This window comes from Dermacentor variabilis, chromosome 6, assembly GCF_050947875.1.
Source record: "Dermacentor variabilis isolate Ectoservices chromosome 6, ASM5094787v1, whole genome shotgun sequence".
Lineage (NCBI taxonomy): Eukaryota > Metazoa > Arthropoda > Arachnida > Ixodida > Ixodidae > Dermacentor > Dermacentor variabilis.
The window spans coordinates 180,907,402-181,484,117 of NC_134573.1; the positions used below are offsets into that span (position 1 = coordinate 180,907,402).

General features: G+C 45.9%; 2 protein-coding genes and 1 long non-coding RNA gene across 4 annotated transcripts in view; 2 read left to right on the forward strand and 1 right to left on the reverse strand.

The window, feature by feature from the left end:
• Nucleotides 1-37,940: 37,940 nt before the first annotated feature.
• Nucleotides 37,941-330,834, reverse strand: LOC142584459 (uncharacterized). Its single transcript, XM_075694601.1, has 6 exons — nucleotides 330,704-330,834; nucleotides 301,105-301,398; nucleotides 285,847-285,964; nucleotides 285,337-285,427; nucleotides 110,135-110,345; nucleotides 37,941-38,079 (listed from the first exon to the last, which is right to left on the reverse strand). The coding sequence occupies exons 1-3, from the start codon at nucleotides 330,710-330,712 to the stop codon at nucleotides 285,935-285,937; spliced, it is 333 nt and encodes a 110-aa protein (XP_075550716.1). The 5' UTR covers nucleotides 330,713-330,834; the 3' UTR covers nucleotides 37,941-38,079; nucleotides 110,135-110,345; nucleotides 285,337-285,427; nucleotides 285,847-285,934.
• On the forward strand, nucleotides 121,283-123,239 carry LOC142584458 (uncharacterized). The gene is made up of 3 exons (XR_012828796.1): nucleotides 121,283-121,407; nucleotides 122,417-122,449; nucleotides 123,179-123,239. It is a non-coding gene; the product is annotated as an uncharacterized LOC142584458 (long non-coding RNA).
• A 128,595-nt stretch (nucleotides 330,835-459,429) lies between the features above and the next one.
• The window catches only part of LOC142585912 (leucine-rich repeat neuronal protein 1-like), a 158,157-nt gene continuing 40,870 nt past the window's right edge, over nucleotides 459,430-576,716 (forward strand). The window contains exon 1 of one of the 2 annotated variants that reach the window (XM_075697003.1): nucleotides 459,430-459,798. The gene's annotated coding sequence lies outside the window, so the exon portion shown is untranslated. The remainder of the gene's footprint in view (nucleotides 459,799-576,716) is intronic. The other variant, XM_075697004.1, reaches the window with a different exon arrangement.

A 576,716-nucleotide genomic window follows, 5' to 3' on the forward strand; every position in this document is an offset into this window, starting at 1 on the left:
ATTAATTGCAGCAAGCCTTCTCAAATTTGGTGCAGTGGTTACCGAGAAAAACCAATTCTCCTTTTACATGTATTTAGATAGGAGCACCCGAGCTAAAGCTTCCTCTTAACCGTGACCAAACATACTCTGCGGGCGGCACCACCACGCTGACCGTGCCTTGAAAGTGATGTGCGATGCGGATGGCTTTTCGCACTGTCTTCTCGCCGCTTACTTAGCGTTGAAGAGACACGCGGGCCCGTATCTTGAAAGTGATCTGCGAAAGTGACGAAGTACACCGCGTGCTGAGAGCTCCGTGAGCGCTGTGTTATCGTCGCCTCACTGGCATTGAAGCAAGACACAACAGCCCGAGGTTGAATTCGCTCACTGCTGTGGGCGCTATCTTTAAAGCTGTCGTCTTACGGGATGGACGAACGGAGGGACGGACGGATGGTTTTATCGTTGGGTAAGCGTATAAATGCTTACGCATTAAAAAGAAAACAGAACTACGTTTTACCAGTCTTTCCATTAGATATAGAGTCATGTCTACGATAGAGGATTGCTTCTTGGTATAGCTAGATGTCGGCCGTCGATGCTGATAAGCACAGCACTGAGGGAACGTCTTTGTGCACAATTCTGCGGACACTGGCACATATATGGGTGAGGGTTCCCTGTTCAGCGCAGTATTCACAGGCTGTGGTGTCCTTCATTCCTATGCTGAAGCCGTAGGCATAGTTAAACGCGACGCTCAACCATATTCTGCATAAAATGGTCCTGTATCTTAGAGAAAGTACTCAAGGTACCTGGAGACTTAATTCAGGGTCCAGGAAATGTATACGTGTATTTATGAAGTTGGAACCATTCCAGTCAAATAGGTTGTGTTGGCGTGCAAATATGCGAAATGTTCTTGCAGGATTCGTCCTTGAAAACAGGAATAATAAATACCAATCTTCTCCGTGAGCTAATCGAGCCTCTTCATGCACTCGTTCATTACCGACAATGTCACCATGACTTGGTAACCACTGAAAAAGGACGTGGTGTCCCTTCTCTAATAAGTGGTGGTTAACTTGTGCAATATTAAGTACTAAGTGTTCATGTGAGCCCTGAAGCAACAATGACAATAAACTCTGCAGAGCGGCCTTCGAGTCACTGAAAATTGACCGATTGCGTGTGTGTTAGCCACCAATGAAGCCCAGTATGACGCGAAGGGCGGCTAGTTCTGCAGCTGTCGATGTTGTCTAGTGAGATCTTTTAAAATTGATGGCCGTGGCTTTCGTCAGGATGACAACAGCTGCGGAGGAGCAGTTCGCTACGACCAAGCTATCGGCGTGCATGTGGGTGTACTCACTGTACCTTTCATATAAGAGGAGCATGGTAAGCTGCTTACGAGCTGGCGATGACAAGTCTGCTCTCTTCTGGATACTAAACAAAAGAGCTGTAAGAAATTTTGCTGCATATGTGAAGCGAGATGGCAATGACTGCTCTATACGCAACTGCAAGTGGCAAACATAATAAAATAGAAAAAGCACATTAAATGACACTGTAGTAACATATGATTACAAGTAACGCAAGAATGAAAACAAATGTCTTTAAAATTGTCTATACTATAGAAGACGATGTTACGTTATTAGTAGTAGTAGTAGGAGCAGGAAGAAATAAAGAGGGAAAGGGCGGAAGTGTTGAACAGACATGCGTCTGGTTGGCTACCCTACTCTGGGGGATGGGAAAGAGGGAATAGAAAGATGAAATAGAGAGAGGTAGGCGAGGGAGAGGAAAGTCGCGGTGAGCTCGCACACGCACGCGGAGGTCCTGAGCAAGTCAACGGCGTTCGGGTAAGCCTGCAGTCGCCCTCAAGAAAAACAAAAGTGCCTTAATAGCCTTGTGGGCAGACGAGCGATGGGAATGGTTTTCAAGTAGCACTTGCACAGACAACGGCCGATTGTCCAGTCGTCACAGTGCGATAATGTTTGTTTTTTCAGACTGAACTCGATGACAATAGCAAAATAAATGTTCGATGTTCTCTTCCACGCCGCAGACGTCGCATGCAGCACTGTAGGTCATCTCAATCTAAGTACCGTACGCCTTCGTGAAAGTCACTCCCAACCACAGAGCTACAGAAAGGTAGTGCGGAGAACTCGACTACTAAATATCGACGTTAACTTGAAGGGGACATTAAAAATGCTTCAGTAAGCAAGAACTCGTTGTTAATGCACCCGCCGCGTTGCCTTAGGGATTATGGTGTTGTAGTGTTAATCACGAGGTCACGGAATCGAATCTCGGCCGCAGCGGCCCCATTTCGATAGGGGCGAAATGCAAAAACAGGTATATCTGGCGCATTGGGGGCACATTAAAAAACTCCACGTTGTCAAAATTACACCGGAGTATCCCGCTCCGGCGTGCCTCGTAATCGTATCACGGTTTTGTCTCGTAAACACCCAAAATTTAATTAACTCAATGTTAATGGTTGTCGTCTCCGCTTTCCTTTGGTGCGCAATCATTTTTTTTTCAATTAGCGCTGTGACGAACATCTGAATCTTACAGGAGCCTCCTGCTTCGCTCACCGCAGTGTAACGGGTTCGCTCCGTTGAAGAGTCGATCGAGTTGCATTTAAATGAGAGTACAGGTTATAAGTGTATGTAGTGCTGTGATTTGCCCGTAAAGATAGGCTATAGCAACACACCGCTGCCAGGAAACACACAGATAAGCCAGTTATAGGGGCCGTGCGCATAAATGGCGGCTCCTACGTGAAAATACCTTAAGCTGCCGACGCATGGTCTGAATTCGCAGATGTTTACCACGCCTCTTCAGAGGTGCGTCAATTTCACACTGTACAATGAATACGCTGAAGTTTCAGTTTAAATGTGCCGCTCAATGAAACACCGAGTACATGTCACAAGTGCGTTCCACGTACGGCCGGCCATATGGTCTGCACAAACGCGCACGCATTACGTGGTGGCGCAGTTGAGAGTAAAGGGAACGAATATGAACCCGCTCGAAGATATTCTTCCCAGCACGAGAGTGAGTGAATGAAAACTTTATTGCAAATGTCCCGCGATTTGGGCGGGGTGGGGCCATAAGCACCCCAGCCTAGGTGACAGCCTCGAGTCCTTGGACTCGGGCGGCTTCCTCCGCGCGCCGGGCGGCCAACAGTTGATCAGCGAGGTCGTGGCTGAGCAGGACCGCCTCCCAACGCGCCCCTCAGTTCGAGACGGCCATTTCTACCCCATTCTTCGAGGACTCCTGCTGCTCGCTACCGGTGCATGCCCGCAGCATCTGCTGCAGTGTTGCTCTGGCTCCGCACGCTTTACAATCGTCGGACGAATAAATGTCGGGGTAGCAGAGGTGAAGGATCGCCGGGTTCGGATAAGTGTGTGTCTGCAATTGCCTCCAGGCAGCCGCCTGTTTCTTGTTTAGTTTGGCATGCGGTGGTGGGTATTTACATCTGTCCAATCTGTAGTGTTGCGTGATGTCTCTGAAAGTGGTCATGCGATCCCCCCACGTCCACACCCGCATCGCTCTCGCGGTGGGCGAGACGTCGGTATTGCCGGCGGGCGCCGCGTCTCGGCATGTGAGTCCTCGAGCCGTGCCGTGGGCCGTCTCGTTTCTGATGAGCGGAGGGAGAGAGGCCGTATAAACGTATAAAATATGTAATGTGTAAACGTACTGGCCTCGAGCTCCACCACTGGAAAAGCTGGCGCCACCGTCGGCGTGACGTGCTAGGAGGGATCACTTGGACATAGCGGCCGCGTCGGCTGCTTCGGGAGTGCCGAAGCGAGCTGAAAACGAGTTTGAATTCCCTCGTATGCTGCGGTCTTCATTTAGTGGCGAAATTTTCCCGCTTCGAGTGCCTCCTTTACAACGCTTGGACGCACTACAATAGGTAACGGCTGCCTTTGAAGGCGCGCAACATGGTAGGCTACTGCTCGGTGCCGCAGGGCCGGACGCACGTAACGGAGGCCGGTGTCAGCCTTATTCACACGTAGCCGCAGGACAAGAAGCTGCGTGAAGCTTGGCTCGCGAAACATAAAACCGGCAAACAGTCATCGGCTACAACTCGGGTATGCAGCAAGCAGAGACGCGAGGAGGATTTCTGCTACGGCGCCCGGTCTGCGATGTTCTGAAGGCGCGCACTGAGACCCTCGCCCGAGTCTGCTGCACGACTATAATGTCATGACGGTTTGCTCTATCAACTTGTCGATGTTACAGATACTGGCAAGTTCGGTGGAGTGGAAAGGTAGCGGTAAGAAGCACATTTAAAAAAAGCATGGCATATGGTCATGTTCGTGTTATGAATTAATGCACTGGGTTAGAAAAAAAGCAACAGCGGGAAATTGCACGCTGAGAACACCGATAAACATACAGTGCGACGCAACTCGAGCAATAATATTGAAAGTTCAAAGAATTTAGAAGAAAAAAAAAAGACTGAATCGTCATGATGGCACATCATAGTCCCTGTAGGCGCCGAAGTCTCTACAATGAAATTATTTTTTTACAGCTCTGATAGCTCCCACGCAACAATGGTTGCTTGTATACTGTCAAATGCTCATATTCTGCGGCATAAAGCTCATGGCATGGTGCGAGAACGCGCGCGCGGAGAAAGCGAAACAGTGCGCGGACAAGCATGCAGACGCGCAGTCGGTCGCTGCGAATCTGCGCGATCGCTGCATTGAGGCTTCTTTCTATTACGCTCCATTAAGTTATACAAACACTATAAGAACATATTTCACATAGTTTGCTCTCAGCGTTTACCTACCTTTCACGCAAGAAGCCGGTTCGGGAGACTCCATCGCGGCGACCGCGCGCAGTGGCGTTCACTGTACGTATTCGGTAAAGAGATAGCGTCTGTAAACGATTGTGTACTTTCAGTTTGCCCAAGATTATTATTTAGACAGTAAACACCTTCTCTCGTTTCGAAAGTACTTACAGAAATGTCCGGGAGAGCTCGCGTGTGGTGTTTTCAGTGAGCGCTGACAGCAAAACCTATGAGGAGCGCGCCGCGTGATCCCTCATACCACGCCGGCGAAGCGCTTCCGATAGATGGCGACTCCGTAACTCCTCGCCGCCAATATAAACGTACACGAGAGGCCGTATAAATAACACAGCCAAGGCACTTACCGTCCCATAATGGCGCCAAACTTAGAAGCCAGCTTACTTCTATGTATAGCACGATACTTCTGGGCAGGGCACGGCAGCAGGTGCTTATAGGATAATGACGCGGACTCATATTGTACTGTGCAACAAAAGGCGCATGCCGGAAAGGAAGGAGGACTAGAAAATGCGGCAAGGAGTCAACAGAAAGGCACTCACAGACACTAAAAGACAAGGAATAAGATCAGCGAAGAATAAATAAGCAGCACAGCATCTTACAACTTCTGTTTGACATATTTTTGCACCCCTACACTTAGCTTGCATTGGACCAGAAAAGCAACACGAAAGTTATGAACAAGAAGGGAGATGTAGGCACACACACACACACACATGTGCTCCGCCCGTCTCCCTTTCTTGTACACGGGTTTCGCACCCAATTGACGGTTACTCTGGTCTAAGACAAATCACCAACCACCTAACACCAAACTGCTCGGAGTAATGTTGTACAGTGGTGAGGAACAAGCTGTGAGCACAATACTCACTCACAAGCTGGGAGGACGAAGAAACTGCTTTGATGAGTAGAATTTGCTTCCGCAATCAGAGCTAAAGCTTCTGAAAGGCTGCACTCCAACGTTTAACGTGTTGGTTTGATTTTACTTAATCTCTCTTTTGACCGTAAGGCTTTCGCAGTGTCATTTTGGTACAAGATTAGAAGCGTGACAAACGCTCACATAGATGTACGTACGCACCAAAATAAAGATCCTAGAAAGATCGTGTGAAAGATAAAGACTTAATAAAGGAGTCGACAAATAAAGGCGTTGTTCAGGCGACCATGTTTGTCTAAACCCGCAATCTCCTATTCGCGTAGCATGCATGTCAGTGTGTGGGCTTTTTTTTCGTTCTTAATAAGCATTTGCCGAGATGAACCACCAATATTCCAGCTAGAAGTTCTAGGTCAACGTAATTTCTCTTGAAGGTGCGACTACCATTCATATAATGAAGTTACAATGGACGCGAAATATACACTGCCCATCGAAAAGACGAACCTAATTTCACTCACTTAGTTTTATTTAGCTCAGTAAAAGTCTGCAAATAAACGAAATTCCCTGGACTGATTTTTGTTTAAGCCAATCGATGTCCGAAAGTTCTCTTTCTTCACCATCATCCCATGTGGCAAAGATGCCCCTAATTTCGGACATTCTTGAACTGCTCCGAATTCCGACTCCCGCCAACCATGTTGAAAGCTCGTGGGATGCAAGTCATGATGTTTCTTTAAATTTTACACACAAGACAAAGGCGGGCAGATGACAAACATCCCACGCGTGCACACGTCCTGCAAGGAATACTGGCTCACATCAGGCTGGTTTTAAACGTTCGTAGATGGCGGTACATACAACCTCCATAGCATAACCGCGCCATATTTCTAGCTGTTCCACCGAAAGCACTCCTGGGATCTCTGGGCCAGAAATGAGCGCTATAGGAACTGAGGGGTTTAGATGTCTTTAGGGCGCAGGCCTAGCCTCATTACAGATTCACTAGCTTACGACTTGCCGCAAGGTGAACTTATGACGAAAACATGAGGCTCTAGCTGAACTCGCACGGAGCTTGGCGCCACGGGTAATATGTTTGCAGGGGTCTCTAGCGAATACCAAAATTTTGACCACACTACAGAATGTATTTTTCATTTGTAAAAGACAAAATATACTAGATATGAAGATTATGTTGCCACTACAGTGCGCTCGATGAGCTCGCGAGTGCGAGAGCATTTCAACTTTTTTTACAATGCAATGATAGAGCAAGTGTATATCTAGACGTGGTTGTGATATACCATCGGTTTAGTTTGCGCTGGCGGATTTATGATTAGTAGCAACGAGCTTCAACTTCACGCGAGTCAGTTGTGCTAGTTGGTCTGGGAACTCTAAATTTATGTAGTTTATTTTGTTTTATATTAGCATCGCTCGGTTCTCGTCTTCAAGAAATGTTTTAAACGAAGCTAGATGAGTTTGGTTTATTATCAGCGCCCTTTAGCACTACTCTGAAAGTCTTATGATTACTTTGCTGAGGGTGCACGCTTAACTGCTTAAGACACCCAGGAGGCGCAGCACTTTCAGATGCTTTTTCGAAGTTCTAACTGCCACCGACAACTTAATTCAGAAGGAATTATAGACATGGTACTTCATCTGCACGTTCTTCTATCCGTCCGCCGATTAAGTTCACCTGAAAACCACCACAATGTAGAACATTTGAACCTACTGCGAGTCCTCAGCATGCCTGAAAAAGAAATGCATTTAAGGCGTACGTAGTGCTACTTCTCCAAGCAGAACTGGCTCAACGGGCATGTATCCTAGACATTGAAGGCCTATAAGCATTCGGTTGCTAAACTGCGGGCAGACTCGTGAGCGCTGGTCACAGTCAAATGAGAGCAGTACGCAAAAGAGCAGCGCTGCTGGAAGTGTACAATAACAGAAAATTGGTAGAGTTAGTTTGGTAACAACATTTAAAAATTACAGTGCACATTTTTATGGGCTACATCGACAAAGTGACATAATTTCGGTGCACCATTTCGACATAAATTATCACAACCCCTCAACAAAGTCGTTGCTCAATTTCTGGGGGCGTTAGTCGAAAAATAATCTGTAAGATAGCGCAGAATCTGTAACGACTCAAAGAACAGCGGCATCAGTGTTTGGTATGTGACGTTTACAAAATATGTAAATACTGACACGCCACCGCGCATGCACGAATGTGCCTAACTTTGCAGGTTACACAACTGTAACTCGACCCGCCGTGGTTGCTCAGTGGCTATGTGTTGGGCTGCTGAGCACGAGGTCGCGGGATCAAATCCCGGCCACGGCGGCTGCATTTCGATGGGGGCGAAATGCGAAAGCACCCGTGTGCTTAGATTTAGGTGCACGTTAAAGAACCCCAGGTGGTCAAAATTTCCGGAGTCCTCCACTACGGCGTGCCTCATAATCAGAAAGTGGTTTTGGCACGTAAAACCCAAAATATTATTATTACAACTGTAAATGCTAGATGTGATCTGCTTTCTTCCCCCTGTGTTTACCTTCACCAGTGCAAGTTATATAGTCGACCGGGATCAGCCTGGCTACATCTCCCCCACCAATTTCACATGGTTTCTTTCAACGTACTTTGTTGACCACACTAAGCATACACGATAATCTTGAAGTACATCAGATGCCCCAACTGTGAATTCAAAGTAATACTATCTTAGGCTAACTGTCTTAGGCTGCTTATCAAAACATTTAGAACACCGAAGGAAGCTGCAGGTTGAATAGAGAACGGAAAGCAATGTGTACCCGTACATGTGCCACTAGCAAGGCATTGTTACGTATGGTAACAACATAGCAGGCGATTCGCAACTGCCTGTATTTTGTTTGAAAAGTTGAATTCCGAGCCTAAATGTCATTACCAATCTGGACTGCTTCGGACGAGCCAGGGAGGCTGGAGACGACCAAGTAATTTTACGTTGTTCTTGTGGACACATCTGTAAATATAATTTGGGCTGCATAGAAATAAGGCTGCACTAAAGAAAGAGGCGGACTCCGGTGAGCTGGCAGGCACGCCGTGTCACGGTTTCATCAAAGTCAACGCGTTGAATCCAAGTGAAAGCAACTCGCTCAGTTGTCCTACCCCCAGACAAAAAGACGCACGCATTCTATTCACGCTGAGAACACCTTCGAAGGCTTATCCCCATCGGTGTATGTCCGATATTCCGAAGCGACGGTATACACGAAGCACGGAAACCCTTTCAAGGCTTCCGTGTTCCCGGACTGGCTGTAGCCTTGGGACCACGCTTTAGGAATAGACAGGGAAGGAAGGAAACAAACGCATTCATTAAGTGCTGCCGCACCTAAGCCTCCGCACTAAATGGGATCTCTGGACAACAAGCTGAACTCGCCCAACGGCGGGGATCTGAAAGGAGAAACACAGCTTCCTTTGAGTCACTATCACAATACGGAAACACTGCGCTCATTTTTTTTATTAGACTAGCGTGCAGCAATGAGGACGAATACAGATGAAGCGACCGAGATGAAGCACCGGACTCTGAGAAAGAGTTTATTGCAGTAAGGAGCACGTTGGAATTAGTGAACTCCTTGCTATCTTTGATGTGTCTTCATTATTTCACGTGCTTTCTTTTTGTTTGCTCTCAGTGCCGTTCATTTACGGTAAGTAATTAATTGGACGGGCCATATATGTGCATTGCTCTGCATTACTCTGCTGTGTGCGCCGCAGATTCATGACATCTATGCCACTAATGCAGGAAGAAGAAGCCCCTGCGAGCGGCCACTGCTTCTTCGGTGAGATATTATTTTCTCTTTTCTTCGAACAATCAGTGCTGTGTTGAAACTGCGCTGTTTTCCAGAAAGAACAGACATCCCGTGGGATACCTATGTGCTAATGATCACGCACAATATCGCGTGGTTTGGCTGCGCTCCGCAGCGCATCTACGCCTATGACGGCGGTGGGCAGCAAAGAACACCGGCACGAGCCATATGTCCGACAGCGCGTTCCTAGGCGCATGAGTTCAGCAGAATCGGCGCCGCACTCGGAAGTGCCACAACACGCGCCCAATGTGATCAAGCCGGCAACGCTAGTTTTCAACGCTGCCCTACCTTCCAGCGCACATTCAGTGAATATGGCTGAGACAAGCGAAAGTGAAGCCAAGAAACCACGGGTTGACGACGACAAAACATCTACCTATGATCTAAGTGAAGATGAAGACATAGACAGCGGTGAAACGCCGTTCTCCTTGGTAACGTCTAAAAAGAAACGGTCTGAGATTATTCCAGTTGTTTTTCTATTCTCACAGGAAGGACGCAACTTCTGGCAAGTGAATCCAAACCGCGCTGTGTCGGAAATTGTCTCCGCGGTAAAAGAAAAGGTAAAGTCATTCCGCGTGAATACAGATGGAAGTTTCTCTGCCAACGTTACTTCAGTCTCATATGCAAGACATCTACTGTCGATGAGCGAAGTCGCTGGCTTGGGACTCAAGCCATTCATTCCGGCGTCTTATAGGAAGAATGTTGGCAAGATACGCCTTGGGCCAGTTGAATATACGGAAGAACAACTGGTTGACTTCCTGAAGGATTTTGGTGTGACATCTGCCCGTCGTCAGGCGCGCCACAATCGCCAAGAAGACGGAGTGGTAGAATCACGCCCTCTGAGCACCGTCATTCTCCCTTTCAGAGAAGACAAACCAATGCCGCAACGCATGCATTTAGGTTTCACGAGTAATCCCGTAGAATAATAGCATGGCCCTGCTCTAAGCTTCTACAACTGCCACAGATTTGAACATTTATCGAAGAACTGCCGCAGTCAACGTCGCTGCAAGATATCTCAGAAGACCACAACCATTCAGAGTGCAAGTCTGTGTGTCAGCTAAAGTGTGCCCACTGTGGCGAAAACCATACAGCTTCCTACTCCGGGGGCCCTCAGAGCAGATCTGCCTCAAGATTACGCAGACGTGTGTTGAAATACGAAGGCTGCCTCTTCGTAATGCGCCCCCACCCAATCTTGACGCTGTAAGGTGCGCGCCTCCAACTCCCAACAAAGAAAAAAGCAAGGGGTCAATATGAACTGTTCTGCAGCTCTAAAACACTTAGGTCGACAAAGTTCTCACAGCGAGCGACATGATCCACATTCAGAGAATACTACTCATCTTGCCCAGGCTTCGAGTGAAATTCGCCGACCTTCTCAGCAACGCCCTCAGCCATTGACACAGCAACCTCATCTAACATCTGAGCAACTACCTCAGCATTCGCCTCAACCGCACCAGTCATCCCAGCGACCATCCCAGTCAGCTCTACTGCGATCTGCTTCGAGCGCACATGGAGCTTCAGCGTCGTATGGGGATTACGCGTCTTTACCCGTGGCACAGATGATCCGACCCATGCTATTAACAGCTCTACGTGCAATTATCAGTGCCATTCTACAAGCAAACAACCTACCAGAGGTAAAAGCACTGCTTTCTATGGAATCGTTGGTGCTTCCACAACCAACAGCTTCACGGCAGGCTTCCAATGAATAATCATCAGAATAATGTTTTCATCTTTCAGTGGAATGCTAACAGCCTTAGAAATAAGTCAGCTGATTTTCGCAAACTACTAGCTCAACATAACTTTCCTGTTTTATGTATACAGGAGGCAGGCGTACAAGATGACTTTCGCCTTTCAAACAATGTTATATATAAATCATCGCGCATTGCTGGAAGTAGCAGAGCGATGTTATGCGTGAGAAAAGACCTGCCGTCCTATTTAATACAGTAGAGCGATTTAAATATACCGGAGTTCGTAGCATGCAAGATATCATTTAGAAATACAAGCGTCACAGTGATCAGTCTTTATCTACAATGTGCTAGCAAAATATCAGTTGACAGCTTGGTGAATGTGTTTGGTATCGCAAACTCACATGGGCTGGTTTGTGGGGACTTCAACGCACATAACGTCATCTGGGGCAGTGAATATAACGATTCCCGTGGAAGCATTATAGAGTCTGCCGCAGAAAAAAGTAATCTGATCGTGTTAAACCACAGCTCTCCAACGTTCTTGCGGGAGTTTCGTTACTCAAGCTGTATAGATGTTACGCTCTGCTCACAAGACCTTCTTGATGGTGTTGAATGGTCAACGGATCTAGAAACGCACGGTAGTGATCATTTTCCGGTCCTGGTAAAACATCGCCTCATGCGGAGTGAGGGGACCCGGCGCTACTCAAAATATACTAATTGGCACAGTTTTCATCAATATTTAAGTAACTCATTGAGCGAAAATCCCAACTTTCAAAGTTTTGCAAATATATTGTGTGAGTCTTACAAGATCTGCACAAAGCAAAGTCATTGTTCCAAATGAATACGCGGCAGTTGACGGGGAATATGAATACCTAAGGGCAATTCGAAGACACGCAGAACGGGCTTACCGCCGCAATGGAAAGCTGGATGACTACAAGATGGCGCAGAAAGTTCTGTCAACTTCGCGCAGACATTTACAAAAATTAGGTACAAGAAGATGGCGAGAATACTGCGCGTCGTTGTCTCCGTTTACTCCAGTTCCCAGAATATGGTCAGTTGTCAGATCTTTTAGTGGCCCAGTTACCCAGAGCCATCCCTTCCGAGCCCTTGCCGCGGTAGCTCGAAACACTCCGGAAACATCTATTGCTGACGAATTCTATCAACTGATATCCAGACCCGAAATTCCGTTTACGTGCCTACAATTTACAAGTTCGACAACACTAGCAGCACAAAACGTTCGTTCCTGCTTTATGTCCCAACATCCTCAACTTGAGTGTGAGTGAACAAGAACTCGTTGTGGCAAAGGACAAAGAAGGTACTACATCCCCCACCTGTTTAATAACCTTTCCAGTGCTGTACTGGATCAGAAAACTTTGTCGGGGTTAAAAAAGGCCCTCAAGGCAATGATAGAATAGTTCACACTTGTATAAAGTCTCTTTGTTGTAGTGTGATCTTTGCCAAAATGAATGTCAGACTGTTTCCGGTGTTTTCGCAATTTTTTTTTCTTTTTTCGTTCTACATAGGTTGTGACTTTGTTTACATATTGTGCCATGTTTACTCAATTGTAATGGTTGTTGAGTGCTACGTGTTTTCACTTGAACATTAAGTGTTGTTTACTGGGCATGTTTACCTGAAAAACCTGTGAAACGGTCTTTCTTATTTTTTTTTTACATTTAGTTTGTCTGTAATAAGGTACATGATGCATTGCCCTGACTGCCAGGTTTCTGCCATACAAGCCCACAGAAGGCGTCGGCAGACCTACCAAAATCATATGTACAATTTCATTATTTGTAATAAAGATTATTATTATTATTATTATTATTATTATTATTATTATTATTATTATTATTATTATTATTATTATTATTATTATTATTATTATTATTATTATTATTTTCTTAGCAATTTTCCGCAACTTCCGTAAAAACTACAACTTCCTCGATCAACATTATGCTTACGGAGTAAGAAAATCAAGCTTACTCACTTAAATGCCACGAAGTTAATTAAAATGTGGCCATCGGTTGTTTCACAAAATCATTTGGGCATTGCATGTATTTGTATAGGGATTTCGGACTTGGGGTCGAGGCAATGCTTCCTCTTCAAGGCGCTGTCCTTAAGATATAGCTTTGATGATCGTAAGAAATCTCACAGACACTAGAAGCGACACTTATCCTCACTTCTTTACTATCAACAAGGCAGCTTTCTTTTATTGAAATTTTTATTTTAAAATGTACTGAAGTTCATTAGAGCCGACGCTATAGTTTAGATTCTATGATACCGTTGCTGCTGGGGGGCAGGAGGAGGAAAGAAACCAGAAATGTGTCTGGTTGGCTGATGGGGAAATCTACAATGTCATACATTACCCGAATAATGGCGGACGCGCAAGTCCTAACGCCACGTGACAGAATTATCTTTTTACCTCAGCATGTAACGTGTAGTTTGCTTGGCTTACTTCCTATTGACTCAACTATCGCGATGCAGCTTCACCTCGACACGCGCGGAGTACGCGCAGGCACGGAAGTACGGATGCACCCACAAACGGAACAGGGAGTTGAAGTAAATTTTTGAATGTTTCTGAAATAACAAAGAAGTGATAATTAACACGCGCTGTGCGAATGGCGCAATGCACGAGAACGTTTCGAACAGTCTCTGCAGGAAAGTGTCGAGTTTCGCCTTTTTTCCTTTCTTAGTTCCTGGAAGAAAGGCAAACCAGGCAAGCATCAAGCATACGTGTTGGCTTTCGGCGGGCGCCGGGAGCCCCCTCGGATACCCACTGGCGTCAGAAAGAAGGACCCCGCCACCAGATGACCGCATGACAAACGGCACTCGACGTCCGCCATCACCAATAAGAGCCCCTGGCGAGTGCGCAGGAGTCCTTTACCGCCGCCTTTCGCTGATTTCGTTTCCGCCGCGCTGACTGCACTGCGACCAATGCCGAGCAGTGCGCGGAGGCGACGCGTGCGAACCGCCATCGAGTGAGCGCGTGCCCGACGCCACGCGAAGGCCATAAATCACTACACCTCCGCTGCTGTCAGCGATATCTTCGCATCGGCGAGTCCGCGCCTTGGATCCGCCGCTCGCGGGCGCTGCCGGTGACTCGATTTGCGCCCGCCGCGGGGAAGCCGTAACAGAGAGGAACGGGAAATGCGGGGAATCCCCTGCACTCTGCTGCGAAAGTGCGCGATAGCGTAAACGGGCGCAACGAGTTGGCACTCTCCCTGAAGCGACTCAGTCTCTGTGCTGGCGCACTAGTGTTGGTTCTGCGGTTTGAAAGTGTGCATGTTCATGTTTATGGCATGAAGCGGTTTAAATTTTTGTTATTAGTGACCACCTCATTGATTGACTTGCACATTTCCGATGCGCTGCTCATCGTGGAGAACATATGTGAGGTCCGCGCAGATATAAGGGAACAATTTGCTGCGATCTGTGCAAGTATAAACAGCCGCTGCTGTTTCATCGAATGTTGAAGAGTTGATGAATTCGTAGACAGACAGTGTACGGAACATGATAAATAAGGCTGGAGGCCAATTTGTCAAAAGGATGAAATACGAGACATGATGCCCCTTGTATTCCATGGCATATCACTAAACTTCTGATTTCGCTCCGAAATGATCACAACGGGTGGTCCATGACGTCTACCGAGGGTATCCAGTACTCTGAGGCACTTCGAGAGGACGGTGCCTGTAAGGTAGTAAAAAGCATGCCAAGAGCATCAGCCAGTGACTGCAGTACGACGACGGCGTGCTGTTCTTGCTCTGGCAGTTTTTTGGGAACAAATACGGAGTTCGATGCTGTCATTATGCCTTGTGAATCACCGGATGCATGGTGCCCTTGTAGTTTAGGCCAAGAATCAGCAGTAATGCTCTCCGCCACTCCGTTATCCTGGGCTTATTTGTCCTTGGAATTGGGTCTGCGTTTGAAACGAGGCGGTGACGATAAATGTGGCAAGCAGATCATAGAAAGTGTGGTAAATTTTGATGAACGACGGCGACGGGAGCATCCTTGGCGACGTTTACGAACTATATCGCCAGCTTCTTGGTGGGACGAATGGTCCTGCACACTCTGCTTCAAGATACCTCTTTCTTTCCTAATGATAGTACCTTGCTTGGAATAATCATGTGTTTCAAAATAGTTAGGGCACTTCACAGTGGTTGCTTTGCAACAGTGTCGGCTGCGAGGCTCGGAGTAGTGGGGACACGCCATCGTGTTTTTACAAACGCTATTCATTTGTACAAGCTTCATGTATTTCCTGCACTCTAGTGGTCTTCGTACGAACGGACGAACTACATACCGGAAGGGTGTTTCCTTGACATGGGACGGAAATGATGCAAACTTGAATACCACCTTACCACCGGGTGACTTGCCGATGTGAAAAATGTTTAAAATAACATCCCTATCTGTAAAACCCAGTGACCAACTGTGGTGTCGATATGTACCTTTCAATGATGCGGCATCCTAAGTGCTGTCTTTTATGCCCCTCTTTTTGTCACTTAACCCCCTTTCCCCTATGTAGGGTACCAGCATACCGGACGCACGCCTCGTTGACCTCACGGTCTTGCCTTCTTCTGGTCTCTTTCTGACGTTTTCACGCCAACTTTTCTGTATCGAACACACCACCGCAAAAATGGAACAGTTAACGATTTAAAGTTGAATAAACATTTAGTCGAAGTCTGTGAAAGACAATGTCTTCCTAGGAAATTTTTAGTGAGAGTGGGGTGTAAGAACCAAATGATGTATTGTGAGAGCCGCGCTGGAGCGACAGCGTTTCATCAATGTTAATTTGAAGTTGAATCCCCTTCCAAAGTTTTGTCAAGCCATTATCATCAGCAGCAGAATCATATTCATCGCATACCCAGTGGCCCCAGTTGCACATAATCAGTGGCACACGCCCAGTAACCTCAGAGACGAATATACTGTGGCAAGTATTCGGTGGCTCCAGTGGCACTTCGACTGCACTATCGTCGGAACCGGTTCACGAGAGAAACTAGAAACAGGTGAGAAACAGACATACCCGCTACCTAAAGGTGGTGGTAACTCGTCAAGGAAGACAAAGTCTTCAAAAGCAAACATTCCCTAAATTGGTTTCGCCCCACGAGAAGTTATTCCCAGGGTATCCACGTGCGGTAGGACAGGTGTTGACATCTAACATTTTCACTCACACCCTTAGAGATTTCATGTAATTTTTATTATTTTCATCTCACGTATTACAGGCACGAAACTGGCGAAGTTACACGGCTGTCAGGACAAGCGTGCAGAATTCCATGCTATGGCCTGGAAATAAATGAAGTGAACGGCGCGGTAAACCTTTCCTTCGTGTGACGGAGGTGCTCGCCTACCGCTTTTCTTTCAGTATGCACAGCAGATTTCCAGCACGCGTGGGAGAAACTGCGAAAGTTTGCCACACGACCCATTTCGCAGCTCGCCTGAGGCAAATCTGGTCCAGATATTGCTTTCCGTTTTGTTTAACGGAAGTTCTTCTTTCGCTGTTTACGAACCAAGTAGGCAGAAAAAGCTAATATAGCATTTCTGCGTGCAAAGGTGGTTTTGTGTGCAACCACGGCTTTCAGACGCAGGCATGCGCTTCGCTGAAACATTATTGTGGTGCGTGAGAACTTTTTTTACAGCATACGGGCAGGCTAGTCTGCCTTGGCTCTACTGTGCTTGAATGTCTGCAGCTTAAAATCTTTTAATTGCGCGTACTGTTCAAATTTAAAAACAGGGCATATGTGTACAACGCTTGCGATTTCACCAATAATTAAAACGAGTTGCTCTTTTGTGTGTTCTTTTTGTTCTTGTGAGACAAAGTAAGTGCTTTTATGAGCCGAAGCACTCAATTCGCCTGCAGCTTCATCCAAGGAACATGAAGCGGAAAAAAAAACAAGATTCGTTTTCTACAATTTATTTAAGTTCTGCGTGTGCTAAACAAAATTTACACAAGTTCTTTCTGCGTAAGAGCGCAAACCCATAATTTGTACCGGTTATTTTCCTAGATACAAAATTTTTTTTTTTAGATTTCGGCAGGTACGAGTGCTGTAACGAAAGCAAATATACATGCTTGAAATAAAGGCCTGTTACTTTACCGCAAGCACATAGTACACTTGCACTTGCGCCGACATGATTACAGATTAAAAGGCCAGACGAACAAATAACTAATTGTTTAAACAAAATGCCTAAGACCACAGCAGAGCTAGGTTGCTTAGGTTGGTAGCTAATCACCAGTTCAAAATCAGCCTTATAAATTCTGAAAGTAACTTCATATTTCAGGGGAACGGCGGGCTGAATGATTAGCTTCACGTCTTCTCAATACGTGAAGGCTTGCGTCGTCTTCTATACCGTAACCGAATTTTTATCTTGAAGGGAGGAACGAAGGCGAACATTCAATAGATTTAATTAACCCGCAATGTTTCATGCATTGTTCCTGCTGCAGTGGTCGGTGTAGATCGAAGTTCTTACATTTACCTAAAACTTGCATAGACCGCATCGATTTACATTTCACAAACCGTGGTACATAAAAGACACTGCTTCTATAAAAAAGAAAGCCGTTTTTACTTTTATTATTTGATTTTAAAGGAGACAGCGCATTCAGGTAGTATTGGCTACTACCATAGAAACACTGATTACATTTAAAGACGCAGAACACATAGAAAGTTCCGCACATTAATTCTAGAAGCCATAAAAAATATTACAAAAGAACGGACATACCTGCACAAATATGTACGTGAAAATGTACAGTTCCATTAATGAAATATCTGTATAGTGCCTCTCCGCTGCACATTGCCGGGACTGGGGTTTCGTGGCCGATGTGATGTCGAGTTGGTATCGTGCCGCGGCAGTTATCAGGACAAGTTCAGGGTCGGAAGAAAAACTTTATGCACGTGTTTGCATCTTTGAAGGAACTCGGTGAACAGACTGCGAAGCTCCTATATGCGCCGGCTATAGTCCGGTTGGGCCATCCCCTTTTTCCCTTTCTCCCCGTGGTGGCGACGATCGCACCAATCACGGAACCTTGCTAGGTTCAGGACAAGCGCCTTGTCCTGTCGCCTTTTCTTGTGTCCGTTGTTTTGCGCTAAATGAAGTATTTATGGAACCTTGCTAGGCTCATCATAATTCACGGGAACACGCACTTGGACTGAGAGGGAACCTTTCTCCCTGTCAAACGTCAATATCCTGTTTGACAGCACAGGAATGTCGAGGTTGAGCGCTGACAACCGGCGATACCTCTGGTAACCTTTCTAGGAATTTGGAACTTCTTTGAAATCCCGTTCTCCAAACCTGATCGGTGTCGAAGAGTGGAGACCGCCCGTACGCGGTGTGCTATTGCTTCCTCCCCCGGCTCATTTTCGGTCGCTGAGGCTGGGGGGAGGGGGGGGGGGGTGAGGTACAGCGACGGGCGCCGGTGGTCAGAGCGGAATTGCCTGCGGGGGCGAGGTCACAACAGAATTTCAAAGCTACCGGTTTGGCGGTGAAGCATCGTTGTCCAGAAGGACCATCCGGCACGACAGCACGCCCGCCACCAAACACTGCATCAGGAGGACGAGCTGCTCAGCGTGGCTCGCCTGAATTCATGTGGCTGGTCAGAAGGCTCATCCATGGGTCTGGGGGCGGAGCTGTCAGGAGCACAGCTTTCTTTCCTGGCATTCCCCACAAACAGGCATCACGCATAGACTTGAGTTTCCTGGAGATAAGATGAACTCTACAGAGCAACCATGGTGTAACCACGCCCAACGTTGCAAGTGCCCTCTGCAAACCCCTCTACATGCCAGGCCTGACTCAAAAAATCAAACCTGGCAACTAAGTGCATGCTCTCAAATAAAACGGAACGAAGTGTGTATCTCATGGCGACAGTTCAAAGATCCGAGCTCGATTTCAAGTGTTGTTAAGACAACAGTTTCTACAGAATACAAGAATTGCAACTATAGTATGAGTAATCGTACTACAGCTGCGTAGGCAGGTGAAGCAAATGACCCAAGAACATAACAGAAGCTCAAATCTTCGCTCCCGAATCATTCTTAAAGTGATTCGTGTAAAGCTCTCCCCCACTTGCGAAGCGATTGAGGCAACGTAAACCTTTCATAGAACGTCGACTGTAGAAACGACAACGCTACGGGACCACTCAGATAGTGCACAAAACAAAGAATAACGCTAAAGGCAACACATTTAGATTCGAAATTCATACGTATGTTTAAATAAACCAAACTACTGAATAAGCTAACAACATGACAAATAAACTGTGTAGAAGCACACCAAAATATCCTTAGTAGCATACCTCGGCTTAGAAGGCACGGCTAAGACCATCCGTGTTAGTGTGCATCTCAGCTTTCTTATAACGAACCACAAAATTGTGCTGCTGAAGTGTCATGCTCCAAAGGAGGAGATGGCCGCTCTTTGAGGACATACTGTTTGCTAAGTTAAAGGGCAATGATCGTTTTTTACAACCAACCTGGACCCTGCAATGTAGCATGCTAGATTCAGAACGATACGAGGCATGCGCATTATTTCTCTGAAGTACCGTAGGCTTCCTCTTTGCTGCTCAGCTTGCGACTCATGTACAAGACGGGCCGTTCTTTGCACTCGGCATCCTCCTGACAGAGCGCTGTTCCCAGGCCACGGTAACTTGCGTCACATTGGATAACGAAGCCCTTGGTAAAATCTGACGCCATGAGTAGGGGTTCTTTACTCAAAGCCTCTTTTAGCTTCTGAAGCGCGCGCTCTTTCCTCGCATCCCATACGACAATCACGGGTTCGGTTTTTCAGAAGGTGTCAGTGAGAGCGCTAACAGTATTAGAGTGATCTTTTATGTAGTGTTGATAATACCCCACTAAGCCATGAAAAGCTCTCACCTCGGTCTTCATAGTCGGACGATGATAGTCAACTACAGCGGCTACCTTCAGTTCAGATGGCCTACGCTGGCCGCACCCGACAACGTGTCCTAGGTAGCTGACCTAAGCGCCGCCTAAGTGGCATTTTTCTGGCCGCACCGTGATCCCTGCCTCCTGCAGCCTTTCCAGCACAATGAGAAAGTGTTCGATAGGTTCCTCCAAGCTTTGAATTTCACTTTGAATTTCGGAGGGAAATCCTACACGAGAGAATATAGACAACAAAGCGTTGACAACAGCAACTGAATTTAGCTTGCTTAAAGGAATGGCTTAAGGGAATTTAACTGCGACGCATAACGTGGTTAAAACTTCGCGGCAGCCGGGCGGTGATTCTGGTAATGAACCAACCATGTTAATCACAAGCCGACAAAACCGTTATGAAATAACGGGTACCAACCTCATGGGTGACTTCAGTTTGTCAGTGGATTTGCCTATTCGCTGACACGCGTCGCATGAGCGAACAAACTCCTCCGCGTCCTTCGAACAGCCGGGCCAGCGGTACTCCTCAACTAGCCTAGCTTTGTTCTTCTTGATCCCGAGGTGGCCGGCCCATGCACTGCCGTGCGCTAGATCCAGGAGTTGTCCGCGATATTTATCCGGTACTAGGATCTGTTCGTATACGTGACCCTTGGCATCGGTATACCCTCGATACAATATGTCGGAACTCTCGTAGAACAACATGTTCGTTTTCGCTAACCTCTCTTTAACCTGTCATTGCAAGGAATTTAGAGACAAATCTTTCCTCTGCTCCGCGAGAAATTTCACCTTATCAACTTCAATAAGTTGCTGTCAGGTATTTGATGTGGGGGCTAAACGTGAGCCTTTCACACATTCGGGCACTTAGCGGGCCGGCTAGCCGTCTTGCCTCTTCCCCCATGCGTGTCCCGATCCGCATTAGTCGACACGAGCGACTCGCCACTGTCCTCCAGGGATTTGACCCCGGCATACGGCGACAGGCGCCGAAGGTCGGAGTGGAATTGCCTGCAGGGGCGAGATCACAACAGGATTTCAAAGCTGCCGGTTCGGCGGTGAAGCATTCTTGTCAAGGACCGTCAGTCACAACAATATTTATTCGTCTTGTCGTTTATGGGTGTGCATCTTACCATTCGTTAAATATACACTATAGCAAAACACTTAATCACTTTAGGCTGATCAAATATTTTGTGAAATCTTTCTTCGTTAATTTCGAAATAATATGCTGATTATTAGCAAAGAAAATAAAGATCAAATTTTCAGTTTTCGAATTTCGCGCCGTAAACCCGCACCGGTACCTGTGTGCGACATCACGAATTTCAAAGTATTTTCTTTTTTCATATTTGGGCGACGCTGGCTCATCAAAGTTTCCGAAACAGCATTTTCAATGTAGGGCTCCTTTAGAACACAATGTAGTCAATCTTTGCCGCTGAACAAATAACTAGATCGTAGAAAACTTCAAGGGGCTGTCACAGCCCACCTTTCATTTTTGTGCTTTTTATGGCTTACAAAGCGGCTTCTCGCGGTAAGCGTGGTCCTTTGGTATTGCTAAGTGTAATTTGCTAACACAGAAAAAATAGCTTTTCTCTTTAGTACATCCCTTTAAGGCCGTGATTAGGCACGCGAATGAGCTTCAGTTAGATAACTTTGTTCTACTGTCATTATTCCAAAGCGCAGTCTCGTATCAGTAACCCCTTATCAATTGAGTTATTGTCGAAATATCGCCCCTCCACTACCATTCACCTGCCTTCAGTAGAAGTGGCTAATCATTTATCATTCGAGGACAGCTTTTCTGGATGCTCATTTTATGAATTCAAAACGTAAATCTTTTTGTTGGTGCGCTTATCCCTGCAGCTTTGTAGATTCATTAAGAGGAACCAAGATGCTGTAAGAAAGATGTTATTAAGGAATATTTTAAACTTTTTACGCAATATCGCACGTTACAGAGCAAGCGTCGTTCACTCGTTTACATGCCGCACACATCTCCTTTGCCTCCAAGGGGAACTGGCATGTGCACTCACAAATAACCTGGGATCAGCACGCCGTCAACTAGCACTCAGGTGACGCAAAGGTCAGAGTATCGAACCATAAAGTGTAGACAGAGCTCGACACACGACCCCACAAAGTTGTGCGCTATCCTCGAGTACTCGAACGCTCGTACACCACAAGAGAAATCTCTGCGCTCTCTGGAGCGCAAATAAAAAAAGCGGAGGCTAATATATTTCTCTATGCGACGCGCCTTTAGATGCAACGGCTGAGTTCTCGCTTTGGCGATGCAATATGCAGAAGAACGCCAGAATGCAGCGAAAAACCCATCAACAAGAGTACATTGACTGAGTTATGGCGTTTCGGAGGTGTTTATTGTTATAAATGATGTGAGGCGAGTAACACATACTCATAAAGCTCACATGGCGTTTCTCCACGTGGAGACAGTATTTATGGCTTCACAACACGATGCGTGCCACCAATGATTCTCTTTTAGGCAGCCTCGAACGATAAAATAAGTATACTGAAATGTTTGCTGGTACGAAATAATAAATTCCTATGCATGTTAAGAACAGGATTCGAAGGCGACCAAAAAGAGCTGACCAGAAAAAAAAAACGTTGTTCATTCACAGATCCGAAGCCGACGCTGGCAGATAACCATAGCTTACGGTGGAGCAAAGAAGACGTGAGCTATCGCAAGTGAGACAGAATTGACGGATCTTACGTGCGTGAGTGGCCATATTTCTTTCGCGCAATATCGGATGGGTTTTTGTAGAGCAGCAAACAGCAAACGCATAAGGAGAATATATACTCTTCAAGTAGAATCAGCTAACCGTAAGAAATGTACCTAAGGGTTCAGGGTGCGCATTTTGTCTAAAGGTATGCGAATAACTTAAAATCCCAAAGGTGCTGCGACGCTTTTCGTACTTTGCACTGCAATGGGCGAATCAAACTGGCGAAAGCATCTTGTCGATGTTTCAGATGGGGCACGCACGCCTATCGGCTCTAGTGCCCACAGCGAACTCCTCCGATCAATTATCCGAGGAGCTGCCGGGCGCCGCTACGCAGAGAACGAACTTAACGCTTCTGCTTTAGGAGTAGGGGGATATAAAATGGACAAGAAGAGAATAATGAGCGCAGTAAGAATAGGGAAGAAGCGAAGGAAAGGAGAGAACAAAAAATACCCAAACAACACGCAGACGCTATGGGTCAACTCAGGAGACTGGGAAATAACTGTGGACAAAATCTACCAAATATGAGTCAGACCACTACCCAGGAGCTGGAGAGATTGGTTCGTAGAGTAAAGCGCATGAATGATGTAAATGATAGCTCAACAGCTCATAGCAAGTTCTCATATAGTTACGTTTCCTTATCAGTTCATTAGCCATTCCCGTTCGCCTCCTCTGAAATCAAGCAATGCCGAAGCGTACTGATCAAGGCCATGGTTATTTGCTTCCTATCTCACCGTGACAAATCAATAATAGCTAAAATTGTGTCTGAAATCCGAAGCAAATGACAGCTTTTCGCAAATGAACGTCAAAATGTACGACTGGGACATAAACTCCAAGCGCCTCAGCAAAAGTTCAAACACTGCAAACAGTCGTGTTGAGGCTCGTGTAATGTCAGTATGGTTCGGAGGGGTACTAGAAGAAGCCCTACCTCATACCTGCTGCTCGGAGGACACACTAACCGAGACGCATTCCTAATATGCACCTTTACCGCACTAAACAAGCGCCTGCTGTTTACTGTCGTCCGACCGCCCAAGTGCGCTGATGACGGTGCGATCATTATAAGCCGCTATCAATCTTTAGCGCCTTATTCATCCGCGTCGAGCCATTATGAACCGTGAACAACCGTACATCGACAGCGGCTGCATATGGCGCTGCCGCGCAGGCCCTATCTTGACAGCGATCTGTGATGGGGACAGAGCGCGCCAAGTGCTGATAGGTTCGTGGGCGCTGCGCTATCGCCACTTAATTCGCGTTGAAGCGAGACACGTGGGCCCTACACTGAAAGCGATCTGCAATGGGGACAGAGTGCGCCAAGTGCTGATAGGTTCGTGTGCGCTGCGCTATCGCCGCTGAATTCGCGTTGAAGCGACACGCGGGCCCTACCTTGAAAGCGATCTGCGATGGGGACAGAGCGCGCCAAGTGCTGACAGGTTCGTGTGCGCTGTCCTCTCGCCGCTTAATTCGCGTAGAAGCGAGACACTTGGACCCCATTTTGACAGCGATCTGCGATGGGGACTGAGTGCGCCAAGTGCCGATAGGTTCGTGTGCGCTGTACTCTCGCCGCTTAATTCATGTAGAAGCGAGACACGCGGGCCCTATCTTGAAAGCGATCTGCGATGGGAACAGAGCGCGCCAAGTGCTGACAGGTTCGTGTGCGCTGTGCTCTCGCCGCTTAATTCGCGTAGAAGCGAGACACTTGGACCCCATTTTGACAGCGATCTGCGATGGGGACAGAGCGCGCCAAGTGCTGATAGGTTCGTTTGCGCTGTGCTCTCGCCGCTTAATTCATGTAGAAGCGAGACACTTGGACCCCATCGTGACAGCGATCTGCGATATGGACATAGTGCGCCAAGTGCTGATAGGTTCGTGTGCGCTGTGCTCTCGCCGCTTAATTCGTGTAGAAGCGAGACACGCGGGCCCTATCTTGGCAGCGATCTGCGATGGGGACTGAGCGCGCCAAGTGCTACTAGGTTCGTGTACGCTGTGTTCTAGCCACTTAATTCCGACGGGCGGGGCTTCAGCCCCGCCCTTCCGAAATTTTTTTGTGCTTTTGTCACCGGAAATCATTCTGGATTTTGTCTAGAATGGGGGGGGGGGGGGGTCTTTTTTACGCTCGAAAAGACATTTCAACGTGAACATAGAGAACTCGGGCTGTATTTCGCGTCAACGCCCATGCACCGGGAGTCGCATGACGCAAGGAGCCCCACCCGAGCATAAAGTTTCAAGGGCCGAGCAGGCTCGTCGCGGCAACTCGCGGAAGCCGCGGAATTTACAGGGCGCATGGATTTCAATACCGAAACTTTATGGGTATGGAGCTCTCATAAAATTTTGATGTAAAAGGTGCACTGACATTTCCGAAGTTCTGCTTTAGATTTTTGAATTCCGGAACTTTGTGAGTTTATGTTGTTATAAACATTTGACACCAAAGGTGCATTGATATCAGACAATATCAGACAAGTTGACAAAGCACGCAGCGAGGTCCGATGAGACGAAGCGCTGTGGTCGTTCATTTGTGCTGTCATGTCACAGAAAAAAATAACATTTCTTTCCGCTGCGCCAAAGCATCCACGACATTAAGCGACCAAGGTTAACTACGTTGTTATTCATTTTTCTACTTTGACTTTTATGTGCGAGGACACATTGAGCGTCTTCAATTTTCTTGCCAGTAGATTTCCAGCCAGAGCGTGCTCTTTTTTCGTGTTACTCTGACCACCGCGCGGCGTGCTTGGCTGCGCGTTCGTTTTTCTCTGGCCGTGTGTATTTTCGCCTCGCAAAGTTTTGGGTGCTTTCTGCCTAGCAGACGAGAAAAATAAACAATGGTCGCTGGCCACCATCACTGTGGGGACTCGACGGATTGCAACGCGTTCGCTTGAGCGCAACCTTTCCGAGAAGTCTTGTTTCGCCGGCGTAGGTTATCGAGCAGTATGCGTAGGGTTGTCTGTGGACCAAGCGTCTCAAGTTTCCTTCGGTATTCCTTCGGTAGCCGCATTAGGCCCCCGAAGTAGGCATTCTATTTTGGCCAACATGCTTTCCTTCGCGTTTTATTTTTTTTTTCATTTCGGTGCTTCCCGCCTCACAAAAGAAAGAAAAATACATTGTTGCGGCGCAGCGAATTGTCGCATGGGGAAATTTCAATTCTTTACTTTTGTGGAAAGTAATGGGTCACAGGCCGCTTCAGTTGCCGAATGTTCTTATCATATTATTGCGATAGCAGTTATATGGATACTCCAGGCGCATTCATGAGATCGCTGTCTTGTTTCGTATAAAGTCTAAGCGCGATAGCGTCGTCTTCGCGCGCCGCATATGTATGTACGAGTGAAAGCGTGGAGAGGGTGAGGCATGGATGAGCCGACGATAGTAGCTCAGTCTTGTGTGCGGAAGAAAGAAAAACGAGGAGGAAGCGCGCCGCTTTCCGTCGTGCGCGATACATCGAGGGCAGTGGAGGGAAGGGGGCGGGCATTAGGATTCTGTGATCTGTGAATCTGTGGTTTTCCTTATATATGTAGTTATACGTATGTTTAAATATATTATTGCGAGGTTTTGTGTATACATGCAGTTAACTTTGTTTCCAGTAGCATTTACCTGCCCTTTATCGAGCTGTATCTTCGCATTCGTATATTCTATTGTATCTTCGCATTTCTAATGTTCAAGGGCGTGTCAAATGAAAGTGAGCCAACTAACGCCGCGCAGTAATGGTTTGGTTCATTATGTGTGAGGCATGCGCGTAGCATAGAGACATCTCTCATTTACAAAAAGGGACACGCAAGTGTGAGGATAAATCGTCTTTAATGCTCTCATACACTGGGTTGAACATGGTTGCGCGATATAATGGGCGCTCCAAAAGTTGAACAGCGTGGTGTCGTGAGGTAAAAACAAATGATTCGCCGTGTGGCTTCCGTGTACATTGAACATTGCATTTCATTGGCCACTGCGAATTGTTGGAGCAAACGGTTCAAAAAAGGACGTGAAAGTTGCAAAGACGATCCAAGATCGGGCCAAAGCCATCGTAATCGCCTCCAACACAATTGCAAATGTTTATGAGCCGATTTGACAAGAATGGAGGATACGCATCCATGAACTGTCGGAGCGTGTGAACATCAGTCGCCGTTCGGTTCACACAATAATCCATGAACATCTCGGTTATCGGCTTTTGTGTGCGCAATGGGTGCCCAAGATTTTAAACCACCGCCAGAAGACGGAGAAGCTCGGCGCTGCCTTGACTTATCTTATGCGGTATCACAATGAGGGTGACGACTTCTTGTCTGCAATCTTGACCAGGGACGATTCATGGTGCCACTACTACGAGATTTAAAAAGCTAGAAACATTCGAATTCACCACCCCAAAGAAAAGAAAGGTCGTCATTTCCGCCGGAAAGGTGTTGTAGACTTTTTTTTCGATCGTCAGGGGCCATTACGGATAGAATTTGCTAAACCTGGAGAGACTATCAATCGTTTCCGATATTGTGAAACGCCGGATCAACTGCGCGTTGCAATCAAGAGCAAACGATGTGGAAAATTGACGAATGGTGTGATCTTGCTGCACGACAATGCCCGTTCCCACGTCGCAGATATGGTTAATACAAAACTGGCAACGTTCAAGTGTGCAACGCGGCAACATGCGCCACACAGCCAAGACCTGTAGCCTTGCGACTTCCACATTCTGGGGCGATTGAAAAAACAGCTCAAGGCAACCAGATTCGCGTCGCACGATCGCGTGGTAAAGTCACTTACAGATGTTTTGAGGGACGCAAAACAAGGATTTTTATGATACGGGAATCACGCGTCTTGTTAGTCGGTGTGACAAATGTATTAATACTCACGGAGACTGCTTTTCAATAAAGTACCACGTTTGTCATATATTCGTATTGGCTAACTTTCATTTGACTCGCCCTCGTATATTTTGCAGAACTGCTTTTTACATGGGCTCTCTGTTGTGACTATAATTTCGGTGCAATTACTTACAATACACGAAAAGCCAACAAACACTGACTCTAAGGACAACATAGTGGAAATTACTTGTACCTAATAAATGAAATAAGGCAACCGTAAGTTAATGGAATTTAAAGTGGATGAAAAAACAACTTGCCGGAGGTGGGAAACGAACCCACGCCCTTCGCATTTCGCGTGCGATGCTCTACCGTGGCGCTGTTTCCCCATCCACTTTCTTGGGTAATTATGTGTCGAAATGCGAAGGCTGTGGGTTCGGTTTCCATCTGCGGCAAGTTGTTTTTTCATCCACTTCAATTTCCATTAACTTATCGTTTCTTTATTTCATTTATTAAGCACAACTAATTTCCCCTATGTTGTCCTTGGTGTTTGTTGGCTTCTCATGATATGACTAATAAAAATCGGGCCCCTCTGCTAACCCCCTTTCTTCTCGTTTATTACATAACGAGGGTCTCGAATCCGGCTACATTGATACCTTCAGGTAGCATATGTGTGTTTATTGACCAGTTGCCTTCACCCAAAAAGATTACGTTCTCGTGACGCCTGCGGCAATAAGGACGTTCCACGTCCGCCGTTGAGGTCTGTGAGTGGTGGCGCTGGCTAACACTCCCAGGGTTCTACTACGGCGCATAATTTTGCGGGTTCAGTTCCCACTTGCGGCAAGTTGTTTCTTCATCCACTTTATTTTCCATTAACTTTTCGTTACTTTATTTCATTTATTAAGCACAAGTAATTTCCCCTATGTTGTCCTTGGTGTCAGTGTTTGTTGGCTTCTAATGATATTAATAAAAATCGGGCCCCTCTGCTAACCCCTTTTCTTCTCGTTTATTACGATACACGAAGGGTGACAGCTGCTCGTGCGCAATACATTGGAACAAATGAAGCCTCATTGAGATTATTCCCTTGCCGTTGGATATGTATAAGAATGTAAACAAGGTTCTTGAATGACAAAGTTTCATTACCATATTTGTCCTCAAGCTGTTCATTTCATGGCCTTTACATTTTTTATATCAGCGGCATGCACTGCTTTACTGGTTTTGAACTGATATAGTTCTATAGTTCGTGCGATATTTTCTTTACTTATTAAATACACAAAAACATGAAAGCATTGATATCAGTTATTTCGGGCACAATGTTTGTGACATACGAGTACATTCTTTAATAAGAAAATGCATATCTTACATCCCTTGACAGTGCGTAGCGTTCATAATCTCGTTTGCAGCATCTTTGGCAATTGCAATGCAGTTATTATTTATGTATTTGATCAGTCGACAAATTCTATAAAAACGAGGCCGAGCTTCAACGCGAGCTACCCTCTAATGAAATATCTAGCTACGCCTCTGCTTGAAAGCAATCGTCTTACGTAAGGGACGGGTGAGCGCACGGATGTATTTCCTTGTTGGGTAGGCATAGAAGTACTTCCACATTAAAAAAATTTTTAATTAGCAGAATTCACTACACGGCCTACAAAACAGAGAACGAATAGACAGTGTAGAAATTATACAACGTGCCGTTGATCCTCCCCTCTGCCTGCTACTTATATGTTTTCCAGGCATTGCAGTAAAATATGCCAGGCGAATAAGTAAAAGTATTTAATTTCAATAATTTTGTTCAATGCATTCCGTATTGCACAAGCAGGAAGAAAAAGCGGAGCTATAACAAGTGCCTGAAGAGTACACGCTTTGAAGCTGTCTATATTCCCTCAAACTATAGGGGCGCTTTATTATACCTATGCTACCTGGAGCTGTACAGTTACTCGGTAGCAGCATTTTTAATTGACGTGCGTGCAGACTTGTGAAGGTCGAAAAAGGCAGTGTCTCAGAAGGTGTAGATGCCACGAGTTAGTGAATATATTTAATGTAGCAACGGTCTCTGCTCATGCAGCATCATTCAGCGAATTACTATAACGAGACAGGACGGTCGCGTTTTCGCAGTAAATTAGCAAAAACTAGGCTCTATGACACATCTCCAGGTTGTTGGTCCTGGTTAGCCGTGGGCATGCCAATTCCGAATAACAGTGTTTTCGTTCGATTATGCTTGAGTGAAGACAGGGCCTGTTGTCCCTCATGTTATCAGCTGAGATTTCCGATTCCATATTTCCATGAGGCTTAATTCTTTCCAAACCACAAATCGATTCACGAGGTAGTACTAAGCAGTCGCGCGACTCTCTATAACCAGCATTCCGAGGCACCAGTCAAGCATACAGGGTGTTTCACGTAATTTGAACCAAGGATAAAATATGTGGTTAAAAGCAACTGAACCAAACCAACGACATATGGTTTGACGAGAAGCGGTGCTCTTTAGGGTATTTCTTGTATTGTGGTTAATTCGGTATTTAAATAGGATAATTATGCAAATGTTTTAATACTTTAGCGCCAAGTGCGTTTCCATACGTCGTAGAGGCCTTTATGAAATGACCGATGCAATGTTTTATTGCAACATACCTGTTTCATGGCGATATATTCCGGCGTTTAGAGAAAGGCCGCCAAATATGAAATAAAACCACGTGACTTCACTCATGCGCTACCAGCTTACCTTTTTTTTTCGAAATGCCAATTTTCGATATCCATTTATTCATCGCGTAATAAGCGGAAGCACTACTAATGGATGGTGATTGATGTATGTGCCACTAACCAGTATTTGCTAGAGAAATCAGTAGGCATGGCTGTTTCGACATTTTACCGTGCTATAGACTTAGCTTTCTTTCGTAAATATTTTCCAAACTATTCATTCATTGCGTGAAAAGGCGCAAGCACTACCTGTACGATGGAAGGATGGAGATTGATGTACTTGCCACGAACCAGCATTTCCTACAGGAATCAGTAGACATGGCTGTTTCCACATCTTACTGGGCTATTGCTTACCTCTTTCTTCCGAAATGACAATTTTCGCAAACCCTTTATTCATCGCATGAATAGGCGCAAACACTTCCAATAGGTCGGAGACTGATTTATATGCAAATAACCAGCATTTGCTAGTGGAATCAGTAGACATGGCTGTTTCGACATTTTACTGTGCTATTGGCTTACCTTTCTTCCGATATGCAAATTTTCGCAAACCATTTATTCATCGCCTGAATATGCGGAAGCCCTACCAGAAGGATGGAGACGTATGTACTTGCCACAAACCAGCATTTCCTAAAGGAATCAGTAGGCATGGCTGATTCCACATCTTACTGGAGTATAGGCTTACCTTTCTTTTTACGAAATGCCAATTTTTGCAAACCATTTATTCATCGCGTGAATGAGCGAAAACACTTCCAATTGGTCGCAGGTTGATCTATGTGCCACTAACCAGCAATTGCTACAGGAATGAGTAGACATGGCTGTTTCGACAATTCACTGAACTATACGCTTACCTTTTTGTTATCCGAAATGCCAATTTTCGCAAACCATTTATTCATCACGTGAAAAGGCGGAAGCACTACCGGTAGGATGGAGACTGACGTACTTCCCACGAACCAGCATTTGCTAGAGGAATCAGTAGACATGGCTGATTCCACATCTTACTGGGCTATAGGCTTACCCTTTTTTACGACATGCAAATTTCCCCAAACCATTTATTTATCACGTGAATAAGCGGAAACACTTCCAATTGGTCGCAGGTTGATGTATGTGCCGCTAACCAGAACTTGCTAGAGCAATGAGTAGACATGGCTGTTTCGACAATTTACTGAACTCTACGCTTACCTTTTTTTCCCGAAATGACAATTTTCGCAAACCATTTATTCATCGCGTGAATAGGCGGAAGCACTACCAGTAGGATGGAGACCGATGTACTTGCCACGAAGCAGCATTTGCTAGAGGAATCAGTAGACATGGCTGACTCCACATCTTACTGGGCTAGAGGCTTACTTTCTTTCCAAAATGGCAATTTTCGCAAACCATTTATTCATCGCGTGAATACGCGGAAACACTTCCAATCGGTCTGAGAATAATGTATGTGCCACTAACCAGTACTTGCTAGAGGAATGATAGAAATGGCTGTTTCGATAATTTAGTGAACTATAGGCTTACCTTTTTTTCCAAAAAGCCAATTTTCGCAAACCATTTCTTCCTCGCCTGAACACGCGGAAACACGTCCAATCGGTCGAAAAATAATGTGTGTGCCACTAACCAGTACTTGGTAGAGGAAGAAGCAGACATGGCTGTTTCGATAATTTACTGAACTATAGGCATATCTTTTTTTTCCGAAATGCCAATTTTCGCAAACCATTTATTCCTCGCGTGAATAAGTGGAAACGCTTCCCATAGCTCGGAGAGTGACGTGTGTGCCACTAAGCAGTACTTGCTCGAGTAATAAGTAGACATGGCTCTTTCGACAGTTTACTGAACTATAGGATTACCTTTTTTTTCCTAGATGACAATTTTCGCAAACCGTTTATTCCTCGCGTGATTAGGTGGAAACGCTTCCACGGAGAGTGATGTGTGTGCCACTAACCAGTGCTTGCTAGAGGAATGAGTAGACATGGCTGTTTCCACAATTTACTCAACTATAGGCTTACCTTTTTTTCCGAAATGACAATTTTCGCAAACCATTTATTCATCGCGTGAATAGGCGGAAACACTTCCAATTGGTCGCAGATTGATGTATGTGCCACTAACCAGCACTTGCTAGAGGAATGAGTAGACATGGGTGTTTCGATAATTTACTGAACTTTACGCTTACCTTTTTTCCCCAAAAGACAATTTTCGCAAACCATTTATTCCCCGCGTGAATAGGCGGAAGCACTACCGGTTGGATGGAGACTGATCTACTTGCCACAAACCAGCATTTGCTAGAGGAGTCAGTAGACATGGCTGATTCCACATCTTACATGGGCTATAGGTTTACTTTTTTTTTCCGAAATGACAATTATCGCGAAGCATTTATTCATTGCGTGAGTACGCGGAAATACTTCCAATCAGTCGGAGAATAATGTGTGTGGCACTAACGAGTACTTGCTAGAGGATGGAGCAGACATGGCTGTTTCGATAATTTACTGAATTATAGGCTGACCTTTTTTTCCAGAATGCCAATATTCGCAAACTATTTATTCCTCGCGTGAATAGGTGGAAGCACTACCGGTAGTATGGAGGCTGATGTACTTGCCACAAACCAGCATTTGCTAGAGGAATAAGTAGACAAGGCTGATTCCACAGCTTACTGGGCTATAGGCCTACCTTTTTTTCCGAAATGCCAATGGTCGCAAACCATTTATTCATCGCGTGAATAGGCGGAAACACTTCCAATTTGTCGCAGATTGATGTATGTCCCGCTAACCAGCACTTGCTAGAGCAATGAGTTGGCATGGCTGTTTCGACAATTTCCTGAACTAAACGCTTACCTTTTTTATTCCGAAATGCCAATTTTCGCGAACCATTTATTCATCGTGTGAATAGGCGGAAGCACTACCAGTAGGATGGAGACTGATGTACTTGCCACGAACCAGCATTTGCTAGAGGAGTCAGTAGACATGGCTGATTCCACATCTTTCATGGGCTATAGGTTTACTTTTTTTTTCCGAAATAACAATTATCGCAAAACATTTATTCATTGCGTGAGTACGCGGAAACACTTCTAATCGGTCGGGGAATAATGTGTGTGGCACTAACCAGTACTTGCTAGAGGAAGTAGCAGACGTGGCTGTTTCGATAATTTACTAAACTAGAGGCTTACCTTTTTTTTCCAAAATGCCAATTTTCGCGAACCATTTATTCCTCGCGTGAATAGCTGGAAACGCTTCCAACCGGTCGGAGAGTGATGTGTGTGCCACTAAGCAGTACTTGCTAGAGGAATAAGTAGACATGGCTGTTTCGACAACTTACGGAACTATTGGCTTACCTTTTTTCCTGAGATGACAATTTTCGCAAAACATTTATTCCTCGCGTGATTAGGTGGACACGCTTCCACGAAGAGTGATGTGTGTGCCACTAACCAGTACTTGCTAGAGGAAGGAGCAGACATGGCTGTTTCTATAATTTATTGAACCTTTTTTTTCCAAAATGACAATTTTCGCAAACCATTTATTCACCGCATGAATAGGCGGGAGCACTATCGGTAGGATGGAGACTGATGTACTTGAGACGAACCAGCATTTGCTAGAGCAATCAGTAGACATGGCTGATTCCACATCTTCCTGGGCTATAGGCTTACCTTCTTTTTCCGAAATTCCAATATTCGCAAACCATTTATTCATCGCGTGAATAGGCGGAAACACTTCCAATTGGTCACAGATTGATGTATGTCCCGCTAACCAGCACTTGCTAGAGCAATGAGTAGACATGCCTGTTTCGACAATTTACTGAACTATCCGCTTACCTTTTCTTCCCGAAATGCCAATTTTCGCAAACCATTTATTGATGGCGTGAATAGGCGGAAGCACTACCAGTAGGATGGAGACTGATGTACTTGCCACGAACTAGCATTTGCTGGAGGAATCAGTAGACATAGCTGATTCCACGTCTTACATGCGCTATAGGTTTACTTTTTTTTCCCGAAATGACAATTATCGCGAAGCATGTATTCATTGCTTCAATACGCGGAAACACTTCCAATCGGTTGGAGAATAATGTGTATGGCACTATCCAGTACTTCCTAGAGGAAGGAGCAGACATGGCTGTTTTTATAATTTACTGAACCTTTTTTTTTCCAAAATGCCAATTTTCGCAAACCATTTATTCCTCGCCTGAATAGGTGGAAACGCTTCCAAAAGGTCGCAGAGTGATGTGTGTGCCACTAAACAGTACTTACTAGAGGAATGAGTAGACATGGCTGTTTCGACAATTTACTGAACTATAGGATTTCCTTTTTTTTTCCGAAATGACAATTTTCGCAAACCATTTATTCATCGCGTGAACAGGCGGGAGCACTAGCAGTAGGGTGGAGACTGATGTACTTGCCACGAACTAGCATTTGCTAGAGGAATCAGTAGACATGGCTGATTCCACATCTTACTGGGCTATGGACGTCAGACTCTGGAGTTTTGCAAGACGCGTAGCGCCACCTGCCGGTGCGAAGAGGCAGTAATTGAGTAGTGCGAAGCCTGACTCCCTTGCTAAGTTGCCTATGCGGCTAGCGACTGCGAAACAACGATTAAACTAGATTTTGGTCCATATGGCGAGCCTTTTGCGCATTTAACACCCAGACAGCGCGCTACGAATTTCTACGCTAGTCGGACGCGCCTCCGAACTGCCATAAAGCGCTTGCTGGCTCATTCGTCAGACTAATAGCGGAAACGACGGCAACCGCGATAGCTCCGCGCGCTACACAGAAACGCCGCAATCGACGCTACTGTTGTGTTGTAAATTGCCATGAACGTGAAGGACGGAATAACAACGTTCAGTTTTACCGATTTCCATCGCGATCGTATGAAGGGGAAAGGTGAAAGCGCTGGATACGGGCCGTTCAACCTGTTGGGTAATCGGATTACTTGCATTCCCCACAACACAGCGGCTAGCATAAGAAAGTGCGACAATTTTGTTCTTTGTAGTTGTGTTGCGTAGGCCTGACGGAGGACCGTGATAACTAAGCGAAAACTCAAGAATCTGCAGCCGCCACTTCGTTAGTAACAGAAAAAACAACGTTGCGAACCATCTTGCTTATGTGCCATCGATATCTCCGCCTTTTAACAGACGTCCATCTCCGCTTGACTCAACAAATGGAACGGAGAGATCTGGCAGGTCAGCTTAACCAAACATTTTGGTTCGTTTATGAATTCGAAATCTTTTTCTAGAGCATCGTTTTATCGCGAGCTCATTTCAACTTACGGTAATTTGTATGTCCTGCGCCAATACAACAAGCACGCTTCGCAATGTGCTGAGCCTGCTCGACTGCGTTTTTCAAATGTGAGCAATAAAGTTGCTTTAGGAGCACTGGATGAGTAATTGCGAAATAACGCACATTTGTAAAGCAAAAAATGTCGCATTTATTTAAATTTATTTGTGCGCGCTTGTTGCTCGAAGCGTCTGCGAAAAGTTCAAATTAAGGTACTGAGCGATGCTGTATAGCTCCTGCGAGAAAGAAAGATGCAGCGCGTAGGCACTGTAGGAAGCTTACTTACGTTATGATCGCACGCTATTTGCTGCCTTGGAAAACGTTTTCTGTTTGCTGCCCTGGAAAAGGCTATGAAAGGATTTACTCTCTGTTAATAATTGCGAGACAAAACATTACGATAAATATACATAAAAATATCGGAGATACTTAATAAATCTTGTGTTCAGGGCATATTCAATATGAAACAATTTGAAATGCTTAGATTTTTATGCTGATATGCCTATAGACAAACCTGATGCTCTCTGTACTTGCAAGTTGCAGCACGCCGAAATAACGCTTGAAACTTTATTTTATATTGTACACGTACTTCGCCCTGCTAAGCTTCCTTTCCGAAGCGTGGATGAGCGGAAGAAGCTTTCCAGGCCCTTGATTTTTAGGAAACCGTGCTTCAACACAAACTAAAGAGAAGGGTCCATTGTGGCCTATGCACCTTCGCTTGCGGACAGCTCTCCTTGCACTACTCAGTTTGCGCCAAGGCTGCGATGGTGGCGCTGGTGACGGGTTTTTCCGCAGCGCCGCCTGGGCAGAGTCTGAGGTCTATAGGCTTACTTTTCTTTTTCCGAAATGCCAATTTTCGCAAACCATTTATTCATCGCCTGATTAGGCGGAAACAATACCAATTGGTCGCAGATTGATGTATGTGCCACTAACCAGCACTTGCTAGAGGAATGAGTAGACATGGGTGTTTCGACAATTTACTGAACTATAGGCTGACCTTTTTGTTCCGAAATGACAATTTTTGCAAACCATTTATTCCTCGCGTGAATAGGTGGAAACGCTTCCAGCAGGTCGGAGAGTGATGTGCGTGCCACTAACCAGTACTTGCTAGAGGAATGAGTAGACATGGCTGTTTCGACAATTTACTGAACCGTAGGCTTACCTTTTTTCCGGAATGACAATTTTCGCAAACCATTTATTCATCGCATGAATACGCGGAAACACTTCCAATCAGTCGGAGAATAGTGTATGTGCCACTAACCAGTACTTGCTACAGGAATGAGTAGAAATGGCTGTTTCGACAATTTACTGAATTATAGGCTTACCTTTTTTTTCCAACACGCGAATTTTTGCAAACCATTTATTCATCGCGAGAATAGGCGGAAACGCTTCCAACAGGTCGGAGAGTGATGTGTGTGCCACTAAGCAGCACTTGCTAGAGGAACGAGTAGACATGGCTGTTTCTACATTTTACAGGGCTATAAAGTTACCTTTCTTCCGATATGCAAATTTTAGCAATCCTTTTATTCATTGTGTGATTTGGCGGAAGCACTTCCGACATGGTGGACACTGATGCATATGCACAAACCATCGTTTTCGAGAGAAGTCTGGAGCAATGGTTGTTTCAACATTTTGCTCGGCTACAGGCTTACCTTTTTTTCTAAAGGAATGCCAGTTTTCGCAATCTATTTATTCTTTACGTGAAAAGGCGGAAACATCTCGAATTGAATGGAAACTGATGTTCTTTTTTTAATTATGAGGTTTTACCTGCCAAAATCACGACGTGATTTCGGAGCGCGCTGTAGTGGGGTACTCTGGAATAATTTGGACCAGCTGGGGTTCTTTAATTGGCACCTAAATATATGTACACGGGTGCTTTCGCCCCCATCGAAATGCGTCCGCCGTCGCCGAGATTTCATCCCGCCACCCAGTCCATAGTAGCCCAACGCCATAGCCACTAAGCAGCGGAGATCGACGTATGTGCTACGAAATTAACCGTGTAAAACCCACCTTACACTATGATCCGATGAGGAGCATGTAATGTGCTGTAAATAAATAAATAAATAAATAAATAAATAAATAAATAAACAAATAATGTGGACTACAGTTAGTTTAGATGCTCAGGTCTGGGCTACGTAAGCGGTGCTAGGAACCGGGGCCCGCAAATTTCGTCTTCCCGCTTTCCTAGCATCCACTGTGTTTGGAACAGTATGCGAAATCCTGAAAACTGAGGCAAACACGCGACAAGCATTTATTTCTGACTGAGAGTTTTGCCAGCCCTCCACAATGTTCTTTTTATTTTTGTACAGTTCCAGAGCAGCGTGCTCCCCGGAAGTAATAATAATAATAATATTTGGGGTTTTACGTGCCAAAACCACTTTCTGATTATGAGGCACGCCGTAGTGGAGGACTCCGGGAATTTTGACCACCTGGGGTTCTTTAACGTGCGCCTAAATCTAAGCACACGGGTGTTTTCGCATTTCGCCCCCATCGAAATGCGGCCGCCGTGGCCGGGATTCGATCCCGCGACCTCGCGCTCAGCAGCCCAACACCATAGCCACTGAGCAACCACGGCGGGTACCCCGGAAGTGGCGATGATGACGAGGATCTCCACACCACGGACTTCGAACGACGTTTCCTCGATGAGGAACAACTTGGTGCACGGACCACCGAGCAGCTGCTGACCCAGGCTGGAGCAGCGTTGCTGGAACGTCAGGGCTCGAACCTGCGTCGTATTGGCCACGTTTATCGTCACGACGAAGTGGCCATTGGCACCACTGCCCACAATTCCGGCAAACGCGTGGTAACGCATGCACTAAAAGAAAAGCAAGACAGGAAACAGCGCTCGCCATAAGGCCAGAAGACGACGACGATGACGACGGGTAACGCTGTTGACGTGCACGGCGACTCCCACGTCGCGTGCCACAAGTGGAACTAACTATAAATGTTGGCATATTTCGGATAGCCTAAGAAAAGTGGGAGGGGGGGGGGGGGGTCATCGAAACAGAACAACGATAGGACGGGGGCTTAACTCGTTATCGAGTTGGTTAAAGAAGAGGACAGACAAGGTGTTAATGGTGGTAGGTGGGTTGCATAGCTTAAAGGGACACTAAAGCGAGACAATAAATCAGTTTAGACTAATGAAGCATTGTTTGAGAACCCTGCAGGCAGTCATTTAAAAAAATAGCTTCATTATTAGATGAGAAAATGAAGGTCCAAGTATCAGTATTTGAATTTCGCGCCGAACCCCCAGTGCCGGTATGTCAACGTGACATTAGGGATCCCAAAGTGTGTTTTCGCATTTGGGCCGCGTTGGCTGAATAAAGGTTCTCGAAACTTGCCATGTTTAATATTTGGTTTCTTTCGAACACAATGTAGTCAATCTGTACCGCTGTATGTAGTTAGTAGGCCCTAGAAGATGCCATCAAAATCCAAGACGTCACAGCCCCCAGGTGCAGGAACTTAAGTAGGCGTCGCCACCCGTATTTCGTTCTTGCGCTTTTTCTGGCTTACCAAACGTCTTATCGTTCTAAGAGTGGTGTTTCTGCTGTTGCAGAACTGTAATTTACTGATGCTGAAGAAATCATGCTTTACTTTAGTGTCCCTTTAAAGAACGCAAAACGACGCGCCGCGCACGAGTGCAAAATTTGCTCAAATGCTCATAGCACGTGTATGCTACTCGCGAACTCAGTTTTATTTTTTTTATAAAATCATCAAGGTGGTTCAGGACCCCTTTGGGCCTGTAATCAAAATGCGCCTTCTCTATACTCCCCATTTGAAATTTTGAAATTCTAATTTGCGCCCATGAAACTCAAGTAGTCGGATTAATAGGCAGGAGCCAAGCGTCAGTTGTGAATAGCTTATGGATCCAATTACTAACAATAGTGCTGGTTATCTTTACTTCGACATTTTATTGTTCTTAGTACCAATGTGCCCTCCATGGCGAGAAACAAAGGTGAATAAATTATGTGTATATTCTTTGATGTAGAACTCTGTGCGGGCCCCATTACAGGCTTAGATGCTCCCCAATATTGTTGGCATCAATGTTGTGGGTGCTTTGAACAGCAAACGCTGTAAGTATTTCAAAACTTGAGCAACCAGCGGCTTCATAAACGGACAGCGAAGCCTAAAGTGGCACGTGACTTCTGCTGCAATAGTCACAATACCTCCTGAAGAAATACCACATGTAGAGTCCATCAAACAGCTCTGGATGAGGCGCCTCTCAACTGGCACCTGCGTATTGATTGTTTAGCCAGAATAAGCACATGTGCCATCGACATTATGTGTAGCTCAGCAATTGCGGCTAAGAGCGAAGAGCTTGTGACTAAAGGTTATGTCGTATGTGCTTCGGTGCTGTTTTATAGTTTGGTCGCGTACTTTTATCGGGTGCTCCACCCTATTTTTCTCTTGGAACGAACAGCTGTGCGCTATTGAGATTTCTTTCTCTCGTGCAGCTACTGCCTCTTGATTGTGCAGTCGACATTCAGAATTTATGAGTCACCGCTAAAGGGTTCTGAAACTGTCTTGATTTTTCTACAAGCGTGATTTTGACGTGTCTATTTGCGATGTACTTCTGATCCCCGGCAGCTCTTGTTCCATTATTAGCGGATGCGATTACCTTTTTTCTGATGATACAAAATTACTTCCGCGTCGTATTTTCCTCGTCACTGCGACATGTGCGCACGTGTAGACTATAAACTAAAAGCTGAGAAGGTTTAGTTATGCTATCGGCAGAGCCTCCTCTTAATTTCTTTTCTGTGTGTGTTCTTTGACACGCCCAGTGAAATGCTTTGCCTCGCGTAAGAATGCCTCGCGCACGAGTTTTGAAGTAAACATGCCGTGAATTAACGCCGTGCGCGTCTATAGTGTCACTTCGTTTTCCTCATTATTAGTGTTATTGTCACATACAAAGAATCCGTTCACTACCTACAAAATAGCACATCCGTACTTGCGTTGCGGTGTAAATGAGTGTTCTTTGAGCATCGAGATTTAACAGAATGTCCCCAATCAACTGGCGAGGGCAACTAACTGAATTCCATTTATGAGCAGACCCAGGTCTCATTTTGACAGAGCAACTGAACAGCGTCTTACCAACACACATCGCAGCAGGTCACAGCACTTCCAAACTGGGTTACGGATGTCCAGATTGAAATAAATGAAAGCGTGTATAACGATTAGGTGGTACTAGAGGCGCGGAACGCGGGTTCGCGTCAACCGCGGCGCAGTTACGCTACGTGGCGGCAAAGTGGACGCTCTACAGTCCAGCGCCAAAGCGCAGCCAGCGTCCCTGGCGGCGGTCGGCGCGCTTTGGCCAGCGCGGGAATAGCGCTGGTCCTATCTGGCTGGCAGATTAAAGTGCGAGAAAGTATATAGGCCGCGATAATGGCCTAGCCGGCCAAGCTACCGGTCGATGAAGCAACGGCGGTTGCGGTGCCGTTCCGATAGCTGAACGCATGAAGTGTTCAGCTATAGTACATGTAAGGACGGTGGTTTCAATCGTGGTGCTTGCATCGCTGAAAAAAAAATCAGAGCAATGGGGAATGCCGAGGCTTGAACTGTGCATCCCAGTGTTAGCGTTCAATGATGCAGGATCCTCAATTCGAACTATCGCCTTTATGGGTAACAGCTAAACGCTACACCCACTCGGCGACCTGAACGGCACAGCAACCGCCGTTGTTTCATCGACCAGTACCTTGGCCAGCTAGGCCGTTATTGCGGCCTACGTTCTCACAATTAAATCTGCCGGCCAGCATGATGCTGCTTAGTGCCACTGAATCGTAAGAAACGCTTGAAATTCATCTTAACCTACGCATCCGTGACACGTCACCCGGTGATGTGGGATGTGTGGAAATTTAGAGGGCACATCGTGGGAGTGGTGAAGATCATTAACACACACCTCATAATCAGATCGTGGTTTAACATCATTATAGTAATATGAACAATAGTAAGATTAATTCCCATCAAAACAGGTTCATCATCATCAACCTTATTTTTTGTCAATTGCAGGACGAAGGACTCTGCCAGCCATTTTCGATTACACCTGTCTTGCACTGATTTCATCACCCGATCTAATTTTTTGCCATCCTCGACTTCATTCCTTTGACACTATTCTGTAACTCCCATGGTCCATTGCTTATCTGCCCTACCCATTAAATGGCCTGCTCAGCTCTATCTTTAGAGCTTAGCTCTTAATGGCCCGTTCCTGCGGCGAGTGGCGGCTGTGGTGGCGGCGTAACCGAGCGCAATGAGTAAAACAGCGAAAGATGAAAGGCGTGAGCCGCGAACGGTGGACACCAATGACCGCGGCGCCTTCAGTGACGTGCGCGCGGGAAACTGGTTTCATGCAGACCCGCACCACCGCTCGATGCATAGTCCTATCTGGTCTCAGCCGGGTACGACTAGTGAGCTGTCGATAGATATTGACCTATCGTCAGCTCGCGCTTGATTGGTTTGTTTAGTTTGGTCTCGTTCGCGCTTGTTTCAATTGTGCGATTGTTTCGTAATCTATTTGTGTGTGTGACGCAAATTGCGCATCACTTTCTGGAAGCCAAGTGGTACCAGCGATTAAACTGGAACTTTCGACGACTGCCGACGGTGCTACATGTCTCTCTCAAATTCTTTGCCTCAATATGTCGCGAAATGAAAACGCGTGCAGAGCTGCGCTCAAATTTCTCATTAGAGAGCATCGGAATTGACGGTGATATTTTTTTCTTTTAATGTCAACTAGAATATCGCTTACCGACGTTTGCTCTCTTCCTGTCTCCTAACGTTAAGCCTAACATTTTTCGTTCTGTGTCCTTGCGCGGTCCTTGACTTGTTCTCGAGCTCCTTCGTTAACCTCGCTATTTCTGCTCCACCAGTTAGCACGCGTAAAATGTAATGATTGTAGACTTTTCTTTTCTTTCAAGCTCCCAACCCATTTTATTTATCTGTAAATTTCCTTCACATTATCAGTGTCCCCTGTGAAACGGACTCCTGCACAGACTCTGGAGGCGGACTCCAACCTGCATTTTCCAGAGAGCTCCGTGGACATGGCTGTTTCAACATTTTACTTGGCTCTATATAGGCTTCCCTTTTTTTTTGGGGGGGGGGGGGAATGCAATTTTTCGCAATCCATTTATTCATAGCGTGAATAGGTAGCAAGGCTTCCAGTAGGATGGAGATTGGTGTGTGCGCCCCAAACAAGCGTGTTCCAGACTGGTTAGTGGAGATCTGCAGCTGCATGCAAGGTGTTTATTCGGGCACACACACCCCGTGGCCTAGGTTGTCTGCTGGGCAAGACAGACGCCAGCACTGACTTAGTGGTCCAATATAGTAGACAACTTTGGTTACTGGGTGAAAAAGGTTAGACACTTGCTCCAATGTTGATGAAGTTCCTAAAGAATGCTAATCAAAATCGAAATGGCTGAGTTCAGTTAAGTAATTAAAAGATGTTCTCGAATGTCGCTGAGTAAATCAGTATTACCAAGTTTTACTAATCTATTTCGCTCGGTAGTGAATATATAAATGAGATTCTGATATTCACTCTAACGAATTATAAAGCCTTCTCTGAAACACCTGGTGCGTTGCCATGCCCAGCCTCGTATGGAGTATGTGCACGGTCTCAGATACTATCTTGTCGCTATTACATTGTGTACGGTTCTTGAAATCTTTGAGAATTTAATAAATCGGCGCCGCCTTTTTTTCCACGCGTGCACGTTCCGTTAATCCTCTTGCTTAGTCTATTTTAGAATCGCCACCGGCGCCTACATTTCGTAACGAATGGCTCACATACCAACGAGCCCTTATCATTATATAGCCTCGTTTTTTTCATATACGACATCGAATTGCTGGGGTGCAGAATGCATTCGTTGGAAGGTATGCAGCTGTTTGAGATAGCTGTTCTGCTAACGCTTGTTACGCGGACTGCGGGAAGGAAGTTCGCAGGCTGCTCCTTGTCAAATGAACTGGCCAAAAATCGTATACCCAGAAGGCAGATGTCCGTCTGTAGAGAGAGAGGGGGATATAAGGAAGGAAGGCATGTTAAACAGTCAAGAGTCTGGTTGGCTACTCTACTCTGGGGGAAGAGACAGAAGGAAGAGAGAAGGTATAGAGACGTCCAACTGTAATTGCAATGTGACGTTAGGGACCAGTGTTATTTGGAACCAACGGATTTATTGATAGCCTAGCAAGTGTGATGTTTTTGCAACATATTGTACATTTGTAGGCCTTAAAACTGCTGATGAACACTCGTTTGTGTTTGATAAATTATACCTGTTATGGCATAGCGAGCTCTCTCAAATGTGACTTTCCCGCTTTGGGGGACAAACGTACTGCTGAGCGACGCCTTTTTTAAACGCCGTACGCGAGGCTAGATTTCGCTCCTATTACGTCATTTGTGGCGCAACAACGGCGCCATCTGCGCACACGGCACATGCACGGTCGACTAATGCCTCCTTTCTTTTACACAGAATGTCATCAAAGCGCCGGTGGTTACAAAGATATAAGTGATAATGCTACATGTTTTCATTACATCGGTTTCAACAGATGAGCCCATTTGAGCCCTTTTAAAGACGTTTCACGGAAAATTACCAATAAATAATTACGTGCAATTTGTTACGTGAGAGTATGGCCGAGATCGACCTTCTTCTTTCTTTTTTTTTTTGCTTTCAACGCTGCTTTTCAGCCCGTTAACTGTGACAGACGTCGCGTTCTTGAATTTTAGTCTATTACCGACCGACTGTGTACTCGGTTCCCGAAGTAAAAAAGTTAGAAGAAGAAAAAAGGGAAAAAAGAAAGAAAGCTTTGAGAAACTAGCTTACAGAGAAGGCATTGTTAAAGCATCTAGAAGAGAATGTCCCGCTTAGTGCATCTATTGACTTCTTGTGCAGAAGCACGGCTGCCGTCTGCACATTTGCACGGGTTTCTGTGTGGCCTTTGCATTTTTACTTTTATTAGAACAAGAAAGCACTGAAAACAGCTACCCAGTGTTGTTATATGCCGAGGGCTCACCGGTATTACCGGCAGATAATCTAAAACATTTCTCATCAATCACCTGTTCTTCCATAAAGCTCAAGCTGCATAGTTTTTCTATTTTGGCCGTATACTGACATGTCGAGGTAATTGAAGTGCACTTATTTAGTTCGACCATCAGTCATTCGCGGTGAGAGCAGGAAAGTTCCCGTTTGCTATTATGTTTTTATTTCAATAGGAACGAAAGTAATTCATGAACTGAGATACACAAATCTTTCTTCTTCTTTTTTTAATTTTTCCCCTATGGAGTCATTGCTGCACAGGAAACTGAATGGGAAAAAATTACGTAAACTACTACTTCAGACTTCAGTAATCTCTGCGAACGCATTCACTTATTTTGCGATTTGCTGACTCTCTATTCAGTGAAAGCTTATCTTAGATATATATTGAATATACCTCACAGTGCGAATCCTGCATGACATACCGCTACCGTAGGACCATACATTCAGAATTCAGGTAGCATACCTCCTGACAGAAGAGACACAATAAATTGAAACGGTTTATGCGGAGGCGATTAATGAAATTTTTCTTAAAGACAATATTTCGGCTCTGGAAGAAATTTTTTCACTAGGAACACAGAAATATTTGTAACTATACACAAAACTAAGATAACTGTATTGAAGTAGTTCAGAAATCAAATGGGAAAGTAGTAAAATATTTATTGTAAATTGTTCAGTTAAAATAAATTTAACAAATATGCAAAATTTGAAATTAATGATATCACGTTACCAGAGAAAAAAACAAATGAAAAGAGATGAAAGAGAAGTGGCCCGCGGATGGAGCCGAACTCAAAACCATGTAATGTGTAGTGAAACATCCATTAAACCCCACAGGCTACGCTTAGTACCTGGCCTTAATAACAGTCAACCGGCCAAGAAACAAGTGTACCTCAATGTGTCGTGGCTAAGAGAGTAAGGACCCTCGCTCACCAGGATTTAGTATTCAGAATAGTTAGTTTTTCGCCAACGAAGCCCTCGCCATGGGCATAGCGGTATTCGATTCCCGGGTCAGGTTTTTGCGTTCCCTTGCAAACAGAATGCAAAAAGAAAAACTGGCGCATTGAGCTTTTGTGTGCTTGAGTGAGAATCTCAAGTGCTCAAAATAATCTGGATCGCCACACTACGACGTTCGTTATAGCAAAATGTATGCTTTGCGACGGCGAAACCCCATGCATCGTTATTTCTTTCACGCTGCCAAAACGTCTTCCAATTTCGAATGCCAGTACGTATTTGGCTAACCGGTCACACAGCTGCCGCTCAATGCAACAGCATGGCGCCACCGTGCATGTAATAGATGAGAAAGCGCACATTGGAAGAGCACAGGGAACTAACAACACGAGTAACGTCAAGGCAAGTAGTCAACGTGATCGACCATGTATCACAACCCAGACTCGGCGACGTTGTGGCCCCAGGCAAAACGGCAGCAGGCGCCGACAGCAAGCAGGAAAAGCCTTTCAGGCTTTTATGTTCCTAGGCAACGGGAAACTAAGGGACGACAGGAGCTACAAGCATGTTCGCAAACAAGCACATTCATTAGGCACGTGTGCTTTGGCGCAGTGGAAGAAGCAACTACACCTAGAACAGCGGGACGTGCGTGTATTTTGCTCTGACGACATTTGCAGAGATCCAGTGCCAGCGTCTATGCTAGCTGCGCACTTTAGCGGATATGTAACTCACCCCGAGTATTTCCGAAAGACATACATTATAACGTGTTTCTTAACCTTCCGAATAACTGCGAATAATATACGTACACATCTGTATATACACCTTCATCATTGCGGCATGAATTCAACGCTGAGCCCCCACACTCGCGCCCGTTCCACAGCAGGTAGCGGCTACTGCCTCTCCGGCCTGCGGAACGACCTCAGTGGAGCGAGCTGCAACTCTGACTGGCAATGAACAGCTCACCTCTCCCGTTGAAGTCATCGGCTCCGGCACGGGTGATGCCTCCAACACGCTGCTGGGGCTCCCGGCGCCGCCATGGCCAGAAGGGCACCATCGGTGCGTAGGCTGTCGCCAATCCGCAGGCACCTACACCGCTCGTGGAGCCACTGGTTCCTCAGCGACACATCGTAAAGATTTTTTTGCCACTTGCTTGGAGCATGGAGGAGCAGCTGGACAGCTGTGTTGAGAGTTAATCTCTGCGAGGTCGAGTTCTGGGATCTCAAGAAGCCAGTTGTCCATCATAGCGGTGTCGCTGGCTTTCAAGCGCCGATTGTCTACAGACTTGCTCTACTGTTATCTCTTCTGCACCTAAAGTAGCTGGCCGGTCTCTTTGCGGTAGTCGGTAGTGTAGCAGTGAGTAGGCGGCTGCACCTTCTCCGGTTACCTGCTGCGTGCAGTTCTCTCTCTCTCTCTCTCTCTCTCTCTCTCTCTCTATATATATATATATATATATATATATATACATATATATATATATATATATATATAATGAGAAGCCAACAAAGAGTGACAAGAATGACAGCAGCACAAGGGAGAGAGAGAGAGAGAGAGAGAGAGAAACTTTATTTGGTTCCTTCAAGGATTTAGCGTCTCGAGGTCTCGGTCGTCTTGGGCGCCGGCGACTTGGAGCCTCTTCCGGCAAGGGTGGGCCCCTATTCCAGGGCTCCACTGAGCCTAGCTACGTCACTAGCGTGCTGCACTAAGGCCCTTTGGGCCGTGAGCTCGCAGCTGGTAAGCCGACTCTCCCATTGCTCCGCACTCGGGTTATTGTGTTGGCGGAATGATTTATTGTGTTTACATTCCCATGTGACATGATATAGTGTGGCTGTGGCCCCACACCATGGGCAGGTGTCTCTGTATTGTGTTGGGTACATTTTGTTTAGGATGTATAAATTTGGGAAGGAGTTTGTCTGCAATCTGCGCCAACTCGTTGCTTCCTCCTGCGTTAGAGCTTTGTGTGGTGGGGGATATTTGGCTCTGGTCCCTCTGTATAAGTTTAAGATTTCTGTGTATCCTCCTTCACAAGCGTGTGGGTGATACTCCGGGGCGCGCGACTGCTCTGCTCGGAACGTGGTCTCTCGAGCTAGGCTGTCTGCCCTTTCGTTACCCTCTATGCCTGCGTGGGCCGGAATCCAAATTAACTTGTGTGTAACGTTCCTCTCGGCGAAGTTGGCTCCGCCAAGAATTCTGAGGGCGGCTTTGCTAATCCTGCCCCTCGCGTAATTTCTGCACGCTTCCTTCGAGTCTGTTAAGATGTTTAGAGGCCTGCCTGTCCTATATCCTTCTACTGCCGCCAGCGCCACGGCAATTTCTTCGGCCTCCGCTGTGTCGGCTGCCTTTGCCGTCGCACATGTGATCAGATTTCCGTCGCCGTCCACCACCACCGCCGTGGCCGTGCGCTTCCCTTCTCGCGGGTACGTGGCAGCATCCGTGTACACCGTGTTCTCTAGTAGCGCTAGTGTCTTTTCCACGTATTCGGCTCGCGCCTGCCTTCTGCTCTTGTGGAGGTTGGGGTCCATGTTCTTAGGCACTGGCCTAACGCTTATTGTTTTTCTTAAGCAGTCGGGCACGTCTGCGTATCTATCCACGTGTCCGCTCGTGTCCCGTCCCAGCCTAGTCAGGAGCGCTCTCCCTGCAGGGGTGCTTTTGAGTCTGGCGTTTTGCGTTTCAAGCAGGGCTTCCGCCAGTTCGCTGAAAGTGTTGCTGATGCCCAGTTGGAGCAGTTTTTCGTTTGACGTGTTTTTTGGCAGATGGAGAGCCGTCTTGTATGCTTTCCTGAGTATCGTGTCCGCCTGTTCCCTCTCTCCTTTGGTCATCGCGTGGTACGGTAGCGAGTAGATGACTCGGCTGACGACCAGGCTGCCGACGAGTTTGAGTGTGTCTTCCTCTTTCATGCCGTATCTTTTTTGGGAGACCCTGTTGATCATCCGGCCCACCTGCTCCGTCACTTTGCTCAGCAGGCTGATGGTGTGGCTGCATTTTCTGCTGCCCTGTAGCCACATGCCCAGTATTTTGATCATATTCTTTTCCGGGATGTTTTGACCGTCAAGCGTTACTTCCAGTGTTGCTTGGGTGGGGTGTCTACCTACTCTCAGTAGTTCGGATTTTTCTGTGGAGCACACCAGTCCCCTCTCTCTGGTGTACTTTTCGACACAGCGCGCAGCCTCTTGTAGCTTCTTTTGTTTTTCTCCCAGTGAACCTTGCGTGAACCAAACCGTGACGTCGTCCGCGTACATCGCGTGCTGGATGACCTGAATCTCGCCGAGTCGTTTTTCCAGGCCGATCATCGCCACATTAAATAGCACGGGCGATATCACGGAGCCTAGCACTATGCTGACGTGACACATAATCTGGGAACAAGGACCGGTGTTCACAAAAAGTTGTTAGATTAGAATTGTTCACATGAGAAAATTTCAGCCATTGCTGATGCTGGACATATTGTTAGCAAAGGCAGCCGGCCAAACGCAAAGAACACTAAAAAGCGAAAAGTTATGTTATTTCAGCCCAAATACTGTGTAGCCCAATTGGCATTATCGGTATTTCAATTATGAAGATAGTTAGTGAAGGATAGGTTATCTAGCTGCACAGAACAGATCATATATTCTTGGAACGTGTCCTGCTTGAACAGTTGAGGCTTCGCAGTATTGTAGAAATAAAAGAAAAAGAAAGAAACTTGCAGCTCTGGCTGTGTCAAATGAGATTACAGAAAAATTCCCACACAATTCTTAATACAAGATACGCAGAAAAACTTATACTTTCGTCTTGAAGGAAGCATATTCTTGACGCAGTTGGGGAAAGGCTAGGTCGAATAGTGCAAGATAATAATTGTCGTGCGCAAAAATCAAACTAAGAAAATCAATACTACCAGGAAGACCTTTAGGATGTCGTCAGCGCAAACTACTTGGGCATCTGTCTTCATAATTTTATTGTAAAGGAAAAGAATGTTAATGGCTGCTCAAGAAAGAAATTACAAGCAAAGTGATTTTTGTAACGCATAATATAATAGCTTGTTTTGCGACGTGCGAAATGGACGTTGCCAGGGCTCAGTTGTAAATTTGAGATTGAGAGTAATCAATTCGTTTACTTTCATATGTTTCCTGACGTGATTTCTAGAAGCATAATGAGCACTTTTGTTGTTTTTCGATATATTTACTTGTTCGGGGCTGTTATTTAGCTGGAGAAATGATAATACCCTATAGGACCTTCAGGTCCATGTACATTATGCAGCAATATAATCGAAGAAGTCTCATTGAACTAGTGTGCCCGATCCGTTAACTATATGAAAAAGAAATTAAAGATCCCTTTGAGGAGCTTGACCTACGTATATCTAAAACTCAGCGCGCACTGTGACTTCGTATAAGAGGTCTCCGCACCTGTGATAAGGTTCTTTTTTATCTGGTACAGTTATGATTCTTTATTTGAACTTTACAAGAGCCAAAATAAGGTTTGACGGAAATGAAATCCAACTTTTTCACCCGATGCAATATAATATGTAAGGAAGCTGTACGTTTTCTAAAGAATCCTTGACGCATTGCTTCACAACCTTTGAGCCCTGGTAGTCTCATTTAACACCATATCCGTAAGTTTACTAACAGTTGTCAAATTAAAATTTTTCTTTTTGTGTCATGCTTCTCAGAACTTTTTTTCACACTAAATATGCCAAGCAAAAAGAATCTCTGCCTGAAGAAATAAATTCAGTGCGCAAAAGGTTAAAAATGAGTCGTGAGGGTCTATAGAAAAGCGCGAGGGCTTAAACTTTCAGAACAGCAGGATGTTTTTTATATCCGACACTTCTCAAGCCATGTATAGCAGCTACGTCAAACATATTTAATTAGGAGCAAGAAAATGCGAAGTACATGGAGCACAGTGTCAGACAAACTGTTGGTTGCTTGTGTATTTCAGCTTAAGAGAGTGCAGGGCTGCAAACGAAGAACTGGCGGCAGGTGGTAATCTAGTTGATTATTGTCGGATGTGCGAATTAATTCCAGCTTCTGACCATACGACTTTCGAGACAGCTAGTTGGGCAGATGGATAGAAAAGTATTCCAAGAGTTTCGCACCCAAAGCGCTCGTAAATTTTTAATTGTTACTTAATTATTTAAAAGGCCTGAAATAACCTCTTCATGAGTTTTATATGAAGGATTGGCGAGTGCGTAAATTTGAAGAAGTGTACAACCTACTGCAGCAAGCACAGGTAATATATAAAAGCAGGAATACAATAAGACATAAACATTGGCAAATACAAATGTAAAAATTAACTATATAGATGCCAAAATTTATCGGTTATAGAAATTGATAAATAATAAGTTCAATGCTGATAGAAAGGTGCGGTAACAAGAGTGATAAAGAAAAAAGAAGCACAGAGTTCGATAAACACAGCACGATTACAACGAAGGCGCCAAATAATACACCGAACGAAGGCGCCTTGGTTGTATAAGCACGTATAACCAACTCGCCCATCAACACGTGCTCAGAAACACAGCAAAGCGTCGACGGAAACATGGTAAAGAAAAAGCTACAGGTACTATAAGTAGATGACGTGATCAGGCGATATGTTATTCAATGGCAATCGTAAGATGCGCACAGTCAGCCTGAGAAAAACCAAGACGGGAAGATTATTCAAATCGATGGCTGTTTGTGTAAAGAACGAATGAAGATGGGCCGTTATTTATGGATGTGGTGAGTAACCAGCATTATGGTAGCTGCTACGGCTGGAAAAACGGCATGCTCGTTCGACAAGGATGTCTGGAGTGAGGGCATGATACACTTTGTGAAAAAGGCAAAGTCAGAATGTTCTAAAGTGCTCTTCTATTTTAGGAACGTTATCTTTAGATTTTAATCAAGTGTCACGTGGATAATGTTAGCCGTGTGAAAATATTAATCTGGCTGCATGGTCCAGACTTCTTGTACATGTGGGCCTCTCTGTGCTTCCACTTTATTTATTTATTTATTTATTTATTTATTTATTTATTTATTTATTTATTTACAGAGATATCCGCGGACATACTGACTGAACGAGCAGCAGCAACCACGCGAAACACAGGAGAAGACAGAGTTCACGTAAAAAAAAGCGTGCCTGCCACAAATAGAATTCTAACGCGTGGTCTTCATGTTCAGCCTCACAAAGCCATTTCCGCTGAGGCTCCACAGCAGGCAACTTTTACTTTTAGTTGAGATGAACGAATGCGTTGCTTTGAAGACGTGCGTTTCATTCTGAGTGCGTAGAGTCTTTTCTTTTCTTTTTTTTTCATGCTAATGTGAAATTCAGTTTCAAGGTGTGTAATGAAGCTTAGTTGAAGTTAAATGTAAGATTATTTTCTGGCCCCTGAGAAACGAATACGTTTATTCGAAATTTCCGTTTAAGTTGAAATTTGCAATTCGGTGAGGTCGACCGTTCAATTTTATTGGAGTTGTTCTGGACTTCTCTGTTCTCCAACTTCTCTGTTTTCCAACTTTCGCGATATCAATGCGCACGTGCGCAAACTCACGGACTTCCTCTGACCCTTCATCCGCCATTGCGCACGGACTTTCTTGCACGAGCATTGCGCGCCATCCTTTACGTGAACTTGCCTAAGCAAGGTTGCAAATGTGAGATGAATTCTAAGTAATAAAGCGAAAACGCTTTAGGGGGAAAAGCGCGCTGTTGATATAAATTCCTTCCATGGTCAAAATAGAAAGAAAGAAACCGTGTGTCTAAAAGAAACAGAAAGTTGTCCAGGCCCAATAATATCTTTCTTGAGAAATTATTTAGTTGTCTAAAATTCGCCAGGAAGTAGAAACAGAAGCTTTGCGGATGAATGAAACGAAGACGAAAACTATATGCTAAATACGCCAAATAAAACAAATAGTGTGGGCGGAAAGCTTACATAAAAAGGTGAGGCAAGCTTTAATTTATTTAAGATCGTGGCCAAGAAACCTTTCCACCGTCCAAGTTTTCTCTATGCAAACGAGCCTCAGGCCCTACAGAAACCTCTGCCGGTGTTCGTGCCCATTTCGAAATGGTCCGGCACACTTGAAAAGGGTTCCTCGGAGCACGCCGATGAAATGAAACACACCCCGAGAGCAGATAGGAGACACCGCGGAAAGCAGACACAGGACAGCGCATATGGCAAAGTAAAATCAACCATAGGTGGGTGATACCTGAATTTTGGCGCAACAAGTGATGCTCAAATTTCCTTTAAGTTGCTGACCTTTGAAGACACGAAGAGTGAACAATACAGAACAGGAAATACACTCACCAAAAGATTTCGCGAACAAAAAAAAGAGAAGTACCGCTGTTAGGCGTTCCGGGGCGTGTACGAAAAGGAAACGAACACAGAAAGTGAAATGTGCTGCCAACAACGCAAAAGCGCAAACAAACGCAGCCTCCGACTCACGTTATTTGGAAGCTGAAATGGGAACTACTGGCTGTGAGCCGAAAGATACAATGAAGGCTCTCCTGTAGACCTGTGCGGACTCCTCCACCTTTAACGGCCGAGCATTCGGTATTTCAAATCTCTTGACCACAGACATAAAAAAACAAATGGCCGCACAATTCTCTTGCCATGTTTTAACAACGAAGAAAATTTCAGTTTCTTCTTTCTCTCAGAAATTTAGGAACCTTAGGGCAAGAAATGGGCAGAGAAAATACGATTTTTCTACATTTTGCAATCCGAATATTTTCTCATCACAGAACACTTGTTCTGTGGCTTTCGTTCAGAAGAACGAAAGTTACAAGAAATGCGAAACTGTCGGGCAGCAGCTGCAAACAGAGAAAATCCAATGTTTGGGCACATTCGATCAGCAAAAGTTGTCATTAGCATGCTCACCTGGCCGCATTATGAGGTCAAAGTTTATATTTTCTTTGTTGCCTATAAAACTACGCATCGGAACAGACTTTAGTACAGGCCGATATGGAGTGCAACACCTATAGAGGCCTTCTGGCGTGCCAGCGCATCTGCGACGAAGATAACAATTCTTGTTCTTTTTACCTAGTGAAACGCCGCAACCCACTATGTGCGGTCGGCCATGAATATGTCTGTGAAAAAAGCTTATCAATCTTTTTTTTTTCAAGCACATAATTTCGCTTCCTGAAGACTGCCTCGTGAAAGCATGTGCCTTCAGTGGTCCCCCTGTTATTGCAATTTTTGACCTCGCTCACCGGTAATAATCTACGTGAACAGCCCCACGCAGAAGCAATTATTATAGTTTTACTTCCTTGTGCGGGTTTAGCATTGCCTTTGTTTTTATCATGCTAAATTTGATCTGCCTAAATTAAACCGACAACTGTAAAATGCGATAGGTATTTCAAAATATTATCTCCCCTGAGAAATGAAAAAAATTCTGACATCGCTGTCAGTATAGTTATTCGCGTCCTCGCAGTACGTTTGAGCAGATTCCGAAAAAAGCGCTAAGGAATGTTCGTTAGTTTTGTTGCTTTATGTTGTATATGGCCCACAAATAGCAGGATATGACTGATTAGACGGCGGCATTATAATATTGCGTCGTGAGTATATATATATATATATATATATATATATATATATATATATATATATATATATATATATATATATATATATATATATATATGAGCTTAGAGAGCAACACTTCATGATTATTTTTGTTAAGTTCTCTTTTTCAAGACTCGGTATGCCGCATTAATAGGGTAAAATAAAAGTCGGCAATTAGCAATGAAAATGAAGTCTTATATAGTCCTTTTTTAATTTTGAGCCCGAAACAGAGCACCAGGTATTTTACTACGGTATCATAGATTTCAAAATATTTTCACATGTCTTGACGTGTTTGTCGAAAGATGCTAACAAAGATCCCTAACTTAAGTTGCTTTAGAATGCGAATTAATAACGTGGTCCTTTTGTGAATAAACTATCTCTTAAGCGCCGATGAACGAGGGCAGAGGAAAAGAGCAGAGAGGACGAGCGCTGACTTCAAACTGAAATCTATGATGATTGCACAGACACTAACATTCATCGGGGTAGGATACCAGATTTTTGCAGCAAGTTCTTTTTGCGTGTGCACGCCAACACATGTTCGTGCGTTCGTACGTGCGTGTTTGCTTGTGAATTGTTGTTGGAAGCAGCTGCTGGTAGAACACACGTCTATTTGTTGACGTGCTGCTAAGAGCTCAGCTTCTTACGTAATGGCGAACCTTGCAGTTACGGCTTAGTCAACTAAGCCTGAAACGGGCCAGAATGTTTATCAGCCCTATTATCGGATACCACTCCCTCTACCTTAAAAATCGGTACTACCTATGTGATATGTTCAGGAATATCTTGCGGTATGACAATATATTTCGAAATTGAGGAAGAATGGTCAGAAACTGGTCAGGTGGGTGCCAGATTTCCGTTTCATGAAACGTCGTCCATTTTAAGAATCTCCGCATCATTATTCTGCCAATTTTAAGCTGTTTCACTTCATGCAAGTTGCTGTCGCCGCTCGTTCTCAACCTCAATAAGATCAGTTTTCAGGTGCCAAATTCATAAAGCTTTTCATGCGCAAGTGATATTCAACATTGGCCGGACACCTTCGCCATTGATATGTCCAGCATCATGATTGGATGGCATTTCCTCTTAAAAACAATTGTAGCGTATAATTGACTTTTCAGAACACAGGCCCAGATTTTTAATGCACAGCTGACGACCAAATGGCAGGTACTGTGCACTAACTCGCCTTCTTAAGTACTAGAACATGCTTACGACTTTAAATAGTGCCAAATCTGAAAAAAAAAACTGCTCTACACAAAAGAAGTGCTACACGAAACGTATTTTGCGCAATAACGTTGCGAAAGTCCCTGAGCATTTCGAAGTAGGAATGCTTTCGTGGGCGTAAAGCATCGCGCTCCCTCCTCCCCAAAACACACTTGGGTGCCGCGGACTGAGTGCTTCTAGCGAGTCTTTATGTGGAACACTGTAAATATGCGGCTCGTTGTAATAGCAGTGAAGAGCGTCGTAAGGCGGAGGCAGGAACTAACCGCGAATGCTGCGCCAAAAAGCGCCTCGAGTGCTGTTCGGCATGGACCTATGCTACACAAGCCACCCAAGCATAGCGTGATTCGTTGCCTCTAGGCTTTCACTGTTCTTAATAGAGGTGTGCACACAGTGAAGAAGACATTGGGAGGAAATCAGGCAAGTTTTGAAAGAAACGCATCTCAGTGACTATATAGGTTGCGTTGGTTAGCGACGATGAGGTTGCGTCTGCAACGTGATAGTTAGGATGAAGTCCGCGGCTGCAGTGGCGGCTGGCTCTGCGCACAGAGCACAGGAACGCAACACGAAGTTAGTTCAACCTCTGAGAGGTGGGAAGCATTCAAGGTGAGGAATCTATGTGCATATCAACGGATATATTCGTAAGTGTGTGCGGCATCGAACGAAAATATTTTTCCCAGCTTTATTTGTCTTCCGAGATATTTCAATATTGCGGAAAATAAAACTACAACGAAGAAAGTTAAGCACAAGTGTAAGCCTTTCTATTAGATTTCTGTTTTCGTTCATTCGATGTGCGTCCATCCGATCTTGGTCGACGTGGGATGCGTAAACTCCTCCATTCTTTGAGATCTTGAGTGCGCAATAAATACGCTGGAAATTTGAAAAGCCAAGGTAAATATACGCTGCGAAATTATTTGCAAAGTTCGGAAATGTCACTGGTCAGATAAAAGCAAGATCTCTCTAGGGTATCACGCCACAAACACATATGGTTGGCAAAAGAAGCAGATACTTGACATGTCCGCCACCTCTGCGTGTTAAAAAAGAAGAAAGAAAAAGAAAGCATGTGCGTGCGAATCGCCTAGACCAATGGCTTGTATGTGTTGTCTTCTTTAGCCGAAATGCTTTCTGAACGCCTTCCAGTAAGATCTTGATGAGGGCTGCTATTTAGATCTGAGGTTGAACAGCGCGTCTAAGAAAAGGACACGAGGAAACAAATACCACAGACTAGCGCCGCCAGCGCTTGTCCTAGGTATTGGTAGCTACAAAATTTGTAAACGTCGTTCTTCCATTTCTTTTTAAACTTTGGTAATGAATTTGAGGTTCTAATTTAAAATTATGCTATCTGGAGTCACTAGAATGCAACAGTTCTTTTCAAATGTAACGAATTTCATTCAAATTCGTCCAGCGGTTGTCTCACCAAATCGTTATTTCGCCATTTTGCAAGTGTCTTATTGGCGCTCTTCAATCTGAGACCTTTCAGTCCTTCGCAGCACCGTTAATCACATGCGCACCCTTTTTCTAAGCGTTTGATTTGTCTTTGTCCTCTGTCTTCCTCCGGCCCCACTAGACTGTTAGTGTCGCCTAGCCAATCCGTAAAAAACGGCCCGTAAGTTCAAAGAAGAAAAAGGTGATTAGAGGCACGCGCGCCGTACGCTTGTTCAATTCACTTAGATGGCCCGATTTCTCAAAAAGCAAGCCAGAAGAGATAAAAAAAGAGAGAGCTATTTTTGCATTTACTTAAGTTAAGTGGGAGCTTTAGCTCAGGGGCTCCAATCTCTATTCATGGAATCTGACATATCGTTTTTCTCAACTACTGTACGAATTTTGATGAGGTGTGTTGAACTTATATAAGAAAGTTAAAATCTAGAGACGGTTCAGGCAGGTTCTTTTATTTACGCTGTCAATGTTGTCAAAGATAATAAAAAAATTCAGAACTTCAATATCTCAACTATCATGTTTACAGCTCTGTAAGTTAACATTGACAACCCATATCCTGACTCTGTCAACTGCACCTAATAAATCTGAAACAGACACAATTGATGTATTATCAACCACTCCAAAGTATACCACAAATTTGATCGTAGGACTTTTCCAACAACATCGTAAACATTGCAACAATTTCGCGTAAGCTGTAAACTTATAGATAGGATTTATCCGATTGACGTGCTTTCATAAATTCAATTAATTTAGAACTAAGATATGTCTTTCTCGCGCAGAGTTACAAATTTGTAAACGTCGTTCTTCCATTTATTCTTAAATTTTCGTAATGAATCTGAGGTTCTAATTGAAAGTTCTGCTGTCTGGAGTCCCTCGAATACAACTGTTTCTTTCAAATGCAACAAATTTCATTGAAATTCCTCCTGCGGTTGTTTCCCCAAATCATTTCGTAATTTTGCAAGTGTTTGAATAGAGCAACCGTAATTGACCCCGTGCTAAAGCTTCCTCATAACCTCCATCCACATCACAAGCGACTGACGTGTAGAGCGCAAGTAACTTTAGAAGCCGAGAGCTGGTGCGGCGTTCACAGAAATCCTGGCGAAATGAAAAACACATCCAAGTCACCACAGTAAAATACAGGAGCAGGAGAGGGAGATGAGCACTATTTTACATATCATCACAGATAGCATCATGAAAACATCCAGGGCCTGCAATACAAGTGCTCGTCATGAAACTTATTTCGTCAGTGTCGTGGTCTGGAGGCATCTCGGGCACCGCGCTACTGTGCCGTCACACGAACGTTAGATTTACGCCAGCCGCGGGGCAACACTACTCAGCTCCAGTAGTCACTGTCGGATCTGGCTCGCACTGCAGGCAGCCTTGTGACGAGATATGTTTAATTTTTTTTCTTCTTCATCTCCGTTAAAATTGACCAATGTGCCCATCAACTTCTACAATAAAGCTGTTCCGTTCCATTCCATTAAATTCCATTAGACGTCGTGAAGCTTAGTTGCCTATGCCCTAAATAAGTTATCCTTACTCACGTTGCCTACGCGTACTCTGCTTTTCATAGTACAAGAAGCGCTATGGTGCCCCGCAAAACACCATGCCACACTATTTTCAGCCTCCGAAGGACTGCAGAAAGGGCTGGATCATGGATGGACGGGGCGTGGAAAAGATTTGCTTTTGCTGTCGTATTTTAGCGTCCGCCTGTCACGGTATCAACTCAAATGGAGCCTGCAGCTAAAGCAACAATGTCACCCTTTCGCATACGTGCGGAAAAGAGAGAAATGTGCCTGAATATTCAAACGAAGAAAGGGAAACAATCATATACTTAAGTGACCATCTGTCAATGTGATAGGTCCCTCGCTTCTGTGACATTCAATTACCTCTCCTGGCCTCCACGTGAAGGTCATTGCCCCCTGCTTATTCTTAGTATGTGAAGGGGACGCCCAACAGGGGCGCCACCACTGCTAATCGGCAAATCTGTTTTACTGTGGAACAAAGCCAGTCTACTCTTAGTTCTCAACCTATCAAAACGCGTATTATTTGCCTCCGCTAAACAAGCTCCCAAGAAGTGGTGACCCAGGACATTATTTTTTTTTCGAACACTGCTATGAACGACACTTCTCCAACTCCTGCTGACAGAAAAGGCGCCACGCTTACGTCTCCTGTCATCGTCGCAGAGCTACAGCTTCCCAGCTTTTGACACAAGAATCCTCGAGTTTGGTTTATACGAGTAGAGGCCCATTTTCAACGCCAGCGGATCATCTCACAGACAGCAAGGTACCTGCACGCTGGCATTGCGCTATATACCCTTCAACATCGTCGATGCCATAGACGACTTGCTAGCGGGTACGCCTGCGGCTGCAGCATATGACGACTTGAAACGCACGGTCCCGCAGCGCCTCGAGCCGTCGCAACAGAGAAGGCTCCAACAGCTCCTGTCGGAGGAACTCGGAGCCCAATGATCATCACAACTCCTGCACCGGTTGCACCAGTTGCTGGGTGGCCACTCCGCAAACGAAGGCCAGATTCCAATTTTGCGCGAGCTGTTCTTGCGGCGCGTCGGACAGTCAGCACACATGGTGATGGCGGGTCCCAATGAGACGAGTCTCGATCGGCTAGCTGCACTCGCTGACCGCATATGCGACTGTTCGTCTGCGGCACAGCTACCTGTTGGCGCTGCGAGAGTCTCAGAGCCATGAGACCGACTCTCGCACCTGGAGGAAACAGTCGACCGCGTTACCAGTGCACTGCGGAAGCTGACGACAGGTGGCAACACTGGCGGCCATTCAGCTTCAGGTGAAGGCGCAACCATTCGCCTTCACAGTCTCGCAGCTCACCTAGTGACTCGCCGCGTCAGTTCTGCTAGTACCACCGTCGCTTTCGCGAACAAGCAAGTCGCTGCACCCAGCCCTGTTCGCGGACGGGAAACGCACGGGCAAAGTCGCTAATGGCGGCATGCGACATCGGTCCTCGCGCAAGCTGCCTATTGATCGTAGTCGACCGCATCACCGGCACCTGTCTCCTCGTCGACACCGGAGCCGAGCTGCCTGCCGTTCCCGCCATTGCCGCAGATTGCCAACGCGCACCTACATACATATTATTTATTTATTATTTATTTATGTCTACGCTCACCGCGGTGAACAACACTGCTATCACGTCGTATTGGCTCCTGTGAATGACGATAGATATCGGACTCCGGCGCTTGCACAGATGGGTGTTTGTGATCGCCGACGTCAGTTTTGCCACACTGGGAGCGGACTTCCTCAGCCATTTCAAACTAGATGTGAGCGTTCGCGATCGGCGCCTAAGACATAGTGTCACATCCCTCGCTGTACTTGGCCTGCAGTCCAACCTCACCTCATCTGGCATCCGTATGCCTCGGCCGGTCTCAACGTACGACAAGATACTTACTGAGCCCCGAACTGAGGCGCCGCCCGTGAAACACAAGGTGACGCATCGTATCACCACCATCAGCCCACCTGTCGCCACGCGGCCAGGGAAGCTCGCTGGATGTAGGTTGGAAGTCGCTCGCCGTGAGTTCGAACACATGCTTCAGCTCGGCGTTATTCGTCCTTCATCCAGCAATTGGTTTTCTATCCATCTGGTTCCAATGCAGTACAGTGGCGACTGGCCACCTTGTGGTGATTACCGAGCTTTGAATGCTGTCACTACTCCAGATCAATGTCCCCTTCCCCCCATACATGACTTCGGCGCTCGTCCCGCAGGAACCAAAATATACAGCAATATCGATTTGATGAGCGCATACCACCAAGTTCCTGTCTAACCGAGTGTCATTCTGAAGACAGCCGTCACTGCTCCATTTGGCCTGATTTAGGTTCTCATAAGCCTAACGGTTTGAAGAATGCGGCGCAAACTTTTCAAAGGTGCGTGGACGACGTTACGCGCAGACTCCCGTTCATTTTCGTCTACGTTGACGACATTCTCGTTGGAAGTCGCACAGACGAAGAGCAGAAAAAAGCACCTTCACCTTCTGTTTGAGCGACTGGATGAAGACGGCCTAGTCCTAAAGCCCCATAAATGCATTTTCGGAGTTGAAGCCCCGGATTTTCTCGGCCATCGCATTTCACCCCAAGGCATCAAGCCACTGGAATCGCGGATACGAGCGATCGAGGACTTCCCCTCTCCAACCTACTTCCGAAAGTTGCGCGAGCTTCTGGGGCTCATAAATTTTCACAGGCGCTCATGCCATCCTGTGCGCAAGTTCTTCAGCCGCTTGCTTACCAACTTGCTGCGTCGTGAATAAAAAAAAATAAAAAACGTCTACCTTCCTCTGGTCCTCGGAGCACGAACACTCCTTCCAGGAAGCCAAAACGCGGTTGGCTACTGCAGTGTTGCTGATTCATCCGTTGCCTGACGCCCCAACTCGCTTTATGGTAGACGCGTCGATCATGGCAGTGAGTGCAATAGTACATAAGCACAATGGCACAGACTGGAGGCCGCTGGGTTTCTTCTCAAAGCGTTTCGAACCCGCAGAAGCTTGCTGCAGCACCTTCGGGAGGGAGAAGTTGGCCATCTATTGCACTGTCAAGCATTTCCGTTCTTTCTTGAAGGCTATGGCTTTTACATTCTGACCCACCATAAACCGTTAACCTTAGTTTTCAAGAACAACAGTTCCTCGTACTCAGAACGTGAGCTTCGGCAACTTTCCTTTATCTCCGAATTTTCTACGGACATCCGCTATATCTCTGGGACCGGAAATCAGGCAGCTGACGCACTGTCACGTATCGCGGCTGTGCCTGCTGGTTCTGTGGATTTCCAAGCTCTGGCCTCCGCCCAGCAAAACGAACCGAGCTGCGCCACCACTGCCTCTCGGCAAACGTGTTTTACTGTGGAATAAAGCTAGCCTACGTTCTCAACCTGTAAAAACGTGTATTACTTGCCTCCGCTAAAACGAGCTCGCAACATACTGAATGTTGCAAAAATAGGGACGCTGAGATGCATAACAGTTATGTCTAGACCACAGTGTTCAAATATCACGCAGAGGTGGCATTTCGCAATGTAGGCAGTTTACTACTACGTTCTGCTGCAATAATAAAATCTTGATGAGGGCTGCTTGGTTCATATTTAGAACTGAGATTGAACAGCAAGAATACAAACAAGGACACGACGACAACGGTATTTCTTTCCTCGGGTCCTTGTTCTATTCGCGCTGTTCAACCTCAGTTCTGCGGCATTACTTCCATGTATCATCCTGAACAATTACGGAGGCGCCATCGGCAATGACGCCACGCAGGACGCGCAGAATTTGAGGAACTCAGCGGGCATCTATCATCGTTACGACGAAGCATGGCACACAGTCCTTGTCATGGGATTCTTATAGAATTTATACTAAGCACCGCCACCGAAAGCGCAGGAAGCGCTACCCGACTCGGCACACAGAAGGCCTCGCACGCCCACTATCGCTTCTGACTTCTGCGTGGCCGCTGCTTTCGCACGACGCCCGTCATTACACAAGACGTGGTTCGCACACGCCCAACTATAAATGACTGCGGGAATTTGTAGCGATTTCCAATAATGATGATAGGTCTTTATTACTTTATTTGGCTTCCAACCCACTAATGCCACTACAACATTCATAAAGCGTTTTTTTTTTCGCGTAGAGTTACAACGTAAACATGAGGCACAAGTGCCGAACTAGTAAAACACTTCACTAAGGCAGCGATCTAGTTGAGATTTGTATAACAGGACGAATTTGTTGAGGCAATCATTTTCCTGAGATTGGTGATTGCAGCCAATGCTCAGAACATTCACCTGAGGACTGGCCCGTCTTATAAGGACCTACAATGTCCACTGTCCTGTTCGTTATCGTGCTAATCGAATAATTTAAATTAAACGAGAGCTGATTTCGCTCCGGAAATTGACGAAGACAATATATTGCAATTACCTCTATTTGACGTCCTTCATTTTTTTCTGGAGTATGTTCGTCTGACCTGTTTTTCGTTTTCTTTCTTTTCATTTTCTTTTTGCACGTGAGTCAACTGCGTGTGTCAAGCCCATTCGCGTGTCGTGTTCAGAAGAAGCAAAAGGGTGTGGTGAATGTCGCTTTGTAGCCCCCATCTCTTCACCGTTTCCAGAAACTCTGCTGCATAAGAAGTTGTGCCTTGTTCATCGCCCCAGAGAGGTAAGGCCCAGGTGCTGAAAGTTCCTTTAAGCACTATAGTGCATTGGCTGTTCATTTTTAAAAACTGGAGCCTGCCTGGAAGCTCTAAACAGGCGGCTTATTTTCGCAACGCGGACTCGTCCTTGAACCATATATATTCTAAACTGAAATGATCGCTGTATGCGTAGAAATAGCATGGCTTTTGAAACAATGTTCATCCGAAACTTAGCGTTAACATTTTTTAAAACCTATTTCTTTAGTTGTGGTAGAACTTTTCAGAATTGTAGCCAACCCAAACATTTTCCTTCACTTCGTTCACTTCCTTTATTGCATAATAAACTTGAAACCTTATAGGCTGCGCTACCAGAAGCCTGGCCGACGTTATTTTGCCTCAGCCAGTTGTCAAGAATTCAGACAGCATAAACATAGGCGCGAGCTATCCTTTTGACTTAGAACTGCGCATTGCTTTCCAGCTTTTAGCGAAGTAAAATTGAGCGACGTTAGCTCGCCTGCTGGCGCTCCAAACAGTAGCAGCGCAATTGGCATAGAGAGGATGCTATACCTTGTATCCTGAAGTTGGCTCAAAGTTGCGGTGTTCCGGTAGTTTCACTGCTCGCAGTACTGTTTAACGCTTATATATTGATCTGTATACAAAAACCACGTGCCGCGCTTTATAACATAACGATGCACTATGTATGGCAAGATAGCGGGAATGAGTTCGAATTCCTGGCCGCTGGAGTTGCCTTTATTCACAGCAGCGGAAGCGTAATGAGCACAAGAATGGTTCTTGCAGAATTATTAGCAGTGGCAACGGCACCTGTTCAAACATAGCCGCTAACCTAAGGTTTGCTTCTAAGATAGCCTACTAACCAGCATGACAAGAGAGAGAGAGAGAGAGCGGCACGGATTGTTGTGCATCGACACGAAAAATGCGTGCAATAAATTGAGTCTCGAGTTCTCAACCACGAGGCGCACTTTTCTACTTTGGGTGTTTTCAGACATTCCTACTTCTTTACGAGTTATTGTTATCGTGCTGTGGAAGACACCTATTCATATGAGGTTCCCGTAATATACAAAGTCATTCGGAACACGCACCAATCAAATCCGCAATTATCAGTGTCTGAACCACTCACCTTGCAATAATGACTACGTGCAAAATGTGCGATAAGGCTCGCTCAATTTTGATGCTTGACAAATATATAACTGCAGGAAGAACTCTTTTCCTTGTAATCTTTTTTAATGAATAAACAGTGGATAATTTTTATGGTGTTTTACGTGCGAAAACCAACATCGGATTATGAAGCACGCCGTAGTAGGGGTCCAGAAATTTGTACCACCTGGGGTTCATTAACGTGCACCTAAATTTAAGTACAAAGCTGTTTTCGCATTTCGCCCCCATAGAAATGCTTCCGCCGTGCCGGGATATGATTCCACGACCTCATGCTATAGTAGCCCAACAAATAAGTGTGGGTAACGTATGATAACAGGCAAAAGCTTGGGTGCCATGGATGCAGCGTGAAAGTTTCCTTATCTTGCAATCAAGACGTGCAGGCTGGCATAAATGAGCATAGTACATCTTTGTGTGTTCGGCCAAAGCAATTACAGGTTGCGCAGCCACGTCTTCACATAAACTTACGTTTCCCGCTGTTACCGGCGCCTCCAAACTTTTGTTCGCGGTGGCAAATGATCGTACAAGTTCGAGTGATAGGGATGGGTTTCTTATTTTTATTCGGACTTGGGAAGTTACAACCCATTGTTATTATTTCCGTTAGTACGTAAATGATATCGTGCGGGAGACAGAGATGCTGAACACTCTCAAGCTGAATTACAACTCAAGCTGAGTTACAAGGCATGAGGTATCATCTGTTGTACTGTATACAATCTGCAGCAGCTGAACTTAATTCACCAACTAGGATGAAATTGAAAGCCCCGAATGTCGCTGACACCACGGATTTATCAGAATAAACGCCTTGTGCCAGCAAACAATTTTTAAATGCGGAAACATCAAATGGCCCATTTTGCGAAAAAGCTACCGTCTGTCGTCTGGACAAGCGAAAAACAGCACCTAAATTCCTATTGGCTGCGACGCCACGTCGCTAGCGCGCCTCGACGGAGCCGAGCGGGCGAAAGGGGAGATCTGTTGCCGCAATAGCGCGCCAGGTTTTGCGTGAAGGAAGAGGGCATCGCCGCGACGCGACGTCACCCTTGCCTTTGGAAGCCTATGTTATCCCCGTGTCCCTTGTCCGCGCATGCTCTTGCCTGCGTTCTAACAGCGCATCACTAAGGCCAAATCAAAACGCGCCAAGCCAGTGCCAAGCCAACGCTTCGCGCCTCAACGCGCTCGCTTGCGCGCGAGGAGTTTATAACTCGAAGGACCGCTCAGCGGCGTCCAATTGGACATCAATCTTTTCGCATTCACAGCTCATAAGAAGTGCCCAATGACATCGGGATTTTTTTTAACTCAAGCTACATAAGTTTTACCTAAGCAGTTTCAAGATTAAGGCATATTTAAAAGGTGAAAACTGCGAATAATTTGGGAGACAAAACGAGACAAAGGCGCTAATTTCCTTGTTAAAGTAATTTTTTCACGTGAACAATTGTTTTTTTAACTTCCGGCTTTTATTCTCTACTGGCGAATCAGTCATCAGATGTTGCACCATCAGACGCTGCACCCCTCCTGCGAGAGAGGCGCAGCATCTCACTTATTTTTCCCGATCGCTGTGCGAAGGACACGCGTGAGTACAAATCGTACACATGTCTTCGCCGCAGACTGAGACTTCAAGGATGCGGGACCTTTTGCAAGCGACCATGCTGCTGTCGCTGGTTCCATGGTGTTTAGCGCCATTTCCGCGGGAGCGGAGGCCTCCTTTCTACGATTCCGACCCGCTGCAGGACTACGTCGACCTTTCCGGCGGCAAAGTCAGCTTCCCTAACGTGCTCGGGGGTACCAATCTACTGCGGCTGAACAACACGCGAGAACTTATTGGTTCATGGACGGTGGTGTCTCGGTACTTAGTTCACGTTCTCGCGAAGGATCCCGTCAGGGCAGGTAAGCATATACCAACATTTATTTCTTCCCTAAACCCAAAAATTTTCTGATTTCATCACCATAGAAATATGACCCAATTCGCCTCTCCAAGGTGTATTACTTGTTGCAGTGGACATTCTTCGCAAGAGAAACCACTTTACTTATTCAGTATTTATTGTATTACAAAGTCACCTTTGCCTACAAAATTGAACCAGTCGCCGATCCAACGTGGCCGACGCGGCCGCCGTCTGCTATGTACACGTTATGTGACGAGCTCTATGTCACGGCCTTCTTTGTTATGTCCTCGCAAGCTCCGGAGGTGTTACGCGACACTACCTCGCGGAGGTAGTGTCACGTAACAGTACACAGAGTGGTGACGTCGGTCAGACGATGACGGAAGCGGAGAAGTGGCCAGAGCTATGTACACGTCACGGCTTTTTCTCGTTTTTAAAGCGAAGTTTTCCAGGCAAGCCATCCCCGCAGGTAGCTGACTACCGTCGCTGCTGATGTCTTGCCGCATGCACGGGACAGCTCTCGTAAATCGACTTATACGTAGCCCCATGTATGCTACCCTTGCAGATGTGCCGGTTGGCGACTCTGTTCACTGCGGAATTGCTCCGTGAGAAATCAGCACCTAAACATCTTCTGGGCAAGAAATATACGCCTCCAACTGCGCAATTCCACCATGAAAGCGATGCGTTCTGTGCGTTCTTTCCTGGCATTTGGCGCATCTGCTAGCTCAGCTCGTTGCATAGTAGGGCGCGCCGGTCCTGGACATTGTGCAATAGTAAGTTGCGCTACTCCCCTAGGCAATGAAATCTGTGGTCGCGTTGAAGAAGTGGGACATGCGGGGAAGTTTCCAGGTCTTTCTGATTTGGCGGGCAGGCATGTAATCACTATGCTGCCAAACGCGTAGGATAGGAACTGCTTCACATAGATTCTAAAATTTCCGTTGAATTTGTATGCTTTCTTAAACTTTGTAAATGATTACAGTTAAGCGCTATCCCTGTCCTTACTTTATAGTTCCTGTAATTTAGTTCCACTAATTACTTCGCAGTACTCTTCAGTGGACATTTTGCAAGCACAGAATATTAGCTCAGCTGAAATGTAATCCTCATCACTTCGAAGAAATCCTCAGATAGAAAATCACACGTGTTTTCACGCTGCTCCTCGAAGACTTGAATGGGCCTAGGCAAGAGGGGCAGCAATACGCACGCGCATGTTTATTTGTTAACATTAACCTTTCCAAGATTTGCCCACCGTGTTATTACTGAACATTTCCTCCGCTTTAGAAAAAGGAGATGAAAAGAGCAAGAGATGAGGAACGTTGCTCCACTTTAGAATGCACAAGCCGGAAATTTAGAGCCGACGTCTAGATATTCGCTTGAAATGTGCTGAGGGCACAAAGGTTAATTTGTTCATCCTCTTCACAGAAACCAAACCGAGTAAATGAAATATTTCTTGCGCCATATCTTGCTTTCAGAGTTCTTTTCAGATTTTCTGCAGCAGCGGAAAGTTGCTACCTTCGGCAACCTGCTCGACCAAGCAAGTAACATTTTTTTCCGCACGTCAATTATAAATATCATGTAAACACCCTTTTCACAACCATCGTACGCCAATGCAGCGTCAAGATGCATTTTCAACACATACACAATACACTGCATCGGAAACTGCGACAGAAGCGGATGCAATCTGTTAGAGTTACTTTGCAAGTTGTATGTGCCCTGAAAGCAAAGTTGCGATGCGCACCACCTCTTACGTTGTCGCAGATACAGACAGCATATTCTCTATAGATTTGGTGCCGGAAGACTTGCCCGAAATTATGTGCTAAAAATGCCACGAAACCGTAGACTGTTCTTCTTCGGAAGCGAAAAGCAGTCATATAACAGGCACATGTAAAATCGAAATTTAAAGCGTTATTTGCCCTCTGTAATTTGGCTTATGCATAATGCCCTAGCTATCACTTCGTCGTGCTCTTCAACATGTACCATGGTGTTCGCTTCATTCAACACGAGCAGCTAAAATTTGGTTCTTGGCTGCAGATGCACTGAGATCTCAAGGCAGCCTTTGCCGAAATCACCACCTTTGCTTCCTTCGGGAACAACGTTATGTATGCATCTGTGTATAGTGTCTTGCACAGCAGTGATTGCCTTGTTCTGCAGGTGCGCATCCACCAGCCCTACATCTACCAGTTGTTCCAGGTAATAGTGGTGTTTGCGAACATAGGCCTCGTGTGTGGCACGTCTATCATCGTGCTTCGCTGTATGGGTACGTGCGGTGCCTCCAGATGTCAAGACGTCACCATCAACTACCGTCTTCTTTTCCACGCCTACACGGCCTCATCCTGGATTGTGTGCGGTAGCGTCATGTAAGCACCAGTTGGCGACACGACTTCTACTTAAAACATCCAGTTTTGCGCGGCTGCAACAAAAGCGGAACCGATGCACTACAATTAACTGCTCTATACGTTACATCATATGCTCCAGAAAGACGCAAAGACGCCAACGGCCAGCTGGCTTGCACTCCAATGCATCCAGAGCTGTGAGCGGAAGTGACAGTCCATGTTTTCCTGTATCAGCGTTATTACAGGGATGCTTGCTTGGTTGATGCGCTATTCCCGTACGATCACGCACACTCGGTTACAAACTAAAAACATTAAAACAACAGTGAGGTATTGATATGCTCGTAACAATTGCCAATAGGCAATTGAATGGTCTGAGGCGTAGTGGAACATGGTACATGTTTTTGCAGAAAGTGCGATGGCGTTACCTGTAAAGTAACGGAAAAATATATAAAGCGAAATTTGATCAGCACTGAAGACGTATGGAACTAAAGAGTGACGCCAAATGTTTTGAACAAAGTTGTGGCCATTTAATTATACGTTGTGTTGGAGCGGTGCTACTCAGATTATACCGCCTGCTATATCATTGCTAGTGTGCACATATACATACATAAATACCGACGCGTTTTTGCATTCTGCTTGCATTGGTGCACAGTCACTCCGGCTGGGGTGGTATGTCATGATGTGCTCAGCCGCAGGATGCCCAGAGAGAAATGATGAAACATAGTCACGTGAACTAAAGGTGTTGCTGTAGCTCAAGACGTTTTAGGCAACATTAGAGTAATGGCTAAGGCGAGGAAATGTGTCGTGACCGAATAGTCTGTCCCTAGTATGCGCCCATATTATGAACATATCACGTAGGTCACCCCTGACACTCGACCCAATACTCTTTCTCTACTATGCACCCCCAACTCCCCAAAAACTAGCGGCATATTATTAGTGGATTATACCTGAGTTTCTAGCGAATAATGTCTCGCTATAATTGTCGCAGCTTCGTGGCTGGTTTCGCCCTCACCTGCGACTACAGCTTAGACAGCGGAATGAAGGAGTTGGACAAGTACGTGCAGGAGTACAAGGACAGGATACGCAGTTTTCTCGACGAAAAAATGGTCCAGGTGAGTGAAGAATTTTTTTTAATTTGCATTTTTGAACGGATGACTTGACGTGCAGAAAGTGTAGAAGGAATCATTGAAGATTGTGCATGATCCCGTGTAGTGTTTAGCAGACCAACGAAGTGAAGCCGCGGACGTGACTGAGAATCTGCGAAAATGTAATCGAGATACACAGTGCACAGCCGTCGAGAAGAACACCAAGAATTTTATTTGAAAGGAAAGAGCATGGCAGGATAAGTGGTTCGAGAAGACTCTACGTTTGTGTAAGCTTAAATCCCTCGTGACGAGAGTGGGTGGATTTAGCGCGTGAAGTACGAGAAGAAAGTTAATGTGACGCAGTTCAACCGAAAAGCCTATACCAGGAATTAAAGGTGTGCTCGGGGAATATGGAGTACAGATGATGACATAGACAATGGTTAATGTGGCTGTCCACGCCATGGGCAAAGTTAGTTGGCTCGGAGAAAGGCTTCTCTTGCCTTCTTCACCGTGCTTTGTATACGACGTTCAGAATCTAGACTCCACTCAGGGAACTGCTGTGCTCCACAGGTGTCACACCTGCATTATCGTAGTTAGTGCATGCTAGAGAAAATGAGAGAGTGAAGGAGAGCGCTGCTGCGTGGACAGCGCCGTGTGAGCTTTTCTGTGTTCCCGTCCTTGGAATAAGTTTTCAGGATGACGAGGGCTGCGAGATATGCACCATGAAACTTGCATAAACGTTTACTGTTGTTCCACTTACTTATTTTACCAAAATGCTGTTTTACGCATTGAACCATGAAAGTAAATGGAACGTACGTATTTCGCCTCACACTTTAGCAATGAATATCTCAAAACTAGAATGAGTGCGAAGACAAGGGAAGCGCAGTCGAGGACGGCCGAAAACTAGGCGAGGTGTTGAAATTAGGAAATTTTCAGGCGCAAGTTACAATAAGTTGGCGCTGGACAGGGGTGATTGTAGATAGCAGGCAGAGGATTTCGTCCTGCAAGGGACATAAAGATATGGTGATGATGATGATGATCTCAAAACTGATGTCATCCTGCAAATTCATTCAAAGTGGATTCGCCTTGCAAACTTACCGGTTACAAGTGCAATATGTAAGGCAACGTAATAAGTACGTTAATCAGTGAATGTTTGTTAACTAGTTAATTGTGTGTTTAAATTTCTTGTGTGCGTAATGTCCGCCTCTGAATACTACAGCTCAAGGGCTAGAATTATGCTGTTAGCCACCGGCGATCTCTCAAAATTCTTTAAAGCCTAAAAATGATCGCCCTTGAATGTACAGACGTTTAGATGAGATTCATTCTCTGATTACGCAGAACAAACATGAGATTACTAGCTGTAACTCGTGTCTCGAAATGCCGTGCAGTATGTAAACATGGAGTGAGGAAATGAATAATGAGCAAGCATTGCGTAACGCAGCCAGCCTTGGCAATGACCAACTCTCCGTCAGGCCATTCCTTTCGCTGTCTTCCTCGAAAAGTCGGCCCAACGCGGGACCTCTATAGGGCTTGGCGTATTTTCCTGCAATGTTTTGTTCCTGGTATTTATAATTGACGCGCAACTTGTTGGGCTGCGCTACAGTGCCTTCATACTTGCTGGTGAAGCAGTGCACTGACACGGACGCGGCGAAGACACCGAAGAATACACGACAACCGCAGCGAGTGTCATGTATTCTTGTGTGCCTTCGCCGTGTACTTGTCAATGCGCTGCTTCATCAGCAAGGTATGATGATTAACCACCAACTAGCCCAACGTTCCACATTACAGAGCTATAGTGCCTATAGCGGCACTGTCGTAGCCCTGCCTGCAACGGGAGCTCTAAAAAATCTACCTATAGCGTGCTCCAGCTGACGCAACCATCACGTGCTGGGCCAACTGATTTGGCTTCGATCATCACAGGAAGAGGAAATTAGTGTTGAAGCAATGAACAACTATCTCATGGGAACCATTAAGGAGTGCGCAATAGAAGTCGCTGGTAACTCCGTTAGACAGGAAACCAGTAAGCTATCGCAGGAGACGAAAGATCTGATCAAGAAACGCCAATGTATGAAAGCCTCTAACCCTACAGCTAGAATAGAACTGGCAGAACTTTCTAAGTTAATCAACAAGCGTAAGACAGCGGACATCAGGAACTATAATATGGATAGAATTGAACAGGCTCACAGGAACGGAGCAAGCCTAAAAACAGTGAAGAAGAAATTAGGAATAGGCAAGAATCAGATGTGTGCGTTAAGAGACAAAGCCGGCAATATCGTTACTAATATGGATGAGATAGTTCAAGTGGCTGAGGAGTTCTATAGAGATTTATACAGTACCAGTGGCACCCACGACGGTAGTGGAAGAGAGAATAGCCTAGAGGAATTCGAAATCCCACAGGTAACGCCAGAAGAAGTAAAGAAAGCCTTAGGAGCTATGCAAAGGGGGAAGGCAGCTGGGGAGGATCAGGTAACAGCAGATTTGTTGAAGGATGGTGGTCAGATTGTTCTAGAGAAACTGGCCACCCTGTATACGCAATGCCTCATAACCTCGAGCGTACCGGAATCTTGGAAGAACGCTAACATAATCCTAATCCATAAGATAGGGGACGCCAAAGACTTGAAAAATTATAGACCGATCAGCTTACTGTCCGTTGCCTACAAAGTATTTACTAAGGTAATCGCAAATAGAATCAGCAACACCTTAGACTTCTGTCAACCAAAGGACCAGGCAGGATTCCGTAAAGGCTACTCAACAATAGACCATATTCACACTATCAATCAAGTGATAGAGAAATGTGCAGAATATAACCAACCCTTATATATAGCTTTCATTGATTACGAGAAAACGTTTGATTCAGTCGAAACCTCAGCAGTCATGGAGGCATTACGGAATCAGGGTGTAGATGAGCCATATGTAAAGATACTGGAAGATATCTATAGCGGCTCCACAGCCAACGTAGTCCTCCACAAAGAAAGCAACAAAATCCCTATAAAGAAAGGCGTCAGACAGGGAGATACGATATCTCCAATGCCATTCACAGCATGTTTACAGGAGGTATTCAGAGGCCTGGAGTGGGAAGAATTGGGGACAAAAGTTGATGGAGAATACCTTAGCAACTTGCGATTCGCTGATGATATTGCCTTGCTTAGTAACTCAGGAGACCAATTGCAATGCATGCTCACTGACCTGGAGAGGCAAAGCAGAAGGGTGGGTCTGAAAATTAATCTGCAGAAAACTAAAGTAATGTTTAACAGGCTCGGAAGAGAACAGCAGTTTACGATAGGTAGCGAAGCACTGGAAGGGGTAAGGGAATACATCTACTTAGGGCAGGTAGTGACCACGGATCCGGATCATGAGACTGAAATAACCAGAAGAATAAGAATGGGCTGGGGTGCGTTTGGCAGGAATTCTCAAATCATGAACAGCAGGTTGCCACTATCCCTCAAAAGGAAAGTGTATAACAGCTGTGTGTTACCAGTACTCACATATGGGGCAGAAACCTGGAGGCTTACGAAAAGGGTTCTGCTGAAATTGAGGACGACGCAACGAGCTATGGAAAGAAGAATGATGGGTGTGACGTTAAGGGATAAGAAAAGAGCAGATTGGGTGAGGCAACAAACGCGGGTAAACGACATCTTAGTTGAAATCAAGAAAAAGAAATGGGCATGGGCCGGACATGTAATGAGGAGGGAAGATAACCGATGGTCACTAAGGGTTACGGACTGGATTCCAAGGGAAGGGATGCGTAGCAGGGGGCGGCAGAAAGTTAGGTGGGCGGATGACATTAATACGTTTGCAGGGACAACATGGCCACAATTAGTACATGACCGGGGTAGTTGGAGAAGTATGGGAGAGGCCTTTGCCCTGCAGTGGGCGTAACTAGGCTGATGATGATGATGATGATGATGATGATGCTTCGCGGTGCTCCCATCCCATTCTTTCCTTCCTCGATGCATGTAAGCCTGTTTTCCGAGCCTTCGATTCGATCAGCAGCGTGAGCGATGCTGTGAAGGGCAAAGATTTCTTCGCATTTCATGGCCAGAGGAAAACGCGACTGGTGTTGAGATAGCGCCTGCAAGTTTGCAATGACGACTACGGCCGTCGTTGTCATCGGCGTTACGAAATGCGTCGACGAACCAACACAGCAAGGCCATTTTCAAGCTGTTGACTATTATCGCAGTGAAACATGCTGCGAAAACATCTCTCCGCGCTCCCGAAAAATGATCGCCCTTACGGTGTACCTGTAGCGTACCGGTACATAAAGTTTCATACAATAATGACTAGAAGAAACTCTGGCACTAGTGCCTACTGGAGCTGCAATGGGAGTGGTCGGGCCAGCATGGAAGTTATGGGAAGTACATGGATTTACCTAAACTTCGTCCTTCTAGCTTAAAAGTTTGGCTTCGTGACTTTGTAAAATTGTCCTTTTTAGCAATGTACTGCGTTACAAATAATTAAATAAACATTATTAACAATGTCCGACGGTAGTATTCCAGCACAGGACTTCTAGCACAGACTCCCGATAGTAAAACCATTACGCCATGGGCTGCATCGCCAAGCGACATATAACGCCTTTATGAAGTTATCGCGAGCAAGTCAGTGCTTAGAGACGCTTGGCGCTTTTCGATTTGGCCGCCTCGAGAAGCTGAGCCGTTACAATTAGTAGCAATTGTGCGTGTTGGCAGCATCTTCTGCGCTCAGAAAAGTATAGAATTCTCTGAAATTTACGACAATTAAGGCATATAAAGCGTAATAAGGTTACAAGAACGTCCGAATCCACAAGCACGAAGATCAGACTTTCAGACCCTGTACTTCGCATCATTCCCATGGTGGCTCAACAGCTGCAGCGCCAAAGTTCCCTCTGGTATATTGTCGGAAACTCTTATGTACCGGTACACGCGCAAATACGAATGGCTAAAGGAAAATAATTTATACCTGCTTTATTTAGGCAGACGAGACAAGGAAAAAAAACAGAAGTAATTATGCTATCCTAACAGCTGCATATCTTTTATTGAAAACCAAACGCTGAAGTACGACACCTGGTAAAAACACTACTACGAAAACCAAGTTGCAAGGATCAAATCAGGAGCACGTGGTGAAATATTTAAAGTGACAGCGGCATAAAAGCATATCCTACAAAACTTGCGACAGCTAATTATCCAGCCAACGCAAGCAGGAACAGCTGAGATATTGAGCTTAATTCATCGATAGCTACTGATAACTCGCTGATAGATCTGTCTTCTATTCTCTTAATTTCGAAAGCTCCTGTCACTATTTTTGCAAGTGCTATGTTGCGACAGAATGGCCATGTGAGCTAATATGGGCTGCACCTACACGTGCGACAATGTGTTGCCCGATGGGACCTTGAAATGAAACATGTGCAGGGCACCGACGCCACTGCAGCAGCGCGTCGGCACAACGAGCAATCTGGTTTACATGTGACATTCGTTAACAGGTTCATGTAAGCTACACATCGGCATGACACAAACGAAAAGAGGAAGCTATGGCTCAGTACCAACTCCGGTTTCTCCATTCAAGTTACCTCCAAAGCGCAGAAATTATTGTGTGTGTCAACCCCTAGACCGATTTTATTGGAGTTTGTTGCATTCGTGAGATAACGTTAAGTGGTAGCAATTTCTTTAGCAAGCAGAACTTGAATTTAGTGCCACCATGCTGTATGCCAAGATTTCTGAAAGTCAGTAAGCTTTAAAATATAGAAGAACTCGGTTTACAAATTCATAATTCTGAGCTAAAAAGCAGATGTCGCAGGTCTGTAAACTGCATCTGCTATAGCACCTAACAAACGTGATATATGAATTTACAGCGCAAGTGAAACTGTTGCTATGTTGACGAAAATTTAGCAATAATCCTGCTCAGAAAGTAATAGTATATTTGAGAACAGGTGTATGAAATATCACTTTTGCGGACTTTAAATGCATTATTAGTGACAGTTTTCAGTATTTATTTATTTATTTATTTATTTATTTATTTATTTATTTATTTATTTATTTATTTTACCCCACAGGGTCGGAGGCGCATTGGGTAGGGGGTTACAAAGAAATGACAATAATAAAGACAAAAAAGAAACTGCATAGTAGGAGAAGCAAATAAACTTGTAGATTGCAAACAAAAAAGGAACTTTGGTAAACAGTGAAAGAAAATACGAAGTCAAGGCATTACAATACAGTATACAATGTCGTAAAACCATACAAAGATGAATACAACACAAAGTCGTAAAGCATAATCAAGAGAACATGTAAAGTTGCAATTGTTAACGAAATTTGGCAAGATATTTTAATGAAACAATATCATGTGGAAGGCTATTTCATAGTTGGATGACGCGCGGCAATGCAGACTTATTGAATGATTATGGGCGGCCAAAAATGCGCCTGAAACTGAGGGGATTATGAAGTCGAGTAGATGTGCGAGAAGGAAAGGGCAACAGAGCAACAGGAATCCAAGTCACGAAGGGGGACATCGCGTTTAATTTGGGCAATACTGGACCAACGACTGCGATTAGAAGTTTCAAAGCGGCCAACACGATTTTGGATGTATTTCAATTTGTCTATTAGGTACCGTGGATGAGGAGACCAAATCAATGAAGCACATTCCAGTTGAGGGCGTACAAAAGTTTGGTAGGCCTGTTGACGGATGGAAGATGAGGAAAAGGGTAGATGACGACGTAAATACCCTAAAGCTCTGTTAGCTTTAGTGCATGTATTCTCGATGTGAGACCTCTAGGCAAGAACAGTACAAAATTAAAACCAAGGTATTTGTAACTAAAGCCACAGCCGAACAGATTTTGTAAGCTGATTTCATAAGAGTGAAGGAAAGTACGCAGCGCTTAGGTGGGTTAAGTGACATTGACAGCGGTCGCACCACTGATTAACTATAGATGAGGGTCCTTTTGTAAAGTTACATGGTCATCATGGCAGTTATTCGTTCTATAGATTACGAAGTCATTCGCGAAAAGGCGTATGCAGCAGGAAATGTTGCTGGGCAAATCATTGATAAAAATTAGGAAAACAGCAGGGCCTAAAACACTACCGTGTAGGACACCTGTCGTTACAACAGATGTGGAGGAGCTAAAGTTATTCACAGATACGAACTGCTGCCGATTAGATAAGAAATTGTGAAACCAGGATACTTTTAATGAGGCAATCCTAAGAGCAGGTAATTTAGCTATTAGATGACAGTCAGCAACTCTGTCAAAGGCTTTTGCATAGTAAAGAAAAAGGCAGTCAATAATTTTGCTATTATTCATGCCATAATGTATATCTGACGTGAATTCCAATAATTGAGTGTCACAAGATAACGCATTAGAGAAACCATGTTGATTTTGAAAGAACAACTTATTAGATTCAAGATGGTTGGATATATGGAAGGTAATTATGTGCTCGAGAAAATTGCTGCAAATGCATGTTAGCAAAATGGGCTGGGAGTTATCAGGTGAGTGTCTGTTTCAATCTTTGAATATGGGAATAACTTTCGCTATCTTCCAGTCAGCAGGAAGAAGACCAGTTGATAAAGACTGCTGATAAAATGTGATATAAAATCTGATTGGTCATAGCTGACGTGTTATTTAGAATTTTAGAATATTTTCAATGCCACACGATGTGGACACCTTTAACTTGCGTATTAGTTTTCATTTGCCTTCAACAATAATATTTATAGGGTACACAAGACGATAATCAAGGTCAAAGACACAGGGAACGGTGGAGCAGCCTTCATTATTGAAAACAGAGGGAAAAAAACGAATTCAAAGTTGAAGCACACAGGATGCACAGACATGAACATAGTCAGCGTTATGTAATGTGACAGTATTACTGCCTGGATCAGGGGAAATAGTTCGCCAATACTTTCTACGGTTAGTGTGTAAAAATGAGGACTGATCGGGAGGAAAATAATTCTTTTGTCGCTTCAGATATTGCATGGCAGTATTATTTTAAACAATATTTATAATTACACCATGACGAGAGACATGATAACTTGTAGCAGAAGCATATAACCTCTTCTTTTATTTTTGATTGATCTAAGCGATTTATTAAACTATGGGTTATGTTTGTCATTAGAAATTGGGACTAGTGGCACATATTTATTTAATAGAAGGGACATAACATTTCTAAATGAATTCCAATTTATTTCAACAGACCTGTTCGTGAATAATCGAAGAAACGTTTTCTGAAATAAAACCTCAATTTCAATGTTCATTTGTTCGTAATTTGACTTGCTACAATCCCTGATAACCTTACATTCATCAGCAGCAAATTTCAGTGGCATATCAATTGAATATCAAGTAGGTTATGCTAACTAAAGCCATCAAGCTGCACGACAGGGGTCATGCTATATGGCTCTGTTCTGAAAATAGTATCTAAAATATTACCGCCGCGAGTAGGCTCAGAGACAATCTGGGTAAGATATCCTTATGTGGTTGGCGAGTTGTAGTTGTCAACATCTCAGTTGACTGTTTTTTTCTGCATATTCTAAGATATTTTGTAGAGATGTGTACTGAAAAACTAAGATCCACGTGCTACAAGTACTCGCATTTGACTAATCTTTCTAAATGCAACAGTGCACTTGCCAAAGTACTTATAGCACAATATGCAAAAGGACTTATACTTTTAAATGGAACCAATGCAGCGATTTTGGTGAGGGTTGACATCAAAATCGCTGCAGTGGTTACCGAGGAAAACAATTTAATCGTTCGTATTTAGATTAAAGTTTCTGGCTTAATACTTCTTATGAAGTCTATCATTTGTTTCGCAATCATACTTTTTTACTACCGCATTCGAAGAACCTAAAGCACCAATGAATCCTTGAACTCACCCACATATGATTCATTTTACAGAGGCAGAGAAACATACACAGGGCGGAGAGCTGATCTGTAGCTACTTTTGATATGTTAGCTAGTGTGTATTGTGTTGGTGCAGGAAGTTGTTTTTTAAACGAGCAATAAGAGCACAAAAGAAAGCCATTTTCATACTTCTTATGCTTGGTGACTACGCCAGGTATATGGTTTAGCGACCATGGTGTTTTGTGTATGTTATTTAAATAACGATCGTACGTGCAGTTCGTCAGTGCCAGCGAATGTTTTTCGGAACGTGTACCTAAAAAACTTAAGCGCAAATGTTTTAGCACAAATGATTCGTAGAATAAAGAGGCATGAGAATTCCGTGCAAATTCAGCGCGGTAACTGAGTTTGTTGTAGGTTCAACAATCAAATTTTCATGATGCAGTTGGAGAAATTGCCCTCTAGAAAATTAGTTGTCGGAAATTTGTGCATTTTAGCGCTGTCAGCTATATATATATATATATATATATATATATATATATATATATATATATATATATATATATATGAGATTATCTGGCTTAGTAACTCAGGGGACCAATTGCAATGCATGCTCACTGACCAGGAGAGGCAAAGCAGAAGGGTGGGTCGCAAAATTAATCTGCAGAAAGCTAATGTTTAACAGACTCGGAAGAGAACAGCCGTTTACAATAGGCAGCGAGGCACACGAAGTGGTAAGGGAATACATCTATTTTGGGCAGGTAGTGACCGCGGCTCCTGATCATGAGACTGAAATAATCAGAAGAATAAGAATGGGCTGGGGTGCGTTCAGCAGGCATTCTCAGATCATGAACAGCAGGTTGCCATTATCTCTCAAGAGAAAAGTGTATAACAACTGTGTCTTACCAGTGCTCACTTACGGGGCAGAAACCTAGAGGCTTACGAAAAGGGTTCTACTTAAATTGAGGACGTCTCAACGAGCTATGGAAACAAGAATGATGGGTGTAAGGTTAAGAGGGGGATAAAAAGAGAGCAGATTGGATGAGGGAACAAACGCGAGTTAATGACATCTTAGTTGAAATAAAAAAAAAAAGAAATGGGCATGGGCAGGGGTTGTTGGAGAAGTATGGGAGAGGCCTTTGCCCTGCAGTGGGCGTAACCAGGCTGATGATGATGACGATTATGATGATGATGATGATGATGATGATGATGATGATGATGATGATGATGGGCAGGACATGCAATGAGGAGGGAAGATAACCGATGGTTATTAAGGGTTACGGACTGGATTCCAAGGGAAGGGAAGCGTAGCAGGGGGCGGCAGTAAGTTAGCTGGGCGGATTAAGAAGTTTGCAGGGACAACATGGCCACAATTAGCCCATGACCGGGGTAGTTGAAGTATGGGAGAGGCCTTTGCCCTGCAGTGGGCGTAACCAGGCTGATGATTATATATAATGATATATATATATATATATATATATATATATATGAAGTTCAGTGTTTGACGGAAGCCCGTCTGGTCGGGATGAAACATGTTTAAAAGGTAAACGGTAAAAGGTATATATATATATATATATATATATATATATATATATATATATATTAAACAACGCGCGCAGGTTCGTGCGCCCCCTTAAGAGGATAACGGCGTATTGGAGGACAAGACGACGAAATAATGGCACGTGTTTTCGCCGCACGCAGTTGCATCGTAGGTGGCCGTTGTCGGCGTCTACAAAAAGAAGAAGAGGTGAAGCGATGCTCGAGAGAGAAGAAGAAGAAGGCATTCTTCTTTTTCTTCTAATCGCCATTAACGCGATTAACGAAAGATGATATGCCTTTCGTCTGGCAAAGTGGACAAGAAGATGCATTCAATGAGCTACAACGGCGACTTCAAAACCACCCGGACCTTGCGCACTCTGATGAGGAAGCGGAAACAGACATCCACACAGACGCCAGCAATTTAGGACTCGGTGCCATCCTCGCTCAATGGAGAAACGGAGAGAAAAGAGTGATTGCATACGCTAGCCGCACTCTTTCGATGGCTGAAACCAACTATTCAGCCACAGAAAAAGAATGTATCGCAGTAATATCGGCCATAGGAAAATTCCGACCATACTTATACGGCAGACCGTTCCGAGCAATCAGCGACCATCACTCATTGTGCTCGCTTGCAAACCTGAAAGATTCTTCTGGACGGCTTGCTAGATGGAGTGTGAGGCTGCAGGAACACGACATAACGGTGGTGTATACGAGTCAGGTCACAAGCACAGTGACGATGATTGTTTATCACGTGCGCCGGTCGAATCTGCTCCTGACCCGCCGTGCTTGCTCAGTGGCTATGATGTTGGGCTGCTGAGCACGAGGTCGCGGGATCGAATTCCGGCCACGGCGTCCCCGTTTCGATGGGGGCGAAATGCGAAAGCGCCCGTGTACTTAGATTTAGGTGCACGTTAAAGAACCCCAGGTGGTCAAAATTCCCGGAGTCCCCCACCACGGCATGCCTCATAATCAGAAAGTGGTTTTGGCAAGTAAAATCCCATAATTTAATTTTAATTTTATTCTGCTCCTGTGAAATAAGGACACGACTTTCCGTTTCTTGGAGCCATGACCACATCTGAGATGGCCAAACACCAGCAGCCTGACGCCGAATCGTTCCTACTAATCAGGCACCTCAAGGCACACCCCGTCCATGTTCCGCGAGTTTCTGCCGGGGATTGTCATCGTATGTGGTGAGAAATGGCGTCCTGTACAAAAGAAATTTTGAGCACAGCAAAGAGAAATTTCTACTCGTCGTTCCTTCAGCTTTGCGATCCGATATCCTGGAAGCCTGTCACGATGACCCATCAGCAGAACACCTCGGAGTGAGCAGAACGTTCGCCCGAATTCATGCTAAGTACTTCTGGCCGAAGCTAGTGAATTTAGTACAGCATTATGTACGAACGTGTCGGGATTGCGAAAGACGCAAAACGCCTCCATTAAAACCCACAGGCATCCTTCAACCAATAAAACCCCCAGGAGCCCCGTTCGAACAAGTAGGAATGAATTTGCTCGGTCCCTTTCCTACATCGTCATCAGGGAAACGATGGATTGTAGTAGCGACGGAATACCTAATCCGATATGCCGTGACATCCTCTCTAATCAGAGCAACCGCCGTTGAAGTGGCTGAATTCTTTATCAGCAAGATAGTATTACGACACGGTGCCCCTGCAATTATTATCACAGACCGAGGAACTTCGTTCACAGCCGTTTTGACGCAATCCATTATGAAACTGACTCATACCAGCCACAGGAAAACAACTGCCTATCACCCTCAAACAAATGGGCTAACCGAGCGATTGAAAAGGAGGGTGACCGATATGTTGTCAATTTACGTAGACTTAGAGCACCGTACGTGGGACAAGATACTACCCTATGTGATTTGCCTACAATACCGCATTGCAAGAGACCACTCAAATAACACCATTCCAACTTGTTTTTGGTCGAACAGTTACCACACACTAGGATGCAATGCTGCCTATCAGCGACAGTACAGAACAGAACCCTGACATCAGCGACTTTACACGGAGGGTCGAAGAAGCACGTCAGCTAGCACGACATCGCTTTCAACAAAGGCAGCGCATCTATGCGGACCGATACAACCTGCGGCGAAGGGAAGTCGAGTATGCACCAGGCGACAGAGTATGGGTGTGGACTCCCGTGCGGACGCGCGGCCTGTCCGAAAAGCTTTTGCGCCAGTATTTCGGCCCTTACCGAGTAATTCGCCGAACCAGCCCGCTGAACTACGAAGTTACGCCAAGACAAGTGAGCTCATAACGATGCCGGCGTCGCACAGAAACTGTATATGTGGTCAGACTGAAGTCATATCATGACACGCAGTGAATGTTCCACGAAACATCGATTCTGTGTCATATACCACTTTGGCAGATTACGAAAAAGCGTTTGATTCGGTCGAAACCTCAGCAGTCATGGAGGCACTACGGAATCAGGGTGTAGACGAGCCATGTGTAAAAATACTGAAAGATATATATAGCGGCTCCACAGCCACCGTAGTCCTCCATAAAGAAAGAAACAAAATCCCAATAAAGAAAGGCGTCAGGCAGTGAGATACGATCTCTCCAATGCTATTCAAAGCGCGTTTACAGGAGGTATTCAGAGTCTTGGAGTGGGAAGAATTGGGGATAAGAGTTAATGGAGAATACCTTAGTAACTTGAGATTCGCTGATGATATTGCCTTGCTTAGTAACTCAGGGGACCAATTGCAATGCATGCTCACTGACCTGGAGAGGCAAAGCAGTAGGGTAGGTCTAAAAATTAATCTGCAGAAAACTAAAGTAATGTTTAACAGTCCCGGAAGAGAACAGTAGTTTACGATAGGTAGCCAGGCAGTGGAAGTGGTAAGGGAATACATCTATTAGGGGCAGGTAGTGACTGCGGCTCCGGATCATGAGACTGAAATAATCAGAAGAATAAAAATGGGCTGGGGTGCGCTTGGCAGGCATTCTCAAATCATGAACAGCAGGTTGCCACTATCCCTCAGGAGAAAAGTTTATAACAGCTGTGTCTTACCAGTACTCACGTATGGTGCAGAAACCTGGAGGCTTACGAAGAGGGTTCTACTTAAATTGAGGACTACGCAACGAGCTATGGAAAGAAGAATGATGGGTGTACCGTCAAGGGATAAGAAAAGAGCAGATTGGGTGAGGGAACAAACGCGAGTTAGTGACATCTTAGTTGAAATCAAGAAAAAGAAATTGGCATGGGCAGGACATGTAATGAGGAGGGAAGATAACCGATGGTCATTAAGGGTTACGAACTAGATTCCAAGCGAAGGGAAGCGTAGCAAAGGGCGGCAGAAAGTTAGGTGGGAGGATGAGATTAAGAAGTTTGCAGGGACAACATGGCCACAATTAGTACATGACCGGGGTAGTTGGGGAAGTATGGGAGAGGCCTTTGCCCTGCAGTGGGTGTAACCAGGCTGATGATGATGATACCACTTTAGTATGGACAACAGCTTGTGAACAATTTCGTCGCTTTACGAGTCGGGACGATGCGTTTTGGAGGGGGGATAATGATACAAGGCAGAAGCATATTTAAACAACGCGCGCAGGTTCCTGCGCCCCCTCAATAGGATAACGGCGTATAGGAAAAGACGACGAAATAATGACACGTGTTTTCGCCGCACGCAGTCGCATCGTAGGTGGCCGTTGTCGGCGTCTACAAGAAGAAGAGGTGAAGCGACACTCGAAAGAGAAGGAGGAGGCATTCCTGATCTCCTGTTTAGAAAGCAGCAGTGTTTTTTTTATTTACCCCCAGGGCACAAGTTAGCCACCAATATATAGTTGTGTCTGGACTCCCTTAACTGTTCGTTACAATATATATATCTTCAACGCTATGCAACGAAATTCCATATTTTTCCATATTTTCATTTATTAGTGGCACAACGACAGTTTCGCTTATACTTAACGCTCTGTAAAATGCTCATTCTAATTGCAGTTTGTTTATTTTTTCATCTCAACAGGCTGCAAAGACAACCTTCGAAAAGATGTCCAAGCAGCTCCAGAGATTCCGCCGCCTCTTTTCCAAGGGTGAGAAAAATAATCGCAATACTCTTTTACATTCACAATAGCCCCCAATATTGCTCGCAGTATTCGGAGGCCTGGCATCACGTGCCATAGCGCTCAAAGTGCGTGAGGAGCTGGACGCCCCAAGTGTATTCGGCGAGAATGTGTACAACAACAGTGAGGAGAAATTTTGTATTCCGCCACTGCATCTGCGGGACCTCTTTGCTTAAGTCTATAGGCTGTTTTCTTATCTTTATCGCTCAGCTTTTGAATTTCTGATCAGCGGCATCGTAAGTAAACGCCTTTGGCTACGTTAATTTTGACAGTGAAATCCCCTTGCTCAAATAATGGGGAGCAGGCAGTTTGCAAACAGTTCTCGGATATTTACATTTAGGACGTATTAGAGCACTGATTGCATACCGCGAGGGTGGCAACTACTAGTTATAATTACACGTCTTGTTACGGGACCATCTATTATTTATTTCTCCAATCTTCAATTCGCATTGCAAGCAAAGGGTAAAATAATAAATCTGCCTTGTATTGAGAATATGCATCAAGTCAAGGTAGATGCATCATACACCAAGCTAGAGCGTTGTGCTATAGTTGGCGCTCCGAAATCTGTTTCCCAGCGCATAAACAAAAACGACCGAAGAGAACGCAGTGAGGGCTGAACTTTTTCTGCCTCACCTTAGTGGTAGCTTTCTGTTTTCTTGGCGAAAAGTGTTCTTATAGCTGCGATTGGGAAAATAAAGTTCATTTGTAAGTTCAGCGCTCTGGGTCATTTTCTGTCGCCCTTCAGCTGGAAAACATCGCTTAAGGGAACAGAAGGTTAATAAATACTCCTGGTTCTCCTTACTGGAGTGTTCCTCCCAGTCCATGTTTGCTTTTAGGTCCCCAAGCCAGATAATCAATGTAAAAGTAATCTTCTAGCAGAAGGCAGCGCACTAAAGGCACAATCATATAGAAGGTCAAGCTAAACTGGCACTGTTTATTCACCGCATGGGCCGCTAAGTATGTAAGGTATACAAGAAGTAAAAGAGAAATGCGTGATAACAGGGTTAGCACGATGCTGTTTACACGTGCCTGTCAAGAAAAGCTATTTATTGTATAGGTTGATAGACGGATATAGCTCTATAAATCGATCTACTAAGCCACAAGTGAGGCTAGGGTAAAATGAAATGTGAATCTCGCCATAAGTGTTGGCATATATTCTTGCAAGAAAATTTGCTTTCAGAATAACAACTTCACTAATCTTAGAAGAAAGATGGCTACCATAGAGTTGAAGGTAAGCATCACAGATATTTTTTCCACCCAATCTTACCTTTTTCTTTAGTACTGTTACAGCACTGACTGATGAAGCTTGTTTATGAATGAATGAATGAATGAATGAATGAATGAATGAACTTTATTGCCCTTTTAAGAGAGGGGAGGGGACGGGAAAGAGAGAGGGAGGTCTAAGTACTCCAGTCCCAGCAGGCGTCCATCACCACATCATGTAGCTAGACGTTCGCCTACCAGTCGTGGAAGGCCTCCGCTACCTCATGGTCGGCAGCGGAGGTCTGGGCGGAGGTAGTCAATTTAGAAGGCAATTGATCCTTTGAGCCTTCGAAAGTGACCAGGATGGAGTCTGTAGATCCCATTCTTCGAGCAGCTAGGATGTTGACTGCTGGATTGGACTCTCGAAGGTTAGCCAACAAGTTCCCTTCTACCAGGGAGGCCGGCAGCTTGCTGATACCCCTACACGAATTTTTGGGGCCTGCCACGTGCGTGGAGACCTCTTAGCTCTTGTCCATGATATTGAGGATGGCGACCTTCAAATAGCGATCAGCCCTGTCCTTGCAGGGAGTGCTTATGATGATTGTGTTGTTAATCTCGTTGGCCGGAGTCGATCTAGTGATGCCGCAGTCGTGGAGAGACCAGTTGACTTCATGACGATGTCGCGGAGTTAGACTGGATGTATGTTGGCACAGTTGACGCCACCGTGTACACGAAGAATTATCGTCTATTCAGCGGCTGGGAGTGGAGGAGGACGAAGCAGAAAGTGGCTTACTTGCGGTGGAGTTCTGAGGGTGCTGGGCGAGGTGGGTGAAGGCTTCTTGCTGTCGGAGTTGATAAATTTCTCGCGCCAATCGAGGATCTCTTCCGGAGCCATGTCAACGCTGTCGACGACGCCATCCCGACTCAACACCGCCGACGCACGCTGCCGGTGTTGCGAGGCAGGGGCGCGGGGGTTTGGATGTTTTGGAATAATCGGCGATGAACTGAAGATGACAGGTCCGATTTCCGCTGAAGAGATGTCGTTCGACAGCGGGTCACTTACAGCACCAGTGGTCCAAAAATCGCATGAGTCGAGGCAAAAATTTGGACACAGTACATGAAAAAAGATGAAGCGAATGCATCATGCGACCACAGCGTTCCACAGCGTTCCACAGCGACGAAGAATTCTCAAGGTTGCTTAACATACCGAGAATTGGTACAAAAAGAGGCTGAGCAAAGGACAACAAAATTGACTAGCTTCGCTACTAAGCTTCCCGCCTGCTTCGGGCAGATGCATAAAGGTTCTCTAAATGTTTAGGCAGCGTACACTCTCAAAGCACTAAGAGGAAGCTTAACCTCGGGAGCTCCTATCTATAAATACGTGGGAAGGGAGAAATTGCTTTTCTCGGCTCCCGCCACACCAAATTTGACGATGTTAGATTAAAGAAAATAGAATATGGTAACTGCGTGAAGCAGCTCTGCTATATAAGCCGCAAATATTTTTTTTTACAGAAAGTGTTCCAAACTACAATGCAGCTACCAGATTATCAACTCTAGCTCAATAATATATAGCAATGTCACAGTTCTCTAAACTGTGCTATTATAACATCTAAAGCGTAAGACATTTACTTGTTATACACCGCTCTCAAGTATATTACTGATTCCTCAGTAGGACTTCTGCAGAACCTTCGGAAGCATTGCAGCAATTTGAAGTAAGCTAATTCATATATCAAATTTGTGCTCTTGAGATGCGCTAACAGACGCACTTTAGAGAACTGCGATTTTTATTTTTAGTACAGAACAAAGAAATTGTAAAGATTCCGCTTCTATTTCTTTTTTAGACATACCGATTTTCGCCAACAAAGTATCAGGTGCTGAATCAAAATTCTGGGCTCGTATTCAGAAAATGTTGTTAGGCTAAAAGCGTTCGTGCCAGCCAATAGTGACGTAGGAAATATTATTACCGAAGGCGATCACCCAATGAAAAACAACACTTACTAACGAAAAGCTTTGTGAATTCGGCCCCGGGTTCCTATACCGTCGCTATAACTTAACTTTGTAAAGGCAGCAAATTTGATTTATATTGGTCAAGCGGTCAGCTCACAAGAAACATTTCCTGTTTTGCGCGCACTCGAATAGGAAAGTCCGAGTTAGCCCCGAGCTAACGCTCACTCTCAAACTGAGTGACAAGGAATTCGAATACGATCTTCATTTCCGCAAAGCAGGGCGCTGCAGACTGCCTGATGGCACTTGCCTCTGCACTGTGTAATTTTTCTGCTCGTAGTAATTCCGAACAAAATTCTAACCGATCAACTTGTAAAGATATCAGGCAGTTTTGGCTCGATACTTTCGGACTAGCGTCTATTTTGCTATTGATGGCAAGCGCACTGCGTTTAAGCAGCACCGCCAAGTTCCGACAGGTTGCTCAGTTTCCACTTCTTTTGCAGACCAAAGAAACAAGTTCGAGTGTTATCGATGCTGTCATGTTCTCGACCCTGTTCCAGAGACACGGTGAGAGCTTGTAGACATATACTCGTAGCAATATACCCCACTCCCTATAAACGAAATTGGCACTGGGCAATTAACAAAGTTGCTCGCTTTTCTTGCAGCTATAGTTATCACTGTTGCCGACCTCATGCAGCAACTGCGAGGCCAGCTATTCGCCTTTAGCTACGAAGTTCGCCACGTAAGCATTGCGGTTGCGCGCGCACCCATGTATGTGACCAAAAGACAAGAGTGATCACTGCAGCATGCAGTTCAGTGCAAATTATGCTACTCGCTGCACATTATATTGCCGTGAGACGTGAGCACATAAGCCCTCATAGCTGCCTGACCCATTCTCACGCAAAGGGCATCATGTAGCCCCGATCCACTGGCGTGCAACGCACGCTGCGTGGTGAAATGACAGCTACCATTACGGGGGTCTGATGTCCAGACGGTGTCATGGGTCACGCCAGAACATGACGAAAAATGTGGAATTTGAAAGTGGCACCAGCGCATTCGTACATTTGTGATTTATGTATTACATTAGAACGGCCAAAAGAATTATACATGCGAGAAGTGATACATCCGAAAACCGTTTACACAACACAAGAGTTTTGTTAACAGTGACCAAAACAGTTTAGTTAACAAAGCATGCACAAAACGACGACGCTCTTCGATCGTTTCAGCGAATGCAGATTATATTTCCAGTCTGCAGATGCCAGCATTATAGGAGGAGGAGGAAGTGAGAGGAAAAGCTGGGAGGTCAATAAGACATACGTCGTCTTTGCTACGCTATGCATGGAAAAGGGGAATGAAAAAGAAACAAAGAGGAGGGAATGAGAGTAACGGAAACATTAACCGTGCGAAATCACTGACAGAAAACAGTGTCCTGATGGACGGAATTTGGAAACTTGTAGTGATGTTCAATGTATGGTACAATATAACAAAGGGACAATGTAAACTCGTCGCGAAGTAAGCTGCGGCGAAATGTTCGGTGGAAGATATATCAACCGACAAATATTCGGCAAGATACAAGTGACCACGGACTAAGGCTAAATTTGTTAGTCTTGCTAGTCGTGCTATGCTTGAACCATGCAAAACAAGTGAAAAGATTCTGAAACAGTTGCATAAGTCATTACGGCTCTCAACGTTCCCATCACATGACTAAAATAATTTTCGTTCAGAATGCGTTACAGATCATCATCATCATCGTCATCGGCGGCGGCGGCGGCGGCGGCGGCGGCGGCGGCGGCGGCGGCGGCGGCGGCGGCGGCAGCGGCAGCGGCAGCAGCAGCAGGCGCTAGCGAATTTCCTAACTGCATCACCCCACCTAGTTTTCAGCCTTACTCTTAGAATGCCGCGTGAGGCCAGAACTTGATACTTTACTTTTGTAAAGCAAGTGTGCCGAGAAGCCAGTGACTCGGATAGCTTAAACCTTTCAGGAAATTTTATGATAACTTGACCTAATAGAAATTTTCCTTTTTCATTCGACTTATTTTGGGAAATAATTTATCAGAGCGGTTCTTTTCTTCATCATACGTATTGTGCTCGCGTCACCTTATTCCGCTCTACGCAGGACGCCACCAGTGACACACAGCCTACGTGCTGCAGTAGTATCACAGTACTGAAAATTGCTTGTATGCTGTATTAAATAAGTCATTGCGCGCTCTCTGATGGGTGTTTACAAGCTTTTGTCCCTCTTATTTAGGTATGAATGCTGAGGAAGGCAATTGAACCTAATCAAGACACTTGCGAAGCACTATTTGTTTTAAGTTGCCAATTTTATTTTAGTCAAACCTCATGGTACCATTTTCTTCATTAAATCACCTTTGCATGAAGTCTGCAGAACACCTATTCGGCTGGCCACTATTGGAACTTTTGCTATATATTATATTAATTCATAATGAACTAATCACTGAACCACGAGAGCCCTGTTGCGCCGAGATACTTGCGAACTGTCACGAGTCTCTCATAACGCATACATCTGACAGCTAACGGCATTATGAAATGACATTTTGCGTTACACTTGCCTTTCCAGTTTGAGCACTTAAGGTCTTTCCTAACAGGCTGCCCTACACAAAGATTACCAGCATTCGAACTAAAATATATAACCTTGACTTTCTGGGATGTAGTTGTAGCTCAGAAAGTTATAAAAGAAACAGGAGGCAAATAAAATGCACATTTACCACCTCGTACACCGGGCTAATCTTTTCTAGGTGGAAGAAGGCGTGAAGTCGATGACAACGATACTACTTTCGAACGAAACGAGCCAAGGAAAGAACCTCTTAGACCTTGCCGGCTTGAAGAACATTGTGTAAGTGAAAGATCTAATTGAGACTTCGGACCTATAGAATATTGCTTATACTTTGACAGACATAGCGGACAGTTGCAGGAAGTGTCACTTCTAAAACAGTAACCACTACTTCCTGAACAGATTTAGCTAAATAACATAGAACATTTACACAAAATAGCTCAAAGTGAACCTTTCGTGCTGTGCAACATAGCAAGGGGCGCTCTGTCCAGGCAAGCAGTGCTTACAGCTATCACATTATGGATGACACCAGATGTGTGTAAGCTGGAAGCTAACATGTTAATTTGAAACTTTGCTTTATTCTAACAACTGTGTTATCTTCATAAGGCGAGTGCACTATTTCGTGAGGCGCTTCTTTGATCCTTCTGAACTGTTATTCAATAAGATGTTCTTGAGATCACTCGCATTCATATTGTCAACGATGACGTCATGCTTCCTCGGGTACGCTTATTCAAACAACCTCTGTCTTTCATCTTGAACCTATAATCTACAATGTGCAGCATACTGAATGGCAGTGAGGCTAAATATGCTAAATAGAACACTACACACATGGACGGGACATTTATCGCATATCTGATCAGTTTGCGTCCGGACAGCCCGCCATTGCAATATGAACCTGGCAACGTTTAACGCTAGAACGTTATCTAGTGAGGCGAGTCTAGCAGTGCTATTGGAGGAATTAGAGGGCAGTAAATGGAATATAATAGGGCTCAGTGAAGTTAGGAGGCCAAAAGAAGCATATACAGTGCTAAAAAGTGGGCACGTCCTGGGCTACCGGGGCTTAGCGGAGAGAGGAGAACTAGGAGTCGGATTCCTGATTAATAAGAATATAGCTGGTAACATACAGGAATTCTATAGCATTAACGAGAGGGTGGCAGGTCTTGTGAGACTTAATAAGAGGTACAAAATGAAGGTTGTACAGGTCTACGCCCCTACATCCCGTCATGATGACCAGGATTTCGAAAGCTTCTATGAAGACGTGAAATCGGCGATGGGTAGAGTGAAAATAAAATACACTACACTAATGGGCGACTTTAATGCCAAGGTAGGCAAGAAGCAGGCTGGAGACAAGGCAGTGGGGGAATATGGCATAGGCACTAGGAATAGCCGGGGAGAGTTATTAGTAGAGTTTGCGGAACAGAATAATATGCGGATAATGAATACCCTCTTCCGCAAGTGGGATAGCCGAAAGTGGACGTCGAGGAGCCCGAACGCCGAGACTAGAAATGAAATAGACTTCATACTCTGCGCTAACCCTGGCATCATACAAGATGTGGACGTGCTCGGGAAGGTGCGCTGCAGTGACCACAGTATGGTAAGAACTCGAATTAGCCTAGACCTGAGGAGGGAACGGAAGAAATTGGTACATAAGAAGCCGATCAGTGAGTTAGCGGTAAGAGGAAAAATAGAGGAATTCCAGATCAAGCTACAGAGCAGGTATTCGGCTTTAACTCTGGAAGAGGACCTTAGTGTTGAAGCAATGAACGACAATCTTGTGGGCATCATTAAGGAGTGTGCAATGGAAGTCGGTGGTAACTCCGTTAGTCAGAATACCAGTAAACTATCGCAGGAGATGAAAGATCTGATCAAGAAACACCAATGTATGAAAGCCTCTAACCCTACAGCTAGAATAGAACTGGCAGAACTTTCTAAGTTAATCAACAAGCGTAAGACAGCGGACATCAGAAACTATAATATGGATAGAATTGAACAGGCTCTCAGGAACGGAGGAAGCCAAAAAGCAGTGGAGAAGAAACTATGAATAGGCAAGAATCAGATGTTTGCGTTAAGAGACAGAGCCGGCAATATCATTACTAATATGTATGAGATAGTTCAAGTGGCTGAGGAGTTCTATAGAGATTTATACAGTACCAGTGGCACCCACGACGATAATGGAAGAGAGAATAGCCTAGAGGAATTCGAAATCCCTGAGGTAACGCCGGAAGAAGTGAAGAAAGCCTTGGGAGCTATGCAAAGGGGGAAAGCAGCTGGGGAGGATCACGTAACAGTAGATTTGTTGAAGGATGGTGGGCAGATTGTTCTAGAGAAACTGGCCACCCTTTATACGCAATGCCTCATGACCTCTAGCGTACCGGAATCTTGGAAGAACGCTAACATAATCCTAATCCATAAGAAAGGGGACACCAAAGACTTGAAAAATTATAGACCGATCAGCTTACTGTCAATTGCCTACAAAGTATTTACTAAAGTAATCGCAAATAGAATCAGGAACACCTTAGACTTCTGTCAACCAAAGGACCAGGCAGGATTCCGTAAAGGCTACTCAACAATAGACCATATTCACACTATCAATCAGGTGATAGAGAAATGTGCGGAATATAACCAACCCTTATATATAGCTGTCATTGATTACGAGAAAGCGTTTGATTCTGTCGAAACCTCAGCAGTCATGGAGGCATTACGGAACCAGGGTGTAGACGAGCCGTATGTAAAAATACTGAAAGATATATATAGCGGCTCCACAGTCACCATAGTCCTCCATAAAGAAAGCAACAAAATCCCAATAAAGACAGGCGTCAGGCAGGGAGATACGATCTCTCCAATGCTATTCACAGCGTGTTTACAGGAGGTATTCAGAGACCTGGATTGGGAAGCATTGGGGATAAAAGTTAATGGAGAATACCTTAGTAACTTGCGATTCGCTGATGATATTGCCTTGCTTAGTAACTCAGGGGACCAATTGCAATGCATGCTCACTGACCTGGAGAGGCAAAGCAGAAGAGGGGTCTCAAGATTAATCCGCAGAAAACTAAAGTAATGTTTAACAGTCTCGGAAGAGAACAGCAATTCACAATAGGTAGCGAGGCACTGGAAGTGGTAAGGGAATACATCTACTTAGGGCAGGTAGTGACGGCGGATCCGGATCATGAGACGGAAATAATCAGAAGAATAAGAATGGGCTGGGGGTGCGTTTGGCAGACATTCTCAGATCATGAACAGCAGCTTGCCATTATCCCTCAAGAGAAAAGTGTATAATAGCTGTGTCTTACCAGTACTCACCTACGGGACAGAAACCTGGAGGCTTACGAAAAGAGTTCTACACAAATTGAGGACGACGCAACGAGCTATGGAAAGAAGAATGATAGGTGAAACGTTAAGGGATAAGAAAAGAGCAGATTGGGTGAGGGAACAAACGCGAGTTAATTACATCTTAGTTGAAATCAAGAAAAAGAAATGGGTATGGGCAGGACATGTAATGAGGAGGGAAGATAGCCGATGGTCATTAAGGGTTACGGACTGGATTCCAAGGGAAGGGAAGCGTAGCAGGGGGCGGCAGAAAGTAAGGTGGGCGGATGAGATTAAGAAGTTTTCAGGGACGACAAGGCCACAATTAGTACATGACCGTGGTTGTTGGAGAAGTATGGGAGAGGCCTTTGCCCTGCAGTGGGCGTAACCAGGCTGGTGATGATGATGACATAGAGGATAAGCTTATAAAGAGGCACCTATGAGAGCATTATAAGCTATTACTACAGTTGAACCAGGCTCCCATTTTCTGCACCGTTATAAGCGCGGACACGTGAAGCTATTCTCAAAGGAATCAATACACTATAAGGGATTGGAAACCTTAGTGCCCCGCTTAGATATAAAAGAACTTTGTGAAAAATCGCTAACGAGAATGCGCAGCGCAAGCGTTGTGTTATGAAAAGCTAATGCTCTATTTTGGAATAATCTGACAGATATTGCATAGTGGCAGTTGCTATGAGTGTTTAGCATGCGCTGAGCAAACGTTGTGTAGTGCAAATAAAAATATCAGTTCCTGGCAACCCCTGAACTCTTATTTTTCGTCTCGACACGTCGTTGTACTCGTGCAGAATTGTTATGAACTATGGAATAATTTATTTATTAGTATACCCTCACGGGACCCAGAGCTCGTTACAGAGGGGGTGTGTACAATGTGGTGGGGCAACGATGGAGGGGGGGAAGGTGACTACACTCTCTACTTGTCTTCGGAAGAAAAGAATGCAAATAGAGGTTTGTGGCACAAAGCTAGGTATGACTACCTTACTTGGATGGTCAAAACAAATGTGGGCGTAAGCCGTAAATCGGACAACTTATTTATCATTTGAAATAGTCTTAATGTTCAATGGCGTTACAGAGAGGAGTGGTTTCGAGTTCGCGTTAATACAATGTTCGATAGGCAGCTTAAAAGACGAATGATCAGGATTGCTGGCGACCGACACTGTGTCGCTTCACTGCGGAGTTTTGTTCGGTAGGAATGAATGATAGTAAGGGTTTGTTCGACAACTTGGCACCCGTACACTCTTAATCTAGCTTTACAAAGGTTGCACTAGGTAAAGGCAACATAAGTGCAAGAATGTTCCACTGTAAACATGTTTAACATGTTAGAAGTACGAATGAATCCTAGTTCTCTTTCCAGAGAAAATTTCTGCCTTCATGTGTGTACCTGTCTCAAAGTTTAGATAACTAGACAGCAGTGCAGCTGCAGTGTGCCAGAACAAGCGGTGGTGTGACATCGGGTGGATCACATTAAGTCCAAGGAATGCATACAGTCATTCTTTATGGTTACATGGCGGACTACGATGCACAATGCACTTGCGCAGTGGAGAAGCCAAATATAATATCTGCGCGCACGAGTGCAAACACCGCTCTTTCAATGCTCCTCCATAACTTTAGTATCTTATAAGCACAAAGGCCAGGAAGAAGGCTAACCACTTACGGATGCAATTGTACTACGAGTACATATACCCGGGCTACTCGTTCACCGTTTTCTACAAGAAGAGAAAGAAGGACCTACTTTCTTTTTCCCCCCATAACCTTGTACCGGACGTATGGTTTAGTTACAAAATTAACAAATGATTCTTTTTTCTTTTCTTCAGAAGTTCTTTTTTTCGTGAGCTTCGCCACTCCATCTAGGATCTCACCTAGGATCTAGGCTGTACAAAAATCTTGCAAAATAGGAACGCAGACTAGGATGCATGGATGGATGGACGGACGGACGGACGAACGGATGGTTGGATGGAAGGACGGACGGACGGACGGACAGACGGAAGGACGCACGGACGGACGGATGGATGGATGGACGGACGGACGGACGGACGGACGGACGGATGGATGGACGGACGGACGGATGGATCGATGGATGGATGGATGGACGGGCGGACGGACGGACGGACGGACGTTATGAGCGTCCCCTTTGGAATGGGGCGGTGGGTTGCGCCACCAAACTCTTGCTATTGTACTGCCTAATGTCCTACGTAGGGTAAACAATAAAAAAGAGAAACACTATTAATTACCCCACCCAAATTTTCTGATCCCCTATTTCGAACTGTGCTTTTGTACATCTCCGTTTTTTTTGTTGTTTCCCTACTTTTCCTCCACCAATCATCCAATCGCCTCTTACTAATGCCTACTGCGGACATGCTTACTTTTCCACTGCTCTCGCTGAACCCAAGTGCTTCAAGGAGGCCAGTGGCGCCTAATTCGACCGCTGGGTAGACGTCTTCACATTCCAATAAAACATGCTCCATAGCCTCCCTAGCTTTACCGCAGCGAGCACATGCTTCTTCTTCCGTCTTATATATCTCTTTATAGGTGCGTGTTCTAAGGCATCCCGCTCTCGCTTCGAAAAGTAATGAGCTTCCCTATGAGTTATCATAAATTGTTTCCTTGCTGATTTCGTTTTTTCCTCTTAAGTAGTTACTCATGGCAGGTTTCTTTTCCATTGCCGCCACTCATTAGATTTTTTCAGCCTCTCTGACTTTCCGCTTGACCTTTGTTGCCGTGTTGCCCTCCCTACAGGCCGCGTACTTGCTGGTAAGCTTCCTTGTCCTTTTCCTCCACTGTGAATCAATGTTTTTCCTGTACAGATACCTGAACCCTCTCCCCGCCCAATCACTTTCTTCCATTTTCCTCAGCCGTTCTTCATAGTCAATTTGACTGCGAGCTTCCCTCACTTCAAAACTAGTCCAGCCCATATCAACCTGCACAGCTTCATTTGTAGCCTTCCCGTGAGCGCCCAACGCGAGGCGACCCACTGATCTTTGGTTCCCGTCGAGTCCTGATTGTACCCTGATTTAAAGCAAACAACCGCATTTCCAAAAGTAAGTCCTGGAACCATTACACCTTTCCACATACCTCGGAGGACCTCGTACCTATTGTATCCCCATAGCGCTCTGTGCTTCATTATGGCTGTCATTTCTCTTCTCGTTCACTGTTATTGTTATTCCCTGTGTTTCCATATATCTATTACCTTCGTTTATCCGTATACCAATATATTGTTACGGTGAAGGGAAGGAAGAAGTTGGATTGGACGAGAGGAAGACGAAGTCTGGCAGTTGCCTGAACGCCATTAACCTCAGTTGTAAATATACGTTATTTTTACACTCGTGGGCCTGTTTTCTTCCTGCAACATTTTGGTGGAGCCGCCTTCTTTCCACGACCGAGCGAAATTACTCCATTACTGAGAAAGAATGTCTCGCGCTCGTATGGACGGTCGCGAAATTTCGGCCGTACCTTTTCGGTCGGAGCTTGGGCGTCGTAACCGATCATCATGCCCTCTGCTGGCTCTCCTCTTTGAAGTACCCAACTGGACGACTTGCACGTGGGGCCTTCCGTCTACAAGAATATACATTTTCTATTATGTATAAGTCAGGGCGCCTGCATAAAGACGCTGACTGCCTGTCCCGCAATCCAGTGGATCAACCGGACGATACCGATGCAGACTCGGACATCAGTGTTCTCTCCCTCTCCGGCTTCCTCCATATTGGCGACGAGCAGCGCAAAGATCCTGTTCTTCTAACGCTTATGGAACGCCTAAGCTCCTAGTCCAATGACCCATCCCTCCGGATGTTCACCTTGCGCGATGGAACTTTATACCGTCGTAGCTTTCATCCTGACGGCCCGGAGCTCCTCCTAGTCGTTCCCAAGCACCTTCAACTAGCCGTGCTCCAGCAACTTCACGACGCTCCTACTGCTGGACATCTGGGCATCACTCGAACATACGACCGCCTGCGGCGACGTTTCTTCTGGCCCGGCATTTATCGCTCTGTGCGCCGTTATGTCGCTTCTGGCGACCTGTGTCAGCGCCGGAAGACGCCTGCTATGCCTCCCGCTGGTTTGCTGCAACCAATTGACATCCCTACAGAGCCCTTCTTCCGTGTGGGCCTAGATCTCCTTGGCCCCTTTCCAATTTCCATCAAAGTAAACAAATGGATTGCTGTAGCAACCGATTATGCCACGAGATATGCCATCGCACGAGCGCTACCAACCAGCTGCGCTACAGATGTCGCCGACTTCTTACTATACGACGTCATCCTGCACCACGGCGCCCCTCACCAGTTGCTGACGGATCGCGGCCGCTACTTTCTATCGAAGGTAGTCGATGATCAGCTCCGCACCTGTTCTACAGAACACCAGACTGCTACCGCGTACCACCCTCAAACGAACGGCCTCACCGAGCGACTCAACCGCACGCTAACTGAAATGCTGGCCATGTACGTTTCCGACGATCACCGTGACTGGGACGTCGCTTTACTGTACATCACTTTCGCATACAGCTCGTCCCGTCACGATACTGCCGGATTTTCACCATTTTACCTGTTGTATGGCCGCGACCCCACCTTGCCCTTTGACACATTGCTACCTTCCGCAGTGCAATCACCCAGCACTGGTTACGCTCGCGATGCTATTGACTTAGCCGCCCAGGCCCGAGATGTCGCCCGTCATCGCCTCACAGTCTCGCAAGCTTCTCAAAAGCGACGCTACGACCTTCGGCACCGAGACTCCCATTTTTCACCTGGTTCCCTTGTCCTTCTTTGGACGCCTTCACGTCGCGTCGGCCTGTCGGAAAAACTACTTTCCCGTTACTCGGGACCGTACCAAATCTTACGCCAACTGTCCGACGTGACATACGAGATCGCCCCAGTCGGTCAGCCTTCAGTGCCTTCCAACGTCACCAGCGATGTTGTTCACGTCGCCAGGCTGAAGCCCTATGTCCCCCCATTAAGTGAGGCTCTATAACTTGCACCGGGACGGAGGTACTCCGCCGGGAGGGTGACGTTACGGTGAAGGGAAGGAAGAAGTTGGATCGGACGAGAGGAAGACGAAGTCTGGCAGTTGCCTGAACGCCATTAACCTCAGTTGTAAATACACGTTATTTTTACACTAGTGGGCCTGCTTTCTTCCTGCAACAATATTTATATTCTGTTACCCGAGGTATTTCCTGGTCCTGTATCTCCACTGTCTGTTCACTGTTTTCATTGAATATCATAACACCCGATTTTCTAACTCTAAATTTCAAGCCTAACTTGTTGCCTTCCTGCCCACAGATATTAGCCAGACGTTCCAAATCAATTTGCTTGTTAGCTAGAAACACAATGTCGTCCGCATAAAATAAACCTGGAAGCTGCTGCTCTATTACTGTACCCGACTGTTTGTATGAGTGATTAAACCCGATATTACTTCCTTCTAGCGCCCTCTCCATCCTCGCCATGTACATCATAAACAGCAGCGGGGATAAAGGGCATTCCTGCCTGAGTACCTTGTCCCACTAGCTGCGAGCGCATGAGCACGCTCTAGTGGCGATAATGGAATTTCATCATTGTTAGTACAGCCTGCCAGTTAAAGTAACAGAGCTCAAGTTTCCTCTTGCATGGCCATCGTGGCACTTCTAGAGCACTCTTACCCTATCCGAATTTCATGAAGATTCAAAGTTCTTTCGGTCCCAACGTGGGTGCGGCCCGGCCCGCTTCAGGCTAAGAAAGTAGCGCGACCTAATGTACCTCAATAAAGTTTTTCCATCTATCTCTCAAAGCGCTGAAATCTTTTTTTCTAGGTTGAAAAGGCGTTAAAACTTGTATCTCTGTCAAGTAGGACCAGTGTTGCGCTGTGAAAGACACGTGCCATTGCAAAAACGTTCATCCCAACTTTCCGATTCTGCGCCTATTGCTCTCACTCCTTATTTTTCGAATGCATGCAGCGTGTCTTGAATATAATTCATTTAGTGTATTTCAAGCGTTGCAACCGCAGTTGCACGTTTTAACGTCATTTTACTCGTAAAAACCTAACTTCGCCGAATGACAGTCTGACCTCACGAGAGCAGCCTGCGTTTGCCTGTTTTATTGCTTCCAAATTAAAGAAGAGAATTTCTTTTCATTCATTATTTTTTCATCTGGACATACGACAATAGCCTTTGATTTTTGCCATTGCTAAAGTATTTTAGACTTGGGGATCACCGCTTCTAATTAGCAATCGTTTCATAATTTTATGGACTTGATTCTTACACGTGTATATTGATGATTGCATCATTTTTTTTATCTTCTCCGAAGCACGTATTCCATCGTTGCCGTGATGGTATTCGTGGTTGTAACAATGGGAGGGATGATGGCTGGCTTCACGCTGGGTTTCGCCAACCACTACGGCCATGCATCGCCCTTGGAGCGGAACACGCTGTCTAACGTAGCGGGATATGTTCTCGTCCTGTACGTATTCATTGTTTCTGTGCCACATCTAGACGCGCTATACAGCGTACAGATCTAAGGGATATTTGCACTGTCATTCGCTTATATAGAAAATTTACAGAGCAAACTGTAACAGGAAAAAGCTACAAGTACTCCTTCTTCGTATTCGAGCTTATGTGTTGGAAAATAACGTAGCTTGTTCAGACAAAGAACTTTCCTTTCGGGCAAGTTCAACTGCAAGTCACAGGCTTGAGGTTAAGTTTTTTATACTGCGTTGTGCGTACCACTGCAATTAATACACATGTTTATCTGAGAGCTTTAGATTTTGGAGACGGAAGAGGCTTGCGTTTCGCTTGAATACACAAGCACATTTGGGGTTCTTGAATACACAGTCAGCTTGGGCGCCCTATTCTAAAATTCTCTAACGTGATATATTTACTGCTGCCTAGAAGGGTCCTGTATTATGCATTCCTGTATTTAAGTTGCTTATAGTTATCTTAATGTTTGCCCACACTTAAAATTAGCATGTGCATCACCTCCTAGAATAATTGTACACACATAAGGCTAAACGCATGAGAAGAACGGAGCACACTCACTCGCACTTAAACCACTGACATATTGCACTGAGTCCATTTTGAGGTAGATATGACGGCCCTGGATTTGCGTTTATCCTTCTTATGCACCATTGGCTAAAATAGTCCCGTGCGATTTGACAGTTTTTTTTAGAGAACAGATGAATGTGTTCTTGCTGCGGTTGTGTTCATGATCATGCCACATTATTCTCTTGTTTTAGTGGCAAATACTAATGCGCTAATGTTCTATAGATATGCGTATGCATGCAACCCGGTATTGAAATGCTCGTTCAGCGCTTGTACTTGTGTGATTTCCGGGTAGCTAACTCAAAATCAAGACTAACATGCCCGCTACTGAGGTGTCGTGAGACTAAACTGTCATGTATTTCATTTTTTTTAGTACGAGCCACATCATGGTGTTCGGCAGCTCGCTGATGCTCTTATCATCAGGCATTTTTATGCTGATGGGTTGCATAGGCGACATCTACCTTTGTCGCTCACAGCGATCATACTACCACGGCGACGCGGACCCACTAAAGGATCTGGTGAGTGGGATCCTCTCTAGTAGACGGTGCATAGGCTGAGAGAAAATAAATTCACCGACGATTACGATACTCCTGAATGCAAAATTTGAGCGCAGCTCAATACGTGTTTTCATTTTGCAATATATTGAGGCAAAGAATTGAGAGGCATGTAGCAGAGTCAGCAATCATCGAAAATCTGATCTGTGGGTCACGCGCGTCGAGTTTTATATATGTCTCGTCTACAATTCCAGTATAATCGCTGGTGCCGCTTGGCTTCCGGAAAGTATCACACGAATGACGCCGTTGCACGTGCAATCAGATTACAAAACACTGGCACACCCTGACAATCGAAACAGGCAGGAAAGACAGGAAAGAGATTAAACCAAGCAAATGAAACAAGCGCGAGCGAGAGCTGACGCGGCAGAGGATAGTACGAAACAAGCGGTGCGGCTGACACATGCATGAGCACTCATCGATCCGTCGGGCGTGTCCGCATGAAACCAGTTTCTCCCGCGCATGTCACTGAAGGGCCGCTCTGCTTGGTCTCTGCCGTTCGCGGCTCGCGTCTTTCATCTGTTCGCTATTTCATCTTTCGCTGTTGCGTTATTTCGCTCGGTTGCACCAGCGCAGCCACCGACACTCGCAACAAGAACGGCCCATTAAGAGCTGTGCTCTACAAAATTTGGACTGAAGAAAGAGCGCCATTGAATACTACATTTTTGTATCACTGTTCATACCGGGCGAAGGTCAGCCCTTGGTAAGCATATCTGCATTCATCTTATGGCACTACTAAACATTAAAGGTGTTCTATTCTCAAAGCCATAAAAAAAAAAAACATTACCATCGTATGTCCTACGCGCTTCATAATTTGGCTAAAATTTCTCTCAGTCAGCCCTGTGGACAAACGTAAATTCTATCCGGATATGTTAATACGCCATTTAACTGATCTGCCCTAAGCTTCGCTTGCCAATAATTATTTTAGCAGCTCTACACTTGCTTTGCTTAGTTGCAGTTTTATGAAAGAAAAATGGTACCTAAAAAATCGAACCATTAATTTGCATGTTTTTTTTTTCCTTCATTCTATAGACCATATCTTTGCTAATGAATGCCACGGAAAGTCGCCACTACGTGATGAAACTTCTGAAATACAGCCTAGTTGAAAAGTAAGTAGCACTTTAGTGCACGGGCTAGTTTTAGTACATGCTTCGCATTTTTGCGTTTTCTCAATTTTCGAGTTTTAAAGGACACTTCTGGTCCCAGCTGTACCTTTAGCAGGATAGGACGCTGACACATTTGCTCAGGGGCAAATTCAGGCCATCGAAAGTTTATTTTGGACATATTTATTTTATGCTCATAACCATTAAAATTGCATTGCTGCAGAACGAATTAATAATCTTGAATTCTTCAGTGCATTTTGCAAAAATTGGGGAATGTGAACTCCATGCTGCAAATCTCTACGGGAACGTCAGATTTGAAAACATCGACTACTTTCTTCCATATTTGTGAGACATCTCCGGCCACGGCGGCCGATTTCGATGGGGGCGACATGCAAAAACACCCGTGGTGCTTAGATTTTTGTGAACGTTCAAGATACCCATGAGTTACGTGCTCGCGTTACCGAGCAAAAGCGTGCGTAATGCCTGAAACTTGACCGAGTCTCGAAGGATAACCACGCAGAAAATTTGGCCGAGTCTCCAAGCATAACCACGCATAAAATTCACCGAAACAAGAATAACGTAGCTGGAGCCGCCAGCTTCGATGTTTTCTAATTCTTCGCGCCACTAATGCAAAGCTGCCCCATTTTTTTAAAGCATTCACCCAGCTGCTTGAAATATATGCTCGATGAAAAATATCGTCAACGCAACTTATTTCTTGCGAAATTCGTGGAGAAGGCAACGCGACTCGGTTGGGAATAGAATAAGACATATATACTGTATTTGGTGGTCACTCTGGTTGTATTGAAATGACGTCGTGTGAAGCACAAAAAGACAGGCCAGTCGTGCCGCGGTCGCTCAGTGGCTGTGACCTCACCGGTTCGATTCGCGGGCGCTGCGACCGCACACGATGGGGCGGAATGTCGTGCACTGTGTGCACATTAAAGAATACCCTGCGTTATGAATAGGACCCAAGCCAATAGCTACGCTAAGCAGCTGTTTCGCTATACATGTACTTGTTCAAACAGACAAGTTGTTCCAGATTTATTTTTATCTGACCGCCGCTGAGTACTGCTGTCGCCCTTGCAGACACGCGAGTACATCGTAAACTTTAGTTTCGTTCCAGAGGCGTCAAGCGTGAGGTTAAGCAAAGAACCATGATGCTACGAGCAGACGTGATGTTACAGGAATATTGCAGTACCTAGGTGATAATTTCTTGGCGCCGTAAAATTAATCCAGCGACTTCCACTACCGCGTCCTTTCTTATGTCCCGCGATTTATTTTGGTTCATTAAACACGATGATCGCATTTAGGTACGTCGAACATGCAAGAAAATCACTTATAAATCAACGCTAGGCCTGCCTCTGTTGCCTCAGTAGCTCTGCATCTCACAAAGTGTAAAGAAAGCTCGTCCAATTGTACTAATGATATGTTTATTTCTTCTTATTCACAGGCACTGCAGAGAGCATGTTGGAATTGGCGCACTCGCAGGGATAAAGCCGAAGGACCTCGAAGCCGCTCTCGATGCAAGTAGCTGGGAATCGTTTAATATAAGATAGATATCACGAAGCGGCCGCACAGTACCGCAAATAGCACCAAGGTTTCACAGCGTCTCGTCCGCAGCACGAGTACACTGTCTATCATCGGCATGGCAAAGGAAGAGTGGACGATTACGTCAACGCCATAAGACACGCTTTTATAATATTGACGCGTGTATTCTATGCAGAAGACAACGACGATGGGGCGTTAACGGACTCATTGATGGTTGGATCACATCGGCTTTAAGCATTTTTGTCACGTGTTGCATGGCTTCACGTTTTCTGGGAGCAACACGATAAGAATTTTGGTGAATTGGTCTTGCCGTATCCTCTGTAATTATTCGGTGCTTTGTTAGAGGTGTTCGACCGACGCTGGACGTTGACTCAAAGCAGTCGCTGAATTTGGTCAGTATCGTAAGAAGCCGTTCTCGTTCGTGCGGCGACAAAGCAGTGCTGACGTCAAGTACAGGAGCTGGGTCTTCCGTAGGCGCTTATTCGAGAAGCGAACAGCAGCCGCGGACATCCGCAACACCGTCAAAATAAGCCATAGCTGTGCCCTTTGGAAGGCGCCGTCGCTCTGTGCTAAAATTTGTTAGCAACAGGTTCGTGCGCCCATCCGTGACATTTACGAGATACCATGAGTAAACAAAAACGTGGTTATTTGGTCGGCAACGCCTTCGCAATGAAACGGTACGTCACATGCTACCGAAACAAGGGTACATTACCGAGGTGGGATGAGAACGTCGTCTTCTGTTAGACGAAAGGAGTGATGTTGCGGCTATGCGCAGTAGACTGAACCAGGACTCCCATAAAACATTACCATGCGATCCGGGATGCTAATTATAGTGCCATATTCTTTCAGAAAATTCATTCCAATAATCAAATATTTACAGCACAGGCAGAACGATGAAAGCGGCCACGAAATAAGAATCCCCGATATTCGTTACCCGCCGTGGTTGCTCAGTGGCTATGGTGTTGGGCTGCTGAGCACGAGGTCGCGGGATCGAATCCCGGCCACGGCGGCCGCATTTCAATGGGGGCGAAATGCGAAAACACCCGTGTGCTTAGATTTAGGTGCACGTTAAAGAACCCCAGGTGGTCAAAATTTCCGGAGTCCTCCACTACGGCGTGCCTCATAATCAGAAAGTGGTTTTGGCACGTAAAACCCCAAATATTATTATTATTATATTCGTTCTAGAAGTACATCTTCGAGTAGGCATCAGTAATTGGCCACCTACCGTCCTTATGTGAGGTACCGTCCATGGGGTCTTTACTTTCTTCAGGCGGAAGTCGAGTTCCTGGCTCGTTATAGAGAAGTCGGCACCAGTGTCCACTAACGCTGTCACTGGCTGTCCATCCACCAAAACATCAAAGTCGGCGCTCACAATTTCTTCGGTGTTTATCGGCTTCACAGAGTTTTGCAGTGGGAGTGTTGGGGGCTTTTTATTGTCTTGCGGCGGGCCTGCAACCTTACCCCTAGAGGTACAACGCGGTACGTCACGGTACAACGCGGACAGAAGACAGGGAGACGTTCTTCAACAACAACAGGACAACCTGTCCAAAAACAAACGGAACAGAGGCACGCCTTCTTCGCCCTTACCCAATCTCAGCCACCCACTAGACGAAGTCCGTTAATGCCCCCTCGTCGTTGTCTTCTGCATAGAATACACGCGTCAATATATTTACTCAAGCACTTTACCTCGCCATGCTTTTCATGCGTTTGAACTATGAAGAGCTATCAAATTTATGAGCGAAGTTTTCCAAAATTATTTCCTGTTTACTTGCAGACGCCTTGGTATAGTATGGTATGGAATAAAGTGAAGCTCATTTATCGCTATAGTTAAAATGTGTGCTTGTTGGTTCATGTTCTTCGGGTTGTTAGCGCCCACAGAACGACCACAAAAAGAAGGACAAAGGACACACAAAGCGCTTTGTTTGTCATCTCGTCCTTTTTATGTAGTCCTTCTGCCTGCGTTATGAAACCCGAAGATCATTTCTCGCGTAATCTGGTGAGGTTTTGTGTATATGAGACTGGCGTCGAATAGGGTCAATGGTAATCATTCGCTACATATGAATAATTTTTCGCAGCGTCGATCCCAACTTCGTGGCAACTTTACCAATCTGCTCATGTGCTTAGGTTCATGCCACACAAAAAAGTGCTGAAGAGTTCGACGCACCAAATTCGAAAACAATAACAAACTGCCTAATAGTACGGCTTATACAGGGTGTCCTAACTATGATGCACCAAGATTTAAAAATATGCAAATTCCACGTAGCTGGAAAGAACCAAGGTCATGTTGTTTGCTGTCGCTTGTAGACACTCAGATTAACTTTTGCATTCCATCTAATTATATAATTATTCATAATTAAGTATTATACTTCTCAATTACTATAATTAGACGAAAAGTGTCAATGACGAAATTGCACAGCAACATGAAGAACTTCCGAAACACTTTTCTGTTGCTGAGGGCGTGCTACATAATAGTACAGAGTTTCAGAGTAGGGGCCTCAAACGTTTTGGGGCCCCAAAGAAATAGCGTCAAAGCTACTGCGCATGTGCGAGAGGCAAACTGCGTTTGGGTTTTGAATTGGGAACGCTATTTCACCGATTTAGCGGGAGCCCAAATAGCGGCCCCAAAAGCTTTGCGTCAGCAAACATGGCGGCACCCATCGAAGCGACGGCTCTAACCTGTAGCACCAAACTGGATTCGGTAACGCGTGAAGTTCGCAAGCTAGGAGAAGTGACTGCGGTTATCGCTTTCTCTCAACTAGCGTGTGTTATGAAGATTGATTCATTGGGCTCCGCTGATTCCGAATTCGATTGTGGATTTTATGGCTCGTAGGCCTAACACGGCTAAGCTTGGATCGTGGAGGCACGTAAAGTTGGTTTGCTCAAAACTAAGCGCAACTAACTGTTTGCTGCTTACAGAATAACATCTCTATTAAACGCGAATACACGCAAATCAAAATTACTATTCCTATCATAAAACGCTACGTTTCATTTTTTTATTTATAATAGCTTTTCTTTGACGCCGTAGTGGCGCTGTCAGCGCAAAACGCTATCCGCAAACGCAAAGCCCTATTCTAAAGCTCTTCACTCCTGCGTGCCCCAACGCATACGCCCTCAAAGCTCTTTAGGGCCGAAAACTATTGGGGCTCCTATTCTAAAACTGTCTAGTGTGTTTCTGAGCGTGAAAGAAGCCCTCAAGTGCACGCAGTGTGCCTCGAGCGGCCAGTGACGTGGTGTGCATGCCGACATGTTGACCCGGCCACTTTGCAGCAGGCGCGGAGCAACATGACCGGGGTGGAAGAAAACTCTTGCGCTTAATTCACAAACCCCTACAAACATCTTAAGTGAGAAGAGGAAGAAAAAAACTTTAGTGAGAGAAGAGGAAAAGAGAAAAAACATGGCACGAAGCGATTGAGAGACGTGAATTACGTCATTTTGCCAAGTACCAATGTTAGTCTGGGATTTAGAATAAGCATTTCCAGCCAATCATGAGACGAAGGTGGCTTTTCTTTGTCGTTTGCTCTTCCCGTGGCCTGTTGCCTTATACTGGCTGTACGCGTGCTAAACAAAAATGCAGTGTCAATTTTATTAGCGTCATCCTGCGTGCCTTATTTACCAAATACGAAGCGTCTGCAATGATACGCATCACTGTGGTTATATACGTGTGCGTGTGTACGTGTGCGCGCGTCATTTATTTTTGTATATATCACCGCATTTGACCTCCCTCTTCATTTCATGGACATGATTGCAGTCTGCCCTACGTAGCTTCGACTTGGGGCTGAATTGATACTATAAGCAGCAAACGGCAACAAGTTTTGACAGTTAGAAACAAATAGGCGATATCTTCGTGTGTTGTTGTTGTTGTTGTTTTCTTTCAGTGTTCATGGAGGATTATAGCCTCAAGATTACTGGAGAAAATAATTATTCGCAGCCATATGAGTGAGAGATACCTGAAAACAAAATAAAAGAATGAGAAAGAAAAGCTAGAAGTGCTCAAAACACATCGATGACAAACATGACGGTTGTCAGGGACGGACGCCACACTTCTATTTGCTACCCTCCAATAGAGTGTCATGACGACTATGAAAACTCAGGCTACTGCCCGCAAAAAGATACATAGCCTATCAGCAGAAGTTCACAGCACAGCATTAACCTTACTGCCTCCCACAGCCTCGCACGCCCAGTATAATTCTGCGCTAAAATTGTTCAATGCATTTTGAGAGGACAAATCAGAGCGCGCACCCAAAAAACTAAACACGCACCATCGCCAGCTATCAGTACAGACCTCTGGCCAATCGGTCGCTACAGCGCGCTCCAACGCTTACCTGCGTCAGATGGAGCGGCGCAGATAGACATTATCATATTCGTAAGAATGCTACCCGCCTATCATAGAAATTCTTACGTCGACAGGTGCGACGGCTGTTTAGGTTTCGGGAATCGACTTACGCTTAATTTTGGCACTAGTACTGAATTTCCCACATGGGCTACCATTACATACACGCCTTTTTTCGACTACTGCGCTCGTCTTTGCAGCGGCGGGCATAGCAAGCTTACTTATCTCAGAACAGTTTTAGCTTTGTGCAGAAGCTTTTTACAGCGAAGCTGTTGCACGCTAGGTTCGGGCGGTTTGTGTGCGTGAGCAAAAAAGATTGCGGCCACCCCAGAGCTAAAGAGCTAAAGCATAAAGCAAAAGCATATCGCCGGGTATGTCCCAGCTGCGTTTAATCACGAGAAGTATGAAAACATATTGTGATAAAAAAATAGCGTAATAAAAAAATAAAACCGGAATATACACTGCTTAGTGTGGACTGTGGTCTAACTTTACGTGCGCTATAGGCAAACCACGTAACCTTATCTCCGCTCCCTTCCACCCGTACAATGGGTAGGCCGCGTGCGATGAGTAGTGCGGAAGAACAGCGTGTCTACGAAGACCACCGTCGTGAACAGAAGCGGGAATGTGCGCGACGACGGCTGGCGGCGGGTAATACGGATGAAGATCGTGCCACAAATGCCAAGCGTATGCACCTTTGGTTAGATCACCCCTACCGTCTCCACTCCCATCGAATTTCAAAATAGACGTGTCTCGGCCAGACGGAAAGTGGTTCGTGGCGTGTCTCTTGGAAAGGTTCGGCGTTGTTACACAAACGCCAGTGTGCCCATGACGCATCATTGGTCGTGTATAGACCTCACATTGGTAAAGAACCTTTCCAATGTCGCCACAGAGCCACTGGCGACCATATGGTCATAGCGATCATAAAGCGATAACCACCTTGGTGAGAAAATAATAAATCCAGAAAAGTAGCTTAAAAAAGCAGAGTATGCAAGTGATTAAAACAAATAAATCGTGAAAAAGAACTAAATTCATTGCGACATGTCTTTTATCTTCAATCAACATATTTATAGCCAGCGTATTTATTACCACACATGCAGCTGCGCTGGTCATCCACCTTGAAGAGTGGAATGGCACTAATGTTTACAGCGTAGCTGTATATGGCTAGCCGATTCATCCGTCCATCCGTCCGTCTGTCGGTCAACTGTACGCCAAAAACTTTTTCGGTGCAACCCCGTGCGCATGCGCGAAAAAAAGAAAAAGTGACAGAGAAAGAAAGCCGCGCGATTAGCCAACACCGCCCAGATAGCACAAGCCCTGTTTGCTCCGATCCCTGACGTGACGCTACCTGGCCTGAAATTTGCGTTGACAAGGCGGGCGTGATGAAAGCGGCGACGTCAAAATCACTGTTGCCTAATCGAGAGCTTACCCATTAGATATTATGGCAGTCGGGCCAGGTAACATGACGTGAAAATACCTTGCGCTATCTAGGTGGTGTTGAATTAGCTGCGCCATCAGTGACGTCGTTGCTCTGCGTTGCCGCCGACAGAGTGCGCAGCAGTTTCTCTCCGGCTCCGTTATGGGTAGGCCACGCGTCATACGTACTCCTGAGCAGCAGGCAGCTTTCGATCAGCAACGCCGCTAGCAGAACCGGGAAGGAGCTCGTCCACAACGCGCTAAGGCTGCAACCCGGGCACGAGAACATGCTCGTGTAGCCGAGCGCAAGCAGCAACTGCATACCGAGGATGCGGCAGCATACCGAGCCGTCGCTTAATCAACCGTCGTGATTAAGCAAATGATAAACACCGAAGCCGCTCGTTTTAGCTTCGCTGGTTAACCATCTGTACGGAATGCTTCGGTGGTGTATTTTATATTATTGTTATTATATATATAACAGTGGAAATAAAATGATAGGAACGAAATGCGCATTCGCCATGCATGAAAAAAATACCTCACTGAAGCATGTGAACACAAGAGAACAAACTCAAACGGCCTGTCGAACTAGGAGTATGTTCATAGAAAAATTGATAGGTGGACTTCTTTTTACGTTTCTTACGCCAAAACTGTTCATAAGCTCGCTAAGTGAATCCCGCGTCAGATTCCAGGTATAGGTCACGCTATCTATTGATAGTTTGTTGTGGATAAGCTTGACGTATGCGCCTGCGCTCTTATTTTCCTTAGCTGACTGCCACAATGGCTTTGTTTTGAGAAGGCTTTCTGGCGAACAGCCATCCGAATCGCTTATCTTTGATTCCTTCAGCTTGCTGTAGTTTCTGAAAACAGCCGCCTTTTCATCGTAATCATATAGTTTCGTGGTAACCGGTCGAGCTCGGCCGCTTTTTGCTTCACTGATCCTATGAATTCTTTTCACAGTGGTCCCCGTTATGCCAAGGGTATCGGCGAATACATTTTTTATCACTACCTTACAGCGAATCTGTTAAGGGCTTGTTCCCTCTGGATCATGTCCGTGTGTAGACACAATATCCCAAAGATAGCACAATGCAGGACCGACAAAAAATCCCGAAGTTAGTGTAATGCCGGGTCGAAACGAGGCGTAGGTGAAGCAGGCGCTAAGCAATCCTCGTACGTGGCCCGTTACCGAAGATAGTGCAATGCCGGGCCGACCCAAGTGGAGGTGCACTTCGCCATTAAGGGGCCCACATACGCAGCTTCTCTGGTCATCTTTCTTCACATACCGGAAGGGCACTTAGTTTTTTTTTTTCAATATCAACTGTCGTTTGTTGTGCATCTTCTTTAAAACCAAAAACAACAATGTTGTTGCGCCTCGACCTGTCCTTAAGTTCTACCTGTTTTTTCTTCCTGGCGTCTAATCAAGCAGTCTACCCCACGCACAGTGCCCTCAAGCGCCAATAATTTAGCATAGCGTTCGGTAAACGACACCAGCTTCCATTCAGTGGCAGTCAGCCTTGCTTAAATCTGAGTTTATTGTTCCGTTATCTGCTGAAACATTTCAGTAGTTGAAGGGTCTTAATTGAGTTTGATATCCCCAGATAGTAACCGCATAATCTGTGACCACAAAAGAGTAAGAAACCCAACATACTTCATCACACAACAAGGCGAATATCAACTGAACGTAACCTTGACATATGAGAGTAATAACAAACCTGTAAGACGAGCCATGTCTGGTTAGGCACTCCCATTGAAGACTGGGACGATTTGGAATGGTTTTATATGCTCGGTTTTGGCTGATAAGGTCGATCCGCTTGGAAGTTTCCAGCAGCCAGTTGTGATGACGTCCCCGGCATGTAGGGATCATTACAGAAATAGCGGGGGCTTGCTCCTAGGCGGCGAAGTATGCATGGCCAGCTGCAGGATCTGTAAGACGAGCCATGCGTGGTTGACATGGTCACTGCCCTGCTGCCGCAGTTGCGAACAACATATTGAATGTTTCGTTCCCAAATTGAGCAGTTCTACAATGACGAGCTCTAAGATGTAAGATGTAATATTGTAATAAGACGTAATAGAATTAAACCAAGGCCATATTCGTAGTCGGCTTGTGATACCCAGACTGCCTTTTGAAGTGCAACTATTGAGCAAACCAGTTACATTTCTTTGCAAAGGGGAGCGCAGGAGTGGTTCGGAAAAAGTAGAAAAGACTGGAAAGACGCTCACTTGCAACTGAGTTTATTCAGACAAAAGACAACCCGGAGCGTTATTGCGCATGCGCTCACATCGAATAATTTTGGGTAATATTTGAAATCTAAAGAGTTCGCCTAAGAAACGAGTTCTCATCACTACATCAATAACGACAAACTATCTATAGTGTGGGTACAGGAACATCGGCACGTGCAAATTGATTGAAAGAAAAATATTAAGAAGTGACCAACCATTCCTCTACCGGAATTGTCCAGCGTGCACCTGACCTTCGTCACGGTTAAGTAATCCACAGCTAAAGGTGCCGGATTGCTTCAGCCTCGCGCTCCCTCAGCTCGGGAACATCTCGTTGCTGTTGGCTTGCCTGGGCTCGGGCGGCTCTAAAAGCTGGATCGGCGCACTAACGCCGAGTCCTTTCACGGGCGAGTTCTCGGCGCCGCTCGTCGAAGGCGGCCATTTCCTCGGGGGAACGCGCAACGCATGGCCGTACCATCCGTTTTGCGAGAATGAACTGAACGAAGTCGGCGGCAGCACGTACGACACCCGTTCTTGTCCTTTCCCTCACCGACGGAAGCGAAACGGCTCTGATTCATTGCGCGCGTGGTGTGAGCGCGCGACTGTGCAGCTGAAATTCTTGCTAATGACACGCTCCGGCGCCGGCGCAGCTGTCAACTTATCAAACCGCGCTTTCACGCAGCTGTTCAGTTGCGCGAGCAACTGGTTTCTTTTTTTTTTTTTTTTTTGCGTGGGCACAATGCCACCGAAACTTGTGAGCCAATACAAGCTTCGTTTTAAAAAACGCATCAGAGGAGGAGGAAGAAGGGGCACGCAGAAACTTCAGTCATGAGGGAGGAACGTTAATTTCTTCTCCACCAGATGCAGTGGCGGTGCACTACTACACAGGTCAGCGCGAGCGTTTTACCTGACGAGCCTCGAGGATTTCTCTTTCAAGTCTGCCTTTGGATCTTCTTACGATCTAGGTTTTTTTAAGCGCTGTACAGACATATTCGCTACAGTGGGCAGGAAGGTGCGCTACGTTGATCAGGGCCTTTAATGATAAGCAATGCTCTCTTAGCCCGTCAGGTAGAAAGCGCCCAGTCTGTCAGATATAAACTTTCTTACATTGAGTGGTTTCTTATGTATAACTTCAGCGGTATAACTTCAGCGGTAGGGGCTTAACGTGTTTCTTTTCACAGGCCTTGTTCTTCTTTCGGCCGTTTGCGAGGGGGCACAGCCGAGAAAGCTTGTCGGGGGCTGTGAATACTAGGTCGACGCCGTGTTTTTGCCCGATCCTATTTAGGCTGTGCGAAATTGTGTAGACATATGGCTAATTGGATATCGCAGGGAGAGGCCTTCATACTGCAGTGGACATAAAAGATGATGATGATGATGATGATGACGATGATCATGATGATGATGATGATAGCATCACGACATACTTATTTGGCCTCTGGCGTGGCGTTGCATTGGGTAACACCTGAAGCTTTTTTTTTTTTTTTTTAAAGCCTAGATCCCACTGCAACTAGCACACTCGTAGGGTATCCCGAGACTCTCAGACTAGACATTTGAGGGTCAAAACTATGGCCAACCATGTGTATCCATGACTTCGTCAGGAAATACTTGAGGTAGGACGAAGCTATACAGTTTGGTGTGAGAGGAGTGAAAGGGCAGAACGGCCTTCTTAGAACGCGGCATATATTCCCAACAAAGGTGTTCGTCACAATTATAGTACAGCGCTAAATTAAAAAAAACAGTGCGCCATTGTGTGGAAGTTCTAGCGCGAATTATAACGACAGCGAACATCGTTTAAAAGAATGCAACACTCGCTCACCTACTGCAGTGCTATTGGCATTATACGGAACAGACAAAATGACAACCGCCCACGTGTCTATAAACACGTCGTCGACCACCAGCTTTCTCGGCTGTGCGCCCTCACAAACGGCCAAAAGAAAAAGAACACGACCTGCGAAAAGAAACATGTTAAGTCCCACGTCGGCTGGCTACTGAAGTGGTATATAAGATACTATTCAAATGTGGGAAATCTTATATCGGGCAGACGGGGCGCTGTTTAGAGGACAGGCAAAGAGAAAACTCATCATGTTTAAAAGCCCTGAGCAAGGCAGCGCATCTTCCTGTGCACTGTAAGGAATCTGGCTGTACAGCACTTTTCGAAAGAAAAAAAAAAAGATCGCAAGCAGATCCAACGGCAGACTTGAAAGAGGAATTCTCGAGGGTGGTCAGACAAATGCCCACGCTGATTTGTGTACGGGTGCACCGTCAATCGAAAAGAAATTAACTTTTCTCGCTCAAGACTGAAGTTTCTACGCGCCCATCTTCCTCCTTCCCCGATTTCATTGTTTTGTCGTTATTGACGTACTGATGACTGCTCGTTTGTTAAGCGATCTCCTTAAATTTTAAATATTGTTCAATATAATTCGATGTCAGCGCATGCACAAATCGCTCCTGGTGGTCTGTTTTCTCTGAATAAACTCATTTGCAAATTAGCATCTTTCCCTGTATTGTCTACCTTTCCGAACCACTTATGTACTCTCCTTTCCAAGATATGTCGAACCAACTAGTCCAACAGTTTACTATTATACAGTTACATTTGATAATGCAAACTATTTAAACATTTGTTTTAGGGCACAAGTCGCTTTTTAAAAGTTGTATAGCATGCTCAGGTACACTCAATGAAGTGATTGTCATGAAAGTATTCTTATGGTTTTTTCTATTTTGCGCTCTGAAGTAACACTGCGATTTATTTAATAAAGGGAAAATCAAGCATCCACCCGTTCGCAGCAATTGCTACAATTGAAACCCATACGGGTTCCTCGAATGAAAATCCTCGCATTGAAGAAAAATTCACCACGACAAAATTTTCTTCAACTTTGAGGCTTTTCTTTCGAGGAACCCGCATGGGTTTCCTTTGTTGCAATTGCTACGAATGGGTGGATATCTGAATTCCCCTTATTAATTACTTCTCTGCCCCTTGCGGGTTTCCGCAGAACTTTACGTCAAACTGCGAAATATGTTTAAAAAATGACGTCCCTGCGCTCTTACGGGTCTGACTGGCAGCGCTCTCAATCGTTTTCTTGAGCACGAAGCGCGCAGTACGCTAACAAAAAAAAAAAGAAAGAAAAATCAGTCGCAGAGTCCAACGTACGCCGTCACGTTTCTGGTAATGACTGCGATCTACCTATGTGCCCTCAGTTACAAGATATAAGCCGGCGCTGAACACGGATTCAAACACAATCGTTGGCATAAGAGTTTGCTGCAGAGGTTGCTACTTTGGAACCTTTGGAGCTCTTGGGGCTCCCAGCATGTTGTTTGAAACAGCACGGGAATGATGGTTAATTAGTACAAGAGTTTGTCAAAACATTGTTGTGGTTTTTTTCTGGCTTCAGATGGCTTTGTGACTAGATATTCAACTTCAACTCTAACTTTACGCTTTTTCTAGTATGTACGATAGAAATTATTGATCGCTATTGATCATTTTCATCAACATATTCATAACAAATGCAATAATTCGCAATAATTTGGCATGTGCTGACTGAAATAGGCGCACTGCGCTAGAAAAATAGCATTTCTTGAAAATTCATGCCAATAAACACACATGAAGTGCTGTAAATAAAGACACAAGACCGTCTGAAAGCTACAAGCAGGAATCTCCCACAAATTTATCTACTAACCACCGTTCTATGCTAATTGAGCGATCGCGGAGCCAGAGTTCCTTCCAGTTGTCTTAGTAGCAAACTATAGGCTCCTAGGATTTCAACAGGCATTCGGTCTTCATTCTTTGCAATGACAACAGAGAGCGCTACAATCCAGACGTGCAAGCGTGCAATGACGTCAGTTATTTTTGATACTTCGCGGGCTTTCTTCAGAGCACTGGAAAAAAAGAACCCGTAACAGACAACGTCATAATGACAACATTATTTGGCGTTTTTCTCTGTGCTCTAAGCTTTCAAGATATGACTTGTGCCTCAAAGCTAATACTTCGAATTTCGCGTATTTAAACTTACCTAATTACCGACTAATCGCTCCTCCGAAAATTCCCTGAGTAGCTCAAGACGGACAATGTAATTCGCCTCCTTCGACTCTCGTGCACCAATCCATCTTTACTTTCGTTCAAATAAAGTGAAACATCCGGTGTACATGTGCTGCGCGTGTATGCGTGTACATATGCATGGGACAAGTTGATCAACTGCGAGCGAAGAGAAGGCACAGCCCAAAGGTGACGTTTCGACGAGGCGACTTGTTTCGTCAAGGCCCTGACGAAGCCAACTTGCCGGCGCGTTCACCCTGGCGACGGCCCCCGCGGCTGTCAAGCGCCGCCTCAGTCGTACTCTCGATATCCTAAGTGGCCAACGGGCAAAGAATTAGCGATATTCTACAATACCAATATTCGACGTCTCGTAGCGGCTAAATCAAACCTCTGTAGCCAAATGAGAGTTCCTTGGCGATCACGCCACATCTGAACAGCGCAAACGTAACAATGTTATATTGAGCGGCCGGTTTCCGTATTGGGTGACAAAGAACTGTTGGATCCAGTGCAGTAATACTAAATGCATGGTCTTTCTTTTGTTTCTTTCTTTTTCCTGTTGTCATCAGTCCATTCATAATTTCATAATTTCATCAAACTTTCATCCAATTTCAACCAACTCTAAGGGCACATTTTGATTCCTTAAGTAATACGTTGTTCTACACTGTTGAACTCTGGTCTGTTTACCAGTATACACCCGCCGTGGTTGCTCAGTGGCTATGGTGTTGGGCTGCTGAGCACGAGGTCGCGGGATCGAATCCCGGCCACGGCGGCCGCATTTCGATGGGGGCGAAATGCGAAAACACCCGTGTGCTTAGATTTAGGTGCACGTTAAAGAACCCCGGGTGGTCAAAATTTCCGGAGTCCTCCACTACGGCGTGCCTCATAATCAGAAAGTGGTTTTGGCACGTAAAACCCCAAATATTATTATTTACCAGTATAACACAAGTTTAGAGCTATGTACAACTAATAAATGTTAGAAGTTCTACTACATTTGTGTAAAAGACAGCACTGTTATGAAATGTATAGTTGAGGCTTTCCGAAAAAGAATACCCAGGAAACATATATATTCAGCACATAACTTTCCCCATGTGTCTTTTACGGTGCCCCAGTGTTCTGTTGCAAACGGATAATGCTTACGGTTAGGCTAAATTCCTCCGTCAGAAAGAAAGAGACTCGTGGCTGCTAAGAAGGTACTTAGTTGCGCGTAAGCTACAATTGTGAAATAGTGCTTGCTTATTTCTATCGGGTGGTCTCTGCTCTGAGAGCCGAGAGTTCGTCTTCTGTCTGCTAAATTGTCTATTTTATCTTCCTCTATAACTACGCCAGTAGTATGTGCTTGGAAAAGTAACCTGATGGAACCGGAGGCTCGTGAACAATTTATATATGAAGCATACTCAATTTAACTTGAAAAATTATCTGTATTTGCCTAAACCGCGTGCTTTATCTGAAGTACAGAACTCATGCATACCATTATTTTCATACACCTAAGCTTAAGCCACAGTTTCAGTCTACCCAAACAAGACTATCCTCTTCGTCAAATTGAGCCCTTGCCTTTTTCGTTAATTTTTGGCTTCTTACAGAAAATCGTGGAATTCCAAACGGACCTTGTTCATCACTACAAAATAGATATACGAGTTCTTGTACAACAACTAACAATTCGCTGGAATATAGTTAAGGAATTCTGGGACTTATTCAACAAAACGGACCTGCTGGTAAGTCTATATCGCCGTCCCTGAATACGCTTTCATTGTATGGGGCCGTTGTATGATTACAGCGAAAAACCTTGTCGCTATTGGCAACCAAAAGGAACAGCATATCACCACTGTGTACGCTTTAGACGAGAACATAATTCTGGCGTTAGGCCCATTCGAGCTCCGAAAGCCGACAAATCGAGCAGGCGCACAAAATCGATGCCGTCAGAGAATGCGGCTGCGGTGATTGCATTCGAAATACCTAATATTCACCCGCTTCGCATTCTGCTCCCTATTTTCAAGTAAGCTGGCGCCACTAGTTTCTCTCATTTCGCGTCCAAGACAAACTATGTGGGAAAAAGCAGATTTGTGTCCTGTGTATTTTAACATTCTACTGAGCATCCCCAGGCATTATGCGGCCGTCTCCAATTAACTACAACGTTACGACAAGCGTGATCTTCAAATCCGTACATCAGTTGGACAAAAAACAGCACAACTAGGTGATCGATTTTATATGTAACTTCCCCACATTCATAAATGCCGTGTTTTTATTTTTTTATAGAAACACGTTACAAATCAAATGTATCAACTATTTCTGCTGTTTCGTGCTCGACTGATTTGCACATCAGAACGTCGCACTTGTTGGAATTTTGTTATCCTAAGAAAATAAAGGTGCTACAAATGAAATCAATAAATTGTTTGCAATAAATTGCAAACGTCGATAAGAGGCCGCTATCAGACGAGGTTCTTTTAGGTCCTTGACTTAATGCAAAAATCGCAGCCCTGAAGGCAAGTGCCGCTTTAGATTTTCTCCGAGCCACTTGGATGGACGCACGGCTCTAGAGATGCCACAACGCTGTGAACTTGTATATCGCACCTCTTCTTCATACCATCATCCTCATTCATCAGCCCTTTTGCTTCCCGTCCCTTTTCCGAAGTGTAGAGTAGCAGGACAGAGCCAGTAACTGCTGCTCACAGCTCAGGCCGACCACGCTTCCTTTCTGTAAATCTCTCTCTCTCTCTCTCTCTCTCTCTGTTGTTTCTGCTGTCTTACACCCAAATAATTTAGACACTTCATGAGAGTGGCTTGTTGGGCTAGTTGGTACATGGTTATACTACGAGAATGCCAGCAAACTTGAGAGTAGAAAAAATCGAGAGGCAGACATAGACAGAGACAGGAAGATGGCTGGATCAGACAGGAAGGTGGATCCAGCCACCTTCCTGTCTCTTTGTCTATGTCTGCCTCTCAATTTTTTCTACTCTCAATTTTGCAGGCATTCTCCTAGTATTGCACCATTCAGCGTCGCATCGTAACTCTACGATGACGCGTCCCTATGAGTGCGCTTTAGTGTGTCGCGTACTGTTGTTGATCACGTGCATTTCGTGAAGTTTTAGGGCATGCACTGATATATTTTCGACTTTTTCTTGCCTTAAATGAGGGCCCTAGATTTCTAAAGCTTACGAACAATAGTGTCAAGCACCAAAGCGCCCAAAAGAATAATGTAATCTAATAGCGTTCCCGCAGCCAGTTTTGCTTTCGTTTCCCAGGAGGTGACTGCAATCACGTCATGACGCAGAAGGTGGTCACGTGGGAGCAGGACATCGCGACATTTTGGCAATCACTCCGGCTCATTCAGTCGTCTGTCTGCTATGCTGCTGCGTCGGGCCTCCCGACAATTACCGGTATAGCAGGCGACCGAACGAGCAGAAATTACAAACAATTCTAGCGTGAAGATGTTTCTACGCTAGAACTGTTCGTAAGAGCGTGATGCCATGAGAACTGATTCCGAACATATCAGTAGCGAATGTGACCCGTCAGTAGTACACAGCACGTACGAACGAAATGGTTTGTGATTACGGCCCGTGATATACGCATATCTAGTTCGGAGAACAGGTTCTACGAGAGCGATCAACCTCCCAGCATCGCAATCACGAAGGCCACTCGGGGCGAGAGTGCAATTGCAGAGGGCGTAAGTGGTAATCCCTTGATGGCAAACAAAATGGAAGGTCACCATATTAGGCTCGGAGATGAATAAAGAATGCTAGAACAAAGCGAGAATCGCGGATGTCCAAAACAATAATGAAAAGGCGGGAAAAGAAGTAAAAGAAAAAAATAAAACTGAAATACTCACAGCGCACGCAAGCGCAATAACAATGTTAAGCGCCACTTCAAAGCACGACTTTGATGGTCTGCTAGCGCAACACGTGGTCCACATACTTTTTTTTCTAGCGTGTGGCTGCAACATCACTCACGAGCGCGACTAGTAAGCCTAAAAGCGGGAGTAGCTGGTGAGGCAACAGCGATGACGACTTTTAAACGGGAAAACAAAAGCATAACCAACAAAACATGAAGGATATAAAAAGGAAAGCGAGGCTATTTATTCTTCATTCTGCACTTGCTTTTATGCAACCACAGAGAAAGCGCAGTGGCAATGTCATCATTGTTTTTATTTCAGACAAAATTATGGCACGCTTATATAGTTATAGGTGAGAGACTAGTTAAACGTTCCATGATCTTCCCGAGTGTGCGCTTCAATCATGTCCTCTAGTAGTAGATGATCAGATCACCTGAGCTATAATGCTAGAATAAAATGTGCTGAAGCACGGCATCACTAGCTATGAGAAGTAAAATATTCCCTACATGACTATGACACATTTCTCAAGACGCAATTTTCGCATATGAATGTGTTTTAAGAAAGAAATAGTGCGCACCCTCTTCCTTTAAAAGAAAGGTATATCTGGTACACAAGAATAAACGGTTGAGAGTTTGCACTTTGCCTGCATCGCTTCCACATGCCACAATTATGCGCCACTGAGCCTCTCGTATTTTGTTGTAGCGCAAGCTGAATGACTACCCGCCGTGGTTGCTCAGTGGCTATGGTGTTGGGCTGCTGAGCACGAGGTCGCGGGATCGAATCCCGGCCACGGCGGCCGCATTTCGATGGGGGCGAAATGCGAAAACACCCGTGTGCTTAGATTTAGGTGCACGTTAAAGAACCCCAGGTGGTCAAAATTTCCGGAGTCCTCCACTACGGCGTGCCTCATAATCAGAAAGTGCTTTTGGCACGTGAAACCCCAGATATTAAAAAAAAATTAAGCTGAATGACAACAGAAAGGCACATTTGACGCACACGCAGCGCTTTGACATAAAAAAGAGAACTATATTGAACGTGCGTTACTCATTCCTACTTTTCTTTGCTTCCTGTGGTGTTCAGTACTCAAACAACGGAGAGGCTTACACGAACATGACCGTAAGTAAGAATGAGGCGCATCCGCTGCTTCGTGAGCGTTGCATTGCACTACTGCATGTACAAAACTATTTCATTACCATTGCTTCGGTTCAACTTCTTGCGAACGCAATCAAAAAGCTATTTGGTGGAACCTCAACAAAGTTTATTGTGATTTCAGGCTATGCTCAAGAATGACGAGAAGCTTTATGAGTATATTACGGGAAACAGAAGTCGTTTCGAAAACCTTATAAAGCAGGTGAGGTCAATTAGCTTCGGTTAATCAGCGTGAAGGATTTCACAAACTGTGCTGATTTACTTCCTATTTTCTGTCTGCGGTGGTGACCTGGACAGACCTTCCTCGACTTCACAATTGAAAATTGCGACGACCTCAAAAATAATATCTCGTCTTATATCGACGAGGTAAGTGACTCACAGTTTCTTGAATAGTAGATTCAGGCAGTCCCTAAACGGCATTAAATCATGTTTACCTGATATTTTAGGCGCGACTATGTGAGCAGATTTCAATTCTTTATCGATGACGTGTACATTATTTGTCATCACTTATAGTCTAACTTTCGTTAAGTTTTGTGCCAAGCATGAAAAAAAAATGCTGATATATATATATATATATATATATATATATATATATATATATATATATATATATATATATATATCCTGCAGTTGTCCAGTGCGTTTAGTGACCATTCCTTTGTGGCCACGTTTCAGTTTGGCAACATTGGAGCCTGCAGCAGTATTGTGGACATATTTTCGGACGGATTTAACATTATATGCAACAGAATGATTGACTTTGTCGTAAGTAAACAGGAACTATAAACCTGCGGGGAATTATTTCCAAAGAATGATGGCATCGTAGCCAGCTGTGCTAGATTTTTCAGGGAAGTGTTTGTGAATGGTAAGAGAATAAAAGTTAAAATAACGAAAATCGTCTAAAGCGGCAGCCACACTTTGTAACGAAAACGGCAGAACTCGTGTCCAATAGCTATCGCTATAGGTTTCATCTTACTTTCTTCTCGTTGCTTAAGTATTTTTTAAAAAATACGGGGCTCATTTTTGTGTATCTATCGTGTAACTATCAAAGCGCGTTTACAGTGGGCAACGAGTTTAGCAGCTCAGCCGGCTGAGTAACCAGTCGCCCCTCTCACAGATAAAGCAGCAGCAAGTGACAGGATGCACCCTCAAAGAAGCGCGTCATCAAAGCGAAAAGCTCCACTTCTACTGTCTCTAGCACGCCGCATTCTGGTGCCAGCCGAATCGCTTAGGAGTTCGTATGGCATCTAACAAGCATTTCGACTTATCGACTCCTATTGAATCACTGCCGACAGATGGAACTGTAGAAAATGCTGAACGAGTCTCAGACAGGCTAGCCAGTACTTCAAAATGTTTATCTACTTTTGTGAGTTGTTCTTCCGCATGTGTGACTGCATGTCTGCCAAGATCGCTGATGCATCGCTCGGAAGCCTCGCTCCCCTTGCGCGCTTAACGTTTGCGCAAGGCATCGATGCACTGTGTACGAGAGACGGCTGTACAAGTATTTTGTACAAGTACAGGAAGTCCCCCTAACAAATTGTTCCTTGGGACCTTCTCTTGCAATAGATTTGCGGTTAGATTGTTTATAAAACGAATGTGCAATAAAATCTCAATCTCAATATCTCTTTCCTCTAGAACGGTTACTGGCTCTCGCTTATTATCCTCGTCGGCATCTACGTGTACGGAATTTATATATCACTGACCGCTTCCAAGTATCTCTACACCATGGAGAGCTACACTTACGAAGGAGAACCTGTACGACCCGAGTGAGTTTCTTCTAAGTTTGCATTCTGTTTTGATTAGTCAAGGAATCAATGAATCAATCAATCAATCAATTAATTTTTACTCCAAGGAAGAAGCGAAGGACATCAGAATAAAAAAACTAAAAGTGACAGTCATTCCACTATGCGAAGATGGAATGGCAGCGAAAGCTCACGACAGTCAAAGCTCTCAAACGAAAAGCAAAGTGATTTCGCTGTCATTCCATCTTCACAGAGTGGAATGGTTGTCATTTGTTCGTTGAGCATCGTGGGAACGCTGTTCGTCAGGGGTCGTTTCGCACCGGCGCCGTTTACATTCTCGCTGCTCCTTCCTCCGATGCTCTTCGTACATATGTTGTTCTTCGGGTGTTCTAAATATATGAGTCCGCCGTTTTAAGTGCCGATACCTCTCCTGCTTATATACTGCGATAACCTTGACGTGACGCTATTTTTCACGGCGCGCCTTCTAATCTCCCGCATTTTGACATCTGCGCCACCGCACTGCACCCGCACGCGACCACACACAAAGCAAACAATGAAACCCATTGTGTGTGGATTTGTTAGAAATCGCTCAGTCCGTTTCTGTTGCTGGACGCCCGAAAACCACGGAAGGTTAGCCATATACAGCTTTCGCTCTAAAAATTGAACTTGACAATGCTTCTGAGCCCTACGCGTGAGAATATTACTTCCGGTATTTTTATATACCTTATTGTTCAGGCTAGATCCTCAGTTAAATAAAGGTCTTTCTTTATAGAGTAGATCCATTAAACGTCATGCTATGTAAAACCAGTGTCAGCCATCACACGCTGGTTGTTTTCTTTCGTTTAAATAAGCTTGCATTTATATTCTTTTGCAAATGCACTTTCATAGCGTTGTCCCCGCAATATAGTACATCTAAGTCCTGATTTATTCTTACATCCTGAAGCACAAAATTTGAAGACCTGTAAGTACTGTGTATCGTCCAAATTTTCAATAAACCGAGGTGAGAATCTAACCGTTGCTTTTTATGTTGCAGCCAAATCCACAAGAGGCAAAGAGCGCGCAAGAAGTAAGTTTTTTACAGATTATCAATAGCTGCTCATGGATTTTGTGACAGTATTCAAAAGCTTAAACGTTTAAAGCTTAATCAGCGCAATATTGTTTTTCAAATGCCTTTCGAGTTCTGCATATTCTAGTAGTTTATTGCTTTATAACAGGTGTGGCTCAGTGAGCGCGAATACACGAGATCAAGTACACTTCTGAACACTGTTCGACCTTATTTTCAAGAATCAAATTAAAAGGGCCGACCTAATATAGGTACGCAACTTATAAGATCCAGAAGGCGCGCAATGTTGGTCGGCGACGAACGAGTGCGAAGACAGCCAGCGTGAATTTTTGTTGCGACATGAATTGTTACGCAGCAGTAATGTTACGAGACTTTCGCTGTTTTCACAACAGAAAAATTCTGTGTGCGAATGTGTTGACAAGAACGATATTGACCTGCATGATTTCGTTATTCATGGTCTGGTATGTGTAAACCAGTTCCAACCACGACAGTAAATGTTTAGATGCTTCTGCGCTAGGTAAATACAATTCCTGAGCGGTACCCTTACGTTTATAATAAGAACGCAGCGACCACTAGCAGAGTGCTCAGGGTGGCCAAATACCAAAGAGCCGCTATTACACGACTTTCAAAGAGGCGTGACAGTGCGTGTTCGTGCCCGCCTGCAATGTTGCAAAGTTCTGTGCATTCATTTACATGTAAAGCAGCTCGAGTAACGCGTTACTGCCCTTTCAGGGGCATCGCCGCGCCATTAATCCTCAACGAAGACGAGCGCCTCAGAAGCGAGGATGCAGAGTGAGTACATATATTCACACGCGGTACCGCGACTGTTAAGATCCACAAATGCCTGCGCGTTAGCAGTATAAGTGTTCGTAGCGATTTTAACTCAATGCGCAGTGTTGGTTTGGGCTGCGACTGATGTACTTAGAACTTAGCGTGCCACATAGACTGAAAGATTCCTTATCACTATCCGTGTTCCGTAGTCTCAAGAGTGTTTGGGTCGTCACTGCAGGAACAGCTGCAATATGCATTCAGAGGTGTCTGAAATTTCTGTAACCTGAGACCTTGGCATTACTGAAGGTGTTTGCTCTACTGGAAAGGGATGAAGACTTAACAGATCAGTGCAGTTTTCATGCATATAAAAATGCCATTGATTCTGCTTCCTTGGGCAGCTCAGTTGCGTAAATAAGGCTGCAAGTACGCATAAGAATCAGCATGTATCCGCAGCAAGAAAACGCGCGATTGTCAAGAGTGCACTGTCTTAAATTGCATATGGGGGATCACTGAGAAGAGATTAGTTCACAGATTTTTTGGCTTCGTCAAACATCTTAGATATCGCTTGTGAAAACATAAAGCTAGAGAAATACGTCACTCTTTGTGGATGATGCTGCAGAAGCCAAAGGCGGCACTAGCACGTCTGATAATGTGATGAAAAGGAAAGCCATACGAACTTGGCTGCTTTTCTGGTGGTAGCAACAAGGCGCCATTCTTTTACCACGAAACTGGTTTGCTTACACTACAAATAATTTATAGTGTAGTACATGACTGATGTTTACTATTTCTATTTTTTTCTTTAGGCGGCTGCGGCAGATACGTCTGTAAGTTCCAAAAATAAAAATCAGTGACGAATTTTATAAAGGTCGGATGCAATTTGTAACTCGTCTTTCTTATTGCAGACGAAAGGCAATGATGGCACCTGACACTCAACTGAAATAGTAAGCTCGCAAGATATTCTACGAAATGTAATCTGGAGATTACTTTGTAGAAAGTGAAAATGCTATAGCATCGAATCTATGGGGCTTAAATGCTCGATAGAATAGTCTGTGTGTTTGTTGGTTACTGTAGTTTGCTTATCAACTTATTAGGAACGTTATTAAGGCCGATAAGTAGCCGTTACGCGCTACATTGATTAGAAACGACCAACTTTCCATAGTGTACAAGCATGTGTACTAAGCCACTGCAAACTGCAATTCAATAATTGCAACCATCGTTGGTGGTAATGCTCTTAACTGCTTCATATGATTATCTTTGCTGAAAAGCAAAACTCCAAAGAGAATAAAAAGTAACAAAATGGTCAGTTACGCTAACTTAATACTGGCAGAGATAGCAGCCGGTATAATTACTGACAGCATCACCATAAGTGAACGTTCCTGAAAGATAAACCTTGCCTGTTCGCAAAAAGGAAAATAAAAGTTTATGCTAGGACTGTTAGTGAGAGAAGGTACCAGACAATCGTGATCTTTGACATATAATTAAAGAAGAAGGCTTGCTACTGGAAAACGGAACTTACAAGCGAAATGCTTTGGCCACTTGTTTTGATGCGGGAGCGTCAAATGGTTCATTGCGCCAAAAAGCTGGCGTCCGGTGTCTGTGGCAGCCTAAATTTCCATTGGCTACGGCGCCACATCACGATTGAGCCTCGACGGAGTTCCCATTGGCTGTAGCACTGTGGCACGTGCGCGCCTCGACGCAGCACAGCGCCCGATGCAGAACGCGAGCGCGCCAGGTGTTGCGGGAAGGGAGAGGGCATCGCCGCGACCGTACGTCACCCTCGCTGTCGCTGCCGTAATCCTGTGTTATCAGCACATTCCTTGTCCGCGGAAGATCTCGCCTGCATTCTAACTGCGCCTCGGTGAGGCTAAATTAAAACGCGCCAAGCATCTCAACGCACTCGCTTGCCCGCGAGAAATTCGAAACTGGAAGGACCACTCAGCGGTGTTAAAGTGCTCATTAATGCTTTCGCATCCAGAACTCATAAGAAGTGATTAAGTAACCGCGGATATTTTTAATTCTGTAATTATGCATCATTTATCATTGCAGTAAGTTGTTTCCTGCTGTATTCTAAAAAGATGTCTTCCTAAATTCATTTTTCTTTCACATCTTTTCCAGTCTTGTGCCATTATCGCCGACGGTGAAGACGACAGCCACCGCCAAAACGACTTAAGACTCTTTTTTGAAGCTTTGTATTGTCATGTGACTTCCAAGCGGCGTGTTCATTCTGTTGGGAATTAATGCTGTGGTGTATAGAAAATGTTACTACTGTAATGTGTGAAACTACATGTCACTATTATTAAAAGAGATTCCCTCCAGTGTTCGTATTTTCTGTCGCCATCCGTTCACACACGAGCGTGCACCTATGCACGCGCCCACAGCCACGCACAGCCACACACAGTTATTCTTCACCCCTGTGTATAGGACAAAGCTCCTCGCTCATTTCATGCTGTGGTTCTCAATGTGCTCCCTTTAATTTTTCTCCGCGCTCGGCTGCTTTTGATACCGACTTCCTCACTTCTTTATAGCCGACTTCCGTTTTTCTATTGCCGACTCCTTCACCTCTTGCCTCTTTTTTTCTGCTTGTCTGTTCGAACACATACCCAGAGGCAGAGAGATTCTTGAGGATTGCCCAGGAATTTTTGGCATACCCAGTGCCACATGCTCAATTGCACATACCCAGTGGAACGTTCCCAGTGACCCAAGTTCGCGTCGAAGAGGTTCGTTCAAGAGCGGCACATACCCACTGGCGAATACACGCTGCATGAAATTGTTATATCTCGGTCATAGAGAAAGAAATTCAACAAGAGCGGACACTCTGCGAAAACTGGCAACAGGGAACACGTCACGCCTAGTGTCAATACCATCCGTTAATTCGCACGAGCATAGGGAAAAAAGAGAATGTGAAATGAACTTACAGACGTTTTATTTTTTTTATACTACAGTGGCGCAGTTATCGAAAAACAGCTCCGCTGTCCAGGCCTAGTTAATTTGAGTTATTTGTAGAGGGAGATGTTTGCCACTTCTCGACTTATCTTTCTTGCATCACCTAGCAACAAGCTAGCGGCAAGCCAGACGCGCCACATGCATGCATCATTCGCCAGACATGCCACCGAAGGGAGCGGGGCCGGCAGCGCATGTGAAGCTCGGTGACCCGTCTCTTTTGGATGTAGCCCGTTTGTCGGGCTCCCGGCGTTCTCTTGCGTTTCATCTGCAATTCGACACGGCACCGCTGCACTGCTGGAAAATTCCTCAGCAAGCTGAGGAATTTTGTATGACTGTCTGCGACGCACTTCAAGCACATTTAGGCTTACTGCACAACACTAAACCTATACAGTGGCGCAGTTATCGAAAAACAGCTCCGCTGTCCAGGCCTAGTTAATTTGAGTTAATTGTAGAGGGAGATGTTTGCCACACTTTCTATGAGCCCAAGCATTATTATAACTTATTTCGGTAGTTTTGGGGCACCCTTGCCACACTTGGCTTTGTGACGAAAAGCACCTCGGCCGTGTGACCCACGGCCGAGGTTCACGTGTACTGAATCTTACCGGGACAAGTTGTGGCACTTTCTCCGACCCCACACATTAACTAATTTCGTTACTTTTTGGAGTACTTTTTAATCACACTGGCCGAGCTCGGCATATTGGCACAGTTAGCGAAAAGCAGCTCGACTGTGTGCCGTGGTGAGTTTTACGTGTACTGAATTTCAGGTGGCATGTTCGTGAGGCTTTTTATTGCCCTGCAACAACATATACCTTATTTCGGTACTCACGCTTGTCGAAAACCTGACGAGCGATTGCAAAGAGTGATAACACGGGAGCGTGTTGCTTGCGCCGGTAGGACGCGTACAATATAACGCCGTGGACCTCAAGAACTTGACATTTCTGTCTTCTGAGTGACTGAATACAGGCTTTGCACCCACGAATCTGTCTTGAGTGCGACTAGAAGGCATTCTGCGAGCCTATAACATTGTCTGGCTGTGAGCTTGTGTTGTAGCCACCTCTGTGTACTTGGCGTACCATCGCGTCGACTGAGGCCAAGTTGTTTTGAAAACGCGCAGTCACCTGTGTATTTTTGCTCTTAAAGTGCAGAAAATAATGCCCGGGAAGGTATGAATGCTTGAAAATCAAATGTTTGCTTCAGATTTATGGCATTGTTTGGGAGGAGTCTATTTGCTACGAAATGTATGTAAAAGTGAATTTTTCTGTAATGCCGCTCATTCACCACTTATGCACGTTTCGCCTCTACACGCAATATTCCAGTTAGGTCAATATACCTAAATGATTCATGCTTGTAATTTCCTTTTTTTTAGCTGGTGGCATCCGGTGGAGCTTCGCACGGCAACGACTGCTGCTTACCTGGTTCCACAACTTTGGATGAATGCACAAGAAGCCCGGAACGAGCATTTATATACAGCAAAATAAACGTTTCATAATTTCAGAAGACGGCTTGCGTTTACTTTATGAAATTGCACGTGACACAGATTCGGTGGAGGCTTGTAAAGATCGTTCGCAATCGTTTTTACTAAATAAAATTCCAGGCCAAGGGCGCGCGGGGTTCAGCAGTAGAAGCAAAAAAACAAATGTCATGACGATCAGCGGAGCCGGCTTGGCGGGATACCAGCTGGCGTTCAAAACGCACGCGCCCGAAACCGAAACCGGAAGGTGTTAATCCGACCCGATTGGTGCGGTACAGTCAATTCGGCCGCTGGGCTCTATGGGAGTGTCCGCTCTTGTTGAATCACTCTCTCTATGTCTCGGGCAAGACAGCAGCATTCAGCACTTGCAAATTGGGGAGTAGATGCACAGGAGGCTTCGCTTTAAAAACTGAAGTTCTTGGATTGAAGTCAGTAAAGCTAACATACTTGTCCCTCTAGCTTACATTTTCGAGCTAAAATTACTCCATATATTTGGTTTATGCAAATAAGGTATCCCCTTCTTCAACCCGAAATTTGTTATATTTTGCGGTTTTATATCACGTATATTCATAATCAGAATTTGAGTAACTATAGGTGGATCTATTTGCCTGCTGCTTGCATGCTCCCTCAAAACAGCACACGGGCTAGAGCTTGCACGAGAAGCTGCCAACCCGGCTCCGCAGATGGTCGACTGTAGTCGAGTTTTTAGCGCATAGAAACTCTTAAGGTCAAGAAATGGTCTTGCCTCGTCAAAACATTTGCCTTAGAAAAGTTTGGAGTTCAGAAAGATGCGCGTAATTCAGTAATCGTTTCTTAATCGTGAGAGTCTTTGTCGTAAATGCTTATTGCCTGCATGAACAGCTATCGTAATAAAAAGTCTCCGACACTTGAAGACAAGCAATAACTGAATTTCGTTTCCTTCCCATGATACGTTCACTGTGACTAGCATTACGTATATATTATTCCTTAGCATGTGTGAGTAAATGTAAAACAATTTGAAGCAAAAAACGGCGTTAATTCAAAAGCAGGGCTCGCAGCTTCTCTATAGGCCTTGCATTTTTCCTGCTTTTCATGTTCATATTTCATGTTTTTGTTAAAGTTGTAGTAACTCCACTCGAGAATTTCCTTCTGTAATGTCACTACTGGGCTCTCAATGTGCATGATGTTATTCCAATGCACATGAGCCCACGCATCTCCGCAGTTACATTGATTCGTTGTTATGGTCTTTAAGGTTTTCAGCTTTGCTGTGCCTTCTAGAAAAGACAACAGAGTTCAATTTCGGATATCATTTAACGCCTAATGATACCTCGGCACACTTCTCTTACCACACCGGATGTGTGTACTTTCCCAAGAAGAGTCTGCGATTCACGTCCGCAGTGTTCGTGGTAACTGCTTCAGGGGAAAAAATTTATATTGCTGTATGTTAGGATAAATTGTACGAGTTTATGTTCATTGTATGTTAAAAGTATGTACATATGTATGTAATCTATTTACGGGATTTTACGTGCCAATACCATTTTCTGATTATGAGGCACGCCGTAGTGGGGGACTCGGGAATAATTTCGATCACCTTGGTTTCTTTAATGTGCACCTAAGTCTAAGTGCATGGGTGTTTTCGCATTTCGCCCCCATCGAAATGCGGTCGCCATCGGCGGGACTCGGTCCCACGACCTCATTCATAGCAGCCCAATACCATAGCCAGTAACTAACGGTCGCGCCGGCATTGGTGAAGCAGAGATGAATACTTATTGTTTCAACTTTTGTCTCTTGACCACTGTTAAAAAATTACCAAGCTATTTACACTGCTACCGCTATTTAATATTGTAAGAAACGTTACTTAAAGTTGTGTACACATATGGTATTTGTGTTGTGCGGCGATATATTTTGTATGTTTCTGCACAGTTCCGATGGAAGTTCGCGGTCGCCAACAGAGACAACACGAATTTGTAGCAGGCATTTCGTGAGAACCTGCAATAATGACTTCAGTCAACAACTGTCGTATGTGCGTACAATTTTTCCTGCGGTACATGCCGTGTCCGATTGAGTGCTCCGCGCCACTTACATGGCTAAACAGACGCTGCCCTCTCGCCACATTACAGCCACGAAAAATAGTCGCAGAGATCTTCTTAAACGCAGATAGAAGCGTGTACATCGTGCACATGCCCTTCGAATGAAATGTCCACACACACACACGCAGGGACACACAGCGTGCAGTACGAAACCTGCGTAAACACGTGCAGTGCAGCAGGCAACCAAGGCGGCGTAAAGGAGAAATTGGAGAGATGTACACCCGCTCGTTGAAATTTTACCCCGCATGCGGCGCTCTCACGCCGGCGCGGCAGCGACGCTCCGTGGTGCCATTGTTGTCTATTGGTTGTATGTAAATATCTGCTGCGATATCAGCTTCTGTACCAGTTAATCTAAGGGCTGGTTAGATACAGAGCGTGTGCCACCTAGAAATCGCGATACACGTGATATGTAGTTTAGGGATCAACTACTAAATTGCGAGATGTAGGAGGCAGCGCACTGTAATAACAAGGAGAGCATGTTGTTAAACGGGCGTTTCTTTGTGCTAGAGTACACCTAACAAGTGTCGAGGCTGGAAAGCTCCAATCACCAGGCAAACAAAGGGAATGGACTGGAATGTGTTTCTGTGTCGTATGGAAATATTTCTGTTTGCAATATCCCATGTTGAATTTCATCCACTAACAGAAACCTGGGAGACTCTTGGTGGAGAAACTTTTTGCATATGGTGCCTTAATTCGCCGTACGTACTGTCAAAGGATACAGGACCTCAAAAAGTATGCCATTTTACATGCGAAAACCAAGATCTAATGATGAATTGCGCCATTTAGAGAGACACCGGATTAAATTTGATGGCCTCTAATTCCTTAACGTTCGCCTACATAAAGTACAAGAGCGTCCTTTGCATTTAGTCCTTGTAGAAATGCGAATACACGGTATTTTTTGTTTTGTATTGGTAGGAAGCAAAACGTTGGAAATAAAATGAGGACGAGATGTGCAATGAAAGTACTGTGAAGTAAGCATGCAAAGGTGCATCTTCAGAGATTTTTGTTCCATTGACCGGTAAATCATTACTTTTCCTTATTCCAGATCGTATGTATGCTACTTAGGCTATCCTTGTCTTATGTCTGTGCTTGTGTGCGTGCGTGTGTGCGTGTGTGTGTGAGAGAGAAAGTTCACTTCCCATTCAACTGCCTACGCGACAGTGACCAGGTCAGGTATCTTAGTTTTCTTGTACTGCAGTACTTGTGATAACTCATCTGACACTCGGAAACACGTCACCAGTCACAACAGTCCTCTGAAAGTAAGGAAGCGTTGCCTTGAACGATCGTACGTCACGGCTTGTTAAGCTATCGAGATTGCCGGAACGGACAACTTCCCGGAATTGGCTGCCATGGGCGCGGCTGCCCTGTCATTGACAGCGCCTCATAAGCCATAGCATGGCTGCCAACCGGGCTACTTCCGCCCACTTTCCCACTGATTCACCTGCAGCTCCCTGCATAGCCGGCAGTTTTCTGAGTCTCGCGATGGCAATTTGGTCCCCTTGTACGGATTTCGTGCTGAAACACGAAGGCGCCAGGGTGTACACATTGCTTCCCCTAGAAGCAGCAGCGGTGGTCTCGGTAGGCATTATGGCTATGGGATATTTCTTTTTTCTTGGCGGGGTGACCAATTTGCGACCATAGGTATGGGCGGATGACGTTTACAGCAGCATAACTATCCTTACGTGCAACAAGGCATTTTCAGTACTTGTACATTGTCCGTTTCCTGAATAATATGCCCGCTTGATTTTATTACTGCCGCCAGATTTTACGATTGCGTCTTCAAAAATGTGCAGTATAAGCTTCGATCATCTATTTTGGAACTAAAATCCGCAGCTTTAGTCCACAGTGGTAACCCCTTCAAACAATAGTTTGAGGGGAATCTTGCTCATGTCAAGAATAATGCACAGGCTAATTAATAAATGCGAAAGAGTGCTAACTTGGGATACAGGCTAAAATGTCTGGACTAGTGTACACGCGAAGTATGTGAAACATTTTACATCAACATGGGAGGTTACACACGCGCTAGTGCACCTTTGGCGTCACTACACTAAAAAAAAAGAATCATCTTTCACTCCCGTGTACAACTGGCGTGTATTTCTTGCTTTGTATTTTATTACATAATTGTCTCTTTCTCCTCGTTTTATTGCGAAAGGATTATATTGCTCATGATACAACATATCCGGTATTGTCAGAACTAGCGTGACCACACGATGGTCCAAGGAGGCAACTAATTCACGACCAATGGGTGGAAGTCGAACACACAACCCTTGATATTAATAAAGGCGAAGGTTTTAAGGTGCAGTAATTTAAGATATAGTTAATTAAGCCACTCGAAGCCACGACATTTAGTATTAATTAAGGTGAAGGTAAATAAGACACAATTCATTAAGGTATAGCTAATTAAGGTACATGTTTAATTCGCATAGACTTCATTACGGCACTCGTGCCAAGCACCATCGGTGGGAATCGAACATACCAATAGTGCTAATTAGGTACGGTTACGGTACAGTTAATTAAGGTGCAATTAGGGCACCCGAACCCGTGACCTTTGGTGGGAGTTGAACTGACTACCCTTGCTGCTAATTAAGGCGAAATTCAATAATGCACGGTTAAGATAGAGTTCGTTAAGGTGGAGTTACCTAAAGTACTCGAGCCCACGACATTTGTTGGGAGTCGAACCAAGAACTAGGTGTCCCAAGAACTAGTTACTCAACGACTGAAAGAGCCTAGGCATCGCACGGTGGTCGCAATGCTTTCGCATTCATCCACGTAGGGATAACTAGGTGCGCCTTGATTTTTTTCCATCGGGCTCCCTTCCTCTTGGCTGCATTGTTCTTTCGCTGTTAGTACATTTAAATCATTTAGAAGCGTGTGTCTAGTAAGGGACGTTTTCAAATATTGACGAAGGTTTCCTAATTGCACATTGGAGCTTTATGCGGATTTCAACACTGCGTCGTTACAAAAGAGCCAGGCGCATCAACCTGAAACTTGGCAGAAATAAAATGGTTCTTGGGAGAAACATTGTGGAAGAATTTTTAATGCAGGTGCTCGGGGGGCTTCCATACAAAAATAATCATGCGTCTGTTGACTTACTGTTTAGATTTGTTGGGTGACTAAAACATTTTCTGTTGTGAACAAAATATATTGCGATTAAAATTAGAAGCAATAATGTGCACGTTAGAAGCATGCTGCAGAAACTTAAAAATTGTAAACGTACAACGGGGTGCGTTAACATTTCTAAAATATCATACAAGTATTCAAAACGCTCTTTCGAGCAGGGAAATAAGTTTTCGCACTCTTGCTGTGGGCAAACACCTAAATATTTTGGTTTAAAATCTTGAACATGTCTACGAAAAACGAACGAAAAACGAAGAATCGTCAGTTTGCCTTTAAAATCAAGCACAGAAAGCGTATTTTTAATTCAAAAGTGTTCACGCCATTGAAGAAATAATTGCTGCTCGGTGTCGACCACATGGTCTCTTCGTCAAGTTAAAATTTGGTTCCGTAGTATGACAGTTCGTGTTCTATAAGGCCAAACAAGTCTATACGAGAGTTCGGTGCTTTTCTACTGTAGCTTCTAAGACTTTTTTTGCAATGAACCCACATGCATTACCCTTGCACCATCGTAATAAATTTGAATGGACGAAAACCACCGCCTACTCCTAATGAAAATTCTGTACCGAATTCATATTCCTGCCAACGTGATACGAGGGCGAATCAGAAAGTCTTTGCCCCTATTTTTTATTAGCCAAAGTAAGGTACACACATGTAATTACATATTTATTTATTTATTTATTCAAATACCCTAAAGGCCCTCTTGGAGAGGGTATTACATAGGGGGGGCACACGAAACACACTAATAAGAATATGCGAAAAAAAATAGTAAGAATAAACAATTCAGCAAAGATAGTAAGAACACCACAAAATACGCATACACCAATATTGGAAGTGGATTAAAGTTCGAATAAAGATAAGAATGAAGTGTGAAAATTGAAACACCGGGGGTTCAAGGATAACACAAAAAGAGAAAAAACTGCAATACGATGTCAAACAAGATACAAAGGTATTAAATTAGCCCTGAAAAAGAAATAGCTAACACCAAGGACGCGTAGAGACGTCAAATTCTGATATGATTCCACAGCATTTGATGAAATTGATCGGTGTTAACTTCAGTGGCAATATCAGATGGTAGGTTATTCCAGTCAGCTATGGTTTTGGGGATGAATGATTGTGCGTAATGGGCCGAGTGGCAAGCTGGGCGTTTGAATTTGCAGGGGTGATCACGGCGAGGAAAAATGACAGGGGGTGACTGAAAGAAGTCGTCGCGCAAACGATCATGATGATAAAGTTTGTGAAAGACAGATAGGCGGGCATGTTTCCGTCGTAGTGATAGCGGAGGCAGTTCGGCACGAATTTTTAAAGATGTAACACTGGAGTACGGAGAAAAATCTGAAAAAATGAAGCGAGCAGCACGGCTTTGCAGGGATTCAATGTTGCGTATAATGTACTCTTGGCTCGGGTCCCAGATGGCACATGCATATTCAATTTTAGGCCTGATTAACGTGGTGTACGCGAGTTTCTTTAGGTGTGAAGGCGCTTGCTTTAGTCTGTGTTTCATGATTCCGAAAGTACGGTTAGCAGATGCAAGAGTAACGTTGATGTGATGATGCCATGTTAGATCCGATTGCAAGTTGATTCCTAAGTATTTGTACGTGGTAGTAAGTTCGACAACATTGTTGCCTATAAAGTATGAAGTTGGAATACGGGAAGAGGAGTGCGTAAATGACATGCACTTAGTTTTAGTATGATTTAGGGTCATTTGCCAGTCTGAACACCATCTGTTTATTGCGTTGAGGTCTGACTGCAAAGCTTGATGGTCAGTGTCAGTAGAAATGGTACGGTAAATTACGCAATCATCGGCGAACAGTCTTACTCTGGACGACATGCAGTTAGGCAAGTCATTAATGTAAATTAGAAAAAGCAAAGGGCCAAGCACGCTCCCTTGTGGAACGCCGGACGTGACAGGAATAAAAGGGGAGTTGCAATGATTAATATTTGTGAATTGAGTTCGAAAATACAAGAAATCTTTTATCCATGCAATGACTTGTGCGTCAATGTTAAAATGTTTAAGTTTCAGTAGTAGCCTGTGGTGAGGAACGCGGTCAAAAGCTTTGGAAAAATCTAAGAATATCGCGTCGACTTGGTTGCCAGCGTCAATACATGAAAGCAAGTCATTAGTAAACCCTGCAAGTTGCCCATCGCATGAATATCGCTTGCGAAAGACGTGCTGGTATTTGAAGATTATGTTATGTTCTTCTAAGTGTTTTATGATTTGAGAATGTATGATATGTTCGAGTAGTTTGCAAACGGTGCTAGTTAACGAAATAGGCCGGTAGTTAAGCGGTGATGAGCGATCGCCAGATTTAAAAATTGGTATGACCTTGGCTGTACGCCAGTCATTAGGAATTTGGCCGGATGATAATGACTGTGATAAAAGAGCGCACAAGATTCCCGAAATGCTTTGCGATGTACTTTTGAGCAACTTGTTGTTGAACCCAACGTGGTCAGATGCAGATGATACCTTACGATTATTAACTAGTGATATGATACCGGACTCTGTAATATTTATCTGCGGCATGATGATATCGGAAAGTGTACCTATGTTTGGGCATGAAGTGACGTCCTCGCTGGTGAACACAGACGAGAATGCATTGTTTAATATTTGTGCACACTTTGACTCGGGAACAGTGGCGCCTGTGGGATCGGTAAGCACAACATCGGGGTGATTGCTTGGATTTATTACTTGCCAAAATTTACGAGGATTGTTAGTCAGCATAGATGACAGGTCGTGGTTGAAAAAGTGACGGCGACTGGATTTAAGTAACTCTTGGTATTCTTTGTCGCACTGTTTGTATTTAAGCCACGATGGTGCAAGACTGGATTTCTGGGCTTGCCTGTACAATCGCTTTTTTTTGTTGTTTAGACGCCGAAGTTGCTTGTTGAACCATGGCGTAGAACTCCTACTCCTAATTGTTATGGACGGTATATATTTGTTAACGACGTCAGTAAACATATTTTTGAACGCCACCCAGTTTTCTTCAACTGTACGGGACAAGAAGTCATTAAGAAACTGGTCGGCAAAAAGAGATAATTGTGCATTCATTCCATCAAAGTTAGCTCTGCTATAGCATTTAATTTTTTTTCAATGATCTTCCTACTGTTATGCCGACAAACAATGTCCCCAGTAATGACGTCATGATCGGAGAGCCCATCTAGGTGACCAATGTTGGCGCAAATGTCAGGGATATTAGTAAGGATTAGGTCAAGAATACTGGAGCATGTGGCAGTGCGCCGTGTGGGTTGCATGATAAGTTGGGATAATGAAAAATCTAGACATGACTGAAGAAATGCATTCGATTCTCTTTCACTCTCCGTGACAGATAGAGTTGCCCAATTGATGCGTGGATAATTAAAATCCCCAAATATTAGTAACACACATTTTGGAAATCGGTTACACACTTCACTCAAAATGCGATAGAACTCTTCAACAAAAGTACTGGCCATATGAGGGGGGCGATAAAAAACACCAATAAGTATGTCAGTACTGCTACCGTTTAACAACACCCATACACATTCAAGAAACGTAGAAATTATGATGGGTACTCATGATAATTCTTTTTTTATTGCCAACAGAACACCACCACCTCTCCGATTTGACCTGTCGCAGCGAAATATGTTAAACGTCGCCTCGGTAACAAAAATGCTGTCGTCGGGAACATTGTCCGTAAGCCACGTTTCCGTGAACGCGATTAAGGATGCAGAGCATGAATCGATAAGCGAGGAAATGGGAACAGCTTTAGAGAGGATACTTCTGGTATTTGTATAGAGGAAAGTTAATGCGGCATTATGGCAAGGCTTATGAACTGACGGCAAAGAAGGGTTCATTACTTGAGCTGAGGCAGGAGAATGATTGGGTCATTTGTCAGCACTTCCGTGGGCGCCGTCCTCTGCCTCTGGCGCATCATTTCCAGATGTTTGTAAACGGACTGCGCAGTTGGCATCCGTGTGCCAGACGTAAGCGTCATCATTTAGAATGAGCTTGGTGAAAGCAAGGCGGGGACGATCACCCTCCTTTTTTATTGACTTCGGGAACTGCCAAAGCTTTCGGCGCTTATCGCGCACGGCAACAGAGTAGTCCCGTGCTATGCTGAAATCTGTTTCCTTCAGCTTGCTGCCATTGCTGAGCAGCGTCTCGATTTCTTTTTCATTGTAGAATTTAGCTATTATTGGCCGATTTTTCTCGGCTGAGAACCGACCCAGGCGGTGGGCCCTGGCAATAGACTGTACTGAAACCCCCAGTTTATTTTTACAAAATTCTCGAACTATAGCCTCGGTACTGTCCCACGTTTCTGAATGGTCGGTGTCTGCAATGCCAAAAAACAGTGCATTCGATCGTCGTGAATGGTTTTCGAGGTCATCAATTTTCTCTTGGAGTTTGCGAACGTTGCTGTCACAGGTTTCTGGAAGTTGCGTTGGAGGCATAGGTACACGTTTAGATTCAAGGTCATCGACGCGTTTAGTTAGCGCGTCTAAGTCATTCTTAAGGATGCTATGCATTTCTAGAACTTTATTTACAGATTCTAGAAGGCTCGCGTTATTTGTCTCGAGACGCCTAATTGCATTGCACACTAAGTCAAGCTTCTCCTCCTGCGCCTTTGTCATCGGACCAGGGTTCGACTCTATATCACCACCTAAGAGCAAACGACGCCACAGGTACAAAGCCGCGGAACGAAAACGCTTGCAACAATCGGGTGGCCACGACACCGCAACAAGACAGACATTGTTATCACGAAAGGCGTAGGAATCGTGGTAGCTAACCTGTACAAATGCAAACGGTGAGAGCAACATCGCAACTGCGGTGGCGTGGCCCGATGTGTCGAAGATGTTGGCGCCCTTTTCACACTGCGGATCAGCTGACAATGTTCCATGTTGCCAAACGAAGGGTGCTCCCGTGTCCAGAAGTGGCGGTGTAGGTAGCGGCCGGCTCGAGGATAGGACGCACTGTTCCATTCCAAGGGCGGCGGTCCTAGTTGATGCGTCAGCACACCATCCGTCCTTTATCTTGAAGAGCCGAGTCGAAGCAATAGGCGTCAGCAGACCAAGCCCAGTCACCAGCACCTGTACAAATGCAAACGGTGAGAGCAACATCGCAACTGCGGTGGCGTGGCCCCCGCAGTTTCGTACGTACCATTCTAGGTGCTTTACAGTACTCTCCCACATAATCCCCACACCGGTTCAGGCATTTGTCTCATGCACGCCGGAAATGTTGTCGTCAGTCAGCGACTCACGCGGCCTCGCCGAACGCTCATTATCGTGCAAGTCCTCACGGCTTTTTGCGAAATCACAACACGACCACCTCACACATCTCAAAGTGATACACCTTTTCCCATACGTGGGCTGCATTTACATGTGGATTTCAATGGGCGTTCGTTCCTTGCTCCAGAGAAAACGAATCAGACATCGTTGCTCGCACAACCGCCATCTTCAACAACTGACAGCGCCGAGCCGCGGAGCTACCGGCAGATAAGGTCGGGCCGGTCCAGCAAAGGTCCACCGCTGGGAATGGATATGTTGACGTCGCATTTGCAGCCGAAATTTGGCTAAAAAAATGGAGGCAAAGAGTTTTTGATTCACCCTCGTATGTCACTGGAAATTGACAGGCTTCCCAGAGTTCCTCTCACATACAAAATCACGGCGTTTTTAATAGAAAGCAAGATACATTAATCTGACGGCAAATTACTTTAGAATAATATAAGTTCCCATAGCATAGAAAAGTTCAAGAAACGTACCATTAGGATGCATTCTGCAAATGCTGCCATATGCGCACTGTTACGCTTATTATTTAAATGGGTTAAGCTACATAATAACGCAAGCAAAGGCTATCGCTTGAATGCCGAAAAAGGAGCACATGTTTGCAGCAGACACCATTGGCCTCTCAAAAAAAGGAGACAATGCGCCGGTGCAATCTGCACATGCGCATTTGACATAGGTCAGTGATGGTTGTTTTCTAGATTCAATGCTCTCTTGTACTTTATAGATCATGTAGTCAGCTTTGTGAAACGCTATTTTATTGACAATCTCCTTCCGTAAAGTGCAAGCAGACTTCTCCCACAGATAGGGATTGATGGGACGATTGGTTTCGCTCATCGATGGGAGGACAAGACTGCTTGCCCTTTAGGCAACAACCTTCGTGTCCCTGCCATCCCATTACCATGAACGCGTCGAGATCCAGCGGCTCAACTGCAGGATTTATCCCCCCCCCCGCACACACAGAAAGCTCAGCAATAAAGAGTTAGAGCTCTCAGACTTATCCAAACACATTCCCAAACTTACATAGATGATTTCAAAAGCTAAGTGCCGTTCCACTCTGTGAGGAAGGATGACCAGTGAAGCTGCTGCGTGTGTGGGCCCTTTAATGGCGAACTGCACCTCCGCCGCGGGTCGGCCGGGCATTTCACCATCTTCGTTATCGCCTCACGTATGGGCAGTGCTTAACGCTTGCGTCACCTCCACCGCGGGTCACCCCAGCACTGCACTATATTCCGGATTTTTTTTCTACATGCGCACACGACAGAAGGGAAAGTATCCCGTAACAGCTTCGCTGGAAAATGTTTACTCCTGCTTTACATACAAAATTTTCATCGAACGAGTATAGATGCTCCGCCACTTATGCAGGTGGCATCTTCAGTATACACTTTGTACACTGGAGATGCTACCTGAATAGGTGGCGAAGCATCTATACTCTTTATTATTTAATTTATGTTAAGTCGGAGTAAAAAGGAAATGCAAAGGTAGCTTCCGAGACACCTGCACCTGATATGACTCAGCCATTGGGGAATGGGTGTGGACGACGTTGACCACCAACAGCTGGTCTATAGGCACTGTTCGATGCCGAAGCGATTACGGAATTTTTCCAAGTCACTTCTGGTTCATGGGAAAGGCAACTACTTGGTATAGGTACGTCGTCCATTCCCGTTGGCCCTGTTGGGGCTGTTGGGCGATCAGATGATCAGGGTCAGACAGAGGGTGCTCCTCCTAACTTCAGCGAATCGGCTCAGGGGGCTGCGCGTGAACTTGCCCACCGCGCTACCCCTGACCAATCGGAAGCCGACTCCCCAGAGAACAGGCACACGCCCTCCACCTACAACGATATTACTAAACAGTACTATCTCAGCCTTAGAACCTACTTCGTTCCTCATCCGCGGCTCAATAGAGCTCAAAAACTAACGCTCTCTCTACTACGAACTATCCCGCATCATATCTCCTTGTATATAAGCGCGTTCTTTAACAGTATTAAACAGTTGGTAGCTTGCGCTACGTCCGTCCACGTCCTCTCCTACCTTAATATCGTGTTTGTAAAACTGAGCGCAATATAACCATGTACTGCAAACTAATACATATCCCAATTCGTCGCTCTTACATGAAATCTCTCCGGACACTTACGCGGATGGTACTTGCCGCGATTGCGGAGAAATAGCCACGTTAGAACACATGCTCTGGCGGTGTGCCCGGTCACGCTATATCAGCGATAACAGCTCGGCCACATCGGAGGCGGTTCTCCGCAGCCCTTTTCCGGCTGGTCAACTCTGGGCTGTGCAGCAGGCCCACGATGCGGCCGAGAGGTTTTGCCTTCTTGCTCCCACGTGGGAGCGGCGCGCCTCGTGATGACTCCCGACCTGCAGGACTTCAAAAAATTTTACCAGACCATACCATACCGCAGCTAGCACAGACGCAGTATTATAAAAAATAATAAACATTTCCCATAGTTTTCTGGCGAGCAACAGTTCTCAGGAAGAGAAGAGGATCGCATCTTTTATTACTGCGGCCTTACGTTGCCTAGTTTAGCGTGAAATACCAGGTTATATTTCAAACCTGATACGCTTGAATAACTTTCGCTTGTGATTGGTGGCGTCTGGTGAGAAGCAACTAAAATAGGCATAATTTTGCAGTTTTACATATGTGCGCACCTACGCCATTTACGGTTGCGAATGTGTAAGATTTTCGCCCCAATTAATAAAAATTAAGCTAGCACATTAATCCTACAAAATGGGACCACTGTTTCTTGATTTGCTGATTTGAGGACTCCTCAATCGGTAGGCAACATGCGCTTTTAAGCGAGCCCATCACGTGTGTTGTGTATAGTTTGTTTTTAATGCGACAGCATTATGGGCTCACTGCACCTACTCTGCAGGCATCCGTATGACGAAAAATATGGACCAATCCTGAAGGCAGCGTCTTCCTAAGACAGTGCCTGAAAGCGCTAGCTGTCGGGATCGACTGGCACGTGACGCACGCGCCAGACATTACAAAAGGTGACTTTAGCAAGAGAGAAGCATGCGTGTGTTCGTGGCCTAATGGGCGAGCAGTGACATATCCATACAGATAATGCGGGGTGATCTTTTGTAATCGCGAGCTGCTCTTTCGTCAAGAGGGAGACGCGTAAAGCCCGTAAAGCCCGTGTTTACTGAACTTTTGCTTTATTTGGTTCAGCCTAACTATATAGTAAATTTGGCTGTACTTAGCAAGAAGTTAATATGTTTTATGTTCTGATTTTACAACAAAGCTTAATAAAAGCGGTATATAGTGCAAAAGTTATCGAGACGCGTCCAAAAAGAATGCTTAATAAATCCAACATGGACTCGCTCGTCTGGCTGGCTGCTCTCGTTCTCGCCGCACTGCCCTGGGGCCATGCTCGCGCGGCTTGCATTCTGCTGATACTTTCGTTCGCTATGGCGCTCTCCACCACATTACCTTGCACTCGCAGACGCTGCCTATCTTCTCGCGGTTTCTAGCACAACTTCTTCAGTGGCACTGATAGATCGTTAATAACACACTATATATGTCGCTTGCAATTGTAGCATTATGTACAATTGTCAAAATTGTAATTTCACTACGCACCCGTGTTCTTAGGGAGAACTCAAGAATCGTTTGTACCGTCGTCTTGCCGAGCTGTCACAATACTTTCTGCAGTTGTACGCACCACGGTAAGTACAAACCGCATCGGTGCAAAGCTAGTCGAACTGCACTGTCTTAGTATGCCAATTCTCCAGTACGGGAACCTTAGCAAAAACGTCGTAGCTGCTGTCTGTTTCAACCACGCTCGTTATCAAAGTTATTAGCTGCATCACAACTAACTGCTTTGAAACTGCCGCCGGCGCTCACAACCCAAAACAATATTGCACTTCAGGCTTCCGCTGGCACTGCGTAATTTGTACTACATGTCGGCGAGCAAAACTAATACGACCAAGTAGTTATACGTTGCATAAAAAAACCCGATAAATATGCTTAAGTTCGCCTCTGGGTAGAGGCGCTGCCGTAGTTAGATCGTGCGGCCGTGTTACGGCGTGGCTGCTAAGCTCTGCTGCTCTGTTGGAAAAAAAATGGAGACTTGGTCCAACCATCGGTCACGCATCTCCCTATGCACTAAAGGCGGACTTCGCCCACTTGGGAAATGTCTAACACAACACTCGAGGTGCGTTGAGCGCACGAGAGCACGTCACAGTGTGCACGAAATAATGAGTTTGTAAGCGACACCAGGTGCACAACTGTCACTGAAAAATCAACGTGCGCAAGGTGGCCCGTGAGGTCGTATTCACCAAAATCAAAGTATGATATCGCATGCTTAGAGAAACAGCGGTGCTATGTACTGGCCTTTTTTGCCTTTATCCTTAGGAATAATAACCAAGTTTGTGTCAGTATTACTTAATATAGCAGAAAAAATATTTTTAGCGTGTTACTTTGAGCGCTATAAAATGGGCGTTCATCCCTCATTCCTCGATCCTAGCTACAGTCACATTCCTATGCGGAGAAATGCGAAAATGGGAGTCTACTTAGAACTCGATGGACATCAAGAGAACTTCGCGCAGTTGCAATCAACTTGGACGCCCTATACTACATCTCTGGCAGCTAAACCTTATATTTCGGACCTAATTAAAAAGTTACTAATTAAATTTATAATTAAACTAAGATAAAAGTGTTTAATCCATGTGTTTAAATGATGTTTTTGTTGACACTGCTAACGGTGCGAAAGGTTTTGCTTCGACTTCGGCTTTAACAGATTTGACTTTGATGTTGATGCAGGACCAAATTTTGTCAATGTCTGCCCGTCAACATTTAACAGCACAGTTTCTGGAGCGAGGACAGTAACCCAAGGAGTCGTGCAGATATGCGCCGTGTTTTAAGCAGATATACAGTCACATATACAAGTTAGCAAGGTGTTGAATTTGGTGGACTGGCACATCTAAATACAAAGGGTAACTAAAAGATCTACACGAGACGGAGAAAAAAAAAGATCAGCGCTGCATCCATCTAGCTGGTTTTAAGCTTTCGGTCGCGCTGTCCCTTTCGCACCAAGATAGCGCTATTGTTGTTCATATGTATAGCTATACGTTATTGTCTGTTGGTAAATGGCGCTTTTATCGTTGTATTTTCTGCCCGAAAGGAATGCGGAAAAGAGACTCGAAAAGAGAAAACCTCCAGCCGAATAATATCCTGTTGCCTTTTCGACGACATGTGCGTGAACGTCGTCTCTCTTGGCAGCTCCTTTCAAACTTAGAAGCGCCTCACGAATGTGGCTTGTCGAAAGGATTCGAAGCACACGTACAACCACACGGCCTCACATGTGTACACGCAAGCACATAGAAGCGCATGGACTGTCTCTGCCGACAGACAAAGGGGGAACGAGGAAAACGGCTTTGTCTCAACTCGGTACCAACTTGTGGTTACCATGGAGATGGAATTCTTGCGTCCGGCTTTGAAGGTTTGGGTTCCGACAATGGCGCTCCGTTAGTAACTAAACAAAGCATTGACAGGAACGCGTGTGTCCTTGCCACTGGAGATTACTCGATCCGCCTGTCTCTTCCTTGTCTTGCCTTTGTCCTCTTCTGGCATCCATCTTTCAGCCCTTAGTCAAGCTTTATACTTTCACAACCGTAGTGGGCTCTTTGACGTCGTTTTCTTTTCCTGTTGAAGTTTCCGCTTGTGTCATGAGCAGTTCTAGTGGCTCTTTCATAGATGTCTTACCGTCCTGAGCCAGTAACAACCTTTCTGGGAGTCACATCTCCACAAGGTAGATTGGCATTTGGTGTGTACTGTCGCAAAGCTCTTCGCTATATGCCGTTATTCGTAGAGTATATTCGTGATATCACAATAATGTCGACACGCGCGTAAATGCTTTAAAGCTCTGGGGTGTAAATAGATGTATTTATGTGATCACATTTTCGCGGCGATACATAGCAGGAAAAAAAATAGTTTTATATCGTGCCCCACTAGCGACAAAGGCTAAGTCATGAAGGGCGTAACTTAATACCCCCGCTGTAGTTACGTTAGTCTCCGATTTAAACTATGCTGTCGGCTCTTCGCAAAATCTCTTTTCACCTCCGTCGCCAGCGCACTGCTGGCGTTGTGGAAAGGTGCGAATAAGCGTCATCACGTTTCGGTTTGTCAAAACAAGGGCAGACTACTAATTTTCTTTTTCCCACTTCTTCCTACATCTTCTGAAAACTGACCGCATCACTAAAGGGCACTCAGTCAAATCATGTTGATCTGGCACTATTTTTTCTAGAGAAGAACGTCAAAATTTTGGGCATTCCGACATCAGCCAGCTTTCAGCGCAACTTGTTGTGCACGTATGTATATATACAAGAGGCAAGATACAACATATACAAGAGGCAAGACAAGATTTATGCCGTAAACTGAATATGTAACTAAAACGAAACGGGAAGCTACCGAGCAGCATATATAGATTTTTCGCGCCCCCCTCGACTTCGTTTCTTTGTATATCATATGAGTGCAACAGCGTGCAAAATAGCTGTGGGGTTCTTTCTCTTGGTTAAAGTGGATATGTCGCTACATTGTTTGCACTTCAACCGCGATACCGATTTTGTTCACCAGTAGTGAAGGAAGCAGTTCAAATTGTAACTGGCTGGGAGCGGCTTTTGCAACATTTGTCTTTTACTTTTTGGTTGATTACAAAGACGGCGCCGAATAAAACAACACACGAAGAAGGGGGCACGACACAGTACGTAGGCGCACTAACAACTGAGTGTTTTATTTCTTGACATAGTAATATATAGCTGCTGTCAAGGATCAAAACAACAAGAATAAACAGGGCAGTCATCTGCATCGCACAAGGAAGCCAAGATACAGAATAACATTTGTCACTCTCAAGATCAAGTGTCACTCTCAAGACGTCTTTGTAATCATGCTTAACCAACTAGCCCGCCAACACATGCTCAGTTTTTGGTTGAAATGGCTGAAAACGCAAAGTGCAATGACTATGGTGGCGAAGAAACCCTAGATCGCGTTCTGCGTGATTATCCTCGCTACATTCAACAAGGCGATTGCTCGTGATTGCGCTAGCTCGTGTTGATCGCAGGTCATTGTTGGAATAAACATTTGGAAAGGCCGACCTCGTAAACCATCCCAGGAGAGGCTGACGAAGTTATTGCTGTGGTTCTTAATCACAAGAAACCTGTAAAAAGACGGTTTTAGCCCTAATTGGTCGTCATATCGCTGAAAGCGATCCTGTGCTGAGGTACCCTTACAAAAGTATTTGTGTTTAAAATATTGGCTTAATTAATTTTGCTCCACAGAATGAGCTGAGCTTTATTCAAAATTAGCTCAATATTGTTTTATTCTGATGCTTATTAACACATGGGCCACTCAGTTTAAAATAAAACTCATAACCCATGTTCAATTAAAATTCTAATTGTCCTACTTGACATGCTCTAGTTCGTTTTTTTAGGTGTTTAGTGAACCATAGACTGCTATTTCTTTAAATAAACACAAGAATATGGCAATGTTGGTGAAACGGCATTACTATTTCCCACTTTTTCAATAGTTTCATTAAAAGGGCTCTTCCTGTCATTTTACATTTGTCACTTTCTATGTGAGTAACTCTCACTCCCTTCCAAATTGCAATTTTCAGGATTTTCAGGGAGTACGAAAGAGTCAAGTGCAGCAGTGCCGTTGTAACAGAGTATCCATACAAGTATAGACATTGCCACGTTGTCGTGGCGGTGAACGACACAGCAGCTAAAAATATGAATCACAAAACCCTTTATTGGGCGAACCAGCACCCACAAAAGCAGGTGACACTCAAAGCGCAGCGATAGTGGCGGACACAGTCGGTGATCGCCGAAATCTGATCCGACCTTGTGTGATCTGCGAGTCAAGCGTGTCGGCTTTTCCACATGACTCGTCGTAATGGGTGGCGCAGCGTGAATTCCAGAAAGTGCTACACAGTTCGTGTCACGCATCCATTCTCATTCAACAAGGTTCGGCGAGAACACACACAACAGATAGAATCAACGATAACGTTCGGGTAAGTTCCGATCCTGCTGGCGCGTCTAGCACTGGGCGATAACTTTAATTTGTTAGCTGGCGAAGTGCAGTCCCCGACAAAAGGATAAATAAGTGCACGTGTCAATGTAACGAAACACTAGAACCATCATATAACTTGTGATATAAGAAGCCGCAAGACACACGGTGAAGCGACACATCTAATATCTTGGGCAAGCACATGTCTGTAGCCATGATTCGAGTGGCATAACCGCACCGGTAAGCATCGGCAACTTTTCCAAAAAAATTAAGAAGAATTGTCTTGCGCATATAATATCTCTAAGCCTAGAACTACGTGAGTGATGAAGCTGCACACAAATCTAATCTAGGATAGTAAAGAAAGAAACAAAACTCATTTCGTGTACAGTACTCGTGGCGCGAGGTAGAGAAAGAAAAGAAAGATCGAAGGCAGGGATGTCAACCAGAAAATGTTATGGTTGACTGCGCTACACTGGGAAAAGGGAAGAAGAAAATAAGATGGAGAGAGAGAGGAAACCGGTGAATGTGTGCACACGATTTTTGCAATAAATTATGAGAGCCAAGTTTGCTGAAATCACGAAGAAGCAGAATTTCAGCGTAAACAGTAAAACATATATTTTTCTTTCTTAGTCAGTTTCTGTAGTCTACATTCAGATAACTTATCTATAAAGGGAAAATTGACATCTAGCCACCTTGTAGCACCAAGCTACAAAGCAAATCCATACGGGCTTCTCAGAAAGAAATTCTTCGCGCCAGAAAAAAAAAAGTTGTTCTGGTCCGGCAAGCTTAGGGACGTAACTTACCAAGGACAAGGACAAATATTACAACGAAGCTGTATATGGCTAGGGTTCCGTGCATTTTTCTTCTTTGTCAATAAAAACTATCATCATCAATGGCTCATACCTCCGTGGACATTCAAACTCCCGTTCATACAGTGTATTTCGCCATGCCCGTAAGGCAGCGGCTACAAGCACACAGCAAGTGAAGCGAACAGTGCCGAAGTTCTTTCTAATCACGCATGCAACATACAGAGGAGCATATCCAGAACCGTCATTATCAATGGCTCATACCCCCGTGAGCAATGGCTCATATCCCAGTAAGGTGGTGGTAACAACTTTATACGAGATTCTGCTCAGTTGTGATTGTGGCAGACCCGAGTCCTAGGACAGCCCCTCACGAGGAGTGACCCTTTCGGCCCAGGCAACGAGGGCTTTTTGTAGTTTTTGATCCCGCGTTCTGAGCAGCTCCTTCCATGTCTGTAGGAGGGAGCTGGCAGGAGCTACCTGGGAGGGGATAAGCCCTCCCACCCTCAAAGAATGTGATTTTGGTAGCCAATGTTTGATTTGTGCAGTTTTGACATATTGGGGTTCCATTGCCCGTTGGTAATTATGGCTAGCCAATGTGGGCTGGGGAACGATTTAGTCTGGATTCGACGCAGCATCGAGGCTTGCGCTCGCGTGAGGCTTGCGTTTGGAGGCGGGTAGATTCGCCTTTTTCGCTTGTAATAGTTTGTTATTTCGTGGTATGTCGTCGGTGCCTCATCCATGGGATCCGAGTCTGAGGGGCGCACCTCCCGGTTGATTAGACTTCGGGCTACCCAGTGCGCCTCGGCATTCCCTTGATTCCCTGAATGGGCAGGGACCCATACGAGTACAACAGTATTTTCACTTGTAAAGTCCCGTAGGACTCGCGCTGCACAGACGCATATGCTGCCTCTCGAAAAGTTGACGATTGCCCTTTTAGAGACGCTTATGACAGTTTCCACGGAGGGATTCATGTTGGCCAAAGTAATGGCAGTCTCTTCCGCTTCCACGGTGGCCGCTGGTTTTATAGTCGCGGCGTTGAGGATACTTCCCTCTCCGGTCGCGACGCTCATAACGTAAGATTGGTGATTTTTCTTTGCTGCATCGACATAAGTGGTGTGCTGGTTGCTTTGGTACTTTTCTTGAAGGGCCTTGGCTCTGGCAAACCCCCGTAAGCAAGGAAAAATGCAATGACTCATAGTCCAGTAAAGTTCATGGCTTCTTACTTTGTGGGAATTAGCTGCGATGACACTACCCCTATTGTTGTCGTTGATTCCAATGTAAATGTGTCGGTACCGTAAAGGTAGCAGTTCCGTGTTGCAGACATATCCCTTGCGATGCCGCACTGACTGGGCCCAACCGACCACCCAGCGGCGTACGTGCACCGATTTGACATTATCAGATAGTGTGATTGCAGTTGCGAGTGAAATACTGGCCACCGATCACGGCAACAAATGAGTGTGCGTGCCTGTCTTTAAAATTATGTGTCACATCCGTATCATGTGCTAAACAGCTTCGCTGGTCGACCACCTTCACAGAGAGTGGAATGGTTCATGAGTTTTTCTTCAACTGCGAAGATATTTTTCTGAAAGAGACGCTTGGTCCTAGAAGTAGGGTAGATCTTCATTGTTCCTTTAATATACTTCCCTCTATCTTGCGGGTTCCCCCAGTACTGAATTGCCAAGTAACTTTTCGTTCATAAAAATACGCGAAGAAATTTTATGAAGGTAGTTTTGTCTGATCAATGGCGTCTTCAAGGGTAGGTACCAAACTTGTATTAAACACAGTTAATCTACAGTTTATTGTGTATATTCATAACAGGATTCATTTTGCTATCCTATTGACTGCACTCAATAAAAACTGAAACTCAATGTACATTTCATGGCAAGTCAATTCTGCGGAAGCGCGCAAGGTGGAGAAAGGCTTACGAAAGGAAAAATTGTCATCCGCTCGATGGTAGCACGACGCTGAAGAAGAAACCCGTACGGGTTTCTTAGGGCATATTTGGGTGGTCGTTTCAGAGTGTTCTGGCCCTTTTACGAAGGTGGTGAAAAGCAGCTCTAAAGCTGTATTGCGAGAACAACCATGTTTGGAAGTGATGATTCTGCTTTCTTATCATCAGATGAGCCCGCTAATACTAGTGGTAACATTTTGTTCCGTTAAATAAGCTTTGCTGCACTAATAGAACGCTTTGACACAGCCATTCGTTATATGTCACTAGACAGAAAGCTTCGCGGCCAAATAAAAGATGTCCTAGTCCAAGGATCGAACCAGGGACCCACGCCTTTCCGCCCGGGGCAATCACTCTAGCATCTGAGCTCGAATAGAACGACACAGAACTGGAAGTCATGGGACACACTATTTGGTAGCATGCGAAGATCGCGATGGGAAGCTTTGCGGCTGATCTATAGACGTTATCCTTTGGATTTAGCGTGGCGGGTCTTGCTTGGCTCGGGTTCGTAGCACGGCTGGTTCATAGCACCTCCTTCCGTCTGAGTTCGCCTTTCACTACTTAGTCCTCATCCTGATCACGATGAGAAATGATGAAGTTGACTTATTCTAATCTCACTTCAAGACAAGGGCTAAGGGGTGTTTTTCCACTGCATTTTATAGCTGTTGTTTTCACTGACGCTACAAGGCCCAACAACACGCGCTGCCACGGCCTCAAAAGTTTTCACATATCTGTTACCAGACCACACCAGAAAATTTAATCTGGACAGTGCGTCGACAATATCGAAAGCTCTTCGAGAAGCTTATCCGAGGACATTCACGTAGACAGCCCGGGACCATATGGCGTGCTCCCACGCAAGCGGCTGACACGATATACTAAAACTATTTACTGCAAGAGCTGTTGTCGGCGACATGATGCTATAAGACGTCTGAAAGGAATGTTGGCACTCAGCGAGGCTTTCTTGTGCGTGGATCAACGAAACTAATTTTGGTTGCGATGGCGTGCAAGCAAGGCATCTGTAGTGTATTCTTATCTTGAGCAGCCATTTAAATGAAAGTGAACTTGTGCACAAGAAGCGTTGCGGGCTTTCATTGCACCGAGGTCATTCTGCGTGAACGAATGCAGCGCCCCTTTTTTGCTGTTGTGCCTCTGGCGCAACGATGGAAACGCTTGCTTTACGCAACGCATAAGCAACAAACACACGGATGCTTCACCACTCGGGTGGTACGGTCTCCCCAAATGAAAGTCACGTCTTTCATATGCAAGGAACGTTCGCGATGCCCGAGTAATTCGCCGAAGTGAGCATTCCGAAATCTTCCAAAAATAGAACTGAAATGCCCTCATAACAGCCGCCGCTAGTTTTAACGAGTAAAAGATGAATGCAAGTGCTTTGCTTTTCTCCTTATCGTGCACGTCTGTTCCTGGTGGTTCATTCAGACGCAATATTTCAATAGGCGTCCTCTACATAACAAGCTTACTTTTACATAATGAGCATGCAGTAGTGCCAGCTCCATCGCCATTTATGGCTGTACGCTGAACTAAAAAAAACAAAATTAAACAAAGAGAAACGTTAAAGAGGTCTCTCGAAATATGAGGTTGATGTTTAAAGAGCAATAGTGCGGTCTTACTATATGATTCCCTGAAGCTCATTGTGCAAATCGCTGATATCTGCTAGTTTCTCTATGGTTCGCCAGCTTGGTAGACAGCATCTGGCCGTCACGTTCCTTGGTTCTCGGTCTCCGAACATTTATTTAAAAGTATTAGTTTGGTTAGCTGCTGCTTTCAAAAGCATTTGAGTGAACGGTATGGGACACACTAATGCATGAAACAGGACTAAGGCAGAAAGGTAAAACCTGTATTTCGTCTCTGCTTAGATTGGTATACTGGAATTTGAAAGCTACAGCGCAGTGGCCCCCCAAAAAAGTGCAAAGAACGACTTCTTATCCGTGTGTAACAAAAGCTTTCCCCACACTGAAGTCATGTTGGTGTACGTTATCCAGACTAAGTCGGTAGCACGTGGACAGTCACTCTAGCTTGGGCGTTTAAGAATCGGCGCTCTTATTCTCCCTTCTTCAGAGACAGAAACGAAATGGGTGACGAGGAAGAGAGAGAGGGAGAGAGGAAATACTTTACTCAACACAGAGAGAAGCTGGCGGTTGTGCAAGAGGGACCTGGTGTCCGCCAGCACTAGCTACGTGTGCCGTCAGGGGGCCCTGACGAGCGAGCTGAAAGAGCAAGCTTGGCCCCACTCGGTTGCAAAAGGGTGCTCACACCATCGTCATCGTCAGCCTCATGGTGTTCAGAGCTACAGAATGAGCAAGTTGATCGGGCACCTCAGTTCATTGAGCAATGTCTTGTTTATGCTGTCAATGGCTTCACTGAAAAGAGGATGAATTTATAGAGTATGTGACGATGTGCGGGGAATAGAGCGGCGTGCATCTCTGCAACACCTAGTGCTAGCGGAAGGGCCGCACGTGGTGCCAAACGAAATGTCGAACCTTCTTTTCTCGTGTTTACCTGACTGCGAACTCATCGATAGGTGGTAACATTCTTTGTGATCACGGCAGTGGTCCTCAGATGGAGCAACTGGTGGCACGGATTGCCAGGATAATACCGCTTGCAGCAAAACACCAGCTATCCCTTAAGGATAAGCTACTAACGGACCCATCCTACAGTTCCACACGCATTTATCACTATCATAAAGTATAGGTATTCCATTTTCAAACAATAAATGTTCTCATGACTCATTTATTCCGAATACATGTTCGTGTAAGAATCGCCTGTCACACAAGGTTGTCGCCATTAGAGATATTAGAGCTTTCAGAAAAGCTGCTACAAACTTGTATTTTGAATAACTACCTACCTGTTGTATTGTTCCTGTTATTGTTGTCGATTGCATTGCATTGCTTTATTGTTGCTGCTGTTGTATTGTGTTTATTAATATTGTGCCCACTCCCCTCTATGATGTCTTAGCGCCTCGAGGGCAATTGAATAAATAAATAAGTAAATAAATAAATAAACCCACCGCCTAAATCCCTACCATTACTCAGATGTTGCAGGAAGTGCGCGTTTCCTTTCGAAGAAATTTCGCATGCCATGGTTTTGCTACTCCGTAAGCTATTGACGGCCGATAGCAGTTGTATACGAGTGCCACGACAGCAAATATACCGCAAAGAAAGAAAATTAGTTTTAACTAAGACATGGACATCCTAAAGGCACCGACAGGCCACAAGCAGAACTCGATGTACCTCTTCCTGCAGAATTTAGAAGAAAAAAACTTACACCAGCAATGAAATGCGCTTTTCTTGGCAGAGTAATGAAAAACGCACTGCACAATGAACCCCCCCTCCTCCCCCAACGTTCTCAACCGAAAAAACCTCGCTTTCTGAAAGTTGCGGCAGAAATGTGCAGTTTATTTCTGCTATATAGTCCTCATAAAATCTAATTCATTATAATGAGATCGCCAACAGCACTTGTCCCCTCCAGAAAAAGTATGCAAGCGAGTTTGTTTTTTCTAGCAGAAGTTCACAGAAATACAAGAGAACAATATGCTCTAGCAATTCTTGAGTAATTATTTTTAATATTACTTTTTTGTGGAAGAAAGATTACAAGCTTAACACACGTCTTAGTTTTATTTAGCTGCGATACCAGCAAAATGCCTTCGCTATTACTTTATATTTCTAAAATCTGTCGTTATTTTTCCACGTCAACATTATTTCTGTGTTTTTTGGTGATTGCGCTCTGCTAATTCATTTCTTAATTATTAATTTTTTACCCTACTCGGGCTTCACGTTATCTCTTTAAGTCTCATTTCACACCAGCCAGCCTCAGAGTCATCAAGGTACTCTTATAAAGCCTTCTCTCTTTTGCGTTCTTTTTTCTTTGCTCAGACAGTGATTTTCTTTCTTCGGTTAAGTCCAAGCCACTGGAGAAATGTCGTCTGACTGCTTTTATTTAAGATAATATTTACGTATGAACCTTTTCTTTTTTTAAATCTAGAGTTAACAAGAATTCCGGCGGGAAATAGCTCGGTCAAGTTTAGCGATGAAAATGGTCGACACTACAACTCACTCAGCAGCTGCTGAACCCTGCCAGAAGGTGAAAGACATGCATCTGATTTGGTTATTATTTACGTGAAGTTGTGAGCTCCATTACATCTTTTGCTATTTCAATGCAAGTATTCATCAAAGCAGGACGCCTCAAAGCAATATTTTATTACGATGGTACCATATGACTGTATATTCCATAAATAGGTACTATGCAGGATGAAAAGCGTGCACGTGACATCGAAGCGAACACGGTTATTCGAAAGGCAAATTTTCTACACCGCAGCACCCGCTAAGTCAGTGAGTGAGTGAAACAACTTTATTTGGTCCACATTAGACGCGAATAAAAACTGAACGTCGCCTGGCTAGGCCCACTTGGGGACCGTCAGGTTTCACCTGACGGTCGCCGAGTGGGACCCCGAGTGGGCCCTCTCGCGAGCCCTCTGGACTGCCAGGATTTGAGAGGTCTGGTCCTGGGCCCTAATGAGCTTCATCATTTCCTCTTGCGTGAAAGGGGGACCGGCAGAGGCGCAGCCCCACAGGACATGCTCGAAGTCCGCATAACTACCCGCTAAGTGAGAAAGAATTAAGCAAACCATATATTAATGATGATCGCAAAAACAATTACATTTTCAGCTTCTTTTTAAGTCAAGAACTTCAAAACATCTGGATATGGCAGGGGGCGCTAAGTGACTACACTATCATAAACAACTTCACAGCTCGGTTAGTCAGCACAATTTTTCAATGGTTGTATAATACTGCGAAGTCGCTTCTCTCCAGCGAATACTCTGAAAAATAATTCACTTTTTATCATTTTCTTTATCTTTCACCGTAAATAACTTTCTAATCATGAGTACATAGGTGAAAAAATGAAGTGAGGGGAATGCGTGGCCTATAAATCAATGGATGGCTGGCTCGGGCGGAAAGAATAAATGAGATGCATCTTTTCTGACTACCAGCCGGATTCACGGCATGTGAAGCCGTAGCTGTGACGTGACGCCAAATTGACGTGACGTCACGGATTGTCACAGCGTCTGCTCGGGTCCATTGCTAGCTGTTCGTTCGTAAAGAAGGAATACATTGCGCCATAAATTAGCTATTGACTCAACCTAGAAAGTTTAGAGAACCTTTTCCTGCCACAAAACGGGCCCAAGAAAGAGAAAATACACTGAAACCAGTTATGTCGCACTTATATACCGGAGCCGATGCTTAGACTCACAACAAGGTTTGCCTTGAAGTTCCTTTAGTAATAATGCTTCAATTTCCGGCAAATTATTCAAGAATCATTTCGAAATATCATTCTACAAGTCTAAGTTGGGCCAATGTTGCACTTTAGCGTGTCTTTATGTATTTATCGTGGCCTATGCACTGGTCCGTAGACAGTTGTGCCGGCCGTTGTTTAAAAGCGATTTTCACGAGAGTACTTCCGATCTTCGATAGCGGACCAATTGCTGCCGCTGAAAGTTTTTTTTTAATATTATACAAAGTTTTCAGAAATTGCCTGTGAAAAATAGCATAATTCTAATCATAGGAGAGGATTCCTCAGAAAGGCGAAAATTACGTGCACGAAAAATAAAACTCGTAATCGATTACCTAACAAAAAATGAGAAATGAACTTTTTAATTAATTACTTTATATCACATATCGAAGTTTACTATTTGCATCGGGTGGCTTCGCAAGGCGTATCCACTTGGAACGAATTTTCAGCGACATCAATAAACACAGAGGCTTAGGATAAGACAGCGCCTTGAGTATAATACACGCCTTTGCTCTCTGCCACTTCACTTATGTGGCTGGATTATTCAAATGCAAGCAGGCAGAACTTAAGAAACTTGATGCAATGCTCAGAAAGCTCGTTAAAGTAGCCCTATGGATACCCAGTAACGCTGCAGCCGACAAACTCATGAGTCTAGGATTGCACAACACAATGGAAGAAATCGCGGAGGCCCAACAGCTAGCGCAACACGAAAGATTGACAAAATTACGAGCTGGCAGGAACATATTAGAGGCAATAGGTGCAGAACTGAATACATCAAGGAGCCGAATAGAGGCTGAAGTAGAATTAAGGACTGACGTTAGGAACAAGATCAGGACCAACCATCTGCCCAGAAACATGCATCTAGAATATAATGTCGAAAGGAGAAAGGCAAGAGCTAAAGCACTCTTGCAGGAAATAGAACAGCAGCACCAACTGGCAGCTATAGTTGATGCTGCCTGGGTGAAAGGTAAAGAAGCATACACGGCCATTGTCTCAAATTATCAAGGGAAGGTGCAAGACGCTATCGCTATTTTTACCAAGGACCCCAGTGTGGCGGAACTAGCGGCAATTGCTCTAGCCATCAGGAGTAATAAGTGGGCCTGCATTTACAGTGATTCGAAATCCGCTTTAAAGTGTTTTGATAAAGACTGCGTAGCTGGAGTAGCAGCTAAACTTTTTGAAAACATTGGGATTATGAGAACTTAAATCCGATGGTTTGCACGGAGGACGTGCTAACCGCGACAGTCACAACCAAACCATTCACCATCAAGCCAGAGAATCTAGAGATCATTTAATAACATACAATGACATTACCAAACATTACTATTTAGGACGCAGACAAATCCCATTGCCACATTCAAAACTGAACCGGGCTCAGGCAGTCTCACTGCGCTTATTGCAAACAGGTACATATCCCACACCGTACACCATTAATAAATTATATCCAGAGAGGGAGATTAAGATGAACTGCATCGATCGTAATGGCATCATTGGAATCAGACATATGCTGGCAGGGTGTCCCGCGACTCTCCCCAACCTCGTTGAAGAATGGACACAGTGAGAGAAACGGATTCAAAGCCCATTGTTTCAGGACCAACTAAGGGCCGTCCAGAGGGCCATGATGTCGCTGAAGGGCTTGGCCTGACAGTGCCAACGTGGGAGTGGCCCGCCTTGGCTTAAGAAGTCGAGCCTCCGGACCTCATTACAATAAAAGTTTTCACACACACACCATGTTTAGTCAAGAACTATCGGAGACACGTCAGCACAGGAAGGCCACACACTGAGGCGACATAAATAAAAAGGTCGACGTAAGCTGCAGCAGATGAGGTAGTTGGTTGTAACCATTTGAGTGTAAAACGCCATTAGGGAACGCAGTGATGCATAAAGCGCGAATATGTCGAGGGTAAAATTGTGGAACATAACATATACAGGAAACTTTCCTTTTATTTTGTGCGCCTTAGGTTCTTAAAGCTGGTGTTGAATTCTTTCAAAAAACTCTTCCAAAGGCGGACTAGGAGGACGGACCAAGTCTTAACGGTGGTCAATTTCATGCCGTAATTGAAAATTGAACCTTCTGCGCGAAGAGCAGCATGGCTGAGAACTTCTTTAAGGAGATGAAAAACGAATCGTTTCGTATATGCATATTGGACGATAAAGAATGCATAGCAACGAGCACGGGAGCATTCAGATTCGTTGTCATAATTGAAAACTGAATCTCCTGATGTGATAACCCTTTCGTTGAATGAGATCTGAAATTGGATGTAAAATTTTTTTCACTTATCTTTTTAGTTATTTGTCCTAGAAAATCTGACACTTTTGCGGGCTGTACGGCCGATTGACTGTATACTGTACAATAAACTCAACACACTACGAAGGTTACGGTTTAAGCACAAAATTGCGAAATTATCTGAAACCTAATCCTAGCAGAGAGACAGCCTGAAACTACGGCCGACTTAACATTTTAGGCATACTTGATGGTTGCAAAAGTAGCCCTGAAACCGGATACCTTTATGCACAATTGAGCTAGGGTAATACTAAAACACGGTATGGCCATGGAGAACAATATGTTTCCACTCTAGTTTATAAAGATATGCTGAAAACAAAATTTGAAGATGTTATTGATTTAGGTAATTATTTGTTACGATTTTGATCGAGTCTGAGTTGCACGCACCTGTCTGTATTACAGATCTGCGAAGAGAAATTTGTGCTCTGCGCTACAGAGGACATTATTTACCCTGCATATAATTGACATTTCATCTATAATATACAAAGTGTCCGTTTCCACATAGTTACAGGCTAATAGTGTTATACCAGGCATTGTGCGTAACAGACACCACTTACTACCCACAATATACAAGTGGCGGGACCAAATAAAGGTAAAGTATTAGAAAAAAAATTTTTTCAGGAAGGAATGTCATGGATGACACCATGGACACCAATGCAATACTTCGCCGCGAGTGTTACAGCACATCTGCCCAATATTTGGATTGGAAAGTGGCAACTTCTTAACGCAGGTAGCGTATTTTACGAACAATACAGGCACCAGCATGCCCGTTAGGCTGAGGCAGACTACAATTAACATATCGCAAACATGTCTCGCGCAGCTGCAAATCACGAATTCTCGCTGTGCTTGAGGCTTTAGTCCATTCCCGTATATAATTTCCATGACATGGGCACTAACTAGCGCAATCATTGCTTCCGCAGCAAAATACGACCTTACGATCGCGCAAGCTCTCACAATCAAAGCATTTAATGCATAACTATATATGATTTTTCGTAGAACCTTTGTCTAGGCTGCCGTCCAACGCATTTTTCCACAGAGATTACATTTTCGGCTTCTTCCCTCGAATCGAAATGTATGAGGGGGAAAAAATAAAATAAAAAGAAAAATAGACCAGCAGGCCATGTCATGGTAGTTAGCTTAGCGTGACAGCCGGTGCCACGACAACGTTTGAAACTTTTGTTCCGTAACAATACCTTTATGTTCCAAGCAAGCGCTCGCATTTCTTTTCTTTTTCATGCACCACTCGGACAAATCGGCTTTTGTCGACTAAATGGTTTACTTTTTCTTCCTTTCTTTCTTTCTTTCTTTCTTTCTTTCTTTCTTTCTTTTATTATTATTTTTTAGGTGCGTTTTCTTAGGTTTCTTGGTGGCCGCTGGCATTCGGCAACACAAAAAACCCGGTTGTCGCGGAAGCCAGATTGACTTTTCCCTAAAATTCTTCCGTCAACCACTCAAGTAGGTGGCGGGACTTCGAAAGGATCAGACTGACGGTAAGGAAAAAGAAGGAAAGTGTACGCACCGTCTTACCGTGCATTGCTGCGGAAAATAGGCACAGGATCTGCTCAGCAAATGATGAGCTCGCAATGATGTTTTCCGTATAAGAAAATATCCTACTTGGAAGCCGCACGTATATTTTCGTCATGCATGGGTGTCATCGTTATAGTAAACTACTGCAAACGTTACGTACGCAGTCCCAAAATTTCGCGTGTCTTCCGTGCTATTAAATCAGAAAACATTGATTGGGTAAGCCATGACAAAGGATAATCGCGAAACGTTTTTTAGTGCAAAGGCTTCATGACCACGTCCTCCACCGGCACTGAATTTGACCACTAGGCGTTAAGGTTCTAGAAGCATAGTACGAACGGTGACACACGAGCGCTCTCAACTGCGGTATCCCTGTTGACAGACAGTAATATTTAACGCTAACAAGGCAACACTGCAGAGCCATTAGGAGCAAGAACACCCATCAACATATAATGCTCAGGCACATCAAGAAAGCACCCCGTTTAGGTCACTGCACTTCATGTGAGGCGCTGCAGTTTTCTCGGATAGTGCAATCCACATCTATGTGACGCCATCTCCCACTTTTCTTCTGATAGCGGCTGTTTCAATCATTTGGAGGAAATGGTGCTTTTTGCGATCATGCTACTCCAGTGGTGTTGAATATATAGTGCTATATACCAATACGATTGTGACATTTGAGCAAGGTGAGTACATATGCCACATCTAAAAATACATACAAAAAGTTGTTTCATGTATGTTCGTGCTCTAATGTGATCTTTTGCGATCATTAGATATGGGGCACATGTGCAGGACCCTCCATTCTTCTTGCTAACCCATCACTGCAGATGCAATAATCTTATAATAACGTATGTTTTACGCGTGTTCTCACCTGGTTGTATTAGATTATTAAGGCGAAAGCATAAGTGGCTTAGGGGTCGAAAAATCCGTCGTCCGGCGTTATCGCACCTATATTCAATGGTACCGAAATTTCTGGTGGCACCATTGACGGCCGAACCCAGAACAATGGGTGGGAGTCGAACCCATGACCTTTGGTGGTAATTAAGGCGAAGTTAAGGCATAGTTAATCTAGACACAATCATTTAAGGCTATCGCACACACAGCCTCTGGTGCTAGAAAACGAGTAAAAGGAAGTAACGACGCATTTGAATGAGAATTTCAAGTAAATTAATTAATGTCTCATAAGAGCGCAGGCTTCCGCCTTCGTCCTCTTTAGCCTATACTAAAGTGACTATCAACTTTTTTATATGTGGCATAGTATGTTTCATATCATATCTTTTGAAGGGATTGTGGCCAGCTTGTGTACTGTATTGTTTTATTCACTGCAAAGCCCATCATTATACCTCATTATCACTTGCTGGATGTCAGATGAATGCACCCCTGAAGTGTCTGGTCTCACAACGCTCCACGAACTTGTATAGAGACACGGTATAGCGTAGACATAACGAACGGCTCAGCGCTAGCGCCTCTGGGACTCCTTTCATTTATCTGCTCAGTGTTTTCTCTTCCGCTGGGAATGTTCACTCTGAATTTGAGACTTGAAGGTAAAAATGTGCTGATTTAAACTAACAAAGTGTTTTTTACAAGAACGATGTTATTCTGGTAGAATTCCACAAAGAGAAAACGTAGACACTCGCGAAGCAACTCGTTTATATTCCAAACGAGTGAGAAGGTCGAAGCGAGAAATGAAAACGTAGATGTCTACCCTCACATCGAAATGGAAGCTTGTCTTTTGCATTTCATTCTTTTGGTGTCTGAAAACAAAAGTATATTTTAACTAAAAGCAAAACTGGCGCCAGTGCTGAAAGAAAGCGAGTAATCTGACACCATAGCCTAAAAGACCGAAGTTACATGATCACATGCTTCGGCAAAAGTGTGCATAATTTTCAGAGTGGATTCCGGTTCACACATGCTGCCGTTATCCCTTGGGGCTCGGACCAGCCGCCAATGAAACTTTTATGTACGTGACTGAAAAAGGCATATACAATTAGTATCGTTGCATGCAACCAACCTCACCTCGTATCATATTGTAGTTCACAGCGCGCTCCTTGAGCGAGGACGTAAAAAAAGTATAATCACAGTCGAAATAGAAGGACGGTATTTATCACGTTGAATAACACATTTCTTTACGCATGAAACTCACACTACACCACACTCCAAGTTGTGGTCGTTGAACTTGTACAATTATCCCCCTGCTTCTCTATTCTACCACACTATGCATGCGTCTATCGGAAGGTGACGCCCCTACCAGCACTCAGAGGGTGCCTCAAAGGTGTGACAAAGCTCTGTGCTGAAGAAGAGAAGAGAAGGGAGACATTTTAAATACATTTATTAGCAGCGATCGGCGTATACGTTAGCTAGTGGGATGATCGAGCGAGCTGCAAGAGACATATCTAGGAAAAGCAGAGAGCGAGGTGTTTAAGGACTACGAAGGACCTCCCAACCCAGATCTCGATGCCCCCATCACCACGACAGAGGTTAGAGCAGAGCTTATTAACCTCAGAAAGAGATCCGCCCCTGGTCCGGACGCGATTACAAACACAGCTCTCAGGAATCTAGACGATGAGTCCATCATCGCACTACCCAAATACAATAACCAGCTGTGGGAGAAAGGAGAACTCCCAAAGACATGGAAACAGGCGGACGTAGTCTTCATTCCAAAGCCAGACAAAGTACCCGGCTTGAACAACATGCGACCAATCCACTTCACCTCCTGTGTAGGGAAATTGATGGAGCATGTTGTTTAAACGAGACTTACCAGGTACACGGAGGAGAACGATCTTTGGCCGCATGAAATGGTTCGATTCAGGCCAAGGCTCAGTACACAAGGTGTCATGCTCAGACTTAAGCGTGACATCCTAGACAGATACGGGACTCAACTGACATCAGGGCAATCCTAGGCCTCGACCTCACCAAGGCATTTGACTACGTTAGTCACAAGACTATCTTGGCAGGCCTCGAAAATTTAGGTGTGGGACATAGGGCATATGCATACGTCAAAGACTTTCTGTCATAGAGAGAGGCGAATATAACATTTCTGGATGTAAAGGCCCTCCCGTCACACTCGGGAGCAAAGGGACCCCGCAAGGGTCGGTGCTATCACCCTTCCTCTTCAACATAGCTATGAGGGGTCTCCCGGCGGAACTCAGTAAGATTAAATCGATCAAATTTAGCATGTACGCAGATGATATCAACATCTGGGTTAACAGTGGGAGTGACGCAGCCATAAATCTTAAACTACTGATAGCGGTGAATATGATGGAAGAGTATGCGGCCAGCAGAGGCTTGACGTGCTTGCCGCAGAATTTGGAAGTATTAATCATTGAGCCGAAACATCAAAGGAAACACGCTGGGGTCAGCAGACCCATCAATGTGTTCGTAAACGGAAATGAGGTTCCCAAGGTGGAGGAAATCAGAATTCTGGGCATGTATATCCAGAGAAATGGATATAACCTAACGACAATCCCGAAGTTAAGGATACGCGGCGCAGGCCGCGGGGATCTTTAGGAGAGTTGCACTCAAAGGCAGGAGCCTCAAAGGAAACAGCCTCCTCAGACTCATCCAAGCCTTTATTACCAGCCAAATAACGTATGCCACACCGTATATTGTGTTTAAACAAGAAGAAAAAGAGAAAATACATGCGATAATTAGGAAGAGTGTTAAGAGAGCCCTAGGGCTCCCAGACTCGACCTCGACAGACCTCCTTCTAAAAATGGGGGTTTACAACACGCTAGTTGAGCTCACTGAGGCAGTACGAGTGTCTTAGTTGGAAATATTAGGCCAGTCCAAAACAGGGAGAAAATCGTGGAATGGGTAGGAATCCAATGCGACAAGGGTGCCCCGATTGGCAAGAAGGACATTCCGTTGGACGTGCGTAAACGCTTCCGAATTGTCCCCCTACCTAAATATATGCATCCTATGTACAACAAAGGAAGGAGAGCTAACAGGGCTAAGGCTCTAGTAAACACACCTAAAAACACGCTGGCGCATAAAGTAGCGTACGTGGATGCCGCTTGCGGTAGAGACGGGGTTGCGGTATCGACAGTGCTTGATGGTGATGGGTGCGTTAAGATAGCGTGCTCCACGTGCACGAGGGACGCCTGTAAAGCCGAGGAGGTTACAGTAGCGCTGGTTTGTGCGGGTACAAAAGCGGGACTAATACTATGCGATAACAGATTAGCTATCCGAAATTTTAACAAAGGGAGAATCATCTCGGAAGAGGCCCTCGAAATTCTACTCAAAAACCCTCCTAGGAGGGACATAACTTTTATTTGGGTTCCGGTCCGTGAAGAATTCCCAGGTAACGAAGCCGCTCACGAGCTCACCCGAGCACTCTACCACCGGGCAACTCTAGAGCAGCCAGTTCCAGGGACCAAAGATAACATCATCACGTACAGGGAAATTGTAGGTCATTACAGAGCCGAAAGAGGAATATTTCCGCCTCCGCATCGGTCTCTCTCTCTTTCTCTGGAGGACGCTCGCATTTGGCGGCGCCTCCAGTGCAACAGTTATACATCACCATATTGGATCTACCTAACTCAGACGAGGGACTATAACGACGCCCTCTGCAAAATTTGTTAGGAAAAAGGTACTGTAGATCATGTTATATGGGAATGTGCTGGCTCCCCAGAGGCCAAGGAAAACATTGACAGTAGAGAAGCCTGGGAGGCCTTGCTCCGGAGCGAGGCTGAAGACGACCAGCGTCGAGCAATCCACCTGGCCGTTGAGGCCGTGAAGACTCACCATCCTCAACGCGCGGGGACTGCTTCGTTCTCTCTCCCTACCTGCGTGTAGGGTAAGAGGCGGGCACCCCAGTTCGGTGGAGTATTAAAGTTTTCAATCAATCAATCAATCCAAGGCAAGCCCTGATCATCCTCCCTTTTGCACACGTGATACTTATATCGCGCGACAACAACAACGACAACGTCGACGACGGCTCTCTAGATCTTGTTAAGTCACAGCGAGAAGCCTAACTGCAAGCTACTACCTAACTAAATGTAGAACAAAGCACATGCGGGGAAGTACACAAAGACATATGCGCTCAGCCGTAAGACAAACTCATCTGTCACCCAAATACAATTATTGTTTTCTTAATTTAGTATAACTTTTTAGGGGGGAGAGGGGTTGGGTAAGGAAGGAAGAGAGGGTTAGGATACGTATATTGAGAAGCTACTGCCAGCAGATGCCGTCAATGAGACTTCTATTTTGGGACCAGAGTTCATACATAACGATTCGATTTTCCTGATCGACAACACTTCGGACGCACGAGAAATAGTGCGCCATCTTAGACTTGCAAGTTCCCAAGAAAGCTCTGAAGTAATTTAACGCAAACCAAATAAATATACTGTCAGAAAAGATTCGCTAGCCCATCACTAAAGTAGTGGCGGCGTATGAAGGAGTTGGGAGCCAATCAATTCACATATGCGAAAAAGGCACATGGTGTCTTTCATCAATACGAAAGCAACAACGACAAAAAAATCTGAGCGCTCAATGCGTGTTGTAGATGTGTCAGCGTGCCTTTAGTTGCAGATCTCCTCGACTATGCATGGTGAAGTTTGCAGCCCACGAAAATATGAGGACACATAAAGGACGTGGTACACACGCAGGGGCTGGCTTTCTGTGTTGACTTTTCGTGCGCTCTAAACTTCACAGTGTCATACCAACATGCCGAAAACGCTAGGTTACTGGTCAATGATACATGCTTCGGAATTCCCCGTGGGTCTGATTTGCCAAACCTGGCGACATACAGTGACTGACAAATCGCGTGGAGGTGAGCGGAGTGGCGCATCACCTATAGACAATAAAACTAACCGGCATCGCCACTTTCCAGAATGCAACCACTAATTTACATCTATACAGGCAGCATAAGCAAAGCTAAAATACACTTTTTCCAATCAGCATATTTTTTGTTTCATTTGTATTGGCCATACACATATACACATACATACACACACAAGCACCACACACGCACACATTCAGAGAGTGAGAGAGAAATGTACTCAAATCGCACCCAAAGGTTGAAGCACATATTTGGAAACTGGGCGAGTATGGAAGTCTTCTTAGGACAACAGAGCAATAAATGGGGCTAGTTGTTTCGTTTTGATTTCTTTTGAGAACGCGCTTGTTTAAAAGCACGGCACGTTGCAAGAAACAAGACGAAAACACAAGTTCGCAGGACACGCTTTATCTTGTTGTGCTTGGGCCTTGTTCCTTATTGTAGTGCTTTTAAATAACCCTTTTAGTAAAAGAAAATTTAGGTCAACGTGGATCATGCGGTGTGTTTTATTCTTAAGTAACTTCATATAGTTGAGCAGAGTAAGTAATATGGCGATGGCTGCGCTTTGCTCTACAATCAGCAGCTACTGGGGATGCTGCTGAAAGCTGAAGTATTTGAAACATTAATAAAAATTTGTCAGCCTTTTAACGTCCAAAAGCTGCACTATGGGCTATAATGGTAGCTTCAGTAGAGAGCGCTGGGGTACCTTTTATCGTTAACGCAGGGGTCACTTACTGTCGGATCTCGCCTCTACAACGAAGTCGACACAGCCGGGATACGACGCCGTAACTTGGTATTCCGTAGGAGAATGTCAGACACAGTTAATAAATAAAATTATTGAGTTTTGCGCTCCATAACTATTACCTGATTATGAGACACGCCGTAGTGAGGAACTTTGGATTAATTTAGGCCACCTGGGGTTCCTCAACGTGCACACAATGCCCGGTACGCGGGCAATTTTGCATTTCGCCCTCATCGAAACGCGACCACCATGGCCGGTATTTGACACCACGACGTCGTGCTTAGCAGCGGTTACGCCATAGCCACTAGGCCACGACGGCTGGTATCAGAAACAGTTTATCATTATAGAGAGATGTTATTAATGCTTGCTGGAAATTTTGCTAGGACAGTGTTATAAAGCTGTCGGTTTCAATGTACCACCACAAATTCTATTATACAAAGCGAGAAGAGTGTCTGCATTTATTTATTTTCTTCTTCTTCCTCTATTTCTACAGATGTGCTTCGTAATGCCTGAGCATGCCTATATATATATATATATATATATATATATATATATATATATATATATGCGTGTGTGTGTGTGCTATTATTTGCGTAATTATTTCTAATAGAGAGCCAGAACCCATTTACAGGACAGACGAGAACACTATACAAGCTTGTGTTTCATCACATGGGTATTCTCATATAAAGTCTTAGACCCGATAGGCTCAAGTGCATGTGGAATGACACGTTCATCAGCAGCCTATTTTATGCCCACTGTAGGACAAAGGCCTCTTCTTGCGATCTTCATTACCCCTGTCCTGTTATAATCGATTCAAATTAGCGCGCTGCCAATTTCTTAATTTCATCACCCCACCTAGTCTTCTGCCGTCTTCGACTGTGCTTCCTTTCTTTTGGCACCCATTCTCTAACCCTAATGGTCCACCAGTTATCTAACCTACACATTGCATGACTCGCCAAGCTGAATTTTTTTCTCGTAAGAAGCTTTAGCTCGGGCCCAACTACACGTAAAACGCAGAAACGCTCTCCTGAGATTACCCCTGGACCGATATTAATAAATTTGGTTGCATTTGAGAGAAAAACTTCAATTGTAGTGAATGTTGTAAGCCTAATTTCGATTTAGGCCCTGAGTGTTTTAAAAAGAATTTTCATAAATTGGGAAGTTCGAAAGAAATAGAAGCGCGAAGTTTACAGATGAATAGTTCTGCATCAAGAACAGATATCGCTGTCCTGCAAACGGCATCCATTAGATCCTTCAAAGGACACTTTCAATATGTCAATTTATATCTTACGTGGATTTCTTACGTTCGGTACAAGGGTTCTGCGAAAGCTGTATTTTGATATTTTTCGGATTCATCTGTAACACATCAATTTTGTGTGCTTTAGATGTTAGATGAAATTCACGGAAGTGTGATATCGTTTTTTATGGTTTAGTTACAGATTGTAAATTTTCGCCAATTTTTAATAAAAAATTGACTACCGAAATCAAAATTTGAAACAAACACTCCCTATATTTTAAGTTTTTCTTTTAAATGCAATAAACCTCGTCAAACTTGCTGCACTTGTTGCTGAGAAAAACGAATTTCCCTCTTTCATGCATTTAGATCGGAGAAGCCGGGCTAACGCTTCCTCTTATTTTTTTTTTTTTATTGAAGGATACCTTACAGGCCCCTAGAGGCATTGTGTAAGGGGGGAGAGTACACTCAAAGATTATACAATAATTAGAATACATATGTGAATACATATACAAAAAATACACTGTAAGAAATGCGCTAACATACACTATAATGTGTTGTTAAAATTGTACAAAGGACAAACCGAATGCTTTTGAACGCGAGGGGTCAGTGAATAAGGAACTTTCACAAAGTAAAATATAACCAACAGAATTGCAGAGCGAGCAGGACAATATTTGGCTATAACAAAACAATGTTTAAATGGTAGTATCACAATAATATCGGGAAACTCAAGAAAATATAACACGTTAGGTTATGTAGAGTTTTAAAAATGCGTTATTAGAAGATGCCGGAAGTTTCCCTGGTCACTCTTATGAGCAATGGCGTTAGGAAGATTGTTCCAAAGGCGAATGGCTCTTGGAAGACCGGAGTGGTTAAATGAATTAGTCTTTTCGTAGATGCGCATGAAATTGGATTGATTGTGCAGCCGGTGTGACCTGTAATGAGGAGTTTCAAAAGGCAGAACTGATGGTGCTGTATTATTGACATATTTATGAAATAATTATGGCAGGGCTATATCACGACGATCATGCAAGGGCTGTAGTGAGAGGTCGAGTTTAAATTGTGTTATGCTTTTGTTATAGTCATAACAACGTGAAATAAAACGCGCAGCCCTATTCTGAATAGAGTCGAGTTTTTCGATCAAGTATTTCTGATGTGGAGACTAGACAGATGCGGCTTATTCAAGCTGAGCTTGCACAAATGTTAGATAAGCTAGTTTACGAATGTCTTTAGTGGAATTATGCAACTTGCGTCTTATGTACCCTAATTATCTCGAAGCATTGGCGCATATGTATTAAATGTGCGTTGAGCACGAAAGAGTCGAAGTTAGGTTAACACCAAGATATTTATATTGAGTATCATGCAAAGTAGTGATGTTATTTATGTGATAAGGAAACGTAGATTTTGTGTGCTTGCGCTTAAAGAGACAATTTTACATTTAGAAACGTTAAGCTTCATTAGCCAAGTGTTACACAAAATAGAAAGAAGTTCTAAATCTTTTTGGAGGATTGTATGATCATCGGCACATTTGATCGAACGATAAAGAATGCAGTCGTCTGCAAAAATGCACACGTGTGAGGAAATGTTATTGGGTAAGTCATTAATGTATGTTATAAATAGTAATGACCCAAGAACGCTGCCTTGTGCTACACCTGAAGCAACGTGCAAAAGAGAAGAGGAAAAATTATTGACTATTGCGAATTGCTGACGATTAGAAAGTAAATTGCGAATCCATGTTAGTGTAAGATAATCTAATTTAAGAGCAGATAATTTTAAAATCAAACGGTAATGTGCTACGAGGTCAAACGTTTTTGAAAAGTCTAGAAAAGCACAATCAGTTTGTAGATCCTCTTCCATGTTAGTATGCAAATGAGTTGTTAATTCTTGTAATTGCGTTTCAGAAGTTTCTGCGAAATCTGTGTTGGTTCGAGAAGAAGAAATTGTTGGCTTCCAGGTGACTGTAGACATTTGATGCAATTACATGTTCGATCATTTTGCAGCATATAGATGTTAATGACATTGGGCGGTAGTTTTCCGGTGCGGGTTTATTAGCGGACTTAAATACGGGTAAGACCTTTGCTACCTTCCAATCTGAGGGCAGCACGCCAGTCTCTAAAGATTGCCTGAAGATGTGAGACAGAATTTTACTAGTTGCTATGAAGGTGTTTTTCAGATTTCTGGAATTAATGTCGTCAACGCCACAGGATATGGTTAGTTTGAGGTTATTTATCAGGCATGTGACAACTTCAACAGTTATTTCAATTGGTGGCATGTATTGGTAGTTTAGTTGCGAGGTATCAGGCAGGTCAGCCTGATCTTCTATGGCGAATATAGAAAAAAGATATCCCAGTTTTCTCGCTGATCCACACCGTTCTCTTCCCTTCGCTTAACGTCACGCCTAACATTCTTCGTTCCATCAATCTTTGCGTGGTCCTTAACTTGTTCTCGAGCTTCCTTGTCAGTCTCAAAGTTCCTGCCCGATATGTTAGCATCGGTAGAATGCACTGATTGTACACCTTATTTTTTTTTACTGACGATGGTAAGATTGCAGTCAGGATCTGACAATGTCTGCACACACACACACACACACACACACACACACACACACACACACACACACACACACACACACACACACACACACACACACACACACACACACACACACACGCACACACACACACGCACGCACGCACGCACGCACGCACACACACACACACACACACACACACACACACACACACACACGCACGCACGCACGCGCACGCACGCACGCACACGCACACGCACACGCACACACCCGCGTGTGCACTTATAAATGCTACGAAGGTTACTGACTACACAAATGCTCGTTCATAGATCACCTCATAGATCACGAGGCTCGAACAGTGTCACGGGCCTTCTCTTCCGCCATCTCAAGGTTACTTTCTGTTCCAAGACTCTTCGAATAAGATGTAATGACTGAGCAATATACAAGCTTTAATAAATGTGATTCCACTACGCAACGCGTGCGCTCACAGGTTATTAGGAAATAACAAAGAGACTAAGGTCATTCACTATAATAAAGTCAGACATCAAATCCTTAAAACCTTCCAGGGTATTTTCTCATCCACCACTAGGTAACTTAACCAAAGCGCCAACGCGTCGCTGCTTTATAACCTTTTATTGCGATAGCAATTATATGGACATTCCAGGCGCATTTTTGCCGTCGTGGTCACCGTATTGTTCCGTATAAAGTTCAAGGGCACCCGCCGTGGTTGCTCAGTGGCTATGGTGTTCGGCTGCTGAGCACGAGGTCGCGGGATCGAATGCCAGCTACGGCGGCCGCATTTCGATGGGGGCGAAATGCGAAAACACCCGTGAGCTTAGATTTAGGTGCACGTTAAAGAACCCCAGGTGGTCAAAATTTCCGGAGTCCTCCACTACGGCGTGCCTCATAATCAGAAAGTGGTTTTGGCACGTAAAACCCCAAATATACAGAGTTCAAGGGCGATAACATTGGCACCGCGCGCCGTATGCTGTATGTGTGAGTGAAAGCTTGCGAGGGTGAGCCAACGATGGCGGCTCAATTTCGCGTACGCAAGGAAGGAAAGGGCGGTGGAAGTGCGCCGTCTGGCGTCACGCACAAGGCATCGGGGGAAGGGGAGGGAGGGTGTGTTCTACTCTGGCGGCCGCTGCGTATGGCGCGGACGCAAGCGGGCTCGCGGGAGCTATCTTGAAAGCGATTTCCCACGGGGACAGAGTCTGCGCGTCTAGGCGCACCGAGGGCCGATAGTTTCGTGTGCGCTGTTCTCTCGCCGCTTAGTTCACATTGAAGCGAGAGGCAACACGAAGGTTCATTCGCTCGCTGTTGCTGCCGTGCATCCTCACTTCAGCGTTATGATAGCGAGTTTCCACGGTCATCGAGTGAGATGTGTTCATGTTTGCTGGCACGTGCGTGACACCATGCTTGTTAGTTTAGTTCGTAAGCGAATGTTTATAAGTTCATACGGCTGATTTAGCTGCTATCCTTACTCCGTACGCCATCTAATAATTTGCTTTCGCAATCGATGCTTTGCCTTTCGGGTGAAAGTGCGATCTCCTTCAGGTGGCTTTGCCCCTACCAAAAGAAGTTAGGGCGATACTACTGTCGCCAAAGGTGGCTTCACGATGAGTTCACGTGGGCTCTTCCCTTCATTTTGTCATGTATAACTAGCTTCGGCGAAAGACATACAATGGCAAAAAAGAAAAAAATCAATCCCGTGCTCTCCGACGTGCACGGACTAAAACTCCGTACGCAAAAATTGAAGTAAGAGTAAGATCATGGCGATGTCTACTTTGTTGATCTTCTGCGTTCTGCACGCTACGAATTTGAATTCATAAATATTATAGCTTAAAGATACCTCCAAAATTCCTCATCTGCAACGCACCTTTTGAATCATCAACACCGATTAAGGCCTTGAAGAGACTTCATCTTCAAAGAGGAAAGAACACATTTTATTAGGGATACAAGGAGCAAATAGTTCGTTGTTGTAATGTGAGCTAGGTAGCACGAAAGCAGAGGAAGTTCTGCCTTGCCAAAGACAAAGCAGGCACACTTCGCTGTAGAACAATTTTATAGGGTATCTTGGGGCCAACAAGTGCTGTCAATTTGGTGCTGATAATTCACGCCAGTTGGTAAGGGAGCTAATTACCTCGGATTTTGTTATTGATTGTTGTTGTGCGTCTGCAATATGTCTGTACCGGTCATGCTCGTGTTTTAAATTTCGTTATAAAGCAGATAACCTGCATTAAAATATCCCAATTATAGCAAGCTGCCTACATCGCCTTACAAGGCACCAATGCTTCGTAATCCGCATCAGACAAGAGCTAAATAACCGTTTATAATTTGTTCTGTTCATTTTGTGGCACCCGGAAGGTCATAGACGCCGTCATAGACGACATATTTTGTTAGTTTATATCGGCAGCATTAGTTGAATGTAAGGGTGCTGCATATAAATCGCAATTAGCTTAATGTTTCCTGCAGATACTAGGCTAAAATGAGTGACATTTCGTCGTTCTCACAATCTACATCACGGAAGCTGGCACCCGGCTGGAGTGCCAGATTCTATGGCTCACGTAATTCCGATTCAGTGCGTCTGTCGGCGCACGATGCTGTGCCATTGTGCAACGCCTTCCAGGCCTCGAGCATGTCGCCCGCGCTCAAGTGATGGCTCGCTATGGCGTCCCTTACGCCGCACGGAAAAGGGCTCGAACCCGCACCGCGAGTGGTAGAGAACGCCTGCATGTTAACGAGCCTCAGCGGTGCGACGCGGTCCTGAGTGGCGTTCCAGAAGAGATGCTCGACGCTGGTGAAGCCACCGCGTGTCGTCCGGTTCAGGAGATCGAGCACCGTGTCACCGCTCATCGCGTAGCCACATGGTACGCAGATGTTGTCCCTGATGAACGACAGTTTGTGGCCGTTCCACACCGATGGCTTGCGGTAGATATGAGCGTAGACGACAGAGCTGCGAAGCTGTGCGGCCCCGAGGGTCTCGCGTAGCAGTTGCATGTTGACGAAGGAGTCGTCTGAAACCTTGACGACGTAGCTCGCTTGCGGGCACGCTACGGACACCCACTTGAGCATGATAGCGTTGAGCGGCAGGGACGCACTGAAGGTGCCGGGAAAGGAGCCCTGGATAATGTCCTGGTGCAGGGCCGCTTCTGTGGCAATTCTGACCTGAGTCTGATGCTGTAGCGGCGAAGTGCCGGGCCTGCCCATGGCAAAAAGCACCAGGGCATCGATCCTCACATCGCCACTGTTCAAAGGCATGCTGACGTCCCTGCCCCACGTCGCTCTAATGGCGGACCTGGACCACGGACAAAACAGTGTACGAGTATACTTAACTAGCGGGCTATCAGAGTCAGCGAATGAAAGTATCGTAATTTTAGTGCGTCACTGAAACCAAGCTCATAATGCTGCATGCTGAACTTCAGCTCATAGCAGAACGGAAAAATAGTGAGACTGAACAGATAGGTTAAAATGAAGGCTTGCACTAATTGATATAAATCCCCTAAAGATCACAATCCGTCCTGGAAACCCTCCTGTGTTGTCCCATGCAAGCATGAAATATTCTACAGGTCTCAACATTGTGATAAAACGCGATTCTCAACTCTTCTTAACGCATGTCCTGAGTGACAACTGAGATTTATGAGAAGAAAGGGGATTAACCGAGGGGCCCGATTTTTATTAGTCATATCATGAGAAGCCAACAAACACTGACACCAAGGACAACATAGGGGAAATTACTTGTGCTTAATAAATGGAATGTAGAAACGATAAGTTAATAAGTGGATGGAAAAACAACTTGCCGCAGGTGGGAACCGAACCCACAACCTTCGAATTTCGCGTGCGATGCTCTACCAATTGAGCTACCGCGGCGCTGTTTTCCCATCCACTTTTTTGGGTATTTATGTGTACTAGTAGAACCCAGGGAGTGTTAGCCAGCGCCACTACTCACAGACCTTGGCGGCGGACGTGGAACGTCCTTGTTGCCGCAGGCGTCACGAGAACGTGATGCTTTTGGGTGAAGGCAACTGGTCAATAAACCCACATATGCTACCTGAAGGCATCAATGCTGCCGGATTCGAGACCCTCGTTATGTAATAAACGAGAAGAAAGGGGGTTAACCGAGGGGCCCGATTTTTATTAGTCATATCATGAGAAGCCAACAAACACTGACACCAAGGACAACATAGGGGGAATTACTTGTGCTTAATAAATGGAATGTAGAAACGAAAAGGTAATGGAAATTAATGTGGATGAAAAAACAACATTCCATTTATTAAGCACAAGTAATTTCCCCTATGTTGTCCTTGGTGTCAGTGTTTGTTGGCTTTTCATAATTGAGATTTATGTCACACAAGAAGAGCAATGCTACTTCGCGATCCCTTTCATGCACTTATGCAAACGTGTTGTCTTCTGGACATTGCAATTTAATTTTAAATCAGCTGGAAGATGTCAAAGAGGATAAGAAAATCAAAATGTGAGCACAATACCTGAAGTGGTCATTGTAGGGAAGGATCAGAAGAATACGAAGAGCTAAGGCAGATGCAAAATACCAGATACCGCATAATACCTCACCTCCACCAGATATGTTACGTAGGAAGACACCGACGAAAAGCTATTTCCAAGTATATTTACAAGGCAATACGCTTCGCTTGGCCAAGAGGCAACAGCCCGCGCTAGCTTCTAATCGTCGTCGTCGTCTTCACACTGCTCGCCTTTCGTGATCGCACATATTGTGCCGTAGCAATATCAACACATGAATATGGATTTTACCATAACGCTATAGCATATTGAATTGCGCAGTTCATTAAATTGAGAATAGCAACGTACGCATTTACCTGAGAAGCTGCGAGTATGCCTATAGGACTGAAATGCGCGAATTGAGAAAGTGTTCGAGTCCTCCTAAAACACTTACATCGTCATTTCTTCCAAGGCCTAGCACGGTGACGTGGCTATATGAGGGATAGTTAGTATCCTGGAATCATGTTCATTAGAGCGTTCAAGCCTACCCATAAACGAATTCCCGTTTATGCAATTACTGGTTACCATGCCGTATACGTTAGTAGCCGCGTCGGTGTGGCCATACTGTGGTGCAGAGTTGAACCAGAGAGGACACAGCGTTTATCATTGCACTGAACATAATGGCATGTTTATGGGCTAGTATATATATATATATATATATATATATATATATATATATATATATATATATATATATATATATATATATATATATATATATGTGTGTGTGTGTGTGTGTGTGTGTGTGTGTGTGTGTGTGTAACGAAAGCACGCATGTAACAAAGGCATTTCTACTGCACTGTTATTAGGGGACTAAGTGTCACAATATGTCTCTGCAAGCGTTGTTACTGCCGCCCACGTCTCCTGTAAGCTATAGTTATTCGTCTAAAGGGCCTCTCACTGGGTTTTGGCATTGTGAACAGTTACGCGCGGCGCACACATCACGCACTGACGACCGTGCTTGTTACGTATTGAACCACTGCACGGCGCGAAAAGGACTGAAATTTCAAATGAAAACCAATGCGCCCTTTCTTTCGACGAAGTCGGGCTTCCTGCCGGGTAATCAAGGTCGCACGCATGCATTCCTCTACGTAAGACGCACTGCCTGCAACGTCACCGACTATGACACGTGACTTCGGTGCTTCGTCTAATGCACATCGCGCAAAACCACCGCTGGAAGTATACCGTGCAGCGAGAAGAGAAAAAGTTAAAGAAGGGGGCGACGCTTATGACTTGAACGTGTAACTCTATCCCTCAGCTCTGTCATGGCAGAATGCAGCAAATGAATTTCCCTTGCAGACGCCAGTAGAGGCAATGAGAGAGTGTGTACATGTTTGCAGCCAACCATGCCTCCTGTGAGCATGGTGGCGCGACATTTAAATACCTCCCTATCTCCTCGAATATTAAACCAACCTTTTTTGTTGTTGTCATTTGCATTCGGCAACACCCTCCGTAGACGGTATTTCACAAGTTCCTGCCTATAACCGAAATTTCCAGTGGTAAACAGCCCTATAATATCACCCGCCAGAGATTCTTCAAGCACGGCTCGCGAGGCACAGGATAGCACTCCTGCCCCGAGCTGCGGGGACCGGTGAGTAGTCGCACCTGTGCTCGAAGTGATGCGGCGCCGAGTGCACTACGACCACGTAACCCTCCCGGGGGGCGCTGCCGTTGTCTCCGGCAAACGCCTTGGCACAGGCGCCCTCGGGTGGCTGAATGAGCAATTTGCCGGACGCCGTCGCCATCCGGTAGGCGCCACTTCGCGGCAACCGAAACGGCGCGTTGAACGCGGCGCTCTCGACCACGTAGCCTGGGTACACCTCGCCGCTCACGCGTCGGTCTCGGAAGTAAATGACCACCGTCATGACGACGGCCGCCAGCGAACACGTGCAGCTGAAAGTCCACACCCAGTTGCACTTTGTCTTCTTGCCCTGGTAGGAAGCGATTCAGCGATGGACAAATTAACGAGACATCCTAATGAAGCATATTACCGACAATTATTTAGGCATAGTCAGGACGTGGCTACATGACGAAGCGCGTTGGCCGCGCTATTGCGCTAGCTGATTTGCAAGATACGTGGTAACATGATAAAGTAATTAGCAAACATGAATTATACATCAGCCCTGACTACAGCATTAAGCATATATTGTTGTTAAACAGACGCCGAGCCGCAACGCAGCAGTCAATTGGTTTTAACATTGAGGTGACGTCACAAGCTATCATTTAGACACGCACACGATTGTTCCGGCTTTGAGGGAATATAAATCAACCGTCGTAAGCGGACCAGCAAACCTTGTTCTTCTTGTTCTTCTTCTTCTTCTTCTTCTTCTTCTTCTTCTTCTTATTATTATTATTATTATTATTATTATTATTATTATTATTATTATTATTAAGTGAGACAGTAGGGGTAGATGATTGGGCACATTGTAGGCGTATTAGGCCTACTCCAGCTCTATGTGCTGAATTGTGAGTAGAAAGAACGCAAACGCAAGAGTTAACCGAAAGCATTATCCGTCTGGTGAAAATTCCTGTCTCAAAATTTTTACTAGCAAATGAAAAATTTAGAATTAGTGCCAAAGCCATTTTGAAACACGTGCAAAAGCTTATTAGATTCAAGTGTGCATAGTTTAGTTTAATGGAATACACATGTTCGAAAAAGTCGCAGTTTCGCCCGAAAGGCGAAGCATCGATTGCGATAGCAAATTAGTAGGCGGTCATAATAATTAAGTACAGTAATTTTATCGCCGTATAGACTTGTAAACACTCTCGCGCTATCTAAATTAGCAAGCATGGTGTCAGCGCGCACAAGCAAACATGCACACATCACACTGGATGACCGCGCACAGTCGCTGTGAAATTGCTGATGTGAAATCTGGTGTTCCGCAAGGCTCAGTTTTAGGTCTTTTGCTCTTTTCAATATATATCAATGACATTCCGCGTAAGATCACGTCATCCATAAAACTGTTTGCATACGACTGTGTCATGTACCGTAGAATAACTAACGAAAACGACAACTACCTTCTTCAAGCTGACCTTAATCGCGTCTCTGACTGGTGTAATACTTGGCTAATGACCCTTAACGTAAATAAATGTAAAAACATGGCAAGCTCGCGTTCTAACACTTCTGAACCTCTTACCTACACCTTGAACGGAACTAAATTAGAGCAGGTTAGTACTTAAAAATATCGTGGTGTTTACATATCGAACGATTTATCATGGCACTTTCACATTAACTACATTACTAACAATGCTTGTCCTACCCTTGGTTACCTTCGCCGAAACTTTCGCCAAGCGCCAGCACACCTTGAACTACAGCTATATCAAACGTTAATCCGTCCATAGCTCGAGTACGCTTCAACCGTCTGGGATCCAGCTCAATCAACGCTAATTGACATCTTAGAATCGGTCCAGAACCATTCAGCTCGATTTATACTCAATGATTTTGCTCTTACTGCCAGTGTCACCTTAAAATCCCCTCCTAACCTTCCAGACCTGGGGATGAGAAGAATGATTTCACGCCTCTTGCTTTTTATTAAATTTTCTTTCATAATCAAGTACTTCGACAGGAACTCATCTTAGAACCTCCTTACTTTTCATCACGTGTTGACCACCCAAATAAGGTAGCCGTCCCTTTGTGCCGCACTCGTCTCTTTTCACATTCTTTTCTTCCGAAGACAAGTAGAGAGTGGAACCGCCTTTCCCCCTCCATCGCTGCCACTGAGGACCAAGCGTTGTTCAAGTCTGCAGTTACTGAACACCTACTGATGTAGCTGCAAACTGTTGTTTTTTTCCTGTAAATTCGTTTTATTGTTTTGTTTTGTATTTGCATTGTACCCACCCCCTCTGTAACGCCCTCTGGGTGTTGAGGGTATACTAATAAATAAAATAAAGAAGCGCGGTATATAGCAGCAGCAAACGAAGAAACCTTCGTCTGTTGCTTTAACGACAACTGCGCGGCGAGAACACAGAACTACGCATAGCTACGAGCCGTCAGTCCAACCAGGCTGCCCCCAATAAGACTTGTTGGGCGATTTGGTTCGTACTGTGAGGAAATAGCGCTGGTACGTGGCTCTTACTGCGCCCTCGGGTTGAATTTCGCACATTGCATTTATTTCCTCTGGCCGCAATGCAGATCGCTTTCAATATAAGGTCCATGCGACTGCGCTCGGCCGCGCCATAGACGACTTTCGATTTTTGCCAATTTTTAATAAAAAATTTACGACCCAAATCAAAAATGCACAACCAACAGTCACTATATTTTAAGTTTTTCTTTTAACTGCAACAAACTCGTCAAATTTGGTGCAGTTGTTGCCAATAAAAAGGAATTCTCCTTTTACATGTATTTAGAGAGGAGCACCCGAGGTAAAGCTTCCTCTTAAGGCGAAAGCCTTTCTAGGCTGATGGTGAAGTCGGTGTCAGCAGGCCTGAACGCCGGAGTGTCCGCCGAAGCGTCATCACGCCATATGAAGACAGATTAAACAATGAAAAATTATTGATAGTGACAGTTAGTGAACGATAACGCTATAATAGAGATTGGTAGATGTTAATAATGACTAGTAATGGCTAATGATGACTCCGAACTGACCAGTACGTCTAACGACGGTTTATAATGACCACAATTGCTTATAAATGACTAAAAATGCTTAGTAGTGAGTAGTAATGATTAATAATGACTGAATGACTACTAATGACTATGAAGTGACAAACATGTGTAACGATGGCTTGTAATGACCACATTTGATTACGAATGACTAAAAATGCTTAGTAGTGAGCAGTAATGATTAAAAGAAAGAAGAGAAAGAGAAGAGGCAAAGAGAAATAGGTGAATGATAAGATAAGGAAGAGTAGGCTTTCGCCGTTCACCTCTTAAGAGAGCTCTTAAGCGACCCCGTAATTTTTTTTTAAAGCTTTAAATCACCCTGTGCTTCGTTGCTAACTTTCTTGACCTTTTCCTGGATTCTGTGTCCACGCTTTTCAAGTACAGATACTTGTGCGCTTTAGCCGCCCGATTATTTCCAGCCATGTTACTGAGTCCTTATTCAAAACTAATTTTGCTCTGCGCTACTCTGACTTTAAAAGAGACCTAGCGCATGTCACCCTGCACTGCCTCATATGCGGTATGATGATTATGATGATGATGATGATGATGATGATGATGATGATGATGATGATGATGATGATGATGATTATGATGATGATGATGATGATGATGATGATGATGATGATGATGATGATGATGATGATGATGATGATGATGATGATTTACTCACATACCCTTTCAAACAGAGCGGGCAGAAAAAGTCATCTGGCCTGCTTGAGTTGCTCAGGTATGCCATACATGCTTTTCGTTCTAGCATTTTTGTATACATCTCTTTAATCGTTTTTTAGCTTCCTCAAAAGTTTTCTGTCTACCTTGCACGCCTACCTATGCCTGTAACCTAAAAATCGTGAGCGTTTGCAAAATAATGAGTGTCACCTGGGGTTCTCTAACCGTGTACTCTCGTTCGTAGACTGTACACCCTCTAAGTGCGCCTTTGTACCCCTCTCCTTCCAGGAAGGAAGCGCGAGCTCAAAGGCTTTTCGAATATAGCGCAAAAATTCCAGGTCATTCGCACAATACTTTGCATTTCGAACTTCGAGTCATTAACCAAGCGTTAAACCAATCGAAAATAAGCTGGAGGTCGTTCTCACGTAGGACATGGTCACCGGGGCTGGTTATAGGGCGTTAAATATTTTCGTCTGTAAAAATTCGCAGTCAGAATGATAAATTTTCGGGAAGATCATTAAAATAAAAACAGTACCGGCCCTTGTATATGCGGGAGGCGACATAAGAAAGGGCCGAAGGGGGATTGTTATCCATTGTAAACTGTAGGCGATCAGAAAGTTCCGGAGCCAAGTTAGCGCCAGTGTATCTAATCTTAGTCTGGTTAACTTTAAAATCAGGTGGCAGCGGGCTACGTGATCAAACGATTTGGAGTCGTTAAAGACGGTATAACTCTGTACGTTACAGTCCACGTAAAAATTGAAGTCAATTGAGAATAATAAATGCTGTGTCTTGGGTGTGCGGGTTTACTAATGAGCGTAATATGTCTCGAAAGAGTACCCAGTTTCTTTCACAGTTTAATTATATAAGGAAAGAAGAATTGCGTTTGTTAAAATATTTCTAGGCCAACAATAATCGTAGCATAGTCACCCTTGTTATAATCTCGAATTGTTATTTTTACGCGATAACGGAATATTAAGGGTTAATTGGAGTAGACTATGGTCGCTAAAACTATACAATCATATTATTTGTTGCTAGGCTGGTTGTAAGTAGTAAATCCAAGATGTTTGAACGGCGACTGGGTTGGTTGACAATCTGGGAGAAGCTGAAGTCAAGGGCTCATAAAGTTTAATGGTATTAGGCAGGTGGAGATCAGTTTTGCCCAGTCGATATGCGGAAAATTTTTATCCACCAAGATAGATCATACCCGCTGGGCAGGCCTTAATTGCATTAGCACATTGTCGCGAAGATTTGTGCCACAGGTTTGGCGCGAATCAGGAGCACGGTAACAGGCACCAGTACGCTAAAGAACTCCAGGTGGTCAAAATTATTCCAGAGCCTTCACTATAGCATGTCTCATAATGATAGTGTGGTTTTGACACATAAAACCCCAGAATTTAAATAAGACACCAATCAGTATACTTTCTTTGAACGGGTTAGGTAGGTGGCCCAAATAATCTCGAGATTGGAGTATAACTCAACGTAATAAGATGTACAAATTTTTTTAATCGCAAGAATGACGCCGCCACCTCGCCTGTCGGAGTGGTCATGCCGGTATACCGGATGTCCCAATATCATGCACCAAGATTTAAAAATATGCAAATGCCGCGTACTGGAATGGTAATGCTGTTTGCCGTCGCTTGGACATACTCAGATTACTTTTTGCATACCACCTAATTGCAGAATTAGTCTTAATTAATCAACTTCTTAAACAATATAATTCGATTATGAATGTCACTGAGCAAATTGTTGAGCAACATGAAAAACTCCCTATACAGCTTTCTGTTGCTCAATACGTGCTACAAGAGAGAGCTTTTCCGAGCGTGAGAGAAGCCGCGAATACACGCAAAATTGCCGCGCGACTGGCCCCTCGAGGCACTTTTCGTGTATTCGCGGGCTTCTTTCACGCTCGGAAAAACACTTTTGTGTAGCACATATTCAAAAACAAGAAGCTATATCTGGACTTTTCATGTGGCTCTACAATTTCTTCATTGATATTTTTGATCTAATTATATTACTCGAGAAGTTGAGTAATTAATTAGGATGAGGTATATAATTAGCCTGGATGCAAAAAATAATCTGAGTATCTCCAAGCGACAGCAAACAACATTACCTTCGTTCTGTCCAGCTACGTAGCATTTGCATATATTTAAATCATGGTGCGTGATAGCTGGGACACACTGTATATTGTAAGTGCTCGCGAGGGAAAAAATTAATTAACAGAGATGTCTGCATGCAGCCCTGTTTTGGTGGGAATGGCTATGTGGGCATAGACGTCATTGAGTAAGGTAGAAACTTGATCATGCTTTGATATTAGGATTCAGATGTTAGTGAATGATAATGCTATTGGTGACGGAATGTGGAGAGATCGTCATTCCTAAAGGTCGTATAGTCATGTGCGCCTATCTAGCTATCTATTCCGCTGGCACACCAGCTTGCAAGCGGCAATGTCAAATAAGAAAAAGTGTCGCAATGCATTGTAGTATGCAGCCGACTGAAATTTTGAGACCAACCTAATGCGGGGCTTATAGCACGACTTTCGGAACCAGAGTAAAAAAAGTGCAACAAGAAATACGTTTTTCTACTGCCAACGCGCTTTGTGTGCCGCGGCTAGATTCCGAGAAAATACAAAACACGTTTATAAATGCGTTCTCGCTGCGAAAAGGACACCGTTGTGAAAGACGCTATGGCACGTTTTTCTGGGCTTTACAGTGTTGCATGTCTTTTGATGCCAGCAGTAGCGCGGCCGCTGTGTTGCGGTGACGTCCTTGCGCTGCAACAATAAATGCTAACTGAAAACGAACGACTGGACTTCATACACAGCGACTGCTCCAGCAAATGACTACAAGCTAAGGATGTCGCAATAGTAACTCGTGGTTTACCGGTACAATGACAACCTATCCAAATGCAGGTTACATTACACCGGTCGCTGCGGTAAGGAAACAATACTCACAGAGGCACAGCAGCATAGTGGCATTTTGTGGCGTCATTCATGCATCGAGACCGACCTGTGTAGCAGTATCATGATAATGATGATAGCATGCGCGTACAAAACGCGAAACCACTTCCCTAAGCCGAAACAATGTTTATCGTAAGATAAATATATGGAATAAACACAGAATGAAACTGCGATTTTTAAACAAGCAGCAGGAAATCAACCGGCAAACTCCTGCAGATGTCTCCATTGGTTGGTTGGTTGGTTGGTTGGTTGGTTGGTTGGTTGGTTGTTGCCTGATGTTATAGCTCAACCCACTACGGGCCATGAATCCGTCGGTAGACGTTCCCATTGTCAGCTAGGCACAATAAAATGTCACCTTGTTTTCTTAGAAACGTGCTGTCTTCCAATAACCCAGCAATATTGAGAGAGTACACTGACTTCTAGAGCGATTGCTTCATAACAGGCATGGAAGTCGTTGTCGTATGGGGACATAAAGAAGCTGCTACTCGTTTCCTCGCTGAATGACACACGGTGTCACAAAGTTCTGCGATCGTGTCCGCGCACACAACCACAGGCGTCGTTACCATAACTCATGGCTCAAGGAAATGAGCGTCATAAGTCAAGGAAGCCCGTCCTATCGTAGGCCACAACAAACCAAGGACTCGCTATACGCCACCGTTTCGAAGCAATCGCACTTTGCTTACACGAACATACCACCGTGGACACGGTACTTTTCTTGGCCCTCGAGAATCGATGCAGCGTCGGGAGAGGGCAACGCATAGCACATCTGGTACAATACTAAACGAATGATGTTATTGTCAGCTGTACTAATGCCATAGCGCGGAGAAATTTCTACGCGTGTCAAGAGTTCAGCGTATGGGAAATTTGTTTTCTTCTTCGTTCTTTTCAGCCTTCTTCGCAATATTAAATTTGTGAGAAAGGTGATCAATCGGTCGAAAAGTTGCCGGCAACTGACATCACAGAAAGTTGTCAGAATATCCATATCTTATGGTACACGCCGCTGAGAAATGACTTCAATGTCATTGGCAGCGCGGCTGGATAGTTACGCTCGAGCGCATACCAAGGTAAGGAAACTTCTGCCAGGGGTATAGATCCTCCTTCAGTCTTACCAGCCCCGCCAGTAATGCCAGAAGAATTCAGGCGGCTTACTGGATGCAGAATAGATCATACTGCAAGGTGCAGCAACTGCGTAAAATGCATATAATAGAAAAGAGCAGCGATAGAGAGATAACAAGGACGGGAGACCTTGGCAGACGCGTCGCATCGTTGAATGTGCGCGACGAGCCTATGTATAGTGGTTGACGACTTCCGTTTGTAATCAGTACTTCCAAGGTTGGCCAGTCTTCTCCACGACAGAAATCGCCTCGATGTTTCCGGAATTGCCTTGTCGCCCAGAAGGTTTGATGGCCTCGATCCGGTCGGTGGACCACAGAGCCGCTTTCCGGCGTCAGCTGCCTGGCACATCGCAACATCTTCTAATGTTATCACCAACTTCGATATGATGAGTCTAATGAGCTTTTCTTTGGTTGTATCTCTGATCACTGAGGGGACTGCTTATCCCCTTCGAAAAGAAATAAGAAAAGACAGGAGTTCGTTTATTATAGGAGGCATGCTAGAATTAGTTGTCCAAACTGGTCAGAAACCCATATGCTCTGAACGATTCCTTCGAGGCGTAATAGTGACTTCAATTATATATATATATATATATATATATATATATATATATATATATATATATATATATATATATATATATTGCATTTCCTAGTTCTATTTTATGTTTCGAATGCCTGTCACGGTATTGCACACTGATGAAGCAAGGTCGCAGTCAAATGCGTTAACTTCAACCCTAACTTGGCTTTCTTTATTTTTCTTTTAAGTAGTGGGGAACAAGAACTCAGTCGCGTAAGCAGCGTGACCATGCATCTCCGTCTTTTATTCCGTTAGTCTTGAATGAAGTTTAACCCCCGTGAACGCAGCTAAATTTCCGAAAAAGAAGGAAATGGGTTCTGTGACGCACGCACAGGGAAAGATACTTTCCGGGTGCCGCGGCGTAGCATCTTGTGTTTGCCGCCGGAATAACTAAATGTCGGAGGTACGAGCGTCCTTCACTGGCTTGCAGGTTGGTGAGTACCCAACTCTACGCGCCTCTCATTCTAAGTCGTACGAGGCCGCTACCGTCCGGTCGTTAAGCCTTTACGACGAAACTCTTTCGGGAGGAGAACATTCTGTATGTAAAGGATCGGTGTGCCGTATACATAGTTGCCGCCCGGTTTCCTTTCAGGGCACAACTTAAAAAGCAAGCGCACATGCTGAATACCCTTTTAGCTCGTCGCCGACGGTGAGTAAAGCATAACACTCCACAGTGCCTCTATAGGCTTAGACAAGCACACGGTGCTTATGCAGTTTCCTGTACTAAATAACTCCCGCACGGACATTAACCACGGAGCACCATAATACTTCACGGTCAAAGTTCTCGTTCAACCTCTCGGCCAACTTCTCGTTCATGTTTCAGATCTGTCTCTCTTTCTCGTCAAGTGACTCAGAGTAACTCGAAATCACGAAGCCTGCGAAAGAAAGAAAGTGGCATCTCTGAAGTTATAGAAGAGGTAGGAGCTTTTCTTTTTTTAGAGCGCAGCTCTTAATGGGCCCATTCCAGTGGCGAGCGTCGGCGGCGGCGGCGTAAAGCCCCAACCAGACGCACGCGCTGGTACGCGGCCGCACGCACAGCGCCGCGTCTGAACGCGTACGGCGTCAGGCGCGGAGGCTGCATCGCATGTTGACGCACGGCGGCGTGGAGACCTTCACTCCTAGGTTTCTTGCGCCCGCACCGGAAGCTGCCAGTCGTTTCACCCGCCCGACGCGCCTCACGCGACGACGGCGAACTAATGTGACTTCCGGAACGATTCTTCGCGCGGCGTGCATGCAAGCCCAGGCATGCTGCGTGCGTTGTGATCGGTGTTCCGCGCTGGTTTTGCTATTTTATGATGGCAGCCGCTGAAGCCTTCAGCAGTAACGGCTGCATTATTAAGTAAATGTTCATCACCGAAGTTCGGGACCCTGACACAGCGTGCAGAACGCGCAAGGCACAGAGCACCCTAGTGATGCTATGCCGACGCTGCTGCAGGTGTCAACGAGTTCACAATACTGAGTTGAGCTGACTGAACCACTAGGAGTCCTGCAATATCATTCTTTAAATATACAAACAAATTTTAAGTTCAAACTTATTGCGTGTTATTGCCATCTTTAGCACATTGCTTAACGTGACCGTTAAGCGTAGGCTGGGCTGCCTTGAATCGCCGCGACGAAACGCGCGGCATCTCCTGCATCGTTTTGGCGCGCGCCCTTTTCCTACGCCGGGCGCGACGCGACGTTAAGTGAGCGCGGCGCATGCGCACACATTCCAATGCGTACCTCTGGTTGGGGCTTAACCGAGCGAACGAGCACAACAACGAAGGCTGAAAGAGGAAGGCGTAGCGCCGCCTGGTGCCGCGTGCCGTGGTGCTACGCCTGACGTGTTCTGCGACGATCGCTACGAGATGGCGCCACAATACCGCGCGTCGTTTATTCACTTTATCTTTCTTCGGTCACTGCTGTTCATCGGCTCACAAATGTTATCCCTCCACGCACGACGTGCCTGCATGTATCAGAAGTTTCTCGAATGTTATCGATAGTTCTATACGTTGGCTGTTGTCACCAAAGCATTGTGTAATCTGATTGTATGCGCGACGCCAATTGTGTAGTACTTTCTGGAAACCACGTAGGTACCAACGATTACTCTGCAACCTTCGAAGAATCATATATAAAAGCCGACGCGCTTTACCCGCAGACCAGATTTTCGACGACCGCCGACTCTGCTCCCCATTATCATTGCACTTGCGTTTTACTTGTTTTGCAACGCTTCGCGGCTTCGCTCCATTTCCAACGTGCCGCCCGATACAGATTGTCCACGCCAGCCAATAAATCGCGAAATAAAAATACTTATAGAGCTGCGCTCAAATTTTGCAACAAGGACTACCTTAATCGACGGCGAACATTTTATTTGTGTTAATTTAAAAATTGGTTCAATTTTGCTGATTAGTGAGCTGGATGTGCTGACTTGAGTACGGCGTGTTGAATGAACGGCACTGGGAGTTTTTTTTTTATTATTATTTTACAGCAGAAGTGCGAGTTATACCTCACAGAGGCATTCCCGCTTTCCTGCGCTCTAAAAATGTTTACACCCTTTGGAGTGTATATTTGCCACACAAAGATAATCGCCGTCTGTCTTGCCCGCATTTCCTTTCTTGAAAACGCTGCGCTCGTTACTTTCCTGTCGCGAATGCTATGTCATGCTGATAACGCGCATGCCGTTCGTTACTGCAAAGTACCGGGCTCGCCGCGTTAAAGGAAATGCAGACAAGACAGATGACGATTATTGTTGTGTGGAAAATATACACCCCAAAGGGTGCAACTGGTTTTAGAGTGTGAAGAGCACCATTATCGTAAAGCGCAGCAAGCGCTTTATTTCTTCTTATCGGGTCACTTTTGCTACAAGCCTCCATATACTCCTTCAAGCATCAAAATTTCTGCCGCAATGCAAGAAAATGTCCGCAGAGCTGATTTGTGGGTTTTATGTGCGAACTTTCGCAAATTTCTTTAGGAGGGCGGTCATTTAAAAAAAAAAATGTTTTCACAGGGGGGGGGGGGGGGGCTTCTGTTGCGCTGTCGGAACTACTAATCGAGTAATCTTCAATAAAACGCAGACTTGTATTGGCTAGGGCTATTGTCTGTAGCGTTCAGAGTAGCAGCTCAGCATCATAAAATAGAGAAACAAGCAGTAACATGCATTCGGGTGAAAACGAATATCGCGGTCTGGCTTATACTTCAGAGGTATCTATGAAACACGCGAGTATAATTTTGAACCCTGCTTTGGACTTTAAAACTGAAATGCGCGTGAGTTCGCGTTCATCCATGGAATCGGCAGAGGACAACACCGGACACAGCAGACGAAATAAGAGCAGGCGTCCAAAGTGCTGCCCTCTTAAATTTTCTGAAAGACACCATTCTTACAGCCAAACTACAGAAAGATTGTTTGGAGGTGCGACTATCGCGTCGTCCCTTCTGCTATAGATAAAGGACCTCGACTTCACTGATCAATAGCGGGCGAGCAAGGCAAGAAGACCTCAGCCTTCAGCCTACATTTCGACAAGTAGGAAGAGGAAGAGGAAAAACATTTATTGAACAAAAACATAAGGACAAACAGGGGACGTGTCTTATCAGAGCTGAAATTTGGGCGAATTTGTGAGAATGCATATTTGACTTGAAGCGCAAAAAAAGAAGAAAAAGGAAAACGCGGAGACAGATGAAAGGCAAACCAGGCAGGACGAGCGCTACTTCTTGTCTTCGCCCTGACGAAGACATTGGCTCAACGATAAGGCCTGGCCTTGCTTGCCCGCTGTTCATCCTCTAGTCTCTATACTTATGTGAACCCCTAATCTATGATTTGGATATAGGCAGACAATAAGCATTGCTTGAGCGGATGAGCTTGCGATGGCATTGAATGCAATTACGACAAGTTTACTAACACCATTTTCGTCGAAGTGCCACATTCTGATGTGGCTTTATGGTCCAAAAATTTCAGTTTTGGTGACGGATATCTCGCAACGTACTTTTATCGTGATGGAAATTATGCGTACGTTTGAGGCGCGTTCTCACTGTCACCATCGCCGTTGTCAGATTGCACCATAGTGCAACCTGACTAGAAACCGAAGCTCCCATATATAGTATTACAAACTTAATTACCATCACCATTACCACCGAAGCCCCGACCACGACACTTAGCCACGGAGATAAATATCTCCATGCCTGCCATGTTCCTCTCTTGGAAAAAAGATTCTAGAAGCAAATATGGCGGCAGGTGAAACCTTTATCGTCACGTCATCTTTGCGAGGACACATGATCGGGAGCCAGAGTAAGATGACCTTTTGTTCCCGCTCCATCTTTCTTTAATCCATCTTACCTCACTGTGAACTTCATTTATTTAAGAATCGTGTGAAACCTATCGAACATATTCTATTGGTACCCTGTAAAAAAGTTTACAACCTTTGGGGCTTACATTTGCCTCACAATGATAATGGTCATCTTGCGCGCGTTGTGAACGTGACGTTGCCTTTTTGAGAGAAAAGTAGCGAGCGCAGTTTTCAAGAAAATAAAGGCAAGCAATTATGATGACGATAAATGTGGCCGGACAAACATTTGTGCCAAAAGGTGTAGACCGTTTATAAAGTGCAGAGACGAACGCACTTACTTTCTTTCAGTCCTCTTGGCGCCTCAAGTCATTCCGTAATATCGATGGCTTGTCTCATCTTACACAACATTCGCTTCATCTTTGCCATCTGGTTCTATGTTATACCATCCGCAATGGAATATATATGGAATGCATTTATTAACCTTGATTATTGATATTTCTTTATCTCGAACAAGAAAACTTACAGTGACGTTTCCATTCGTAATGCGGGTGACGGGCAAGCGTGTGGGTGCTATAGCGTACGCGACGCTATCGGCACCCGGTATGCCTTGACGCCTACGCTGTCCGCGTCACAGGTCTTATTCAAGAGAGGGCTCGTGCTGGCGCGCCACACGCAGCAGCCACCGGAGTAGAACGCCCCATTGTAAACATTTGCTTACTAATTAAATTACCCAGCATGGCGTCAGCGCGCACAGGCAAACAGCAAAGCCCGCACTCAATGACCGCGGATACTCGCTGCCAAAACGATGGCATGAGGAATCGCGGCAGCAGCATCGATCGAAATAATGTTCGTGCTGTCTATCGCTGCAACGCGAAGTCAGCGGTCAGGACTCATCGCACGTAAAGCTACGAGCCATCGGCCCACCTAGACAATGCCCCAAACCAGATCGCTTCCAACATAAGATGCGTGTGACCGAAGTAGAACGCCCTCGTTCCATCTCCTTCCCCGGCGCCATGGTGCAATGAGCGCGACGGAACACGGCGTGCTTCTTCCTCTTGCGCGCGCGAGATTTAACCGCCATCATCAGCTCATCGTCGCATGCTTTCACTCGCACACACAACGTACAATCGGCCGTGGTTGCTCAGCGGCATTGGTGTTGGGCTGCTGAGCACGAGGTCGTGGGATCGCATTCCGGCCACGGCGGCCACATTTTCGATGGGGGCGAAATGCGAAAGCACCCACGTACTTAGATTCAGGTGCACGTTAAAGGACCCCAGGCGGTAGAAATTTCCGGAGTCCTCGACTACGGCGTGCCTCATAATCAGAAAGCGGTTTTGGCACGTAAAACCCCATAATTTTTTAACACAACGCACAGCCCGCGAGGACGGCGTTACCACGAGACAAATCCACCACGTATGCATCGCAAAGGAAACCAGTAGCAACTGTCAGAGGAGGCCAGCCCAGCGCGCATCCGCTTGCCTTCCTCCTCCGCGACACTTGGCGTCATTTCTTCATCTCCACTTCATTCAACGTCACCTACACATCCCTGTAGGTGGCGGTACATTGCCGTGCGCTGAGCGCGCTCTTGTGTACAATCCCAGGCGCGCGATTTTCTTCACCTCCAGGCGCCTTCCTAGTTGGCTTGCTTGGGTGCCTTAGACAAACACCGCCGATTTGAAGAGCTGGCCAGTTACGCTTGCGCGTAATAATCCGTAAATTGCCCTCAAAACATATATGCTTAACGTAGTATTCATTTGTTACAAGAGGAACTGCAAGCAAAATGATGAATCAAATTCTGGAGCATAACGTGCCAAACATATACTCTCTGATTGTGAGGCACGCCGAATTATGGGGAGGCCCCGGATTTACTTTGAGCACTTCGGGCTTTTTAACGTGCACACAATGCACGGTATACGAGCGTTAGTGCATTCCTACCTGTCGGAATGCGGCCGCCTAGCCGATATCGAACCAGCGAAACTAACTAGAAGCAAAGTAGCGTTGTGTCAGATATTACGCGAGCTTCTTAAGAAGACCTAATACTAAGACATCGTAGCTCTCGTTCTCTGCAAAAATTTGTTCCATGGCGTTTAGCGTTCCTTCGGCAGCAGAAGTAGCGGTGTAAATAGTTATTGAAGTGTACGTACACATAGTAGCGAAAAACATAGCGCGCCAGAAGTATATGGATTCTTTCTTCAAGAAAAATAATTCCCATATGGCCCCTATCTGTGCTGAAAAAATGTCCTGTCGAAAACCGCACGGTACTTTTGGCCCAAGAAAGTGTTTACTTCATCCACTATAGTAGCCCAGTGTCTATGGCATTGCGCTGTATATCGATAGCCACAGTCCGATGAGGTAGGAATGCAAAAACGTTCGTGTACCTTCAATTCGTTGCACATTAAATGACCTCGAGTGGTATAAATTATTCCGGTGCCTCCCACAATGCATGCCTCATAAGCAGCTAGTGGTTTTGGCATGTAAAACTTCAGGATTCTTAAGTGTTTGCTTCCAATTGTTCCAGGCATTGAACCAGAGGCCATGCCACGACCAGCAGTAGTCAGACGGCCAGATAGATAGATGTAAACTTTATTAAAATAATAATCAGAAAAACCGCTAATGGTCGGGCCCTCTAGTCCAGGGCTCCGCTGGCTCTTGCCATCTTCTCAGCTCTCTGTATCAGCTTGAGCTGGTCGTCGAGGGCCGAGCTGGACAGCAGTGCCTCCCATTGCCTCCTCGTGGTGTTCGAGCCGGACTGTTCTATGTTGTGTAGTGTGCACTCCCACGTAATGTGGTATAGGGTTAGTGTGGCCCCACACCACGGGCATTCGTCCCTGTAGGCTGTGGGGTGTACGCGATGTAATATGTGTAGGTTCGTGTAGGTGCCTGTCTGGAGCCTACGCCAGGCAGCGGCATCCTCTGTCTTTAGATTTCGATGGTGTGGTGGATATTGCAAGCGACGCCCTCTGTGCTAGTTCACGACGGCTGAATACTCGAGCTCGACAGGGTCTGGCTCTGTTGCAGCCGGCGTGATGAGTGTTTGGTTATGTCGGAACCCTCGAGCTCCTCTGTCGGCCTGCAGGTTGCCCGCCAGGCCAGTGCGGCCTGGTATCCAGATGATGGTTTGGGTGGTCAAGTCCTCAGGGTCATCCTTAAGTATTTAGGCTAGGATTTGTGCAGCAGGTCTTCCAATTCTTCCCTGTAGGAAGTTGCGGCAGGCCTGCTGGTAATCCGTGAGGGTCGTGAGTGGTTGCTTTGCGTCTTAGCTTTCGTGGATGGCTAACGCGATGGCTAGCTATTCGGCTTCCGTAATCGTGCAGGGGCGGGTCGATGCAGCGGAGGTAACGTGGCCTCGATGGTCGCATGCCACTGCCACTGCTCCCTTGTTGTTCGTCCCATACATGGCGGCGTCCGTAAAGCGGGCCATGGCATTGAACTTGAATGCTTTCTTCATGTACTGGGCCCTTGCTCTCCTCCTGGCGGAGTGTAGGTTAGGGTCTATGCTGCGTGGTATCTTGGCAACATGATACCTGTCCTGGACGTGACGAGGTATCGAGCAGGTTTCTTGGGGAGTACAGTAGCGTGATTCAAAGACGGGACAGAAGAAGAGACATAGGGACACACACAGCGTCTTTGAATCGCGCTACCGTACTCCCTTTGAAGATGCATTGCCAACAAGCCCACATTGCAACCCTCGTCAGGTTTCTTGGGTTCGTGTTATAGCTGGGAACCCCAAGGTTTGTAGGACTTGCCGGCCCGTGTGAGTCCGCGCAAGTCTCTGTTGCGAGACGTAAAGGGCTACTGTCAGTCCACTGAGGGTGCTGTGCAACCCTAGTGACAATAATTTTTCAGTCGATGTATTCATCGGCAGGCGGAGAGTGGTATTGAAAGCCACCCTCAAAAGTGTGTCGGCCTGCTTCGTTTCGGGATGTATGAGATGGTAGTAGGGTGGGCTGTATGTGATTCTGCTCACCACCAGGCTTCTGACCAGTCGGAGGGTGTCCCTTTCCTTCATGCCTCTGTTCTTGGATGTTACACGGGAGATCATGCGTGATATCGCCTTCACACTGGTTTTGGGTAGTGTAAGGGTGTGTGTGGCCCGCTGGTTGGACGGCAGACACATGCCCAGCACCCTGAGCAATGGCTTCTCTGGTATGAGGCCCCCAATGAGGCATAGCTCGAGTTTTCTTGTCGGGTCTGTGGAGATTGTGTGGTTACCCTGGCCTCGCCAGACTCGTAGGAGCTCAGATTTCTCCAGGGAGCATTGTAGTTCCCGTTGGCTGACGTATTCTTGGATGAGATTTGCTGCAGTTTGCAGCCGTTTTTTTTCTAACGAGGGACCCTGTTGTGGTACAGAGTGTTATGTCATCTGCGTAGATTGCGTGCCGAAGACCTGCTACGTCCTGCAGTTTGCTTGCGAGGCCGATCATGGCGGCGTTGAACAGCGTGGGTAAGATGTGCCCTTGTTGGGACGATGGTACACTGGTGTCTGGATCTCTCCCATTTTCAGCTCCGCCGTGCGGTGGCTCAGGAAACTCTGAATATACTTGTACTGAAGCAAGGTTTGGGTATGCGTTGGTTGGTATTCCATTGCTTCAGACATCACTTACAGCGCTTACATAGACAAGGGACGAAAAGAACGACAACGACAAACGCTGCCATCATCGTTCTTTAGGTCCCTTGTCTATGTATGCTCTGTAAGTGATATTTGAAACATACTTCTACGTTCGCTCGCCGCAGTTGGCGTTGGCCAGCCCTTCTAGAATTCCTTTGAGGCTGACGTTGTCGAAAGCCCCTTTGATGCCGATTGCTAGCAGGACATGTTCGCCGCTGCGGGAAATGTTGATGAGGACTTCTTCCTTGATTTGGAGTAGAGCATCTTGTGCGGACAGGCCTGCGCTGAAACCGAACAAGGTATCCGGCAGGTGCTTGTTATCTTCTAAGTGTCTCTGTACTTTCGCGTTTATAATTTTCTCGTACGCCTTGCCGAGGCAGGATGTGAGCGAGATGGGTCTGAGGTTTTCAGTTGCCAATTTCTTGCCCGGTTTGGGGATCATAATTATTCGTGCGTGTTTCCACATCGCCGGCACCGTACTTTTTTCCCAGTGTTGTTTGAGAAAGGCCATGAGCACGGAGATAGACTTGGCGCTCAGGGCTCTGATCATGGTGTTCGTGATCTGGTCCGTGCCCTCCGCTTTGTTACGAGTGGTGGATGACTGCTCTCATTTCGTTTTTTGTGATAGGTTCGTTCATTAGTGGGTTCGGTTGTCCTGTGTAAGGTGTTCTTCATGGTTGTGTGGAAGTGGGATCTCCATAGCACTTGGTCTTGATGGCATCAATTAGGTCTTCTTGGCTTCCTGGGTAAGTGTGTAGCAACCGCTCCAGAGCCCTGTGTCCTCCTCTGGTTTTGGTGGAGTCCAGGATGGCTTTGAGGATGTGCCACGTCTTCGCCGTATCCAAGGTCCCACCGAAGGATTCGCCGAATCTATACCAGTTCGCGGAGGTGAGTTGAATGGCATATTCTTCTGCTTCCGCGGTTATTTGTGCTATGCGCGTCCTGTGAGCAAGGATATTGTGAAACTGTTGCGTCAGCAGTGGTAGCGCATGGCACCATCGGAAAAACAAATGAACTACAATAGTGTATGTTCAAGCATCCAATGTATTAACGAAAGAAGCATTCCTTCTAACTGCTCGGATCGGTGTCGATTACATGGTGATAATCACAGTATGCGGTTGGCATAAAAGACGAAAACTGCATAACGTCGAAGGTGCCGGTATGTTTTCCTTCATATTATTATTTCCTTTGTATATTTTACAAACCAAATAATAATATATTATGAATATCTATTATTATTATAAATACTATATTATTATTTTCTTTGTAATGTTTGAAAAGCCTGCTACGGGACTAAGCAGTACTGACGCGCTTCGCATAGGCTTCTGCATCTTTCTGCAAATTTCCGAATATGTGCTTTTATTCATTGAAACTGTGGCATCAACGGAATCCGCAAGAGCGGTGGAACAGGAGGATATCGCATTTATGAGCGGCACGTGAAATTACTCTATTTTTTACCGTTTGAAGTTTTCATGCCACGCTAACGGAGCTAACCCTACAATAGTAAATAAGCGGCCGGCCGAACGCACGTTACCCGTTACGCGTGACCCGCAGCGTGTGACCCATGGCTCGTGATCCACCGCCCGCTCTCTTTGAGGGCGACTCGGCACCGTCCCTGAGCATGAATTACCAACGCATCCGACAAAACAAAACGTACATGAGAACTGAGTCAGGAAAATAATAGCATTGAGATGCATGTCGAGAGGCCACAAGAGCAGCAACAACTGCAAGTGGAGTGGACGTAGACGAGAGCCGTGGAAAGGCAGTAATCAACCAGGAAAAATGGCATACATGGGAGAGTAGAGGAAAGAAGACTCAGGCGCATAGAAAACCCACAGCCGGAGAAGCAGACCAGCAAGGTACGCAACAAGCCGGAGCAACAAAACCTATCGGAGCATACGTGCCACATTATATAAAACCAAGACAGCAAATGTCAGGACACCAGATGGCATCAGCAAAGACGTAATCTACGATATCCCACAAGGCAGGAACGAAGGGCTAATATAAGGGCTACGAGTGTCCGCAAGATATACGATCCTCACAGCGCGCATGCTGGGAAGATGTACAACATCACTCATCTGTTTCGATGGACCACGCGTCCCATACAACATCGTATATCAGTGCTGTGACTACAGCTACAAACCATACAGGAAATCCGTTTGATGCTATAGAACCGGCAGAGAAGTAGAGCGCCGGCAAGATATCCGCCCGAAACCCCTTATCAACTTCTGCTATATATGCGGGATGAAAAATCAGCGAGAAGAAAATGACTGCCAACCCAGATGTTGGATATCTGAATAACTGTATGAAACAGCAGGAAATGAGTGCCGACACAAATTCACACCAAATCCACCCCCGTACAAAATCAGACTGCAATGGGAAAAAAGATCCCAGAGCAGCAACAGAGATGGAAATCAAATTCAGACTCCGACTTCCCGGGACTATCCGAATGAAGCCGTACTTCACGAAGATCTAGAAGTGACTCCAAATCAAGACGCGGTCGAGCAAACTCCAGACCCCGGTCAAGACGACGGTCTGTAACCCGCGCCCTCAATCCACAAAAGCGAGTGACGCATTCAGATGCTTCAGGAAGAAACACACGAGCACAACACCCCAGGGAGACCGAACGAGATGTGCGAGCACAACTCCAACATCAGCAAGCCCTCATCGATAACCTGGTACAAAGGTGCAAAGAACACGACACCGCCCATCAAGCCTCAAGACCTTAAGGAATACCAAACATCCCATCACCTCTTACGGAAGGTCGGATCAAGGAAATTGTGGGCGTTTATTACGCTCGTCTTGTTCATCTGTATATTATCATCATCATCATCATCCTACATTGATCGATCCACATATTCAGTTACGTGTGTGATCATCATCATCATCGTCGGGTGTGTGCCTGTGCTGGTTCGACGCCGAGTACTCGGGCCAAATAAACGTCGCTCCAACAGAGACGTCATACGTGGTGGAGGTGCGATAGCAGATACAGGAGGCGATGACCACTTTTGCAAAGGAGATGACACAACAGATCCAGCAACACATCACCGCTCAGCTGACCCCTGTCAATGCTGCCTTTCAAGAACTCGGCAACTTCATATCCTATGCCAAGCAGAACCACGTAACGAAAGCCACACTAGGTAAGCTTCTCAACAACACCGACACGGGTCACAAGAAAACCCGTAAAGACATCCGAAACGCGGCCAGATCAGAATCCATGACCAGAGGCGAAAACAATGATATCGAACAAGATGGTGAGTAATCCCAGGAAGAGATTCCCACAACTTCCAATGTAGCTATGGCAATAGAACTGTCGCTCTACCCTAACCAAAACAACACACCTCCAGAAACTAACCTAACAGGAACAACCAGACAACATCGCTAACGAAGAAACTTATCGCACCGATCTCCGCATAGAGGGATACGGTACACATACCGGATCGCAGAGAACAGCCATTCTAAGAAAATTCTCACCACTCAAGATTGTGGTATCCTGGGAACGACCGTAGAAGACACCCTAGTGAAAGTGCAACCTGAGAAGAATACACACCAAAGTCTATACGCCCTATGATAAGATAATCCACCCAAGAATCCGTTATCGGAGTTTAGAAACTTCGTCACGCAAGTCAGAAGACTCTCTAGACGCCATAAACTTGTAATAATGGGGAATTTTAATGCCTTCCGCACAGCCTGGGGTTACCAGCACACGACCAAGAAAGGAGCGCGATTGCCCTATATGGCGCATGACCTACGTGGCATGAACCCCACGCCACGAACACCTGGCAGGAAACGAAGCAGCACATGCTGTCGCCCAAGGGCATACCAGCCGGGATTTCTTGCCGCGCGGGCTCCGGAAAGCGATGGGGGTGGAGGACATTCCCATCATCTACGCCATAATATTGCAATACTAAAGACTGGAACGAAGACAATATCCACTACCACATCCAAAACTTAAAGAGGAAGAAGCCACTGCTCTCCGCAGGCTACAGACGAATACATATGTCGATGAAATTATCATGCGCTGAATGCAGCGAACAAAATTCTCATACATATGCCGATTTTGCTATGTACCGGACACCTTCCAACACATGGTGTTGGTGGGCCCGCACTGCGAGGAAAACAATCAAGATGAATCTTCAGAACCACTACAAGCTATCGAAGAAACGTGGGAGGCAATATTAACGGCACAGAGCCTGGAAAATCAGCAAAGTCTAGTGAACCGGGCACGGGCCGCAGCGTTAGTCGACGGCTTTCTTCATTGAGAGAGCCACCCATGCACCTAGGGCGAAGAAAGAACACTTTCTCGATATTTAGCACACGTTTAACTCCTTGATAATGTTTGGTGGGTACACCGCAGTCTTGTTATCTGATCCTATGTGAACTGTGTCGAGTTATCTTCAAAGAAGCTGAATAGCAGAAAGAAATGGCGCTGCGCAGCTGAAACAAGAGGCTGTGTCAAAAATCTGACAATGGTCGTTTCTGCGATATTCGTCGATGCATGTTATATTCGTGTGTTCCGGACTTGGCAAGGGATAATACCTAATCGTGTGTGAGCGCTCGCGCCTGGCAACCTTACAGCGCCGAGTCTCCCAAAGCAAAGCATAAGTAGCCTCATGTAATGGAGAGACACGGTTATCAGAGTATTCTAACGCAGCTAATGACCCGCTTAGTGTCAATGGCCAAGTTGGCTGAGCTGGTGCGATAGCCCGTCTCGTCCGAGTGCACGCAAAGCTTTGGAACAAATCTCCCCTCTTTAGGCAGATGTTCACATTAGCAGGGAGACACTTTCCGAACGAAACGGAGCGGTTGTGCACCTTAGCAAGATTATACAGGCTAAATGGATGCGGGCAGAGCTATGTTTTACCGGCTGCAATTTATTCAGCACACTGGGTTTCAAATAAGCTCTCACAGGTTAGTGCAAATTTAAAGTTAGCGAGTAGGCGTCAAATAAAAAGTGAGTGGTAACACAGAGGAAGAAACCACTAACTGATTTCGCCCAGCTCATTTTTCGTTTTTCTCCTCACTTGACGCCTTGCTACACACATTAGCACAAGAAAACAAGAACGTAGTTATCATGAGTGACATCAATATGAACCTATCGGATGATTTATGCTCGGGTTCCCATATTTATAAAAGTATTTTTCGTGGATATGGTCTCGATTCGCTCATGAACGATCCATCTAGCTTTATTGGAAACATTTCAGGTGCTTTAATTGATCACGCCTTAACAAATTTACTTACGCCTTCCGAGGCTTTTATCATTCATGCCAATATAAATATAACTGACCACTTCCCCGTAGCGTTTCGTTTTCGACGTTTAGCCATTCCTTCGAATACTCGCTTTTCCAAATCGGTCTCTCACACACACAAAAAAAGGTTCACCGATTCAATAGCAACAATAGACTGGTCTCACATCATTACCTGCACAGACCCTGAGGCTGCCTACAGCGAATTTTCTTCGCTCATATCTGATGCTATAACTTCAACCTCCAATGTTTTGTGCCGCAGAAACCATTCATCTCGCCTAAAACCCATGGCTAACTCCAGGTCTTCTTACTAGTTTACGAAAAAAAAAAGACAACCTATAAGAAAATCGAAAAAACATTTTAATCAGTCTTTAAAAGAGCGATGCAGAAAATACAACAATACGTTAACCCTACTATTACAGAAAAGCGGCACGGTATTACTGTGAACAAGTAATAATTCAAGCCGGTAAAAATACAGTAAAGCAGTGGCGTATACATAATGCATTCTTAAAGAAAACTGGCTCTATAACTTGTATTACTGAACTCTGTCATTATGGAAATACTTTCCGCACTCCTGATACCATTTCAAATGCCTTCACCGAATATCTTTCTAGTCTCACAACGCAATACGGGCACTCCTACTGTAATAACAATCGTCGTTCTATGCAATCATTTTATCTCTTCCCAACCACTCCCACTGAGGTTCGCAATACGATCTTAAATCTTAAAACAGCTGGGACCTGACTTGACAACGTACCCGCGAGCAAATAAAGGACATTGTTGATGTCATCGCTCCTATCTTTCCTCATTTTGTCAATTTCATTTTTAAGCACTCTATTTTTCGTTCTGAACAAAAAAAAAACAAGATAATACCTATATGTAAGAAAGGCAATGGATCAGGCATCAATAAATATAGGCCCTGCGTTACTGTTCCTTTCTTTAGTAACGTTGTTGAAAGGTTATTTTCCACGTCTTACAAACTTCCTCAACAAATTTAAGTTATTATCGCCACATCAGTTCGGATTTCATCACGGTGTTTCCAGTAATTTCTCGTTGGCTGCACTTACTGAAAACATGAGAAACACAATTGACGACGGCAAGTTTCTTGGGTCAGTCTTCATTGACTTCAGTGAAGCTTTACTCATATCTGGTTCCTCTCTGCCTTCCCTCCTCATTCTCTCTCTCTCTTGACTCGATGAATCATTCTATTCTTTTTTTTACAAACTGTCTTCTTATGGTATAACTGGCCCGCCGCCAGAACTCATTTGTAACTACTTACTTAATCGTGCTTAGATTGTATCTATTTCAGGCGTCCTTTCTGACACCAATACTATCAACATACGGTTCCCACAAGGCTCTATATTAGGCCCTCTTCTATTCGTAATCTACATCAATGACCTATCAGATTGTCACCACACACCGAATCCTTACTCTACGCTGATGACATCGCCATTTTAACTTCAAATGACCTCATTCCAGCCTTAATTTCCCGGCTAAGCAGTGATCTGCAGAGCGTTACTATTTGATGCCATAAAAATAAGCTTCTTATAAATTCATCTAAGACAAAGTTTGCTATTTTCAGTTCTAGGTCTCACAAATGGTGTAACTTACTCCACGTGTATGACAATAACTATGCAATATACCCATCTAATCAATACACATTTCTGGGTGTCGAACTCGACTGTTTTTAAACTTTAATGCGCACATTAATGAAATAACAAGGACAACCGCGTACGAAATTCATGTTCTTCTCAATGCTCGTCAATATTTCCGGCTCCCTATTTTCGTTCTCCCTATTTTGCGTTCATTCCTAGTCATTTTACATATTGTATCGAGTCATGGGGCTTTACATAAAAAACTTACTTATGCCCGCTAGAGCATATCCAAAAACAGTCACTCCATATCGTAACCAACAGCACATATCACACTCACTCTGCTCCACTATTTTCCTTATTAAAGATCTTTCCTATTTCAAATATTATTTCCTTTAATTTATTCATTATGGCCCACCGCATCATGCGCAATCTAAGCCTTTGTTATATTATAGAAAAGGAATTTACGACTAACTGTAATAATACCCGTTTTCCCACAATATTAATATCTTAGTGCCTAGGGCTCGCACTAATCACGGGCAAAATACCGTAAGCTTCGCTGCCAACAAAGTGTGGAATAGTCTACCCTTGGAAGCTAAAACCTCGTCCTCATTAATTATGTTCAAACGTTCAGTTCGCCTGTCGATAAACAGTTGATTTATACGACGATCGCTGTCGTTACTTCTTCCTCCTCTCCAGTGCATTTCGTGTATTCTTATTTATGTTCATACAGTTAATTCATGTCGTGTGATTTATTAGTTTTATTAAAATCCCTGTTTTTATAAGTATTGTTTGCCTGTATTTCGTAATTGATTGTGTTTGCTTGTATTGTACGCCTGCATTTTGCAATTGGTTCTGTTATTTTATATTATTTTACGCTTATTATAACGAGAGGTACCATTGCAGTGTTCACACTAAGGGACCTCTTTATGTGTACCTTTCTTCATATGTAACTACCCCCCCACCCATGTAACGTTCAATAAAATCAAACTCAAACTAATGACTCTCTTCGGCCACAGAGGTAAGCAACTGAAATGAAAACAGACGCTGCTCAGCATCGCTGTAACGTGCAGCTTGGTTCCCTTATTTGAAAAGTCCCCAAAGCAACAATTTTCTGCTTACTTGCTGATGACGCTCGTCAACTCTCCCAACAAACACCTGTTTCATCCTTGAGTCGTTAACTCAAAACGCGTTGGCAACTAATTTCACTCATTGGATATGTACTTAAATACGGCAAATAAATACGGGTGGGATATACATATATCTGGTTGCAACCAGAGTGTTTTACCAAAAGAAATACCGGTTCGGTTGGGGTTCAGGTTCAACGCACTCCGATTGCGTTCCGGTTCAGCTCAGGTTCAGGAATATGAAAATTTATACAGGTTCGAGAACCGGTTCACAACACTGAACCGGTTCGGCGCAATCAATTTTATCCTGCCCCATTGCGATATACTATCCACTTTCCCGCATGGCGCACGCACAGGTTTCATCAAGAGGAGGCAGAAATTTATGAATTAATTACACAGATACAGGGGAACATTTATGTACATATTGAACATAACACGGTAATCACTGCGAAGCCCTGCGTCAGCGTAAGTTCTGTGTAACTGCCACACTCTTTATTTCGACAGCAGCTCAGCCCGATAATATTGTTTTGCTTCAGGTTTTTGCTAGAGGACTGGTGATGAGCGAACATTGGTATGTAATTTATGGAGTCGAAGACAGCGCCAATGACATTGTATTACATAAATTACAACTTCAAACTTCTAGTCCGTAGCATTGAAGCCAGAATTAGACGCATCGCTCAGTTTTCTGCTTTCTTTAGAAGCTCGGCCTCCGCCTTATAGAATGTGTCGTGGGATCAAATATACAAATAATAACTGCATTGACTTTGGCAAAGATGCAGCAAACGAATTCCTGAATGCTATCCACTGTCAAGACAAGTAAAATATGTATATTTTATAATACAATATATTCGAATGTCACCAAAATTCTGCCAGAAATAACTAATATCAATGTTTCCATGTGTTCTGTCAATTTAGTAAGTAACGAGAATACAACACGAACTTTATAACTATATCAGTTCGAAACCAGCAAAGCACTGCATGCCGCTGACATGAAAAACGTAAAGGCCATGAGATGAGCAAGTTGAGGATAAATATTTCAGTGAAACTTTGTCATTCAAGAACCTTGTTTCAATTTTTGTACATATGCAATGGCCAGGGAAAAATCTCAATGACGCTGTTCTTCGTTCCAATGTATTACGCAGGATCAGCTGTCACCGGTCGTGTATTGTGAGTAATCGCACCGAAATTATAGTCGCAACAGAGAGCACATATAAAAAGCAGGAGTTCTGCAAACTATACATCGGAAATGTGAACATACAATGGAATATACAAACGCAAAGCTACAGCTTGATAAAGGGCAAAAAAGATCACTAGAAACAATGTTCACTGCATGTATACATAACACCTCGCAATAAGACATTTAAATATACGTATAAGTTTTCAATAAATGTACATATTTAAGCAAAAATCACGGTATACAATGCGCCAAACAAGGCAAACAAACATGCTGTGTAATCACAGATTCACAGACCACAGAATCCTAAGGCCGGCCCGCCTTCCCTCCACTACCCGCGATACTTCGCACGCGACGGAGGGCGGCGCGGTTCCTCCCAGCTTTTCTCCCTTGCGCACACAAGTCTGAGCCACCATCGTCGGCTCACCCACCCCTCGCAACCATCCTACGCTTTTACTTGCACATACAAAATGCGGCGTGCGGTGATGATATTATCGCCCTGGGACGTTATACGGAACATGAGGGCAACGGCGACGGCAGGAATGCGGTTGGAGTGTCCATATAATTGCTATCGCAGTAATATAGTAAGAGTATCCGACAACTGAAGCGTCCCGCGGCCCATTACTTTCCGCAAAAGAAGAAGTAAGAAAATCAAACTTTCACCATGCGACAATTCGCTGCGCTACAGCAATGCCTTATGTTCTTTTATGGGGAAGGGGAGGCAAAACCGGAATGAAGTAGCACAAAGAAAAGCATGTTGGCCCCACTCGAATGCCTACTTTGGGTACCTAATGTGGCTACTGAAGGAACATCGAAGCAAACCTGAAACGCTTGTTCCACAGACAACAACACGCATACTGCTCGGTATCCAACACCGGCGAGACAAAAGACTTTCCGGAGAGGTTGCGATAACATCGAAGCAAAGGGGATGCCTTCAAGCGAACGCGCTGCAATCCGTCGAGTCCCCACAGTGATGGCGGTGAGCGACCATTTTTTATATTTCTCGTCTGCTAGTCAGAAAGAGTCCAAAACTCTGCCGGGCCAAAATCCACTCGGTCAGGAAAAAAAAAAAGAAGAGGACGCGGGCCGAAACGCTCAACGCGGTGGTCGGAACAACATGAGAAGTACGCATGCGCTCTAGCTAGCTCTGGCAGCCCGCGGGTAGCGAGAACAAGAAAATTAAAGAAGGCTCAATTCGTCTTATCGAATAAAAGTCAAAGTAGAAAAATAAATAGGAACGTAATTATATCTGCTGGCTTTATTGTCTTCACATGGATGCTTTGGCACAGGTGAAAAAAAGGTTTCATAATTTTTTTTATGACATGACGACACAAATGAACCACCCCAACGCTTCTTCTCATCGGACATCGCTGCGTGCCTTGTCAACCTGTCTGAGAGTGTGTTGATTTGGCTTGTCTCGTAGTATGGTCCGATATACGTGTTTAGAAAAGTCAATGCCCCTTTGGCGTCAAATATATATAAGAACGTTAAATCCACAAAGTTCTGGAATTGACAATCTAGAGCATCACTTTGGGAATGCCAATGCACCTTTCGCATCAAAGGTTTGCGAAAACTTTATACCCATAATGTTCTGGTATTGAAATCCATGCGCTCCGCAGATTCCGCGGCTTCCGCGAGATGCCATGACATGCCCGCTCGCCATCAAAATGACCTTCAAACTTCGTGCTCGAGTGGGTCTCCTTGCGTTATGTGACTCCAGGTGCATGGGCGTTGCCACGAAATCCAGCCCGAGTTCGCAATGTTCACACCGAAATGTCTTTTCGAGCATGAAAAATACGTTCTAGACATAATCCAGAATTATTTCAGGTGTCGGGGGTTGTTTTGGTTGGTGGTGCATGACAGCACGAGAAAATTTCGAGGGGGGGGGAAGGCACTGAAGCCCCATAAGCCTAGCGTGGGCATTCATTGTTGGCTGGGCCAAGCCTTCTTGGAAGCGCAGATTGAGTTAGAAAGTGCGCATTTCGAAATATCGGTATTTGAGTAGTTGCGATTATTATTTCTTGAGAACAATAATATTCACGAACACTCATCAGTAACCTCCAGCAGCGACCTACACATGGAAGCTATTTTTCATAGTTATTTTATTTATTAAGCACGGCTACGAAAAGTAGGTTAAGTGCAAAATACAAATCTTATAGAAAAAATCAGCACTTGGCGTGGAATTAAAACCGTATATACGAGTCTCCATTTGTGCTCTGTGATATGAGAAAGAGAAAGCGGAACGTCTTTTGGCAGCTTTGCAAATTCATCGAATAAGAGAGAAAACACACCTGCATGCACACGCCCACCCACACACATGCAGTCACTCCAAGAAGAACCCCCATACACGAGTGATTACGGGTGTGCGAATGTGCGTGTATGCGGGTGTGTTTTTCTTTTTCGCTCTAATATGTTTCATCATAGTGAGTGACTAACTAACCCAACAGCAAGTTCTAAGACAGAAAGGCCGCAAAAGTAAGCGCCACTCCAGAACTGCATGCGCAAAGCTAGGAAAGCATTGTGCACTGGCAAGTTGCCAGTTTCGTGACACATACAAGGCTTTGCATGGGCAATAGACAGCTGCATTAGGGAGAAGTTCGATCTTGTTTACAAAGTGAAGGAGCTAATGTCGCTCGTAACGGTATCACGGGTAATTTGCTCACTGCACCATGTATTTATCTTAATGTGAAACGTTTAGTACTGAACCCGTGCATCGAACAGCGCTTTAGCCCAAGTGCGCAGCATTACAACAAGAGTCCTGTCAATAGCCGGCAAGACAGTATACGCGTACGCAGTGCGCAGTTTTCTGTACAACTGTTGTCTCCCAGCCTACACAATTTTTGGTAGATTCATAATATACTGGTCCCGCTAGAACTGTAAGAAAAGCACTATAAGGAAGACATGACATGACATGACATGACATGACATGACATGACATGACAAGAACTTTATTTGAGTCCTGAGGGACTGAGATCTTGGGGAGCCAATACCGAAGGCTCCCGAAGATCAAGTCGGTGGCTCCGCCCACGATGGGACCGGGAGATCAAGTCCAGCCGCAATGTCGTGGGCCCTCTGGACAGCCTGGAGTTGAATGTGGAGATTGCTGCTCTTGAGAGATTCCTGCCATTGTTCTTTCGTGACGGGTGGAGAAGCGCTAAGGGCTGGGCACCGCCAGAGCATGTGGTCTAAAGCATGAGTCATGACCACTATAAGGAAGAATCACAGATTTTCTGATAGCAAGTATCTAGCCGCTGCATGCGTCACTAACCAGATATATTATGTGCTATGTCTGCTTGCACAGGAAAGCAACTATCGTCGGATATTTTTCACTCCAGCGTTAGCGCAGTCTCAGTGTTGCACTGAAAGCTGTCGGCGAAGGAGAACAAACAGGCACTCGCAAAGTTTAAACGAATGGTGTCATTCTGACAGGGCTCATTTCCGCAGTACGATACAGCTTGCAAGAGGCATGCCACTCTTAGTCAAGCTCGCAGTCAGATGTAAGCACCAAATGTGCGTTGAACCATGGCACGCAACAAAAGCAGATTTCGAGCGCCGTTTACAGCCGCGTTTACCAATCACTGAGAAGGTGACGGCATTCAGTAGCGACCGCAGTGCTATGGCTTCGACAAACCATGCAGCGAGACTTTTCCATGTCCCTCGACTCGTATATACTGTTTTATTCTGATGTCGAACGGTAATTTTTGCTGTAATACTTGTATTTGGCATTTCTTTTTATTCAAGTACCCTAAAGGACCACACGGGCATTACATAGCGGTGTTACAATAAATCAGTGATAGATACAGTACACGTATTTTAACAGATAATGCATGTCAGAATAAAAGCATTTAACTTTTCTTTTTTCCTTAGTCTTGCTCAATAAATAAATTAAAAAAAACTATGGTGGTCAATGAAAACTTCTATGTACAGGTCACTGCTGAAGGTTATTGATGAGTGTTCGGAGAATTTATTGTTCTCATGAAGTTATAATCGCTACTGTTTAGATACAAATGCTTGAAAATACACTTTCTAACTTAGCTTACGCCTCCAGGAAGGCTTAGTATTTTGTTTCCATAGTTTCGCTGGTTCGACCCCAGCAGGGGCAGTATGCAAAAACGCTCGTATGTCGTGCATTGTGGGCACGTTAAAGAGGCGGAGATGGTCAAATTTAATCCGGAGCCTCCCCACATACGGCGTGCCTCATAATCAGATGGTAGTTTTCGCACGTTATCAGTAAGTTTTTTTCCGCTATATATGGCGTAAACGATTTGTCGAGACGTGCCTGACAAGACAGTAGCGTTTTAAAGGCGAGCACTCCTCCAACAGAGGACGCCAGACACCTCTATTAGCATCACACGCAAGCACTACAACGCTAGACAAAGGAAGCGGCGTAAAAATTGAACAAAAGAACGCTTAGGTCAATCAGAGTCAGTTTTAATGACTGTCCCCAACGAGGAGAACAGCAAGTAAATGATCAGATGGAAATTAAAGAGGAAGAACATGGTAATGCTCTAAATAAAAAAGAAATTGGCTGCATTAACAGAGATAGCAGGACAATGTGCACATGTTGGAAAAGAGGATATGGGTTGCCATAATAAACAAAGACAATTAATTAACTCAGGAGAAGCTCTGTCACTTTGCATCGCTGGGACACTTAAAGGGTAACGAAGCGGTTAAATTAGCTAACGTTAACGTGTTTTGCACTGAGTGTCTGCGAATTTTTTGTTCCTGCCATGTGACACAAATGCTTACAATTTACGCGTACTATCAGCCATAAATAAATTCATTAACGCTTGTTGAATACAGTAAACGAATTACCCTAGACGCGAGACAATAGTGTCGTGGACGCTTGAGTGAAATATTGCTCGCTTGCGCGGCACAGTACAGTCTTTACCATCGCTCATCCTTTCCTTGGGGTTCTTAAAATCCCTGTCATCTTCCAGTGCACCTGATATCAGATTGCGGACACTCAACGAATACGGGCTGAATTGCTCATTGTGTCTCAAAAAATAGTTATGTTGAAGAAAAGATGTTGATAGGACGAAGCGAGAAAATCCAAAACAATGCTATGCTTCTTGATATGGTATTTTAGTCTACAATATGATAAAAGACTGCTCTCTCAACAGCAAAACAAAGTATTTCACTTTTGCACTTTCGGTCTTCAGCGACGGTTGCTTCGTCTCCTCCGTAATACAAGATCGCGTTATTATTACAGTTTCGTTGACCGCCTCACTTAAATTGCACTTGCAAGTTCTGGTGACCGCCAAAGTCGATCTGCGAATTCGCTGCAAACACCTAGAATCATATGAACGCTGGCCGAGCTATTTATATCACTAGTTTATTCTAGGTTTGACGTTTTGAAACGCCAAATGGGTCAAATTATTTACGGCCTCACGCTCCCGACATTATGAAGTCTCATAGCTATTGGGCTGCTTTTAAACATTAAACCAAACCAAACAAGCAATGAATAAATAAATTTGTTTAGTTCATTGGCGCATGGCGTACCACGGCTTATAGGAACCAGGGCGCTGTAATAATGAAGCGGAACTACACGACACAGAGAAAGTAAACTTATTGATACGACACTTCTAGCGATAGGCACGTCGGTTGAAAGGCAGTAGCGCCATCTCTCAGTTCTCTCTCGAATCGTAAATGCGCTTGTATTCCAACAGCTCAAAGGGGACGCCACCACACCGTGCTAAGACATGAACAGAAATAAGGTTTAGTGACCTCGTAGACCTCGTGTTAACATGTCGCCGGCAATAATGTTGCCGAAGTTCCAATATTATCGGATATTATCGCATAACTTTTCTATTCAACAGCAGAACCTAGCGAAAATAATTTGCTAGCGTTATCTTCATACTCCCCTTGCAAGAACATACATATGACAAATGAGGAGCAGTTTAAGTACTCTGTTGCGCAATAGCTGGTTCATACTGAACAACTACTTTACTGTGAGAGGGGTAACATGTACAAGGGAGAGAAGACAGTTCTGACAATTATCTCTCTTTTGCCTTCTGTCTCTCTTTTCCTGCTGTGCTCGGTTCTATCCTTCTCATCATTATAACTGCATTAAACTACACAGCAGTACACTACTTAAGGAATGTTTGAACGTTGATTACTCATTCATGTCTTCGAAGATGTATGTAGTGATCTCTCAGTATATTATGCATTATACAAATTGCTGAAAACCTTTGTAAAATTCTGCTTTCAGGTGTTGTCTTGTTTCTGTCTGCTATGGCGCTTCATTTTCAATATAAACAATGTGGACCTCTTTGGTATTGTTCAGCTTCATCACATGAGCTGACGTACAGTTCATTACATATTGAACTGGTGACTGAAACACTTTAGGAGTAATATTTGAAGTACCATCTCGCCTTCAGCTCCTTATGTACAAGTACAAGGCGTGATTTTTAACTTCGATAACACCTTTATGTCTTTGTGCACTATTTGTGTTTTTGCTTTCATTTGTAATGCAGATGATTTAAAGAACAGAGGCTAACGTGTTGCCGTGAAACAAGTGACGCGTAAGCTTCCTTTTCAATAACTAGTCTTTCCAAACGCATAAAATTAAGAGGCACATTTAGTTGGTGTCATTTGTGAGATGCGACTCACAGGTACAGCCATATAACTTGAGAACTGGCTGGCAGTCGGCCAATTTAACTATATATTTACCTTGAAATCAAGTGGCTACAGAGCACAAAATACCACACCGACTCTACTGAAAAGTTCGCAGCTGTGCGAAAAGATGGCGCAGGTGGCTCATGAAGGATGCGTGGTGGAAAAAGTGGCGCTCAACTTCAAATTATTCAGGCGCTTCAGCTCTCCGCTTAAACATGTGACGAGGTTTATTGACGACAAAGACCCCGCTTAACTTTTTTTTAGTTGATAAGTTGGTGGACTGTGCTAAAAACATGGGAAATGAGGAGCTTGAGCTTTTCCCTCAGATGAGATGATAAAAATGCACCGAACCCATTGTCGCGTTTTGTGAAAAGCACACATATTTAGTATAGAGGAGCAGGCTTTTCACTAGCGCAGGAATCGAGTGGGCGTGCTGCCCCATCCTTTCTTTATACCCCTTCTAATTATGTTCTTCCTGACAGGCAATATAATACACGAGGCGGCAATATTAAAGCCAGAATATGTGGGACTAAAACGAGCGTTGGCTCGTTTACGTTGCGTTGCCAATTCGCCTAACAAGCGCGGAAGCTCGGACGAGTTTGTATGACAACATAACGGCACAGCGCGAAAGAATGAGGAAACGAGCTAAACAAGGAACAGGAAGAGTGGGAACTTCATACTGAAACTTATTATACGCAATTGCTAAAAATGAAAGCACGAAGGTAACCTAACGGATGCGCGCGCACGCGAGCTGAAAAAGGGTTCAGGGGGGTAAAACGCCAAATTTTGCAAGTTATTCACTTCGCACCTGAGCAGAGCCAGCAACGGTTGACTAACGCACGCGTTGCCGTTTCTTGGAATTAGGAAATCTTGCACTATACCGTGTTAGCTGTTCATCTTGCTTAAAGGCAATTGAAGCGTCTGATAGAATTAGCTAACGCTCGCATTTACGGCAGTGTAACGTAAGGTGAGAAAATATGGTCCCTTTGAGCGACCTGTTCTTCTCTTTGCGTCAAATGTTAGTGCGCCGGCCCATTTGGCTGATATAATACCTTCCAGAGAAGAAAGAGACGTTATAGACCAACCAAGATCTGCAGAGAACAGTTGCGAGAATTTAAGAAGTAACATTTTTCAGCTGCGGGTAAACTGTACGACTGCTTCTACAAAACATCGCTATTGGTACCTCAAGTAGATGAATTGCTCGCCTTAAGCACAGTTTCATTACATACAAGGAATTGTTCGACCGCATGAGGAAACCTAAGCCCAAAATAAGGCGTCATATTGATATTCCGTTGTACCAACGTGTTTCGTACACAGACGCTGCTATTACAAGTGATGGTGGACGCAGCGTATGGATCAGCACTATACGCAATTGTCTCTGAAATAAAATTAGGAATACACGATACGCGAGTCTACTTTAATTCCAGGCCATACCCGACGACATTGAGGTAGCCTCATTATTATCAGACATCACCTGAGTACACATAGCGCGGTCCCTTGATTTCCATTAAACAACCGAAGCAAGTCAGTAAAGCTGTACATTGCTTACTGACGATACATCAGCCTTCAGGATAACTCACCAGTTACTGTTCATTTGCGCTGGGCAAAAGAACAGAGCTACCATATGCCATGCCATGTCAGACTGCAAAGCACACGATAATACCAAGCACATGCATACACAGACACCTCTTTTGCCAGACTCTTTCTCGCCTTTCCTGACCCCGCCAAAAATTTCTTCCGACGCGACTCACGTGCTCTTATCTCCCGTGTGTACGTTCCCTGCGCCCCAAAACTCACTAGGATGTAGGAAGGTTACTGATGAGGATCCTGGTTGGTATAGCCCTCACTCCTACTGTCACCCGCAAGTGGAAGGGCTTCACCATGGACAACACCACTTGCCCCATTGTATGACCTCGGCACAACACACAGATGTTAACAACCTATTAGTCCCCACAAAGAAGACGACCAAAAAAGACCTTTCCCCTTTTTTTTACTTGCATTACATGGCCCCCCAGGGTCAAAACAGTTCTGAATAGTTGCCAGTATACTTATTACACGGCTCGGTGCTCGTACGGTGACTGGAGACGCGTGGACGCGTGTTTAATTAAGGCAGGCGTACTGGGCACTGTTACGGTTTTTATAAAGGGCGTGCAAGGTGAAACGTTTCCAAACAGCTCTGAATACATTCAGAGTCATTTAGAAACAACTCTGACTGACTGTCAGTGCAGATATTAGACGTCGCAGCTCTGGTAATGTGACCAGAACCGGCGCGTGCTTGGGTGCGTGGGAACACGTCGTATATTCCACGACAGTAGCCCCTTTCCACTCTGAATATACTTCGCCACACAACGTTACTATGATGGGGCGAAACTGATCAAATAACATTTGCCGTTATTCAACGCATGTTAGATCCTTCACAAGCTCTAAAATTATTAGACCCTTGCTTCACGTGCACTCCTCAACGGACGTACCGATCTGAAACGAACTGGGTTATGCCTACACTACATACACAGTTCTACAGGCCAATGCCATGGATTGAAATCTGACTCCGGCTAGCGACTTAGCGCATAACGGCAATTATGATGCAGCTGTGCTGCATGACGCTCTTTTAATGTGAAATCATGATATGGCTAATGAAGCGGAAAATCCGGCGGCGTAGTCGGAGATGTACAAAAATTCACGTGGTCACAAAGACGCGCTCGTGCCACTGATCGCGCGCTCGTCATCGTCTTCCTCCACAGCTAGCTCCGATGCGGCTCATCAAAATCACCTGGTCCCACAGATGCGCTCGTACCACTGCTCGCCATTCGTCATCTTCCACGGCTGGCTCCGATGCCAATGGTCAGTCACGTGAACACAGACACGCTCGAGCAACTGCTCACCATTGTCTTCTGCCACAGCTGGCGCCGATGCCGTTCATCAAATTCACATGGTGACACAGATGTCATCGTGCCACTGCTCGCTGTTCGTCGAGGTCTCCTTCCACAGCTCGCTCCGATGCCCCTCATCATGCCAGCATTCCCATACTGCCCCTCCCTCTGCGAAGGCGCTTACGCTACTGGCCCACTGCCAGTTGGTGCGGTGATTTCGGCGAGTTCTGTAGTGCGTTCAGATAAACGAACCTTAGACTTTGTCCTCTCAGTCAGTAGCTGCGCCCGGCTTCCTTGGACGTGCAGGCAAGTAGGCGAATGAGGCCGAGCCGCGTGATGCGAAAACAAGGCAGCGTGGAAACAATACCATTGCGTTTCGTAAAAGGAGTCGTCATTGGGAAGACGTCGCAATGCCTTCGCATTCATCCACGTAAAGATATACCTAAGTGCCCTTGACTTTTTTTTCATCGGTGGAGTTGGGGCAGTTTATCGAGAGATTTATGGCCATGCCAATACAATCGCGCGAATTGTTCAGAATTCGGGAGTCTACCACACAAACCGGGAAAGCTGCCGCCTAATCTATCGCCTCTCGCGTTGTTACAGGATATGAAAGTGAGAGATGGGCTGCCTTCGGTCTTGGAATTGAAGTTCGCCTTGGGAACAAAATTTCAGCTGTAGTGGTTGCGCCTAGTTTCATGTATCTCAAAAACAGTTGTCTTAAATCATCAACACATCGGGCTTCTTTCGGGTGATTCGGCACATGACAGCTCTGTAACAAATGCGCAATCTAATATCTATATAAGAAATTATAAAGTAGGTAGGAACCACGTTTAGACATCATTGTTATTGTGTGTTCATTGTTAGTTCTTTTATGTTATATAGTTCGTCTACATGCCAACGCACACTAGACAAGAACTGCAAGAGAAAGCAGACGACTTCAAAAATTGCTGGTCAGTACACAAAGACTCAGTCTCCTCTCCTCGCTTGAATATGCTCATGTAATCACAAAAACTGTCACAGTATTTGTCGACATCTCTCTGTTTTATGCATAGTAAGGACGGCTGGGCGTTCCTAGCGGCACTACACATACACAGAAAAAAAGAACAAGAACGGAGGCTTTGTTTCTCGTGAAGCCAAGTTATACGGAAATGACTTCGTTGACGTAAATTGGTACGCAAACAGTGTTTGCAAGCACAGACGTGAATAACCAAGAATTTCTTTGCATATTATATGTCTATACCTAGTCGGCGCTTGAGCCTCATAAAGGTATCATGGAAAGGAACACGCCTCAAATGATGCCACGAATGTGAAATTTAGCTAGCCTGTAGACTAAATCTGATGCTGACCCTATCGATATCGACCACATATTGTTATGGTGGCTTTCCACAAATAGTATTGTGTGTTAATTGCGTCTTGTTTGTCGAAGGCATAACATTGTCTACACGTATATTGCAATCATTAACATAGCTTCCCCTGATGCTGTTGTTTCCTTAAATACGTAACATTAGTGATACACAGTACTCAGGTGTCCTTTCTTAGCAAATATTCTCATGGTAGGCTCGATGTCTTCAAAGTAAGAAGACATCTTCGAAATGCAAGGTACGCTTTGTCCTTCTTGCAGGTCATACTAACCGCGAGATGGCTCTGAATGCATACAGTTGGCTGCTCAAATACATAGTTGAGATGTACAGTCTTTTTGTAAGATCATGTCAGAAATTTAGAGAATAACGCATCTCGACGCTACTGACACTTGTATAGTATGCTAAATATGCTTCTGACACGCGGCGCCATCAATTTTCATGCAGCTTACATACAAGCTCAAAGAAGTAACTGTGTTATCGATTAGTCCAAAAGGTCATGGTGTATATCTGTTACTTCATCGATTACCGTAGGCTAAAATATGGTAACGCCTTCAGCGTATGTTATTCAATGTAAGCAAATATATTGTTAACGTATGTCTATGTCATTACCCCTGTCTAGTTTTTTGCTTCTGCGCTATGAAGTTTGTTTATGAAGTGTTTTGTATTGTGAAAGTCATCTATATTTGCATTGGGCGGTTATAAATCCTTACTGTTATAAATCCGAACACTGTTGCGGTACTAGAATGAAAGCCATATCAAGACGAAAAGAATGCTATTTGTGAAGTCTCATTTCATTAAAACAAAGCATTAGATCAGTATAGACTGATAAATTGTTCCCGCAGAACGCTATCTACGTTGATTACAGGTTATAAGATTCGGTTATAGAAGATCAAATAAAGGTGAAAGTTCAAGTTCGATATGTCTGAGCCGGAACTCCCGCGCCGGTACATCAGTGTCGAATTGTGGATTTCACAGTATTTGTTTTGCATTTGAACCGTTTTGTCTCTGTGTACGACAAAGTCGGCGAGAAGAATGTGGAAATAGCTTGGTTCTAAGCACAGTAGCGAAATCATTACATTGGCGCGCTTGAAAACAGGAACCTTTGATGAAGAAGATGAACGTCGCGTCCCACGAGAGACGTACCGTCTTCCAGGGCTACAAAGCAAGTGACGAACAACATGTCAATTCAATGGAGGACGTCACCACGCCTGATGTTCTGGCGATGGTGATGATTCAACGGTATCTCCTTTAAAACGAGGCGCTGATAAACAGCCGCCTAGCTTGTTTTATTTAATCAGGTATACTGCACATGTTTTTCATTCTAGCATCCTTGTATACATCTCAATCTTTCCTTTTAGAGCGCAACTCTATGCGCCCGTTCCTGCGTTGAGCGTTGACGTGCCCTGTTGGCGGCGTTATACCTCGTAATCGAGCAAACAAGCACATGCGAAAGATAAAAGTGAATGCGGAGCAAAGAATGAAATAAGAGCGCGCGAAGAGGCGAATAGAAAAAAAATTAATGGGGTTTTACGTGCCAAAACCGCGAATTAAGATGTACTCTGTAGGGGGCACTCCTGAAATTTGAACCGCCTGAGGTGTCTTAACATGCACTAAAATATAAGTACACGGGCGATTTCGCATTGCGCTCCGATCTAAAAGCGGCCGCCGTAGCCGGCATTCGATCCTGCGATCTCATGCTTAGCAGCTCAACACCATAGCCATTAAGCAACCACGACGGTTGAGTAGAGTGGATGAGGAGGCTATTTTTTCTGCAGAATACAACAGCCTCTTGTTGCGAATATTTGCTCCGGTATGTTCCTGCCCTTAAGGAACCAGCTCGAGCCTCAAATAGCAAGGCCATGCTCTGTGTGCTATCGTACAGATTTCTTTTCCAGTTTCTTTCTTCCCACTCTTGCACATCTCCATGGTCCTTTTTTTGTTTCCATTCTTTGCATCCAATTCGCTGTATCTGTTTCTTTCACTTCCTTTCTGGTGACTCCTGCTTTTCTATTCACGCTTTCAGCTACCCTGTGTACTTGGTGGCCAACTTTCTTGACCTCTTCCTCCTTTCTCTATCCACGCCTTTCAGGTGCAAATGCTTGCGCACTGAAGTCGCCCATTTATTTTGATCAATCATCATCATCATCATCATCATCATCATCATCATCCTGGTTAGGCCCACGTCCACTGCAGGGCAAAGGCCTCTCCCATACTTCTCCAACTACCCGGGTCATGTACTACTTGTGGCCATGTTGTCCCTGCAAATTTCTTAATCTCATCGGCCCACCTAACTTTCTGCCGCTCTCTGCTACGCTTCCCTTCCCTTGGAATTCATTCCGTAACTCTTAATGACCATCGGTTATCTTCCCTCCTCATTACGTGTGCTACTCATGCCCCCATTTCTTTTTCTTGATTTCAACTAAGATATGATTAACTCGAGTTTGTTCCCTCACCCAATCTGCTCTTTTCTTATCCCTTAACGTTACACCTATCATTCTTCTTTCCATAGCTTGTTGCGTCGTCCTCAATTTAAGTAGAACCCTTTTCATAAGCCTCCAGGTTTCTGCCCCGTACATGAGTACTGGTAAGACACAGCTGTTATAAACTTTTCTCTTGAGGGATAATGACAATCTGCTGTTCATGATCTGAGAATGCCTGCCAAACGCACCCCAGCCCATTATTATTCTTCTGATTATTTCAATCTCATAATCCGGATCCGCAGTCACTACCTGTCCTAAGTAGATGTATTCCCTTACCACTTCCAGTGCCTCACTACCTATCGTAAACTGCTGTTCTCTTCCGAAACTGTTAAACATTACTTTAGTTTTATGCAGATTAATTTTTAGACCCACCCTTCGGCTTTGCCTCTCCAGGTCAGTGAGCATGCATTGCAGTTGGTCCCCTGAGTTACTAAGCAAGGCAATATCATCAGCGAATCGCAAGTTACTAAGGTATTCTCCATTAACTCTTATCCCCAATTCTTCCCAATCCAGGACTCTGAATACCTCCTGTAAACACACTGCGAATAGCATTGGAGAGATCGTATCTCCCTGCCTGACGCCTTTCTTTATTGGGATTTTGTTGCTTTCTTTATGGAGGACTACGGTGGCTGTGGAGCCGCTATATATATCGTTCAGTATTTTTACATACGGCTCGTCTACACCCTGATTCCGCAATGCCTCCATGACTGCTAAGGTTTCGAGTGAATCAAACGCTTTCTCGTAATCAATAAAAACTATATATAATGTTTGGTTATATTCCGCACATTTTTCTACCACCTGATTGATAGTGTGAATATGGTCTATTGGTGAGTAGCCTTTACGGAATCCTGCCTGGTCCTTTGGTTGACGGAAGTCTAAGGTGTTCCTGATTCTATTTGGAATTACCTTAGTAAATACTTTGTAGGCAACCGACAGTAATCTGATCGGTCTATAATTTTGATCCATGTTCCTGAGTATTTCTTTAAAACTAACCTTGCTCTGCGCATCTCTAACTTGAAAAGAGGCCCAAACCATGGCACAATGCATCGCCTCGTTTGTGGTTTACCCGTGGGCTCCCAAAGTCAACCGGCTACTGATTTTCGGTTAACAATCCAAAATAATCCCGTGGAACTTTGATTTGACGCCATATTCTACAGACAGAAAGTAATAAACATAAGAGAATATGCATAAGAAAATTTGCCTTTAGTTCGTACAGCCGAGCCGAAACATCCAGAATCGTCCGCTAACGCTCTCATTATATACGGTATGATAAGAGACTGCCAGAAACAAACTTTAGCTAGGTCGCGAAGCAGATTTTAATGTGTCATCAAAAGAGACAAGAGAGACAAAGAGACATCAAGAGAGGATGCTTGTAAACAACGGAAACATGTCATTCTAAATCTGGTACAGCGCAACACAGAAAGGAAAAAAACCAAGCCGAGCTGGCCAGATGAAATAACAGAGCGCTGACTTCGTACACTTGGAAGTCAGCGCTCTGTTCTTTCATCGGGCCGGCTCGGCTTGTTTCTTCCTTTCTTGGAAGTCGGCGCTCTGTGCTTTCATCTGGCCGGCTCGGCTTGTTTCTTCTTCCCTGTGTTGCGCTGTACCAGTTATAGAATGCAATACCAACTCGCCCAATTCTAAACCCTTGTCAGCACTGATTGACACTGGTACTTCCGTCAACCTAATTAATGAAACTAAGGTGGACTCACCAGCATCATTTTGGGGAAGCGTATTAGCGTGTGCAGCTAAGATGATTGATCACGGGAATACCATAAATGAACGACACCAGCTCTTGAGTTCAAAGGTCAGACGTTCAACGTGCAAGCGCTGTGTTAGCGGTGAACTTCGCCTTTCTTTTATCACAACCCGATGTGTGGAGCTTCAGATCAACATACTCAGGAATGACGAGGTGGCCATTGAACCACCTGAGCAAGATATGTGTTTGACCTGAACACCAGGGGAACGAAAGTCATAATTTTCGAAAGATGTGTCATTAAAGTTCCCAGAGCTAATATGCGTTGGGTTATATCCCGAAGACATGACAGCGATTGAGGTGCTGTTCCAGTTGCGCAACAGCACAGCCGTCATAAAAAAAAACCGTATTGCCTCCACCATGAAGAAAAGGTATGGTTAAAGCCAGAACTCTAACGTGCTCTTTTTTTATTTATTGCATGGAATTATCGGTACTGTCAAACCAATGCAGTTACATTACATATGAACATACAAGAGAAACAAATTCACAGATAGTATACAGTCCAATAACAGTTCAAAATTCTGGCAAACACAAGCGTCCAGACGCGAAATCCATTCAGGGACGGGATCATATGTAGCCACCACGCTACGGACTTGAGCAGTCTCTTCTCGGAAGATAGACCTTGTCGAGCGAGGTGACTCGGCATGTCTGTCGATCATTCGACTTCTCCATAATGAATAAAATCCTAATAACATAAACAAATCATATGGTGTATTACTGGCTGTCTTTTTGAAAGGAAGGAACCGGATACCATAACATGTGAGAGGAAAGTCTTTTTTGATAGTTCTTTGTAAAATGTCCCAAAAAAGAAATGCGTCACGACAAAGTATAAAGCAATGTTCTATTGTTTCGGGTTGATTGCAAAGCCTACAATTTGTATTCCAGGGTACATACAGTCCTTTTTCCTGAAGCCATGTTTTAACTGGCAGTGTGGAGGTGTGCAGCTTAAAGAAAAACGTTTTCGCTGCTGGCGCAATGCACATTTTACGGACACGGCAAAGAACATCTTGACCAAATAGAGACAGATACGGCTTTCGGTACAGACGTTCAGGGAAAAGGTTATCTATAAGTGCTACATTTAGTGACGTGTGATTAACGGTAAACAAATATTCAAGGTTGAATCTGGCTTTTAAGAATGAAATAGTGTCGACAAGTTCCTATAACAAGCCCCATAACGGTAGTTCTTGAGCAAAGTTTGTCGTGACAAAAAGAAAAGGGAGGTGTGAGGCAAGACGTGCTCTATTAACTGCGAGAAGGAATGAATGACGGACATTTTCAAGGTAAAATAAGCGCATGACCAATTGTCGCACAAACAAATGCAGAAGATTCAGGCCTCCCTTTTCAAGCGGGAGAAAAAGGTTGTCCCTTCTCATGGATTCCCATGATGAATGCCAAATAAAACATGCAAATATTCTATGAAATGCCTGGACATGGACACGTGAACAGTGCAAGACCTGCAGAACATAAAGAAGCTTAGAAACGAGAAATGTATTGCATGCCTTAGCTCTCGCAAAAATGGAGAGATCACGTCCTTGCCAGGTTGTCACCTTTCGATGGATAGTGGTTATCGTGGACGTCCAATGAGGTCCACTATTACGGAAGTTATCGAGAGGTACTCCAAGATATCGCAACGCAGACTGATTCCAATGAATATTCGTGAATACAGAGGGAGTGAGCGCCCACACGCCTAGCCAAAAGCCTCTGCTTTTGTCAAAATTTACAGTAGCTCCTGCAGTCTCACAGAAACGCAGGGTAGCATTTATTGCCTTGGTAATGCTTGGCTTATCGACGCATAAGAAGGCAATGTCATCTGCATAAGCTAGCACTTTAATTTCCTCATCGGCATACATGTATCCTTTAATGCTCGAGTCGCAAAGCACGCTTAAGCAAAGCGGTTCTAAGTATATGGCGAAGAGTAAAGGCGAAAGCGGACAACCTTGACGAACGTATGACTGTACTTGTATTATATCTGAGAGGGTACGGTTCACAATTAACTTGGTGGTGCAATGTTTATAACAAAGTGTCATACCATTGTATAATACATCCCCTAACTGAAGATGTCGCAGTAGTTGGAATAAAAATTCGTGTTGAACCTTATCAAAGGCTTTGGCGAGGTCAATCTGGAGAAGAGCTACTTGATCCGTACTACCCTTTATGCACTCAAGGACTGAACGTGCGATATGAACATTTGTCTGTATAGAACGGCCTCGAATTCCGCATATTTGATGATCACCTACTAATTTAGTAATGACTGTCTGCAATCTATTTGTCAGTATTTTTGCAAATATTTTGTAATCCACGCTACATAACGATATCGGCCTATATCCGTTTACTCTCTTTATTGTTTCATCAACAGTGCTTTTTGGTATTAAGGTTGTGTGGCCCTGATAGAAAGGTGGAGGAAGCTCACCATATTGATAGGCTTCCTCGAAAAGCTGCTCCAGAAAAGGACACAGGAATTCCTGAAATTTTATAGACCTTTTGCATCCGCGATGTGGCAGCAGTGCGTTCATGACCCCAAGGAACTTCCGGTCAGCCAACTTCGACAGTCCAGTTAGCCATGAAAAAAGAAGTATTTTGTCGCATAGTATACTCCAGGCACATATTCTTGCTGTTTTCAGATATAAGGAACGTGCGCTGAACATCAAGCTCATGTAGGGGCTTTTTTTGTTGCACTTAACACTACAATTCACCTGTCAAACGTTCCAACTCTGCAGCAAAGCTGGTGCCAGCTGGAGGGTCCTATAAGTTTATAGGCTATTGTAACATATGCCGCTATTGAGGGCTTAACCGGAAGTCTTCTGGGAGCTCTGTTTGTAAGCATGAAAAGGGTCTATATAAAATTCAGCACTAAGGCCATCAGGACCAGGCGTCTTGTTCTTCTGCAGCGTTTCGACGGCAAAATTAATGTCTTCTCGAGTTATTGGGCTATCAACGCTGAGTCGATCATCTTCTTCTAAGTGTGGCATAAGCGAAATAAACTGATCAGCGTTTTCTTCGTATCCATTCTGAGGCTTAACTGCAGCGAAAAGATCTTTATAGTGAGCTTCAAATAGGCTTATTATTTGGAACGTGTCTGTGTATATAGACCCACCAGACTCAATTTCTAATATTTGCTGGGAAAGTGCGTATCGCTTCTCATCACCGAAAGCCCTTTTTGTGGGCTGTTCCTCTGCGAAGCGAGTTGTGCGTGAACGCACCATTGCTCCTTTGTACACTTCCGTCTCATATTTCTGTATTTGTGCGCGAATTGTGTTTATTTCATCGCTATACAACCCTGGTTCCTGGCTTTCGAAAGCGTGCAGCTTGTGAAGTAGATCATGAAGGTAATGCTTTTCATCTTTTTTGCTTTGAGACAGCTCACATGAAATGGCAATCGCCTCATTTTTTACTCTATTTTTGAACATTTTCCATTGAGCCAACAAAGGAAGCTGTTGACATTGTGTTATTTCTAGCCATAATTTTTTCACTTTGTTTACAAAATTTTTCTCTCGCAAAAGTTCTGTATTAAGTTTCCACAGTTCCCAGTTTGGAGCAAGCCTGCGAAATTTTCGGGGACCCCATGAAACAGCTACTAAACAGTGGTCTGTGAAAAATACAGGCTTCACGGCGTAGCTGTGAATGTTAGACCAGAGATTCGTCGAAACATACACACGATAAGTCGAGCATGGGAGACGCCTTGAAAGTGCGTGAACCGCACCCAAGATGGTGTGTAGGCGCCCACGTCTATTAGATTGTGATCTTTCGTTAACTGATGCAGAAAAGTAGCACTTGCATCATAACGATTAGTTAGGTATGAGTGGTCTCTGGAATGACAAACACAGTTGAAGTTTCCCGACAGTACCAAATCTCTATCAGTATCTAGGAGCGGAGCAAGTGAGAGGAAGAAAGCCTTCCTGTCACTCACTTTTGAGGGAGCATAAACGCAAATAAATAGCCAATTACGGGAACGAAAAGAGAGGTCACAGAATATAAGGCGGCCTTCCCCATCAACACGCAGCGACAATGAAGAATAATTTAACTGCTTTCTGACTAACAAAAAGCATCCAGCGGAAGCACCACATGCTTGGCTAATACACACCTCGTACTCAGGATGAAAAGTTTGCAGCGCAAGGTTGTCATCACCAGCAGACGATATCTTTGTCTCTTGCACTGCACCAACATCAACTTCATGCTACCTAAGCACGTGTAGTAACTGCTGCTGACGCCTTATATTCCTCAGCCCACGTACGTTGAGTGTCACTACACATAAGGGGAGGGTGAAGGCGGTAGCCATTTTGCTCAGCTAAAGCTTTTGTGTTTCATCGCCCTTGGCTACAGGTAAATCTGTGGTCTTGCTCCCTTTGGACTTCATTGTGGCACTCTCCTGACTACGCTGATAAAACCGGCGCGGCACATTATCACCAGGAGAGGGAGTACGCTGAGCACTAGGAGACACTTTCTCGGGCGCCTGTAGTGCACTTTCTGTTGCTTCGTCGTTGCATGGTGCCGGACGTTTCCTTGCCTGACTCATGTCCATCGCCTCTTCCTCTTCTTCCTTGTCATCAGGGGGCTTTTCTTTAAGGCTTGCTAGGCCAGGTGGGCAAACTGAGTCATCCTCGCCGGTTGCTTCGCTAGTATTACTTGAGCTGTTGTGACTGGTTGGCATTGGCTTCAAGGACTCCCGGTCCTCGTCCCTAATGCCACCTGTAGTCTCTCCGGTGGCATCTACTACCTCTGTAGAATCCATGAGATGGTCCAGTTGTGGCTCGTCTGCGCTATATTGCCCAGAGCGAAGCTTATTGGCGTAGGTGGACACGCAGGCGTCCGCTGAGTGACCAAATCGGTGGCACTGTAAGCATCTCGGTGTTCTGCATTGTCGTTGAACGTGTCCCACGCACTTGCAACGAAGGCACAGCGGAGGCCTACCGGGGATAAGTACGAGGCACTGGTGTCCATAAATGGACATAATGTGCGGTATTGAGGTTACAGTGATGGTGTCCTCGAGCACCAAGGAAACCTCCTGGTTTGTTGTCACCCACTGTTCCATGCCAGTGCATTTCCATACTTCTCTCTCTACCGAATTCACCTGACCATAGGCCTGGAACGCCTCTCCAACGCGTCGTGGTTCAAGTTGAGGTGGAAGCTATAGTAATTTAAGCTTGATATTTTTAGTCTCCGGATCTATCACCACGCACTTCAACCCTTTGACAAGGAGCTCACCACAGGCGACGAGAGTCTGTTTTGCCGCACTACTAGCGCAAGTAACCATCCATACATGGCTCATTTGATACTGTCCGACACCTACAATATCTGAAGTATTCACTACCTCAAGCAGAGCATCTCGGAAGTCGGGAGCACGGTATGGTCTGCCATTCAAGTCCGCATGAAGGAAAATAGAATTGAAAACATCGTTACCGGTTGGTAGACGCGGGAGGACAACTTTGTAGCTTGCATCTTCGTTCAAAAATGGGGTCGACGATCCTCGGCCTGGGGCCGATACGCTGTGTCCAGCAGAGAGCATTTTGGAGCACAGCCGTTCCACACGGCTTCTTCTTCTTCCGCCTCTAACGTGCTCAGAAGAATGCGAGAATAGCCACACCAATTTTGTCCGTACAATTTCATCCCACCCCGTATTAATTCTCCCTGACTTCAAGCTGCCGTTTGAGCACTATACCGAGGCATCTTACTATAGTGTAGGTGCCGTGCTCCACCAGCGTGATGCTACAAAGCACCAAGGAAAGGAACAGAGGGTAGCAGTTTACTGCTCTTGCAGTTTTACGAAGACAAGAAAATGCTGCAACTACGGAGAACGAAATACTGGCGGTGGTGATTGCCTTGACTTTCAGTTTGAGTTAGAATTTATTCAACCACACGGTAGGTAGATAAAAGTGCACATGGACGTTCTGGACGTTATGGACATGGACGTTATCAAACATAGACGCACATGGACGTTATGAAATCTACCTGGAAGCCAACCACTTCAAGCTGTTCCTAAACAAGCAGGCGTTGACGCACCTGTCGGAGGTATCGCAGCTGAACGCCAGAAACGCTCGATGGTTTAGCGAAATAGAATTCAGTTTTGACGTGATAAATCGCCCCGGACGCATCAGGATGCCGATGCCCTATCTCGACTACACGTGCCGAACGAAACCCCAACCATGAGTGTAAACCTGTTAAAGCTTTGTGAAGGCACACAGCAGATGGAAGTGAAGTATGGCAAAGTATACGTTCCGGACGCCAAAGTGCCGATAGTCTTGAAGCTGTACCACACCAGCCCAGAAACACGAGGAGACGACGTGTTTTGAAGACATACCACAAAGTTGGAAAAACATTGGGGAGGACATCACAAATTATGTGAAGACTTGTCATCAGTATCAGCGTGTTAAAGCCAAGTACATGTCTAGATGAAACAGGATGTTCTTGCCAGAGTATTTCGATGTACCACTCGAAGTTGTTCATCTTGATTTCGTTGAAATCAAAAAGACGGGGGACGGAGCCAGGAATGCGCAAACATTCCTTGTCGCCATGGACGAGTGCACACGTTTTGTCGCCACCAAGGCTGAAAAAGAGGACGCAAACTAGGTGATACCATTGCTGGAACGAGAGCTCTTCAAGAACGTTAAGGTCGTCGTTGCAGGCAATGGCCCAGCATTTAAGAGAGAAAAACTGCGACTTTGGGCTGAGAAAAAAATATCACCCTAGGTCTCCCAGCACCTTACCATCCGGAATCGACTTATGTAGTAGAGCGAATGTACATACAATTATACCCTGAATTCAAAGTCGCTTGGAAAAGCGCCTTAGAAGGAGCGGTCGCGCATCAGAAGAGACCACATACAGCAGGCCTGGGATGCAGCGCACACTTTGTGACATTTGGCACGAGCTCATGGCTTCCAGCGGACCATGAATTGGGCCTAGTGTAACAAAATGACCTAAAGGAACATCGCGAGACTTCTCAGCAGTCAAAAAAAAAAGCAGAGTGACAATGAAAAACAATTTTGACCTCAGACACAGCACAAACACGACGGAGATTGAAACACAATCGTGAATTCTGATCCGAAATAGACTTGATTAAAAAACGCCCTTTACAGGAGTTCACTACGCCGTGAATAAAGCCAGGCAGTAATTAATGCTGAAGACAATAGAGTACCAAGGATTCGGCGAAAATTTCAAGGAGAACTTAGTTATCTCTACTTGGATGAATGCGAAAGCATTGCGGCCACGTCAGCAGAAGCACGGTGACGTCCGATGGCACCACTGACGGAGTAACGTGACTCGAGCGACACGTCGGCTCAAGCGCCGTGACGTGATTAACAGTGTTCGTCACAAGGTGCGCACAACTCACTTCGTGGAATCCTACCGAATGTCGTGGGTCCGAGCGCCTTGTATTAACTCTACCTAAATTACCTGTACATTAATTAATTTCTCCTTAATTAGCACCAAAGGTCTTAGGTTCGACACTTACCAAAGGTCGAGGGTTCGATAATGTTTTCGACCGTCGGTGGTCACGGCAACGCCGACTACTACGCCGGATTTTCCACCTGATGAGCCATATGCTGCTCTCGCATTAAAAGTTGAAAAGGCTTCATTTGGAAATTTGCTACCGTATTATCTTTGAGGGGGCGAAGACATCCGATTAGGTTTGGAGTGTGTGGCGATCCACATCGCCAGCGTGCTAACGAAGAACGGAAGACGATCACGAAGTTAGCATGAAGAATGTAGCAATAAATGGGTTCTCCTGCAGTACCCTAATGAAATCTTTACACTTATCTTCATTGCTTACGGGGTATTGGTTCGCTAATAGAAGACGAAATGAAAATGAAAGTTCACTTTTATATGTTTGCGCCAGAACCCACGCACCGATACATTAGCATGGAGTCATGGATTTCACAGTATTGAAGGTTTGAAGGTTTTATTAAAGAATATTTGAATACAGGAAAGTATATGGTAAATATTAGTACAGAAGGAGGTCTCAGAGTTTAAACTGCCGAGGGTACCGCCTGAGCTAAGCAAAAAAAAATATTCAAATACTGACAGGCAATGGTGTAGCAGATCAATGAAACAGTATTAGCAAAGAAAAACATAAATAATGAGAATACATATCTTCATTAGAACATCATTATACAGAGAAGTATACGTAAAACGAATTAAGTATTAGATGGTTATACATAAGGTCAAATGTAAAGAGCAAAAAACGAAAACGGTTCGTTGTATAGTTTTGTAGTTGAGCCGTTCTATCTGTGTAAAAGTTCACAAAACTCGCTATGCTTAGTACTTGGTTCTCTCGGAATACAATGTAGCTATTCTTTATGGATTGGGCCCAAATAAGCAGGGGCGGTCAAAATCTATCACGTCATGGCGAGCTCGAGCGGTAGTCATCAAGGCGCCACCACCCGTCTTTAGTTTTGGCACCTCATGTATCAGTAAGAGGGGCTTTTTTTGGTATTGCCCGAATGTTATGTAATAACAAAGCGCAGCTTATTTTTCTCCTTAGTATCCCTTCAAACAGACCCTGCACTCGTTCTCAAATAATAAAAATTAGAAAATCGATTTGTAAATCGTGAGGAAAGGGACAGCACACCACATAATGACATTTATTCGATGGCTAAGAATCACAGAACGGCTTCGTAGACCGCCTATCGACAGGGCCGTCTTCGATGAAGGGAGAAGTTTTAGCTAAACAACGTACAATCAAAATTTCATCGAAGAACATACACGCTTTCTTGAAGTTGTAACTTTGTAAGCTGTTAATGTCAAAGTTCTTAAGCGGTGGATATTCTTCCTTTCCCTATAATATTCGTCCATTGGCGTACGAACTAGGTCTTGTTATCAGCGAATCAGAGATTCGCTAAAGCGCATGGCAACAGGCAAGTTTGATTAAATATTTCGGGCCATAAAAGCAAACTGTGTGACCGACGCAGGAGGCTCGAGCATGAAAGGAAATAAAGAAAACAAAACGAGGCCGCAAAGAGCAGCTCAGCGGGTCTATGATGCGCACCCACGTTTCGCACTATCTCCCAAAACACTCCAGTTTTATTTCACGCTCTGGCGTTCGCAGCGCATACGACCGCGAGGGAATAAAGGACAGAAGTCCCTCTGTGCCTTTGAGAGCCTGCTGTGTGCGCATGTCCGCATATGTAAATAAATACAGCTCGCCCCAGCCGCAAATATATGGCCATAGCAAAGTCGTGTCTCCTGAAAAATGCGGCCGTAACCTCGACTCAATATTTGGAGTCGGCAAAAAAAGAAACACCCGCTGAGAACTGATCCGAAACGTTGTCTGAGAAAAGCAAGGTGAGGAAACGAAACAAACAAGCAAACAGAAAAGGCGTCCTTTGCGAGTGGCGGATAAGAAAGGAAAGAAAAGGACGGAGGAGGGATGCAGGGGGCGGAGACTTGTTGGTTTCATTCTCACGAGTTGGGAATAGCCAAGCGCGGCATTCAAAGCGAGTGAGCGCCGTCCCTCTGGTTCTACGCGATTTCGTTTTACGTCGCGTTCTGCCCCCGAGGGCCGAGCAGTGGGATCAGACCAGAATGCCAAATGACATTGGGTCGCGCTTGGCTCGACTAAACTTGGCAGCGAGAGAGCACTGAAGAAAGTAGACAAAAAAGAAAAAAAACTGAGATGCTGCCCTCCGGCACGACGCACTCCTTACCCTCAGTGGTACTCTTCCACCCCACAGCCATGGAAGCAGTTGAGGCAACGACAATAAATGCGGAAAAACAGAAGCTCCGTGAAAGCTTGGAGGAACTGTGCTAAGTCGAAGGGAAAAACCGAAATAAACGCCGCGAAGACATTCACAGTGGAGCTAGCGAGCATATAATGTGTCGGAAATATATTGTTATATTTGGCGTACTTTATTCGCTTTCCTCTTCTTCTTCCTGTCGCCCAGTTCTTTACAATTTGCAAGAAAGCGTGGTGAATTCGAAGCACGACGGGAAGATTCCTTTTCTCGTTTGACAACCTCTGCGGAGAAAATCGAGAAAAATAAATAGGGAAAAAAGATGGTGCGCGTGCTTCGACGGTTAGCAAGGAGCGGCTTGCAACGCTCTGGCAGCGAGCTCTGGCGAAACCCGACGCGCCCGCGTGTGTTTCCGCATCGACGCGAAGGCGGTAGCCGACCAAACGCTCAGCAGTGGCTCGAAATTATTTGTTACATACCTTCCCTCAAAGCCTATACATGAATGGGGGGCAGCGTGGGTACTTCTGCAAGTGGAGCAGCCGTCGGTTCCAGAACTAACAGCTGCTCTAGCCAGCGTTTAAAGGGAAGCGACAGGCCTCGCACCTAAAATCGAGCATCATTTGCTTTACTCTTTTTCGCAAATCAAAAGAACAAGCTCGTACTCCTTCCTTATTGGAATGGCTCTCTATGCGACCACTGTCACTGTGAGGAGACCGTCGCGCTCCTCATCTGCTCCTGCGCCCGCTTTGACGTCCAGCGTCCGCATCTTCGGAGAACACTCAACCAATTGAATGGTAAACCTTTTAAAGCGGCAAATATTCTGTGTGCTTGGCCTCATTCATCAACCAAAAAAGCTACGCGTGCTTTTGCCACTTTTTTGGAGTCAACGGACCTGAAAAGTCGCGTGTAGACACCCTAGCCTACTATGGCACGAGTAGGCTATCATTTCCTTTCTTCTTTCAATCCTTCATTCATAGGCGTATCTGCCGGGGGGGGGGGGCAAAGGGGGCACGTGCGCCCCCCCCACCACCATGAAAAATGGGAGGGGGGCAAAGTATGTTATTTGCCTCCCCCCAACCTTTCAAAGAGGGAGCCTTTGCTGCACGCTGAATAGATCAGCAGGACTCCAGCTGAAGCTAAATTTTCTTTCTTAATACAGTCACCGCATAAATAATGCTTTCCTTTGCTACCCATCCCCTGCATGGAACGCAAGGATTGCCTTTTGTGCCTTCTCAGGACACCCTGTATCAAGCGACTGCGGGATGGGCCAAATATGTTCGCGTTGCGGAGAACGCCTGGCGCTGGGTAGTTCCCGCCCTGACAAATGTCAGCTGGTGCAACATGCATCACCAGTTTAGGACCACTATATCCGTATTCCAAAACACCGTTAGCTTCCTACATTTAACCTGCGGGCGAGTGGGAGGTCAAGATAAAATTTTATAATCGGCTTACGGCAGAAATCGTTCGATTACCAATTGCTGGAACTATTTAATGTCTGTCCAAAGATAACCTACATAGCGTTGCAGTCTCAGTATCTTATCACCATCAAAAATCAAATCAAACCTCTGACAGGAGTAACTGCCAAATTTTATTGTGTAATCATGGCTTATTGTAGACATACTCGTGAAAATGACCTTGGTTGACGTGCAGCTAGATCCATTTCAATGCCAATAGAACGCTGCCTTTAATTTTTTTCTAAAGCCATGTGTCACTTCTGATTTTCACGATTTCATGTTCAGGCTGTTTTTGAATACAAGCTAGACTATTACTTATTTCCTGGCATTGAGAGCTATTTTTCGGCGACGTGTAGCGAAAATTTGCACGGTGTAGATTGCTTATGTGCTTCGAAAACAGTTATTGAAAAGTCACTTTTTCCCAATTTTTATACATTATACACGGCTTTTGCTTATTTTGCCTCGGTATACTTGGTAAAATATATAGATACGGGGCACGGTGTTTATAAGTTATTAGAAGTACGAATCTATTTTCTGACTGACGAGCGATAAATGATTATTCTGTGTATATTCACTACATCCTTTGTTGAAAATTGCTCATTGAAGGATTCCAGGGTGTCATACTGCCGCTAATCGAAATCTTTCACAGACTCCTAAAACAACAGCATGACGGTTGAAATTCTGAAATATTAGAGACAACTTTAAAATTTTAAACATAAACATAAGCATTTTTTTAAACATAAGGAGAACAACAAACCAAGTAGATGCGCTATGTTAAATGCGTGTTGATCAAATACAGCCTCAAAAAATGTTAGCAAGTGTTCGATAGTATCAGGCTGCTGCTATTAGCTAGGTTTCCTAACGCACCAAGAGAACTTTATGTTTCAGATATTTTATACTTTGATGGAATAGCCCCCCCCCCCCGCACTTTAAGTAGAATACGTCGAGTAGTTTTAACGTTCCTATCTTATTTAGAAGCGTTACGAATAATTCTTGAAACGTCATCTTTTCTTTTTTATGCGTGATACATTAGTCTCGCCCGGTGTTCTCACTGAAGGAGGCAACTTCTTTATGTTGGGTAACTGTAAGGACAAGTTAATGCCTAATGACTGAGGTTCGAAATAAATGGGTAATAGGGGCTTTCGCAATGAAATAGGTATGCAAGCACTCTATATAGATTGCTGAGTGTGTCTGACGAGCGGGAAAGTATTGAGCCCGCTGCCCTGGCAGAACTATGAAAGCCACCAAGCACAAATTAATTGGTGGTACGCTATGGAAACTCTTAAGTGCGAAGTTAAATGTGGTTGGATAAAATAAATCATTGTAAAAAAATTCTTATCAAAGTGTTAGAGCGTGTGATATGGCCGCTATCAGCTATGCTTCCCAGTGTCCTGACACAGCTATAGGTAACCACAGGTTTATATTTTATGGAAAGGGGAGGGGGGACATGGTAAATGCAATGTGCGACAAAATCCTTCCGTTCCTGGTCCGATTAGAAGCGTTGCAAGTAATTACTTAGCCGTCGTTTTGCTTTCCCTATTTTCAGGTGTTAAACCTTGCTCCGACTTGGTTTGATCGATGTCCTCGGTGAACTAAACCAGAGATTTTGTTTATAGTTGCCAAAAATAACGGGCATATTATGGGCAATATGTAGGTAAACTCCAAAGACAAGTGACTAATTATGACATTTGCAGTAAATTGCGCGCGCAAGCGATCCGGAGGTTTATCAATGATGCTTGCGTTGCCCAGAGAGAACTGTCAACTCAGTGATATCAAATCTAGCGGAAATTGACGGGGGGAGGGCAGGCAGGGAGGACACCGTTGTAAACCTTATGGCGAAGTAATATGTGCGTTGATAAACTACTAGCTTTTTAAATATTCCCAGCAAGAAATGCTCCAAAGTGGGCAAATTTTTTTAAACGGAACAGTCATACATGTACGGGAAGCTTCTTAATGTATGCGATATAATTACAAGAAACTGAAACATTGATTGCAGCTTCTCGCATTTTGCACCGCATCAATGAAATTGATGCCATGCAAATTTGGTTACATGTGCAACCAAAAAACTTTTTTTCCGACGGAATCAAAAAACTTGTGAAGCGTTGGCAATGTGCGTTGAAGTGCAGGAAGGTTATGCAGAAAAATTATGTATGTTTCAGTTTTCTATCATTAGAATAAATGTACCTTTTCTCAAAGGTCCCTTTTTTTTACCCCCCCCCCCCTCCTCGTATATATGTATGACTGGATATATTCAATTAAAGCCCGCGTCTCGCCAGGGCTGCTTTGCCGCCGCCGGCGCTCACGTTCCCGGTTCTGCTCACGCCGCCGTTCTTGACGGGAACACTGCAGGTGTTCGTCGTCGGCACACACGACGGGCCAGACTCATCGACGGACGCACGATCGGCCTTGGCCGGCGCGCCCGTTCTCGCTGTCGCTCCCGTCGTCGTTGAGAAGTCACGTTGCTCCTCTTCCGTGCGCGCGATACACGTCCGCCTCACGGAACCGCTGAAGAACAGCTGCCGATAAGGTCGCTAGGCGACATTGACGTCACTCTGTGGACGCACACACATTGGACGATACGTGCGTGTACGTTTATTACGGCCTTTCACACGGACACGGTTGCAACGGTTGATGCAGCGGCGTGACCCCTAGCGGCGGTCACCAAGCGCCGCGCGGAGAACAATGGGGCATCAACCACTCGATTTGAGACTTACGACGAGCGCACTAGGATGAACAATGGCCAACCATGATAGGTTTTGACACTTATGCTAATAAACATACAAGATTGGACTCTTACACTAGCTCTGGAGAAGAAAATTTTTCTTTGTCAATGCGACGGTGTACACACACGGACGCACAAAATTTGCCGGGGTAGCCATATGCAGCTTCGCTGTAGAAAGAAAGCGTGGTGCGTCGATGATGGCTACGAGATTTCCGCCAGAGCCGCGCGCGCCGTCTCGGAGTTCTGTCGGCAGCGGCTGCTGTGAATTGCGCCCCCGCGCTACCTACGCGCTGGCTCGCGATCTCCAGTTAGCGAGGCAGTCGCTCCGCACATCAGTGCGTTTGCAACGTGCCTCATGAGACAGATTGTCCGCGCCAGCCAATATATCGTGAAATGAAAACACGTATGGAGTTGCGCTCAAATTTCGCATTAGGAAGTATTGTAATCGTTGATGAATTTTTTCAGAAAAAGGTCGCTTAATGAACTTTGACAAAAATATGCCAATGAGAATCCTTAGGCAGTATATCACCGAATACTTTGCATCAGAAGCTCTTATGTGAATGCAGGGGCACGGAGAAAATGCGCCTACGCGCAAGAACGACAGCAACTTGTCCCTTCCATTGCAAAGATCCATGAGAGACCGCTATCGGACGAGTTTCTATTAGGTCCTCTGCCTAATGCAAACAGCGCAGCCCTGGTAACAAGAGCCGCTATAGCTTTTCTCCAAGCCACTGGGCTGGACGCACGGCTTTAGAGAGGCCACAACTCTGTGAATTTGTATATACGCATCTCTTCCTTATACCATCATCATTCATCAGCCCTTTCCCTCCCCGTCCCTCTTCCCCAGTGTAGAGTAGCAGGCCAGAGCAAGTTATAGCTCAGGCCGACCTCTCTGCCTTTCTGTAAATAAAGTTCTCTCTCTCTCTCTCTCTCTCTCTCTAGAAAGAGATCAAACTTGGCAATGGCCTCAAGCACTCCCATATAATTGCCATTTCTCGGTCAACCAAAAATCTCCTCACTGCCCCTAAACGCTAGCTTGCGCTCAGCTAGAAGCTTAACTACAACAACTACGTCCTTCAACACCTCTGTCTAGTAAGCGGTCTCAGTGACAAGATGCTTAACCAGCTCCTTGTCAATTCTGCTGCTCGAGTTAGAGCGGGCGAGCCATGCTGCCACGTAGTTCCGGTGCTCGACGCTATTTTCAAGTGCGCAAAGCTTTTCTTCTGCTCTTTTCAAACCAGAAAAGCCGCGCGTGGTGAAAGCACTGGGGTTGCTTGAAATCGAAAATAGTTTGCACATGATACAGTAAACGGTACATTTGGACTCCAAGTACATTAAACAGTGTCGCTCGTACGCCTCCCCATTTACAGCCTTTCGCACGATAAGATGAGATTACATATAGCGTTTCTGAGTTTTGTATTACCTTTCGGGAGACGGAAAATTTTCTGCCCGATTTTGAAAATACAATGGCCCTTTCCCAAGGCGTACACTCTGAAAGCTGTCAGTAATAACGTCCGGTCACTTAGCAGGGTAACTTCGGAGAATCTCGCAACGTACCGCTTGCTGCGGGAGTGCTTGTACTTCTCTGTTGCCGCAGCGAGAGAGAGAGAGAGAGAGAGAGAGAGAGAGAGAGAGAGAGAGAGAGAGAGAGAGAGAGAGAGAGAAGCGAGAAGCCTCTCGCTTCTCTATGCATTTGTCCTCTCGAGGCACATTTTGTGGGTGGGAACACGATTATTTGAAGCCAAACTAACAGGAAACAAGTGAGTTGGTTCTTGGAGTGTTGTTTCCTGGCGCTCGTCAGTAGAATGAGGCTCATCGGGGATGCTTGGCACCTGTTGATCAGCAGTAGTAGAAATCGGGCGTGGCGGACCGGACACCTGGAGCTGTGTGGCAGGGGCCCGGCCAAGTAGCATAGACGTTGCTCACTCACGAACAGGACAGGGTTCGGTTAGCGTCGGTTGCTCAGAAATATGGACGACCGAGGTTGGCACCGTTTTCACAGGATCCAGACAACAAAGATGAGTCAAACCTTGCTTCTTGCCAGGAAACCATGGTTATGGAGTTGGCAAGTTCTCCACAAAAGCACAGTTGGTACTATTGGGAGTTTGACACGGACTCTGGGTAGAGCGATCATACTGCTCCGCGGAAGCTGCATTCAATAGGTACTTTGTCATCTTTGGTAGCTTCTTTACACGCTCTTCTATTTTTAACTTCGCCTTTCGTTTAGACGCACCACTTTGATGCTTCCGGCCGAGCATTTTGGCATGAATGGATGCTAATTGTTCAGCGGGCACTTCGTCCGTCCGACGGGACCGCAGGTGTCCAACGGTGGCCGTCCCGACAAGTGGCGCACGCTGCCTAGATGGTCCGTGCCTGGCCGAGAGTGGTGCGTCCCCCGGGAGCTCCTCAGCGGGCAGGCTTATGGAAGCTTAACCGGTGGCTCGGGGCTTAATCGCAGCCAGCGATCAACTTACTTTTATAGGCGCGCTCCGCGTTTCTCTGTTACTAGCGCCAAAGCAGGCGTTCACGTATGCATAGAGTTCCTTGTACAAATTCCCTCTTTCTTCATACAAACTCATTCCTTCTCCCGTTCCGGTCTCGTCTTCCTATTGGCTAAGACCAATCGCCTGTTCTGGGAGGTTCTCGATTTTTCTTTCGCCCCGTCGACGCCGAACGCGAGAACGAAGGGGAGAGGGCGACTCCTAGCGCAGGCGAAGTTACGCGCTCGCCGTCGCCTCTGAGTCACCTTTTCCTAAGTCTTTCTGGAAAGTTCGGTGGCCAGTCTGACCTACTTTTCCCGTCGAGCGCGCGCGAGGGTGCGCAGCCGCTAGGCAGGAATGGGCCCTGGAGACAGGCCTTTGTGTCCAGCTCTACAACTTTCCCCTTCACACTTCCACAACCCTAGCCCGAACAGTGAACATTCCATGGCCCACGGCACGTGGACAAAAGCACCGTGTGACGTCTTCTTTCCTTTCCTGCCTAGAGTCTGCCATCACACTCGTCATCATCTGCTATCGGACTCATCCTCCCCCGTCCAATTTACCATCACGGTAAAGAAAAGTCGAATGGGAGAAATTGTTAGGTGCTGCAGCACATCCTTTCTATGAGAAGGACAGTTGCGTCAATATATTTCTGAGACAACCTGCATTCAATTCGAATCGCTTTCTCTACTTCGATAAAAAATGGTTCAGCGCGCTTTTAATGTATAGAAAACCAGGATAAATTCACGTGGAAAAACCTTGGCGGCAGCGAGTATCGAACCTACGACCCCACCCTGAGTGGCCGAATGCCTTACAAACTTAGCTAAACCGCGCCTCCTGGCGTGTGCACTCTGCTTTATGACATCAAGCTACTTGGACCGAAATTTCCATTGCAAGGTTACCTGGGCACTCCAACAATACTGGAAATGAATGTGTCGACAAAGCTGCCCATGAGGCACACGGAGAATATGATAGAACCTTGATACTATTGTCGAGAAGGGATGCAGCACGGCACATCTGCGCTCTTGCCCATAATGTAAATTTAAGAAAAAGGAATTCACCGGAGTTTACCAACCAGTCCCAATGTGCCACGGACCTGCATATGAAATTACAACCTTTACCGGGTTTTAACCGACGGTAGAAACATTACCGTGGCGTGTGCGAATAGGAGTTTCTTTTGGAAACGCATGCTCATTCCTAATTGTAACGGCGAACAATGCGAATTACAGCACCTGTGGTGTTCAGGAAAGCATCAAACATCTCTTATGTGACTGCCCCATATATTAAGATTAGAGGAGCGCCCTTTGGACAACCTCGGGGCACTGAGATGGCGGTCCCTTTACAAAGGAGAACATGGGTCCGTGGCCTCGTGCGTCTGCTATGCGCAAGGCTACAAAAGCGCTGCTGCGTTTTTTTTAAATGCATCAGCCTGTGCAATCGCCTGTGAGTAACTCAGCGATGAACGCTTGTCTGTGTAACTGCGCAAAGTGTGCCCTTCTCTTTTCCTTCTCCTCTGACGATCCCCTCTTTCCCTTCGCCAGTGCAGGGTAGCCTACCGGGCTCAGCCTGGTTAACCTCCCCGCGTTTCCCTGATGACCTCTCTCTCTTTCTCTCTCTACATTGCCAAGCCCTGCTTCATGAAAGCGATGACGCCAGAATCCTCGCAGCTTACTCGGAAGAGTCCCCGTTAGTTTCTTTGGCTACGGGCAAGGTAGCATGATGTCACGGATCGAAGTGAACCGGCCTCGTTCTATCTAGGAGGCGATGGCTAAGCGTCTCAACGCGCTCGCTTGCCGCGAGGAGTTCATAATTCGAAGGACTGCTCAGCGGCCTCCAATCGGACATTAATGCTTTCGTATTCCCAGCTCATAAGAAGTGCTTAAGTGTCCTCGGATTTTATTTATGCTGTTGATTTTGTATGATATAAATCGTTGCAAATCAACCCATTAAAAGAAACGGAAGCAGGAAGTTTACAACTCTGCAAGTCTGTAAAGAGTTGTAAACTCTGTAAAGAGCAAGAAGAAGACAATATCGCAATTCTGTAAACTGCTTCTATTGAGATATCTAAAAAAGAAAAACTGATTCGGTGTACAAAGCTCTGAAAGTTATGCCAATAATTTGAGGCGACTTTTGTAAAAAGCTCGTAAAGATTTTAAAAACTTCACGTAAACTGCAAATTCATGTATCAAATTTGTCCACTTCAGATGCTGTAATTGTTGCAGTTACAGAACTGGGATATCTGGTTTTGTTTCAAGGTTACAACCTTCTAAACTTATGGCTCCAATTTTCTAAAACTTAGCACTTATCGGCCACTTTCCTAGAAAGCATTCAGGCCCTACGTCAAAGTACTGGTTCTTTCAGCTTTCGCTTTTAAATACAATATGCTTCAATAAATCGCCTCAGCGGCTGCATAATACGAACATTTCTGGTTTTCACATATGCTTGAATATGGAAATCAGAGTTGGCCCTCAGGTTAAGCTTCCCCTTCAGTAATTTATTAATTATGCACTCGTGATATCTTGCTTTCTGTATTGTACAAAAGTATTAACTAAATTAATTTTCAATACCATCCGGGCAACACTTGAACAATCAACCTAAACAACAGGCTGGCAATGGAAAGGATATTCAAGATGAATCACGTCCGTTTCATGAGCCAGGTAATTGATAAATCTGTAAGGTAAAAGCTGGAGCTAACGTTCCGACAAGTGGACTTGCCTTTCTCATCCCCTGCCTTTCCCCTGTATTCCCTAACCTCTGTATATGCTTTTCATAGAAAACAACACTGCCAACACTGTTGTAAAAAACTTTCTAACTTCAACTTGATTTGACTTGGCTTGACTTGACAAGAAAAGCGCATGCGATTCATTAGAAATACCCACAGTCATGGAGGCTGTGCGTAGTCACTAAATACACGAAGCATACATGAATATCCCAGCTAATGTTTATATAGATTCCAGAGCTACCTTACTCTCTCACGCACAAAAAGAAAGGAACAATACCGAATAACGAGCGCAACATACACAACCTCAGCACTGTTATTCACTCCACGCTTAAAAGATGTATTCAAGCAATTAGACTGGGAAGGATGCAGCGAATATGTGTGACTATCAACAGGGAACGTCTAAGCAACCTGCAGATTGCTGATAACAATGTCCTGTTCAGCAACGATGGAAATAACAGTCAACATATGATTGAAGAGCTCATCCGACAAATTTCAAGAGCGAGTTCGAACAATAATATGAAGAATAGTAAATAATAAAAACAAAGCATCCTTGAAAAAAAGGTGCGGTGACCCCGACGTCAACATACTTACGCGCTGTCCGAAGTGTACGCAAAAAATGGAAGTTGAATTGGCGTAAATTCTTGAAGGTGAACTGTGCAGTGCTCCAGACTGCGCCACGATTACTGGAAATCTCCTCCGTTCGGTGTGCGGCCGAGTGGGTGCGGCAATGACGCCCTCGAACGTGAGGCAGTAGCAGCAAGAAGGCAAGCGTCGCATAGACCACGCCTGGACACACGGACTTTGCAGTTTGCAAGGACGAATATGTGACCGCAAGTAAAGAGGTATTTCCCCAAGGTCAAACGCGTCAGAAAATTGCTAAATTTCCTCCGCAGACTCATTAGGCTGACAGGGCGCAAACCCGCAGCCACAATTTACCTGGTATTGGTAAAACATTTGTAATCTGGATTCATTGATGATCAACGTTTGTTCCTCTCGACTCTAGTGTGAGCAGTGCCTTGCTCCAATTTCGCTGTCGTAAGTTTGTGAATTTTAGCACTCCTTCCGTAAATTAGCAGCGCGACGCGCTCAAGAAAGAGCTGTTAGGCGTCTAACTTTCTCCCCAGGGAGCAATCCTAAGTTTCAAGAGAATTCGCTCTTCAACTCCGTCGAAGCATTAAGATAAATTGCCATAACACTTCGATACGAGTACAAATTCAGCAAAAAATAAAGCTAAAGCATAATCGTGACTGACAAAAAAAAACGAATAAAGATGATCATGCACATGTAAAGAAACAACCTCCTCAGAAGCAAGTTCAAGATCGATGCGAAAACCTAGTAAATGAATGTTCCCGACCGGCACAGTGGCAGTAGCGCTTCGGCAAGAATGCATGCGAAGCTGCGAGGAACGGAAAGCTGAGAGAAGCGGAATGGCTACGTGTAAAACAACAAAAAATGTCGGGGGTGAGGCTACACAGGAGAAGAGGACGCGAAGAAGTGCACGAGCTTCGCGAACCACGCTTTTAAACAAAATTACCTGCCTCTGCGGGGATTCTCTAAAGCCATTAAGGGATGCAGAGTGTCCGTGTGACGAAGTACTCTTTCTCCAGCTTCGAAGACGCGATCTAGATCGTGTCTTGCTTATTTCACAAAGTTCTTGTTTCTATTTCGACCATGTGCGTTAACGCCTAAAGAGAATTGAAAGCATTCTAGGAGTGGCGAAATGTTGGAAGAACTGGAAGTATAAAACAAAATCGACGAACTCGTTTTGCCTCCAATCTGAAAGCCTCCAAGGACACCATCTTGACTGGCAGCAGATGTGACGTTAGTAAACCTGGTTTATGAATACGAGACAGTGCGGAGAGTGAGAGTGTATGCCAAGGAAAGTCGGCGTTGGGTTAGTATTTGACGAATAGGCTCTGAGGAAAGCTTTTAGGCGCAGCCACTCTGACAGCTGCATATTCGAATAGCGGCGCGTTTATTGAGTCAGGCCTCTTTCCGGCTTAGACCGGACTTTTCCAAAATATATTTGCTGCTTTATAGTTTGTTCGCCAGTCAAAACAGGATCTAAGTTGCCGACGTCCTCAGGCTTCATCTGGTTTCAAAGACACAGCAGCACGTACTATATAATTTAAAGAGGTCTGAAATTGAGCTCGTTGGTATGACTTCATTAAACATGGAAACAGTGTGAAAAAAAAGAGTCAATGAAAACTAAAAGGACAGGCGCTGCACTGTCCCGATAAACTTCGCATATAAGTGCTTTAAAAAGCCGCGCAATCTTGTTTATTCACTGCGCTATAAGCATATTTACTACCATGGTAGTATTAGTCGTAGAATTATGGCACCGTATTGTAGAACAGATCAGCTTCTTTAGTGATCAGCCGTATTGACAACACTCGGTAATTTGCTTCAAAAGCTGACACGGAAGGCATACTCGAGAAAGATAGCGGGGGAAAGCTTAGTAAAGCAGAGTTAGCTGAGTATGAATAAAATATTGACAGTGCAGTAGTCACAGAGAAAACTTCAATTGATTTGTTAAGCGCGAAAGGCTCTGACATGTCATGCCAACAGTATTTATCAAGCTTTGATTACTTTCCCAAACCAATATCTCCCGCGTGGCTGCCTTTTGCGAACCATTTGAAGTATTTGCATCGGAATGTCGATAGCTTTTTATTTAAACAATGTAAAGGCATTTATTAGTCACCGGCATTTGCGAACGACCGTTAGAACAGGACACGGACTCCCAGCACGAGCGGCACTCACGAGCAAAAGCGCTGGAGAGGACGACCCACTATATCGTGCCAATCCTTTTCTACAACTACTCCCGGGAACGAAAAGGGAGCCATTCGCCGACATAACAGCTTGCCACTATAAGTGGGTCATAGTAGGTCTTGAAGCGGTTGACGTTGAGAATGTCTCGTCCACGACGGCCCATATCCGAAGACGGTTCAACAGGTTCGATCTCGTAGTTGAGCGGAGATGCGTGTTCGACGACGTGGTGGGGGCCTTCATACTTGAGCCTTAGTTTCGACGAGGGCCCAGGTGCAGTGGAAGGAACCGAGAGCCACACAAGCGCTCCGGGGAGGAACATGGGCGCAGAAGTGGTATCACCGCTAGCGCTCGTCTGGTGCTCTTGGACATTTAATGTAAAGGCCCGCGCGAGATCGCGACACTCTTCGGCATGTCTGGCTGTGGCAGAAATAGGCGTGCACTCAGACGCATCCGGCTTGCACGGAGGTGATTGTGTCCATTGTGTGCGAAGGGTGCCGGCCGTACAATAAGAAAAAGGATGAAAAAGCAGTGGTGCTCTAAGTGGCGGCATTGTAGGCCTAGATTACGAAGGGCAGAATGGCATCCCAATTTGTCTGGTCGGAGGCTACGTATATTGCGAGCATGGCGCCAAGCGTACGGTTAAAGCGTTCTGTGGGTGTCTGCAGAGGGTAAGCAATAGTTGTGTGGTGCACAACGCGGCACTCTTTGAGGATGGCTTCGACGACTTCCGACAGGAAGACACGTCCGCGATCGCTGAGCAACTTCTGTGATGGACCATGACGTAGTATGAATCGGTGAAGCAGGAAGGAGGCAACATCGCGGGCTGTAGTCGCTGGGAGAGCGGCAGTTTTGGCGGATTGCGTGAGGTGGCCAACAGCCACGATGGCTCAGCGGTTATCAGCAGATATCAGGGGAAGTGGCTCATATAAATCGACGCTGACGCGACCGAACGGCCGGGTAGGGCAAGGTAAGGGTTGCAGAATGGCTGGCGAGAGGTGTGGTGAAGTTTTCCGCCATTGACAATCAGGGCACAAACGAACGAACTTCTGAACGTAGCTGTACATCCCGCGCCAGTAGTACCTCTGTCGAATGCTCTGGTAAATTTTGAATACTCCCGAGAGTGATAAGTGTGAGTCAGAGTGGAATGACGCGCATATTTCAGAACGCAGACTGTGGAATAATACTAGGAACCACTGGCGGCCATTGGCAGTGTAACTGCGTCGGTGGAGTAGGTCGTCGTGAATGGTGTAATGGCGGGCTTGAAGACGTAACGCGCGAGTGGTCGATTGTGCCGATTGATCAGAGAGCAAGTCTATCAGCCAGGTGATTCAGTGGTCCTTGCGCTTTTCGGAAGCGGTAGTGCAAAGGTCGATGGAAAAAACAGCATGCTGGGATACGGAGCAGGGGGCATTGTCATCGGGCAAGGAGGAGCGCGAGAGGGCGTCAGCGTCAGTGGCAGCGGCCGCTACGGTACATCACGCGAATATCGAAGTCATGCAGGCGAATTTCCCAACGGGCAAGGCGGCCTGAAAGGTCCTTCAGTGACGACAACCAACAAAGTGCGTAGTGGTCCGTGACGACGTCAAATGGGCGACCATACAAATGTGGCCGCAACTTATTAAGAGCCTTGATGATCGCCAAATATCCTTTTTCCGTCGTGGTTTAGTTACTCTCGGTTTTCGTAAGCCGTGCGGCTTGAGTACGCTACAACGTAATTGGAAAACCCGTGTTTGCTTTGCGCAAGGACTACGCCGAGGCCAACACTGCTAGCATCAGTGTGACTGAGCTGAGTCAGAAATAGCACTGAGCCTAGTGCAAGTGGCGCAGTGCGTGTCATCGGGGGCGTCCATAACTTGCGCGGCTTCAATGGCTTCCCCGCTGCCAAGACATTCCCCTAGAAGCAGCATCACAGTGCACGGGGACGGGTTGCTAACAAAGATAGCGCTTGATCCCTGAGTGACTTCTACGGTCGCAAAAGGCACCAGCAGACTTTTTCGGGTGCAAAAGCGGTCGGATGGAGAAAGTTGTGCAGCGGTGTCGTAGAGGTTGCTGCAACAGACTGACACAACTGTTGACAAGTTCGGGGGTGCTGTGGTGTCATCTTTGACGAGTAGCTTGTTCGAAGTCGAAGGACTACGGCCAGCGTCAAGTCTCACGACGACTAGAGTTTTATTACTTCTGTATGATTGGTCGCGCAATATCTAATAATGTACCTCTTCTTTCATCCATTACTTACCCAGAAAGGACGACAAACTCATTTGGTTTTGTGGACATTACAGCGGAGGAGATAGTGTCCGTAGTTAACGGCATGCCATTCAAACATTCTACTGGTCACGATGGAATGTCCACAGTGGCCTTAAAGCATTGTATTGATATACTGTGCATGCCATTAGAAAAAATATTCAATCTCTCTTTCTATACTGCTACCTATCCAGATTTACTAAAGATCGCTAAGGTTATTCCAATTTACAAAAATGGGGACCATAACTTATTAGAAAACTACCGTCCTATATCCGTCTTAAGTTGCTTAAACACCGTCTTTGAAAAACTTATCGCCAAACGAATCACTTCATTTCTTGGACGTGAATCCATTTTATCTTATTTCCAGCATGGTTTTCGAGCTAAAAGATCGACAAGCACAGCGGTATTAGCTCTGTCTGACTACATAAATTCTAACTTGAACAACAACAAAAGTGTCCTAGGCATATTTCTAGATGTGAGAAAAGCGTTTGACACTGTGGATCATGACATGCTGCTAAATAAGTTAGAATGCTATGGTTTCCGAGGTCTAACTCTTCAATTTTTCCGCAGCTATCTCAATAACAGAAAACAACTAGTTTCCATTGCAGATACCAAATCTGACGTTTGTGACATTGTTACAGGAGTCCCACAAGGCTCAGTACTAGGGCCAATATTTTTTTCTTTATTTGTAAACGATCTTCCTGATACTTTAGAAAACTTCACTGCTGTGATGTATGCAGACGACACTGTTCTACTTTGTGCGCTAGACTCCTTGGACAAAACATTTCAAGTGGCTAATAATGAACTTCGGAGTGTTAACCAGTGGTTCACGTCAAATAAGCTAACTCTGAATATCAAGAAAACTAAATATATTCTCTTTACTTCTTCGTGGAAAGCACCACTAAAAGACTGTCATTTGCTTTCTCTAAACCATAATATACTTGAGCGGGTGAGTTCAATTCCATACTTGGGTGTCACACTAGACGAGCATCTTCATTGGAAGCCTCACATTGCATTGCTGTGTAAAAAGTTGAGCAAGGCTTGTTTTATGCTGTATAAATGCCGTTATTACTTCGACCCTGCCACTATGAGAACAATTTACTTTAGCATATTCCATAGCCATCTATCCTACTGTATTGCATCGTGGGGTAATGCATACGTTACATATGTTGAGCCTATCGTACTTCTTCAGAAAAGGGCCTTGTGATTTATGACTTTTTCGGGCTACAATGCTAAATCAATGCCGCTGTTTCAAAGTTTAAATATACTACCTTTTAATTTATTACTGAATCTTAAAACTATATTGCATACTCATAACAGCATTACCACTAACTGTCCTTTGAGTGTATCAATTTTTTTACATTCCAGAAGCAATACACGCAGCGCACTTAAGGGAAATTTTCTCTTGCCAAAAATGCAAAATGTATATGGAAGGCGAATGTTAAGCAACACTGGAGCACTCCTATGGAACGGCCTACCAACAGAAGTAAAACAAGCAAAATGTTTTTCACTATCAGTGAAATCCCATTATCACTCATTACTATTATCTTCATAGTTTTCATCTGGATCGTGTACACATGTTTACCTTTTTCACTTGCAGTGTATAATTTACTAAATACAAATTCCTTTCTGTGGGTTTCTCGTAGCTAATACACGTACCCTGCCTCGTGCTTTAAATGAATGTTTATGTATATATGACTTACTTACACTTCGTATTGATGTTAAGATTGTGAATAATAACTAGCATGGATCCCAACTAGCCTTGAGCTAGGGATCCGGATGCCCTGTACAACATTTCCTGTGTACTTTCCTATTTTGAATAAACTTCAATTTCAATTTCAATTTCAATTCAATTTCGGCGCGGGCGCAATACATCACGGCATTGTGGCGGGAGAGAAAATCCCAACCTAAGAGGTCATGCGAGCAAGAGGAAATGATGATGAATTCGACGGCGTATGGAACGTCGGCAATGACAGCACGAGTAGTGCAAGCTGCTAAGGGGTGAATACGCTGGGCGCTGGCTGTACGGAGGGATAGTCCAGAAAGGGACCTCGTGACTTTCCAAAGTATGTGGCCAAGCTTAGCGTCCATAACCCATACGGCAGTTCCTGTGTCCACGAGTGCAGCCACTGAGCAACCACGGCGGGTTTTTCGTCGTCCTGAGGGACGGGGCGAGGTCCCATCGGCGACAGAGAGCGACGACGAGGAGACGGCGAACGGCGGGTAGTTGGCGTCGGGCGCAAAGTCTACGATATAGCCGACGAGTGGTCGTTATATGGACGGTTTGGGGGGCTGGTCATGGGTGGTGCGGCACCAGGCGGCTGCGCACGATTACAAAAACGTGCGACGTGACCGGCGCGCCACACGATATGGGCCGGTTGTCAGGAGTGCGCCACCGGTTCGCTGGGGCAGGTCGATCCTATCGATGTTACGGGACGCGTAGTACGGGGCAGCTGCTGATGTGACTGCATGGCGGTCTGCAGTTGGGGCCTAGCCACGACGTCGGCATAACGGAGAAGCGTCCTTGGAGAGAGCGGCTGGGGCCACGCGATGACTTCAATGTAGCTCAGTGGTGCAGCCCCCGGGACCTGTTAGGGCGGCGCAACGACTTCAGCGTAGCTTAGTGGAGCAGCCGCAGGAACATGATGGCGCTGGTCCGGCTAGACCCCAGAGATTCCCTGCGCGATCGCGCAATGGAGCAGAGGCATAAAATTTGAGGCAGGCTTTTGTATACGTGGCGGCTGAGCGAAGGTCACCAAGGAGAGCTGGCGCGCAACTCCCTCCCGGACAAACGCTTTCATTTCTGCAAGCAGCGCTGACTGGTCGGAGATGGTAGCCAAACTAGCAATGCGTTCGTCGTGCGATGAAGGGCGACGTTTCAACGAGCGCTGCCTGCGTAGCTCCTCGTAGCTTTGGTATAGAGTGATGATGTCGTTCACGGACTGAGGATTCTTTGCAAGAAGCATGTTGAAAGCGTCGTCCTCTATGCCTTTCATGGCATGTAGGATTTTGTAGAACTCCGACTTCGCCGCGTTGAATCTGTTACACAAGTCCAGAACATCTTCAGCGCAGCTGGTATATGATTCACCCGGTTGCTGTGCACGTTCTCGCAAACGCGATTCCGCTCGCAGCTTGCGCACAGCCCAGCGACAACAAACAGCCACTAAAGAGATCTTGAACGAGGACCACCTCGGAAAATCGGACTTGCGATTGTTGTACCAGAGACTGGCCACACCCGCGAAATAGAAGAGCACGTTGCAACGTTTCGCAGTGTCGTCCCATTTGTTGTGGGCGCTTACCCTCTCATATGTCGTCAGCCAGTCCTCGACGTCGGTGTCGTCCGCGCCGCTGAATATGGCAGGGTCCCTGTGGCGAAGCACACCAGAGCACATGAAGGATGGAGAAGGCACTTGCTGAGATGTAGTAGGAGGGTTTTCCTAGGATGCGTCTTCAGGCACGTTTGAACACTGAAGTCCCAAGAAGGACGTTGCAGGCCCAAGTGCCCTCCACCACTTGTAAGGGCGTTTATTTGTCACCGGTGTTTGGGACCGACCTTAAGCAAGGCACGCACTTCCAGCACGAGCGCCATTCCCAAACAAAAGCACTAAAGAGGATGATCCACTGTATATATATATATATATATATATATATGTGTGTGTGTGTGTGTGTAATTAGACGGAATGTAATAAATAATCTGAATATCTCCAAGGGACGACCAACAATATTACCTTGGTTCTGTCCAGCTACGTGGCTTTTGCATACTTTTACATCTTGGTGCACAGTAGTGGGGACACCCTGTATGTTTACATGTATTGTATCTGTGCGTTGTGTTCACAATTTAAAAAAAAATTAAAAAGGAATGTTGAAATGAAAAAATATGGATGAGGTAGCCGCCGCTGGTGCTTTAATGCGCTTCTCCTCCTATTGTCAGGATTTGCAGAAATAAAGCGAAAGCACGAATTAACAGCCGTGCACGTCCGCGTCAACAATGACGCAGTAAGCTTGTAGCTGCAATGAAACTTTTAAGTGAAAAGGTAGAGGCAACTCAAAAGAAACCTCAAATAATGTGGATAAGAGAACATTGGTAATGACACTTTAAGGGGTTGGGCAGGCTTCAGCATCGTCGCCTACCCCCTCCACTCCTCCCCCCCCCCCGGTAAACTCCTCCGGAGGGGTCTGGGGTCCCCGAGCACCCAGTAGTAGGCGCCTATAATGCGTATGATCCTCCCGCGATAACGTCCCGCCTGTGTAACCATGCTTTGTCAGCATCACCGAAGATACCCCGTAGAGGAGTCACGCATCAGTGAATGGAGACTCGTTTTGCAAAGATTTGAGCAGTCTTGCATGCAGTCACTTCTGCGGAATATACGTGGGTATATATATTGTCGCAGCCTAGTAGGGTACGGGAAAGCCGGTGTAGAGGACGTATGAAGGCACTTTATCGGAGCAGTCAACGCGGCATTGTTGTAGTCTCTGTTTTTTCTACTCGCGAGCTACTTCAGCGTCGTGTTCATCGCCTCGCACATACCCGCGGCGACCATATAGGATGTGACATTATATATATGTATGTATATATATATATATATATATATATATATATATATATATATATATATATATATATATATATATATATATATATATAAACGAGAAGAAGGGGGTTAACCGAGGGGCACGCGAAATGCCAAGGTTGTGGGTTCGGTTCGCACCTGCGGCAAGTTGTTTTTTCATCCACTTCAATTTTCCTTTAATTTATCGTTTTTTCATTCCACCTATTAAGCACAAGTAATTTCCCCTATGTTGACCTTGCTGTCAGTGTTTGTTGGCTTCTCATGATATGGCTAATAAAAATCGGGCCCCTTGGTTAACCCCCTTTCTTCTCGTTTATTACATAATGAGGGTCTCGAATCCGGCAACATTGATGCCTTCAGGTAGCATATGTGGGTTTATTGACCAGTTGCCTTCACGCAAAAAGATCACGTTCTCGTGACGCCTGCGGCAACAAGGACGTTCCACGTCCGCCGCCAAGGTCTGTGAGTGGTGGCGCCGGCTAACACTCCCAGGGTTCTACTAGTACACATAAATACCCAAGAAAGTGGATGGGGAAACAGCGCCGCGGTAGCTCAATTGGTAGAGTATCGCACGCGAAATGCGAAGGTTGTGGGTTCGGTTCCCACCTGCGGCAAGTTGTTTGTTCATCCACTTCAATTTTCCTTTAATTTATCGTTTCTTCATTCCACTTATGAAGCACAAGTAATTTCCCCTGTGTTGTCCTTGGTGTCAGTGTTTGTTGGCTTCTCATAATATGGCTATATATATATATATATATATATATATATATATATATATATATATATATATATATATATATATATATATATATACATACATATATGTATATGTATATATAATATATATATGCACAAAAATACGGTAGAGATTAAAGTGCGATCTCTAGAGACACGCAAGAACTCGTCGTTTAGATTCCGTTCGTTAATCTGCCACACAGGATTATAAATGGGCCGTTCCTAATGAATTCAAAAATTAATTGACGCCAAAACGTTCTTTCTCATTAATCTGAACGGTTCACGTTATTCTGAGCAATGGGAAAAGAAGTGACATCAAATACAAAATTAGTACATCTAACATTCCAGCTTCTAGAGCTGCTAGGCGTACCCTTATGTATTTTGTTCCAAGAATGAACAAGTAAATGTCTCGAAAACTAATTAGCTCGTGACATTTTATTATCCCAGGGATTCTATCAGCACAAAAGCCAGTGCACCATCTTCTTAATTAAGCCACGCAAGTTCATTTCTTGCTCCATAGACCTATCTGTTAGTGCTAATTTTCCTCATTCCTTTTTTTCTGCTGATTGTTCAGTACTCCTAATGAGCATGCGTGGTAGGAGAACCTGATATGTTTGCTTCACGGGAGTCCTTTTCTTTAGATACTTAATAGCGCACACACGTTATAGACGCCTTACTTCCATAATAGATTTAAGTTTAGGATGCTATCTCTATTTCTCTTTTAATTATGAATATGTCCTTCTTAGAGGATAGTTTTTTTCCTTTGACAACAAAAAGTTGTGAGGCAGAAAATATATCCCGGTACAGATGCTATAGTCATACACAATATAGAACACCATAAGAGTACACAAGACGAACAGAGTTTGATGGAAAGTCCAGTCCGCTCTCAGGCGCTTTACATTGAAGAACAGAAATTGCCAGTGACTTGGCGATATGATCAGCGCCTTGGAAACGTTTACCAATCATAACAACAACAATTAAAATGAAATCGATTCTCATTCTATTGTTTCCACGGTGGACTTCGCATTAACGGCATTGCTTTTCCAAGGAAAGGAACTCCTACTGGCCGGCAATATCATGTACCTCCCTCCTCTCCACACATACACGCACACGCACACGTATTCATACATACATACATACATACATACATACATACATACATACATACATACATACATACATACATACATACATACATACATACATACATACATACATACATACACACCTACCCACACGCATGCACGCATACATACATACATAAATGCATATATACATTAAATTCATTCATTCATTCATGCATGCATGAGACTTCATGCTTCAAAAAGGATTTGGCAATGATAAACAAAGTGTTCACAATGAAATGATCGCACGTTTACATGATCTCTCTAAAACTTTGACTCAGCGAAAACTCTCGGGCTAATTTGCGCGGCTGCTAGCTGATTCAACGGTGCTGTTAATATATTTGAGACCTTTGTTGTCTTCTTTTGTGTTAGAAAGTTTAGAGTAATGACTGTCTATGCAAGTGCATTTTCCTCTTTTTCTTACGTTCGCAGGCAAGCTCTTAAATTGTTCTGCACGCCCCTTTTCCTGATATTTTAATGAAAGATGTACGTGATGAAACAGCACAGCATTTCCAAAATAAGGTATACGGCTAAACTGACTTTGACTATTCAGGTTGTTTGGAAACGCGATACACAGGCATGTGCTGCAAACATTCTCAACTGCCATGTTCATCTATATTAAAAGCTTTCTCTGAACACCTTGTTACTAATGTAGTAAACCTTTTTGGCAGAGTTTGTCACTAACGCCTTGTCACTGCCGCCTGAACTACTTACCGAAAACATAGCGCGACGCTTTCTTGACATTATACATTTCATGCTCACCGGATCTGTCGGCGTCGTTGAATAATGAGAAGATGAACAATTTTTGTCGTTAAGCTCAGCGCATTCTAAGCTGCTCAAGAGAAGCATCGTAGGTCTTTGCCTTGGAGGCGCTTTTAACAAGTCATGAGGACATTTCATGATGGTCGGTCTCTACGGTCAGTTCTGCCACCTTTCGGAAACAGGGTACCCGTTGCAGGTTCCTGTGTCGGTTGCAGGAACCTTGCTTAGGAGTTTTTTTTTTTGGCGAACAAGTTAACAATTCAGTCAGCGCTAACGACTGAAAAATAAGATCTGTTGCACCACCCTTGCACAAGATCTCCCATAATTTCAAAAGGCTAGAGGAATGCACCAATATTGAAGTACTTTTTTCGGCCACATGCAAATTACAAACGTTTTGTAGAATCAGCAATCCACGAATGGGATGCACGCCTGCAATACGCAGCATCGAACATGGTTTGTGAATTGCGGGAAGAGGTTATGTAGAAAATACCTCTTACCTGCGGCAAGCAGTAAGTTGAGCCGATGAGCTGTTGCCTAAATGACAGATGAAGAAGGATAAATTAATGATGTCCAGAAAGGACGAGATGGGTGGCTGGAGTTGTAATGTAGCACGGGTGAATGTTAACCACTTTTTCAGGCTGCCATTTTATCCGAGATCAGTGACGTCGGCACTAGAGCGTCTGAGTAACATCCACGCCAACACATCACACAGGAAAATTATTGTTTTCATTGCCAAGTATGTTCACGGCACGGCATCTTGTGGACATGATGTTGCATTTCACTAAGTGCCACAACACACTGAAATATCCCAGAACGACCAGGAAGAGCGAATAGCAGAACGGGCCCATGAACAAGGTTAAATGCGCGTTATTCCTGTCTTTATCAATTAAATGAAACACATCGTAAAGAGATTCTCCATGTATAAAATGTTCTTTGAGAACACGGTTCGACGATGACGCGAAAAAAATGCATTCTTTATGCAGTGGGCCTTGAACTAAAATTCGCACTCTGTTCACGTACGAAGAAGCTGTGAAACTCTGTTTCATCAAATGCGGCTAGGAGTGGCCTTCACCATGCGCTTTGTTTGTACATAAAATAAGACACGCTAAATGAGCGTCATGTACTTATGAAACTGGTGAAACAAATCAGGACATACATCGGCTGATAACTTATTCGCTTTATGCCCAGCAAAGGCGAGAACTAGGTTTCAAGCTTAGAAAGTTAGGCAGTCCTGCGCTTTCTTTCAGGATTATTCTTAGATCGTGGCTTTCTGCATACATTGGAAATAAAGCATTATGTGTGGTGCGGAAATTTAGTTTTTGTTTTCTTTCGTGTAACGTTGCTTCATATTTTTCATAGCGTGTATGTATTTGAATGGTATGTTAATTTCTTTTTCTTTTACATTGTACTGAGTGTGCATGCGTTCAAACTTTGTTTTTGTCACAATACTTCCAGACCTCGCTTAAGTGCGACAATGCATCATCCACCCTTTCGTTCTTCCAAATTTTTTCCGTTTTCAACAGCCCTTTCTTCGGAGAACTTTCAGAATCACAGTCAAAATATCTTCATTCGTGTTAGCTATAAGCCAGGCGTTACACTGGAAGAGTGAGAACTGCAAGCTTGGCCACTGAGTGCGCAAGAATTCTGTCCGTCTGTCTGTCAGAAAAAGAAATATAATTTTTGAATGTATGATAGCGGGTACTGTTACAGCCGGACTCCTTTTTCCTAAGGAGAAGCGGAGTGTAGAAAATGCTTACGTGCTCACCAAAAGCAGAAAGCCGATATTTCTGCACATAACATTTCTTATGGTATGCATCCATTGTAAACGTATATTGTGAGCCTAGGTTTGAAATAAACCATTTGTGGGACGTCAGAACTTGTGTTGTGTCCCTCCCTTCGTCGCCTTTTTTCAAGGGCTCTATACTTTTTACTACCGCTTACAACTGTATGTAAAAAGAAAACATTATTATGAAAGAACTGCGCCAAGGATAACAACGTATTTTCGTGTTGTAAGCAACTCATGTTATTGACGCTCCTGGAGCCTCCAATTATATGATAACTGTGGATTGGCGATAAACACGTCTTGTTATCGTTTTCCAGTAACTGCACCCTGCCTGTAGAAAGAAAAAGTAGTTTGGAAACACGAAGTATCATCTATTCATTTAGAGAATGCTGCAGGCCATCAGGAGGCCCTAGCAGGAGTGTATATAAATACATCGACCTAATACATTTGTACATGCAATACAAATGGATCAGTACAAGAACACCATACATTGTAACAGCAACAACAACAGACAAGGTAGAAATATTAATAACAAAAACAGAAACTAAAAGAGGGCGCTTTTACACATCTATAAGGTCTACAATAAATACCAACACAGCAGAAAACCACAACTCCTCAAGCACCCAATAGTTACGTGAGGCTATATAATCAGGCTAGTATAAAAATGCACTTAACACTGCAACAAAAGCAAAGCAACAACATACCAGTGACAATCAAGCGAATTGAGACACATATGAATAAGGTAACAGAGTACCAACAAAGCAGATAGGTACCAACATAATGTACCCACAAAACAGAAAAGAAAGATACCAGTATGTCCTATGTAACAATTTGTTCATTCATCTCAGTACTTTGAAACCATGCTTATGGAAGAACGTTCCACTCATTTACCGTGCATGGAAAAAAAGGATATTTGAACACATTAGTTCTGGCGTTGAAAGGGGCAAGGGACTCAACATGACAATGCCTCCTTTCTCAGGTGAACAGGGACAATATATAATCATCTGGATTTAACGCTAGTTTCCTGTGCTTCAGCTGAAAATGAAACCAAAATTAATCTTGCGCAGAAGCTGCAATGTTTGTTTAGCGCTGTATATTTTCCACAACTGAACTCAATCAGTGTGAATTGATATTTTCACTGAAACAATCTTTGCATCTTCATATTTTGTGCACAGTTATGAGTCAATTCACATTGCTTTAGTAGGCAGGAGTTCGAAACCAATACTATGGCCCATAACTGCAGAAATATACGTATCTGCAATGAAAAGTACTTTCCCAGTGGCTTAAAACTTACTGTACTCTGATCTGCACTATGGTTTCCATCGATAACCGTTACCGCGTTGTCGATTTTGCTTACAGCGGATGATTAGATCGAAGATACCGTTCCTTTACCGCACCTTCAGTATAACGCCCTGGACGCTGAACCGATTTCATCAATCATACAACGATCGTGGCAAGTTCACAGCCTTCCCTTCCGAGGCGAGTTTCCAAGTAGCCTTCATGGGCCGGGCAGGCTCGGCTCGTTGGAACTACATATTCTCCCTTCTAGCAGGAGTGCCTTGGCTCCACCAGCTGGGTCTCATATAGCAGGAGCCGGCAGATTGTCAAATTTAAAACGGCCAGTGAAGAAACTGGCACGCGAGGTGATGGCCAGAAAACTGACGGGTCAAGCATGCTGGCGTGCGATAAAAAATATTAAAAAGCGCGAAAACAGCGAGACACAAAGAAAAAGGCAGGGGTTGAAATGAGGGCGCCGAGCAGCGTCTCGCGAGATTTATCGGTCCCAATCGACCGACCGAAACCTCCATTCCCGGGGATCAGGGCAGCGGCTCGGGAAATAAATCTGGGAGCAAGGAAGCCAGCCCACCACCCTTCGTCCCCCGTCCTCCCGTTCTACGCAGCACCAGGCTGGAATTGAGGCTATCTGTCCCGGTGAGGACAGCGAGCAGAGGCAGGAACGAATGCGCAAACTCTCATACGTCTCTCACTCATTCTAAGTGTTCTTTGGCGGCTTTTTTTTTCTCGCACTCATCTTCTGGGCTCAAAGAATTTATTTGCTTTTATCTCTCGACATTTCTGCCGGTACTGAGATTGTTTGCGCGGGAACACCTGCTCTGGACTGCTGATAACCCGACATGAATTGATTTATTCCCAAAACCTCGCATTTTTTCTCTCGTACTTCTGTGAAGTCAAAGTTGCTCCGGAACATGGGCTTCCACGCATATGTATTTTTCTTTACTTTGTTATTGAGCCTTTGAATTTCAAAGCAGCTCCTCTTGTCAGGCGTTCCTTGCTTCCTCCAGTTTGTTTGTGGTGTAAAAGATGAGAAGCGCGGAATTGGAAAAAAAATTCTGTAAGGTGAGGAGCTTGCCGAGTCGGCGAGCAGTAAGAACACTGCTCAAGACCTAATCGAATTCACACGAGTGAATCACAACCCTTTTTACAGCGCTGAGCATGATCTCGGATTGTGCATAAACAGTGAAGAAAAGGATACCAACTTGTCCACAGACGATTACAGCGCTAAACAGAAGTAGAGCTGGACGCTTCTGTATGACCTCCTCTTATTTTCTTCTATTTTCTCTTTACCCTTTGCGACAAATCAGTCAAGAGGAGAAAGAGAGCAAGGGTGAACTAAAAACAATTATAGCTTCTTAAAGCTCGCAAGAAGCGACAGTGATAAAAACTTTGGGTAGGGACCATCGAGATGTCAGTCCGCCCTTCCCACTACTCCACAATGTAATAAACGCGGAATAGAAGAAAAAAATGTTTGTGAAACGTAGTCCCATGCAGCGTTGGTCATATGTTCATGTTACTAGCATATGATTCCCTATATTATGTAACAAATAAAATTCTGTGCCGAACCACAGGTGTACAGTTTATTGTATATGGAAGTGCACGGCAACTTACCTTCCGCTAATCAGGGTCACGTACGACTATACACGCAAGAATGCAATGTACTATGTCAGAACAGCATTCCAATATGTCCACAGAGATCACTTTTGTCTTCATCAACTTCTAGGTACACATGTTTTCGAAACAATACCAGGCGAGGTTAGAGCCATTCAAAGGTTTTAGGCTTTAACACTGGTACCGCAGCCTATTAAGGCTTCTACCTCCTTCAATAAGCCCTAAGTACTGGGCTAGCTGGTACTTGGTCAACAAGTGATGTAACCCGCGAACTAGACGCATGCACAGAGACAGTCGCTTGATAGTTAGTGGAAAGTCAGTTGATAGTCTAGCATACTACAGTGCACTTGTCTGTGTGTATGCGTTTTGATCGCTGGTTTAATTTCTTGTTGATCTACCTGCTTAATCCTTGTTCGCCGCTCAACTTATCGAGATGCCTGGTTGGCTTGCTGGACCACGGAATGTCAAGGTCAATTTATAACAGGTATATTATGCTAAATCCGAGCCCCTTCTAAAGTATGCAGGCATGCTTTATACATGCAATAACAACAAACATTTTTTTAATTAATGACTTTTTTTTCTACTCAGTGAAAAGCGCCACTTTTCGCGACTTCAGGAAAGCTGACATGGCGTTACAAGTGCACCTGTTAAACTGAAAGGTGAATACTGAATAAGAAACTATTTGAAGGCACCGGCCCTATTCAGTGCGGTACCTGTCCACTTGTTCTCTGGCCATAAGGTATCAGATGCTTGAGCAAGTGAATATACATCGAGGAATCTAGCGACAAATGAAATTCAAGCCACTTGTATCCATTTCGACACTACTTATGACATGCTCTTTTAGCATCAGCTGATCCACAGCGTTGAGCTAATGCCCATGCTCGTGCGCCATTAGGTGCCCTTGTTTAATCTTTATGTGTTTGAGCCACAGTAAAGCCAGATAGCGCATAGCGTTGCGTGATATTGCGTAATGGATGTGGCTCCGGGCTGTTTCATTTTCCATGTGTTCATGTCAAACAAATATGACAAATAACTTTCACAACAAGTTTCCTTGCTCGCAACACAGGTCGCCTAGTTCGCGCCCATTTTCTGGCAAAGCAAACAAAGTTTGGAGCAGTTCTGCTAGCTTATCCTGATTTGCATATACACTAGCGTGATTTTGTCATGACGCAAGCGAAACTTCCTATAAGTGCTTCATTTCGCCTCAGCCCTAGATAAAGAGAACAAAACAAAGACAAAGGAAACACCTCTCGCTACGAGAGTGGCGCCTCTGGCGTCATTAGCGCCGGTTAGGCAGGGCGTGAAACGTTTTCTGGTCGTGGCACCGACCTCGTCCGACGCGTGCAGAATGTTCGCTGCTTGTTGCTCGCGCGGCCCGCGGACTTTCTCTTTAATCACTCTTGCTCTTAGCTTATATCAAATCACCTGAAGGCACTACAGAGAAGAGGAGAGAGATACCGTAACTTAGTTATCACCTTGGCGAGGACCGAGCCATAGCCTGTAGTGGAGAGAACTTATCGCCTGTAGTACAAGCGGTTACCATACGATTTAGGACCATCTACCCTTCACGCATGTCCTTCTCCTCCGACGCTAGCTCCTCATTCGTCCTTTCTGCCCCTCAACATTGCTGCACACGGAAGCAGTGCAGCACTGTGAAAGTTGTTGCTAGCGCCGGCTAATCGAATGCGCAGTTCAGAAGCTAATGTGCCAGTAACCCACAAGAAGATGCGCGTGATTACGTGCTGCCCACAAACGGTATATACTACGTTCCCTCCTTCAAGCTTTATCTATTTTATTGCCATAATACATACATGTCGTCGCAAGTGGATTTTCCGCCCCCTTAATTTTCCCTATCGTACCACACTGCTTAATATTTTCTTGATGCTTTATTTCACTCACTTTTTTTTTGTCTTTTCGTTGAAAGCTCTTTACAAAGGTTTTGTAATACATTCATTCTTTTTTGTCAGCGTTTTGTTTGGAAGGCTTCTCATTTTATACACCTCATAGGGAGGATTCTTGCCAGACCGCCGCAACTTTTCTTGTAATGCGACGCATCAGTGTGCTACCACGATACGCGATACTCTAAACCTACTAAGCCTGTGTCTCTTGCACCGCTGAATACCAGCTACCGCAACTGCGTGACAACATGGCAGCGCCAAAGCCGCTTAGATCTGAATTTCCCTAGCACTTGCTTTTCGTCGGGATGGCAATACAAAGTTGACAGTCACTTTGGCATTCACCAAGGATGATGTAGGCGAAAGTCTGCCCACTCACGAGACGTTTATTACATTACTTGGCATTTTAATTCTATTGTGCTGTTATTTCTCATTACTTTTTTTCTCCCTCAGAAGTCGCGGGTTCGAGTGCCTTAATTAGCTCTACCTTAATAAACTGCCGCTTAGTTAACTTCACCCTTACACCAAAGGCCACGGGTTCTACTCTCACCAAAGGTCGCGGCATCCGGTGCCTTAACTAACTCTCTTAATAAACCTTACCGGAATTAACTTCGCCTTAATTAACACCAAAGGTAGGGGGTTCAACTGTCGTCCTTCATAATGTCAATGGGAATCTAACTTGATATGGCGGATTCGCTCATATCTCCATGTTGGGTCGTGGGCTCAAGTGGCTCAATCAACTTCACCCTAATTAATACCGAAGGCCATGGGTTCTAATGCCTTGACTATATCTGAATTAACCATGCCCGAAATAACTTCGCCTTAATTAACACCAATGGTAGTGGGTTCAGCTCTAGTCCTTCAAGATTTCACTTGGAATCCAACTTGGAAATACGGCCGGTTCACCCATATCTCCCCGTTGGGTCGTGGGCTCGAGTGCTTTAATCAACTTCGCCCTAATTAAGACCGAAGGTCGTGGGTTCGGGTACCTGAATTAACGCTATTGTAATTAACTGTACCTTAATTACTTTTGCCTTAATTAAACCCACAGGTTGTGGGTTCGGCTCCAACCAAAGGTAGAGCGCTCGACTACCACCAGGGGGTGTGTTCGACTCTCTACCTTCACTATGTCAAATGGAATCCAACTTAGAGATATGGCAGTTTCGCCCATATCTGCAAGTAGGTTCGACCCTCACCAAAGGTCATTTGTTTGAGTGGCTTAACTAACTCAAGGGCCTTAATCAACTTCGCCCTAATTAAGACTGAAGGTCGTGGGTTCGAATGCCTTAATTAACGCTATTGTAATTAATTGCACTTCGGGTAACGCTTACAACACCCCATTAATTTTTTTGTCCTTACTATTGAGATCAGATTTTGCTTTTCACGCTGCTGGGCCTAAGGGGAGGCACCGATCTTAGAAAGTGTTTCGACTTCCAACTAATAGACGATGCCCAAAGCTCGTGATGCGTTGGCAATACGTAACGCTTTAAAACGCTAATTATTCACTGGATAATTAGTTTATATTTATGCTTTAGCTTGGTGGGCGATAGCTATATGATATAATATTGTCCTCTAAGTTTTTCTACTGCGGCACATGATCAGTGGGCTTCACCTATCAAGTAAAGCTAGACCACTCTATTATTAGGATGTATGCTTAAGTTTTCTTCGCACGTCCGGCCGAGCAACTTCGATTATTGAAAAAGTTGTTGTGTGTCCAATGGAGCTTTTAGAACATCCGCCCCTCAGCGCATGACACGAAGCTCTACTTATTAGGCCACATACTTTATTTTCTTTTTCGCCCGCTTTTACACGTAACAAATATTTTCAACCGGCGGACTGTCAACTATTTATGGGAGTCCGTGTGCGAGGCTGGCTTGACCAACAGTTTATCAACGTGCGGTTTCTTTTACATTTCTTTATTTTATGATCTCTATCATTGACTTCCACCCCTGCTTAGGCCACTGAGCCAGCTATTTTAATGCCATTCATTAAATTTTTATGAAAGATTAATACTGCCAGCCAATTTTCGCATGCATGGTACGATAGATCAGCAACCTTACCAGTCCTTTCATGCCAGCTAGCACGTTGAGACGTATAGGGCGGCCGTAGCGCCCTATAGCACCAAGTCACTTATACAAGTGACAGAGCGCCAGTTTACCACATCTTCCTCTCACGGCAGCTAGCACGTTGAGACGCTACGCTACCTAGAAGCACCTTCGGTATCGGCCAATTTCAACCTATACGCAACAGCCAGTTCCTGTTGCGTCTACATCCGTGACGCGTTATGCGTGCGACTGTTCCTTGTTCGCTCTGACGTGCTGTACGGTGCATTGTGCTCCAAGTGGCGCTAGGCGTCCTATCAATTGCAGCCTCCCCGACGCGCTCACCAAACCTACTTCAAGTGTTTGAGAGTGACGTCTAGAATTTCCTCCATATTTCCCTCTCGTACATCGGAGATGTCGCGCCTAGCTCAGCGCCACGCTTGTAGGGAGCAGGCGCTTCCTCGTTCTAACAGCGCTCATACGCCGTGTGTTGTACTCGAAATGGCGCTGCGTGCTCTACTACACGTGGCTTTGTAGCTTATACACGCCAAATTGTGCGTATAAAACTAGGAGGTTAGAGAGTCTTGATAACGGCTACCAATCAAACAAAGACCGAAACGATATAAAATTTAATGCGTTGTGCAGCAAATGCTTCGCTTTAACATTGGTTCCCATAATACGCGATACTGACGTAATTTTCAATTGTCTTTTGTCCCTTTGCCTGATGTCACATAATTTAGAGATAAACGACGTCGGCAGCCCTTTATATTCTGGTGACACACACACAGACACACACACACATACATTATATATATATATATATATATATATATATATATATATATATATATATATAACGAGAAGAAAGGGGGTTAACCGAGGGGCCCGATTTTTATTAGTCATATCATAAGAAGCCAGCAAACACTGACACCAAGGACAACATAGGGGAAATTACTTGTGCTTGATAAACGAAATTATGAAACGATAAATTAATGGAAAAGAAAGTGGATGAAAAAACAACTAGCCGCAGGTGGGAACCGAACCCACAACCTTCACATTTCGCGCGCGATGCTCTACCATTTGAGCTACCGCGGCGCCGTTTTCCCATCCACTTTCTTGGGTAGATTGGTAGATTGGTAGAGCATCGCAAGCGAAATGCGAAGGTTGTGGGTTCGGTTCCCACCTGCGGCTAGTTGTTTTGTTCATCCACTTTCTTTTCCATTAATTTATCGTTTCATTATATCGTTTATTAAGCACAAGTAATTTCCCCTATGTTGTCCTTTGCGTCAGTGTTTCTTGGCTTCTTATGATATGACTAATAAAAATCGGGCCCCTAGTTTAACCCCCTTTCTTCTCGTTATTAAATAACGATAGTCTCGAATCCGGCAACATTGATGCCTTCAGGTAGCACGTGTGGGTTTATTGATCAGTTGCCTTCACCCTAAAAAAGATCACGTTCTCGTGACGCCTGCGGCAAAAAAGGCGTTCCACGTCCGCCGCCAAGGTCTGTGAGTGGTGGCACTGGCTAACACTACCAGGGTTCTACTAGGACACATAAATACCCAAGAAAGTAGATGGGAGAACGGCGCCGCGGTAGCTCAATTGGTAGAGCATCGCACGCGAAATGCGAAGGTTGTGGGTTCGGTTCCCACCTGCGGCAAGTTGTTTTTTCATCCACTTTAATTTCCATTAATTTATCGTTTCATTATTTCATTTATTAAGCACAAGTAATTTCCCCTATGTTGTCTGTGGTGTGAGTGTTTGTTTGCTTCTAATGATATGACTATATATATATATATATATATATATATATATATATATGCAGTTCATATTATGGCATGTGTTGTCCACCTTTCTCTTGTCATCCAGCTGTCGTTGTTTCTGAAAATTCTGATCAGCCAAACATAGTCCGTTCATCTAGCCGTACATATGGTGGTATAGTTTGTTTAAGGCCGAAGCTTTTTGCTGCACAAATGCTTCTGAAGCTTGAGTTTTAAGATGCTGTGTATATCCTGAAGTTGTAAGTGTGAAAGAGTATGCCAATATTTATTGATTTATCATTGCGATAGCAATTACATTTATTTCTTATTCACAATACCTTACAGGGCCCAGAGGCCATTGAGTAATGGGGGACGAACAAGGATATTATAAGAAATGCAGAATATACAGGTCAAAAAAGCGAAAGGGAAAGCATTGCACAGGGCTAGTACAAAAAGAAAGCAGCAACAAACATAAGAGCAAAGTACAAAAAATAATTGAAGTATACAAATACAGCACAAATGTCTGACACATGACTCAAGAGAAAAAAAATAATAAAGCAGGGGTGTACTAGAACACGATAGCCAAAAAGTGCGATATTTTATACAAGACAAGGTTTAACGTCACGATGTCACTTGAATATATTCGCGCAGCTGATTATGGAATGATTGATGGTCGCACATGGCTGCAATATAATCGGGAAGATCATTCCAAATAACGATGGCACGTGGAAGGGCTGATGAATTGAAGGCTTGTGTTCTTCCATATATGCGCTTGATGCTGTACTGATTATGTAAACGGCTCGAAGTGCGTGATGGCGCTTCTAGAGGTAACGCAGATTGCCTGGCGATATTTATGAAATAAGCATGAAAGAGCGATTGAACGACGAATATGCAATGGCTCAAGAGAGATATCAAGTTTTATCTGTGTTACGCTCGAAAGGGGACTGTAGTTACGTGTAATGAAGCGAGCGGCTCTATTTTGGTCTTTGGGCCCTGTAAGGTATTGTGAATAAATAAATAAATACATGGACACTCAGGGCGCATGTCTGCCGTCGCCGTGACGTTTCGTGTAAAGTTCAAGAGCGATAACACCGTCGCCGCGCGCCCTACGCTGTACGCGCGAGTGCAAGCGTGCCAAGGGAGCCGACGATCGCGGCTCAATCTCGACCTCGCGAAAGGGAGGAGAGCGAGGAGGAAGAGCGCCGTCTTCCTTTGTGCGCGAGGCGCCCAACGTCGCAAGGCACCGCAAGGAGGGGAGGGAGGAGGTAGGCGTCCTACTCCGGCTGCACCTGCCTAGGTGGCGGTTTTGCGCAGTTCCGCGGCAAAAGCAAAGTTCGCAATAGGGGGTCAGAAAATTTGGTTGTGAGAGTTCGTAGTGTTTTTTTTCTCTTTTTCTTTTTTAACATATAGGTAGCACATTAGGAAGTATAATAGCAAGAGCTTGATGGCGCAACCCACCGGCCCGTTTTAAAGGGGACGCTCATAACATCCATCCATCTATGCAGAGGCCGTATCTTGAAAGCGATCTGCGTGGGGGTAGAGCCATCAAACCTGAGAGCTGGGCAAGATGGTGTGGTTCCATCTTAACAAAAAATCGCGCGAGAACGGCGTAGACAAGCTGGAGAGAAATGACAAGCACGGGCGCCTGTGTTTGCCGTTTATTTCCAGCTCGTGTACACGTTTCTTGCGCAGTTTATTGTTAAATTAGTGGCAGATTCTAGCTGCGTGGTCGGCTCGTAGCTTTGGGCGTGTTGTGTGTTCTCGGAGAGGAGTTTGCGCTGAAGCGATGCACAGCAAGAAGGTCACTTCGTTCGCTGGTGTTGCTGCGCTTCCTCACGCCAGGGTTTCGACAGCGAGTGTCCGCCGTCATCGAGTGTGATGCGTTTATGTTTGCTGTGCGCGCTGACACCGTGCTTATTAACTTACTTGGCAAACGAATATTTAGAAGTTGATATGGTTGGTAAAAGTGCTATCCTTACTTTGTATGGCTTTCTGCTAATTTGCTATCACAGTCGATGCTCCACATTTCTGGTGAAAGCGGGACTTCTTTGTTTGCTTGTTTGTTTGTTTTCAGGTTACTGCCGGTCTCTGACCAGACCTCAGGCAGGAGTGGGTAAATATACATACGTTGACATACGTTAAAGTAGTCGATGAAGTGGAATTAAGAACTCGCTATAAGAATTAGCAGTGCCCAGAACTTAAGAAGGATTTTGACGTAATTATTATAATTGAATTATACAGCACGGCGATTTTCGTATCGCATCTTTGTAGAATTTTGATATAACTTCCCTAAGTACCTTGTCTTCTATCATCTGAGGTAAAAGGTTAGGCATAAGACTATATGTATAAATCAAATGTAAAGTTCACCATGCTGTCAGGGAGTAAGAATTAATAATTCGTAGACAGCCTCTTGAAGTTGTGACGAAAAAATATTGCTCAGACTAAAAAGCCGCAGTGTACTGGAATCATGGGAATGAAACTTGCAAAAGTATGGGAACCACTTGGAACGCATTCAGCCGACATTTACCATTCGTGAAACGAAACAAGATTCGTTCACTGAGAAATTAAACGAGACTTGAAAGGTGGCACATAAAGAGAGCGGAAGTCTGTGGTATGAATTCGGAACATTTTCAAGCGACTCCTTGTCTGGGACACCGATGGGCCGAGGTACACAAATTGCTGTAGCTGGTATTCTAATTGAGATTAACAAAACAAAACAAAAAAAGAAAGAACATCTAGAGCTAGGGAGAAACTGTAATACCAGAATAGATTATCTGCTTGTCGGTGGTGCATACGCGGCTCTACAGGAAGAGAAGCACAGTCCAGGGTGATGGACGATTAGATGGGGTGATAAGATTAGAAAATTTCCAGGCATTGGACGTAGTTGGTCGGCGCAGCAGTAAGTGGATATCGCCGAGAGGAGCTTTCGTCACTGCAGTGAAATCAACTAAGTTGCTGACGATGATGACGACAATATGGCACTGAATCAGTCAATCCTGATTGGAGGACACCGAGTATGGCGTGCCCAAGGTTGTACGGTTTTACTGAAAGACAGCGCCGCCTTCGTGGTTCCCAATGGGACTCTGAAAGGAGCAAGGAGGAAGAAAAAAGAAGCAAAACAGCAAAGGCTATACTTTGAAACAGTCTTCGTGATGCCTGCAAGAGTTCAAACATGGTCCTGCACTTACCGGTCCGCCGCGCCTTCCCGTGTTCTCTTGTAGGGATGGATTTTTTTCCCTATCGTCGTTCCCTGCCGCCGTGTTACGGCCAGGAAATCAACCTGACACGCTTGCGCTCGACATTGGCGCCGAATGCTCCTTTGTAGCCTTGCTTTTCTTTCTCTTTTTTCTTTCGCCTCTTTCAGTCTGCCTTGCGAGCGCTCACAATCAATTGCCATCTCCCAAACTGCCTTCAAGTTCCCGGGGACAAATTTCCCGGGGACCGTTTCAGCATGTAGCGAGATAGAATTCGCCAGACCACTCCTTCAGTGTCGGGCGTGAACATTGGATGATCGTGAATCGAGTTTGAGACGTCAAGACAACGCTCCAAAGAACCCGTCCAAAGTGAGGCAGAAAACTAAAGATTGCATTCAAATGCATAGAAGAATGTTTCCAATGTTCCTAGAAAGTCTTACAGACGGCTTTCGCCTAACGCATAAAGATCGAAAGCCTTCACCGTATCAATCTTCTTTTTCGTAGTTTTATTGTATCAGTGTAAGCGTGCAACCCGGCCAGCCCTAGGTTTCCGCAAGACTGGTCTCACTACAAACATTTTAAATGTATGGTAATCGCAACTTCATTTACGTGATAATTCTTTATCAACCAATGACTATACGTTGGCGACAGGGGCGTAGCCAAGGGGTGGGGGAGGGCTTATAGGGCTACAGCCCCCCCCCCTCCCCACGAAATGTTTTCGTGCTGCCACGCGCCGCAGACCAAAACGACCGCCGGCGCTGGAAATCCTTTTGGATTTTCTTTAGGATGTCTATTTCACACTCGAAGAGACATTTAAGCGCGAACATTGTGAACTCGTTCTGGATTTCGCGGCAACGCGCCTGCACCGGGGGTCACACAATGCAAGAAGCCCCATCCGACCATCCGAGCACGAAGTTTCAATCGCGTTTTGATGGCGAACGGGCACGTCACGGCATATCGTGGAACGCATGGACATCTACGAAGCACATGGACTTCAATTCCGAAACTTTATGGGTATAAAGTTCTCATAAACTTCTTATGCTGAACTGTGAACATTTTCACAGGTCGCTCCTGTGAAAGTTCGATACAGTCTTTGACTATGGGACCCCCTTCTGCATACTAAATACTTGTAATCTGACCCTACTTGTTATAATAAATTCTGATTCTGATGCTGATGCGAAAGGTGCAGTGACATTTCCAAAGTCATGCTTTAGATTTTCAATACCGGAAATTTGTGGGTTTAATGTTGTTATAAACATTTGATGTCAAAGGTGCATTAACTTTTCTAATGACGTACATGGGACCATACAACGAGAGAAGCCAAATCAACGCACCATCAGACAAGTTGACAAAGCACGCTGCGAGGTCCAATGAGACGAAGCGTTGTGGTGGTTCATTTGTGGCTTCATGTCACAGAAAAGAATATCAACTTTTTTTTACCTGCGCCAAAGCATCCATGTCGAGACACTAAAGCTAGCAAAGGTTAACTGCGTTCTTATTTATTTTTCTATTTTGATGATTTTTCTATTCACGAAGGCACAATGAGCCTCTTCAGATTTCTTGTTCTCGCTACCCCCAGGGTGCGACAGCCAGCCAAAACGCACGTGTTTTTCTCGTGTTGCCCCGACCACCACGCGGCGCAAGGAAACAATGGTCGCTCGCCGCCATCACTGTGCACTCGACTGATTGCAAAGCGTTCACTGGAGCGCAAACTCTCCGGAAAGTCTTGTCTCGCTGGTGTGGTATACTGAGCACTATCGTATGATTGTCTGTGGACCAAGAGTCTCACGTTTTCTTCGATATTCCTTCCGTATCCACACTAGGCGCCCAAACTAGGCACTGGATTGTAGCCAACAGGATTTCCTTCGCGCTTTTTTAATTTCGGTGCCCCCGCCCCACAAAAGAAAAAAAGTCATTGTTGAGGCGCAATGAATTCTCGCACTGTGAAAGTTAAATTTTGTTACTTCTTCTTTCGTGAAAAGTAATGGCCCACAGGACGCTTCAATTGCCGGATACTCTTATATTATTGCGATAGCAGTTACATGGACACTCCAGGCGCATTCCTGCCATCACCCTCGCCCTCATCTTTCATATAAAGACCTATGCGATAACATTGTGACCGCGCTCCCGCATGCTGTATGTGCGAGTGAAAGCGTAGGGGTGTGATGGTGGCATGGGTGAGCCAACGATGGTGGCTTAGTCTTGTGTGCGCAAGCGAGAAAAGCGGGAAGGTAGCGCGCCGCCTTCCGTCGCGCGCGATACGTCAGGGGGGAGTGGAAGGAGGGGGGCGGGTCTTAGTATTTTGGGATCTGTGAATCTGTGATTGCGCAACAAGTTTATTTACCTTGTTTGACACATTATATATAGTGGCTTTTTCTTAGATACGTAGATTTATTGGAGACTTATACGTATAGATAAATATCTTGTTGCGAAGTTTTGTGTATACGTGCAGTGAACTTTGTTTCAGTGCCACAATTTCGCCCTTCGTCAAGCTGCATCTTAGCATTAGTATATTGCATTGTATCTTCGCATTTCTAATGCACGACGGCGAGCCAAATAAAAGTGAGCCAACCAGCGCAACAATGGTTCGGTTCATTATCTGCGAGGCATGCGCATAGCACACAGGCATCTCTCGTTTACAAAAGTGACACGCAGGTGTGAGGATAAATGTTCTTTAATTCTCTCATACACTGGGTTTAACATGGTTGGGTGACACAATGGACGCTCCAAAAGTTGGACAGCGTGGTGTTGTGAGCTTTTTGACAGCTGAAGATGTTTCCCAAAATGAAATTAGTCACCGTATGGCGGCCATGTACGTTGAACATTGCATTTCATTGGCCACTGTGAAGCGTTGGAGCAAACTATTCAAAGAAGGACGTGAAAGTTGCGAAGACGATCCAAGACAGAGCCAAAACAACCATGCATTCACCCCCAACACAATTTTAAAGGTTAATGAGCTGATTAGTCAAGAACGAGGGATAAGCATCGAGCGTGTGAACATCAGTCACGGTTCTATTAACACCATGATTCATGAACATCTCGGTTATCAGCTCTTGAGCGCACAATGAATGCCCAAGATTTTGAACTAACGCCAGAAGACGGAGAAGTTTGGTGCTGTCTTCACTCAACTGATCCGGTATCGCAACGAGGGTGACGACTTCTTGTCTGAAATTGTGACCGGGCACGGATCATGGTGCCACTACTACGAGCCTGAAACACGACGGCAAGGTTTACAGTGAAACATTCAAATTCACCACCCCCAAAGGTAGCAAAAGCCGTCACTTCCGCCGAAAAGGCATTGTTGACTTATTTTTCGATCGTCAGGAGCCATTACTGACTGAATTTCCTAAACCTGGAGAGACTATCAATCGTTTCCGATATCGTAAAACGCCGGATCGGGTTCCTGTCGCAATCAAGAACAAACGATGTGGAAAATTGACGAATGGGGTCATATTGCTCAACGACAATGCCCGCCCCGAAGGCGCTGATGTTGTTAACGCAAAACTGGCAAAGTTCACGTGGGAAACGCTGCAACATCCGCCATACAGCTCAAACCGGTGGCATTGCAATTTCGATTCAAATGTTGGGGCGATTGAAGAAACTGCTGAAGGGAACCAAATTCACGTCGCACGATGACGTGAAAGAATCAGTTACAGACTTTCTGAAGCAGCAACCCAAGGAGTTTTGTGATACAGGAATCAGGCGACTCGTTAGTCAGTGGGACAAATGTCTAAATGCTCATGGATACTAGCTTTAAATAAAGTACCTCGTTTGTCATATATTCGCATTTGCTCACTTTCATTTGACTCGCCTTCGTATATTATGCAGAACTCCTCTTTCTTATATGTGCTCTTTGTTGTGACTATGATTTGGGTGCAATTACTCACAATACACGATCGGTGACAGCTGCTCCTGCGCAGTACATTCACACAAAGGACAGCTTCATTGAGACTTTTCCCCGGTGATTGCATATGCACAAAATTGTAAACGAGGTTCCTGAATGACAAAGTCTCATTAGAATATGCGTCTCAAATTGTTCATTTCATGTCCTTTACATTTTTTCCAATCAGCGGCATACACTGCTGTGCTGGTTTCGAACTAATATAGTTGTGAAGTTCGTATGATTATTTTCTTTGCGTAATAAATAGACGAAATACCTGGAACCATTGATACCAGTTATTTAGGGCACAATTATTGGGACCTACAACTACTTTATTTTATGAAAAAATACATATTTTACTGGTTTTGACAGTGCGTAGCGTTTAAGAAATCGTTTGGAGCATTTTTGCGCAATAGCAATGCAGTTATTATTCACGTATTTGATCCATCGACACACAATATAAGGAGAAGCCCCCCCCCCCCCCCCGGAACTAAATTTCGGGCTACGCCATTGGTTCGCGATTATGCGTTAATGCCAGGCCCACATATGACAATCAACGTCTTTGATATTAATAACACTCAGGACGCTTTCATGGGATCTGAAATTTACATTTCGTGCTTTAGAGTCCATTGCCGCTAGGTTATCACTTGTTCAAAAAAGTTCTTCATAATTTTGGTGTTAATATTTAACGTGTCATCCGTGTCCGGTTATCTTACGACTACAGAGCTTAGCTGTGTTCATTTATTTCTAATTTCTGATAACATTGTCAATGGAAATGTTACCTTAAAACTGGTACTCGCAAAGTTGGTTAAAAGAATTATGGGGTTTAACGTGACAAAGCCACTTTCTGATTATGAGGCATGCCGTAGTGGAGGACTCCGGAAATTTCGACCACTTGGGGTTCTTTAACGCGCACTTAATGCTAAGTACACGGGTGTTTTCGCATTTCGCCCCCATCGAAATGTGGCCGCCGCGGCTGGAATTCGATCCCGCGACCTCATGCTCAGCAGCCCAACAGCATAGCCACTGAGCAACCACGGCGGGTTCGCAAAGTTGGTTAAATATTCTTGACTAATTATGTGCACAAAGAGAATACAAAAAACAGTTGAGTTGATCCATACAGTATTGATAACATGCTTTTGTTCCCGTCCTCCTAGAGAGCGTCGGCGTATTTTTATGCTTTGGCTAAAATGAGCTGCAACGCCCGCTATATTATCACCGCGGATAAGTATCTCCGATGCACACATACCTCTCAATTAAATAATGCAGGATTGCCAACTGCTTCTCTGAAACTGTGATGCGATACCTTTCTAGAGCGCTACCCCCCTCCCCCCCCCCCCCCCGCGCACACTTGGCGGTATGTATGTATACAGCCTCTACCTGGCCGTTCATGTGACGATGAAGGTGACCTACACACGCGCCTATATTTGAATATATGTGAAATGGTTGGCTTCAAATCCGGTTCCCCCAGCATAGAAGCCCGATACCCTAGCTGGACGCATGCATGAAAAGGCGGAATAAAACACCCTTACAAATTTTGCTCATGCAAGCCAGTGCTGTGTGACGCTTGGCGCGTTGGCGTTGTCGCATAAAACAGTTTACTTTAAAAAGTGACAGCGCGCATCTTTTATAAACAAAATAACCGACCATGAAGACGGAAGTTATCGAACGCGTTTCCCGGCGAATTTTGCTGCGCGTCTTTCATCGTACTGTGGCGCGATTTGACGAGGTCAACTATAGAGCAAGTCAACCAAGCCGCGTCTTGTAATTCAACACGTTTTAAGGCTTAATAAATGTTCCACATCCTCTGCAAGGTCCCGCATTGTGGATGAGGGACGCGTCAATCATTGAACTTTTCTTGTCGTAATGCACCATGTTGCCTTGCAGGCTCATAAAAGATTCGCATACACCTGTTCTCACAGTGCGTAGGATCTGCACAATTTTATAAATAGATGCTTTCTTGCCGTGTTCCGGGCTACTTTTCATACGTATCTGGCCTGTAACACCGAATATCACAGACGTATGCTTCGACATGCAGCATAGGACACCCTTTCTCGCGGGCAAGCTAGCGCGTTGAGATGCGTGGCGCGTTGAGATCCACAATAGAAACTGACGCATCAGAAACACCCCAATTGCAACACAGTACTATGTATCCACCACAGAAAATTTAAACGAATACTATATGTGTGATATACTGCATGTAAATAGGTGCATATAATATGCACCCTGTGCATAATTCACTGCACCTAAGATCATTTCTTAGTATACCATGGGGCTTTTTAATATTAACATTTCTGCCTCGGAAACCACACTTCACATCGGAACACATAGGTTCACGTAGGAGTCTTGTGGAGTTGATTCTGCCTGTTCTATTATGTGTGGCCTACTTCTATTTTCGGGCCACTCACTGCTCATGTGCCACTGTGCATTCCCGGTCCATCCCCTTGAATGGGTATGGGCGACTCTGACACATGGGAGTATATTAATTGCACTTGCATATCTTTATATGGACATAAGGTTACATTACATCTGTCTCCTCTCTGCCATAGACCATTCCTCACCATTCTTCCCCCAGCAAGTATCAAATATCGCCTTGGTCCACGTATCATCGCTGCGTCGACGTCTCACTGTGTGCAACTGGACTGGTGTTTGCGTTTCTACTTTTGCTGTGAAATGTGCAGTTAATAATCAGGGCCCGAGATTACGCGTTACAAAAAATGAAAATAAAGGCACCTATAGGCACCGCACTCAGCTGTGAACCATTTGATTAACCGGTTCTCGATAGCTTTGCTTCACGCAGATTCCAAGAAGCACGTCATTCTGCATAATCGTTTTTTTAGCCATGGACTGTTTCCAACTTTGTTAATTGGTCTTGTTTTTGTTATTTTTCTTTATTGTAAAGCTGATAGGTCACACTACAAGACCACAATTACTACTGGCGATCAAAGTAGAAATGACTAAGCTTTGAGGACATCAGTGAATGCAGCCAAATCAGGCGGAAATGGGGCTTTATTGTGAGCATACGTTCGCACTCTGTCCTTGGTTTAGTGTCAAACGGGAATAATGTCACGACTTCCATGTAGGGTGCCCCCTCCTTTGCCTGTTGACGAATTAATTCTAGCTCGAGCTTCTTTACCAGAATAATGATCTTTTGCAAGCCAAACAAGAGAGAGAATGACTTTCAACCTATTGTGTACTACGTTTTCTAAACTTTTAACTTGGAAAAAATACCAGGCCCTTTCAATGCAAGCAACATCAAAATGTAAATATTGCACTTTTTTTTCTTTGAAATAAGCTCTGGCAAAAGAAGTATTCTTTTCGCTTCTCCGCGCATTACGCACGCCGTTTAAAAGAAAAGCCATAAAAGACAAGCAAGATTGTCTGAATCGTGTATATTTTATTATCCTCTGCTCTCATTTTGAGAGTAAGCTCTCTTATCTCGTTCGCGTCAGACGGCGCAGAGCTGTTGTATGGGCGTTGTCATGTTTTGGCACTAACAAAACAACAAAAAGCTGTAAAAACATAATAAGGATGTCCCTGAGAACAGCGCATCGGCTCCCTGAAAATTTTCTGCTTAACATACTTTCTCCCCTTATTTCCTTCTTTTAAGCGCTGCAGTTTTGCGTTATTCCTTTCTTTCATTGCACGAAAGATTATTCCCCGCGCCGAGGTTTCTACGAAAGGCTCCCTCTATCGCCGCCGCAAGGAACGTGCGGTGATTGGAAGTGCCCTCGTGAATTATGCTAAGAAGTCGCAAACACGGTGTATATGCTTTGTACCGTCGCATAGTTCTGGTTTTGTTATTTGAAAAATCTGAGCGCAGAAAGAAGACCTCAGCAACGTGCGCCTTTGTTGCGGGCTCGTATCACCAGTTCTCATCGCCGCTGCGAAGACAGAACAGTTTTCGCATGTTTTTACGTGGGCCCTATTCATAACGGTTCTTTGATGAGATGCAAGACCTTTCGACGTTCTATGAAACCGGGCTGATGTTTGTAATTACAAATGCCAAAAGCCCCCGTCAAGCGACTTTTTCTTTAGGGGGCGAGGCAACAACGTCGCATTGCCGCGTAAAGATACGCAGTGTTTTATTAGAAACCAGCGAGGAAGGAGCGAGGTAGTATCGTATACGGTGTACGTGGTTTTTCATACCATACCATAGTCTCGATTAGAACACCGTTGTCTTTAGTAATGATGACGAACTTGACGACGTAATAATATTTCTTGGAAATGAGTCAAACAAGGAAATATCGGTATGAGGTGACACGGTACCGTATTATTACGAACTGGTTGGTTCTTTTTAAATAATTTATAATGGGCAAACCATGTAAAATAGGTTTTCAAATTTAGTTAGTTGGAGAAATACTTTTCTTCAGAGATGAACTTCTGTTATTTTTACAAAGATTGATTACCGTATAATGGAAATGAGACAAGCTGTATGCAATAGCTTCCTTGGCAACATTCAGTAACATCCATTACTCGTTAATTGTGTGAAGATGAGGGTTCAGATCAAATTGCCCTAAATGAAAAGGCAGCGGGAAAGAAAGGGTAGATCAGCTTAGTTTTTGCAAGAACCGGAATAAGGACAAAATAAGGCATAGAACTGAGACGCTTCGAACGACGGGAGAGACGGAAAATATCAATTATACGAAAGGCAGAGAAGTCGGCAAGAAGCCTAAATTTCTTTATTGCCGCCTACTCTGCGCTGAAGGAAAGAACGATGAGCATGGTGGGTGACGATGACGACAGAAGGAACATGCAAAACATATAACAAGCCATCAGGCCTACTCAGAGCCTACGGTCCAATCCAGCACTTTTTGAATAGTCGAGTAAGGCTTGGAAGACCTGAAAACTAGATTTAACGTTACGCCAAGGTCCTAAAATGATGCCCTCCGAAAAGGGTGGTCTGTCGAAGCGCGCAAGAACATTACTCAACTTCTGTCGCGCTCCCACGTACTGAGGGCAGTCGCAAAGCATACGTCCTACTGATAATGCACATGGCACAGCTGAAGCTACCTGTCTGTAAACTCGGTATGTTACGTTAGGTGCACGTACGCATTGGGGTCAGACGCTGCTACGCAAGGAGACGAGGCTGGTTTGGATCGCAACAGTGAGCTCTCGGGGCTTTGGCTAAGTGAGGGGTGGATTTAATCCAGTTTTGTAGGTGCCTGTTACGGTTTTGAAAGAAGGTTAATTGTTGATACGGAGATAGTGGAAAAAATGTTGAAAAATTCTCCAGGCGACGGCCCGGGGCGATCTCCGCCTTGGTCGGCCTTCCTACAGCCTGAACAAATGCCCCCTGAAGCTCTCTTTCCGTAGTGGCGTGGGCAAAATTATGGTGGCGCTGGTGCCTTTGCATGGAGGAGCCATCCGACTGAAAAACCCGAAGTGGTGGAGGCGGAACTTCAAGCGACCACGCATCCCGACTTGCAAATCACTGACGTCCTGACAGTTTGGCAGAGGTGGGATTGTTTGCCGTTCGCCAGACCAGGCGTGCAAGTATGACCTACTTAAGGGCTCATCACTTGGATCGATGCAAGTGAGTGCCTTCATCCCCCCGCCTCTTGCCTGCACTAAAGGAATAGTTCGTGGTGCGGACTCCAATTTAAGTCTGGCAGAGACTAGAAAATATCTCCGTAGCTGGGGTAATTGCTGCTTACTGGTGGCAACAGAATGGTGGACAATACACGTGTACCTACCGAGTCAGTAACTGCCGCGTGCGCAGGTACATCTTGCCCTACTGAGATAAAAGTCTGGCTTCTAATCTTCAGAGTGAACCCGCTTGCCTCGCGTCCATTACAGCGTCTCAATTGTTGGCGCTATGGTAATAGCATGGGTGGTTGTACATCCAGCCTTCGTTGTTGCGTCTGCGGCGGGGGCAATTCCACTAGTGACTACTCGGCTCAATCGGACTCGTGCTGCCCGGCCCCTGCAAGCCCACAAGGTTGACTGCTCAAACTGCCCTGATAGAACGCAAGAAGTCCAAGTACTGGAAGTTATGGACAAAAGGCGTTGCTCACGCCGAGAGGCCATTGCTGCGGTAAAGGAAAGAGCCCATGGTTATGCGAGTGTGACAGCACGACACCAGGCTGCCGCCCTTAATGGAAGCCTGTCAGAAGTAATCGCGCAAGCTATAGAAAAGTCCATGACTAAAATTATGAAGCGTATTGTAGAAAGTGTCACGAAATGCTTTAATTGACTGGCATCCTCACAGTTAACACAATTGTTACGGACGGTTACTGCTCAGCCAATAAACTCTGACATGAGTGGTAGTTCACCCCACTCTGAGGAAGATGGGGTAATTGTATCCGCAACTCACATAAAGCAAGTCAGGCCTGTTCGAGGTTCCTCAAACAAGGTCACTACTAGCCCAGGTAACTCTGATTATCAGGATATTTGAAACATGGAAGTTGACGTGAGGGCACAGAAAAGGAGGTCTTCTCGCCTGGAGGCTACCACTTCACAATAAATTAGTAAATCTAAGAAAATCTTCTCTGAAGTCAACCCGAAATGTAATATTTTTGAGCAGGCACCTCATCCTTGTCCCGGTGATATCACCGGAACGAAGATGAGGATGCTACAGTGAAACTGGTGTTCAATATTCGCTGCTTCTGCTGATTTAAACATTATATCTTCTCAAACTTCTCCAGGTGCAATTTTACTGCAAGAAAGTTTGTTATCCCCTGAAAAGCTATTTTGTTTGCGCAATTTTAGGTCCTTTAGCAAGATCGCCCGTCTAGAGGTGGGGGACTGTTAATTATGTTCTGAAGCAAGTTTTGCCATAGGGCAAATATATCATTCCAGCTGATATCTCCAGAATGTGAAATTCTAGCATCTTACTCAGCTCCATTCCTTATCATCAGAATGTAAGCAAGTACGTTTACGCTGATGATATAGAATTTTTTGCTTCGGCAAGTGATATTCAGTCACTGTACGAGTGCGTACAGCAATACTTATGCGAGCTAGAAGCATGGCTGGACATTATATGCTTGTCCCTTACTGTGAATAAAAGTGCCGTTCTTGTTTTTCCTTAACAAGGGCCAGTTATTAGATCCCTTTCATACCGACCGCCATTCTATTCTTCCACAATTGCAAAAATCTGGTAACTTAGAATTAATTACGAGGGAAATCTTAACGGGCGTCATCATAACAAAACCTTCCCGTTCAACGGGGATATTAAGAAGGATAAGCAATAATCGATGGGGAATGCGCAGAGACACACGCATAATGATTTACCGCATGTATATCCGACCTATACTAGAGTTCGGCTGTGCGTTATTCTCCAGTGCACCTGCTTATAAGTTACGTCCACTAGTCCTCTAGTCCACTAGTCAGTTACGTCCACTAGTTTTGCTGGAATGGGAAGCGCTTCGCATATGTGTGGGGCTACCAAAGTTTGTAGCAAACGCCGTGCTGTACAAGGAATCAGGAACACCTTCCCTTAAAATGAGATTTAAAATACTCACCCTTAGAACATTCATAAGGCTCTTAGAATCCCCACTAAGGAGGTCTTAGTCAACCGTTATCAACCAACCAGACCAATTTTCGGGAGTCTCATGGGCTAAGTCTCACACGCCACAAGTGATTATAACAACCTTTATTGAGTCAGTTAGGTGTACATATAAATGATGTAATCAGAGAAAACGGTATCTCAATTTCATTCGTTATCACTTATGATGACATATACCCAAACTATGCAAAGCAGCTTCCCTCGCATATTCTTAACCACTTACTCCAGGATCACTTGAATCAGCTCAACGCCAACGTAGCTACAGCAACAGATGCTTCGCTGAGTGAGGAAAAAGGCCGGAGTTGGAATCCTTTCATCATCGTTGGATTGGTCTTTTTCTGTTCTACTTCCCGACTTAATTCCAATATTCCTAGTGGAATTCCTAGCTGTTGTCCTAGCTTTGCGTAAGCTACAAGCTTCCAGGACAACCGCGGTAATAATCACAGACTCTTTATCGCGGTGCACCTGGCTTACTGCTTCCGGGGGAGTCGCGTATATTAAAAACTTCGTACTCACTGGCTCCAAGTCATTTGCGGAGTTTACGTTTAATATGGGTACCTGGGCACAAAGCATATCTCTGAATGCAGCGGCAGACAGCTTGGCAAAGGCTTCTATCAGCGGCCCTGTGCTTACCTTTCTTCCAACGACGGATTCTATCACGTCTGTCAGGTTCAGAAGATGTACACTTTTAATATCAAAATCAAATCTTACAGCATTCTCGGAACTACACCACATACAATTCCCCTGGAGCAGGAAATTTTGCAAAAGCAGACAGAAGGAAATGACATTAACGAAACTGCGTTGTCGAGTCCAACCCAACCCCTAAATTTATACACGCACCGATCTGGTCTGGCAATTTCCCCATTCTGCCCTCTTTGCAAATCCATAAAAAAGAATTGAACACTATTTACTGGAATTTAGGATTTTCTCCTCCCTGGGAAAAAGGACTTTGGAAATTGCAGTGCGACAGGTCGGCGTAATATTGAACACTCCGGTACTGCTGTCTTTCGGAGCGTCAGTATTTGGGCACTCACACAGGAATGCATTCATCGCCATAGAAAATTTCAACATTGAATCAAACCGATGCCATTGTTGACCGTATTATTCATTCCATTCCTCCATTACTGCCTCATTTATAATATGTAACATTTTTTATGACTGCCTACTTAATCGTTTTGAACATTGCTGGCTTTAATTTATTCATCAAGATTATAGATTTTTAAATTTATTGCCTGAACACATGAGTAAAGTCTGCCCGACTCTTCCCAATCCCCGTGAGTGGATATGCGCCAAGCACATCAAGGTCCTCATCATCATCATCATTGCTGACGTGGAAGGGAGCAGGGCAGGCGCATCTCAAGGTGCGCTCTGGAGACGGGAAGTGGCAGCTTCGAGGATCACTGACCGGAGAGGCGACGTCCAAGAGTTGGCCGGGAAAATCTCCGGCTCCTGAGCCCCGAGTACGTCGCCGCGGCTGTGCTCCGCGGCCCTGGTACAGCCTCACGCTGCCCTAACCGGCCACCGTCCAGTGCGACGGAGGCAATCGCTGGGCCACGTCAGCGACACCCTGCCACTACCGGCTGCGACCACATCCTGTGCACTGTGCATCCCGGGTGCACTGCCACCACTGTGGGAACCAGCCGCGTCCAGCTACAGCGACTGACGTCAACGCCTAAAAGCCGCGTCGGAACTAAACAGGCCGACGTCTTACGCCACACCGAGCAAACGTTCCCGATTACTCTGACGGTCAGGACATTCCATTCTTAGGGGACAACGTGCAATTTTTCCAGTCAGAGTACGAACATTATACAGCTAATATCTAGTTTATGTTTCTCGTGTACTCAAATAGTGTGGTGAATTACTTTTTTGTGCATAGGTTTTATGATGTGTAAGTATACTTTGCTGTTCATTTCTTTTGGGCTAGAAAAGTTTGCGTTGCGTCTCTATTTCTAGAGTGCTAAAATTCGTGACAGAGACATACCCGCACTTTGGACATTACCCATGGGGGCACAATTGGATCTCTCCCCAGCGTAGGGTAGCCAACCGGATCTATTTTCTCTGGTTAACCTCCCTGCCTTTCCCCTTTCCTCTCTCTCTCTCTCTCGCTCTCTCTCTCTAAGGGCTCTCTAAAATGTAGAGGCCGTCCATAGATCGGGAAGTGCCGATAAGTGGTGGCCTCGGTGACGGCACAGCAGCCGCAGGAATACTCGAAGAGGTTCGCATCGCAGAAAGACAGGTACAGAGATGACGCGGGCTTCTTCAATTGTATCATAACTTGATGTGCAACACGGAACCCCTGGACAGGTTCTCGGCATCTGTACCTGGGCACTTTCCAGCGTACGCATAGATGACTGGCTAATGCATGATAAAACTGGCAGGCTATACTGAACGTAGCCGTCATAAAGAGCCTCGTACAGCCGGAATAGCGAATGCTCAGACAAGCCCCACTTCATACCGGCCTAAATGCGCGTAACAATTTACTTTTTAAGAAGAAGATGATTATGAAGAACACGAGGAGGAGGAAGCGAAACAATTGACTCACCGACAGCTGGAGCCATGACTATGCCTCCTTAGTGCAATATGTGGTTGCCTTTTCTCTTTCGGCTTTGTATATCAAAGCTTTTCACCAGCCTTCACAGTCCTTATGTTTCTACTACATTTGCTAGTTCTAGAAAGCAAGGCAACGACACACTCAATGTCTACTGTCTGGAAACCGCGCAGCGGTGTCTGTCTCCTTAGTGTTTAGAACCAGGGCCAACACAACTAATAGTGTAATAGTAATAAGCAATAGTAATTGACTAATAGTGAACGCATCAATCAATGAAAGTTCTTAAGTTCCCGAATAGATTTATAGGCGAGTGTTGTCATTGGCGTCAATAAATGACTTAGCTTTCATTTCTGTTTTTTTCAGAGACATTCCTGCCCATCAGTGTCAAATATTTAGAAACTGCAAATCGCAAAAACAAGGGTAAGAAAAGAAATAAAGTCTATTTTGTTTGGGACCAACTCGTGTACCTAAATTTTTTGTTATTCGTTTATTGAAATGTCGTCTTGACCTTTCGACATGCTTCAGTACGTACGTGAAATGGCATTTGCTACGAGTTAAAATATTGTCCATAAGTTGGGAGTTGGAAGACCAGCTCTGGGCTGTCCAGCAAACGGAAGATGCCACCCGAGTCCAAAGACTTCGACGCGCCATTTCAGGCCACCACAACCAAAACTGCCGGACCATTATTTTCAATCAGGTTTATTTCCTTCTTGATGGAGCTAACAAATGATCCCGTACGAGATATCTTCATACCTAAAGCGCTTGCACGTTTCTTACGCCTCTCTGGTTAGTTTCATAACTGCTTTTATCACAATACGGTATTATTACGCGTACAATGTTTTCCTTTTTGACGGTGACCATTTGTCACCGCTTTGTCAACAACCTGACAATATATATGTTGAATCCGCGCCTCACGTCTAGAATAATATTTCCTTTCTCCTCGATCACTACGCCACCTGACCGTTTTGGTTGATAGCGGGAGAATTTTCGCCCGACTCTCACCGTTTCTCATCGTCTCTGCACAGGCCTAACAGAGGGCGCCATAAGAGGCCAGACAACTCATATGCACCGCCGCTCTCGAGCGTGCTCTTTCCATAGGCAATCAATACAGCATTATCGTGTATCTCCCATTCACTGAGACGACGCCAAAAGGCTGCACAAACAAAAAGGAAAGAAGGCCGTTCCTCGCAGGGCGCGAACAGAAGATTGGCAGTGGTGTGAGGATGGCGAAAAGCACGAGAATAACAAAAAGAAGGAAAAAAAACGAAAAGTGGCATCGCTTCCCCAAAGAGAAAGGCTTTATCTCGGCTTCCCTTCGAAGAGTGCTCGATCGTTGCTGTGAGAGGAGGTCAGACCTTCGTGTGACCCGTTCACGTAGAGAGAGAGAGAGAGAGACAGAGAGAGAGAAAGCGGGAGATTCGACGCTCGTATCTCGCTGAAACTCGGGACACCGTCGAAGTGCGTCGATCGCGCCTATACCGAGGCGCACAGAAGACTGGTGCGGTGAGGGGGCGGCTGTGTAATACAGCAAGAGAGACAAAAGGGATGTACGCCACATAAAGAATATCTTTGAGGGCAAGTTCCTTGCACCGCCACTCGACTGGACCGAATGTAACCCCAATTTGTTTAGCTAGTTTTTCGGGCCAATAGCTCCCGTTGGGCACAGAGCTCACAGGCCCAGTATACACCGAGGTTGTGGCTGAATGCCGCAGCTGCGCCGCTGAGATGAAGGTGGGAGATACGAGAAACTGAAAGTACTCATCCTTATATGTAGTCGTTGTTCCTATTGTTGCTGATTTCAGAGGTCATTGGTGGTGTTTGGATACGTTTATGCATATTGGTGTATTGCTCGCAGGCGAGGGAGCCTCGAATCGCAGCTGGATCTTGCGCAGTATGACACGAAAGGCACTCGGAAGGTTGGAGGATCCGGCTGCCACTGGAAAGTTTGCGTACAAAGTTACGTGCAGCAATGCGCACGTTCCTCCCGCACTTTGGCATCGAAAGTACTGAAAGGCGCCTCCGCCACATAACATGTAAGATGGCGTTTCTTTGAAAGTAGACGCGAAGCACAAATACAGTCAATAAGGAAGTAAAAAAGTGCAGGCGGGGAACCGTTCGCGACCTTGTGAAATTTTTGGGTGACTAGCATATACTGCACAAAGGATAGTGCTCTAAGGAAGCTACTCGGATGTATGCATTTTTATAATACGTACGAAATTGAATTTGGACGTTGAAAATAAATTATACGGCACCTTTACTAATCATATCAGATTAGAGGGCTATTACAGAAGGGACGTCTGAAAAGATATAGTTTTCTAAAAACAGGAAAATCCAGCAGTTTAACAGGCCCTAATGTTAATTTAGCCTCATTCGCGTAAAGTAATTACTTTGTACGAATGAGTCTAAAGTAACATTATGGCCTGTTGCGCTCATGCCAGAGTGTTTTCGCAAGGATAGAGCCACCTGCACCTCACACCATCGTCCTCGTCAGAGCAAAAAATGTTAGATGTTTAACACCGTACCATCGTTCTATAGTGAGATCAGCTTTCTCACTGTCACGAATAGCTTTGAAACTGCGGTCGACAGTGCATGTCAACAAAACCAATGCTACAGGAAAAGCCAGACCTATGCACAACTTGGCAGCCTTACCAAATTGAGTGTCTTCACACGGTTCCAGCTTACGTAGCGCTGCACGGAAATTGTTCCAAACGCACCGAAGGAAGCGGCTCACTGAGTTCCGCCAATCTTTACCGAAACGGGCTATGGCTTGTGGCGGATGCAATGGCGGGCACTGGATGTTGTTACACCGATGCCAGACTCTCGGTGGGCCATGCAGAACATCGCCGCGCGAAACTACTGGACCGCATCTTTCAGATATACAAGGAGTGTGCAATAACAACGCTGCGCTATGGAGCATGGCGTCGAACCCCCCCTCCCCCTTTTTCTTTTTCTGTTCTTTTACTTCGATGCATCTTTTTCTGGGTCCCAGGCGCATTTTATTTTTGCTTGCCAGTTTCGCATGCAGTTTTTCCGTACAAAAAGCTATGCCGTGCTTTTTCCAATGCTCATACATGGCGCCAATTCACCTGAATATCTTTCTAATGCTATGACATAAAGTTACAAAAATACTAAACGTTTATTCGATTTGGATTAAACAAGAATCGTTGCAGAGTGAGTTTGTTCATGATTTAAAAACAAAGATTACGGCACTAAGCAGACGAGGACGAAGTGAGACACAAACTACATATACAGGCGCCCGCATATGTCGTTTGTTTCCCGCTTCATCCTCATCTGCTTAGCACCGTAACCTTTGTTCTTAATTAGATTTCGCATTTGAAGCTGTCTTTGTTCATGTATGTAGAACGCAGTTTATCCTTTTATTGCTAGTTGCGTGAGCGCGTTTACCTCTTTTAAGGCGATAACCTTAGAGGCGGACTTCAACCACTTTGTACGCATCCGTATCACGGAAAAAACGTCATGCAATGTCTACGAGTGTGTAACGCCAGTGCTTAAGCATTGGCTGCGGTGCGGGCTGGGCGTTTGCGCTCCCGGTCTCCAGCTCGCCGAATCGCTTGGGGTCTGAAGGTCCTACTTCCTCCATGGCAATTCATTCTAAAGAATGTTGTATAGCCTTCTGGTATAAAAATACTACACCCCTCTCCAATGTGCGAGTGCTCTCCGGCTCTTTCTAAGGATGCACTGGCGCAGCCAGACACGTTGCAACGTGCCGGGCAAGCTTTCTCGTGGCGACCATCTCTTTGAGATGGGCGCCACGTGCTGATCACGATGATTATTTCCACACTATCGTACCTACAGGCAACGGGGATCGGTGAGGATGTGGGCAGAAGATATGGTGTCAACACCAACTGGTTTTTGGAATGAAGGCCGCGTGTTGATTATTGTGATTCCCACACTATAGCGCATATCCACAATGAAAGAACAGCCAAGAAGCCTGTCCTTGTTTTGATTATGATAATGATTTCCATACGGTAACCACGCCTACTGCAAATTCAGAGTCGCTGAGAGCACAGGGTGAACATTCGTCCCCTCACGGTAACGAAGACACGGAATGGCTTTTGTTGCCCTCTGGACCTACGGCCAGAACACCGTGCCCTAGTGTTCAAGGAGCAGATGCTAGAAAAAGTAAGGCAGACGACCCTATAGGCAAGCAAGGAACCGAAAATAATTACAACGAAAGAGTTAAGAAAATGCTGAGGCAACTGTAGAATCAATGCGCGTGATTCGTTGTTGTCTCCAGACTTCGGCTGTTAAAAGCGCCGTGCAAGTCCTTGCTCTACTGAAGCCGCTTATCACTACTCTTTACATAACGTAACGACAATTCTTGGCACATATGCTGTTCCCGCAGGAAAAGCCCACACACAAGCTTCTGCGTTGCGCCTCTTAGTGAAGTTTCAGTTAGATTCGTGACTCCAGCCAAGCTCTGGAAAGCTGATGACTTTTCTCAATGACTTTCTTGGATTTGTAGATAACCATGGGAATATTGAACTTCCCTTCATCGTTGTACATCCCTCTTCTATGTCATCATCATCCTTCACCACACCTCGACGCCTCCATTCCCCCTTCCTCTGTTGTGCACGACGGGGAATCGGACAATAAGCGTGCAGTAAGTACCACGTGACGAACTAGCTCTTCACGATTATTGCCGCACGCTGATAAAGAGTATAACTTCCTATGGCCCATACCCGCAATTGGGGAACGGCCAAGAAGCGTGTCCTCGTTTGGTTACGGTGATGATTCACATACCCACGACGGGGAATCGGACAATAAGCGTGCAGTAAGTACCACGTGACGAAGTAGCTCTTCACGATTATTGCCGCACGTTGATAAAGATTATAATTTCCTATGGCCCATACCCGCAATTGGGGAACGGCCAAGAAGCATGTCCTCGTTTGGTTACGGTGATGATTCACATACCCACGACGGGGAATTGGACAAGAAGCGGGCGGTATCATACCACCAACTAGCTCTTCATGATTATGGCTGCATGTTCTTAAAGACTAAAACGTCCTATGTCACATACCCGCAATTGGGGAATGGCCCAGAAGCGTGTCCTCGTTTGGTTACGATGATGATTCACATAACCACGACGGGGAATTGGACAAGAAGCGGGCGGTATCATACCACCAACTTACTCTTCATGATTATGGCTGCATGTTGATAAAGATTATCATTTCCTATGGCACATACCCGCATTTGGGGAATGGCCCAGAAGCGTGTCCTCGTTTGGTTACGATGAAGATTCAGATACCCACGACGGGGAATTGGACCAAAAGCGGGCTGTAAGTATCAGAACAAGGGCCTGGATCCGATCTAGTTGGTAGGCATCATTTTCTTTAAGGCAGGTCAAGCGCACAGAGACATGGACGGCGGAAAGAAAGACAATGCGCTTCTTTTATTTGCAAGAACCCCCGTATATATACATTCTGTATTCAAGCCACGGCGCATATGCGTCGCACCCATTGATAACTAGATGGCTATCTACGTGAGATGATGTCCCCCCACGCAGGCGCACGCTACACGTGTCTGCAGAACACTATGATTACACTTTAAAAAGACGAACAGGAAAAAGGTGTTGACCAGAAGATCGCCAAAGGCTGAAATGACAAGTACGAAAAGCTAAGTAGCATTATAACGGGAGTGCGAACAAAAATACAATAGGACGCTCAAACAGCTGCAGACCCCTGGCACGAAAGGTTAGTCAGTCAGGAAAGAGGAAAAAAAGAAAGGCTGGGAGCAAAGAAGATGGATAAAAAACGTGGTGCTCTCCAACTCTTATTGTTGTAAATAATTCAGTTTCTTTTTTGACAGCGATACGGAAGGCACTCTGACGCAACCTGGGCCAAGGCGATCGATTCATCATGCTTCGGAAAATTTCTCGGGCGAACTGTTCTGCCTCTTCCGATGATGACACTCCGGTCTAAAAGCGGGGAACATCCATGTGTATATGTGGCACAGTGCATGAGCATATTGCTGTCCGATTTTTGCTTTAAGTCGCGTTGGCGTACTGATATATCGGCCTCTCTGGCCGATGTAAACACGTCTACATGACACAGGTATTTTGTAAATGACACCGCACTCGCATGTCGCATAGCCTCTGACGTGATTCTTGCTGCAGGGTTTAGGTCGTTGGCCACTCACATTCACGTGCTTGCACCGACTACCCAGTTTGTTAAGGGCCGAAATCACAACCCTAATTTCGGCGCGTCCGGCAGCCTTCTTGATTCTGTGTGACACTAGGTGCACATACAGGATGGCGGCGGTTTTTCTTCGGCGGCGCAATCCTGTTTATTCGGAATTGACGCAGCACCTTGTCTGTCTTCTTTCCGCCGCCTGTGTCTTTGTGCACTTGAGGTAAGTATCATGCCACCAACTAGCTCTTCGGGATGATCGCCGCGTGTTGGTGATGATTATGATTTCCATGCTATGGCACACGCCTACAACGAGAAATGGACTAAGAAGCGTGTTAATTTTGGTAATGCTTACTGTACTATCGCCCCTACCTACCACGGTCTGAGATTGGCCAAGAAGCGGGTGGTACATATCGTGTCACCGACTAGTGCTTTGATAAGATCGCCGCGTGTTAATAACGATTACGACATGCTATTGCACAAACGCGCAACGGACTACCGGCCATGAACAGACCCCGTACATTTAAAATAAATAAGAACTGAACAAATACAAGCTAATATAACATTTTTCACGTTTACATAGCATGGCTGTGCGAGACCATGCACAGGCGCACGCCAGACTCCTTTAGTTCGAAGATGCAGGAATGAAATGGGCAAATTTGCCGCATTTAATTAGGCGCTTCACAAAAGCTTCACCTTACATTGATTCCAACAATTGCGTTGGATCTCCATAATATTTTATTTTCCCTGCCCTACTTGTTTTCTTGCGTATACATCAAAATCTTGTAGTGTCGGTGTCGTTGTCGAACACGATTGGATTTCTGACATGGGGTTACATAGCCAGCTGCCAAGACTTCCTCTTAACAGCGACAAAACAAACTTAATAGCTTGCTCGCCCTGTTGCTTTCTTTCTACCTCGCGCGGTCCCGAATTCGCCTTTCTGTTGCCAATGACCTGTTGTAATGCGAGCTGACTGTAAATACACCAGTTTGCTGGCTCTTCCACCCATATTTTTTGCTACACTGCGACACGCCATGGAGTCCAAATTAAACTGTAGTCCATTAGAACAACCTCTCTGGTGAAGCGTTGTACAGTCTTAACATCTCATTAACTATTTGTAGTTAGTTCCCTCAGATGTGCAGCATGCTCCTTGATATTTAGCTATTTTCGTTTATTTATACAGGTACCTCGTATATTCCGTATTTAACGAAAAGTGAAGTTTTCCCTAGAATGTATGAGATTCAAATAAGTGTTTCTTCAGTTCATCCTACGCTATATACGGGACGTCTTCATTGAGCTGCACCATTTCTATTTTTTTAAATTGCCTGCAGTTTGGCATTTGGCAGGCAACTAAATGTTAGCCTTTGATCTATAAATTACTGGATGAAGCAGACACTTTTTTGGCGAGAATACAAAATGTTTAATTGAATGTTTAGCAAAATTACGATAATTAAGTGGTAATTATTTACATTAGGGCACATATTTCAATCTACGAATTGTAGCTGGTGAATATGCAAGACATACCGGATTAGAACAAATTCTCACTGCTACGACAGTTTCGGGATAATAATTTCCAATCAATTCGACGAAACGCATTGGCATTCCAGTTAAATTTTGCTTGAATGCATAAAACAGCGTTTTCTTTCAAAGCTAAGTGGAAGAATATTGCGTTTTTACTGCAACTTGACGGCGCATACCTCGCAATCTCAGAATGATACTCAGAATTCGTTCTAAGTCGATATGCCTTGCCACATGCCATGAGTAGCGGCCGTGGCCTTGCATACTCACCAGCTGCAATTCGTAGATCAAAAAATGGACTGTAAGGCAATTTATTCAAAAGTGAATGAGCGTAATTGAGTCAATTATTCAGTTAAACATGTTTATTGCTCCTAAAACTAATGTCCGCCAATCGAGTAATTTAGAATAAGATGTGTTACAGCTAGAAATTCAGCCTATATATATCATCATCAGCCTAGTTACGCCCACTGCAGGGCAAAGGCCTCTCCCATACTTCTCCAACTACCCCGGTCATGTACTAATTGTGGCCATGTCGTCCCTGCAAACGTCTTAATGTCATCCGCCCACCTAACTTTCTGCTGCCCCCTGCTACGCTTCCCTTCCCTTGGAATCCAGTCCGCAACCCTTAATGACCATCGGTTATCTTCCCTCCTCATTACATGTCCGGCCCATGCCCATTTCTTTTTTTTGATTTCAACTAAGATGTCATTTACCCGCGTTTGTTGACTCACCCAATCTGCTCTTTTCTTATCCGTTAACGCTACACCCATCATTCTTCTTTCCATAGCTCGTTGCGTCGTCCTCAATTTCAGCAGAACCCTTTTCGTAAGCCTTCAGGTTTCTGCCCCATATGTGAGTACTGGTAACACACAGCTGTTATACACTTTCCTTTTGAGGGGTAGTGGCAACCTGCTGTTCATGATTTGAGAATGCCTGCCAAACGCACCCCAGCCCATTCTTATTCTTCTGGTTATTTCAGTCTCATGATCCGGATCCGTGGTCACTACCTGCCCTAAGTAGATGTATTCCCTTACCACTTCCAGTGCCTCGCTACCTATCGTAAACTGCTGTTCTCTTCCGAGACTGTTAAACATTACTTTAGCTTTCTGCAGATTAATTTTCAGACCCACCCTTCTGCTTTGCCTCTCCAGGTCAGTGAGCATGCATTGCAATTGGTCTCCTGAGTTACTAAGCAAGGCAATATCATCAGCGATATCATCAATATATATATATATATATATATATATATATATATATATATATATATATATATATAACTTGGTAGTATCGATGCAACAGACATTTGTTCTATGACTAGCGACAAAGTTATAAGGCGCTTGCATGACGTTGCCACGAAAAAGGCAGCAGGAGAGGATGGGGGAGATATGCTTCAAGAACTTGCTACCCTTTCACGCAATGCCTCACGACTTCAAGTGTACCAGAGAGCCGGCAAAATGCCAATATTATACTTACGCATAAGAAGCGAGACGTCAAGAATTGAAGAATTGTTGGCCCATTAGCTTGCTTTCCGTAATGCATAAAATCTTCACGAAGACAATTTTCAATGGAGTCGGCGCAACACTCGAATCAACTTAGAGAACAGGCTGGCTTCAGGAAAGAATATTCTACAATGGGCCACGTCCTTGTCCTCAGTCAGGTAATTGAGAAATTAATGGAATACAATCTACCTTTCCATATCGCTTTCATATCTTATGAACAGATTCCGTTGTGGTACCAGCAGTCATGGAGCTATTGCGTAATCAAGGAGTGCAGAAGGCGTACGGAAATATCTTGGGAATTGCCTAGCAAGACACCACAGCTACCTGGTCTCTGCACAAGAAAAGCAGAAATAAAAAGGCGCCAAGCAAAGAGACGCAATCTTTCCATTGCTATACACAGCATGCCTATAAAAATCCATCAAGATATAAGGCTGGGAAGGCTTAGGAGTTATGTTCAAAGGCGAATATCTGAGCAACCTTCGGTTTGCAGATGAAATTGTCTTGTTCAGCAACACTGGAGATGTGTATCAGCGAACGTAAAAGGATAGATGAAAGACAACCGACTGGAGAAAATTATATGTTAGGGTTGGACGGTGATCTTAAACCACGTTCAGAAAAATAATTGACCTTGCCACAGATCGTCTGGCGCATGCGTTACAGCAGTCATAGACAGACACTATTATACAGTATACTTATTGTTCACGTATGGTGACACTTATCTAACAAGTTTGCCTATTTGCTTGCCAGACCCGCCGTGGTTGCTCAGTGGCTATGGTGTTGGGCTGCTGAGCACGAGGTCGCGGGATCGAATCCCGGCCACGGCGGCCGCATTTCGATGGGGGCGAAATGCGAAAACACCCGTGTGCTTAGATTTAGGTGCACGTTAAACAACCCCAGGTGGTCAAAATTTCCGGAGTCCTCCACTACGGCGTGCCTCATAATCATAAAGTGGTTTTGGCACGTAAAACCCCAAATATTATTATTATTTGCTTGCCAGGGCGGTGACGGCGCTCTCGCACATTGACCAGGACCCAGCTTTTTGATAAGGAAAGTTTTGAGGCATTTTCTTTTCTGCTAGGTCCTAGCATTTCTAACAAGTGATGTGTTTCCATTTTGCGGTGGACAACCACAATCTTTTCAATGGAATGGCAGATTGGCGCCCGTGCCTGTAGGAGCTGGTTAAGCATGCATGCTCGCGCGTACTGTCACTAACGCAACGTCATGATTGTCCAATGAACACCCTTTCACACGTTAACGAAACCTAACATTCTATCCACGTGGTGCAGCTCGTATATATGTTCACGTCTGCCTTATTGATATCCGTTCTTGCACGCACCGTATGTTGGCACACGATTACAGATGCGGGCCAAGTTGCACTGCGCTAAAAAAATAAAGTTTTACATCCTGCTCAGAACTCTGTATGAACACGCCCAACAGGCTGGCTTCATGAACTCATTTCACTGTAACAGTTTTCAAGAGGACTTTTAAGCTGTCAGAGAAAACGACACAACAACACTGAACGAAAAATATGTGGGTCCCACGCACTGTGGGAATCAATATAAGCGAAGCTTTGTATGCTGTTTTCTCTGACTGAGGATAATTAGAGGTGATGTTGGCGGATAATACAGGAATACAGGAATGGTGAGGAGATGTTAAACGTTACCTTGCGTGGACCACTGCTGCTTGTCTGCCTAGTGCAGACAGAACACTGGGAGACGTGTTTGCTTGAGGCGTTGTGCGTCATTGTTGATAATCTGTGAGAGGGTTGAACATTATCATTATCTCACATGGCGCATTGCATTGGAGTAAAAGTATCAAACTTAATTATGGGCCTGCTCGTAATTCAAATAATTATTATCATCGTATGTATACAACATATACACACAATTCAAATAATTATTTAATCATAATGGTGACATTATCGCAGCCCAGCATATGCGACCTGCACAGCCCAGCACGTGTCATACGCACAAACTATGAAACTTCTCTCCTCCCCTTCTGCCAGCGTAGGCTAGCCAACCAGGCTCTTGACTGGTCAACATCCCGGCCTTCCTTAAATAAATAAATAAATAAATAAATAAATAAATAAATATATATATATATATATATATATATATATATATATATATATATATATATATATATATATATATATATATATATACATATATACCTGCAGCGGCGGCGCCGGCCAGGATGAGCGGAGGCGAACACAATCTAGTGGTCTTGCAAGAAACCCAGCGGCCCATGCACCAAGAACATCACAGCAGCAGCGTCCACGAAGTCGGGTGCTGAGGCAAAGAAAGCTTCGCGTTAAAAGGCATTTACCTTGCACTAATTGCTATCCAGCTATGGCTGCGGCTCTTCCTAGAAAACTTCAACCTACAGTAGAGTGCTCTCGCTCTCTGGATAATTAGGAAGCTTGTTTGGAAAAGAACTTGGCGAATTAATTGATCAGTCCACTCTTGTTTTCTCCACCGTAATTAGCCAAGGGCAACTAACTACGATTGCTGCAAAAAAATTAATTTTAGCCCCTGGAGAATTTAGTGCCAAAGCCTGACTTCTTCTTGCAATCTTTACTTACGATCGTGAAATACAAAACGTTTAACTAGCAGTCCGACACATTTGTGCGGCTCATCCTAGCGGTGCTGCCGCCACCGTCAGCAGGCTCTCATGCGTCGCACATGTTTGTTATGCAAATGTGTTAACGGGCGTGCAACTCGACTAATTGATGGAGGCGCTTGTGCGAAGTTCCTTATCTATCTTTTTTTTTTCGAACAGCACATGCATGTTACGTCTAGATGACCTTCGAGCGCTTCCACCCCTCTTCCCGTGTTAGCGCCATTATTGATTGTCAAGCAGCGCTTGCACGGGAATTGACTTCATGTTAGGTCCTAACAAAGTGTAGAAGATGAAATCGCATATCACTTGCATCGTCTTTTCTTCCTTTTCTTCCTTTCTCTTCCTTGCGTATAATACTTTGTTCGCGAATGTCCGAGACGTAGATCTTTGTTTAACTCGCACGAATGAGACATGCAAAAATACAGCCTATATTTGTCACGTATACCGCGTGCATTAAGGAAACGCTGGCCTGCGTTCTTTCCCTCCCGAGGCGCTACACTTTTGACGGTATGAGGATAACACCTCGGCCAGTGAAAAAATCCGCTCCGAATTTGTTTCCTATTTATTTATTTATTTATTTATTTGAATACCTTCAGGGCTCACAGGGCGTTACAGAAGGAAGTGGTAACAATACATATAAAAGAAACACACAGAACAAATACGATGTAACATATTCAAGCGCATCATACCCTTGTATGCCCTGAGGCATTTATCCTCGAATTAAAAAAAATAAAAAAAATATTCAAGCGCATGTTTAAGGTCGCTTGGGTCCGCAATATATACAGTGGAGGTGGGCAAGTGGTTCCAATCCTTACAAGTTTGAGGAAATAATGAAAGTGTTGGGGTTAGTGTGACAACGAGGAAAAAACCCTTTATACCGATGGTATTGTATAACGATGGTTTGTAACGACGGTATGATATTGCTACGAAACAGTATTTACGATGACAAAGAGGCGGGCAGGGTGAAGACGACGACGACGATTAGAGGCTAGCGTGGGCTGTTGCCTCTTGGCCAAGTACGGCGTGTTGCCTTGTAAATATACTTATATATAGCTTTTCGTTGGTGTCTGCCTACGTAACATATCTGGTGAAGGTGGACGTTCCCTGTACCTCGTCACGGAGCTTCGCAGTGGACGATACCTCGAGCCTTCCTTCATGGCTTCCGGCGACGACAACTCGACTCCGCCGGCTCCGACACCTGCTGCCCACTTCGACGACCTGCATCACTCTCCCCGCTCCCCGTGATCCTGGCGTATTCTCGGGCAAAGATGGGGAAGACGTCGAGGACTGGATCAGCCTGTATGAACACGTCAACCGCAATAACTGATGGGACCCTACTATCATGCTCGCCAACGTAGTCCTTTACCTCGGTGGCACACCTCGAGTTTGGTTTCGGACGCACGAAGGTGAGCTCACCAGTTGGGATTCGCTTAAGCAAAAGCTCCGAGACTTGTTCGGCAACCCCTACGGTCACCAACTTGCCGCGCAGAAGGCGCTTTCCCGCCATGTGCAGACATCAACAGAACCCTACGTTACGTACATTCAGGACGTCTTGGCTCTGTGCCGCAAAGTTGACACACACATGACTGAGTCAGATAAGGTTTCCCACATCCTCAAAGGCATTGCCGATGACGCCTTCAACTTGCTCGTTTTCAACAACGTGGCGACAGTGGATGCAGTTATAAAAGAGTGCCGCCGCCTGGAACTCGCTAAAAGCTGACGTATCGACCAGCAGTTTGCCCGTCTGCCCAACACCCCAGCGTGATCTCCCTGTGCCGACGCTCCTCATCCCAACAACAATAGCGATGTTACCAGAGTCGTCGACGTGAGATCGAGGCCGCCTATCCGGCTGCCTTCGACTCGTCTGAATGGCAACCCGTCTGAATGGCGCACTGCTGACGACAAGCCCATTTGTTTTCACTGCCATCGAATCGGGCACATTTCTCGGCACTGTCGCAGTCGCTGGAGTTCCCCGAACCGGTCCACTTATACTGCCTACTCTCGCCTCCCAGGTGACCCCTCACGTCCCTATGCTGCCCGCTCCGATAATGTCGCCACAGATTCTCCTGCGCCGAAGCGCCCCTATTCTCGTTCGCCTTCGCCCCGATGACTACAATCTCACTCCCCCCAGCCCCGTCGCTCCTATTCGCCGACTCCATTCGGACGCCACTCCCAGCCGGAAAACTAGGCGAGGCAACGCCTCGAGGTGACGCTGCATTGCTCCCGACGCCGCCAAATCCTCCATTGACGTTGCCCACTCATCTGAACCTTCGTGACGTGCAAGTCGGCGGTGTTTCTGTATTTGCTCTCATAGACACTGGGACGCATTTGTCGGCAATGAGCACTGACCTTCGTAACCGGCTGAAGAAAATAATCACGCCTGCCACGACGCTTGTTGTCCGTGTCGCCGATGGTGGAACAGCCCCTGTAACTGGTATGTGTGCCACCCGCTTCTCCTTCGCCGATCACTCCACTATAGTGCTATTCACAGTCATCGCCCACGGTCCCCACATCATCCTCGGCTTAGACTTCATCTCCGCAGATTCTGCTCTCATCGATTGTTCCGCCAGTACTCTCCGCCTTGACCTGCCAGTTCTGGATCCCGCTGAACCACATCCCAGTCGCCTCAGTTCCGTCGGCTTCGTTCGCTTGCCACCTTCGGCACTGACTTATGCTGACTTCGTGTCATCCCCACCAGTCCCCGACGGTCACTACAACGCGGCTCCTATGCAAGACGTCCTCCTTACACACGGGATCACAGTACCTCATACAATTTTATCTATCACGGCGAATTGCGTCTGCCTGCCAGTGGTCAATTTTGGCTTCACGACACAAGTGCTGCCACGCGGGATGTCTCTGGTCCAGGTTTTCTCATTCGAGGATCACTCAGTAGCATCTATTGCAGTAGACGACAATTCAGCCGATCCTCCTCTACAGACATCGCAGTCAGCAACTTGTACCATCGCCGACTTACAGAAAATGATTGCGCCCGACATGCCGTCCGAGCACGCTCGTGAGCTCTACCGCGTTCTGTTTTCCTACCACGATATATTTTACTTTAACGATCGCCCTTTGGCCCAAACTACAGCTGTTAAACATCGCATTAATACCGGCGATGCCCCTCCTATTCATTGCCGCCCGTATGGAGTATCAGCGGCTGAGCGTCAAGTTATTCACGCCGACGTTCGCAAAATGCTTGCCAAGAACATCATTGAACCGTCATGTAGTCCTAGGGCGTCACCTGTGGTACTGGTAAAAAAAAAGGATGGATCATGGCGCTTTTGCGTGGATAATCGTCACCTTAACAGGGTTACCAAAAAGACGTGTATCCCCTACCTCGGATTGATGACGCCCTTGACTGCCTCCACGGTGCTCACTATTTCTGTTCTATTGACCTTCGCTCCTGCTACTGGCAGATTGCCGTGGACGATCTCGACCGCGAGAAGACAGCCTTTGTAACACCCGACGGTCTCTATCAATTCAAAGTGATGCCGTTCGGTTTATGTAACACCCCTGCCACTTTTGAACACATGGTGGACTCCCTTATTCACGGTTTCAAATGGTCCACGTGCTTGTGCTACTTGGACGATGTTATAGTATTCTCTCCAACGTTCGCTACGCACCTCGAGCGCCTCTCAGCAGTCCTGGACGTTTTTCGTCAAGCCGGTCTGCAACTGAACGCATCGAAGTGCCACTTCGGCCGTCGCCAGATTACCGTCCTTGGACATCGCGTTGACGCGAACGGAGTGCAACCGGACCCAGGCAAGATCCATGCTGTTACGCACTTCCCTGTTCCAAACTGTGACAAGGATGTGCGCAGCTTCATCGGCCTATGCTCGTACTTCCGCCGTTTCGGGAAAAATTTCGCGGCCATAGCACGACCTCTAACCGAGCTTTTGAAGAAAGACGTCTCTTTCCAGTGAAGCTACAACGAGGCCTCTGCATTGTCGCTTCTAATCGACCTTCTCACAACGCCTCCCATTCTGGCCCATTTCGGTCCTTCTGTGCCTACCGAAGTTCGTACTGATGCCAGTGGTCATGGAACTGGCGCAGTACTGGCACAATGCCAGCGTCGCCACGACCGTGTTATCGCTTACGCCAGCAGGCTCCTCTCGCCCGCGGAGCGCAACTATTCCATCACTGAGCGTGAGTGTCTGGCCCTAGTTTGGGCGGTTGCGAAGTTCCGCCCAAACTTATATGGCCGACCCGGCCTTTTCCGTTGTCAAAGACCATCACGCGCTTTGCTGGTTATGCTCACTAAAAGATCCTACAGGAAGACTTGGTCGCTGGGCCTTAGGCTTCCAAGAATATTCGTACTGTGTCACCTACAAATCTGGCCAACTACACAAGGACGCTGACTGCCTGTCTCGCTAGCCGGTAGACGAGCCTGACGACGCCGACAGTAGTACCGCCAACGGCATTTTCTCTGTGTCTGCCTTCGCTAACATCGCGGACGAGCAGTACCGAGACCTATCGATGCGAGTACTCATCGAGCGTCTGCACTCTGCAGCTACCACGCATCCGTTCGCCGATATGTCCTCCAGGGCGGCATCCTGTACCGAAGGAACTTCCTCCCTGACGGCGCTGATCTTCTTGTCGTGCCAAAACATCTACGACAGGCTGTGCTCTTTGAGATGCATGACGCACCCAGTGCAGGACATCTTGGTATAACCCGCACGTACAACCGCGTCCACCGCCGCTTCTATTGGTCTGGTCTCACTCGCTTCGTCCGACGCTAGGTTGCTGCCTGTGATCCCTGCCAGCGTCGGAAAACACCTCAGGTGCTACCTGCCGGTCATCTCCAGCCGGTCACCGCCCCGGTGGAACCGTTCTTTCTTCTTGGGTTAGACCTCCTCGGTCCCTTTCCCACGTCATCCTCTGGGAACAAATCGGTAGCCGTCGCAACTGATTACGTCACCCGATACGATATCACGTGGGCTCTCCCTACTAGTTGCACCACTGACGTCGCGGACTTTCTCTTGTGTGACATTATCTTACTTCATGGCGCCCCGCGACTGCTGCTTACTGACCGTGGTCGTAACTTCCTCTCGAAAGTTATCGCCGATATTGTGCGTTCCTGCTGCGTTCAACACAAGCTGACTACCTCATACCATCCTCAAACCAATGGCCTGACAGAGCGGATAAACCTTGCTCTTGCCGATATGCTGTCCAAGTACGTTTCCAAAAACCACCACGACTGGGACATTGCTCTTCCTTACGTCACATTTGCGTACAATTCTTCCCGGCACGAAACCGCCAGATTTTCTCCATTTTATCTATTGTACGGTCACGAACCGACCTTGCCCCTAGACACGGCACTTCCTCTTGCTGCGATCTCAACAAGCGAGTATGCGCGCGGCGCGATAGCCATCGCTGACCATGCGCGCCAGCTTGCCCGTGCTTGACTGACGGCCTCGCAAACCACTCAGCAGCGTCAGTACATCGCCCGCCACCATGACGTACAGTTTTCGCCTAGTGCGCTCGTGCTTCCTACGTAACAATATGAATGAAGGGTGGGAAAGTAATTCTTTCTTTAGACGAGGCTTATGGTAGTAAATCTTATTAAATAAGGAGAGACGTGCTATTTCCCAGTGTAAGGAAAGGGATGGAAGCCGTAACGCTGTTTTATAGATGAAACACTGGAAAGACGGGAGTAGTTGGAAAAAATTAAGCGTGTGCTACGATTAAGTACAGCTTCAAGGTGACTAATAAGACTTTCAGTAAATGGATCCCATGCAGCTGATGCATAGTCTAGTTTGGAACGAACGAAAGTTTCTAAACAAGGAGTATAAGAGAAGAAAGAACCATTGAAAAACTAGGGTGCAGGAATCCAAGCCTGCGGTTAGCATTACTGACAATAAAATTAATGTGTTATTGCCAAGACAGGTTACAATTAATATGGGCCCCTAAGTATCTATAAGTAGTCACTTCCTTGAGAGGGGAACCACTTATGTTATACTTACAAGCGTTAGTGGAAAATTTACGAGAAATTTTCATTAGTTAGCACTTAGTCTCGTTGAGTTCCATTTTCCATGTGTTACACCAATCAGAAATATTAAGGTCAGTCTGTAGTAGCAATGTGACATTATCAGAGGAAATTGTGTGATATACAACACAGTCGTCAGCAATAAGCCTCATAGAGGAGTTAATAAAATCAGGTAAATCGCTTGGGTAAATTACAAAAAGAAGGTGCCCACGGACAGAATCTTGAGGCACTCCTGAATGGAAAGGACAGGACAGAAAGAAGAATCGTAGCCATTAGCAGTTACAAATTGCTGTCGGTTTAACAAATAGTTTTTTATCCAAGCAAGAACGTTAGGGTCACGGTCTAGTTTACTGAGATTAAGATAAAGTAGTTCATGGCAGACAAGGTCAAAAGCTCTAAAGAAATCTAAGAATACACAATCAATATAAAATCCCGAGTCTAGAGCTACTAAAAGTTTATTAGTAAATGAAGTTAATTTCGTTTTGCAGGAGAATGTCTTCCTGAAACCAAGCTCACGAGATATAAAAAAAGAATTAGCTTCAAGAAAGTCAACCAGGCAAGAATAAATGGCATGTTCAAAGATCTTACAAGGGACACTGGTCAATAATATTGGCTTATATCTTAGCGCAGAATGAGTGTCACCAGATTTAAATAACAGCACCACTTTGCCCATCTTCCAATCACAAGGCAGAATACCAATATTAAAATTGTGAGCGAAAAGTTTACAAAAAGAATGGATGGGTAAGCAACCGTACTTTTAAAAATTTTTGCGTTTACACCATCGACACCACATGATGACAAAACCTTTAAATTCTCAATAAGGCCAACGACGCCATCATAATCAATTACTACTGAAACCATTGTAGGAAAGTTCGCGTCACAAAATTCTGGCAGACACTCAACGCGCTCATCTAAACATGCTTTTGAAAACAGTTCGTTGAATACGTAACAACATTGCAAACGAGAAACGGTAACGCCACTTTCGTCAGTTAATAATAGGGTCTTTTAGCGGTGCTACGGAAAGTACGGTATACGGTACGGTAAGTGCGTAATACCGTACCGCTTGAGGACTGCGCATGCGCGAACTTCACCGTACGCGATGACTTTCCGTACGGCATACTAGACGGTAAGGAGTCGGTAAAGCTCAGCTGGCACCGTGTGTCGCGAGCCGAGCTGCACAAAGCCAAAACAGTGAGAAGCTGATGTCGGCTACAGAGTCCACGCCGTGCATGGCCCCGTCTCGCGTGCTTTTTTTTACCATGATAATACCAAGGCAAGAAGTTGCATTAAATTACCTTCTGCGGAGCGACGAAGTGGCAACAAGTAAACAGTTGCATAAAAAAACAGGTGGGTGGCGCCATCTTGTAATGCAGAGCTTACTTAGAAGGGACGTAGAGTTTTTATTCCACTAACTAATTATATTTTACTTATCTGCTGATGTAAACTGTCAGCAGTGGTGCAATTTACAAGAAACAAACCCTTTTTTATGTATTGATCCGATAAGAACACCTATGTAACAAGAGGTTTCACGTGTTGCAGGACGAAGTATCACAAGATGTCGCTACCGGCCTTGTGACTGGTGTCTACGTTTGCCCTAGCCGGGCACTTCTGTAAAGAATATTGCGTCTACGGACAAGCTACAGCTTTCTAGTATTTGTCAAAAGGAATATCTTGCGCTGAGCGCATAGTTATTGTATTCTGTAAAGCCCCAATGTTAGCCGCTATCATCATTATCACATTACCGTACGCATCGAGCGGCACACGCAGCTAAAACGTCTTCGGTCATCGCGGTAAGTTAGTGCGGAACGGTAATACCGTACTGTATACCGCACTTACCGTACCGTAATACGGCACTGCTCTAATTGTGCGATATAGAGGCGGAGTAAGCAATTCTCTGACGGATAAGTGCTGAGTGGACGGGAAGCAGGGATGCGGTTGTTCCACCCCATTTCGTGCCTGCGATTCTGCGGAGAACATTTATCACACAACTAAGTTGGTCCTCCAGGGCGGTCATATGATGAGTCCATCGAAGCTGGTGGTCTAAAATCAAGCCGAGAAAACGATGTTTCCTAACTAGCTCAATCTCATGCCCGTCTGTTGAAAGAGCAAAATTTCTAACATTTTTTTCTTGTGTAAGGCAAAACTGCTGATTCGGAATAAGATATCGACATGCCCCGTTCTCTTAAATAATCGCCTATTGCGTTCAAAGCTGCCTGCAGCCGATGCTTGACAACGTCTAGGGACTTGTTTGATCTCCATATTCAAATGTCATCAGCATACATAGATATGTTTATGTCTGCTGGAAGTACTGCTGGTAAACCTGCTATTGCTGCATTGAAGAGAGAAGTGGACTTTATACCCTTCCTTGCGGAACTCCTTTGTTTATGCTTTATGCATCACTTTGTCCGTCATTTATATTTATATATATCTTTGTGTCTTTCAAGAAGTTAGCGATCCATTCGAGAACCCGTCCATGCACTTCGAGAGTTGAGAGTCCAAGTAGAACATGAAGGTGACTGACCGAGTCAAAGGCCTTCCTAACATCAATAAACCCTGCAACGGCAATGTTCCACATCTAATCTCGTCGTCAACAAATGCTACCAAGTCAAAGATGTAGTTCATTGTACATCGACGTTTTCTGAAACTAGCCATTTGATCTGGTAGACAACTGCAGGATTTTATCCGTCATTGCAGTCTAATAGCGATAATTTTTTCCATCACTTTTGAAACACAGCTGGTTAAGCTAACAGGACGGAAGGAGTCAAGAGACAGTGGCGTTTGCCAGGTTTTAGCCATAGGACCGCGTTCGCTATCTTCTATCTCACAGGAACATGTGCTTCCTCCCACATCTTGTTGATCACGTGTAGGAGAGTGGACGTGCTTGTTGGGCCAAGCTTTTTCAAATTGCAATAGGAGATATGGTCACGACCAGTCGCTGTTCTTTGGCGGCGTGTTTTCGAGAGAGCATACTGCTGTTTTTTAGAGAGAACAGAATATCCAACTGGACATGAGGTAAATTGCAAGCATCTTCAATCTGTTGCTGCGCCGAAAAAATGGATTGATCTTGAATCAGGCTGTGCGAAATTTACTAGTGGTACCCAGAACGTGTTTGCAATTTCGCGTTCAGATAAGCCAAGAGCTGTAGCAAGGCTTTTGAAGAGATTGCATTGTGATACGGGATGGCTAAGGGCGTTCATTAACCTCCAGATTTTCGGTAAGGGAGTGAAGGGGGTAAGCCACGTGCAGAAATCACGCCACCGCTGCTGTCCCAGTTTTTGCATGTCCCGATTAGATTTTTGGTGTGCAGCTTGACTTTCTTGATAATCTTCAAGCCGTCCGGAACGGCGAAAGTGACGCTCTGCTCTCCGTCTAACTGCTCGGAGTCGTTCATAGCCTGCGTAGACACTGTATTGTCCTTCCCGAACAGTTGTGTATCGCGTAGCCCTGGAGTAAATACTAAGCACCGATGACATGGAGGTGTCCAGGTCATGTACTTGGTTCAGTACTGCAAAATAATATTCTCGAAATAGTTGCCAATTAGTAAGTTTAGTTACTGTAGGAGATCTTGCCGGATGCATAGGGAGATGTGCTATAAAAATTGGGTAGTGGTCACTACCACGTGTCTCATAATCTGTGTGCCATCAAATACCGCGCGTAAGGTCAGGCGAGGCTATAGTAAGATCAAGACAGGTAGCGTAATTGTAGTGTCTTAAAAACTTAATCGATCCATCATTAAGCACAACGAGGCCACATACGTCTATAGCCTTTTCTAAAGACCTGCCTCAGTAATCAGTGTGGCTACTTCCCCAGGTAACATTATGCGCATTGAAGTCACCGCAGAACAGGACTGGTCCTTGAATCTTTTGAAAGAAATGCATGAAATTGGAGTCAGTAATGCGCGATTCTGGTTGCACATAAACGCAAACAAAGGTCACTGGCAGCTTTATAAACTGAACTTTACAGGCAGCGAGCTTAGGCACATCAAAGTCCGAGGAGAAGAAAAGAAGACAGAAAGATAAATCGTGTCTGACCCATAACATAGTAGAGCTAGGGTTTGGAGTTCGTGAGGATGAGTATATTGCATAGTTCGGGAGACGGAAATCATGGTCTACACCGGCTTCGTTAAGACTCACAACGGGAAACCTGTATTGCGAAACAATCTTCCTGAAGTCTGCGCTCTTAGATCGAATGCCATTTGCATTCTATTGAAATATGGTTGTGTTTCGAAAACAGTTATCCATCTGGCGAGCCGTTATGCTATGTTGTAAGCTACTTTTGTAGTACCAGCGGTTCTCACGAAAGAACAGCGCTCACCTCTGGAAAGTTGTTCGCCGTAGGAAATGCCCGCAGGATTGCTTCTAACGCAACAAAGAGCGTAGACATCACCAGATGCTGCTGAGATGATTCCGCTTCACGTGAAACACGAGCAGGTGCATGTGTTCTCAAAGGGATGAACGCCTGCTGAGACTCATGGTCGTGGTCAACAACACTTGGCGACCGTCTTTCCTTGGCTGTCTTTCCTACTTAGTTTGCCTTTCATCGCCTGTAAACCATTAGTCACCATCGCATACGTTTTCTTGCGCTCTGCTGATTGTAACGGAGGAGCTACTTTCACTGGTTTGACAGCATCTAAGTTCGGAGGATCAGTGAGCCTTCCTTAGGGGTCTGACCATGTAATATTTCTTGTCGCCTGAGTAATGAAGTAATGTCGCCTGAGTAAAGAAAGCCTTGGGAGCTATGCGAAGGGGGAAGGCAGCTGGGGAGGATCAGGTAACAGCAGACTTGTTGAAGGATGGTGGGCACATTGTTCTAAAGAAACTGGCCACCCTGTATACGCAATGTCTCATGACTTAGAGCGTACCGGAATACTTGGAAAAATGCTAACATAATCCTAATTCATAAAAAAGGGGACGCCAAAGACTTGAAAAATTATAGACCGATCAGCTTACTGTCCGTTGCCTACAAAGTATTTACTAAGGTAATTTAATTGCAAATAGAATCAGGAACACTTTAGACCTTCGTCAACCAAAGGACCAGGCAGGATTCCGTAAAGGCCACTCAACAATAGACCATATTCACACCATCAATCAGGTGATAGAAAAATGTGCGGAATATAACCAACCTTTATATATAGCTTGCATTGATTACGAGAAAGCGCTTGATTCAGTCGAAACCTCAGCAGTCATAGAGGCATTGCGGAATCAGGGTGTAGACGAGCCGTATGTAAAAATACTGAAAGATATCTATAGCGGCTCCACAGCCACCGTAGTCCTCCATAAAGAAAGCAACAAAATCCCGATAGAGAAAGGCGTCAGGCAGGGAGATACGATCGCTCCAATGCTATTCACAGCATGTTTACAGGAGGTATTCAGAGACCTGGATTAGGAAGAATTGGGGATAAGAGTTAATGGAGAATACCTTAGTAACTTGCGATTCGCTGATGATATTGTCTTGCTTAGTAACTCAGGGGACCAACTGCAATGCGTGCTCACTGACCTCGAGAGGCAAAGCCGAAGGGTGGGTTTAAAAATTAATCTGAAGAAAACTAAAGTAATGTTTAACAGTCCCGGAAGAGAACAGCAGTTTACAATAGGTAGTGAGGCACTGGAAGCGGTAAGGGAATACATCAACTTAGGACAGGTAGTGACTGCGGATCCGGATCATGAGACTGAAATAATCAGAAGAATAAGAATGGGCTGGGGTGCGTTTAGCAGGCATTCTCAGATGATGAACAGCAGGTTGCCATTATCCCTCAAGAGAAAAGTTGATAACCAGCTGTGTCTTACCAGTACTCACGTACGGGGCAGAAACCTGGAGGCTTACGAAAAGGGTTCTACTTAAATTGAGGACGACGCATCGAGCTATGGAAAGAAGAATGATAGGTGTAACTTTAAGGGATAAGAAAAGGGCAGATAGGGTGAGGGAAAAAACGCGAGTTAATGATATCTTAGTTGAAATCAAGAAAAAGAAATGGGCGTGGGCAGGACACGTAATGAGGAGGGAAGATAACCGATGGTCATTAAGAGTTACCGAATGGATTCCAAGGGAAGGGAAGCGTAGCAGAGGGCGGCAGAAAGTTAGGTGGGTGGATGAGATTAAGAAGTTTGCAGGAACAACATGGCCACAATTAATACATGACCGGGGTAGTTGGAGAAGTATGGGAGATGCCTTTGCCCTGCAGTGGGCGTAATCAGGCTGCTGCTGCTGCTGATGATGATGATGATGATGAGTAATGAAGGCGCTTGATGCTTAGGACATCCAGCGTATGAAGCTGTATGGTCTTCATTGCAGTTGGCGCACTTGGGTTGGCTTCTAGAGGTGCAGGCGTTATACTTATGCGTTGCAGCGCAGATCTCGCGTCGCAATTGCCCATGGCAGGACTTAGAAACATGGCCAGATCACTGGTCGTTGTAGCACCGAGTTGCAGGTTCTAAATATTCTTCGACTGGATGACTCGTGAATACAAGCAGAACGAGTGTTGGCAATGGTTTGTCAGGCCAGAATTGTAGGATGACGCTCCCGAGTGCATGAGGTTGCAGTGCTCCATCTTCTCGCCGGAGCCATCTGGTCTGCCTCTTAACAGAGGTGACGCCGCTATTTTGTAAGTACAGATGCAGTTGGTCTTCTGCTTATTAAATTGGAGCATGTATTATTTTTCCAAGATTTTTCGTATACGATGGTGGTACGTATGGTTCCACTGCAAAGCCTGCAACATGAGTTAATTCAAGTAGTCTCGTATAGAGGTAGCGAGAGACGATACATTCAAGGAAAAGTTACCTTCCCCAGTTACACGAAGTAATTGTACCTTGTATTTTGCCTTGGTAATATTCTCGCTGGCCAACTTGTTCGGATTCACTTTCCAAAACGACGCTTCCAGGTCAATGAGCTCGAAAATCACTGCTATTCCTGCTTGGCGTGATTTCTTGTACGTGAACATGGTGAATGATCTGTCTTCCACTTCCACGTCTGCGGTTTGAACAAATCTGGCATCGATGTATGGCGTATGATTGTCACCTTCTGCCCTCTTGGGACAGTTTGTCTCGAGGCCAGCATCCGTTGTCGCACTTAGGCTGAAGTGGTCACTGCCAGCCGGCTAGAGAGTGGGTACTTGTTCCGCAGCATTCATCTCTCCACATGCATCAGGCAAGCGCTGGGAGGAACGGGGTCCCTCCTTTAGCAACTCTTTCGGTTGCCGTGGTGCCGCTGGTATGGCTTGGATGCCAAAAAGTCCTCCCGCCTAGCAAGGCGGGAAGCCGTCGACCAAATTTTGGCTACTGAGTGCTGAGGTCAAGCGAGGAAACTCACAAATGCAGACGCAGAAGCGGGTCCCTGGGGAGATCACGTCCGGTGATGGCACGCTTCTTCTTCTGTCTTCATTGAGAACAGGGAAAGGACCGGACCAATCGAAGTTCGCAAAATTAAAGTCACCTAAACTAAGAAATGGGTGCGTGAGGGAACCTAACGTTAATAACATACAAAACGTCATACAAATCAAAAGAAAAATTATGCCCAGCGTTAGGTGGCCGAAAGCACACGCCAAGAGTTCTATCGCAGAGATTAATGCGCGCGCATGCGCAAATAATTTCTAAAGGTGACTCAGTGGGAACATCATAAGAGACAATGTGATCGGAAACAGCTGTCGGAACGCCTCTTCCTGATCTAGAGCCACCATCAAAGTGATAAAACTTGAACACCTTTTTAGACTCAAATATTTCACTATCACGCACTTTGGACGATAACCATGTCTCCGTAAGTACGACGACATCAGTACTACACGTGTCAATTAGACCAGAAAGGTTATCACGCTTGTTAACAACACTGCGAGCAATGGAAAAAAGAAAATTAACAACACATGATGAACTATTTGGCCTATATGACAGCTATGACGAGCGAATGTTACTTGAAGCAGGTGTGAACTCGTCATGGACGTGCGCAACAGATGAACCACTGTTCCAAAATATATCACACATGCTATCTGTTGTCATGACATACACGTAGCGCTTGTTCTTCCAAAACAAGCTATTGTGGAGAATTGAATACGATTCTCCGGTATTTCTTGCAAATTACAGCAACCTTTCGCGGGATGTGCGTGTAGCACGGCAGAAATTCTCATTAATACTAATACCGATTTGCTTTAATTTCTTGAGTGCTGAAAAAATGTCCTCTTTGATGTTAACGCTTAAAAGCTTCACAATAATGTGGTGGAACTTATTTGGCGCTTATTTATCCAACCTATGTGAACAAACAATTGCTTCATCAGAGAGCTGTATGTTTAGCGTGGATGATAGGAGCTCACATATGCTTTCTTTCTTCATCAGCTCATGACTTAGATGGGTTGTCAGAAAAACCGTGAAAAATCATATTCTCGCGCCGTGACCTGTCTTCAAAGTCATCTAACAGAGTAGAAAGCGTAGCTCTTTCAGCGCGCGCGACAGTCGATACTGTAGTGGCAAGGTCATCTGTAACGTTTGGAATTAACTCCATCTTTCCTTCGACTGCTGTCAGTCTGCCATTTATATCATTCAGTGCTTTCTGTAGATTTCTTTGAATTTCTTTAACTTCATTAATCTGTGACATGACCTCAGCATTATTTTTGTTCGTTCTTTTGGTTAGCATTTTCAGCAAAGACAGTACGTCACTACTGTCGGTACTAGGACCGGGCTTAGGGGACCCGGGGTTTAATTCGACGTCACCACTGAATATTTAAACTTCAAGTACATGCACGCATTCACAGGAAATGCAAGAAACCACACTTGGGGATGGAATAAGCAGCAAAGTGACATTGCTTGTGCGTTTGCAGTTGAAAGAGGGATGAGAACCAACCTGCGTCAGAAGAACAAAGATTTGGCATGTCCGCATGCTGGCCACCTTTCCATGCCCACTGGCGAAGCACGTCGAGAGCTGCAGATTTAAAGGCCGGTGGAAGCTTGATGTTGCTGACGATGGGTCTTGATGAACAAGTGCTGTAGTGTACGGAGCAACCGAGCCTCCTGGCGGATGTGCTGGGCAGCGCTGGCTGTCGGAAGAATCGGCAGAACAGCGCATGGATGAAAGGCCTGGCGATGCTTGGGACGCACCGGCGAGCGACAAGGTCGTGCGCGCATGCGCAGATACCACCTGCATCAGAAGAACAAACATTTGGCACGTCCGCATGCTGGCCGCCTTCCCATGCCCACTCATCGCTCGTTTATTGTTTTCGTCAAGTGGTAATGCCCTACTCCATTAGAAAAAAGATAATTTACAACGGTTTAATTATGTGAGCTATACTAATCATATTATGCATAGTTAAGTGCGCAGACAATAATGTTAAGTCATTTTGGGACAAAAACTAAGGCATTTGCGGCCGTGGAACGACGTAAGACAGGTTGAATAATGTATAATTCATTCCCGATAAATTGGCGCAATTTGTGATAGTCTCTATGTTGTGTAACGTTGATCTGAATTATTACACGATTCTACACGATACAAAACGTTGTGAGACCTTTCATTGAAGTCGTACATTTGGACAACGCATTTATTTTCGGCAACTTTCCAACATATTTTTTCCTCCAGTTAACCGCGCCCTCTCCATGCAAGAAACACGCAACACGTCCGCACGCAAGAAACATTTTGTGTTCTGTTATATCATAGTGAAAATGCTGCAAAAAATAAATAAAAAAGAACTAAACAGTTAGACATCTTTTCAGCGTGTGAGGCAAGACCGAGAACGGTACCCAGAAATTATTTTCTAACGATATAAGAAATGTAGGCCGATAGATGTTACGCCATTGCATCAGTGATGTCTACTTCGACGATGCCTCCTAAAGGTCACAACACGTTTTCTATCTTTATATTATGCTTGTGTAATTGCTGCCCCACATTTCTTTCATTTGCTTTTAGCTTTTAAGCCGCTTGATTTCTGACGCAGTGCAGCCGACGTCAAGTCGCCACGGGGAGCATGCCTTCATACAGCAAACAGCTTTAAAAAGATGAGCTAAATCAATTTGAACTCATTAGGCAATATTAAGAAAGTGGAATCCTATTAACTTTGCCGTAATAGGTACATTTTTAGAAGGCAAAATGAAGGTCGCAGAACAATTTCCTTAAGCTGGCGCTGGATCCTCAGCGCTGGTTGTCAGTGTAACGACACGGAGTATTGCTTGAGTATGTGGTTCGTTGAGGCTTAGTAAACTTTTTGAAGCGTGTTAAGTTTGGTGTCTTCGGATCTTCTAGAAGACAATGTATTTCATTTTTACCGATAATAAGCTAGCTGGGCATGAGCAGACGCCATAAATATCCATTACGTAACGTACCCATTACGTAACGGCGAGCTATAGCGCGGCAACTTCAAAGCCGCAACGGCATCCGTCTTTCATTTTTGCGCCTTTTCACGCTTGCAAACACTATTCCCAGGGTAGGCGTGGTTTCTTGGTATTGTCCAAGGGCAATTACTATACAGCTAAATATTTTTTTTCTCAACACACCCCAAGCACTTACCCGAGCGCCGCGGCGCTGCACACAATGTACCCCGAACGGTTCCCAAGCCCGGACTGCCCTATGTGTGGTGATTATGCGGACTTCGAACATGTCCTGTGGGGCTGCGCCTCTGCCGGTCCCCCTTTCACTCAAGAAGAAATGATGAAGCTAATTAGGGCCCAGGATCAGACCTCTCAAATCCTGGCAGTCCAGTTCGCTTACGTCTATAGTGGACCAAATAAGGTTGTTTCACTCACTCACTCACTCACTCACTCTCTCCAGAGACGACTGGTGTACTGATAAAAGCGGGCAGCCAAGAGCCATGGCATCCTGAACTAAGCAAGCCACACACGCCAGGGCGACCTACACAATGTCTCCCGCGCTATCTTTTTAATCAACTTTATTTCATCAGTGTCATCATAATTTTTGAGTGTCTTTGGAGTTTCTGTTTTACATTTCATGCTTGCCAGTTGTGAAGCTGTCAGAAACACGTAAAATAAACACGTCAGTTTGTCCCATTTAAGCTTATCAAGCTTACAAGACCGGGAAGCGCATGTTTGTAGGAGGCCCGGTGCGTTAGCTTTTAATGGTGCTCCAGACTGTAAGAGCTCGTCTGCGATCCATGTCACACGTTACAAGGGTGAGGTCCACTAATGCCCATATCGAAGCGGTTCGCAGCGAAATTTTCAAACGAAGAGGAATGTTTACTTTTCCTGCCATTTTCTCATTTATGCGCCGTTTTTGAAATTCGTGCATTGAAGTTGCCCAGGCTCATAACATTTGGCCTCCCAACATCCGAAGTGAAGAAGGCGTAACGGACTGTATGTTCGCTGACATATCCCTGCTCACACTGCCGGAGGGAGAAACGCATTTTCTCGAGCAGCAAACTTCGACCGCGCTTCTCCGTCGCGCCATCCCCGCGGAGAGCCATACGCGGAACAAGGTCAAATGGAGTGGGGTTAATGGGATACGTTGTTGCAATAGCTCGAGGGATTCCGATTTGGCGGGCGCATTAGCTTTACGCGAGCGGCGCGCAAACAAAACCGTATATACGAATGACCGCTGTTCTGGGACACCCGGCAACCTCCCTTATTCCCCGCTATAAAGCCGTCTGTTGTAGCGACGTTTTCTCGCCCACTGGCACTTGCACCCAATTCGCTTTTCTCGGCTCACAGTAAGAAACAGCAATTCGGGGGAAATACATCCGCCTCTGAACTTATAGCATGGGATGGCCGAGAAATGCCAGCAAAACAAATGAATAGACAGAGCACTGCGCGCTCTGTTGCACTCTCTGACGGTACACGCTAGCGCTATAGAGATCAAATGTCCTTTTTCGCAGCGCCAGGATCGCGGCATTTAAGCGCTCATGACGGAGCGTAAATCAGCCTTATACAACGCAATTAAAATCGCTGAGCGGAAAGTGGAGGCGGGATTTCTAAAGAGGTGATTTATAAAGGCGGGCAAGCGCCGGTTGCCGTTAATGTGCAGTAAAAACTGTGCAGAGAGAGACAAGAAACCGGGTGCCCCAGCTTTTCGCTCCTTTTCTATAGTCTCTTGACTTGTTCTGCGAAAAGACGCCCACGAGTGTAGTCACAGAATTTAAAGCGCGAGTTTGTGATGATGAAATCAGGAATTACGGCTGCATTACGTACTCGGATGCTCGAATACCATTTTGACCATTCCGACCGACGGGCATCTGCGTGTTTCCATCACACCGGAATGCGGTTGCTTGTGCCGGGAATCGAGCCTGCAACATCGTGCAATGCCGTACAACCGCTGTGACGGGCACAGATTGATTAAGTGTGATCAATTCTTTTATACGATACTCGCAGAAGGACACTCGTAGCAATACTGTGTTAAGTCTACCCAGAAAAAAAAGTTTTAAGCAGTTCATTTTTGACAGCGACTTCGAAACGAGTTGTACAAATGAATTTTCGGGCGATGTTTTTGAGCACCAAAGAAGCGAGTTTTGAAGCTTGTACTAACGACTGGCTGCAGAGTTGCACTATGTAGCGTCTGAGTGCACATATAAGCCTACTCAGGATAGGTTCCTTACTGCACTTTCTGTGGGGCTGTTTTTCATTGTAATGTATACGCAGAGTGCTTCCTACCTGATTTATTTTATATTCTGACAGTACAATGGTGCTGGGCTGCTAAGTGCGAGGTCGAGGAATCAAATCCCGGCCACGGCGGCCGCGTTTCGATGGGGGCGAAATGCAAAAACGCCCGTGCACTTAGATTTATGTGCACGTTAGAGAACCCCTGGTAGCCCAATTATTCCGGAGTCTCCCACTACAGCGTGCCTCATAATAAAATCGTGGTTCTGGCATGTAAACCTCCTAATTTAATTTGTTTTGTGATAGTACATTGCTCCACTGTAACAGTGCATCTTTCTGTTAGAGGCTACGTGCAATGCGTTCACTTGCTCTAAGTATTGCAGTTAAATTTAATGCATTCTGCGTACAAGTATACGAATGTAGTTGGCCAACAAGTTTGAAGCAGCTTCTTTTCCGTTTTACTGAGCACACGACGTACAAATGCTTTAGGAAAATAAGATCGATGAACTGATAACTGAGACTTGTATCTATGGAACTATATATGAGGCACAATTGAAGAAGGTTTAACAGTACTTCTAATTTAACGAAGCTACATTTATATGTTCCTGTTTCTTAGATGCCTGCTAAGTTTTGCACAAAATCAATTGTGATATGGTGACATGCTCGCATTACAAAGCTTGTGTGGTGCAGGACCTTGTTCCCAGCGTATCTTATATAATGCTTTCTACTTGTACTCTGCAAGTTCGGTATACCGGGCACAATGAATCGTGGGTTCCCCTAAATATGTCCTAAGAACAAAGCTTCCATTTAGGAGGCCTTTCCTTTTGCAAGCCCCGCCTTATCAAAGAGGACGTGAAATTTCCTGGCGCTAAGCCCGCAGTTTGTCTGGACATCTTCTTTTCGGTTCGGGCAAATATAGCTTAAAAATGAAGAACTATTCATGTAAGGCTTGCAGCGATTTTCTGTTATGAAGATGGTATCAATGCAGTATATGTTGAAGTCGAGGGCAAGACGAAATCTCGTCTGGTCGAGAAGAATCATGGCAAAAATAGGAAACAGACGCCGGCCACGGTGATCTTTTTTCTAACTTTAAGTTTTTTCTAATCATAACTTAGAAAAAAGATCACCTTAGTCGGCGTCTGTTTCCTATTCTTGCCGTAGTACGTGTTGTTCAATTAAATAAAGAAAAAATCAGGGCTATAATAATTGTATATGGATGGGTGGATGGATGGATGGATGGATGGATGGATGGATGGATGGATGGATGGATGGATGGATGGATGGATGGATGGAATAACTTTACTGAAAGGTCCTGCGAGCTACGGAGCGCAAGGCCGCATAGAGCGGGCTACTACCACGTTGGGACCGGGAGTTTTAGCTCCCTGGCCGCATCATGGGCTCGCTGGACGGCCCAGAGCTGCTCCGCCAGGTCCGTGCTGCGTATTGCTTCTTGTAGCCTGGCGGAGTCGTGATTCTTGTGTGCGTGGGTCCGACCACATGGCCAGAGCAAGTGATGTGCGTCTAGTGTGCTAAGGCAATTTTCGCAATATGATGTTGTGTATAGCTCAGGCATGTAGTGATGTCTCTTCTGCGTGAGGTTCATGTTGGTTTCAAGCATACTGAACATGAGGGCTTGAGGCCTGGTGAGCTTATTTTGAGGTGTGCTCTATATTCTGCGGTCTAGATAAAAGTGCTTTGTGATGTCCTTGTAAGTGGATGGAGGGTCCCGATTCTCGCCCGGATGGTTACGACCAGAATAGGTGGCGTCGCGGAGGGTTAGGACTCGCGCGCTCCTGTGAGCCATCTCATTGAGATTCGCAGGGATGTACTCGATCTCTCTGATGTGTGATGGGAACTAGCAGATGGTGTGATGCTGCAGCAGTGCGGATCTACTGACTATTTGCACTGCTTGTCTTGCAACAGCTCCTTTCTGAAACGCTTTGACGGCCGAGCGCTGTAGACGTGGGGGGTGGTCAGGTCTGTGAGGGCGAGTGCGATGGCGACCTGTTCTGCTATCTCGGACTTGTGGGTCTTCACTGTGAGAGCGTTTGTGACTTGACTTTACTTATTGACCATGGTGACAACGAAGGCCTTCCTGGACGGGTACTGTGCCGCGTCTACAAAACAGGCTAGGATCTTATCGCGTATTTCGCGCAGGATGAACGATCCGCGTGCCAGCTTTCTGGGTTGATGGTGCGCGTAGTTCTTGTTCCGCGGGAGTGGGCGAACCGTGTAGGAGTTGTGTGTGTCCGTCGGAACGCTTTTGTATAAATTCTCGATTGCTGTGGTGTCATGACCTAGTTAGGCTAGGAGTTCTCTACCCCGTTTGGTTCCCGAGAGTCTTGCCGATTGAGCCCGTTCTTGAGCTTCGGTGATTTCTTCAAGTGTATTGTGTACCCCCAGTTGCAGCAGGAGCTCAGCCCCGGTGCTGCTGGGGATTCCCAGCACTAGTTTGACCAGCTTCCTCAGTTGCAAATTGAGTTTGTCCTCCGCTACCTTCCATCTGGGCATGGCCGCCTCGTAAGTGAAGTGGCATAGCGTGAAGACGTGTGTTAGCTTGAGGTGATTTTCTTCCTTAAGGCCTTGTTGTCTGTTTACTACCCGTCGTTTAAGATTCATGGCCTTATTCGACTTTGTCACAATTTTCTGCACTGTTGCGGCGTTAGAACCGTTGCTCCCACTGAGCATGCTGAGGACTCTGATTTTGCTGTCATATTATAGAACCCATTGAAATATACATATAAAGAAAATCATTGCCACGTACTGTGGGAGCTCAATGCCAGGAGCTGCCAAAGCTGTCTAAACACAAAGAATGATCTAGGCCACGGTTGGGTCATTGCCGGTTGGGAGTGCGAGGTCACCACGTCATCCCATTATCCTTGGCCTGATGCTGCTCCACTCTTCCTCAAATGAGCGTTGCGACAGTTTTGCGCACATCTTAAGCAAACCAAGTTTCAAGCGGATATGGTTATTCAAAGCGGAGCACCTTTCATTATTCAATTGTATATGCAGCCATTGCGCAAGCATTCTTGAGAAAGGCGACGAAGAACACAACTGAGAAAGACGGCGAAGTTCAAACACGCACGGTGCGATTGACGTTAAAACAATACTACCCATGCAAAAGCCCTCTGTATAGAGCCACCTTGACTGCAGGAACTTTGCTGTTAACAAAAACTCCATGCAAGGCTTCACGAGACACCACTGCCTTTTGCCCTGTCACCCACCTGTCCTACGACTTTACACTTGCCTCCTTCTCGATGTTTACCGCGTTGTCTGCTACACAGCTACAGAGAAAAGTAATCAGGGAGAGTGAAGAAATGGTTCAGAGAGAATCATCTCTTGGGAAAGTAGCAAATGCAGAAGGTAAATCCTCATCACCAAAACAAAATCAAAGGAAAATGGGAACTCCCCCGAAAAGGTCTGTTCAGTTCAGGCAACAAACTCAGCCAAGCTCACTTGGACACGCCAGCTCGCAAACGCTACTGCCGCTACGCCGGGTTTCCCGCGTGGCACAGAAGCTTTGCAGGGAAGAGCCGTGAACCAGGGTCGTAATTAGATTTGCAGCCTCCACATTACAACGGTGAAACGAAAGGCAGGCTCAGCGCTGCCATCACTTCCCCCAAAGCAGCGACGACGCCGAGACTCTTTCGTGTCGGGTCGAAGTCAGCGGAAACTTGCGCTCAGGCACCGGCTCTTGTACCCTCCGTCATGAGTGCACAATGTTGCTCAGGCCGCTCAATACCTTTAGATTGCTGCATAATATATTCCAGTCACCTAGTGACTTTTGAAGTTAGGAAGTGTACCTTTAAGCAGTGAATATGAGAGATGTAGTAGTTAAAAAACCTGTATTCATCTACGCCTGAAATATTTTCCAATGAGCGCTGAAATGTCAACAGATGGGGGCTGGTGCGTTGCGCCACCAAAGCAGCGCTACTTCAGGTGCAGAGAATGATGCCTATGACTTCATACACAGCGAACAAATGAGGGAGATTTGTAACACGAATGGCAGCATATCCGAATTTCGGTCGTGATATGTTGCCTAATTTAGAGATTTGGCATAATTTAGGCAAAAGAAGACAGCATAAAGATTTTCTTTGAAGCTCAAGAAAGAAAATCGCCGAAGAAAATCATGGCGGTTGACAGGAAACGGTGGCCTAATACGAGAAAAGACGAAGCCTAGAAAGAGATAAAGGGAAACGAGCACGGAAACCTGGAAACTCGAGTTAAGATTTTAGAGTGTGGCCCCTAAATCGCTTCGAGCAAAAATATCGCAATCGAGCATCCCTATTTCCTTACATCCTTGTTTCCACTTCTATTTGTACTTCGGCACAACTTTGAGTTTCATCTATCACGTGGCTGTGCAGTCATATTCTGTTGAACTACTCGCAGCGAATGTTGGCTGTGATCAGAACTTCGAAATGACACTCCTTCTAAAGCAGTCGCTCATAGAAGTTTGGCGGACGCTGCTAATAGGTGGAACGAAGCATTTGCTTGGTTACTACGCGTAACTAAGCAACATATTGCCGCATTCTGTATGGTATACTGAAGTTAGATGAAGCAAGATCTGGCATTATTGTAGCAAGTTAGGCTAATTGGAATAGTATAGTAATTCATGAACAAGTTCATGAACAAGGGGATGATGCTTTAAAAATATTCTGATGATATTTATCATCATTGTTATGCCATGGTGTTAGCGTTGTTTCACTAGGACTTGAATGGGTGGAAATGTAGTGAAGCAACATCCACAAAAACAGTTCACCGGTGATTACGATACTCCCTAATGCGAAATTTGAGTGCAGCTCTATATGTATTTTCATTTCGCGATATATTGGCTGGCGCGGACACTCAGTCCCGTGCGGCACGTTCCAAACGGCACGAAGTGTGTTGCGTCTGCCTCGCTTATCGGGAGATGACGATAGCCCGCGCATGGGTCACGTGTGGGTGCGATTCATAGAAGCCGCCGCTGACAGACCTCCACCCAAGCAGCGCTTTGTTTCCATAGAGATGACAGGTGCTACACTGGTGCCATATCGCAGCCATCGTCACCGCACAGCCCGTCTTAAGCGGCACTGCGTTTTTCTTCTCATGCTTTCGTCATACCCTCCTCATCCGCTTTCCGCCTCATGGTTCCCCTGCACCTACCTCCTCCACTTTCTTCCTCACGCTCTCTTCGCTATTGCCGTCTTTCATAACCTGCTGGGCTCCGCGTGCAATCTTTCAATCATTCCTGTGCTCGTTGTGCTCTTCGATGTGCCGATGCTCGCCGCAAGAACAATACAGAACTGCGCTCTAATGATGAAAGAAAGAAACGAGAGGAAACATATACTTATGTCCTGAAGGACGTTCTAGGTCACGTTTTGTTAAAAAAATTTTTTTTTTTCATAACATACCGCACCACCGCTGCTCTCGAAAGATAATTGAGCTTCATCCGTTGCGCGTGACAAGAGGTGGACTAGAGTGCTTTTTGTCCAAAGTGTACTCCAACAATAAACCCAGTTCGGGGCGGCAGAACACTTCAACTTCAATCTATGCACGAATCCACGACGTAGGAAGTGCTCCTCCCTGGAAAGATATTAAACTTCAACGCTCTCACAGTTTTCAACCTGTCGTGTGAAGCGACACTCTGCGCGTGGACTGCTCCCACAAATGCAAACGATAATAGCAAATAAAAAGCGTTAGACAGGCCTTTATGCTAAATGGCGCATGTATGAAAGATTACAGAGAGAACGCCGACAGGTGCTCTGTTATCTATGTCGTGATTGTGATGCTTTCGCTACATTTTCATTAAAAAGTAAAAGAAGAATAAAGCGTTCTATTACTGTACAATGGACGTAAATCTGGGACATTTACAGGGGAATCCGGGAAATATAAAAAAACTATCGTATAAGCACCAACAAAAGAAGCTGTAAAACGTGGATGACCAAATCAGGCCCAGCCACTGCCGACTGTCGGCGGTAATTTTGAACTTTTAATTTGTGCAGCCTTCGCCTTTACCTATTTCGCCTTTATATTGACCAGAAGTTTTGTTCTTTTTTAATTAGCTCGAGATTCCGTGCTTATAGCAAGCTAGGTCAGTATTTCATTGTAAATAAGATTGTTAAAACTATGTGCTAAAAGAGTTCATTGGCGCTGAAATGAGTGTGCGCAAAATAATGAAAACTGTCGTGCCCGAGTTTGGTGCGGCTCTTTATTGAACTGGCGCCTTTTTTTTCGAGGTCTTTGTAAAAGGATCTCTAGTAACCAATGGCTTAGAAAAAGTAAAGGAAAGAGAGTTGCCGTTGCAATTTGTATTAGGTTGAGTTCGATGCCTATTCCTCAATAACTAAATATTATCAGTAAATAAATAGCATCAAACGTTATTGATTTGATGCTATTTATTGAGAGTTTAAAAGGTCGGAGAACGCATCGCACTACCCCTTTTACCTTTTCTCGAATGCATACATTTACTGCAATAAAATGGGAAATATTATATTGGAATACAGTTCTACGGAAGCCCACCATGCAGGAAGAGAAAAATTGATGCAACGAAAATTGTCCTGAAATGTTTTACCAATTCAAGGATAGCTAAAACATTTCACCTTTCTGGCACTAAGGCCCTGATGTCTACGGTCCAGGTAAGTGTTAACTTAGCGCATGCGATCCACGCATACGATTGTTCGAGGAAACGTCGGAAACACGCTTTCTTCGCTATAAGCTTTCACTATAGAGTTGATGGGTTTTGCTCTCCCAGACATACACTCTGGCTGTAATAGAAGGCGTCGTCGAGGGCACCGGGTTAATTTTGACAGCTTCCGACACGAATGTTCTCGCAATATGCCTACATGAAGAACCGAGCGCCGCCGTCACCACTTGAACCCGTCACCTCGTGCCCAGCAGCACATCGTCATAAACACTATCAGACCGCGGCTGTTTCGACGCGGGCTGCCTCCGTTTCTGTTGAGACAACAGTGTTCGCAGCATGACTTAGCCTCGAGAATGCGCACTCAAATACTCGACAACATATATTACCGCCGTGGTTGCTCAGTGGCTATGGTGTTGGGCTGCTGAGCACGAAGTCACGGGATCGAATCCCGGCCATGGCGGCCGCATTTCGATGGGGGCGAAATGCGAAAACACCTGTGTGCTTACATTTAGGTGCACGTTAAAGAACTCCAGGTGGTCGAAATTTCCGGAGTCCTCCACTATGGCGTGCCTCATAATCAGAAAGTGGTTTTCACACGTGAAACCCCATAATTTAACAACATATATTCACGAAGTGTTATCTGTTGCGAAATGATTGAAATGTCCCTTAAAGGGATTTAACAAAGGGAAAATACGACATCCACCCAAACGTTCCTAAGTGCTACAAAGGATTAATTCCTAAAAGTTGATATTAAAAACAACAGGTGGTGGTTGGGCTGGTCATGTAATGTGTCGATAATTTTACCGGCGATGGGTGCCGAGCGAATACAGACGCCCTCAAGGGCTTCAAAAAATTAAATGATGTGTCAGATTTGGACGCTTACAGACAAGCCCGTGTAGAGTCGGCATGCGCAGGGCAGGCGTAACTGGAGTTCACTGTGAGAGGCCTGCATCCTGTAATAGTACATCAATATGTTGATGGTGATGACGATTATCTCACAACAGCGAAGTGTGTGAAGGAAATAAAAGATGCGTAGAAAGGTAGACAGGTTAACGAGGTAGTTCTGGTTGGCTACCCCGCAAGGGAAGAAGGGAAGGGGTTAAAGAGAGTGGAAGATGAAAGAAATAAAGACAGAGAGATGAGCAGAAATAAGGGCGTACGCTATATATCAGTATTGGATGGCGATCTTAAGAGGAAGCTTTAGCTCGGGCCCAACGCCGACGCGTCCTATTCAAGTACACCTAAAACACAGAAACGTTTTTCTGAGATAACCCCTAGACCCACTTTAATGAAATTTGTTGCATTTGAGAGAGAAAGTCAAGTTCTAGTGACTGTTGGAAGCGGAATTTTGATTTAGGGCCTTCTTTTTGTTAAAATAATTTTGAAAATTTGAAATTTCTTAAAATATAGAAGCACAATGTTTACAAATCAATAGCTCAGCGTCAAAAACAGATATCGCAGTTATGCAAACGGTGTCCATAAGATCATTGAAAGCGGACAAATTTGGTATGTAATTTTAAATCTTACGTGAATTTTTTACATTGTGTACAAGGGTTCTGCAAAAGGTGTATTTCCATATGACTAAATTTTTTGAGATTCATGTGTAACATATCAATTTTGTATGATTAAGATGTACTATCATATGAAATTCACAGATGGGTGATATCATTTTTGATTGCTGAGTTAGAGAGTTCAACGCTTGACAGTATCATTTTCACCATTTTTTTTTATTTTTGCCACCACTTAACAAAATATTTACGACCAAAAGCACAAATGCCAAACCAAGAGTACCTAGATTTAAGCTTGTATTTTAAATGCAAGGAACCTCGTCAAATTGGCGCTGCGGTTGCCGAGAAATACGAATTCTTCTTTTTCATGCATTTAGATAGGAGCACCTGAGCTAAAGCTTCCTTTTGAGGTCAATCATAGAAGTCCGCATAAACCGCAGTAGCCTTAGTACCACGAATAAAAGCTTCTGCGCGAATTTTCTTTGGAAGCACTGGCCTAGATCTTCTGCTTATGATAGTTGATGATTGTTCAATTCGTCCAGCACTCAGCACACACCACTTCCCTCGCGGCGCTGTAGCGCGGGCAGGCACGGATATTGTGATTGAGCGTCACATCACGGTTGCATGTACCTGGGACTGTTGGCCATTTCGATAAGAAAAGCAACCGATTGCCTGATAAATGCGCACGCTTGTAAGGTTGTCGTTATTTCAATAAGTGAATCAAGTAATTTTTACTCTTTTCTTTATCTTCAATCGAAATATGGCAAAAAAAGATCGTCTTATGGTTTTAATATTCGACAGCACCACCGTCCTGAACGGGCTAGTGTACTTAATGGAGTGCTCAGGACAGAACAGCTATGCGGCTGCGGCGACAGAATAGCCGTTCAACTCCTTAATGACCTCTCCCGTATCATTAACAGTCAGCCAGCCAGCCCACCAGCATTAAGAAATAATTTCTTAATTAAGGCCTTCCCCTAAGCAGATAAACCGTGTCCTTCCCCGGAGGGTGCTTTCAGAGATATTATTAATGTACACGAATCGCTGGGAGAGCGGGGAGGGGGGGGGGGGGAGCTCGTGGCAAGTAAAAAAATAAGCGGGACTGAAAATGTCCACTAACATTTTTATGTCCATGCAGCACTTCAGAAGCTAGCGTTTACTCAAATCCACCCGTGGGGGGCATTCACCGAGGCATTCGAGCGTAAAAACAGCCTATAATTGCACGGCGTCTAGTGTTGATCCGTTGCAGCAGCCAGCGACAACGACCTGCAATACTTCCGCACAGCCCACATACTGACTGCGCGCATAATATAGAATTACCTGCGTTTCCACGACATTGCCTTTCGAATGATAATGTACATTTTTTTGCGGCATAACTACTTAAGACCTTTAGACCTTAACCCAATATTTTGAGCTTCTATACGCCCATAATGTACAGACACAGGCTGTATAATTTACGTTGAGGGTCAGGCTGTCTGTAGACCTTAGGGCTCAATGTCTATAGACTCGGTATAAAGTGGCAAAATATATTTTATGAATGTGACAGCGAGCGCAACGCCGAATCACGAAACATTTCAAAACATTTCACGCGCGAAGAACTTTGTGCAGTCAGTTCCAGTTTAAGAAACCAGACAAGGTTTTCGGGTCACTGCACGCTTTTAGCCAAACATGAGCAACGGAAGCAGATGAGCCTTCCGCTTGGAAAGAAAGAGGCGAGGAATAGTATCCCGGTGCCCGGGAGGTCACAAATCTGCAAATTATTACTTAATGAGGCTCCGGTTTCTCGGCAAATTAATTGCTGGCACGGCTGCGCCTGACAACAAAGCGCGTGGTACGACGCATGGCAGGCCGCGCCCGCGTGGGGGCCACTAGGACAGGCAGTAGATCGTGACGTCACGAAGAGGCGGTGGCGCTACTGCCATCTGTCCGCCTGCGCTGGGTGATTTGATATAGTGCAATACGCGCAATTAGGACATAGTTAATGTGCATGGGGAGCGGCTTTTTAGACTTTTCTGCTCTACTTCTGCGTAAGTGTTGATGTTGCTATTTCGTTGGTGTAGTTTTACGATTTTGTATCATGGTATTAATTTGTTCTGTACCTGCTCCTGCTTTGTGCTGAAAAAAAAAGAAAGAAAGACAGCAGGAACTGTAAATAAAAAAGAAATTAAATGCAAAAGAAGTGAGTTCTCTTTTTCCAGTAGTGGAGAAGCAGGGCATGCAGTCGTTTTCCAGTTTCCCCATACCCTTCTGTTAAACATAAGCAGGACCCGTATTTACAAAACAGTTCTTACGCTAAAATTTTCCGTAATAGCGAATTCTAGGCACACCTGATGCTGGACATACCATTAACGAAAGCTACTGGCCATTGGGATCAAGCGCTTATGAAGGAAAAGCTTTGCGATTTCGCTTCCATGTGATTCTTCTGCACAGGGGCCGTTTAATAAACATCAGGGTTGTCCATAAAGAGGTGCCGCCCATCCTCGCCTTCTTAATGTTGTTGCAGTTTTTACGCGCACCTATACTGTATATAACTACCACAGTACGTGAGCGACTAACAGCATTGTGTCAGCAACAAACATTAAAATGCCGTTAGGTTAAGTAGTTTCAAAGCTCGAGCGTGGCCGCTTTTAGCGCAAGTTCTCATAAATTCAATGATAACGGCAGGCGGTCATCCCAAGCAGGCAGTGGACGCTGCTGTTCTCATTTTTAACCACCGCTGTGGCTCATGGGCTGTGGTGTTGGGCTACGGTGCACCATGTCACGGGTTTGACTCAAGGCGGTCGCATTCGGAATGGGGGGCTGGAATGACAGAACGCTCCTACTGAGCAGTGCGCGCACATCAGATGACACCGGATGGCTAGAATAGCCTGGAGTCTTCCACTACGGCATCATTCGTAGCGCCAGGTGTGCTTTGGAAGAGAAAACACCAACAATCAATCTTCACAGTTTAGCATACAGTAAATCCTCGTGTTAACGAATTCAGCAGTAGGGGAAATTAACTTCGCTAGTGCGGCATTTAGTTGAAAGCACGGCAGCTACTACAATGCCATGTCGTAGTAACGTGTGAATTCGAATAAAGCAGAATTGTTAAAACAAGGGTTTATTATATTTATGTATGAAGGAAGTCTAGCAAATTCCACTCAAGCCATTGAAAGAAATCGATACTTCAACAAGCGTTCTTGATGAGGTCATTTGTCCTAAACACTTTTTCTTGCTTTAAGAATAGCGGGCTTCAAGCCTGGAATCTCTAAACTAATCATGTTTGATCGAAAGTTAGTGTCTTAATGACTTTTTAACACACACCAAGAAAATGAGATAATTGTTTCTGGCGCAACACTCTAGAAAATTTACGCATTCCTCCATACATTTGTATCGAACTGTTACAGATAAAGTAAGAAATGCAGTAGCGTGTGGTCCAGGAAACTGTTCGAATCGAACTCTACGAAACTAAGGCGTGCCCTCAGACCGAATAGACAGGCTCCAGTAATGGGAAAACTGAAGCAAACTCTAGAGAGCCGAATAAGGTAGCACACTAATGAGCACAACTTTCTAAAACTCATCAGCTGTACTAGTCGGCGTCGCTAGAAACGATTAAATTTCGCGCCGGCTAATAAGGAGCCCCAGCGCCCTAATAGGATCTCTGTGCGAGATAATGCGAAAACCTTTCTCGCAATTTTGTTTCTTGCTACCACTAATTACTGGTCCCAATATCTTGTTTCAAGCTCGAAAATTAAAGAAGAAGAAAGGGGGCAGCACCAAACCTGCCTGCATCAATGGAAAGCCATTTTATATGGGCTTTAGGCTGAGCGCAGTTGGCAACAGTACAAAGCCAGCAGCAATGGCTGCTTCGCGAGGGTTAGTTGCTCATACGCTTTCAGCAAGTATTTTCCCATAGCAACGTGATTGGATGGATGCATGGATGAATGGATGGACGGAGGGGTTTGATGGATGCATAAACTTTATTTAGTCTATTTGAAGGTAGTTTGGCCCCTAAATGTCCGTGAGCCCACTCGCCGACATTTCCAGACGGGCCCTGTACAGCAGCGAGAGCTGTGGAGGAGGGGACGCTAAATGTGCAGTACAGAATTAGTGTCCCTCACGCTTCGTTTTTCAGAGTTCGGCAGTTAATTTTCTTGCTTCTCAGCAACAATAGACTCCTTCCCATCAATAGATGAGGGTCGTCATCCGTTGATCTGTATATAAAAGGATAATAAGAAATCAGAGACATACGTAGCACACGAATTGAATTATGGGGTTTTATTTGCCAAAACCACGATCTGATTTTGAAGCACGCTGTAGTGGGGGACTCCGGAATAATTTGGGCCACCTCGGGTTCTTGAACGCGCACTTTAATCTAAGTATGTGGGTGTTTTCGCTTTTTGCCCCCATCGAAATTCTGCTGCCGTGGCCAGGATTTGATCCAGCGACCTCGTGCTTAGCAGCCCAACACCATAGTCACAAAGCAACCACGGCGGGACAAAGCACCCGAAGTTGGATATAAAGAATTAAAAGGTGAAGCGGCTTCAGAAGCATTAAGGAGCAAAATTGAACTTCTTACTTTCTGAAACCTGCACTTGATGCCCAACGGAGCCACAATCGTTCCAAGTTGATCAGCAGCTCTGCGAGCTGTTAGCCATCGAATGAAATTACCAAAATTAACGCGAATCAATATAAATAAAAACGGATCTGAACTAAATATAATAGCATGGGACTGACACCATTAAGAATGAAAATGTTACCACTTGTTAATCTTGAAGTAGTTTAAACAACCTATACGTCTTCTTAGTACTAACATTGAACTTGTCAATACACCGACGCATATTTATTCAATAATTCCAAAACCCAAAAGAGCCGAGATACGGCCGCCTCAATCGAGAAACTGCAGTGACTGCATTCGCAATATGAGGTGATCTGGCCCACGAGACACGGTGAGGGAGAAGGGGAGGAGAAGTGACGGAGTGAAAGTAAAACGCCGTAGGTACGCGCGCCAACTCGGGGCAGCCTGCAGAACGTAATTTGCAGTTAGGAGAAGGCAGGGAGCTGTGCTCATAATTGAGTTCGTGCGCGTTGTGAACATTACAGCGCATAAGCCATTTGCGCAACGCACTAACGCTTTTTGCTAGGCTCAAAGCGCAAACACTGGTTAGTAAAGTGTACGCACTGTCCATTAACGCCTGTACGTGTGCCATACTATCCTTGCACACAAAGTGTATGCACATTTCACATCATTTGTGAGCTGAAAACCTAGACCAACATCTTATTTATTCACAACCTTCACGCTTCATGCAACCATTCCAAAGTAGTTGCACAGGTGTTATCGTACCGTCCGAGTTCGAGAGCTCTTTACACACCTCAAATAACGCAGCGTTTCAAATGCACTTAACTCCAATGCCGTCGTTCAAAATAAAATCATGGTTTAGTGCGGCCGTAGCGTTGCCCTTTCGTCAGTGGCTACAGCGATGTACATTCGCCTACCTTAATTTCTTCTCACGGAACGACCACCTCTCGCACAAAAGGAACACCGCGAGACGCAGATACCACGTCAAGCAGACTGAAACGCGATAAAGAAAATTAATAATTCGAAAGCAAGCCCTCTTTCCCAACAGGGGCTCTCAGTGTTTCCAGCGTCGCTTCCCTTTAACAAGGCCGTAAACAAAGCGAGTTTTTTAAATGACGGCAAAAAACAGAAACACTTAAAAAAATCATTTGGGTTGCGTGCCTCACTAGTCTGGACGGGAGAGGCCGATTGTCGGTCGGAAAGGCTCTAAACAACGACCCCAGCAAATGAGCGCGCGGGCTCGTTGAATACTTAAAGCCGGTGTGAAATGGTCGAGTATTAGCGCGGGCCTTCTACCCATATAAGCCTCGAGAAGCGACACCAGCGGAGAAAGAGCAGTGATTGATCAGAGTGCGCGCACTTAGGCGCTGCTAAAAGCCTTCGGCTAGAGTGGCCTTGCCTTGACTGACTACTTCCAGGGGCTTAAATAATTCTGAATCTATGATCCGGCGACGCTGCGCACAGTCAGCAGCGCATTAGAAAACGGAAGAAAGAGCATTATGACGTCGCTTCAGACTCCACAGAGAGAGAGAGAGAGAGAGAGAGAGAACTTAATCCAAAACTAAAAAAGACAACGCAGGGAGTCGTGGCTCCCGCGCCGGGGAGAGGCACTCAGTCCAGGCCTCCTGCAGCCTTGGCTGTCTCCCGGACCCGCTTCACCAGCTCTTGCTGGTCGCGCGGGTCCGAGCTGGACAACGCGGCTTCCCACTTTAAGAAGGATACGCGTCCTCGCGAAGTTCCCGCATGCCATTGGGTAGTCGGAGATTACCGCTACTTGTTGCACTGACGGCGCAGACTACGGCCAGGGCGACGGCGCGGACCGTGCACACCAGACACGTTCTCAAAGCGGAGGAGACTCTTAGTAATTTTGCTGGGAAATGGGAAGCGCTGTACTCTTTTATTCTCACTTTCCAGTAAAATCACTAAGAAGAGTCTTCTCTGCTTCGAGAGCGTGTCTGGTGCGCACGGTCAGGGTCCATCGCTCCTCAAGCTTCGAGTCGACCTCACTGACTGCGGCGGCGTTTCTTGCTGGGTAAGGGGAGGCGTTGATGTACAAGGCTGATTCATCGCGCTCGTATCTTCGCTGGAGGGCCTGCGCTCGTGCCTGACGATGGGCAATGTGGCATTCAGAGTGCATGTTGCGCGGTATGGGAGACACGCGTATGCGTTCGCCGTACTTTGTTGGCAGCGGGAGTATCGTTTCGAGCCCCTGTTCGCGTGTGGGTATCCTAGGCGTGTCGGGATGGCTCTCGCTGCAGAGGTGAGCGCTAGCCTCTGTCCCTGAGTGAGGAAGTGCGCTTCCATTATCCCCCGGGTGGTGTTTTACACGGTCAGCCCAGTCCTAACAAAAATCTATGAGTGCTTCGGAGGGTCATAGTCGAAAATAAAGTTAGGTGTTCGCTATCTGATTATTGATCTTTCTTACTCCTGCTGCACACTACGTCTTGCCACCAAGTCAAATCACAATGGCTCTAGCTTATGTTAAGCTTAGTGAACGCAAACATTCAGCTGTGTGAAAGTCAAGCGGTCGCATTATTAACAAACACAAACCAATGTCCCTGTACACATGAGGGCTAGCGGGCATGCAAATCATAGTTGACTGCAAATCTCCCAGAAATGTAGAGACCAATTCTTTTTTACCCTTTGTTCCCTGCATTCCATGATTGAAGAGTGCATGTAAAGGGCACTTGCACAAAGGGCGCTAAATTCTGGCTTATGCTGCATGCGAATGCAGGAACTTCAGCGTTTAATGCGTTCCAGACTATACCTTTGGTTGAAAAGACTCTTGTGTTTGGACAGAAAGGACACAGGTGTAGTTTTTGAAGGAGTTAAGGAAAACACACGCCCGTATGCCCACGCGCGTATACACCGAGATGCATAATAACACCACGCAATCACACGAAAAAACATATTTTTCTCTAGACCCAGATGAGCGGTCGAGTGCATGAAAAGAATCGTGTAGTCATAGAAAATGTTGAAAGGAGACTAATGCCACTTGAAGGACGCCTTATCGCACTGCTTTAAAACACTACCTCACTATATGAAGAACTTCCCAGCATCAGGAATCTCGTCGAAGCCGAGCGTGGAGCGTTCAACGTTACCTCTCTATAACAGAATCCGAGGTTCTCTCCAGTGACGTACATTCGCTTACACCTTTATTCACCAAGTAAGGTTTCAAACCTATGTTATATTCGATGTAATCCTTCGGTATAGCCAATTAGGATTTCCTGCTGTATTCCACAAACACTCTTTACTTTACACAGGTATACACAAAAGGAATTTAACAGCACCCTTAATTTTAATTATTCTGGACACTTGCAGAGGTGGCAGGTTCATTTAACAAAACAAGTTTGTCAATATCACTGGGTAAAGTGGCTGTACTAAGCGTTTTGTCATTGGATTATTTACTGTCTTTTGTGTGTGTCGTAGGCACGCAACAATTTTTCAGTGTACCCAGAATGTACCCAGAGATTTGGACATCTATCGAAGAACTGCCGCAGTCAGCGTCGCTGCAAGATATGCTCTGAAGACCGCCACCATTCAGAGTGCAAGTCTGTGTGTCAGCGAAAGTGTGCCAACTGTGCTGGAAACCATACAGCTTCCTACTCCGGGTGCCCTCAGAGCAGAGCTGCGTCAAGGTTACGCAGACATGACTTAAAATACGGAAGGCTGCCTCTTCGTAATGCGCCCCCACCCAACCTTGATGCTGTAAGATGCGCGCCTCCAACTCCTAGCAAAGAAAAAGAGCAAGGGGTCCATATCAGCTATTCTGCAGCTCTGAAACACTCAAGTCGACAACGTTCTGACAGCGAACGGCATTATCCCCCTTCAGAGAATGCTACCCATCTTGCCCAGGCTTCGAGTGAAATTCGCCGACCTTCTCAGCAACGCCCTCAGCCATTGAAACAGCAACCTCATCTAACGTCTGAGCGACTGCCTCAGCATTCGCCTCAACCACACCAGTCATTCCAGCGACCATCTCAGTCAACTCTTCAGCGACCTGCTTCGAGCACGCATGGAGCTTCAGCGTCGTTTGGTGATTACACGTCTTTACCTGTAGCACAGATGATCCTGCCCATGCTATTCACAGCTCTGCGTGCAATTCTAAGTGCCATTCCACAAGCAAACAACCTACCAGAGGTAAAAGCACTGCTTTCTATGGAATCGTTGGTGGTTCTACAACCACCAACAGCTCCACGGCAAGCTTACAATGAATAATCGTTACAACAATGTTTTCGTATTTCAGTGGAATAAGTCAGCCGATTTTCGCAAACTACTAGCTCAACATAACTTTCCTGTTTTATGTATACAGGAGGCAGGCGTACGAGATGACTTTCGTCTTTCAAACTAGGTTATCTATAAATCACCGCGCGTTGCTGGAAGTAGCAGAGCGATGGTATGCGTGAGAAAGGACCTGCCGTCCTATTTAATACAGTCGAGCGATATAAATATACCGGAGTTCGTAGCATGCAAGATATCTTTTAGAAATACAAGCGTCACAGTGATCAGTCTTTATCTACCATGTGCTAGCAGAATATCAGTTGACAGCTTGGTGGATGTGTCTGGTATCGCAAACTCACATGTGCTGGTTTGTGTGGATTTCAACGCACATAACGTCATCTGGGGCAGTGAATATAACGATTCCCGCGGAAGCATCATAGAGTCTGCCGCAGAAAAAAGTAATCTGATCGTGTTAAATGACAGCTCTCCAACGTTCTTGCAGGGGTTTCGTTACTCAAGCTGTATAGATGTTACGCTCTGCTCACAAGACCTTCTTGATGGCGTTGAATGGTCAACGGACATAGAAACGCACGGTAGTGATCATTTTCCGATCCTGGTAAAACATCGCCACATACGGAGTGAGGGTACCCGGCGCTACTCAACATATACTAATTGGCAAAGTTTCCGTCACCATTTAAGTAACTCATTGGGTGAGAGAGAGAGAAAAACTTTATTGATTCTATCAAGGGGTTTAGCGGTGAGACGTCTTGCGCTTGCTGCCTGGCTCTTCAGCACGGGTGTGCCCCTATTCCAGGATTCCACTTAGCCTGGCCACTTCGCACGCATGCTGCACCATTGCCCTTTGGGCGGTGAGCTCGCTGCTGGTGAGCAGGCCCTCCCTTTGCTCCGCACTCGGGTTTTTATGTTTATGGAATGTGTAGTTATGCTTACATTCCTATGTTATGTGGTAAAGAGTTGGTATTTCTCCGCACCATGGGCAGGAGTTTCTGTATTGTGTCGGGTACATTTTACTTAGTATGTGTAGATTATAGAAAGTTCCGGTTTGTAGCCTTCTCCAGTCGGCTGCTTCCTGTTGTGTAAGTAGTGTGTGTGGCGGAGGATATTTGATTCTCTGCCCTCTATAGTAGTTTAATATCTCCGCACACGTCGGCTCCACCGTTGTAGGGTTCTCGAGAGGCTCTATCCGTCCAGCTCGGTATGTGATCTCGCGAACTAGACTGTCTGCTCTCACGTTCCCTTCTATTCCGGTATGGGCCGGTATCCAGAAAAGTTTGTGTTTCACTTTATTTCCGAGGGTTCCTGCTCCGAGGAGGATTCGCAGGGCCTCTTTACAGACTCTCCCCTGCATGTAATGCCTGCATGCAGCTTTGGAGTCTGTTAATATGGTTAGTGATCTGTTACTTCGGTAGCCTTCGGTCGCTGCAAGCGCTATGACGACCTCTTCCCCCTCCGCTACCGTGCAATTCCTTATGGTTGCGCAGCTCATTGTCTCTCCCATGTAGTCTACTACAGCCGTAGCTACTCTGTGTGTTTTAGTGTGCTTGTCCCACGGGTATAGCCCTGCATCCGTGTACACCGTGTCTTCCTGTGTTGCCAGATGGCCTTCCACGTAATCTGCCCTTGCCTGCCTTCTGGCTGCGTGTAGGTTCGCATCCATGTTGCGTGGAATTGGACTTATTCTGAGGGTTTGTCTGACGTTGTCTGGGATGTCTGCTTCTCGATCTATTGCCCCTTTCGTATCGTATCCTAATCTCTTTAGGAGCATTCTTCCTGTAGCCGACTGCCAAAGTCTCGCTATTTGTGTGTTTAGTTGCGCTTCTGCCAGCTCGCTGAACGTGTTGTGCATTCCTAGCTGCAGTAGCTTGTCGTTTGAAGTATTCCTCGGTAGGTGTAGTGCCGTTTTGTACGCCTTCCTTAGTATGGTTTCTGCTCGTTCTCTTTCTAGCTTGTTCATCAAGTGGTAAGGTAGCGAGTATGTGACTCTGCTGACCACTAAACTTTTAACCAACTTGATCGTGTCTGCCTCTTTCATGCCATGTCTTCTATTTGAAACTCTCGTAATCATCCTGCTTACTTGATCTGTCGATTTTTGGAGTAAGCTAATTGTGTGACTGCATTTTCCGCTGCTGTGCAGCCACATTCCTAGAATTCTTATCATGTTCTTTTCCGCTATAAGCTGGCCCTCTAAGTTTATTTCGATTTCGGCCTTGGTGGGGTTCTTTCCTATTCTGAGTATTTCCGATTTCTCTGTGGAGCAAGCCAGGCCTCTTGCCTTAACATAATTTTCTACGCGGTTTGCTGCCTCTTGCAGTTTCTCTTGCTTTTGTCCTAGCGTTCCTTGGTTGGCCCATATTGTGATATCGTCCGCATATATTGCATGTCGTATGCCCTCGATTTCGCCTAGTTCCCTGGCCAGGCCAAGCATCGCAATGTTAAACAGTATGGGTGAAATGACTGAGCCCTGTGGCGTACCTTTGCTTGGGGTGACAAAGGTTTCGCTTCTTATATCCCCTAGTCCTATTGTGGCCGTTCTTTTTGCTAGGAAGGCTCACACGTAGTCATGAGTCCTCTTCCCAGAATTTATGTTTTGAAGCCCTTCCATTATTGCCGCGTGGCTGACATTATCGAAGGCTCCCTTGATGTCTAGTGCCATTATGATGTTTTCTCCTGTCTTGGGTGCTTTGCTTAGGACCTCTACCTTAATCTGTAGGAAGACACCCTGTGTTGATAGCTTTGCTCGGAAGCCAAACATACTGTGCGGATACAGTTCCTTGCCTTCCATGAGTTGCTGTATTCTCTTTGTGATTATTATTTCGTATAACTTTCCCAAGCACGAGGTGAGGGAGATTGGTCTTAGGCTTTCTATCTCTAGTTTCTTTCCTGGCTTCGGGATCATTACGACCTCGGCGTGTTTCCATTCCTCCGGGATCGTTCCCTCGCTCCACAATTTGTTTAAGTAGATTGTTAATTGATCTATCGCCTCCTCGCTTAGGTTGCGAATGAGGGAGTTGTTAATTTTGTCTGCTCCCGCTGCTGTGTTTTTGGTTAGGGACCCCAGAGCTGCGTTCACTTCTTCTCGTGTGATTGGCCTGTCCATATCTGCGTTTTTCCGAGCTTTCAAAATTTTGCAAATATATTGTCTGAGTCTTACGAGATCTGCACAAAACAAGTCACTGTTCCAAATGAATACGCTGCAGTCGACGGGGAATATGAATGTCTAAGAGCAATTAGAAGGCGCGCAGAACGGGCTTACCGCCGCAGTGGAAAGCTGGACTACTACAAGATGGCACAGAATGTTCGGTCAACTTCGCGCAGACGCTTACAAAAATTAGGTGCGAGAAGGTGGCGAAAATACTGCGCGTCGTTGTCTCTGTTTACTCCAGTTCCCAGAATATGGTCAGTTGTCCGATCTTTTAGTGGTCCAGCTACCCACAGCCATCCCTTCCGAGCCCTTGCCGTAGCTCGAAGCACTCCGGAAACATCTGTTGCTGACGAATTCTGTCAACTTATATCCAGACCAAGAATTCCGTTTGCTTGCCTACAATTTAAAAGTCCGACAACACTAGCAGAACAGAAAGTCCGTGCGTGCTTTACGTCACAACTTCCTCAACTTGACTTTAAGTTTAGCCTAAATGAATTGAAATTTGCTCTTTTGTCATGCCGCACAAAGACAACCGCAGGCCCAGATGGTGTCACGTATATGATGTTACAGAACCTAGGTCCAATAGGAAGAATGGCTCTTTTGGAGACATTTAATGATATCTGGATAAGAGAGACTCTTCCAGATTCATGGAAATTAGCCCGGCTTATTCCAGTTCTAAAACCAGGAAAGACTCCCCTTTGTCTTGACTCCTACCGACCCGTCAGTCTCACAAGCTGTTTTTCCAAACTAATGGAGAAGATGATAGACCGTCGACTGCAGTGGTGGTGTGAACACACAAATGAGTTTTCCAACTACACGACCGGTTTTCGACAAAATTGGTGTACGATGGATTCAGTATTAGACATTGCCACATGCGTCGAACATGAACGTAGTTGCGGAAATGTGACAGTAGCAGTATTTTTAGACAGTCAAAGAGCATTCGACACTGTAAGCCGCATACGCATCCTCGCTGGTATGTTAGAGCTTGGCCTACAGGTCGAGCACTGCGATGGGTATCAAATTTCTTAAACGACAGAAAAATATTTATGGAAACAATCGAATGAGAGAGTAATTATCACAGCATCATGCAGGGCGTTCCGCAGGGCAGTGTTCTCAGTCCGTTTTTATTCAACTGTGCCATGGCAGCCTTGCCACTAAAACTCCCGTCTGGTCTACAGTATTCTCTGTACGCAGATGACATCTGCATATGGGCCTCTTGATCTCATATACAAGACATTTAAACAATGCTGCAAGAGGGTCTTGATTATATGATTATGATTATGAAATTGATTATGATTATATGATTATGAACCACGTAATTGCATTTCAGTGGATACCTGGGCACTGCAATATTCCTGGCAATACTGCAGTGGACGCAGCTGCGAATCGAGCGCACAATAACGCGGAGACAACCAATCTTCCTCTATTGCGTAGTGAAGTCCGCCTGCTCCTGAGACAGATTTCTTGTCGCCTCAGCAAAGCTACCTGGTTTGATCAGCAAACTAAAAACTCGGAGTTATACTTTATAGACCCATGTATAAACTTATCAATGCCGGAAAAACAGAAAATTTTAATTGGTACGCCGCGTGCCTCTTGGTACTGCATTTACAAAACACTTCTTATACAGGATAAAACGTGTCTCTAGTCCGCAGTGTTCTTGTGGCCATCCAGACGAAGATGTGAATCATCTTCTTCTCCAGTGCACGAAATACGATCCACAAAGAAGGGTACTGCAAGCAAATTTGTTGATGTTAGACAGAAGACCATTCACTCTAAAAACGATACTTGGCCCATGGCCAACTGCGGGCCTTCAATAAAGAGCGCTTCTTGCTCTGAAAAAGTTTTTAGAGGACACCAGCATTTTGGGAAAATATTAGGTATTAGATGATCCGTATACGCTAAATGATTAACAGAAGCGTTGTCTGTGATTCATAATTGGTTTATGTGGTGATCGCAACTTTTACGCAATATGTATAATTCTGTTCTGTACTTGCAGTGAATTACATGTTTTGTGTGTTTTGGCTGTACAAAATATCTGACTTTATATATGCGTACGTGGACTGAACTAATGTACAGAACTTTGCAACTGATGTACTGTTGGACTGTATATTATTTATTCATCCAGTTTCTACTGAGTGCCATATTTTGTGTCGCTATTCTCCCTTTTTACGCAAATTTCTTTCCTTTGCCAAGTGACAAGGAGTAGCCGGTGCCACCATAAAGGCGCCAACCTCTCCTAATATTCACTTCAATAAAAAAAAAACAATCTCTCAAACAGAGAACAGCAGGATAAAAAAAAGGAAGGCAAGGGGGAAGGGGGAGAAAGAGTAAGCGCACAAAAATACTGTTCAGCTGGCCATCAATGTTTGGAAATTTTCCATGTCTGCTGCTTAAACTAAATGCGAATGTAAGTCACTCAACTCTGTTATCGTTTATGAAAAGAATGAATACATAAAGATATCGCTTTTTGGCTGAAAAACTACTGAAAAACTACGTCGCCTTCTAGTAGCATAACCCTTTAAAACGCGCATGGTTACATGTGTCACTATTAATGAGCCCTTTCGTAATTTTAAAAAGCAAAGCGCAATCATGCGATTCTATTTCTCTCTGAGGTGTGCTTTAGACCAGCTTTTGGACACCAATCCCAAAGCTTATACCAGGCTCCATAGTGATAAAAAAGATAAACCGCGCTGCTTTACTTCGGATTATTTCCAACTTATTAATAATGAAATAAGTGAACTATAAATATTGCTTTTGAACCTGTGTTACAGGTACAGATTTCGCATATATACACGCTTTTATGTAATTTTGTGTATACATATAGTGCTGTGTGTATAGATTGTGCGTCTGTGTGGTTATATCGCGTGCCGTCTTGTGCATTTAACAGGGATACTGTTCAAGTAAGTTATCAAGCAGCAGCTTCTCATCGCATTGTTTTTTTGGTAATGCTGAATCATTTTCAACTTGGCACGCACCCGTGAGGTGACTGACCCCACAAATGATAAACTGAATGTGCATCTACAAATAAGAAAATTTAAATACACCAGAAAATAAACCTATTTTATGAGAAAATATAGCAAAATTTTTAAAGAATGGTAATTAAAAGGACATATGACAAAGATCTCAACAGGAATATATATATATATATATATATATATATATATATATATATATATATATATATATATATATATATATATATATATATATATATATATTTGGAATATAATCGACTTTATGCCTCTATAATCTTATGGAGTACATTGCAAATAGCCCTGTGGTTGCGGTCAAACTGCACAGCTCCAAATGGTAATGAATTCGTGGTAGTCATGGAGAACGCAAGAATACGGAGATAGATTTCAAGAATAATATTGATTAATTAGCTGAAATGGCAGCAAGGAAGAAGGAAATGATTATTGGTTTCTGGTTCCTCACAATAAAAGCAAGGATTAGAAGACGGGAGTCCAGACCGATAATGGTAAAAAAATTAGGCATGGGACTCTGCATCGGAAATGCGTCAACCCAATTTCACATTTACGTGGGAGGCTTTGACCTGCGTGCCATGGATGACGCAAATGCCGGAAGCTGAGCATCGGTAGTCAACAATATTAAGTGCACGAAACGCGCATTTATGCTATCATCTCTCCTCTTCCTCCTTTATTTTCCTATATATTCTCCTTCTCCTTTATCCCAGAGTGGAGTTGCAGGAAAGAAGCACGCTCTTCCGACCTATCTCGTCATTTTTTTGCGTTATTAAACCTTTTTCCATTTCTCTCTCCTTACGTTAAGTCACGTTGCGCATGTACTAAAGCGCGATCAACTAAAGAAAAAAAACGATCTTCCTATTCCCCAGCTCACAACTGCTGTTCAGAAATTACATCAGAACTTAGCATGCCTAACTCTCGATAGCATACTTAAATTGTGACGTCTCGACAACTGTGCGCGCGTGCGTGGTCGTGCGTTCTCATTTATCAATGTGTAGTTTCTATACGGTGTACCTGTTGCCAACTTGCGATTTCGCGCACACCTTGACGGCGCTCGCGTACGCTCGACTCGCCTCAAGTTTTCTGCTATAGATAGCTCCAAAGTGGGTGAAGTCCGCCTATAATGTTACATATAAATGCGCCACCGATGGCTAGACCGAACCTGTGTCTTCCAGCACAGCAGCCCAGTGACCTAACCATTTGGTCACAGTCGCACGAATGCTTCTCTCGCACCAATGTCACGCTTTTAAACGTCTGGCGCGTGCGTCACTTGACAATTTCTCGCGTTCTTCCCTCGTAGCATACAGCTCTACGAGACGCTATGTTAGACTGCACTGCCTCCGGCATCGGCCCGCGTTTTTAGACCAGACGGTGATGCCTCCAGTTGGTGAAGTCTGCCTGTAATGCTATCGCACTTAACGGAAACTTTCACATTATCTGGCTTCACGTGTAATGTAATGACGACACACTGTACATACGCTGATAATTCGCTCCCCCAATATTTGAAAATACAGGAGTCAAACTCGCACAATCGAAGAGAGAGAGAGAGAGAAAGGGAAGAAGGAAAGGCAGGGAGGTTAACCAGACTGAGTCCAGTTTGCTACCCTACACGTGGGGACGGGAACGGGGAGTGAAAGAGAGAGAGATAATACTTATGAGTAGGATGTCTATAGTCGGGCACTCAAGTCTGTTGCCGTCAAGTACTTCGTGAGTGCCAGCACTCACGAAGACGGTAGTGGGGCCAGCTGTTCCAGCTTTGACGGGCGTCTGCCATTCTCTGACTAGATTAGGCCGCGCAGAGGCACACAGTTCTTTAAACTCGGTTTCAGGTCGTCAAGAACTGTTCGTTTTCTGAACGTGCGCAATGATTACTTATTTTTCCTGGATGTACTCGCTTCTCTGGATATTCGAAGTTATCGTGTTCTCTCTCGTACGCAATGAAAAATAGTCGTTTCATTGCTTGGTAAGCACGTATGACGCTATATAATGTTTAATGTTTGAACATGAGACACCCTTAAACACGGTTTAATGTTTCGAACGACGGTCATACAACAGACTCATTCTAACCGTAAGATGTACTACCCATATTTGGGATCATACTAGAACAAACTAACTATGAAGATTAAAATAGGATTAAGGGAAAATCACAGATTCCTGAGCAATATTGCTGGGCTTCAACACAATGTGACGTCATGTGCCACTCCAGATAAAGATATTTGGAAGGTGATAATAGCAAAAAGGACAAATAACCTAAAGGTAAAGGTGTCGAATACACGGCCTATACTTTAGAATGAGCACAATATAATTGGAATTTATATTTCATGCACTACACAGCGAAACCCTAGAATTATTTTTTTTTTGTGTAAGTAAAGCAATTCTATCTGTTCAATTATTCGTCGCATTACTTTTATTCCTTTTTCGATGCACGTCAGTTCTGGCATCAATGTACGCATTTTCTTACGTTTTTTTTTTTTCTCTTTCCATCTGGTTATGTGTTTCCAAATTTTTGGGTATGTTATTGCCAAATACGTTGTACTGAGTGGCATGTGAGTTGCAGTCAAGCTGCTCTTAGGGACAGATTTTACTCACAGCCATCTTCCTCTCTTTGATTGAAATAACAAATTCTGTGTTTTCTGTATTCTATACGCACCTCACGTCTTTTTTACCTCACCTTAAATCGTCCGCGCTGTCACAGGCAGAAAATTAGGAGCAAGATCGTCTACTGTCGTAGGTGTTTTTATATCATCTACGGCAATATTGAGGGGACATGATCTAATGTATTCTGCGGGAAAAAAAACACGAACTTTCATTTGAGACACCCCGCTGAGTTCCCTCAAGTTTAGTGAGAGGGTCTTACCTTTGCCATACCCGGTTCATCAGGTGGCCATCAAAGGGCCACCACAACGTCGTCCGGTCGTGTCAAGCAAAATGCCAGTGCTGAGAGCAAAGCACAGCGGAGAAGACACACGCACGATAGGCAACCGGCACGCGAGGCCAGATGGTCCCCGCAGGCCCAGAACACGGCGCAGAAAGCTTCGGTTGGCGGAACGGGCAGGGACGGAAATAGCCGGCGCGCCGTCCGAAAATTCAGAAGCGAGCACGCCATTGTTCGCAAAGAAGAGCTACCGCCTCTGAGGGACTTACCGGGTTTGCTCGAACATAATCCCACTGCTTTTCCTATTGAGATCACAATCAGATGCTCTGGTAGCTCCAGCCAGACGATTGTTACGCTTGTTACGCTTGTTACGCTGTTAGGCTTGTGTACACTTGTTACTTACGGTGTCGACAGTGCAGAATCAGGCGAACCAGAATCCCGAAAGTGGGGCTAAAGGACTAAATCATCATTCTCAGTAGGCAAAATGGCGAACGCGAATAGCAACAATCTGAAAATCTGGCAGTGGAACTGCGCAAGTTTCCAGAGGCGCAAATCCCCATTGGGACAGCTTATCAGGTTTATTGCGGACAAGCCGCAACTTATATTGTTACAGGAAGCGCTATGTACAACTGAAATTTCCCTCTCGGAGTACCGCACGGTAGCATACAGAAGAGATACCTCTGCCCTGATCAGAAAGAGCATCTCGTTCGTTGAGCACGAGGTCCGCGCATACAAAGCGGGCCTCGAGGCCCAGTTAATAGAAATCGTACCGAACAAAACGACTAATTCTAACATTTTCATTTTCAACGTGTGCAGCGCACCATCGGACAGGGAAAGAGACTTCAAAACATTACTAGGCGCCACGTCTAGGGCGGCGAGAAGCGCCCCTCTCGTTGTGTCGGGTGACTTTAATGCACCTAATACGGAATGGGGGTATGTGGTTACGAAAGTTCAAAAGGGACGAACTGGGCCTTCAACGCTGCGGAGCTCGGCTTATTACTCGTCACAGACCCAAGGCTCCCCACCAGATCCGGTAATTCGGTCAGTCGAGATACGACTCCTGATCTCACCTTCCTCCGAGGTATCGAAGGCACGTGGGACAACCTCCAAGAGGGGCTACGCAGTGACCATTACATACTGAATCTTTCTGTTGCATGTCAAACCCAGACCACCCACGAGATGTGAATATGTAAACTGGGACGTTTTTCGAAAAATCAGAAATGAAACAGTCCCGCCAGACGAAACGTATGCAGATCTGCTAGAGAATCTGAACATGGCGGTTAAAGGAGCAACCAAAGAAATCATTACGGATCTTGAAGTTCCTAAAATGGACTCGGGACTTGCTCACCTTCTGGAGGCCAAACACGCCCTCTCAGCCAGGTGGAAAACGCAAAAGCTTAATCGTAGACTCAGGTAGAAAATCGCGCTTCTTAACAAGGAGATTGAAACCTGTTCGGCCCAGCTCGCCCGGTAGCAATGGGATGAGACGTGTACCGAAACGGACGGGCACATGCGAAGAGGTAGCAAATGGAGCTTACTGAAAAGTCTCCTCAACGATAAACAGTCTAAGGACAGCCTTAGCCTTGCAACGGATAGGCTCATTAAGAAACAAACCGCAATCGCTCTCACCGACAAGGAATTAGCCAACAACTTAGCACGTACTTATCTCCCCCCTCGCCAAAGACGCGGATCGCCCGGTAGAGCGCGTGAACTACATGGGATTCCCCGCACCAGATCTAGACGAACCTTTCACCGCGTCAGAGAATCAGACACGTCCTTTCCATCTAAATGGCAGATCAGCCCCGGGACCTGATGGAATCACGAATAAACTCCTCAGGAACCTAGACGATAGGGCAATCGAGATAGTCAAGGCCAAAATAAATGAGGCATGGAAAAGTGGACAGGTCCCGATAGACTGGCATACCGCAAAAGTGGTACTCATAACCAAACCAGGAAAACCCCCACATATAAATAATCCGCGGCCTGTTTCCCTTAAATCATGCATCGCCAAGGTTGCGGAGCACGCGATACATAACAGGACCACTGAACATATTAAAAACAAGGAGCCCTTTAGACACAACCTAATCGGCTTTAGACAGGCGTTGTCCACACAGAACGCTATGCTTTTGCTTAAGAAAGCAAATCTTTGATAACCGTACTCACGACGTGAGAGGGATCCTCGCACTGGACCTCTCCAAGGCCTTCGACAGGGTCGCGCATAAATACATCCTGACGGAGATTTCATCTCTCAACTTGGGCCAGCGGCTTCATGATTACACCAGATCTTTCCTCGCGGATCGCAAGGCACACCTCCGACTAGGCATGGTCACGGGAGGACCCTACGGACTAGGCACCTGCGGCACCCCGCAGGGCTCGGTCCTCTCCCCACTCTTATTTAATATAGCCATGCACAAACTGTCCACTCGCCTCGCTGCAATCCCGAACGTAGGTCACGCCATTTATGCGGACGATATCACGACCTGGACACCGAGCGGATCGCTAGCCATGCTCGGACACTCGTTATAAAGCGCGTTGGAGGCTACCGAATATTTTCTTTCAAACACGGGCCTTGAACCGTGCCCCGCTAAATCGGAGCTACTGTTATACCGCCAGTTCGGACAGGGGGTCAGAAACCTTGCGCCTCTGGAAACTCTGCCGATAGAAATTCGAGCTAAAAATGGGCATCCCATACCGAGGAAGGACTCGGTCAAAATTCTAGGTCTCCTCATTGATGCCAAGGGCTGTAACTCGACGGCCCTCAACAGGCTCACTGGACAGGCTAATAATGTCCTAAAACTTGTAGCCCGCGTCTCAAACCGAAGAGGCGGCCTCAAAGAGGACAATTTGCTCAGAGCTTATCAGGCATTCTTCCTGAGTCATGTCATCTACATCGCGCCGTACCTTAATTGGGGTAAAGCGGAAAAAGCCAAGCTCCACTCCCTAATCAGAACCGGCCTCAAGCGCGTGCTCGGCCTTCCGCAGTCCACAAGCACTGAGAAGCTGCTGGAGCCAGGACTCCATAACACCATCGATGAGCTAATAGAAGCTCACACAGCGGCTCAGATAATGAGACTTTCATACACTAAGCTAGGGATAAAGATTTTAAAAGAAGCGGGAATCCAACCCAGACATGAACCAGCGACCAAAGTTAGTTTGACACGGGAAACCGGAAGTCGCATCATGGTTGACCCCGTCCCGCGAAACATCCACCCAGTGCATAACGAGGGTAGAAGATTCGCGAGAGCCAAGTCCATCCTTAAAGAGATCAATCAGCAGAAACTAGATACTGTCTTTGTCGATGCTGCCAGATATGACCGCGGGGATAAGTTCGCTGTCTCGGTGGTAGAAGCGGGGGGCAACCTGGTCAATGCAGCCTCTGTTTATACGAGGTTTGCCCATGTGGTGGAGGAAGCGGTGATCGCTCTGGCTTTTCACAGCTTGAAAGTTCCCGCTATCGTCTTCTCGGACTCGCGCACGGCGGTTAGATCTTTCTCGTCTGCTATCATTTCTCAACAGGTGAACAGTATTGTGATTAAAGCACTTCAAAGGACTAGGGAAAGCACCGAAGGAGGATACTGAATCTCGTGGTTCCCAGCCCATCTAGATATCTCAATTAACCCGCTCGGATGTAATCCTAATGAGCAGGCCCACCGGAGAGCGCGCGATTTCACGCACCGCGCTGTCGCGGGTAGCCAGGCTTGGAACGAGGTCAACATCCACAAGATCCATTATGTACTTTCCACGAAATTGTTTCCCATTTCCAGGAGGAAATGTCCCAGGAGGACATTTCCACCCCCTCACCCCAAATTGAACAAACCTCAGGCTACCACACTCAGACTCCTGCAAACCCGTTCGTATCCCACTCCTCGATCCCTCAACAAGATAGATCCTGAACACTCACAGTCGTGCCCCAAATGTGGCCATGACTCATGCTCTTTTGACCACATGCTCTGGCTGTGTCCAGCCCTTAACGCCTCTCCACCCATCACGAAAGAGCAATGGCAGGAATCTCTCAAGAGCAGCAATCTCCACATTCAACTCCAGGCTGTCCAGAGAGCCCACGACATTGCGGCGGGACTTGACCTCCCGGTCCCATCGTGGGCGGAGCCACCGACTTGATCTTCGGGAGCCTTCGGTTCTGGCTCCCCAAGATCTCAGTCCCTCAGGACTCAAATAAACTTCTTGTCATGTCATGTCATGTCTACTAACATTCAACTACAAATAATACAAAGCACACCGATGCAAATAAAGAAGAAGGCTGGTTCTTACCATACTAAACCAGCAAATGTTCGCTATGGACAGTACACACGCAGAGGAACAAGTACAACGTCGATACCGAAGTGCTTGTTGCATACTTGCTTCCTGTCCATAGGGCCCTTTAGCAAGTTTAAAATGAAATAACAACTCACCAAAATTGACAAGTTCTTCATATGACTACCTGAAATTGGTTAGCTAATTTTTGAAACAGGTCGCTGATTATGTCATTGTTCTGACTAAGTCAGAAACTCAGCTGAGAGAGTGTGTAAACCATATTTATTGCACCATTGTTACATTCTTGGTCTGCTTTTGGTCATAACAGGCTCACGACAAGAGCCTCCCTACTTTTCAAATGCGTACACTCTTTGCACCCGTGCCTCATATCGAACAGTGGCATTTTCTTTCGCTGCATACATAGCTGCCAACTGGTGTATTACAGTCAGGCTGGAATGTGCGCATTCCGTAACAACATGTTAGGGCACTACCGTCAATAATGAATGTGCACGAAAGTCAACAGCTAAGCAATACATAGATGTATTCAAGCACAAAAATCACTCAATTTGTCAAGAGTGCTCTCATATTTTTTCACGCAACAATTGTCATAAAGCAACGTAAGAAATTTACGGCAATGGACTACATATTCACCAATTCACTGAAATTTCACTAACAAAATTTCATAGAGGAATGGAGAGCATATAGTATATTTAAGTATATTTTCGAGTACAAAAAGTATAAAGTATTGTGGCGGTGAAACAGCACGTGCTATTAAGAACATCTACGACTAGTGAAGCCTTATGCTGTGGTGTTTGTTTATGTAAGTATAAAATGTGATAGTTATTCAAAATTGTATGTAAAAGATATTTTGCAGTACATGAAATGACCGGCAAGCTATTCGTCCACAGCACAAAAAACATTTATCGTAATATTCGCAGTCTGTGTCTTCGAAGAAATGTACATTGCTTCCAAAGTAACTACAATGTGACCCATCGAATTATTTTTGTCAAATAATGCACATTTTAACGTATGCAACAGGTCCAGTGTTCGAGGTTGCCCGCCTTAGAGATAGGAAGCGAACACCACGCCTCTAATTCTCTTGACAGTAAACAGCGTAAAAAGAACACGGGGACCAAAAGCCACCCGATGGGACAAGCGCTGACTTCACAGAGAAGCACGTAAGTGTTTTTGTTTTTTGTTTTTGTACAAAGCCGCTGACAGTAGGTTTCTGCACATGTAGCAGGCAAATAATAGCTTGCAAAAAATATCGATGAAACAGAAACAAAACAGAAAACTTAGAATTAGAATAGCCAGTCTAGAAAGAGAAATCGAAAGTAACTCACAAACTTAATAAAACAACAATGAGGACAAACATGTGATCAAATGAGCGGGAAATTGGGGCTCACAGACAAATGGCATCTTCTCAGACATCTTTTAGATCCAGAAAACAGCAGAGCTGCTCACCAGAGGGTCGTAGCACGCATAATTCATGCAAGCCCAGTTAATGACGAAGAAATGATAACAGAATTACAAAATCGATACCTATGCACAACGAAAAACCTGACGCTTCCCAACTACAGCGGCAATCCCAGCCCTAAACTTGACGAAAACATAACGATAGAAGAGGTAAAGGCGGTCATGCAGAAACTTAGAACATCGTCCACTGCAGGAGCGGATGGGGTCACGAACAAAATACTAAGAAATTTAGACCAGGGCTATATTCAAGGGATCACGGAGTACGTTAACAAGTGCTGGAAGTATAGATGGCTGCCAGAGACGTGGAAACACGCCAAGGCAACTATCATACCCATGCCAGGCAAGAAACTCGAACTAAGTAACCTCAGACTCATATCCCTAACATCATGCTTAGGGAAGCTATTGGAGCACGTGGTGCTATCTAGATTACAAGACCACATGGACAAGCACAATCTCTTTCCTCACACGATGATAGGCTTCCGGCCCAACCTATCTACACAAGATATAATGCTGAGGCTTTCGGAAGAGGTAATAAACGCACTGAATAACACCAACACTAAAGCAATAACGGCACTGGACCTCACCAAAGCCTTCGACAATGTCACTCACAGTGTCATCATGAATGCCCTCTGCGACTTAAACGTGGGAGAGAGAATATACTCTTACATGAAGGCTTTCCTAACCGACAGAACGGCTGAAATAACATTCGGAAGCATGAAGTCGGATACACTACAATTAGGAAGCAAAGGCACACCTCAGGGGTCGGTGCTGTCACCTTTTCGGTTCAGCAGAACCCTCATACCCATGGCCAAGCTTCTTGCTGCCATACCAAACTTATCCTCGGTACTCTACGCAGACGTACGACATCACCCTCAGGACAGTCAGAGGAAATGAAGGTGATATCGAGAGCGCGCGCTACAGATGGGAGCGAATATAGTGACCGGATGCGTCAAGACAGTCGAACTCGCGTGCTCGGCACAAAAATCCGAACTCCTAATTAGCAGACACAAATAAAAGAAAATCCCCCGGCACAACTGGATGCTTGGCTTGATGGTACAAAAGTTCCAGAAGTACAAACCTTCATAATTCTGGGAATGCACATTCAAAACAAAGGGAAAAACACGACTACGCTAAACAAGTTAGTCGCATGCACTGGACAAACCAACAGGCTCATAAGACGAATAGCTAGCAAACACCAGGGAATGAAAGAAACAGATTTCAGGAGGCTAGTGCAGGCTTTCGTGCTCAGCCGTATAGTATATTCTCTCCCCTATCTCAAACTTCAGGCAACGGAAAAGAACAAGGTTGAACACCTCAGAAGACAATCATACAAGGCAGCCCTTCATCCCTCTAAGTTTACATCAACAGAAAGGTTGCTAATGTTAGGCATACACAACACGCTTCCCGAGCTAGTCGAGGCGCACAGAATCGCACAGTACGACAGGCCAACAAAAACACCCACGGGAGAGCACATTCTAAGGACCTTGGATATCAGGCAAGAATGCAAAGGGACGGATGCTGTGCAAAGGCGTAGAGACATACACAAGTATATGAGAATAGATCCAATCCCGAAAAAACATGCATCCCGAACACCACGCAGAAAGGAGGAAGGCTAGAGCCAAAGCCCTCCACAGGCAATACTCAAACCATAAGCAGGCAGTCTGTACGGACGTTGTAGAGCTCCGTGATCACGACGCCTTTTCGATAGGTGTCGTGGGCATGGACCTAAAACCAATCTCCGCCGCCTCTGTGCGGAGCAAAAAGGCACACGAGGTGGAGGAAGCGGCCATCATCCTTGCCATTACAAGCACTGAAGCAAACACGACTTTAACAACTCGAAGACAGCCGTCCGAAACTTTGCAAAAGGGAGGGTCCGCAAACCCGCCAAACAAATCCTAAAACCGCAAAATTTCAACGCCAGACCCATTAGAATCATATAGGTTCCAGCCCACGCGTCGCATGCTGGGAACGAGGCGGCCCACAACTTAGCCCAAGGTTTCGTCAACCGGGCAGGGGGCGAACCGGTCCTGAGGTCGGCCAGACAGACGCCACCTACCACGAGATAACATTATATTTTAGAAACAATAAAAGGGCGCTCCGGCCGTCGGACAAAAGCCTTAATAAACATCAACAAGTGGAATGGCGGAAGCTACAAACTAACACTTTCACCAACCCATACATATACTCCAAGGCCTACCCAAGAGCCTACAGCCCCGAATGTAAGCTTTGCGGTGTCACAAAGGCAGATTTAAGACACATTTTATTCGAATGCGACAATACAAAACCGAAAAGAGAATGACAACTCTCTGACGAAAAAGAGTGGGAGTATGCGATGTCCAGCTCGGACCCGGTAGTGCAACTGCAGGCCGTCAGCTGGGCTTTGGAGGTCACCGACAGACAGGGTCTCACGACCATAACATGTGGCACTAGGGGAACTGATCGGACGGCCACCTCACGCACCCTGGAAGCCCACTAAAGTCAACGAAATCCTTTCTGTTGACGAAATAAACTTGTTATCACCCACATTTTGTATTTATTTTTTTGCGCTGTCTAACGTCGGTATGGATCACAAACATACAACGCCAACTATAATTTATCCACTAGCAGAGGCTTACTTTAATTGAAACAAGGCAAGGGGAACACTAGAGCAGGCAGCATTTAGCGTAAACACACTTTTCTCCTGTTCATCACTCGTCCCGAGCTAAGGAGTTTGCTTCGCCACAGGGCAACAGACGCCTACTACCTGGCCATTCAGACGTGACTATCGGGTTAGTACCACGCGGACACTGGCGCGAACGATGAGTTCAACGGCGGTTCATTGAAGTCCATACTTGGAGCAGCCTCTCCTGTTTTCTTTCTGTTTCTTTTTCTTTTTTTCTTTCCTTTTCTATTCTTCTCCTTCTTTTCTTTCTTTTTCTGAGTGCACCAATGCTAGTGATATATGTGACTGAGGTTAAAGCCAGCTTCTTAGTAAGGTGGAATAATCATCTCCCAGCATTTCAAATCCGTAACAAAATGCACCATAAAAACGAATTTGTTCTTTTTTTAAGAACAAATTGCAGCTAGCAAAGACTGAACTCGGACTACTCGATAACCCCACAATGCTGCATCCTTCCGCAGTAAAGCATTGCTGTAAAAGCGCGTCAACAGGAATTGCATATGGCAGAAAGTTAATCGATTAAATATTCAATTCGGTGTGCGAAAATATTTACAACCAATATACAACAAATAAGACTAGTATGAAGAGTCTTCAAAGTTAAACTAACGCCAATTTTAGTAAGACCGCTGTGCTACCTAGCCGAGACCTGCCTGCGCTGGCGGTTTGTGCGTTTTGGTGGACACAATTTCCGGGACAAATTCGTCATCAAACGTACATCTAAGAAAATCTCCTTAATTAATGTTATTGATATCACGAAGATGGTATATGTTTACATTTGAAGCGTTAAGGCAATCACCGTTTTTGAAGACAACTTCGCTTTTATTCACCTGGAGCACTTTTCTTCCGAGATGTTCGTCATATTAATTGAAACTCCATCAGCTGATTTCACATTCGGGGGCGTGAATCTCGACACACTGACAAGGCGTGAGGGAAAGTCAAACCGAGGGAGAGAGAAAAAGTCAGTCGCTGCTTGTGTTCGCCCGCCGAGAGCGCTGCTGCTGCACGATTCGCCCAGCAAGCTTGCAAACAATGAAGCAGTAAGCAACGTCACGACGGGGGTTCGACGTTAGATACGCGCTCCTGATTGCAAAATTAGCTGACTGACTGTCTAAATTGATGATGAATATCACGGGCCAGAAACGCTCCAGGACAAACAAGCCAAGTGATGTATTAAAAAAGAACATTGCTTTAACATTTAAAATAAACATATATGGTAATTGGAATAGCATGAAAACTAGTTAAAAGTTCGTTACTTATGTATTTGCTAACTACTTTTCCTCGAATGCTGTGTCCGCCAAAGGGCATAAACAGCCTGTGTAAGGGAATTTTGTGAAGCTAGCATACCTTGTTTGTTGAAAATAACATTAGTTTAACTTCGAATATCCTGCACAGCGCACAACCACAAATTCTGGACTCTCAATGGATGTAACTTAGCAGCTTAACCATCGCCCGACGCCCCACGATCTTCAACACCGCCAAGACAGTTTTACAAAACTCGAAATTTCCGCGCATAATAACCACAGTCGTGAATAATAATAAATATTAACTTCTGGAGTTTTACGTGCCAGAAATTTTATATGATTACGAGACACGCCGTAGTGGGGTACCCCGGATTAAATTTGACCATCTGTGGTTATTTAACGAGCACGCAGGGGGTTGGATCATGCTGTGCCCGAGCAAGCAGAGAACTACCGGTAACGCGACGAGGAAGCACAGCACAAAACTAAACGCTTAACTCACGTTAACCTTACTGCAAGCCGTGATTCGGCGGTAGTCAAAATTGCTCGACCTCAAAAGGAGAGTGCCGTTAGTGCCACTGACAGATTCGTGGTTATAAACTAGATGCAGGCACCATGTTTCCAAATCTGCGATTGAGGGAGCTTGTGACGAAAAGTCCGGCCCTTCTCCTTCCACAAATACCACCACTATTAGGCAATATTCAGAGGGGCTTGAGCTTCCAGCACCGCATGCCAGAAAATAACCGTACGATGACCATATGACACCACTTCGGAACGCCAATGTTCGAATCACGTATCAAGTACGTTCTAAGGTGGGCAAGAAATATCAAGCCAAATGACACTCAGAAAACGTAGACAATTAAAGAAAACTACAGGATGTCAAAAGAAGGGAAATTATGTTGACGTAATAGTTCTGCGGAAACCCGCAAGGTGGATAGAAGTAATTAATAAGGGAAATATGAGACATCCATCCAATCGTAGTAATTGCGCCAGAGGAAACCCAAACGAGTTCCTCGAAAAAGAAAACTCGTCGTTAAAAAAGGAAACTAAGAGTTTTTCCTTTCGAAGGAACCGTATGGGTTTCCTTTGTAGCAATTGCTACGATTGGGTGGATGTCACATATTCCCTTCATTAAGGAATTATTTTTTTATTTAGGCCGTCAGCTTCTTTAATATCGTTGAAAGTTGCATAAGTTCATAAAATGAAAGTATCAAGTTTTCAACTCTGTAACTCAGCAATGAAAAGTGATACTCCAATTCTCTAAGCAGCCCCTGAAAATACGTTTAAAAGAGATACAAGTGATGTATAATTCACTACCCTAAAGTATAGCACTAGTGCATGAGTTAGACTTCTGCGAAAGCCTTGTAAACAATGTAGCATATTCCCGCAGGCTGTGAACTCATGTATCACATTTGGCTGCGTTAGATGCTCCAACGAATGCAGTTTACAGCGCTGCGTACCCGATTGTGTTTCAGAGGTGGAGCTTTGTAAATGTTGTTCTTCAACATTTTCTTTAAGATATGCTGATTCTCGCAAATTTCTGTAAAATATGCAAAGCCTCAAATCAGAGTTTCGCTCCCTACAGTCACTAGAGTTCCTTGTCTGTTAAGTGTAACAAGTTTAATTCAAGTCGGTCCATGGGTGTTGTCTCAACAAATAATTTCTGCGTTTTATATGCATTTGAATAGGCAGCATCGGAGTTGGCCCCGAGCTGGAGCTTTCTATTTAACAATTGTGCTATAATGTCTCGGAACCTAAAGACTGTGCTTACCACGTGCGCAAATTGAAGCATGAAATTTTCGAAATTCCCTATCTCAGTGCGGTATTGTATGGAAAGTTTTTTTTTTTCATGATTCTGACTACACGAATAAGGTCCGAAATACGACAGACATTTTCATGCCTCTGCGAGACTTCTGGAGTGGCCATTTAACTCTAAATATTTCTCGCGTCTCTAAGATTACTGCTGCCGTACCAATAAACTGTTTTAATGAACAGCGAGCACGCAAGTCGACAGTTGATAAAGAGGATTAAGAGAAGCCGGTTGGGTGGGCAGTGTGCACGTTTGTGCCAGCGAACAAGGCGGCTTGTCGCGATATAAACGGCTGCCTGGTTGACTCGACGCCACCGTCATCATTCATCAAGCAGTGCGCTCGCAAAGCGCGCGTAGTAATTGGTAAAGATGACATCTCGCGTGGTCGTTCAGGTGACACCCGTGTCTTCAACTTGTTGACAGATGCCGTTGCGGCCAGAAATGTTTCCTGCTGCAGTAAACAGAGGCGTGAAATAAATACAGGTCACATCATTAACTAAGCACACTTACACTTAAATTTCTTGATAGAGCAGCTATAAGGCGTTATAGAAATATACCGCGCGACCTTGTTATTAGAAATAAATTAAAAAGTTGAATTTAACCGATATAATAATGCTTTACTCGCTATTCTTTAATTCTGCATAGCTGCCACTAAATGGTCGAGTAGCCGCCGCTGTCCGTTCGCTAATTAACAATTTTGTCATTATTTTTTATTTACTGCTTTTAACGCCAGCTTGTAATTGTAGTATCGGAGGAAGATGGCGCATAAAGCAAAATCAATTGACGCGGTTTCAAGAAAGCCATCGGTCGTGGAGATATTTGCCGACAAAAATTAGCCTTTCACCACTACAGTACCAAAAATTACGGGCAAACGGCGCTGGAAGCACCGCCGACGTCATTCTCGACGCTGTCATGACGTAGAGCAGCTCGCTGCGATGGCTTGCTGAGGCGTCCAATCCGTTGTCGCACGCCGGCACCGCATGCTACGGTAGGTCCCTGAGACATCATCTTCGGGAGATAAAATAAGAAGCGGGCGTAGGCTTTTGCTGCTGTTTTACGTCTGTCAATGTACACAAAACCAAACGAGGCGGGAGAATCATGTGGGCAGTTCTTCTAACGCTCTTCGTGCGCCTTGTTTTGGTACCGAAGGAGAAAAAATGAGAATACCTTAAGAACGGATAGCGCTTTTAAAATCACGTAAATTGATTTTACTTACAGCTGCGTACACCCCTACGGGTACAGTTGCAACGTTGACTTTAACATCAGGAATAAAAAGGTTATTAGCTAGTCTTAGTTAATCAGTCAACGGCCGCAGACGGCTACGCAACCATCTAGTGCTCGCTATTCTGACAGAGCAAACACTGAAAAAGCACAATCGTACCTGTTAAATCTTATTTTTTTTAAATATGCTTCCTTTCAAAAAGGATAACAGGGTATATTACAGTGCTTGCATATTTGTACTACAATAAAAATAATATAAAAAAAACTAATTCAGTTGGAGAAAGAGAGAGAAATAAATAGAAAGAAACATTAATGAGTACAATGAAGAAGAGACTGGAAAGTTCACAAGGGTAAGCTAAAGCGTCGTAGCTTCTCTGCAGATAAAGTATACGCTACATGAATAAATGTTCCATGAAAACACATCGCCTATTTAGGAACTCGCCGTAAGATATGAACAAGTGGCTTCAACAGTCACTGAAATTTTGATCGTTCCATTCAAAGTCAATCCTATGCTATCCATTCGGTTTACTTTTGACTAGCCCTTTAGACAGAGAAAAAAAAAAGAAGAAAGGCAGGGAGGTCCACCAGACGAACATCTAGTTTACTGCCCTATATAATGGGCTGCATAAGGAAAAGGGATAATGGAAAAAGCAAAAATAGAGACAGAGAGAGAGAGAGAGCACTACGTGTGCATGCTGCACGGTGCGCATCAAAGCGCCGTGATGTCTAAGTCAAGCCCAAGCAGCTACTATATGTGGTGTTCCGCAAGTATAGGTTGGTTTGACGCCATTCAAATAGTATGTATAACATAATCGGCAGCAGAGGAGACAAGACTCATGCCGGCCTCTGGAGTGAATCTTCGTGCTTCCCCATAGCCGCTGATGCGCATCGGAGATAGAGGGGTCCGTGGTCGTTAACTCTATGTCGCAGTGGGCAGCATTATATCAATAAAGTTAATCGCGGCCTTTTTTACTTCAGTATGGTTATTTGTACTGACCCTTTAAAACTTTAGAGCATCAGTACCGTTACTTAGTGGCTCTCTATTTGAGCAAAGAGCAGCACCTTAGCAGAGAGCAAAATTAAAGAAACGAACGAAGAGCGCGACTTAAAACGCACTCTTAACTGTCGTCGAAACTACCACTTTATGAACTACGCGGCCGCGGAGCATGTGGGTCATAAATCATAGCAATATCACCCACTTTATGGAGCTTTTCTTTTCCTTCCTAGAGCGTAAAATAAAACATTGCCAGACCGAAGACATATTTCACACGCATATTTAGTGAGCTAACGTTGGGTCAATACGCTCTCCGCTATATCGAACCCCTCCACCAGCAAAGTGGCTGCCTTCTTTAGACACAACATTATACAGACAAAAAAGTCCAAGACGAACAACACCGAAGAAGACATATTTGGCGAGAGAGGGAGAGAGAGACCTAACAACGAAACTGCCACGTTCCAGAGCGAAAAACTGCTACACCCAGCCAAGCTTGAAAGAAAGTATGGGTTCTTAACGCACGCGCGTTCTTTCTCTCGCACGCGCGTGTGGGTGCTCCTGCTCTGAACGCACCAAGAGAGCACTAGCTACCCCATACGGTCGCCATATGGTGCCACAGGCTCGAGGAGTCTTTTGCTTCTGCACGGCTAGCAACATTGGGCCTTCGCCACAGTGGCGGCCTAGGCAATGCCTGCCCACCTCTCTGGCGCTCCCCCCACCCCCACCCGCCTCTCCTTCGTCCTCCCACAAGTAGACATACGCATGAAAGCGAGAGCAGTTACAGCCGAGACTAGCGACGGCAGCAGCAGCAGAAGCAAAGACACGGGGCTGGCTCCCAAATGCTGTGGAGCTATCGAGAACACATGTCGCCGGAGCCCCTATTTTCTTCGCATTTCTGCGGGCAGCGCCAAGCCGTCGGCCTCCTTTTCACTAGCGACGACGACCTCCCCTTTGGGGATCAAAGCTCCCCCAGCTTGTCGTTCGCTTTGCCACGAGCCCCTTTTACCCTTTCTCATGCCTCCTCAATCTCCTCCCTTTCCTTCTGCTTTGCCAGAAAAAGAAAGGAGTGCTGCGACCTCTCGCTTCCCGCAAGGCGACGCTGCCGAGCGCGTTTGCGCGTTACCTTCTTTTTTCTGGATTTGTGACTGCCCATTTTGTTGTTTCTAAGGCAACGATCTGTTGTTTCTCAGGGCAATGAGCAAAAGGCATAGCTGCTATGAACACTGCAAACAGCCAGCAAAGAGAAATAAAAGAATCCGATACGTTAGGCCGTCGAGGGGGCGTTGGGGGCCAGCACCGGCTGATTCTTTATGAGGCCCTCGTCCGTGGCGCCGAAAGGGCGTACGTCATTGTTGTCTACGACGCCCGATGCGATCCGACCTGCACACTTATGGAACGACGCCACACACCGTTTTGTTGTTGTTGTTACTTTTCCCTTTCTCTCTGCTCATCTTTTGCGCCCTCCGATATCGGGGTGCGCCCGCATTTGGGCGCAACACACACGCACGCACTTGTTTTCTACTTGCCCAATTCTCATGTTTTGTCTAAGCCTACCCTCCACCGGGTTCCTCCAAAGTTACTACTACCGCGACGGGGCTCTCTCTCGCTGGTCCCGCAGAAACGGGAAACTGCTTTGGCTGAGCACTGCTCGTTACGAAAAGTGCCATGTCATCACGTTTGCATCCTGCGTCGCCTCTCGTCGTTGTTTGTGCTTACTCACCACGCCTTTATTTATCCGCCTCCCTTCTTTTGCCGGGGTGTTCTCAAGAAACATAAAACATCAAAGAAACGGTCAAAAGAAGATGCGTAAATGTATTTTATCTTGCCCTACGACGCTCACATACGCTCTGGGTCGATGCTGGGAACAAACTTTTTCTACGCGGGCCCATTGAGGCAACGCGGAAAGCGGAAACCACCGGGAATAGCGTTTGTTGTACAGCGGACGTGCGCAGCCTATAAATGGGGCCCGCTCTCGGCGACAAGCAAAGATACGATGACGCCTAGGTGGCCGGTCGTCGACTGGTACCTTAGGCCTCCCAAATTATGTTCTTTCTAAGCTTTTGTGACCGTAATGAGTACCTAACTCATCTGTAGTGTTCCCTAGTATTTGACTCGGGCATTAACTTCTTTAATTAGATTGTACAGCGTAATCATTAGTTACTAAGGCCTCGGATTTTTGATGTCTTGGGTACGTACGTGAAACTAGAAGCGTGCAAAAGTAGGCACAAAATTAATCGCAACGAAGTACTGCGAACTCCCAGCGCCTAATTTCCCTTGCCAACACTAAGGTGTCACATGTGAAGCGCGCAAAAGGTGCATGCGAGATTGTGTGAGTTGTCAACATGAGGTCCTACACTGGGAACAAACTTCACGCTCGTACAGTAGCCCAGCTTATTCGCTAATGTTCGTTCCGCCGAGTGTTTTCGGTACTCATCAAGGACGCTGTAAACGTTCTCGATTCCATGGTATATCAGCGCTCAGAAGAAGTGTAGCGGTGCATCCTGTGTAGGCAACCTTTGTATGCCATCTATAGTCAACGTGTATAGATTAATGTATGCGTCGATGGCTATTTACTGCTGTGTTGAACTTCGTACGTTGCACAGTTTCGTATAACAAGATTAATACTTGGTTGTATCACTGCCAGGCCACTTCTACATATAGCAGTGGCAAGATACTTGCCTCTGCGACATCCGATTCTTTTGGAATAGGCGTATGCATTCCATCTACTAAAACAACAATTTCGGCGACACTCAGCCACAGCACATGTACCGCTTCCGCAGAAACGCGCTGCTCTATGTGCCGCTTTCGCGCACAGTTAAGAGCAGCCAGTAAATTGAAGGGTGACCTTCACTGACTCTCGGGTGGTACTTTTATCCTCGCGGTCACCGCAAGCAGAAAATCAGCTTGTTCGAGGCAGCCGTATAAACACAGAATCTTGTAGACTAAACCACGACATCGTTAATTAATTAATCAAATTGTGGGGTATTATGTGCCCAAACCACTTTCTGATTATGAGGAACGCCGTAGGGGAGGACTCCGGAAATTTCGACCCCCTGGGCTTGTTTAACGTGCGCCTAAATCTAAGTGCACGGGTGTTTCGCATTTCGCCCCCATCGAAATGCGGCCGCCGTGGCTGGGATTTGATTCCGCGACCTCGTGCTCAGCAGCCCAGCACCATAACCACTGAGCAATCACGGCAGGTACCACGACATCGTGCTTCAGTGGTTGCCCACCGGCACTTGCATAGTGGTACACATTAAAGCCGACCGGCCTGTTGGAATGGTGCATGGCAACTCATCAAAACTGGTGCGCTGGCCATTCTTTAATTTAAAGTCCACTGATAAGTCCTCGCGAGTGCTGCTGCATGGCGCTCTCAGCATGCTCTCAAGTTTGATGCACAGCAGCAATGTGAGCCTATTCGAAATGCTGAGCCAAAATGTAATTTTAACAAGCGGAGTGGCTTTTCAAGGGGACAAGTCTAACCGTATGCGTTTAAACGTCGCCTATACAAACTACTTACAAACTACTATATAAAAAGCAGCCGTCCTAAAATCAGCTTTCGAATTATGGGGCCGATCTATGGAGCTGCAAAGTAGACGGCGTCTTTGTTATTTAGCTGTACGATATCTTTTTTTTTTAAATTGCCTTTACCAAATAGCACAGTTCTAAACATTGAGGCAAATTACTCGATGAGGTGGTCATTATTTGTATGAGAAATGTACAACCTTCATTGAATAAATACCACAGCTACACTAACTTTTTGATAAGGAGCATTACGGCATCGACCTCGAACGAATTCTGAGGATGGCAGAGGCCGGTTCCGAGATATGCGCCGACAAATCTGCGGTAAAAAGACACTGTTGTTCCCCTTACTTTTAGAGCGCAGCTCATAGGCGCCTGTTCTTGGGTTGAGCGTCGGTGTCGGCATCGGTGTAACCGCACTAACGCGCGCGTGCAACTGCTCGCGCGCTAGTCATCGTCTTTTTCCACAGCTAGCTCCGATTCCTCTCGTCATACCAGCGTTCCCACACTGCCCTTCCTGATCCTGCCACTGCTCCCACCTTCGTCGTCTTCGTCTTCCACAGCTGGCTCCGGTGCCACTCATCATACCAGCGTTGTTACGATTGACATGTAGCATTGTTTACCCGGCAGCTCTTGTTGCCCATTGATGCTTCACTGGCAAGCGCGAAGGTATGAAAGGCCCTTCACGCTGTATCGTCGTTCTCTCAGGATGAGGGAGGCGGCTACTAAATCAGCGTAACCAAAGCTGACGGAAGAGCGCCCACTTGGACGAGATTGGACCTGACATAGACGGTGACATGCAAACAAAGGCGCTCACGTCGAGGCGACCACAGAAGCCACCCTCTGTGGAAGCAACAACACTACCGTGAATACCACTCTACGGGAGCGGGACCTTAACAAGCGGTACCGCCCCGAAAGGCATCGTGAACGCAGACTCCCTATTACGACGGCAGAGGAGAAGTGAACGTCAGGCTGGAATGACGAGCGGCAACGGAGCCAGCTGTGGAAGAAGACGACAACGAACGCGGTAGCAGAGGCACGAGCGCGTTCGCGCGGTAGTGCCCAGAGGCGCCGAATGAGCCAACTGTGGAAGAAGACGATGACGCTCGAGCTATTGCTGCTGATTATAGTTTTAGCGAACTCCGAAAACGATGGCGCAGGGTCCGCATAAACAGCTTAGCTGTAAAAAAAGAAAAAAGTACTTGCTGTTCTGGATGTGAAAGTCAGGACACTGGTAGCAGCGTTCGATGTGAGGTTATTATCTTTGCACCATTCAGTAAAAGAAAACAGATCAGACTCCAGGATGCGACAGTCATCAACACTATGGATTTCCTACAAAATGTCGAAGTCGTCGGCATATAGAAGGAACGAAGGATTCCGCATAGCGAAAAGAACGTCATTAATAAAGGATAAAGAAGTAGCGGTTTTAACTCCTTCCTAAAGTCCTTATTTGTTATCAATAATAAATAAACAAACAAATAAATAAATAGTAACAATAGAAAAGAGCTGCAGCAGCATGTGGAGAACTGTTGAACCATTGGATGAGGACTACAATGCATACATGTCATTCGGCTAGCGGCATTGACATACGTTAGACGAGTGAACTCTACTTTCCGGTGTTTTTATGCTTATTTGCCTCATTGTGAATTTTATTAGCGATAGGAGTTATACAGACAGTCGGGGCGCATTGGCACCGTCGGCGTCACCCCGTCGCGCTGCCCTGGTTCCGACGGCACGTGTTCAGCCCGCCTGGGGAGGGTTAGACGGCTTCCAGAGACGCACAGTACATTCGACTGCAAGAGTGACGCGCGCGCATTATCTTGAAAGCGATCTGCAGAGTGAAGGCGTCCCGACGGCGCCAATGGCTCATAGCTGCATTCGCGCAGTGTTCACGCCGCTGAGTTTGCGTTGAAGCGAAAGACAGCAAGAACATCACTTCGTTCGATATATACTGATACTGCGCTTCTTCAGTGGAGTATCAGTTTCCGCGGGAACGTTCGCCACCGTCCCCCTAATACCGTATTGGCGCCATTGTAGAGAAGCCGCCGAATTTGCATTAACGGTACCTGGGGGATATCAGTCACTCCGTAACCGAGTTGAGCGTGGGCAAGTGAGGCGCTTGTGCGGATACACGTACCCGTTGGAAGTGGATAAAGACAGGACCTTATCTTTCCGGAGGTAGCCTTGGCAGTTGTTGCAAACGTTGAAGGTTATTACGTCAGCCTCAGGAAACTCTTGCTCTACCACGGCAACCAACGCCTCGTGGACAGAAACGATGACTAGCAGATACCAGAGACGATCACACAAACAGCACGCGTACCCACACGGGTTATTGCTGAAAGTCTTGTTAAAGATTTTGGTGGCGCGGGCGTGAAGTTTCGCATTCTTTTCGGTGTTGCGTTTCCGGGCTTCGAGCAAGACATTGCGCTGGGCTTCCAAACGGGCTTCACGCTACTGATGAGTTTCTAAGCTGCGGCATCTTGCCTGATATACCGGCATTGTTGCAAGCCGCCCAGCACGCTCCTCTGGAATCTCCTGGGCAGGCGAAGCCCCTGCCTTTTGCCAGACTTGCTCAGGTTGTGCCTGGCGCTTGGCGACGACTTCGGGTCGACTCACAGTCGGCCTGCCACTGCTTGCGTTGCTGCTTGGTTCTCCTCGCTCGAGGCTCAGCCATTCGATTACGAGACGAACCCGGGGCCTCCACAACGCTCACACAACCCGTAGCAACAACCATAGGAGGTCAACCCAGCGCGCCTCCGCCTACCTTCCTTCTCCGCGACGCTTCGCCTCTACTCTCCGTCCCCCTTTCGCTCGACGTTACCTACGTTTTGCTCTAGGTGGCGTTGTCTTGCCGCGCGCTCAGCGCGCTGCTTCGTACATTCCCTGGCGCGCGTTTCTGTAAATGGCCTGTCATCCAGTCCATTCAAAGCACACTGGAGAGTCTGACATTGATTATCAAAGGGAGAACAGTGGCACAGAAGATGACTGATGGTCTCTCCACACTTGCAATTAGCGCGCTTGGTGAGTACGCCATTCCAATACGATAGCCGTAGGAGTTGGTGAATGCTACTCCTACTCACAGCTGACACAGCAGTGTTGCGTCACTTTATGAAAGGTTTGCTGGTAATTTAAGTTCCAGGGATGGGTCGAGGCTCTATAAACGACACTTAGAGTTCTGTGGTGGATGCCCTTAACGTGATGGTAGGAGCAAGACTGCGAAGCTCTCCTGCAGCGTCTACTCTCGATAAAGCACTCCACACTGACACTCCTTATAAGGAGCGTCAGTGCGCCAGCCTGGGAACGTCGAGCAGCGTCATCGGCGAGGTGATGCCACAATGTCCCGGCACTCAATGAACGATTATATCACACCCTCGTTCTGAAGCGCAATGGCAGGTTGCGTTGATTTGTGACACCAGCTGTTCATAATTGCCATGTCGTAAACCTCGCAAGCTCTGGAGGGCTGCTTTCGAATCACAAAATATTGCCCATTTGTTGGGCGGTTCTTTTTCAATGTATTCGGCAGCAGCGCGAAGAGCGGCCAGTTCGGAACCTGTAGATGTCGTTACGTGTGAAGCCTTAAACTTGATGACGACCGATTGAGATGGTATAACAAAGGCGAACGTCGAATTTTCCGAGACGGAACCGTCCGTGTAAACATGGATTCGGTTAGCGTATGAACAATGCAGAAGTTCCAATGGGATCTGCTTGAGAGCCGCGGTAGTCAGGCTAGCTTTCTTCACTATTCCTGGAACAGGAAGGTACACAGGTGGCTTTTCCTAGCATCACAGAGAGGATGGCGTTCTTGTTGCGGGTGAGTGCCTCAATGACAAAGAGCGCCGGTTAGCCGCAAACGATCTGGAGAACGCTGCCTTGGGTCTTTTCTCAGGCAAGCGAGCGAGACAGTGGTCAGAGACTCTGGATATATGGCGAACATGCGCCCGGAGTACGTCGATAGCTATATAGGTCATTATTGGGTGGTCTCTCGCGGTGGCAAATGTTGCTACGGTTGAAGCATTTCGAAGTAACCCCAGACGTGTTCGAAGGGCTTGGCCTTGAATATTCTGTAGGACATGGATGTTAGTTTAGTTAGCATTGGACTGCACTGGTGTGCTATATCGCAAGTATCCTAGAAAGAGCGTTCTGTATAGCTGAAGCATATTGGCCACGGATGTGCCCCACGTTTTATCGGCAAGAAACCTTAGTATATGGGCGATAGAAGTAAGCCTCTTCTTCAAGTATGAGTTGTAGGGGCTCCATGAAAGTTCTCTGTCGACAATAACGCCTAGGAAGCTGTGAGGTTTTGCGTAGGAAATTGGTTGGTGGTCAATAGAAATGGGGTACCAGGTCATGGGCTTGTTGGTAAAAGCGACAAAGGCGCACTTTTCGGTCGAAATGCTGAGGCCTTGAGCACTCAGGTACGATGATGTTAGGGTCACTGCTTTTTGGAGCCGCGCACGCATCTGGAGTCGTGTGACTGCCGAGGCCCATATGCATATGTCGTCAGCATATATGGAAAGGTTTCCTGTATGTGGTAGAACGTCAGCAAGGCCAAGGATTGCAAAGTTGAACAAAGTGGGGCTAAGAACCCCACCTTGCGGGACGCGATGGCAAGCGTAATGGTCAGCGGTTCGGTCATCTGCACTGGGCAAAGAAGGATCTTTTGAATAGATAGCTCCGAATCCACTGAAACATGCGTCCACCAATTCCATTTTTTCCAGGGCATCAAGGATGGCTTCATGCGTTGCGATTCTCTTCACCTCCAAGCGCCTTCCTCCTTCGCTTCCTTCGCTGCTTCAAACATACATTCGCCGACTGCACTAGCTCGCGTTACGCTTGCGTGTTACGCTTCAACTACACTTGCGTGTAAAAAAGAAAGATTCGGAAAACATGGTGCGAGATACAATTGCAACACCCACGGTATTCGGTCCTCAGAAGTCTGACGACCGAACGCCGTAGGTCTTCAGATCCTGGTGTGCACCATGTTTTTTATCTTTCTTTTTTCATTGAACAACTTGGCTAACGTTGATTGAGCCACCACATATGCTGAATTTGTACTGCGGCGTGAAAAGTAGGAATGTTGGTTGAACGTTTCACCGAGGTAACTTTATCTCAACACTTTATTAACACTCATTTTTTTTCGGTATACGACAACCAAATGGTGTGGCCGAGGTATCATCTATTTCTTCATAGCAACGTAATTAGAATAGCGAAGTTTACACAGCAAGTACTGCATGCCTGTCTCCTTGTCCCAGTGTGTATGTGTGTGTGTGTGTGTATACATATATATATATATATATATAGAAAGAGAGAGAGAAATAAAAGTTACTAGTGTAAAGAATTGCCACAGGTTTAGAAGCAGTTGTCACATTCATCCTTTCTAAACCGAGCCAATCTCAGTGATTCTACAAGAAATTTCTAAGACATTCTCATGAAATATTCGCCATTATACTCAATTGTTCCTTGCGAACAGAACTGGAAAGATAAACAAATGTGCTGAAGGCTGTTCATCATTTTTGTATTGCCAGCTGTGTCAAGAGCAAGCCGGATGCGAAGCGGTAGTTTCATGTCTTTGCAGGAAACAATTTTCTTCCATCAAAGTACGAATTGCAGCACTCCGGTGCTATGGAACATTGATTCTTCTTGCGTTCAACGGACAAAATTACTTTTTTCTAGATATTGAAAACAATAGCTGGAAAATTGTACCGTTCTTGATATCGTAGCTTTCATTATTTGCTCGAACAAGCGGTAAACAGTCCTCGGGACATAAACCATTGTCTATATAGCGTTTATGTAAAGGAACAGCGAACCATTCGCTCAATATTGTCAATGTAAATAAAAAGGTACAGCAATATTAAGGGGGGATGTTGCAAGCCTTCGCTGACCTGTGCTTCGATGGGATAAATGTTTGCTCCTGTCCAACTTGGTGAAGTTTTTCAAGCAATGTTTCATTGCACCAAACATTTCTGGACTGTTAGATGATCGGGATGGAGCGCTGTGAACTGCTGCTACATCGAGCGCCTCGCGTAGTCGAAAGCCGTTAGATTGGTGTTGACGGGTGCAGTGAGATCATTGCAGAGAAATAGATTATGATTATTTTCTTTCTACATCGAAGCTCTTTGCCTCTCGGTGGTCGCAATTTTTTGTGCCCGTCTGTGAACAAAAGGTACCTCCATCAGCAATGGCTCATAGCCCGTAGGCAAAAAAAAAGAAAAGTAATGGCTCATTCCCCTCGTAATACAGATACTGCAAGCACTCAGCAAAGTCAAGCGAACAGTGCATTTATTGGAATCATGTATAGAACGTCCAGAACAGCGTATGTTCCATTAAAGAACAAGCTCAAAACAAGCATCTGTTATCATCAACAGTGGCTTATACGCTCGTAAGCAAGCAAAAATGCAATGGCTCGTGCCCCCGTAAGCAAGCAAAAAATGCAATGGCTCGTACCCCCGTAAGGCAGAGGCTACAAGCGCTTAGCAAATTGAAGCGAACAGTGCATACATTCATTGAAATCACCCGTACAACACAAAGAACAGCATACGTTTCAATAAAGAACAAGCTCAAGACGAGCACCCGAACCGTCAGTAAAGCATTGCATAGCCCCCTCAGGAGTTGCAGCGATGGTTTTGCAACAGCATCGCTGGACATCCACCTTCGCAGGGCCGTAAGGGTCGTAAGGGCGAGTCACTTTTTTCCCTTCCTTACTGTAGGCTTTCAAGCCGGTAACAACCTGCCTGACCGCCTTGCCTTGCCTTTCTCTATGTAAGAAGAGCTTAGAGAATATTCTACTGGAGCAACATTTTCTGAGCAAAGAGTTTTATTATATCAGATACAAAAAACAAAAGCTGCTTTCGAATCGGCCTCAAGGAATAAGTAGCGCTCCATAAGTCACTGCTGATGATATTAAGCAATGAACTTCACTTCGTACTTGGTGTGCTCAAGACAGTAACAAAGATTAAAACGCTCAGAATTAATGTGTTAGCTATATTACATCCTGCGTGGTCTCTCCCTTTCAAACTGCCTCATTCTTTACCGGGCAGGCAGTCGTAGGTCGCATGAATGCCCCGAGCTCACTGCCAAGCATGGAAATCTAACCTGCGACAGGGCACACGTGTCTTACTCTCCCCTGTGTGCCTGACTTCTTCCTGTAAGCTTATTCGGGTGCAGGATTTATCTCTTCGGAGGCTTCGTGCTGGAGTAGCCTTCATACCATCCATTTATGGGCTTGGGGATCGGCAATAACCGACCAAGGTATGTGCCCAAGTGATTGGCTCCTGTGGCAATGTCAGATGCTCGACAGCTGCCTTGGCTGCGCTCTGGAACATGGGCGTTCACACTTACGATGTCAGGAAATACTCGGCCGAAAGCAGATTCAGCTGAAAACTACACCGGTTAGCTGATAAACAAGTTTACAAAGACATTGCTTCAGTTTTTGCAAGGTGCAATCATAAGCGTTTATTTTATTTTGTTCCCCATACGGCATGCGACAAATCCTCCCCGAATAAAAAAAAAGAAAAGTCAGTAGTTTGCGCCTTTCTGTGTTCGCGTGTGTTATTTAGGCACTTACAAACCCGAGAAGGAGTTCAATAGTTCCTCCGATTCACTAAGAGCCGCACATGGCGTGCGTTTGTGCCTTTCGGCCCGATACGAGGTTCGGCGTCCCCCTCTCTGGAGACCAAAAACTGGCTGGTCTCAAGGTCGTTTTCGGAAGTGGAGCACCTCAGACCGCGGTCGTGCGAGTTAGTGGCGCCGAAAGCAACACGTCCAGAGCATTGCTAAAGTACCTCAAGTAGACGGGTGTCTGTGGGCCGGCCTCCACGGCCTCTTCCACAGCACAGCCTCCTACGAAGGGATGCCTCGTTGCTGCTCCGACTGCGAATTGGCTGCTACTGGACGGCAGCCCGCCGGCACCTCCTTGGTAAAGCCACCTCGCTAGCCTGTGCCTCTTGTGGTGAACCAGAGACCCTGGAGCACCTCCTGCTGGCCTGCCTTGCTCACCTACAGCACTGCGGCCGACTTCTGCAAGAGTTCCACCACCTGGGGCTCCCATGTTCCCGACAGGAAGATATCCTCTTCCCCTGTCGTAATCAGCTACCGGCCTTCCTAAGTGTCGTCGAGTACCTCGACTCGTCGGGGCTCTTGGCGAGACTATAGAAAATTTATACGAAGACGGATGGCCTAACGGCCGTCCCAACAGCTCGGGATTCCTGATGCGCCACTTTTACCGGGCCACCTCCTATACGGTCTACCTACAGCCTACACCTCCGGTCTAACCCATTGGGCCTTGTTAAGAACGGCCAGCTGCAGTGCAAGTTTGCCGCCCAGTTACGACTATGGCGGGAACATTCCGGGAGCGTCGCAGCCAACCTCTAGCTGCGGCGTGACTGAATCGACTTTCTGTCGGGGAACAATACGCGCATCCTCCACTCTCCGTCGCTTCAGCTAGGATGCGTTGCGACTGAAGGTCTTCGACGAAGCAGGCTTTGTGCTGAAACCGCCGCCAACCTCTAGCCTCATCGCCGTTGTGACGGAATGAGTTCGGCGGGCCAACTATTGTTACCAAACTCCCCAACGCGGACCTGATCTGCTACGGGTGCGCGAGTTGCCGCGGGAACGCCGTTTTGCGCTCCTTCCCACGCCCCGACCAAGAAGCAAGACAACGCGCTACCCGGAACGGCTCCGAGTTCTATGAAATTCGTGTGCTGTCGGTTTCGGACCGTAAACACGTGTGTGTGTGCATGTGTGTGTGTAAACCGTCCTGCGGAGAGGCGGCTAGTTTGGGAGGACTAAACGAACGTTCGCATCACCTTGTATCGGGAGAGGACCGAGTGTTTAAAAACCGCTGTTGTGCGGCTGCTCAGGTCACTCTCTCTCAAGCAGTTATGTTAGACTGATGTACTTTCTCAAACAGTCATGTTAGAATATAAATACTGTGAATAAACCCATATTCCTCGTGCTCGATGAGAAGCAGTCCTTCCCTTCATCAACGTCCTCAGCGTGGATAAGTTGGACGACGGCATGGGCCAGCTACCTTCTAATTGATGCCTGACTGTAATCTTGACAACGGATCACGAGCGATGGGATTGAGCCCCCAATCCTGACAGCCTACCCGGCCGGGCTGCTCTGATGCTGCTGAGACGACCCTCTACCTTTCTCCCCTCCTACCCTCTCCTTCTTTTAATCCCACCTCCCCCACCCTGCTGGCACTGAGCTGTGCTCCCGCATGGGTTGCAGAAGATAGTACCAGCCTTTGGTCCTTTCCCACCAGAACCACATCTCTCGGGTGTCTGTGACTGCTTCTAAGCTTGGTACGCACCCTCACATGCGCGCGCCGCTAGTCTGCGTCCTCTCCCATTTGTTTATCTCTTTTCGCCCCTTTATATCCTCTCCCTACAACAGCGTAACAAACTGGAACATCTTATGGCTTAGCTACTTGCCTTTCTCCTTCCCTCTCTCATTGTGGAATGGCCAACAGATCCACGTGCGACACATACAGCTGTGATGAGACACTCACACAAATTATCTGTGTCTACCCGCGCAGCCCGCCACTAAACAAACGTGATGGGTACAGCGCTGGACCAACTAGACAATGGTCCACTGTCAAAACAAAAAATTATAAGTCAGTGCTCTGAAAAAAAGTGCACGCAGAGGGCTCCATAGACGCTCACTTCTGTAAAAGGCCAATTGTCTAGTCTATTCAAGGAACACTGGAGACTCTGGTGTTGTTTGTCGAAGCGTGAACAGTGGCACAGGAGATTATCAATGGCCCTTTCACATCTGTACTTAGTGTACATGAGTGAGGGAGCCATTCCAATGCGATAGCTATATAAGTTAGTGAATGCTCCTACCCAATCGACCCAAATCTCAGATCCAGACTCCCATCCAGCTTGCCATTTGCTTTAAAGGATATTTTTATTATGCTAAATAGAGAAAATCAAAACATGGGTGTTACAGAACCAAGGAAGAAACGGATAAAAAGGTGTATAATCTAAAAGGCAAACAAATGACTAAAAATACTAGTTAGTGATGTTAGCAATAAAAGGCTAAAACTGCAAAGATGGAAAAGGAGGCAAGAAAGCTTCTCTAAAAATATAAGAACATTAAAACGTGGCTATATGGCCTTTAAAAATACTTGTGGAAGCGTTGATCGTGTCGCTGATGCACAGGCGTTTCATAGTTTGTAGGTATTACCTACTACACAGCCTGCGCATCACACGATCATTTCCCTGTTCCCAGGTGTTCACGCAACGACAACCGCGTCCACCGTCACGCGTTGGAACCGCTGGAGGAGATGACGCTGTACAGGGGCGTACTTCTCCTCCTTAGCCTTCCGGACCTCATGAAGTGGGAGTTTGCCGGGTCGGCTGCTACACACACAATCGCCTTGCCTTGGTTTGGTTTGTCATGGAGAGATCTGTCCCGTTCGTTGGAGGGGAGCGCCCGGAGGGTCTTGATCAGCTTGTGGCGGTTCCTCGTTGACACGGAGGCCTCTCCGCAGGTGACGCGGGCCCCATGGTCCAGAATCTCCCAGGCGACGGAGAGGCCACGGAGAGGCGACGGGAGGCTTTCCGGGTTTCCGTCCACACAGACTGGACCTGTGTGGACGTTTGTCGGAAGTCGCCCTCCGTCTCGCCTGGGAGGTAGGCCTCCAAGTCCTCGGTGCTCGCGGGTTGTCTTAGCCGCCTTGACAGGACGCCCTCAAGGTACCCTGCTGCACGCTCCCGGACTTCCGCGTCGGCCGACGTCAGGAGCTTGAAGGCCCCATCCACCCGGCAGATGTCGCTGAGCTCCGCCGCAAGTGGGATCCCTACAGCGCCAGACTGTGAGCTTCCGTACAAGTATACATTGGAAGCTCTGGCTGGCACGTACAGGGTCTTCTTGATGAGCGGGCGGAGCTCGTCATCTAGGCGCTGCCACTCTCCTTTGCTGGCGAGGCCCACCCGCATGGCAAAGTTCAATGCTGGATACAGAAATGTTTTGATGGCATCCAGTCTTTGCCGTGGGGCGAGAATGGAGGAGAGCATCTTTCTGCCCAGGTGGATGGCCTCGTCAACCGTCGATTTATCCCGCAGCACCCTGAACCCCACTGGACGGCCCAAGGACTTGTGCCTGTCGAAGTCGCCAAGCGCCGGAATCGGGTCGCCGCCAACGGTAAAAGAGGTGGGCCGTGTGCCCATGGGGTGGCGACCAGACAGGTGTAGAGACCGGCACTTGGCGGCATTCAGTCGCAGCCCTAGCCGGGCAGACAGAGCAGTCACACAGTCTAATCGGCACTCCAGGGTGGTGGGATCCGCAGCCAGCAGCGTCAGATCATCGGCGTTGGCAAGGATGTTGTGCTGCCTATCGCCTCCCTGTACTGCAGGCAAGACCGGGTCCACCACCAGGTTGAAAAGCAGGCGGACGACCCTGCCTCAGCTCGGCTCCGACCGTGATGGGCTCCGTGATGCCAGCTGCTGCCACAACGCTGGTAGTGTTGGCGCGGTAGAGGTCTTCTACGATGGATGCAAAGGCCTTCCCCGCGCCGGCGCGCTGGACAGCGTCGACGAGGGCCTGATGGGAGACCGAGCCGAAGGCGTCGGCGAAATCGAGGAACCCCACGCACAGATCCCCACCTCCTGTCCTGGCATCATCCAGGCGTCCCTGCAGCACAAAGTTGTGTTAGAACACCCCATCGTGCGGCAGGAAGCCCTTATGACACCTGGACAGTACCGCATGGTCGCTCAACCGCCTCTGCAGCCGGGTGGTGAAACACCCGGCATACAGTTTGGCAATGGTGCGAGAGCAAGGGCAATGGGGCGCCAGTTTGTGGGATCCTCGCGGTTGCCCTTCTTGTGGATCAGGATGGTCCTCGTCGACTTCCAGCTCAGGGGCGTGCGGCGGTATTGGAGGCATATGTCAAATACCGGTGCCAGGAACCTGCCCTCGGGCTCCACCTGTCTCCAATGAGGGTACGTGAAGCAGTCCTCCCCTGGAGCTGTACTCTCGCATCTACGGAGCTTGGCTGCGACTTCCTCCAAGGCCTTATCTTTCAGCTCTTTTTCCAGCCCCATCCAGCTCGCCATTTGCTTTAAAGGACACTTTGATCTTAGCCAAAAGGCCGAGAAGCGATTGCCATTTGCAAACTCTATATAATAGTCTTCGCCTGAACACCGCATATGGAAACGGCTTACAGCACCGCTTCGGTCAAGTGACAAGTCCACACTGCAACAACTGTGGCTCAATTGAAAGCGTGGAGTATATCTTGTTTGAGTGTCGAGCGCATGCCGACGAGCGTGCGTTCTATGGACATTGCATGCATTCACTTACACAAAGACCTTTGTCATTTGACTGTGTCTTAGGCCCTTCAGCTTGCCTCATGCAACAGAGGCGTGCGATGAACTTTTTATTGACATACTTAGACAACATAGGTACACTCGACTAGCTTTAGTTCTACTCTGTCGCCCTCATGCACCTTTCACGCGGCGAATTCTGCCACCTTATTGTAGGATGGTGCCCACAGTGAAGGACTCTACCATTGCACGCCGTTGCCCATGAATCAGAAAACTCAGCACCACATTTTTTTGAACTTGTTCCTTCTTTTTTTGCGCCTCTCTCCTTTTCTCTTTCTCTCCGCAATTCCCTTCTCCACGCAGAGTAGCATGTAAGCGATGTCTATACGCCGGTTAAAATCTCTGCCTTTCATTAAAGGATTCTCTCTCTCTCTTTTTTTTTTTTTTGTGAATGTTACTCCGATCTGCAGCCGACACAGCGGTGGCCTCACAGCTCATTAACTCAGGAAGCCACATGAACTCTTCTTCACATCAAAGCGACAAACTTAAGCGCCCGGCTTTTAGATACAAGGCACCTTGCTTAGAACGTGTGACTAAGTTAGACCCACGTGTTCCCTCTCTATCTTACCCTTTCTTAAGATCCACCTGCATGTCTCCGGCAGCAAATTGGACAAACTCTAGTAAAGTTTTCTGCCTTTCCTTCCTTATCTTTCTATCACTCTCAGGGTAGGAGGCTTTATACACACTAGTCAGGGTCCTAAAGTCTACGGACCTTTACGATAGACTTTAAGAACACCGCCTGCTGCCCATCTTTAATGTACATGGTTACTTTGTTTGCGTTTGTCTCTCTTTCTCCCCCCCCCCCTTAAGATCTCTCTGTCTCCTACCCCTTGGCGTTGCGGGGTAGCCAACCAGAACTACCTCAACTTGACCTCCCTGCCCTTCCAAGCATTCCTTTTTGCTTTTTTTTATTTTGATACTTTTGATTATGTGAAAATAAATAAATTTTAATAAGCCCCACTATGTTCACGATGGCACACAGGGCGTTTCATGGAACACTTTCAAAACATTTTAAAGCATGCCTGTGGCAGACAGCATAGAGGAAGCAAAGTAAAACAAAGAAGCAACGCTTACCTCGTCGCATGACCACACCTGAAAGCGGAAAGTTCACACCACATTTCTAGTTCATGAGCGAGTCTGAAGAGGCGGACACTACTTCCACAAAAAATTGAAATGCATAATCATCTAGTTAACGAAGATTTACTAATTAAGTTTCTAACTAATTACCTTATGGCCAATATTAATATTTACAAATTCTCGCCGTGGAGTTCGCAAGGCAGATCCACTTGGAACGAATTCTCAGGATGACACCACTTTCGAGATAATAATTCTCGAACTTTGCGGAGAAATGCATTGGCGTTCCAGTTACTTTTCTGCTTGAATGCATAAATGACGTTTTACTAAGAAAGTAACTGGACCGCCAATACATCTTACCACAAAGTTCGGGAATTAATATCTCGAAAATCGTGTCATTCTGAGAATTCGTTCCATGTGGATCCGCCTTGCGAACTTCACGGCGAGAATTTGTTAATTGTCATATTGGCCATAAGGTAATTAGTTAAAAACTTAATTAGTATATTTTTGTTAATTAGTCGATTACTGATTTAGGTATTTTGGGCAAGTAATGTCCATCCCTTTGAGAAGACTAGCTCATGGGCTAGAATTGTGCTACCTGCCGCAGGCAACCTTTAAAATATTTTGAAAGTGTTCGCTGACACACCCTGTATATTAAAATAGTTGCCGATACGAAGGTTTTCTACTGATATGTTTTTACTGATTTGCCTACGGAGCCGATATAATCGATGACTTATCAACAAGTCGCACACTACAAGTCCCACGTGATCTGATAATTGATAACTTAAACAGTGCTATCATCGCATTTACAAAGCTTTTATGACTATACAACATGCCCGAGGAAAAGTCGGCGCATTGTACATGCAGCACCTTAAACATTTTTAATAATGATTATACTACAACTTCATTGACGCTTTGCGTCAATGAAGTTGTAGTAGCAGTAGAAATAGTAGTAGTAGTAGTACTACTACTACTACTACTGCTACTACTACTTCTACTAATAATAATAATAATTTACTTGTAACAAACAGAAATAAATGTACAGTCGCGTGCAATATGACTTGCAACACCCTTGGTCCAAGGGGCTTCAGGGCTGCGCACTGGCTCTGACATGCGAAATATTCGTTTAATAAATTGTGCAGCGGAGTGTGCAGCGGTGGCGTAGAGGTAGAACGCCCGCCTCGCGTGCAAAGAGGTCCGTGGTTCGAATCCGGGTGCCGCGCAATTTTCCACAGGATTAAAAAAAAATCCGCGTGTTGATAAAATTGCATAAACAGGCCTGCAATGTGGCCTGATCCCGGTGACCAGAACCGGTAACGCACTCCCTCACCAGAGCAGGATTGGCCACCCTGGTACAGTTCTTAGCCACAACCTCCTATATGAAGACCACAATGACAGCGGATCCGGATCATGAGACTGATATATTCAGAAGAATGGGCTGGGGTGCGTTTGGCAGGCATTCTCAAATCATGAACAGCAGGTTGCCATTATCCCTCAAGAGAAAAGTTTATAACTGATGTGTCTTACCAGTGCTCACGTACGGGGCAGAAGCCTGGCGTCTTACGAAAAGGGTTCTACTTAAATTGAGGACGACGCAACGAGCTATGGAAAGAAGAATGATAGGTGTAACGTTAAGGGATAAGAAAAGAGCAGATTGGATGAGGGAACAAACGCGAGTTAATAATATATTAGTTGAAATCAAGAAAAAGAAATGGGGCAGGACACGTAATGAGGAGGGAAGATAACCGATGGTCATAAAGAGTTACGGAATGGATTCGAAGGGAAGTGTAGCAGAGGGCGGCAGAAAGTTAGGTGGGCGGATGTGATTAAGAAGTTTGCAGGGACAACATGGCCACAATCAGCACATGACCGGGGTAGTTGGAGAAGTATGGGAGAGGCCTTTGCCCTGCAGTGGGCGTAACCAGGCTGATAATGAAATTGAAGCCGTGTTTAGGTCTGGAGCTAACCCTGTGTCTGCGCATCCGTACAGCCCTGGAGGCCCTTCGACCACGGGCACCGGTGTTGCAAGTGATGTCGCACGTGACGGTGCACGACGTGAGGCTACACCAAAGCCACAGAGGGCTTTATTGGCACAGCCTGGTAGACAGCGGAAAACCCCAAAGAGATATTCGCCAACTATTAGAACGAAGTTAAGAACGAAACTAAAGGGAAGCAATAGAAAAGCATGTCAGTATTCACTAAAAAATATCAACTAATTATTAAAAGCTGCGTAACATAATCATAGATTTATTTACCGCAACTAGTTGGAAGAGGAAATTCAAGTTAATTAAAAGTGCGCCTAAACGCCTAGGTTTCTTATAATAAGCATGAAGGAGATTTCGTGGCAATTAAAAAAATGAAAAGTGAAGATTAAAAGGGAGGGTACATAACCTTCAGCCTTATTTTTAGATACCTCTTTGAATACCTAGGGATGGAATAGCATTGTTTTGGCCTAAGTCTGCGAGGAAGAACTTGTAGCACCTTATAGCTGCATACCCAAAAGTGCCCGGACATAACCGTTTCTTTTAACAGCACACTGCAATCAGGGACAAGCAGCATGCTAAATACATCTTTTTTTTCTTACAGACATACATAGCGTAACCGTTAAGTATTAACACAGCATGCAAAAGAAAATCAACTCTGTTTCGCCGACGAATCTAGCAATGCCCGTGTACCGTTGTGCCGTACCGTATATAGGCTGTAAACTAAAGAATGTCCAAGTCTCTTTCAGGGCGATAATCGCATAACGTATCTTATATTACACCTGATGCAGAACACACACGCAGCCTTTGGCATATGTGAACGAGGCGGTTCTCCTATGAAAGGTTGCTGTCGAAAAATAAACGAATGCACTTCGCAGCAGACGTGAAGTTCACGATTCATATTTGCATAGCGAGCAATGAGGCGTGCATAAGTATAACGGAACCAAGGAATATACTCTCCGTGGTCAATTACATTCATTACAACTAACAGTGGTGCATATATATATGTTTACTTTATCTCTATGTGCAACGTGCAAGCTCATGGATTGTGTGTATCGCAAAGGTGGCAACTTTAAGCTGATGCAATATTTACATTTATGTACTACTGTGTTGACAAGCTATACTGAAGGTCGAACACGGAGAAGTTAGCGTTATTTGTGGAGTCCCACTAGCCCTGCAACATTAAATGAGAGCTGGACAAGGAACGGAACGGGGTAAAATGTCAGGAACCGTGGCGGCCAGCGCGCCGAGATAAATGTGAGTGGACTCACTTTTATCAAGGCACGAAAAGGCTACAACGCTAATGTATGCCCAATGTTTAATAAAACGATCCGTATACACGCCTTTTACCCTCTATTTGCAGAGTACCGTCTCAAAGGTACATTATATTCGGTGCAATTATTCGCTACAACCAAGCAGCCTCTTTCGCAGTACACTATGCAAAATTTTTGATTCACACAAATGCATAAAAACGAATTTCACGATCTCATCTTTCCTATTGTTAAGATAAAGAGAAACTTGGACACAACCATGGGAGAGTGATCTTCGCGAGCGTCAAGCAGCAATAGCTGACCCTTATTTTCGCGTTTCTCTAAAGTTCCAAGCATCTGGCAACAGAGACTGCAACGAAAACATCCCCACAGTTGCTGTTCTAAAAGGTTTCTAGGAACACATTAGATAAGCAGTTATGCTAGGTGCCTAAACCTTTCAGAAACTGTGCAATCATGTGCACCCATGTGCACCCATCTTCACGATGCCTTGAACAATGTTAATGATGAGTGATCATTTGAAATGTCGCTGATCAAGCTAAAGACGTTCTTCGCTGTCTACTGCTATTAAGAAACCCACAGCTGGGTGGAGAAAACAATTGGTGGTAAAAATCGGTGCTGGGTTCCGGTCATCGATCCCGCCGAGCGTCAACGATGAGTGCGGCGTGGCAAGAGGAATGCTGCATGTACGCCTCAACTGCATGACCACGCGAAGCCACGAGACAGTGAAGCTCGGGAAAGCATATGGAAAGTTAACACTACCCGTCGTTAGTATGAAGAAATAATAAGCAAATGTAAAATGAAAGTAGAATAAAGGAAAAATAGCCACAGGCGAGATTCGAGACCACAATACGCATTACACGTGGGAAATTTTGGGCATTCGCCGGAGCTAAGAAAAACTGCTAGGCTAAATTTTTTGCACTCCCTATATTACTACGAATTAGGCATTTGTGTTGAAGATGCCATGATTACAGACACAAATAGGCCATCCCGTCATCAACACAATCTGAGTGTTAGGCTTGTATTTGAGCGCACAAATATGTAGAAACACTAATTTTCCCTCGAAAAATAGCTGTATGCAGTTCCTTGCGACATAATGCATTCTAAGTCGGTTCTGTCGTTTACGCTGTTTTATGTCTACCTGCATTGCATTATTCTGTTTGTTTTTTATGCTTATCTGTAATTTTGACCTAGTTGCATTTATTTGGTGAAGCTCTTTTCGTTTTGTTGTGTGAATTAATGTATCACATTTACGCGTTATTGTACTTATGCGTTCCTGCAATCCCTTGTGTGACCCTCCTGCTTGGACCCTCGGAGCTTCGAGGTATTTATTAAATAAAATCAATGAATTAATTATATACCAGTTTAAATACGGTGGCAGCTATTCACACGTAAACTTTCTTGTGTGTTTGTGTATCTTTACAGATCACACTAAGCCAAATGGGCTCTAGCAGAACATATTTTGAAAGAAAAGTTCTTGGACCATGGTTGCATCCGCGGGTGGCGCAGGAAGCTATTCCTGCGCTACTGCAGATATGGACAAACGCTCAATGACAGATTGTAGTACGGCTGTGCCATCCTGCTGAGTCTGAATTTTACGCTAGCTGGTGGCTTCCTCTCCACTGAGTTGTGAGTGAGGAGCGTATTTTTTTCTGGTTGTACGCTGATGAGCGAGAATCTCTCGGGAATCCGTTGGGTTAGGGTTATTACGGTGGCTTCCCGGGACAGTCGAGTCGGCCCAGTTAATAATCCCTCGGGCAAGCAAATCGGCCAGTTCGTTCCCCTCAAGGCTTATGTGACCTGGGCATGATATGATCCGGTGAAGATGGTTGAATTTCGTCGGTATTATTGAGCGACTTCTTTTGGACCCGTGGCCCCTGAGAAGCAAGTGACATGCTTTTTGTGAGTCTGCAATTATGATGAAGCTCTTTTGCGTAGGTTCCGCGTGAGTGAGGGCCGTTGCAACGCTGAAAGTTTCGGCAGCCGCCAGCGTACCTGCCCTGACGGATGCCGTAAATTTTTGCTGGGCTTTCATGTCGACGATTGCTACTGCGTACCTCTTGTTCTTTTTTGTGTCGCTGGCGTTCGGGTGCACGGTTAGATACGCGGTTGCCTCTGTGCATATTGTATTTTACGTGGGACTATTTTCATGTATTGTTCTAATAAGTTCTGTGCGCGCTTTGCGCCTTGATGTGTTGTATTCCGGCTGCATGTGTTTGGGTATGGATGCCACTGTTTGAGTTCGTGTTGAGGTCAGTAGTGGTAACACGCATTCGCTGATGAATTGTGGGTGTGGGGATTACGTAACCTCCTCAGCAGGACCCCTCCTGCGTGAGTGTAGCTCAGGCGTTCCCTCTGAGAGATTGGCGTGGCTTGTTTTAGCCCTTTCGAATGCGTTGTGTACCCATAAGTCTAGCAGGCGCTCTGCGGATGGTCCCCTTGGGTAGTCAGAGGGCCGTTTCATATGCTGATCTTATTGGGATGTCGACCTGCCTCTCCTTCTCATGACTAAGAAAAGGCAGGTTTCCGTGGGCATATGTGATTCGGCTTGTCAGCAGTGCTTGGACGAGGCTTAGCGTGTCGGGTTCCTGCATACCCGCTTTGCGATAAGTTACGCGGCAGATCATATTTGCGATGTTATTTGTGGTGATTTTGAGTGTTTTGATGTGGTGGGACGTGTTACCGCCACTCTGGAAACAGAAACTCAGGATCCACATCATCGTCACTTCTTGTACCGTGTGTCCTTCCAGAATGGTTTTGACAGGGCGGTTGGATATGTACCCCTGTAAGAGTTGCGGTTGGGCATGTCAAAACGGGTAGCTGGCCCACGCCGTCGTCCGACTCATCCACGCTAAGGACGTTGTTGAAGGGAGGAACGTGTTCTAATCGAGAACGAGGAGTACAGGGTTTATTTGCAATATCTACATGAGTAGTGGAGAACGTTATATTTCATCAGTCTAGCATGACTGAAAACGAAGCACACAAAGGAGCCGGAAATGGCTGCTTAAAACCCCTCTGTCCTCCCTAGATGCCTAGGATAGGGAAACTACCGTCCAGCCTTCGTCCAATAGGAGCGTCCAAAGTTGTCGAGGGACCCGCGTTGAGGGCGAGCGTTCGCACACTCACTCCCGCACCTTTGTTAACTGAACACACAGAACGGAGGGCAGCTTTGTAGACAAGAATCGTTACGCTAGGCTCAAGCTAGAACGTATTGGTTCCTAGGATGACCCCACAGTTAGCTGGAGTGGCTGTCAAACGGTCATGGCGGTTACTGGGGTGCGTGAGGGAACGCCATAGGACATCCTTTTTCAAAGAATTTTCTTGCTCCCATTAGTCCGTGAAGGCGACAGTGAACCAACAAACAATATTCGGTTCGCCAAACGTGCCTCGTCTTGGTGGGCCGCAATCTGTCCGAGGGGCGTGCATTGTTGGCTTCACGAAGCGATTCGTCACAGCGGCGCAGGGGAGGCTAGAAGTTCACTACCACCACAGGCCGATCGCAACGCCCCTCGACTGCACTATGACCTGCGATTTTTAAGGGTACATCTGAGGCCACTGCTTCTTGTGGAATTTGTCGACTGCCTCGGCTGCTTGTTGTAGTACGTGTTCTCAGTGTCCTAGAGGGCCCCATGCTGCCCACAGCATTATGTCGTTTGCGTACAGTGTGTCACCCACATCAGGGATTTGGTCCAGCTGTCGCTCCAGACGACACATTGCTATGTTGAACAGCAAAAGTGAAATTATTGCCCCTTGGGTTGTTTCTCTACTGGGCATCTTGAACTTTTGGGAAGCGATTAGGCCGATGTATTCTGCGGCTGTGCGGTTAACGAGAAAAGCCCGCACGTAGTTGTATCAAACGGTATCACGTAGTTGTATCTCAGTTATGAAATGGGCCCTTTAGGTCTAATGCGAGCACTAGTCTTTCCTATTCGCGGGAGATGTTAGATATGACTGAACTCTTCTCTGATCAGTAAGAATGCGTCTTGACAGGATAGCCCCGTATGGAACCCTATCATGGTATTTGGGAACCATGTTACTTCTTCAAGGCACCGGTGCACTTTTATTTGTACTACTCGTTCGTATAGTTCGCCCAGGCAGGACATGAGGAAAATGGGCCTCAGAGCACCTATTGAGGGGGTCTTTTTAAGTTTGGGGATCATGATAGTTTTAGCGTGTTTTCATTGCGGGGACAATGGTCCTTCAAGCCAGCTCTCGCCATTGAACAGTTCTGGGATTTTAGCCAGGACTCCAGCGTTCAGGTTCCGAAACATCGCGTTTGTGTTGGCATGTGGGCAGGGAGCCGAGTTTTTGGTGGCTGATTCAGCTGCTTCAAAGACTTCTGCATATGTGAAAGGTTCGTCTAACTTGGAATTGGCCTTCCCAGGATATGGCCGCTTCTCGTTTGGGCCCTCTGCGTTTAGTGATGGTCCTATATATCGTTCTTTCAGTTTCTATAGTAGTTCCGCGTCATAACGGAGGATGGTGGTCATCCTGTAGCATCCGCTGACGCCGCAGCGCGGTGACGCTAACGTTGACGCTCTCAGCCGGCGCCTTGGTGCCGGCTGCGAAAGACTAGAAATGTAATGATGGGCAGCACGTGCTCGACGTGCAAGCACGGCACGTGCAGTTCGGTCCCAGAAGCCTGCTACGCTGGTCTTCTTGCTCTGGCGCTCCACTGCGACCCTTTGGTTTCCGGTAATGCTTTCAGTAAACCTTCGTATCGTACCTCATAACATCAATGCTTCCGGCCGGATCTGAGGCCTCAGTTATTGCTGCGACTTTTTTAAGCATAGAAATATGTATCCCTTAGTACCCTTATTTTTATTGCCAACTGCATAGAAGCTTGCATTGGTACGACACGTACTGTGACATTTTGTTCTGAGGTGCGTGAATATATTAACTTTCGAATGTCGCATCGAATATGTTTTTTTCCATACCGTTCTCGAATCGGATAGTCACTATTCGCAAATGCGATTGTTTTTCAAATAATTTTCAAATACTTCCCATTATCAGCTTTGCACGATCGAACAAGAAACTGAAGCAAAAAATTAAGCACATTTCACTCTGCAACAGTGGTCATAAAGAACGAACGGCACAAAGCGCGCTGTTACGCAAAAAAACTTCTTCGGCTACACAACCACGCTAAATTGCAATTAAATTTATCTCATACGTTACATTGAGTAATGGTTATTGTTTGGTAAGATTTATCAATGCTGCAACTGTTCATTCATAATAAAACTGAGTACGCCTGATAGCAAAATTATCTGTCGATATTGTGGCACCACCAGCAGCGGCCAACTGGAGAAAAAGTGCTTTCTTCTCTGATGCTTTCAGTCTAGTATACGAGCATTTCCGTTCTAATCTAAGAAGACATACAGAGATGCTAATGGAATTGTTGACCAGACTTCCTTTTAAATATTCATTCTGCTACTTCATAACCAAGCATTCTCTCAAGAACCATGTTCATTTGTTTTAGAAGCTCCATTCAAGCTTTTGATAAATAGTGCGTCATAATAGGCAGTGTAATGACAAAAGCTTGCTATAGCAACAAATACTCATTGCCAACTTTGCTTCCTTCACATAAATGGTAAAAAAGGCTGTTTCGAAAGTGATTAAAAAGAAAAAAACTATCGAAAACATATGCAATATTCGATTCGATTAGCGCTCGGTAATATTCGATTTTTTGTTACATCGCAAAAAGTAATACTTGCCCATGCCAGATTTTTCTCTTTTTACGCACGTCTTTCCAAGTTCATTATCCATTGGAAGGGTTGGATGTCTTCTGCAGTACACAAAAAGGTTCCTTTGCCACCTGGAACAGTTAGCTTTCCTTTATCGGTGGTTTCAATCATGTCCAGAAACAACAACAACAAATAACCATAATAATAAAGAAAGGACAACAATAAGAAGAAAGAACAACCTTCTGGAGAGTGAAAGCGAGAATACACCGACCGCTCTGCCGTGGTCGGTCCATGGAAGCTGTGACAAAAGCCAGGCTTCCAGGCTTTCACTGTAGCTTAATGACAAAAAATCTGAAATAAAGAGAAAAAAAAGCAAGTAAACGAAAAAAGAAGGAACTTCTAACCAGGCCGCAAGTAACGTAGGGCACGCTTCAACGCAAAACCAATACAAACAGGCACTTGAAGAGGCCGAGGTGGAACGCTACGATGCACGAAACAACAGCGAGAGTTGGACTCGCATGAACATATTTCGATTTTTTTTTCGTTCTTTTTTTTGCAATCTTTCTTTCGCAACTCGGTTATAACCGTCATGATATGGAAGAGCGATCGAAGAATAAGAAGAGCGAGCGGAGAAAACCCCTATATGACGATAGTCAATAGAGTGCGTCGGCTTAGAGAGCGGCTGAGGCGCAATATCAAAACATGGCAATGACTGCCGTCCAGAGGGGCTCGCTTTTTCTGAGAATAAAAAGAGACGCTTCGAGTGGCGAGCGCGCGGTCTGAAATCGTCTTGGAAGCGAAATGCTCGGGTCCGCTTGCGGTGGGACGGTAAGCAAAAATTAAACGGTAAAAAATGTTTGAGACATAGTAGAAGCAGCAACACAAGCTTGTCTCCATAAGAGCAGTCTCCCGGATTGCTCTCAATAGCTGAGATTAGTACTACAGAAGTGCAGTTGAAATTTTCTTATACGTTTTTATTCCTTCTGATCACTTCGTTCCGGAGCGTCCTCGCTCGCAGATGGGACAAAGGTTGGCGGGAGCATTCGAAGCGAGCGCCCGCGGCTCTCGTTCGAAAGGAGTCCGTTTCTGCTCAGCTTGCTGCGCCAGTAAACGGCTCGAAAAATTGCCCCGCATGAAAAGGGAGAGGCGTTAGTACTGTAATAAGAGATTATTGCTTTCTCCCTTTCTTTCCTTGTCGCGTATGCTCGGGCTTCCTCCAACGCTCAGGATGTTCATGGAGGCCCAAGAGAAAAGATAACACTAGATGGCTCTGTTCAGAAAACGCTGCCCCTTATCGAAGCTAACACGCCCATCTATTTCTTACGTATGTGTTGTGCCTGTGCGTGCGCGTTTGTGCACGTGTACAAGAGTATCTCTTGGCACTTGCGTTCTTCTTGTCTATAGTGTTTTGGTCACCTAAAGAGGGCGCTCCTTTCGGAGAGCTATTCAGAACCACTCAACGACAACATCGTGTCCAGAGGAACAACTTTTCTTAACCGACATGAAAGGAATGCAGCCCAAGCTCCCTTTTCATTTTTTAAGCTTCTGCAGCAAGAAGTTCTGCCACACTGATCAGCTCAGGTTTCTGCAGCTTCTGCAGTTTCAGGAAAGATAAAGTACGCATGTTTCGCTTGATGCAGTCATGCCAGCAACATGAGCTGATTTTGCGGAATGGGGACGACTGCTTACTATGTACACGTCATCAATCTAAGAGAATGAGCATTATGGCAACGCTATGAGAAAGAAAGTGGAGCATGAATCATGAATTCGAATTGCACCAAAGCGCAAACCACTGCTGAAACACCAGTACGATCGATAACTGTGCAGAAACTTCTCCCCTCTCCTCTCCAGTAAGAATACGTGGCTTTAAACAAGAAAGAAAGACACACGGCATAAACTTAGCAGGCGAAACCTAATCTCGGCACTACGCCGACGTTAACTTTTAGTTTTCTCGCAACTTTATGAATTCTTTCCGTCGCCGGTGGAAATAACTTGTATGGCAAAATGCACGCCCTCTCTGTTGCCAGGACAGGACAGGCGAGCGAAGGAGAACTTCGAAGGCGCAAAGAAAAAAAAAGGGAACGGCCGGAGGTAAACGTCGGGCGCCCTGGGATTACGAAAGAAAGATAGCCCTTTGATCTATGCGAGAAGGGTTGTCTTGGGACGCAAGATTTCCTTTTCACCCCCTTGTTTATCTGACCTATGTAAAATTCAAGTCACGCGCCAAACTTCTCGACCGATAGCTAAACTCATCGGGGAGGCAGCCTGCAGAGCGGCGAGCTACAAACGCAATAGCAGTGCAGCCTCGATCCATCGGCACTTTGGTGCCCTCGGGGCCTCCTGCTATCATGTTTTCGCATCGTTTTGATTATCCGGTTCTCCATTCAGTTTTTATTGGCTGTCACTTTCTTTTCAGCCTGAGCCTCACGAGTGCGAAGCTGAAGTACGGGCTGTCATGGAGCAGCGGAAGGATATAGGGCAACGCAGTACAATGTCGGATAACTTGCACTAAGACGTTCTCGTAAAGACCGCTTCTCGTAGCTGCCCTCGGGCCTGCCTGCTATCTCTCGCCTGTCTACGGAATACCCGCGGGGCGTAAAGCCCAGAAAGGAAAAGAGAAGGAAAAACGCCGTAATTTTGTTCCCCGAAAATCAGCCCGAGTTGGGCAAGCGAAAAGGAAGCGGCAAAGATTGGATAAGGCGACACTATACAGATCTGAAAGCCGAAGGGTAATTCGGAACAGCGTTGAAACTATGAGAAAAATAGAAGTGAAAGTCCGCAGTGACAACCACTTAGAGCGTCCAAAATGATAGCACCTTCGTTTTACCTGGCGTTTCATTAGTTAATCGCGTGCCGTGAATATTCTGGCCTCAGAAAGTCGAAGTTAAGCGGCAGACCGTAGTTACGCTTCTTTTTAGCCGTATGCAGTCGATAGGATCATTACGGTCGTGCTCCGACAGCAAACAGGGTATTTAAGGAGTCCAGAGACACCAGCCTTTGTTTACCAAGCTGAACAGCCGCTGTACTACGAAGCGTCGAGTCATCAATGGCGATGCAAAATAAACAAAGACGTCTAGTTACATTGGCGCGCTAGCGGAAGCCTTACCTTGTTCTAATATTGATCCTTAGCGCCAGGCGCTGAGCGCAGCTCTATCAAAAGAAGTGCGCGGAAAAAAGGAAGAAAGAAACAAGGGGGGGGGGTACGTGGAGGGGGGGGGGCTGATCAAGCTTTTGTCATTGCTCTTGCCAGGAAAGGCGACCGCAGGCACCAAATCAACGCGCTGCAATCACTCGCCGAAACGAATTGTGAGCGCTTCGCCAGGCGCCGAATGAAGTACACTGCATGACATTCAGCTAAACAACTGCAACAGCCAGCAAATGGCCGCTCGCGGAAGGATACGGCAAAGGAGGCCATAAAACACAAGAGCGCTTTTCGGCGCACACCGTAACCCGGGCCTGCGAAATTGCGTCCTTAATTACACGCCACTAAACAAGGAGGGTGCCGGGGCGTAGGAATGGCAGGGCGTCGGAAAGTGGGGGTGGCAGAGGAGGAAGGGAAAGGGAATGCCCTCTCGATATACATACAAGCACCCCCCACGACGGCGAGCACTGTACACATAGCGGTACCGCCTTTGTGCGCATGCGCACTCAGGCGCTGCGGCCACCGTGGCTGCTGCTGCGGCGGCAGAATACGCCGGGGCTCTCTCATTAATCAGAGCCATTCTCGTGAGAAACGAGGTGCCCATGGCTATGGCCCGCTTACGACCGGGAAGACAAAGCGTCTTCGCGGTGCTAAAGGGAAAGTCCATCGTGGGAAGAGACCCATGCTACAGGATCTTGGGGAAACGTACAGGAGGAACGTTGGGTGTCGAGGAAGTGGACGGCCCCAAAGGGAACGCTCGCAGTCCTCCTCTTCTCTCTCTCTTATCCTTAGCAACCAGTGTTGGGGAAGGAGATCGTCAGCTGTCTGCTTTGTTCCTCGACGCTGAGAGCAACCCTGTAATTTGGTAAAGCACCAACTATGTGAGCCTTATTCGCTGCTACTGCGAGTAGCCACGCTAACACAGAAAGGTGGAACGAACTGGCAGGGACCCACTGTTATGGATTATCCCTTCCACCGGGCCCGCAGGAAGAAGTAGCCGAGGCCAATACTGACGGTTCACGCAATTCTTCGAGGACTTCAACTTTGACGCCTGCAGTTCTTGCCCAGATTAGGCGCATAGCTATTCAGCAGACATTTTAAGGACTTTGATTGACACAAAGCTCATTTGTGTCAGGCCTACGCACCTCAATGTGTACAGGACGTCAGAAAGCATACAACCTCCAACTGCACCGACAGTGATGGCCAAGAGTTTTTTGCAGAACAGTTTCTCATAGAATGTGTACTATATTATTAACACGGCGTCCATTTTTACTATGAGTTAAACCGCTTGGACAGACGAATCTTTCCATGACAAAAATACTTGGTGCATGGTCATATGCTCCGCTAAACAGACATGTGCTTTCACAGCCCTGCGGGATTTCCTTGCAAGCACCATGATAAGGAAATTGATTTGATTAAATTGGCAAATTCTTATGAGCTGTGCATATGTTGAGTGTACAATCTCAGGCCTGCTTGAACAGTCCCATTTCTGTAGTACACATGCAATCGTGTTTCTAGGTTCAGTTGACATGAGCATAGTGTATTTAAAGGTCACTTCCTTATTTCCCTTTTTTTTGTCTTGTGTGCACTTATGTTTCTTTTTCAGGGTGACTTAGTAAGCTCAGTTTGTGTGTAAGCACTTATGGCAAAAGGTGGTTTCAATTTCTTAACTGCGTCTTGAAACAGCCAGCACTAGCATAAGTTGCCGTTCATTTTTCTGCAGTACTTAAACAACAAACAGCAAACGACTGCGCGAACAAAAGAGTTCAGGTTTATTTTTATTTTTTTACTTGTATAGTTTGCATCGTTTCTTAGTTATTAAAGTTCACGCGCCGTACTTGGTCCTTGTGGCATTGACGGCCATAGAGTGGCATCACTTTTTCCCGTCAAGAAAACTGAACGGAATCTGTGCAGCAACAACAACACGCAGCAAAATAATATAGTTCGACGATGTTCAAAGCTATGAAAAGGCGCCGCAAATTATTATCCTCTCTCTGACCCCCTGTCCGGTGGAAAACTTCGAAACATTAAAACTGGCGTTGTGATCTCCGCAAACACCATCACTATGTAGTAAAGCAACCCAGTCAATGAGAGAAAGCAGTCTACGCAAAAATCAAGCAGTGATAAATGCAGAGAAATATATCCTAGACTATAAATGAAGTCTGTGTAAAAGGTTTTAGCTTGATTAGGCTTTGTAAGCGGTGCCACTGTGCTTGATCGTACGGTTGTAAGATACGTGCAATATCTGAGCCTTACTTCAGCGTTTACTCTGAAATGGTCGTAGTAGTAGTGAGTAGTTAGTAGCAGTTGGTTGTAGTCAGTAGTAGTAGTAGTATTAGTAGTAGTAGTAGTAGTAGTAGTAGTATTAGTAGTAGTAGTAGTAGTAGTAGTAGTAGTAGTAGTAGTAGTAGTAGTAGTAGTAGTAGTAGTAGTGGCATTCAACCACCCCTCACGCACGCAATATAATAAGGTATATACATAAGCCTTGACGTTCTAGCATGGGCTTCCTAAGATGTTTTATGCTGCTGAGAAATTAAAGCTAAGGTAAGGTAACAATTTCCAAACCGACTATCTCACTACGTAAGTCAATTGCAGAACCGCTTAGGTGGCTCGCGCGACTGTAAGTTAGCGGACACGCTCGGTTACAAAAATCTCAGTTTTGCGGGTGCCCGTTCTCAGTCTACACTCCGCCTGTTTCATTCATCGAACAGTATTTCATGCAGAGAACCAGCGCAGAGAGAGTAGTTACATAGAGAATGCATTTCTTTTTTTTTTCTGGTGCATTCAAAGGGTCATGACGTCATCGCGAGCTCAAGATATGCTCTTTATCATTATTTGCGTTGTCGTCAGCTTATAACTACAGTTAATACATTACACAAAATACATTTCTGAAGTCATTATGTGATTGACTGCTATTTCAAAAGGCGCGTTTCCATCGCTGCAAAAGAAAGTGAAATGGAGATTGCATAAATGGCAAGAATTTCACAAGTGTAATTCTTTTGCTTCCAGGGAATTAAAAATGCTACCGCTATTTTACTCTCGAGTCTTCGTGCGTACTGGTGTGCGCAGGTGCGCGCGCCAATCAGCGAAAGGAAAGCGAACATTTATACAGCTAAGGGTATAAACCATAAAAAAACACAACAAAGATCACCCAGCTAGAAGCAGTGTGCTAGCCGTTCCGAAGTAGTGCCCCATACTTTCTTCGAAAGTAAACCAAACACACGCAACGTCTTTTTCACGTATGCTGTGGAAGCGGCAACGAAAGCCGGGCTATGTACTGATAGAACCAACAGTGGCACAGCGAAATGCTTCGAGAGGGAAGCATACGGAAACAAATTAAAAGTTATTAACTGAAGACGCCAAGCCAGACTAGACTACAAAGATCAGTAAAACAAGCTAGGTGAACTTACGACGTCTGCCCATTTCTCCTAATGACTCAAACAGCGGCCAGTAAGCGTGATTTACGTGGCGGAAACGCTCAAAAGCGCGATAAATGAAGTCCGTGTTCAACAGTCAGGACGCTCGCGACCGAAAGCATTTTGTGAACGACGATAGTGTTGAGCATCCAAATTAAAACAAGCAAACATTCAGAATTTTAACGCTGTCAGGTGATGTTTTGTCTAGAGCGAGCGAGACGCTGTTGGAACCCATGTTCTTGCCCTCTTCTCCGTTCATGGAACGAGTAGAAAGCAAAACGTCGAGTGCCAGGAAAGTTGGTACAGATGCCTCACTGTAATTATGGCAGGTCGTTGTTGGTCTTACACCATACGTTTCTTTTCCCTTGTGTGCGTGTGTGTGTGAGCGCGTGTGCGTGCGCGTGCGTGCGCGTGTGTGCGTGTGTGCGTGCGTGTGTGCGTGCGTGCGTGCGTGCGTGTGCGCGCGCGCGTGTGTGTGTGTGTGTGTGTGTGTGTGTGTGTGTGTGTGTGTGTGTGTGTGTGTGTGTGTGTGTGTGTGTGTGTGTGTGTGTGTGTGTGTGTGTGTGTGTGTGTGTGTGTGTGTGTGTGTGTGTGTGTGTGTGTGTGTGTGTGTGTGTGTGTGTGTGTGTGTTTGTTCAATGCAACATAATATTACAAAGAGCGCGTACAAAGTCAAAACTTGTTTTGTGTGCGCATTAACAATGTTGTCGGCTGAACGGGAAATATACTTGCATAGTGCATATACATTCACCAGGTTCGACATCACTTAACACAAATCACGATTAGATGTGGGAAATCCTAGTATTTTCATTCATATGGCCTTTTAATGAAGAGCACAACGTACACTTTTACACGTGCTCCATCTGCAACTGAAATCTTCGGATATGCGCATCCATGTGGACAATCGAAGGGGAACCTTGCAATGGAAAGCGCGCAGTCTAGGGCAAAAAGAGAGGAGGTGGCGAACGATGGTCATTGCGAAAGAGATGCGAGGAGCCTTAAACGGCACCTCACCAGGTCTGCCCATTACGAGCTGAGAAGCGCAGAGCATACAATGCGCGATAACGATCGTGTTCGCAAAGTATCGCATCGCTGCGCTCCGCGGAAAAATCTGAAAGTTAAAACCGAACGCCGTTTTCGCTTCTCCTCGCGGCTACCGCGCTCCAAGCCGGATGATCACGTACACGTGCTAGTGGGCCTGCATACACGTGTTCGCGCTGGGACGCCGCTCATGGTGACACGTGACGTCAAGAATTATTCAAGCCAACATCTATTATTTGTGTAATATGTTGCTAGAATAGACGAATCAAAGCTTAGAGAAATAATAAAACACACAAACCGAATGTCTGCATGTCCTTGTTTTACTTCGCACCGAAGCAGGAGAGATGTAGTTCCATTTCGTCTGCAAAAGGATAGACATTTGGGCGAGTTGGTACGTTAACATGATTTTGGGTTCTAGCGCGAAGTGAAACACGGACACAGAAAGGAAGCAGACAGGACAAGCGCTAACTCACAACTAAATTTTTATTGAAACGAAGAACATATATAAGGGCGATTGCAAAAACCGTAGCATGAGAACATGACAAAGTAAAAAGCATCAGTTAAACATATCAGGGGGTATGGAAGTCAAAGAACAAGAATTATTTCAGATTAGTACACGTATTGCGAAGGTACTCAAATTCGCAATCTAACAGAGACAACGAAGCATGACTGACGCAAGTGTCTCCTAATCTTTTTATGTGGAAAGCCTCGATAATTTCCCGCGTGGTTTGGCATCTATGTCTAGAAAGAATTTTCGTGTCTTCAAAGAAAGGATTGCAACCACAATCGAAACAATGTGCCGCTAAATGTGATGCGTTAGGGTTGTTTAGTGAATGTTTGTGTTCTTTTAGTCTAATGTTAATGCACCTACCACTCTGTCCAATGTAAGCTTTCCCACACGCGAGTGGAATGTGATAAACTATACCCGTGTTGCAAGGGACTAAGGGGGACACATGTTTAACCCCGCAATCATCTCTTCTTTTTTTGCCTTCCTGTTCAAGTCTCCTATTTATCAAAGGGCACATGCTAGCCAACTTGCGTGGGGCCGAGAAAACGGTATTGACGTCATACCTATTGGCCACATTCTTTAATCCATGGGATAATCTATGTATGTAGGGTACTACAGCAAACTTCGTTTCTTTTTTCTGTTTTTCTTGTTTCTTACCAGGGCTTTTTACCCATTTTACAAGTTTTTCGCAGGTTAATGATAACAAATGCACAGGATAGCTAGCCTTTCCAAGCCTTTCTATCTGTTGTGAAAAACTTTGTTGCATATTGTGTGGACATGACTTAGTAATGGCAGACCTGAGAGTTGAATAAGCTATCCCCTGTTTAACAAGTTTAGAATGGCAAGAAGAAAATTCTAGCAGGAACAGGAACAGGAAGGCAAAAAAAGAAAAGATGATTGCGGGGTTAAACATGTGTCCCCCTTAGTCCCTTGCAACACGGGTATAGTTTATCACATTCCACTCGCGTGTGGGAAAGCTTACATTGGACAGAGTGGCAGGTGCATTAACATTAGACTAAAAGAACACAAACATTCACTAAACAACCCTAACGCATCACATTTAGCGGCACATTGTTTCGATTGTGGTTGCAATCCTTTCTTTGAAGACACGAAAATTCTTTCTAGACATAGATGCCAAACCACGCGGGAAATTATCGAGGCTTTCCACATAAAAAAAGATTAGGAGACACTTGCGTCAGTCATGCTTCGTTGTCTCTGTTAGATTGCGAATTTGAGTACCTTCGCAATACGTGTACTAATCTGAAATAATTTTTGTTCTTTGACTTCCATACCCCCTGATATGTTTAACTGATGCTTTTTACTTTGTCATGTTCTCATGCTACGGTTTTTGCAATCGCCCTTATATATGTTCTTCGTTTCAATAAAAATTTAGTTGTGAGTTAGCGCTTGTCCTGTCTGCTTCCTTTCTGTGTCCGTGTTTCACTTCGCGCTAGAACCCAAAATCATGTTAACGTACCAACTCGCCCAAATGTCTATCCTTTTGCATTACATTTCTTGTACACAGGGCTCTTTTCAATGTGGACGCTTTAACCTTTCTAGTGAAGCCAATGTTGCTTCTTTGATTGCACTAACTGTTTGCAAAGCCAGAACTGTGGCATGGTACAGCAGAACCGGCATTTGCCCTCCGGATATTCAAGCAATCTTTGGAAGCATAAAACCTTCAACAGGACACTCCCGAAGGATGGCCCGGATCCTGAACTCGGAACTCTGGCGGCAGGTCCGTTTCTTCAGGGACAGGCTACTGGTTTTGTGCGGGAAAGCCCCATCTGCGGTTGGCCAACGACGATGTTTCCGAGAATGGATCAAGATCGCAGAGCAGGCCACGGAATTCTTATGGGCCCATGCTCGTCTTACGTTACCGAAGAAGGATAAGACTACGCGGGACCAAGGAAAAGTGCTTGTGCTCGGCGGTCAACAACTCCCAGCTAACATCGAAAGCACTCTGCGCAAGGGACCAAAGTTTGCCTGTGAACCTGAACTGTCACCTCCGGAAAAGGTCAGCTTGTCTAGATCCATTTCGCGTTGGGTCACTGAAGACTTTCGACCAAGGTGTGTGACTGAGTGCGTTGATGTGATTGCGAGGACTGTACCTCAGGCCTGTAAGTCAGACAACCTAACTGGTGTGTCGCGTTTTTTCGCCAAGCATGAGCTTAGGTTGGTTACTGCGGACAAAGAAGGTTTCTTTGTTGTTGTTCCTGAAGAATTGTACGCACAAAAGGCTAAAACCGCTATTGACAAAAATTTTGTTCCGAAAATTCCCAATTTAAAGAAAGTGAAAAAAACTGCAATTGATTTGCTTGAGAAATTTGGTCTGGAGCGCCTCGCGTCAGGAGTTAAACATTCCAAGGGTCTGCACCTCGAAATATTTTTTAGTGCTAAGACACATAAGCCGGAAGTTCCTTTTCGAGCCATTATTTCTGTAAAAGGAACGTGGCAGTACGCAGTCTCAACTTTTTTGCATAATGTTTTGTCTTCAGTTCGTCTTAATGACCCCTTCCTGATAAGACATTCGGAAGAAATTGTGGCCTTCCTAACAGAAAATAATCCAGGTAAATGCTCGGCGATCAGTGTTGATGTTAAAGACCTTTTTTATTCGCTTCCGCAATCGGAACTAATGTGTAGTGTTAAAGAAGCACTGACTCTCAACAATGATGAATTCCGGTTTACTCAGGACTGTGGGATGCCCGTGGAATCGTTTTTAGAACTTTTGTTGTTTTACATAGGGAATACTGTTGTAAAATGGGGTAGTTCTATGTTTGTACAAAAATCGGGAGTTTGTATTGGTTCTAAAGTTGCGCCAGTTTTGAGCGACATTTATCTAAGTCGCGTTAATAGAAAACTGCAAAATAATCTTAAGGAATTGGCGGTGCATACGTTTAGATACGTAGACGACTATCTGGTGTTTTGTTCTCGCGATAACTACACTAAGAAAGCTACAGATATTTTAAAAGTTTTTAGGGAATGTGGTGGGGGCCTAGGTTTCACGCTAGAGATTATCCAGGGCAACAAGTTACAGTTTCTAGATCTTTGCTTAACATTCCAGGATGAGCATGTCTGTTGGCATTATTCGCCTAGGGCCAAGAAGCCACTGCTAGAATTTTCTTCTTGCCATTCTAAACTTGTTAAACAGGGGATAGCTTATTCAACTCTCAGGTCTGCCATTACTAAGTCATGTCCACACAATATGCAACAAAGTTTTTCACAACAGATAGAAAGGCTTGGAAAGGCTAGCTATCCTGTGCATTTGTTATCATTAACCTGCGAAAAACTTGTAAAATGGGTAAAAAGCCCTGGTAAGAAACAAGAAAAACAGAAAAAAGAAACGAAGTTTGCTGTAGTACCCTACATACATAGATTATCCCATGGATTAAAGAATGTGGCCAATAGGTATGACGTCAATACAGTTTTCTCGGCCCCACGCAAGTTGGCTAGCATGTGCCCTTTGATAAATAGGAGACTTGAACAGGAAGGCAAAAAAAGAAAAGATGATTGCGGGGTTAAACATGTGTCCCCCTTAGTCCCTTGCAACACGGGTATAGTTTATCACATTCCACTCGCGTGTGGGAAAGCTTACATTGGACAGAGTGGTAGGTGCATTAACATTAGACTAAAAGAACACAAACATTCACTAAACAACCCTAACGCATCACATTTAGCGGCACATTGTTTCGATTGTGGTTGCAATCCTTTCTTTGAAGACACGAAAATTCTTTCTAGACATAGATGCCAAACCACGCGGGAAATTATCGAGGCTTTCCACATAAAAAGATTAGGAGACACTTGCGTCAGTCATGCTTCGTTGTCTCTGTTAGATTGCGAATTTGAGTACCTTCGCAATACGTGTACTAATCTGAAATAATTTTTGTTCTTTGACTTCCATACCCCCTGATATGTTTAACTGATGATTTTTACTTTGTCATGTTCTCATGCTACGGTTTTTGCAATCGCCCTTATATATGTTCTTCGTTTCAATAAAAATTTAGTTGTGAGTTAGCGCTTGTCCTGTCTGCTTCCTTTCTGTGTCCGTGTTTCACTTCGCGCTAGAACCCAAAATCCATTTCGTCTGCCTGTTCTCACGTCGTGCAGTCGCGCGCGCAGGCACCGAAACTATGTCATTTCGTACTTAGTTTCAGCGTGGGATCATGCTCTGTAACTCGCTTGTGTGCGCCTCAGTATTCGTGTAGCACAGACTTATGCCGCTAGTCAGGTGTCCTCGTGCACTGCGTGCAAAATCGTGTGCTGCGCGAAACGAGACAATCGCAACAGCTCGCATGCGACGCCGTCAGCGAAAGTGCGCCGCGCCGCAAAAAAAAAAAGGAAATATAAAAAAAGGCCAGGGGACAAAAAAATGAAGGCGAGATCCGTGACGTATGCGTCAAGCGATCCTGGAGGTCCGGCATGCCAGAACGCAGGTAAGGAATTTCGCTTGCGGAGGCTAGGCGGGGCAAGTGGAGAGAGCGTCAATGGTTGCGGTGAAGCTCGCCTCCTGAAATCATGAGTTTGCGACAATGAAATATTTCTATCTAGGCTATTGATGGAGCCGATTTTAAAAATTTTTGCGGCAGAACTCCCCTTAGAGGACACGTAACAACTTTCAGCGTATAACCAATGTTTGCTATGTGGCCTGGTGAGGGGCCCTTTAAGAAGGCTAACAATAAATTGGCTACGCTACACGCAAGAAGGGAAGGCAGGAAGAGCAAAATGTGGAACGGTCATGGAAAGCAAATGCTTGCTCACAGACGAAAGGAAATTCACCTTCCCCCCCCCCTCCCCCTCGTGAATACCACTCCAACACCGGCTGCAGCACGTGCGCAAATGGAGCCAAACATGAGCCAAACGTTAACTTGAGCCGAACATTAACCCACATTCATTGAACTTTGCCCACGCATTACACATAAAATGTTCCTTATCGTCGACAAATATGCACAAGCTGTCTTGTCTAGTTCACTACGGCCACCGGAGAGACGACCTTCAAACCTAGTACGACACACGGCAATAGGGAGAAGAAAAACGAGAGTTCAGTAATTATTTGCAGGGCTTTCGCATAAATGAAGAACGTCAAAGTTCCGCCAAACATTAAGTTTAATATTTCCCTTAGTTTAGTGGGATTTGAAGTTGGTGTCGTCAGACGCTTTCTAGAACTCTGGCACTGAAAATCATTGCGGATAACAGCAGTATGGAACTCTGGAACACTTGAATAAGTAGCTTTCTAGAAAGACTGCACTCTAAGAACAGTTTACACCCTTTGGCGTGCCCCTTCTGCCACACAACAATAATCGTCATCTGCCTTGATGCGTTTCCTTTCTTTAACGCTGCGAGCCCGGAACTTTCCAGTAGCGAACGGCACGCGCGTTATCAGCATAGAACAGTTTACACCCTTTGGAGTGCCCCTTCTGATTACGCGCGTGTCGTTCGTTACTGGAAAGTTCCGGGCTCGCAGCGTCAAAGAAAGGAAACGCATCAAGACAGATGACGATTATCGTTGTGGGGCAGAAGGGGCACGCCAAAGGGTGTGAACTGTTCTTAGAGTGTGTACTTAACCTATATACAGATTAAGCATTCATCGTTCGTCATTCACAACATGCCACCTATTTCTGCGAAATATGAATATCGTTCATTGCATAGTTCACTGAGGATATCGGGGAAAGCAACTGCATGCCTTGTGTAAAGCATAACGATTGGAAGAAGATGAGCACTCAGTAAATATTTTCGATGCGCATAATTACCGTAGACACTTCAATTTTCAGTAGGCGTCAGCCATAGAGTAACTACCATTTCCTCTAACTGTGAGATCGCGGTCATTTTACATCTCGCCAAGGAAGCGGGGAAACCTTTTAGGCGTTTCAAATAACGCCTCTAAAAGGAAAAACGAAGTATTAGCAACTTTCATTTAAGCATTAATTGATACATACACTTCCAAATTTGCCAGCATATTGCCCCTAACATACCCCACATGTTCTCAAAATGTAAACTTCGTGAATGATATAGTTGCTTCAGAAAAGTATCAAAATTGGCATAAAAAAGCTTGTGAGCGTTTTTAGTCGCATCAACACCTTAGCTGTACAGATACAAGAGATGTTTTGGTGCAGTAGTACTCCAGTTACGCCACCTCCATGCTTGAGTGCCACCGGCTGTCGGCGCTAATGGAGCGACTGTGTCTCTACCCGTAGGTTGTTTTTCCCGCAAGTTTCCCATAACTCATCAAGTGCACGATGCCGCAGCAAACTCAGCTATGCATTAAATGTGAGGCAGCAACCAGAGTCATTTACGAGAAGTGAAGTACATTTCACTCTCAGGAAAATAAAGCAATATCAAGCTATCGCGACACGGGAGAGACTTTTCCTTAAGCATAACACTGTAGCCAAAGAAACTCGCGACATCGGTGGTATTGAGCACTCTATGACCTGGCACTTCGAATAGCGTACTAGCTGCAACGAGTACGGTGCACACCATCATCGACATGCCAGGCATAACGGGAAAACCGCACCTGGTGGTGGCGGCGTTGTGTTCCTAGAGTTATGGGGGCAAGCTTTGACAACTAAGCATAGGAATTTGTTTTTCTTCACCTAGTCCCTGCCCCGGCACTTGAGTCGAGACGTCTATGCCCAGCCTTTCCTCTTACTTCCCATTTGGAGGTGCCGTCACGTCCACGAATTCTCGACGCAACACGTACGCGCACGAACAAGCTAGCCCTCAGCGAACGCCTGCCAGCAACCAATACTTGCTGGCATTGACATTTCGACGCTAGGGTTGGGGAGAAGAGTGAGGGCGAGGGGTGGTGCTACAGCATACCTTTCGTATTCAGCCCCTCTCCGCAAATCCAGTTCGAAGAAATAATAATAAAAAAATCAGAAAACACGAAGGACACATCGCAATGGAGCGCGAGACATTAGCGCTCTAGAATGTTCGGAATGACTTCACGTCGTTGCCGTGGCAGCCTCGCATGCATGGAAATAAGTACGAGAAGCAAGAACGAGGGAAAAAAAGAAAGAAAAGAAACCCCACTCAATCTAAAAAAATAAACAGAAAAGCGGAAACGCTCGAGCAATAGGCGGAGTTGCCGCGGATGGTTCCCGTGCCTCGGTGGTGCAGTTGGCGCTTGTCACGCTAACAGCCTGCTTCCGCCAGGTGCGGGAGACAACGCTGTAGGCTGCCAATTTTCGGCGTTCCGAGCTCACGGCGCGGTCGAAGTGAAGCGAACGACCTGCTTGTGCGTGCGCGCGTGCGTGCGTTGCCTCCGGCCGTGCATACGCGGCTATAGTGCGCGCGGGAAAGAAAATGAAGAGTGAGCCGTCTCACTTTCCGATGCCGCGCATCTGCTGCTAGCGCTTCCGTCCCTTACGAGTCTGCGCCATTAAAACCGCGTTGAACTGCGAAAGCAAGACACGGCGTCAGCTAATCAAGTGGCCGCGTGCACAGCGCTTCAAGCTCCTTAAAGGGCTTCGTGATTATCCGACGCCTTCTAAGTTAGCTGCCGTGATTTACCAGCGCATGACCAGACGCACGAATCGTAAAGTCAGAGAATTTTGACGCGTGTGAACAACTTGGTATCTGTGGCAGAAGTCACGAGTACTTGAGCTCATCAAAACCGCTTAGTACCGCTGGCCAACCACCTTCGCTGATATACGCACTTTAAACGCAATGACGATTGACCTGCGCCGGTTTTTTTTTTTTTTTTCTGAAGCGCTCGAATGAAAACAGGCCCATAGACTGAATTGAAAATTTGAGTTTATAAGGCCTCTTAGAGACTGGTCAGTAGTTTTACCACCAGTTGCCGGTGCTTGTTTAGTGAATCAGTACAGCGCTTTCTGAATTAACTCCGAAGCCCATAAACGCTTTCATTTTGTTCACAAAATCTGTTTGTTATTGGCCGGCATACTCTCTGTACCATGCACAGATTTACGGTTGATGTTTTTTAGTTCTAAGGAAATGCTTTCATGAACAAAGGACGGTGGCAACCCAGGCCCCCTTTACCGAAAGCTGGTAACACACACTGCACTGATTGTTTCGGGAGTCATTGCGTTGACCGACTACGACAGCAAAATACATCTTATTGCAAATAGCTTGAGCCATCTGCAATCAATTTAAGGAAGTGTATTTATTCGAGCTCTGAAGCGAAACGTTTGAGTAAGGTATAATTTTACGCAAACACCAATTTGATGTACAAGAGCCTGTAGACAACGTATTAACGATTCACTCTGTTGCTAACTTATATTTCTGTTTTGTATTTCCGTTATACTTGCGATATCTGTCATCTTTCCCACGTACGGGATGATCACTCTCGAGTTCTTGCCCTCGCAGAGACCTCGTGCAACGTTTTCCGAAGCTATAACCACCCATACAGATTGTCTTCCATTAGAATACGTACCAGCAGCAAGGCCTTCATTGCCCTTGTGGTGTCTCCAACAGCCTCAGGTGCACCTACGCTTTAAGGTTGTAAAGAAATAGGCCAATTGCCCAAAAATAGCTCTGAAACAGATCACGTTGCTATTAATAAATGAGACATACGGGGATCGAATACACATTTATACTGATGGTTGAGTCTCACAACCAGCTCTTCAGATGCCGCTGTCATTCCGGCTACGAAAACCACAATCAATTTCAAGTTGTCGCACATGACAACGTCAACGGCGGCGGAGCTTGCTGCCCTGCGTGCTGCCGTCAAATACATCCTGCAAGAGACACCTAAGAAATGGATAATCTTTTGTAACTCTATGGCAGCACTTCAGAGTCTGCATTTTGCCTTATATCACAGGGCTCATGAGCAGCTGACATATGAAATAAGAGAAGACCATTATCGAGCTATCGCTAAAGGGCATGAAATTAAATTCTAGTGGCTATTTGGACATATCAGCATTGCTGGTAATGACCTCGCCGACGAAGCCGCCCGGTCTGCCCATCTGGAAGCCCGATCAGTTCCCATCCCTTATCTAGAACTGCCACTGCAAGAAAGCCTCATATCATGGCTAAAGCTATGACACACAAATACTGGTCTCTCCATAACCTCTCTAAGTGTCACCTTCATAGATTTGATCCATCCCTAATGCTCCAAGTGCCATCAAATGTTTCTCGCTCTGAGGCGACAGTATTGTGCCGCCTCTGACTCGGAGTGGCATTTACGAAGGCCTACGTCTTCCGCATTGGAATGGGGAATACGCCTATGTGCGCCTTTTGTGGAACTATAGAAACGATTGAACCCACCCTATGTCTCTGTCCCCAGTACGACGTCGAGCGTGAAGCTCACCGGACTGCGGTTAACTGGCCCGACTCTAAACTATTCTCGGAAATGAAGATCCTTTCTTTCTCGCTTTTCATCCATATAGCCCTGCACCCAATACAAGGTAGCAAACCAGACGTGCGTATTGTTAACGTCCCTGCTTTTCCTCTCTGTGATGCTTCCCTCCCTCTCAATATATATATATGTATATGCGTGTGTGCGTGTGTGCGTGCGTGCGTTTGCGTGTGCGTGTGTGTGTGTGCGTGCGTGTGTGTGTGCGTGTGTGTGTGCGTGTGTGCGTGCGTGTGCGTGCGTGCGCGTGCGTGCGTGTGTGTGTGTATGTGTGTGTGCGTGTGTGCGTGCGTGCGTGCGTGCGTGTGCCTGTGTGTGTGTGTGTGTGTGTGCGCGTGCGTGCGTGCGTGTGTGTGTGTGTGCGTGTGTGCGTGCGTATGCGTGCGCGTGCGTGCGTGCGCGCGCGCGCGCGCGCGTGTGTGTGTGTGTGTGTGTGTGTGTGTCTGTGTGCGTGCGTGCGTGCGTGCGTGTGTGTGTGTGTGCGTGTGTGCGTGCGTATGCGTGCGCGTGCGTGCGTGCGCGCGCGCGCGCGTGTGTGTGTGTGTGTGTGTCTGTGTGCGTGCGTGCGTGCGTGCGTGCGTGTGTGCGTGTGTGTGTGTGTGTGTGTGTGCGTGTGTGTGTGCGTGTGTGTGTGCGTGTGTGTGTGTGTGTGTGTGTGTGTGTGTGTGTGTGTGTGTGTGTGTGTGTGTGTGTGTGTGTGTGTGTGTTTGTGTGTGTGCGTGTGTGTGTTGTTTCTCGTAGCGTTACTAAGGCGAGGCAGAACGCGCACCTTGGCACCTAGGTGATGGCAAAGGAGCCGCGGAGTAAAACAAATGTGATATAAATCTTATTCTTTCAGGTAGAGCCCTTGCCCACACATTATTTTTCGCGAAGAATTCTTCGCATGCAATTCCTTATCGGACCGCTTCTCTCACAAGAATGTTATTTTCTATTGAATATATTTATATTTCGCCGCCGCAATCTCTGAAAAACTTATGCTGCGCCGAAAGATCTATCTGAAGAAATGCGCTCAAAAGTAGATAGTAACCGTCCCGCATGGAATGCTGGTCCTGTCGTACAATATAGATGAAAAAACCTTTATTTTCTTTGCAGAAAAAGGTCACTGTTTTAGAAGAAGAAATAAGGTTTTCTTTATTTCAATACAGGGCTTCTTCTAGGGCACTTTGGAATTTGTGCCTTAGAGCCAGTGCCTGGATTCCTCACGATCTCTGCAGGCCTGAACTGCATAAATGGCGAAGCGCACTAACTGAAGGAACGAAATTAAACTTGATTCATAGATTGTAGGCCTATCCTTATTGAAAAAATTCTTTTCTTCCTAAAAGCAAAGGCCCAGTATGCAATAAAAAAAATAGCAAGAACGAGAGGCGTAATGAAGGCTGCCAACAGTGACTTCAAACTACTGGATCGGCTGGTGACTTTGATCACCGATTTTATCATATTTGCCGCGTTATACTTAATCGAGAAGTACGCCACTGCAGAAACACACTGAAGTAGAAAATGAAGGAAGTGTTTCAATCTTTTGTACATTTAAGTTATAGGAGCAGCCGGCACCTTCCACAAGTATCAACATCTGCTTGAATTCAGAAAATGATGATAAAAAGAAAATAGGAATTTCTTGAGGACTTGCTGAGACAAATCCGCGAAATGTTCGAAATACTTTCTCATTCCATGCGGCTTACTCTGTCGAGGGATCCTTTTAATATTGTCAATACAATGATTCACGTATACTGAACACCAATGACTCAGTGCGCCACACTTAATCACAGTGAATCACGGCGTCTGCATGCTTACCACTTATCCAGGATTTAAGAGATACAGGATTAAATGTTATAAGCTGTTTTCACGCGACCGCTCTTTGTTACGAAGCGGCGAGCACGCGGACACTCATATGTGTGATGTGGAGTTGCCTATCTAGCAAAATACGCGCTGTCGGCCTCCATGAACCGCAGGGCGCTTCTGAGAAAATTGAGTCAACTACACTCTTGTCACCGTAGGGAACGCAGGTTACTCCTGGCAAGTTGCAACAGGAAATCAAAAATAGCGGAAGGATACAAAAAAAGTAGTGGCTAACGGTTGTGCAAGGATGGCGACACGGGGACGGTCGCTCGGCAAGACCGGCGCATGTGCCGCGCATTCATCGCGGCTCCCGTCGACAACGGCCACAATGAAAGCGTGCGAGGAGCGCGACGCGAGCGAGAGAAACGGGAGAGATCCGCGGTGCGCCGCCTCCGCGCTGCCGAGCTCCACTCCAGAGGCGGCGCTGCACCGACGAGACAATGCGGCCCTTTTTGCTTCGCCAGCGGCCCTCGTCACCGCCATTCTTTCTAGTCGGGCCGGACATGCTTGTTCAGCGTAGACACGTCCCTGGGTGCTTCCGCTACAAGAAAGCACGTGCAGCCCACCACAGCGATAAGCTTGGGCGCGCCTGTAGATCAGGACTCCAGGCGGGAAGAGGTAGTCTGGGCTTGTGAAACGACTCATTAGCAGTCTAATTAAAAGCGAAAAAGACAGAGGAACTGAGGGAGGAAGGAGCGCGAGGAGCAGGAAGGGACGAGCGAACGTCATTGTTTTCCCGGCGCCACTGGGCAGAAAGAAAAGCGCGCTATCGAGGAACTTGCAAAGGGGCAGTGTCTCGCGCGCTGCGCTGTTCTCTTTCACTGTGCATGAATACTCCTGTGTAATGCATGCAGAACCGCTGATTGTTGCTCGTCCAATCAGAAGAGGGCGAACGAGGGAAAACAAACTCAACCGCTTTTTATTACTCCGTCACCAGACAAGGCATTTCTCCCAACCGTTGGTGGCAGTGCTGGCTGAAAAAAGATCTGATGAAGGCTTCTCTAAAATTTTCTCAAGATTTCACACGTTTAATTTAGCTCACACTGGTTTAACAAATTTCAACACAAGTGGCGGCGACAGAAACTACTTGACACTGCTGGGTACCGCGTGGAGTTCATGCGGCCCTGTGCAAAGCTTTTTCAAGCGCTCCAAATCATGCCGCCGCTGTCGCTAGCTACATATGTGTTTATTTGGGCGGCAGCACTTCCGCCACGCCTAGGACAATGGGACAAAAAATTTGGCCCATGGACAAGAACAACATATTTGCAATTTTCCCGCTACTATGTATGCAGCAAGGAACAGTGCCATAACGGGTTGCTGTTGGCGTATGAACATAAGTAAAAGGTATGCGGTTACGGGTACACCGCGAAAAAATACAAAGGCGAGAGAAGAGGAGACAACACAATCGCTCCTCAGTGCTCGACGAGAGATAGAATGTGGATATTGTACATCAATATGGTCAATTGGGTTAGTTGGTTGATTTGCATCTTGAAAACCTTTTAAGCGCAACGATTGACAGCACACGATAGAAACTACAGGACAAGGCGCTTTTCCTGTTGTTCCTATCGTGTATTGTCTATCGTTGCGCTTAAACCGTTTCAAGATATTGTACATCCAAATTTTGCCCGCGCCACTAGGCAGGCCATCAACATATGCGAGAAATGGAGCTGAAACCGCAACTAGGCTGGCGAAAGTAGTGCCCATTGGCAGGAGGCGAAAGGTGGATCCTTTTGACGGAGGTTGTTCCACAGGGTTTCACAATCGCTGCGGCTTACTACTGCGAGAAGGGGTGCGTGGGCACAGAGAGCAGGAAAATTTTTTTAAAAATACGGCAATACACTGTCACACTCCAGTGCTTGTCCCTATATCCCGGAAATAGCACGCCAGAAATTTAAGAATAAGAAGGTTGCATGGGTTCTCTAGCACAGACTGTTTTCTAAACACAGCGGCAAACATGTCATAGCGGTTGCGCATATGACTCTAAAGTAAATGGGGTTTCACCTAAATTTTCTAGCGTTTTTTCTAGACCGATGCTTTTTAGAATAAGTGTAATTTATTTCAAAGCTGCCGTCATGTCCTGTTTATCCCATACTACGAAATTGTCCGCCTAATATTCTTAACTCTCGGCTATGCTAGAGTGAAGCCTCTGGCATAACGGGAGACTCTTCCGAAGTTAAGACTCTGACAGCACATGCAAATGCCATATGGTATCCACGATGATCTTATCTACTTTGTATTTGCTTTCCAAAGATGCACTTGTGCCTCATCGTATTGCGAATGACTAAACGTGAGAAGAAATCAGAGAAAAAAAAAAGCTTTTTATGATCTACATATCTCCTGACTCAGTATGCGTTCAACATCAACTCTCGTCCTCTCAATTCATGCAGCCATCAGCTCCTTAAATCTGAATTTTTCGAGCTCAGCACATAACGCATGCAGGAACTGGGCTACTCTGAGAACTCATTGAGCCTTAGATGGGAAGCGCTACGTATAGTTTTCCGAGAAACAAAAGAGGCATGTATAACCGAACCAAGTTCAAAAGCCAAGGAGTGTCATTCTTGCATTATGCATGTATGCCGAGCCTGTGACTACGGTTTCAGGCTTTGATTTATAATTCATGCACTGATCTGGGGCGCGTACTTTTCTTGTCATTAGGCTATTTTATTCTCTTCTGACTTTTTTTATCCACGCTGCTATGATCTGTATGCCGCCTTAGTCCTTTATAAACTTCTGAGCTTCCATTGCGTAGATTCCTAAGGCTCGCTCGTTTCCTGCTTTGCTGAATCATTCATGTGTTGCTTGGACTGCTACGAGTTTCGAGAGACTTACAGAGGCCCGGGGCAAGAGAAGTCGCAGGAAACAAAAGATTGCAAGCGTTGCTTTGATTGCACGATACAAACTCTACTTACATATGCCACAGATATTCAGGTATTTAAGCACGAAAACGGAATTCAGTCTGATATAATCATAGCAGTGAGTGAGTGAGTGAGTGAGTGAGTGAGTGAGTGAGTGAGTGAGTGAGTGAGTGAGTGAGTGAGTGAGTGAGTGAGTGAGTGAGTGAGTGAGTGAGTGAGTGAGTGAGTGAGTGAGTGAGTGAGTGAGTGAGTGAGTGAGTGAGTGAGTGAGCAAGCGAGCGGTGTGAGTGAGTTGCTAACGACATAGCTAGTTAGCTATTCAGCCGGGTGGTCTTGGTGCCGACGTTCGGAGCATTTGAATCGAAGCTGAGAGAGAGACAGAGAGAAAGGCAAAGGAAAGACAGGGAGGTTAACCAGAGATTATCTCCGGTTGCCTAACCTGTACTGGGGGAGGGGGCAAGGGGATGCAATAGGTGAGAAAGAAAGAAGGATAAAAAAGGAAAAAAAAAACTAAGCACACACATGCACGTCCACATGAACTATTTCTGTGGGCACTGTCACGCAGCCCGCAAAGGCGTTCCTAGTTTTACGCAGTGCCACCGTACAGTCCTACGTCACACAGTGTACAGTCACAATTTGTCAGAAAGTCCCGTGTCTTTCAAATATCGCAGCAGCGCCTTCATAGAAGATCGCGCTGATGTTCGCGTAGGCCAGGTTCCAAGGATCTTGTTTTCTGTCATTGGGCGCTTGTCCAGTTTGTCAAAGGTGGCTGACAGGACTGCTCTTTGTGGGTTAAGACGAGAGCACTGACAAAGAAGATGCTCGATCGTTTCGTTGCACCCGCAGAAGTCACAAAGTGGGCTGTTGGCCATTCCGATAAGGAAAGAGTAGGCATTTGAAAATACTACTCCAAGCCATAGACGGACAAGAAGGGTGCAGTCACGTCGTGGAAGCTCGGGCGCAACATGCAGCTGTAAATTAGGGTCCAGGGTGTGGAGGCGTTCACTTGTGAAATCGGATGAATTCCATTGGGCTAATGTCAGGTAACTCGCAAGTGTGGAAAGCTTTTCGCTGCGTCGGCTCTCGAAAGAGGAATGGTAACGCAGTTCACGCCGTCATGGGCAGATCGGGCAGCTGCGTCTGCTCGATCATTGCCATGTATGCCACAGTGACTAAGCAACCACTGATATAATATATCGTGTCCTTCGTCAACTGGTCAATGGTGGACTTCTCTGATCTCTGCGACGAGCTGCTCATGTGATCCGTGGCGCAGTGCTGAGAGTACACTCTGTAGGGCTGCCTTGGAATCACAGAAGACTGACCATGTATGGAATGGTTCCTCCTTAGTGAAATGAAGAGCCGCACGCAGGGCTACGAGTTTAGTAGCTGTCGTTGATGATACATGTGCCGTCCTTAGCTGTATTTTGACGGATGTTCTTGGTATCACCACAGCGGCAGCTGCGCTTGGAGATGTGACTGAACCATCGATGTAAACGTGTACGCGGCCACTGTGCACCTCATGTAAAAGTTCTAATGTGGCCTGCTTAAGGGCAAACGACGGCATGTTGGCTTTCTTCATGATTCCTGGGATGGTGAGGCGTATGTCAGGTCTGTGCAGGCATAATAAAGGTGAGGATGGTCTTGCTGCAGGCATGTAATTCGATGGCAATGAGGTACGATTGGCCTCAATTATACGACTGAAAGTTGTGTGTGGCCTTTCTGCGGGTAGAGCGGCAAGAGGGTGAGAAGGTAATCGTGCAACGTGCCGAATATGCGCTCTGAGAGCGTCGGTTGCCAAGCACGTTGATATTGGATGATCTTGAGCTATGACAATCGTTGCCGCTGTAGACGCACACCTCGGAAGACCGAGAAACGTCCTTAGGGCTTGAGCTTGTAGTCCCTGGAGTACACGCAGGTTTGTTTTGCAGGTGTTCCCAAGCACAGGGAGGCTGTATCTTGCGGAACCGAGGAACAAGGCGTTATAAAGCTGCAGCATTGACCGCACCGAAGTGCCCCATGAATTTCCGCCGAGAAATTTGAGGAGCTGTATTATTGTCAATAATCTCTTCTTCAGGTGTGAAACATGCGGGCTCCATGATAGGTCGCGGTCAATAATTACCCCTAAAAAGCGGTGTTTCCGTGCATTTGCTACTGCTTGCCCATTAACTTTTACAGTGTAACGCTTCATTTCCTTCCGAGTGAATGTAACAAGGCAGCATTTCTCTGAAGACAGCTCTAAGTTCTGTTTTCGCAAGTAGAGTGATGTTAGCGTAGCTGCCTTTTGTAGCCGTGCTCGTACCTGCGGTCGTGTTAGAGCAGACGCCCAAATGCAGATATCGTCGGCATATATTGATACCTGAACTGTGTTGGGCAAGCATCGGACTAGGCCAACGAGCACTAGGTTGAATAGCGTCGGGCTCCCCAACACTCCGTCTTGCGGAACTCCACGGCACGTTTGGTGTTGAGTCGTGGCGCCATCCTCGGTCATCACGAAGAAATGCCTGTCGGTCAAATAACTGCACAGCTACTGAAAAGTGCGGCCACCGATTCCGGCTTCAATTAGAGCATCTATAATGGCATAATGTGCTATATTATCATAGGCGCCTTTTATGTCTAGGAATAATGCAGCAGTGAGTCGTTTCCGACGTTTTTGATGCTGAACAAACGTAACCAAATCGATGACCTTATCTATGGATGAGCGCCCACGCCGGAAGCCAGACATAGCATCTGGGTACACGTTGTAATTTTCCAGGTACCATTCCAGGCACGTCAAAATCATTCTTTCCATTATTTTCCCTATGCAACTGGCCAGAGCGATGGGGCGGTACGATGACAAGTTTAACGGTGATTTACCAGGTTTGAGAAGTGGAACCAAGCGGCTGCATTTCCATTCACGTGGAACCAAACCGTTGCGCCAAGACTCGTTGTAATGGTTTAGCAGCATGAGTCGTGCTTTCTGCCCAAGATTGGCGAGCGCCGCATAGCTAACCCCGTCCGGGACAGGTGACGAAGAGCGCTTGCAAGTCGCCAGTGCCGCTTCAAGCTCCTCCAGCGAAAAAAATTACATCCATGCGGGAATCCCGTGGCACAGGAGTGGCACATGGTGTAATTGCGCGTTGCAACTGCAAGTTGAAAAGTCTTGAGCAAAATTATTCAGCAATGTCAATTTAGCTGCGACCTTGGTGCAAAGCGAGGGATTTGAAAGGAAGACGCTGTTTGTGATACGCGAAGCCCACGCACGGTTCTCCATATCTGAGATAATCGCTGACGTGGATCCAACGACTCACAGAAACGTTTCCATCTTTGAGATTGTAGTGCATCGATGCGACGTTGAATCTTCTTTTGCATCCGCCTTGCCCCTCGGAGATCATGGATGGATTTAGTTCTCCTGTATGTTCTTTCAGCCCGCCGGTGAATTGCTCGTAGTCGCTGCAGTTCTGCTTTAAATTCCTCATACTTCGGGAAAGGCTGGAAGCTATGCGTAGCCTCTTGCATGGCTTTTTGAATTTCATGTTCCAGGCTTGAATGGTTCCCTTGCTGACATACCCCCTCCATGTGCGACCGAAACGCCGACCAGTCAATTCGCCAGAGGGTCATGGAGGAGCATTTCGATAGTCCCTTGATCTTCAGGTACATCGGAATATGGTCGCTTCCATGTGTTTCGATGTCTGTAAACCATTGCACGTTTCTTTCAAGACGCCGAGAAACCAGGGTCAAGTCTAGGCAGCTGCTGTACGTAGGCTCGCGTAAATATGTCGGACTACCATCGTTGAGGCAGTAAAGATCGTGCTGTGTGGCAAAGGATGCTAGTCGCCTTCCACTGAAGTCCATCTTCAAGCTCCCACAAAACGGATGGTGAGCATTAAAATCTCCTGTGAGGATCGTAGGGCCGGGTGTCGCTGATAGCACGTCGTGCAGTCGTTTAGAGTCGAAGCCACTTGAAGGAGCAATGTACACAGCGACGAGTGTGAACGTAAGCTTATTCGTTTTCACGATTAAACAAACGTACTGGTTGTCGTCGTGAGGCGGGACTGGGTGCAACACGTAAGTCAGATCATATCTAATATATACAATTACCTTGCTCACATCACCACAGGTATAGGACATGAATGCCTCATAGCCAGAAATGCGTATAACATTCTGCACGTTCGGTTCGCAAGTTACGAGGATGGGAAAACGGTTTTCGAAGACAAAATGTCTAAAATCTGAAATTCTTGATTTGAAACCACGAGCATTCCACTGCAGTAAAGATGCTTTCTTGACTTCCTTGTGGAAGGGCTGCGAGAGACGGGCCATGGTGCGATGCGATGCTTTCAAGTACTGGAGTCAGCGCGTCCAATACTTGCAGTGCGCTACGAGCAGCCGGCGTGTCCATGTTCGTGAGTAGTAGACGCATGACATTCTTGAGCGATTTGAGCATGGCAATCACTTGTGAGTCCTTGTCTTGCATTTGGTCAACTGTAGTGACATTTGACTTTAAGTGGCGAGTCATTTGCTGTGGCTCTGGCGCGTGGCATGTCCTCGGCAGTGCCGGCCACACCTCACTTGATGAAGCATGGCCACTTCTTTCGCTGACATTCGTGCTCTTACTGGAGACAGATGGAACAGGAGGCGGCGTTGCCGGACGAGACATTTCCCTTGAACCGGAAGAGGATTTCATAGACTTTCGTTTCCGGGAGCGATGTCGACTTATCGCTTCAGAAGCATCTCTGTGTGACGATCCGTCTCTGGCCATTTTTCAAGATTTTCTGCTCTTTCTTTAGGCGTGGACAGTCTTTTGAGCATGCAGCGTGCGATCCTTGACAATTTGGGCACTTGAGCTCTGTTGCACGGCAATTGTCAGTGTCGTGTTGTTCGGAACATCGTGGGCATATCGTTGTATTTCGGCAGACAGCACTCATATGTCCAATTCGTTGACACCTTCTGCACTGAAGTGGTTTGGGTACGAAAGGTCGTACCACATGCCGACAGTGGCCGACCTTTACATGTGATGGTAGACAGTCACCTTTAAAACCGAGCCTTACACAGGTCGACTTGCCAAGGCACCAAGCTTGTAGTAAGGCAACACCATCTGTCGCAGGTTTGATCAAAATTGGCAGGTTGCTGTCGTTAATGGATGTGTCAATGTCATATACAACAGCAGCCGTGGTTTCGTCGTCATGCGGAATGAGGTAGTGGACATTGGTGTTGCCCAGGAGCTTTACTGCCATCAAAGCTTTGATTGACATGGAACTTGAGCGACTTCGAACGATTCGCAGAAGAGCCGAGAGGCGATACAGGCGCACGAAGTCAATTCATGACCTTAGAGTCGCTCGACGTATACAGAAGAAAATCCAACGTCGTATGGACAGGCTGGAGGAACAACGGTGGAAGACGGTCTGCGAATCACTTGACCCCCGCAAGCCACTGTCTATCATATGGAGGACGGTGCGCGGCCATGGCTCGTCTCCACAGCAACGACCCCCATTCTCAGCCCTAGCCCTCCAGCAAGGCCGCTCACAGGTCGATATAGCCGAAGATTTCTGTGTGAATATTGCGGGCAGTGTGGTCACCACAAAGAGCAAAATTCTGGGTGACGTTCCTGCGACACGCTTCCCAGAATTGAATGTGTCCTTCTCACTTGAGGAATTGGACGCTGCTCTGGCCACATGCAGGCGCTCATCATCGCCAGGACCAGAGGGCATCACGTACGCCGCTTTATGCCACCTAGGTGAAGGTGGCCGAAGCAGACTTCTGGAATGTTATAACCAGTCATGGAATGATGGCGTCGTTCCTGAACGGTGGAAGTCCAGCCGCTTGATACCACTCCTGAAGCCTGGAAAGTCGCCACTTGACCTAGCGTCCTACCGACCCATTGCGCTGTCCAGCTGTGTTGCGAAGGTCATGGAAAAAATGATTCTCACCCGCCTAGAATGGCATCTTGAGCGCCACAACGTATACCCAGAGGCCATGGCTGGTTTTAGAAGAGGCCGTTCCTCTATTGACAACGTCATCGACCTAGTCACGTCTGTACAGCAAGAAAAACACCACAAGCGTATATCGGTTGCACTATTCCTGGACGTGAAAGCGCCTATGATAATGTAACGCATGAAGCCATCCTTGAGGCCCTGAAAAATAATTAAATTGGTGGACGCATGTTTCGGTGGATTCAGAGCTATGTATTCAAAAGGTCCTTCTTTGTGAACAGTGCAGATGGCCGAACTGCTCACGATTACACTTGCCGTGGCGTCCCTCAGGGTGGGGTTCTTATCCCCACTTTGTTCAACCTTGCAATCCTTGGACTTGCCGACGTTCTACCACATACAGTAAACCTTTCCATATATGCTGACAACATATGCATATGGGCCTCGGCAGTTACACGTCTCCAGGTGCGTGCACGGCTCCAAAAAGCAGTGACCCTAACATCATCGTACCTGCGTGCGCAAGGCCTCAGCATTTCGACCGAGAAGTGCGCCTTAGTCGCTTTTACCCACAAGTCCATGGCTTGGTACCCCATTTCTATTGACCAGCAACCAATTTCCTACGCAAAAACTCACCGATTCATAGGCGTTATTATAGACAGAGACCTTTCATGGAGCCCCCACATCTCATACTTGAAGAAGAGGCTTACTTACATCTCCCATATACTAAGGTTTCTTGCCGGGAAAACGTGGGGCACATCCGTGGCATCTATGCTTCAACTATACAGGACGCTCTTCCTAGGATACTTGCGATACAGCACACCAGTGCTGTCCAATGCTAACAAAACTAACATCCATATCCTACAGAGCATTCAAGGCGAAGCTCTTCGAACATGTCTGGGGCTACCTCGAAGTGCTTCAACCGTAGCAACAATTGCCACCGCGAGAGACCACCCAATAAGGAACTATATAGATATCGACGCACTCCGGGCGCATGTTCGCCATATATCCAGAGTCCCTGACCACCATCTCGCTCGCTTGCCTGAGAAAACAGCCAAGGCAGCGTTCTCCAGATCAATTGCGGCTAACCGGCACTCTTTGTCTTTGAGGCACTCACCCGCAACAAGAACGCCATCCCCTATGTGTTGCTTGAAGAAGCCTCCTGTGTACCTTGCTGTTTCAGGAATAGTGAAGAAAGCTAGCCTGACCACCGCAGCTCTCATGCAGATCACATTGGAACTTCTGCATTGTTCATACCCTAACCGAATTCATGTTTACACGGATGGTTCCGTCTCGGAAAATCTTACGGGCGCCGTTGTTCTACCATCTCAATCGGTCATCATCAAGTTTAAGACTTCACACCTAACGACATCTGCAGGTTCCGAACGGGCCGCTCTTCGCGCTGCTGTCGAATACATTGAGAAGGAACCGCCCAACAAATGGGCAATATTTTGTGACTCGAAAGCAGCCCTCCAGAGCTTGCAAGCGAAGTTTACGACCTGGCAATTATGAACAGCTGGTGTCACAAATCAACGAAACCTGTCATTGCGCTTCTGAACGAGGACATGATATCATATTTCAGTGGTTGCCGGGACATTGTGGCATCGTTGGTAATCACCTCGCCGATGAAGCTGCCCGACGTGCCCAGGCTGGCTCACCGACACTCCTTATACCTTTATCCAGAGTCGACGCTGCAAGAGAGCTTCGCAGTGTCGCTCGTACCATCACGTTAGGTTGCTGACATACACCACAGAACTCTAAGTGTCGTTTATACAGCCTCGACCCATCACTGAAACTTAAATTACTTGCGAACCTTCCACGACGTGACGCAACACTGCTGTGTCGGCTGTGGGTAGGAGTAGCATTCACCAACTCCTACAGCTATCGTATTGGAATGGCGGCTTCACCAATGTGCGCTAAGTGCAAGTGTGAAGAGACCATCAGTCACCTTCTGTGCCACTGTTCTCGCTTCGATAATCAACGTGAGACTCTCCAGTGTGCCTTAAATAGGCTGGATGACAGGCCATTTACGGAAGCGAAGATCTTGGGAGCCTGGCCTCACAGTTCAAAAGCCCAGAAAGGAGTTCGAGCACTTTTTCGCTACCTGAGGGCAACAGACTTGAGTGCCCGACTATAGACATCCTACACCTAAGTTCTCTCTGTCTCTTTCACTGCCCATCTCCTCCCTACGTGTAGGGTAGCAAACTGGACTCAGTCTTGTTAACCTCCCTGCCTTTCCGTCTTCCCTTCTCTTTCTCTCTCTCTTGATTGCGCTTCGGTTGTAGACGTCAATAGCCAGGACGTTCTTTCGAGTATTAATTGTGATATCTTTGATTTCTCCTGGGACAAGAGCCTCCAGAGAAACGGAAATCGCTTGTAAATTAAGACGGTTGAGGTTGTCGGCAGGTGTGTCCGGCACAAAAAGAATTGTGCGCGCCGATGGCCTTCGCTGTGGAACGACGGTAGACTTACTTGACGAAGACCGTCCGCTGATGTTTCTTCTCTTGGCCTTCGAGTGTACCACTCTTTCGAAGCCTTCGTCATCTGAGGCGTCATCGCTTGAGCAGGAGTACAACACAGTGTCCTCTCTGTCAGCTTGACTCGGTGGGCAATTTCTCTTCCTCGGGCCGGTACCTGCCGAAGCAGTCACGTCGCGTCGGCATTCTGCCGACTCCACTTCCATTGCCGTGGCAATGGGAGCGGCGTCTCCCAGTAAAACACGGGAAAAAGCCGAAAATACTGCAGCGCGAAGGAATAGTGGTCTCCACGAGAATCACTTTGTCTTCGTTCCCCCAATGGAAGCTGAAGTCTATAAACTGGCTATTATCACTACCTAAAGGTTCTTTTGTTCTTTTTTCGTACTCTTTCTATTTCCATCTTTCTGTCTTCGTTTTTTTAAGCATGAAATACTTTTAGCTACCGTTATCGGTGACATTCAAGTAACCTTGAGCCAAAAGCCACAGCCCTTATCCGGGCACTCAAACGAAAACATTCGGGCAAGTTGCGATAACCAAACGAGACATCCGGGCAACCAGTGAAAACTTGAGAAAATTTTCCCACACCATCTTTCTACACACGTCTTACCATTCAGACTCGAGCTCTGTGTGGCGCAAAAATTTGAGGAGGAGTCGGAACACTTCTGTTCAACGTCCCTACATTACGAAATATTTCTTACACTTGTAAAGCGCTGCTGCATTCGTTGCGGCAACGCGCGAAACAAAAGCAGATAAACTTGTTCGCCTCAATTAAACGGGCGTCGCAGGTGCTTGCATTATTAGTGCCGTCTTTGAAAAGTGCATCAAAGTGCATTTTGAGCATTTCTTCGTCATTGCCATCATCTGTTATCACTATATGCCGCATGGTACAGCAATCAAAATCAAATAAGAGACAGTTTGGCCGAAATATGGAGATTCGAAGTAATCAAACGCGATGGAAAAAAAGATGTCATAGGCTCACAAGCTGGAGACAACGTCTCGTCAGGGTCGCTGCCTTCGTCAAGGTTTTTGGTTGTACTGGAGATGTCACATGCTGGAGCCATCGTTTCAATTATAGGGAGCTTGCTTTCGTTGAAGCTGTTGGTCGAACAAGGGATGTCTGAGCAGGTTTCGACAGGCAATTTTGCGTTCGTCAAGGTATTCAGGTCGAACAAGGTCAAGGTCGAGCACAAGATATCACATACTGGAACCAACGTTACGAGAACAAGACTTGCTTTCGCCAGGGCTCTTAGTCGAACAAGGGTTGTCTCAGGTTTGAGCAATCGTTTCGACAATGGGGCTTTCCTTGAAGTATGTTGGTTGAAGAAGGGTTCTTAGGATGGAGCCAGCATTTCGACCGGGAGTCTTGCTTTCGTCAAAAATGCAGGTCAAACAATAGATGTCTGAGGCTGGAAGTAATGTTTTGACAGCAGTGCTTGCCTTCATCAAGGTCATTGGTCGCAGAAGGGATACAATAGGCGGCCGGGAGCGTTTCGACAGGGGGCCTTCCTTTCGTCGAGGCTGCTGGTTGAACAAGAGATGTCTCAGGCTGGAGGTAATGTTTCGAAAGGAGGCCTAGGTCGTCATACCACATAAAGCCATCAGACAATGACAAGGCAAGCATATGCGGAACTACTTGTTTATTTACTTTAAATATAGAAATTTTAAACAAACAAAAACGAAAGGTGACGCAAAAACAACTGGCGACAGTTGGGATACGAACAAATGGCCGCATTATGCGAGCGAGGCTCTTATTAATGGAGCTACAGCGGCGCAGTTAAAACAGTTACACACACAGGCTATGCCGGTACAAACACAGAATCTACCGAATCTAGCGGCACTGCCGAGAAGTCCACGCGTGGTCTGCGAGACAAGATGCGTGGCGTGCTGGTGTCTGCGAAAGCTCAGACTTGTTCGTTTACTTGCCACACACTCAGTGGCACATACTGAGTGACCCAAGTTGGGTAGAGGTTTATTAAAACGTGGCACAGACCGAGTGCATTTCTGGCGCAGCCAGCTAATGTGTCAGGCTACTGTCCTTGAGGAACCCTCGCTTTAGGTGCGTGTGGAATATGCCACGTTCACTTATTAAGAAATCAGGATCGAATATGGGGCAAGGAATTGGATAAAGCAGGTAATACGCCATTGTACGGATCTACAATGGCGTATCTTTCTTCCTCTTTTTTTTTTCATTGTAGAATGGCCCATTGTAAGTGGCACATGCCTAGTTACCCAGAGAGAGAGAGAGAGAGAGAGATAAAACATCTTTATTGAAAAGTCCCTGCTGGGTTCGAAAGGGGAATGGAGAGGCTGGGAGGCTAGCCCCATAACGCTCCCCTCCCTTTCCGTGGGACGCAGGCAAGGATTGTCCACCAGCTGGACAGCGCAGAGCGTGTCTTCTGGGCATCCGCTGAGCAGTATGGCCTCCCACTGCTCAGGGATTTTTATTTTAGCATTTTCGTCTATGCTGTGTCGTCTGGTATTGTTTGGAGCTGATGGGCATGTCCATATAATGTGACGGAGGTCTGCACGTGGTGTATTGCATGTTTTACAGTGTGATTAGCACGCTTGCGGGTGTATTCGGTCCATGACAGATTGACGACTAACCACGGTAGTGCTGGCATATATATTTCTTCTAATATTGCTTATGGAAGAAGATACGAACTATACTTAACCGTTACTAAGTGCGAATCTGTTTGGATTGAAATCAGTAACTGCTTTCTTGCTCAAGATAGCAAGAATTTCATATTTGGCTGCATTTACCGTTCTCATTCATCATCAGTCAATGAATTCTGTACCAATCTCGATCATATTTTACATAGTATATCACTAGAAAATAAATATGTTGTTATAATAGGTGATATAAACATTAATTTACTCGATGAAACATCGCCCATTTGTATTAACTACATTAGTTTATTCCATAGCTACGGATATGATTGCTTAATTAACGTTCCCACACGCGAAGTCTCTTATGGTAGAGGCTCACTTATTGATGATGCTTTTTCTAACCTGCTTCATTCACCAGAGGCAAAAGTTTTGCACATCGACATCAGTGCTCATTACCCCCTGCTTTTACGTTTTAATTCTAATGTACGACATTACCCACTTTCACACACTAAAGATGTTCTTGACAAAGATGGCTTTATAACTGCTGTTGCTAATACAAGTTGGTCTGAAATTAAATCGCTAAACAACCCACAGAAAGGTTTCTCCAAATTTTTTTCTCTAATTACATCATATTTCCGAAAGTTCACCTTCAAAAAGAAATGCAAAGAAAATGTGTCATTTGTTCACAATCCGTGGCTCTCACAGCATTATTAGCAGAAATGCGCAAACGGGATAATTTATATAGGAAACCTAAAAGGCAACCATTTAACATGAACCTACGTGCCCGATATAAAAGCTTCTGTAAGACTCTTAACTATAAAATAAAATCAGCTAAAAGTTTGTATTTCGAGCAAAGAATTTCACAGGCAGCTAATAACACTAAAAAGAAAGGGTAGATTGTCAACTCTTTTTGAGACAGACACACACGACTAAACAAGGTATCCAGAATTTTAAAGGATGGAGTAGAGGTAGATTCCCCTGCGGAAATAGCTGAGTCTTTTAGCAGTTTTTTCTTGCCAAACAATCCACCTACCCCTCCAGAAATCATCAACATGAACCGTCTACCTCATTCATTCTTTTTATTTCCTACCACGCCAGAGGAAATAGCTGCTGTTACAAATAACCTAAAAGTGACAAGCGCTGGAATTGGTCAGGTCCACCCTGCTAACATTAAACTTATTTCGCACCTAATTTCAGGCATACTTTCATTTATTGTTAATTTATTATTCAGGACTGCTTTATTTCCCTCTGAACTGTAGCGTGGCAAAACTATCTCAGTTTTGAAAAAAGGCGACAGCTCTGTATTGCACAACTACAGACCTATTTCCACTCTGCCGTTCTTTGGGAAAGTTATTGAGAAACTAATTTAAGTACGGCAAACAAAATATCTTTCTAAATTTAATATCCTCTCTGCATGCCAGTTCGGTTTTCGCCATGGGTATTCCACAGAGCTGGCACTTATTCATCTTACGGACCAACTAAAAAAAATTATTGACGAGGGATTTCTCGCCGCCTCAGTTTTTGATCGATCTAACACAAGCATTGATAGCATTATTCATAATTTCCTGTTTTCTATGCTTGAAGCAATTGGCATTTGCGGTCCTGCCCTTTCGCTACTAAAAAGCTACTTATATAACCAGGTTCAAGTTGTTTCTGTTGCCAGTGCTTATTCTCGACAGCGAACTACTAACATCGGTGTGCCTCAGGGCTCCATCCTGGGACCACTTCTGTTTTTAGTTTATATTAATGATTTACCTAATTGTCTTTCTTCGACAAAATTCATTCTGTACGCTGGTGATACCACAACATTCACTTTTCATCAATATATCTCATCTCTCGTTAATAAACTGAATGCTGAGTTAGAAAACATTCAAAGGTGGTGTAATGGCAACATGTTGTCTATTAATGCAACCAAGACTAAATTTGTTGTATTCGCTTCACATCAGCGAAGCATAGCTTCCATTCCACCTATTAGTCTTGGTCCCCACTGCCTTCATCCAAGTTCATGTTCATCTTTCCTTGGCATTCTACTCGATTGTAATCTGAAATGTCACAATCATATTGCTCACATAAAAAAGAAAGTAGCTTACGTTATACGCATCTTAATTAAAGCACGTCCTTACTTCACACGTACCGCATTGCTCTCACTTTACCACTCTTTCGTCCACTCTCACATTACTTAAGGTATAATATGTTGGGGGAACACCTATAATACTCATATTGCGTTTTTACAGACAGTTCAGAACCGAGCCATCAGAATAATTACCTATAGTTGACGCTTTTCTAATGCCACTTCCTTACTACACGAGAATAACATCCTTACTATTTCTGAGCTCACTAAATACAACCTAGGTATTTGTTTCTACAGATTTCTACATAATTAGCTACCATCGATCACATTTTCACCATCTAACCTGGCAACTAATAGTAACACCAGATTCGCGTTGAATAACAATTTTCTTTTACCACGAATCCGCACTAACTACGGTAAACAAACCGTGGAATTCACTTCCATATCAGTATGGAACACTCTTCCTCTCATTATGAAAAATACAAGATCTTTACACCAATTCAAAAGGGAACTCAAAATGCATTTACTATTGACGAACTAATGAGAAAATTTACTGTACCTGTCTTTTTTTGTCCGTTCTTTGGCGCTTTTTGTTTGTTTTTGTTCTTGTAAATAAACTACTGGTATTTTCTTCACATACAATTCTTTATGTTACCGTGAGAGAAGGTAAACCTTGTTATTATTTGTAATGAATTCTGTAGTTTGCTCTGTTAACGTTCATTTCCTGTTGCTTATATGATACCTTATTACATGCTACTGTTGCTTTGAGATGTCAATTATCATAACTATTCTTGTACAGGAAGCCCCGATACAGTCTTTGACTATGGAACCTCCTCCTGCATACTAAATACTTGTAATTTGACCCAACTTCTAACAATAAATTCTGATTCTGATTCTTATGGGTAGTGGCGTAGGGAAGGTGCTTGTTCGTAGAAACCTCCATGTAGTTGCTTCGTGTTTGTTTAATGATTTGTCAGGAGGAGAGTATTTATAGCAAGAATTTCGGTAGTATTCGAGGATTTCGCCGTAATTGTAATGTAATGCCTGTAATACCACTGTAATGCCTGTCGAAGGCGCTGTGGGTACTTCGGTAAAAATAAATAAATAAAGTGGTCATTTGTTCGTATTGGGAAACTGTTATTTCTTGATCTGGTTCTGGGTCAGGGGGCCATAGTTCTGTATGGGTCTCATCGCGGATTTGTTGTCTAGAGAGAGATGGGCGATGGAAGTGACTCTTCCGGTTGATACTTGCTCGGGTAGTGTTGTGCGCAGCGTTGTTCCCAATTACCCCTCAACGGCCTGGCGTCCAGATCTTGTTCATGTATTTCAGTAGGGTTTAGGCATTTTCTTGTCTGCATTTCTAAGAATTCAATTTCTGATGCGGTCTTCTCCAGAGGCAGAATTGGTGTTAAGTACTTGCGCCGTCTCTTGTAGTTTTGCCATAGTTATCGGAGTATCTATGTCCCCGTTATCCATTCCGTTGCATTGTGGTTTTGTCCTAGTTACCCAAATTGGCGTCAAATACGTTCGTTGAAGAGTGACACACACCTGCTGGCAAATACCCAGTTGTCCAAGTCGATGTCAAACAGTTTGATTTAACAGTGATACTTACATAGCCGCGCATCTACAGCGACCAATGTCGGCGTGAAATAAAATTGTTCAAAAGCGGCACATATGTACACAGTGCCAAATACTAAGCCACGAAAGTTTGTCCGACGGACTTGAATAAGACAAGTCCACTTGTCGAAACGTTGGCTCCTGCTTTCACCTTGTTCTCGTTTTGCTCATAGTCTTGAATTTCCATCTCCCGCCCTCCCTGTGTTTTCCCTGTCCTGGTAAAGTTATTCTTATGCAACCTAATACCACCTAAGCTCGAACATGCATGTTCCATATTTGACCCTTGGCATGCTTCCTTCACGAATATTCTTGAGACCATCGAGAACTATGCCACCCGTTTCATTTTTTCTAATTATTGTCCTCATGCTAGCGTCTATTCCAAAAAATCATCGTTTGGTTTACCGTACCTCGCCTTGCGCCGGAAGAATTCTTGTCTATGTCTTTTTAATAAAAAATATTACACTAAACCCTGATCGTAAGGACCAACTCCTATTTCGTCCGTCTTAGATTTCGCCACGCGGTTGACCATCACTCCAAGGTTAGAGCGCCGGGGTGCCGCTGGAATGCTTGCCTCAACTCCTTCATCCTGCGCGCCAGTGCAGAATGGAACCACCTCCCTGCCACCAATGCTGCCATCACCGACAGTAACAACTTTAATAAAGTGTGATACAAGTATACCGCGTCTTGGTACTCCTCTAGAATAAATAAATGTCCATTGCTTCGGCTATGTGCGACATCGAGACCACGTACGGATGTCGAATCCCTGTGAAAAGGTATCGGTTAGATATCGCTGTAGAAAGGGAAACGTAGGATGCCATCTCGGCAAAACACCCTTTTCAATGTTTTTCATCGTTTGAGTTATGGACACAAGAAAACATCCTTAAGAGTGCCATTTTTTTTAGTATGAAACTTCGGAGTAACAGATTGATTACAACAAAAGGGTGCTGTATTCTCACTGAAACCGATGTGAATGAAACAGTTTTTACTGATTTCATTTTTGTTGTTCATCTTGTAGTTGCCGTTATTGTTTTCGTTCAGCTTAGAACGTAATGTCGCAGCAACTGCTGTGAACTGAGATTACGGTCTTACGCCAAGCAGCAGATCGAATGGACTATACGGAGAGTCATCATGAGGCGTGCGCACAAAACAAGGATGCCACTTTTCCTTTGAGGGGAGCAAGGAGAGCTTCGATGGCTTTCCCAAATCTTCGATCCTGCGCTGGGTGGTTTATGCACGGTACTTTGAGCAAAAATCAAACATCGTCTAAAATGCACATTTTGATGATAAAATCAGTAGCATGTCATCTTTGCTAGTATCTTCGCGTCCGGAAGAGACGATTTATTTTTACTGCGAAGTTGTATATAGCTACCCTGCGGCGGTGGTCGTCGTCGGTCCGTCTACGTGTTGCGTGAACACGAAAAAATGTTCGTCTATAGTTTCTTGCGAATATAACGCTCTCAATCTCAATCTCAAGTAACTCTCAATCTAATGTAGGCATCTTGAAGAAACTCAAACAGAAATTGGACGCTAAAACGAATCTGTCATAACGCCGAGTTCCATTTACTTGTCATAATTAGTTAGTTCACAGTGACGTTGTAACGTTACAGAATTCACGTCTGCTCTCAATACATGGGCTTCTACGGCAGGGAAACGGACAGCCCCATGTTTGTCCGGTAGAATAAAACTCCAGACCTTCAAAGTTTCATTCAGCCAATCGACTATAGGAAGTATGCTTGGTCGCAAATTACAAACAAACGTGTTTTGTTTCGAGCCCTCCTTTGACTGCGCCCCAGTCAACGCCTATCGTCGCTCGCGTTGAGGATCGGTTTAACGGCCACCTGCGTCCTATTAACACTCTTACCACCGGAGGGCGCAGTGGCCTAAGCGAACCTGTAGTAGTAGTAGTAGTAGTCGTCGTTTTACTACTAATACTACTAATGATAATAATAATAATGTCTATATATACATAGATGCGTCGATTGAGGTAAAACTCACCACAGCTTCGCTGATTGACCTTCACAGAATGGAAGGCTTGATGATATTTTTTTTTGTTGCCGAGCTTCCCGTATTACGAAGCGCGAATTTGAGGCGACACTACTATAGACTGAACGTTATATTCCTAATTATTCACATCATTCGATTCCTTTGACGAACCTATTACTTTCTAGAACCGTATACAAGCAAGGACGTGAAACCCAAATGTTTCTCTTTCTGTTTGCAAAGGCGCTACTGTCTGTTTGCGTCGGCTCGCTTTCGGTAGTAAGGGTAGAGTATTTAAAGCTTATTTAAAGCTAAAGGAGAAGAATAAGAATGGGCTGGGGTGCGTTTGGCAGGAATTCTCAGATCATGAACAGCAGGTTGATATTATCCCTCAAGAGAAAAGTGTATAACAGCTGTGTCTTACCAGTACTCACGTACGGGGCAGAAACCTGGAGGCTTACGAAAAGGGTTCTATTACATTGAGGACGACGCTACGAGGTATGGAAAGAAGAATGATAGGTGTAACGTTGAGGCATAAGAAAAGAGCAGATTGGGTGAGGGAACAAACACAAGTTAATGACATCTTAGTTGAAATCAAGAAAAAGAAATGCGCATGGGCAGGACATGTAATGAGGAGGGAAGATAACCGATGGTCATTAAGGGTGATGGACTGGATTCCAAGGGAAGGGAAGCGTAGCAGGGGGCGGCAGAAAGTTAGGTTGGTCGATGAGATTAAGAAGTTTCCAGGGACAACATGGCCACAATTAGTACATGACCGGGGTAGTTGGAGAAGTATGGGAGAGGCCTTTGCCCTGCAGTGGGCGTAACTAGGCTAATGATAATGATCTCAAGCTTAGTCGTGGAAATTAAACAAACATGATCAAATCTAAATCATCTCTTTTCCCGTACCTGCGCAGAATAAATACATTTCATGCGTTTTTTTAAGTAGCGCGAACTTACCGAAGCTTCAAAAGACTACATGCATGAGAAAAATGAAATACGAAAATTACATTTATGTATGACCATGTCGTTTAGAAACGTTTCTTCTAAAGGTGTAACATTATTTGACATTCAATGCCATGTTCCCTGCTATCATATACCATATCGGACTTTTCCGCTCACAAGCGTTTTCACGTCTTTTCATGAATGTCTGCTAGCCGACGTGGTAATAAACTATGAATTTTTCGCACATTTTTGCAGTATTCGTTTACCCCGCAGATTAAGCTTTTGCCCAGCCTCCCGACATACTTGAGGCATTCGATTTTTCTGATTCATCATCCCGCTTGCCAGCTGAATGCCACGAGTCATCGATGCCTAATTGTAAAAATGATGTTAAAAAACCTTGAATAGTAACAGAGTAACAGACGGCGAGCATGTTTCTTTCGCAGGTGGGATGACGCGTCTTTCAGCCTTCGTCACCGCACGTTTGCATACGCGTGGTCATTTTCCCGATGTCTGTAACCACCATGTTCGTTTGTGTTAATAAATCGCCGTCGATTGTAGACAGTTAAAGGTGATGAATAATGCTCATGTCATTGTAGGAAATACTTAAGCATGTGGTTGCTAGTATCACAAGCTTTTTCAGGTGGTAATGGCGATGTTGCAGCAGGTGGGGTTATCCTCGCATACATAACCAGCAATTGTTCCACCCGAGCCTCCTATGAGTGTCACTATGTGGGTTAACAGGTGCCGAAGCACCGTGTTTCGCATGAAGACAAACAGCAGTCGTTGCACTCTCTTCCCGATTTCTGCGAGCCCTCCGGGAAAAGCGACCTCTTCAAAGATCCTGTGCGAAAGACCGTTCTTCTGAGGGCTATCGGCCATCGCTTTCCCTTCTGCGTCGAACTGTGGGCATATCCAAATGAAATGTTCCATGTCGGCGATATCACCACAGAAGGCACCGAACGGGGAAGCGCATAGTCAAGTTTTGAATAACCGAGCGGGAGTCTACGCGAAGTCGTTTCAGATGCTGTACAACAGCGTTTCTTCTTCACGGGTAAGTCCATGGGCGACACAGGCTGGGTGTGGAGACCGGTGGATTGCGCTAAAGTGATTGCTTATTGCACTCTTACGGTTCTGAAAAAAATTTGGCGCTCTTACGTTTGGGACACATGTTAGTGCCCGGCTTACAAGAGCATCAGCTTTTTAATTTCCTTAAATTCCTAAGTGGGATGGTATCCATTGAAATTTTACATTAAATATCTGGCTCATCAGAACTTTAATCAGTGCCAGAGATTGCCTTGTAAACTTTTTCCGAGGTAGGCCGCTGTGCAAGCGTTGTAACGCTGATTTTCAGTCCGTCAGCACGACGACGTCACATACAAAATACGCGCGTAGTTTTAGAAAGGCCGCGGTAATTGCGGCACTTTCCACTATTGTATACGAAACTGCGCGACACAGACGGTCAGGCGTATGACACATCAAGGGCGGGTATGCAGAATGCCACTGCGCAGCTATCTGTTTGTGCGCACACCAACCAGTCTGTATACACTTGTAGGTGGCTTTGATACGCTGTAGTCATGTGGCCCAGTACAAGAAACTTTGCTTCGGCAGTTGAAACGGTGCCTTTCGCCGTTAGTAACGTCCAAAAAGGACCATGGCTGGTTAAGGCAACTCCGTTTAGGCCATTCCAATCCTGAATATCGGAAGGTATTCAATGCTGAGTTGAAATGGGAGCCAGTTCTTGCTCTTAGCCACCGTAGAAGCGGCGTGTCTGTGGGGGACTCGCCCAGGCTTAATGGCTGCGTCAGCAAAGCCTGAGATGTCACAAGGCGGAGTGGAAAACTCTGCTTCATTACTAAGCTTCTTGTTTGAAACTGCCTGAGGAACTCTCATCGCCAAACGAAGTCCCTTTTTGTGTACTGCCTCCAAGCGCTCGAATGACTCGGTTATGGCAATATCAGCAGCAGCTGATAGAGAATGCGGCTTGTTATGAGTGCAGTATTCAGTTTAAGAATGGACATGAGATTGTTTTCCCAACTTACACCTGCCACGCGACGAAGTGCGTTGACTCTTTGCACTGATGCAGCCACAACACTTCCAACTGCGCATCGCCATATATAGTAGGTTGCTGTCGATTGTGATACCCAGGAACGAACACTAGTCGCACGACGAATAGGACGGCCTCTAATAAGCGTCAGGCGTTTTGATTTCTGGCTCACTCCAGGGAAAGGCGTTAAGGTGGATTTTGACGCTGACAAAGATAGACCAAGTGTCGATCAGTGGCGTTCGATTATAGACATTGCGCCCTGGGCTATCCGGGCCGAACATTTCTGTTGTTACCCCAGAGATCGCAATGCATATATCATCTACATAGATGGACGTTTTAACTACTGTCCAACCTACCTTCAGAGCATATAGAAGGCTGCCCATAGCAACGTTCAAAAACAATAGAGACAGGACACTTTCTAAATACATCGCTTTTCACTCAGAAACGAGCCCCTGGCAAATTCCCGCCATATGCAGTTAACTTCAAAAATGCATTCTTAGTGTATATCAGCATGCGTGCATTTATATGTGTTTGCCGATCACGAATAAATACGCTGAATAACAGCTCGTGAATTAAAGCTTTTGCGAGTGACATCGCTGTAATGCCTATTCATTCTGAAATTCTAATTTGAATTATTATAATTACGCCATATTTGTGCCAAGTCATTTAGGAAAAGAACAAAAGAACCCCTGGATTTCTGGGGAGACGCTGAGATTGAAGAGTCAGCCGAAGAGGTTAAAAAAGAAAAAGAAATCGGGTTGTGTCTCACCAAATAAGCAAGAAAAGTTTCTTTTTGTTTCATCTAAGCTTAAAAAGCAATTGGTTTCGGATAAACAACGTTAGTATGGGGAATAACCACCCACATTCATCGCGACATCTCCGGAGAAAGAGTGGCGAGAAGTGTCGCCGAAACATTATCAATGCGATGTGTTAGAAGTTGATGGCATTTATTTGGATTATGATGAGAGAAGTGCTAACGCATGTAATGAACACATCCTGTCGGTCCTTACTTATGATGATGGCGTAATACCTGTTTTAGCCTATTCATTTGCCTATATTCCCGAGCTGTTGATAAGCGAGCCTGGCATATTCTACACGTCCTTAAAGCAAGGGTTGCTCAAGGACAGCAACCGGACGCATTAGCAGGCTGCGCCAAAAAATGCACTTGGTATGTGCCACTTTCAATGAACGCCTTTCACGCTAACACTTTAGTAAGCTGCGCCATGAATGCACTGGATATGTGCCACTGAGTGCGCGGCCAGTGAGGGAACAATTCGCAGCGTTCGCAGGCACGGTGCGCCACGCTTCTCGTCTCGGAGGCCACGCACGAACTTATTGGCAGTGCCACTAGATGGCGCAGCGTGTCCACAAAGAAGCGCTAGAGGGGAGCCCGGTTGCCGCATGACGCGTTTCTAAGCTTTCACACGCACCGGCGCGCCAGGCATTTCTGAGGCCACGCGAAGGCTTTTAGGCGGCGCTGCTAGTTGGCGCCGAATGTTCTTAGGGGAGCGCGAAAGAGGAGTTCTGCTGCAGCTCACACGCAATACATAACTAGTTTTGATGGGGGCAATACATTGTGTAGCTATATTGATTCAATGCAAAGTCATCGTGAGATAGCTTCCGCCAATTTCTTGTCTGAGGCATCTTATTAGAACTATCTTGGCCTATTGATTTCCTGTTATCTTAGTTGGACTAAACATACTGAACACTATACAGCTTACGCATATACGCTGCAACTTATTTTGCTTGATATGAGCATTTGTTCCAGGCCGCCCCAGCTTTTCGAAGATAAGCAAATAAGCATATTTTATTCCTAATTTTAAACTATGTTGTTATAATATGGGACCCCATATATAAAAGCTAATATTAAGAAACTTGAGGAAGTGCACAATAGAGCTGTACAATTCATCTATAACATATTTATATGCAGCTATGTTACTGAACTTCTACCACATGACAAATTAATCTCAAAGGAAAGCGCTCATAGAGAAGTCTTTGTTTAGTATCACATAATTAAAGCACGATGTAAAGCTGGTGTTAGTGAACGGGTTTCTATTTCTTCCGTTCATTCGACAAGTCAAAGACATGACCTAAGTTAAAGCTTTTTCGCTCCTACAATGAATCTTTAAGTAATCTTTTCCGCAAACAGTCAAAGACTGTAATTATCTTAGCAACAACATTGTCCTAAAAATTCTGTTTCTAGCTTTCTTTTTCATAACAAAAATGTAGTTTCTTGTATCATCCGCGTAATATTGTACGTTCATTTTGTCTATATTACTCGTTTGAATTGAATTCTGTGGTTTTATGTGCCAAAACAACGATTCGATTATGAGGCATACCGCAGTGGATGAACTTAGACCGCCAGGGGATCCTTAGCGTGCCACAAATGCACGGGACACGGGCGTTCCTGCGTTTCTCCCGCATCGAATGGAGGCCGCCGCGGCGGCGATTTCATCCCGCAACCTCGTGCTTAGCAGCGCAACCCCATAGCCGCTAAGCCACCGCGGCGGGTATTAGGGGCGAGCTCCACCACTGGAAAAGGTGGCGCCACCGTCGGCGTGACGTGGCATGAGGAATCACGTGGACCCAGAGGCCGCATCGGCTGCTTCGGAAGCACCGATGCGAGCCTAAAACGAAAGTTTAGGTAGCGGCTCCCTTTGGAGGCGTGCAGCATGGTAGGCTACAGCTCGGTGCCGCAGTGCCGGACATACGCAACGGAGCCCGGTGTCAGCCTTATTCACACGTAGCCGAAGGACAAGATGCATGAAGCTTGGCTCTCGATACTTAGAACCGGCAAACAGCCATCGGCTACAACACCGGTATGCAGCAAGCACAGCCGCGAGGAAGATTTCTGCTACGACGCCGGGACTGCGATGTCCCGTGAGTAGCAGAAAACACGCGCTGAGACGCTCGCCCGCGCCCGCTGTCCGGCTAATGTTATGACGGTTTGGTCTAGGAATTCGTTGATGTTGGATACTGGCAAGTTTACTGAAACGAATAGGGAGCGGTAAGAAGCACTTTAAAAAAGGCATGGCATATGGTCATGTTTGTGTTATGATTTAAAGCACTGGATTACGAAAGAAAGCTGCGGTAAATCCCACGCTGAGAAGACCGATAAATATACAGTGCGACTCAACTTGAGAAATAATATTGAAAAATCCAAGAATTTAGAAAAAAAGAAGCTTGAATCGCCGCGACGAGCAACAAGTTCATATACCAAACCGTCACGACATGAGCCGAGCAGCGGTCGCGGGCGAGCGTCTCAGCGCGCGTTTTCTGCTACTCACCGGACATCGCAGTCCCGGCGCCTGTAGCAGAAATCTGCCGTAGGCATCGAGGTCTCTATAACAAAATTATATTTGAAGAGCTCTGATAGCGTCCATGCAACAGTGGTTGCTTGTGTACTGTCAAATCCTCATATTCTGTGACCTAAAGCTCACGGCACCTAGCGAAAACGCGCACTCAGCGAAAGCGAAACATCGCGCGCGGACATGCCTGCAGACGCGCAGTCGGTCGCTGCGAACCCGTGCGATTGCTGCATTGATGCTTGATTGTATTATGCTCCATTTTGTTATACATACAGCCCACTATAAGAACATATTTCACATAGTTTAGTGTCGGCGTTTGCCTACCTTTCACGCCATAAGCCGGTTCGGGAGACTCTATCGCGGCGACAGCGCGCAGTAAGGTTCACTGTACGTACTCGGTAAAAAAATAACGCTTGTAAACCATCCTGTGCTTTCTGTTCGCCCAAGATTCTTATTTCCACAGTAAAAAACTGCCCTCGTTTTGAGAGTACTTAGAGAAATGTCCAGCAGGGCTGCCACGGGGGTTTTTATTGAGCGCCGCAAGCCAAACCTATGAGGAGCCCGCCGCGTGATCCCTCATACTACGCAAGGGAGGCGCTTCCGAGAGATGGCGACTCCGTAAGTCCTCGCCTCCAATACTGGTTTTGTAATAATGTATTTGTTTTAGGCTGACTCTGTGACCTCTGCATGTTGCTTTGGGCCGTTATGTTGAATTTTCTGCTACTTTTTATCTCTCCTTTCTTAAGCTGTTGTAATGCCTCCCTCCGCCGGTGGCAGTACAAATAAATAAATAAATAAATAAATAAATAAATTTGTAAAAGAACATGTATATCGCATTTGCTGGAAGCATTCACTTGCTATAATGAGTAATTTATCTGCGCAAATATTCGCTCGAGCTGAAATTAACTTAATTTCTGTAGGCTTCTTTTGTTTTTTTTATTCTACACCCATTACTGTCTACACGTTCTTTCTGCAAAACCCATCTGCACCTGTGCACGCTGGGAAACTTGTGTTGCTTGCCCGTGAGAGCTGTGCATAGAGAGAGCGACTAGTACTCCCGAAAGGATTCCTGCGGCACCTGAGACTTATCTGAGACATACTCTTTCCTTGATTAATAAGTGTCCACCACTCTTAAAAAGCCAGTGGTGACTTGAACAAACGCCTGCAGTTAAAATTAAAGAGAATGCTAATGGACATTCTTTTTTTCATTACAACTATTTCAGACACTGAACATAAATGAACTGAAGCACAGAACATTATTGCTTTACCAGGTATTTCGACCTGGGTTCAAATACCTGACAGAAATTGGTCAAATAGAAAAGCTTTAAAAATTGCATCCTTCCTATACAAAAGCCTAAATTTACCCACCATGTCACCTGTAAATATACGTATCAGGTCAACTCGGACATTTCATATTTATTTTTATCCTCTTTCTCTCCCACTCTCTTCTGGAATATTTTAATCCAATTCCCCATCCCTATACAGAGTAGCATGCCAGCGGTTATATACGCGCCGGCGAAATTCTGTTTTTCTAATAAAGAGCCCTCTCTCTCTCTCTCTCTCTCTCGACCTGGGTTGTGTCAAGATCACAATTTCTCCCCTCTAATGGCCGCATCGGAGAAGAAATTGGCATTATTTGTGTTTGCAACTTAAAGAATGAGGCACGACTCAACAGCCTCGGGGCAGTTTTGAGGAGCGCTCCGTACTTTAATGTAGACCGGAGCACCTTAAGTGCTTTGCGGAACTTTCTTTCATCGCGCGCTGAAAGAACACGCTTTTATCGACTCTCCTCCAACGAACAGCGTCCACTTCACAACGTTCTGGTTTCTAACAACGTTTTCAGAAACGCCCCTGAGAGCAGAAAATGAACTTTCCTGCTTTCCGACATAGATTCTTTGAGCAAGGTCGGTTTCTTTGAGTACCTGAAGGCGGAGAGTGTCTTAAAAGATAAGTGTCCACCGCTCAAGAAAACAAGTCAGACGCGAAGCCGACATGTTGCCACTTGTGCTCTATAGTAGAGGCAGTAAAGAAGCACCACACCGCGCTGAACCACTCGTAGTCAGCGTAACTTCCTTCATAATTAAAGAAATAGAAGGCTTTAAACAAAAACAAGCGAAAACAATTCAGGGAAGTAAATCACAAAGGCATGTAATGGTTCAAAAATTCAAGCATAAGTAACTGCGTAGAACATTCTGCAAGTACTTATCTTCTTCCTGAAACACAACAACTGTATTATGCCCTAAAATAGCACTGAGTGACTGTCGGGTTGAAATTATCCCGCGCGTTTCTTATCGGATGAAGCAGTGCTCATGCATGTAACACGCAGCAGTATACATCTTCGACAGATGGAGAAATGAGCTGAAAACGTTTATGTCATATTAACCAAGTGCGTGGAAGGACCAGCAATAGTAAACAATCAGCGATACGCCAGGTTATTAAAAGAAGTGTGGCGAAACCTTTGTGTAAATATTTTTAGTGCAGGCAGACAGGCACAACAGGAAGACGTAGACACGCACTATTCTATTTTTAATATTTGAACAATTCTTTCTGTGGATAATCACATACATGTACATCAAGTCTTCACTCAGCCACCACGCCTGCTGGAAACATCACACTGCTCCATGAAAATTGTTCTTCCCTTTAGCTAGCCAGTGAACAGACGCTGCGCCATCGTTCCATCTAATAGCTTCTGCTTGTAATATTTCTGGGACCAATTTTTCTTTGTGTCTCGCTAGAATAACACCTTCTTAGAGCAAGGGTGCGCAGCCGCACTCTTGAGGATGGACAGACATGTGACCATTTCGATAATTCTTAGCTTCAGATTGCGGTCTCCAAGTTTATTGACTGAAGATTTTCCTGCGAGTTCAATATGTAATTATGGCAGTTTGTAGACATCCGCCTCTTGACTTCAAAGTTCAGACGAACACACTACCTCTGCCTCAAAAATAAAAAAAAGAATGTTACAGATTTTAAAAAAGAAGCCCTGAACTGAACCCTGCTTCAAGATTCCAGGAAGCTCTCCATCTCTTCACATGTTTTATCCCAGTCAGGAAGATATGACCAAGTATTCTGTGAATACCGGAAGAAAGTCTCGCTCGGAAAGCTGTTTGCTAATTACAGTTTGTTATAAGACGCTGTCACTCCTCATACCGTTATGCTTGTTACTTCGCTGCATAGCCGTCACGGACATTAAAAAGTAGCTGTCCACGTTCCCTTGACATGACGAACGGAAAAAGCCCCTGCGGCCAGGGTAGTGGAGAGGACCAGTAGACCGGACACAGCAAGTCATGCACTATAGCCCAGGCGCACAAGAACGCACATGAAAAACGCAAGGAGGGATGACATGCCATTGTTCGAAGCAAAGCAAGTAATCTCTCACCAAAACATGTGGCAGGGGTGACAAGAAAAGGGCGAAGCCTCAATGCCGGCAAAGGGTGACATTATGATGCTTCAAATTTCGTTGACAGCATGTATTCGGAGAAGAAAGCTTCAAAGGGTCTACGCGAAAATGAAAACCAAATGTTACAGGCGATAGCTCGTCAAGGGACTTTCTCGGACTTACACAGCGAAGTGTTATCAAAGCTAAGTGCATTTAACTACACTGCGTGTATTCGAAGGTGTTCACCGTGACATTCCCGTGCAAGTACGTCGACTCATCGGTCACACACGGCTGCAAGCTCATTTTTATGCAGCGTTTCATCAGCTGATAATTGGCGCCACTTCCTAGAAACACTACACAATTGGCACCAGCTGCAACATGTTAAAAAAAAGAAAGAAATATATGCAGATCCAAACCACGTACTGCAATGTGAGAAACGAAGTGTTCATCGAGCGGGTAAAGAAATATCATGAAAGTGATTATATTCTGCACTTCGCTTTGGACCATAGCGATTAGCTGCCGGCTAGTGAATATGGTAAGACGTAAGGACCCCTCCACGTGAACTACGTGACCGCGCATTATACTGTCTCTATAGCGTTGGCCCCTTTTCCTATGACACTGGGTCCATGACCGCAGCGCCGACTATTGACATCCTGCAGATAGTGAAATAGTAAAGTGCACTTTGCTAGGCAAAAGACCGACAAATCTACGTGCCCGACACTAAAACCTAGGAAAAGCAGGCATAGAATGGTTTACCTTATTAACAGAAGCCTCTTCTTGTTACGTCTGTTTACTGTAATGTGGATATTTAGGTATCATTCGTTTTATCATTGCTTAATTCCGCAAAAGACAAGGCAAGCAATCAATACACCTGTAAAGGTACTAAAAGTGGTAGTGACATCTTGTGTATGATCCATTGAGCAAACATACAGCACCCAGCAAGCACCGTCACGATAATCAAGAACTTTTGCGACATGTTGGCGACAGCTCAAGAACGTATTGACGAGCTGTAACGATATAGAACATGTGAGCACTTCTCTCAAGACATCAGACGGGGGTCCCTATATATAGTATGCTGTAAAATAAATTCGCCAAAATTACACAAAAAAACGGCACGTATGCAGGGTGTCCCAGCTAATTTTAGGCACAGTTTAAAAATATGCAAATACCACGTAGCTGGACAGACTAAAGTAATGTTGTTTTCCGTCACTTGGCGATATTCAAACTATTTCTTTAATTCCGCCTAATTAGATTCTTAGTCTTAGTTATTCAATGAGCTTCTCAAATATTATAATAATCTGGTCTTTATTTTTATTTTATTTTTGACGAGTGGACGTTCTTTTTATTTTTTTGGCACCAGTGTGTTTCCTCGCCAGGCAAGTTTTCTTCGAACACTTGACAATTGTATGAAAAGTGTCAGTGAGAAAATTGTAGGGCGACAGGAAAAACTCCCGATACAGCTTTCTGGTGCTCAATACGTGCTACATAAAAGTGCTTTTCCGAGCGTGTAAGTAGCGCGCGAATACACGCAAAGTGCCTCGAGCGGCCAGTCGCGCGGAAATTTTGCGTGCATTTGCGGGCTTATTTCACGCTCGAAAAAACAGTTTTATGTAGCACGTATTGAGCAACGGAAAGCTGTATCATGAATATTTCATGTCACTCTACAAACTTTTCATTTAATTATAATATTTGAGAAGTTGATTAACCACTGAGAGGCTAACAGTATCCCTCTAAAATGTGGGGACCGTTAAGAGCACTACGCAGGAAAATTCCGACGTGTGTGAATCAAGTAGAGGTTACATTGAAGGGTTGAACCCTGGTTTCCGGCCCGTTTATAAATGTTATATGAAACGCTTAAAAGCTTTGCCTGCTTTCCTGGGGATACCCCAAAATAGCATAGATATCGTATTTAAAGGAAGTGGGGCCCACTCTATAGATGACGTGTGCCGAAATTTTCAATGGTCCAGGTTAACTATGTGCTTTAAAAATAATTACCGAATACTCGTCTACCAAATTTTATGCGTTATAACAGACATTTAGTTGTGTTTCTCAGTCTCCTAGGCGAACTATGTGAGGCAGGTTGATTATATTTTGTTGAAGTTGAAAGCGTGCTGTGACTGACGCACCATAAATATTTAGGTTTCGTAGGTCATTTACAGCCTTTGCGGAAGGTTACTCCTTCAAACGCTACAAAGTGTCATGCTGCCGTTATCCGCAATGTTTCCCAGAGTCCTAAAGCAACTATACAAGACATCAACCTTAAATTTGGTGACAATAGGAGGAATGTTAACAACAATGTGTCACGAAACTAACAAGTTTTTGCTTAATTAGAAGCGTTACTATTAATTACTGAGCCATAGATATATCCCTATTTTCGAGCGTCATATGATGTTCGTCGTCAGTTTCTGTGCCGTCTTTGGTGGAATTAAACAAGGCACCTTGCTTACATTTGGCGAAAGTAAGGCTATATTACAGGTAACGTGCAGCGAAGTTCAAAGTGGCTGAATTACTTGCGGTTTTTGGAATAAGTTACGTATCCAAATGCTCCGCAGCGTTATTAATGTGTTTTACGAGCGGCACAAAATTTAGCCCGCCTTCCTGAAGCAACTTCAAATGTCACTAATATCAGGTTGAGTGAACACAAGGGAAACGTTATATGACAAATGGTTGTGTGAATTTATAATCATGTGAATAAGATACAGCCTCTGTAAAAAAATTGTTCATCAATTGCTCAAAAGCTTTATATGGCCATTTTACGCCATCTTTCCCTGTGTCTCGAAGGAATTCTACGTTACACAAAGTTTATATGTGTCCAAAGTAAGTGGCACATTATGGGTTAAGCATAGGAAAAATTCACAGTGTTTAATTTTATAACGAACTGTGCAATGAACTACGTATTCAAGCACTCGTAAGCGCATATGATTCAGTTTTACGACTAGCGCAAAATATAACACCCGGCTCTGGCATAACTACAAGCGCCTCCAAGATCAAACTTAGCACCATTAGGCTTGGTCAATGTGGCTAATCTTTATGTAAAGTTAAATGCATGTGGATCTGATACAGCTTTTGCAAAAGAACTTCTTAAGGAAAGATTTCAAATTGTGAACGTCCGTTCTTAGGTATGCTTGCCAATGCCCCGAGATAACTCTATACTATACCAAGTTCCCATATCCTGGAAATGAGCTTATGCACTGTAAACCGATATACACCCTTAAGAGACCTAAAAGGTGCAAATCGGCATATAACTCGCCCACTTACACCCGTAAAAGTGTAAGGGTGTGTGTTATAGACAGTAAAACACCTTTAGTGGTGCAAATCGGTCTATAAATTACATTCTAACAACCGTAAGAGATTCAGTGACCGTAAAATATCACTAAAGATGGAAATCTGTTTACAGGGAAAAGTACATTAAAGATAAACACTAAACGCCTCTAAAATGATGAAGTACATATTAAAAACTATTATTTCGGTAATTTAGAGATATTATCGCGAATAAAGTATACCGTGGAGCCCTTTTTTTTCTTTCCGTGACTGCTGTGCGTTCGTCGATGTGTGAGAGCCTTTGTGCGGGAATGTCCGCGACGGCGCCTCCTCGGGCGCGTGCTCTCGGCCGGACGATGCCGCCGTACCGGACAATCGCGCACGTGTCGCGCGCTCGTCTCACGCTCGGCTGTATCGGGCAGCAAAGTCAAGGTCAATTTTGTTGCGTGTGCGGGCTGTTTTCGCGACCAAGTCTGATCGCTTAAACTCTGGCCGCAATTGGATCATGTCGGCTTGCCTGATTGGTCTGAGTAGGCGACTGGTGGAGAAGCCTGCGTCTCTCATTGTTCCGCAGGTCCCTTGGGCGCTCTGGATTTAAGAACAGGGTCTGAGTAGTTTCGGGGAGAGCAAGAAGACAGCGACCCTCCACGGCGCCACTTCACCTCGGGAGACCACACCTGGTCAGGCAGGTTGTTGACGATAGGTATGACATTGTTTTGCATGCAAATATCTGTACAGCGTAAATCTAAAGTATTGCAACGTTAACAGACCTAGTGTTTCGGACGATACCTCTCGACCTCTTCGTACCTGCGGATCTGCAGTTGATCCTGCCGGAGCTCATCCCCCTTCATCGCCGTCTCCCTGGTGAGCTGATGCGTCTCAACATTAACAGCTGCGTCAGTTCACTACAATATTAGGTTGTTTATTAAAACAGGAAATGAAGTTTCAAGTCCAAGATTTTTTTAACTTTCGTGCTGAAACTCCAGCGTTGGTACGTGAAGGTGACGTCACGAATTTCGAAGTGCGCTTTAGTATTTGGGCCTCGTCAGCTAAGTAAATTGTCGCGAAAGCTTGCCAGGTGCAATCATTGTCACATTTAGAATAACATGTAGCTACTTTCTACAGATAAACGTTTACCTAGGCCCTATCACACCCTATGACATCACGGCTAGCGTGTGCGCATACTTCAAGCTGCCTTCACCACATGTATTTCGTTCTTCCGGCTTTTCTTGATTACCAAGCTTCTCCTAGCTCTAAAGTGGCTTTTCTGGCATTGTAGAAAGTTAGTTTACTAACGCAGGTAAAATTGTTTTTCTTTTTAATTCCCGTTTAAGTGCATCGTCTGACGAAACATTACCGTTCCTGGCCTAATTAGAAGCGGTGCAAGTAACTACTGAAATCTCCTTTTTCTTTTTTTTATTTCTGTGTGCCTTATACGAGGTTCGTATATAAAGTAGGCTTCCCCAGTGTCCTCAGTGAACTAAACAAGGCACCTTGTTCATATCAGTTTAACAACAAGGGCAGGATATGGGCGAAGAGTAGGTGAGGTTCGAAGTCTGTGGGGTAATTACGGCCTTTGCAGTAAATTGCGTACGCAAGCGACACGGGGCAACGCAATGTGTGCTTGCTTTGCGAACCAACACATAAATTATCCTGCTGCTTCATAAATTTTCGAAAGCGTTATATGCGGGCACGGTTTCGATCGGACTATTCATATACAGGGGCAATATTTTAGACTGCGTGATTTAATTACAGGCAACTGAACTTCTCAATACAATTGCTAAAAAGAAACAGATTTTGCTTGAAACAGGGATGTGGATCTGCAAGGTCACGCAAGTGTGCTGTCACCCCGGAAACTTGCCGAGAAAGAAAAGAAAGTGTTAGTCACCGCTGTGAACTGTCGATTTCGAACTATCTCAACGCCCTGTTTGTGGTGTGTTTCGGCCTCAAATGTGACAACAGCGCCGTTCCAAACCGTGCTGACGCCAAATGTTATTTTTGAGGTGGAAACAGCTCTAAGGACGACGACAAAGTGAAGTTACATAAGTTACCTAAGACAAGGAAACGTTGCGCTTACTTGGTGGGATCATTTAACACTTCTTATGTGAATTCACTATGGCCTGGTCCTTAGCGTTGTTCCCTCCTTAAAGTGGATAACTGATTAGCCGATTGTCTCAAGTTAGCAACCATAGGTCACACCACTTTACAAGTCAGAGACGGATAGGAAGCGTTAAGGCCACTTAGAAAGGATGACCCGGACTCAGCCACACCTAATTAGTCAATAAAATTCTCTCTCATAGCACACAGAGAGGCGGCAGCGTGCTTCTCGCAATTTCCAATGATAGGCCATCATCATGTATACATGCGTAGACTGAACTAGAATTAGTATGGCCAACAATAACACTTAATAATCAGAAATTTGTAATAGGGGTATGCTACCGTCCACCGTCGTCGTCACCTAAGTAAGCTTATTGATGGACTATGCATTCACTGCTCCCGGATACGATTGTATTACCTCAAAATTCTTAAAAAAACACTTCATCTTATTCTGTCATACTATCCAAACTTTTCCAGCAATCCTTTGACCATTGTACGCTACCTAATGAGGGGAAAATAGGCAAAGTGATTCCAGTGTATAAATCCGGCAGCAAAGCATCCCCTAATAATTATCATCCACTCTCTCTCACCAGTACATGCTGTAAAATGCTCGAACATATTATTTTTACCAACCTGGTTAATTTCCTTGAATTGAACTAATTTTTTACGTCAGCAAAACATGGTTTTCGGAAATCTTACTCCTGTGAAACCCAATTAATATCGTCTGCACATGCACTACACCATATTCTTGACATGTAATCACTAGCTGATTGTATATTCTTAGATTTTTCAAAGCATTCGACAAGGCGCGTTACAACCTATTACTTCATAAACTAAAACAACTTAACATTCACGGTAACCTTTTGAAATGGATTGAGTGTTTTCTTCTCAACCGCTCGCAATTTGTTTGTGCTAACGGCATTAACTCCGGTTTTACAGAGGTCCGTTCAGGTGTTTCACAGGGTTCCCTCCTTGGACCCCTATTGTTCTTAATTTACATTAATGATCTTCCCTCGCTTATCAACTCCCATATCCATCTGTTCGCTGATGATTGCGTCATATTCAGTAAAGTTGGCAATGCTAGCGATATTGAATTACTTAAGTCGGACCTTACCACTATAGGGAACTGGTGCAATGAATGGTTAATGGAGCTAAATATTAACAAATACAAAGTCATGCGTATGTCTAGGAAAACATCCACAATACCGTCGTACTACATTAACAACATGTCGTTGGAATCAGTGTCTGCATATAAATATCTTGGTGTTTACATCACTTCTAACCTAAGCTGGTCTCTTCATACTGAGAACCTAATTAAAAAGGCTAATCGCATGCTTGGCTATCTACGTCGCAACTTTTTCAACGTAACTGCTAATTTGAAACTTTTGTTATATAAAGCTCTAATACGACCCAAACTCTAACACGCGACTCCGGTATGGGACCCTGCTCATGAAATCCTAATCACTGACCTCGAGATGGCTCAAAATAATTCTGTACGTTTTATTCTTGCTAACTACAATCGCACAGCGAGTATAACTAACATGCAATCTAATCTTTGCCTCCCATCGCTGGCATCTCGCAGAAAACTGTCCCGTGTTACCCTCATCCACAAGTTGTACCATCATCATACTCTACGAGATAACCTCATCCCCCATCCAATATATGTATCCCGTCGCATTGATCATTAGTACAAAGTCGGCATTTTGTCAAGCAACACTAAAAGTTTTTCACAATCATTCCTGCCGCGAACCTCACGTGACTGGAACCATCTTACCGTCGAAGTTGTAGGCCTTATTAATTATGAACAGTTCCGTGAAGCCTTACCTAATATTGTATATACAGCTGTCATTTAAACACTCATGTGACCAACTGTATTTGTCTTCTTCATTCTTTTGTATTTACCACTCCCCGTCTGTAATGCCCTCGGCGTTGAGGGGTATAATAAATGAAAAACAAATGGAACTCAAGCCCATAAACTATGACGTGACAACATTTTACTACGGCCTTCGCAAAACACCTAGTGCGTGTATTACAATAAGGAAGACAAGAAAGAAAGACTAGCGCTTATCTATTCCTTGCTCCGATTAAATTCAGCCTTCTACAAGCATTCCTTCTCTACTCTGTCGGCTTGAATGCATTTTTGTGTCATTTTTGCGTTTGTTATCTTTGTTTCTTCCCTGAACTGGCTCGGGAATCCACCAGTGGGGCACCACTGTGGACACACGTTACTCCAGCTCTGAAAGGAATGTCTCAGTCCGTTGTTCACGTCAGTTTATCGAGCCTCACGATAAAACTTTCAGAGCCGAAGCCCGAGCTGATTAGACTGTCGTGGAGCAGTGCCATAGGGCAGCCGTTACAATGGCCGCGCGAGTTTCCCCAAACGCAGCCAGACAAACAATTAAAGAAACAAAGCATCAACGAAAACAAAGAAGCAAAGCTGCAAGAGGTCTCGCCAGCTAGCGGACGAATTGAGCGCTCCCTGGCGTATAGGATCACGCTGCAGGATCAGAGCCGAGAGCCATCCGTCAGGAGAGAAAGGAGGTGAGGCTACGGGATGTGTTAATTGGCTTAAAGAAGTCCGCCTCCCTCCTTCACTTCTCGCCGTTTCCGTCTGGACGTTCCTTTTCACTTGGGGAATTTGATTAGCCCCGTTTTCGCTCCGGAGCCGAGCTGGCTGTGGCCCACTACGTTGGAGAAAGTCGGCGCTATCACGCCTGCTTTGCCGCTTATTTCCACCCGTTCTGATACGTACGGCGGGGTGGCCTAAAGGGGGGGGGGGGGGGGAACTTCCGCTGCGCACACGGGTGGTCGGTTGTCCGACTTGCACGAAGTAAGACGACGTTGTTGTGACCGGAGCAAGAGTGCACGAATCGATATAGTTTGAGCCGATCATACGAAATTGGTGGACTCGATTCTCGTTGCATGGTTCACGCACGGGTTTCGTAGAAAGAAGAAAAAGAAAGTCAATAGTCACTTAATGCTAAAAGCTCGGCTAGTTAAGTGACCAAGCAAGGCAGCATGATTTTAGGTGCCAAAAATGCTCAAGGAAGAAATCGGGCAGACAGTAGAAACATTTGGCTTACATATGGGTATTGCTGAGGCAGTACAGCTGCAGGCAGAAAAAAAAGGGAATGAAGGAAAAAAAGCATAACCAAAAAAAGCTACATGCTTTATTGTCAACCCAAAATTTTACTAAGGTAATCCGCTTCCCTCGGGAACTAACTGAAGGAATATTGATGAAATTCTCAGCTTAAATTTGTCTGCAGAAAGCTTCATAAATCGATATTTCTGTAGTCAGACTTGCAGTGGCCGCGGACACGCGCATCATTAACAGCAGGAAAACATTAACAGCTTCCATAACGATCGGCTATTAGTTAGAGAGTGAAGAATTAAATGCTGGTGTTTTACACATACCATAACCACACCATGATTTTAAGGCACGCCACAGAGGGTGATTGCGAATTAATACTGATTTCCTAGAGTTAGTTAGCATGCGTATAAATTTAGTGGACGAGTTTTTTTTTCACATTTCGCCCCCATCCAAATCCAACCGCCGCGGCCGGGATCCAACACGCGACCCAAAGCTCACTATTGCAACGTCAAATCCAGTTAGCTACGATGGCGGGTACTCATAAGAGTGTGCGCCTTTTGTTTTTGAAAGTTACATACAGTACAAGTAGTAGATACGGCTAAATGTCTGATTGTAAGCAGCTTCTTTCATTTATATTGGCGTTGTTAACTAACGTGCGCTATCTCTGTATTGACTTTAGACCAAACTAATTCGAGTGAATCAGCTGTATTAAAGCCGTTTGCTTCTATTTAGGAATATGATAGCTATAGAACGCAAGGCTGACCTCTTAACACGACATATTCTTACATGAATCACACAGAAGCTGGGGAACTGGCCATATTACACCTTATGAGATAAACAAAAACGGTAACATTTGTGCTCTCAACAGTATACATGTAGCATCATAACTCAATTAAATGAGGGCCATAAGGCATGCGCATTCCAGTGGCAACGTCGCTGAAGAGGAGGAAGTGCAGGTGGAAACACATCCGCAAACACAGCTGGCAATTTTCTTCGTTTGAGCGTCTCTTATCAATTGGGATGAATTCTGAGCAAACGGCGAATATATAAACCATTTTTCATGGCATCACTAAAGTCCGTCACATAGCATACAGGTAAGATTAACGGAAAGAAAGGGGATGAAGATGGCGCAGTATCCTTCTAACTACTCCATTTGTCCTTGCTAACCCACCCACACGAGTCCAGCATCGTTCTAGTACAACACTCACGATCCCTGACTCACAGAGGAATTAGGCAAGAAGCCAGAACAACTGCATCCTAAACATACAATTACCTCGGAAAAAGAGCGCCTCGTGCATCTGTGTACAGCGTTTCCTTACGGTTCAGTCCACTGTATGATATTTTATACTGTCTAACAAATCCAGGAAATTTCATAAATACTGATCGACATTACCAAGACAATATCAGTACACACGCGACAATGACGTGTTAGGTCCCATCTTGCAATTCCACATTACATATTGTGATGGAGAGAACGACGAGAAAAATCTAGATTACAATATTCCGTGCCAAACGCAGTTAGCCCCATGGTCTGCCAGCCTCGTAGCCTGAGGTTATGAAGCCCAAAAAACTTGCGCTATGCATACTACGTCAGGAAAGCACGAAACACCGAGACATTGTTACACGCTCTTTAAGAATAAATTTACACAGTATATATGCATACCCACGTTACACATGCATTTCGCGAAACGACGCGAGCAGTGTGCAGATTTCGAGCTTAGGTTTATATATTGCTATTAAACTTGGCAGCAGGGTTTCTACAGGGGTAGATGGTATCGCAAATTATAGTATCTAATAAAGAATGCAGCAATAGTCACCGAAAGCCTCGGCATGTAATTTTTTAAGAAGGTCCCAGCGATTCCTCTGGCTCACAAGTAATTTATTTCGACAGCAGGTACTTCCGCGGGTACACCTAACGATCCCAACATCGTGCAAACCACCTGCAATACTGTGCAGCATTCCTCGGCTTTGTGCCACAACGATAACTACAATACGATGACGAGCACGACGATGGTACGACAGCTATAGTAACGACGACAACACGTCCTTAACTAAAATACAAGACCGCGAAAAACAGCCTTTTGAAGAGGAATAGCACTGAGAATAGCGACTGCGGTAAAAACCGTGCTACTAAAGACTACTATATCGAACGCCTGCTATGCTGCATAAGCGCATTGTATCAGGGCCGCATTGAAGCCCTCACCGAAATCTAATGGGAGAGGCTGTCAGGGAGGGCGCCGCTATCTTGTCAAGAACAACTTCTAGGTACATAACCGCGTACTCCATGTGCCACAGTATTGCAATCTCTGGCTCCTTAAATACGGGCAAAACGCACTCTTTCATAGTCTGTGTTGTGCGCAACACCACGCACTAACTTCCAAGAGAGGCAGCTGGGCGTTGGCTCGTTCGTTAGCACGTTCGGCTTACAGCTGGACAATCAGGACATGGTAAGGTCAGGCAGTGGCTTGGGGATGAAAGCGCGTTAACCACGAGGCGGCGTAACGAAAAGCAAACTGAGTTTCGAGTTCTTGTGAACTAACTATTGTGAAAGTGAAACTTGAGCGGACTGGCATGAAGTAGCAGACAGCGAGTTTTAGCCTCTAAACCTCGCCTCGCCAATTAAACATAACCTACATACAAGTGTTTTAGATAGAAAACTGGTATGCGATAGGCAGGAACGTTAACCGGAAGACAACCCTCCAGTACACTGCGCTAAACTGGCAGAAGGAGGGATAAGAAAATGGACGCAAAAGAGTATCAAGGAATCTCATGAACAAAAAATATTACCAGGGAAGAGACAGGAATGTTAGAGTAAGTCAACTGAAGTATGTATCTGTAAACCCTAGCCGTGGTTTCGTCTTCTTCTGGTGTGACATCCGGTTATGTCAACATTCTAAAATCGTCCGCTCCTAAAGTGGCGGGTCATCGGGATGTGCTAACCGTTCACAAGTAACCGCCTCTGTGTGCTGTAGCGAGGACAACGACAAAGAACATGCTCGATGGTTTCTTCACCTCATACAAGTAAGTGGCTACCGCCTGTGAAAATGATCCCAGCTGATCACAGTCTGCGGAACCTCCCAGAGGAACTTCAGAATTTTCGGTGTCGGATAAAATAAGCAGCGATATGTGGGCAAAACTGAAAACAGGAATGGACCGTATTCTGTCTTTAAATCTGGTGCACATCTCACTTCCCACCTCCCATATGTTGTATTGAATGGGATGAGAATATGAAGCGGAAGTTTTTTTTTACCGAGAAAGCTGCTTATGGGAGGGGGGGGGGGCTGACCTTCCGTAGTTTTTTCGGTGTCCGGCAACAAAAAAAAATCATCATATGGGTCAATCCTGGTGATAGAGCAGAAAGGGCCCAACTCAATGGCACATACCCCAGTTGGCTTGAGAACCTGTGCCCTTGAACTATTCTTGTGACTCGTGAGACCCAGGGAGGTCCCAGGCACACGGGTAAGAACAGATATTTTTCTGTGAAGTTTTACGTTTTCGTAAAGGGTAAGAATGAATGCACGCTTTACAAAACCAGGAACTGCCGGCTCACTTGTGTGAGTAAGTGGTCAAGATATATCGCATTAATATTATTCGTGTATAATTGTAATATATGCTTCCTTTTCGGAAAACAGTCAGGCGAAAACTGGCACATATAATGCATTCAGCGCATGCCGGCTTTGAGCAAATGAAAGCACTTTCGTAGCCGCGATCGGTGCATGAATGCGACAGTGGCACATCGCATCGCCATTCGTACACGTCGTGTAAACGGCGTTGGTGCACAAACGAAAGCCGAGCTCACATCTTTTCGCATTGTGAGTTTGATTTGGGCAGGTTTTCTCAATAAAGATGGGCGTCAGAGCTGGTTGGCGTGCAGCTGACTTTGTTGTAACGGAGGATAAACTGAAATGCTCGAAAATGCACACGTCTACAAGGGCTCGCAAAAGAGAACCGAAAAAAGAAAGACAACCATTCCACTCTGCGCAGATGGAATGGCAGCGGAAACACTTTGCTTTTCGTTTGAGACCTTTGACTAATGTCAGCTTTCGCTGCCATTCCATTTTCACAAAGTGGAATGGTTGTAATATTTTTAAGGTTGTTGGCACAGCGGTTATCGCAACTGGCGGGTTGGGCGTGGTGCTTTCGCATACCGCCATCGGTGGCGGGATGAAACTATAATACAGATAGAACGATAGACACAGCATTCACGGAACATTAAATACTTGTGGTAAATCACAAGGCATTCTCTTTCGTCCTTTATCGCTTAAAGGCACACTTTCTTATTTCTCTTTAACAAAGCCACAATTCAACAACAGCATCGCCTCTATCACATATTTCCTTCTTCCTCCAAGAGATAAAGTTGAGAAGGAAAAGAAGTAATCGAACACGCGCCCCATCGCGGTGACTAAAAGACCGCAAAATGAAAGTGAAAGTGACTGAGTCCACCAATGACTGTTTTAAAGCAACCCTTGAAACTTCTAAACATTGTAAATATAATTTGTGTCCGAACCCAACGACCTCGACCCTTTAATCCACACCACCCCAACACCTTCGCTGCGCCTTCATTTCCTACGAGACAGGAACCTCTTTCCTAAGTATGCTTTTCTTTTTCCTGAGCACAAAACGCACAGAAACGCGACAAGAAATTCGCCTTCAACAACGTCAATCAAATGAAAAATAGAAATTCCATGTGACAAGCGTTGGTCTAAGGATCCTTTCAGCAAGTGAAACCTAGTCCGGGCCGTGTATCGATGTGACGCGAGTATTCGTGGTAAGTTCGACGGATAGCGCGCAAGTGCGAAGCAGACTAACGATGAAGGTATTTACTAGGCACTAAACAAAATTTCAGCCCACCTTAACATATGCCTCTAGTAGTCACCAGCTCACAAGTGAGAATCCAAATAAATTTTCGCATCTTTCGCTCTCCATTGGCGCTACGTTGCGTCTTCGGTTTCATGAATTGATATTTGAAGAAGCGAGCTTTTTTAACATATTGTTCGTTATCTTTTCTGACACTGACCTTCTCTACAAGCTGTAGTCTCACTTTATTTCATTCGATAATTTTCTTTTCGTTTCGGAAATTTTATCACCCTTATATGCTATCATCAACATTAAAAGCACAGTTTTGTTATTTTCCTGCCCACTTCAGTGATAGCGTGATTCAGCTTAGCCTTCCCAAGACCGTCTACGGGACATTTACGAGCGGGGAAATTTATGTGCATTTCAATAAACTGTTTGTCTATGTCTCCTACATATTCCAACTGCGCGCTTTTACCGGCAGAGAGTTTAGCGCTGAGGCCCGTGTGAGGTTAGCCACATGGCTTCTTGCCCAAGAAAAGCGTTGAGTCTTGGCACAGTGGAATCATTGTCTCGTGGAGAGCGAGACAATCACGTATGAACGAGTCCTACTAAATGAGTCCTCACATCACATGGCAGATGAGGCAACATGCGCAAGGTGTTAGGATGAGGTGGTTATCTGAGCTAGGTAAGCAACGGAGGTCCACCTGCACTTCGCCACTGACCTACTGTTGGTCAACGAAATCAAGGGACAACTTTGAGGTTGCATAAATGACCTTTCGGAACCTAAACGGAATTCTGAAGTGACAGTAATCCTCACCATAACATTAGACCACATGCAAACGTGTAAAGCTGCACGCCATCACCTTGCAATGCTATTATATCTACACCACACCATCATATTCCGAAGGATGGCCCTAGATTAAAAATAGGTTCATCTTAGTTGCACTTAACGCTGGAGCTGGCTTTCTTAGCTCTTCGCGTATATTTCGAAGGCATACTCAGGAGATAAAGCCAACAAAAAAGAAAAGTTGATATTGCAACAATAGGTTGCTGCGAAAGCTGAATAATAAGCGTGTGTACCAGTAACTCTCATCTGGGTTCCACTGAAGATCCCAAGGCCGCCGTAAGCAAGGACACATAGCTGTCACGTTGCTCGAATTGTATAGATTCCGAATGTATGCCACGTTTACGAGCATCCTTTCAGGCAGGCAAACGTAAGTGAAAAAAAATGAAACATTTTGCTTATCAGCCGAATAGTTCACGATTAGTGTGCTTGTCTTCGCAATTAATTTTGTACAAACAGGTCCCTGCAACAAAATATTCTTTCAGCCTTTCTTACATAAACATCTATGGAGTTCGTGTGCCTTTATGTCGCCAGAATAACTTTCACGATCCGACCTATAGCAGAACGCACACCTTGAAGCACAGATATGCATTAAATAACTCTGGCCTTCTTGGCAATTGCCAGTGGCTAGACTATACATACACTGAAAAAATATATACCTGACATACATGAAGTGCAGAGCAAAGCAACCTAAATATGTAGCATGCAGCTTAACAACGCATGTTGCCGATAACATTTATACACTCTCCTCTACCGAAAATAAATGTAGGCAATAAATGAGCGACTGTTGTTAAAAGTTTATTTCACACTATTTCCAGAGATGCATCAAAGAAAGGGGCGACATAAAAGGTATTTTCAAACCAACAGACCAGTTCCACAAATGTGGACACAAATTGCAAAAAGAACTCGTGAGCTATTTGCAGCTATTTTCTTATCGTTCATTATAACGCCTGCTTCGGACGACATATGGCGCCCTTCTTTGGAAGCTGAGTGAACTCTGGTCTAGGCAGAGAAGGGAACGCAATTTTAACTGCAATTTTAATGCCTCGCAGCTTTTATCACGGGAGTAATTGGCTTAAGAAAAATAACTGGTCGACACTTCTAATGGCAATTAAGCATAGCGCTGGCCTGACGCTGCTCCTCTTATGAATGCCTCAAAATATTCCTATGATATCCTATGATATTTGGATATCCCCCCCATATTCCTATGATATCCAAATATACCTTCTACACTACTCTTAAGGGCAAATTTTCACGATTTCATTACCCTACGCAGCAGTGTGTATGGATCGAGATAGTAGATGATAAAAAGAGAGAAGCCACACGAGAAGAACTGGTGTCACCTGCAACACGGACAACGTAAAGTGTCTGGTCAAAGATTTTGATAAACTGCAAGTGGCTTTTTCCGCAATGGATAGCCTCTGACACTTTCTTCTTTTCTTTCCGGTCCTCAGCACAAATTCCCGCAGTTGTTGTGCCTTGGATGAGATGTTTCCAAAAAAATCGATTAGAGCAAGAAAGAAAGGAAGCAGTACTTCGATCCGAAACATAAGCACGCCTTGGTTGATGCTGGAAAATGTAATCTTGAAGAACCACTTGGTCTCTGATGAAAATGGCGGACGCTAGAAGGATCAATAAGAAGTACGCAAAAGAAACGCATTGAATTTTGCTTCTTGGCTTTGTTTTCATCCACGGATCAGACGTCACTTTTGGAGATGGGAAGATCAATCGGACAACGCTGGTATAAAAGTGCGCCTTTGCTTTTTAACTAAATGAGTTCAGAAGTACGCATAATTTATTTCGAAGGCTCAAGACAACCAACAACATTGTGGCCCCATAAACCCCAACACGTCTTCATTCTTGAGGGGCACTTTCTTGAAAGAGCGAGAAAACCACTAAAGAAGGTCAAATGCCAATCAATAGTGCCTCAATAATCATGTTCCTCAGGCATTTGTTGCATAGATTCCCTTATAGAAATCTTGGGAAGTCAGAAACCATACAAAAATTATGGCTGACCCCTCTTTCATAAGAATCGGCAGCACACGAGAAACGTGCGTTCAAAAAAGCTGTTGCATGTTTGTTTCATGAACTCACGTCCGCGGCAGCGAAAGGTGCACGACTTGCGGGCGGCAACCATGTTGCAGGTTTGCTTGGCGTGAGTCCTCCTGTTGGTGAACTGCGTCCAGCTGCCGAGTTACTTTGGCGACGGCATGAACATTTTTGTCCGATTCCGTAGTGTCTTTTGCCAGCCAGTTACGACACGCTCTGCTTCGGGAATGCGAGTGGCAGGTTCACAGCATGCGCTGCGAACGCGCGAATTCGTTCTCCATCACGCTGGCGTGTCTCTCGCCGGACGAAATCGAGATTCGCCTGTCGACGCCGTTGCCTTTTTACACCGCTTAGCGCAGAAGTTTTCCTAGTTGGTGCCATGGCAAGTGAAACAGTAGGCGGCGTGTAAGCACTGCTGACGCCTGTTGAAGCTACACTCCGTAGGCGACGAGGCGCCATAGTCTAATCTGACGCGAAAGGCAAGCCATGTGCACGCGCAAAGCGCCGACACCAGGCTATACAGCATTGGAGCCTCCGTTGCGCTGTGACTACAGAAGCGCTCCCTGTTAGGGCTCGTTAGTGCCACGATGCAGTACTTCGCTTCACCGCTCCTATCTCAATCTCACTTGCTGCACTTCCGAAGGTACAAGGCGTACACAGATTATATCCTTGCGCAGCGGTATATAGCTCCTGGCGTAACTGGCGGATATTTGGGCATACTCCAGAGAGTTTTATTTTTCATTGCTACATGGTACCGTGACATGTTACTGTGACATGTTAGTACGCTTGCGCACTCACGTCATATATACCGAGAATTGCTCCGGTAGTTACCGCCGGTATAATTAATAGCCACCCTAACCGCGATCAACTATAGAAACGTGGCAGCGCTCACACAGCCCCTAACCCCCGCTTCGATCCGAATTCGCGATTGTTACTTGCTCTCCGCTCTGTTAGTAAGAAACAAGCGAAAAAATCAGTCATCGCTAAGTCTGATCTCAAGCTGAGGTCAAATTATTTGGCACGTTTTGTCGTCATTGTTGAGATCGGCTGTTCGTTTCCATGCTGTTACAACTACAGATACGACACCGAGCCGTAAAACTGGTTTCACGTCTAGTTATAGCAGACAGTGCCACAGCATTAGCCTTGATGATGCGGCGACCATGCGGAAAACTATAAAAGCCTAATTCTATAATATCCTAAACTACCGCGCTCTTACATGGCACGGGATGACGGTTGCGAGGAAACGCCAAATAGACGCTTAGCAGATGTTGTGGCGCAAGTGAACATTTCTAAGAGCATTCGTCCGTACTATTTGCTAAGGAGGACGCAAGGTAACTGCAGGGAAAGCGTACAAGTAAAGCGAAGCCCTGCTGTCGCATGCATGCAAACGCAGCTTATGATTAAGCACATCTCTTATTACAAGCACATCTCGAGGGGCATTCGGCCTTCCTATTGGCTAAGAATTCGTGTAATTTCCACAGTGCTGCAACTAGCCAGCTATTTTACTCCTTGGCACCGATGTCAAATCCGTTACATCCGCTACAGGAAGCCAAGCATGAACCCCGGCATAAAAAACTATCGTGTTAAATAATGATTTCTTCCAAGACTACGCACATTAACAAGAGAATCGACAGGCGCACATATATGCAGAAGCGTATTACAGTAAGTCAAACCAAAGACAAGTGATAGCGAAGGTTCTGCACCAGGCATCGCAATCAGAGACATTGCAGACCGTACTCGACAGACTAGCTCACAAGTATCTGCCACTGGGCAACTCGAGTGACGAAGACTATCCCCCCTACAAAGGCTCATCTTGCCCCGAGCTAGATAACCCCTTCAAGGCATGCGAAGTAAGGGAAGCTTTCCAGAATCTAAATGGCAGGTCTGCCCCTGGTCCTGATGGCATCCCCAACCGTGCCCTCAGAAACCTGGACGACTGCTCTATAGAATGGTTGACAGAGGAGATTAATGGAATATGGGACCGAGGGGTTGTCCCGGAGTCCTGGAAAATGGCCTCGGCCATCCTCATTCCAAAGCCTGGAAGGCCCCCGAGTCTCTCAAACCTCAGACCCATTTCCCTCACGTCCTGCGTGGGGAAAGTAGCGGAACATGTCATACACAATCGAATTTCTAAGCACATCGAGAAACAAGGACTGTTTCCGTACAACATGATCGGCTTCCGTCCGGCCCTGTCAACGCAAGACGTCATGAAACTCATCAAATGTCAAATCATTGACAACAGAACAAGAGATATAAGAGGCATCCTAGGCTTAGACCTGGAGAAAGCCTTTGACAATGTATCCCATGCTCACATTCTGAACTCCATCTCAGAGCTCAATTTGGGAGACGCCTTCCACAGATACATAAGCTCGTTCCTCCGGTATCGCAAGGCCACGCTCAAAATTGGTGACCTCAAGTCCGACAATTTCAGTTTGGGCCCCAGAGGCACACCACAAGGAGCGGTAGTCTCACCACTGCTTTTTAACATCGCCATGAAGAAATTGTCGGAAAGGCTCTCGAACATAGAAGGGATCAATCATACGCTCTACGCTGATGACATCACAATTTGGTGCACCGGAAGAAGCGAAGGAACTGTTGAATTAGGCTTACAGGAGGCTGTAGATCAAACAGAGATGTACCTGGAAAATACGGGGCTTAGATGCTCCCCGAGCAAGTCTGAGCTCCTCCTCTACAGGCCAGTCAGGAGAGGTCCCAAACCTAGAGGCTGGAAACCGTTGTCTGAAATAAACATCAAGCTCCACACTAAAAGCGGCTGTACCATCCCCAGAGTAGACACCATTCGGGTCCTTGGCATGTTCATCGAATCCAATGGCAGTAATAATACTACGCTCAATAAGCTCACAGCCAAGACTGAGAACATGATGAGACTCATCAACAGAGTCTCGAATAGGCGTGGAGGCTTAAAGGAAGACAACCTCCTCCGGTTGTTCCACGCCTTCCTCATGAGTCATATAGTTTATGTGGCAGCCATGCACAACTGGTATAACTCCGAGAAGAAACGATTAAACACGCTCATCAGAAAAAGTATAAAAAAAGTACTAGGCATTCCGTTACGGGCGCGCACGGACCTCCTTATGCAACTAGGAGTGCACAACACATTGAACGAGATAATCGAGGCCCAGGAGTCAGCCCAACTGGCCCGTCTATCCTCTACCCCGGCTGGAAAGAAGATCCTGGCAGTTCTTGGGATCAACCCTATCCTCATGAAAAAGCGGAAATATGAAATTTCAGAAAATCAAAGGAACAACATACGAGTTGCACCGTTTCCCCGTAATGTTCATCCTCAACACAACGTAGGCAGACGCAGGGCAAGAGCCCTCGCCCTCCTCAAGCGTACCAAAGACGATCCCTACTCGGCATGTTTTGTCGACGCAGCCCAATAAGGACAGTCGTCTAACTTCGCCATTGCCCTCGTTGATCACAACGGACAGATAGTGAATGCGGCTTCCCTGAAGTGCTCAACACCAACCAGAGCAGAGCAGGTCGCAGTTGCTATAGCACTCCTAGACAACAGCAGATCACAAATCTTCACTGATTCGAGGTCGGCGGTCAGGGCTTTCGCTTCAGGATCCATCGCCGAGGAGGCTCACAAGATTCTCAAGAACAAGATAATCTCTCCGCACACCATCACGTGGTTTCCGGCTCACCTCGACCCCCAGCTTGACAAGTTTCCCAATCTTAATGACATTGCCCACTCCCAAGCGCGCGCACTAACCCACCGCGCGGGAGCAAGATTGAGCTCAGACTCTGGTGTTCTCGAGTTTCGGGACACTCTCACTACTTTCAGCGAAATTACTACGCACTATCACCTGGGTAGGAGGACTTATCCTTCCCCTCACTGCAAACTGGCTAGACCTCTGGCGTCCACTTTACGCATGCTTCAGACGTAGTGCTATCCAAACCTGGCCCTTTTCCACACAATCACTCCAGAGGCTTTCAGCTCTACTTGGCCCGACTGTGGGGCTGTTAGCAATTTGGCACACATGCTCTGGCGATGCCCCTCGTTACAGGGACCCAATCGCATCACAGAACAAGAATGGAGCTCTGCCATCCGGAGCTCAGAGTATGCACGTCAAACTTGGGCGGTCCAGAGAGCCCACGATGCGGCGGTTAGGCTCGGCCTACCCGTCCCCACGTGGGAGCGGCCCGCAGCTCTGCCCTAGGGCAAAGCTTCCCAGGACCTTGTTATTGAAGTTCTCTCTCTCTCTCTCTCTCTCTCTCTCTCTCTCTCTCTCTCTCTGTCTGTCTGTCTGTCTGTCTGTCTGTCTGTCTGTCTGTCTGTCTGTCTGTCTGTCTGTCTGTCTGTCTGTCTGTCTGTCTGTCTGTCTGTCTGTCTGTCTGTCTGTCTGTCTGTCTGTCTGTCTGTCTGTCTGTCTGTCTGTCTGTCTGTCTGTCTGTCTGTCTGTCTGTCTGTCTGTCTGTCTGTCTGTCTGTCTGTCTGTCTGTCTGTCTGTCTGTCTGTCTGTCTGTCTGTCTGTCTGTCTGTCTGTCTGTCTGTCTGTCTGTCTGTCTGTCTGTCTGTCTGTCTGTCTGTCTGTCTGTCTGTCTGTCTGTCTGTCTGTCTGTCTGTCTGTCTGTCTGTCTGTCTGTCTGTCTGTCTGTCTGTCTGTCTGTCTGTCTGTCTGTCTGTCTGTCTGTCTGTCTGTCTGTCTGTCTGTCTGTCTGTCTGTCTGTCTGTCTGTCTGTCTGTCTGTCTGTCTGTCTGTCTGTCTGTCTGTCTGTCTGTCTGTCTGTCTGTCTGTCTGTCTGTCTGTCTGTCTGTCTGTCTGTCTGTCTGTCTGTCTGTCTGTCTGTCTGTCTGTCTGTCTGTCTGTCTGTCTGTCTGTCTGTCTGTCTGTCTGTCTGTCTGTCTGTCTGTCTGTCTGTCTGTCTGTCTGTCTGTCTGTCTGTCTGTCTGTCTGTCTGTCTGTCTGTCTGTCTGTCTGTCTGTCTGTCTGTCTGTCTGTCTGTCTGTCTGTCTGTCTGTCTGTCTGTCTGTCTGTCTGTCTGTCTGTCTGTCTGTCTGTCTGTCTGTCTGTCTGTCTGTCTGTCTGTCTGTCTGTCTGTCTGTCTGTCTGTCTGTCTGTCTGTCTGTCTGTCTGTCTGTCTGTCTGTCTGTCTGTCTGTCTGTCTGTCTGTCTGTCTGTCTGTCTGTCTGTCTGTCTGTCTGTCTGTCTGTCTGTCTGTCTGTCTGTCTGTCTGTCTGTCTGTCTGTCTGTCTGTCTGTCTGTCTGTCTGTCTGTCTGTCTGTCTGTACGCCTCTACACTGATGCATGATGCACACATGCACTGCAATTTTTGTCACCACTGGAGCCTCAGTAATTTTCGGCACTTGCCTGTCGGTGTCGTTCGCTAGGCAACCTCATGGCGATGATGACGTTGATGCTTATAGCTATGGCGTCATCATGGTGCAGCACACTTCAGTTCAGTTCAGTTCAGTTTATTATTATTTAAATACAATGAATTGGTAAGAGACAATATACAAACGAGGGTTCCAAAGTCAAAGACTGTAACGGGACCCTCGGTTAATAACGAAATCATGCGGATAGAGGAAGTTGCTCTTTATGCAGTGAGATGCCGGTGATACTTTATGGAAAGGCGCTCACCCCTTGGCGAAGCAACCAGAGCGAAGACAAAAGGGAAGGCGGCGGTCCACGGCGGAAACCGAGGAAACTCGAGCATCGCGAATGTATCGTGGAAGAGCAAAGAGACTGGGCAGCTTTTCTCCGCGAACAAACATCTCATTGTCTGAGAGCGAAGGATCTCGCTGGACCCTCAGGCAAAGTTCGTGCATCGGCATGTATAAGGAGCTGAGAGGGTTGCGACCGGATTCTTTCTTCCATCTACCGCTGTGCGGTTTCCCGGCGGCAACCGGAGCCTTTGGAAACGTGAGAAGCGCGTGCAACTTCTGGCGGCTCTTAGACTGCTATAGACTGCCTGTCGAACCGCGAAAGTGGTCGGATGTATATTTTCGTCGGAGATAAGCCGTCCCATCCTCCCGAACGAACAAGCATCATGATTCTTTTTTACCCCGCACAAGTGTCGACTGGAACCACCTTCCTGCTTCCATCATTCAGATCACAGATGTAACTTCATTCAAAACAGCAGTCTACCACGCTATCGCTTAACGTTGCCTGCATACCATTGTCTGCATATTACATTGCTTTGTATGTACCACTCCTTTCTGTAGTGCCTTAGGGCCTTGAAAGTATGTGTAATAAATAAATAAATAAATAAATGAAATAAATTGTATGCAATGCTCGATGCCTCTCCTCTGCGAATTCTGAGAACGATGGCTTACGGAAAAACTCAGCAAAAAACAGAACTATTGACTAAACTTATGCAGATTCAACGTACATGTTGAAATTTGGGAACCGAAGCATTCCTGAAGTGGTTACATAAATGCTATAAATCCTCATGGACAGGGCAAAGATTATGTTTGCACACCGAGCAGCTTACAACCTAAATGCCGTGCAACTTTTATGTTTATGTACTAAACAGCTTACAAGCAATGGCTTGTAAGCTGTTTAGTACATAAACAGCAATATATCTGGGGACGGACAAACCCGACCGAAGAAAGACGTGGCGCGGCTTACAATAGGTTTTACACCATGCCAGTTTCAAGCCTCCCAACCTGATCATATATCAATATTCTAAATAATCGCTAGTTCAAAATTATTCGCGTCACATGTGTTCTAAATTGAAGATGTGGAATGTTTGAGCACGCTGGATCAAAAAATGCCTGTTTCTTTTTAGTTTCCTTTTTTTACTTCGAAGGATTTGCTTCAATAGGCTAGAAGCAATATATTAAACCGCAGCTCCACTTGGTGCAGGTGCTGTAACAATATCTCGAAGGAATTTTCACCCAAAGGCTGCACCTCATCTCGCTTCACTCTAGCCTTTCTTAGCATCTTGCGCCTGATGTCGAGAGTCCCTAAACAACGTAAAAGTGTGTGACGAGCACATGCCGCCGGCCAAAGGAACCACGCATTGGTTTTGCGCGTGCTGCTCAAAGCAGTTTCTATAGGTTGTAAGCTAGTGTAAACGAAACAAACGAGACAGCCAGCTGTTCGAATGTCCTTCTACATTGATAATATTACAAGTCTTTAATTTCAACAGCTCACGCAGCGCAATGATGGGCCTTTTTAATGCAGTATTATCAGCAGCAGAGAGTAATATTATGCAAAAGCTCTCAAACTGAATTACGATAGAAGTCTACAGGCTATCACAAAGTTGAACGTATTTTACACCCTAAGAAGAACCAACACTATAAGCGACACCTTGGAGTTTGCCTATGAAATTTGATCGTAGAAGTAATGTTCCTGCATCTAAAACAGATGTCTTTATCTCATATTGAATTGAACAACTACCAATATTAGGCACCCTTAGTGCCTGAGCCACCAGTCAGCACAGGGTCGCTGTAGTGTTAAAAGCAAAACCACAGTTGCAATCAGAATGCTGCATTTCTTTGTTTCTTCTTTTTTATTGCGCTATTTCTTTTTCTTCTTCAATAAAAAGCTCGGCATGTGCCGTCGCGTCCTCGCCAGATACATTCGTGGACTTGCACGGACAACTAGGGTCACTGGGCACGTGCCCGTATAGACCAATTGCTGCTGGCTGCTGTATGGCCTGATGGGTAATTTGGGTCTGTGGTTGTGTGTCTCCACTTGTGTGCCCGAACAGACAACTCCGGGGTAGTGGGTATGTGCAACTGGTATACACACCGGAGTACCTGTCAATTCTTTGCATTATGTGCGGAATGTGGGCGCCCATAAATTATGTGCCACTGTGTGCTATACATACCTGTAACATACACCTTTCAATAGCATTCTTCCCTCAACATGTATCATTCATCGCCGCTTTTTTTTAAAGCGAAACGAAGACTCAACAGGTTATCCGTCGAGCTTTCTATAGTGAGGCTCAGCCAGATATCCCAATATCCTGATAACGCTGTTCGCTTTCATTTCGAGCGCTTACCAAATCTTCTGCCTTTCCTCTTCCCCCAGTGCACGATAGTCAACCAGGCTCAGGGCTGGTTCACCTCCCTACTTTTCACTTATCACACTTCCTTTCTTTCTTGAATTGTTCGTGATGAATTGTGCCCGGGCTACGAACAATACAGTTAACGCGATGGTTTTGGCTGTTCCCACCAAATGACCATGAGAAAGAGAGAGAGTAAACGTTGTGGGGATGCGTGACTCTCACGCGTCCCCTGATGTGTTGTTTTCCCGCATAGCTCGCGTCTCCTATATGCCCGTGGCCTCCCGTCTCCGTGGCCTGGTGCCCGCGGCAGTCGGTGAGGTTGAAGCGCATTGAGAGAGATGGCGCGATGGATGGATGGATGGATGGATGGATGGATGGATGGATGTTATGAGCGTCCCCTTTGGAGGGTTACGCCACCAAGCTCTTGTTATTATACTGCCTAATGTCCTACCTAGGTTAAAAAAAGAAAAAAAAACTATGAACTCCCATAACCAAATTTTCTGATTCCCTATTGCGAACTGGGCTTTTGCACGTCTCCGTTTTCTGTCGTTTCCCTACATTTCTTCCACCAATCCTCCAATCGCCTCCAACCGCGAGTGTGTCTCAGTTAACGCCACCTACCGGGGGGGGGGGGGGGGGGAGGGGATACTTGGGCGCGGAAAGGAGAAGGCTCTTCCTCTTTGGGTCGGGTTCGGCAAGCGGCGGGAACGGTCTGCACGTGCGGCGAACCATGCTTCTGCGAGCCTGTCTCGCGAAGCCTACCCAGGAATGAACGAACACGATCGTTCGAACGCGCCACCGTCGCGTGACCATACGCGCGAACGACCAGGCGTTGGTGTCCTGCATGGGGCGAACATATTCGCTCGTTATCCGATCACGGTGAGTCGGACTTCCGCGATTTGTCGCGCGCCCATCGGCATGTTTTCTGGATAGCACCTCGGCTAGCAGGCATTAGTCTATGAAAGGAGCAATAAATGCCCTTGTGATTGGCTGCACTACTGTGTTGTCGTTCCTTCGTCCCAAGAGCACGGGTGAGAACCCCATATCTGGTGCCCAACGTGGGGCCTCTTGGGGCATCGGACGATAGGTTGAATAGTTTTGCTTCGTGCGGCGAGACCTTTGTTTGAACGGAAGCGTAGGGCTAGAGTGGATTTCGATCGCTAGCGTCGGCGGCGTGTTTTCTTGAGCGGGGCGACGGTGGCTGTGACCTTTTTAACATGCTAATCCTTTTCGTAAATGATTTTTAAAATGACATTTGTCGGTACGAGAGCCACGTGGTCTACATCCTGGGAGAGCAAGGCTTAGCGCCCGCGCAGCATTGGCAAGCCTCAAGCGAGTGAGTACGGAGGCCTCTTGGGTGGTCCGAATTTCTTATGTATATAGCTTCTTCTATCTCTTTGACTCTGATGAAGTCGCTGCTCTGGGAGCTGGGCGGCCGCGGGCCACGGGTGCGGCTACGGGCTGACTGGTATTGCGGCCTGGAACCGGACGCTCCGACACCGTGTAGGACGGTGGGCGCCGTCAACTCGGATGTTGTGTGCATCGAGCGGGGTAGGGCCACCTAACAGAGCTGACGTCTCCTCGCGGCTGCCCGTTTTGCGCACATTTTGGGTGTTGTTTTTTGGATGCCGCTTGTTGTCAGGGTAGCGTCACTTTAGGCCTAAGGCTTTACGAAACTGCCTGTCACACGTGGAGAGACACAACCTGGTGGACCGTGGCATTGAGGTGTTGCACCTTGCTTCCCTCATTCTAGTTAGCCTTGCACGAATTGAAATTACTCGTTCGACTAAAGGAAGCGAGATTCGTTGAGGTGAACTTAGCATTTGAGTAGCCGCCCGATCTTTTGCTAGCCGAGTTGAACATCGTACCAGGTGGGCGATGTGCATGCAGAATTCCTCTCCCTTGCACTACTTTAGTATTTGCCGAGTGCGTTCAGTGAACGCACCGTCAGTGGTGTCATCCCTGGGTCTCTTCCACCTGCACATCGTCTGCACTGCTGCCGCGGAGTACGATCGAGACACCCCGGGCAATTGTGATGGTGTGGCCAGTTCGGCGCAGCGACTTCGGCGGCCGCCTGTATCCAGCTCGCAACCCTCAGCGGCGGAGAAAGGAGCCGGCGGTCACCAACAGCTACTGCGGCTCTCGCCAGCAGGGCGCGTCGGCGCGAGCGCGCTTGCTCGTACCGAATACTGCGTCGCCGTTTCCGGAGTCCTAGCCTGGAATCGTGTCGTCGAGTCTGCAGAGCTGCTGCTGTGACCAGTGGACTAGCGGCGTACCCAAGGACAATGTTGGCTCGCATGTTATGGACAGTGTGTGGGCATTTCCTCGGCGCGGCTTCTGTTGCATTTACTATACATTGCTCGCGAAGCACTCGTTGATGTTACACCGTGTGACTTGTTCCGCCGGATTAGGTAGTGATATAAGGTTGGGGGGATGCGCGACTCTCACGCGTCCCCTGATATGTTGTTTTCCCGCATAGCTCCCGTCTCCTGTAAACCGGCTTCGCCGCATGGCCTGTTGCGCGCGGCAGTCGGTGTGTTTGAAGCGCATTGCGAGAGATGGGGCGAGTCTGGCTCTGCTAACGCCACCTATCGGCGGAGTTGCTTAAGCAAAAGGCTCTTCCTCTTTGGCTCGGATCGGAAATCGGCGCGGACGGTCTGCGCGTGCGCCGAACCATGCTTCTGCGAGACCGTCTGGCGAAGCCTACCGCAGCCTACACGATCGTTCGAAAGCGCCACCGTTCGCGTGACCATACGCGCGAACGACCAGGCGTTGGTGTCCAACATGGGGCGAACATATTCACTCGTTATCCGGTCGCAGTGAGTCGGACTTCCGCGATTTGTCGCGCGCCCATCAGCATGTATTGTGGATAGGAACTCGGCTAGCAGGCATTAGTCTATGAAAGGTGCAATAAATGTCCTTGTGGTTGTTTGCACTACTCTGGTCGGTCCTTTGTCCCAAGAGCACGGGTGAGAACCCTACAGCATTTACCTCGAGAATCAGCGTGAAAAAGTTTTTATCTTTTCGACCAGGATGGGCGGCTCCCTTAGTCCAGAAAGCCATTGGCGATCACTGCTTCCCGTGCCTGGTTCACCAGCTAGCGTTGATCTTCCAGGTCTAAGGCTGCGAGCGAAGCCATCCACGATTCTTCACGGTGCTCTGCTGCTTAGTCCTGGGTTTCTGTGGCGCCTGCTTAGTTGCTAGGTAATGAGGGCATGGACAATCCACCATGCTGGAGTGGAGAGTGTCCTGCACTTCGCAGTAGCGGTTGAAGTATGGCAAGTAGGTTGGGTGCAACCTTTTGCATTATAATGCCGTGCACATAAGTGTTGGTGCATGGCAATGCAGTGTGACTTTCTCTTCCCTGCCGAGTTTAGGGTGATGTAGTTGATGCGCTCTTCCTTCTAGGTGGAAATTGTGTAGGATATCTGAATATTTCTTGGAGCTGCCCCCGTACCTTGTCGCCTTACGAATGCTCTATGTCAGGAAGGCACAGCTTGTGTGACATCAGGCTACGGCGTGTACCGTTTGGTATCTCGCCAATTGTTTATGATCTGGGGGCAAGACGACGTACGTCTCAGGGAGTTGCTTCTGGCTTGAGATATTTTTTTTAGAATTTCGACAGCTATCGTGGATATGTGACCTTTCTTGTAGTTGTGACATGCCGATTCGGAGTCGCTTAGTATGATGGCGTTGTTGGTGCACGTTGATATGGCTAGCGTGAAAGCCACTAGAACAGTGCTAGAACAGTAGCAGCGGCTTTTTCTTCTCCTTGACAGTTTGTGGTGCTTACTGCGTAGGCGGTAGACTTTAACTGCTTTAGACACTTTAGTGCGTGTAGTGAATTTTCAACACACAAGCTCATTCCCCGTTCCTCTAAAATTATTTCGCTTCGTTAGTATCCTTGTGCTAGGTTTATTAGATGACTTGAAACGTTTTCCGTTGTCCAAATGCACCCAAACGTTCTCTGCTTATATTGAGCAGAAAATGTTCGGTGAAGAAGACGAGGCAACTGCGCCATCACATGCGCTGAAAAACGCGGTACCCCGGACAAATTCCTGTGGGACACAGTGCCCCCGCATGTTTTCCGAGGTTCCTTCTTCTGTTGCCAGTCTCCACGCAGGTCTGTCTGCTTGTAAACAAAATAATTGTGCGTAGTTCCTTTTATGGACACGTACAAGAATAGCAGTGCAGCACGCCCTTTTAGCGCCCAGAAATATTGACCAATATTTACTCCTGGTCATTCATACTACACAAAAGTAACTAATACATAAGAATACCCATATTACGGACCCCGAACAAAAATAAGTTTTTACAAGGCCCTTGTTAATCCCTAAAGCTTTCTGCCTACCAATGTAGGGCCATGAAAATACCCAACGCATTGATGTTCGAAATTGCCTATTATCGCAGCGCAGCCGCGCATTGCAACGCATCAATCCAAGATAATCCGACCGCCCAGACCTGCGGCCCCACAGAAACGCGAGCGCTAACACGCAAATGTGCAGTCGAGCAAAATAACCCAGAGCGAGAGAACCGCTATTTCGGCCTTCTGCGGCGACCAGTAGCGAGGACGAGGGAGATGATTACGTTCTCTGCGTTATCGATACAGAACGCCCTAATATACTACGGGTCCTCGCTCGTTCCTTCGGGAACGTGACACGCGAATCCGCGATCGTGTAGTCCTGGTCATCTTCTTCTGCGCAATATTCCTTGTCACATTCTAGATTGGTACTTCTTTGCCGCTTTCTCTTGCGTGAGCTCCGGCGCACGTTGCCTGATACTCTCGAGTGACGCCCCGCTGCCTTCTGTGCACAGGCAAAGGAGCGGGATTTGTGGCGATACGTCCAATCGCTGTAATGCGATATAAGTCTTGGGGTTACAGCTATCGGCTGACCACACTACCCGACTTGCTACTACTGTATACTCAATTTATACGCACGCAGTGTGTGAGGTATAAGTGAAATAACGTTAGTTTAGAACGTTTGCCACACGTATAGGCTATTTTATGTATAGTTTATGTTTATGCTATTTTATGCAGAGTCTATGTTTATGTATAGGCACACGTGCGCTACCTTTAAGTTCTAGTTATCTTTATGAAGGGCTAGAGCCTTCGATGCCAATCAGCCTTCACGTGGATGATTTGTAGAGGTGGACGAAAAATCGCAAAATTCAGGCGACCATTTAAAGACATTCGCTAATTAACTTTATAATTATTCATTTTATGGCGCGTTTTCCAAGTGCGAAATTGAAGCCGAACAGTAGTGAAGCCAGGTCTGCTTAGCTGAGAACCAAAGATTAGCAACACTTTCGTTACACCGGCCCCCGAAATCTGCTAAAGAAATGAATTGGTGTCACAGTGAAGGTAATCTTGAACTGCGTGACGCAAGCGTTTGGCAAAGTGCTAATTGGAAACACAAATCTATTTCGAAGCACACATTAAAGCTGGATCTCTCGAAACTGGTGTCAGTCGTGCGATTTAGTCACCTAGACATCGCAATTTTTGCTGCATGTAATGTTCGCTCATTAAGTTATCCCGCCTCAACAGACGGAATTGTGCTATTTGTCACAGGTTATTTCTAAAATGTCCATTCAAACTAAGAAAAATAAATAAATTGATGGTTTATATAAATAGAGTCCAAGTCCAGAAATCACCTTGTCTGATTTTAAAACATACACCTAAGTTCTGAACGGGAAACTGATTCTAGCAGTAAAACAGCTTTCCTTGGAGACTGGACAGGTATCCCTTAAGTGACTTCATATGTTAACGTTCTGCAACAACTTAACCAGAAAACCGTACCCTGAGGCAGAAGGTATATATGGTGTATGCCCTTCTTCAGGCTGGCGATTATGTGTCATCCACGTGTCCCACAATTGTGTTTCTAAAAAAAGTAAGCAGAAAGAGCGCGATATACTTGTACGCTATGCATGTCCATTGCAGGAAGACTAGTTTGATTTACACATGTCAGAGAAACTTTCTTCTTGACATGATCTCTTCTTCTCGTAGCGTCTCAATGTAGGAGTGCTGGCAGGGCCAGATGAAATACTTCGTATCGCTCTCTTCGTTGCACTCAGTGCAACATGAATAAAGAGCGCACTCAAAATTAGGTGCCAGTGCTGAAGTGTAGACCAATTTTGTTACCGCCAAAGCAGGGTGGCTCCTGTGCTGTTAGGATCTTTCACAACGCAGGGCTGACACGGTGGCGAATGAACTGCCTCCATCTTCGGTTGTAGCATTGCATACCTGCTAGTTAGTGCATCGTTGTGTGTATCGCATAGGATAGCCGAAAGAGATGTAGTTTGGTATGTGGTCATTGCCACGACTTTCGCAGTCTGCGAACCAGGTCGCCGTAGCCATGAGGTGCTAGGAGAACATGGTGACGTCGAGCGTGCTGGATCGGTCTTTCTTGTAGTAGTTTCGTTTACCGTCCTTAAGAAATGACAGGATGGGTGTGCCAGGATATCAAAAGGCATCGGCCGCGGACTAAAGATTTCCTATCAGCCAAGCCGGGGTGATGTGCGTTGAAGTCCACAGTTAGTATGTGCGGTCCACCTGTTCCATCTATTACGTCCCGCAGCCTGTCCACATCAAATGTAGCACGAGGTGGTATGTATGCCGCAAACACCGTAAATTGTCCCACTTCACTGTCATTGCTGCATACTCGTTGGATGCATCGACTGGTATGTCGTGAGCATTGAAAGTTAAAACACTGCGAACAGCCAAGAGAACTCCGCTGGTATCCGTTCTTGTCGGGGAAAGTATGATGGTATATCGAGAAAGGCGAATGCCAGTGGGCATTCGGGACTCTGAGATGGCGATCACTGGAAAGCCGTGCTTTTATAAGTTATCTACAGCCGGAGAGATGACAGTGGAGGCTGCAGGTATTTCAATGAAATATGGCGGCCTTGTTTCGAATGTTCTTCAGACTGGGTGGTAGGGCAGTTTCCGCAATTTTGGCAAATCAGGAGAAAGAAAGTCAAGCAGCGTCACGGTGACTTTAGCCACCGGAGCGGGCATTGGGGCGAGGAAGCTGCAAGAAGCGTCGACCACTGCCGATAGCAATGAATATGTGTTTTCGTAGTCTCGTCGAGTGTCGCACTCGCGTGGTCCACCCCAGGATATTGAGACACGTGTATTTTCCGACGAGCCAGCTGTGCTCTTTTGGGCAGCTTGCACAGGAGGAGTTCGAGCTGGTAGGTGAGTCGCTAGAGACGGGGAATTCACCTTGGTGGGGATTGGAGGTGGTTATAACTACCTTTAAGTTGTAGCTTTGCCGGACGTAGGCGTATTTTCTTGGCCACTGCCTCTAGTTCCCTTTTTCTGGCGTACTGCAGCCTTTGCCGATTGGTACCCAACGTTGTTTTTCGTGTTGTAATTGTACATCTACGAGGGCGAATCAGAAAGTCGTTGCCCCTATTTTTTATCCAAATTACGGTTGTAAATGCGAAGTCAACATATTCATTTCCAGCGGTGGACCTTTCTTGGACCGGCCAGGCCTTATCTGCCGGTAGCTCCGCGGCACGGCGCTGCTGGCAGTTGTTGAAGATGGCGGTTGTGCTTCACACGTGTACGGCGTACGAGCAACGAAGTGTGATTCGTTTTTTATGGAGCAACGGACGAACTCACATCGAAGTCCATAGGGAAATGCAGCCCACGTACGGGAAAAGGTGCCTCGCTTCGAGAAGTGTGAGGTGGTGGCGTTCTGAGTTCGCAAAAGGCCGTGAAGACTTGCATGACAATAAGCGCTCGGGGAGGCCTCATCCGTCGCTGACTTACGGCAACATTTCCCGCGTGGATGCAAAGGTGGAGGCGGATCGGGGCGAGCAAGTAAAGGGCATTTCGCGGGAGCTTGGCATTTTGTATGGGGTTGTTTCGGACATCATTCACGGGTCCTTAGCGTATTGGAAGGTTTCATGTCGATGGTGCCTAAGCAGTAGCATTACATGATGAAAGGCAAGCGAATGATTGCTTCACTGAATCGTCTGCAACGGTATGCCGAGGAGGGGGAAAGTTTCCTGAACCGCTTTGTTACTAGCGATGAAACGTGCATACTGCATTTCAGGCCGGAATCGAAGCAGCTAGCGGAGCATGGTGCGGATACATTCGGGTTCATCTGGCACAAAAGAAAAACCGTTCAGTGCCATCTGTTGGGAAAGTGATGTTAACGGCCATCAGCGATCGCCGAGGACGGCTCCTGCTGGATTTCATGTCACAAGGTGCAACCATTACTGCCGAGAATTATTGTTCGACACTGCCACGTCTGCTAGCTGCCATCAGGCGAAAACACCCAGGGATTCTCAATGTGGAGAATCCAAACGTGGAAATCAGAACCGTCGCAAGCTCCGGTCATTTCACTGGGAGAGTCTGGACAACCCACCGCGGACCTCGCCCTTAGTGATCTCCTTGTTTCTGGTCCACTGAAGAAGTTCCTGGCAGAACAGCGATGTACGTGCAACGATGAAGCCAAGATAGCAGTCCGACGGTGGTTATACATTCAGCCGGGCTAATTATACCTCATGGGCATCTCAAATTTTGTAGTGAGACGGGAAAAATATCTGAACTGGTGTGGGGACTATGCGGAAAAATAGTGTAAGGTGTGCAGAATAGTACGTATATTTGTATTTACCTGCACGTACTTTATTTTGGCTAATAAAAAATAGAGGGAAGGCTTTCTGTTGCGCACCCGTATTTCTCTTTACGCAAGATACCGTAGCGAACAGACGTGGATTCGTGCTCTTTTCCGCAGTTGGCGGCTTCATTTCCACAGGCGGATCAGTCGTGGCTGTAACCTGCAGGCGCCACCAACGTGCCAAAAACGCTGACGCTTGGCGCACTCTCTCGGAGGCTCGATGCACTCTTACCCCCGGTAACGTGTGTAGCCCAAAATGACGTATCAGGTGAGTTTCCTGTGGCAAACACAATACTGATCTTTCCTGACGCTCCAAGTTGCCGTACCGACTTGACACGAGCCTTTTAAAGAAGGTTCATCCAGATATCCAGTTGATCAAGATCTACAGGAACTCTATTGATGACGCTTACTCCACAATTGCTGGGCCGTATCTCGTAAGCATGAATAGCCACTTCAGCAATACTTAAGATTCTGTGAAGGCATTCAGAAGCTTCCTCATTGCGTGTATTGACAGCCAGGAGGTTCAGACGCTTATTTGATTGTACTTGCAGTATTCCATCTGGAGCTACCGTTTCAAAGGCTGTCTTAAATGTGAGTGGATTGAAGCGCGGGATAACTAGCTAAGTACTTTTTGGCGTATATGTGATGGTTAAGTTGAGGTAAGGTTTGCTTGCAACTGGCTGACAGTTCACTGGCGAGAGCGACCATTTCGATCCGTGGCCACGTCTGGGGCCAGCTATTTTAGCGTGTTCTTCTGAGCCGTCGGAAGAATTCGCGGTAGCGTCCATCTAGGTAACCGCAGCAGAGGATTCTGACATAGCAGAAAAATCGCCCTGACTTCCAGGCAGATTGACGTCGAAGCAGCGGATGGTCTCAGTGGGAGGACTTTGACCAGGTGCAGGCGTGACATTCCCAGAGGACGGAGTATGGTTGTGTCCTGTCGGTGTTCTGGGCTGTGATCCAGCGCCAGAGGGTATCTCAAGGCTGGTTACCGCTGCTTGCATCTGTAGTTGTTGGTCTGGCGTGATACCAAGCTGAATCTCAGGAGGCCTGATAGGGTACGGCCCCGGGGCGCCACACCCGTTGCTGCAACCGTGTCCGACGCTCAGAAGTTCAGTGTGCAAGAGGACAAGCAGCGTGAGGCACATAAATCAGAAAAACTGCAAGGCGATGAGCGAAGCAGCGCAACCACTCCGCAACATCAGTTCATAACGGTGCCTGCACCATTAGCATTATCGAACAAAGAGATCCGTAGATGTTGGGTAGGAACAGTTGGGTAGCTTCTGTTGGAACTTGAACACACACATGTAATGACTGACGGGGTCACCACTCATGCATCTGGCGATCTCAGCAGCTTAAGTAGTTGTTCGCTATATGTGTAATTCTATCTCCAGTCCTGTATACTTGTTTTCTTTATTTTTCTCAAAATATATACAAGAACATTTACAAGATCTGATGGGTCAACAGCCGAAGCTGGTACAAGCCCATTGTACACATTTGTTATGTTAACAACAGAATATACAGAAAGCTGGCTTATACATGATCAATCCCCAAAGCAATCGTGACCAGCACTCAATATTCAACATATAAGAAATCATTACACATAGCCCTCAATCTTCAAAAAGCAAAAACGTTTGATAGAGTATAGGAAGGTGCTAGCTATTTTGATTTGAAGCGGCTCTGCATTCCATACTCTCGAACCGTCATATTGAATTACGGCCTGTCCTTGCGTGTTTCTGCTTACAGGGTAACTAAAACTAATATTGGTTGCCTTTGTAGTATTCCTGTTAGGTAACTCAAAGGCATTAATTGAAAGCGGATGATTATTTCACCTGATGTTATTCACTACCACTGCAATTTTCATTTCTTATACCAAAGAGAATGGGAAAATCTGTAACCTAGTGAACAAAGGGACACTGCATTTGTACCTGTTCGAGTACGTCTTTATACGTAGCGCTCTTTCCTACAAAGAAATTATTAGCTCAATGTAGGCCCTGTATGCTACCACCCAGCACACAAAACACTGAATAAATCTCAATCCACCTCTTGGCGACTCCTTCAGACACGAACTTTTCCGAACCCCGCGCTTTACGACCGCGTTTACCCCGATGCATACTCCCCACTCTGCAAAGCGTGCGGGGCCCGCGCTGACCTCGACCATATTATCTGGCAATGCCCCAAAGCCTCACCCACCAACACCTCCTGCACTAACACACGCATCATAACTACGGCCGAGCCGTGGGAGACATTGCTGCTCAGCTTGAACCCAGAGGAGCAGCTGTGGGCCGTCCGGATGGCCGAAGACGCCGCCAGAAAGCAAGAACTGGCCGCCGTCTGAGGAAGGGGGGGGATTGGGGGTTAGTCTCCCGACCCCCGCCACCCCTGAACCCCATCAAGGACGTCATAAAGTTTTATCTCTCTCTCCTGTATGTACTGCCCCACGACTGACGGCAGTAGGTTAAGTGACGGTGGAAGGCGGCGCGAAGGGGCAGCCGCTGTAGCCCCGGTTTATTTAGGCTGGCCAGCCGAGGTGAACCGGGATTTCGGGAGCGGCCGAGGTCTGGTCGATCGCGCTAGCACGTTCGAACTATTCTCGTGCTACCTACACGGGAGCCCATCTTCCTCTTCGCCTGCTTTGGAGGGGATAGTCACGCCGCTGCATGACAATGAAAAAGAGAAAAATAAATTATTTTCAGAACAGATATGTCCGGCAACGCCCTAGTCCTGAATAGAACGTAACAAGCTGAAGCAAGCTTAGCGCACAAGATATGAATATGTTTCTGCCAGCTAAGGTTGGTCTAAGGTTACAACGGGGTATTTAATGGTGTCAACTTGCTCAAGCAATATGTTTTCAACACAAATATGTAAGTGAGTATCTATGATAGGTTTGTGTCTTGACCTGAACAGAACGTATATCGTTTTAGCAGTATTTATTGTCAGTTTATTAGCTCTAAACCACGTGGAGATGTGGGATAAGTCGCTTATCTTAGCCTCAATTCCAGTTAGTGTGTTGCCTGTAAAAATCATTGCAATGTCATCAGCGTGCACCACTGTTTTAGAAATCATTAAACACAGCGGCAAGTCATTGACGTAAATGAAAAATAAAATGAAACCGGGGCACATTGATTGAATAAAAACGTGTTTGTAAGAATAAGCAAGATGCACTAAATATACTCGCTCACGTTTGAACCAGCATTCTCGTGCCGCGGGCTTTACAATCGACCTCAGCAGTTTTGCCTCGATTAAATACTCTCCTGCTACCGAATAACAAGCCGCAAGGTGGTTGAGCTCTCGCCGTGCGTTTCGGCTGGAAGCAACGCTCGGCGCGCGCATCCTCCCAGCGTGACGAGGGCTCTTCCTTCCTGCTTCTCATCCCAGAGGAAGTCGCACCGCACTGCAGCCCCCACCCGAGCGAGTCCAATCCTTCAAGCTGGGCGCCGCGCGCACTTCAGGCGAGCGGCGTCGGGCTTCAACGGCGCGGCGTGGGCCGAAGCCGAGACCGCTGGGGCACTTTCCAAAATGCGTGCCTGCGTTCGCTCGCACGCATACACGCGCGCGCGCACACGCACGCACACACACACGCACATGCTTCGCTGGAGAAGCGAGTTGGAGTTGAAGGCGAAAAATCGAACTTAAAAGAAAGAATACACACATCAATGAGACTGCTTCAACGCCTGCAACGAACTCAAAGTTTGGATACGCAAATAACATCCGAAAGGGAGCGCGTCATAAAAATGAAGATGGAGGAGCTATACGAAAAAAGAAAAGTGATGAAACCTGCGGCAACCAACAAGCTCGCTTCGAAGCTCGGTGCACATCCCTCCTGAGCCGGGAGGAGGGAAATGCACGGCAAACGAAAGAAATAAACGTTGACGCCAGGCAGATTAAGGTGCGGGGGAGGAGGAGAGGTCGTTGCATATGAAGTGGAGATGGAGAAAAACAAGGGACACATCTGGCAACACTGCATGCGAGTCGTGCGCACTGTTTACATTTCGCGTGCGCTGCCGTCTGGACTCATGTGAGGGGTGTTATTTAGGCTGTCGGTAACCACATCAAACGCATTTCTGGTTTACCTTGGGTGCCGCGTCATGGCGTGTGTTGCACACCCGGAAATTCCCAGGCTATAAACAGTAACACTATACAGCGTGGGATGCGGACAAAGCCTGACAACAAGTAAGTGTTTTCCTTTACTTCCCAGGCAATACCAAATGCTAAAATGTTTTCTCACGTGGTTGTGTCGCCATGTGAAACGCAGCTGCAGCGCACTCTCGCCTTGACTGCAGTGCGGCTGTTACGCCGTCTTCACAGAGGCACTCACGCAGAGCTGGAAGTACGTCGGAAATAACGCTCCGCGTGCGAGCTCGACACTTTGTGCTACGTCATCGCGTGGAGCGGCCGAACGAACGCGATGAATTGCAACGTGTCGCGTTTTGTCTTTGTGAGTTCTTTTATCTGTGCGAAGGAGGAATCTGAAATTGAATTTGGGGTGACGCCGCACAATTGGGGCAACTGATCATCGTCAACGTGCACCTAAACTCAAGTACACGAGCGTCATTGCATTTCGCCCCCTTGGAAATGCGGCCGCAGAAGCCTGGATCGAACCCGGGACCTCGAGTTCAGCAGCGCAACGTTAAAGCAACTGGGGGTATATGTCGAGGAATGTGGTGCTCGGGCGTTTTTCTTCCCTCGGAGGAAGCCCATCGCATTATTCATCAATGAAACTCCACCTAAAACAGAGTCAGCTTTTGATATCATGTGTAATAATACAGCGATGTGTCTCTATTTCTAGATGCAATTTTTCCAAGATCAGTGATCGTGTTTGAATCAGTGAACGTGATGCGCAAGTGATTTGTCTAAACATATTCTGTAATGTTTTGGAAATATAATAAATATCCATGTTTTGCTTTCGCATGCTGCCGCTACAGTTTCCTCTAGTTTAGTTTTTTTTTTTACTCTTTATGTTCCAGCAGCAAGAGCTAACAGTTTAACACTCACTAGAATAAGATAAAATAACAAAAATAAACACCACGTTCTCAAGTCCCTACGGGTGTCTTGTAGGTTTTAACTGCATATGCTTTCTCTTAAAATATGCTTGTTTCTATTGTAGAACAATAAGCACTGCGAAGAACGAACAGCAAGGCTCATCGTGATTAAGTCAGGTAAATGGCTCTGGAAACCTGAAATTATCTGTACATTTACGAACCCAAACAACACCCTCGCAATGTGCTGGAGTTTGTTTATTTGATCGGCGCTGAACTTGTCCCAAATTCTCGTTCCCGCTACTGGCCTCCAGTTAAACGTTCTCAGGCGAGCCCTGTGTATATCATCCCCTTATCCGGTCACTTTTGTTGGCCAATCGATGTCGTTGAACATTTCCGCACAGTTATTTCTTCCGATTTTAGAATATATGTGGGATCAGATTGACTTGTTCCACTAAAAGCGCGAAGTTATACTTACTGCAACGACCTGAAACTCTCGCTGCCATTTGTTTTTATGTTGGCAGCCTTCCTATAACAGTGAGCGTCACTTCCACGCAGACTGAGGCGGTTCGACAACTTTTTAACTGTCAGGCAGCATCTAAGTTAACAACTACACTAAAAGAAAAACATCGATACGGCTGATCGAAAAGCAGCAGAGAAGAATAAAAAAACATGAATACAAATGGCTGTCTTACGCAGATAACTTGCTGCAAACAGTTACTTCCCTAAGGCCTGCTTATACGTTCTCTCGTCAGAATGAGATCCTCATTATAAAAGTAAAACACATAGCAGATTCCGTTGAACATCGTTATGAATACCCAGCCCCAAAACTCCTTACATACGGTTCATATACGTTTAATAACTCTGAAAGGTTGGGTAGCACTGCACACGAATACACTTCACCGTGTTCGTGTAGTATACAGTCCAATCAAACTTGCCAAAAGGTGCTACTCCACATATGTGAAGAGAGGTGGATATGAGAGGTAATATAAAATATTACATGCGCCGCATTTCAGCAAATGCAGCCAATCACATCATCCCTGCATTTCAGTATGCGTAGAGATTATTTACTCAACTTGAGAAGGCAAATTACTCTACTCGCTAAAAAATATTGAAGGTTTATAGTTGCTTTCTACCTTACCGACGTACTTTTGGTAACTTACATAAAGAACCGTAGGCCTTCGCACGATTCAGACAATACTTCATTCATTCAGAAGCACCACAAATAAGTAACCACACTGATTGTTAATAAAGCGTCTTCAGATTTCAGCTACTGCCCAATAGCTCATTCAGAGTAAAAACGTTGCTCGTCTCCCTTTCTCTCTCTCTCCATACACACACACACACACACACACACACATTTCTCTTTGTCCACATATATATATAAATATATATATATATATATATATATATATATATATATATATATATATATATATACATATATATATATATATATACTCTGACACACAGGGTGTCCCAGTTAACTTGGACCAAGATTTTTCAACTATGCTAGAGCTCTAGAAAAATCGTACCGTCTGCATAGTAGGGGTAGTCGTGTGTGCTTACAGCCAGTATTTTTTTCATCACGAAGTAATAATTAGTTATGTTCTTTTAATTAGTGAACTCTTTAGTTATTGCTTGAAACGCAAACATATTAATTACAGTGTTGTAGGGCACCTTAAACAACCTCCGAATCACGCATTTATATCGTGTTGAAGTGTTCCTGGTTGTTTTTTCCAAGAAAAAACAAAACCCCGCGAAATACGCGAAATGCGAAATAGATGCGAAGTCTCACGCTTCTAGCCAATCGCCTACAAGCAGCCATTGAACGATACACGGCTGCATTCCCCTGTCACCGCATAGAACAAGGCTCTGCTAAACTTATCAATGCGTCGGCGGCGTCTTCTCTTGATACCGCGACCATCACATAGCGTGAAGCCCTGCATCGAGCTGCCACCGCTAGTAAAGCCGTGTATCCGTGGCTATTCGCTTGGGAGCGCTTGAGTAGCGGCGCGCGAGAACGTATCTATGTCGTATTTTGGATGTTTCGCGCGCTTTTTTTTTCTCGGAAAAGCCAACGAGACAAAGCTGTGCACTAAACAATTGCTTGATTCAGAGGTTATTTGAGGTGCCCTACAACTTTGTAATTGATGTTATTGCGATTCAAGCATTAATTAAAATGTTCGTTAATTAAAAGTAATGAATTAAGTAATACTTCATGATGAAAAGCATAATGGCCGCAAGTACATACGACTACGGCTACTATGCAATCGGTACGATTTCTCTAGAGCTCTTGGGTATGTTTAAAATCTTGGCCGAAGTTGACTAGGACAATATATATATATATATATATATATATATATATATATATATATATAAATATAATTTACGTTTTCTCATAAAAGGCATCAGGCACTGCACGATATGAAAACGTGGTAAGCCAAGAGCGCAGACATTGAACAGCGATAAATTAATAACAGCACCTGGTATTTCTATTCGCTGCTGCCTCCACTCAGTTTTTTTTTTCGTCATTGGACTGACGTTACGTAACGAAAAATGTCCAGCACCACCTAAAGATTTCAACATCCCCTTCATATTTATATTCCGAAGGCTGTTTGCGAAAGCGAACGTGCCCATATAACTTTTTCTCGCGGTCATTGCGCGCGGCCGCCGCCGCAGAGGGCATAACAACTGAGGCCACCCTTGCCTGCCTCCTTTTCTTCTTCATCCCGTAAAGCGGGCACGTGTCGCGCGCGGACAGCGGCGAGCCGCTCATCGCGCGCGCGCCCGCGCCGGACACCGAGCAAGGAGCCTCTCCCGCATCCCGCAGCTAGGCAGAGAGAAGGAAGGGGAACCGGCGGACAAGGGGCCAGCAGCTGCGAAGAGCGCGCCCCCGTTTCGGGACGGCTCCCTCCTCTTGGCGTCGGGGTTGAGCGCATGCGCACTGGAGGCAGGCGCGCACTAGCGGACGTGGAGAAGAGGAGCGTGGGGAAATCGATCCCGGGCCGCCCCGAGAGTGGGGCACAGTGCGCCGTTCGGTCTGCACCGCGCAGGGAGCACGGCAAGGCTGCGGCGGCTGGGCGCTCTGCCGCGGCGGCGAGCGACGACGCGAGGATAAGAAAAGAGGCGGCGCGCCTCCCGCGTGCGAAGAAAACAAGGCGCCAGGGCCCCGCGACTGAAAAAAAACGGCGCCTCCCTGGCGCGGAGCGCGTGGCTTGGAAACCAAGCGAAGACGCCGAAGGCAGGCTGTCGCCGCTTGCCTCTTTGGTCGTCTGCTAGCGCGTCCGGGACGAAGACAACGTCCCGGCCGGCTTTCCGGGCGGCGGCATCGACTGTCTGCACACGCAAGCGCCCCGGGACCCCGCTCTCATTTGTCTTCGACGGACCGGCGCTGCCGCCGCATGGTAGGTGAGCACCGTAGAGTTGTCTCAGAGCGCGACAGTGCGCGAAACGTTACGCCGACTGGGACGCGCTCGCATGATGCCTTCATCGGCAATGATTGTCAGAGTGAAGGCCGTTCACGTGCTCCCGTTTCCCAATGCGGACGGTTTCGCAGCCACGCCTTGCCCATTGAAGCGTAACACACGACATTCCGTTTAACGAAGTTCCGGTGGCTACCATACAAGCGCAACGCCGTTGATTTACAATCGAAATGGAAGGACACCAACACTATCGTAAGCTGTATCTTGGATGCCAGGCGGCATTACTTTGTGGTTGAGGCTGTGGATGTCGCCAGTGCATGTTGTGCGATTGGGTCAACTGCCTCGTACTTCGTCATTTGTACTTCGTACTGTATGGATTAAGTTTCGGTTAACTGTGGTAGGTGCACGAAGATAAAAAGTCTTTCTTTCCCTGTTCATCGCAGGACCCGAATTCGCTTAACGTTTCCGCAGCACAAAGCAGCGAAAGCAGTCAAAGAAACACAGGGCTCTCGAGGTTTCACATCAGACGTCGTATAAGCTTCCCGATGATGCACTGGCATCCAAACTTCCGCGAGTGGAAAAGAAATGTGAGATGACTCAGTATACGATGGCAGTAAAGCATAGCAACGCCGGGAGTGAGGCCACTTCGACTTGTATACATTCTTTCGTCTGACAGTCGCATCTTTTATTCAATCCCCGCTTACTTGTGCGCCTAATGAGTATAATTAGGACACAGGTCAGTGATATCGCGCAACCAGATCTCCTACATGCCGTAGATTGCTCGTTTTCGCATTGCCTCTGCGCAGGCTGTGTTTCCTTTTTTTTCACAGAATTTACAACAGTCAAGAAAACGGAGCTCGCATTCAGAAGGCATTCCGTAAGCTGCAACAGTTATAGAAGCGGCGGTGCATAGACAATGAAAAGGGGCTCTTTCGGAATAATGCTTTTTTGAAAATTCTGTGACACAAGTGCACCTCTCGAACAAAAAAAAAGTTTTGGTAAGAACAGTCGTGTTTATAAGAACAAGCATTGGCTGAATTTCTGCGATGCGATAGACAGGAGATTTGTTGAGTTTCGGATGAGTGGCATTCTTTACCTGGTAGTTAGGATACAAATAGACGAATGTACTATTTGTTTGAACGGCATAAGTTCAATATATGATTCTTGTATTTACCGGTAAGGGAGAGCAACTGTTTACATGAAATTAAAAAAAAAGAAGAATGGCGCATTTATTAGTGCTGGCTACTTCGTTTCACAGGACAAGCGAAAGTAAACACACGAAAAATAGTTAAAAACTATGCAGACAGTCAAATATCACGAACGACTGAAACTTGCAGCCTCGGAATACTTTTCTTTCTTTTCATTATTTCAATTTTACGTGGCTCTGTTAACGACCGTCAGTCGCGACGCTGTAAGCGCTTTCAATTTAACAAGGTCTCTGCTCCGGGCGCTCGCTGTTGCCCGCGGGAGACATTTACGAGCCCAATGACGTCTTGCGTAAACAAAAATGAAGTTCAGCCAGACACCGTTTTAACAAACTTTTATGTTCGCTTAAATCGCGCGCCGAACGAACCACCCGGGTAATCGCGAAGCGACGACTCTTTTCACGCGTTTATTTCCCGTGTTTCTCCAGTGGAACACCGGATTCCACAAGCTCTAGTTTCTCTGTTGCATGGAGCACACATGCACGCACGCAAAAAAAAGTGAGAAAAAGGCATGCTGTGCACTTCTGACCGACTGGATGCAATCAGCATTTTCCAGGTGCGCGCAACAGGGTCCAACTGCAACAGGATCGAGAGAATGAGCGAAACATGCCGCACGAGTAAGAAACGCAATGCAAAAGAAAGTTGTTTGGGAAAAGGTGGCAATTAAACAAAAGAAAGCTAAATAAAAGGTCCTTGTCGTGGGTACAAGAATCATTGTGGCTGAAGCCATGCCAGCCGCTCTGACACTGTCTAACTGATGCACACAAGTAAATTACAATAAGTTGTACAGCTCTGTAAATGTTTTCTTTGCTTTTAAATTCAGGAGCACTTCAGATTTTTTTCTCTTCGTTGATCCTTCTTTATTTCAGCTTTTTTATACAGATTGCTTCTTTTTCTTTCGCGGGAAGCAAAAAGACAAAATGGACCAATAACGCGCTTACTGACAGCAATATAAAGAATATTGCATTATAAAAAAGTTTTTTTTTCCGCTAAAACGACAGTCGCTTAATATTTACTGCCAATGCGCAATATTCGCGTGCAAATTTCGCCCTTCAGAGTAGCGATTACAAGCCATGCCTAATGTTCTATAGCATTCTGCCGACAATCATCCCTCAAGAAATAAAAAATAAGTCTCCATTTCATCCTGTAAAACTGGATGTACAGCGAAGTTGTTTCCGACGTTAGACAAGCACCACCACCACAAGCGACGTTCGACAACCACAAACTGCGGACGTAATGACTTATTTCGTTTTATGTCGACTAGAGGCGAACAGCTTCGCTGTAGAAAGTAAGCCTCGGTCTCGTACGCTAGGCTACACAACGGCCTATTCAATTGTTCATTCGTAAGCATCCGCGTTTTACTTAATTTTCCCGTAACCACCACCAAAAGCATTTGCGCATTCAGAAAATTCAATAACCATTGCTAATGGACCATTGAGACGCGATTCTCAACTATTGTGAAGCCAATAAAATCGAGTGCGAAGAAGGAGAGCCACGACTGCACATGGACAGGACGAAGGCTTCGCAAGTATGGGAAAACAAGCTGCAAGCGAAGCACCACGCAACAGTTCTACGGGCTGCAATTTGAAGCGACGACGAGCAAATGATGCGAAGCCGGCGCGAGAAGCGCCTCACTCCGCGCGATGCAACGAAGACATTCTTTTGCCACCGTGACTGGCACACCTTTGTTCGCGCAAACCGTACTCTATAGAGTACAGCTTGCGCAGCAGCCGCACAGGCAGTCATCATCGAAAATTTCTGCAGGGCAAATAGTACTCGGAGAGAAGCGGGCGACGCTATTTCTCTCTTCCTGCTTTATCACCGAACGCCGTTTTGGTTATTCGAAAGGACGAGTCCCTTGCCTGTAGCGCGTGTAGTCTGCGCACACTCGCCAAAGCGCGCCGGTGTAGCCGTAGTTGTTTCTCAAATTTTTTTGCGCTTTTCTCTTTTTTCTATGCAAGCGCTCGAACCGAAGCGCGCAGCAGCGTGGAGCAGCAACTGCAGTCTTCCGGTCGCACGAGTGCGGGTTTCCCGTTTTTCGCGAAACACGCGGTGCTTCTCTCGGCACTGGCGCCGTAATACGGACTTTCTTCTGTCGACCGGGGTTTCTGGAAGTTGCTCCCGGTTTCTGTTTACTCGCTGCAGTGCTTGACCGAGCTCAGAAAACTGCTCGACTTCACAAAAAAAAAAGAGCAATAACAGAACAGCTTGTGGAGCGAGACGTTTGTCACTAAGTCAGCCACCGTTTCTCTGATGTCTCAACGCCATGTATTGCTGCACCCTATGGTCTGTAAAAATGAAGCTGCGGCGAATATTATTATTATTATTATTATTATTATTATTATTATTATTATTATTATTATTATTATTATCAACAGCAGCAAAACTTCACCCCCGCCTACGTACAGTAACGCTGGAACTATTACGGCACAGGTGGCTGCAGTCAAGAATTCGCGAGCGTCCACGCTTTTTCTTTTTTTTTGCTGGACAATGAAATTATATGATCTCAGCAAAATCCACACCGGCGTCCCACAAGCTGCCAGAAGTGATGTTACAAAGCAATGTTTATTTATTTATTTATTTTAAGGCTTTACAGCAGAAGGGATACATCAAGTTCATTAGTAACAAGCATGTTTTGTATTTGTTTTTGTTTTCATTTAAAAGGCGATAAGGACTCCATTGATGCATACAAACATATATGGCAAATGAGTCCCAGTCTTGAATAGTGCGAACAAAATAAATCATGACCGAAAGCTCTAAAGGGAATTTCACTAACTTTCATAGTTTGGTCCTTTCTTCTTAGCACGCAATGTGGCTGCCCAATTTCCTTTTCACAGTTTATTCCTGTCATAGATTCATAAATATTGTGAAAAGACAAGTAACTTTAGCCTTTAACCTTAGGCTCCTTCTGCGATCTGTAAATGGTTTTCATTGCAATCGCCACGATGTCTCAGATAGCACAACCTCCTCGCTCGTCATTTGCTCTTCTGTACTTTAATTTCCTCGTTAAGTGTGTTCGTTTCACGCTTCAGCTCATGTGTGCGTGAAGATTACGGCAAACGACTGGAAGCAATGGCGGGTGCGACCAAACCTGTCATCACCCGCGCATATTTGCACCCCTATCAGCCTTTGGCTGATAGAGAGTCAAAGGCTTTAAGAAGGGCAGCGCTCCCTGCTTTTGTCAGGTTCAGAATCACAAAATGCATTTCGAAAAATGGGTCCCTCAAAAAATCAGTAGCGACTAGCAGGAACATTTAATAACGAAAATAATAACGAATTTAACAACGCGTTCTTGTGCGGACGAGGAGTTGTCTAGGAAACATCTAAGAACGCGTTTTTAAAGTCGTTATTATTTTCGTTATTAAATGTTCGTGCAACCCATCCCTTGTCATTAAAGGACTCTCTCTGTAAACTTTATCAGGCAGTGGACGCAAAACACTTTGAGTGGCTTCAAATATTTCGAAAAACGCTGAAGGTACACGACAGGCAGAATTGCCATAGGATGATTGCCCGAGCATGGCTGGAAGAGTGAGTTAGGCCGGAGTCCGATAGTTGTGGAGTAGCAAACTTGCTGATGAATCGAACAGCCGGGATGTAATAAATAACGACAAGAGGCGCTGAAGCGAGCTTTCACGGCCGGAAGTGCCTTGTGCAAGAGAACCACTGTGGCATGCTTTCGAACGCACTAAATTTATTTGAAATTAAAATTTATTTAAATTTAAAATTTATGAAAGAGAGGTAAGCTCATACCTACATGTATGACACGCCACTCCTGATGATAACTAAGCATGAGGGATGAAACAAAAAGAAAACGCCTGCACACACACGCACACAACAGAGAGGAGTGAGAGAGAGTCGGCTAGGGAACAGATCTTATTTGCCAGCGATTGCTCATCGTGACTGGTGAGATTGGGAGCTCATGAAATCCAGCCAACCCAACCAACTTTTTTTCAAGCAACCGTGTTATACATACCAATCGACCTTGTGAACGCAAGGCGCGTAACCGTCTAAGAAGTATAACTACATATACTCTTTCTATAATTGCACGAATCAATATGACATGTCTCTCGCAAGAATTGTCTAGCATTTCATCAGAACAGCAGACCTTTTAGACAAAACAAGAAATAAATTCAGTCCACGACTTCTCAGCGTCCTCTCATACATCGGAAATATATACCAAGCAGCCAGAGTAAAACCGTGTAGTACTTCCGTAGGCTGCTTCATCCCTTACATCTATTTCTTCCGCCCCCCCCCCCTTTTTTTTATTCCTTTAGCGCGGCGAAACGTTCTAGATCCGCTGAAAAAGGTGACTGCGGAAGCCCGTATATGAACGTACATGAACAATACTCGCGCTGTTGTAGGCGCCGAGGATCGCGCCGTGGATGAGATACCACTGACAAATAAGGCCGCGGGCCAGCGAAAAGGCTGCGAATGTACAGTCAAACTAACCCAGCGGCGCGATATCCCAGCCGCGTCAAACAACCTAGCACGAAGGGAACAAACGTAAGTGGGGAAGAAAAAGAGAAAACAGAAAACGATTTCTCTGCTGAGCGGCCTGAGGCGATCACAACCTCTGACAATCCCTTCGACAACAAATACAAAGAAAGCAAGGGGAGGGAACGGATGGAAGACGTGCGGCTCAAGTGGACTGGGGGACGTGAGAGACGGAACAAGAACTCGCCAGAGAGGGGATTGAAATAAGAATGGACAGACGACAAAAGCAGGCAAACAAGCAAGGCAGCGCAGAACACAGCAACAACGAGTAAGAAAAGAGAACAAGAAGAAGAAGGCGAGCTGTTAGAGCGGCTGCCGCGGCGCCGGCGCGACCTTCCTCAAAGCAGAAAACGAGGTCGGCCGCACAAAACAAGTAAATCTCGGCCCAGTAGCAGAATCCCAGCAGCACCCCGTGCTGGGCGCTCAATACTGGTCCAGAGACTGCGGCGCACGGCTCCGACCACCAACGGGCGCGGCCGCCGTCTTCCTTCGTTCGTGCGCCCAAGTCTTTTATTTCCACGTCCTGAGGGGGAGGCCAGAGTAATAAAATTACGGCCGCGCGGACTCGGTTGTCCGCGCGTTCGCCTGAACGATTCGCTTAGCTGTGCCGCGAACGGACGCGGTGAGGGTGACGCCGCTCCTTCTCACGCAACCTCTCCGGTCCCAGGTAGTCGCAGGCTCTTCCGCCCGAGAGAAGTTTAAATACGCGAAGGCCCCTTGCGATGCGCCCGGAGGACGAAGAGCCGCGGAACTACGCAGAAAGGGGCGAAGCTGAACTTCCTCCAGTACAGCCCGCCGAGATAAGGAAACAGCGTTGCGTGGGTGTTGGTTGATCTTGAGATGACCAGCTTTCCTGCCCGCCTGTGGCAAAACTCTTCGCACGTAGAAGTGTAGTGGTGTATCCAAGATATTTTCCAGCAAGTGCGCTGCCGCTGCGGCGTCACGTTCCTTTCCTCCAATGAACATGTCCTATTTATCGTGAAAACAGTTCGATACGAATAAGAACTCTGAAGTCGGAAGTGCTTGTAGGCAAGGTTAACCTGGCGCGATCAAGTGTAAAAATTAATTCAGCTTCTTTCCATTCTGTTCGTAGCATCATCGTTCACGGCCGGTGGATGCCGTTTGTAAGAACGGAGGAGTGTCGCTCGGACCACTGAAAAACCGTGAAAGAGAATAGCATCTAAATGGAATCGTTACATCATCCCATTATTGACGTAGAGCGCGGACGTGAACTCCTTACAAATGTTGAAGGGCCTCTCATAGTCTCGTCGTGCAGAACAGGCGTCGCAAGTTTTACCGACATGTTAAGCTTCCGCAAGAATTCGTCTCAGCTTACGAAGTGACACGACAAAAGAAAAGAAAAAGCGGGATAACTTAGCCACAACGCGAGCGTGAAACGCGCCTTCAATGGAACAGTGACTCCTTTCTTGTGCATCCGAAAAAAAGCCGATATATGTGCACAATGTTTTTACCATGCATAACAGTTTAGAACCAAGCTCACGTGCGAGATCTTTCCGCGCTCCGCAACTCGATATTAGGACAACAAATATTACTGCGTGTTTCACTTTGATGGGAACATGGGCAGAGTGATAAGAAGTGCCTGTTTTGAAAGTCGTTATGGTTGCACATAGGTAGACCACGCTAAAGTGTAACAAACTCATCTCCTGGGGATTTGAAAAGTATTCGTTAATCATACCATTCACGTTGACGTTAAAGCCCTAAAACATGAAACAGACGTGCGGAGGCGATTGCCTGCGCCTTTGCTTATCCTTGCTCACTTCCTTTTCTTTTTTTCATTCTCACAGCGCAATGCCCTCTCCAAGAATAGACATATTTCGAATTTGCGCAATTGAACTTGAAACGGTTCCTAACGGATTTCCCGTTTTGTCCAACGTTCTTGCGCGTAATCTATACAATTTCAGAAAGGCAGCACAGAATTCCTTATTTGGCCGTGAAGTTTAATGGTGAATTTTATAGCCCGAGCTCAGATGTCATCCTTCGTTGCCATGTTAACCAGTCGCAAGTGCACTGTCATTAGTAGTAGAGGACGCAAATATTTGTTCAGTAAGCGATTCGTTTCATTTTTGTTTGTTGATTTGCTTATTTATCTTTGTTTTTTAAAAATTGTAAGTGAAATTACGTATTGATAAGCTAACTTAGTTATTTCCGCGTAAACAGTTCTTGCAGCAGACACATATTTTTTTTTTCCCTTCCAATTTGAGGCTCGTCAGTGGTGAAGTTGTACCGACACCCAGTATCAAACTTTAACTTGACTGTTTCAATATCAGTTAGTGCCCTGTGTTTTTTTAGACGTGTTTGAATGGTTACAGTCTGCGCTGAAGCCACGTAAATAAAATGTTCAATAAAGTTATGCCGGACATTTCCAAACAAGCCAGTATCGTCAGTGATAAATATCTTGCGCCGAGCCGCATACAACACATTGGAAAAGATAAGAGCGAGAAAGTAGGACAAAAAAATGCTGGATCTGCCGTAATCGAGAGTAGCTGTAAGCACGAAATGGCAACCGGAAAGCAGGTGGGTTGCAGATTATACAAGCCACAATCTTAAAATGGTTATAGAGCATGTTCGCATCAGCGCACCCCACCACACCATACCGCACTACACCGCACCGCACCGTGTCATATTGTACGCTGGTCCATATAGACGTTGCCAAGCTAAAGGAAGAAAACCTGCTGAAGGCGGCGCGACAAGCAGCGAAAGACGCCAGGGAGAGAGAGCGCACTGCCCTGCTCGCCTGAAGGAGGCCTCACGCAACGTGGCGCCATCTCTCGAGATGACGCGATACCCGCGTCGCTGAACTCACGGACCCCTGCCGTTCAACACAGGCAACCCTCAGCGCCAAAGGATGACAATGAAGTGCACAGTGTCCTGTATCTGCCTTTTGAACATCCCCTATTGGAAATGACAAATAAAACTTCAGCGTACGAGAGGTTACAGATTGAGTGGCATTGTGAACAAACATTAGAGAGAGCACGGGAGCACAATTTTCTGGAACTTGCTTGGGCAATAACTGGCGTATGTAATGCGGTCCTGTAAAAAGGGTTAGGTACCAGAAAACGCTTTTTTTTTTTTAACTTTGACTGGTTCCCCGGATGATATCGTTTCGTTCTCGCAACTTCATACTGTATCTGTATGTGCCCCAGGTACCTTTCATAAATTCGAGGCTGACAATGATGCTTTTGCGTGGATGCGGTAATGAGTTCTGTTGTTGTTGTTGTTGTTGTGTGTGGCAAAGCCAGTGTCAAGAAGGCGCCATTTATTATTTCATTTGTTAATCTGTTTTGTTTACATCAAGTATGATGTATTAATATTGTACTTTTCGTTCATACCACAGTTGTGAGCGTGCCGACGGGTGAATAAATTTTCTTGTCAACTTGCCCGGATGTTCGCGTTTTAGTTCTCGGTCTTTTGGCTCAAGGTCATTTGAAGGTCGCCTACAACGGGACCTAAAAGCTTTTCATGCTTTATATAAAAAGCCGTGTCACTGCGGGGCGTCGCTGTGCGTTTCTTAAGCACTGAAATGAATTAAGAATGGGTGGTACGACTTCATCCTTGTAAGTTCACATTTTTTAGCAAGTAATGCACCTCCCCGAGTCTTGCCAATGGAGGGCAGCGCCATCCCTCCGCCCAACCAGTGACTGCATTTCAGTGACGCTACTCGAATATGCGTGCTCTGAGATATGCGTATCAGGTCACCTCGCTGAAATTATTAGCTCTGATAGTTGACATATTTTATCTCAGCGCATTTATTACTGCTGTAGAAAGGCTCTATACAAAAGTAAGTGAAACTATAGCTTAGATACTCGACAGGCTGTTTTGCAGCAATCTTCTGTGGACTTTCCGCCATGTCCTTAGCAGGCCGGCGCTGCACTGCTATTCAGGTGAACAAGTATAAGCGCTCACAATCCTTTTTAGGGCCCAAATCATCAACACTTCGACGTACAATATATCTGTCATCTATGGCTGCAATTAGAAGGACCGAATAGACACACACAATACTTGACGCGAAATAGGTCATATACACAAAGCCCAGCATCCCATACGCAAAGGAATTGTAGTCTTTGACAATCAGGCGCCTTGCGACTGCGTGGGAAAAAGAAAGTTCGACAAGAAAGTATATGCCATGTTCCAACAAGGATACGCATGCAAACCGTACACATACAAAGGACAAAGCTCTCAGAAGCGGTAGTAACCGCCACAAATGCATCTTTCTCAGTCATTTCCAAACAGCCAGGAGGCGGCTCCTGTTTTGCACTTACATCCAAGCACGGCACGTGTACAATATCGTAGGCGGGCAAACACGCCCATGGACCACACACTCGGCATAAGCGCATTAGCGATGCTCAAGCGAAGAAAAAATTGTATATGAAGTACAGTTATCCATGTGCGCGCGCACACACCACTCCAGCGCGGCATTGCATACATACGCACGCACACACGCACGCACGTACGCACGCACATGGCTGAGTGTGCGTGCGGTGACAGTGTTTCATTTTGTTTGCGAGCTTATTGTACCTCCGGGAGCGAAGAAATCTGCAAAGCGTTTTACGGGTCACAGAAGATGGTTTTGGCGGACTCGGCTTGATCCCACAAGCGAAAACGGGAGGAACTGAGGCATGGAGTGGGAGAGAATGTACGAAAGCGTCCCTTTGTGCCTGCGTCTTTTCGGCAGTGCTTGACGATGCTTCTTGGGTTGACAGCCAAGACGCGCTGAAATACACAACCTCCAACCGTAGCAACGCAGAGGTCTCCTGTGGACGCACGTTGGGTGACACATCCTCGCTGTGGAAAGTAGCGCGGCCGCACGTCGAGGCGGAAAGCTGCGGCCAGCTTTTCGCAGCTCTGCTTGCTTGCCTCCATTCGATCGCCCTCTTTCGCCGCCTGGGCGGTGCGCTGCTCCGAAGCGATGCGCGACGCAAGGAAGAAGCAGGAAGGCGAGAGAATGCGGCCTTCCGCTCTGCTTTGTTGCATCGTCGCGCGGAGGGGATTTGGCCGCAGAACGCCGGGCCCGCGGGGCGAGGTTCTGGGGCAACGAGGCGCTAATTGAAGGCTTGGGATGCCGATTCAGCGCGGACCAGGGGCCTCTGGACGCGCTCCGGCCTGGCCTTGCACCCCAGGAGCAGCCGAGCAGAGCTGATTAACTCACGGGAATGCGCCCCCCCCCCCCCGTGCGTGCGTGCGTGCGTGCGTGGACAACGAGCTTGCCCCCGTCCACGTCCCCTGGCACTTACCTCTCCGTTTCATAATGAAAATACGTACAACGCTATCTCTTCTCGTGGTGAGCGTTCTATATCCTGCACGCTCCCTTCGACTTAAGCGCGCGAAGAAACGAGGAACATAGTTAGAACAAATACGAAACTGATCCACCATTATTAGGCTAATAAATCAGGACAGGTACCTAATTCCCGTTGGGTAGTGGTCCTTCGTCGTATTCCACTCGAAACGAAAAGTTGATGCCCTAAACTTACAGGACACGGAGGCTGAGAACGCTCAAGCGCGGGTTTTTCAGCAAACTTGCGCCAAGTGGAGCTTGCTGCAACAGCGCGGCTCTTGTATAATTATTTTTTTTTCTGTTGTGTTGTAGTTCTCGCTCAATATGTGAGGCATGTAGGAAGACCTTAGCGTAGGCAGACAATGACAATGTTGGGTAGACAACCAGCGATCTCTTCGATGCTACCCGTCCAGTAGGCATGAAAGCTTTATGCACAATTAGGCAACCTTCTATTGCGTGTCTGTTGCTCTTGAGTTAATCACACGCTTTGGCTTTAAAGGTAGCTACCATTACGAGGCGTTTGCTCTTGCAATAGGGCTGTTGGAATGCCCGATGCTACAGTGTGTGCGCCGGTAAAAATGCTGAAGGAGAAAGAGACTGTACGACATTAATGAAAGCGACAGACCACGCCTAATGTGTGCCCCGTATGTATGTACAAGGAGTTCGGCTGTGTCAATCATTTCAGTTCTCCAGATTCCTGGCCGGCCTCCTAGGCTAACAGCTGCAAGAAAGACTGGTGGGGCTGCATTTATGGACAACGCAACAATTTAATAGTTTGCGATATAGCGCATTCGAATAGGTGCATACTTCGCGCCTTCCTCTAGGTCCGTTTTTTGTTTTATCTGTATCCCCTCTCATCTTTCAATTTTAATGCTACTCACAAATGTTAGCCAGTCCGGTTTACTAGCTAGCCTCCCCGCCCCTTGTTACCTATGTTACCTTTCAGTTGTCGCGGATAAGAAGAACGGCAGAAGGCAAAATGCTAAAGATTCATGTTTTATTTTTCTTAGTTTTCATCGCAGAATACTTTGAGTCAGGTAAGCGTATTCCAAAACGATGTTGCCCGTGACGCGCGTAATCTTCCTGGTGTAAAAGCAGCGCACAGAATCGACGTGCGGGGAGAAACCGCAGAGTGAGATTGAAGATTGAAATTGATTTATTATTGGCTGAAGAAATATATTCTTTGTGCTTCACGAAACGCGTTCGAAATAACTAAAGTATATAAGGCAAATGCGAAATGTTATAATTAAGTGATTTCGTCGGTATCTCTATCACACACATATACATTACCGTATAACTCGAGGTAGAAATTAAGCAAATTATTATGCCAGAAAAATCCGGACCAGATCAATAAATCATCTCTTCTCTATTTTTAAGAAATTTTGAACACGTATTAAAAGATACTCTGTAACAAGAAAGAAAGATAGTAGGTTTCCGTATAATAATTCGCAAACACATGACAACTTTGTCAAGTTCATGAAAGCAGCAGCAAGCGTTTTACAAAAGTGCGCTGTCTTCTCGGTAACTGTGCGCAGAACATAGTAACGCTAGCAAATACACACTGTACGAAATAGTGTTCTATTTCGTCAGATCAGAGCCAGGAAGCAGGGCGAGTTAGCATTAGTATAAGACCGATGTGCTGGCTCTCATTCTACATATAATAAATAGTGCAGCTGAGTTGCCTACGAAAGGTGACGCAATGTCCGTACTGCTTCCTGTATAAAACGCGCTTCTGAAATAGGTTCACTCAGGCTTTCAAGCCAAAGAAAACGCTTCTGTAAAATAAAGGAAGGGAACAAAATGAGCTAAAAATGAAACTTGTGTTGACCACGCCATCTTAATTCTGCTTTAAGGAAGACATTTTTCGGTTCTCATGAATGCATATCCTCAATTTCTCTTGACTATCAACGTGGTTGAAAAGACTTTTTCCTTGGGTTTCCGACATGCGACAGAAGTGAAAATTCTCTAAATTGCGTGGCATCTCCTCGATGATAAGGTAATTGCAGCTGGAGGGGATATTGCTACGTGCCTTACATAATCAGTTGAGTGCGAGCGCTGCGAGCAATCTATTAAGCTGTTCCGTAAAGCAGGGGATTAGGAGAGTTTCGCTGCGCGGGATACGCTCCGTCTAATCAGATTATCTGTTTCCGCTGCACCACGCGCTCTCAGAATCCGAGATCAAGCGTATGAAGCGGGCTTTACATTAGGGGCACATAATCGCTGCCTAAAAAAAAAAAATGGCTGTGGCTTAGCTAAGGTTAAGCCCAGGATGCGAAGCATACTAGCCTTTATTTTAACGCGACAGCCTTAAGGAGCTCGTGTCGCAGAAAAGCCGGTGTCGTCAGCGTCGGCTCAGGCGTGCGGCGCTTGCTCAGGCGCACATTTCGTTGTCGCGCCGAACGCTGCGTTGCTCGACGCTCACCGCGTCCGATGCGGGGCGCGTAGTCGCTGCGCCGTAGCAAAGCCACCTAGAAACAGTCTCTGTAGCACGCCGCAACCTTCGCTTCTCATTCCAACGAGCAGCTCTATGTCCAGGAGGCATCTCACCTCGGAGTGTAGCAGAGGCAAGCGCAGCTGCTTATATACCGCCGCGACGGCGCGAGCGACGGCGCGAGTTGGAGCCCCGTTTCTCCTCTGTCGTGACGTCACGGTGTCACGTGGTCAGCCTTGAAGGCGACGCCGCGAGCGACGGCGCGAGTTGGAGCCCCGTTTCTCCTCTGTCGTGACGTCATGGTGTCACGTGGTATTGAAGGCGACACCGCCGCGCCTGAGGAGCTGGGTTGAGCTCTAGTAATATGCTTCGCATAAAAACGCACGCCAGTGCACGAGGGCTTGCACCGCCTCAGCTGTGCTTCGTGCTCCGGACGTGCCTATGGCGCGCCGTTCGCTTAGGAAGCCCTGGCTCCCAGCTTCTTCTATGCGGCGGTCCTCTCTACTCAGAGCACATTAGGCTTCATGTCTTTCTCCGTGAGCTCTTGAACACGCGCACGCCACCATGTTAGGCCAAGCGCGCCTTCCAGGACCGAGTAGGCGCCGCGGGGAGAGTCACGCAACGTCGTGATCGCCTCTAAGACGCTGCGGGACGTGGAGTAGGCGATGTCGTCATCACTGCCTGGACGCACGTATCTTCAACGCAGATGTGAGCGCTAATCTCCATAACCATTACCGGTTTATTAAATTCTCAGGAATTGTGAAACTCACTATAAAGCCTGATTATTAGCAAAACAGCGGATTCGACTATTTCGAATTATGCAGCCCTTGAACGGTCATGGCGATCGCGGAAAACGAGTAAAATAAAGTCTTTGGAGCCTCGAGAGGACGAAACCCTAGGCCGTAGAATTTCATACAACTTTATTACCGTAAGAAAATATGCTGCTTGTGTCTGCACAGTCTCTTGTTCGGTGGTTTAGTCTGTGTGAGAACGAGGGTAGCAGACGATTTTTTTTCTTTTTAACTACGTCTTAGTGTGTGTGTGTGTGTGTGTGTGTGTGTGTGTGTGTGTGTGTGTGTGTGTGTGTGTGTGTGTGTGTGTGTGTGTGTGTGTGTGTGTGTGTGTGTGTGTGTGTGTGTGTGTGTGTGTGTGTGTGTTTCTTGGCACGTCTCATCGACGACGATGAGATGCGCCAATTCGGACGGCAGCAACAATGCCTAGGACGCACAAGGGAGGGCGGCACTACAGGTATTCAGGGTTGCGCCTAGTTTTCAGCCCTACAAATGAGAGGGGAGGAGACAAGCCTGGAGAGTGGAGCGGTAAGAAAAGGAAAGGGACAAGGAAAGCGATAGCAAGTGATGCACGCACGCACACAACAGCGTTCACCGCATTATCAAAGGTAGCAACAGTGAAAAAAAAAAAGGTTACAGAGGCACTTAAGTCTCATTCCGTGCATTGAGTGCTAAAGGAGTATGACTCTTCCGAGCGATATTTGTCACTTGGTCATGTGCTCGAATTGGGCAGTCAATTTTGCGTAAACTCAATTTTGACGGTGGACCACCCAAATTCGGAGGGTGGGCAAAGTCATTTTTGCGAGGGCGCCAGGTCGGTTATGAACGTGAACCAACTAAACTTTCGAATTTGGCAAAGTCAATTTCTTCTCTCTCTCTCTCTCTCTCTCTCTCTCTCTCTTTCTCTCTCTCTATTGTTTTTTATAACAGACACCTGATTTTTGATGTTCGCCGCGGCCGGCGTCTGTCCGACGCCGTGGCCGAGACCAAAAATCAGAGGTCCGTCTGACGCCGTGGCTGTTCACCGTGGAATTTCGCAGTGCGAGCCGAAACAGGTCCAGCGCCGGGACGTGATGACATTCCTTGGTCACGTGGGTTTTGGTACCATCGGATGCTAACACCTGACGCTCGCCAAATTTTCCGCTTGATGGGGCATTTAATGCTTTCTCTATAAAAGGCGTAGATGATTTGAGAGGTCGTAATAATAGCAGGCGAGAGAGAGAGAGAGTGAATGTATTTGAAGGAAGGCACAGAGGTCGGCCTCAGCTAGCGTGTTATAGCCTACTATTCTGCACAGGGGGAGGAGGAACGGAGACGTAAATGCTGAAAGATCGGTAATGTTGACATAGAGGAAGATGCACAACGATGACGGCAAGTTTAGCATTCTCATAGTTCTCAACAAAGTCCCAAAAAGTGATTCAGAAGTGTCATCCGACTTCCACAGTATGGATGAAGTCACAAACCTGATTGACTCTTCGCAAAAATGCGCAATGAAGAAACTTGTGTGTCGGATTCTCCTGCGTGAGCAGCACAGGTCCTGAGAAAGGTCTTTAAGTTATGTAAAGAGCGGCGATAAGCGGCTCCAGTAGGGCGAGGACATGTACGGCGCTTTTAGCGGCCGGAGTCAGGAGACCACAGGGTATCACGCGCGTTGACACTAGCAGGTGCTTCAGCATTTTACAGCGAAGCTCTTAGCCTCTAGTTGGTAGGGATATTTCGTGTCCACGTGCGGCGCCTTTGCTCACACCTGGATCCCGATCCTGGAGACCGTCCAAGATGCGGGAAACGCACAGCGTGCTGCTTTTCCAAGAGGCATCACATGACGTCATCGAATGATATCATCACTTGACAAAGACGTCCGGGCGTGACGTGACGTTTCACGATATTACGTTATCAGGCGATACCGCGACGGGATGATGCCGTTATCCCCTAACGTAACGTTTGACGTGAAGATGCAATCAAACGACCTTTGGTGTGATGGCGTCATCCCGCGCCGTTTGAGGCGATTACGTGATCACGCTTTATCATGTCAAACGTGACGTCACCACTTGGTCACATAGGTTTTGGTACCATCATATGTTAACGCAGAATTTTTCATTTCATAGGTCATATAATCATTTCGTATTCATAAAAGGAATACCCCCCCCCCCCTCAGCAGTTGTAGTTGTGGTTTTCCACAGCTTCGCTGAGCATCCACTTTCGCAGGGCCGGGATGGCGAGTCATTTTTTTATAAACTTTCCTTATCATTCTTTTCGTATTCTTGCTTGCCTGTAGGTTCGTCGGCTTTACTTGCCCCATAGCATCCACTCCTTGACGTAGAGGAACACTATGACATATTGTGGTGCCCGTGGGTCCATAAGGCAGCTAAGACCACTCCATGTCTGTGTCACCCAGGGGCGACGAATGTTCGCCCAGTGCTCTCAGCGGCCCTGAATTTGTAGTTGGCGTGGTTACCATCCTCGATGCCGGCGCAGGCAGCGGTTGTTATGGCCCTTGTGTACCGCAATGCAGGTCTTCTGAAGTCACTGGCTGGCGCTTTTTACATGAGCGCTGTCTGTCTGGGAGAACAGATTGAGCAGCCTCTGTATGGGAATATTTGTCTGATGCCATTTTTTGGGGAATACTTACTTCATGTTGCACCTTCGGGTAATCATTCGACTTTGGTTCGTGAAATAAGGACAGTTGTGAGATTTCAATGAAAGCCCACGACAGTAGGCGGTACTTTGCTGCCCACCGTAACGCTGGCAGGCAATTTGATTTCTGCACATAGCGCTTACGTGGCTATTCTTGAGACTGCAGATGCCTCGCGACGAAGGGTCAGACGCAGGGTATCACTTGCAACGCTTTGACAGATGCTGGCAAAGTCGACGAAGATATTACTAGTTCGATGCGCCGGGAATTCCCCAAGTGGTGAATCCCAAGAACGCACACCAATGAACTCATCAGATTGCTGAGATCTACATACTTTATTTCAAGGTTAACATCAGAAATTGCACCAGTTGTTGACTCCTTCCAGTAATTAATAAAGTAACGGACTGGAATTGCGCTTAATATCGAAATAGTCAATTGAATAGTTGAATTTCTTGCATCTACCGCCAGGTTGTTTTTTTTTCGAGAGTTGATCCGGATTTTGTTGATTTATCCAGGGACCACGCTTCAATTTATTCTGCTAAAAAGTACCTACTTAGGCAGTTCAGGTTGTGTGACGCCATAAGCGGCACGTAGAAGACGGTGAAAGATTGCAGCTCACTCTGATCAGATGAAGTCTGTTCGCTGGACATATGCAGCATCTCCTTCATACAAAGACCCATGGCTGCGGTGTACTCGCTGCCAGAGTCTATGGCTCCTGGAGTTGAGCTCTCCCAGGAATGAATCAGGTCCGAGCTGCCAAAGGCATGCCATCCAAACATGAGCGATGAAGTAGATGGCTGACCTTATTCAGGTGGTCATGCGGGCGTCTTCTTGCTCATTCTTGATGAAAGTGCGATCACTAAAACTAAAAAACTGCATAACAGCGAGAGATGTAAATGCAGATTTAGATTCTTGGGATATACAGGCACGTACACACGCTGTGGTATTGCCCCTTAATTGGGCAGGTCGAAGTAAAAAGTCAATAAGTGTGCAAAATTTTATACTGGCTAAGTTAGGATTGAAAGATAGATATCTGAGAGCCTGCATGATTTTGTAAATATGAAAATTCTACCATAACCATACAAATAAAACATTTCACATTCAACTTGGGCAAAAGAAAAGAAATCTCATTGATTTTAAAAGAAAATCTTGGATAGCAGCGCTAACCTTCGCGTTGCTGAGTCCAAGTCTAAAGGCGCACAAAGATAGTAAATTTTGGACAGTTATATCTAATCCAGGAAGGCGGAGTCGTGTTTCTAGGGTTCGGTTTCTTAAGTTAATAAATCGTCAACAAGCAATTTAAAAAATCTTCCATAGTTTCATCTTCTCTACACGTATGACAAATCCGCGAGGGTGCCAGACCGCTCCTGTATAAACAAAAATTTAAGTATCAATTTAATTTTTCTCAATTGACATCCATTATATTTCCATGGGCACAATAAGTGTTTAAGATCCTTGGAATTTGTTATAGATGATACAGAGAATTCTCGCAACATGATTTGCCTTCAAGATCTTGCAGGTATGATCAAGACTGACGTAGGAAGAAATTGAATGGGTGGGCAAACTATCGACGCCTCGGCCAATGGGTCTGCCGTTTCACTTGGAACTAGGCCTGTATGCCCAGGTACTCAGACTAAATGAATATTAGTTAAGTGTTGAGGTTGTAATAATTTGAACACTGGCAAATTCCGAGAGTTATTAATCCTCCGAAAAACAGAGAGAGGCCCAGAGCACCGGTAAGCCCTGGGCACTTCTTTCTCTTCTCCCCTCGGGCGAAATTCCAAATGCAGCGTTTCTAGCACAGTTCGCCTATGTATGAGATAGAGAGAGATAGAGAGAGAGGAAAACGAAAAGGTAGGGAGGTTAACCAAAGACGTGCCCGGATGGCTACCCTACACTTGGGTAGGGGATAAATGGGAATAGACAAGAAGGAGAGCGAAGAAAAATAATAAAGAACCAATCATTCACAGAGTCAGTCGCAGAGGAATGTCCACTGTCAGAAGCGCTCGTCTAGTCCAGTAGCCTTCAAGAAGTGCAGAAGGGCTTTTGTGGGCTTCGCATGCAAGAATGCATAGGCCATGGTCCCAGGATATTTTCCCCCGAGAGCACTCTATTAGTGCAGCTTGTGGAATACGTCGCTCAGCGTCAAAGGGTGGGCTATGTATCAGCGTGTTCCATTGAAAGAGCGGCACCGTTTCATGACACTGTATACTGTAGAACATTGTAACTGTTTGCCAGGTACACCTTTTTCAAAGGTAATCAGACCTAAGTTAAGTTGTTTCTGACGCATTTTATTGGGCATCAGCGTCTGTTGGCTTTTATGAAACCTACTTAACCTAGGAAACTGCTACTGCCAACCTATTCTTCAGATTCAATGTCGTACATAAATAATAGAAACTCATGCAATGTTGGTTGATAACGTGAACTGGCGTTGATCTTTATAGGTTTGCCGATTGTAAAAGAACATAGAGTGGCAAACATGAAAAATAAAAAGCCTAGAAATAAAAAAATAAAAGGAGGAATACTCCGAAATATGTTCTCAGCGATGGTCATATTGATAAAAAACATACAGATATCTGCAGTACACATGATTCCCGTGTTTACTAATCAATTTCAGCATCAGAATAAAGTCCTCTGAAAAACGGTATACAAAACTGTACATGTCCAAGCGTTGACGCTCTTATTTCGCCAGCGCCTTCTTTCTTGATTTACAACGCGCTCATGTCTCCTAGCTCCCCCAGATCGTTCTCAGATTATTGGCGCATTTAAATTCGAGCTGCGCTACGCACAAGATTGAATGCTACATGAAAAAGAAAAAGCCTGATGAATGACGCATGATGAATGAGCCAACTTATGGATCGGCTCAATTATCGACTTATCTTGGCTTCAGGCGGCGTTAGTCCCCCAGCGTAGACTATTTCAAGCACCGCTATTGAGCGTTGGGTTCATCCTAACAGAAGAGAGAAAGTTATATATATATATATATATATATATATAGTGCATTTGTGTGCTGGTCGCGAAAAGATGTGTTTTACAACGTAATCGGCACGATTGAACACTTGCTGCCTCTTCCGCGAAATTCCTGCCTCCTTCAGATTTCCCATGGAATCTTGTGTTTGCCAGTATTTTATTCGCTACACTGATCTATAATATGTGATTATGGGGTTTTACGTACCAAAACCACTTTCTGATTATGAGGCACGCCGTAGTGGGGGACTCCGGAAATTTCGACCACCTGGGGTTCTTTAACGTGCACCTAAATCTAAGTACACGGGTGTTTTCGCATTTCGCCCCCATCGAAATGCGGCCGCCGTGGCCGGGATTCGATCTCGCGACCTCGTGCTCAGCAGTACACTGATCTGAAATATTGACTGTGACTGTGCAACTTTAAGTGTAGCAAAGTCGTTATGCTCTTCACTCACCAGCAGATTATATTGAGTCAAGGTAGTCTATAGTCGACTGCGCCTTGTAATACTAAATTAGGCCAATTTTGGGAAATGTCGACTATTTGTATACTGGAAGCAGCACATACTAGGAAGCGAGGGGCGATGCCATATACAGGGTGATCATATTGAAGAGTTATGGAATTTTTTGAAATCGCCTGTTCCAGATAACATAATTTTTGTCCTTGAGCTGGATTATTCGAAGAGGCGAACATTACTAGCTCAAAAATCGAAACACGTGTTTAACCTATCGACAAAAATTCACTGAGTGACTTCCAACTTAATCACTTTACGGCACATATTGCCACTTACAAATTGTAGCCGGTGAGCTTGCAAGACGTATCCACTTGAAGTGAACTTCTAGGATGACACGAGTTTCCGGATATGTATTGCCAAAGTGTGGAACGAAATAGATGGGCGTTCTAGTTACTTTTGTGCTTAAATGTATAAAAGAGCGTTTTCTTAAAAGTGAGTTGTACAGCAGTGCATTTTTACGGCATTTTTACGGCAAGTTTCATGGCGTATAACTCCAAACTGGCGTCATTGTGCAAATTCATTATCAGTGGATACGTCTTGCGAGCCCACCGGCTATTAAGTAAAGTAATTAGTTTAAAATCTTTTTAGTTGAATTCGGTTAATTATATTTAATATGTGTTTTGATTTCTCGTGCGAGTAATGTCCGCCTCCCTGAATGAGGCAGTTCAAGGACCACAATTGTAATCTGCAACAGGGTATTTTGAAAAATTCCAGTTTTATGAAATTTTATGGAAGTAATTATGGAATACATACATACATACATACATACATACATACATACATACATACATACATACATACATACATACATACATACATACATACGTACATACGTACATACATACATAGTAAAGAAAAGCACTAATTGGTGCCATAGCGTAGCGTCGGCTTGGCCGCCGCAAATGAGACTAAGATACGCGAGAAAGGGTTCCATATACGCTCAGCGTCATTTTAATAGCTCAAGCTCTTTAATTTCGTTTCATGATAGAACGTTTGCTAGTAAATATACAGTGGTTTCCTCCAGCAGGACAGAAGGAACCGATCAAGGGAAAACAAACTTGTAAGAATACTCGCAAGTTCTTACTTGTTTGTGAGCCAGATTTATTTTATCCGAATGCCCGACTATAGCCTCTACTACGCCACACAACCGCACACGGAAAACAAGTCAAAATAAAGACGAGGTATTATGAAGATAAACTTCCGCAATGTAATTCTGATAATCAAAAGTTGATGATTTCTACAATACGACGACCAATCCTTAAATGTGACTGACGTTCTCTGAAAGAGGTCATAAGGAACAACGAGTCAAAACAGAGTACACAACTTGAACGTGCGGCAATCATGCAAGAACAACATAAATAATAAAAACAATAAAGAAACGAGTGCGAATAAAATAGGACGTTTGGCCACCTTTTGAGCGATAAACTTAGCTACTTTGGCATGTTGCACTGAAACTCTAAAAAACTCGCAAATCACGCATGCTCCATTTAGATGTAGAAATGAAAGCAAAGCATGCAAAGAGGTGAGAATGTAAAGAAGTTCAAGTTATGGCATCCCGCATCTCATATTGGGAGTCACCGGGTGGCCGCTTTTTGCTGTAAAGCTGCCAGAAAGTAAAGTGCGATCCAATATAGTCGGCCACAATCCGTCAAGCCAGTGGACCGATGCCTCCCAGTAACGTCAAAAAGTCGCTTGCGTGGGTCTCTTCCTACTAGTGTGCGTATTTTTCTCTCTTTCTCTATTAACATCAGCGAGTGCAGCCAAGCTTGCGTCACTATAGGGATAAAACCAGGAACATATAACGAGAAGGCCAGGCAGCACAGCCATCGTGAAGTCTTCAAGGACGATGTTGATGTAGGGACTGAAGCGGTCAGGGCACACCAAAGAAAGGAAAAGAAACAGTGATCCCTGCACAGTTATTTTTTTTTTAAACTTTACTCCACATACAACCTGAAGTGAATAAACAGGTTCTGTGGGCCTTAGCGATAGGGGGCTATGGATGCACTGTTGTAGTTCTTACGGACACGAAGCCTGCGCTAGCGACTCAAGCACTGTCATTTGTTATGTGTTATCTTGTGCTGTGGATAGCAGTGATTGTTGCACGTGCTCTGCTTGTCTCTGTCTGTGTTTTCTTCTTATCTTTCTGCGTCATCATGCACCCATCATGCACCCTGAGCTAGCAAACCAGATCTTGAGTTCTCGTTAGCTTTCCCGCATTTCCTTTCACCTTTCTCTCTCTCTCCCTTTTTGTCCGCGACACGCGTTTTTGTCTACGAACAGTCATTCCCGAGGTTGTTTTCAGGGCGCAACCCATGGGCGTTATAGTATAAAAAAAACTTCACTTGATGCCATTCTCTTTGTCTTTTTATTGATTATTCAGGCCCAGCCGATCCCTTTGATAACGTGGGAGAGCGCCGCTCAGACAAGAGACGAACCGCAAGAAAGGATATTATCAGAACGAAATCGTGATACTGGCCCTACTCACATTTGAAAGAGCATTGGGCGAACTCTCTTAATCCGCGGAAATATAGGGCTGACATTCTTTAAAGCTTCACTGACTGACACACCGACATCGTCAAACCTAGGGTGCGCCATTCGAAAAGCTTTCACACCTGGAAAAACGCCTCATTAAGAATAATTACGCCGCCGTTTTGGTTGATGCTCGCGGCCTGTCATTAACGTGCGCTATGGTACATTTCTCAGCATCATCATCTCTCTATGAGAGGCGTGTAAAAGCAGAAAGAAGCGGCAGGATATAAAAAAAAAAAAAAAAAAGACGTTGCGAACGGATAAAACGCGCGCGAAAACGAAGCTCCTGCGTGAGAACAACCAAGACCTCCCCGTAACACACCGAGAGATTAGCGAGAGAAAAAACAAAACAAAAATTACTGCTAGCTACTCAGCAGGGCGCCAAATTTGCATGGAAACAAACTGCCTTTCCAAACGTCGCGCCAGTTTAGGGGGATGAGCGCGCGAAACTGCTCTTCAAAAGAGCGAGTCTCGCGTTCTTTCTCTTTTTCGCTTATTTATGACTCGAGCGCAGTGCTTTCATTTGTTTCTGCCAGGGACGAAGAGATTGGGAGAATGGGCGTGAAGAAATGATGCGCGCTTGCGGAGAGAACGGCGTGACGAACGTAATGAGTACAAGAAAAAGAAGCAAGGGCAAAACCGGAAGAGACACAGCAGCAAAAAAACAAGAAACACGCATGGCTCAGTTCCCGTTCCCCGAACTCACCTTATTTCCCTAAAACTGCCTTCCCCCCAACTTGCCCTCCGCCCACACCCTCCTGCATTCATGCGCTGGAGTCGCACGCAGGGAGATGTGAACATACGAGGAGGAGGAGGAGGACCTCAGCTCATTTACCTGCTCGGTTTGTTCCGCGTTGTACGAGGTCGTTCCCTCGCGGGACTGAGGGAAAGAGGTTTCGCGATAAACCACAAGGCACACCACATCCTCCCCAAGCACGCGGGTGAAAGGAGGAGATGCGACGGAAGAATGAAGCAAAAATAGAAAAGACGATGCTCCTAACGTAAAATCTTTTGTGACAAACGAATGACAAGATGTGACCAAGAAGAGTTACGGAAAGGCGAATCCGGTATCTGCAGAGAGTGGAAACGTGTACGGGGCTGCCATAATGTCGTGCAAAGGATGAAAAATAAGCAGAAGCAAAACAAGAGGAGGAGGCAGTCTCATCGACGTCATGGACTTTGAGGAAAAAGAAGATGAAAAAAGGGAAATAAAGAGTGAGGCTTAAAGTGCGAGTGAACGAGACACACCATCGCCTCGTTTGTTCGCATTGGTGCACAATTGTGCGGCGGCTCTCTTGCAACTCGGTGTCAAATGAACTGGCGAAGATTGAGGTACTGAAAGAAGAAAATAGAAAAGAAGTGGAAAAAAGAGGCAGAACTCGAAAAGTGCCTTTGAGAAGGAAACCCTTCGCACGCAGCAGCAAAAATAAAATGAAAGAGGTACTTTGCCACGTGCTCTCTGTATTACTATATCTCATTCGTTTCTTGAGCCGCAGTCTTTCTTTGTGCGAGTCCTTTGCCGGTGGGACATTTAAATTTTATATCTTTCCGCGGTCGCGCGCTTCGGAATGCATAGTAAATCATTCTCTTTGTGTGCTGCACGGCCGCAGCTCCCTCAGGTGAAGACTCGTGTACAGTTTCAGCCGCGCTTCGTTTTCTTCCCGCTTCGCCAGTCGTTCTTTAGGTGCGTTTTCACTGCTTTATTCTGGTCAAGGATCTAAAGATAAAAGAAAAAGAAAGGGTACGCTTGTTACTTTCGACACGCGAGACGGTGGAGGAACGTGGAGCTATTACAGCGGGATATGGAGGGAAGAGCGTTGATGGAACAACGCAAGGTGTATACGCCATGCACCCAAAACGGTACAAAAGAACACACACACACACACACGCACACGCACACGCACACACACACACACACGCACACGCACACACACACACACACACACGCACGCACGCACACGCACGCACGCACACGCACGCACGCACACGCACGCACACGCGCGCGCACACACACACAGAAGGAGGAGGGGGGCGATGCGGACAAGGCGGGGTTGCGAGGGGGATGAGGAGTCTGAACATTCGTCAACTTTGCTGACAGTTGCGAGTAAAAAGTTCACCTTAGCAAATGTGCGAACAGAGAGAAAGAAATATAAAACAGACAGTGCAAAGGAAAGTCCCGAAGACCCAGCGCAGCCTGTTTCTGACATCTCTGATGTTAAACTATTAAAGCTGCAGGGCACGGAAGCAAGTGCAATTAATTGCGTTCTTCAGACAGGCGAGTCCGACGAGAGGCAACATTTGAGACAGGCTTCACGCAAGTTCGACCACCCCGGTTTCGCACGCGTTAGGAGTGTTACGGTTTTTTCATTTTTGTGCGCCTGTGTGTATGCTTAATTCTTTCTAACCCTTACCTTTTTTTCTCAGTTTAGTGTTATGAAATTGGATCGCAGCTGGCACGGAAGAAGAGTAATGTACGAGCGTGTCGTCTAAAGAGAGTCAATAAAAAAGCAATCATTATGAGGTGCACTATAGGGGCTATAACATTATTTATTTAAATTAATTTTCTCTCGAACAGAGTGAATGTCGCCCGCGCACGAAATAGTTTTATATGAATCAAGTTCAGGTTGTCAGAAACAGTTATAACCTGCGATGCTGTCTTGCTTCAGAATGCCGTAGCAGACCGATCCTATATATTCGTTTGTAACGTTAGAGGCAAAGCAAGTGACCGTCGTACCTAAATGTAGCCAAACGAAATTTATAAACATACGTAAGCAGTCTTTTTAACAGCAACAATGTGTCTATTGGAAACAATAGTTCTTTTCTTTTTGATTTGGAGTTTTGTTTCGTTCCTAAAATTCAGTTCCACGTTTTCCAAATTCTATAAAAATTTACCAGAGGTAATTCTTGTCTGTGTAGTCCGAAAGTCTACGACAGCAAAATGATTGTTTACTGCGATTTAGACCAGAAGCAGGTGGGTCGACAAAAGGAAATGATAGATGTTTAGACTACGAAACATTAGTGATCCTGTTATTTGCAAGAGTAATTGCTAGTAAGGTGTCATTTCACACTACAATATTGTATGTTTTTGCGTCTCTTTTTATGCTATGTGTAGAATAATATGTCCAGGTCGGCAAGTAAATAGATGTAGCTTATTGGTGGCATTCAAAGTCTCAGAGGAACCACGGGCAATACTAGACGCCGTAATGTTAGGCTTCCGATTTATTTTTACTACCTAGAGTTACTGAAGGTGCAAGCAGGCGCAGTCTGAGAGAAAATTTATTATTCTTTTACCAATATAACTGACCTAATTCGTCTGCATCACAAGAAAAAAAACTTCACGTCAAGTTTGTAAGGTATTCATTTGGGTCTTTGATTGCAAACAGTTCTGCAAATAGTTCAGCAAAGGAAGGTAGACAACGTAGTGGATATTGACGCAACACTCCTAACAGCAAAATACTCCGAATACAGAAATGAATTTCTATAATAAATAATATCTGCAGTATAGACAGGTATGGGCTTTACGGGAGGTTACGGGAGGTCAAGGGAGGTCACGTGGGGGGTGCAGGCTTTACCCAATGAGATATTACAGCGCTTCTCGTGGAGGAGTGTCTGCATTTCAATTTGTAAACTAAAGAAAGTGATAAGCGCATGCATTCAGTAGATATGCCTGTACACAATCTTTACCGCACCCCTATACTAACTACAGCCGACAGTAGATCAGTAGCGCACCACTCACAACGTTTAATTTCCTCGATAAGTAGCCTGTTCAAATCTTGGCACTAACTGGAAGGCAAATTCCAGAATTCATTATTTCATTAATTCATAAAGTGAGTATGGATATATTCATATATTTAGGCCACAATACATGTACTTTCCACTTGTGCACTTTGTTACATCTAGATACATGCGTCGTTGTTGTCGTCGTTTTAGAGCACACCTCTTAGGCGCCTGTTCCTGCGATGAGCGTTGGCGTGCCTTGGCGTTCCTCGAAACTGAGCGAACGAGCAGAGCGAAGGACGAACAAGAGAACGGGGAGCGCAGCGGGTGAAAAAAGACGGCGATAGCGAAAAGCGCGTGAGGAGCAAAGCGTAGGGGGAGGTTGCAGCGGAACCATGAGATGGAAAAGAGAGGAGGAATTAGGTATGGCGAAAGCGGGAGAAGAGAAGCGCAGTGCCGCGCAAGACGGGCTCTGCAGCGACGAGGGCTACAAGATGACGCCAAAGTAGCGAGCGTCAGGCATATGCAAACAAAGCGCTGCATGAGCGGAGGTCAGTCTGCGACGGCGGATGTGAATCGTGCTCACGTGTCACCCATGCGCTGCATCTCGCGATCTCCCGATTAGCGAGTAAGTCGCGCCACACATTGCTGCATTTGCAACGTGCCGCACTAAACGGATTGTCCGCTCCAGCCAATATATCGCGAAATGAAAACACGTATAGAGCTGCGCCCAAATTTCGCCTTAAGGAGTATCGTGATTTTTTTTAAGAACATGCTTCATGCGACGATTCAAGTAACTCTTTACTAAATACTATTGTACTTATAAGTGCCCAGCGGTACCTCTGTTCTGTAGACCACATATATGAACCGGGAAATTGCCATCCGCACGAATGCAGCACGAAGCTACAAAGGCCACCCATGCGGCTTGCTCAGAAAGAAAGCTTCGTAGATGGCGAAAATTTTGTCATGTTCCGGAGATTGAACCCAGGACCAACGCCTTTCCGGGGTGGTCGCTTTACCATCCGTGCTAGCCAGGAGGCTAGCAGATAGCAGAGGGATAGCGAAATAATGGACAACTCGAAGAATATGGAAAATAAGTTCTGGGGAATCGCGCAAGGTGGAGGAAGGTTCATGAAAGGGAAAATTAGACATCGGCCTCAAATTCTTGTAGCACCAAGCTTGTAGCTTCATGCTTCATTCTGGTGAACAACAAGTTTTCACTTCTGGGAGCCTCCCTCCACCTTGTGGGATTCCCCACAACTGATTTACCAGACCACGTACATTTATGTATGTAAGAGACAGTAAATGATCTCTTTATTTAAAAGAAGAGAGTATTCCCAGCGAAGAAGTATTCGCCTACATGCTACTCTGCAAGAGAAGGGGAGCAGGAAGAGAAAGGCTCTAGGAGGACGAGGAGGGGCGTATGAAAGCCAATACAGTGTAATAACTCGCGTTCCATGGCACTTTTCTTGTGCCTATTTCTTCGTGTGACGACAAGTATTTCTTCTTGTAGGTTTCACTTTTGCTCTTTGCGTCATTTTCCTGAACACACGTATACTGTTCTTATTTCTCTTCAGTCATAGCGAGCTAGCTGTCACTGTCCGAGAGGTCGAAACATTGATAAACCATGCATAAATGACTTTTCGCCGCTGTCCTTATTTCACTGTATATCACCCTCGTGAAAATACAAATATTTGAATTACATATGTGTCTAAAAGAAGAAATCACTGGTACAAGCAATCGCCTTTGCTTAATGCCTAGTTTGACTCGACTTACCGAGATACCTCTGTGCTTTCTAATCAATAAACTTTCCCTCTCGGGACGCCTTTGTACGCGCGCCCTCATCGAAAGGCGTAAATGAAAGTTCCTACGATCAACACCAATACTGGCTCGCCCTCAGCTTGCCTGGTGCGTGCATTCCAGGTGACCTCGTGAGTTCACAAACACACGGAAAGGCAAAAGCGAAGAGACGGTGACAGCCCTGCGGTGGAATTCCGGGATGCCAGCAACCGTGCGTGCTTCGATTTTGGTTTTACTGTTTTATTTTTTCTGTCTACTTTGGCGTTTTCCAACAGGGCGCCCGACTCCAGTCGAGCGCGCGGCGCACACCGCCCCTGGCGTCAGTACCGCAGGAGAAAGACTCCGAGTTGCAAATAGTGAAAAAGGGGGAGCGAGGAACGCGAAGAGAATGTGCAGGAAGGACTCCAGGGGGCAACAACTGCAAGCGAACACAAAATTTTTCGCGGAAGAAAGCAGAAGAACGGCACTGCCATGTTTGGTCCAGAAAAAGTGGCAACGAGAGGGCTTTGCGCACCACAACAATGGCTGCGAGCGAAATACGGAGAGGGCTGAGAGAGAACAACGGGGAGTGAAACAAACACGAAAGAATTGCTAGCTGCTCGCGTCAGCGAATCGTTCGTCTCGGCCAAGTGGGCCGTCCTGCCAGAAGCCGAGCCCACTGTCCCGTAAAGCTGCTGCGAAGAGACTATTTCTGTTGGCCTCAGGGTTTCCCGCTGCGGGAACAGAGCCTCGAGCGCCGCTTTAATACGCGGTGTCAGTCGCTCGTTTTATTCAGCGCCTGTGGGCATTGACCGGTGAGTTCGGACGGTAGCCATAAATAAACGGCGAAACGCAGAGACCAGTGAAGAACAGCGTCCACGCGCTGTACCGCGGCATTCATCCGCCACACGCATCATGTGCCAACCGCACAACAAGTTTCTGAAGTTAATACATGCGAACTGAATACACCCGCGCTACTCTCTTCCTATTTCACAGTGGTGAATGTTTTGGGAGGGAGCGAAAGGGCTGAAATCGGTGATATGCCTCTGGAATAGACTGTTGTTCCGCGCAAAAAACGCTAACCGATTATAAGTAAAGCACGTTCTCATATTTATCTTTGCTGAACAAGTCAATTAGTTCATAATTGAGGTTTTTTAGCGCTCGAAAAGGGACGAAAGACAGTGGCAAGGCGCCACTGTCTTTCGCCGCTGTCTTTCGTCCCTTTTTGTGCGCTAAAAAACCTCAGTTATGGAATACCAGCACGCCCTAACCTACGCTCTTTCATTTAGTTCACTATTCGTCAGCTATATATATATATATATATATGTATATATATATATATATATATATATACATTTCCTTTACCGTCCCGGCACCCTCATTGCAATCTGAAAAAAAAATATTATATTCACCAAGTAGATATTTTCGTCTTTCTGTAACCGATGTTTTCCGTACCTACTGTTCTACCCTCAGACGTTACCTGTATGATTAACAGCAGGCAACACGTGAAGCCACGAGAAAACCAAGTTTATCTTTTTTAGGTTGGTTGCTCTCAGATTCCAATTTTTTGCGAGGATGCAATCAGCTGAAAACTGTCCTGTCAACTCTGCCACACAGTCGGATGTCCTAAAATTGAGACATAAACTGATATTACATGCCTTATAAGACATCACATATGTAGTATGCCGTACCGCGCATGCCAAAGTCATAGCGTGACTGAAGCACTTCAATTTGAGCCGGTCGAAATATAATCGAACGAGGTGCATGTCTACAGCTTAATTTCTTTCACAAGCTATTCTGACAAGCCAACAATTCATCATTGTTTTTCTATAGCTGGCGACAGTGACAATCTGTGTTCATTTCATGCCACGCGGAGCACCAAAGCTACGTAGCCTTCGCATTAGCCCTATAGCGACGAAACACCACTGCTGGCTGTGGTCGAGAATGGAATTCTCGCAGCGTAAATCAGTGGCATTCCGCCGCATCCAAAAAAACCTACCCCGAGGAGAGCATTTCAATGAAACGACGAAACGCGTTCCCCACTAATTCGACTCGAGGCGCTGTTTGCGCGAAAAGGTTTTTCTTTCTCGAATAGCTCACAACGATCGGGCAGTAAGAGGACGTAGTACCGCTATCCGCATATCTCTATCCCCGCCTCTGTGCCGCCTTGCCACGCGCACCGGGCGAGTGCGAGCCGGCGATGCAGTGCGGCGCGGAATGCAGCTAATTAGAAACTTGAAAACCGCTGCGGTGCGCGAGCAAGTGAGCGCGGGGCTGTAAGGGGGGGGGGGGGGGGGGAGGGGTAACCCCACTGCAGGAGCTACGTGAAGCGTTCTTCGCCAAACTCGCTCGGGCGTATCAAAGCCCCTCACGAGCCCTCCACGCTAGCGAGTGTTTCGCGGACGGAATGCCTGTTCGGGCGTAAAAGCCTCGCTAATAAAACCGCATAACCGACCTTCTCCCGCGAGCTACTCGTAGCGCACCGAGAGCGGGAAAATTTGATGCGAATGATGCGAATGCTTTGATGAAGCCCTTACTAGCACCGCTTCGCGCGTTCCACGGCTGCGACCGACAAGCCTTGGGGAGAGAAAGGTATTGGGCTTTTAGAGAGAACTCAATTGGTGAATGCTTTGCATATTTGATTCGCACTGGAAGAAATCTAGAAACATAAAAGATAAGCGGGCTGCTTTATAGCTCACGGCTTTTATCGAGGAAGCGGGGTTAATAATTCATTCGCGCACTCTATGTTCGAGCGATGCAACCAATGCGTTCTCGTGCGCCCAATAGAGCATAATGGGGGCAGACGTGGCTGCGCCTGAGTGACTTTCAGGTGGTAGAAGCAGTTCTTGTGAATCTTGAGCTCGCATATTTTTGTCTTCTTTGTAGTAGAGCTGTCTTAAGTAATAATCAACGGGATAGTCTGTGCGCTCTTCATTAGAATTCAAACTGAAGAACAGCGGGTGCTCCGTCATCGCTGGTTCTGAAACTTTAACAAAACACAGCACCTTCAAGAACAATACGCTTTCAAGACACTCCAGGGTAGCGTTAGGAGCCTACACAGTAAGAAAGTCACTGACTGCGCGCATTAGTTGAATTTCATGAAGAGCTCGTGCTGTTTCGGCTTGTGCATCCCACCGCATTTATCTCGCGAAAGCGGTGCACTACCAAACACGTTTCGCGTATTCGCAACTTAGAATGATGTAGTGCCAGAGGTGAAGAGGTGTGCGCGTAATGCTGGATGGTAAATACTTCTCGAGGAAAATATTTACTTAAAATGTTCCAGACAACAGATCAGGGTGAACAAATGCGTTAACGTAGTGATCCTCCATGCAAAGCACAGGCTTTCGTACATCATACTTAAGTGCTCAGGTGGCACGGTAAATAAAAAAAAAGAAAAAGAAAATAATGGAATTCAATTAACAAGTGTAGCTGCTTCGATACCGTTTGTTGAAATGGCCGACATGCTTTTCATGAAATCAACACTTAACAAACGACCCCGCTTCGTTGATGTCTAAAGAACTCTAGATTTAAATATTTTATACATGACGTCTGAAGGTTGTAGCTATCCTATTATGGACGTGTAATGGGGTGAGATTGGGAGGGGGGGGGGTAATTTTTACTTGAAGGCTGCCACCAGTTACGAGCTGGTACCCGATGGTACAGTGACGGGTTTTCGGCGACCTTCAACAGCGTCTGCTTAGAGCTCGAACCAAATTCCCCATCGAAGAGGATCCGGCAGGGAAGACGAGATGATGTAAAAACAAAACAGAGGTTTGATACATCGTTACAAGTGGGCGGTGTGCCTCAAGACAAGAAGTACAGAAACGTTCAGCGTGCGTGCTCCTGCACGCATGGGCAGAGAAGATCCGTCCGCGGCGTCTCGCTGGCCTTGTGCCCTAAACGATCAGGGCAACCGCTTTCTCTCTTGCTTCCTCGTAGAGGGCCTTGTCAGCACAATGGTCAGTTAACATAGAGCAATACAGAGAAAGACCACTCTCTGGAAATCCACACAGAGGAATTCGGAGAATAACCCCTCACTAGTGTAGATGGGGTAGTGCAGGTAACATCGGGTCAACACACTGGCCAACCTACATACAGGAATTCGGAGAAAAACCACTCACTGTTGTGGAGGGGTTGAACGGAGGACAGTGGAGAGTAGGATTTGCACTGGTGCATAATCCCGTCGTACACACAGCCCACGGACAAGTCCTTCGATGTTGACGAGCGTGAAGATCAGGCACGTCGTGTCTGAGGCACTTGGCATACGTTTCCTTCATCTCCGCACACAATTAATCGCACCGTTACCGAAGCACATAAAACCAGCTGTGGCTTCTTAGAGTTCACCGAGAATTTACGTAACGAGTGTTTCTTTCGTATTATGTTTCACATTCTTTGTAATGCATTAGCAGTAATAGAGTGTTCAACCTGAGGCTTTGTGCTCAAAACCATCCTAACACTTGAGTCATGATGGCGGGCAATCTAATGTGAGTTAAGCTACCTACCTCGTAGACATAACCTACACAAATAAGGATGTTTACTTCATATAAATATCGTTTGTTAGTAGATGTCGGCTAGTGCTCGATATCCGGTGACAGGATAGATGATACGGCTCCGGTGAAAGCTTTAGCACGTCTTTAATATGTTTCCAATATAGGCCTGAACTCGCGAAAAAGTTACCCTAGAGCGGTTCGTAGGTACACGTATACGTCAGCCAATGGCATTATCGAACGTATTAATTAGTGAAGGCGGCGTCCCAATAGCTAGCTCAAAAGAAAATCTCCATGAAAGAACATCTTTATGAAAACAGATCCTGCACTTCAGTTTGCATGATTCATCGCTCGCAAAACCTGCCGTGGTGGCTTAGCGGCTTTGATGTTGCGCTGCTAAGCGCGAAGTGGCGGGATCAAATGCCGGATGCCGCGGCCGCATTTCGATGGGGGACAAAATGCAAGAACGCCCCCGTCTCATGCATTGGCGGCACGTTAAGGATACCCAGGCGGTCAAAATTAAGTGCCCCACTACGGCTCGCCTCATAATCAAATCGTCTGTAAAATCCCGAGTTCATTCATTCAATTCCTCGCAAAATACTACCTTCTAGAAATGCCTCAGCTGTTAAATGAAGAATTTAATGTCCAACCCTTTTAAAAGGAGTTAAACGTTGTGGCAGTGAAACTAAATTCATCATTTAATAGTACCTGCGATAAAATATCTTTTGCTTACTGCCCATTAATATACTCAGTGTACTACGAAGTGCCAAAGGTGTGCTTTTACACAACATAGGTTAGGCTAAGTAAGATAGTTTAAATTCACCCCACAGATGTTCCTTGTGGCATGCACGCTGACTCTTCTGTCGCAGAGCAGCTTCCTGAGAGAGTAGTGTTAAGAACGGCCAGCTGGAGTGCAAGCTTTGCCGGCCAGTTGCGACAGCGGCCGCAACTTTCCACGGAGCGCCGCCGCCAACCTCTAGCCACGGCGTGACTAAGTCGACTTTGTGTCGGGAACAACACGCGCGTCCTCCACTCCGTCGCTTCAGCTAGGATGCGTTTGACGAAGCAGGCTTTGTGCTGAAACCGCCACCGTTACGCTCTAGCCTCGTCGCCGTTGTGACTGAATGAGTTCGGCGGGCCAACTATTGTTACCGAACCCGCCAACGCGGACCTGATCTGCTATGAGTGGGGGAGTTGCCGCGGGAACGTCGTTGGAGACCTCTTCCCACGCGCCGACCAAGACGCAAGACAATGGCTACCCGGGCGCACTGCGAGGGTCCGCTCCGAGTTCTACGAAATTCGTGTGATGTCGGTTTCGGACCGAGAACCTGTGCGTGTGTGCGTGCGCGCGTGTGTTTGTGTGTGTGTGTGTGTGTGTGTGTGTGTGTGTGTGTGTGTGTGTGTGTGTGTGTGTGTGTGTGTGTGTGTGTGTGTGTGTGTGTGTGTGTGTGTGTGTGTGTGTGTGTGTGTGTGTGTGTGTGTGTGTGTAAACCGTCCCGCGGAGAGGCGGCGTGTTTACGATGACTGGACGAACGTTTCCGCCACTTTGGAATAGGGGGAGGACCAAGTGTTTATAAACGGCTGTTGTGCGGATGCTCGATACACTTTCTTATGCAGTCATGTTCGACTGACACTCTCTCAAGCAGTCGTGTTAGACTGACGTACTTTCTTAAGCAGTCATGCTAGACTGATGACCTGGATGTAAATACTGTAAATAACCCATATTCCTCGTTCTCGATGAGAAACAGTCCTTCGCTTCATCAACGTCCTCAGCGTGGATAAGTTGGACGACGGCATGGGCCAGCTACCTTCTAATTCATGCCGGACTCCAATCTTGACAACGAACCACGAGCGATGGGATTGAGCCCCCAATCCTAACAGTAGTATCCTGCGCACTTCCACGAGCAACCCTTCTCCTGCAAAACATGTTTCGCAATTATGGTGACACAGATGACGACTACTTGGCGCTTTCGGGCTTCCGCACCTTCAGTAATCGGTCTCCAAAAAACCTGCACCAACAGTTGAGCAAAAAATTACCGACGATTACGTTACTTCCTAATGCGAAATTTGAGCGCAGCAAATAAGCTGTTTCACCTTTTGGATAGATTGAGGCAAAGAAATCGAGCAACACATGTATGCGCTATCACATAATTTTTTTTTTATTTTTCACACGTATTCCTTTAACAAAGACTCCACTAACAGTTCTTGACAGTCATGAAGGAAGCTTTGTGGTCGGAGAAATAGACTGATATATGTTCGACTTGGTACACCAATGCTTGATTCTCAAAGACGAGATCTATACAAGTGCCTCGCGAGGTTGTCACAGCCGTGGGGGAAGCAGAGGCTAAGCGCCGCCGCCGAGAAGACCCTGCCGTTCGCGCCGCCGAAGCGGAGGCTCATCGCCGCCGTCGAGAGCAACCAGCAGTAAGCGAGGCTGAAGCAGAAGCTCATCACCGCCGCCGAGAAGACCCTGCAGTTCGCGCCGCCGAAGCGGAGGCTCATCGCCGCCGTCGAGAGCAACCAGCAGTAAGCGGAAGCGGAGGGGGGCGGCGTGTACACCCAGCGGCAAACGATGGGGGCAGAAGCGCGCGCAGCAAGCGGACAACACGATAAAGGGAGGAGGGAAGAGATAGCAGCGACTGACTGATGCCGCTGACGGCGATAGTGAGTCAACCCCAGCTATCCGCCACACAAGAACAGGGGGGGGGGGGGGGACCCTTTCCTCCTCTTTCTGCATGGCGGCGACGGTGTTCTATGCAGTCACGTTATCTTGACTCTCTAGCGGCGTCAGCGGCATCCAGCGGTATCAGTCGGTCGCTGCTAGCGCTGGGGGGATGAAGGGGGGCGGAGCTGGTTACGAGGCCGACGACGACGCCGACGACGACGCGAAACCCAGGAACGGACGCCAAAGAGCTGCGCTCTAAAACAAGCAAGTCTGCCCACAACGCGTTTCACGCATTAATGAGCTGCCTCGGTTTCCGACGCCAAGCAGTACGCCATACGATCGAGGCGCAGCTCTGGCTAGAAAGAGCGAGGGTGCAAACGTCGCGGGCATCGAAGGCAACCGCACCCGCGAGGCGCGCACCTGACGTGAGCACGGAAGGCAGGCGCCCTTCATACAACAGGGAGAGCAACGACGCAGCGGATGTAATTTGCGTTCCGTCAACCACTCTGCCTTCCGCAAAATGAGCATGACGACAGCAGTGCGAGGGCGCCATCACTGACATCGGTTCCACGCGCACCGCCGCGCGTTCATATTAAAGTGGTCGCAGCTTGCTGACACGCGCAAGCCCGGCGGCGGCGGCGGCGACGGCGACGAGCGGCTGAGCTGTGTTTAGCTGTCTGCGGAGCCGCAGCGCGCGCGCGAGTCGGTTCCTGCAGCGGCAGCAAGCAGCAAGGAGAAGCAGAAAGCAGCGAAGCGGGAGATGGAAGCTCTCCCCCTCCGGCAAACACAAAAGTCCCACCACAAACACAAGACCTGGCCGGTGGTGGTGCGGTGGCGCCAGTGGCGGCGCGGGGAACTCATCATGCAAATGAGCGATGCCGATGCCTTCGCCGCACTCAGCGGGAGCCTTGCGAGGCTATTTGTGAGCCAGCGCGTGCCTGGAAGAAGAAGCGGCGTCGACGAAAGCGCTTTTTCGTGTCTCTGCCCCTTCCTTCGGCTGTGCGCGCCCCTTTTGCATTCTCTCTCGCCTTCTCACTTTGCTCGGCACTTTTGCTGTCGCGCGGCACGCTGTCATGGCCGGTTCCGCTGCGCCCTTTCTCAATAAAACAGTGCAGCACTAGCTTCTACAACTGTGGCAGCCAACACTTGCCGAAACATATCCTGTCCGAACTTACCGCTCCAGTTTTTCAGCAAGGGCCCATCGGAATAGTCAACGATACCACATAAAGAGCACTAGCCAATAGGAAAGCGTTCGCAGGTGGCAGCTTCACGATTTCGTTTCGGCCGCCGATGGGCTTACGGTAGCTGTATAACTTGCACAGCGCTGCGTGCTTCTAATTGTGCGCGCTAGAGAGCAGCAACGAGCTCGCTACTCTCATCACCACCGCATGCGGCCTGTTTTCTCGCTCTTCGTTTCCGAGTTTCATGAACGTGGTTTCCTACTTCAAAGTGCAGCTCTTAAGCGCCCGTTCCGGGGTTGAGCGTCAGCGTACCTCTGCGTAACTGCGCGAACGTGCTCGTGCCACTCCTGGCGCGCTCGTCGTCGTCTTCACTGCCGGCTGCGATGCCACTCATCATGCCAGCGTCCAGCGTTCTCATAATGTTCCGCACGCTCGTGCCATTGCTGGCGCCTTCGTTGTCGTCTTCTTCCACAGCTGGCTCCGATGCCTTCATCATGCCAGCGTTCCTCAACTGCCCTCCGTCTGCAAAGGCGCTGACCGCACTGGCCCACTGCCGGTCGATGCGGTGATTTCAGTCTCACATTATTTGCCTGAATATATCACGAAACGAAAACACGCATACGGCTGCTTTCAAATTTCGCATTAGAGTGTATCGCAATGGCCTGCCATATTTTTTCCTGCCTCTCTTTTTTCCGTTTTCTCTTCCCACCTGTAATGGCGTGTGAGTGAAGTACGGAACTATATGGTGCGTGCACTAAAACTTCTTGCACGTTGCACTTAGGCTGTGATGTCAACCGTGCATGGTGCTGGTTCGAAGTATAACGTTAGATGCTCAACATAGCGTCTCCTGTTTTGATAAGACGAAGGTCCTAACAACTTTAAAGGGACCCCCCCCCCCCCCTAAAGGTTACTATGAAGTCAAGTTCAAGTGATAAAGCAATGCTGTAGAACGTCTAAGGCGTCAATATAATCGCGAACAGAGCTTTAGTAACCGAGAAATTGAGGTAAATGCATGACACGATTTGAGACCCCCCAGCGACATTCCGGTACTAGCCCCATGACGAAGGCACTCCTCATCATAATTTGTCTCTAGTACTCAACTACTCGTATTAAAAAGATTATTTTATTAGGTTATAAGACGGAAGAAAATGCTACTTGTCTACTTCTGTTTGATTCTAAAAAAAATAACACTTTGACGTTACCCTTCAGTAGTATGGGTAGTCGGAAGGTTTCGTTTTCGCTCGACTCTGCGCGCTCGACTCTGCGATGCGCGCGCTTTGGGGTTTCAGTTTTTCGTTATCGCGTCGTGCTGCGCTGGTTCTACTGGCTCGCGAAACTTGCATTTGGAACAAGCAGTGAGAATGCCATGTCAATGTGATGTCGTGGGATGCGTGAACGGTACGCGGAACTTGGCCAAGGGCAGTTGCAGCGGCGAATCCAACGTTACTTATCACTGTGTTCCAACGAGTGAACCTTTCCGTTCGAAGTGGTTAAGTGCAGTACCTCTGCCACAGCGCGTTGGCAAAGAGCCAAAAAATCGCATAGTGTGCTCGCTGCACTTTCGTCCAGAGGATTACGATTTCAACGCTGACTTACTGAAGTCGTGTGGAGTGCCTTTCAAAGCAATGCTTTCCTGTAGCGCTGTTCCGTCGGTCTTGCGTGCATTCTCCGAAGCGCAAGAACAACTGCAGGTCGAAGATTTGCCTCAGGTGAGTGCGGCATTTGGTTTCCACGAAGGAAAAGCTACAAATGTTCGAATATGTACAGCCATGACATACAGTTGCCGTCGTAGTAGTACGCAATGACGCCGGCAGCGCGAGCCCTCAGCAGCAGGTCACGTTCATCAGTGCTCAAATCGCTGAAGTCGAGCCCAGCATCGCGAGCCAATGTGGCTTTGTTAGGGTCGTCCATTGCAACGAGCGTCAAAGTTGGCGTTATAAAATAAAGAACCAGCTTATCGTCGCGCGCTTTCCCTTTCGCTAGCCACAATAGTTCCACTTTCGTGCTGTGGTCGGCTCTGTCTTGGCTCTGTTTCTGGCCGTGCGTTTGCGTTTTGCGCAGAAAAGCCGTAGCGCCGTCTGCGGGCGTGGTTTTACTCATCGACGGCGCAACGTCACTATGAGACCATGACGTCACCACTCCTCGATCGGAGAGCGGGCGATTTGATCGGCGCTAGAGGTACGCGGATGCCTCAGAACGCATTTTCTCTTAAAATAAGGCTCTTCTTTGCATGAAACAAGCGTTTCGAGGTTTCTGGGATGGTATTTCAGCAGTCCACGTTGACTTAACATTAACCTTTAGTGTCCCTTTAACAAATGGACCACTGTGCCAATGCGGATTTAGTTCTCAGACGTTAAAAGTACGGACGAAGAATAGAACTTGGTTTTGACGATTTTTCAGCAGGCAGAAGCGTACATGTGTGAATGGGCCTCAGGCTCCAGTGTCTTCCCTATATAGCGGCGTTTTCCAATAGTTACCTTCAATTGCACACTTATGGTGGAAGATTACGCGCAAATGTTCGAAGAATTTTCTGTAGACACGCGAAGGAACGTAGAAGAAACGAAATTTTGAAATCGAACCGCATTTTCACAAGACCATAAGTCACAATAGGAAGCGTATTTCACCAAAAATGTTTCAAAGATATGCCCGTGTGATATATCTGCTTAAGCATTTCTTATGCGCTTAATGTTACTGACTAGTTAATGCAACGTAAACATAAAATAATATGTACATGATAAAGCGTAGAGGGCTGCTTCGAATATAGAGCAGATGAATTGCGATTTTCGACATCACAGTTTCTAATGCGGTTGCAATTCTTATAACACTTCCCACGTTCTCCGGTGTTTGCTTGTGTCTAGACAGAAGCGTTTCCCTTTCACGCCGCTGGTTATGTGCCACTGGCAGCGTGCGACTATTGGGTTACGTTACTATGCATGCGTCTCTGCGTACGCATCACTCGGTGTGTGTTCGTGGTTTGTGTTTGTTATCGCAGTTTTCTGCGATACAGTTGAGCGCCCACTCAAACGGTGAATAGCGTTTACTTTTGCGAACAGTTCTATCGCAAGTGCTTTCTTATGTATACCGGCCCAAATCATATGCTTTTGTAGACGCTTTCTAAGCAGATGCTGCTCGGCTTTCGCTTCTCATCTTGCCAGAGACCTAACACTCGCACATGACGGTCGGCGAACTTTCTTGCAGCGCCCACAACGAAATAACAGATAACAAGACACGCAGATACTGCGATATCGTCGTACACAGAAGATGACGGTGTAGCAATCGAACAGAAAGGGCAGCTTGCAACGTCAACCAGCCACAACGGAAAAAACAACGCACGCTGGGGATTACGCATCCGAAGGGGCACATAAATAAGACACGGCGTCTGCGACCCTCCGAGCGGTCGCCTCGTTCGAGTCGCGAGTGCATCCTTTGTACTGCCTGTTCCTTTCCCTGGGCGCCGTTAGTGCGTAATTGCCGGTAATTAATGAAACGACTGCTAGATCCCTCCGCGGCCGCTACGGGCTTCGCCGTACGTGCCTCTTTTGCAAAGCGCACGCCGACGCTCAGCCTGGAAGCGGGTACAAGCCGCAGCTTGGCGGTGGCCAAGTAAATCTATGAACGCGCGGTGCCGTAAGGAGAGCTGCATGGATGAGCCGCGCTGCACGAACACGACGAGCGGCAGCTTTCGGTATAAGGGAATGCCCGCCGCGAGGCCACCGCCAGAAAACGTGCCCGAGGATCAGTGTTAGACTCGAAAAACTCGCAGAACATAAAAGAAAGAAAGAAATTGGTCTGGTGCAGGAAATAAATGGTGCCTAATTCGGAGTCCGGATATGTGCGCGGCGCCGTACGGAAAAACGATCTCGCGTATCCTTGCGAAGCACTTATAGGGATCTCTTTTCTCACTGAGAGTAGAAAAAGGTGCGCTGCGCCCCTAAACCGACTGGAACCGCATGACTGCTGAGTGCCATTAAACGTCACTCTGCCCTGGCAGCCGTATTTTTTATAGCTTCAAACACACACGGCGGCTGCGAGTCGACATCACTCGTGCCACCTGGCTCGCGCGCACAAGGTCAAGGATATTTTGTAGTTGCACTAAAGCAAAATGATATTGCTTCCCTCGTAGGTATCCTCACGTTTGAGTAGAAATGACTTGTTATAACTGGTGATGTAAACAGCATCACATCACCGCTCCTTTGAATCATTCGAATCTGGCACTCTTGACGGCACAGCTAGCAGATGTGACAGGTACATTCACCAGTCAGGCAAATTTCTTTATACTAGGAGCTCGTTCTACATGATGCCCAATTAATCCCCCCAAAAAGAGATCTGCACATCCACTCAATGGTCGAGACTGGTTTTGGATATTGGTTTGATATAAATGGGGAATTTACACATGATCTTGCTCCTGCAAGCAGAGAACAGAGCCGCTACAACCATATTGTGAAGATGGTGCGGCATCACACGCAACCTACAGTGGTTACGGATTCACTCGACGATCATGGCATGTATATTTTCATGCAATTTCTTTTTTCTGCACTTCATTTCTTTACCTGCTGGTCTGCCGAAAGCAAGAGCCCTTCTTCATCAGCCAAAACAACGTAATTCCTTGCTGCTTTCTTATTCATGTTATAAGTCTATAAATAAGTCTTATGAGTTATAAATGTGGCGTCTGGTCCAGTCATGCAAAAAAAAGTTGATGAGTGGTACAAAAAATATCATCATCAGCAATGGCTCATAACAGAAAAAAAGTAACAATCTGGAATGTCTCATGAAAAGATACAATGGCTGAATATGAATGAAGACACGAAAGAAAGAGCGACAGAAAGGTAAAATGAGCCAAAGAACAAAGAAAAAGAAGACAAAAGAGAAAGAACGAGAGAAAGAAAGAAATAAAGAAATAAATAAAGAAAGAACGGAAAAAAGAGGGAAAGTAAAAGAGAGCGAAAGAATGAACGAAAGAACCTTTATATATAGTTCATTAGGTGCGCGCACGTGTCCTTGAGGAGACCGACCTACAGTGCAATGCGTTTACTTCACAATTCAGCTCCTGATGTCTTGAAAAAAGTCTGACCCCTCCGATCGCCCAACTTGATGCATTACCACGTGTGCAGCAAGCTTTCGCGTTCACGTGTCACAGGAGTGTAACATGCTGCGGAGTTCTAACAGAAAGAAAAAGCAGCACTATTTTTTATACTGCGTTTCATACATCGTGTGCAACGCTGTGGAGGCCAGAGAGAGAGAGAGAGAGAGAATGAAGAGGAAAGGCAGGGAGGTTAACCAGATATGAGTCTCCGGTTTGCTACACTACACTGGGGATGGGGGATAGGGGTTAGAAAGATGACAGAGAGGAAAACGCAAAAAAAAAAAAAATTACCGACGATTACGTTACTTCCTAATGCGAAATTTGAGCGCAGCAAATAAGCTGTTTCACCTTTTCGATAGATTGAGGCGAAGAAATCGAGCAACACATGTATGCGCTATCACAGAATTCTTTTTTTTTATATTTCCCGTACTCCTGGATCATCTCGACGGCGGCGACGGTAAGCTTCTGCTTCGGCGGCACGCACCTATGGATTCTGACGGCGACGGCGCTGGGCCTCTGCTCTGGCAGCTCGTTTAGCAGCAGCAGCAGCAGCAGCAGACGGAGGACTTCCATCGGTCGTCTCGCTCATGGCTCAGAAAGAACTGGCAGATAATTTCGCAGTGGCGAACGGCAGCGGCAATTTCGGCTCGGGCGGTGCACATATACAGATCCGCCGCCACCGATCTGGCTCTCTCATTGCCACCGCACAGGGCGAACGGCAGCGGCAATTTCGGCTCGGGCGGTGCACATATACAGATCCGCCGCCACCGATCTGGCTCTCTGATTGCCACCGCACAGGGGTTGCATTGGAGGAGGAGCGAAGAAAGGAATTAAGTTCGAGCCGGCGCTTTGACAACCGGAGACTCGCGGGAAGAGGGGGGAGGGGGGCGGCGTGTACACCCAGCGGCAAACGATGGGGGCAGAAGCGCGCGCAGCAAGCGGACAACACGATAAAGGGAGGAGGGAAGAGATAGCAGCGACTGACTGATGCCGCTGACGCCGATAGTGAGTCAACCCCAGCTGCGGAGCTGGTTTCAGGGACAACGCCGCCGATGCCGACACAAACAATATGATACCCTCGCTTCCGCAGCGCTAAGAACCAGGTCTAGCCGTGGGAAGGTGGTCACGTATTCGTCGACGTGTCGGGGCCTACGTGAAATAACCGGCGCGTCGGCAACTGAAGAGCACCCTATCCGCCACACAAGAACAGGGGGGGGGGACCCTTTCCTCCTCTTTCTGCATGGCGGCGACGGTGTTCTATGCAGTCACGTTATCTTGACTCTCTAGCGGCGTCAGCGGCATCCAGCGGTATCAGTCGGTCGCTGCTAGCGTTGGGGGGATGAAAGGGGGGCGGAGCTGGTTACGAGGCCGACGACAACGCCGACGACGACGCGAAACCCAGGAACGGACGCCAAAGAGCTGCGCTCTAAAACGCACGCGCACACATGGAGACACACGCACAAAAGGCGTTCCAGTTAAAGTCGTTCACACAGGCCGGTAGATCGCAAGAAGCGCAAAAGCGCTTCTTGCGATCTACAGGAGGCCAGAGATATGTTCTGCAGTGGCTGTGCTGGCACCACATGGTTCAGTGTTCTTGCCAGCAAAATTATGTGAAACTAGTGTTTATTTAGATTCAATAATAAATACATAAGAAAGGACAAACCATGTATTTGAACAGCCGCTAATACGTGGCTGTAGATCAATTGGCTTTTCGTTGTTTTTGTTTTGGGGTTTCTTTATTTGAAGCCCGTCATGGCCGCTTGACGTGCATGCTCATACGAGAAAACGCCGTTGGCGGGCAGCGAAGCATACACGGAACGTGCAGAGGATAAATTTCTGTGGCTGTACTTCTTGCGTAGTTTCCACAGCGTAGCACGCTAAGTATGAAATTGAGTTAACTTTACTGGCTGAATATTTAAAATAAAGAGAGCAAGTATGAAACTGCACCATGAAAGTATCTTTTGCAATGGAAAGTCAGGTTTGCGAAAGTACGCCGCCCTCTGCACTAAAAGCGAGATCATGAAGCTTTGATAGACGTATACTCTGTTTACCCAAGTGCCCAAGTGCACCATGGGGCTTTCAGAAAAGTTGAGCCATGCTCCTTCGCGTTGATAATTCCGCTTTTGTCGACTTCTAAAGAAAAAAGGAAACGTTTCCTATTGTCACCTACATCGCGTGGTTTATTGCGTGGTTGCATTGAAAGACCACAGGGCGCAAATTGCCAATGGGTACTCATTCACTGTTTGGCAGACTTGTTTCCCACGATTTTTCACAAACACGTACGCCTACCGTTCTACTTCTTCTGTATGCTATACTGCTCTTATGTCCTATCCGGCAGCTATATAAGCCACATTGTATGCAACAGGCCGCACTTGCTTCACGATTATGATAAGCCCTACAAGTATTGATCAAGCGTATTGTTTACAACTTGAAATTGAATAAAAACTACATCAAACATTTTTGCTAAAACCTCCCATCAATGCTCTTTTATGCTCAGCATACGTCTTTGCAGAGGTAGTCTATAGCGTTCTCCACTTTCTCTTTCTTCTTCATTTTTTCTTGGCTGCTCAGTACGCTTTCTAAATGCGTAAGCGCTTCTATGCCTACCCAACGAGGAAACCCGTCCGTCCATGCGTCTGTGCCGTAACACTAATCGCTATAAATAAATTAATGTACAAAGCAATATAAGTTCGGAAAAAAAAAGAACGCTGGTGGTGGTGAGTTTTGAAACTGCGACCCCACGCTCAGAAGCCGAGTGTCCTACCCAGTTGGCTGAAGACCTACATTTTTTTTTCTTCTGTAGGGCTAAACACCCACGCTTGCGGAAGGTGAACATATCTGAACCATAGAAATGTGTTGTACCGGCGGTACAAAACGAATATAACAGGGTAACTGTTTCTATGGAGGCTTTGTTGAAAGATTTGGTGATGGGGAAATAAACGCCATCTCTAGGACCACCTATAGAGCCGACTTGGAGCACTGTAGAGATCACAAAAATACAGATTTTGCGAAAACTTAATGCCAAACACGTCAAATTCCCTATGCGTTTCTGTGGTCGCGGGATGTGCCTTCCGGTTGGGGCATTCCTTCAATGACCGAAATGTAACCGATCTCTGAGGGCTCTGGGCCGTCCAGCGAGCCAACGATGCGGCCAGGGAGTTACAACTTCCGGTCCCAACGTGGGAGTAGCCCGCTCTATGGGACCTTCCGCCCCGTAGCTCGCAGGACCTTTCTATAAAGTTACTCCATCCATCCATCCATACGCTTCACGTCGCGTAGCACATCCAGGTTAGCACTCAATGAGTTGATGAGGATGATAAGGAGCGATGAGCGGTTATATGAGCCTCATCACGGTTGATAATGGTTCGACGCGCATGGATAAGGTGCTAAATAGCGATAAGGGCTTATAATGATCGGATCAATTTTGATAATTTAATGAGAACTGATAAGGGTTGAGAAGGGTCGGATGAAGTCCCATAAGGCTGATAAAGACCGATGAGAGTTGATAAGCATCGGATCATGTCCGATATGGTTGATGATGACATATAAGGGCTAATAAGGATAGAATCGATTGCAATAAGGTTGATACCGACCGACAATGGTTGATAAGGCTCGGATCCAGTCCGATATAGTTGATAACCGACAAGGGTTTATAATGGGCGGATCTAGTACGGCAAGGTTCATAATGACCGATAAGGGTTGACGAGGGTTTATCCTGGTCGGATGAAGATTTATAACATTGATAATCACACTGGCCTGTGTGGATGTGGGCAAGCGGCACAATGTTTACGGATACTTAGACAACCCCAGAGGAGAGGAGTTCTTGCGTGAATTCGCCCCCCTTTTTTTTTAACTGAGTTTCTTCAGTCATAGCGTCTACACTAACGCACATCAATGATAAAGGTCTCTCCAGCGTATGTTCGAGTCAACCATGCCTATCTACCCTAAAAGCAACCATGGCACAATATTACTCTACTGCGTTCGTTCATAGGAGTTATTTACAAATGCACAGCAATGCATCTCACAATCTTCTAGTCAGCGCTATACTTGTGCAATGTACCTGAACAATAGTGCTAGACCTGCCTACTTTCCTTTGCAGTTACTTTCTTTCTCATGTTGTGCCTTTACCTTTTAATAACAAACGCCAATGTATGAAAGCCTCTAACCCTACATCTGGAATAGAACTGGCAGAACTTTCGAAGTTAATCAGCAAGCATAAGACAGCCGACATAAGGAAGTATAATGCGGATAGAATTGACCATGCTCTCAGGAAGCGAGGAAGCCTAAAAGCAGTGAAGAATAAACTAGCAATTGGCAAGAATCAAATGTATGCGTTAAGAGAGAGACAAAGCCGGCAATACCATTACTAATATGGGTGAGATATTTCAAGTGGCTGAGGAGTTCTATTGAGAAGTATACAGTACAAGTGGCAACCACGACGATAATGGAAGAGAGAATAGTCTAGAGGAATTTGAAATCCCACAAGTAACGCCGGAAGAAGTAAAGAAAGCATTGGCAGCTATGCAAAGGGGGAAGCCAGCTGGGGAGGATCAGGTAACGGCAGATTTGTTGAGGGATGGTGGGCAGATTGTTCTAGAAAAACTGGCCGCCCTGTATACGCAATGCCTCATGACCTCGAGGGTACCGGAATCTTGGAAAAACGCTGACATAATCATAATCCATAGGAAGGGGACACGAAAGACTTGAAAAATTATAGACCGATCAGCTTACTGTGCGTTGCCTACAAACTATTTACTAAGGTAATCGCAAATAGAATCAGGAACACCTTAGAATTCTGTCAACCAAAGAACCAGGCAGGATTCCATAAAGGCTACTCAACAATCGACCATATTCACACTATCAATCAGGTGATAGAGAAATGTGCGGAATATAACCAACCCTTATATATAGCTTTTATTGATTAGGAGAAAGCGTTTGATTCTGTCGAAACCTCAGCAGTCATGGAGGCATTACGGAATCAGGGTGTAGACGAGCTGTGTGTAAAAGTACTGAAAGATATCTATAGCGGCTCCACAGCCACCGTAGTCCTCCATAAAGACAGCAACAAAATCCTAATAAAGAAATGCTTGAGTTAAGGAGATACGATCTCTCCAGTGCTATTCACAGCGTGTTTACAGGGGGTATTCAGAGATCTAGATTGAGAAGAATTGGGGATAAGAGTTAATGGAGAATACCTTAGTAACTTGCGATTCGCTGATGATATTGCCTTGCTTAGTAACTCAGGCGACCAATTACAATGCATGCTCACTGACCTGGAGAGGCGAAGGAGAAGAGTGGGTATAAAAATTAATCTGCAGAAAACTAAAGTAATGTTTAACAGTCTCGGAAGACAACAGCAATTTCCAATAGGTAGCGAGGCACAGGAAGTGGTAAGGGAATACATCTACTTAGGGCAGGTTGTGACCGTGGATCCGGATCATGAGGTGGAAATAATAAGAAGAATAAGAATGGGCTAAGGTGTGTTTGGCAGCCATTCTAACAGCAGGTTGTCAGCAGGTTGCCATTATCCCTCAAGAGAAAAGTGTGCAATAGCTGTGTCTTACCAGTACTCACCTACAGGGCAGAAACCTGGAGGCTAACGAAAAGGGTTCTACTTAAATTGAGGACGACGCAACGAGCTATGGAAAGAAGAATGATGGGTGTAATGTTAAGGGATAAGAAAAGAGCAGATTGGGTGAGGGGACAAACGCGAGTTAATGACATCTTAGTTGAAATCAAGAAAAAGAAATGGGCGTGGGCAGGACATGTAATGAGGAGGGAAGATAACCGATGGTGATCAAGGGTTACGGACGGGATTCCAAGGGAAGGGAAACGTAGCAGCGGGCGGCAGAAGGTTAGGTGGGCGGATGAGATTAAGAAGTTTGCAGGGACGACATGGCCACAATTAGCACATGACCGCCGGGGTAGTTGAAGAAGTATGGGAGAGACCTTTGCCCTGTAGTGGGCGTAACCAGGCTCATGATGATGATGATGATGATGAATACACCATCGACTGCGCTTCCCTTCTCTTGGCACCCATTCTGCAACCCTAAGGGTCTAACTACGCATTACATGATCTGCCCAGCTCCATTTCTTTCTTTAATGTCAATTAGAATATCGGCTATCCCCTGTTTGCTCTCTGACCCACACCACACTCCTCCTGTCTCTTACGGTTACGCCTAACATTCTTCGTTCCATCGCTCTTTGCGCGGTCCTTAACTTGTTTTGGAGCTTCTTTGTCAGTCTCCAAGTTTCTGCCCCATATGCGTAGAATGCATTGATTGTGCACCTTTCTTTTTAATGATAATGGTAGCCTTCAAGTCAGGATCTGACAATGTCTGCCGAATGCGCTGCAACCCATTTTTATTCTGTAAGTTTCGATGTCATGATCAGGGTCCCCTGTGAGTAATTAACCTAGGTAAACGTACTTCTTCACATAATTTAGAGGCTGGCTGGCGATCCTATACTCTTGTTCCCTTGCCCGGCTATCGATAGTTATCTTTGTCTTCTGCACATTAATCTTCAACTCCACTCTTATACTCTTTCTGATAAGGCCCCCGATCGTTTGTTGTAACTCGTCCTTAGTGTTAATGAACAGGACAATGTCATCTGCAAATCGAAGGTTGCTGAGATATTCGCCGTTGATCCTTACTCCTAAGCCTTCCCAGTTTAATAGCTTGAATACTTCGTTCGAGCACGCAGTGAATAGCATTAGAGAGATTCTGCCTTCTTGTCAGACCCTTTTCTTTATAGGTACCTTCCTACTTTTCTTGTGGAGCATTAAGGTAGCTGTTGAGTCTCTGCAGATAATTTCTAAGATATTTACGTAAGCGGCCTGTACTCCTTGATTACGTAATGCCTATATGACTGCTGGTATCTCTACTGAATTAAATGCATTTTCATAATCTATGAAAGCCATATAGAGAGGCTGATTGATGACCCCCCATGGATGGGATCCAACGTACAGTATCCCTTCCTGAAACCTGCCTGTTCCCTTTGAATGAATGAATGTGTGTGGTTTAGTGGCGCAAGGGCCAGATATGGCCAAAGAGCGCCAAGACAGTGTTAGTGATTTCGCGGTGATGATAATGAGTTCTGTGAAGATGTGACTTGGCTGTAAAGAGGCCTAAAAATAGTCGCTGTAAAGTGCGTAAAATCTACGTGCTATAAAATTATGGCGATGTCTAATGACGAATACTATGAACATGCCTGTTCCCTTTGTTGACTAAAGTCCACTGTTCCTCTTATTCATTTGGAGATTATCTTGGTGAATATCATATGTAATACTGGAAATCAGCTAATTGGCATATAATATTTCAATTTTTTTAAGTCTCCCTTTTTGTGGATTAGTATAATGTTGGCATTCTTCTAGTTCTCTGGGACCCTTGAATTCGACAGACATTTGGTACAAAGGGCCGCTAGTTTTTCAAGCATTATTTCTTCTCCATCTTTGATTGAATCCACTTGTAGTCCATCTTCTCCTGCCGCTTTTCCCCGTTTCATGTCTTCAAAAACCAAATATCAAGATCATGAAAATAAGCGTTATAAAGACTGTATTCCGTGGACGCTTGAGTGTAGGTGATGACAGGCAGGAATATGGAAAGGTCGATGTTCTATAGTGAACTTGCGTGGAATACGAAACATGATACAACTGTGGACTTCGGGGTAGGTGAGAGTACCATGAAGATTTAAAAGAAATCAGAAGGTCCGGGCTATTACGTCGGCAGCGAAGTAAGGGCAATGACAAAAGTTCGGTACCATGTTACACTCCTCTAGCACGTGAAGGCGAAGGGCTGCTGCACCCTCGGTGATGCCTTATGTTTTGCGATCGAGGGGGAGGGGGGGGGGCAGGTCAGACTTCTTGCAAGACATAACGAGCCGCAGTGTGAACTAAACTTGTGGCAAGCCATTGTCAGCAACCTTAGGCCATCTCTATACGTTTGCGTCTCGTATCGTCGCGCTGCCGCTTTCGCAGTTCGGCTTCTTCGGCTCGTTTTCGACGCTTAGGTGCGGCTTCGCGCGCTTCTATAGCGGGGTCAGACTGGCGCCAACGACGTTTCTCTTCGGCTTTTCGTTGAATCCTCTGCGCAGGGAGCAGAAGCACTTGCGGTTGAACGCCTTGCTCCCGCCGCGTCGCACGTCGCCCCTCGTTTCTCGCTTGGCGAGCATACTCGGCCATAGCGTACTTCCGAGAGAGTTATGCAGTGTTTATTGATGGTTCGGATGCTTGTTTTGAGCTTGTTCATTATTGAAACGTATGCTGTTCTGTGTGTTGCATGAGTGATTTCACTGAATGTATGCATTGTTAGCTTCGCTTTGCTGAGCGCATCAGCGCTTGAGGAAATCGTGCATGCGCAAAGAGCCTCGCATCTCAAGCGCATGTCCCTGACAGCCACGGGTCGGTACATCCTGTAGAAACTCGGATTAAATTACCACGTGCAACACGGTCAGAAACAGGTCATCCCACCTGACATCAGCGGCACGCTGATCGTCGCCCCTATCCCTCGAAACATGCACCCCGAACATAACGGGGGCCGACGCCAGGCCCGTTCCAAGGCACTGCTGCGCTCCTTTGGTGGGAGGAGGACCACGGACTTCGTAGACGCGGCAGAATACACACAAGAACGCCGGTTCACGGCGGTAGTCGTAGACGTTAACTCCTGGCGTACGTACGCGTGTAGTGTCAGCACGGAATACCCAGAAACAGCGGAAGAGGTTGCGATTGCGCTTGCGCTTACCGAACCCCTCTGCTAGGCAGTTCTTAGCGACTCACAATCCGCAGTTTGTAACTACGCACGAGGGCGCACTTCCTGCGAAGCTCTCCAGGTCCTAAGGAAAGCTGGTCGACAGCACTTCGATAGCACCGCGATCATGTGGTTCCTAGCGCACGTCACCACCCCCACTGACGAGGGCCCCCCTAACTTGATCGAGGTAGCCACAAACCACACACACTGCAAACCACACAACTCTGCGCCAGAACTGACCCAGCTTATACCAGCTTATAATGATGGGAACGTCATCAACGCACCTGGCTCTGCCATCTGCAGTAATTTGTTTGCCTCATCAAATCACCTTGCGCCGCCGTCTGCAGCAGATCGTGATGCCGCGGCGCTGTCGTTTAAACTAGTCGTATCAAGTTTCATAACAATAATAATTATACCGGGCTGCGCGGTGATGAGCAAGTGGTACAATGCTTGCGCATACTTAGACAGCTGCCAGAGGAGCTTCTGCGGAGGAGGAGGAGGAGGGGGAAATAAATTTATTGCGTGCCCTGCGAGTTGGTGTGGAGGGCCAAAGGCCCCGCCTAGGTGACGGCCAGCAGTTCGGGGGTCCTGGCGGCATCCTCGGCCCACTGGACGGCCCATAGTTTATCCTCGAGGGCGGGGCGGAGCAACACGACTTTCAAGCGCGTGCGAAGGATGTTGCTAGAGGCCGCGTTCTAGTTATTGTTAAATATCCCTCGGCATTCCCATAATATATGCTCCAGAGTGGCTCTGCATTCACATGTGTTGCATTCGTCCGTTTGATATATATCCGGATATATTATGTGCGACAGCGCAGGATTCGGATACGTTCTAGTTTCTAACTGCCGCCAGGCGACAGACTGCTTTTTTGCTAATTTGCATGAGGTCGCGGGAATATGCCCCGCTGTAACCTATAGTGTTTCGTGATTTCATTATATGTGGTCATCCTGTCCTCCCCCAGCCACTCATTTACCGCACCGTCACGTCGGGAGGGTGCCGGGGCGTGTTGCGTTTCGCCTGCGACACGTGGTTTTGCCGGCGCGACTGCGGCGGGGCGGCAGACATTTTGGCCCGATCGTCGTCGCCGCAACACTCATCGCCAGGTGTTTCCAGGCGCGTCTGCGGCGATGCGACCGCCTAGGGATCCTCCTCGCATTCCAGTCATTGTGCCCGAAACAGGCGATGCCAAAGCAGGGATCTCATTCCAGTTATTGGGCCCGAAACAGGCGATGCCAAAGCAGGGATCTCGTTCCAGTCATTGTGCCCGAAACAGGCGATGCCAAAGCAGGGACCATCTTCTCGTTACAGTCATTGTGTCCGACCGGCAGCGCCACGACAGGGTGCTACGAGATCGTGCGCAGCGCCACGACGGGGTGCTACGAGATCGTGCGCAGCGCCACGACAGGGTGCTACGAGATCGTGCGCAGCGCCACGACAGTGTGCGTCACCATTAGCCCATTGTACATTCACGTGCTCGTCTTTTGAGGGGTTCCTTCTTGCCCTCAACTGCGAGAGTATAAAAACAGCTGCCCCCGGACGCCAAAAGGAGGGCTCCGATTTCTTCAGTTGAGTGAAGTGCTCTCCCGTCTCTCTACTTCGGTCAAACCTGACCACCAACTCTTTGCGATGTTAAAATAAACAAGTTGTTTCGTTGTTACCAGTCGACTCATGCTTTGCCGGGACCTTCGGATGCTTCCAGTTGTACCCCAGGCCGCCAGGCCAACGCTACCCTTGGGGCTTGCGACCCAGGTACAACCACGGGCGTCAGCGCCGAGTTCCCAACAGATCGTACCAGCAGTCCGGATCCAAACATCTGGTTGGCAGCGGTGAGATCGCCTACGACTTCAAACAACGGTCTGCCAGCGGCGAGATCGCGACAACGGAGGCCAGCAGCAAAGAGATGCAGTTGACAGTATGCTGAGCAGCTCAACGACGATCCGGGAGCAGTGCAACGAGCCCTGTGTGACGACTGGTTGCCTGCAGCGGAACGACTGCGCGGAATTCCTGCCTGCGAGGTTTGGTGAGTGCGGGACTTTCTTCTTCTGAGCTTTGCCAGGCTTTTGTTAGTGTTAGAAACAGAGCTGGTAATTGTGGTTGTCGTTGCTGCCGGGTTAGTTTGCGGCAAGACAATAGTAAGCAGTAGAGAAAGCAGCATTCAGAGCAGCCATGGATTTGAAGTCGTTGCGCAAACCGAAATTGTTGGAGCTTGCAAGAGAGTTGGGTCTGGATGTCTCAGACAAACTAAGAAAACCTGAACTGCTAAAGGCTATTCTTGAGTTAGAGGCTGAGGATGACGAGCTGTCGGAATGCCTTGAGACAATTGAAGAGAGGGAGACTGCAAAAAGACAGGAGCGCGAACTTAAAGAGCAAAAAGAAAAAGAAGAGCGCGAACGTAAAGAACAGAAAGAAAAAGAAGAGCGTGAACGTAAAGAACAGAAAGAGCGAGAGCAACAAGAGCGTGACCGTCAACACGCTTTGGAAATGAAGCGTCTTGAGGTAGAGATGGAACGCGCTCGTAATGGAAGTCAGGCACACGGTGCAGGAGAACGCGTATTGTTCAAAATGACTGACCTGATGCGGCCGTTTAAGCTTGGAGAGGACATTGGTTTGTTCCTGGTTAACTTTGAGCGAACGTGCGAGAAGCAGGGGTTCTCTCGGGAAACGTGGCCACAGCGCTTGCTCACTTTGTTACCCGGCGAGGCGGCCGACGTAGTCGCTCGCTTGGATAGAGAGGAAGCAGAGGATTTCGACAAAGTAAAATCGAGTCTGCTAAAAAAGTACCGGCTGTCTGCGGAGGCGTTCCGTCGGAAGTTTCGGGAAAATGAGAAAGGCAGAAGTGAGTCATATACAGAGTTTGCGTATAGGCTTATGTCGAACATGCAGGAGTGGCTCAAAGAAGAGAAAGCGTTTGGTGACCACGATAAAGTTCTGCAGTGTTTCGGGCTAGAACAGTTTTATAGTCGGTTACCGGAGAACGTGCGATACTGGGTCTTGGATAGGCCAGACGTGAGTACGGTGGCTAGAGCCGCTGAGCTAGCCGAGGAGTTTGTGACGCGTCGGGCTCGCGGAGCTAAGGACGGTCAAAAGGGTGAATTTGGCTCGAAGTTTGAGAGGCCGAAGTTCACGCCCATGAGATTAAAGGGGGACACGCGTAGTGCGGATGCGAGTGAAAGCAGTCCGACCAGACGTAAAGAGACGGCGGCAGCCAAACGCAGAAAGCGGTTCGAGATGAGGCGAGCGGGCGTTTGTTATACGTGCCAGAAGCCGGGTCACTTTTCGGCGCAGTGTCCGGAAACAACACCAAAAGTTGTGTTTTTTTCAATAGGCAGCACTGACGAGAACATGAAGCTTCTCGAGCCTTACATGCGAGACCTCCTCGTGAACGGGAAAGAGTGCCGAGTGCTTCGCGATTCCGCAGCTACGATGGATGTAGTTCACCCATCTTACGTAGAACCCCATATGTTCACGGGCGAGTGCGCGTGGATCAAGCAAGCCGTGGAAGCTCATAGCGTGTGTCTGCCAGTAGCAAAGGTGCTTATTGAAGGACCTTTCGGAGCGCTTGAGACAGAGGCGGCAGTGTCATCTATGCTGCCACCCCAGTACCCGTACCTATTTTCAAACAGGTCCGATCACCTCCTGCGCGAGAAGGGGCTTTTGTTTGGTGAAGCTAGTGTTCAGGCCTTAACCAGATCGAAGGTTCGGGAGCTCGCTGCAAAGGCGATAGTTGCGGGGCCGACGTTATCAAACAACGAAAAAGGGTCAGAGGCGCAGCAAGCTGATATTCAGAGCACGCCCGAACTGAATAAACTTGAGTCTGTAGCGTTGAAGGCGCCAGATACTGGAGAGGAAAATCCCGATTCGGGAAAGTTAGAAGAGCTATCTACTGATTTGCTCATCGCGCCTACGTCAGACGGACTTGATAGGTTGCTAAAAGTCAGCCGGTCGGCTTTGATAGCCGAGCAAAAAAAGGATGGCAGCCTGGAAAACGTGCGCTGCAATGTCAAAGAAGGTATCGCCAGGAAAACTGCGCGTTTTGTGGAAAGAGGTGGAGTCCTGTACCGGAAGTATCTAGACCGAAGAGGAGTGGAGTTCGATCAGCTGGTCGTGCCTCAATGCTATCGTCAGGATCTGTTGCGCTTGTCACACGGGGGTTCGTGGTCCGGACACCTAGGAGTTAAGAAAACTAAGGACCGTCTCTTGCAAGAGTACTATTGGCCAGGGTGTTTTCGGGACGCAGACCATTTCGTGAGGACATGTGACACTTGTCAGCGGGTGGGCAAACCAGGGGACAAATCAAGGGCGCCGTTGAAATTGGTACCTATCATAACGGAGCCTTTTAGACGGCTCGTTATTGATACTGTGGGACCTCTGCCGGTAACAGCCACGGGGTACAGACACATTTTGACTGTGATCTGCCCAGCGACAAAGTTCCCTGAAGCAGTGCCGCTTAAAGAACTCAGCTCAGTTGAGATAGTTAATGCACTACTGTCCATATTTGCGCGAGTTGGTTTTCCTGCGGAAATCCAATCAGATCAGGGCACAGTGTTTACTAGCGCTTTGACGACAACTTTTCTCGAAAGGTGTGGGGTAAAGCTGTTACACAGCTCAGTGTACCACCCACAGTCGAATTCCGTTGAGAAGCTCCACTCCGTCATGAAGCGCGTGTTGAGAGCCTTGTGTTTTGAACATCAAACTGACTGGGAGCTGTGTCTGCCTGGGGTGATGTTTGCTTTAAGGACCGCGCCGCATGCGGCTACGGGGTTTTCGCCAGCTGAACTGGTGTACGGTCGCTCGCTTCGATCTCCGCTTCGCATGCTTCGAGAATCATGGGAAGGTAGGGGCGACGACCCAGTCGTGGTGGAGTACGTGCTTAAGCTCCTCGAACGCTTAAGAAGGGCACAGGAGTTGTCAGGTGAAGCAATGACAAAGGCCCAGCAGAGGGCCAAGGTTTATTATGATCGGACAGCCAGGGCCCGTCGTTTTGAGGTTGGCGATGAGGTCATGATATTGCGCACATCGCTAAACAACAAACTAGACGTGCAGTGGGAGGGCCCAGCACGAATTGTTCAGAAACTGTCGGACGTTAACTACGTGGTAAGTCTGCCAGGAAAGCGGAAAGCACAGCAAGTTTACCACTGTAATCTGCTCAAACCTTATAGACAAAGGGAAGCAGTGGTGTGCATGATGGTAAACGTTCCTGAAGAGCTTCCAGTCGAGATTCCGGGACTAGGCTCAGTGACGAACAGGGAAGACACCGGTCAAGTCATTAGTGACCTTATCAGTAAAGCACCGCTGTCGCCTGAGCAGAAAACCGAACTACACCAGCTATTACGAGAGTTTCAAGGTCTGTTCTCTGAGAGGCCTGGTAGGACTTCTGTACTTACTCATGATATTGAACTTACCTCCCCAGAGCCAGTACGATCCAAGGCGTATCGGGTGTCACCCCGCCAGAGCGATATTATGGAGGCTGAGGTAAAGAAAATGCTACAGCTCGGTGTTATTGAGGCCGGTGAGAGTGACTATACCTCCCCTTTGATTTTAGTTGAGGTACCGGGCAAGGAACCTCGTCCTTGCGTCGACTACCGCAGGCTTAATTCCATCACTAAGGATCAAATTTATCCGATCCCTAACATCGAGGAGCGCCTTGAGAAAGTTAGTAGCGCTCAGTTTATTTCCACCCTAGATCTTGTCAGGGGTTATTGGCAGGTTCCACTTACAGAAGAGGCTAGTAGGTATGCGGCGTTCATTTCACCAATGGGAACATTCCGTCCTAAAGTGTTGAGTTTTGGTTTGAAGAACGCGCCATACTGTTTTTCAAGTCTCATGGATAAAGTGTTGCGGGGACAGCAAGAATTCGCTTTACCGTATCTAGACGACGTAGCGATATTCTCCGCATCCTGGTCTGAGCATATGACACACTTGCGGGCAGTGCTAACCCGCCTGCGCGAAGCGGGCTTGACAGTCAAGGCTCCTAAGTGCCAGTTAGCACAGGCCGAGGTTGTCTACCTCGGTCACGTGATTGGTCAGGGTCGTCGCCGCCCCTCTGAAATAAAAGTGGCCGCTGTGCGAGACTTTCCGCAACCGCGCACAAAGACCGATATTCGGTCGTTCTTGGGTGTCGCCGGCTACTATCAGAGGTACATCCCTAGGTACTCTGATATTGCGGCTCCCCTGACGGATGCTCTAAGAAAGACAGAGCCTCAAACAGTCGTCTGGGACGAGACAAAGGAAAGAGCTTTTAGCGCCCTAAAGAGTGCCCTAACAAGCCAGCCTGTGCTACGATCGCCAGACTATACAAAAGGGTTCATTGTTCAGTGCGATGCTAGTGAGCGAGGCATGGGCGTTGTACTGTGCCAACGGGAAAATGGAGAAGTAGAACACCCCGTCCTGTATGCTAGTCGTAAGCTTACCAGTCGTGAGCAGGCGTATAGCGCCACCGAGAAAGAGTGTGCGTGTCTCGTGTGGGCCGTTCAGAAATTGTCATGCTATCTAGCCGGCTCGAGGTTTATCATTGAGACGGATCACTGCCCTCTCCAATGGCTGCAGACCATCTCTCCCAAAAATGGCCGCCTCCTGCGCTGGAGCCTCGCTTTACAACAATATTCCTTTGAGGTGCGTTACAAAAAGGGGAGTCTCAACGGTAACGCCGATGGCTTAAGTCGAAGCCCCTAACGTAGGAATCAGCCTCAAAATTGTTTGTTACTGATGTTTTTCTTCCTGAGGCAGGATTTTTTTTAACATATTGCTTTTGTTTAGTGTTTCAAAGTGATGATATGCTTTCTAGTGCAATTTTTCAATTTGTGGACGCGTTCTGAGTGATGCTAGACTACTGTAAGGAACTAGGCAGTGGTATAAAAAGGGGAAAGAGCCTGGCAGGGCTTAGTGAGGGTTGTGCCGTGCTTGCTGACTGAGCGGTTGAGTTTTCAGCGTAGTTCTAACGCTTGCCGGGAACGAGAACAAAAATGTGAACTCTCCCGAAGTCACTTTGCAGTGTCCCGTGCGAACCTGAACGAGAGAACGAGGCCTTCTCTGTGCGCTGCGCTCAAGAAACGTCGAGGGACGCCCGACTTCGGTTATGAGCATCATCGAGCGACATCCCTCCGGACAGCGGATGCAGTCCCCTGTCCATCGGGATCTCCTTCCCCCGGCGGGGCGGTCTGTTGCGTTTCGCCTGCGACACGTGGTTTTGCCGGCGCGACTGCGGCGGGGCGGCAGACATTTTGGCCCGATCGTCGTCGCCGCAACACTCATCGCCAGGTGTTTCCAGGCGCGTCTGCGGCGATGCGACCGCCTAGGGATCCTCCTCGCATTCCAGTCATTGTGCCCGAAACAGGCGATGCCAAAGCAGGGATCTCATTCCAGTTATTGGGCCCGAAACAGGCGATGCCAAAGCAGGGATCTCGTTCCAGTCATTGTGCCCGAAACAGGCGATGCCAAAGCAGGGACCATCTTCTCGTTACAGTCATTGTGTCCGACCGGCAGCGCCACGACAGGGTGCTACGAGATCGTGCGCAGCGCCACGACGGGGTGCTACGAGATCGTGCGCAGCGCCACGACAGGGTGCTACGAGATCGTGCGCAGCGCCACGACAGTGTGCGTCACCATTAGCCCATTGTACATTCACGTGCTCGTCTTTTGAGGGGTTCCTTCTTGCCCTCAACTGCGAGAGTATAAAAACAGCTGCCCCCGGACGCCAAAAGGAGGGCTCCGATTTCTTCAGTTGAGTGAAGTGCTCTCCCGTCTCTCTACTTCGGTCAAACCTGACCACCAACTCTTTGCGATGTTAAAATAAACAAGTTGTTTCGTTGTTACCAGTCGACTCATGCTTTGCCGGGACCTTCGGATGCTTCCAGTTGTACCCCAGGCCGCCAGGCCAACGCTACCCTTGGGGCTTGCGACCCAGGTACAACCACGGGCGTCAGCGCCGAGTTCCCAACAGATCGTACCAGCAGTCCGGATCCAAACAGGCGTCACTTGCGACTGCGGCTCGGTCCGTAAGCCCTCGAGCCGCGTCGTGTGCCGCGTCGTGTGCCGCCTCGTTGTTGCCGTCCTCCGCGAGGATGTGAGCGGGTGTCCATGTGACGTACATCTTTCTTTTACAATCTTGAACTACTGCAAGAAGAATGCGTATAGTGCCTCCGGGAAGATTCGGCCGCTGCCAAAGTTTCTTATTGCCGTCTGAGAGTCGCTGGCTATCACGGTTGTGTTAGTCTGAGCTAGTGCGAGCGCTATGGCTACTTCTTCCGCTGTCTCGTTACTTGTGGTGCGTATCGTCGCGCACGTCTTACACGGCTTCTGCGGAATTTTTTTTTTCATTGCGAAGGTTCCTGTAAATGATTATATTTTCGCAATAGAACAATAACCCTTTTTAAGCCTCAAAATTCCGACAGTCATATCAACCCCTATGGCTTCATAAATCGTCATTGTCATCAACGCAGAATGACACTTCGTTTTGATGTGCAACACTACGCCGCCTTAGTGCACTCGCTTGAAGTTTCACTAACTTTGCTCGTCTGACTGGGGTATGACCACCGTATTCAAAAATGCATCTTGACTTAAAGCTCATGCTTGACTTGATATAAATGACGCCTGATGCGAACGCGTCCAAGATGCTCATTCCGTTTCTTTTGGTGCGTTCACGACATGCGTCATTTAAATCAAGTCAAGCATGGGCTTCAAGTTAAGATGCATCTCTGGATACGGGGGTGAGTCTCATTTTATTCTTAAACCCCAGCAGCGGCATTTCAACCTGCAGTGGCAGGCAAGTAGCGCAGTACTTCCGTATCGTGACAAGCATTTTCAAAATATTCCTTCACATGCCGTCAATCGCTGCTGTCAACCGCATCAGAAGAACTTCACGTATTGCATTAAAGTGTGCGGATTTTCCTTCCCATATGCACCATGCATCTTCTCTGAATCACACCGTGCGATGAAGAAAGAGCTCGACTAGGTTTGGCCATATGGCTGTGTCATAGGAAAGCACCCCAGGTAAACAGAGAAGACCGTACAGAAAGCTCCTGCCAAATCCTCCGAACGCAGACGAAGACATTACGGTTGCTGGCGTGGAAAATAGTGGCGCAAGACACACGATGAAAGAAGTGCGCTGAGAAGTGAAACAAGAATGACGAACCGAGAAACCCTGCAAGCAGAATAAACAAACCAGGAATCAATGCAGGGGCAAAAGAACGGCTTGCGAAAGAAAGGCGTCGGAGCGCGTGAAGACGCTTCTCAACGGCTCCGCGAGCGCACGGCCATTACCGGGCGCGGCGAAAGAGTCTCGGAACCAGCAACATCAGCAATAGCGAGCGTGCGGGAGTGCCGAAAGAGAAAAACAGCCACGCAGAGCCAGCTGCGGGCAAAGAACGAGAAGGAAAGGTAACGGGGAAAATAAGGGAAGAAGGAGGAAGGGCACGTGTGTGGAGCGAAAGGCGCTCCCGCATCGGGGCCAGAGTGTGGAGCCGGCAGATAAGCAAAGCCACTTAACCGTGTTCGATTCCATTTCCGGCGGACGTGCGGGGGGACGGCAGCGCGGGTGGGAGGCGTGCAGCGGGTGTCCGGCCGACGGCGCCGTCCTGCGCCGTGGACGGCCAAGAGGAGCAGAAAGGCTGATCCCACGGAGCACGGCTGTGGGAGGAGGCTTTCCTTCAACGCCTGCCTGCCTGCCTGCCTGTCCGTACGGCGTCACGAAGGCGCTGCTCCATTCTCTTTCTAGGAAGGAGTGCGCTTTCTTCTCGCTTTGTTTTTTCTCCCGCCGACGCCTTTATCGCCCACGACGTCGCCTGACACTGACAGCGGGACAACGCGACGACGATGCATCGCAGGTGTTCCTGTCCTCATCGTCTCGGCTATAGTACGGAGTTACGTGCGTGGGTAACAGGACGCAAGCGAGTTAGTGAGAGGATACGAGCTTGCGGCATTCGCATTGGCTGCGCTGTGTCACCGCGACGGCAGCGTGTTTCTGTATGTGCGTCCTCGGCAAAGAACCGGTAGGGACTCCGTCACGTTCCGTTCGCTCCACCTCATCTGAGCGTACCCCGCTCACTGCCTTTTCGTCCCTCCACCGGAAACCTAGTTCTTCCGTTCCCCGTGTTGAAGGTCGAGCCGCCAGAAGCTAGCGCTAAAAGGTATTCCGCGACCAGAACTTTACCATCGGTTCTACCGCGAGCGACGGTGGCGTTTCCCCAATTACGTGAGGCACAGGTCGGGCGAATGGCCCAACACTGCTCCCTTTTTTATGTGCCCGCTGCCGCCGCAGTTTCCGGCGCCGTGAGAAAAATGACGGCTGTCGTGGCGCGTGTCACGCGGCTGGGAAGCGGGACATGACAGCGCACGTTGCGTGCGTTTGTCTGTACGTGCTTTCCATTGGCGCTGACAGCGTTCATTGAAAGAAAATAAGATGGTCAAAACAGAGAAAAGGCAGAAAGAGAAAACGACGCACCAGCTTTGTGCTGCTGCTCCGGGCGGTAACACAATGTGTCACGTCCGTGCCACTGCTTGACGTTGTCGTTTCGTGGCCTTTGTAAGTGTCCGCGACAACCTGCCTATGCTCTGCCTCATCTATTGACGGTTTTCCGTTTAACAGTTTATCTTTCCTTGTAGCTCTAGCAGATGTAGTCGGACGTTTATATGAGTGCTAGAGTTATTGACAGCAAGTTGGACTAGTTGCTTGCCATTTAAGGGGACACAAGCAGGGGCCGTATAATGTAAACCTGCTCCAATCTGTTTTTATTACAATCTCCTGACTTCAAGTTTACGTAATCGCCAATGCAAGCATCCGGCGATGACCCGTAGTGTTGTTTGAACAGGCCAATGAAACGCTCTCCTCGTTTATAGGACGCCACTTTTGTTTGCCTTCAAAGCGAATAGCATTGCCTTACTGCTCGGGTTTTCTTATCTAATTGACTGAGCAGAGGTGGTGAGCATGCAGAAGTGGAGAGGGTTTTGGTGTGGCTGGGCTGGCCCAGTGAATGTAGATAACCGGATGAGGATAGTGGTGCCGGCGTCTGCGATTGGCCCGCTTCCCCTTACTTAGCTCGCGGTAGCTGGTCAAAACTCACGGCGGCGCCCAACGTAAGATTAAAAATGCCACTAGAACGGATCCTCAGCGAAGAAGAGTTGGCAGAGCGATGTCGAATACGTGCCAGAAGAGCTCGATTACGTTATACTGTCATGCGAAAGTATTTATTATACGCAAATAATTTCATGCTCCCCGGCATCTCCGAGTAGCCTGTGCCAGAGCAATCGTCGGGTAGCCATTTTCTATTCCTTTCGGAAGGGGGCAGTCTCCGGCTATTCCGAGAAAAGTTCAATTTTGTTCAGCGTATGAGTCTATCTTGCATATTGTAACGCGTTCACGTCACTGACGTGGTGAGTTTTTGGAGTTTTCTGACATCGCGCGACAATCAGGCGACCTGGGCGCAGAAAAAAAAAAAAACTTTTGACCAATTGCGGAGGATTGATGGTAAAAAGGTGTAGGATCAGAAATAATAATTTTTTCTTTTGTTTGATCTAATTATGCACAATCAGTGTGTACACGTCATACCAGGAGAGGAGCATTCGCGGATTTCCTTACGACGCCTGACAGACAAGCGAAGTAGGGGTGCCCCCCGCCCCCCAAAAAATAAAAGTTGACCAATCGTGGAGGGCTGAGTGCAGTCTCCAGACTGTAGCTGAGCTGTGCAATGTTAATGAGACTATAGGTCATGTGCAGTGTCACTGCCGTCAGAACGTGGAAGAGTGACAAAAGTTGAGTAATGAGCTTACGCGCCTCGACAGCCCACCGCTGTCGGATCACATTATTTTAGGTCCTTGGCAAGACGTTAAATGGAGTTTTGAGGTCATTCAGGCCTTACTTGACATTTTAATATGTACGGGACTTGACTGCAGGCTTTGAGTAGACCATATTTGAGCAGACCTGTTATATGTTTGGTACTCTCCTTCTGTAGTCATCGTAACCCACCATGCTCCTATTTTCCCTCTCTTTTTCCCACTTCCCCTTCCTCCAGCGCAAAGTAGCTGCCTAGAGGAATCTACGTCAGGCCGACCTCTCTGCCTTCCGCATCATTAAACCTTTCTCTCTCTCTTTCTCTGCAGAAATGTAATAGAAACAGTGTAAAATTGTTTTACGTTATAGCACCCCAGATTGCACAAAGCGCGGTAAATGAAGAGCAAAATATTGAGGGACCGAAATCAGAGAGCTTTTCTATCTTAAGATCCGTTTCTCATTAGATGGTCGCCATCGCTAAAATTATATTCGCTGCCACTACTGGCTGGCACTTGTCCTCACGAACTAAGGTGGTATTGAAACAGCGTCGTGAGTGCCCCAGTTAACAGGTAAGCAAAACATCAGCAGCAATCATAGAAGCTATTGAATCGGTGGCGGTATGTCCAGTTCAGAGAATTGCCCTCTGCGTGGCCTTTACCATATAATGGATATTGAGGGCAATGACGGCAGTGAAATTTATGTTGCTTGTGTTAGCTAAATAATTTACCTGTTTAACCATTTATCGAGATCATGCACCGGATATTTCTTAGTTCGCTGTTTCTTAGTTCGTTAGTCACACAAAGGATGCTAGTCTCACAGGACAGTATCTTGTACTCCTTTTTTTTATGTGTGTGTGAGATAGATATTCAATGGTCATTTTTGCTGCTAAAACGTCGTACTCCAAGAGAAAAGATGGTTGACCAGGCATTTTTACTTTATTAACTGTACCATGGGCAAGATTATATGAAATATGATATCAGACCCAAACTTCGGGACGCGTTCTAAGAACCGTCAGCGTTGGGTTTAGAGGCCAAACAAAGGGAAATAAAGATTACCGACAATTGTCGGATTATAGATAACGAACACACGCAGGCTTGCGAGAATACCGGGTTGTATTCAACTTCCCAGGTAACGCTTACACAGTTTAATTCATAATGCAAACAGTATTTCAGGAAACCGAAGTTTGCATATTCGTGTCTTTGATGGCGCCAGGTACTCCTCTCTTCAGAGCGAGGGAGAAAGAAACGCGGGCTTACTTAAAGATAAACTACAGTTGCTGTTCATATTGCCAATATAGCTGACATCCAATGTTTGCATTTAAAGTTCACAAATCTTTCATGACACTCATAATTTGGTTGTTAGTATGGTAACGTAAAAAAAAAAACAAGGAGCGCTCATTGAGCTATACAGAATGCAGGCATTACAACTGCGGTTAGTCACTTACTCTTATTTGTTTTAAACTTACGGAAGCTTTAGACTGTTTACAATGCTGATTTACGTTCTACGTTAGCTACTACAAACACAGCGCCAGCTCTTCATATCTTATTGCTTACCGTAAAAATTATTTACGTTTCGAACATTTATTTCTGCTCATGCAGTGTGTTTTTGCAATATATGCGCTGAAACGACTATGTGACAAGCTTTGTTAGCGGCACGAGCATCGAGAAGCACTTCGGTTCCGCACCTGAGACGAGCGGGCCCGCATTTCAAAATAAATCAGATAGAAATGGAGAATAATAGTAGAGTAAAAAAATTCATGGGTTTCATTATAGATATGATTTCAGAGCATAGGTTTCATTAATTAATTTATTGATTAACGAAGTATTTATTTATTTATTTATTCGTTTATTTATTTATTTGGATACTATAAGGGCCGTTGAGGCGTTACAGATAGGAGTGGTAAATATGTGTACAAATCAATAAAAACAGGAGATTTTAACATAGGTGATGAAGAAATGCAGGTTTGAAAGCTTCAGGTTCAGGAATGGAGACAATGCAGGCGTACAGGTGGTTCCAGTCTGAGCTTGTCTTGGGGAGGAAAAAATAAAAATACTGGTTAGCTCTGTAACTTGGAATGTCTACTTTGAATTGATAATAAATGCGGGTTGATACGTAATTTCGAGCAGTGAAGAGACTGAGTGATTCGTTTCCGTAGTATATCTTGTGTAAAATGGAGAGCCGAGAAAGATGACGCCGCACGGGAAAGATCTGGAAGGTCTAGGGCTCTTTTCATAGGTGTGACACTAGATGCACGAGAGTAGTTCGTCAAATTAAACGAGCTGAACGATTCTGAACCGATTCTAGGGTATTCGTGACTTTATATTAGGGTCCCATGCTGAAGACGCATATTCCATCTTAGTTCAAACGACCGTTTTATACAAAAGTAATTTTAAAACAACCGGAGCAAAGGAAAAAATTACGGCGAAGGAAGCCGATTAGCATTGTTAGATATGTGTTTGGTATGCGTTTTCCGTGAAAGGCCACTGCTGATGTGCACGCCAAGATATTTATACAGAGAGACAAAGGATAAATGAGAGTCCTAAGGAACATATGGATGCGGGTTAGCTTTCGAAGAAACTCGTTTTAATTTAATTGCCTTGCATTTGGATATACTTAGTTTCACGAGCCAAGTGTCCCACCATGCAGATATACTATTATTGTCATTCTGAAGAACATTAGTATCAGGTGGGTTAAAAATTTCTCTGTATATAACACAGTCGTCAGCAAACAGCCTGATAGATGATGTTACGAGATCAGGAAGATCATTAATATAGATTAGGAAGAGGAGAGGTCCTAGTACAGATCATTGAGGAACACCCGATCTTACTCGTGAAAGGTTAAGAGTTATGATCGTTAGCTGTCACGTACTGAGTGTGATCGCGCAAAAAACATTCAATTCATTTTACTACGACATCATTTATGCTTAGTTTGCTAAGTTTAAGAAGAAGAAGAGGATGAGACACGGTATGAAACACTTTAGCGAAATCAATGAATATACAATCAACGATGGAGGAACAATCCAAAGCTGCAGAAAGGTCTTTAGCACAAGCGATTAACTGCGTTTCACAAGAACGATTTCTTCAATAACCATGCTGATGGCCTGTAAAAAAGGAAGTGTATTCAAGGTGACTGACGAGGGCATAATAGATAATATGTTCAAGTAATTTTCATGGAATTGATGTTAATGATATTGGTCTGTAATTTAATGAACTATGAGCATTAGCAGACTTGTTCACTGGCACCTTGCCCACCTTCCAGTCATCTGAGAGGGTGCCAGTCTTTAAAGAGAGGGCAAAAATATTTCACAGCATAAGAGAAGAGTAAGTATTACTGCTTTTCGACAATTTGTTGTGAATATCGTCAATGCCTGAAAAGGATGACATTTTAGAGTTATTGACGAGTTTGGAGATCCCTTCCCAGTCTATGATGATATCGTCCATCAATGGGAAGTCTAGGGAAGGTACGCCTGGAAGGGTGACCGCAGTAGTTGTTGAGAAACATGAAGAAAAGGTATTATTTAATAATGTGCAAGATTGGTTCAGCGCAAGCAGGGTACCTCGGTTACATTTCAGTATGATGCCTTGTTTCGGTTTCACTTTAAGGATGGTGCAGAATGTGTGCGGGTAAGTATTCAGCGATTGAGGCAGGGTGTCTTGAAAAAAGTTGAGTTTCGCGGTGAAAAGAGCATTTTTGTATTCAGATGCCACAGTATGATGAGCATTCCATCTGTCAGTCCCATTTGTTAACCTGCAGCGACAAAAGATACGTCTTTTTCTTCTTTAACAAGTGCTTCAATGAAATATTGAACCAAGGTGAACGTTTAGTGCATGCTATTTGACGAAGTGGGATGTACTTTTCAGTGAGGGCTCTTAATTTGCCTTTAAAAAGCGACCAGTTATCGTGTAGCGAGCCTTCCCAAAATCTGGGAAAGAATAAGTCAGCAAATGCCTCTAGTTCACTATTAATTGCGGAATAATTTCCTGTTTTTTAATCTGGAATTATCTTATGATGTTTCACTGGATGAGGTCAACGCGATGGCATAGCGAAGTTGATAACTGAATGGTCGCTTTGTCCCCGTAGAAGTATGAGAGATGAAATGGAATCAGGACAGGTTGTTAAGCGCAAGGTCCAGCAAATTGGCAGTGGATGCTGTAACGCGAGTTGGTTCTTTCACATGTTGACAAAGGTTGAACATTGAACATAAGCCGGTGAAGGCTAGTGATTCTGAAGAAGAGGAAATAACAGCAGTGTAGGCTTCTGTCCATAATATGACAGTTACAATAATTACAGCAGTTACAAGTTGAGTTACTGAAGTGTCTGGAATATTCATACTTAGAATTATGGTTAGAACTCATGATTACCGCACACCAAAGCGCAGAATCGTAGTCTTTAGAAACCTGCCACGTGAGCAGGACTTTGGCCAAATTCCTAGAATCCCGCCAGTAGAAAGCGGAAGTAAGGGTGTCACTGGCGTTGGCATGATATTTAACCGGCTAATTAATGGAAAACAGTCGCCTGGCATAGACTGAACATCTACCTTGCAGAACAGACGAGACATCAATCCCTCCTTTCTCGCACCTCTCCCGGCGCGCACCTGCTCGCTCGCTCACTCGCAACAGCTTCGCGCGCGCGCTTGTTACATGTTTACATGCCCTGACGTCAGCACCGGAGAGGGCGTGCAAGGTGCGCTTCGTGCGCCGCTCACTAGGAGGCTACGTATCGCCAGGTGGCTGATGCTGTTTCCTTCTCGCCTGCATATCGTGCCAGGGGAAAAACGTTCACTCGCTTAACCGAAAGACCACCAACGCCGAGGTGTGAGTGCCACTAAGAGACACCTATGTCAAGATAAGGTTCGCCTACCATTTGTTTTTTTCATTGTTACAGTTATAATGAAGTTGGAATATATATATATATATATATATATATATATATATATATATATATATATATATATATATATATATATATATTGTCCTGTCCCGAGAGGAAAAGCCAGTCAGTCATTTCTAAGCGAACGGCCGCTTACAGTTCGTTTTTGCAGCAGCTACCACGCACACTTCTTCCTCGACATCTAGCGTAACTAGTGCGTGCCATTGCCCCTCCCTCCAAAATAAATCAATAAATAAATAAAGTTGGGGAGATGTTAAATGCCACAAGGAGAAAATAAAAGAAATGAGAAAGACAACGGACGTGACGACAGGGGCCGCATCACTAAGTTTGTGGATGAGAGTCAGCGCGAATGGTAGGGCTTCATCCTGGTAACGTGAACAATGTGAGAGGAACGTGGTCGACAGGAGTGGTGCGAAGTGTCAGCTGGGATAACTTCGTAGTTGACAGGACTTAGACGACGCAAAACTATGTAGGGTCCAAAGTATCGGCGCAATAATTTTTCTGACCGGCCTCGTTGACGTATTGGGGTCCAAACCCATACAAGATCGCCCGGGTTGTATGTGACGTCTCGATGGCATATGTTGTATCCACGAGCATCTTGACTTTGTCGGGATAGAATTCGTTGCCGCGCAAGGTGCCGCGCAGCTTCGGCACGCTGAACAAAGGCGTCTGTATCTGGTGCGGTAGGTTGAGACGAAGTTGGTAGGAGCATCACGTCGAGCATAGTGGTGACGTGGCGTCCGTAGACCAGACGAAAAGGAGGAAACCGGGTGGTTTCTCGTAGGGCAGTGTTGTACGCGAATGTCACATACGGAAGCAGTTCGTCCCAATTTTTATGATCCGTGGCAACATACATGGAAAGCATATCCGCAATCGTTTTGTTGAAACGCTCAGTTAAACCGTTAGTCTGCGGATGATACGCAGTTGCCGTATGTTGCGTCGTTCCGCTCAACTGCAGAATATCTCGGACCAACTGGGCAGTGAAGGCCGTACCACGGTCTGTGATGACGACAGCGGGAGCACCATGTCGAAGGACGATATTTTTGATAACGAAGTTAGCAACATCTGAAGCAGTAGCTCGCTGAACGGCTTGTGTTTCGCAGTATCGAGTGAGGTAATCGGTGGCGACAACGATCCAGCGGTTATCAGCCGAAGACTTGGGAAATGGGCCGAGTGAATCCATCCCGACTTGTTCAAAAGGTGAACAAGGAGGTCGGACAGGCTGAAGCAGACCGGCTGGTTTCAGTGGTGGAACTTTGCGACGCTGGCAATCTCGACAACTTCTGACGTACTGCTTCACGGTTTTTGTGAGTTTTCGCCAATAGTACTTCTGCTTGACCCTCGCGAGAGTACGCGTGAAAGCAAGATGCCCGGACGTTGGTTCGTCATGGCATGCACGTAGAATGTCGTCGCGGAGAGTAGCGGGAACAACGAGCAGGAAAACGGTTGCCGTAGGGTGAAAGTTCCGCTTGTATAGGATGTCGCCACGTAGGCAGAAAGAGGACAAGTGACGCGCGAACTGCCGTGGGGGTTGTGGGCGGCTTCCTTCAAGGTATTCAATCAAGGGCTGGAGCTCGGAATCTTGGCGTTGCTGTTGAGCAAGGTTTAAAGACGGAAGAGCACAAAGAAAACCAGAATCGTCGTCAGTATCTAGTGGTGCGGGTTCGGCGGGGGCGCGGGAGAGACAGTCGGCGTCAGTGTGTTTCTGGCCAGATTTATAGACGATAGTCACAAATTCCTGCAACCGAAGGCTCCATCTTTCGAGACGGCCTGAAGGATCGTTGAGATTCGCCAGCCAGCAGAGAGAGTGGTGGTCGCTGACGACACGGAAGGGGCGTCCGTACAGGTATGGGCGGAACTTCTGGATAGCCCATATGACTGCCAGACATTTTTTTTTTCAGTTGCTGAGTAGTTTTTTTCAGCAGCAGACAAGGTTCGGCTGGCATGCGCAATAACGCGCTCAACACCAGCTTGAAACTGTACGAGTGTCGCTCCGAGACCAACGTTACTAGCATCAGTTTGCACTTCTGTGTCAGCCTCGGTGTCAAAGTGACCAAGAATCGGTGGTGTCTGTAGACGTCGCTGAAGGTCGTCGAAGGCGTCGGATTGTACCGGGCCCCAAACTAATGTGACGTCGTTCTTGATGAGTCGTTGCAAAGGTTCGGCAGTTTCACAAGAATTGGGTACAAAACGGCGGTAATACGCACAAAGCCCTAAAAATCGGCGGACATCGTGTTTTGTCTTCGGTATCGGGAACAGAGCAACTGCCATGGCTTTGTCAGGGTCAGGGCGCACACCGGCGCTGCTGACAAGATGACCTAGAAATTTGAGCTCCTCGTAGCCAAAGTGACATTTTTCGGGCTTCAGGGAGAGGCCGGCGGTGCGGATAGCTTGAAGAACCGCCTCAAGCCGCTGGATGTGTTGTTCAAACGTGGTGGAAAAAACAACTACATCGTCTAAGTAGACTAAACATGAGTTCCATTTGAGGTCAGATAAAAACTTTGTCCATCATGCGTTGAAATGTGGCCGGTGCGGAATACAATCCAAAAGGGAGGACCTTAAATTGATAGAGACCGTCGGTTCTTATAAACGCCATTTTTTCCTGGTCCCGTTCGTCAACTTCAATTTGCCAGTACCCACTACGCAGATCCATTGAAGAAAAGTAACGGGCATGTCACAGGCGATCCAAGGAGTCGTCAATTCGAGGAAGTAAGTAAACGTCTTTTTTCATGACTTTGTTCAGTTTGCGATAATCGACACAGAATCGTAGCGAACCGTCTTTCTTTTTAACTAATACAACAGGTGAAGCCCAAGGACTTGTCGATAGTTGAATGACATCATCGTCGAGCATTTGTTTAACTTGACGACGAATAGCATCCTGTTCTCTCTGCGACACGCGATAAGCGTGTTGGCGAACAAGTTAGAAGGTCGGTTCAGTGATGATTCTGTGTTTGATTAAAGGAGTCTGTTTGACCTTCGACGTGGTGGCGAAACAGTCGCTAAATGACGATAGCAGAGTGAGGAGCCTCTCCTTCTCGTTTTGGTCTAGCTGTGGGTTGACGTTGATGTGACTGGTAAAGTCCACATCGCTGGGTTCCGGAGTCGAGATTGTCGTTACCGAAGCACAGGCGTTGGACTCGGCCACCGTTTCAAAGTAGGCCATGGTGGTATGCCTCGCAAAGTGCTTGTATTCGCCACTGAAGTTGGTAACTAGAATCGTGGTTTGCCTATGTTGGAGCTCTACGAGACCTCGTGCGACGCCGACTTCGCGATCCAGCAATATGGTGAGGTTACCTTCGGCGATGCCTATTCCTAGTTGGTCTTGGGGGCATTCAACGAAGACGAAGATGCCACTTCGAGGCGGTAACGTCACGCAGTCATCGACCACGCGTAAAGCCGTGCGGTGATGTTCATCCTCCACACTCGAATCAGAAGAAACATAGAAAAAGTCACGAACAAGTCACGAAGGTTAATGATCGCCCCATATTCCTGGAGAAAATCCATGCCCAGTATAACTAGCCGAGAACACTTGGGCAGCATAAGAAAAGACGCTACGAAAGTCGAAGTAGAAATTGCAAGTCTGGCGGTGCATCGTCCAATGGGTGACACGAGGTGTCCTCCGGCCGTAATCAGATGTGGGCCGTCCCACGCTGTCAGCACCTTGCGTAGCCGAGTGGCCAGTGAGGCATTCATAACCGAGTAGTCAGCTCCCGTATCGACAAGTGCAGTTACCGGATAACCGTCGATGGAAGCAGTAATAGCAGCAGAAGTTCTTTTTGCAATTTCGAATGAAGGCGTCAGCGGTACGTCGCGAGGGGATGGCGTCGGCGGAGGATATTTGATGGTTCGCATGACAGCGGCCTCACCCCTGGAGGTCGCCGTTATCAGTTTCCCCGGCGCGGGCTTCCACCGTTGACTCCAGCGGAATCAAAGGCGGGTCGAGCACAGTTTGGTGACGCGTACCGACGAGGTGAAGGCGACCGTGACTGTCTTCGCTGTGGGGCAGGAGGAAGCCGGTTACTTTCCAAGTATTGCTCGATTTCGTGCGGGCGTTCGCCATAGCGCGGGCAACGGGCGTCCGGGTGGTATCCCCGCAGACCAATCCGTCAGTACTGGCTGTCGCGATACATGTGACCAGCCTCCCTGCAGTGATAGCACAACGGACTGCTGTCGGGGGCGCGCCATACTGTAGATTTGCGCGGACCAGGATGAAAGGGTGCTTGCGGATTCGTGCGGTGGATCGGGCTTGGGGAGCGTCGAGAAATCCCAGCAGGCGGCTGCGAAAAACGGCCTGTCGACGGCGCGCAAGCCCGAAGAGCATCCGCGTACGAGAACGTGGGAGGTTCGGGTCGTGTTGGTGGTGAGGGATGAACCACATTGCCGATTTCTTCCCGAATGACATCCGTAAGAACCGCGGCACTGGGAGGTGCCGAAGCCGATGCATAGGACTTCTGCAGTTCTTCTCGAACAATTTGTCGTATTAGCTCGGTAAGGGACTCCCGTGTCATCATTTGCAGGTACGAGAGAGCATGCAGCAGTCGCAAGCATGGTGGTCTGGCGTTCATACTGCGAGAGCCGCTGCCGAAGCATACGTTCCATGACTGTTGCCTCACGAACGAACTGAGAGACTGTTGTAGGAGGATTGCGCAAGAGGCCCGCGAAAACCTGTTCCTTTACGCCTCGCATTAACAGACGCACCTTCTTGTCTTCTGGCATTGGTGGATCGGCCCGACGGAACAATCGCGTCATGTCTTCGACAAACATGGCGACGGTTTCGTTTGTGCATTTGGAACCTCGAAGACAGTGCCTGTTCGGCTCTTTCATTCCTTTCGGGAGTGCTGAAGGCTTCGCAAAGCAGTCTGCCAGCTCCTGCCAGCTGGTAAATGAGGCTTCGTGGTTCTCGTACCATACTCTCGCCGCGTCTAAAAGGGAAAATTAGACGTTCTTCAACTTACGGCGACCGTCCCAGTCGTTAAAGGCGGCGACCCGGTCGAAATGGTCCAACCAGTCTTCAACGTCCTCAAAGGCGTCGCCATGGAACGGGTTAGGCGTGCGAGGCGCGTTGAGAATGCATGGTACGGCAGCATTTGGGATCCCCTCGGTTTGGCTTGCGGTAGTTGTTGACATCTTCCTCACAGAGCTTGCCAGGGGACTGTATTGCGGTGGAAGACCTTGGAGGCGACGGCTGCTTCGATAGATTTCTGCCGTCCCCGAGGTACTGCCATCGGTAGCTTCTGGTTCAGGACCCGTAGGCATACGATGGATGCGTACCCAGCACCTCCACCAGTTTGTCACGAGAGGAAAAGCCAGCCATTCAGTTCTAAGCGAACGGCATTTTACAGTTCGTTATTGCAGCAGCTACCACGCACACTTCTTCTTCCTCGACTTCTAGCGTAACTAGTGCGTGCCATTATATATATATATATATATATATATATATATATATATATATATATATATATATATATATATATATATATATATATACATATATCAATTGAAACCCTGTTTTTGTCGATTTTCTCGAGAGTAAACCTTTAATCGACATAGCTAGCTGGTGGTGTAGTGATCCTTATATCTCTTTTTTTTAACGCCATGATGGCAATCTTCGCACTAAATGAATCAACGAATCACAAAAGAAAACTCGAAAGCAGCCACGCCAAGGCGCCGTCAAGTGTGAACTAATGGGAAAAAATATAATATTTGGTTCAAAAACGCTAAGAACATCGATGGTGATATATAACGAGCTACATCTGCCCCTTCGTTCTTCCCCATAATGCCCTACAGCCCTGTCGAGGCGAATATAAGCAGGCAAACATGTCGCCTAAGGCACTGACGGCGATCGGCTAGACTAAGCTCAGATAACTGTCACCTGTTCCAACTCCGTCGCCTTGTCCCTGAGCAGCTGTCTCGCGTAATACAACGTACAAAGCACCATGCGCTGATGCGCGAGACATCTGGGAAAGCATCATTGCCTTCGTCCTAGGTGCTGTCACATCGTGTGATCCCGTTACATGGCCGTAGCTTGCACGCATATGTATACGCTGAAGCCTACGCACGTCGTCGGATAGTCGCAATCAATACGACCAGGTTCTCTCGTGTCTCGGTCGGTTCGCATGGCAATAAGCTTTGGCAGCACCGGGCTTCTTCGGATATTGCTCTCGTTCAGTGCAAGGAGCCAGGCACACATATTGAAGCGAGCGGAACAATATCATTTATGGGCCGCGCTTCGGAAACCGCTCGTACGGAATAACCGAGCTCATTTATTCGCCCTACGGAGGGCCGACCGACCGACAGCGGTTCCAGAATGAAATTTCTTCCAGTCAGCTGAAATTCTTTGTCTTACATTTTTATCTCTGCGCGAGCAAGCGGGCGTACGTGGCTGCACGTTTGAGATCGGAATTCCCCGCGCGTACGGAGCGCCTGCTAACTTCGTGCTGATACTTCCACCGCGTGGTCGGCTAACGTGCTGCTCTCTTCCCGCTGACGTAGCAAAACTGTTCAATATAAAATGGTGGGCGACACAGTAGCATTTCATTGCTATTACACGTCTCAGTGCTCCCGCGTTTTGTCTTCCGTCTGCATTTTCAGCTAGCCTGAAGTATATATGCTAGCGTTGCATGTCACCATATTACACTTTGGAGGCCTACTTCCTCGCGAAGATGTTCTTCAATCGCAGCTTCCACAAATTTTAGGAATCAGACTCCCGAAAGGTGTAGTTGTGAAAAAAGTTAAGAATATCTCAGAGTTCGTGCTCTGGTTTTTCCTTTTCGTTACGTACCATAGAATTTCATACAAATATTAGAGGGGACTGTGACGGTAATGTCTACGGGAGCTGCAGGCAGGGCGGTTGAGCCAGGGTGGTCAATACATGGATATGCCTAAAATTTGTACTTTAAGGGCTTCGTGGCTTTGCAAACTCATAATTTGCAACAAAGTACCACGTTATGAATAATTAAATAAACATTATTATAATTGTGCGACGCCAATATTCGAACACAGAAGGCCTAGCACACAACCTCGATATTGAAACCATTAAGCCACGGACGCAGGGACCAGCGGAACGACTGCAGTTAGCAGCGATTATGCGTTTTCGCAGTCTTATTGCCTTCTGCTTTAAAAAAAATTGTGCATAGCTTTAAAATTTAGACGAATGAAGGCAGCTAAAGCGTAATAAACGAAGCCACAAGAACGTCTAAAGCCACAGAGTAAGAAGATTAGACCAGTCCGTGTGCTAACCATCATTCCCATCGTGGCGGAACGATCGCAACGCCAGAGTTCCCTGTAGGAATAGTTGTAGAAAAATATGTTATGTACTACCAGAAAACCATTATAAAGTATATTCTACCTATTTAGGCGAATAGTCATGGCGTTGCATATGTTTGAAAAAAAAAAGTTGGACAGAAAAAAAGAAACGGGAGCAATACCTTGAATGTATAACACAATTAAAAGACGTCGGCTAAATTAGCTCATAACGCCATCAAGAACTTCGATAAACTGCGCTTTTAAAAAGCGAAACTTTCCTTGCCTATCCTCTCGGGTATAGCATGGCTGAGGCGGATGCTGCTGTTGCTAGTTCGGTCGTAATCTTGGGGGATAAATTTGTGGATATATAGGGGAAGATTATATGCACGTCGAATGCAAGCGCCAGCAAGTGCGATTGTACCATGAACGTTAAGGTATACTGATCAACGAACCATTACCAATAAGCGCACCTGTGTTCCTCGCAATAGAAAAATGAGTTCCTACATAATACCTGAACCTACAATGTCGGCTCATAGGTATTCCTAAAGCACACCGACCTCCTAATGGAATGATGAATTGTCACATCGGGTTCGTGTATTTACCTCATTTTTTTATTAGATAATCTTCTATGTGTCACTGGTGTGTGCCCATTCGAAATGCGTGATATCACTGTCGGGTGGCGTGAATGCAAACAAAGACCGTTGGTTACCTGTCATCAGACGGAAAGAGCACCAAGAGGAGTACAAAAGGCCACTGAATTGACTGAATAGGTTCTTGTACACATGAAGCGAGTATGAGAAAAAGATGCGGACCTAGTACTTAAATTGTTTACCATAATTTACCTCAAATTAACAAAATAACTTGATTCATTGAGTTAAACTACTTAGCTTCCTATACAATCGCACAGCACTGGTAACTGCGCGCCGTCATTTTTTCCACCAGTGCTTCATTTAACTCCTGCTCCTGCAAGGGGGTAGCTGCGGCCGAAGTGTCGAGAATTTTGGACAGTCTCATACACCGACATCGTATCTCGTGTCCAGGCAAACAATATTAATCAATTCCTTCTGTTTGAAGCTCGAGCTGTCTGCAACGACATACGAAAATACCGCCCCTTATAGAAAAGTAAGAGAGAGACTGGATTGAGAAAAAACACAGGCAATCGAGTATACGGGAACACACACACAAAAAATCAAGGGGTCTCTTGGATCCGGGCAGCAGAACGATTCATCAAACACTGCAAACAGTGGCGTGCTTGATCTATCACGACAGACACGGAATGGCGGCCCTTTCATCGACCCCTGCGAGACTCGCTGCTTTTCATCTTCGCCGACCTATGGCCCTCCTTCGGCGGCCCTTTTCTGGCGCTTATTTCTCGTCTCGGTGGTGTTCTCCTCCCAGTGGAACGTGTTCGGCCAGAGCCCAGTACGGTAGCCTCGTAGTTCACCATGCTCCCACACGTTCCCATCCTACCCTGTGTGCCGCACAGAGATGAACGAGTGGTCCCCAGCGGGTGGTGGCGGTAGTGGGAAGACCTCTGGGCACAAAGGGATGTGCGCGGGCTGCCAGCCTTTATGCGCCGACAACGAGAAAACGGCGATGTGTGCGCGATGTCCTGCGCTCGCAGGGACGAAGGCGTTCTTTTTCTTCGTGAGTTGGTGCAGCCGGCGGTTAAAGAGCTGCGCTGGAGCCAGAGATCTGAGCGCCGGCACGTCGCGCGAGTAATAAAAGCGCGGAAGACCGCCGTGAAATTGATGTCGGCGGTGTGCGCGCTCGCCAGCTCTCGCGTCCTCGGCCTTCGTCGGAAGCCCGAGAGCGTTTTGCTTGCCTTTCTATAGTGCCGTGCCGCTTCCGCGCACGATCACGAGACGTTGTCTTCATATGCGACTAAGTTTCCTCATTATTTGTTTTTATTTTTTGTGCATCTCGGTTTCAGAGCTGTGCCACTGATAGCATCGCGCTCTCTACTTGACGACAAGCTGCGCGCTCCAGCAGGGCGTCCGGCTAATCGCCTCCGAGAAAATGGGGAAGATCTTGTGGCTGAGGTAGTAAGAAAAGGCACTAGTTGTTTATGTAAGCCTTTCTTGACGCGTTCAGGCAAGCCAAATGCAGTGCTAAATAGATATTGGGCAAATGTTTATCTATTGTTTCTTTATTTCTTATTTTTTTTTCTCTCCAGAACTAAAGCTGGTCTCCCGAATTCAACCAGTTCAACAACACATTTAAATTAATATTCGCGGTGTGTACTTAATCTCGCATCTACCTCTTCTCAATGGAAGCGGTACACCTAGAGGCACCAGACATGACATCATGTGTTCAAAATTAACACGGTTCGCTCAGGAAGTGTCATTACCAGTACAGCAGTTCCGTAAATGCTGGGCTAAGAAACAGGAAAATATATACAGTCAAAATCACACTTTAGTAAATATTCTGCGACCGAACTTTCTTTATAGCTTTCCGATATCTCAATATTAGGGCTTGAATGTGTTTTGCTGAAAAATGATTTAAAGATGCAAAAGTTTAGAAGCGGTCATGGAGCAACGACGTCAAAGTTCTCTGGTCGTTCTTGTGACAACATATACATAGCTAGCCTAAATGACTCTTTAATTTTCTTGTCTGATTGTGGCAAACAAGAATTCATGAGTGTGTGTTAGTCACTGTTAATATCTTTGCACGTTTAGAATAATACCTCCCGCGAGATTTTACCTAAGAAATCCTTCGCTCCTTTTGGACCAAAGGAACGACAGCAGGGGTTATGTTTCGCGACGTGCTAACTCTATTATTGATTTAATGTTGACTCTAGACAATGACCATCTAGATAATACTGGTATCGATACCCAGCACCTCTACCAGAAAGGTGTTACGTGAAACGACACCAGACGTGACTATTTACAGTGTACTTCCACCGAGGTACACAGCAGCAACCAAGATGGTGGGCAGCCTGCACACCAGATAGACCCGTCGTCTGCTCCAGGAAGAATGTCTCTCTCGGAATGAGTTGGCTTCGTAACAATACCTTGCTTTTACAATGGAGCATGTTTATATCGAAAACGCCCCACCGCCTAGCCGTCGGAGTGAATGCGATTTAGACGCAATCAGTGCCTGCTTCTGGGGACTCCGCGCTTGCCTGTAAAATTAAATTATGGCGCTTTACGTGCCAAAACCACGATCTGATTTTGCGACACGCCGTAGTGGGGGACTCCGGTAATTTGGACCACCTAGGGTTGTTTAACGTGCACCTAAATCTAAGTACCATGGGTGTTTTCGCATTTCGCCGCGCTTACCTGTTAGCACATCTCCTGACTAAACTGCAACAACAGTTAGGAGCTCGAAATAGTGTTTGGTGGCCCTCAGTTCTCCTGCCCATCCGTTCATTACGTAACTCTACATCGTCGTGCCATGATTTGTGCACCACCTTATTATTGTTAGCTTACGGATACCATACGCAACGTTTTACTACTTTTACTGAGTGAGCATTTCGTAACTAAATACAAAGTGTGTTTCGTCTGTTCTTTTATGGCATGGCGTTTTTCACAGCACCATTGTTGCCGTTATACATCGTCGTCGTGGTGCAAACGCCACGGTACGCTTTCTCGTTGTCGTCGTATTGTCGTCGCGTGATGTGCGAGGAGTTTGCACAAGGATGCGCATCTGGAAAAGACGGGGGTGTAACTGCTGTCGCTGTAGGTCGTCGTAAATTCGTAAAGAGAACGTTCCTCTTTTACTTCTACGAGGTCACGTTACTGTATGCTAAGCAAAATTTTCTTTTGTATGCAATAAATTGAAAAAAAGAGAGAAATGTTGAACAGAAACGGTGAATGGTTCAAAGAGAGCCGCTTTCGGTATCTGATCACTATAATCAGCGTGGTCTGCCAGCGATCTCAGTTTTGTTCAATTTGGTCACGAAATTTAATATCAAGAACTGCAGCCGAGAAAAAAGATGCATCAAACGAAGTGTATCGTCATTATCTGTGTTATGTTAGAACAGAGAATAATTACAAAATAAAATAACAAAGACAATGGCTTCATAGAAGCGCATCCGGGTTCTAAGCCGCAACGGCTGTCGTGAAAAACCTTAGTAAAGAAGGACAAAAATGAAAAACAGAGACACGTGATATAAATAGGTGTGTCAGGTGAGACATTCTCTCCACATCTACACGCCGCCCATATCTAATTACAAGTTTCGAAAAATGGTCCGCTCCTAAGGAGAGCCTCCCGATGGCTGCAGAAACCCAGTATCTCTCTCCAGAGTAGAGCACGTAAGACAGCTAAATCATTCACATTGTCTTCTAGTACAGGGCGTTTTCGTACTTTGAAAGCCATTAATTCTTGAGCAGCACAGATTACAGCTGGAAGTCTGCAAAGGCGATGATATGCTGGGCATGCATGTGTGCTGGGAGAGCTAGGTGAGGGAGGGGCGTGCAGTGGACAGGTGTATGTTTCGTAATTCTTCCCGTCTGAGACAGAGGGCTCGCTATTGCGTGACCAAGGTGAGAAGTTGGCGCTATGATGAAGTTTACATGACCTCCTTTTTCAAGATTTTTCTCTTTAATGGAGTGCTCGGTGACACCGGAGATTAAGCGAGGTGTTCAACCCGTGATTTCAGGCTCCCCCTGGTCGTCAAGAGGGCGAAGAAGCGGCAGCGTTTAAGAGCACCACCGGGCAGCGTAGCGCGCCTGCCCGAGATGTGAAGCAGACTGGCGATTTGAGAAAATTTTTTCGCTGTAGTTGCTTCATCTTTAGCTACTGTTCCTTGAAAATAACAGTGGGACAAGCATAGGCTACACTTGGGTTGCAGTAATAGAAACTCAGCCATAACAAAGAGCGTCAGATCCAAGCCAACATTTTCGTGGCGTTTTTGAGGCCGACCCGATCTCGACCGGGTGACATGGGTCTTCACCGCAGGAATCAGGAAACGACGACGAAGGCGGGCATCGTGGTGATTAATAAAATGAAATGGAAAAGAATGTATTCCCTTCATTGGTACATGGTTGTGACTCTATCCGAGTTTCGAGCGGTTCTGTTTAACACGGGGCCAAGACGGCCTTAAATAACCCCTCGCAGTATTGTGGTCACATTTAACAGGGATAGGCGGGCTAGTTGGTGGTCGATATTGGAATGCATCATGTAACCACTCGAACAACAAAGGACAAAGAAGGAAACACAGAGGGCAGGCGTGGAACTTCAACTAAGATTTACTCCGGGAAATGCCACATTTATACATGTATCATAATCACACTTGCTAATCATCAGACAACCATCACTCGACGTTGGCATGCGGGCGTGAGTGGCATAAATTTGTATGTAAATATTTGAACTCTTCATCACTCAGTGGCACTGAATAGCTGCTTACGCAGCTGCCAGATTGCATTTCTATACAGTAAGCTTCATAGATTTCTTGGCTAAGTTGTGGCGCAAACAACCTCAAGAATTTAGTGTCGCGGAACCTAGGCGTGCAATTACGACAGTGGCGGCAATGGTCAGCCAATTTCCTGGCTTTTTCCTGCAGTTCCTGGACATTTGCATTATTACTACTGGATCCCATGCGTGTTGGAGGTATTAGCCTCGATCAAAAAACGTATTTTAAGCTACCAATCTGCTCATTCGAAGCTTGTGAAAAGGGGAATTGCGAAAAACTGCCTGCTTGCTGCTCTTGATAAGTCCTGCCAGCATGAAAATGCAACATAGCGTGTTCTTACATTTGCAAAGACTCCACAGCGCAGGATTTAAGTATGAATTGGTCACCTCGGTGCTAGAAACCCTTGACAAGGAAGCGCGGGGCCCATTAGAGCTCCGCCCAAGCGTAGAGCCGCAACGCCGCAGACCTGTTGACCCCCCCTCCCTACCTCCACATCCCGTACTACCACCAAATCTCTCACCGCGTCAGAAAGGTGGCTAAAAAATGTGAAGTACTGGTGGTTTTCACGGCGCCCAAGAAACTGGCGGGCATGTGCAACATGGTGCAGGGAAAGAAAAAAAGAAATGAATGTGGTATCAAGCACGTTGACAGGTTCGTCCCATGCAGAATAGGGGTAGTGTACCAGATACCCCTCTCTTGTGGCAACAGCTACATATATGGCAGACGGGACGGTGTCTAAACGTCAGACTGCAGGAGCACCACGCAGGGGTAGAAGGATTGGCGGGGGGTGGCAAATTGGCTGAACATTGTCGCCACTGTCGTAATTGCACGCCTAGGTTCCCCGACACTGAAGTCTTGAAGATGTTTGCGTCACAACTGAGCCGAGAGACCTATGAAGCTTACTGTATAAAAGTGCAATCTGGCAGCTGCGTAAGCAGCTCTTTAGTGTCACTCAGTGATAAAGAGTGCAAATATTTACATGCAAATTAATGCCACTCACGCCCCCATGTCAACGTCGAGTGATGGTTGTCTGATGATTAGCAAGTGTGATTATGATACATGTATAAATGTGGGATTTCCCGGAATAAATCTTAGTTGAAGTTCCGCGCCTGTTCTGTGTGTTTCCTTCTTTGTCCTTTGTTGTTCGAGCGGTTACATTATGCATTCCAATTGTGGTCATTGCTTCACAGTATTGCTACTGTGTTCTTAACGTCACCACCACGTGACAATATCTTCGTAGAAAACTTGGGGTACTTGTGGAAGTACCAGTGCCTTTGTCAGGTTGTCAAGTCGACGAGCTCTTCCCCTTCGTGTCTTCTTCACTTGGTCCTCCCTTTTGTGTCTGCTCAGGGCTTAAAGGGGTGACGTTTTTTCGGCGAAGAGGGCAATTGCGTCGACATGGGAACGCCCGCTTGAATCTTTCCCACGCTTGGGAGGTCTAAGCCCAGGCTTATCCTAACAGCTTTCTTTCTTTCTGGGGGGGGGGGGGGGACGAGGGAAATAATTTCGTCATGGGAACGCATGCCTGAACGTTTCTCACACTTGACAGGTCCATCATAACAAGGCGTACTGTCACGTGGAAACGAACACTATAGCAGAAGATACTTGCCTGCAGGCCGATGTGCCTAAGGTTGGAGATCAAAGGAAACGCGGCTGTCGGTTTGCCACGGTCATACGCCGCCCCGAGTACATTACCTAGAGGCAAGGCGCAATTTGCTGTGCCGATCGACACCAAGCACTGCGGCTCGGGTGGTGCAGGCGCAATTCCATCTTTTTGTTCCTGGAATAAACAGTCTGGCCAGACTGCAAGCGGTATCTCGTTCGGGCCTCTTAGGGCCGCAGAAGTACCTCTAGCACCACGTTGTCTTGCGTTGTTGTGCTGTCGGCTTCCCTTACGTCTGCCATTGCTTCTAATTCTCAACTCCCCGCCATCCTCGTGCCACCTGTTTCCGCACCCTGTAATAAGGTTTGAACTACCTTACTTTCAGGTATACTTTCACTGCACGTAATGTATCGCTTATGTTTCAAGCATTTTTTGTAGTTCCTCTGAATATTGTAAGCTAGGGACTGCGTATAATGCATGCCATGATGTCATCAAGATGCCTCATGGTATCATACGGATATTCCTGTATAGGTGCGTAAGCATCAAGTGGCCCACTGAGCCGGCGTCTGTAGCAGCGAAACGGCACCTAAATCACCATTGGCTGCGATGCCACGTCAGCAGCGCGCCTCCACGGAGCAGATACGGCGACACAACGCCGCGGGCCGAGAAGGGTTGTTGTCGGCGAGGTAGCCGCGTGATGCGCGCGGTGCCCCGAATCTCTCTCTCTCTCACCCCCACAAGGCTTAGCTTCTGCGCACGCCTGCCGGCCTTGGTGGCCTCTGCTGCCTCCTCGGTCTCTCGTCGCGCAGGACGTCGGTGGCATGCGGCCTTAGCACAGCAGGCTGCTGCTGCTTGCTGGCTCGGGCAGCCCGTACCACACAACTCGAAAGACGGTTCAGCGGCATTTATTGGACAGAACTGCTTTCGCATTCGCCACTCATAAGTGCTTAGGTTTCCTCGAATTTTTATTTCCTCAACAGGCAGCATATTAAACAAGCGCGTCATGAATTTGTTTACCCAAAAGAAAAAGTGAACTCTCCCCGCAGCTCCTCTTTTTCTTCGCTTTTCTTTATTATGCAGCGATACGTTTAGTTTAAGTGCACTTTGAACCTTGCGCGTTTTATGAGAACCATATGTGGGATAGAAGGTCTGCAGAGTGTGGACATCTGAGACAACCGACACCGTTACTTAGTCCATTACACCAAACCCGTATTCAGAAGAAAGTCCTTATGCTAGAATTGTTCGCAAGATCAGATGGCTGGCAATCGTGATGCTGGATATATCAGTTGTGTAGGTAGCCGGCCAATTGCAAAAAGCTTTGCGAATTAGGCTTCTAGTGTTTAAGCTGTATTTCAACTGTATACGTGATCTATTTCCATATAAAGGTCGCTTTGATCTCGGCTGCTGAAGACAAGAGCTGAACAGTAGCTGATAAGTGGCATTTACACGAATGCGACAAGCGGCGCACCGCATTGAATTCCTAGCGCAACAGGAGTCATTTTCGCAAATACTATCCTTGGTATATGTGTCCTTTGCTATTGGCTAGCTACTTCCGCTAATAATAGGTCTAGCATCATTATTTTCTGAAATTTGCTCTTAAGAACAATTTTATCCTAAGTGCTTATTTTGTAAATACAGGCCCACATCCATGTAAATGGCGGTAACGCGCTAGGAATAGGAATCGCATTTATGCGGCAGGAGAGGGCAGTTCGAGGCGGGATAAGTCGTCTCACGTGTCGCATGTGAACGCTAGCATATCGCATTGAGGGAGAGAGAAGCTAAGTGAGACGGATGCCGCCGCCTGCTCTCCTTCTCTCGACAGCGCAACGCAAATTACCGGATATAGGTCAGGTTTGGTTCAGATAAAGACGGGTAGCGCCACATATGCACACTGTCGCATAAGTATTAGAGTGACGTGAGAAGTGCGATACACTATTCTCAAGTTAAAGTGAAAAAAAAATAATTATGAGGTTTTACGTGCCAAAACCACTCTCTGATTATGAGGCACGCCGCAGTGGAGGACTCCGGAACTTTCAACCGCCTGGGCTTCTTTAACGTGCACCTAAATCTAAATACAGGGGTGTTTTCGCATTTCCCCCTATCGAAATGCGGCCGCCGTGGCCGGGATTCGATCCCGCGACCTTGTGCTCAGCAGCCCAACATCGTAGCTACTGAGCAACCACGGTGGGTCCCCGTCAAGGGAAACGTGGTTGGGGTATCGTCAGTCACAGTCGTGCGCACTGAAGGAATAAGCTAAGTAAGAAAAAGCGAAGAAGAATGTCTTCTATCTATATTGCGCCACTGAATAAATCGGTGAGAACACAGGTCTTGGGGCACCTCTATAGGCAGGCCCTGATGAAATGACAGTTAGAGTGGCATTTAATAAATACATGCTGGAAGTGGGCTTTACTAATCGACCTCTGAAAGACGGCACAGTTTGACTTTGGAACACAAGTTCTTCACGGGATCAATGACTACAATGAAAATGAAAGGACGGGAAAAAAACGAAAAAAAAAACGGAGTAGAAGTGATGAGACGATGGTGCCAAAGACCTATGTTTACCGCCCGCGCCAAAGACTGCGAAGATGCGAACAGGCGCAATAATCCTCCCTTGAATGCGAAGATCCTTTGTAACTGAGCTGTCATAATAGAAACTTGAGCTCGTTCTATGGACAGCGTGTTTCGCAATAAAACCCTTGCAATCGCATGAACAGATAAATGCGCGTTCTGAAGATGAAGTGCTTATATTACAGATTAAAATATGCACTCAGCCAACAATAAACGTGAACTACGACTAAAGCAGTACCATTATGAAGGAAAAGCGAGTAAATAGCACCTTCATTCTAATATCTCCTCAGAAATCAAGTACACTCAGTTCAGCCATCAAGCGAGGAAAACTGCGTGAAAAATGCTGGCACATTCAAAAAGTGCAACTTGAGCCATGGCTTGTGTTGCGAGTGTCGCATACTCCATCGAATTTGTGGATTTTATTCCTGATATATAAATTGAGAGGAAACATGAGCACAAATATTCGGAATTTTTCCGGTGACGTTTAGAAGTGTTGATGAGATCCGGGTGCAGCACGAATTTCAGCGCGGGCGTTTCCCGTCTCTGGCGCTGCCCCCTTTCACTGTCACCAAATTCAAGACACTTCGCTAAACTCGCAACATTTACGCGACCAGCTGGCGTTCCGTCTGGTTTCTGGCTCATAAGCGTGTTTGTCGAGCGTACGTGTTTGCAGAGCATACAACGACGAAGAGCGGCTTCTCTATTAAATCTCTTATGATGAAGCTAGAAACGTACGGGGACAGTACGTATAAACGACGCGCTGCTGGCACAAATTAAATAACTACGGGACATGGTGAAGAGTATACGGGATCCTCGTTGTAATTAAGGTTGCCCGAAAAGATCCCTACAGTGCCTTGTACTGACACAAATTCGTCAGTTCTCATGATTTCAAATTTCCTGAATTGTCTCTTTTAATAATTTAAGAGAAATGAATGTAGACGATGCGGGTCATCACAAATTGCCTCACTGCTTGCAGAGAGACAAGACAGCGAAATATTTGTCCCGTCAGCACCGCCTATTGATCCGTAGTTGGGACCCCTAGAGGCATTCGGCTTCAAATATGCGGGTGCACAAAGCGTTCAGCCGTGTCAGACAAAAGGGATCCGTGGAGTATCAAACGGCGCAATGACAAAAGGACGTACTGCAACAGTTTCTTTCCGAAGCGCTAGTGTGCCAGCACTCATCCAGAGAGCGGGACGCATCGACTTTTGAATTCCGCTCTTCGCTTTGCATTCTGCAGGATTCGGCCGCCAACTTCACGATATTGCTCCTGAGCCCGCCTGCGCGAGCGCTGTCAGCGATCAGGCTACAGTTCTGCACTTGAAATGCAAAGTTTTATTCCTCGCTGTTAAACGTATATCTTCTTTTCCACCTATCGCTTTTCAAAGCGTGGAATGCAATTACTGTGGGCGGATGTATGCCGACAGAGCGACAAGGGAAATAAAGCTGCCACCGTACTCCCACCTCTATAATACCATGCAGTGCCCCTATCACAGCGAGCATTATCCATGCACTAAATAAAAAAATGTCCGCACGTCATAATAACTTCTGTCTAAATAGTGTTATGTCCCCCATTACAATGGCTCCCCTGATTAATCATGGTGTGCGTGGCGACCAATCGTAAGCTGTTTCCGCATATGGAGTTTGTTGTTACTTTGGCACCAGATAAGCTGGCAATGGCTACGGCATTGAGAACGCTGCACGGTTATATTGAGACTGTGTTTGTATGTACAGGGCAACATGCTTTAGTTTCTTTCTTTTTTCTCTGCATAGGAAGAAGAGAGAGCGACAGGAGATACAAGAACAAAAGCACTGTTCCATGAGACCACAAGGAAATGAAAAAGATAAACACCGGAGTGGAAGAGGGCTCTTTTAATGTGTGTGCTGGAGCCCACAATGCGGCCGTTCCATTTCGTGGTCGACACGTCGTGTCAGCGCGCTATACACTCCCCACTTTCGCCTCGTCCGCCTCGCCAAAATTACCCTCCCTATTCTGCGACTGCTGCGCCTCTGTGCTTTGAGAGCGTCACGTGGTAAAGCGTGTGGAGCGCAGCCGCCGCGCTCATTGCCGGACCGGAAGTTTACTTGCCGGAACCATCTTCACTTCCGGTTGGAAAACGTGATTTCCATTCCCTCGGGGTCTCGTTTTGCCGCACTCTGGCGTGCGTGGAAGGCGATTCGCTTCCTCAATTTATCGCGTCGTCGCACGGCCAGCGTGTCGCGAATACGCCCAAATTTTCCTTCTTTCTATATTCTAGAACACGAAGCATCACATATGTACGTAAGAAAGAAGAAACTTTCATAAAGACTCTGCTGCTTCTATATATAGTCTTCACGTGACGGCATGGACGCAACCTTCTCACCATGCTAGTACCCAAACATCTCGTCCACGATGTCATGTGTGCACCATGTTATTATGCGTGCATTGTTTTGCCTTATGGCGGTGACCGTGTTGCACCGGATTATCCCTGTTATGGACTTGTTGCTCGGCGCAAAAGGCACCTGTCGCACCGCCACGTTTCTTGCATACGTAGCTTTTTCAGGTGCAAGTACCCAATGTGGTGGCCATGATGACGTCAATGAAAGAGAGAGAGAGAGGAAAGACAGGGAGGTCAACCAGAGGCGAGCTTCCGGTTTGTTACCCTGCACTGGGGTGGGGGGATATAGGGGTTGTAAACACGACAAAGAGCCAGAGGAGAAAAAAAGGAAAAAGAAAGAAAAGAAGGAAAAAAAGAAAACAGCTGACAGAAAAGCCGTTCCAATCACGGCGTTGCAACAGGCCGGTCGATCTCATGAAGTGCAGTAGCGCTTGCATGGCCTTCTGATGCGATGTTAAGTCGCGTCGATATTTCAAATTTCTTTCTTTCTATAAAGACTAGTTGTCCAACTGGGTGAGCACGACGGAAATCGATTCTCTCTGCACACTATACTGCGGGCACTGGCAAAGAACATGACAAATTGTTTCCGCGTCACCGCAATCGCCACATGCTGCGGCGCCGGACATCCCTATGCGGAACGCGTAGGGATTGGTGAACGCGACGCCAAACCATGGCCTGCAGACGGAGGGCTGGTCTCTTCGGGGAAGTCTTGGTGGAAGGTTGGAACCAAGGTGTCTAAACGGGCGTGCATAAAATGCATACAATCTATTGACTGAAATGAGAAAATAGTACACCCGGCAAATCGAGCGCTAAGGGAAACAGACATATACTAAACGTCCGAGCTGAAGTGACGGCAATGTTTTCTCAGAATATGCACAGAAATATGCCGCGCTTTCAGTGGTTAAGCCACAACAATAGGTTTAAAATTTGAAGTCTGGGAGTCATGGTAAAGTACGGCATTCTGAACACAGCGAGGTGGTGATGGTGGTGGTGGTGGTGTTGCAGCAGGTCGGCTTAGCCTGGCATACATAGCAGCCAGTTGTTCCGCCTGAGCCTCCCATGAGTATCAATGTGTGTGTCACCAGCTGCCGAAGAGCTCCATGTCTCGCATGAAGGCAATCAGCAGTCGTTTCACCCTCTTCCTGACTGCCGCAGGTGCTACGGGGAAAACGACGTCTTCAAAGGTCCTGTGCGAAAGACCGTTCTTCTGCGGGCTATAGACCATCGCTTTCCTTTCTGCGTCCAACTGCGGGCATATCCCAATGAAATGTTCAATGTCGGCGATATCACTACAAAAAGCGCAGAACGGGGAAGCACATGGTCCAGTTTTGAATAAGCAAGCCGAGGTGTACGCGAAGTCCGTTCAGATGCTGTGCAACAGCGTTGCTTTCCCCCAATTAAGGCCATGGATCGCACAGGCTGGATGTGGAGACCGGTGGATCGCCCTAAAGTGAATGAGGATTACATTCTTATGGTCCTGAAAAATTTTTGGTGCTCTTACTTTTGGGACACATGCCAGTGCCAGGCGTGCAAGAACATCAGCTTTTTAATTTCCTTCATTTTCTAGGTCGGATGGGACCCATTAAAATTTTACGTTAATTTCTTTGCTTATTAGAACTTTGATCAGTGCCAGAGACTGCCTTGTCAACTTGTCCCGAGGTAGGCCACGGTGTAATTGTTGTAACGATGCTTTTGAGTGCGTCAGCACTACGACGCCACGTGCGCAATAGGTACGTAGTTTTCGCAAGGCCGTGGTAATTGCGGCACTTTCTACTGCTGTAGACGAAACTAGACAATCAAGGCTGCCAGGCCATGATACATTAAGGGAAGATATGCAGAATGCCGCTGCGCAGTTGTCTGCCTGTGCACACACCGACCCGTCTGTGTACACTTGTAGGTGGCTTTGAAACGCTGTGCTCAAGTGGTCTAGCCCAAGAAGCTTTGCTTCGGCAGTTGAAATGGTACGTTTCACCGGTAGGTAGGGTACACTGAAGCTGCATGTAACGTCCGAAAAAGACCATGGCGGGTCAAAGTGACTGCGTCTAGGCCACTCCAATGCTAATATCGAAACGTATTCAGCGCTGCATGGAAATGGGAGCGAGTTCTAGCTCTTAGCCACCGGAGAAGCACCGTGCCCGCGGGATCTCGCCCAGCCTGAATAGCTGCGTCAGCAAGGCCTGAGATACGGCAAGACAGAGTGGAAGGGACTGCTCCATTACTAAAGTTCTTGTTTGAAGCCGCCTGAGGAACTCCCATCGCCAGGCGAAGACCCTTTCTGTGCACTGCCTCCAAGCGCTCGAATTGGCTCGGTGATGCTGATATCAGCGGCAGCTGATAAAGGATGCAGCTTGTTATCAGTGCAGCGTTCACTTCAAGCATAGACATAGGATTGTTTCCTCAACGTACACCTGCCATTCAACGAAGTGCGTTGACTCTGTGCATTGATGAAACCAAACACTTTCAACTGCGCGTCGCCATAGTAGCTTGCTGTCGATGGTGATGCCCAGGAATCGAACACTAGTTGCACAACGAATTGAATGGCCTCCAATATTCAGCGACAGGCGAGTTGACTTGCGCCTCACTCCGAGGAAAAGCATGAAGGCCGATTTTTCCATTGATAAAAATCAGCGATCGATGGAGATTGCATCCTGGGCTATCCGGGCCAAACGTTTGTGCTGGTACCCCGAGATCCAAATGCAGATGTGAACTGCTTAGATGGACATTTTAACAGCCGTCCAACGTATACCTTCAGTGTGTCTGGAAGGGTGACCATGGCACCGTTAAAAAGCAAGAGAGATAGGACACTTCCTTGTGGGACGCCAAGGGAAATGCGTTGCTTTTCGTCCATTATATTTCCGAGCTTTACCTGAACATGTCGCTCTCAAAGAAATTCATGGACTTATCGAAGAGCGTTTCCAGAGACGCTCAGTGCTTGGAGTCCATTGATGATGCCAGAATGAAACACACAGTCACATCATTTGGCAACAAACATAAAGATGGCGAGTGTCGAAAGGCTGTCGACGCGATGGTGTTCGATGCGACTTAGAAAGTTTAAGACACTGTCCTCGGCACTCAATTATGGGCGAAATTTGGTCATACACGATGACAGTCTATTTGCTTGCTCAACATACCAAGTTAATCTCGTACATATTAATCTTTCCATCAACTTAGTTAGCATCAACATGAAGTTAGCTATACTGGCCGATATGAGGCAAGGTTCGCAGAATCCCTTCCAGACTTGAGCACTGGAACCACCCATGCTATCTTCCACGCTTCTGGAACCACCCCTGTGCTCCAGACGCGATTAAATATGTTCAAAAGGGCTCGCCATCGCTCGTATGGTAGATCTGTCAGCATTAGATTGCTGATCAAATCGGGACCCACAGCACGTCTTTCAAATCTGCTAAGCGCCAAATCCAACTCACGAAAGGTAACTGACGTATCTATTGCATGAAATGATTGAGATGATAGAGGGTTCGCCATTACTGCTGATCTGCCAGATGTGTATACATCTGAAAAATCGTCTGCAAGGGTTGGTAAATACTTTTTTTTTGCCTTAAAGCAAGTCGTTCGAATGACTTGTGTGGGCTAATCTTTCCGGATAGGCTATTGATTACTTCGCATATCCTTGTCATGGGAGTAAATGCTGACGAGCTTTCACAGAAAGTAGCCCCTTGAACTTGTCTTAACCTTTTTGTGTGATGACGGATGACAGTGTTTATCCTGTTATATTCAGTTTTCGTGGAGAAATTTCCCTTTTTTTCTCATTAGTTTCAGTCCCACTTTCCTACGTGCTGAGCAGAGATTCTTTAGTTTCAAGTCAGGAGTAGGGAAATGACCTGGTAGTTTCAATACTGAAGTAGTCACTCTCTTTCTCCGCAACATATCTGCGGACAGCTCACCAAGGGATTCATCCAACGCTTCTGTGTGTGTCCCAGCATGTCACAGTACAGAATTGTCGACTAACAGTCTGAAATACGATGATGTTTGTGAAGATTGGGAAATGGTCACTGCCCATCCTGTCTGGCACCGTTGTCGATGATAGAAAAAGGTCTGCATAGTGTAAAACGAAGTCTACGGCACTCCATAAGTCTGGTGGCTTGAAGAAAGTCGGTTTGCTATCGTTCGCCACACATAAGTCAGCAGCATCCGCGGCAACAAGTTCCTTGCCTCGAAAATCTACAATGCTAACTCCTGAAAGCGAATGATGCGCGTTAAAGTCCCTACTGATTATTCTAGGCGAGGGGCGACGAATGAAAAGGTCCTTTAGAGACGCCTCCATGAAGACTTTCCATCGTGCACTTATTACATACACCGACACCACACTGAGTTTTCGTTTTCCTAGGCACACTTGCACAGCGGCCACTTCCATGGAGGTAGAACAAAGGTCTTGCACTGGTAAGGTGACGTGAGGTATTTCGCGCCTAATGTATATCATTGCACTGCCATTTGCAAATGAGGGTATACTCGGATTGCCGTGTCTGATGTACCCTGAGCTTGTCCTTCCATTTGGGCGACCAGCCTCGGAGAGGGTTAGAATTGTTATCGGCATGTCTCAAACGAAAAAAACTAAATTCGCACAGGCGCTGTAGAATACCGGCGCAGTTCCATTGCATTATTAAGGGCACTTTTGAACCCCTGAATCGACCAGGTGGGCAAGAAATTGCCATTATGCTACTAAGGGGATGCCGAAGTAGAGCAGGGTATTACTGACTCAAGAGCCAGCACTGCTTCCAGCATATCCTTGGTTGAACTCGCAGGCACCTTCGCGACGTGTGAACGTAGTTCCGTGAACAAAGCGCTTATCACACGTTGGCTGCTGAGTGATTCAAACTGGTACTTGAGGTCGGTTCACTGCGGCTGCATAGGTGCACTTTTCGGACTCCTTTAGAACGTGTTCTCCAGCGGCGTTGACCAGTTGCATTGGCTCAATAACTTCGCCCACGGAATTTGGCGTAATGACGCGTATGGCGTATGAGATGCGGGAAATTAGATGCGCATTCTGTTTCCAAACCACTCAGTTGTGGCGCTCTGGACGTCTTCTTCTTGTTCGATGGTGCACTTGCATGCTCTGAACATCTTATTTCTTCGCTGAGCGGCTGTCCTTGCAGGACATCGACCGTAGCTAGCTGGATGGTCGCCGCCGCCACAGTTTGCATACATACAATTGTCTTTACTTGCACACGTCTTAATGTCATGAGGTTCCCCACATCGCTTGCATCTCTGTGCCTCACGACAGTACTTATCTACATGTCCGAAGCGCTGGCACTTAAAACAGTGTGGTGGTGTCTCCACGTAGTAGACAAGCTCGTGTCTCGTAAAACCGAGGTTAATCTTTTTCAGGCCCTCAGAATGTGGGGCAAATGTGAGAACCACACAGTGTGTGTGCTTTGACTCCCATTCAGATGAGGAGGTTTGGACCCGATGAGTGATTCTGGTCGCATGGAATACTCCCTGAGGTCTCACGTAGGTGAGCAGCTCTCCATCCGAGAACCATTTCTGAACTCCCCAAACAATGCACGTGTTTTTCATATAACTGTGTGGAACACGCAGATATGGCTATGCCACCGATATCCTTGGTCTCTGGAAGGACGTTAGCTTGTACTTCTGTCTCTACATCCAAGAGCAATACTCCCTGCACTGTGAAATGGCTCTTAACTGGGGCTCCCTCGAGCTCGTTTCAATCTCAGAATATAGGACAGTAGCGTTCACTTGCCTTAAATCAGCTGTTTCCGATGCTGCAGTGATCATCACAGGAATGCCTACCATCCTATCTTTACAATGGTGCACGATTCGGAAGCAAGCCTCGTCCATATCTAGGTCTGAAAGATTTTCCTCTTCGTGGTCTCCGACCATTGTAGACTCGACCTCAGATTCCTTAGTGTCTTGTCGCTTGCAGTCAGGCAGGCTTGTACAAACCAGCTGGCGTTTCTGATCCGGTGTCACCCCTTGAGAGGTCATGGCGGAGTACTCGTCGGGGTCAACTTGGGTCCTTCGAGTGCCTTGTGAGGCAGCGGGTGGCGCAGCATCCCTCGGTCTGCGATATGCGATACGGAAGGTATCTTTTCGAGTCGTCCGATGTCTTGAACACTTACGGCTAGTATGGCGACAAGAGAATAATAAATGGAGGCAGATCTACTTAGAAAGGCACCAACAGCTTCTTCGTCTTCATCGTCTTCGAGCACAACAAGAAAAGAACAGTACAGAGAGCGAATACATACCATTTTTTTTCCTTCTCAAACTATGCTGGAAAGAACGGGAACTTCTTTCTATAGAAACGCTCAGTCAAGGTTATAACTTCACACAGTGAACGTGATAGCAAAACCCACTTAAAGCTTAAGTGCAAATACTGTAATCTGCCTCCTGTCAGTACCCACAACGATTGTATAAGTTTGAAATGCTCGTTTCGTACAAACATTTCTTGCTTTTGACATTGTACGAAGAAACAACGATAGCGACTGCAAAACATTTGATGCGTCGATGTCTTTCATACGGTTCAAACACCTTGTAGTGTATATTGTGAACCGACTACCAGTGAAACGGTGATTACGTGCAGCTCTACTTCGCGTCTCATCGTGGAGAACACAATTAGCCGCATAGCGAACTAGCCATGGATGTGGTTGATAATTGTGGAGGCTGTTCGACGCGGCGTCACTTTAATTCCGGCTGCAGAGTTCTACTTTAGTCTTTAGATTTGTCCTGTTGCAGTGTTCTACTTTAGTCTTTAGATTTGTCCTGTTGCTCTTCCTTTACTCTTTCCTTTTTCCTCCCCTCCTTCCTATCTTCCATTTCTGGGTTGCTGTCACCTCCCTTCAGAAGAGTAGGCAGGTGTTGTGCCCCTTCCGGTGGCAGTTGCCAGCCTGCTCCTCGCTTTCCCTTTCCTGTTAACTGTGTATATGTGTATATGTGTTCAAAACAAATAATAATAATAATAATAATAATAATAATATCCTCTATATACGAGGATATTATTATTATTATTATTTGTTTTGAACACATATACACATATACACAGTTAACAGGAAAGGGAAAGCGAGGAGCAGGCTGGCAACTGCCACCGGAAGGGGCACAACACCTGCCTACTCTTCTGAAGGGAGGTGACATTTCACAACTGGACGGTTGCGGAAAAAAACAAGCTCAACGCGCTCATACGCAAGGCGTACAAATGTGCGTTGGGACTTGCGCCTGGAGTTAGCACCACCAAGCTCTTAGAACTAGGCCTGCACAATACGCTCGAAGAACTCGTGGAGGCGCAACAAGTGTCCCAACTTGAACGCCTATCCAAGACCCGCCCGGGCAGACACGTACTTGAAAATCTCTGCATCACATACCACTCGCAACACGGCGTCAAAGCAGACATTCCAAGACCCATACGCGAGCAACTATACGTACCCCCATTGCCTCGCAACATGCACCCCCAACACCACACGGGGAGGCGTAAAGCCAGGGCAAAACACATGAACAAAAGTTACTCTAATGACAAGGAGGCGGTCTTCACCGACGCAGCCCGCTATCGAGACAGGAAGAGTTTCGTGGCGGCAGTTAGCCACCGAGGCAACCACCTCACGAGCGTCACCGTGAACACGGCACATGCCGAAGCGGCAGAGGAAGCGGCCATAGCACTGGCCCTCACACAAACCAAAGCTACATACGTGATCTGCGACTCGCAAACGGCAATTCGCAGTTTTACAAATGGGCGCATTTCGCAAGAGGCGTATCAGATACTCCAGCGACGTCCCATACACCAGGGTGAGGCCCACGTTGATAACCGAAGGCATTTGCTATGGATCCCGGCACACACTGTAATGAGCACCCCCAACGAAGCGGCTCACGGCGTTGCTCGAGGCCTGACTCACCGAGCAGCATCGGAGGAAGAGCCCCCGCGGGGTACTGCAAACGTCTGGGCATGGGAGGATCGTATGACCAGTTTTCACGACATCACGGCACACTACCAATTACAAAGACGCATATACCCATTCCCTCACGCTAGGTTAGACAGGACGCAAGCAGTACACTTCAGACAATTACAAACAGACTCTTACAGAAACCCCAGACTCATGCACGCCATGTAATCCAGACATGTACACTACAAACAGATGCACATCGTGTGGCGAGGTTGCCACACTAAATCACATGTTATGGGAGTGTCGGGACCTAACAAACAAGTCGGGCAGTGCCGACCCCTCCGTCTCTGCCACCGCCAGCCTCCAGTCACGCTGGATGACCGCACTGCTCAGCTCTGACCTGACAGCACAACTCTGGGCCGTCCAGCGAGCCGAGGAAGCCGCTTCGAGACAAGGTCTCGGAACCGCGTCTGCGGCGGGTGCCCAGACCCACTAAAAAGACACCGGACTCAAATCTTGTTGATTTGAAATAAAAGGTTACTCTCTCTCTCTCTCTCTCTCTATATATATATATATATATATATATATATATATATATATATATATATATATATATATATATATATATATATATATATATATATATATATACGACAAGGTATAGGGAAGCGTGCGCTAAATGATTAAATATTTCGCGGACGCGCACAGCGTGCATAAAGGTAAACATGCATTCACAAATAACCATAGAAGGAACAGAAGTCATGCAGTTCCTTAAGATCGCAAAGTCCATACTCTGTGTGACTTCATTAGTGCTTGTTAATAATAACCATGTAGAACTTTAAAAGAAACCCTGACTTGATCATATGAGACAAAAAGGACAAAATATTTGTGATACATGATATATTTGCTTCAGATATGAAAATCATAGAGCTAGATGCACGCAACAGAAACAACTGTGTGAATTTTTCTCTTTCTACTCTGAATCGGGCATCGACAAATCCCACATGACAGTACTCATAACCAATTAGCTTATCTCTTTGCTTGATTTGAAAAAAGAAAGAAGAACCTTTATTGTGCACGCGCTATGGCGCGCATTGAATACAAGTTATTCCTACTATTCTTTTGAATACACAGACGCGTACACACGCACACTTTTATTTATCACAGCTCATAACTACGCCTGTAGTTGAAAACTGTGCGGCAAAATCAAGGACATGAGCAGACAACACGAGCGCTGGCTACATTGGGCTTATATTGTCTTATCGTTCTCCGCCCCTTCGAGCCCAGCATTAAGGTGCTGGCTGCTGTCTTGCGTGATAGTTCAGGCCCGGAGATGTTGCGGCCCGGAGATGTTGCAAACCGAGGCGGCCCATTGCAACCAGAGATAAAGAGAGGTCGAAAAGCAGGCGGTTCAACCAGGCTGAGCCCACTGCACTCATACGCCGAGCGCAGACGCGACCTCAAACACAATCAAAACGGAACCGAAGAGTGTATTGAGTTGCAAGGAGAGAGATGCTCAGATGAAGCGCCGAGCAAAGAAAGAACGTCTCATAAACGCACGTGGAACATGGTTTAGATGGCAAGTGCGTGTTGGCGTGCAAATTCGGGGACAAGACGTGTCGAGTGGGCACGGAAGAGCGCAGCCAACGTTTCGCCCAGAAACGTGAGGGTGGGCAATCGATAGCAATGGAAGAGCGCAAGAACAAATGCACGAACACATTGCTGCGTTACCTGCACCACACAGGGCTGCATGCTTTCATTTGATGCACCTTTGTTCACACTTCACTGCATATGCCTTTCCGAAAATTTTACGAAAGCAAAGGGAGCATGCAAGATGGGGCCGTGATGCAAACAGCGCTTTCTGTCGTCGAACTTCTTGACAACAGCGTTAAGAGAAGGTGCCAGTTATTACGGTCAAACATGCACTAAAAAGTTAGGCACTGTCATTTTCCTATTACCTCACTCTGCAATACCGTCATTTAAAATTTGTACCTAAGCATTCAGTTTTGCTTTAATAAAAGTTAATCAGGGTCCGTATTTATAAGAAGCTCTCAGGCTAAAATTGTTTGTTGGAGAACAGTCAAGATAATCGCGATGCCGCACATACTGTCAGCGTTGCGATCATATTTTTAAGCATACCGATAAAGTAAGACAATAATGTCGCCAAATTTCCGGTAAATGTTGCTTCAATGTCACTAAAATTGTCGCTAAAATTTTTGGAGGAATTGTAGCTAACGTAGGTGTTCGGGAACATTGGAATGTTAGCTAACTTGGCGTAAGTCATTTACCGAAACGGCACACGTTTGCCGACAGGGCCCACTTGGATGGGGAATAAACAGTGATATTTCCCATTTGCCTACAGTGTCCATAGCGAGCTCTTACTTTAACATTATACTCACACAACAACGGTCGATGACTTCATTTTAATACTACATATTTGTTATACATTGTTATTTCTGCTGTGAGAAAAGGAGTTGCCGGCTTCATTATAGGGTGAATAAATATTTTCTTTTAATTTCATTTCAATAAAAAATGACAGTTGAAATTCAGTGTTCACTTTCAGGTTGTGAGCTTGAAAAATTCAGCACAGCTGAAAAGAACAGGGGTAAGCTGATCTTCCTAGCACGCAAAGGCACATGAGCCAACATTATCCCAGAAAATTTTCTAGTTCTCGGCGCTCCTGCAACGAAAACTAAATTCTGCGACACGCACTAGGTCGGATATTAACACGGCGATGAGGATTACGTGACCTTTATGAAAATCAAATACCCTACCACCCTTTTATGTATCAAAACGCTCCTCTCGGTACTGGTTTGTCCAGAACCCACGAGAAAAGGAAGTGATATGTTAAGACTCGCGTCAAAGAGACCTTCGGGTTTGCTCCAATGTCTACGTCTTTAGGCAGCCTATCTCTCTTATTATCCTCTGGCTGCGTTCTAAAATTGCAAATGTCCTCTAAGCGCAACGTATTTAGTGAAAGTACAGAAAACGAAGCGCTAAGACCCATTCAAATCGGTTTCGTAAAGAAATTTAAAAAAAATCTAACTGAAAAAATACAACTGCAGTTTTGATCCCATTCGAAATCCTGTGAAGGCCACTATGCTGCGAAAGGCATTTTGAGGAACAGCACTGGCAACGATTGCCTCATCACAGTCACAGAGTCCACGCGTCATACAGCCAATTTCGACCGCTGACTTGAGCCTTTTGAATAAGAAAGTGCGTTTTAAAAGGTGCTTTTGAAAGCAACTTTCATAACTTGGAGTTTACTAAAATCTTGCCGTTATTTCACTTCTCATCACTGGGCATACTTTGTCTAGCATACAGACAATCGTAACCATATTTTAACATTCACGTGCTGAGAATTAAGAGGTTAATTCCCGGTATTCTAAAATGCCGAGTTGTTCTTTGTCGAATACGAATTCGAACAGTTCGTGTCTAATATTTCATTAGTATTCGAAACTTCAACTATTTTACCCCCACCCCTCCCTCCTTTCCTAAATATAAATATAAACTTTCAGAGATATATGTATATAGAAATATAAAAGAGTGTTCTCTATTTCCTACAAATTAATCGTCATTGCATCATTTTTTTCCAGGGCCCTGTTTAGAATAATTCTAATCTTCGTACATCACGTGCTCTCGTGTGTGCCAAAAAGCGTAGTTATGGGGACCACACAGATGTCTATTAGAAAATTGAGGTTCATGGTTAAAAAAAACAGCCCGGCAACGACTCTTAGTTCGAACCATAAGTTAGCCCGGCGCTGTTAGTTTTAACCATGAACCAGTATTATAGGCCAAGCTTTCTCTCCTCTTCAAGATACCAAGGTCTGATCCCGCAGTGGCAGCATATCCTCCATTATTCATGATTCAGACGGTGAGGCCTGCAGGTATTGGCGCACATGCAACTTGATACTCTGCTACTGCAACCTCCGTGGTTTTGTATTCAGGAGTCTACTGTACTTAATCCCCCCAGACCATGGGGCCTTGTCTTATTATTTCCATTTAATTTTGTTTTACTTATCATTGAATAAGTATGTTCAATCACTCATTCACATTTACATAACATTTAGCTGGTCCGAGACCTGACTGAGACCTGAGACCTCACTGACTCTGAGACCTACCCCCCGTCTTTCTTTTTAATCTTTATTCCCATTAATTAGCCCCATCGTCTTTTAGCTGGGCCCGACCATGCCAAACATCCCTTTAAATTTTCGTTCGATTCGATTTATTCATTTGTGCATTTTTAAAGCATGCTGGGAACGACTTACTTGCCGAAGATGTCCACTTTTGTTGTCTTTGGAGGTGGATTTACCACAGGGAAGAGCAGAGCGCCTAATTAAAACCAAATCTCTTCATATTGCTGCTCTCCGTCTATCGATAGTTAATACAACAAAAGAAGGTACCAGCGTAGGACAATTGATTCTTCCAAGGCTAAATAATACGCTGGCTCTTATTATTATAAACCATTTAAAAGCGCGTAAGTATTCCAACGGCCCAAAGTTTTCAATATGATAATGATGTTCAAGTGAGTCGGATATTACAAAAAAAAAAGCGCGTCACGCTTTCTAAATGCGCCGAAGACAACAGAAAATTCACAAAGGCTTGTCTGGGGCCACATTCGCCAGCAAATCTCAATCTTGTCTTATAGCAATTGGTACCGGAAGGCATTTTTGTCCCAGCCATTACTAGTCTGAGATGAGCCCGAAATTGCGTACAGGAGGAATAAATGCACATGCAAAATTACTTCTTCACTCAAAAAGTAAATGTAGGTCGTCAAAAAAAAAAGAGGAAAAAAGATCATGCCCGGAGCGGTTCAAAGCAACGCGCATAGGAGTAGCGGCGCCCGAAGCGGTGTGTAAGTACTAAATGCAGAACAAGCTTCCCCATTTCTTTAGTGACTCATTATCAGCATTTTTTTTTTCGCTTGCTATGCGCGAAGGGAGTGGAGATTGGACCGAGGGGGGAGGGGAAGGAGAGGAGCATGTCTCTGGGTCGATTCGTCATCAACACGAGGAAATGGATTTTTTTACAGCTCAAAAATATCCCCGGGGGCATCAGTTTAACGGCATGAGAGGCGCTTGGAGAATTTCTTGTCTGCGCAGCCACCCGGCGCACGACCTCCATGTCGTGGAGCATTGTTATCGGGACAAAATTGGAAGGAACAGTAAACTACGCTTAAGACGTACTGGCGGGCTATAGTTGGTTAGCCAGGATGGAATATGGGAGCGCACTTGGAAACAACGACGTAACGGAGAGCTCGTGTTTGTTCGTTCTGTGTTAGGTCTGTCTTTCGAAGTGCGCTATCATATTCCATCATGAGTAAACTACGAAGAATGACAGCGGACGCCTAATCAAGCTAGAGAGAGAGAGAGAGAGAGAGAGAGAGTGCTAGCACCGAATACAATGAAAACGAACGAAACCTATACCGACGCCATAGAACGGTTACGAAAACCCCTTTACCACTTCTTGGAGGCCTCTTCACAGACTTTGAGAGCGATGATACCATTTCTAAACTTTTATCCAGTTTTGATCGGTCCCGTTTCTTTTTGTCAACATACCATTCTAGCACGTCTTTTTTGAAAGTTCTTTTTCCTTTATGACTCTACTTTCTTTTCTTTATTCTCACTGCCCTCAGGGCTCGTTGAAATCGTGGTGGCTGCGCGTCTCCAACTGTAACGACGTATTGATCGCATCCGCGAGAGTGGGGCGTAGTTGCGCACCGCGCATCGCTTGCACGAAACTCGAACCGTTCGCCCGAAAACACGCCGGTCTCTCGATGCGTCTCCTCCGTGCCGATCGTGCCGAGTTGCCGTCATCAATATCAATTTTTACAAAGCGGGCCCGCCCGAGCTACGGAGGCGAGTTGTTTTTAGTAAACAACCCCAGTGGGAGAGGGGAGGGGGGGAGGGAGTGGAACGTGCTCAGGACCAATGACGGCGCGGATATGTGATTATTTCTCGCCGTGAATACAAGCAACTAAGCACAAAAAAAGAAAGAAACCTTCAATGGTTTTTATTCAAAGCAATCTAGCCACAGCTTATGCAGACATATATAAACGGCATCGGTGCTCCCTCGGTGAGTATATATATCAAAAACCACTGTGAATATACTGGACGCTTCTTACGAAATCTAAAGCATCCTAGAGGTCTACTAAAGGAAGTGTAAACTGATACTCTTGCCTCTACCCACCTCGTGTCACCTAGCGCATTAGCACAACGAATTTACATTTACGCATACGTAAATTTGGCAGCACGTGTCAGCTTACGGAATCAAGAGAGCCGAATGCCTCAATTCCTCTGTCAAAATAGATTGGTTCTTTGTCACTTTAAAGCTGCGCAGCTTCGTGAAATGTTCGCCAGCCTACATTCCCTAACGTCTGAACACAGACCGACTTATGCCAAATAGACAGTTTTCAGTACGCTGGACATGTTAAGGGCATGGTGTAAGTGCAGGGACACGCCAAAGCTAACGGAACTATAGATAACCGCTATAGATACGCTAACTACGAAACGCAAGGCCTGTCCGCCGTCGCAGACAGAACTGCTATGCACCGCAGCTGAACGAACGAAGCGCTCCGGTGCATTTCGCGCTCAGTCAACGTCGTGCAAGCGGCGCCAAGCGAGCAATCACCTCTTTCTGGCGCGCGCCTCGGTGAATCAACCCCATTGTAGGAGCGTGTCGTGTCTTATTCCGACGTCAGACCCGCCGACTGTCTTGCCGCACAAGCACGGTCTCGGGGGAAATTCGTTTCGCATTAGCGATCCCGTCGTCGAGTCACCTTAACACACGCTCTCTCTCTTACCCTCCTGACAACCTCTCTCGGCGCCAGAGCGCTTTCCGAGCTAGACGAAACTAGTAACGCTAAGATTCCGAGCTGTGCAACGGAACGCCCCGGAGTCGTCAGCTGCGCGGGCTAGAACTGGCATCGCGTTGTATACTCGCCTTCTTTCACGAGCAGGTCAACGTTTTCCAACGGAAGTCTCGCACGCTCAGTACTCTCACCCGCTGGAAACAAACGAGCTGGAATGGGAGCCGGCGCTTTATGTGGACGTCGTCGTGCGCCGTGACGTGCGTGGTATATAAGCAACTTCGACGCTGCGCTAACTTCTGCAATTGTCCTTTCTTCCCGTCAATTTGCTGTTCCAAAACGCAGAATATGAACTCGAGCTCCCTGCTTTTGCCATCCGCCTTTTCTTTCTTTAATTCACCTTCGTCCGTAAGTCATGAAATGAACGCTTTTGAAACTTGGCTGTCGTAAAAATATTACGCGATTGCATCTTCAAGCAACAGTGGCCAGGGTTGAAAGCACCAAGCCCTTGCGCATAATAAAATTCAGACAACGCACCATATAATGTTCTATAAGTAGTAATGTCAATATGTTTTGCTTTGCTTATGAAATATAAATGTAAAAAACAGTATCGCGATAATATATTTTCCAATGATATTCTCGCTTTATAGATGAAATATGCAACAGTATCGGCCAGTGATGGCTCCTCAAAATCCGAATCACGCGGCTTGCACAATAAGAGACGTCGGTCAATGACAAAAATATTTCACGCCACTGCTTTGCGAAAGCGAAATTTCGACCTTATTCCAGCAGAGAATCAGATCTACGCGCATCTCTCTCTTTTACTGCCATCGTTAGGAAGGACATCTCAAAACATCGCATCACACGACTCACAACGGATCTTCTCTATCCCGCCGTTTGCCTCAGACTGTATTTATGGCCCTGAAAGCGCCGGTAGTCAGGACGAAGAGAGGCCTGGCGGGCAGCAGTGATAGGCTCGCCGCACTGACGTTCGATTACCTCCTTGTGTCTATTCCATAAGAAAGCCGAGTAGTTCCTGCACCGATAAGCTCCTGCTCCTGGCCTCCCCTTTCACCGATGTATATATAAATGCCAATGCGCCGAAGAAGGGGGGCGGGGAGGGGGGGATAGCACGGGCACGAAGCATGCTACAGAAGAAGCATAAAACGCCCACTTACTTTCCGCGAACCTAAACAAAGGAATCCCCGGAGTATCAAACAGCATCAGCCCTGGCGCAGCGGCTCTGTTTCTACCATTTCTCTCGTACACAAGGGATCAAATTACGCGGTCCATCGGCGCCTTTCGAACCCCGGGTCCCTGCCTCGCAGAACCTCGTTGCCCGCCTTCCCGAAGCTTATTCTCACGCACGCTTTGAGCAGCCAACCCTATCTAGCACCGTACTGTGCCGAGAGCCGCTGTGTTCGCATGAGAGAGCGGCAGCTTGCCTTGTTCACGTGACGGCCGGCGCCTGTGCAGATTCATCTCGCTTGTTTTCTCTCAGCGTCGTTCCTCCACCGACTTGCTACTTACTACCCGGGCGCGCTTTCAATCGGCGAGCGACGTACTCCTGCTTGCTTATGAAACAACTCTTGCGTGGATTCCGTCGACTCGTAGCCATTCTGCCGAGTAAAAAGCCAACTGGAGAGCAATCGAATCCCGCAGCCAGCGGTTCGTGATCAGTAGGACTAACAAGGCCAAAAGCTGCTATGAGCAAAATGTTGTGTGGACAACGCGTTTCCAATAATGGAACTTTGAAGCAGGCCCGAATGAATGCTTCGAGGGGAGTTAGGGGGCGGGGAGTTTATGAATAAAGCAGGAAGCTTGGTCAAAAGCGAGCGACGCATAGCGAAGCAACTGTGTACTGTATACATAGCAAGAAAATACCGCAATAGTATCATTGTCTTATGCCTGCAATATCGAACTAAGAGCTGTCGAGCAACCTTGATTTGCACGAAACTACAAGGAATAACATATACTATAATAATGCTTATACACATGTCTTGTATTAATTCGGACGAAAAAACAAAAACAAAACAAAACAGAAAGCGTGGAGGGGCCGTTCTGCTCTATTTCACTGAAAACACAGGTTACGAACTGTTTGCTCTATCATTCCTGTTTCTGAGCCTCTTAACGAACTTCCCCGGCTACCGCTATTTGGGAGTTGTTCCCTCTTTCTTCACACTGTACCAGAACTCATTACATCGTGTTCGATCAATACAGTCCCGCATACTTATTTTTGCGCACTTTTTACGAAGAGCCCGTTGGCCCCTTATGTTTACTACAGGCCGCAGGTCAAAGCAAACATATATATATATATATATATATATATATATATATATATATATATATATATATATATATATAAACGTGACCCAAGGAGAAAACTCGCTCAGAAGAGATTGCATTCTCGTGTCTGTAACGAAAGACGGTGGATGGCTCCGCTGAAATCAAGCGTAATGGGAGCCAAACTCTGATTAGCCCGGGCGCACAAACTGGCGCAGCCGGGTAGGAGATCCACGGCAGATAAGGTCGTCCCTTCGAACTGTCTGCCTATAAACACCGCGTGCACCACAGCACGGCCAAGCCGTTTGTCGCTAATCTGATCTTCCTATACGAGAACTTTTCTTCACGAGCGCAAGTCCCTCCTGCATTAGGCCTTGAGCCGGAGCTTAAGAAGACTTTAGTACAGCGATGTAAAGCAACACGTCAAGAAAGAAGTGCTGGATAGACGCAGAGAGCGGGGAGCGTCAAAATTACCCAGAATACCGCAGGGTCAACTCGAATGTAGCTCCCAACAGGCCTGAAGCGGCCGCCATGCGGGCAAGGTTGACGAAGACGTTACCCTCTGTCGTGATATTGCCTCAGCAGGCCCAAGAAATAGATAAGGGAAGAAGGAAGGACATTCCACTTCATCTTCATTCCACAAAGAGACCGGACATCTCCCGGAACCAACCTTTCGCGTAACGCAATGCGAGGCAGGAGCAAAGCAGGACACGAGGCTCACCACCCTGTTAGGCTTTAGTTCGTTCTTTTATTTTCCCTGGAGTAATTATTTTCCTCCTCTAGAGCCAATCCACGCAGCGGCTGTTGCTCCTTCGCCGACGAGACTTCAGTATCGTCTCCAACATCTAAGGGCCACTATAGGGAGCAGGGATGAGGGCTGCAAGGTCGCAGTGCTATAGGGATAACGCAAGCCCATGTCACCGGGAGATGGCGACCTGCACATGACGGCGTCTGTACGATGGCTCTTTGTCTCGCGTTTGAGAGAGGCCCGTCACGCAGCATCAATGGCACGCTATCACGCCGACAACTTCTTTGGTAGCTGCCGCGACCGCCTAGTGGTCATGGCGTTGCGCTACTTCAGTCGGAGTTGGGAGCGCGATCCCGAATGTGGTGGCCGCACTCCGATGCGGGTGGAATGCCCGTGCACGTTGAGGAACCCCAAGTTGTCAAAGCTAATCCGGAGACACCATCACTGCATGCATCATAATCAGATTGTGTTTTTTGGGACGTAAAATTTAAACACAGAATTTAATTGAATTATATTCTGTGTTATCCAGCACAGTTCGCATAACTTTCTTGATTTTGCTTGTTATATCACTTCCCATTCAAATGTCACCTATATTTGTCTATCGGACGATCCAGCTACATAAGCAGCATTTCCGTCGATCATTGCCGTAGGCCGTTGTCGTTGTAGGTGCAAGATAAGATCGTCGTTGCCTCTTCATGCCAAATATAAAATAAAGGTATTCGAGGAACGACGATCTTCACTTCCTCTAACCATCCTGTGCCACATACACATTGCTTTAAAACATTTTATGATACTTTTATTCAAGAAAAATGATTAAGTACATTAAGTGTACACCGAGCTGGTAAAATAGCCATAGTCGCGTCTCAGAGCACAGGTCAACAGTGCTCAGGGCATCGACAAAGTACCAGCGGTTGAACAAACATTGCCCCACAAAACATCGCCTGTGGTGCGTGCCACCGTGTCGAAGGCAAGGATGATCAGGTTTTATTAAAATCTGAAAGGCTTATCAGCCTATTGGGGTTGCCCCATCAGAAAATGTCAAGACGGCCAGTTATAAAAACATTTCTTCGTTTCTAGGTTGTCCGACGGAGCCGTTCAATGATTCATGGACAGCTATATAACAGTCCAATCGCCAGGACACCCTGGACGTTCTCGATCCCCCGAAACGTGCTTCCAGGTGTGGGTAGGGCAGTAATGTAGCTTGAAGTTGAAAGAACCTAAGTGATACCAACGGCAGAAAGAGGAAGAAGCAGAGGCAGTGAGTCTTCAAAGCAAATTGACCGCTTACCATTGGGAGTGTCTTCCGTATGAAACACACTAAGATCCTGTTTGAAACGCCATATTCGTACCCTGCGATCAACATGAAAGTGAAGCTAAAAGCGTAGAAAGTATTTATAGATAAGCTTAGGGCTGAAATCATAGTTCGTAAGCGCTTTCTGTCAATGGCCGGCTACCTTTGGTAATTCGTAATACAAGTACCATATACAGATTACCGCCTGTCCTGACAAAACGCCTTTCCGTACAATCTAGCTAGCTGCTTAGTGAACACGAGGTCTGGGTCCTTATTTACAATACTTCTTTGTGTGTCATGTACAACTGGCCAGCGCAATGCAATGCTCTCTTTATCATGTCTATTGCTGTCTGGACTGGCGGGCCCAGGAATTCTCGCCAGTAATGAAGTGCTAGTAAATCTTTGAAATTTACTATGTGTTACTACGTGTTAGAGTTTAATGAACGCGATGACGCGTAATTACATATTCCCAAACAACGGATTCTAAAATTAAACTGGGAATGTGACGGTAAACAATATCGAAATTGCGTATAGATGGGAACGTAGCAAAGAAAGTGGTGAAATGCACACGCTTTCTCTAGTCACCTTTCTTTTTCAGAAAATCACTCGAGCAATTGCCTCAATGTAATAAATATAAATGACCCGTGAGGTGCGCATTAAAGAGAGGTTTCCAGCTTTTAACTCATTCTTTCGGCTCTTCCTTCGCGTCATGTTTTGTGTGTCGCGTATTACGGCGTGCACCGTGACTGCTGACAGCTGTCACTTGTCGAAATACAATATTCCCAGTTAATAAAATGGTCGCAGCCGACCAAAGGAGGCGCTCTAGAGTGAGAACTGGATGCTGCACCACTTTTTTAAAAGAAAAAGAAAGAGCAAACCTGAGAGAGCTAGAGCAGGTAAGAAATGGGAAGAAAGACGAACGTGCTCGCGGCGTTTCCTTAGAGCCTGACAGACGGTTACCGGTAATTTATTCTCATAAAAGCCCCGACTAAACCTCGCAAAGCTCAGTCACGCCGACGGCGCCATTAGCGAATTCATCAAGAAGCTAGAACTTTTCTTCTCATTTCGCCGCCCAGTTCAGCGCTCTTAAGTGATTAAACATTTTCGTCCTACGTTACCTTCCTTTTTTCCCTGCTCCTTCTTCATATAGTCCTTAATTTAGCGCTGCACGTGGGGAAAACTAGAAAACTCGGGGAGCATAAATCAGCCGACGGCGCGGAGAGTTAAACAAGCCAACTTTTGAAAAGAATGCCATCATAAATTTTTTAAATCATGTCAGAAAGGAATGCACGTACTCTAGACGTTGTGTTCAATGCAAATGAAATAGCTGTCCCCGCACGTCCTATTTGCGTCCCGCCGACGAAAGGTGACGGATTTAAAAAGCCACCGGTGCGCGCCTCTTCTAGACATTAGGGTTTTAGGCTCCATTCGTGGCGCGGTTCTTCGCCACTCGGGCGCAGCACCCCGTGCGCCCACATTATTCGGGAGACGTGGCTTCCTCCTGCTTCGTTTCTTCCTGTCATTTGTTCTCTTTCCAGCGCATGGCTATAGCAGGCGCGCTTCCACCTCAATTTGAAACGCGTGAAGGGTGTCGAAGACGGAATTTCCCGAACGAACCACCACTTGCGGCTTCGGCGGCTTCTGCGCAATTAGATATACATCTCTGTGAAGCCGACGCCGCGTTATGCTGAAGGGCTTTCTTGTTTCATTTAGTCGAAGCTACTGCCTCAATTAGGGCCGAGTGACGGCCCGATCTTGAGTTACAAAGAAGAGTCGCTCACTAAAATTTCTTTGTTCTTCACGCTGGATACTTCATTGGACACTGTCACTTCAAGCAATTAGTTAAACCTCTGGAGCTTCTATTTCTGGTGGAAAGATAAGGGCGCGAACAATTATGCTTCACTATTTTGTTTTCGTTGTTTAATAATTGCTTACAGATGGGAAGGCAACCTACATGAGAACCGACTATCCCAGTTGCCAAATATCACGGCAGTATTCTAGTCTGCGTTTTCTTTTAAAGCGCACTTTTTTAAGGCGGAAACCTTAGATCTCTGTTTCAAGGTCGCATTGTGAGGTACAGAAAATACCACGTGATCCAAGGAAGGCCAGAAGCGAACCAAAGCGCGTCCAGTCGTGTATAAGATCTGATTAATGATTCACAGAGTTCATTATTGATTGATTAGTGATAGGACTAAGGTGTATTAAGGAGTATGAAGGTGAAAACAGTAGGCTTTACAAGGATTTCGCCTTGGAGTCTCTCAGGCGATAGCTATAGAGACATGACAGTTTTTTTTATTGAGACGGTGTGCTACCACACATATTTTAAGAGAGCAAGAATTCATAAGAGAAACCTGATTGCCGAGAAAAGTCTGTTCAAGGAGTTGTCCTCCAAATTGCACAACAGCTCATGTGATTTTTCTGATTGCGACTACAGAAGACGCGCTGCACGGAAGCTTCGTCCGGCAACATCAATTTCTCTGGCTCCTTATACCAGAATAAAAAACAAAGTTCTATAGTAATCGAGCGCTGAGAAAGAAAGAAACAAATAAAAACCGCAGAATACGTTGCGCGGATTTCTGCTTCCGAAATAGTCGACAAATATACGGTTACTCTGTTTTTCTTTTTAGTAAAAGGTTCTTACAGAAACTTAGTCAGCATTTATTCATTTTGAACCGAAATGAGAGGTAACAATTAATGGTTAAGCTTCGTCAGTTTCAGCTAGCAAGCAAACTATGAACGTAAGCTGCGGCACCCGTAACCAGTAACCTGCGGTAAATCACTGCGCCAGCAATCACGCGAGACCAAGTGTGACACAGAGCCTAGATGAAAATCAGGAACGCAAACTTACTACCTTGGTTTAAGCTCTCAGCAATATGATGGGATAGCTCACAATGAATTAGTTAGAATACAAACATCTATTCAAAGAGGTTCAAAGCTCTGCACTGCACACCCTACAGTGCACGCCGACCTTCCCTGACGTGTTTGGCGCATTCTTGATAATTGTGTTTCTCTATCTCTGCGTGCACCACTGGAGGAGGACCAAGTAACTGTTCCCGTATTTCCTTTAGCCCATTCTGCCGCTGGCCCGTTCTTTTCTGTCCCAAGCCAAGTATACAAAGACGAAAAAACAGCAGAAAATTATGCTTGACGAAGTCAGCCAAAGACAAAAACCGAAGGAAACAACACTGCACCCGTACGTCTGCGAGCCGTCTGACTGCTGGTGTCTACAACAGCCTTGTGCGCCGACCGATGCCTGAAGAGAAAGCAAAGACGAGAGAGAGAGAGAGAGAGAGAGGAAGCAGGTGGGCAGCATAACCGTGTTTCTTCCTTGACAAGTTCGTGCTCTCTCCTCTCCGTTCTTCTGAGCTGATCTCTTCTTTCGCTCTCTCCAGAGAAAACTACGAAAGATTCGAGTTTCAATTCCGTCGGGTTTAGGTTAAGGGGCAGACTGCGACCGTCGAAACAGGATATGGACATGTTTGCTCTCCTAGAGCTAAAGCCGACGCCAGAGCGAAAACATATTTCTATGCTTTCCGCTTCTTGTTTCCCCCTTTGCTGCTAGTTTTCGTGCGCGGCTCGAATTCAGTGAGTGGTTTCAGGATGCCAGCAGTTCCGCTGTGCTCGTCTTCCGTGTCTTCCTGCTTTTCCCCCGTTGTTGCAACATAATCCGACAGTTCCTTAGTGGTGACGATGATAGTACTCTTACCGTGATAGCGAGAATAAGGGTAATTCCACCGGTCACTGTACCTTGTAAACTAACGCTCAGTTACACGTTTGTGTCTGTACGTGGCTTATCTTTTCTCTACTTTCCTTCTTCTTCATCGCACTTTTTGCCGATAACTTTTCCTTCTCCTAGGGCAAGATAGCGATCGAGGCTTACCGTCTCCCATATAGTCATTTCCACAATCCTTTCCGCTTTTTTATATGAAAAACAACGCTAGCTCATTTGAACACCCATGGGAATAGTATTAAGAGTTACCGCTCTTTTTTTTCCACACTCGCGCAAAATTTGCATAGGTCCAAATAACTCATCATCATCATCATCATCAGCCTAGTTACGCCCACTGCAGGGCAAAGGCCTCTCCCATACTCGCGCAAAATTTGCATAGGTCCAAATAACTCATCATCATCATCATCATCAGCCTAGTTACGCCCACTGCAGGGCAAAGGCCTCTCCCATAAGAAGGATGAATATAGGTACATACACAGAGAAGCACGCGATACATATGTGAACTCATTTAAGGCTTCTTTGTATCTTTTGTGTCACAGCGGCGCAGAAATGCTGTGCCAAATTAAATACAATTAAAAACAGAGAATTTGTCGAATATCATGCGCTATTTCATTAAGCGGCCCGTAGTTATTTGGCTCTGGCCAGAGCCAAATAACTACGGGCCGCTTAATGAAATAGCGCATGATATTCGACAAATTCTCTGTTTTTAATTGTATTTAATTTGGCACAGCATTTCTGCGCCGCTGTGACACAAAAGATACAAAGAAGCCTTAAATGAGTTCACATATGTATCGCGTGCTTCTCTGTGTATGTACCTATATTCATCCTTCTTCCCTAAATTGACTTGACATCAGTGCGTTGAAATCTTGAGCATGTGCCTGAATTGATGTTTGCATTTCCACATAGCCTGTGAATGACGTAGTACAAAAACGTCAACATTGCATGACTATTATGTACACCTTTCACACGATGGAAGTAGGCAATTGTATACATCACGCTTATTTGAAAAAACATTTATTTATCTGTTTCACGAAATCTTTGCGTCAGAAAGGTGCCAACATGCGCACTGGATCTGCACTTCTATTCCCGCTATACTTCCGCGCTCCGCAAGCCTCTCGAAGGAAGGAAGGAAGGAAGGAAAAAGTGGAGAAGGAAAGACAGGGAGGTTAACCAGTTTAACTTAACCGGTTTGCTACCCTACACATGGGAGAGGGATGGGGGCGATGAAAGATGGGGAAGGGGAAAATAGAGAGAGAGCACATAGCACAGCACACACACATCGTATCGTCCTTTAGAGTCCATCAATCTGGCATGGTACGTGATATCAATGTCACAGCCGCTTGTCCAATCCCGTCTCTTTCAGAAACCGAAGTAGTCCCTTCGTCGCCTTCACCTGCGATGTCTTCTGTCGGCGGCATGTGAAAATCGTGTCGAGGGGCAATGGTCTAGTGTCAAGGTGCGCTAGAACGGAGGCCAGGGACTGTCGCTGAACATCATATTCAGGACAGTCGCACAGAATGTGCTCCAGCGTCTCCTCGCAAAGACAGTCATTGCAGAGAGCGTTGTCGGCCACTCCAATGCGAAATGAGTAGAATTTCGTGAAAGCCACCCCTAGCCATAGGCGATAAAGTAGAGTCGCTTCTCTTCGGCGGAGTCCAGTTGTCATATAGAGATGCATCAAAGAGGGCAGGGGGTATTCACGGTTGCTCTGGTTGGTCTGGCTGTTTGGTGTGCACTATAGAGAGAGTGTGATCTCCCGTGCAAGCACTCGAAGTCTGCTAGCTGCGTCGGATCGTGAAAGCGGTATGGCCTCTTCTTGTGCATCTTCAAGAGCTGCCCGAGCAGCATTATCTGCGTCTTGGTTTCCAGTGACGCCGCAGTGACTTGGCAGCCACTGAAACGTCACATGGTGTCCTTTCTCCTGTGATGTATGGACTAGGCATCTAATATCGAATACGAGCTGTTCGAATGGCCCGCGACGCAGAGCTGATAGTACAGATTGTAGAGCTGCCTTTGAGTCGCTGAAGATTGACCATTGTCGAGGTGGCTCCCGATTGACGAAACAAAGTGCAGCGCGAAGAGCAGCTAGTTCAGCAGATGTCGATGCTGTAGGGTGGTCAGTCCTAAAGCTGATGGTAATAGCTTTTGCTGGGACAACCACAGCACCGGACAAACTATGGATGTTTGTGGAACCATCAGTATAAATGTGTTCACATGCCTCTCGAAGTTTTACCACTAGTGATTACTCCCCGTATGTTGCAAACATTTGGCACGCTGCTCTCTTTAGTTGGTGCTCTAGGTGCTCCAGTGTGCCTGGCTCACCCTTGGAAGCGGGGTAGATATTGTAACGCTCGAGATACCATTCTAGACGTGCAAGGACCATCCTTTCCATCACCTTTCCTATGCAGCTGGCCAGAGCGAAAGGGTGATGTGCCGCTTCTATGGCTGGCTTTCCTCGGGGCCGTTCCGCAAATGGTAGCGTCATTGACCTGACAACATTTGTGCAACAAGACAAAAGCCGTAAGCGCATATCAGTTCTGCTCTTTCTCGAGGTGAAAGGCGCGTACGACAACATTGCACATGGCGCCGTCATCAACCCCCTGGAGACTATTGGAATTTGCGACTATGTAAATCGCTGGTCGTTTCTTGTACAAACAAAAGATGGCCCCACAGCTGAATATTACACTTACTGCGGCGTGCCTCAGAAGGAGTATTTCGTGCCACGTTGTTCAATGTGACACTCATTGGACTAGCTGAAGTTCTACCTAAAACAATCTACCTCTCGATAAACGCAGATGACATCTGCCTTTGAACTTCTGTGGTCACTCGTCTTCAAGTTCGCACGCATTTGCAGCGGGCAGCAACTTTGGCATCAGCATACCTTCAAACACACGGCTTGACTCTGCAGACCGAGAAATGTGCATTGATTGCATTTACACGTAAACCTACGACACCATACCCACTCTCCATTAATCGTCACGCTGTCACCTATGGAAAGACCCATGAATTCTTCGGTCTAATAATCGACCGAAATCTTTCTTGGAGCCTTCATTGTACGTACCTGAAAAAAAAAAACTGTTTTCGATTGCCCAGGTACAGAGATTCATGCGCGGCAAAACATGGGGCACAACTGTAGGTTCCGAATAAAGGGGAAATCATCTTCTACGTCAACTGTAGGTTCCATGCTTCAGTTGTACGGAGATCTATTCCTAGGGTATTTACGCTACAGATTTCCAGTGCTGTCCAGTGCGTGCAAGTCAAATGTTCGCTCATTGGAGAGCTTACATGGCCAAGCATTGTGCACATGTTTAGGACTTTCTCGCTGTGCATCAACAGCTGCAACAATCACGCTCGCCACAGATCATTCCATGCATCCAAACATACGTTGCTGTGGATTGTCTCAGGACGCATATCCGTTATCTTTCCCGCCTCCCTGACCATAATTTAGCGTTCTTGTCAGCGCAGAGACTTCGTGCAACGTTTTCTGAAGTTATAGCCACCCATACAGATCGTCTTCCATTAGGATACATACTAGCAGCAATGCCTTCATTGCCCTTGCGGTGTCTGCAACAGCCTCAGGTGCGCGTATGTATTCCGGGCCAATCACCCAACAATGGCGCTGAAACAGATGACGCTGTTACTAATTAATCAGACATACGGGGACCGAATACACATCTATACTGATGGCTCAGTCTCACCTACCAGCTCTTCAGGTACCGTTGTCATTCCGACTACGAAAACAACAATGAAACTCAAACTGTCCCACATGACATCAACAGCGGCAGTGCTTGCTGCCCTGCGTGCTGCTGTAGAATATCACCTGCAAGAGACACCTAAGAAATGGGTCATTTTTCGCTTCTCTAAGGCCGCACTCCAGAGTCTGCATTTTGTCCTATATCATAGGACTCATGAGCAGCTGACATTTGAAATAAGAGAAGACTACCAACAAGCTATCGCTAAAGGGCATGAAATTATATTCCACTGGCTACCTGGACATACCGACACTGCTGGTAATGACCTCACCCACGAAGCCGCCCGGTCTGCCCATCTGGAAGCCCGACCAGTTCCAATCCCCTTATCCAAAACCGACGCTGCAAGCAAGCTTCATATCGTGGCTAAATCTAGGACACACAAATACTGGTGTTCTTCCAATCTCCCGAAGCGTCATCTTCATAGGCTTGATCCAGTCTTAAAGCTACAAGTGCGATTAAAGGTTTCCCGCTCTGAGGCGATTGTATTGCGCCGCCTCTGGCTCGGTGTGGCATTTACGAAAGACTACTCGTTCCGCTTTGGAATGGGGATACGCCCATGTGCGGCACTTGTGGAACTATAGAAACGATTGAACACATCCTATGTCTCTGTCTCCACTACGACGTCATCCGTGATCCTCTCCTGATAGCATTGAACCCGCTGTACTCTAGACCATTTTCGGAAGTGAACATCTTTGGACCATGGCCGTACGCGCCAATGGCACAGAAAGCAACGAAAGCGCTGTTGAAATACCTCAAGTCGACAGGTCTTGGCAACCATGTGTAGACTCGGTGCGAGCCCTCAAATGTGCGCGAAAATGTGCTCTCTCTATCTGCTCTCTCTCTCTCTTTCTTCATTCTCATACCCTTTCCCCCAGTGCAGGGTAGCAAACCGGACGGGCGTCTAGTTAACCGCCCTGCCTTTCCTCATTTCGCTCTCTCTCTGGCTCACCCTGCTCCCCACGCTTGGGCAGCCACCGCTTGCCAACAATCTGCGCCATTTGCTGTATGATCGAGTTCCTTCTTTGCTCTACGTTCCACAAGAAGCTCACCCAAGCTGTCGTGAGAACGGGAGCGATATATTCACTCCTGCGTGACGTATAACCTCCAGCACGAAAACCGACTGAGCAGATCGGTGTCCGCCCTGATCTCTCATCCAATGAACGCGGACTAAAAATGATATCCACCAGGGTGATCGATCGAGAAAACAACCCCTCAACTGAGCGCGGATCTGTTTGCAAGCAATTTTTTTCAATATAGTCAAGCCGTACATCTTTGACATTCGGACATTTAATGACGCCATCTACAATACGGACGTATGCCATCACATGTACTATCTCGATGATTTTGAACGTGAACATGGGAGCACGTGGCCTTCAATAGTAGGAGCGCAGCCTAGCGGTAAGACAGAATCACTGTGCGCATGTGTGGTGAGAGTAGCCTCCCTTGGCGCACATCACGTCGCCAGAGCGATCGCACGTCGTCTGCTAGGCGCTTTTCTTTATTTCACTGGTGGTCGCAGTTAGGTTATGAGCGACGCTACGCAGCTTATAAATCCAGCGGTGCGTTCCACAGCCTTGGTGTCTGGGCTAAATACGATGGAGAATCATTTGCTCTTTCATTTCTTACTACAATCATACCGATCGAGCAATATTTAAAAATGAGATCAAGAAACAGAAAAAATTTAATTATCTTATGGGGTTTTACGTGCCAAAACCACTTTATGATTATAAGGCACGCCGTAGTGGAGGACTCCGGACATTTCGACCACCTGGAGTTCTTTAACGTGCACCTAAATCTAAGTACACGGGTGTTTTCGCATTCCGCCCCTATCGGAATGCGGCCGCCGTGGCCGGGATTTGATCCCACGACCTCGTGCTCAGCAGCTTAACACCATAGCCACTTAGCAACCGCGGCGGGTTCTCAAAAAGCAGAGTGTGCGAAAGAACGGAGATAACTTTTTCCCTATAGTTCAGGCTTGACCAAATATTTCATGCCCAATTAGAAACTTAATAGCAACTGGCTGCGATCGTGGTACTTGGTCAAACGTCCTTGGGCCGGAACCTCTGCTGCCATTCTTCTACAGGGCACTTAATTGTAGATAGCAGGCAAAAAGTTAGTCTGCCCTCAGGTTTGCCCATTCTCCGCAAACAGATGTTCATTGCTAGTGTGTAGTGGCAGAATAAATTGTCATTCACCACGGCAACTTCGGCGAGCCCCGATATATATTCCCTGAAACACATGCTCCGGCGTCGGCTGTGCAACTTCGCGTAGCAGACGACGAGCAGAATAGCATGACTTAATGCGCGAAGTAATAAATTCTTGCACTGCAACCACTGAGCATGCGCAAAACTTTTAGATGCCATCCTTAAACTGCATTGATAGTAGTGAATGCCACCAGGCTTGAAAATTAAAAATTAAATTATGGGGTTTTACGTGCAAAAACCACGATTTTATTATGAGGCACGCCGTAGTGCGAGACTCCAGAACAATTTGGACCCCCGCTTTAACATGCACCGAAAATCTAAGTACGCGGATGTTTTCGCATTTCGCCCTCGTCAAAATGCGGGTGCCGTGGCCGGGATGCCATAGGTTTCCACGTACACGATCAAAAAGAAAAAGAAAATATGGAAGGTAGTACTGTGGCGCGATACTATACCAGGCGCTGGCGGCTGGAAACGAGAGCACGCAGGAGGCAAATTGCGCTAGACTATAAAAATAAAAAAACTACCCGATTTGTAGTTCTTATAACGTTGTCCTCGAACAACAATCGACGTCGATTTCGCGGGTTCTTTCTTTACTTAATATTTTAGAGCGCAACTCTTAGGTGACCGCTCCTGCGGCGAGCGTCAGCGTCGGCGGCGTTACTGAGCGAACGATCATGGAAAAAGATGAAATAGAGAACACGTAGTGGGATATGAAAGACACGAGCCGCGAACGGCGGAGACCAATGAGAACGGCCTCTTCAGTGACGTATGCGCGGTAAACTGGTGTGATGTGGACCCGTCTCACTGCTCGATGCGTACGCGTAACTGGCCTCAGCTCGTTTCGTACTATCGTTTGCTCACGTCAGGCATCGCGCACAATTGTTTGGTCTTCTTGGTTGTCATGGTTTGCAATTTTGCAATTTGATTATATGCGCGACGCCAATTCTGTAGTAGTACTTTCTGGAAGTCACGCGGTACCAGCAATTACACTTGAACCTTCGACGAGTCACGTATAAAAGCTGACGCGCTTGACCCGCGGATCTGACCTTAGACGATCGCCGACTCTGCTACATGTCTCTCTCGATTTCTTTGCCTGAATACATCGCGAAATAAGAACACGTATAGAGCTGCGCTCAAGTTTCGCATTATACAGTATCGTAATCGTCGGTGAATTTTTTTCGCTTGCTATTTCTTTGTCAAGAACGCTATGTGGCGATGATACACGCATACCGTTCGTTGCCTGGAAGTACCGGGAGCGCGGCATTAAAGGAAGAGAATGCACGCGAGATATATGATGATCATTGCTGGCGGATAAGATGAGATCAAACGATACACGTGTTTCTTACGAAAGGGTAAGCTCTCACAGTGCACAGTAACTGGGGTGCGTTTGGGTGAGTTGCTTGATCGTTGCCTTCGCAATTGAAGAGTTCAATCGCACTCCCAAATAAACTGTTTGTTGAGGGCATCGTTACCACCCATCGAGGCTTGGACACGCATACGTGATCCGCAAAGAACTTCCCCATGTTTGAGCTATTGCTCTTAACCCAACCGTGTTCAAACTGCGCATAAACAACCACCACTTAACTGTATTGCAGCATATACGTTTCATCGCTAGCACAGTTTTCACCACTTCTGAATTCTCGTCTAAGTGGTGGTGACAGCCTCAGTGCTCTCACGTCGTGTGCGCTGCCGACACCCCAGCGATACACTAGAGCGTGTGCCGCACGCTTCCGCGTGCCCTTGAACAAATAGTGCCCCGCATCCACAGTTGTCGCACATCTGAAAGTGCCGTGTTATGGGCACTGTATACGGTGGCAGCGTGCAGCTTTCTCAAGGGTTCCCTGCCATTGCTTCAGCACCGAGAGGGACTGCGTGTTTTCTTTACGGCAAAAAGACCCAGTACCTGCAACGTCGATGCTAGATCCTCGCG

What these genes read in the sequence shown, in the direction of transcription:
- LOC142584459 (XM_075694601.1), bottom strand. An exon ending in TCTTTGTTCTTCTGACGCAG is followed by an intron (nt 285,965 to 301,104) that starts GTTGGTTCTCAT and finishes TCTTTGCCTCAG; the next exon opens with CACCCGACTTCGTGGACGCT.